Source organism: Prinia subflava, chromosome 4 (genome assembly GCF_021018805.1).
Source record: "Prinia subflava isolate CZ2003 ecotype Zambia chromosome 4, Cam_Psub_1.2, whole genome shotgun sequence".
In the NCBI taxonomy this organism is placed as follows: Eukaryota; Metazoa; Chordata; class Aves; order Passeriformes; family Cisticolidae; genus Prinia; species Prinia subflava.
This window is the reverse complement of record NC_086250.1, coordinates 59,809,449-60,386,164: the sequence shown is the minus strand read 5'-3', so window position 1 is coordinate 60,386,164 and position 576,716 is coordinate 59,809,449. Positions and strand designations below refer to the sequence as shown.

Sequence of the window (576,716 nt, the reverse complement as noted above, 5' to 3'; positions counted from 1 at the left end):
CATCAAAACCTTTATACAGGGTCTTGTAGACTGTTTAGAGAAGAAGATAGGTAGACTCTGGATCTCCTGTAAGAGGTTCCTCAGGCCTTCAGACAGTATTGGTCTATGCAGAAGTTTCTCTGATTTTTTTTCTTTTATATTTCTCATGGAATGTGAAGTCCAGGACTGGACAGCACATTCCAGCTGCACCTATGCCAAATGCAGAGGCAACAAACCTTACAGAGGTCCTGCTCAGTGACAAGCAGGGGACTGCATTCAAGAACAGCATTGACCTCAACATCATATTACAATTCCATTACAACTGATTATCTATCAGTAAGTCCTAATGTCTTCCAGAATTACTGCTCTGCCAAACAGAGCACCTTGTTAGGCAAACATAACTTGGGGGTTTTTGTTACTAAAAATGTTGTATTTTACCAAACTGGAATACATTTTACTTGCTTGTGCCAGTATTTTCAACCAATTGCACCAACATTGTCAAGGACAACTGTTTTCTTCTGGGTCTCTCCTGAAAAGACAAAGATCAAGTGTCAATTTTGTCCTACCTTTTATCTCAGTCAGAATACAAGTTAAGAGTAAGCAAGCTTCCTTACACAAATCTAAGTCTATTTCTCTAACATCATGTTTATCAACCAAACTTTTCAAACTAATCTAAAATTACTTGTAAAATGAAAATGCAATATTTTTCATAAACCCAGGTTACACAACACTAATCCTATTACCTTCCTGTAATTATTTATTAGTGGATCACTCCCCCAGTTCTTCCACCATTGCTGGAGATTGGCTGGTTGGTAATTAGGGGGCCTGATGCACCCAGCACCCAATGAACTGAGCTCTCATCCAAAGCTCAGACAAGGGACTGCTGAGATTTGAGAAGTGGCACAACTCACACCACTTGTGCCAACATTCTGATAAAGAAAAAATGTGTGAACTTTCTAAAGTCTGGCAGAGCTTGTCTGATGCAGCAGGGCAGAACCATGACTTCCCTCTGTAGTGGACAGCAGGAAGACATCATGGGCTCATTCTTTCCAACTCACACTGCCCATAACCCCGAATTCTATTCCAGCCTTCATCACTATGAACTGCAGCTTTATCCTCCCTGCTTTGCAGACCCCCAAACCAAGGATCCCATGGCCTATGGTTTCCAAAATCCCTGGTTAATCCAGTGACCCTAGAGTTTTCTTACTGCCAGCCATTCTGGCTAGACTACTGGCCAGCCTGGTGGTGTGGCCAGGCACAAGCACCACAGCCATTCCTTGTTTTCTCCTCCATCCCATAGCACAGCAATCTGCACTAAAGCTGTAGACACAAAACATGGTCCCAGCCTTCCACATAGCCTCTCCCAACAAAGAGGCCCCCATGTTCCAGCCACATCTTGGTGGCCTCCCCAGCTTGTGAGACCAGACCCCTGGCACTGGTCTTGCAAGTTCAAAGCTCTTACTGAGCAGACTGGTCTGCAGGGGGAGGTCGTGGTCATGTCCTCACTGTGAGCACTCTGCTTTGCACATGTTGATGACTGCAGTCAACTGTTGAGAATCCCAGAACAACAGAGATGCTATTTTTGTCTGGCATTGCTTGTTCATACCCAGAACGGGTGTGGAAATAAAGCAGCAATGGTGGGATGACGTTGATGTCTCCATTGTGTGGGAGAGGAGTGGTTCCATGGTGATGAGAGGCACAGCCTGTGGGCTAATGCTCTTTCCTGCTCCCAGGGCAGAGAGGCAGGGCTGAGGAAAGCCCCTTGTCTACCCCATGTCTGCCCACTCTGGGTCTCCCTGCCAGGGGAGATCCCTGGGCAGGCCCCGTCTGCCACCCAGGCTGCACTGGGCTGCCCAACACATCCAAGGGTATATGAGGGAGCGCTGCCATGAGCTGGGGCTGCTACAGCATCTGCATCCAGTGAGCCAGCAGGAGCAGGCTATTGGGCACTGCACATGGGCGTGGAGACAGCAGGAGGGAGGCAAGGACATGGCTCACTGCAGGACTGTGCTGATGAAAGGCAACCCCCACCCATTTTCCTGTCTTTCTCTGTAGATATACATACCTAAAAGACAATAAGCAATATATATATATTTGTACATATAAACAAGCACACCCACATATTTCACAAACACACACACACACATCCTTTCCCAGAATATCATGGAAATTCGGATTGCAGTTTACTGAAGCTCCCACAATTAAATCATGCAGGAAGGGGATGGCATAAAGCTGTAGTCAGAAAACAATTTCCCTTTTCACCTATTCTTTGATAAATTGAGTGGTGTTTGCTTAAAGGTAATTGTCATTTTTTAGCCCCAAACTGGCAACTGATCCCCACACAGTCACTCACTCCCTCAGGTGGGAGAGAATTGGAACAATAAAACTAAGGAAACTAGTGGGTTGAGACATAGACAGTTAATAGGTAAAGCAAAGGCCCTGTGCACTCAAACAAAACAAAGCAAGGAATTAATTCATCACTTCCCATGGGCAGGCATTATCCATCCCCATCATGCATTATAGTAACTGGGGAAGATAAACACCATCACTCTTAACATGCCCCTTTCCTACTTCTTCCCCCAGCTCTATGTGCTGAGCATGATGCCACATAGTCTGGAACATCCCTTGGATCTGTTTGGGTCAGCTGTCCCAGCTACATCCCATCACAACCTCTTGTGCACCCCCAGCCTCTTCGCTGGAGTGAGGGGCAGGACAGGCCTTGACTCTGTGTAAGCACTTCTCAGCAATAACAAAAACATCCTCAAATTATCAACACTGTTTTCAGCACAAATGAAAAACATAATCTCATACCAGCTACTCTGAAGACAATTAACTCTACTCCAGCCAAAACCAGCACAGTAAGGCCACACCTATTTGCCCAAGAACTATCTGCAGAAGTGTTGTGAGAAGGTGGAGTCAAAGAAGAGAATAATAGAAAACACTCCTCTTCATATTGCTATGAAGACAAGGAGAATGTTTCCTACCCCACTGCCTTTACTCTCCTCAAATAATACTTCTGTGATCTGTACTAGCGTGTGAAGGCTTGAAGTCATTTTCTTTGAAGGCTTCATGCATTTCAATAGAGGGGTGTCAAGGGCAGCTTCCAGGTAGAGGGGGTGGATGCTGTTTGAAGGCATTCCTTAGGACTGAGTGTCCCTGGGTCTGCTCTGACTCTGCAAATCCTCCAGGCCCAAAATAGAAAGACAGCGTCACAGTCCAGAGCAAAAGCAATCAAATTCGGCCAAAGTTCTGTATAAGCTGCCAAAAAACCCCATCACCCTGGGTTGCTCCAATGAGCAGGCTGGTATGGGCCCAAGCAGACAGTAGTGCTGCAAAAGTCTCAGGAAAAGTCACTTGCTTGTGATTTTCTGGTGGCTAATATCTCTTTGAAACAGCACTCATTTCCTAAAGAAACTGCCTTCCCTGGGGCCTGGCAAGGAAGATGAAGTGACCAGATAAACCCTTCACTTGCACAGTACAGCACAGCTGAGCACAGAAATGCTGGGACAGGGTGCCATGGTCGTTGCCTGAAAGGTCTAATCAGAGCACTGGTGATGGCAGACCAGAGCCTCAGCAGGCTCATGCCAGAAGTCAGGCTAAGGTGTGTCATGTGGAGGTTGTCCACAGTGTCCTGGCATGGTCTTGGCATGGGCATCCCTGGAGCAGGGAAGTTCTTGTGAAAGGTTTGTGATGGGGTGAGCTACGGGGTCATCCCTAATGAAGGCCACTCCTTGGCCTACAGTGAGAACAGTGAGGGCTGCATGTGCATCTGAAATAGGCTGTATGTTCACTTTACATAATGAAGTGTTGTGATCTTTTTGGTTTCCAGTTTCTAGATACTTGCGTTGTCCATGCCTTTCACTAATACTGCAGGCACCTTCCTCCAGATAAGCTCTGATGTTTCCTGGGCATTTGATGGGGTCGTGCAGCCCCAGGAGAGCCCCTTCTGGCCAATTTTTCCAACAGATTGCAGTGGATGAGACAAGGCTGTCAGCCCGCCAGGGACCCTTCCACCACTGCCTGCTCAGTGCCACACAGATCAACTCAAGCTCACACACAACACAGCCAGGCTGGGAAAGCTTGTCCTTTACTCTGATGCCCCTAGAAAAATGTGATGGAGGGCATTTGGCCAAGACCTCTTCACCACAGTAAACCTTCTGCTGTTTTGTCTGTACTAACAGGTGGCTTTGCTGGGTGTAATGCTCGGGGTAAACACAATTTCACCAACCCTGCCATGCATGGGAGTGACCTGGGCCCCAAGCAGAAGCAGCCCCTTGTGCTGCCCCTCTTCCCACACAGGAGCTCAACTGCCTCCCTCCTGCGCTGCCTCCCATCATAACCAGCCCAACTCCTGCATCCGGCGTTTTGTGGAAGAAACTGTCTCCTTTGATCTGCTGATCTTTGATCATCTAATACAACTAAAGATCATGAATTAATGCTGCTGCTGTCTCGCAGGGAGCCCACGTTCCAGATATTCTGTTTGGTGTGCTGTTGAGATCTCTGATAGCAGCATTTTTGTGACTGGTTAAATAGCAACTGTGTGGGGAGACCAGGGTTGATGGGAAGGTGACTGTAGTCCCTGTTGCAAGGATTTTGCTAATTATAGGGGAGCAGCTCCTCTGCTGATGTGAATTGTTGCAGCCCTGCTGGAAAGTACAAGCCATGAAAATTCGCATCAGCTGAAGACACTTCCCATCAGCCAAGAATTTGCTTCAGTTTTGTCTCTCTAATATAAATATTTATGTGGATGGATCTGGCTCCATCTTGCAATTTGACAGTCTATGAAATACCTACAGCTTCAGGCCCCCTTCCCATCCCTCTGCCTCATTATAACTCTTATAGATAGTATTATAAACAGAGCTATTGCCTGACACTAGGATTTTTATTTGAATCTTGATTCTACAACAGGCAGATCATATTACTATTGGCAACAGTTAACATGCTTCTGAATTGTCTTTGTTATCTTTGTGGATATAAGATGCACAGATTTATTCTGAAGATCCTCAAAAGAATGTACATTTCAAGTTGAAATCTTCCCTATGTCTTGCTTATTGTCTTAACAGAACACACAAATGAACCTGTTATGTTTTTAGGGCACTGGCTCCTTAAAGCCTAGAGATCAGGGTGGATATTTAAAGAAAGAACAGAAAAAATGGATCACTATTTTTTGAGATGTTTCCTGAGGAAATGCTTGTGAACATGGATGGGAGAGTAGAGACATGGCATCACAGACCAAGTCAGCTGGAGGAGTAGCTCTGCTCAATACCAGGCTGAGGCAAACAAATATTGGGTTTTAAAATTTTTGGAGCCTCCAGCTGCAGCCCCAGACAAGGCTGTGGCTGGCTCAGGCTGTCAGAAGGAGCCTCTCAGTGCCCATGTCACAGAAAAGATGCAGACATGACTCCAGCCTGGTCTGGCTCTATCCAGTACTCACACAACACACCCAGCAAGCACCAAAAGCATCGTGTCTCATTAAATGAAGAAATGCTGAACATTGATCTCTTTTACCTAAGGCTAACATACTAAATTGAATTCCCTTATGTCCCAAAAGAGGATATAAAAGCATATCTTCCAGGAGCCACGTGCTGGCAGCTTGTGGATGTACCATTGTGCTAGGCTGTCTGACAGTATAAAAATGGGTACCAGACATCCCAGGGATGGCAGAGAAACAAGGATACAGGAAGCTGGCATTGGTCTGGTGGTCACTGTGCTCCCCCAGGCAGGGATTCCCAATTTCTTTTCTGTATCACCCAGGCTTCCCTCCATGGTAGCTTACCAAGCCTTGGGATGAAGGAGTGAGCATGGGGAGAAAGTCTCAACCCCATTCTCCCTCCTGGGCAGGCATTTGGAATGGGTCTGGCAGGATGGAGTCAGCTTTCCCCACAGCAGCCTGTACAGTAATGTGTTTTGATCTATGGTTAAGCCAGTGTTGATAGCACTCCACGGCTGCAGCTATTGCTGAACCTGTTTGAACAGCATCCAGGCTTTCTCATTTCTTCACTCTGCTTTCCCCAGTGAGTAGGCTGGCAATGGGCAAGGAACTGGGAGGGAACACTGCTGGGATAGCTGAACTGGTCTGAACTGGTCAAAGGGATATTCCATGCTGTGTAACACCATGTCAACAATAAAACTGGGGGGAGGAAGAAGGGGATGTTTCAGGTTTCTAAAAGGGCTGTTGCTCAGTGAGTGGTTTGACATTGGCCTGCTTGTGGGAGATGGTGAGTGATTTACTTTGCATTACCTGTGGGGGTTTTTATCTTGTTCCTTCAGTTATTAAATTTCCTTGATTTCAATCCACAAGTTTTCTTGCTTTTATTTTCCATATTGGAAAGGAACACATTTTTATGCTGGGATCCATGCAGTAATGAGAAATATGTTTGAGTGCAGGAAAGGACATTTCCAAAGAACAGAAGAATGAGCAGAAAGCAAACCAAGGTCTATGGAAATATGATGTGTTACATTCAAAGGACCATCTAAACTTCTGGCAAAAAGAAATTATAATGGCATGCATTAAATATAAGTCAGCGCAAAGTATGAGAGAAAAACAGTGTACAGTAGTTTAATTTACTGGAAAAAAGCATGAAGGCTCAACTTTTTATTCTCTATTTCAATGTAATTGTAGAAAGAGAAAATGTATTTTCCCATGAGAAAAAAGAGGCACATTAATGATTCCTTCTTTTCAAAAGCAAGCAAGAGAATGCAATGTGACAGGCATAAATGTGTGTAATGTCCTAGAACACTAACTTGAAATATTTCAAAGCAGTGACAACTCAAAACTCACAGCAGTAGTAAAATCACACTCCTAGGATAATATTCCTGAGAATAATTGGATTAATATTTAGATTTTAATTAAATTACAACACCAGAGAAACCACTCAGTCAAGAATATCAGTACTTGCCAAGGACAACTTACTTGTCTTATGTGAATGTTATCATTCTACCTTAATGGGGGCAGGGAGGAAGAGGATGGTCTGGTGCAAAAGGTGCTAGTGTGAAATCTAGGTTCAATTCTTCATAGCTGTCCTCTGTGCAGAGTCCTCCTTTGGCCAGAAAAGCACCTAAGCTGCAGAAAAGCATTTTCTTACCCAATTCCCACCAGACTTGCTGTGAGACCCAGGCGGGAGCTGGGCACTCCTCATCTGGGTACTGTCCTCACTCCTTGGTGTTTTCAGCTTGGCTAAGCTGCTGGGAAGGACAGTGCCATGAAAACCAAGTGTACTTTGAACAGCTGTGAGTTAACTGGAGAGGCTCCTGCTGCTGACAGACCCCAGCAGCTAAAAGAGCCAAGCCATCAGCCCCTGGTCAGACAGCAGCCCTGGTATCCCAGGTCACTGGTTCCCTCCAGGGGGTTCCAGCAGTGATGGCTCTGGAAGAGAAGGACTGGAGCCATCACAACTCAGAACATGACAGGTGACAAACAGCTGAGGCTCCTCAGCACAATCCCAGATGGAAAATAGGGTGTCAGATTTTTTTTTGTCATTCAGATAAAATCAGGTAGGACTGGAGCAGATGTCAGGAAATCAGCTGATCTAACCTCCTGCCCAGTAGCCCTTATAGCACTTCTGAAGAAAAGCTACAGAACATTTTCTTAAATAACTCTCAGGGATGAAGGTGCTTTTGTAGGAAGCTCAGTGCAGGCAAGGTGTTTAAAGTGTTGCAGAGAGCAAGGGATCAGGAGTGTGGCCAACTCATGCCCAAGGTGAAGGGGAGATAAACCCCCGGGGATGTCCCAGCTGCTGACCCACAGCGACACATGACATGTCAGAAGTTCAGCAGTGCAGAGGCAAGCTATGGAGGCATAACACAAAGTCAGGGAACATGTCACACAAGGACATTCCAGAAAAAGAGAACAAAAGCAGGACTGGGTCCTAGTTGCAGTCCTGTCAGTTATTTCCTGTAGTCTTGAGCAGCTCACCCCTGTGCTTCGGTTTCCACATCTGCAAACCAAGGCAAATAACGTCTGCCTACTTCAACATGGACATCTGAAATCACACTGCAAAGAGCCAACAGTAATTTCGTGTCATTAATGTTGTCTAATTCTGTGTTATCCTCAATAACTATGGATGAGGCAAGATGAGCTCACACCCAAAAAACATTTTTATATCTTGAACAGCCCTATATGATGGGACCAGGTCAAACAGCAGCATCTGCTTAACTCACCCTCAACCTTCAGAGGGTTTAAGCTGAGCTTTCCTTGTGCAGCATGAAATTGTGCTGCAGTATTGACCACCAATCCCTCAGGGAGCAAATACAGTCCCTGCCTCGTCTTGTTAATCAATGTTGGAGCATAGAAACAGCTTCACATGGCTTAACCACCTCCTCTTACTCAGTCACCAATAAAAATGCCTGTCTGACTTTACTGGTAAAACATTTTCTACTGCCACTGGCAGCCACAAAAGGCTTTTCTCCCTGAATTATAATTGTAATGAATTATGCAAGCAGTTAAGCAATGGAGAAAGAGCTGGAAACCTGCAAGAAACCAAATAGAGCCCCACAGAGAATATACATGATTTTGCAATTTTTTTTCTTCAAAATTATAAAATAACTGGCCTAGCCAATTGTGTTGGCCAAATTTTAAATCCCTGTGATATTAAATGACACAGCCATGACACAACTGGGTTTGCATAATAGCTTTTTACAAATTTGCAAAACATAGATGATTTTTCCAAATGTTAGCCATGGCTGTTTTTATCTCGTGGCTAAACTAACTCCATAGGAAGGCTGCTCCACCAAAATATTGGATGTTTCACATCCAGTATGTGGGAAGCTGTGGACTATTTTATATTTATGGGCCCACATATTTTCCCCAACAGATGTGGGATTCCCCTGTGACAAATTCAAGCCTTCTGATAATAGGCTTCACATTTTTGGCTACTTACCTTGTGCCAGTGGGATTTAATGGGCTGCAGGTTGAAAGCTGCTGATTTAAATAACAATCAAATTAATTCTGCTGAAGGATTTGTCATACTGTGAGAGAATGAGCTCAGCCCCTGCAGACGCAGGGAGGAGGGGAGTGGAGGATTAACTTGTGTAGTTATGGCATGGTTATGGGAGGCTTCTTAGCAGGATTTCTTGTTTCAGACATCATCTGGGATGAAAGGCTGAGGGATCACAAGACCCCAAGAGTAGCAAGTGAGGACTGCACCAGGTAGCCCCAGCCCCACAACAACCACCCTGCATTAAGCCTTCCTCTGTCCAGGGATTACACCTGAGCTCTGTGGCCACAGGTGGAATTATTGGGTCTCCTTTAGACCAGAATCATTCTGGCCATGACTGGACACCTCTGCACCTCTCCTGTGGTGTGTCCTCCCCAGTTGTCCTCTCCCTGCCTCTTGTCCTTTTTTTTGTCTGTCAGATGAAAAGAGGGCACTTTTCCTCTGACAGAGTGAGATGGGACTCAGCCTCAATCTGCATCTAATCCCAGTTTAATTCTGGCTCCACAAACAAACCTGCAGTTAGAACATCATTTAGGATGAAAAATGCGGTGTACTTAAGACCACTCCTCCATACCACCCCCCTGATTTTGTAGATTCTTGGTCTGGGCTGTAACTTTGGGGCAAGCACCAGGTTAGATGCCTGGCCAGGGGCATGCCCTGTATGTGAGGGTGGTTTCCAGAAATGAGCAAAATCAAATGGTCCCAAAAATTGGGACCACTGTGCTGCTCTCCAGCTCGATTTATGCTGAGGCTGCCAAGCAGGAGGTGCAACATGAATGTCTAGTGATAGCTTGTGGGCTTTGACACCAGGGTGCAGCGTGGGAGCAACTTCAGGAGAGACCTTCCCTGGGTGCAGGTCAAAAACACATATTACAGGTTAACAGCTTGAGGGCAAGACACAGGATTTGTCTGTTCTTCTCTCTGTGTCCCTGTTTCTGCAACTTTTACTTGCATGTTATAGTTCTCAGAGTCCTACATTGCATGCCACAAAAATTTGGGACTGCACAATGTTATCAGTCTGCAAATGGGAATTGTATCCTAAAAAAATTTGCCCATGGACCTGTGTCCTACAGACCATAAGGCAGCTTAGGAAGCACCAGCCTGCAATATTTGGTTGTTGCACAAATTCCAGGAAAGTGTTCCATGAACTAGATACCTTTGGGATTAGCTTATTACAAGTCCTTTCATTGAGGCTTGTGATATAAAGCCTGATTTTAGGGTCAGAAGCTTTTAGTCTAAGCTGTACATGCAGCTTTGTGCAAAAGCACGTACAAGGGAAAGAAGCAAACCTCATTGTCACACATTGACAAGTGTTTTGCTGTCCTTTTGATCTGGAAGGTTTTACTTCTGGTTTTGGAGTTGTTGCTCAGATCATCTCATAGACTTTACTAATTTTCTGTAACCTTTGGTCCTATAAATATTAACTGCTGTCAATTTGTTTGATGTGCCTGTTGGTGCTCAAGGGTCTGAGTGCTTCTAACCTTTACCTAAATAATGCAGTGGGACTTCTGTTTGGGAGGAGCCACTGAGAACCTTTCAGCTCCTGCATGATACGAATCACAAGTGAAACCAGAAAATGTGTGGCTGGAGTTAGTTGTATAACAGCAGAGCTGCATTACACAAGTGCCCAATCCTCTGCTGAAGCCGAACAGAGGACTTGTAAATCAGGAGACACCACTAGCAGTGACGAGATGGTCAGCAGGTTGTTGTCAGGCCTTGCTTACTCATTGACTAAAAAGAGTTGCCAAACTGGTGCTTTGCCCTTCCCCTCACCTCAGGCCCTGATTCAATTATGGTACAAAGACAAGGACAGGGTTCCAGGCTGGTTTTTTTTTGCACCGTTTGCTGAGGGCAGTGGCTGGCTGTGGGACAGGGCAGCACTCGGCCATGGCTCCTCAGGGGAGTGCCACTGAATCACATCCAACATAACCCTTCAGCACTGCCACAAACTCCTCCTGGAGGCACTGTCAGGTCAGGCATGTCTAACCTCCAGGAGAGGCTGCTCCTCCTGAGGCACCCAAGGCAGTGCTCCCTGCTGTGGGCTGTGTCAGGCTCTGGGATCCCATCCGGGGGACAGCCTGCACACCAATGCAGCCTCACCACCTCACTGCACACCAGGGCCAGGCTGTGGCACTGAGCCCTGCTGCAGGGCACAGGGACAGGTCAGCCCATGCCAGCCGTGCTCTGGGCAAACATCAGGGCTGGAGGCAGAAGCTCTGGGCACAGTAGTGGGAGCATTTGAGAAGCTCCCTGCTCCCACACCAGAGCACCCCTCAGGCTGCAAGCACCACAGCCAAAGGTCTCACCTGGCAGCTATGAGGAACAGTCCAAAAGAGTATTTGTTTTCAGGTCACGTCAGCAAGGTTTCTGTGACTCTTGAGTGTTTCCTTCTGCACTGTGCCATGTGCCTGGGGTGGAACCCACCCAGCTGCACCTGCAAGACACATGGATACAGCTCCTTGCTGCTGGGGCTGGGCACATCCTCTGCTGTGTTTCCCTTTGGATGAAGTGCTTGGAGGATTTCGTCCGTCCCTTGTCACCTCCTGCTGCTGTATGATGCTCAGAGTTTCTATTTTAAGCAGACACAGTCCAAACGAATATGTCACAGTTAAGGTGACTCACGCATCAAGAACACATTCCTCCAGATTTATAATCTGATTTTTGAAGCCTGAGCAGCCCCACTGAACACTCCAGGCATGCCTGAGTAACTTGAAATAACCCTCTGTGGAGGTTAAGGCGACTTTGTTCAAAGGTATTTCTTTCAGAGTGAGAAAAGTAAAATTGCCCATGCTGAACAGACATGAGAGCACTGATCAAGGAAGGACAATGTGGCTTTCTCCAAGTAGAGACATTGTGGAGCACTGAGCTGGGGCATCTGTGTTTTGCAAGTGCCAGCCCATCAAACACAGTGCCCCAGGGTGGTCCTGGCAGCCCCTGCTGCCTGCCAGCCACCACCCTCCACCCTCACCATGGGCTGAGGTCTCCATGAACTTCTCAACGTGTCCTTCCACACTGTCATCTTCTACCCAGCTTGCACTGAAAGGACAAGAGAAACTCTGCAGTTTCCATCAGGTGCTCAGGGAGGTCACTGCCTTAGACCTGCCATGTCTCTACCACGGTCTGTTGTCAGTGCTGAAATGCTGGTCATCAGCAGGAGGGCTCAGCCTGTGCACACCCTGGGCCTGCTTGCACCAGTGCATTCCGAGTGCTGAGGAGCAGGAGGGCTGCTCTTCTGGTCTGGTGGCCTCTCCCACTTCCTTGGCAGAGGCCTGAGCAATGACAAAGTTGGGTGGGGTGACAGGGGATCAGGACCCTATTCTTCTACAATAGCTGCAGAATAAAAGTGCCAGCATGAATCAGCTGGAGCACAAAGACACTCAGGTCATTCCTGTCAATTAAGTGTAGCTCTACATTGTTTAAAGAACATCTGCCTAGTGAGAATGTGCAGGAGTTTGACAACACTGAATTGAGGTTCAGTTGTCACCTTCTAAAGGGCTTTTACAGGTGTCTTAAACCTCCCTAGCAATGTTTGCTGAAAGATGTGCTGAGAAGACAGTGATCAGTCAGCAAGCCTGAACAAGAAGACCTTGTGACCCGTAGAGCACTTAGCCTGTGTGTGCACTGGGGTACTCTGCAACCTCAGGGCAAATTTCACCATCAATTGTAAAGCAGAAGTCTGTGGGCACCTCCCACTTGGCACCAGCAATTACATCAGCAGCATGGCCTCAGCGTTGTCCAAAAGTGCAGCAGGAAGTTGTGATGTGAACATCCCCACTGTCTGACACAGTAGAAATGAGGACCAGGGCTGCTATCTTGTAAGAAAATCCCGTAACTGTTCAAATCACCCAACTGGTGTAATCCCTGTGGAGGGCTCTGCACAATGTGCTGCATGTGGGTGCAGAGCTCAGGCATCCTGCTGTCTGAAGGAATGTAAGATTTTTATAGTGTTTTCTCCATGTTAGGATCTAAACTCAGATGACAATTAAGGTACCATGCAGCTGCTTGCTCCACTTCCCCCTTTGTCCCCCCTTCACACTGGTGGAATGGCAGGAGAATCAGAAAAAGGTAAAACTAGTGAGGTAAGAACAATTTAATAATTAAAATAACATTAAATTATAATAATAATAGTAATAAAAAGATAACAAAGAGAAGAAAAAAGAGGAATAAAACCCCATAAAAAGAAGTGATGCCCAGTGTAATTGCTCACCACCCCAAGAAGCTGTCAGCGGCTCCTGGCCAACTCCCACCAGTTTATTAACTGGACATGATGTTCTATGATATGGAATATCCCTTTGGCTAGTTCAGGTTCTCTGTCCTGGCCACACTCCCTCCCAGCCTCTTGTGCACCTGGTCATTGGTAGACCATGAGATAACTAAAAAGTCCCCTTGCCTTAGGGTCGACACTACTGAGCAACATAAAACATCAGTGTTATCAACATCATTCTCATACTAAATCTGAAATACAACACTGTACCATGTCCTAGAGGAAAACTCTATTGCAGCTGAAACCAAGACACTCTAATAAACAGGATTTTAAATGATATTTTACAGAGTCTGAGTGCCCTTCTTATGGGGTCTGCCACAGACCAGCCCCTCCTGGTGCAGGATGTCAGGCACTAGGTATCAGGTTGGTAGGAAGCATCTGCTTCCATAAATGGGGTTTCCTGGAGTGGCAGGGGAGCAGACAGGCTTTTCCATGGAAATTTAACCTAGCATCAGTCCTAGAAAGGTAATTTTTCCAAGCTGGTGTAGCACTTCTGGTAATAACAGTAATGTCTGGCAAATGCTTGAGCACAATGTTCAGCAGAAATGGGCAATGAAATTGCCTTTTCTGATTTTCAGCATGGATGAATGTTTCAGGTTTTTAAAAAGGGGAAGATGTTATGAGAGGTGATCAATAAAGAAACCCCAGCATTTGGCAATCCACCTCTTCCATAAAGCTTCCAGTGCCCATGTTCTCTACCTGCATGCTGGCCAGGTTATTGCTGGATCAATCCCTGTGATGTTGGATCATTTCTATGCAGAGGTGTTTTATTACTCCACTGCCTACAAAACTCAAAATATGATAAAGCTGATAAATAATAGATGAGATCTTTAGCTGTCACTGGTGATCACTCTCTGGAAGCCAAGAAAGCACTCACCAGAGTGCCCTTGATTTGCAGCACATAAAAGCTTTGGCTTCAAGGATCTTAAACCAAAATAAGAACAGCAACTGTAATGATTACTCTCTATGGCTGCTACCTTTGCTATCAACTGCTAGAATGCAAGATAATAATAATAATAATACTGAAATAAAAAAACAAAACATAATGAAAACACCTTGAGAATTTTTTCAGCAAATCTAGTCATTGCGCTGAGATGGTATAAATGGGTTCAAAAAGACACTTCTCTCTGTGACTTAAAGAACTTTGTTCCTGACCTGCTAACTAGGACATACTACTCATTGTGCTGTTCATGTTTATAATAGGTTGTCAACATACCATCACAGGAGGCAAACGAGGCTCTCTAAAAGAATAACACTCCCAAGTGGAAAAATCTGTTTTTACTTCTGTCACTTCTTGCATGTGCAGTTACCAAACAAGTCTTTTGTTTGGTAAGAGTCTTTCTCTCATTCGCCCTGTGTATTGATACAGTGTCAGGACTTATACTACTTCCATTTTCTGTCCCTTTGTGCAGTCAGGGAGTCTACAAGCCTTCTGGTATCTGTCCAGTCCTTCCATCTCATGATAAAGGAAACTGAAAATACAGGGCAGTGTGTGCATCACATTTGGCAAAGGAACTCAGGACCAGTCAGAGGATCTGGAACTGACTTTCCTCCTTACTGCTGCACTTTCTGGCACATTGCATCTTGAATCTCCTAAATTTTATCGTAAAATTTTGCATCACATGTACTAATAGATGTGTGGGAACTGAGAATGGGCAAAACCTCTTAAGGCTGTCCAGTCTTCATGCCAGAAGAGATGTTTAAGATGTTTATATACAGGTTTCAAATATACATGCATTGGTGGAGCTTTTATTAAAATAATGTTGTTGAGTAATTTCTTCGAGCAAATTAATAGAGCAGGTAAGTTAACTGATTCTGTATCAGCCAATAGTCATAGCTAAAAAGAGCTGAAAATGTTCTAATAGAATGGTGTGCATGGGTAAACACAGTTGTGTTGAAACCCAGATACCCCAGGAAACAGCATGACTTCAGTCACATTTAATAGGAAAAAAATGTAAACACCCATTTGGATAAGGCTAAAAGTTCTGTTTGGGCACTGCCAGAACAGAATATTTTTATTTCATAGTCTAATTAAGATATTTCAGTGTTACAAGCACTCAAATTCCAAACATTTCATCATTCAACATGCAAAATTTTAATGCATCAAAGTATTTTTTAATTGTGATCTCAGTTTTCTTCTTTAAATTAGGGTCCTTCCTACCCATAAGATCTGAAGATTCTTGCTCCATGTTCCACGAGTGAGCTGTCTCAGTTTTAGTGAGGAACATGCCCTAAAAGCTTTGAGGTAGAAACTAAACACACGATCATGAGCTGCTTTTTAAAAACCTAGCACTGCCTGAGGAACTTCATTCTTTCCCCACAGTCCTAGGCAATGTTTCTACTGCAATATGAAAGTGCAAACCCTGGATCAGCCTCTACTTTGCAAAGTTTTACCAGGGAGCTGTTTTGGCTGAGTGCAGGAGTGTGGTTATCTCAGTTAACATTTTAGAAAAATTTTAGGAAAAAAATATTGTTACTTTAGTTGTAGAAAAAATAAAATCCCTGCTTACAGAGTGCTGCAGGTGTGTCCTCATTGCTGACCTGGCCTGAAGCCAAACACCAGGGCCTCTCCCTGTCTTACATCACTGAGGTTGGATCAGGACACCAGTTTCTGATGAGGAAATAAACACTTTCCTGAAGTGGGGCAAGAATGCTCTTTTCCCGAGGAGTCTGAGTGGAACAGTGGTGAGCTTGGCTAAAATTCTTGGGAAAACTGGTGTTGCAATCATGGCATAAAATCCCTCTGCTCATATCTGCTGGGGAAGCCCAGGTCATGTAGCCAAGACCCTGCAGAACAGGTCCGATGGGATATGGCCACAGCCCAGATGAAGTTTCTGGTCAATCCCTGGTAGTATCCTTCCTTTTATGGGACCACTCCTCAAGCCCACTTTGTATTTCTCCAACTTCACCTAATAGCAACCAGACAGTGGCTTTTCTTGCTGTCTAAACTCAGCTGAAATGTGACACTACTGAGAACTAATTAAGCTCATCATTAGATGAAAAATGTCAAAAATTTGAAGGCACCAGTCCAGGCAACCAGCCTAAGGCTACAGTGCTACAGAGCTGTGAACATGTAACCTCTACTCCAAGCAAGAGAGACCGTCCCCAGTTCTGAGAGAGCTGCCAGGCTGCAGAAAAACAAAGGTTGAGCTTCTGGCAAATAAACTAAAACCAGGAGGAACTGTTTTCCTCAAGGAGGCCCCTTGGCATGCCTTACCCCATCCTGTTGTGTATGGGCAAGAGAGTGCAGAGCTCCTCCCTGAAACCAGGCATGAGCAGGGACTGTCTCTCAGTCTGTCCCTGCCCAGTGAACACCTCTCTGGTTACTTCGAGGCTGTTACAGAGAGGCAAATGACCTCCGACATTTCTGCTGAACAGCAAAGGCCCCAGGAATCAGGGTTCATTCTAAAGTAAATGGTGAGCATTTCTGATTTCTCAGACATCTGTGAGTGTGAAAACACCTCCATTTGGGTGTTCCTCATGGGGATTTTTTCTCCAAGGTCTGTTCCTGCTAAAAGAGGGTCTCTGTGCCTGTGTGACTACAGCATGCAACATCAGCATGTCAAAATCAAATAGAGTCAAGACAAAAATCTTTCTTGTGTTTTAATTTACATGAACTTAAATGCTAAGGCCATGCTCATCATCTGACAGGGTCAGAGCAGTATCTGGGTCCTGGGGAAGGACTTGCTGGCAGAGGGAAATAAGCCCAAGCACTCTGCAGAAGGGAGGGAGAGGGCAACATGCCCAAACTAAGCAAGAGGGCAGGAGACAGCAATTGTTGGAGCAGTTTGGGCTCCTTTAGCACCATCTCTCTTCACAGTAAATCCAATGCTACCTCAACCTTTCAATGTATCTTATTGCTAATCAAATAGCACAGTATAGGTTCATCACTGCTCCTACACAACAGAGCTATTTACTTTGAACCAGCAGAAACATATAGAGCCCCAATGCCCAACTGTCATAGCCTGAATTCTTAGATAAAAGGAGAAAAAGAGTCAGAAATTACTAAGTAACTTGTTTGTTTGGGGTTTGGTTTCCTTTTTTAAAGTGGTTGGATTGCCTTCATCCTTTCACTTAGTTCTCCAGATTCTTCTGAACTGCAGAGCCAAAAGCCAGCCCCACAGGCCCACATACCACAGGAACAAGACGGCCACCAAGAGGGTTGTTTGGACAGCAAATGCTGAAAATATGAAAGCAAACATCTAAGTTTGCTTTGAAAAGCCCTTAGTGGTGTTTATGCAGAAAGTTTAAAACAGCAGTCAAAACAGCAAGACTTTCTTAAAACTTTTAAATTGTTCCCTCAGTTATAAATCCACTCAAGACTTGCAGCAGCAGAAGCATGGATGTCTTGATGGTCCTTGATATCTGTGTAGGCTGCAGATGGAGATCTTCCAGCCAATACTACCCAAATATTGGATGGGGCAGAAAAATGAAGGCAGGAGACCATTTCCAGAGCTAATGATGAGTCCCTGTAATTCATAATCAAATTAGGGACTGGCTTCTCTCTGCAAGTGATGGAGTGGGAACATGTCCCTGCCCTCATGTTTCACACGTCCAACCTACAGCTTTCACAGGTGATTTGTGGTGGTTGTACAAAGGATACCCAGTGCAGGACTAAGGTGCCTCTTTGTCTTTCAAAACACTTCTCTACCTCTCTCTTCCTAGAGGCCAGGACTCATTACTAGGTAGAATCTGTATCTTCCCTCGTATAGCCAGGGCTATTTACACTTCCACATTTTTTGTAGAAGTATCCTTTATTTTTCATGTATTTTAGCATACCATTCAGTTGGTTCGTTCACTAAGTTTTCTGTTCCAAACTGAAATACTCCTGCAAGCTGGATAGCTGGTAGAAAATATCATTCTATGCCATGATCAAGCAATCCAGAGGAACAGGATTCTGAGGGTAATTTCCAAACTGGTGTATGCCAACAATGCACTGGGAGAACTTAGGAGACCTCTGTGGCATTACTTGCAAAAATCACTGCAGCAATGCATAAAAAGTGCATTGTAGAAGATGCCTTTACCTATTAAAACAAAGATGTGTTTGTGACCCATCGCTACAAATAAGCAGCCTTGATTCGTCATCTGGGTTTGCATGGGATCTTTGTTGGAGTTTGTTCAACTTGAACATTAAAAAAACCACACACCAGAGGAAAAAACACAGGAAAATGACCAAATGGTTCACTATAAGGCAGAGACGACAGAGTTGGATAACAGCTCCAACACTGCAATAGTATAGAGTGATTGTGGCTCTTCGGTGACCTTTAAAAAATATATATGGCCATAGATAAAGGCCTAGTCGGTGAACATCTGTGTAAAATAACACTTTTTTTAAAGCTGAAAAGACAGCAGGAGGATACTGGTAACTGCTATGAAGGCTCAGACATGGCCTGCCAGGGCGTGGATGCCTGGTTTGTTCCCACAGGAGGTACCTGTGGGGAATCATGAGCTGATTCCTGCCTGCTAAAATATTGTGTACCACCATCCCTAATTTTTTTCTTTCCTTTTCAAAGCAAAATAAAATAATATTTTTTTTAATCCCCCCAACAAACAAACAAAATTTAAAGATACCACAATTAAACAAAATGCCACCCAAACATCAGGACAAACCAAGCCCCCCAGCACAACACCCGCACCACGCCGGTGCTTGCACACGCCGATGAGCCGGCGGTGCCCGCCGCGGCCGGGCCTGACCTCCGAGCAGCCTCTTCTGCCTCCTGCTTTTTTCCTTTCTGCTGCACCTCACATGCCACCTAGTGGTTCCCAAGTGGAAGATTCCTTATTAACCGTGATTTACGGAGACGCCGCCTCTGCCGGCGGTTCCGTACACTCAAGCTCGCTGTTGAGGAGCAGAGCCCCGGCACCGGGGCAGACCCGCCCCGCCGCAGCCCGGCCGGGAGCCGCCTTGGCCGGCCCCTCACCGCGCCCTCAGGCATTGCCACCCCCGGGCCTGTGTTCACCGCTCTCTGCTGTTTCCTGCCCTGCTCAAAGCCTTCACGGAGCCTGCTGCCATTTGGCTGCTCACCTTACCCCTCTGTCCCACGACCTCAGCCAAATACCTGGCAGAGAGGAGGTTGTACATCGTACTTCTAAGCGTTCAGTGATGGTGGACACTCACCACAATGTTCGTGTTAGTTAAAATTCTAGTTTTCCAAGGAAAAACAATAAATCAGAAATGTTTAAAGTGGTCTTCCTCTCTCCCTCTTCCTAACTTCTTAAAAGGGTCAGCAGAGGCAGCATTAAAAAGAAGCCACTTTCCCTAAATATTCATTTCTTGGTTTTCATTCCAAATGCTTGAAAACAGACTAGTTCCTCTTCAAAGTACTTGAAAGTTTTCTCTGCTAGAAATTCTTTGATTTTTTCTAGGAAAACAAAACAAAACACTCAAAGCAACTCGACATTTCTGAAACAATGTACCATATTTTTTCTTTCAGACCACTGCAGAAATTACTTTCTTTTGTGAAAGGCCAGAGCTAGGCTTTACTACAGCCAAAAATCACTGAGCTATGCTGACACCCCTAAAATAATTTCTCCCCTCATCTGTATGGTCCTTATCTTGTACGTGGTTTAAACCCAGGTGCTGAACTTGGGTGCTAAGCACCACCACACCCTGAGGGCTGCGAGACTCACCATGGCAAAGGCAGTGCAGCTGAAATGATGCCACAAACTGCTGCCCTGTGGTTTGGAGAGCCAGCCTTGCTGTGCAAAAGTCACACAGCTGTCCTTTATCCGTCAGTGGCCTCTAGGTGACCGTGTCCATGCAGAGGAGCTGTGTGGCAAATGCAGCTGGAGCCCTTGGGCAGAAAAGGACCATCAGAGCTCCAGAAGCATAAGAGAAGGGAGCAACACTGGCTTTCTGTCCTGGCTGCTCTAGGAAAGTCGAGGAAGAAGGAACGAGGGTGCACGCAGCAGCTAGAGGGCAGGCTCATTTTTCCTTTAAAACTTGGGAATCACTTCCTCACAGCTGCAGTGAGTGCCAGAGTATCCAGCAGAAGTGACTGAGATGTCAGTCAGTCGGGCTAACTGGAGAAGCTTTCTATGTATTAACTAGGGGGAAGGGGGACCCAAACTAAAAAACCCCAAAGCACAGATGTACAAACTTGATAGTTGTTTCATAATGCTTAGCTTCAGCCAGGCAGTCTGATTTCAAACACAGCAGGGGAAGAGAAATCATCTGGAAGACAGGAATATTACACAGATGTAGCCATGTCTGATTGCAAACACCCCACAAAAAGGACACACTGGCCTTCTAGGCTTCCATAACAGGAAAAAAAATTGAAAGGATTTACATATAGCATTCATCAAAGCATTCCAGAGAAATAGCTTCCTTTTTTCTTTCCTGTTCAGAAAAGGAATGTGAAGCAAGCTAAAAAGTCTCTGCAGATTATGGTCTCAGGTAAATTATGTACTCCCTAACACAGAATTTTCCATTACTTTCTGTGGACAAAAGATTTGGGAGCTCAGCCCTTTGCAGGGAATGCAGCTGGAGCAGCCATCCAGGCATACACCCGGTGCTGCTTGTGTGATGCTGCCACTACTGTGCACCCACTCAGATGGGCAATTTTACATCTTTAAAGACAAATTCTCCTCTTTGTTGTTTTGTAAAAGAGCCATTGAAAACTCACCTGTCACGGTGTTACTGTTTGCACTGGAAACTTCCTCACTGAAGCATAAGGGGGGATTATTACACTCCCTGATGGCATTGGTGTCTCCCTGTTCATACAATTAAGGATTAGGCCAAGCAATACTGCAAGTGATGCCTGAATATTAACATAGTTGTGAGGGTCCTGCCAGTGCAGTTCACCCTGGTGAGATGCCAGGCAGTGCCAGCCTGGTGTGGATGGGGCAGATAACAGTGTTGGACAGGAGGAGGATTTGAAAACTCCTGGTGTATACCAGCTACCTGCCAGTTTAGCAGGCAGAAGCTTAAAAAGCAAATATATCTGAAGGCATTGGAGTTTTCCCCCCATCTTGCAACAGTGTTGCACCTCCCAGTCAAAACCTCATGGGTGCCCTTGATGGGCAGCAGCATAGGAGAAGCCTACCAGAGAAACAAGGCTTGGTCTGGAGCTGAGCACTTCTGTCAGCTGAGCAGCAGCCAGAGATCAGGGAAGTCCACAGAGGTGGAATCCTGAAAATTACACCACCCTGTGTATTTTGGTGCCATGGATGGCACACTGCACTGGTGTGAAATGTGAGAGCACAGCTTAACATAAACACAGCCCTCAGCAGAGTCTGTTACTGGGAAAATGGTTCCTTTCACTGCCCTTCCTCCTGCCTATCTGCAAATGCCAAATCCTCATGGCTCTGACATGGACATCTGGTGCATCATTTCAATAGAGAAAGGCTTGAAAGATATTTGGGTTTGGACAATGAATATCCCATTAAAGATCTGAAGTGCCTGCATCCTTGGGAACAGAGAAAGACATGAGGAGTGCTTTGGCTGTTCACCAGCCAAAGGCAGAGGTTTCTCTGGAAAAGCACAGGAGGAACACAGGAGGGGAGAGCTGTTTACACACAGCTGTGTCAATGCAGCGGGGATTGGGCAGGCAGAGGTGGAGCTGTCAGGAGACAGCCTGGTGGGGGGGCTGCCCGCTGCCCTCCTCTGCCTGCCTTTCTCTCCACATGATGCTCATGGCCACGTTTCAAGTGACGCAATGTAAAAAACCCAACCCCCGATGGCAGCAGCCACAGCAGCACCTGATTCCTTGGCAGGGCTGCACTGCTGGAAAGCTGCTGCTGGAGCTGTCCTGTGGCTCACTCCTGCTGTGTTAGGATGACATTTTATCTTCCTGGTAGCTTTTGGTGGTTGGTTTTAGGTTGGTGTGGCTCCAACTTGCTTTTCACTTTTTTTTTTTTTTTTTTTTTTTAAGAGAGTAGAAAACACTTTCTACATGTGTAAGGTCACATCTGATGAAAAACAAGCAAGCACTATTACATAGCACATGTATTTTTCTTCTTTAACCACAGTGTAAAACCAAGCTGTGAAAAAAACAGGAACATTTTATCCTGAACTGAGTGGGAGAAAGAGATGCAAAAGCAGAAGTAGGATTAGAGGGCAGACCTTCTGCCAGCTATCATAGCCAGCACAGTGCCAGACCTCAGATTTAACACTGTCATTAAAAATAGCCCTGGTGCAAGACGGCTGTTCAGAAACACAGGAAAATTGAGCTAAACTGGTACTTGGTAAACAAATTCTCCCTACTCCCAAAATTATGAACCAAATTACAAACAGTATTTTTCTTAAAGGGGAGGGCATGGAGAGAAACCAGACAAAGAGGTATGAGGGGATGCATTGGTGGGAGCACCTGCCTCTGACCCCTCCTGGGCTCTCCCAGTGGCAGCACCTTTGCTCATACTGGCTCCAGGACCCACAGAGTTCAGCTGCCTTGAGACCTGAGCTGCCCCTTGCTCAAGAGAGGAAATGTTGCATCAACTGCTTCCTTTTCAACATTTACGAAAATCTCTCTTGCCTTGAGTATCCTGCTCCTTCATTTGCAGCCTCTCTTACTCAAAGAAACCCTTGCACAGCCATCAGGGACACTGAAACAAGGCTCATGGCAGAAACTTCTGCTATACATTCTCCATTTAATGAGCTAACTCCATGCTACCAGAAACACCTCTAACACAGCAGAACACCAGTGCATCTTCCTGTTGGCTCCTCTCTTCTGCCTCACCAGATCTGCATGAAACCCCCTCCTTGGGGTGAGTCCCAAGCCAGGACTGTCCCTCCCCGTGCTGATGGTCATGGGGAACAAGGCCTGCTGCCCCTTGGGCACAGGAGGAAGGGTGGGGACCAACATTGGGAGCAGCAGAAATTATCAACCCAGAGCGACTGCAAAACTACAGCAAAATTCACTTGCTCTAAATGGACAAGTCCAGAAGCAGAAGTTGTGTGTGCTGAAATCTGCTGTTTAAAGGCTGGAGAGGAAAAAGGGGAAAGGAATGCATGTTGTCAAAATGCCTTAAAGCAGCTCCCAACAGGCCAGCTCCTACACGCAAGTTTATTTGTGCCTCTGCAACCCAACCTGTCCTCTGCCAGAAGCAGCACCAGAAGTACCCAGCCCTTGGACCCTAGAAATTGCTGCCTGGGATGTGCTATTTAAAATGGTCTTCTTTTCTCAACAAAGAGCGAATATGGAATAGGTATTTGCAGTATAAAATCCCATGCAAAGACAAGGTCCTGGTTGCAACCTATTGTAGGTCACTTCAACAAGATGAGCACCACTACCTCTCTCTACTCCTTTTCACTTTCCTCAGCCCAGGCTGAAGGAAATACCCTTCCTGTACTCTTTGTATTATCAGAAGGCCTGCATATAAAATAGCTCCTTTCAACAGCAAAGCCATACTTGGGACTGATCTTCACAGTTGTCTCCTACAAGCCAAGCTGCTGACAAATATTTGTTAGGATTAACCAATTAACAAGGGCAGATTCAGACCACTATTAAAGGAGACACAAGCTCTCCTTGTGCCTCCAAATTTGATCCCACTGCCTGTCATCTCCAACCTCTCGGCATGTCTCAAAAATCCATATAAAATAACAACAGTAAGACACTCATTTTTAGCAAATTTGTCATTGATTATAGCAAAACAATCTTCTAGTCCAAAGCCCTTGGTGGTATTATACATGCAAATCCACAGGAGAGGCATAAGAAAGGTGACAGAGCAATTGTGTTTGTCTCCCAGATGGCTTAGATGCTGGATGGTTTAGCAATTCACTGCACAGAATTCCTGATAATAAAGAAGAGGGCCTGGTGTCTCCCACAGAGAGGCAGAGGAGGGCTGGCTGGCAGACACTGCAGTAGATCTGAGCTCTCAGTAGCACACTTGTGACCCAGCCTGGCAGGACACCACTTGAAAGGGGCCACATCTGTGCAGTCAGGCTCCAGTAACAAGAGGCTTCAGAGGCAAAGAGCAAGCTGAGTCCAGCTGAACTACAGTGCACTGAGGCTGTTGATGAGTTGTTTAAGCCACAGTTCCTTTTAATAAACCTCAGCTATGTCCTTGCTGGTGGCAGATCTCCTGTGGTGGCAGCACACACACAGGTGCAGCACCCAGCGAACCCAGCGTGTGGAGGCTGCTGGGGACATGGCCTGCCTTTGGCTGGGACAGCTGCTCCCACTGCTCATTTCCAGCCATCCTTCACAGTGTGCACAGATTTCCTCTGTGGTAGGAGCACTGCTGGGAAGACAGATCAATCATACCCCTGTCTGGCAGGTTGTTAAGGCAGGAAGGTTTTCATTAAGTCAACAAGGGTGTTAATTTATAGCATGTTTGCTACTTCTCTCCAACACTCTTCCAGATGAGAGCTCACTCCCTCACGCTTGCTGCATGCCGAGGGCAAAGATTAACAAGCATTTTGTTTACTTGAGTGCTTGATGCAGTCCTTCACCCCCTCACCCTCCACTATCAGCTCCTGGCCTCTGCTTTGGGTTGAGCTGCTGCTCAGACTGCAGCAGAAGATTTGTCTGGTTGAAATAAAACATATATACGTGGGGGTTTGACCTAAGAGTTACTATTTATGGATATAATGGTGTAAGTGACTTCAAGCATTAAAATGTAAAGCCAAATTTTACAAAAACTCCTGTTTGGACAAAGTGTAAATTATTGCACACCAAGAGCTTTATCATCATCATTATTATTGTTATTATTATTATTAATCATTAGTGGAGTCTGAATCTACCAAAGCAGAAGTACTTCTCCACTCACAAACAGTGAATTTTGTCAGCTTTTTGATATGGAAAAAAATTTCTCAGAATTGAACAACTAAAGGCTTGTTATTGGATTAAGGACAAACTGGTCAATGCAATGAAAAAAAAATATATAATGTATTAACACTTCATTTTTTGGAAACTGCAACTATTTATATCACATATTCCATAGGAAATTTCAATTAATTGCATCTGAGAGGCAAGGTCATTAGTTTCTAACATAGTATATTGTGGTACAAACTTAACACATTACAGCCATGCTGCACTTTCACATTTGCAGCAAGAATCTTGAAAATTGTCCAATTAAAGGAGTAGTTTCATCATAACTCCCTGGCCTGTACTAGTTCAAGCTGGTGTTTTTTCTTTGTAGTGTGGTGTCCCTTCATTGTTACAAAACCTTAAAGAAAAGATGGCACCACTCAGGTCTGAGATGTATGTGGAGGCTCTTGGACCAGAGGAGTCAAAGAGCTGCAATGCAGTGGGGATGGCAGAAATAAGCAGGTTCTGCAGAAAGAGTGCATTTCTATAGGCAGCATCTCCCACTCTCTCCTGCTCCCATCAGCCTGGGCCTAGCAACAGAGGATGTACTGAAGAACCATTGGGAGAAGCTCCTGAGCCTTGGGGGATTTATTGAGGTTGTGTGCTCACCTCCAGCTGCACAGAAGATCCTGTCTGACATATCAAACACTGTCTCAGCCTTTGTTAACTGTGAGCTGACACATCTGACATATGCAGAAAGCTGCCCAGGTCTCCCTGTTGGGCTCTTACATGGAAAAGACTCTCATGCAACACACTTGCAGAGCATCTCTGTGTGAGGAAGCCTGAAACACTCTCTCCCCAGACAGACAATTGCTCTTTGAGATGCTGAAGGTGAAGAGAAACCTAAGAAGTAGTAATATCCAAAGTTACAGTCAAGAGAAAGCTCTCAGGTGCCTGTAACAGCCCACCAAGCTGTCCATGGGAGTTTGTTTTACCCTTGTGCTGACATGCAGCAGAGTGAGGAAGCTGCTGTGCTGCCATGGAAGGTAGCATGCTGTAACATCACTCACAACTGGAGGACTTCTTTGGTTTTGCTCTTTACTCACACCTCAAGCTGAAAATATGTCCTCTCATAAAGTGGAGTGTGAGAAGCAGCATCTGTAACAAGAAAAGTGGCACTGTCTCTTGGGAAAAAGCATTTATGTCCTCTGCAGTGGAGAATATGCAGCAGAAGGCTGCTGTTAGAAAGCTCTCTCTGCTGTTTCCTCTGAAGCAGAGCAGAGAGCATGTCTTCCTAGCAGATAGCTCAGAAAAGCCTGGGCACTGAACAAAAAATCCCTGGATTACGGAAGAGATGCTACCCCTCCTGCAGTGCCATGAGCTGGGTTACACCATGCCTACTTTGGGAATTGCAGTGGCAGTGCCTTGCTGGTCTGTCAGACTGTGTTTGGGTGTGGCTATGAGCAGGGATGTTGGGCAACATAATCAAAATGTGAACAGGCTACAGGAGGTTTGCTCAGACCTACGTCACCTCAGGTGTTCAGAGATGTGTTCCAAACTATGGTATGGACCACAGTCTGAATGGAGGGAGGAAAAATCAGATCATCCCCATGAAAAAAATCACTGGAAAAGACCGAGAGATGTTCCAACATGGAGAAGAAGCAAAGGTCTGGAGTCGGGAGCTGAAGTCAGTTGTTGTCACATGCATTTTTTGGAATTTCATGGATCTACTGAAAGTTTTTTATGTAGTGCAAAAATATGTAGCAAATTTTGAATGTCATTAAAGCCAACTCAGATTTCCAAATTAAATCTTTGTCTCCCTAACATTTTCATTAGAGACAGTCCACCTACAAACCCTTAAAAACAAGAAAAGATGTAATCTACTACTTTCAACTTTTCAATAGGGAAGCTTGGCCAGGAGGTTAATCTATGAAAGTCTTGAGCCTGGCAAACATTGCATCCAGTGATGGAATTCCATGCTATTATTACAGCAAGGCTTGACTATGCTCGGGCTTCCAGAGAGCTGAGATGACTATGCTATGAAGACTGCATGCCTGAACTGTGCTTTTCTGTTGAAAGTAAGTAGTAAAAAAAAAAAAAAAAAAGAGAGAGAGTTTTTCAGACAGAGTATTTCTTCTTGAACAATCAACACAACTGGAAGACCACTGGCTCCTTATGAAGTTCCTCCCATAAATCATGCTGAAGCTTGTTGGAAACAGAAGGTATTGCAGGCCTATTCATTCTCATTAGGCAACAGGGAACCACTAACTTCCTTTATGGAATAAAGTGTTTGGAACAATAGGATCCACCACCCAAAAGGCAGGCACCACACAAGTCCTGTGGGGGAGCAAAGCGCTGTGCTGGGTGTTGCTGGGCAGTACAGGCTGCAGGCAGCACTCCCTGGAAAGAGCTTGGAGCTGCAAGCAAAGCGTTTCCTCATGTTAAGCAAAGAAAGCAGTGCCTGTTCTTTGTAAATAAACAGCTAGGTTTTGAAACAATCCAAACTTTGACTAACCACTAGGGTCAAAAAAGGCTAGTAAATCCTCTTTTTCCTGTTAACAAAACCCACAACTTTATTTTTTATAGCTTTCAAAAAATAAAAATGACATCATGAGTAATTTTGGAAATTCCTAAATATTATTTATTTAGCCTGGCAGGAGCATCCTGTCCTCTCTCTCTCTCCCCCCTGCAGCAGGGACAGTCTCCCTTCAGACACTGGGGGTTTGGTGCTCTGTTTGGCATGATTTCAGCCACGTGGCAAAGTAGAAAGTAAAAAAAGAAGAGTCTGGCTTTTCTGGACGGTGTAGGCTGCAGAAAATGAATATGAAGGATGATGGGTCCAAGTGAGGAAATCTGAAGGATATTGTGAGTCTTTGGAGAAGTGTAAAAAAGGAAAAGGCAGAGATGTGAGCAGGAGAGGGAAGCCAGAGCAGAGAAATGCAAGATGAGGTAAACAGGGAGGTCAAAAACTTACAAGATACGAATAAAAATTTATTGGTAGGGAATATGAGGGCAGATGGAGAAGTCCTCAGGAAGATCTTAAGAGAGAGAATGACCAGCCCAAATAATGGAAAATAAAATCCAGTCTAGGCAGGTGCAAAGCCAAGAAAGTATGTAAGGAGATGCATCTTCATCTTCACATATAAATAATGTTTTCCAGTCTTACTGCTGCTGCTCAGTGGGAAGCCTTGGCTGAACTACTATTGACACTTTCTTGAAAATACAAAATCACTGCTCCACAACAGTCAAAGAACAAATAAATGTCTGGGATTGCTACGAAAAGAAGAGCCAATAAGGTTGAAAGGTCACTGTGCTGCTGTATAAATCTGTCTTGTGTCTGCACCTTGAATGGCCAGTGCAGTTCTCAGCCTTTGAAAAGGATAAAGAGCTGGAAAAGATTCAGGAAGAGTAACAGGGTGAGCAAAAGTGTGACACAACTTCTGTACAAGCAACAGTGCAGGAGAATAGGACTTCTAAAGCTGGAAAAGATATGAGATGTGGGACACAACACAGAGAAAGCTGTTATTAATGACACAGAGAGAGTGGATGGGGATGGAGTGTTGATTGTGTCCTCAGGACAATGATGGACCAGCTCACGAAGCTGGTAGGAGCCAAGTTCCAAGCAAACAGAAGGAAGGAGTTTGTCATGCAGGGCCTGCTGAGGAGCTCCTTTCCAAAGCACCCTGAGGATGCAAGGAACTTACACACTCACTCAAGTGTTTGGAGGGGTCCATGCCACAAGCAAACCACAGCAGGTTCAGGCAACCTTCTGAGCTGAAAACAGCTGGAAACTGCAGTAACTGATTGATATGAATCTGCTTACAGCCCCTGTTGAAGGCAGAGTTGATGAAAGGGTTAGATGATCCAAACCAGCACAGCTGCTCTTACCTGGAGTGAAAATAGATAAGATAGACTCAAGTAAATACAGGGATCCCAAAGGGAGCCAAGGTGGCAGCATGCTGCCCTGCAGGACGGGAAGTCGGGGGTTTGGGTGAAACAGGCACAGTTAAACTGCAGTCCAAAGGTGGAGATGAGGAGGCAGAAGAAAAGCTGCAGCTTCAGCTCCATCAATGCTTGGGCTGAGCCCAGACATGCCCTACTATAATCAGGAGCAAAGCTTCCACTGACTCCAGCAGATCAAGCCCTTGAGACATAAAGACAAACAGTTAAGTGGGGAGTTTCAGGGTCAAAGAATATCTCCAGGATAACAGGAGACATGGCACAGATGAGTCTGTACAGGCAGAATTTGCAGTTTATCTGTGTTAGTTATCTATCAGCCAGATCCAAATTATTTCAGTCCTGATTGGATCCAAGCAAATGTTGAATTCAGAGATATTCCTTTGCAGGGATAATATCCTAAATAATAACTACTATGTGGGTATTGCCCACAGCACAGTTATTTTTTTCAATCTTTTTAATATGCAATTTGAAATAAGCAGATCTGCCTCCACTTCAAATCTACAATATAATCTGATACAATCTAGCAGTGAGATATTACAGGGTCATGGCCACGAGGCAAGGTGCAAAGCCCCCCTAGAAGGCCAAGATTTTCAATTTTCCTTAAGGGTATCTGTGTTTAAGAAGTATCCAAGTGGAAGGAAACACTATTCATTAGTTACTCAAAACACTATTCCATCAGCAATAACTGGCAAAATAAAATGTTTCCTCACAGAGCAGTAGAATGCTTCACATTCTAGGGCATATTCCTAAATACCACAATTTTTTTCTCATACAGACAACACTTATTTTGGGTAATGACCTTGAAATAAGGCTTTCCTGTTCTGAGATTATGTTTTCCTGAAGGACTGATCTTGATTTGTTTGGTTTATAACTCCTACATGAAATTTCTCAATAAGTGCACACATTATGGTCAGTATTTTTGAGGAAGAGTCTTTAATTCTTTCAGCTGAAGTAGACTGCGTTTCCTGGAGTGCTGAAAAAAAAGTCATTTTAATAAGCTGATCTGATTAACTGGGTTAAACTAGAAATGTGCCAAATTGCTCTGCAGTCATGGCATAGCTGCTGACCTGCTCTGAGACTGGAAATGGTTGCAGGCTGTGACGTGCCATGTCTGTTCACGTCAGCTGTGCACTGGGAAATGCACAAGCAAGCAGCTTGCTGAAAACGCCCTTCAGCTTAGGGCTCAAAAAAGACTCCTGTAAAACATGTTGCTTGTGAGGAAACCAGCCTCTCAGACCCAATAAATATAATTTCTCAAACAATTTACTGGTGTTTCTCAGTTTTCTCCAGTGTATCCAGGACAGCATGCACACATGGGCACACACCAGATGGACACACCGCCCTTCACAAAGAACTTTACAAATATCTGACCCCACTTGGATCTGTTCTTCAGCCTGATGCCACTAGCCCTCAGCAGCTCAAGTTTTCTTCTTTGCATTATTGAGTTAAAAAAACCAAACCTGCAGCAGTTTGGTTCTGACACTGCGGTTTGACACCTCCGTGTGAACCTTTATATTATGTTTGTTCCCCTGCATGCTGCTCAGACACCCAGCTTGCAAAGCTGGGCCTCTCCACATAGACCAGTCCTTCATCCCCACTATTCAAGGATGCATTTTGGCAGCAGGAGGTTACATCTGTGGGCCTCAACCACCTTTTCAGAATCCATCCTCCTATTTGTCTTCCTTAGCACATCTGCTCCTCTTGCTCATATTCAATGGGGAGGGGAAGCTGGCATTTGAAGACAGATGTTGGAAGAAGAGCAGACCTTCCCCAGTGCAAAGCCTCAGGATTGCTGAAGACATTGCCTAACAGAGCTTTTGTTAACTGTTGGGAAGGAGGAGCCTCAGAGGTCATTCAGGCTGCATCTGGTGAGCATTATTGAAAGAGTCTCTCCCGTCTGTGCCTTCAGTCTATTTTTGTGCAGTCTTCGTATCATGCCATCACAAGTCAACGTGCAGCTGCACCACGAACTGGCCAAGGGAACTGATCTGGCTGAAAACTCACCCAGCTGAAAGGAGGAAAAGAGGGGCGAAGAAATTCTTTTCCAGCCAGCTCAGATCTCTGATCTCATCTACCACACAGCAGCTAACAGTTGTACCACCACCAGGGAGGTAACCTCTTCCCACAGCTGCCAACTCTTCCTCAGGCAGCAACCCAAGCCTTTGCCCTATGGACCTGCTCCTTAGGAATTGGGTTTTCTCATTTCATTCCCATTACTAAGGCAATTCTAGCTTGTGTAGACAGGCAGTAACACGGGGATGCCCAACATGGGATTTGAAGAGGTCTGGTTAGAAAGCTCACATGGGAAAGGATCTGCAAGAGCTCTCTCCTTTGTTAATACAAAGCCAGTAAGAGAAAAGTTTCTCTGAGTGCTTCTTGCTTCACTTTGTGCTCTCCTATCCCCTTGGGAAATTTAAGTAAGTAGTTTATATAAGCAAAATCTTTTGGTAGCTTCCCCCCTCTCCTTCCTGTTCCTGTCAACCAGTGGATGGAAGCAGCATTCCCTTGGGACCTCTGGTTCCAGAGAAATTGTTTGACATCACAGTACTTCCCTTCTAGCATGAATTAGAGTGGAAACAAGAAGCTGGAAACATGTGACCCATTTGCCACACACTACAGCTCTGTCTGTTAATAGATGTGACCTTTGTGACTAATACAGCACTGGGAGGTACTGGGAGGGTGCATTAAATCCCTCCCTCCAGCACAGTTGTCATCCTCATCATCTCATCACCCATCCAAGTGAGGAAGCTGCAGTTTGAAAGCCTGCCAATCCCTGCAAGACATACAAAATGCTGGATTGGGTCCAGAAATCAGCCACAGGATGGGAGATTAGTGTCAGGAGGTGACAGCAAAGGTCAGGCCAGTGCTGCACTGTCCTCATGCCTGGAACTAGGTCCCCACAGGGGTGGCAGCCCCCCCAGCCCTTACGGTGCATTCAGCCTCCACCTGTGCATTCAGGCGTCCCACGGCTGCATGACACTGGGCTGGCAGTGCAATCCACCCTCCCAATGCTCTGCAGAGCCTCCTCCTGCCCTCTGCCCTCTGCCTGCAGATCACAAGCCCTGGGCTCCAGCACAGATAGGATGGTTTCCTGTTTGCAGCGTGTGTGTGGATGCCAAGGGCCTTGCAACATCAGGAGTGGCAACTCCCAGTGAAGAAAACTTGCTACAATCCATTGAAACCACTCTGCTGCTGGACATGAGGCCATGAACTTTTCTCCCTCAGGTCTCTGGCGTGGGTGATTCTGTTACAGACTCTCCTGCTGAATGCCACAGGCCCTCTACACCACCCCCCTCAAACCACCACCAACCCACCAAACATTCTCACCCATAATGTCCCACACCAACACTCCACCCTCCAGTCTCTCTCCTTGCACCTCTTGCCCCTTCCCCAAAGCCTGTGCTATCCCTGTCATGCCTCAAGTCACACCCTTCCCCTGTGAGCCCTGCCCCAGCCCCCATCCTTGCCCCCCGTGCTTCCTCCCCTTCTTCCCAGAGCTTCCCCTGTCCATCCTCCCCACTCTCTGTGGAGCCACACCCTGCATCCTTGGGGCAGTACATCCCTTGACATGGGAAGGGACAGGGACCTGTCCCCAAACTCAGCCCCATGTCCAGCTCTGCACACCCTCCTGAGGAAGTGCTGAGCTCACCAGGTTGTGGCCACCCTTTAGAGCATTTCTGTTTGCTGTGGCTGTGGGACCAGGCTGAGGTTGCACCACAGAGCCCACTTAAAGCAATGTCCCAGTGATCCCCAAAGACAGAAGAAACATTTGCAATTGCACAGGTATGGAAATATCAGCAGACAAGGGAAACTTCTATCTTGGGTATCAAAGTGCATGGTCAATTAATGTTTGCATCTCCATCAGGGAAACCTGCAGGCAATTAGTGAGCTGTAAATGCTGAATTTGGAGCATGTTTTGGGAACTGCATGTGCAACTGGCAGAGGACACGCAAATCTGCAGAAGGAAATAGGGAGATAGAGCTGTACCCTTAGCCCTGAACTTCCAGATAACACTAACAAGAAAAATTTGTAGACAGAAGGAGAAATCCCTGCAGGAGTGGTGTGCAGGTGACTGCTGCCTACTGCAGCACCTGGGCCACTGGCCACACTCAGCACAGGGGCAACACAGGGCTTAGAACCATTGCCAAAAGCAACAAAGTTGTGGTGGGGATGGACCCTACCATGCCCACAGTAAAATCTGACAGCTGTCCTGTTCGCTCACCTCTTCCTCCTGCATTTCACTGACAGTGAATTCACTGCCCTTCACTGACTTGTGGTTGTTTTGCTGTTGATTTCCTCATTCCTTACTCGACATTGTCCTCTCGCAACAACTCTCATGTAATTAGAATGACAAATCTATGGAAAACTGTAGGTGGAAGGCATACAAACCATATAGCTGCCAGACTCAAAAAATATTTATAGAAGTTTGAGAAATAAAGATTTTGTCTGAGGATCACCTTTGTGCTTCTTTCCTGTGTGCATGAGAGTGGCATTCATTTTCCAGAGTTACTGGCTTTGGGTCTGCAAATGTATTACCCCAAGGTTTCCTCTGTGTGTGTGTGCTGTGGGCTCAGCTGGGCTCTCTCCATACTCAACCTGTGCCAGTGCTTCTGCTCTGCTGGCACAGACTTACAGCAAACCTGTTCAGATGGTTGATCTGGCTGAAAAATACCTACTTTAAAAAGTAGGGTTTAAAAAATAAAACAAACACCAAACCCCAGCCTTTTGCTGAGTTGCATCCTCTCATCTGATTCTGCACATGGAGGGCAGCTGCTTCAGCAGAAGGAGAAGGTGCAGGAGCAGCAAAGAGTGATGGCGAGGTGGTGGCAGTGGCCACACCACTGCCTTTTTCATTGTTGCTGGTGAAGGTGAAGCCACAGAGATGGAAAACAGAGGTGACAGGCAGGGGTAGGAGCTTTCCCTCAGGCAGGGCTGCCTTTGCAAGAGCTGTGGTGCTACCTTGTGGATTAGCCAGAGGAAGTCGTGCTTCACTGGGAATGTGACTAAGAGCCTCAGTCATCTCAGAACTTTGTTCACCTCTGAACTTCATGCACCTCCACTCCTAAAGAAAATCTCAGGTCCTTGAGTACCACAGGAATCGTGCTGCTGCCTTCAGTGAGGGCTCATTGCAGCCTTGCTTTAGTCTCTCTGCAACACCAGCTTGTGCCACCGCTTTGGGTATATTAATACACACCACAGCTTTAGGTCACAAATCTACAAACTCCATCTGGAAATGCAATTTTCAGTCTAAAGTTAAGGCATCAGCTCCTTTTTCTCCAAACAATTCTGTGCATAGCTTTTTGGTTTACAATTAAAAACTCCAGGGGATAGAAAGCCAGGTCCCAAAAGTTTTCCTGAACCACAAACCCACATTTGCCTCATGGAACAAATGTCTAACGCTCTGGCACTGCAAAGACCTCAGCTCCCTCCTCCTGCCATTGTGCTGTCTCTGAGCTGTGCAGTGCTGGAGGTGCCCCTCTCACGGCAGGAGCTGGACAAGGCTGGAGGCAGGACTGACAAATCAGAGGCTCCATCAGAGGTTCCTACCTGGAAGGCTTAGGGAGAGATTTCACTGCTCAGCCTAGCACAGGAGTGGAACCAAAGGATGAGCAAAGAGCACCACTACAGTTAATGTTAGTGTTTCATTTGTTACATTGCACTGTAGTCCCAGGAATGGGGAAGAGGTATCATGCAGTTCTCCTCATCCCAAAATAAATACAGCCATGGTTCAAAACAAACTTAGGGAAAAAGAGTATGTAGTGACTGCCAGGAATAAACTTGATAAATGAGCTATTAAAATATTTATTGCATGCAAAGGTCTTTGCCATCCTTGAGCCTTCAGGATCATTTTTGAGATTATTATTTTAAACACTAGAGATGAACAAAAATTCCTGATTGGAGTAGTCTCTTTTTATTATCTTCAGCAGGCTACATGGGACCATGATAAAACAGGATGTCATCCTTGATGCAGAACTCCTCCTTTTAGTGCCATCAGTAGTTCTCATTATTTGAACACACTGGAATGTTTTTTGTGATATACTCAAGGCCAAGGATTAGCTGGTGGAAATGATCTAGAAATGTTGAATTATTTTACTATCGAAAATCTTAAGAGTGGATTGCAGGAAGAGATACTGCTGGCATTATCACTTTTTCATTGCAAGTCCAAATAGCATTAATTGAGGAATATATCTGTCAGAAATATCATTGTTATGAGATGCAATTTGCTCCTGTAACTCCATTTTTAAATACACACTAATATATTTGAGAGCCTGTTTTTTGACAGTCTTCAAACAGATACATTGGAGGGTTGCATATTGCATGTGTGACTAGTGTGAGCTACTTAAAAGCTCCTGAAACAACGTTCCTACATGATGGATGCTCAGATCCCAGATCTGACTGGTCATTCCAGGCTCAGTGTTAGGATCAAACCACGCTGCATCACTTCTCCATAGTTCCCACTGCTGCTGGGCCACAGCCATATTTTCACCAGCTTCTAATTCAGGGTACAAGGGGACTCTGGTGTGACAGGCGTGGCACTCTTAGCAAGATGTGTCTGGTCAACAGCTCAGAGTATCTGGGGGTGGCTGTGGTGTGGGAGGTGTGACGTTATGCAGATTGGACGGAATTGAGAGATAGGCACCTTCCAAACACCCATCCTGAGAGAAGAGACAAACAGGGTCTCTGATGAGGAGCACGGGGGCAGGACACTGGGAAGAGCTGCAGCCACCCTTCTCACAGTCATCATGTCAGACAGAAATCCAAGAGCTGGGACAGCATTTTTGCTCTTGATTCTATAGTAGTTTAAAAATGTGAGGAAATGATGTCAAAACTCTGATGGTGTGACTGGTCCTTCTGGAGGGGGTGGCTGGGAGTGCTTCAGGCTGGCACAGGGCTGCCCCAGCTATAACCCACACATGGAGGAGCTGGTACGGTGCAGTCTCCTTCCCACCTCCCAGCTTCTCTGCCAGAACACAAAGGGTGATGCCTACAGCTTGTTCAGCATGTTTTGGAATTCTCAGAGGTAGGAAGTGCTGAGAGATGGGGCTGTGGGCACAGCTGGCATTTGAGGCAGCCAAACAGCATTTTCAGTTTGCCATTCATGTTAAGGGATATCCCACAGGAGTGTACAGGGTGTCTCACACTTGGATCTACAGTGTCTGTGCAAGCACACTTTCACCAGCTCTCCAGATTTCATCACAGTTTCACAGTGTTTGCTGTTTCCCTTAAATCGAATTCACAGAACCATGTGGTGAATAAAAACTTCATATAAACATTCCCTGTTTGAAGTAACAAAGGTATAACAACTCACAGCTCCAAAAGGTTAACAATATCTTGGAAGATATTTTCAGTGTTCATCAGTTGTGACAGATAATTATGGATTTGAAGAGATTTGCAATTTGTTTATAAATACAACTTCAAAAATTTTCTACTGAGATGTCTTTGGCAAACGGCTCAGCTTCATTGTTAATTAAGAAATCACATTTACACATGCATTTAAAAGTGCCAAGAAATTACAGGAGTGCTGCCACTTCCACTTTAAATGTTAAATTTGATAATCTTCTGGCTGGGAAAGAAAGAGGAACCTTGAGGGCTCAGCAATCAGAAAGAGCATAAATACTGTCACATTGTCTGTGTTTTATCTCATTCTTTTGAAATTCCTGCCACAAATTTGTTGTCAGATGTTTTTCTGACTGGGTGGGTCCAAGGACTGGTTTGTCAATCCTAACTGTGTGTCAGCTTTCTACTTAAAATATATAGCCCAATAGTAGCTGATTTAAGTTTTGGGTATTGTAGTCTGCTGCTGACCAATACATTATCTGATTAGAGAATCTAATAGAGTGTATGTGTAGGACATCCAGTTTACACCTTCTCTTTCTTCTTTCTTTTTTAAGTAGAACAGGCTTTTCAAGGTGTACATGGGGTTTTTCAGCACACACATGATGAGAAAGAGCTCCAGACCCAGTCTGCCAGCAGCACATCCCTCACTCAGCATCAATTCTCTCCCTGTGGCTTCAGGGCAGATATTTTATTTTGAGGGAGCCTCATCCCAGGCAGGGAGTTGCTCATGTGGGTCAGCATCCTGGGAAGCTGCAGCCTAAGTCCTTTCAGGTGCTTCCTATACAAGGGTGCCATTGCTTTGTCATCATTATACCAGGGGGTCTGCTAATTTACACCATATCAGAAATACATTTCGTGCTCACCAGGCAATGACTGATGGTGCTCCCCTTATCAAAATCCACATTTTGCACTGCAGGGTGAATTCCTTCCCACATTCCTTTCTTCCAGCTCTGATTTTTAGCCTTGTGCAGAAATGTGAGGTCCACCTTTCCATATGTGCAAAAATTCAGATCCCACAATCACTCCTGTAACAGCTCCATTACAACTCTGTGCAGATGAGGTTGCACCCAGCAGCCTCACAGCAAACACAGCTTGTTAGAGATCCCCCAGGACAGCCAGTGCCCTTGTGTCAGCTGTGCAAAAGGAGCCTAACTTTAAGGATGTTCAGCTGGAGTACTCTGCACACAGAAACCATTCAAATCCATGAACACACTGTGCCTGCCTGTTCTGGAAAGCTGGGAACACCCTTTCCAAAGGGAATGCTGGAGCTGGAAACAGGGGTGAACCCAGAGCTGCACAACACTGTTTCTGACTCCATCAATTAGATTTTTCTCTATTGTATACACAAGTTTTTAATCTAAGCCCATCTTTCTTCTTCTTGATTCAAAGAACTTGTATATTCAGCCCTGTTCATGATCATGACTGAATATTCAGTCCTTTCACATGCAGCCTGATTTGGGTTACTTTTAAGTTCAAGTGTATGTGAATTTGGAAACCTAGCTCAGATCCATATCTGGTTTGAAACACTCCTGACATGAACAGACAATAAAAATTATCTCAGTTCCTCTAATCTGCCTTCCAGAATAAATAATTATTCTGTGGGCAGATGCTCTTTTCCAGCTGTTATGCCCCAATCACATTGAAGAGTCCTCCAGAGACCACCTCAAATAACACACAACTCCCTAAAAGGGAAAAAAAATACCTGCAGCAAATGAAGTAGAGTGAGCCACAAAATTTCCACCTTGACTCCACCAACCTGCAGCACCCTTAGGGCACGTGGCCACCCTGAGAGCAGCATGCACAGCCTTAGCTGTAACCTACTGCTCCTTAGCACAGCTCACATCCCACAGACAAAGTTACATCCAGCTCAAACCAGTGCAAGGGAGAAATTTGAATGTTGTTCTGTAAGGGCAAATTTATGGCTAACGTGTAGAGCAGGGGACTAAAGAGGGCGGCTCAGCTGCTGGGTGCTGACCTTCTTTTCTTCATGGTGTTGCTCCACCTGGGTGATAAGGATCCTATTACTCTCAATTAAGCAATAAGCCTTTTTTTTTTTTTTCCTAGTTCTAGGGCCAAAGTCCTGGACACTAGCAAAAGAAACTACTCAAGGGTTTAGGAAGAATTTGTGTCTATATCTAACAGAACAATTTAACACCAAAGGGCTGAGAGGCCATCCAGCCCTGAAAGCTCTATAAATTCAGCAGGTTCCCAGACAATTTTCTTTCCTGCCTGCCCTGCTAAACTCAGCAGAGTGCCCATAATTACAGTGGACAGGTGTCTGGGGGTCAAACAGTGGAGAAAGCCCAGCACAGCAGAGCCTGGGCTATTGGTATGACCTGTGTGTGTGGTTAAAGGCCACTCAACAGAGGATGTGCACAGACAGCACAGATGTGCTTCTTTTTGACATATCCAAATTCTGCAGAGTTTAACATCATAATAATCATAATTTAATAATATACTGGGGCTAGTTTTTAACTGTGGGTTTGTTCCTAAGTTTCAAAAGAAAAAAACTCATCCCAAAGTCCCACAATATCATCATGCTGTTGGTATCAGTGTCAGGGACAGCATCCATGGGCAGTGCTTGCTGTCCACAGGAGCCATCTGAACCCTTTAAAGCTTATGTGTTGGGTTTTTTTTTTCTCATCCAGTGTTTCAGGGGTACAAATATTTTGACTTATTTTCACCAAGCTTTCACTTCAGACCTGTCTCCTTCCAGCTCTTTCCTCTCTTCTGTTCCTTCCACACCACCTGTTTCTTTTCCCAGTTTGCTCCTCATCTAGGCAATTCTGTGTGTTTAAAATAAACCTCCAGGACAAACCTAGGGCTTTACCTGGACCAAATGTTTTAAAATAGACATTTGTCATGATTAAGTCCTGTGTATTGGCATATGGTAAACAAAGTGATACTTACCCATCTGTAGCTGGGTAATATTGGATTTGCTCCAGTTAAATCCATATTCTCATTTGCTCCTTTACCCTTAGTTTTGCAAGGTAATGCTATCTCAGGGAAAAACTGCAGCCAGCTGTGGCATTGGGAAGCTGTTATCTCCCAGCCTTGAACTTGGGCACTTTGTATTTGGCATCTGTCCACACTCATAAGCTACATCCTAGTGCAATTTTCTCACTCTTCACGCCAGTTCAGCTTCTAAAATGATTTAATAACACCTCAGTGTGAACAGTTATAAACCAAGTTCAAGGCTGGTATTGAGTCTGCTTTATATGAGAGGGTATGAACCAAAGTCAGTGTGCTTCCTTATGAGAAAATTTTGTTGATTTATACAATCAATTTATAAACTCAGGTTGTGTAATGGGTTGCATTTCTGTAGAGCTGTCCTCACACTGGAGAGGAAGAAATGTCAGGTTTCAGGGAAGGATCAGCTGCTGGTCAGACCCACCCTTGCAAATGCAAGCAATCCTTAGCTGTGTGTCCATGCTGCAGCCTGGCTGGCAGCTGCTGAGGGGCTTCACCCTCCAATTTCTTCATGGCAAGGTCACACATGTGTCTGTTGAGCCATGACTCAACTGAAGCCTTCTAAAACCCACATCAGGGAAGCAACACCCTGGGTAAATTGGGCAGGCTCTTCTGGTGTGTGCTTCAGTGGCTGCCAGGCCCTTCCATTGGGCTTACATCTTGCTGCTGTGGCCCACTGGCAAAGGACACAGCAGAGTGAACCATGTGTGTGAAGAAGTCTGGTCCTCCATGGCAGGAAGGAGCCATTTCAGAGCCCCAGCTATACCACCCTGCACCGGGGCTTGTGTCTGGCTCCTGTTAGTCCTGATGCTCCTCAGAGCTTAAAAGCAGGGTGCCACAGGCTTGCAGAAAATCCATGGGCAGCCTGTAGAAGCACATTCCTGCTTCCCCTCAAAGCTGCTTCATAGATTCACCACCCATCTGCATGTTAAGGTTTTGGCTAGTTTTGCTTCTCCCTCCCTGTGAAATGTCATCACTTTGTTTAATGACAAAAGTCAACCACTATATTCAAGAGATGAATTATCCTACTGCTGCAAGAAAGTTTGACATTTAGTAGCTTGGAAGGCATTTATGACCAAAGTAGCTGTTATTCTGAAATACAACATTATTTGTAGAAATTCCCCTCTAGGGAAAGAATAATCAATGACACATAGAAGGTGCTAAAGCCCCACCAAAATAGCACCTTAAGTGTTCCTTAAAATGGTGACTTGTACACAAACGATGAAAAACAACTCAGAAACTTAACCAGTTTAGTCCTGGAGCAATGTAAGCCTTTAAAGACGGATTTACAGTGCAGTGAAAATCTGATTATGTATACTATCATAAATGGATTCAGTGTGTTAGAGGCTGACACTAAATCTTCATCTGTTTACTGGAAAAAAAGGCAGTAGGGAGCTATACATTAAAATGAAGATTGATTTCAGAAAGCGTAGCAGGAATGAAATATGCTGACATAATGAGTAAGCAGAAAGAAAGAAAGAAAGAAAGCATAAAATTAACAGTCGTCAGCTCTTGCTCCAGGATTAGAACTATAAACTAGAGAATGACATTTATTGTAATGGTAATCCTTGAGATGAACTGCAAAAGTTTTGATAGAACTTGCCAAAACTTTCCAGGTACCTGGTTCAAAATCTGTGCTGCAATTATACCTGGTCATTAAAACTAATGGAGGCATTCCTGAAAAATTCTATGCACAAGCTCCTGGCCTTCCTGTCAGGAGGCAGCCCTGGAGGGTGTAACTTCACATGTCAGAAATAAAGACCTGGGGGGCTTCTGCACCACTCTGCTCTTACCTGACACCTTGGTGTTTTTCACCCACAGCCTCAGCTGGCCAAAGTACTTTGTCAGTCCCATCACATTATAAAATATTATTTTGATTCTGTTGAACAATGCATAATTAGCAGACAGGGCTGCAGCTCTTCCAAGGTGCAGTGGAGCCAGGAGCAGGGAGGGAAACCCTGGCCCTGGGCTGCAGCTGGAGCTGGGAACTTCTACCATCCTTGGGAGGTAAACTGCAGTTCGTGGATATCCTACTGTCTGAGACTGTATCAAAGAGTGAGGGACACTAGAAGAAAGGTTTTCTTCCAGAGTATATATTTCTTCCAGAAAGTGGATAACCATGTCAAGAAGGTTGAATTATGGAACACCTTGTTCTGGATATGGCTTATGAAGCCCTAGAAGGAATAAAGCCTACATAAATATGCTTATGAAATGGCACTCAAAAAAATTCATCACAAGTATCTTACGGTGTAAAAGTGTGTTTTCACGCCCTCTTGCTCAAAACCAGCATGGCCATAAGTTGGTGGTGTGGCATGTTTCAGAAGTAGAGGCCACTGAGTCTGAGTCTGGCTGTTCTCAGCACAGCAGCATCCATTGGGGTACGTGGTTCCCAAAATCACATCACATGAGGGTTTTATGGGTGTTCCTTGTCACGGTGCACTATTCCAGGAGACCCCAGGGCACCCAGCACCAGGGGCGTGACGCTTTCCCCGGGAGCCCTGATGCTCTCAGCTGTGGCTGTTCGGGCACAGAGATAACGAAGACAACAAGACGGGCCTTGGGGTAAACTGAGGAGATTTATTAACAACTGAAGAACCAAGGCCCAAGAGCCCTGAGCAGGGCTCTGACAGTGGGTTTATGGAAGGGGCAGCACAAAGCAAACAACAGTGAGAGTAGACCTAGGGAGGAGTTTAAGGTGGGAGTACAGAACTCAATCCAATGAGGCTATCAGAGGCAGGGAAACAATGCAGAATGGCAAATAATACATCGAGTCAGGAAAGATTGGCAGGGAAGGCTCTGGAAAGAAGGGTAGGAGTGCAGGGGATTGACAACTGGGAAGGGAGGAGATTAGGGAGGAGACAAATGCTTGAGGGCCAATGGGGAACCTTCTAGGGAGTGGCCAGCTGAGAAGTAAAGGGATTGACACATAACAGAATGAATAAAAATTAGGGTACAGAACCTAAAAATAGAACAAACCGATACAAATAAGAGACTGATGCTGTCCGAAGGAGTGGGGGAGGATAGGTCTAGGGGAGACAACTATGATTACTAATACACAAATGAAATAGAAAGCTGGCCAAGGAGCTCAAAGCAAAAACACACACCACAACAGTTCCTCAGTAAATATATCCACTGTTTGGTTCAGTCCAAGGTTTCACAGCAAAGTTACTATGAATGCTGGGGAACTTTTAATCTCTTAGGCTGCACTTTTATAACAGTATTTAAAGTGCCAAAGATCCTGCTTTGGATTTATTTTCACTGAAATTGATTGCAATCCTGAAAAGGCTAATATACGATTTGATAAATGTTTTTTGTTAAAATGTTATGGCTTTTTATTTGTTGCTAGGCTCTTCTTTTCCTGTCTCTTCCTCCCAAAAGAATTGTTCAGCAAAAGCACTTAATGGTACAGTTATATTTTAAAAATAGCCAGTGGCGTTAGAGCTGGGATTAGATACTATCCTTTTACTGGATGTATACATCAAAATAAGTAATGAGGAAAAGAAAAACAAGCAGGGATACAATCCAGTGGAGCATTTCAGATCCTGAAAAGAACATATTATGCTGCCTCTTTTGAAACTAGGTCTCTAAATCTATAGCTTGGCAAATTAGCTTTTTTTTTTAAAAGACCAAATCAGGGCTGGTGGGCACCCAGGTGCATTGCCTGCAGTGCTGGGCTGCTGCACCAAAGTGGAAATCACAGCAAATAAAAAGGTCGAGTTCGTTTCCAGTCAGTTTCCAGGACAGTTTCTGAAGGTTTTCTGAAGGCTTGTGCTACCTCCTGCCTCCACGGGGCAGAGCAGACCCTGCCCTCTGCAGAAGGGTGCTCCATACCCCAGGGGAGTGCCGGGCTTTTTTGGCTCTCCTGGGATGTTCCTGTTGCTCCATAACGGGAACAGCCTCAGCACTGCAGGACCAGCACAGCTCTGTCAGTGCAGAAAACCTGTCCAAAGTGACTTCAGGCTGAAGAGTGTCCAGATTATTCTGATACAAGTTCAAAATCTTGATTGTGTATTACTTTAGACTAGAAGCCTGTTGATTTGAGGGTGGGGCAGAGGGAAAGGCTGCCTAGGGCATTTTATCTCAACAGTTGAGGAGCTCTTTTACATGGGCATAAAAGAACTTCATTTGTCCTGTATTTGTCGTGCCAATTAATCCAGTGGATCTGCTCAAATATTACAACAACAACAACAACAACAACAACAAAAAGAGCAATAAGTTATGTAGAGAGGGGTGGGAGACTATGTCTGGATAAGAGAGCAGGTTATTTTATCAGATCTCAAAATGCATATTTGGGGCTTGCCTGGAGCAGGATGCATCACCTACCACTGCAGGTTTTCTGCAGCATAGCCATCAGCGCTAGAGCATGTCTTGCAGGCTGTCTCAGGAGTCAGGAAGGGAACCCACATTTCATAAAAGGAATCACCTCATGCTAATGCTGATATTTAATCTAGTGAAGGTGAATCAGGCCTGATTTCCCTCCAGTGACTAAAGGTGAGCCCAGAGCCAGCTCTGACACAGATGGGTGCTCACTGGCATCTGCAGCGATGTGAGATGCTTGGACTGAGCCACTTAATCTGCCCTAAAACGTAATCATGGGATTGATTGTCCCAGACTTTCCTGGACATACAGAGCAAAATTCAAAGAGGAAGGAAACAAGGAGGAACTAGTGTGAAGAATCTGGGGTGACCCTGTACCCCAGAGATGAGTCACTCTGATCTCCTCTGATAGCCAGGAGACAGGCAGATGGATAGCTCACATCACTGTCAGCACAAAGACACATCCATTACCTGCAGTGACAAAGTCATGAAACCTCCATTTCTGCTGTAGGTGTATAATTATAGTATGAGAAAAATCTGAGTCACGGGTGTAATTCTGCCTCCTTTCAAGTATGTGATGAATAAGGTGCTAATCAGTTGAAGGACTGGAAAATACTGATGTATTCACCAGTACTGGTGAATCAGAAAAGGAAGTTCCTTGGATGTGGCATATAGAGAATATGTGGTTTGAAGAGTGTGAGGGGCAGTATATTAGTGCTGGGTTTTTAACAGTGTTTTTTGCTGGCAGACAAGTGTGTCTCTGGTTACATCCCTCCATTTTAAAACTGGATTCTTCCAGGCAGTGTCTGTAGTTATAGGTTTTCTTCTTTTAAATGTATATCAAAATATTTCAGGTTATGGAAGAACACATATATAATACCTGCACAACCTTTCCCAGTCATGTATATTACTTAGTGTACAAGTAGAGTGCAATTGTAATAGAGGAACTCTGGATCAAAAGGTAGAAAGAAATTAAATTGTTTCAGTGTGACTTATTGTTGGCCAGCCCCTGTGAGCTGCTACTTTGTATCTGAATTTCTTCTCCCCCATCACAGTCCAACAGGCAATTTTTTATTCAGCCTTTTAATGGCTTTGATCTGACCCATACCAGGTCTTTTAATGTTTATCTCTTTTCCAATCTTCTGCAGCTTCACAGACCCTCCAAGATATCATCAGCTCCCCACTGGAGCCTCGGGATGCTGAGACAGTCTGGGTGATGGATATGAGGAACCACACAGGTCTGTGAGAGCACAGAACAGAGATGGTCCAAGGCTTTTGCCAACTTAGCTTGGATCCAGTCAGACTCAGTAGGAACTCACATTAGGTGTGGCTTTTTAGATGGACCTAACAAGTTAGAAATGACCCCAACCCCCTCCTTTAGGCTGTGCCTGAGCCTGTGATGAATTGTGAGGATTCTCCAGGAGCTCAGCAGGCATTATGATACAGGTACAGGTGTACAGTCAGCTCACATCCAGATGGGTTTCCAGAGAGAAAGCCTTAGCTTTGCCCTGAGTGGAAGCAGCTGGACTGTTTCCAGACCCAACCTGACTCTGGAATATGCAATGCTTTATACATGTGGGGCTGGTGCTAATGAGCCATGTCAGACATTAGCTAGCTCTTTATCTGTGGCACAGATGATCCACAAACTCTGTAATTCAACCACAGATGCCTGAGAGCTGTTGTAGCTGCAAACACCTTCATGATGGCTTCAGCCATGTCCCTAAATACTGTAGAGTGATTTTCATTAGACCAAATCAAGCTGAAAAAATCTAATTGAAGGAGCATTCCCTAATCTCTTCCTTCTCTTCTAGTTTCAGTTCTCCCCCTTTCAACAGTGTTGTTAATTGCATTAAACATCTGATAGCTGTTAATCTCTTTAGTGAAGGTGAACGGCAGAAAAAAAAGTCTGTTAAGTACCTGAGTGATCAGGCGGTTGCATTGGCCAGATCTACCAGAGTTATACAGGCAAAAGAAACTGATGTTTACCCTGAAAACCTCCTGCCTTCTTGGAAAGAGGAAGCTTAAACTGCTTTGCCAAAGCAATTCAGGAGCATGGGGCTGTGCACAAACCATCACTGAAGTCTGAGAAGGAAGGAAGGTGCAAAGAAAAGCAGTGGAACAGCAGTGAAAACCTGAGTTCACTATCTGCTCAGATTATGCTTTCACCCACAGGTGGAACAAAAAGCAAAAGCAGCAGGCATTAGAAAGTGAGAGCAACTATAAACTCAATGCAAGTTCAATATTTGGTACCTTCCCTGCCCCCATTCTCTGTCTCTTGTGTCCTGTCTGCTGGTCTTCAGCCCATTCAGCTGTGACAGAACAACAGTTTACAGGACTCTCTTTTGAACTGATACAATTTTTTTAAAAAGCCTGCCAAGAAATGTCAGTTGTGTGATGGAAGTGAGTTATTGCGAGAATACTGAAGTGAGCATTGCCCCTGAACATGTGGTGTTAAGAAACCACAGCCCGGCTCCATGGCCAGCCTGCTCCACATTGTTCAGATTTACAAAAGGAGCTGTCGTTACAAGCAGGGAGTCATCTTTCCTGGGATTTGTTTTTTTTAAAATTTGTTTGGTTTTGAATAACTAAGCACTGATGTCTTCCATCACAACAAATATTGTGGCTATCTTATTCAGTGTTTATATTTGCCATCTACTGTCATGAAAATGAAATTCAAAGATGGAAAAGGGCTGAGAGGTAAAAGTACATACATATTAGCAGTTACAGAGTGTAGAATAATAATGAAGGAAATTACAGGAAAACAAAGCTTTATAAACCAAGCAAAGTAATATGAAAAGCTATACTTAAAAAAAAAAAAAAATTAGAATTTCCTCTTTGGCAAAATGCAAGGCTGTACTCCAGAGGAGGTGAGTGCCCACCCATGCACATGGGCTGTGACTCCTGCCAACGAGGCTTTTGGGGCAAAGTACACATCTTACGTCTCCTCATGCTCCCAGTCAGGAGCCTAAAAGGGTGGTGTTGCTCCTATTCTTTCTGAGATGTTTCTTTTTGTCTACAGCAGTGGTTGAAATTCTCAGGCTACTTCAATATCACCACAACAGTACCAGGAACATCCTTCAGCAGTCCCTATCCTCCACACCACAATTTCTTAGCATAGATCTTGACACATTTTGATCAGGGCCAGGTAGCTCCATCCCAACCAGCCTGGGTAGAGCTCAGTACCACCACGGGCCAGGGGCTGCTCCCAGAGCCAGTTTCCATGTGGCCACCCTGTTTTGGAGAGTAAGACAGTTCAGTGTTACAGCTCCAAGCAGCTTCTTGCCAATTGGCCTCAGCACCAGTGAATGGCCCCAGGCATATTTAATTTGATAGTATAGACACAGCTTCAATTTCTTTGTGATGTGGTTTCTCTCTCACTCAGTTGTGTTTTAAAACCTTCTGCTAATATTTTGCTTGTCAGCTGATGGGTATTTTAGACAGCAATTTAAGGACTTAGTAGAATTCCTTGTTTTATTTTCCTAGAATGCGTCCACAGTAAATATCCAGGTACCCTGAGGCTTTAGAGCCACCTCCTGCAGAGCTGGAATAGCTGCTAGCAACGGGCACGCATGCTGAGTATTTTGGTGATGGAAGAGACAAATCCTCTTTATTTTTTCAGCTTGCAAGTGCTTGCAAATACTCTTTCTTTCCTTGTACTAAAAGTCCAGAGACCTATCTGAGCTGGCACTTTGAGGAAGAAACCAAGCACTTCTTGGCAGCTCAAACCACAGTGGCAAACCGTAATCTTAATTTGCTAATACTGTTCTGTTTTAGGGAGTTGTCCTTATGCAATTATCATCTGGAGAGGAGAAGCAGCAGTCAGCCCCTAGTGCCCTGCAATTTCTGTGCTTATGGGCTCTGCCTGCATTTTGTCCTCCATGTGTGTATAGCACAGCCAGACCCGCCGTACACTGGAGAGCCAGGCAAATACTCGTGCCCAGTTTAACATGCAGCTCATGTGCCTTTAAATAGCAGCCAGAGCCGAGCCAAGCCATCCACTGCAGCAATTTGTGGACATATGTGCCGAGCCCCCCTCCTCCCCTGAGCCCTCCCAGCGTGGAGCTGGAGCGCACACGAGCTGCGGGGATTGGTGCTGCTGCCTGTCACTTCACTGTCACCCCACTGACGTCCCCTCCACGCTGATGACTTGATCCCGTTCCTAGCCAATGCAATTGTAACATGGAGAATCAACAACAGTTAACAATTTAGGTTAAATGTAATTTAATGCCCCTAGATTGCTGCACTTAGATGAGATTTTGCTTCACTTGAGCCACGCAGAGAATGTGAAGAGCCAGTATGCTTCTGCTAAAGTAATTCTGGACAAAGGAAAGATTGACACTGCCTTCTTCAGACTCTATTAAATGCTTGAGCGACTTTGGCATGAGTTTCTAATCTGTCATTGGTCTTGGAATTCCACATGTAAGAATGGGACCTGTCTGAGAGCAAAGGTTACAGATCCATCCTTCTTTGGGGGAGGGTGTCCATATATATGGATATATTCTCCTTAAAGCAGTAGAGCTCAAAATCCCTGATCATCTCTAATGGTTTGCTTAGTCCCTTGAAGATTGTATGCCTAATATTTCACTTGCAGTGCCATTGTATCTATAAACTGTGGAAGATAGTGTAAAATGTTGCTATTACACGGTCTGAAAAATAGTCACACGAGCCTAGAAAGTCAAAGAGCCCATCACAGAGTGTTCTTGTGCTACTGGGATGGCTGCCAAGCAAGGCTTGCAGATTGCTGTCACTGAGGTTTTGAATGATGAGAAAATGACTGGGACTGCTCAGCAGAGCAGACGCTCCCCGCAGCACGCAGAGAGGTCAGTCAGCATGGCTCTGCCTTTGGGAGCCAGTTTCTCCATGGATGGTGCCAGATCCTGGTCCCAGAACTCAGGGCCAGGTCCCAAACACACATTTTAACAGAGGTTTCCAGCTCTGTGTATCAGTCCAAGAGAAGGCTTCCTGACCAGGGATTGTAGCTTTAGAGCCTGTTTGCCTTCCCTGCAGATGCAGAACAGCCATCATTCTTGCAGCCTTCCAGGCTTCCTCTGCCTGACTAGGAAGGCAAATATTTGTAAGTGAAATTGCCAGCTACCCTCTAATTCCTAAGAAACTCGGCAAAAAATAGCCTCAGCAACCTTTTGTGATTTGGTGACAATGAGCCTTTTGTTAATCTTTAGGACTGAAAGAAAAAGGTTATCATCTCACATGCTCGTGTATTTTGATTAAGTTATTTATGAACTTGACTTTGTCAGGATCTATTAACTCATACCTCTGTGCTTCTGAGCAGCTGCTTTGATGACAGCATTTGGATTTACTGGCAGAAGCTTGGTGGCCTGTTGGTTCACAACACATAACAAATGGAGAAGCCTCTACGTTCTGTACCTTAGTGTCAAAAAGTCAATACTTACCATGGTGTCAGTGACTTCTGTAGCTATCCAAAGGCTCAGGAGTAGGTGCATACTGTTTGTAAAGCACTTGGCTCTTGGGTGGCAGGGGACAACTGATTTCCAGGAGCCTGTTGCAAGGGCAGCAGCTCTCCACCACGCTCTCCAAGAGGCTTCAAGCCCATTTTCACTTGCACCAGCTGGGATCATTACAGTAATTTTCTTGATGGTGTCCTAAGAGAAATCCCAGTCCTAGCATGGAGGTTTTTAGCAAATTGCAGATGACAACGTAAGAATCAGCACCTGCAGCTGACAATCACAAAAAAAAGGTTCTGGCTATAAGTAATAAGTCATGAACTAATCTCACAAAGAAGAAAGCCATCATCATCCTGTGATTTGTAAAGATCAGTTTACACAGAGTACTTTCTAGCCTACCCAAGCTTTTTTAATTGTTTAGCATTTATAGTCTTCCAAAAGTGCCACAGAAACTTCTCCAGCACTGTCAATAGTTTTCATAGCTCATATAGTTTAATACCTATTAACACTGATCTGTTGGGTTGTGGTGTTTTAATGTTAGTAAATCCAGAAATGAACATTCAACGCTTGTTGATTTACAAATGTCTGTCTCATTAATACCACTTGTTTTATTCACAAATGTATAAGATTGCATAAACAACATTGCTTGAATGAAGATCCTGAGTTCATATTTTACATGTAAAACAGACAGGTATTTCAGGTGGTAGTTCACAAGCAAGAAAGCAAGACAAAAATGACCTTTGAACAAGAGCCTTCTATGTGGCTCTCTGGCAGAACGAGAGTAGAAGCATTTTGTACAATCGGAGCATTTCATATTCAGATCCATCTCTTCACTCTTAACTGCAGGATTTGTAGTGTAGTGACAGATTTAGCATTATGGTTCATAGGCTATGGAAATGGGTGCTTTTCTGGTTAGAAGTGGCCGCCCAGAGCCGATGGCTCAGTCATGCAATAGGAGACATTAGGACACTGTTCCCAACTTCTTCTCCTCAGATGAATTTTTATCTGGAAGGGTTTGGAATCCCTTTTCAATGGGCTAGACCTAGACACCCGTGAGAAGCACATCCATGCATATAGCTGAGGATGTGAAAGACTTTCCAAAGAAAGGAAGCAGTAGTGGATCACTAAAGCACAAAAACACACAGGGCATACAGGTTATTCCAGCAAGGATTGTGGACTACTTCTGTTGTACACTAAATAGACCCCCAGCTAACACAAGACTGAACCTGGCACTGTAACGAAGACAAAAGATCTGGATAATCACACGGATTACATAGGGTGAACTGGAAGCTTCCAGCAGCCAGCAACAGTTACAAAGACTGTCAGCACGGATAGGAAGTGTACATCCACTCAAAGTGATACAAGGCATGAAACTACAGCAGAGAATAGGGTCTAAAATTCACCTCAAAGGAAAGAAGGAAATCCACCATGGCAGGATTGCATAAGAAAACAACTGGAGATAAATAATGTTCCTGCCCATTATGGGCTTTTTACAATTATCCTGAACACAAACCACTAAGTAGAGCTGTCTGGTTTCCTTCCCAGTATTTTGTTCATTGACCATACCTTTACACTACATAATACCAATGAACAAAAAATTAGTAGCAAGTAGTACTCTTACACTTCAGTGACTGTAGGAAAGTATTTGACACCAATGCTGTTGTAGCAAGACACTGAAAATTTACGGATTTGTTTGCAAAACTGTTTATATTTTCCAAAACCTTTCTCAGTACACAGGTAATTAAATCATTGCTTTGATGTCACTGCCAGCATGGGTGAAGGGACATCATCTCCCTTCAATGTCTCGTAGTGCTGTGTAACAAATATCTGCACAGAGACTGCAGTCCCAGGGGTGTTCAGAGGTCTTGGTTTGCTGAGGATATCTATTCATCACCAGATGAGATACAACAAAAGACAAACAGCTTAGTCAGAACAGCAAAACAAAAAGGTCTTATAATCAACAGGTCAGAAAACAAAGGCTATGAAAATAAATATGACCTTAGGTGGCAGTGCTGTTACGGAAGGAGTAACTGCAAGCATTGTTGTCACATTTATTTACCCAGGCAGTGTATCTCACAGCCCTTGTGACTCTGTGATGCACGGCTCAGATGAGCAAGGGAAAGAGTCCTGGTGAGAATACAGAGTCCCACATGAATAATGTTTCCACTAAACCATAGACGAGGGAGAAGCAAAAGGTTCTGCAAGCACTGTTTGAAAAACTTCCAGTTGGAGATGCGTATCAGATGTCCATAATAAAGGCATGGGATAAAGAACAATGACAATTTGAGGTGCTTACAATCACCAGTAGATGGCCAAAAGTAGAGACAAAGAAGGTAGAATCTGCTGGCTGTATCCTGACCATACTGAACAACAGACTGTGATCTGTGGGCCAGAGGAGACGATGCTGACTTGAGGAATGCCTGCAGGGTGAGAAAGGCTGAAGAAGTAACCTTGAAGACTAGCAGATGGATGAAATTAAAAGTATTGGTCTATAATAGGATTACTTAAGGGCAACTGACATCTGTGAGGGTTGGATTTCTTCGGAGCATCCTTCAGTATGCAGAAGTTTTCTTCATATAGAGACCAAGCATATGGTCTTCCTGCATTGCCAAAACAATGGTTATATTCACAGTGTCTACTGTAGGCAGCCTGGAGTTTGCTGTCATGACCAGTTTTCCTACTTTACACACTACAAGCCTGTAAACCTGCCAGTGGTTGCTTTGGATATCTCATTTCCACCACAACCACGTGAGGTGGTGGGCTGACCGTGGCTGGATGCCAGATGCCCATCAAGCCAATCTCAAGTTACTCTCCCCCTCAGTTGAGCAGGGGAGAAAAGATATAATGAAAGGTTTGTGGGTTGAGATAAGGACAGGGAGAATTCAGTCACCAGTTACTGTCACAGTCAAAACAGACTCAATTTGGGAAATTATTACCAATCAAATCAGAGTAAGAGGATGAGAAATAAAACCAGATCTTAAAACACCTTTCCCCTCCATCCCTTCCTTCTTCCTGGGCCAAACTTCTTTGTCAATTCCTCTACCTCCTCCTGCCCCCAGCAGGGCAGGGACAGAGGAAATGGGGGTTGTAGCTAGTACATCACAGGTTCTCTCTGCTTTCCTCCTTGTGCTCTTCCCCTGCTCCAGTGTGGGGTCCATCACAGGTGACAATGAGACCCAGTCCCCCAACGCAGGGCTTTCCCATCAGCTGCAGCTCCTCACAGAGTGCTCCTGCACTGCATCCCATATGGGCCCCTCTATGGGATGCAGTCCTTCAGGAACAGACTGCTTCAGCTGTTTATATTTTTGCAACAAAAAAGTTTATTTCTCAGACATTTCAAGGAACTCAGGTCTCTTAGTACTATAACCCAATGGAACCTATTTCCAGACAACAAGAAAGCTTTTTCTTAACTCATCAAATGTTTACATTGAACTATGTTAAACGAGTGTTCGTCATACAGGAATACAGTCATAGGACAGTAATAGGGATACAGTCATAGGACAGTAATAATTATACCAAGAAGTTTTGCAAGTTCCAGCATGACTGTTTACATACCTTTTTTTAAAAACAAATACCTACTGAAGGTGTGTACATGCTGAGGTATTTATTCCTTCTTCTCCTAAGGAATATCAGTATATGCTTTTCTATAGGTACACTGAAGACCATAAGCAATTTTGGGGGAACACATCACTCAAATTTCTTCCACAATACAAAAGATACATATGTAAAGATAAGTCAAAAGGAAGGAAGAAGGATTTGATGGATTCAGGGAGACAGAGGAGAGAAATTTTATCTTGTTCTATCTTCAGTCTAAAAGGGCATCCTTCACAGAAAGTGGAGAGAAAGTATATCTTGAGTGAAGAACAAAGACAACTTAATTGCCTTAGTACCAAAGTTTGGGCTAGCCAATTTTTGAAATCCCTCCCGTAAAACTTAGAATGATTTGGGATTCTTTTCTTTTTCTGACCATTTTTGATTCTGAGAAGTTACTGTCACCAACAGGTGAGAGAGTGAGGGCAGGCAGCTGCCAGCTCACCCAGGGTTTTGTTGTCAGTGGCTCACCCCAAAGGCAGTGCTGAGGGGGCTTGGGGGTAATTCTTTTTAAGGAATACTGGCTGTTTTAAAAAAATCCAGATAAATTCCCAGAGCCAGTTTATTGCCTGGCCACATAAAGTATGTGGCAAAAGGAAGGACAGGCGGCATGTGTGCAGGAGCCAGGGGAAACTGGATTTCTCTCTACCAGGATGTGAACTTTCTCATGGATGTGATCATGAAAGAGGAGCCTAAGATGTTGTTAAGGCAATGGAGCCATTGTAATTAAATTAAAGTAATTGTAATTAAAGGTTTGTGTTTTCATTGCAGATCTGATTTGTCACTGGACTTCAGCACACAGAAACAATTATTTATATGTCCCATTCAACTTGGTTTCAGAGGTAAATCATGGGTCTGGGCCAAAGGACAATGTTCCAAATTTTGTCAGCCTGAGTTCTGTGTGTATTTGCTCTTCAACTTCCAGATATCTGTTTCTTTCTATATCTATTTCCCCAAGAGGAAACATTGTCATTTACATCCCCTCCTACAGCATTTTGGGTGTGTCCTGTTCACTTTAAGCCATGAAAACAGCCAAATTTTGTGATAGCAGAACTTGCCCAGAAGGGCTACTCTGGTAATGAGGCTCTGGTGGATGTGGCCCCTTAGGTTAATACCTTCCTTTTCCCTTCACCGTGTGCCTGGAAACCTCCTGGCATGGGCTGGCCTATAATAGAGTAGCTATTCTGTTTCTTCAACTGGTCTCCTTTTTGCACTCACACAGGAATTCAGCAACAGCTTTGTACACTTCATTTTGGACTACAGCCTCATCCTCATTTACTTTTAGAGACTTCTGCATTGCCATTTGCATATATAATGTACAGTTAATTACTGTTTAAATTAAGCACACAAAAATCAAGATGTGATGATCTGTATTATCAAATCAGATATAAGATTAACAGCTATTATAAAATAAATAGAATATGTAGATAACTCTTACCATTTCAGTGGCTCATTTATAGAATCATTAATTTTCTGGGATGCAATGAACATACATTGGAATGGAGAACAAGTTGCTCATACTAAAAATTCAGTCCCATTCTTTGTCTTCTTTTCCATCAGGCTGCTGCAATGCCTAAGCACACCAGAAATTTCCCATGGTTTATGACAATCTGATATTTTATACCTTAAATTTTGTCTTTTTTTGCTCACCAAAATACAATTTTTGTAACAATTTTTGCTATGAAAAAAAAGGACAAATCATACAAAAAATTTAATTTTATTAACAATTTATATATTGCTAAAGTGTCTGCCTCTCCTTTCTATCTCTGAAGCCAAATAACAGCAGAATTAATAAGATTGTTGTCATATCCCATCCCCAGCAGAACTGCAGAAGTCTGTGGTCAGCCCTTTTACATAAATACTCCTCAGGCTGCTGTTCAGACCACCCTCTGGGGAAACAGGGTTCAGGTCCCACATGAAGAAATGGGAATTATATGTAAGATTTCTACTGCCTAGATAGTACTGATCATAGGGTGTTGTATAAATTGTGGATATCTTCTCTCCAATAAAGAGCCAAAACTACTTGGTACACTTTTCTCATATATACAAATTGTTTATGAATAACTAAAACAAGATTTAGGGGCAAATTCACTATTTGCAGTAAAGAAAAAAAAATTGCAATTTACAAGCTGCAGCTGTAATTGTCTTGTGTTTTGTATGCCATGCTTAGTGATGCATCTGAGAGAAAGTGAAGATGTTTTCTAAGAACAAAGTTAATTATTCAGTAGCAGTTCTTAAAGTGATCAAACAGAAAGGTGTAAGAGACTTTGGGTTTTTTTTAACAAAAACTCTATTCTTTGATGCATTGATCAAAGTAAAAAGAGAAACAAATTAATTAGGGATTGGTTCCAATACTATGCATAGGCTTTTGTTGAGACAAAATGGAATATTTTCCCAAGCAACAGTAGTGCCCACCAAGACAAATTATTTTATTAAAAACAACCTCCTCATTGCTTCTTTTAGTATTCAGTAGTTTTAATTTTGAGAAAATCCTTAAGTGAATTACCAATTTTTTATCTTTGGGAAGATAAAAACCAAGTAGTATCTGAGTGGTTCTTTTATTTAAATGAAATAAGCATAGCTGTAAGAGTGAAGAAAAAATAAACGAAATAAGAAAAGAAAGACAAAAGCAGGAAGTGAGGAAAGGATTTTAGTGCTATTAATATTATGTGTTTACTTTGTGTCCATGTCGAAGAGCACACGCCATGAAGCAATATCCCATTTTATGAGGCACTGTGCAATCACAAAAGAAAAGGACAGGGTGTGCTCCAAGTGGTGCACTGTTTAAATATAGCAGTGCAGAGAACAGGCAAGAATTGAGTAATGGAGGAGGACAAGGACAAGCAGTCCTGCACACCTGATGCCTGGTGTGGCTGTACCAAAGGACATTCCAGAGAGACTCGTACAAGGGGGTTTGGGGAGCTCCCCTTGGCAGTGCTGGCCATGAGCTCACACTCCGTGGTTTGTGCTGGAAGATGTGACAGAAGGATGGAAGATGGGGGATGGTGAACATCTTTCAGACCAGAAGGGAGATGATAAGAAGTGCTGGTTTTGAGGAAGGGCTTATGAGAGAAGATAAGGTTTATGAAACAGAAAAGAAGGGGACAATGGAGAGGTCCTACAAACACAGCTGTGAATGTTGGAAATTATTTCTTTGCTCCTGGATGATGAATGGAGGACTCAGTTCTGATATAACTTCCTCAGGTGAATGAATCCATTTTCTTAGGGAGATAAACAACATGCTTGACATGAAGTTGAAAACTTATTGAAAGGAAGTAAATGGCACAAGAATAACTGTGCATTTTGCTTTCTTGCCAAAATATTTGGTGTCTTTCATTCAGGGTAAAACTTGACATTTCCAATTACCATTCCAGGTATGAACTTGTTACACATGCAAAGATAAAAATAAAACAAAAATATGGGGCTAACTCTGTACTTCTCCATTTTCCATCCAAACAGAAAGTGTTTGCAGGATGTGCTGGCCTCTGGAGCAGTGTGGGGTGGCCCCCATTTGGGATCCCCTTCATACCCCACACTGCTCACAGGTCCAGCTCACATGCAAGGGCAGTAGGTTTGTCCTTAGAGGATTGCCAAAATGAGCACCTTGAAGCTGAAGGCAGGATCTGGCCTGCAGGCTACTTGTTGGGCCTGATTACATATTCAGAAGTCCTATTTGTGGTGTATTTCCTCATTAGATCCAGAAGCTATTTAGAAAAATTATCTTTACTCTTGTTACCTCTCTGGAAATGCAGAGGGTGAAAATTAAGGTGATGTGTCCATGTCCACATGGGAATTGCTGGAAAAGCTGATAAACAGCTCAATGCTCCCTTGCACACAGTCCCACTTCTAAAAAATGTCCACAGCTGGTGACCACTTCCAAGAGCAGGGATTGGCAGAGCAGCTCTGCCCTGTCTTGCCTTCAAGTTAGATTTGTATCAGCATTGTTACGCCAAAAAAAATTGGTGCCTTCAAAGGCATTGTTTGAAAGAACATGAAGCAGATGCCTTGTACATAAAAAAGGTCTAAATAAATAAAATCATTCAACTGTTTATGTCTGCTCATCTCCCTTCAGCTGTGATGGAAAGAAGACCTCAGCTGGTAACTGTTAAGAGTCCAAGAGAAGATGAAAGGGATAGAGGAAAGGTACAACCCCAGGATGGGTCTTCCTGCTACCTGTGCTGACATTTCTCATGGTTATGTTTGGCTTTGGCTGGTGTAGTACTGTCTCCTCTCTCTGTAAGATCTGAGGCAATCTGCTCCTTTGCAGTTCAGATGGGACAGCCATCCCATGTCCCACCTTATTGGCTCCCTCTGCAACTGCTGAGGTTTGGAAAGGAAGCATCTGCAGGGCATTAACACAGCCCTGCTCCAACTCACAAGTTAGTCAACACAAGTGATCAGCCCCCACTGGGTTAAGAGAGAAAGGATTGCTTCATCTTTCCAGGGCTGGTGTGCAGGAAGACACCTGTTTTCTGGTTAAATTGAGCCCAGGGAACCTGGCAGGCAGGGAGGCAGGCAGGCAGGAAGGAAGGAAGGAAAGAACAGGATACAAATGTGTTTGCAGTCACCAGGTGGGCTGACTTTAGCTGACGTTCATTTTGAGCTATTTTTAGTTGCATATGCATTCCTGGGACAAGGGTGTTCCTAGAACAACTTCACTAAGTATAAAAAGAAGCCCAGACGGTGAGACACATCAGAGCCCAGTGTCTTCTGCTATATTAGTTCCCCCTCAGCCTCTCCCTTGTCCCCAACCTTCTAAACCCACAATAAAACCCATTTTGAGGCTCCTTTGCAGTACTGAAATTTTTCTGTGGACAAGGTGGCCCTGGTTTATGGCTCTGTGTTCATGTTCTTTTACACACTGTTCACATGGCATTAACAACCTGGATTTATCATGCACTGATAAGCAAAGGTTGAGCCAAGAGCTTCCCTTGGCTCCAGCACCCCTCTGGGTTTGATGCCTGCAGTGAGGCTACATTCAGTATTGCTTTTAAGGTTATCAGAAAATCTCAGGGCTTTCTTCTGCTGTGACTCTTCTAAAGGTTGGCAACATTTCCAAGTTTCAGTTGTACAAAAGCCACCCCGCAAGGCAAGGCTGTTGTGAGGAGGTCACATAGCACGTGAAGCGGGTAAAGGAAAGTCTAAAACAGCATATCCAAGAGCTAATTAAAGGGGACATTGGCCATTAACAAGATTGTTGTCAAAACAGCAGTACATTTATTTGTACTTTTATGAAGATCACCTGTTTAAATTGTCTCATTATAAATGATCACGTACTCCTGTTTACATAGCAATATTTTTTTCTTAAGAAGACAATCTGCCTTTGAGCAAACAGAAAAAACTGTTCTGAGTAATCATAAATCACCCTTCCACCATCCTTCTTTCTCCCATTACAGAGATCCTAACTCTGTCCTCTTTGTTATTAATAGATTTTTGCTGACTACTCCCAGAGCCACAGAAATCACAGAGATATAAAATGAACTGTAAATTATAAAGTCTCTCCCTCAGCCATAAATGGACAATGATCTATTCAAGGTAACATCTGTGTAAAGTGGCTTTCAGGAGATTTTTTTCGTATTCCTCATAATATTTACACATTGAGTGCAGACAAGTGTTAAACAGACCCTGCTTCAGCAGGGAGAGCACGCCCTGCTCTAAGCCAGTGCCAGCTGAGTCCCGCTGCGGGCAGGGCCGGCGTCGGCCAGGGCAGCGCGAGAGGTGAGCACTGAGCAGGGATGGGGCTGAGAGCCAGGGAGATCCAACCTTCCTACCAGCAAATGGTGTGACTGGACAACAGCTCCTCCCTCTCCAGCCTCCCTGGGTGTGGAGTTTGCAGCTGGCACAGGGGCAGCCTGCCGTAGACTCAGCAAATGGTGGGAAAGCTTTGGCACTGGGCACATGCACTTTACCCAGGCCAGAGAGGAACAGCAGAAACCAAGGCCTCTGCCCAAAGCAACCCATGGAAGGCACCATGCATGAAGAGCAATAGCTGTGTTGGGGAACATGGCTGGGCTTTGGAGGGAGGGTGCAAGATCCCTGGTAGTGGCCAGAGGGACTCCTCAGCAAGCAGGGCTGCTGGTGTGCTCCTTGGGGATTGCAGCCCAGCACCTCTGTGCTGCTGGAAGCCAACAGCCATGGAGAGGAATGAATCCTGTTCCCCTCTTGAGCAGACTGCCCACTGCCTGTGCAAGGGCTTTCACAGTCTAAATGCAGAGAGGCAGGCATGGCACAGAGCGAGAACTAGGATTTCCCATCATTTCTTCTTTTCTGAGGACCACATTTATATTCAAGCAGGTATGCTTGCTGCCCCAAAAACACTATGAGATCAGCAAATCAGAGACTCACAGAAGTGTTTAGGTTGGAAAAGTCCTCTAAGATCATGGAGTCCAACTGTTGACCCAGCACTGCTAAGTCTACCACTAAACCATGTCTCTAAGTGGCATATCCACATGTCTTTGAAATAGCTCCAGCAATGGTGAGTCCACTGCTTTTCTGGTCAGCCAGAGCTTTACAACCATTTTGGTGAAGAAACTTTTCAAATCTAAGCCTCTCCTGGCACAACTTGAGGTGATGTCCTCTCATCTTGTCCCTTGTTACATGGGAGAAGAGACCAACACTTACCTTGCTCCAACCTCCTTTCTGGTAGTTGTAGAGTCCCTCAGCCTCCTTTTCTCCAGGCCAAACACCCCCAGCTCCCTGATCTGCTTCTCATCAGACTTGTGCTTTAGAACAAATGCTGATAGGAGTTCAGTCCTTGCTGGTAAGAGTTTCTCAGAGGGAGACACCAAGCCCCACCAACCAAGCGCTCCCTTTGGCAGTTTCATCTCCTCTAAACATTGCTCACTGCATACTCCTGTCACCTTCCAGCACCCACTGGACTCGGTGTGAAAGCTGTGAGGGAGTCCTGTGTCTCTCTCATGGTGGCTGCTAATGTTTGATCATCCCAAATAATTATGCTTCCTTAAAAAAGATCAGCCCATCTAAAACAAATGTCATGTGTTTCCCTGGTTTCAAACTTTACTCCAGCCTCAGGCCACAAAGCCATTCACCTTCTCTCTTTATGCCCCAGCAATTCTTCTGTGGATCACCTTTGGCTACCAGCAGGGAGGGCAGATAATCCCTCAACACCACCCTGCAGTGCCTGCTTGTGAAAGGTGGAGGAATTTCATTAACAACCACAACCTGCACTGGGCAGCCAGTGTGTGTGAACCTGCCATGTCCCTCCAGAGACGAGAACATCCCAGGCAGTGACACACAGCAGTCCCAGCTGGTGACACTTTGTGCCTTGTACAACCTGTGACAGGCAAAGGACTCATCAGCCCAGCCCTTAGGGAGTCACCAGAGAGAGGTGGAGTCAAATTCCTGTTGGCAGGAGTGAAATGCAGCTCCTTGGAGTGTGGTCTGTGCTCTCCCATGGGGAGCAGTGAGGATGCAACTCCAGCAGTAGCAACAGCAGAAAAAAAAATTGCCACTTTGTTCCTTGGGCATTCCTTATGAAGACCTAAAATTAGATATTTTTCTTGACATCAGATGCAGACAATTTTGTTTCTGCTCTTATTTGTTCCACCAAAAAAAAAAAAAAAAAAAAAAAAAAAAAAGAAATGGGAAAAGATAAGCTTTGTTTGGGACCATATTTTTTTTGACTTTTAGGGATTTTTTTTAAATTTTGGCCACTGACCCCCAAATCAGTTTTTCCTATAGGCTCTATATGCTCCTGAGGACTATGCATCAGCACCCACCCATCACTTGGATAATGAGATCAACTGCTTAATTTAATCAAATTGACAGAAACATGTTCAGACATAATGGGAAGAGGCTTTGTATGAGGATGCATTACCAAACCTCTTTCCTGCTTCTTTCCCACTGCAATTCACTGCTCCAGTAGTAATTCTGTACCTCATGTCCCCACAGCCGCCTTGCGCTTCCTCTCAGCTTCTCAGCAACCATTTTTTCCTGGGTTTCTTTCCTTCTCCCTGGGAGTCTAGGAGGCTTTAGCAGCCTGCCCAGCTCCACCTCCTTTTCTGCTTGCTGCTTGCTCTCCCTCCTCCCCCTCATCTCCAGGCTTCTCAAAAGCTCAAGGCTTCTGCTTCCAGTATTTTGATTTCCTTTTCTTCTTCTTACCAGCTTCTCTCTCCGTTGGGCATTAAAACAGCCCCTCCACCTCTTTCTTAAGAGCAAGAGTTGCTTTTTCATTTTTCCCTACTTCACCTTCAACAGCCAAGTGTATCCTTTTCTCAGTGAGATTTTCTTCCTGTTTTTTTCCCTTTTGTCTTCTTTTTATCTTTGGCAGAGGTGCTACCCTGTTTTAATTTACATCTGCTTGTTTACATTCTGTTCTCCAGTTAAAATTATCACATTTGCACCAACAACTGTGAGTGAGCAGTCAGACCCACATATTTTCCTTGCTCTCTTCTCCTGCAAGGTCCATTGATATCTCAAAAATTAATTAATAATTTTTCTCTTTCCCCTATTCTTCATGTCTTTTAAAATTACTCAAAAATCTTTGTCATTGCCACTTTTAACCAGGATTTTATTTCTGGTTCCTCCACTGCCTTCTCTGTGCTCAAACAAAGGCCATTCCATGATTGCAGTAATACCTCTGTAAATTCCTGGTAATTATCCTGTTTACTCATCCTTGCTGCTCAGGCAGTGTTTCCTTCTTGTTCAGAATCATTGTACATCTTCCTCCCCAACTGCTCACCTCCCATTTTTGACCACAGCTCTCCGCACTCAAAATCCTGCCCTGGATTTGCCTTTCATGTCATGATCATAGCTGCTGTCCTCATCTGCAGAGCAGTCCTCACTGCTCTGTGTGCTGCAATGCCTGCCAAAGCACTCAGCCCTGGCACAGAGCTGTGCTCAGGGGTCCAAGGATCCCTTTTTGGTACTACAATGCATTTGTAGACAGTCTAGCATAAACACAGGGAAAGCTGTGTTTATATTTTCAGAGACGGATGTATAGTTAAATCTCTCTTTTATCATACCACCTTCTCTTCCATATGCAAATTCAGATAAATGCTGTTTATGGATTCTTAATTAACACTGAGGTTGAATTTTTGTAGTTTTCTCTTTAGGAATTCAGCTGAAAGATAAATCTTCAGGTATCAGAAAGGGAGTGTTAGTTTATATCTCACTTCCTTTCATAAACATGGGTTTCACACTGCTTCCTCCTGCTCTCCCAAAGCAGGATACAATACACAGGCTCTGTAACACCAGCAGCCTTAAAGGAGAGCATGGCTGTTTTAAACCCTGGATACCAGAGTCAGACATGCTGCACAGGAGGCAGAGCATGGGCAGCAGTACCTCCACTGCTTCAGGGAGGGCTCCTTCTCAATCTGTGGAGGTGCTTTGGCCTTGTCCTGCATCCCTGGGGACCACAGGTTGAGGTGCAAAGCAAGAACTGGTCTTGCACAGCCACAGCACCTGGACCCTTCACGGAGAGTAAGTTGGCACAATCCACAGCCCAGGCTCTCCAAGGGCTCTGGGGAAAGCTGGGGACAAAACCTCCTTAGCTGCCATACAGTCATGTGAAGAATAGACAGGAGAAACTGGGAGTTATATATAAAAATTAATTTCTAACCTGGAAATATCAAAGCAGATAGAATTTTTTTATCTTCCACTAGTAGCAGATGCACCCAGCTTCAAGAAGCTAGCTGCCACCTCTGAGAGCCTTGGAAATACTAGTAGTAATTAAAAATGTATTTTAACTGTGTCTGCAATTTATAGCTGAGTAGCTTTTGAAATGTGGAATGAACAACAATAAATGCAGGTTTCCCTTCAGGGAAAGGAACTCTTCATCGAGGGATGATGAGCACATTTGATGTTTCAGATTCCTTCTTTTAAAATGCCCAGTTGGGAAATTTGCCCAGGTTGCTTTGTAAAACCAAAATAGTTCATCCACTTCAGGTAGAATTAATCTAAACACATACTTGAGGATGAGAATAAAATCTAATTTGGAACAAATATATCTCTCTAACCTTTACAGTAATTATAAAGAATGAAAATAGATGGTAATTAATCTTAATAGTTTAGCCTGCAAAACCAGAATCATTACACATCAGAATTTTAAAATACGCATTTTGAAAGCTTATGCATATGCTTATAAAAGTACTCGGCATTCTCGAGACACTGACTATCCCCTCCCCTAGAGCTGCCCGAATACTCGTGTGCCTCACACCCACTTAACCAGGGTGCCAGTGCTTTTATCTCGACTGGAACAACGTACCAGTGCTCCTCCAGGGACCTCTTACAAGACTGAGGTCTTGATAACTCCCATAATTCTCAATTTCCCAACCTCTCTTTATGCTATTTTACTACCACTTCAGCATAGAAAATGAAGCCTGCTGATATCCTGTGCAAAGGAAACACACTGCTGATCAACACATCAAGAAAGACAAGAGATACATAGGTGGTTCAGGCAGCCTCTTGGGGTTTCAGTTACACTGCATTGCTGGAAATTAAAAACAAAACCAAACTAAACAAACCAAAAAACAAAAAGAAAAGAAAAAGAAACCCCTGCAAATCTAATCTCAAGTGAAATGCAGGCCAGTCAGATTTTGTGCATTTAAATTAGCAGGAGACATGCCACTCCCCTACAATGGATCTTGCGTTTAAAAGTATTGCTGGAACACCTGCTTTGTGGCACAGTAAGCACCAGAGCCCACAAAACATTGCTGACACCCAACAGCAAACATGCACACTGGAGCTGTAAAACCAAAAGCCTCAGCCCTAATGAGCCAGAGGAAGTGAGCAAAAAGGAGAAAGGCATCACCAGCATCCCAGACCCCTGCAATGCCGAACAATGCGGTCTTTGTTATGAGTCGCTCCTCCTTCCACTGAATTCAGAGGGATTTTCAGTAGGAGAAGAACCAAAATCATCCTCCTTCTTGCCCAGAGACCACTGCTGTGCTGTGGTGAAGATAACAATTAGAACCTGAAAACAATGAAATCTAGCTCTTGTATCTAGAAGCAGACAATTTGCTTATGCAGGAGAAGCACAATACACCAGGTAAAAAAACCCAAACCAAACAAAAATCGGGTCTTGAAAATCTTGAGCTTGATTTAAAAAAAATAAAAGACAGTTCTAGTTTTTATATGAAGAGGTTGGAATTCCATGTGCCATGGTTCTAAGGGTTAGGCATGCACTTTCCCCCCTCCATTTAATGAAAATTGAGTCTCAAATAGTGATAGAGCTCTTGGCACTACAATGTGAAAAAATATTTTGACATGCAAGGTGGTATTATCAAAAGTGGCAATATGATAATCATCCACACAGATCTGCTCACTGAAGTTGCTGTGTGGTTCACAGAAAATGCTGAACATCCTGATTTCCTTGGATAACTAGAGTTCCTTATGAGACTTCAAGGAAAGTCTTCTCTCTCTCACCAGTCCCTTGCCACAATTTTGAGTTTGTCAATATATCACAATTTGGGTTTTGAGTTTCTGTGCTGAACTAATAATAAAAAACCCCTCTATTTTTACACAAATGAGTAAGAATTTCTCCTGGAATGAAATGCAGGCCCTATTTCCAAGAATTGCACTCTTTTCCAGAAAGAGGAAAAAACTGATAGGGACTTGCTCCAAGGACTGCTATCCTTTGCATATCCAATGAAAGGATAAAATACTGAAAATACTTCATATTAGAGCTGAATTTTTGTGAGGTATTTGTTGCCAAGAATACTCAGACTGAGTGCATCCCTTTTATTGTTCTTGGCACAAAGGGCACTTCCATTCTATTGCTATTGTTATTTGAGCAGTCTGAAACAAGACACAAAGTGATACCAAGTCTATCTCTATGTTAGTTCTCCCCAGTAATGCTGTTGCCATAGCAAGGTTATACACGGATTTCAGTGGGCACACACAAATTGAAATCTATTGGCTCCTGAGTTCAGTTGAGCATGTTTACAAATCCTGTGTCTGCCTTCTGGATTCCTTGCTGTCTTGGTTTGGAAAGACAGGTATCTGTCAGGGGAAACTGGAGTTTCCCTTGGAATGTAGAATGTAAAAACCCCCTCCCTTCAAATTATTACAATTTTGCAATTAGGAGCTTTCAGGCAAAAATATGGGAATAGGAATAACAGCTGTTTACTAAGAATATATAAAAAAGAAATATAAATGCAATAGTACAAATAACAAACAAGCAAACAAACAAAAGTCCTAGAAAACCCTGACAGAGTCAGAGATACGACCTGACACCCTGTTGTCAGGATTGGAAGCAGTCCAAATAACTCCTCCTGCAGTAACAGATGTTGTTCTGTGAAATAGAGATGATCCTGTAGAAAAAAGAGGGGTCCAGTGCTGGTGAGATGGGTCTGGTCTTCCTCCAAGGACTCAGTGGAAAACCATCTCCATTAGTGTTTGGGATTGCAGGTTTTATCCTGGTGGAAAGGCTTTGGCTCCTCCCACTGAATGGAGCATCTCACAATAGAATGAAGTAACATTGTCAGTCATGTGAGACCTTAAATGGCCCATTCACAGGTGATGTCCCTCGGAGGAGGATGGGTGCAGGAGGAGAGAAGAACAGTATCTCCCAACAGGTTTCAGCAGATGAAAATAGAATACACATTTTTGGTTACATTTTTCAACCCAAGACACTTGCAAACTTCAGGAATTTCACAATTGCATTTTTCTGTATAATCAGCGTTTTTCTGATTGTATAAGAAGATATTTATTCAGTATTTATTTTCTAATAGGGAAAAAAGAGTGAAAATTACAATGCCTAACATCTTGTCAATTGTGTTAAAAAATCCAAAACCTGATTTTTTTCCCATTTGTAGCATAAATTTCTTAAAAGAGTATGCTATTTTTAGAGACTAGGTACACCATGACTTGTAATTAAGATGTTTGATTAAGGAGGTGCTACAGTCACCACAAATCAAATCTGTCTTTATAGACACACATATATCTCTCTATAGCTATTCATCACCCACTGTTTGAGTCAAAACATTTCACACATTACAAGGATTCTACAATGTGTTTTGTTTGTGTGCTGGTATGTGAAGTATATACTGAAGTTTTTCAGGCTTTCATGATGTGAAAAATTGCTACCTTTTCAACTTCAAAAATTTTTAGAGAGGGCTTTAATCCAACTTTTAATGCTTTACAATTAAAAGCTGAAGATATCAAGATAGCAAACGGAAGAATATACATGGTTCGATTTTAGATGACTGTACATTTAAAAAATAAAATATTGACAAGCTCCTAAAATACTTTTAGGCAATGTGGAAACACTACTAGTGTTCAACTATATTAGTGTTTGAACTATAGCAGACTGTGAAAATCTTCATGAAAAAAATATTTACTAAAAGGAGTTGGGGTTTGTACTCTCTAGTTCATAAAACAAGAAATTCATTCTTGTTCAACTTTGTGTCCAAGCCTCCCACTGCAGAATGATTCATTTTCTCTGAAGTTAAGAAAACAGAAGAATTCTCTCACAAACAAAACCAAACATAAATTCTGAAGATAAATCATATTTCTTTGGAACTTAAGTCTGCAGAGAAAGAACATTATCAATTAGAGGTGAGTGGGAGAGCAATGGCTGGTCCCTTCTTCTCCAAGATTTATGGAGGATGTAAACATGGACATACCATAAATTAAACAAGGTGAGTTTTCACTCCTAGTTTCTGTCATCTTTTCTTTTAGATTAAAAACCCTTTTCTTGTCTTGCTAAGGGATTCCTGAAATGCAGATCACACCACTGTCTGAGTGCCAAATACAACACTGCCTCATAGGATTATCATCACTGGAGCCTGCCTTTCACCACCCTGAGCACTGGCACATACTGTACTCTTGTGGTTGCTTTCCCGTGGATTTTTTTTCCTTGTTCCAAGTTATTGCATCTAAAACCATACTCTTGAAGGGCAGATTTGGCTTTGTCATATCTAGTAGTGACTTCCCAGTAAGGCATTGCACAGGCAAGGGCCAGTGACCAAGGACACCTTATCTCTGATGCTGAGGAATTTGGCCTTGAACAGAGGGAGATGATGTGCAGCAGCAGCAGTGGGGATCAGACTGCAGAGATGGACAAGGACTGGGAATCAAAACAGAAAAGAATTGCATTCTTTGATGCCACCATTGCATAAATCCATCGTGTCTGTATTTTGTTTAAACTGTCTGAGAAGTGTAGTCAAGTGTTTGGGTGACAAATTACGGGGAAGCACTGCTGTAGCCAAGAACTCTTCCTCACCCCCTCCTTGTCATGCTCTCAAACCTCAGGGTTTGTGCAGTGACCACAGTGGCTTCCCCATGTTTAGCTCAGAGAGACAATGAGTACTCAATCAAGTGAACATCTCTAGCCTCCTTCCTGAGCCACTGCCACCCCTGGGTGTCACACTGTCACTTGTGTGCAGACAAAAGGCAATGCATCTCACTGAGAGCCCCCACATTCATTGCAAGTGTGAGAAAGAAAAGGCACATACAGCATAACATAAGCATGTAAGAAACTGGGGAACTACACACTGACAACCAAGGAGGACGCAAGAGCACTGAATCATTCAGTGATACATCTTTTGAAGAACGGTCTTTAGGAGTGTGGCAACACCCAGAAAACCTCCTGAACAAATACCAGTGTTGCCTCGGCTGGAAGGAGTCTGGTAAATAAAGAACCCAAGGGACATAGCGACACAAGTGTTAGACCTTGTGGAAACAGACCCACAGGCTACATTTGATTTTCTCTTTCAGAACCCTTGGAAAGATGGCTCGCCATTGGCCAGATAAGGGGAAGACTAGGGGAAAAAATATATCCCAACAACTATTACTAAAACTCCAGACAATGTAACAGTCTGGAAGAAAGTCTGGGATAGGAGGAAAGCTGGATTTCTGGGAATGCTTTGTCACTTCAGAATAAACATGTTGGTTTTAGTAATAAGCAAGGGAATAGACTTAAGGTGAAACCAAAGGGGACTGGAATTGGCATTTTAAACCAGGAGGGACTTTGTAGCAGCCACCATCTGTAGAGCAAACAGGGGTGCTGAGTGACAACCCAATAGTCCAACCTTGATGCAAAGTCTGAGGGTTTGCTCTGCACAAGGCAAGCAGAGCAATGACTGAACTGGAGCCTTTAGCTAAGAAGAAAGAATCCCAAGTGAGAGATCCCAAATCACTAAAATGTCCCTTGTTGTTAAGGGTTTGGGATTTAGAGTCGCATTTACTGAATAATTTTGCTTCCAATCTTGAAGCTAGATGCCATCCCTTCAGATGACACTAGAAGTGAGGTCAGCAAAGATTCAAAACATTTAAGCCTGGTCTATTAAGAAGCAGTTTATCCTATAAAGCTGTGCATCTATGCCATGAGGTGCGTCATGTTTGCTTGTCAAGACTGGGGTAGGAGCACATTTGGTTGAGTTCAGAGGAGAAAACTCTTCAAGCATTCTGCACCCAGAACACTTCTGGATATGGGCAGACAGCAGAGGCACATGGCAAAGGAGAAAGAGCCAGGCAAACATCTGAGCACCTCACCAGGCTGCCTCTGAGTCCTCACAGGATTTTTGTAGCCATGTTTTGCACCTTCTGCACAAGACTGAGAAGAGCAAAAGTTCATATCCAGTGATCAAAACTTTTATGTATGAATGCAAAATTTTGACAACTAAACTGAATATATCCACAGCTCCCAGTAACTAACTTCGTAGGTTGAAATGATGGTTGAATTATGTCACTGCAATGTTTTTAAATCCTGCTTTAGTTAAGGTTCTCCAGTAGTGCTCAGACTAGTGCCTATCTGACAAAGGCAGAAAAACAACCAAAAAAAAGAGAGGGGCTGGAAAAGCAAAAATTGTTGCTCTTTATTTCTGATAGTTGTATCCACAGACCATCTAGGTAAGTTCAAAGATACTGTATTTATCATGGACTCCTTTGGTTATTTTTTTATGGTGCTCAATGTTTTTCTCTTGAGAACATCTCTCTAGAATCTGTCCCTAGAAAACAGCGAACTATTTTTATCCCTGAGCTAGACAAAATATTTCTGCTGGGGAAAAATTAGGATGGCTGAGAGACCACTTAACAGAAGGCAGGAGGGATGGGGCTCACATTGCACATTTGGACAGGCTGTGAGCTCTGCTGTGCTTACAGGTACCAGCATGGGGAAATCTGGCTTATGGCAGGTGTCTTGAAAACCCTCTGCACCAGAGGCTGCTGAGGGGATAATTCACTGGCTGTGCTGTGGTCTGCAAAAGCAGCAAAGGGGAGACTGACTTGTGCAGGAATGTAAAGGACACTGGGGCTTCCCAAGCAAACACGAAATGCTATTTTATCCCTTCCTATTCTTTGAAAGCACAGAAATTAGACTAGCAGAAAATGGTTGCCACTAGTAACAAGGTGTTTTAACATGCTGGTGGTTTCAATAGTAGCGGGAGCTGTTGAGCACAGTTTTATGGGGACATATATTCTGTCTGGAATACAGCCACAGCCTTAGCATCAGCTCTGTGGGATTTGGAAAGACAAAAGGAAAGCCCATGCCTTTAGTTACTTTGTGACACAATTTACATTTATCACCTCCTCCCCCATTGTGAGCTTCAGCTTACCAGGAAGGGGAAGTATGAAGGAAGGAAGAGGAGGCTGAAACAGCAAGGGGTGGATGGTGAAGGAATGGTGCTGTGGTCATGCACAAATGTACAGCACCAGAGCTGGTCACCAGCACACATCTGGGGCTGGAAGCTGGTCAGCTAATGTTGTTTGCTGTTTCCAGCTGGGTTGGGGAACAGGACCAAAGATATGCCCCTCGATATGTCCTTGCATGTCTCTTCAGTGAAGGCCAGGCCCCCCAGATGAAGTGTGCCCCTCCAAACTGTTCAGCTGCTAACCAGGCAGGGTGCTTTGCTCCTACCAAAGACTGATTTGAGCTGTCTGCATTGGAGACACTCCAGCCATGCCAACCCCAGGAATTTGTCTGGACCTTCAAGAGCAAGGCCATAACCTTCCCAGTTTAATGAGGCACCCTTCAGCAGCGGGCAGCCTCCTGGTACTGCCACAGGGTGATGTTGCTTCTGGGTACACTGAGAGCCCTCTTGAAGCACAGCTATTGGGTTGCATCAGTTTCTCAGTTGCAAACCCACTGGTCTACTGGAATGCTGATGTCCTCAGAAGAGAACAGTAGGAAAGGGAAAAAAATAGAGGAGAACAGCAGAGGCTGGGGAAAGCAGGAGAAGTCAGGGTTTCTAAGAAAGAAGATGACATAGGTAACTAGGAAGGAACAAAATAGTCACAAAAAACCTGAGGTCTGGCAGTTGCAAGGAAATCTGAAAATACAGCAGATCCCTTGTACTGCAGGAGACATATTTGTGATCCTGCAGGATTAGTAACCACATGCTGAAGTAGGTCACTACACAAACAGCAGTCACTGCCTTTGGGCCCAACACTGCTATTTACACTGGCACAAGGAGCAGGCACCAGTGAGTAAGAGGGTGCAACACACTGTCCAACCTATCACGCCTGCAGATGCTGTCCTCATCTCCAAGATCAGCCAGCCCTTTCTCTGGCTATGCCTGTGCTGTTTGTCAGTTCTGGGTGTGAGTTTGTGTCCAAGCCCAGCACCCTCTACCACCTGTGCTGGTTTGTGAATGCTGAACTCCAGACCTGCCTAGAGGGGTGAAAGCTTAAATACTTCTATTATGCTATCACAAGCTTCCAAATTTACCTTTACATAGTCTAGACAGACTGATCTCAGCTGGACTGAATTAAAGTGGTCCACCATGAGAAATTCTGAAACTTGGGTCTTCCTAAGCACAGCCCCGATGATTTATGTCTAAACTGCAGCTACCAAGATGACAAGAAAATGGATGGCTAATATGGTTGAAACTCTCTAACAGGTCCTCAAATTCATGTTCCAGCTAGCTCCAAAATAATCATTGGTGTGTGTGATGGAATTTCTGTGCACAAGAAGCCTAGAAGCAGAAATGGGATGTGCTCTGGGCTTTACAAACCCATACAATTTACAATGATTTTTCATAAGCATTCCCAACTTTCATGGCAGTAGTAGAAGACTGCTTTGTTACCAAAGATCATCTGCACCTCCTCACTGCTTCTAACACCAGGGGAATCCTGATCTGACCTTATTTCAACTGTTCAAACTGCAGAGAGAGAAAGGTAAATTGTGTCTCCTTGCATGGTTCCTGTGTCCTCTTCCTTTCCTGTAGCCTTGCTCCTCATAAAAAAAAACAAAAAAACCCAACAAAACCAACAAAACCACCCACCCATTCTCAAACCCTATAACCATGTCAATGAATCCTCTAATATAGATGTTTTTATACATGCAGCAACTCCCTTCTGCTCATGTAATTCTATTCTGGGAAGCTGTCTAGCTTTTATCTTCATGGGCAGGGTTTGCTAGTTGCAGTTCTAACAGGAACCTCCTTTTGAGTGGAAACAAGCTCCGATGTTCGGCCCCCAGAGCAGCAAAAAGCTGCTTCTCTGCATGACTCTCTCATCTCCTGGGGTGCCTGCTGCCCAGACAGATTCCAGACAGCTGTCTCCAGCCTGCTGCTCCTGTTCACAGGCAGGGTCTGGCTCCCTCCCAAGCCTTGTCTTCTCTGACCCACGACTGCCAGCTCTGGGATTTTATTGCCAGGATCATGGTATTTGTTGTTTTTCTTACTGTCCCCATTCCTAGACTGAGAAAACTTATTTGTCATTCAAAATTAAAATGATATTCTGTTCTTCCTGAAGGCAAAGAAAGTCTTGAAAAGCACAACATTTTGTGACTTGTAAAAGTTGCAGGGATATATATATACCATTTTTAGATATTTTGAATTTTTGTAAGTCTGTCTTGTGATGGTGAAAAGTGAGCAAAATTATTTACATGTTAATTAGCAACACTGCTGACATGAAATATTATTTCCATGTCTGGCACTCCAGATATTCTGTAGCATTTTGGCAAGGCAGGAGCTGCACTTCTGATGTGGTGGTATTTTACATTCCATGCCCAAGAAAAAGTCAAAAAGTTCAACTAGAATGCAGGAAAGTAAGAGCCTTGCAGACCTGAGTTTCAGGCCACCTCTCAGGGAAGGAGTGCCTTGGGAGAGGGGAAATGCTTAGCATCAGCAGGGAGGACACAGCAATCCTAATATCCTATCGTGTGCCAGAGTTGTGCCCAACACAAGGACCCTCCTGCCCAGGCAGTAACCAGCTGATCTGTTCACATGTTTCATGGCCCCTTTAGGTAGGTACTTTCATAGCCCTGCACTGGACACTACTAGCAAGAAAACCATGCAGAAAATAATTTAAAATAAATAATTTCCAGTGCTCATTGATATATTGTTTTGCATTTTAAAAAAACCAAGTTACTCAAATAATGAACAAAGCCTAAGTGGCTTTCACATCCATTATCTTTTCTACCTTTGCAAAAAACGGAAGCTTTCAAACATTTAGTTTAATGAAAGACTGTTTGCAAAAATAAGATGTTTTTATAAAAAACATGCAAAAACAACAGGCTGCTTTGTGCTTTTCTTTTAAATGGGACATTTTTCATTAAGACAAACTTATTTTTCAAGATCATTTCAGGAAGCTCTCCAAATTCCATGAGGTTTTGTTTCATTGAAACTGTTTCAAGTAGTCCATGATCCCAGCAATTATGATTTTTTAATAGAAAAGGGATTTTTACATGCAGTGGAAATATGGAAGAGGAAGTTGGACATGAGAAAACAGACAATGATATAAGTGTTAAGCCAAATCAGAAGGCTACAAACACCAGGGGATTATTAAGACACCTGGTGTGACAGAAAGGTTTCCATTAGATACTGGACGATGAGGTGACATTTATGTGCAGATGGAAGTAATTTATGTACATTTGTTACACAGAAGACGATTATTTATTGCTAATAAATGAGCACATTTGATGTATATAGTCAGTATTCAAATACTTAATATGTTTTAAGAGCACCTAGGGTATATTCTCTGTAGCACAACTCACTGCACTCAGGAATTCTATCAAATTACATGGAGCTGCAGTGAAAGGCTGGAACATAAAACAAATGCAGTAGTAAAGTAGATGGAACAATTTAAGACAATAAAAATTGACAAAAAATTCCTCCACTTTCTTCTCTACCTCTTTCCACTTGTCTAGAAATAAGTATTGGGATGTTTCTGTTCAGCATCACTAATTTTATCATACAAGATGAGAGGATAAAAAGCTACAAATGGCATTATGGTCACAATGTACAGATTTTACAATATCAAAGATCAGGACTTTCTTTCTTTCATTGTGGAATTCATAAAATTTTAGAATTGCTTGGGTTTGAATGGACTTCAAAGGTCATCTAATTCCAATACCCTGCCATGACAGGGACATGTTTCACTGGACCAGGTTGCTCAAAGCCCCATCCAGCCTGTCACTGGTCACAGCTCTCTGGCTGCATCCATCTGGCCAATTCCTTATTCACCAAACAGTCTACCCCTCCAAATTCACATCACTCCAATTAACACATAAGGATGTCCTGTGGGACTGTATTGAAAGCATTACAGAATTCTGGGCAGATGGCATTGATTGCTCTTCCCTTGACCATTGCAGTCACTCCACCACAGCAGTCACCAGATCGGTCAAACCTGATTTGTCCTTAGTGATGTCTCAGATCACCTCTCTGTCTTGCATGCACCTTAACGTTGCTCCCATGAGGCCCTGCTCAGTTTTCTTTCTAGGCACAGAGGAAAGGTTCACAAGTCTGCAGTTCCCTGGGTCTTCCTTTCTCCCCCTTTTAAAAATAGGAGTGATGTTTCCTTTTTTCCAGTCTCCAAGAACTTGGCCTGACTGCCATAACCTTTGAAATATGACAGAGAGTGGCCTGGCAATGACATCAGCCAATTCCCTCAGGACCCTGGGATACATTTCAATACAGGAAAATTTGTCCTGACATAATTTCTAATTAATTCTCTCCCTATCCTTTCTTCTTGAGAGTAGTTAGGATGTCTTTAAAGGACCACTTTTCAAAATATCTTGTATCTGTGCTTGCTTGTGGAGGATGTTGTTTGACACGATTAACTTCTATAACTCCCTTCCAACCTGAGTTATTTTGTCTTCCACAGGCACAACTTCCTGAGCAACTGATATATTTTTTTGAGGGGGGGAATAGTGCGGGCAGCTTTTAAAAGATTTAAACTTTGAGTTTCTTGAAAGATCTAGGAATGAAAAGATGACTATTAGAATAGGCTAAGCTACAAAGTACTGAGAATTTCTATGAAAAACCGCAGCTGACATTTAAAACCACATTAAAGCCCACTCAGAATCAGCACTGCACTGTTTCTGTACATTCACAGGACAAGGTACTCTGTTTATTTTCCTGGGAAAAGTACTTAACTGGAAGGCATTTTGTGACTGAGCTGTGTGACCCTTCCTGCTGAAGGCCACTCAACAGCAGCAGGAACTGCACTTCAGTATTTCTCCTAAGAAAAAAGATTGGGTTTAAGATTTCCTGCCTCAGGTTGCTTCCTCTCTCAAACTGTCACAGTGAAAGTAAAAGAAAAATTGGATACCCATTCTTCTGGAAGAGCTGAATTCCCCTCATAACCTCCCAAGACCACAAGTGCTAAGTGGAAATTATAGCACAATTTTTTAATATGAGTGGATTTACCATGAGGCAGAAGCCTACAGAAACCTTACTGGAAAGGGGTTTCTGGATGGGATAACCATTAGGAAGTACACAACGTAGACTCCATGAGGGATTTCTGTGGCCTTGGGACAGTTTTGTTGACCCTGCATAGCATGGAAATGTGGGGCATTTTTAGAATATATGAGGGACATTTTTAGAATGTCCATGTCCAATTTTAGACTGCCCATGTTCCAATAGCATTGGACAAATAAAACCTACAACAGAAGCCTCTTTAGGAGAACTTCTTTGGGGTCTGAGTGCAGGACATAACATACATACGCTGTTATTAATTACAAGCTTCCATAATTATATATACCATCTGTAAAATTTAGCCTTTTCTATACATAATTATACTTGTATACTTAGGAATTAATTGCTATTTAGAACCTTACACCGGAGCTTGAGAAGAACGAAGGGTAAGCACAGGATAGGGGACCATGCCCTAACCCACACTTTCTGCTCTATTTCAAGAAAACTTGCATTGTTGGTCCCAAACTGTGGCACTAATTCCCTTTATCTGAGAAGACACATACCCTTGAGGGGGGAAATGTGTTGTGTCAGCTTCCTATATAATCTGACATGCACAGTTAATTCAGAAGTATATGTTCTTTTTTCACCATTTACCTTACAGAGACATGGGATAAGTTCAGTTATAAACAACTTTAACAGTTCTGGGATGTATAAAGTAGACGGTTGTTATTTCAACTGCCCAACTGGAAAGTAAAAAAAGTAATAACATAGTATCTTCATTTTAGAATTTTTAGGAATTAATGGAGAGATGGAAAGAAACTTTTCAAAAATACTTTGAAAAAGCATCTTGGATCATACAGACTCAAACACAAGATACCGTCACACTGGGCTCTTTCAGTCTGGTTTCTTACCTTTCCTCCAGGAAATACCATCCATTTGGAAACAGCATCTGATATTTTGAGTAACATCCACTGCTGCCAAAATGTGAGGATAGGATAACACTTATTACGTGTATATATGAATGTGTCCTCTCCATCTTCAGAGATCACCCTACAGCAAGCTGGTTTGGCATGGGCAGCATGAGGTGACGAACAGGCTGCTCAGTTGCACAAGCAAAGTAACATAATTAGAGATGGCCGATGGCACAGCAAAGGCAAAGTGAAGACTCTCTGATGAGGTGGAAGGCAGCAGCCAGCTACATACAAACCACACACACAAAAGCAACACAAAATCCCAGCCAAACAAACAAAAACCCATCAAAACAACAAAAACCCCATCTGTCTTTCAGAGGAAGAATTTCACCTCCTATCTCTTTTAGAGTGATCAATTTTGTGTCTCTCCCCAAAATCAGCCTGGGAAGGGAGGATGGGAGCGGGAGCAGGGGCAGGTGCAGGGTGTCTGCATCCTTGAAACAGCAATGGGGAGAGAAACCCAGAACAATGAGAGCAGTTCAAGAGACTGAGCTTTCCTTTGACACTACCTTCTCTTAACTTCAACTCTATCAATGCTAATCTTCTATAGTCTCAAACAAGGAGGCTGAAAGAAAACCAAAATGGAAGCTTTCTTAAAGCCCAGCAGAAAGTACAGGGAACCACAGACTTTTCTGTTTGGCTGCACACCTGTTTGAGTAAAAATGCACAAATTAAGACCCACTTCTTCCATCTCCTATAATGTTGAGTACTACTTAGAAGTTTCATGAGGAATTTTACAGTAAATAAATGGATAAATAAGACTCTCTTCTTGGAATCAACCATGGAAAACATTTTCAGGTCTCTTTAAAAAAATGGTGGCCAGAATTGTTTTGTAATTTTATGAAGATATGTAAGTACTAACACTGAGGAGAGATATAGATGATATAGATATAGATGATATAGATATAGATGATATAGATATAGATGATATAGATATAGATGATATAGATATAGATGATATAGATATAGATGATATAGATATAGATGATATAGATATAGATGATATAGATATAGATGATATAGATATAGATGATATAGATATAGATGATATAGATATAGATGATATATAGATACACTTTATTTTTACAGTATGGAAAAATGGCTTTGCCTTGATTAGGGATAAGACATGTTCCAAAATTCTCCTATGTAGTCCACCACATATACTGGATGCCTCATTATAGTTCAGGCATAAACCATCAGGAGCACATTATTTGGCATCAATGCTGAAATCTACAAACCAGATTCACTCTGCCTTTTCCTTCTGATAAGCAAGGAAAAACAGATACATGCAACATTCCCCAACCCTTCAATGCAAAATCCAAGTCCTAGAATTGCCTTCTGCAAATACAATGATGCTCTGAGGTTTGGGCATATTAAGACTTTTTGTTTAAAGGCCAGTAACAGAGTTTCAGGGACCAGTTGTACACTTTGTTCCTTTTGATGTGAAAACTTTATGTAACAATAGACTCCAGGAGAACTCTTGCAAGGCACTGCATTCTCCTTTTATTAGCTCAGTCCTGAACAATGTATTTGTGCAATGACTCAGAGGAAGGCACTGCCTCTTGAATGTAAAGACTACAGCAGCAGGCAACATGCTAGACCAATGGTTGCCTCAACTGACATCTGGAGCTGTTGTCCAACTCTTTTTGGCACTGTGACATTTTGAAGTTCAATAACCTTTGAGTGACTGGTTGAAAATTCAGATCTGGTAAAGGAAATAGCCCATATTATATTCTATAAAGGGAGCTCGTAAGGGAGGGAAGCAGCAACAGAGACTACCACAAAATTCCTGTTTAATATGAGATCATCCATGCTGACTGAAGTAGACTGGGCATTGTACACTGGACTTATTCTGGGCCTGCATTTTGTCAGTCTCAGAATCAGCCCCATGTGACAGGATGTTGAAACCACTGAGTTAAATCAAGCAAATCACACCTCTCACACTGCTCAGTGCGGCTGCAGGAACAGCCACATGGAGTCAACCAGAGGTCTGTCTAATACATTACGCTATCTCCAACACCACACATATAGGCAGGGTACAAAAACAGTATCAGCCCTTTTCATAAAATAAACCTACTGTTATCATGTTTAAAATTATCTAGCTCAATATTGTGGCAATACTACACAGCCTTCCAATCTTCCTCAGATCTGGTCTACAGCTAGAAGGTTGAACAGAAGCCAAACCTAAAACTAAGAGGTTTTTGCTTGCTTAGTTTCCTCAGATGAACACAGAGAGGTAGATGGGAATAGCACCTTTGAGAAGGAAAAAGATGGGGGGTAATGGGACCACAGACAATCCTGTCCTGGATTGCCACAAACTGCCGTGAATATGATCATGAGCTAAGCTGGTTTAGTTTCCCTGTGACCTGTTGGCTTTCACGGCCCATGCTGTACTCAGAACCATTGCTGAGCTATTTCAGCTCATTACATCACCAGAAAACCTGACTAAAGATTTCTCATTCTTAAGTGACTTCATAAACTGAAATAGCTCAGTTAAGAATCCATAAATGCAGCAGTCAGAGGAGTTCCAACTCCAATGAAACTTCAACCCAACCTGCTAACAGGGTACCAGCTAAACACACTATTACCCCCAGGAAAGCTCCCACTTCTAAACCAAGAAGTCAAAGCACAACCAAGAAAAAAATAAGCAAGTCTTACTTACAGAGCCCCCAGAGCAAGAGTCACTCAATAGAGTTATAAAAGTTACTCCACTCTATTTTGTTCTTACACAGAACATTTCAGGATAAGCCTCCAAACAAGGCAGCACAAATTTAATACAGTGTCTCCCACATCAGCCTTAACTCTTACCCTTGAAATTTGACCTAGCCTGTCTTGCGCCTGTTTAGGAGTTAAGAATTTGCACAAGCCAAATCCTTAATTTAATCATCTTTCTACAGAGTTGAACATGATACTAAAAAACTCTTAACCTAGCAGTAGAACTGCTGAATAAACATGATACTAAAAAACTCTTAACCTAGCAGTAGAACTGCTGAATAAACTGAAATTTAACTGAAATCACCTACATACTTTAAGACCTAGTAACAATACTCTTGTGCTTCTGAAGTAGAATTTCAAAATTGAAATACCTGGAGCCTCCACATCTGGTCACTCTGCAGCTTGCCTTACTGGGTTTTAAATCAACACAATTTTGCTTTTACAGTCAAGCAGGTATTATAGCCAGAGGAACAGCACAATATGCATCCTTGAACTTTCATTTAATTCACTTCTGAAATGTGACGTGGCACTACTGCAGCCATCAGCAGACAGTCCAATGTTATATAAACAATTTCAAAAGCCAAATGGATGTTGAATAGATTAAGCATTAGTTTGGAAGAATAAGGAGTTTGCAGCTTCACTAAGTAAGAAAAAAACTACCAAATGCGCATGTTTTTAGAAAAAACTGGCAGCTTTATGTTAACACTAGCAAGTTTCTTCAAGCAGCCTCCACACCATCAAGATGTCTTACTGCCTTTGTTGAAGGAAGGCAACAAAGAATCAAGAGACACCAGAATTTTTAAATCACCAAATGATTCTATAAGCAAATTATGAGGTTGTTCATTCCACCATGAAAACTGGTTAGTCCCATCTCCAGGATAGTTGGAATGTAAACTGTATATTACCCAGCATTTCTTAATCCTCTTGCAAGCATAAAAAAATTATTGCAAAAAGAGAATAATCAATCACTTTCTCCCTCATACATACCTTTGATCCTCACACACCAGTTGCAAGGCATAAGAGCTAAAAAAACCTTTAATAAATCAGTTAAAGAGAGACTGCCTATCATACAGAATGAGTACATGTTATTTTTCAGTCAAAATAATCAAGCTACATCATGAAATTTTCATCAGTCTATTGTGGAACCCACGAAAGGTTTATAAAAATAATTATGTGCAAGTAATTATATTAAACACGATTATCCATCATTAACCACATCTCACAACCACAGGAGATCAAGTGCTAGTTTGTTATTGAGTGACCAGATATAAAGTCTTACTCTTTTTGCAGAGAGAGGCACTTCAGTGTGATATTTGTGTCATGAAAGCTACTTACTGTCAGCACCAACGCTGGATCATAGTTCACCTCCAGACACCTATACATTGCTTTGATAAGCAGTTACATTCTTCTCAAAGCCAGAGCTCACTGACAAAAGAGCATCTCAGTGGTGGTGTACTTCACCAGGAACCCACCCCTTCAATTCATTGAATTTAAACACCATTTGTTCTTTGACTTTTATTAAGTTCACTTAGGTTGACCAAATGAGCTTCCCTAAAGTAAACAGGGTTATAAAATATCAGGATGATTCTATCTTTAGGTGCTCCATAGAAACAAATACTTAGTTCAACTAGAAAACTTTAAAAATGACTTTAGATACAAAAGTGTAACAATTATACTGCGCGATACATCTTTATATATCACTAAGCTCATGAAATTAAAATTTAAAAAGTTTTTGCACCATCAAGAACAGCCACAAGTCCTGAACCTCCATTCTTTACGCATCCTTTATCAGAGTAAACTGAAACTTGGGAATGCTTGGGATTCAAAATACCCTGAGCACATACTAGTGCAACACCACAAAGCATACATAATCCATCGGAAAATGGGAAGGGGGAAAGGGAAAAAAAAAAAAAGCAAGAATCAGATGGTGCTTTATTATACAAGCATGAAAGTAAGTTCCTTTGGAAAATAACTTCTTGGGTGGACTTCTGGACCAGTGAGGTAGCCCAATGGGAGAGAAAAAAAAGTGGAAGTGGAACTTGGTCCCCACGCGTGATACCTGCCAGGCAGTCCCACCCCGGGGCGAGGCCGGGGCCCGGCAGACCGCCCCCCGTGCGGCGGGGGGCCCGGCGCCGCCCGAGCGGGCCATAAAGTGCAGCAGCAGAACACGATCCAGACAAAAGCAATGTAAACAGGTGACTGATACCGGTCTCTTTGTCCGCACCGCGGCCAAGGTGAGGCGCGGGGAGCGGAGCCCCCGCAGGCTCAGGACAGTGCCACGGGGAAGCGGCGCACCCGCACCACGGGAGACAGGTCCACGCCGAGGATCCGCTGCGCTCGGCGCCGCGCCGCCGCCAGGCTCCGCCGGCTCCACATGCTGCCCCGCACACGGATGGTGGGGAACGTGGTGAGGCGGGGGGTGGCCGCCTTCCAGATCTCCTCCAGCGACTTGCCGCCCAACGGCTCCCAGGCGGCCGCCGCCGGGCTGCCCTGCTCGCTGTCCGCCTGCTCGCCCGGCGGCTCCGGCGCCTCCGCCGCCGCCGCCTCCTCCTGGGTGCGGGGGCCACCGGCCGCGGGCCGCTGCCTGCCCCGCTCCCTCCTGCGGCGCCGCCTCCGCCGCCGCCGCTTGGCGCTGCCGCCCGCCGCCCCGGCCCGGCGCTTGGCGTCGGCGGCCGGGAGGCGCCGCTTGCCGGCGCGGCGGCGGGGCCGCTCCGAGGGCGGCGGCGGGTCGGGGACGACGGCGCGGCAGGAGGAGTATCCGTAGACGTCCTTGCTGCGGAGGATGACCGGGGAGAACTCGTGCTTGAGGCTGCAGAGGAAGTTCCACAGCTCCGAATCGGAGCTCATGAACTCCGTGGACTTGGGCATGAAGAGCTTGAGGGCGTCGCCCAGCGCCTTGGTGCCGGCGAAGGAGACCTGCGAGCGCGAGTACACAACTTTCTCCGCCTCCCCCTCCAGCCCCCAGGCGGCGGCCGCCGGTTCGCCGCCGGCTGCCCCTGCCCCTGCTGCCGCCGCCGTCGCTGCCCGGGCTCCCGCGGCCGCCGCCGCGGCGCTCCCCGCCTCTGTGTTCATCTTCCCGGCTCCTCTCTCCAGCGCCGCCTGCTTCCTACTGCGGGTCATGGAGGCAGCGGGACGGGGTGGCGGGACAGACGCCGAGAAGGCAGAGCGGAGGCAGAGCGGAGGCAGTGCCGAAGGCAGGCTCCGGCCGCCGCCGGGCGCCCGCCGGGTGTGAACAGCGATCGATGTCCTGCGCCCAGCACAAAATGGCGCTTTAAAGTTCCGGGCGGGGCCTGCGCTCGCCCGGCCCCCCGCGCCGCCCGTTGGCCCGTTCGAAACGCGTCGGGCGGGCCTGGGCCCGCCCCGCCGGGGGCGGTGGCCGTGAGGGCGGGAGCCGGAGCCCCTGGCCCCGGAGCCCGCTGCCCGCGGAGCGTGGGGCGGCGGGGTGCGCCAGCCCGGCCCCTGGCGCCACACCGAGCCGCCATCCCCGCGCCTCCTGCGGGCGGCCCCTCCCCTCAGGGCAGGGCGCGTGGCCGCATCGCGCCTCGCTGAGGTGAGGATCCTCAGAGGCCGGCGGACAGAGGTGGCGTGTTGTGTGGAAAGTGTTGGAGTAAGGATTTGGTTGGACACTTCGATGGGCAAACTCCCCGAGGGAGTAGCCATGAGGGAACCGAGTCAAACAACAAAAATGGGCCAACAGACATGATACAGTGAAGTTCTTTATATATTAAATACATCCATCCTGTTGCAGAGGGGGTTTTTTTAGCCTGAACCTGTAGGTTGGTCAGTCAACAACATCGTAAGTCATAGAATCGCAGAACAGTTGGAGTTGGAAGGAGCCTCTGGAGGTATCTGGTCAAACCTCTGTGCTCAATCAGAGCCACCTAAACCAGGGTACCCAGGAGTGAATCTGGATGGATTTTGAGTGTCTCCAAGGATAGAGGCTCCTCTCTCTGCTGACCACGGATAGGACATGACAAATCAGAATGAAGCTGTGTGAGGTGAAGTTCAGATCTGATGCTAGGAAGAAGTTCTCTCAGAGGGTGGTTAGTCACTGAACAGGTTCCCCACTGAAATGGTCACAGCACCAACCCTGTCAGAGTTCAACAAGCATCTCAGCGATACTCTTTGTTATATGGTTTAGTTTTACATATTCCTGTGAGGAGCACAGTTGGACTCTATGGTCTTTATGGATGCTTCAAACCTCTCTGGGCAGCCTGTGCCAGTGTTCAGTTACCCTCAGAGTGAAAAGGTGTTTTGGAGGTAACCTCCTGTGTTTCACTTTGTGCTCATTGCCTCTGACTCTGTCAGTGGCGCTGCTGGGAAGAGGCTGTCCTTTCTGCACTCTCCAGGTATCTGTATGTCCTGACAAGATCCCCCTGAGCCTTCTCCAGGCTGAACAGTCCCAGCTTGTTCAGCCTTTCCTTACAGCAGAGGTGCTCCAGCCTCTTCATCTTTGCAGCCCTTTGCAGCCTCTTTCCAGTGTATCCATGTCTCTCTTGTACCAAGGAACATGGTTCTGGACAGTGTTCCAGGTGTGGCCTCACCAGCACTGAATGAAGTGGGAGGATCTCTCTCTCAAGCTGCAGGCAACACTGCCTAGTGCAGCCTAGGATAATATTCACCTTCCCTGTGGCAAGGGCATGTTGCTGGCTCAGGTTCAGCCTCGTATCCACCAAGACCCCAGATCCTTTTCTCCCAAGCTGCTTTCTGTTAACACTGAGATACATACCTCATCATCAGGATTGGCTCGATATCCCAACAAAGCATATCCAAACAAAGCAGTAAAAACTTGGGTTGGTTGAGCCCTTTGTGAGAGTCACCACCCTGCTGAGTCCACAGCAAGGCGATTCCTGCATGCACTGCTACACTTGCAGCTTTTGGAGCACAATTTTGTCAGCTGTTGTGAAGTCCCATGTTCCTCTGGATCATGCTTTCCAATACTTCAGATTGCTGTCACAGGCAGAGTATCTTGTTAGGTTCCTGGATTGCTGGAATTAAACCAGAGCTCTTGCCAGCACCCAGAACAGCAAGGTGCCAGCAAGGGCAGAGGTGGTTTAACCTACTGTACAAATCCTATTTGGAGTTTGATTAGATGCCTAACTAATTACTTTCTCTCACCATGGGTAAAGGGAGAGGAATAACATTTTTCTTCATAGACAGTCTTTGTTCTGTAATTAATCTTTCAGATTAGAATAGGGAAATCTTTTATTCTCAACTCATCAAGAACCTAAATTGGAATGTCTAGAAATCCAGTCAAAGTAAGAGGCAGAAATTCTGCATAAGAAATTATTCCTTACTGCCAGTGGAAATGAATTAATTTTCTTCACAGCATAATTCAACTTGTGTTCATTGGAAACTCAAGAATATTAATCCAAATAGCCATTTAAAGTGGATATTAACACAGCTATTTTAAATCTTCATGGAGACAGTCTCAAGCTACAGCCATATTCTGAACCAGGTTTGTAAATGACCCATTTTTTAAAGAAACCTTTCCCAGAATGATGGCGTTAGAGCCATTTTTAATGGGATCCATTTCACAGTGTACTTTAGAATGCAGTCATGCAGCCAGATTGATTTAACTGAGGGGGGGTGTCCTATAAAGCAGAGGACAAGAGCCCAGAGCTGGAAGCATCAGGGACAGGCATCTCCTGATCCAGCTGTGCTGCTGTTGGTCACAGTCTGGCTCGGGTCACCATGGCTTAGCAGAGGCCACAGAAGCTGCCCTGGGCTCACATTCTCGATGGAGGTAGCTATAATTCAGCAGCTCAGCTGACAAATGGGCCCTCGTTAATCTGCAGAAACCCAGTTGCCCATTGGCCATAACATTTTCCCAAAATTACAAACATTTCTGGCATATAATCCAAAAATCACTGAGGCACGGGGAGTGGGGGGGAGCTTCTCAAGCAAGTAGTAAATGAGTCACTACAACTGCAAGTGAAAAGACAGATCAGCACATTTGATCATTTATTAGTTTTACTTTTAACTTAACCAGTGGACAATACCCCATTAAGGCATGGGATGTAATCTTACTTTTACAACTTCATTACGAGTTTTCTGCAGTGTAACACTCTTCTTTTAATACCCTACAAAGTCATCTCAAGAAAATCCATTGCCTATCTTCTAGTATTTTCCAATAGCTCAGTACAGTAATAACAATGATAATAAAATTAATAATCCTTCTGAAGTGCATAGCCCTTCATTTCAATCATACTACTTCTTGTAAGCATTAATTATCACACACAGTACTTCTGAGTTATGTAAGTAAATATCGCTTTTCCTTAATAGATGAAGAAAATGAAGAAGTGGATCAAAATGGCTTGACTAAGATGTATAGACTCAATTTTCCATAGATCTTCTAGCAATCATTATTCTAAAAATACAGGAAATGTCCACATTGGAACAGAGAAGAGTAAAAAAAACCCCTGTAATCTTTGTTACCAATTATTTGTTAGAATTTCTTTTCTGTATTGAATTCTCGAGAAGGCAGAGCAAAGTACCAAATGAGAAAGTGTACATTTAATTGCTGCACAATAGAGACACTTTATTTTCTTTAATGTTGTCTGCCTGGTACCAGAAAAACCCCACTGGTAACTGCTGATTATTTTAAGTGCTAGCAATCTTATCTGTACAAATGATCACACAGTTTTGGGTCTTGCTGATGAGCCCTTAAATCCTCGATATTAAGTCACATCACTTCTGATGACACGACTTTTCCTTCACTGTACTCAGGCTCGTCTACCCAGGTTAGCAAAAGCAGCCTTACTGGCCAATGTCTTCAAAGATAAACAGTCTTTCCTAGTATCTTTACTTTTGCTCTTGAGAGGTTGCATTACCTGGCAGACTTCTTCACTTAATGTGGTTCCCAAATGCCTTTAGTATATTTTCAGGAAAGTTTGTGTGGCCATGCAAGCATGACTCCACATCCATTCACAACTAAACTTCAGCTGTTACCCAATAGTCATCAGGTTCCTAGGCCTGAGAAGTGCCCAGCAAGATTTGGCAGAATTCCTGAAAATACTTTAAAAGATAGACAAAAGCAAACAAATTACAATAATTATTTCTCAATCAGTAATAAGGGAGGAAGAAAAAAAATCGTGGAGTCACTATCTGTAGAAATCACAGCTGCAGTAAAAAGGGGGAGTAGGGTGTTAGGAATCACTGTAAAAGGGATAGAAAGAAAAACAGGAGACAGCATTCTGCTGAGTGCAAGTCCATTGTGCCTCCACAAATCTTGAATGCTACGCATTTCTAGTCTTACCATCTCTAAAGAAAATAACAATGATACAAAGAAGGGCAAGCAGCATGAGCAGAAATATGGAACAGCTTCTCTATGAAAAGAGATTAAATAGGCTAAGACTCTTCAGCATGAAAAAACAGATGGCTGAAGAAGAATATGATAAACGTTTATAAAAATGTGATAGTACAGAGAAAGCAGATAAGAAATTATTATGTCTTAGTTTTCATAATCCAAGAATGACAGGGAAGAACATGAAGCTATAAAGCAGCAAACTTTAAATGACCAAAAAGACATGTGTTAGGTTTTTTGGGAGGGGGCTGGTTTCCCCCAGATGACTCATAATTAGTTTGTAGAGCTCATTTTTCAGCAAAGTTTGGGATACCAAAATGGGAAAAATATACCCCAGTACATTTGCAGTTGTTACAGAGCACACTATCCAAACGTATTAGACATGACTGGAAGAAAAAGTCCATCAATAGCTCTCGTGCATGAAAACTGTGGGCACAGAAAGGCTGTAAGCCAAAGGCTAGGGAGGGAGGGAAGGAAGGAGGGAGGGAAGGAAGGAAGGAGGGAAGGAGGGAAGGAGGGAAGGAGGGAAGGAGGGAAGGAAGGAGGGAGGGAAGGAAGGAAGGAAGGAAGGAAGGAAGGAAGGAAGGAAGGAAGGAAGGAAGGAAGGAAGGAAGGAAGGAAGGAAGGAAGGAAGGAAGGAAGGAAGGAAGGAAGGAAGGAAGGAAGGAAGGAAGGAAGGAAGGAAGGAAGGAAGGAAGGAAGGAAGGAAGGAAGGAAGGAAGGAAGGAAGGAAGGAAGGAAGGAAGGAAGGAAGGAAGGAAGGAAGGAAGGAAGGAAGGAAGGAAGGAAGGAAGGAAGGAAGGAAGGAAGGAAGGAAGGAAGGAAGGAAGGAAGGAAGGAAGGAAGGAAGGAAGGAAGGAAGGAAGGAAGGAAGGAAGGAAGGAAGGAAGGAAGGAAGGAAGGAAGGAAGGAAGGAAGGAAGGAAGGAAGGAAGGAAGGAAGGAAGGAAGGAAGGAAGGAAGGAAGGAAGGAAGGAAGGAAGGAAGGAAGGAAGGAAGGAAGGAAGGAAGGAAGGAAGGAAGGAAGGAAGGAAGGAAGGAAGGAAGGAAGGAAGGAAGGAAGGAAGGAAGGAAGGAAGGAAGGAAGGAAGGAAGGAAGGAAGGAAGGAAGGAAGGAAGGAAGGAAGGAAGAATATAACTGGGGGAGTAACTATCAGTGTTTGCATCATTCTCACACTCTTGCCCTAACCTTCCTGATCTGGCCTCTAACAGACAAGGACGCTGGACTGGGTGGAGCTGGCCATCAAGGCGGGTTCTACTCTTCAGACCTGTTAGAAGAGGGCATCTACATCAATTAAATGTAGCATTTCTTTCCCAGAGCTTTACTGTTGCATCAGCTTGCAACAACCAGAAGAACATATTCTTGTGCTTAATGGTAACAAAGCATTTGCAGAGAAAGACTCACAGAGGTTCCAGCATCCATCAGCAGCTATGAGCCACACTTGGGCAGAAGCACAGCAAGGATGGAGCCTGAGGTAAGGTGGATTCCACTGGCTCCAGTCATTGCATACCCATTTTTTGCTTTGTTCATTGCCTCAGTACACTCTCTTTCAAAATGGTGACTGACAGCATGGAGAGGGGAGGAAAGGATTTTTTTTAAAATAAGCTTTTATTTTAATAGCATTCATTGACAATGTCTGAGAGAGGAAAACATCTCTAACAAATTTAAGAAGACTGATACATTCACAAAAAGCCTGTATTAATCGTAAAAGTAAAAGTACACAAAGGGGCATGCTTTGTGATACAGAAAACACTCCTGGAAGACACCTTAGCAGAGAGTAACATTTTTTCCACATTCTGGGAAATATTCTGTATGTGATGCACATAACGATACGAACTGTACATCACTTATGTCGTCATTGCCCTGCTATCAATAAATACTGATTATAGCCTAGCTGGTTGTTTACTACAGTCATGATGGTCTCTTGGTCTAAAACATTAACAAGTCCTTGCTTTTTATATCGAAAGTTAAATCTCTTCTTGCCAATCTTGTTTTTATTTCCTTTTATTTTTTTCTTATTCCTTTCAGTCCACCTAAGGCATCTGTTTAACCAGTTCTGTTGACTTTGACTATGTAATACTCCCAAATCTTCAGTCTTTGCTACCCCTGAATTAATTCACCAGAGGTTAACTTTATTGTAGACAAAGTACTCTAACCATTATGTCACCACTGTGTCATCTTTGGAACACCAGCGCAGAGTGAGAGAGCCACACTGTATCATCTTCACCAATGAAGCTGCTAAGGCGAGTAATCAAATGGTGGGAAATACTGTGGATGCAGGATTTGGAAACTGCACAAACTAGACCAGGGGAAAAAAATCTCCAACATCTTTATTATAGAGTAAATGCTTCCACAAATTAGATTATGTCAGAACACCTATTCCAATTTCTTTTCTGTTCTTACCTGTTTCATTCTAAAACGACTTTTAAATGGAACTTCAGAAGGAGGGTGGAGCTCTGCAGATCTCAGGATGTGGGGAGTGCCCGGGGTCTTTCACTGAGGCGAGAGCAGTGGGAGGTGGTCTCGTAGCCTGCAGGAGATGCACCGTCGTTGAGAAATTGTCACTGTGAGAAGATGTCACCAGGCTGTGCAGCAACATAAGAAAAAAAAATGTTTTTAAGGATGGTTGTACATTCGACCAGGTTGAACAGAGGTTGTAAAGTCTCCAATCTCAGAGATGTTCAGAAACCTACTGTACACAGTCCTGAGCAGCCTTCTGTGGCTGACCCTGCTTTGAACAGTAGAGCTGCACTAGAGGATTGAAGAGATCACTGCCGGTCTCCACAATTTTGTGAACCTGTTGTTCCACTGATTGCAAAAAGCCAACTCTTTTTTCTTTTTTCTTTTCTTTTTTCTTTTCTTTTTTTAAATTCTGTTTTCTGCTGGTATAATTTCTGCTGGAACATTCTCCTTCTATTTCTTCAGTCACATTCTGTCTAAATTCTGTTTCCTACTGTATATCCTTCAAATGCTAATCCTTATTTATAAACCAGAAGTAGAATATGTGCTGCTTTCCTGTACAGAACCAACTGATAACTTTTCAGTATTATCAAAGGTGTAAAATGGGTCAGTACCGATTCTTGAATATAATTCCAGCATAAGAAATACGTTGCTCAAGAACGTGGTTCTCACACATCACAGATCATGGCATCTTGCAGTATTGATTCCATTGTTTCCTGAGGCTTTCTATTTAAAGTACCATCACTGTTAAAACAAGTGTGAATTTCATTCACTTGTCTCAAACCAGACAATTTTTAAAGCCAACTACCAATTATTTAAAACCTTATTAATTAAATCTTATTTCTTGATACCATGTGGCTGAGCATATCAATTCGTGAATTCTTTTTGTGTTATGCTCCAGCCTGTGCTGTCATTTTCCTTCCTACCAGATTTGTGCATTACCAGATGAGCTGACAGGACAAATTCACTCCAGAACAGAGAGACCCGCAATTAATTTTTTTTTTAACTTGCCACAGGGTACAATGCAATGTTTATATTGGATTTATGTTTTATGCTGGCCTAGGGAGGACACAACACGTGATCCAGCATGAAGTCCATGGAGAAAAGTTACCCTTCAAGCTTTGAGTGAATTAGTGCGAGGGACTTGACACTAGCTCAGCTTTGTATATCATATGGATGTGGCTTTACTAAATAGAGAGTTACAGCAGCTTTACTGTGACATTAGACCACGTCTTAGTCAGGCTCGTTCTTATTTGTTCTCTTTGTCCAAATGAATCTTGCAAAATCTACTGCCCGCTGTGTTTGTTTTAGTGGAAAGTGACAGAAACTGATTTTGGGTTTTTTTTCTTGTCGTCTTTGGCAGTTTCACAGGGCAGAGGAGAGAGAGCTTTAGACACTTTAGGTGGAAAAGGTCTTGATCTCTCTGTTTCAGTGAAAGTTGCAAGCAGCCAATTATTATGTAGATTTAGCTGTTAGCATTAACACCTCCTTTTGAATCTCTCTTTTGTTCTCCCAGTTAGGCATGGGCTTCAAAAGCCTGGAAGGCTTATCTCCTCCCAGCTCCCTCGCTCCTGGCAAGGGCCCTGTGTCCCCGCCGCAGTGGGGTTTGGTGGCCCTGCGGTTTGGATGCAGCGCCGGGAGCTGGCACAGCCCTGGCGCAGGGAGCGCGGAGTTGCTGCCTTACCTCACGTCACATGAGCTGAATATCTTTACTGCACAGAGACACTGCCCCGGCTTACATTTGCTAGAAGTCTGCCATATTACTTTTAGCAGTATCATTTTCTTTTCCTTGGAAATATTTTTGCGTTATTCAATGGAGATTCAGTTCAAAACGCCTCAAGTGTGATTTATATAATCTTCCCCAAATATTCTAATAATTTATAGTTCCTTAGCACTTGGTTCACAGTATTTCTTATAATCATTTTAAAATTCTTGTGAATTCACGCCAACACACAATAAATACCAAAACTGGATAATTTGAACACATTAATTATTTTGACCATTTTCGATAACATTGCTACAAAGAAAGAATAAAAATAGATTGATAATACATTGAGAACTGGGCTTTTAGATGACACATTTTAGAAGGAAAGATTCTCTGTAGCTATAGATACCCTTCATTTTAATACAGGCACAACGACAGATACTAGCTGAGGTTCTGACCCTGTGCATGATCTGCATTATTATAAAGGCTCTCTACAAAAGAGGCGAGTTCATTCATCCTCGGTGAACCTGCAATGGCTCTAGGTGGATGAGTAGCCTATTTAGCAGAATTTTAAGATTATCTTTCAGAAATGCAGTAAATTTTTAAATTGTGTCTGTTGTCACAGAGACACATACAAGTGTTATCAACCAGTAATTGAATTAAGTATTTTCCAAAATATACAAGTGACTCAAACTTTCATTGTAAAGTCAAAAAGTAATCAAAGTTAACAAATCATCTATATTTGATCCCCATTCCCCTCAGTTATCTTTGGAAGGCTCCTCCAAATAAGAAATAGTAGTGGTTTGATCTTTCACTGACTTAATTAAACCCGTGGCAAGCCCTAGAGTGGTCACTTACTCCAGTTTGTTTGGTTTAGTTTATACAGGCTACTATTCAGTTTAAGCTCAGTGGGCCATTGTTGCTCACATTTAAGAGTATCCACATACGAGTTACTGTTTGTTTAAGTAAAGCCATATAATTAAGCCAGATTTTTCACTGTCTATTAGCATCCCTCACATTTGCATTTTGAGTCCTAAGATTTCAACACTGGGAACTCCAAGTTAAAGTACCGATGCATTGTCTGGAGGGAGCTGCTTAGAGCTCAGCATTTGCAATTCATGGCCTTAGCCATTCATTTTTTCCCTTGCAGGCAGTGAGAACTGCAAATGGCCCATCGCTTTGGAAAAAGTGATCATTATTTAGAAGTGTAAATGAAGATGCCAGAGGCTAACCTCAGGTTTTGTCTGAAACAAAGACTGGTGTCTCTGGTCTGTAGCAATGGATTGGACATGTCATAACAGAGAAATACCACATTTATCCTCAACATTACATGTTACATGCACTGGAATCATCTTCCTTTTCATACTCTCCATATTCTCCATTCCTTTTCTAGCTTCTTTCTGATCCAGATTCTTCCTGGTTGTCCCTCCCTGACTGAAAGCTGAATCACTGAAATTCCTGCCCATTTGCTTCCTGCCAAAATGAGATGGTATTTCCAAAAGCACTGCTTCCTCCCACTGACTAATATAGCACAATATCCTACGATACAGGTTTGCTTTCCTTGCTGCATGTTCTGCTTTATCCCACAATGTTTGTAGAATTAAACAATTGAGTTACAAAGTGGATAAGATGTAGATCTTGATATGTACAGGCCACATACAATAGCAAAGGAAAAATAAATTAGGAAGAAAACAATAGAGAAAACTGAAAGACTGAGACTCCAGGTCTGATGTAACAATTACTGATAATGAACCATTGCTGAAAATGGTTGCCAGACATAATATCTATTTGCATATGATTTGAACCAAAACAAAACCAAAAACAACAACAAAAAAGTCCAGCTCACCAAGGCAGAGATTGTAGAACGACTTTCCCCAGTGGCAGACAGTTCTTGTGCCAGGAGAGGTTTAAACATGTGAAGCTGGAGAGTTTTCCATTATACAGAAGTGGAAAGATTAGAAAGGGATTAAAATATTAACAGAGGAAGACAAGTGGATTGCAAGAAAATGTCTCACCTGATGGCAAACTGAATCACACACATTTTAAATCACTGAAGTCTGATGTAGGCTAGCTGTCAGCATGGATATGAGCATTTCACCCCTTTATCTCCACAATTTCAGAAAAATGTTATGCTTAGTTTAGGTAGGAATCCTCTTGGAATCCTGATTACAGTGAAATTAAAACTGTCACAGTTGTAGATATATTTTCAGTCAAAAATTATAATTTCCTTACATCAATCTCTTCTTTAAATTAACCTATGGTTATGTGACATCCAGAGCAGAAGTGGAGAGATGTGACAAAAACAAATTGATCATTGTTATGTCAGTTCAACTCCTATGCAGCCTCCTCTCCCTCCTTGTGGGCTGTCTTCCAGTGCATTAGCTTTCCTATAAGTTACTCACCACTTCATATTTGGGATCAAATCCCTAGTTACTTCCACTTCAAACAGCATCTCCAGTTTCTGATCCAGAGGTACACTATTTAGTTACTGCTGGTAAAAACGTATTCTTTCCAGCAGTACATCATGTGCTGATATTAAAGATGAACAAAGCTAGTGAAACTAGGTCAAAGAGAAACCATTTTGATACATAGCTACTGGTTATCTGGCACATCTGTGTTTGACTTTGTCTCTCACTATCCCTCAACCCAGTTGTCTTGAACTATGGCCATTCCAGTGTAGGATTCCTTTAGTATAATTCATTAGCACTACTGCTTTTTGTAGAGGTGACTAATCAAGCACTGGTAGAAAAACATGAGCCGTGGTCTCCCAGAAGTGTTGTAAGCCCTGAGCTGTTGCTTGCTTTAAATTTATCATCAAAATAACTTTTCTGAAAATTCTGACATCTATGTCAGGATAAATGTTTTGGTGTTTTGAAAATATCTTCAGGACAAAACCCCTCTTTCCTGTCCAAGCTTAGTTGACATGGAGATATACTTCACCAGGCCTAACAGATTCTACATTTGAAATGCAGAGCTCTGTAAGGAGACAGGAACAATATTGGGGGCAATACAGGCAGGCTGCTCCACCAGGGAAAGCACGGACCATGGGAGCTGAGGGTGACAACACAGGCAGGAGGACTGCCTCACCCATGAGTATCAGGAAGTTTTGTTGTTGAGTCCAGATCTGCAGCTCTGGAGGCAGTGATCAGGGCCAGCCTCAGACCAGGAGGTCTGTCATGATGAGTCAGGTCTGAGGCCAAGCCAGGAAGTCAAGTCAAACCAGGGTGGCAAAGTCCAGGTCAGAAGAAGAAGGTTTGAGATGAAGCGCAGACTCAGCTGCAGGCAGAAGAGCTTTAACCTAAAAGCAGCTCCCAAGGGAGAGACAGGCCCGCTCTCTTCTTTGCAACAGCTCTTACCAGCGAAGAAGCCGAGCTGGACTCAGAGAGCCAAACTTTTTTGAGCTGGGAGAAACACTGAATAGACTGAATTGACTGAAGGTCCATCCGTGATAGTGGCCAGCTGTAGAATTGGCTTCATGCTCTCGGTTTTGCCTTGTAGGCCAGGTACTCCAAAGGAGCAAGAAGTTGTGCTCCTAGCTGTCTTCTGTATGTTCTTCTCCTGTAACATCCATGTAAAGAGGCAGAAAAAGAAGAACTAGCACCACTATGGCTGCAGCACTCAGGTTCTGCCCCTCTCCCCATCAACAGTGTGAGATTTGACATCACCAACTTCTAAAGTTTCACCTCATTCTTTTGGGGAAGAGACATGGACTGTAACTACTGCTGCACCCAACACATTAGTACAGCTACTCACACAAATCATCACCTGGAGAAATAGCTCCCCACCGTTCCTAAAGTTTCTTCTCCATTCCCAAGGCTTGTTGGTGTAATCCTTATTTCGTTACGTGTGTATCACTACCCTTTTCAACTAATACTTCTGTCTGTCAAACTAATGCTCATTTTTTAACACAAACAACCCCCATTCATCTTTCATTTCCTCTCCCTATAATGTGCTTCTTGCATGCAGTTCCTTCTGCTCTCAATCCATTTTCATTTTCTTCTTTGTCCCCTTTTTCATTTCCCTTCCACCTGCCACCAAACCGTGTAATTTCTTTCCACCTAGATCTAGAAAAGTTGTGAGTATGAAATTTAACATGGTAAAGAAGCAATTGGATGGTTTCTGTACAAGGATTGAGTGCTTAGACTTCTAGCCTGTGAAAAACAGGCTTATGGGAAAGAAAAATGGGGAATGGTTGTCTGCTGTTTCTTGTAACACAAGATCCAGAAAGCAAAAAATCAAATTCTCAGGTGGCAAACAAAAGACACTCTTCTATGCAGTGCATAATTGAGCTGTGGAATTAATTACAAGATGCCATGGGTTTCAAAAGCTTACATGATCCAAAGAATAATTAGACAAATTCATGGTTAAAAATAATCTAACAAGTACCATTAAAAGAAATCCTACCACAGGATCAGTCCTTGGCCTGGAAGTGCTAGTGAGAAGCTTGGTTGTCTCCCCAGGATTAAACCTGGAGGATAGCCTGGAGATTCCAATCCTCCTCCAGGTATATAAGTGGCAGTTGCTATACTGGTGATGATGAAAATAATAATTAACATTACAGGGCTAGATCAAATTATAGTTCTGAAGGATACTGCAACAAGGTGGTCTAGTTTGAGGGCGGGAAGCATGGAGGAGACAGAGGCCCAGAGTCCCCCTCTAGCATGTGAAAACTAAACCTTGTAAAAAAACTTGCAATTTTCATGTACAAACTTTGCACCTATTAATTTTGAAAAAAATAAATACTGGTAAAAGGCAGCTATCATCACTTATGTAACCCATAAGCAGGCCTCAAAGACTATAATTAGAAAGGAGGAAAGAAAGAAGAAAATTAGATTCTTGCCATAACCAGTTTTAACTAGGAATATGTTAATATATGTTGGTACCTGCTGAACAAAGTAGTTTACCACGAGAAAATAGAAACCTATCAGGCTGAAAAAAGTATCCATCTTGTCCTGTCCCAACACAGCAAGTGAAAGATGTAATCACATGCTTATTTTAGGCATCTAAGTGAGATGCTGAAATGCCCATAGAAAATGCATGAATTTTCTATGTTAAAGAAAAAAGTTTCATGAATTTTCTCAGATAAAGAAAAAAGTGGTATTCTGGTTTCAGATGCTCTGAGTTTGTGTTTAAAATACACTAAAGTTGATAGTGTGCATGCTCCAGTATTGTATTCTTGGATTTCTCCAGGCACTGATGTACATGTGCTCCTCCATTTTCTAAGCATTAGGTGTACTGAGGTGACACAAGGGAATTCTTCTGTATCCACTACAAGTAGAAAAAATATTAAATGCCAATAATGAGACAAATGGAGACCACTATCAATATAAAACAAAGGGACAACAAGAGACCTACCATTATGAAGAGATAAATGTCTGTCACTTCCCTAAACATTTTTTGTCAGAATGTGGGCCAACAGATGTTCACTCTGGTTACCTGTGGGAAACACAGGAACATCGTGGAATCAGACATCCTGCGTGCCAGGACAGGCAGATGTGTTCTGCACCATCCACCTGTGCACAGTAAACCTCCCAACACTGAGTGTTGCTCTGAAAATAAGGCCACCCTGAGGGAAACTGTGCTTCACTTAATGCCAAACAGCTGCAATCCAGTTCTGAGTTCAGTGTACATATTTGTAGATAGCTGTTAGCAGCTGGCCAGCTGTCTGCCTGCAAAGACTCCAATAATGTCAAGGTTATTTTATTAACACTGAATAACTTAATGAATGGATTTGGTTATGTGGCATGGCTGTATGAGCACATGCAAGAAAGCCAAGCCACTGAATACAAACAATAAACAAGCTACCTGTCATAAAACAAATGTCAGACAAACAGTAATAACACAACTGACTGAAAAGGAATGGGAATATGCCCTCTTCATTGCACAGTGCTATATTCCTTCACCCTAGTCTAAAATGTTCTCACCTGAATTCTTATCATTTGTCACCACAAGGCTGTGAGCACAAGACATTCCCTGTGTTACATCCCTGCCTAGTTCCTATGAGTCATTTACTTCCTGGGTGCCTGTTCTACATCACTGATGCCTTAATCCCAGCTCTGTGTATAGATTTCCTCCTCCTGACAGATACATTGGAGGTCACTGCAAGCAGCAGCACCAGAGAAGTCATTGGCTTCACCAGTGTAGCAGGCAAAACCCTCCTGCCTTTGGTCCAGCTCTGTGGTGTCCCATCACTGCAGAATGGCTGAATACAGTGAGACCTGTTCCCCCCTGGGACAGCCCATGTGCCTGTGCTGTCTCCATGTCTAGCAGGAACAGACTGAAGGTAGGAGAATGCCCTTGTAAAAAGCCTTTGGCTGAACATGTCAGCAAGTTACACCCACTCCAACCAAACCAAGCCAAATGGCAGATGTTTTCTCTTTCTAAAGGGAAACAACCAGCTTCTCTATTTTCCCCTCTCTTTCTTTTCTCTAGAAGAAAACAAACTTTACAGCAGCTTTTCTTTTAAGTCCACTAAGTGAGTGCTGAAGAAACATATTCCCAGCAGTTCCTTGTGCTGAGGTTCCCAAGTGAGTTCCAGCTCTCCCTGATAGAAATAGGTTATTGTGCCCTCAGTGGTACTTGGGGTTCCTTCCTAACCAGTGAAGGGCCAAGAGCGTCTGCAAATTAGCAAATACAGTCCATCTCCCATGGCCAGTGACTGAGGACTGGAGGCAGGGAGGGCTGTGCCATCACCAGCTCCAAAGGTGAACAGCTCATCCTTCTACCTACCCACACAGATTTTCTGAAAGTCTTTCAATCCAAGCAGGCTTTCTAGGGGGTTGGTATTATTCTAAATATATTTTAAGTTCATTAATAGAGGTCAAACATTTTAAAACTTTATCTTTCAATTTAGAGATAGATGTTTCTTAAAAAATTCAATTTGCTCCAGAAAAGCCTAGTATTGAAGGTAATTAGTATTGCTGACTGCATACCATTTAACTTCATACTGTTCATCAGAAACTGCGGCTTCTCCTTTTTAAAATATCATTTCCCATAAGTCAACATGCCGTTCTACTGATATGCTTTTCATTCTTTTCTTTGTGTACAGCATAACTTGATCATCTTCTCATGTTACTGGAGAAGTATTTATAATGGTTTTATAGCCATTTGACTTCTTTTACTGACCTTGATAATATTTGCTGTATATTTTGCTAACATCTTGACAAGGATCTTTAAATCTGAATTTAATAATTTGTCCTGGACTCTGCTTTCCTGTGACAATAAATCCAGGCATAATTATTATCTATGAGCTTGAGTAGAAACCACTACACCAGCAATCTGCTGGTGCTTTGAGGGTGTTGAGTTTAATCATGCTACATGGTGATATTCTGGCAGATAACAATCTGTCATAGATATCCCTTTGTGTCTAATAATGAAGTGACAGTAGATTTCATTTAAGAGTTTTCAAAGACTTTTACCTGAGAAGCTGTGCAGAGAAGGTGGCTGCACAAAAGCAGATGGTTTGAGGAAAAAGGCTAAGCTTCCATCTGATGCCCAGCATCACATATGGCTGGCTCAGTATTCCTGGTATTACTCATGCAGAGAGAGCTTCGTGCCTGTAATGGTTATCTGCTTCACACAGCAGGAGAAATAAGGTTGTTACCTCCTCAAATGTAGCCATTTGAGCTGAAAGAAGGGATACTGCAGGGCTTATGGAAAGGTTTGACAAAAGCATGGATAGTGCTCATGCTCCTGGGTACAAGGAAGGGAAACATTTTGCAGAAAATGAAGTTGAGAAGATGAAAAAAAATTGAAATTACAAAGGAGTCATCAAGATTCACATCACTGGAAGATTATAGAAGTCAAGACACGTGAACTAGCCCCAGCATCAGCAGCCACCCTCTCAAGCAATGCACGTTCCTCAGTGACAATTTCAGGCCAACCTTGTGTGTAGGTGTTAGTGTCCTGAAGATGTCAGAAGCCTCACTGGGCCATGTGGCACCACTGGGCACCCCCAGCTGTAACCCCCAGCAAAGGCAAGTCTGAAAAGCGTTTGGACAGCCCAGCTCCCATGTGAGCTCCTTAATCCAAGCTGTCTGCTCATCTCTGGCAAAGCCTCGGCTCAGAACCTGGTTGGCAGCTGAGAGGCAGCTGTGGCACAGCACCTTGAGCTCTCTCCTGGAGCCTGTCCTCAGCAAGAGCCGTCCTCCCTTTCCTGTCTTACTGCTCTCTGCCAGGAGCTGGATGTTCAGAACTGCATTGAGATGCTTACATGACACAATTTACATGGTGAGTTGATGGGATGTGAAAGCTCTGCTAACTCTTGTTTTGGATGACACATGTAGTTGAGATGTCAAAATCATTGCCACCAACTCTCTTCCAGAAACACAAAAATACCTTGTATTTCCATACCCTAAGGATCTTTAATTACTTCGATATTAGTGACTGAAAACAGAACTAACTATGGGTTAGGTCACCTTTTGGTTAGCGCGTGTAAACGCTTGCTGCTGCCATTTGGGGAGCTCCGGTGGGTGACATTCCTGTTCCCAGCCCCGCGTGGTTCGGGGGCAGGCGGGCAGGATCCCGCTCCAGTCCCGGTGATGTCCCTGCCGGCCCAGCAGGTGTCCCCACAGCACCAGCGTCCCCCGTCCCGCCGAGTGACGCCACGCGGCGCGCGGGGCGGGCGGTGACGTCACACCGCGGCGGTGACGCCACGCGGCGCGCGGGGCGGGCGGTGACGTCACACCATGGCGGTGACGCACCACGGCGAGCGGCGATGGCGCGGCGGCCCCGAGAGCCGCGGCCTGCGGGGGCCGCTGGGCTTTGTGCCCTCCGGCCACTGCTGCCGTCATGTGCGGCACCGCGGCGGCCAGCGATGGCTGCGGAGCGCCGGGCACAAGGCACACGGCCAGGAAAGGCCACCCGCTTAATTGCCTCGGCTCGAAACTGGGGGCATGGCAGGTCAGAGAGGTTAGGAAATAAAGCTCACCTACAGTGAGGTCGCAGAGGGTTTGTGGTCAGCTGGAAGGTCTGGGTTCATGACAGCCAGCGTACTCCTCACAGAAATACCTCCAAAGGCTGGTCTAAATCCTCCTCCGCGGGCTGAATCTGGACGTGTGTTCAATCTCCTAGCAAGTTTCACTGCCAAAAATTGCACATGGATTTCTCCAGGCACATCAAATGCAAGACCTTCCCTTCTCCCTGGCTGCAGGACCTGTGATGGATTTGCTTATCTCAAACTCCACAGCATTTCAACGTACATAATTTAGTTAAATGAGATTATCAGACTAACTCAGATTCAAACATCTGGTTTCTTCCCTAATCACTAGTGAAAAGAATCCTTGCTTTCTGTACTCCTCCTTTCATGGAATTAAGGCTGGAAAACAGGATGATGCCAAGTTCCATCCATTGTAATGACTGCCAATACAAACACTGCTGCCATTGCACATGCACCCTCTGTGTACAAAATCAGATCTTTTCTGGACCTTCAGTGTTCTTGGCTCCACACTTTTCATCCCTTAACTACATGGAACCGTAAAATATATTTATTCCTGTGACACCCCTCAATGGACCATGCATCACCTAAATAATTCTTTTGTTAAGAATGCCTTGTATAATCATTGGCCTCCATATATTTCACCTACCATGAGTTTAATTGAGGTTAGTTCATGGTACTCACCTCACAGATACTAGAGCATCTCACCAGCTAAATTCGGGATTTCAGATCAATCAGCGTTTGATGTGCCTTCACTCTTAGCAGATGGACACTGCTCTGAATATCTTGCTGTTTATCCAGGTGAAACTGGCTTAACTCAGCCAACACTGTTCTTTCCTGAGCTTTTAACATGTCCAGTTAATTCATGTACTGAACAGTCAAGCCATGGTTTTCTGGATTGCTCCCCCTCATTGGCAACTTCCTGGGTGCAAACACTTAACTCCTAAACTCCCAGAAACACCTCTTCAATTATCCCTTTCATCTACAACCCTTGTGATGCCAATTACTTGAAACAGAGGCAAAAATAATGGAAAGAATTCAAGTGTGGTTGCCACCTCCAGTGCTCAGCCTGTCAAGTTGAAGGAGTCACTAAACTCTTCTGGGCTTCACTTTTCCATAGAAGTCTGAGAAGCCTCATTCACAGGTGTTGGAGCCCAAGGGACCGTGTAGTCCTGTGCCAGCAGGTCACCCTTTCCCAGGGAAGCTCTGTGGCATTGATCTTCATTCATAAGGACCAGCTTCCCACCACACCTGCAGCCACTCCTCAGGGGCAGGCTCTGCAGTGCCTGCTATCCTAATACCAGCAACTTCTGTGCCTAAAACAAGCTCTGCTATGTGGCACTTTGTAGTCACTCTTCTGGAGGTTTTTGAAAATGCAGTCTTCAAAGCCAGTCATTCGTTTGGGTTTGTTACAGATCCCTATATATATCAATAATTCCTCTATGGTGTGGCTTTGTCCTCTTCCTCTGGATATAGCAGGACCTTCTACACATTTATTTTACTTTATTCTATTTAATGGAATCCAGGAAGAGTCCAAAGCCAACCTGGAGTGTTTTAAATCATCTGAGATCAGAAAGGAAATACCATCCTAGGATCTTCCCATGTGCCCCTCATCTTGATATGTTTATTCATGATAACCTACCACACACTTTTAGGGTACTTTTGTACTTTGGAAAGACTGCAGCATCTGTTGTATCCAGGACTAGGTTACCCTCTGCAAGAAGGAAAATCACACCATCTCAGCTAAAACATTTTGTTATTGGAGACACAAGGGAAAAATACTGGGAAAGAACATCATCTTCCCAGAGAAGAACAATTGCCCCCTGCTGGGATGAAACACAAGGCTCCTGCATGTCTGCCTCATTATGTTAATTTAGGAAGACTTCCTGTAGCTTTTGAAATGCATCAAAGAGATTATGAATGTTGTTCATGAAACTATTATTGTGGGCTATGTTTGTTCAGTAGCTGACAGACAGCCAGATGAACAACTGTAAAGAGATCCAACTCAATGTCCTGCCTGTTTGCAGCCACACAGGTGCTGCAGACAGGCTGGCCTAACAACCAAAATACTTGGGGCTGGTGTTCTGGCCTGGAAAACATGATCTGGCCAATTGACATATTTTAACTGCAGAAATAGGAGACATTAAAAGTTTCTATCACACCTAAGTAGTGTAGCAGGTATCCAGCTGATATGTGAGGTAGTGTGACTCTGAGTCATGATGCAGAGACTGACATTGCTACATTCCCTTTAGGGTGCAGAACTGCAACTCAAAGTGTAGATCAAGGGAGAATAAGGCACATCTTTGTGGAGAGTCTGAAGAACAGGCTCTGACCAGCCCTTCACAACAGTGACTGCCTTCCACAAATGACTGGGATACACCCCCCACCCAAACTGGGCATAGTTACCACGTCCTCCCCAGCTGAATGGTTCAGGCTTCAAGCTGTGAAATACTAAAAGTGCTTTGCACAATTTGCTGGAGACCCATGGCTTTGCAATGCTAGCAGAAAAGTATGCATTTTATAGATAATGCAATATTTGTGATGGTAACTCAGGGAATACTAAAACACATGGGATGTCTGGCAATACCAGCTGTTTTATCTGGACTATCTTTCCATGATTGTCTTTAACCACCCTCGGCTGACATAGAAAATGGACAGCCATCTATATAGACCAGACTGACACATGATGAAGCATTAATATCCACAGGGTAATGCTGTCCTCATTTTATGTGTAAGGGTTACACTGCCCTTGTGGAAGTTTGGCTCACAGCTTTTCTCAGCTTTCACTTCTAGGAAGCAAATATACAAAGTTCCAAAGGACTGAAAGTGGCTTTTACTCATCATGGTTGTGCTGGCTGGCAAGGCTTCGATTTGTCTGTAAAGACAGAAGATCTGTATTCCAATCTGAGAACAGGTGTTTATTTAGCAAAGCTACCACTATGATGAGGTTCCATCTCCAGTGTATAGAGTGTGGTCACAGATGCAAACCCAGTATCTCAACAGGATTCCCAGCTCCCAGACAGGATCCCCAGTCTCCTCCTGAATCAGAGCTGCCTGCAGGCCTCCTGTACAAGGGATTCAGCATTTTGGAATGAAATCCTGTTATTCAGCCCCCAAAACCCCCTCAGATGTGGACACTCTACTAAGGCCACCTCTGAACGTTTAAGCTGTTGGAGAAGATTAAGGATATGTTTCCAGAAAAGACCAGGCTGAGAAGGAGCTTTCTTTATAGCCAATTTTGTATTCAACTAAACTCTGTGGAACAACTAGATCTCCTTAAATATCTTTTCAATATTCCTAAGTATTATGACAGCAGATCAATTAGCCTGTGGAGTGCCTGAAACTCTAGTAAGAAACACTTTTCTGCCTAAAGGATATGTTGCTTTAATATACAGAGAGGCAATGAGGTAATTCAAAGGGAAAGAATTTTACATTACTCATTTACAAGAACAAAAATACAGAAATCCTCTGATAGAAGTCTAGCATTACATAACTCCTATGTAATGCAAATATATTTACCTCCTCACCGACTGGAGGTTGCACTGACAAATGAATATACAGCTGAGCAAATTTTCAAAGATTAAGAGTGGTAAATATCAGGACAGGAAGATAGCACAGCAACACAATTCAGAGAGCTTGTCTAGAGAAAGTTCATAATGTATCAGCAAATTAGACTCATTATTTTCTGTGTCAGAAACTTTCAGAGACTGAGGAATTCTTGTCCGTACATACTAAAGAGCACTTCATATAACACTGTTAAGACTAGAGGCCTTGCTGGTATTGGGAGCTCCTTTTCTTTATTTTTCTATTTCTGACCTCTTTCGTTTCCTCTGTCATGTCCCAACACCCCAAGATGATGCAATATTGCATCACCACCTAATACTGAGACCTCCCTCTGTCAGCAGCCATAAAAACTTGTGTTTCTCCACCCCTAAAGAATAACCAGTGATCTTAAAGATCTGTTTACACATACTATGCTACCACAACGACTACATCTCTCTCTGACAAACTCATACACGTGTGAACAGACAAAAAGAAGACATTCAAGCCAGTAAGAGGTATTATGTGAGTTTTCCATCTCAGCTGATGTGTGTGTGCATGTGGTACAGAGGAAACAGTTTGCACTCCCACCCTGTGCTTTAAATATCTATTTTGAAGTATAACAGCCTAAATCAGTAAAATGGGAGACAAAGTCTTCAACAGATGTATCTCAGAAGGCTTCTGAACACCTGCCGTTTCCTGTTTGCGAGCTTAAGGTGTCTGAAGTGAGGGATTTTGTGCAAAATGTCAATCACCAGGAGCACCAATCCATTAGGAGGAAAGGAAAGAGTGGGTATTTCTTGGAGCAGATGGAAAAGAGATAGGAAAGACTCATCTTTTCCATGTTAGAGATTTCCTGACTCTGCTCTGACTACAGAGGTCCACAGCTATCATTTCTGGATCAGACCACAAGGCTTCTTTCATGCCCAGCAGATCTTAAAAGTTTTCCCTGGACCAAGCTTCTAGCTGGGAACTAAGCTCACATAGGAGACATCTCAGAGAGGACTTAACTGCCTGCAGAGGGATGCGGAAGGAGCCCACCCTTAACTTGCTCTTCTGGATCCTCCTATTTCCCCAAAGCATTCTGCTGCTTCCCCAAGCAATGACCCAGAACCAGCATCAGTGGAGCTGCCTTTCCCATGACATAAAGCTGTGAATGGAGGACAGATCTGCAAGCAACACTTATCTGTCAGTTACATCCCTTTCACAAGCAGCTACTATACCTGGAACATGATGCAAAAGCCAAACTAAAATTCAGCTCACTCCTTCTCTGCTTGTTGGCAAGTTATAGCGAGAAGAAAACGTTATTTTTGATACCAAAGTTACCATGTGATTGTGCATATGGACAAATCAATGACAATGATGTTAATACAATTGATCACATATGTACATGATCAGTTTTCATAGCAGAGCTGTAAAATAAAGCGATTCTGTCAATTTATTTTAAGTCCTCCCCTGAATGCATCTGAATGATGCACATTGACCACAATGACCACAAAAAGTTTACAACCCAATTAGAAAATTCCAGCTTATAAATTGTCCAGGAAAGGAGAAGACTACCTATCACTCCATCAGGGTGGACAATGTATCATACAATGGGGTTTTTCCATTTTCTTTATATAGAGAGGCAATTACAAAACTGAATGTAGCTATTGCTGGGTTTAGGCAAGCAGGCTTTGACTTTGTTGTTACAAGACCTACAAACCTTCTGCATTAATTTTTTTTCTCTGTTGGCACTATAGAAATAAAAACCAACCCAAAGTATTAGATACTATTTCCTAAATAGCAATGAACCCAGTTTGTTGATGATAAAAGAACATTTACATCCAACATATGTCAGTATATAAAGTTGTTGCAGAGCATTTAATGTGGCTGTTATTCTTTATCGCAGTTTCTCCACTAAGCGACATAAAACCTGTTTGACTGTGCAGAGGACACAAAAGATACCATCCTACATTTTTTCAACTTCCAAAACTCCCATTTAAAATCATGACAGCAATTTCTTGTCATATTTTTATTACAGCTGGTAGATAAAGGAAATAATTGCATTTTGACTGCACCCCACAAGATTATATTAGCAAAATGATTGCTCTTTTGCATGACTAATTTTGATTAAATCAGCTTCATTTAAATATCAAATTGTGTTCTTCACCTTTCTTCATTAAGCTATGGTATTCCTGACTGTTTTAAAGTTCCGTTTTTGATGTGGTAAAATATGCATTTCAATTTATTCTGCAGGCTGTTCTTGACTAGGAAAAAAAAAAGGCAAACCAGCAGACCAAATGGTAATTCATGGGAAAGGGTTTAAGTCACACTTGGAAATGAAGAGGAACAAAATAGTGTTAACATGTGTATTTCTAAAGAATATACAACCTGTAAGGAGAGCATTTGTGCCTACAGTAAAGTTTGTATTGCTTGATTTGCCAGAAAAAGCAATCAAGAAAATGAGCTGTATATAGATGAGCTGAAGATTAACTGCAAAAATGTAATATTTTATTAACATACTAAATCTTGAAGAGAGCAAGATTTTCAGTTTACCAACCTTTCTCAAATATAATATGTATGCTATTTTATTCTTTCATTGCAAATAGCACTACATTGACTTACAGCTATTTAAAAAATGTTATACAATTCTGGCTGAAATCAACATGAAATGTGTCATTTGCTCTGGCTGTAAATTATCCCCTCTATAATTGTCTTTTGACAAATGACAGCTTTTTATTCAGCTGCTCAAATCTCCATATGTTTGTGCATCCCCAAATAAAGTCCACAGATTTTTAACAGGATTAGTCGCCAAACTGGCTACACTTGTGTTCCCGGAGTGATCCATCTGGGGATCCTGCCAAAAACAACAAAAAAAGACTTCCTATTTTGATAAGGCTTTTAAATGTCTTTTAAAGCATTCAGTAGTGCTGTGTAAAGCTGAACTTCTTTGACAGATATTACCCATTGTATCAGGCAAAACCAAGCACGAAGTGAGTCTTCACTGTGTTTCCCCTCTGCTGCACACACATCACATGAACACTGAAGGTTTTTGCTCAGCTTTCATGTAAAAGGGAACTGAGGCCAGCACAGTTATGATGATTCCTTATAGACACAGGTCAGTGTAATGTATATTCATTTTGAAACAGAAGTTTCTCTTTTCTGCTTCATGCTGGTATGATTCTTAACACCATGCAAATGATTTTTTCAGTCAAAAGAATCCATCCATGCTGTAACAACAATTATCCAAATTTTTATAATAGAATCTGTACATGTAACATACTAGTTATTTCCTTCTGGTATTTTCTTTCTGTGGAAGTTAAAAACGTGTACCTAATCATAATAATTTTTAAAGCCTTTGTGGCAACGTATGGTCTCGTAGAGTGTTCCCTGAAGATGTAACCTTACATCAGCATAGCCTTCAGGGCAAGGGTGTACTCTGTGCCATACAGAGTTCCTGTGAATCTCATTGCAAGATCTGGGTCAAAAAAAAAAGTCTCAACATAATCATGGAAAGAGTTTTGCTGTTCGCTCTGAACAAGAGCTGTGGAGACAGAAACACTCAGCTCCATTCAGAGCCAAACAGACAGCAGCCTGGATGGGGAAAGAGTGGTGAGGGGGAGTTGTTTGTTTGTTTGAATTGAATGTGAATGATTATGCCTGAGCTGCAGTTGGAGTCTGGCACCGTAAGACTGATGAATTAATCCTCCTGCTGTGGGTAGCCTTGGCAGGGCCTTAGCTGGAATACTACTATGTCCAGTTTTGAGCAGCGCTTTCCAAAAACAATGTGGCCCAATTGGCAAGAATCTGGAGGTGAGCTACAGGAATCACAGGAGGTCAAAGGAACATGACCTAAAAAGGGAGATGCAGGACTGCTCTGTCTGGAGATGGAAAAATAGTAGAAAAACAGTTAACACAGCAAATTCAAACAAGAAAGTAGCTGGAGGGGAGGGAGAAAGAAAACTGACAAACTGAATAAGAGGAACAAGACAAGCAAGATGCTCAGCCTGTAGGAGAAGACATTTAATCAGACAGCATGAAAATCTTTCCTAAGCAGAAGACCACCACGCTGGAGTAGGTTGCCATCTCCAGGGGTTCTTAAGGGCAATTTAGACAAACTAATTTGTCCCTGCCCTGAGGTGCGGGGCTGAAGGAGCTGTCAAGCTGTCAGGGCTGGCCGGGCAGGCGGGGGTCGCTGCTGGAGTGCCATGGACAAGCCGGCTGCGGGGCCCTGGGCAAGGCGGACCTCAGGAAGCTGCGCCCAGGGAGGTTTTGCTGCCTGTGCTTACACCAGGACACGTCCTGCGTGCCTGGTGCTGGCTACTGAGCCTCACCGCGGCTGTGGAGCTCTCGCCGCACCAGAGGGTCTGTGCGCGCTCCGGCCGATGCGGCCGGGCCGGGGCCGGCTGCCCGAGGCCGCGGCGGGGCCGGGCGGGGCGGGGAGGCCCCGCGACCGGTTCCCTTTTTGCCCGGCGTGTGATTGGCGGCGGCTTTGGAGCTGCCTCTGCCGCCGGCTATGGAGCCTCCCCGGTGGCCCCTGGCCCGCGCCGCTTCCTGCTGAGGGAAACACCTGTCCGGAGCCGGGGCCGGGGCCGGGGCCGCCGCTGCGGTGAGTAGCTCCGTGCCGGGGGCAGCGGGGGTCGCGGCGGATCCCGCCCCGGGCCGGCGCTGCCCGAGGCCCGGGCTCGCAGGTGGTGGCCCGGCTCCGCTCCCCGCGCCGGCCGCGGGCAGACCCGCCCCGGCCCCGGCCCCGCGCCCGCCGCACGGCGCCCCCGGCCCCGGCAGCCCCGGCGGGGCGGGCGCGGCGAGGCTCGCCCTCCCGCGGGCGGCGCCGGCCGCCATCTCTGGGCCCGGGCGGTGGGCCGGGGGCGGGAGGGAAGGAGGGAGGCAAGGAAGGAGGCAAGGAAGGAGAGAGGCAAGGAAGGAGGCAAGGAAGGAGGGAGGCGGCCCCGGCCCGCTGCCCCCGCCGTCCCCCGTGCGCGGAGCCCCTTCCCGCAGGGGTGCGCGGCTGGCCGGGCTCGCCCTGCGGACCCGCCGCAGCCCGCAGTGCCGAGCCCCCCGTGCTGCCCGGTCCCGGGCCTTGGTCCCGCCTCACGGCATGGCCCGAACAGGAGTTGAGGAGTTTGATGCCGAACCCGCTGAGGAAGCTGTTGGAACGCTGAATGAAGCAATGCGAAGTGAAGGATCGCAGTAGACAGTTCTCTCGAGTGTTGAGATCACTGAGTCAGCTCTGCTACAACACGGCTTTTAAACAAGTAGCTATTTCCTCATCCAACAAATTCTTTTGTTTGTCTGATACATATAAACCATGAAACCTTTCCACACCACAAGCCCTCTGAAATAATAGCCGAGGGGATTAGGGAGTTGGTTGCTGGTGTAGATTAGATCACGCAGTTAACAATCCTTTATGGAAAACCGGGCAGAAGTTGACAGGACAGGCAGTGTCTAAACAGCGACTGTGTCCCGGCAGGAACAATAGCAGCGACACCTGGATTTTAAAACTCTTCAAAGTGTTGGTTCCAAGGTGGATTACTTCGAGATTACTACTAGATCACTTGTGCAACCCCAGTTAACTAGAACTTTGCCGAAATTCTTACCTAAAATTTCAGAACCAGCTAGAAGTTACTGTTCCAGGGGCCCCAAATAGATAACTCATATAGAAACTAAAGGAGCTGAAGGCAGGGCATCCTGCAAATGCCACAGCTGTAGTAGCAGTTTGACTCCTCAACATCCCGACCAAGCTGTATCTGCTGGTTTGTATACTTGTGATGGGGAATGTGGCTGCATTACCTGTGATGTTTACTTGCAAATGGGAACCTGCACTGATCTATTTCCCATGAGAGCTAGTAGTTTGCTAGAGGATCTGACAAAGCAAGTGAGCCAAGTTTTTGGTATTTTGTTGTTGTGTTCATGCTCGAAATGTTAGTGCTGCATCTTACCTGGGAAGTTCAGCACTGGATCACTGCAGGTGTAGGGAGGATGTACTCCTGTCCAGCGAGTGCAAAGTCATCTCCTGCTACACAACAGTGTGGGCAAGTAGATGTAGTACACTGCTTGGAAAACTTTGAGTCTTGTCATGGTGGTTTTGGGTTTTTAAATTTATCTTTCAAGTGAACTTTGTCTAAAACCGTGAATGCAAACTTTAGTGTTATATTTACATAATGCATTCACGAGGTAGTTCTTACTCTGGTAGAGAGTGCTTATTTTCTTGAAAGTTAAGTTGTCTGGGAAGTAGTTCACTAAAGTGAATAGAATAATTTTAAAATAAGGTTTTCAGATGATGGATTAAAACAGAAGCAGGAGCTAATATAGAAGAAGCATGATAGTAACTGGTAGAATTCTGACATAGTCTTAACAGAGCAGTCAAGATTGACAGCTATCCTAAATTTTTTGTAGCCAAATAAGTAATACATCTTAATACCACGTTGTCTTTTTAAAGCCAGTTTTTTCAAATAATTTAATGACTTTACTCATTAGTATATCTCCTAATCCTGCTGTGAAGCATGTTTCAGTCTGAGTTATGCTTAATTGTGCTGGCTCCATTCCCTTTCCTTCTCTTTCCTCACTGCCCAGCCACTCCTGCCAGTGTTGAGTTAGATAAAGGAACTGATCCAGCTGAAAATTAAGCAGATTTTTTGCTGGTTTTGTTATGGTCAGATTGCTGACCTCAGTGATGAGATAGGAACACAGGTAGAGACAAAGGCAAGACTGGTTGCTTGTCTTAGTTACCTTTTACAGCCCCATCTTTTCCTACTCCATTGGACTCCATCAGGATTTTGGGACCACTGTAGGACAGTTCTTGTAATACAGGGATATTTAGGATTGATGAGGCTCAGTAGAATTAGAAATAAAACAGAGTGATGATTTTTTTTCCCTTTTTTGGGGGTGTTGTTACAGTAGAGTTATTGAAATGTCAATACTGTAAGTAAAGCTTAGGCATGACAAAGGTTTTAGGAACTTAATGTGAAATCATTTTTCATTATAAACATCAAAGTTTTATGATTCATGTGCAAGAGGAAATATGATTTTGCCAACATATGGATTAGCAGGAAATGGACACATTTGGTGTCACCATAAGAATGGGTCATTGCAGAGACATGAGAGGCAATTTTTGCTCCAAGAATTGCCTTCTGAAGCTGAGGAAAAGGGGTCAGTGCAGAACTGGAGATGGAGATTGGATCAGGCTGGACTTGACATGAATGGTCCCAGCCCAAATGGATGCAGGAGAAAAGACAGCCTTGTATGGGCAGGGCAGCTACAGAAGTGCCCCACATTTTGTGTTGTGTCTGATGCAATTTGTGGGGGAATATCTGAACCCAAGAAAGTGGTGCTCTACCAGCCTTTATAAGTGGATGAGAATTGAAACAATTGCATTCACTGGGAAACGTACAGGTTAGTTCCCTGCTGCATAAGGGAGAGATGCTGCCTTTGCTTGTCTTGATGGTCTTGATCTGTTAGTAGTTGGTAGAAGAGCTCTTTGTCTGTATATGTGTTTGAAGAATTAATCCTTAGGTCTGTGACTCAGGAGCAGGCAGAGAACATTTTAAACCAGGAGGCTTTCCTAGATCTGCAGAACCCAAAGAAACTGAAATGACTGCAGGTTTGCTTAATGGTGCAGCACAATGACTTTTAGAGGAAGGACTGCAAAAAATCTGTATAGCCTGTTGGCGTGAAAATAACCTTAATGCTAGTTGCTTATGTCTAAATGAAGAGAAATACATTACTATGTTGTATTTTAGAACTGTGATGAGAGAGGAACAAGGTGTGTAGTGCTGAGATGCCACAAAGGCTGTGGCTGATGAGTGCTGACAGGCTGCATGTGGGTGAAGGATGTGTGTTGGAAGTGTCTTGGCCAAGATGGGTAGATTTCATGTCAGCAACAAAATGTTCAGGGTAACTTCACCACTACCTTGAGATAATTCAAGTACTGGCTTTAAAAGATAAAGGGTTCTGGGAGAGAGTGTTTTTCCCCCAAACTGACTTCCTGAGAAAAATAACCTCTAAAAAGAAAAGGTCTTAGCTGACAATCAGAATGATGCTCAGAGAGAGATAGGAACTGTGTCAGTGGTAGAGGGTATTTTCTGCTTTTTAATCTTGGCAGAGTGTTAATCAATCTTGGCATGTTGGAGGCAGGTAAGACTGTCAGATTTTTTTTCCAATACAGAGGGAGGGATTTTTTTCACATATTTATAACAAATGTGTCTTATAAATAGGAAACATGCATATGTTAAAAAAACAAAAGAAAAAACACTGCATTGTTAGTAGGCAACCTTTTAGTTGTTTGATATTTTCCCTCCTTTAGAAAAGTCATCATTTTTGCGTGATATCTTCCACTGTAGGATTTATACTGCTTGTTGCTCTTCAAAAGATCAGTATTTCACTGGAAAAGTCATAAGGAAAAAGTATGAAATTAGAGGGTTTTCTGTCTTTTCTTTCTGTTTTGTACATGTTTTCCCAAATGTTTTTTTCTGTGGGGATAGTTTTTTTAGTAAAAGACAGCACCTCAGGTTGTAGTTAACCACAAGAATTAGGGTTGAAAGTCTATGGTTTAATTGCTTCCTGAATCTAAAGTCGCCATTTATAGTGGATTTCATTGTGTGTTTGTAATCATAAATGAATAAGTTTAATATATTTGAGGTAAGGCTGCCCAGTAGTTCTGCTGCTGAAGTTACCATGCAAGATCCTTGGCATATACAATCTCTATAAGATGCCTGTATGGAGACTGGCTTAAAAAATCTCTAATGAATTTAAGTTGGGAATCCTCAAATGGCTATCACCATGCAAAAAATAATAATGAAACATTGCATGGTTAGTTGTCCTTTATCTACTATCAGTATTTAATTTATTTATGAGCTAATTTCTCAAAAATATATTTGGTTTAAATACCTTATTTAAAGTCATTAAATTTATTGCCCAGATTATTCTTTGCTATTTTTAAAAGGCTCTAAACACATCTTCTATATGTATGTGTTAAACTGACGTACTGTTGGTGTATTTTTAAACAGGAAAAGCATTCTGACTTCTTTTAAAATGAGCAATCATATGTATAATCAACTTGGTTAAAACTTCCTTCCTGGTAAGTGCAGCACTTCCTTTGCATCTGGATATAAGAGTGAGCAAGAAAAGCAGAACAGTTTAAACAAAGAAATTTTTTGTATGAATGATCTTCCTTTAAAAAATAGAACTACAAAAATTAAACTAATGAATCATCTTCAGCAATTCAGCCTTTGTTTTACAAGCAGGTAATATTTCCTTGTACTTTATCAATTATATAGGTGGTGTGTCCACAGTTGCTGCTTTCTGGAACTCAAAAGAAAAGTTTTAGTTAGCATGCTATGTTGTTTGAGTTTAATCTTTTATATTTTGATCTGCTTCTTTTATTATCTGCTAAGGCATCATTACATTGGCTTTACTTTTCTCCAGCAGTTAAAGATTTTATGCGTAGAAAGTGTTACTTGGAAAAGAAGTTCAGTATGTTGCTGTAACTTGGCTTGTGCGAGTGCGCTCCATCAGCACTGAATAATTTCCACTTTAATATTGGTCAATGGAGATTAATTGAGCAACAATAGTTTTTGTTTACTGAATGCTGATAAGGTAGGCTACTCATGTTTAATATTGTTTTACTGGTGTTTTAGGTGTAATTTGATGTATAGGGTAATAAATCAGCATCAGCTTGGGAGATTTTTCTTCTGTAACAAACTAACAATTCCTATTGTTAGTGTGTACTTTGAAAATAGATGGATATTATCAGTCTGGTAATTGATTTATTTAAAAGAAGCACATCTAAGGACACTTGCCTTGAATTTAGATGCACATTAAATATATCTTCAGAAATAGTCCCTGACTTTTGCATTCTAAGGGCTTTTTTTAGGTTGAAGTCCTGATTCCTCATCACTAAAATGAGAGGCAGAGGAAACTGGGAATAGGCTCATGTCTGTTCAGACTGCAAATAAATTGCTTGTTTTGTTACTTTCTGCTGTTCCTGGATCTCAGTGCATTCTATTCATATACGGGAGTGTGTCTTTTGATTTCTATGAAAATCCACTTATGTTAACATCAGCAGCATCAAAACAGATGAGGCAGCAGAAGAATCAGTGCTTGATCAAATAGAAGCAAGAACTAATCAATATGGAGTTGGCACATTCAAACTGCTTATCCTTAGTAAAATCTGGGCCGGATGTTTAAAACCTCTGTTTTAATTACTTAATCACTGGAGAGTCGGTTGGAGGTTTTTTTATTTATATTTGGTATTGAATTGAGTAGATTACATCTGAAGTGGTTTATGTAAATCAAGTATTTGTGACCAAAAATTGGGGGAAGTGGAAATATTAAAAATGTATATGAAAAGTTAAAAAGTAAGAGTAAAGATAAATGTAAATGAGAAAGTAATCAAGTAATTGTATGTTTTGCTAGATTTCTACTGGCATGGAGTTGGGGGATCATGAACAGCCTGTTGTTATGAGAGAAGAAAACAAACGAAGGAGAAGAAGAATGAAACCTCATTGTACATCGAGTAGTTTTTCATCAATGGAACTGATATCCATTGAGTTCATTTTACCTACAAGCAATAAACATACTAAAGCACCAGAAATTATGTTACTCGAAATAGCTGGCAACTGTACGGTTGAGCAAATGAAGGCACAGATTTGGATGCGTGCAATAGAGATGAGTCAAACCACAGACTTCTACCACACGTTCACCCCAGATCAGTTTACTCTGCAGTATCAGAAGAAGGGGCAATGGTATGAAATTTATGATAAACATCAAGTATTACAGACATTGGACTGCATACTGTACTGGAAGGTGTTACAGAAAAAGGTAGGCAAGATCTATGTTGTCCAGAAACAAAAACCATCAGAAGAAGTTCAGGAATTTCAGCGGCAGCTTAATGATTTAATTGGTTATGATGTCACTGATGTAAGCAATGTGCATGATGATGAACTAGAATTTACCCGGCGCAGATTAGTCACTCCACGAATGATAGAGGTAGCTTGCAGAGATCCTAAATTATATGCCATGCACCCATGGACTACATCTAAGCCACTCCCAGAGTATTTATTTAAAAAGATCACTAATAATAACATTTTCATAATCATACATAGAGGAACAACTAGTCAGAAAATTAAAGTGTCAATAGATGAAACTCCAGATATGATTCTCCACAGCTTTTTCACAAAAATGGCAAAGAAAAAGTCTTTGATGGATATTCCTGAAGATCATAGTGAACTGGATTTTGTTCTCAGAATTTGTGGCAGAGATGAGTACATTACTGGAGAGACACCAATCAAAGATTTTCACTGGATAAGACAGTGCCTTAAGAATGGGGAAGAAATCCACCTTGTCCTTGACAATCCCCCGGACCCGAATGAAGATGAGGTTCAGAAGGAAGAATGGCCCTTGGTGGATGACTGTACAGGAGTTACAGGGTATCACGAACAATTGACAATAGATGGGAAAGATCATGAGAGAGTCTTCACTATCTCTTTGTGGGATTGTAATAGGAAATTTAGAGTGAAAATAATTGGCATTGATATCCCAGTTTTACCAAGAAATACTGATCTAACTGTGTTTGTGGAGGCTAACATTCAACATGGGCAGCAGCTCCTTTCACAGAGAAGAACTTCATCAAAGCCTTTTACTGAGGAGGTTCTGTGGAATATTTGGTTGGAGTTTGATATCAAAATCAAGGATTTGCCTAAAGGAGCACTTCTGAATCTTCAGATATACTGTGGCAAAGCACAGGGGCCATCTGCAAAGACAAACCTTCAGTCACATGAATCCTCCAACTCTGATGCAAAATGCAAAACCCAGCTTCTCTATTATGTAAATCTTTTGTTGATAGATCACCGCTTCTTGCTACGAAGTGGGGAGTATGTGCTCCACATGTGGAAAATTCCAGGTAAGGGGGAAGAACAAGGAAGTATAAATGCAGACAAACTCACATCAGCAACTAACCCGGATAAAGAAAACTCAATGGCGATCTCTATTGTGCTGGACAAATATTGTCACCCAATTGCTTTGCCCAAGCACAGGATCTCATCAGACCCCCAGGGGGACAGGACCCGAGCTGAAATGCCCAACCAACTTCGCAAGCAACTTGAAGAGATCATAGCAACTGACCCACTTAATCCACTTTCTCCTGAGGACAAAGAGCTGTTGTGGCACTTTAGATACGAGAGCATAAAGCACCCCAAGGCATATCCTAAGCTGCTTAGCTCTGTTAAATGGGGACAACAAGAAATCGTGGCCAAAACCTACCAGTTACTTGCTAAAAAAGAGGTTTGGGATCAGAGCACTTTAGATGTTGGACTCACAATGCAACTTCTGGACTGCAACTTTTCAGATGAAAATGTCCGAGCAATGGCAGTACAAAAACTGGAAAGTTTAGAAGATGATGATGTTCTTCATTATCTTTTACAGCTTGTGCAGGTAAGGTCTATTTGCCCTCCTGGATTTTGCCTTCCAAGAATATATTTGCATTACCCCATAATTTGCATTTCCTCTTTTAGTAGGTCTTGTTAGTATTCCCTAGTTTTGAAGTCTTCAATATTTAGTCAAGGCAGTGGTAATAACCAGATTAATACAAAATACACTTTTCTACTTTTTGTTTTTTGTCTTTGTTGATGTTTTTGTGGTACCATTGCCTTGTGTCTTATAATTTGTATCTTGTGTTTACAGTAGTAAGTTTTCTGAAAATTGTTAATGCCAGCACAGCTGTGATGAGAATAAATTCTAACTGTGCTATCTGTGATCCTGTTTGGGTTTGAAACACACAGCACTGAAGAGTTGTTGACTGACTTCACTGATAGTTTAGAAAGAGTATAGATAGAAAGAAAGAAAATGCAAATGTTGACATGGGCAAGGCCTGAAGAAAAATCTGGGATTGGGTTTTAAGTCCAGAACATCAGTGCAATTTCACAGTATATTGCAGCAACCTCAGTCTTGGGCTGTTAAGGGGAGCAAACTTATCTAGAAACTTCCCCCTACAAAATTCTGAAAGTAGCAAAAGAGTTGATAGGGCCACATACTAAGATTAGGTCCATCTGGGAACTTGGGTACAAAATTGTGATTCTAATGGCAAGGGATCACTGCTGTATCAATTTGAAGCATTTTGTGTGCGCATCTGCCAGATCAAATGTTGGAAAGGTTTGTATCAGTTACTTGGATTAATTGCTTTTCTCTCAATACGATCGTCTCAACACTGCCATCATTTGGCAAAGTCTCCTCTGGTGTCTGATGGAAAATGTAACCTTGTGTTCTCCCTGGTAAGAACAACCCTGGGGCCAGGTGGGTCTGCAGGCCTCCTACACCTGACAGGGCTGTTTTGCATGGAAAAGCTGTCATCCCTCAGAGCAGGAAATAGTTTCTTCAAAGAATCAGAGGACAACATTCAAAATAATAATTAAAACAATTAACCACTGCAGCTGGGGAAGCTGCCTTTTATTTCTGCAGGTTCAGAGAGAGCCCAGAATCCCAGAAAAATGAAGTTAGTATTTCAGATTTTGCTTGACATTGGTAGTGCTTTCAACGAAGCCTTTCTAGCCTTGTCTTTGCTTGTCTGAAGATTAGGCAGAATTTATGCACTTCTGCATTAACCAAAGGAGTCGCTACGGTTACCTCATTGGGCCTCCCACGTAGCTGCTGCTATATATGTGCTTGGCTTGTGAGCTTTTGCTGTCTACATGTGGCTCAGCAATTTTATTCAGTTTTTTTGTATCTAAAATAGGAGTTGGGTATGATGATTGGTTGCTATCAAAATGCCTGAGAAAATAGGGGAAATACTGGGGTTATTTCCATTTTTTCTTGAAACTGTTTGTTTTCAGGAAGTACAAATATGGTGAATTTTAAAAAGAATAAACCTTTCTAACAGTTAAATAAAATATTGTAGGATAAAATCATAGTGCCTTGACTTCACTGTATCATTTTTAGGAAGCAGTGTTGTAAGAAATGATGAGCATACCATCCTTAAAAAGGAAAAACATGCTAGATTCCAGCTGTACCTCTCTGCTGCTTTCCTTGTCTTTATTTCTGATCTAACTATGGAACATAAGCTGTCAGCACTCTGCAGCAAAGTTTTGGTATGACAGTGTATTTAAAATCTACATTTTTTCAGAGAATGTATGTTGTCCGTACCTCTGCTCCAGTGGACACATCTCTTCTGCAAATGGTTGTCACTTTTCAAATGCTCACCTTTATGAAAGATCTATGGCTTATTTCACTCTGCACAGGATATTCCCATTTTATCCTCTATAGAGGTAGAAATCAAGCATTTTATTTCCCCACAGGTTTCTCTCAAATAGAAGCAGCCACATCATAAATCAACCTATTGAGCTTCCTATAATGTCTGTTCTTCTCTGTTTATAAGCAATGGATAGGATAGTTAAAATGCAACAAAATTCTTTGTAAGATAAACACCAATGGCTGTACCACATGTATATGGCAGTGAGCAAAGGCCTTCTGCTGAATTGAATGACAAGGAAAAGGTACACACAGGGACCTGGTGAAGTGCCAGCAGGCATTTTTTAATGGCCAGCTTTTATTGTTGCTGAGCAAAAGTTGATATTTGACTTTGTGAAGAAAAAAGGGCTAGGCTTCTAAAAATACTTATTTAAACCAGCTCAATGAGGATGGTCATAATGCATTTTTAATAAATGTTTAATGTTAAAATATATTTGCAAGTTCAATAAGGATGTTTTGTTTTGAAGTAATGGTCAGTTGTTTGCCTATATTTGTCTTAACTTGTTTTTCGAGGTTGTTCAAACATTAAGCATAGTATATACCAGAATGAGGTTTCTAATAGACTTTCTTGGAACTGTAATAAAACCCATATGAATTTTTGTGATAATTATTGCTTTTGGGCACCTTACTGCAGTGAAAATTAATTTCTATTAAAAACTCTTCATGCCTCATAATCTCATACACAAAGTAAAAGGATCTATATATTGTTATATTTGTGAATTCTCATTGTCTTTACTAAATAAGATGATGTTGTTTGGGGATATAAAACAGTACTACAGAGACAGTCAAGACAGGTCTTGCAGAATTATGAGACAGGAGAAGGGCAGGTCTGGTGCTTGGCTTTCTTGTCTGTCTCTTAGCCAGCAGCTAGAAAGAACGTGTCTTTGTGACATTTTTATAAGTTGCTTCCTTCAGGAAAGTTGACTTGATTTTTTTTCTTTTGGCTAAACCCACAGGACGATTTACATTTCAGAAATCATGTTGATATTTTTACAATAAAAATGCAACTGTGTGCCACAGTACTTGTAAGAGTTTATAAAACTATGATTTGTTTGATTAATTTAACAGACCTTTGCTGATGGCTTGGTTGCTTCTTTGCAAGCTGCAGAGCGCAGTGATCTTGAAAGAGCCATTATATTCTGTTGAATAACTACTGCTGGAGGTTTGCATACTTAGTTGCTTCTGAAAGCTGAGCACACTACATGCACCCAGCTCTCTGCGCATCCCTTTGTTTTCCCTTAATCTCCCTACAGGCTGCTTCCTGGCATTTTATTTCCAGAACCTGAAGCCATTCACCAACCCCCTCAGTCCATGACAGGGATTTTGTGACTCTGATTCATAGACTATATGTTTCTTATTTCTCTTTTGTTGCCATGGGATATAAGTGCATACTTTTTTCCACCATTAATCTGAATACAAACCTTCTATAAGCTTGAATTCCTCAAGCAACATGAAAGAAGCTGCTGGAAAAATGAGTTGAAGTGGAGAAGTTCCCTGGTACTACCCAGAATCTAGAAGTGTGATGGTCTTCTGGTAGATCAATTCTCTTGGTTATTTGTATGGAGGAGAGAATAACAGAAATTCCAGTATTGGCACTTAAAAATAGTTGTTGACTTCCCCCCCCTGCCCTGCCCCATTTTTTTTTTGGCAGTAGCTTGGAAATGTCTGTGGGCTTGGGTGGAGGTTTTGAAAAAGAAGAAAATGCATCTGTTTTCACAGTCAATAAAAAAAAAAGCTTTAATGAAGTCTTCCTCTTAATTATACTTCATTATTGTAGGATGTGTATCTGATCTTTCATTCTTTCATTCGTTCATGGAATAAAGGCTAGATAAATACTCCAAAGAGCTGCTCCTGTATACTGTTTTTTTCTGGGAACCCAGCAGTGAATCCTGGTGCTGTAGTCTTGAAGTAGTGGATGTTGACCAAAACCAGTATTTTATTATTAAAACATTTTATTAAAGAGCTATTGCAAATACATTATTCCATCTGTCAGTAATCATTTCAAGTATCAGTCATAGTGCAGACTGGTTTCTGATGTTGCTGGGTTTTGCTAAGAATGATGTTGCATTGTGCATATGTTCAGGTTGGACTCTGGTTAGGTACTCCGTGCCTTGTGTTGTCACATTAATAATAAACCTGAAAAGAACCTGTTGCAAACAAAATGTCCTTCTTGAATCAGACAGAGAAGCCTCAAAAAGACCTGCTTTGTAACACATTTTCTACTCTTGCACATTTTGTTTGTGTTCTCTAGATATCATTGGTTAAGTGTAAGCAGTGGGATCTTAAATGTGTTAACAACCTGTCTTCTATGTTTGTATTACTCAGGCTGTGAAATTTGAGCCATATCATGACAGCGCATTAGCCAGATTTTTGCTGAAACGTGGTTTGAGAGTAAGTACTTCAAAGTACTTTATGCTAAAGTTGCTGGCATTATTAAAACCCTTTGTCAAGAAATGAATGCTAATTTGTGGTGTTTTTCTTTATTTGTAGAACAAAAGAATTGGTCACTTCTTGTTTTGGTTCTTAACAAGTGAAATTGCCCAGTCCATGCACTACCAACAGAGGTTTGCAGTCATCCTGGAAGCCTACCTTAGGGGCTGTGGAAAAGCAATGCTGCATGATTTCATGAAGCAGGTTCAAGTAATTGAATTGCTGCATAAAGTCACAATGGAGATTAAATCAGTTTCTGCAGAAAAGTATGATGTTACTTCTCAAGGTATTTGCTAACAGACATTTCTTTGTTGTTAATACTGTTTTTTCTCTTTGGGTGTGGAAAACTAGGTAGCAAATTGTTCTGTTCATTAAGAAAATTTGTGGATAAATTGCTATCAAAGGGCATCATCTTTACTTCCTTTAAAATGTGAGTGTAAATTAAGAATGATTGAACCAGTAATAGATTTGTTTGCTCATTTCACCCCAAAATGGGGAAGAAAATCAATGGTCTAGACATCCAGTACTTTCCCAAGCTTTGGCTTATCTTCCTGAATCTCATGCCATGCCAACTGGGAAACAGATAAGTTCTTGTACATTAGCTGAATGCTGGTGCTGAGGAAAGTCACAAATATCAACTGGAAATTAAAAGTGACACTTGCCAAGAAATACAGCCCTCCTTTAAACTCTCACTAGATTTTTGGCAGGACGATCAGGGAGTGCAGCCTCTGCTGTGCCACGGAAGTGGCTGGTGGATCAGGGGTGAATATACAGGGCATGTCTGAGGAGTCCTGTGAGACACATGTGGTATTGCCATTTCCAGTTCTTGTAAGCACTGCTTTGGAAGCCACAGTAGGGTTATGCCAGGCCTCTTTACCTCCGGGTTTTGCTTGCCTTTCCCTTCTCCCCACCAACCTTCCTAAAAGCTTATTTATCCTTATTCCAGTTACTTGCTTGGCATTGGGAGGAAGTGCAAGAAGGCTTATGACAATATTAAAATTCTAAAAGCTGTAGAGAGTTCACCTCTTCCTGCATGCTCAGCTTGGTATGCTGCAGGCCAGGAAGTCGTGGATTGGAAAGCTTTTCCACTCTGGCTATGCAGAAGTGACTGTGGTGGTGTTTCAAAAGAGATGTGAAGGAAATATGCATTTATTCTTCAATACATAGTATAAAATCTGTTATGTTACCACATAGTGTGAGTTAAGGTACTTACTGAAGCCCCATATAAAACACTCTTTCTAAACAACTTCCTATTTTTTTTCTTAAAATATTCTATAACCTAAATGTATCTAGTCAGAATCCCATATTTTGGAAAGAAACTATACAACCTTGCAGATGTACATGTCTGTAAGATCACTGGATTCCATAATACATTATCTTTGAAGGATATGTGGGCAAAGAAGAAAAGCTTCAAGAGAAAGAAATCATATTAACACCCACCAGGTTTTGAAGTTAAAGAATATTTGGATGTAATGTACAGCAGAACACTGAAAGATGACTTATGTAATTGACATTTTCACTGAATAAGGCTTCCTAAAACTGTGGAGTGTCCTAATAATGCTATATCTAATGTAATTTATTCTCAGATTGTTGAGGACATAATTTTTTTCTACAGGCACCCTCTACTTCTTATATTTTAAAAAATCTATATCCTGAAATTTATTCTGTAGGTTATTGCTTCTTTTTTGTCCAAACATTTCTAAGTTCGTCGTTGCTCCTATTTTCAGTCTGAATATGTTGTCCTGTTTCATTTCATTGTCTTGCAGTCTCATCTTATGCTTGTATATATGTTTCTCTAATGTTTGTGGATTTTCTGTAAAGAACAAATTCCTTCCTGCTAGGTCCATACTATTCCAGTAGCAAACATGTTGTCAAACTGTTTCTTTCACTTTTCACTGTAGTCTCTTTGCTTATATTTGAAGATAGCAAGTAATAATAAATAAATAAATTCTAAAGATCATAATATTACATCTTGCATGGGATTATCTGTTTTCATCACCCTCTGAGCTAGATGATTTGTCTCCCGAGAATGTGTCTATGCAGCTGTTTCATCACTTGAAATGCATAGCATCTCATTTTAAAGCCAGATCAGCTGGACAATTGTTTTAGCAAGTGCCTTTACTTGTGCTTTAAAATCAGCTATTCCCAGTCTTCTGTAGGTTCAGTTGTTTTGCTTACAGTTTTCAAATCCCATTCCATTCCATTACAATGAGGAGACTTACTGAACAAACAGTAAACTGTAACAAACTGCAAACAGTAACTTTCTTAGATATTTGTCTAGGAAACCTGTAGTTACATTGTAGAAAGCTGTTTCATTATCCAAGTTATTACAACTTAGGTGCTTTTGGGAGGCAGGGGGGAGTTGTTAGGGGTTTTTTTGGATGGTTGGTTTGTTTTTGTGTTATTGTTTGTTTGGGTTTGGGATTTTTGAGGTGTTTTTTTTAAAGTGTCTAATTTTTAGGTCCACTTGTTAGCTCCTGTATATCGCTGTCAGGTTTATTTTTTACTAGAAGAGATACCATGTTAGTTACCAGGCACTGCTAGTTGTTCTTTTCTAAAACCCTCTAGGACAGATCTAACATTTGTGTTCTGTGCCTTGCCAGCCAATTCTTTTGGCTTGACTTTCCCAGTTTGATAGCAGTGTTTGAACTGTCCTGCTGTTTTGTCTAATGCACACTAAGAGCCCAAAAAGTCAAAGTATCCTGGGCTGCATCCAAACCAGCATGGGGAGCAGGTCGAGGGAGATGATTCTGTGCCTCTACACGGCCCTGTGACACACCATGGGATACTGCACCCAGCTCTGGCCACTCAGGACAGGAAAGACATGGATCTGCTGGAATGAGTCCAGAGGAGAGGCACCAAAACGATGACAGGGCTGGAGCACTTCTCCTATGAGGAAAGGCTGAGAGTGCTGGGGTTGTTCAGCCTGGAGAAGGCTCAGGAGACATAACATCAGCCTTCTAGTGCTTACAGGGAGTTTGTGAAAAAGGTGAGGAACAAACTTTTTAGTAGGACCTGTAGTGATAGGACAAGGGTTAATGGTTTTAAACTAAAGGAGGACAGATTCTGACTATGTGTAAGGAAGGGGTTTTTTTAGGATGAGGGTATTGGCACACTGAAACAGGTTGCCTAGAATCGTAAAAAGCCCTGTACCTGAAATATTCAAGGTCAGGTTGGATGGGGCTTTGAGCAAGTTGAGCTGAAGATGTCCCTGCTCATTGCAGGGGGGTTGGACTAGATAACCTTTAAAGGTCCTGTCCAACCCAAACTAATCCATAATTCTATGGTTTTGTCATTATGATTCTATTTTAAGTATCCAGGTCTATGTTTCGCTTTATCAGTATAGTTGGGGTTTTTTTTCTCTTTAATTTTTATCTCCAAAATTGCTTGAACATGTATATACATCCTCTGCTGTGTAGCTGCAGTTTCTTTTAGGACAATGTTCAGGTCTTTGCCCTTAGCAGGGTAATAGCCAGTGTATTGCTTACGCTGCTGATGCTCACTAGCTGAGCTGAACAAAACACATCATGCATTGTATAATCTGTACTATTCTGAGTAGAAGATTCAGGAGCTTGAGGTTTTATTAATTAAAAGATTGCATTTAGATATGAACATTAAAATTCTTGTTCATATAAGTATACAGCATATTTTCTTCTTACAGTAATGTGAGATTAAGAAGGCTGCACTATGAAACCAGTTTGAGGAGGATAGGAAATTCAGTGTCTCTGTAGTTTGTCTCCTTATGGTTACAGAGTAATTGATTCCAGGAATTCCAGAGCCACGAGTCTGTCTGCATCTCTTGTCGGTGATGAGGGAAAATACTTTTTGTTGTGTTCTCCTGTGTTCTGTTTTTTAAACGAAAGCTGACATTTTAATATAAACTCATACTGTGCAGTGTTTCTAATACTGCAGAGAAGGCACGTGACTCTGAGGTGTTTGGAGACTTTACCTTTAGGTATCTGAAACAGCCCTGACCACTGATAGTGCAAATTAAAGAGTTTTCCTCCATTCCTTGAATCAGGAGATCCAGGAGGAAAGCCATTTAAAATGGCAGCTAAGTGGAGCTTTTTAGCCAAAGTATAATGCTCAAACAATTTGATTACCTTTAACCTTTTTGCCTTCCAGTGTTTGATTTCATTGTGTTTTCTCTCTTGTAATTGCAGTTATTGCACAGCTGAGACAAAAGCTTGAAAAATTACAGGGCAGCAAACTTCCAGAAAGTTTTAGAGTTCCGTATGATCCTGGGCTAAGAGCAGGAGCACTAGTGGTAAATATATGCTGACTTTCTACAAATCATTTTTTTAAAATTATTTGCAAGTATGTGTCACTTGGTAAAAAGTTTTGCTAATATGTCAAAAGGTCTTATTTCTGTGTGGGTACAATGACATTGCATGGACTCTGTAGGTTTTTGTTCCCAGAGCTATTATTATTTGTCTAAATATAATTACATGCCACCATGTGCTAAAAAATTGCAGCAACACATGAAATTCTAATCATTAAATGGCAATTACACATTTTCCATTAGTTGAATACAAGATGTAACCAGGTAGCTTTAAAAAAAAATTAAATTACTTTATAAAACTTGTATCTGATTCAGGGACTTTGGAATATTCTGTTTCCATTCTTCCAGTTACTTTCTCTGTCTTACCCTGATTCATATCTGTTACTAAGGTTTGGGTCCAGAACTTCACCAAACACAAAAATATCTACCTCAGCTGTTTCTGCTTTTTCAGTATCTCTGTGTTTGTTTTGTTAGAAAACACATTACGATTTTCTTAGAAATACATTAAGGAACACTTGGATTTTTCTCTATTGCTGCCTTCAGTTTTGTGGTGAGATTGCAATCGTGTATGTTGACTCAGAGTTAAAAAAAGATTCATAGATCAGCAGATGTGTAGTGAGAAGAAATTGGATCATGCATCTAAAATGCAATGTGAGGACTGGCTAAAGAAGCACAGTTGAGACCCTTGCACTCACTGGATATGCAGCAACGACCCTACAAGGAAAAAAACCCTGAATTTTCTCCTAGCTAAGGACAGACAAACCATCCAATTTGAGGAATTGCCAAATGCTCAGGCATTGTCTAGATATGGCCATGTTTCTTTTAAATAAACCCATGCCTTGGGAGACAGGCTATAAGTTAGGCTGACTTCAATGGGAGAATGAAACACCTCTCAGGTGAAGCACTGTCTGCAGAAAAGCCAATTCAGACATTTCTTATTCAGAAATAATTTGTGACTTCTTAAATACTATTTTCTTGTTTGTATTTTGTATATTCTCTTCAGTTTTTTGTTTTTGTTTTTGGTTTTTTTTGTACAGAAGTCATCAACATATTGACAGAAAGCAGGTTTTAAAAGAAAAGATCTCTCTAGATTTTATAATTTTTCTTCACTTAGGAAGTATTCAGTCCTACCAGGACCTTCCTAGATGAATGAAACAATAGATTTACAAAGGAAGGTAGCTGTGTCCAAAAATTAGCTTTTCTTTCTCCAAACCATATGAATAAAAACGTTTGGTAAAACAAACTAAGCTTTCATTCCATGTTCATTTTAACCAGTACTATTTATCCATAATCTTCAAAATCTAAAATTTTACAAGTTTAAACAAAATATTAGAAGCAAAGTCAGAGTTTCTAGTAAGTTCAAAGATTTAAAAACTTCTTTCCTTTTTGAAAATAAGGATGCTAAAAAACAATTTTGTTTTGAACTACAGGCTCAGAATTTCAGTAGATGAAACACGAATATACTAAAATACTCCTATATCATGAATCCTATCTGCTCTCAAACACTGATGTGCACTTGATTTTTTTTTTAGTTTTAGATGGCTTCATTGTACATAGTAATGTTCAACAATGAATCAGGAATTCAAGAATAGAAAGTAAGACATACTACAGTTGTATTAGCCATAATAACGGGAGAAAACATTTGAAATACAGATGTTTCATTACTGAATTTATCAGTATTGAAAATGTAATAAACCTAAATAGGGAATCTATTTTCTTATCTTATGAATGATTATGTTAAATTAGTTTCAAAAATGTCATTTCCCCCCTGAATTTGAACAATTTACTAAGGGAATTGAATCAAGCAATCTGGAATGTAGTTGCTAGAAGTCAGAAGGGTGGATGATGTAGTAAATTGCATTGGACCATGATTAGGTTCTGGTTTTGCAAAGCACCTGTCAAAATGCTGTTGTGAAGATCTGTATTTTCCAGTTTTGTCAGAATCGCTGTTCCTGTTTTAAATCTGTCTGAAGCAGATTTACAAGGTAAATCCAGTTTTGGAGAGTCAAGATACACCTCTGCCTTTATCATAAACAGTGGTTAAAAGTTGTGCAGGTTCAGGGAGGCTTTGTGTGGCAGCTGAACTCTGTCCTTTATGTGTGCTTTCAGTATGTTGCTTGTGGTATAGCTGAGTGGAAGTTGGTGAACTATTCTGTAGCTGCTGTTAGAAAGGTTTTTTGGGTTGATGTTGGCATAGAATGGCTAGCAAGCAATAAACCTGTCTTTCACAGATAGAAAAATGTAAAGTAATGGCCTCTAAGAAGAAGCCCCTCTGGCTTGAATTTAAATGTGCAGATCCAACAGCTCTGTCAAATGAAACCATAGGCATCATCTTCAAACACGGTGATGACCTCCGTCAGGACATGCTAATTTTACAGGTATGGTAGCTAAAGCTTATAAAGAATAACATGAATATTTAAAAATATTTTTAAATCATTTTGCTTTTCCTAAGTGTGTATACCTTGTCTTCACTGTTCATATGAGATGAAAGGCAGTCTTTTTTATTTAAAACTCTGTATGGCAAGGCTGACATCAACACTGGATCATTTTTGTCCTACAGTTTTTATGTTACTGTGTTATGAATTAACCCTGGTGGGATAAGAAAACAGGAAAGGAAGAGTAAGAGCAAATAAACTTGTGAGTTGAGCTAAAGGTGGTTTAAAGGGCAAAGGAGAAGTGGAACAACAAAGGAAGAAAACAAAACAAGTGGTGCTAAGGCAGTCACTCACCACATCCCATGAGTGGACCAGTTCCCAGCCAGTCCCTGCACAGAAGATGGTTAACCTACATAACCCCTTCCTCCTTGTTTTATTGCTGAGCATGGCATTGTTCAGCATGGAGCATTGCTTTGGTTGGTTCAGGTCCTGTGTCTGGTTGTGTCCCCTCCCCATCTCTGTGCACCCCGATCTAGTGGCAGTGAGGCAGGGTGACAAACAGGCAGCCTTGGCACTCAGCAGACACTGTTCAGCTGGGACACTGGGACATCAGTGTGTTCCAGCACTGCTTTGGTCACCCCCTAAACCACAGCACAGACAAGCTGCTCTGAAGAAAAGGAGCTTCATCCCAACCAGACATGGTGCATACTGTTACCCCGGCTTTTCCTGCCGTATGCCAAAGATATTTCACATTTTGGTGTTCTACAGACAGAATATTGCTTAGTGCAAGATGGCCTGTTTCTCTAATGAAGTGTTTTTATCATTTATTTATGCAATGGATGAAGCTAACAAATGAAAAATCAGGAGCTAGCATTACTCTAGTTTCAGACAACTGGTTTGTTAGGGTTTTTGGAGGTATTAATGGGGAAAAGTGGGCATGCTTGCTAATGCATTTAATGTTAATGTTAATCTCACCTTATGTAGAAATCATACATTATATTGATTAATACTTTAAGGAAGAGTAGAGATTTCCTGGTCACAGAACAGATGAAGAAATATAAACCCTGGTTCTATAACTGATTATCCTGAATGGCTGCACACTTTCTGTATTTATCTCTTAATCAAATAGCAAAGTAACTTTAGCCCCATCTTAGAAGTCTGGGTAGTGTTATTTGTACGAGAAATCAATAATGTTCAAATTATTTGAAATAACATATACATTTGTTTTTGCTAGATTCTTCGAATTATGGAATCCATTTGGGAAGCAGAATCCTTGGACCTCTGTTTGTTGCCATATGGTTGCATTTCTACAGGGAACAAAATAGGTATGTAATCACACTTACTGTGATTAGAAATTCAAAATACCATATTTACAGAAGATGTGTATGGGAGAACTGTTCTGATATGTGCTGTAGTCCTGAGGTACATAACACTTTATTACACTTTCTGTGAGCAGCCTTCTTGGCAGTGGTTTCTGCCCTTCCCTCAGCTGCAGCTCCAGCTTTACTGGCTGTGATTCCTGTGCAATGGCTTGGCTTGTCATGCAGGTCTCTCTTTAATAACAATCTTTAGTACAAAGCAGCAGTGAAAGTGAGTGATTTATTCAAGATCTATTTTAATGTGGTGATAGGAATAAAAGAAAGGGAAAAAAATTTATATTTTTTCCTGACCTAAAATTCATACCACATACCACATAGAAGCAACATTACTTTACAGGCTACGCAGGCAGTATTTCTCACAGGGCATTGATTCCTGCAGCAGAGATGATCAATTTTCAGAACTTGTGCTGAAAGAAATCAAATAAGAAATCTCAATAAAATGAAGATTCTTTATAACTCTTTAATATACTTTGGTAATGTACTTCCTCTCTAAAATCCATTGCCACATAAAATTTTTTAACATCCTTTTGATTTCAGGATATCTCAACAATGCAGGATCCCAAACTCATTGATAAAATACCTGGTAGCATGACATAAGAGAGTGTTTTTTCTCCTAATATAAATGTTTTAAAATTGAATTATGTTTATTGATATAATTTTAAGAATAAAGGAAATGAAAAATTGTACATCAAAATGCTAACTAACTATAAATATAAGGAAAGTTGGGGATTTTTCTCTCCTTTAGAGGTGCTAAGCCTAATTTTTAGAGAGCTTTTTAGGATCTGGTTTAATTTTGTTTAAAATTGTATCAAGACAATGTAATGTATTGAAAAAATGAAGGAGGAATTCTGCCAGCAATTCTAGCATTTTCATACTTGAGTTACAGATTTCTGTTATTCTTTCATGAATTCTCAATTGATTCCCTATTCTTCTATCTCAAGGAAATAATAGTTGATTTTTCTATAGGCATGGGAGAGATGTAAGAATTTAACATCCTTTTAGCACCACAGTAGGGGCATGGTTAATCATCTTAACACTCCTGCTTGGTTTGCTGAGAATACCTGCAGCCTAAATTAGTAATACCCAATGTGGCATGCTTTGATGTAGAGCTTATGCTTGTTTGGAACAGAACCAAAGAGTAGTGGCACACAAATGTTCTTTCACAATATTCACATGTGGTCTTCTTCCACGCTGCTTCTTTCCTCCCTCTTAATGCTTCCATGGGACTTGGGCAGTTTCTGTGTACTGACACAAGGACAGTAGCCCACTCTACACTGAGCACAGGCAAACAGGTGTCTCACACCTGGGGCTGGCCTCTCCTCCTGCATGGGGCATTCTCGTTCTGTTAAAGTTGTTGCATCCAGTGCAGTTTGGAAGTTGCATCAGTCATTTTGGAAGCGTCTGTCCTCTCCACTGCTGCTGCCAAGCAGACCTCTGTAGGATGAACTTCCTCTTCTCTGTATCACTGCTAAAAGGTCATACCCTGCACTCTCTCTCTTTAACACTTCCCTCTGTTCCTGGCCCTGTGAAGCCATTACCACTACTTACAGTGAAATCAGGACGTTCAAGCTGGCTCTTAGGAGAGTCGCCTGCCGTGGTACCACAGAGCCCCAGAAGCACCCTGCATGCTGCATTTCCTGCTGCACTCCCTGCAGCTGAGTGCAGCCCGGGGAGCGCTGCTGTCCTGGGCGTGCCCCCGAGCCCGCTCTGCTCCCCCGCCATCGAGGAGCTGTTGGCCGGTAGAGGGAGATTGGTGAGCACAGGCAGGGAAAGGCTTTTCAACAGCTGGAATGGGAGCTGGAGCTCACACCCGGGAGAAAAGCAGCAGCTTGACAAGCACAGACCAAAATGCAAAGCTTTTGCATTTGGTGGTCTTGGTGATGGGCTTTGGAGGTCATATTTCCACAACAGTTTTATGGCAAACATGTCCAGGTCACTCTAAAGACAGAAGAAAATACCTTCAGGGGGTATTCAGCCATGAATTCAGCCACACAGAGAGGGCAGAAAGAGATTGCTGTGTTGTTACTCTATTACATAAAAATTTGTACATAATTCAGTAATTGCAAAAGGGTTGGATTGTGAATAGAAAGAAATTTATCTGTTTCAGACAGAGTCAAATTGAAACCAAATCAGAAACTGCTTTGAATTGCTTTGGAGAGAAAGGGGTATTTTTGCTTGTTTGCTTATCTCTGAACTGGAGCTGAAGCTAGAAGACACTGTTGAACTTGAGCCAAAGAAAGAAAATAAAATATTTCTGATTACCAAATAAATTCAATTAAAATCTGACTTTCTCCCATACAGGCATGCCCAATCTGGACTGCATTTGCTAATCTTGGTTACAGGGCAGTGTTGTGTTGCAGCCTCTGTTTCTGCATTTCCCTCTAGCTTTCCCTCTGTCACATGCCATGCTGGCACAAACAGGACAAGGCCCTGTTTCTGCACCATTTTGCTGTGATGTGCCAGTTTGCCTTGGCAAGGGTCTGTTCAGTTTAGGGACAGGCCCCATGGCCCTACAACCAGAGCTCTCTACCAGCAATCCCACTGCTGTACTTCCCTGTGCACTGGTATTTCTGAGCTGTGTACATGCACACTTAAGCTTAAATTGGATTTTCTGCAGGAGGGCCGGCTCTGTTCCTTTGCCACAGCCCTGGCAACACTTGCATCCCTAGAATGCAGCAAAATGAAAGCCTTTCCTCAGCTCCTTGTAGTTGTGAAGTTGGAGAGAACCTGGGGAAAATGTGAATTGGGATCAGGACAGGAATATTTTCTTTCCTTGTGAAAAGCCTTATGCAGCAGGTCCCCACTCATCATGTAATACATCCATTTTAAAAGAGGAATTTTGATGCCAGGGTCTTTATGAACTCTGGCTGATTTCAGCTGGGAATGAACAGGAACCATTGCTCCTTGTCAAATAAATTTCTGCTCACAGAAATATGAAGATCTGCCGTCGATTTTTAAACATAGCTTAAAAATTAATTTTGAATATTTTTAATAGGCTTTGATAAAAATTTAATAACTTCTTCTAACCTTTTCCTTATTTCCTTTAGGAATGATAGAAATTGTGAAAGATGCCACAACAATTGCCAAAATTCAACAGAGCACAGTTGGGAACACTGGTGCATTTAAGGATGAAATACTAAACCAGTGGCTCAAGGAAAGATGCATGATTGAAGAGAAGGTGAGTTCTTTGAATTTTTAGGTAGGGTTTTTAATTGCACCCTGCTAACTTGGAGCATAGAGCCCATATGTTTGTGTTTGTAACTCACGGGAATTTGAAAAATCCATTCATTTTCCCTGCACTCAGTTGTGGGTGTCTGTGAACGAGCCTTTAGCATCCAGCAGGCAGCCAAACTCCTGAGAGACAAGATGCTTCTGAAATCACTCTTTATCAGTGGAAGTTAGAAGTGATATGTGGATGTGAATGTGAGAGATCAGGCAGCAGCACAGTGTCTGTGTGAAACCAAGTCACATAACATTCTCACACAGGCCTAAGAAAGTGGCCTGAGAAACTACAAGGAGGAATTCAAACAGTCTTTGGAGAAAGCAAACAACCTTTGCAGGTGGTGTTTGTCTGACTTGTTGTTTACTTGCAAGAGACGGTTGAGGGCTGTTGTTCCTAACTGTCCAATGATGCTCTTGTGTTGGTTTGCTAACCAATGAAACTTTGTTCTTTCTGAACTACTACAAAAGAGGATTTGGAAGAATGAAGCTCACTCTCTTTGCTATAAGATGAGAGTCCATGTTGTTACTCCCATACTGCCCCTAATACAATAGCAACAGTGATATATGAGGAGCAGGTTGAGAGGACATCTAAGAACACTGAAGGACAGTGGGGTTTTTTTGGGATTTAAGTGCAGGTTTGGGTGCTCACAACTCCTTTTCTTGTGTACATCCACCCATCTACTACAGCCACATTTTTTTCCTCAGGATGTGTGAGCTGCTCTGTGCTGTTTTTCTGTGCTGAGGGACAGAGCCAGCACAGGGAGTGCAGGGCTGTGATCTTGATCCCTGCTGTGCAGTGGTGTATTTTATAAGACGGTTTGCCTAATTCTTGATGGACACATTTCAACAGAAAGGTACATAACTTTGAGAATGATTGCATTTAGTGCCTAGCACTGAAGCATTTAACATCTCTAAGATTTCTTTTTAGTTTCAGGCAGCTGTGGAAAGATTTGTTTATTCTTGTGCTGGATACTGTGTGGCAACCTTTGTACTTGGAATAGGAGACAGGCACAATGACAACATCATGATTACAGAAACAGGTGGGTCATTTTTCTGAGAATTTCATAGATGTGGGGACTGTCTATACCTCACTAGATTTATGTTTCATTTTAATAAATAATGCATTTAACAATGAATGAAGAGACACAAATGAATTCTGACAGTGGTGCTTACAAGGTCAAGTTCTGTAACACTGAAATGTATTTTCACCCCTATTGGCCTCCATACAGAGTGGGGATATGTATCATTAATAATGCCATTATTTTCCAAGGAGCAGTTTGATACAAACTAAGTCATTAAAAATGTAAACTAATTTTTTTTTTTTTACTATCTACATCTAAGGTCTGAACACCAAAAAAACTTTATAAAGCAGCTGTTCTTCTGTCTGGTGTGTGGATGTGGTTCTGGCAGTGTTCAGTGGAACTGAATTCCATCAGAATTCAGATGTTGCTGGACTGTTTTTGCTTCTGAGGAATGTAATTGCTTTGTGCACTGTTGTAAAAAAAATTAGGAAATAAGTATACATGGAGTATATTTGTTCTTCTCCTAAAATCTGTGGGATGGTTAGAAACTCTAACCTGAAGAAACTGAAGAAACTCACTGGTTTTTTTGTACTATGAAGTTTTGGAGTTACTTCCGTAGCTGCACATTGTTTCATCCTTAATTTTACTTACCTATTGAAAGAACCCAGGAACAATCAGTGCATATGGAGGAGTTATATTTAGTCTGAGGAATTCACTTTTAGTTTCATGATCCTGTCACTTCATAATTAGTCTCTGATAAGAGATGGAAAATAGTTAGAAGGCTGGATATTTAATATTGATTATATTAAAGTTTTATCAGTTGAAGGCTAGAGAGAAGAAGTACCCTGAAGGCAGAAATTAACTAATTGAAGACTACGGTAAAAAAGTTCAGCAGAAGGCCTAGAGGAAAAAGTGGCAAAGAAATGCTTTAATTTCAACATTATATATAATATAATGTGGTGTTAGTTCCCACTGGCAGAACGTGAGACACAGGTCAGTTGTCAGGGAAAGAGAGGAAGAGCTGTTGTTCTGTTGTTGTCATGAGCAGGTTTGCCTCAGAGTGTTTAACAGGATCTATCTTGAGCCTCAGGAGCCAGAAGGATCTCAGTCTGAGAGGTCTGCAGAGAGTCAGATTTGGTAGGCTGGGGGAACTTGAAAGATGGCTTAAAATCTGGAACATCAAAGGCTGTTCCACCTACAGATCACTGTTAACTATCATCTTATGCAATTCAATGTTTTATCTTTTTTTAATAAATATGCCACTACTACAAATCTGTGGTTTTTAGTAACCATACTCTTATATCTGAATCCATATCTTGGCTGCCAGTGAAAGTAATAAAGTAATATGGAGAGTAGCAGCAAACTCCAGTCCTGTAGGTGTAGTGACCCTTAAAAGGAGAGGTTTTCATTGCTTTTGTGGGAACTGATGCCCTGATACTCTCTCAAAGCTATCCAAAGGGTGACAATGCAGATTTAGAACACACAGAGTGGTTTAGAAATTGCTAATGAGGGTCGGTGAGGAGAATGCATCTTCCAGTCAATGACACTTGCCAAGGAGATGGGTAGTGCCAGAATCCCATGGGTGTTTGAAACGTAATCCTCAAGCCTTTTCTGTGTAGTGATGCTCTGATTGTTACGGGTAGGAGGCACAAGCTTTCCTTGGTTGATTTTTGAAAAGCTGTGAGTGTATGTTGAGATAATACAGCAGTTCTGCCAGACTTTTAACAACTGCCAAAGATAAATAAGAAGTAATTTTGCTAAGAAGACAGAATTATGTATTTCCCAAAAAAAAGAAAGAAAATAGTCTTTTTTGCTGAACTTAAGGGTGATCATACATACCAAAAAAAAAAAAAAGGGGCTGGAAATACTGTGAATACATGTAAATGTTCTTAGCAGTTTATTGTATTTGTCTAAATGTGACTTCTCTTTATGAAGGTAACCTTTTCCATATTGATTTTGGCCACATTCTTGGGAATTATAAAAGCTTCCTTGGGATTAATAAGGAGAGAGTTCCTTTTGTGCTGACTCCAGATTTTCTGTATGTCATGGGAACTTCCGGAAAGAAGACAAGTCTCCATTTCCATAAATTTCAGGTAAAAGGATGGGTATCTAGCTGCAAATCAATTAACCAATGTTTTTTACCCTCTGAAATGAACATTAGTGCCTTGGTTTTCAAAGATCTGGGCTCCTGGGTATTATCTTAATAAAATGTACTGAATCATAATAGAATTCCGGGATATTTTAGGCCCAACTAAGAGAAAAAATTATCTGTACAATTATGGGAACTAGAATTCAAACATTCACAAAGGCACATTGAAAAGCTCATTAGCAGCAGGCCAGATAAGCAATTCTTTCTTTGTTTCTTGTCTTGATTTGAAAATACTTTGCAGAGGGCTTCAGTGTTTGTGCAATTAGAAGAAACTCATGGCTCTAAGCAGAGCCTCTGTGGAGAATGAGCAGGTGTGAGGCATTTGTCCACTGGCTTTGCCAGTGTTATTCCCTCCTGATTCTGCCCTCGAGTTCTGGGGCTTGGAATGCTGCATCTGAGAAAAAATCTGTAGTGACCCAAAGCTATCTCAGATGCTGGTTTGTGAAGTGGATTGTGGAGTCCCTGCAACCCCTTCACTCAATACCCAGGGTCTGGCCTTGGCAGGACAGACTTTAAATCTCCACCCAGCCTGAAAGAAAGAACTCCCAATGGTGCTCTGATGGTTTGCCCCTGTCCCCTCCCTTCCTAATGCCCTTGTCCCTTGGTTTCTCCTTTCCCCTGTGTCTCCATTGGTGGTGGGATCCCAGTGACTGGCCCTGTTTTCCCTGTAGGTCCCTGACCTTACCTGCCCTTTGTACCACCCTGTCTCAAGGTCATTGGCTGCTGAAGCTCACACTTAAGCCCCAGCTGGGACAGTTCAGTCCCTTTTTGACTCTGGACAATCCTTTGGCTCCTGGAAATAAACTTGGCTGGAACTGATCTGGTGCAAGAGCCTTCTTGCCTCTCCCTGCTGAGCTGCCACGTGGCGTGTGTGGATGTGTGAGCGTGGCTGCTTTGCCTGAGTTTCCCCAAGTGACTTTTCCACAGGAGATGTTTATTGGGGTTAAAGCCTCAGCTCCACTCCTGAAAAGCACACTGCTGCAGTGGATGGATAGATTTAACTCTGAAAGAAATGAATGGTGTTAAAAATCTGTTCTATTGCTTCTATTTGAAATTGAGCACTTTCAAATCAGTTGTGATTGTTTGAGCTAGTGTAGGACTTGGTCAAAGAAGCAGTTCAGTATGCAGTTCCCATGTTTAATGAAATGATTGAGAGTGTGGTTGGTCAGAAGTACATATATGTCTGAGATGTTATTATTCCTATGGTCATCTTTAGAGACTTTGAGTAAAGTGCCTGATTTAGAAAGCCTACAGTATCAAAAGAAAAATTCTTCTGTAGAGTGAGTCAAAGCCAAAGCCCAACTTTCATGTTCTTGTGGGTGAACCAGTCCCAGTGGAGTCTGGTTTTCTAACCGAGTACCTAATTAAGGTTCTTCCTAGTGGACAGTGACTATGTCCCTTTGAACATACACACGGTTGTACAGCAAGTCTGTGTCCAACACACACACACACACCCATCTCCCTTGTGATTGTCTGTGATGGGCAATGGGAATTATCCTAAGATGATAACACCAGGTGGGTCCTCAATGCAGTTCAGCATTTTGTCTCTATTTGTGGCTGCATCTCAGTGCTTTTACTCACTCGTCCAAAAATTAGTGTTCCCCATCTTTGGGCTGGACACATCCTGCAGGCCTCCTTGCCAGAGGTGGGATCCACTTGGATCTTCTTCCAATTCCCTCCTTCTGGTATTCTTACGTTAAGACAAATCACATTGTCCACCAGAGGCAATCATGTGGAGAGGAGCCACACAAAGAAGAACCAATGATCTTTGACTGAAGTCACTGCCCAAACTTCTGAAAATAATTAAAAAATCCTGGGCAATCTTTGAATCTTCATTTTTGGCAGGACTGCATTAATCACTTCATTAAGTTGAAGGGGACTTGTAGATCAAAACATGCTAGGATGGGGTTTGCCATGGGAAGGGAATGCTGAGCCCGTGCATTCAGACAAGCCTGTGAGCTGTGCTGTGTACAGCTGTAGCTGTGCAGGTGTGGGACTGAAACACCAGTTTGAGGTATGGCATTTCAAAAAAGACCTCTGTTCTGGGAGCAGAAAATAGTTAAAAGTTTGAAAGTGTGCTAATGGAGAATTGAAAGGTGTCTGCAATGAGATAAAGTTGGTTTTGTATATATGGATCATGCAGCTCTTTAAAGAGTATCTGACCTTTAGTTCAGCAGCCCAAATACCAAAATCAGTTGGAAGTAAGTTTGGTCATAGCATCTCTTCAGTGTGTAATGCCTCCATCATGGAGTACTGGCACTAAAGAACCTTTTTGTTACTCTGGTACTAATTTCTATGTACTGCTACCATCCCACTAATGCAGACGGTTTAGGAATGCTGTGATAGCACCAATGCCATTTCCACTAGTGTCCTTAGCCAGATAAAAGGTGATTAATGTGCTTTTACTGTTGTGAACTGTGATATGAGACCTGGGCATTTTAAGTGATATGATTTGGGCGCACACAACAACAAACTGACAAAAAAATATAAGTTCATGTATAGTTCTGCTGCAATAGCTACTGTTTATATATCCCTATTGCAGTAGTACATTAAAAGTCTTTTCTGTCTCAAAGACCATAAAAAGAAAGTTAAAATACTTCTATACAAGTAAAAGAGTAACACAGAGCAAGATTTGCATCGTGTACTTTGCTGTGAAAAATGTATGTTTTAGTTACATGGCCAGAGTTTAAAAAACCCCAAAATTGTAGTCTTACTTTTCAGTTGACTTGTTTCATCATATTTCCTAATACTGAGGGATTCATTCAGTCTGCCTGCTGACTCATTCATGTATTAGTGGAAAAGTCTCAGCATTTATCCTTCATTAATTTTTAAGAGCCTCTCTCATTATTTTGTACTTGACTACATTAAAACAGTTTGTACTTCAGAAGACTCTTCTGTTTTTTAGTCTTTGGTGTTTTTAATAACTTAATAACCTACTTCTGTAAGATTTTATTTCTTTGTTAGCCACTGGACATAGTTCATACAGATGTGTTAGCCAGAGCTTATACTGCAGATGCTGGAGAAGGTTAAAATGACAAATAACTTTGACCAAAGTTCACTGCAGAAGAGTATAGTTCATTATTAGTGCACTTCTGAGGCTGTCCGTGGCCTGGCAACTTTTCTGAACTAGCAGTGAGCTTCCTTTCTATTAGTTCTTAATCTAATTTTGTTTCCCTTTTTGTTTGCATTTGTTATGATGGTTTAATGAAAATTAGAGGCCAGAAGTTATTAATAACATCACAGAAATGCTTAGAAGGAAGCAATACTTGGTGGGCTTTTTCCTCATCACAAACATGTATTTAAGCATAACTTAACCTGAGAAGTATTTTTCTGTTTCATCTATGAATTTTTCAGCTGCCCTAGTACTGCCCAGATTTCTCTTGCTGTAATTGTCATATGTGGTGGCATTTTCTTTCCAGCCTTTGGCTGAAACCCATCAATTTTCTTCTGTGCACACACAATTCTCTCACTTCTTACTTGTAGAAACCTTTGAGTAAGCCTCATCTAAGACCTTCATGGTCCTTTTTGAGCTTTGTCCACCTACTTACTATTAATTTGCCTAAAACTGTCAGTTTGTCTTTGATAGTTTGTGCATTAAATTATGAACTCATTTTTATTCCTTAGATTTAATTTACTTAATTCATTATTTTTTCATTGCTCTGCTGACTTGATAATAAAGACATCTGTATTTTCAGTTCTAATCGAATTCTTCTATACCATTTCTTTACAAAATCTCATGTATTTGGTTATCAAACAAAGGTGACAGATAGTAGAAGGGTACACAATTCATCACTGAGAAAAACTTATTTGCAGTACACTGTGCAGGGAAGGGATGGCCTATGTAACAGAACTTGCACACTTCATATTATAAAAATGCCTGGGTTTTAGGATAATAATAATTAGGGCAGTTTCAGGCTTTCGAAATGATTATTCTTTTTTTTCTTTTGGGCAAAGGGATTTTGGTTTCTCCTCAGCTCCTCTCATTTTGCCTATGGCTTCTAGCAGCTTTCTTCTTAACCCCACAGTAAACATGTACATATCCTTGACACATACCTGTCGTCTGGGTTATTTTTGGTTCTTGCTGCCTCCCTCAAAAGTGTAAAAATTCCTTTTCTTGGAAGATACTAATGCAAAACCACATTCAGTTCATGTCTGAATAAATAACTGTAACAGGCAGATGCAGATTTTTTAAAATCTTTTGAATTCCTGGAAGGACTGCCTTTGAGATGCAGTGATACCAGGTTTTTTCTTGACTGCATAATTGTTTTTCTGTCTCAGACACCCAAAGCAGTGAGATACATCATCCATACAGAAATGTAAAACCTTCTTTGATATAACTATAAAGACCTTTCATCTCTTTCAAGGGTAACAAAACACAGATTAACTCCTGTGACAAGATTTCTCTGTTTGAAGTTGATAATGCATAAGTAAAATTTCTTTTTTTATATTTTTTTCTCCTGTTATAATGGAGAGAAACTATTCCCTGTGATAAGGTGATGGTGTTTTCTATTGTAAGTTGTGCTTTGACCATTGCATTTAATCTTCTGCTGTGCTAGAACTAAACTAACATTGGAGTTCATAAGTATGGTCTTATTTCAAAACAAAGAGTAAAAGATTTGAGTTCCCAGGCAGTACTAAGAAAATAAATTGTACAGACACATCTTCAATATATCATCTTCCTTCCTTTGTATTTTCCTAACCTGTCTAGTTGGGTGTCCTGGTGTTGCTGATGTAAACAGTGATAGATGGTAAGATTATTTGTGCAACACTTCTTGTTTCAGAGGAAGAAAAACCCCATGGATCTTGTAAAAAATGCCCTGTGCTCTAGAGGACTGATGGGATTTGTTGGAAGTTTACATAAAAATATTCCTATTTCCCAAGTATTATTCAAAAATTTAATATACAGTTGTTGAAAGGTTAAATTGAATGTTTAATTGGGTAAAAATTAGCATTGCTTCAGCTGTGGTTGGAATAATAAAAACCTTCTTGGAAATATTTTTCATATTTTTACATTACTGCATTGCAGACCTAATTTCTAGTTGATTGATGATTGATGTCTTTGTTTCATTGTTCTTGTTTCTGCTAGTAAATGAGTTAAAAATTTAATATAAGAATAATTTCATTTTATATATTAGTCGCTTAGCAGGAAATACTATTTTTAAAGCATTGAGTGTTTTTCCAAGCTGCAGAAATGTCATTCTTCTGAAAGTTCTGTTGTTAAGCACAGATTATTTATACATGGAAATGAAAAGGCTATAAAAAAATGCATATGGAATCCAGAATGACAGTACACAGTGATAGAAATCCTCCAGCAAGGCAGACTGGAGCTGTCAGCTAGCAAAATTCCTTAGAGCACCCAGCCTGAAAATCTTCCCTCTTAAATAATCCGTCACCACTGCGAAGTGAATAGACATCTATAGAAAATGAAGAGCAATCCCCTGGAGGTGCTGCTTTGTTCAGTATCAATTGCCAGCCACAGTCTCTAAACGGGAACATCCCAACAAGAAAGGAAGACAGTGAATTATTGCTGTCTCTTTTAACAGCCACAGAAAGAGGTTATATGGTAGCGAAATTCTTTTGAAATTCTGGTGAGGCTGGGGTTTTATGCTTTAGTAATTAATGTAGTGTCAGAGCTGTTAGTTGTACACCCAAACAGTTCTGTTGCCCCAAGCTGTGGTGAGTGAAGTTACACTGAGCAGCAGGTGCAGAGATCTGTGTCCTGTTTCGGCTCAGCTGAACGGCTCTGTTGGGTCTCCTGTCCCTGACATACTGCAGTGACTGAATGGCACTGGTTAATGAGAGTCCTGTGAAATTCCTACACCAGCCCTCTAAATTCATCTCCTCAATTAACAAAAAACTCTTCTCTCTCACAGGACGTATGTGTGAAGGCTTATTTAGCTCTCCGGCACCACACGAACCTGCTGATCATCCTGTTCTCCATGATGCTGATGACTGGAATGCCCCAATTAACCAGCAAAGAAGACATTGAGTACATCAGGGATGCACTGACAGTAGGGAAAAGCGAAGAAGATGCCAAAAAGCATTTTCTTGATCAGATAGAGGTTTGCAGAGATAAGGGCTGGACAGTGCAGTTTAACTGGTTTTTGCATCTTGTGCTTGGAATCAAACAAGGAGTAGAAAAGCATTCTGCTTAATATTTTATGTAAATTCACTGTGGGTGTGAATAGGAGGTTAGTGAACCTACATGTTATTTATGAATTCTGAATAAATGAGCAGTCAAAATTGCCTTTACTCTTCTGGCAGCTTAAATGGATCTTGTAAAAAGGCAAGGACTTTACTCTGTCCCTCCAGGATATCTTTCTGCAGATAAGATTTTTTTTTTTCTTTTTTTAATTTCTAATGACACTTCAAGTTTCTGGATTCTTTTAACTATTTGCTTTGCTGATGTGGCTTGGATTTTTTTTTTCTTTTTTTAGCAATAATTTGAAATGAATATAAGGAGGAGGTTGAGTAAGAAGATAACCTACAAACCCCCTATAACCTTACCTTAATTGTTCATGAGGATCAAGTCCTTCAAAACCAGAAGAATTTATATAAAATCTATGGTTACAGTGAAATCTCTGTGGACAATCCATATCTGTCTCAGGATGGTTTATACACAAATGTTCTTCATCCACATCCTTGTCTTGTGTCTTTTCCTCAACATTTTGTCCTTTCTGGATTTTTAATATGTTGTCAGTAGAAAAGAGCTTTGGTTCTGCCATTGGAGGAAATTGCCTTACTGTTACTGTAACCTCCTGATGCAGATAACCAATTGTGACTGCCAGGAGAACTTCATAGTGACCTGGAAGTTCCTCAGATTGGAAAAGGAAGTTCTGAAGGTTTAATGAAAGATTTTTTAATTGTACTTTTTAGTGGAGAATATCCGTATTATATTACAGATTATATTCTTAGTGTAAAGTTATTGAAATTCCACCTATTTAGGAAAAGCTTTGTTTAAAAAGCAATGGTACTTCTTTATTCCTCAGAGAAAACTCCTTAAGTAAGAGTAATTGACATTTTACCAAATATCTGAGAAACCCAAAGTTATTTATTCCGTGGGGAAATATTTTCAGGATATACCTAGAAGGAATTAAATGCAATCTTTGAAGTTGTGTATATTTTGCTATTTATTTTTAAATTCCTGAAGAAACAATACTACTGAAAAGCTATTTATGAAAGAAACAAAAAACTTATCTTTAGTTTCAATATTTAAACTTACAAGAGGAAAAAATGGGCAGTGTTAAGTAGTATTTTAACACTCTACTGTAGATTGCCTGCAAATCAAGTCTACCTATGTTAGGAAAGGAAAAAAACATACACCCTGAATTAGTCTTTGACTTGAATTATTGTGGTATACTTCTTGCTAATTGATTTTTACCAAAGAGAGAAGATGGCTTACAATATTGCTTTTTTGCACTGTGCCCATGTAATTTCTTCCTTCATTGTAGTGTTACATGGGCTTTACATTACATATGAATGATGAACTGAATTTTAAAATTCTGTTACATTTGCTTTGATCATTTCACAGAACTGTTACGATTCTAACTACTGTTACAAGTGAGTGCATTCTTGAAGGATTTTTAATAAATGTACTGTAACTGGTGTCTCAGTTATGAGATGTAGCCAATCTATTCTTGAAATGTAGATGTTTAGTTGGTTACTGTGCACAAGTATTTTTGGTGTAAATGGTAGACCCAAGTTAAGGAAATCGCTATGGTTAAAATGTAGACTATTTTGCTATTCTGTTACATTATTATTCTGTGCAAGATAGACTTTAGATCATACTAAAATATAACCCAAATGGTGAATATTGTCTGTAAAATGATATTTTTAGATTTGTATTTTATAGATCTGAAATAAATTGATATGTTCTATTCATTTGATTATTATTCATGAATAAGCAACTTAGCCCAAAATACATGTAAATATTTTTATCCAGTTTCTTAAAGACTACCTAATCTCAGTAAGAAATCATATTCAAAGTCCCACTCAGAGGAATTGTTTTAGTTCCATATTAATAACTCTGTACGATGTCAGCTATCTTAAATTTTAATAGTCTATAGTATTAGAATTGCAATTATTGTAATTATAAAATGTGAATAGAATATTGCCACTTTCGAAGATCACTTTATTCATTCCTGGTTTGTTCTATGAAGAAAAATCTGAAGATTTTAGTAAGTTTCTAGTTTTAAAAAATAAGTAGATCTAGTGTTAAATTTAACTCTAGCATGGGGAAATAAATGCTAATCACAACTTCAAGGGAAATGGCACTCTTGAGGCAGCCTCCATTTGCAGGAACAGTTCTACATGAGATCTGAAACCAGAGGAAAGTAGTTTAGTCTTGCACTAAACTTAGTCTGATGATTTTTATCAGTAGTTTACAGTGTTATATACTCAACTGTGTTTGTTGCAGACACCTGAAGTGTCGGAGTCTAGAACATCCCTCTGGCCACCCTGGAGGGTTTGGAGACCGGACAGGGGGGTCTGGGATCTGTACAGGGGGGTCAGTTAGACCCACACAGATCCCAGGAGGACACTGCCTCTGATCCCTGTCCATGGGAGTGAACACTCACATGCAGGAAGAATCACAAATCCTAAGAATTTGAAATAAGTAGTGGATGGTTTATTATAGAATATAAATATAGAAATTAAGATTCTTAGTATATGGGGCTGAAGAGACAAGATGGAGGAATTGGGGAGTGGCCCCTGTCTTCCTTGTTCTTGCTCTCATCCCCCATCTTGTGCTGAGTTGGGTTTTAGAGATTGGTTTAGAGTAGAGCTGACATGTTAGTATAGGTAATAGGTATTGGTACAATTTTGTAAATAAAAAATACGTCTCGGACAGTGGTTGGGTCAGGGGTACTGTACATAAGGTACGGGGCTCTCTGATCCGCCCAGTCTGCCGCGTGTCCTGCTCTGCTGGGGATGCCTCACAGAGCTGAGAAAGAACTAAGATAAGGTACCCTGCCAGGGAGGCCTGGCAGAGTTGAAAAAGGACTGAGATAATGAAGAATAAACAACCTTGGAAATGTGCACCGGCAGACTCAACTTGTCTCTACCTCTGGTGTGTAACACTTAGGGCAAAGAGAAGACTGAAAACCTTATTACCCCTGGGAACAGCAACCCAGGGGAAACTCTCAGGGAACAGCAACCCTGGGGAAAAACCTTATTACCTTGGGGCCAGCAACCCCAAGGAGAATCTCAGGGAAACAATAACCTTGAGACTGAAGCACCACAGTGCTGAGCAAATTCCCAGACTTTTCATTACTTTCCTTGCCCATGCAGCCTATGGTTGGGCTGCCTGGTTTCTGCTGGGCTGCCTTGTGTCTTCTGGGCCAGCCTGGCTCCTGGGAGATCAAAAGTTGCTGCCAAATCTCCTCTTTACCTAAGGAGCAAGCTGTGGGTACCAGCATCTCCTTATAAATGGCTGCATGATCATGCTGCTGATTATTGACTGGATTGTGTGCCCCTCTGGAAACCTCCACTCCCCACCCGGGAAACCACCACTGACCTTGTTTTATGGCAAGCCCTGACACAAGGAGGAAAAATGTAGAGGTGTGGTTTGAGGTGTGCAGCCTCAGCAGGGAGAGGAGCTGCTTTTCAGCTGAGGAGGTGCACACAAGGACACATCTGCATGTCCCAGACAGAGCACGGCTGTCCTGTTCTGCAGTGGCATTCCCAAGGCCTGGAGAGCTGGAACTTCAGCACAGAGGCCACTACTGGAACAGTTTTGTTTTCCTCCCGGTAGCTTCGGTCGGTCTCAGCTGCCTTGGTTGGTCCTGGCTAGGGGTGCACCTACGTACCCCCCTGCCCAAGCAACTCCGGCAAAGCTCCCAGGCACAGGCAACACTTAGCAAGCTTAGTTACAGTGATATTCAGCTCTTAGCAGTGATCAGCTCTTTTGCAATGATTCTCAGCTCATAAGCTTGCTAAGGTGCCTTGGCAGACACAAGGGAGAGAGAGGAGAAGCGCCGTATGGAGTTCCACAGATGAATCTTTATTAGCTTCTTCCATGAAGGGTTCCAGGGACAGCTCTTCTACTGAGCTGGGGGAAAAGTGGGGTTTTTATAGGGTACCGAGGTTTTGAAAAAGGGTCCAATAGTATTAGCTGGGGTAGAAAGTGACCTATTGTCTTACAGTGAGATAAGCGAGGGTCCAAGCACGGGAGAAGGGTTATTTTGGCCTAGTCACCATGACCAGGCATTTCTGCCCTTAGGCGACTGCCTGCCAGAGAGGCCTACCAGGCCTCAAGGCTGCAACAGAGCAGGAGGCTGAACCACAATTTCCTGAGTCTCCCAGTGCATAAACTCACTGACCCTTACTGGTTTTTAAAGGTTATAAACCAGGAAATGTAAATTAGTCACTAACCACTAACCTTTTTCAGAAGCTCTAACACAGCATGCAGAAAATTACTTAATTTTCTGTGTACATCCCAATTATCATCATTGTCTCCTGTTAGCCTTAAGATTATGTTTTGAAAATTATTTTAAGGGCTACTTTGATATCTGTTGTATTTTCTTGGTAGTTTCATTCACATTACGACTGCACCTAACAGTGGAAACTTGAATCTATTCTTAGAGTCAGTGCCTCAGATTCAGTTGTGACTTGACATCTGCTGTGACCCCAGCAAGGTCATTGAGATGTTGGTTAGTAGTGAGAGTGTCCCCAAGGCTCCATCCTAATTATATTCCAGGACAGGAAGAGAAGCTGAAATGGAGCTCAGGTGTACAATGTGATTATATTTAGATCTTCATGGAATACACCAGTTGCGCTTGTTAGAAGTGCTTAATCTATCATTAGCAGAGTATTGAGACATAAAATGTTTAGCAGATTTTTTTTCAATGTGATCAATGATACAGAAATACAGATATGAACAGATTACTTCAGAAAAATATCAATGGAAATTATGATTCTTGTATTTTTGTTATAAATCTTTCCCCTGACTACTGTCAGCATTCTGCAAATCCACATAAGTCCCAAGGATTGTATAGATTTCCAACTCTGTGCTAATGACTTCATAATGTAAAATCACAATATAATTGTGTAAAGTAGTCTTGAAATTAAAAAGTTATTATAATTAAAATCTGGGATACCATCTGCAGGGTCTGGTGGGCTCTTTGAGCATCCCAGCAACACTGAAGTTTCTGAAAAACACTCATGTGCTTCATGAATCTTCCCATTGTAACTTACATAATATATGTTAAAAACAACACTCCAGAAATAATGAATTCTCCTAGAGAGAGGTCAACAGGCAGAGATTCCTGCTGTGCTCACCCCACTTGGCATTGCAAGCTGGAACTGGCCCAGAGAAGTACTAATATATTTGAAATCTTGTGACACACTGACAGAAAGTAAGATTCATGCTAGAGAAGAGAAAACAGGAGGATGAACTGTTTGTCTGCAGTTACATAGTTAATAGCAAGGACTGACCAAAGATACAAATTTCATGATTATTCCCACATGAGGTGTGCACATCGTTATGTCTCTAGAGAAGAGGGCACTGGTGACCTGTTCCAGTCTGCTGATATAAGGAGACGGGCAGAAGGCCATGGCTTCTCCTGGCTTTTTCTGCACCATTGGGTCTCATACCCAGCAAGAGAGAGGCTGATGACCTGCCTGTTAATAATGGACAAGTGGACACTGGACAGGATAAATTCCTTCCCACCCCTGCAGTGGGGGTTGTTGTTTCAGAGGGTGCGTGGCTGCCCTTGACACGGCAGGAGCGCTCTGCAGGCTGGGGAAGGCAGGAGGCAGTGTGTGCCATTTCCCAGGTATTCTCCTGGGAATGCAAAAGAGGAGGCTGTCACTTTGGAAACAGCAGCAGCACTGCCAGGAACACGTGCCAGTTAATTTTAGCTAACAAAAGATTCCTGTGCATGGCAGAAGTGCTGTATCTCCTCAGTGCGAGCACATCCCACACCTGGGTGCAGTCACTATGTGTGCAGCATTAGGAGTCACCGTGTACCAGTGCTGGCCACTCTCTCAAAGCTGTCTTTGGTCTAGTGCCTATGGTCAGAGTTTACCACTGAGCCATTTATTAAGTGCATGAAGAAAAAAAAGGAAAATGAGACACTGTAGATAGCAGTATTTTTTTTTAATATAAATAATGAGTACATACACAAGAAAAGTCAAATCTAATGTAATGAGGAATATCCAGAAAAGATCCCTGAAAGGAGAAATTGAAAGAAAATAGAAATGTTCATGACCCGTAGTACAAAACAGTTTTAAGACTACAGCTCAGAGTTTGTACCAGATGCTTCTTTGCCTTTGAATATATCTTTCTTTATTCAAACTAATTATTCTGCAAAAGGCTAAGAGGGCTATGACTGTTTAGTAACCTAAGAAATATGCTGCCACAGTGCAGTTCATGATAAAGAGTCCAATACATAGCAATTCAAGATATAGCCAAAAAGTGTCTGGGACTGGCAGTAAACTCATCACATGAGGAAGTTATTTCCCAACATGATGGAAATGCGTTTTTCTCTGAAGTATTTGGAGCTGGTCCCTGTCAGGGACAGGATACTGGCCTGGACAGACTCTGTCTCTGATGCTGGATGGCAGATCCTCGGCTCAGCTGTCAAATATCTGCATGAAAAAAATCTTGGTGAAATAAACAGGTCTCCTCAGGAAATGCTTTCCCTTCAGCCAAAGTTATTCTTCATTTTGATGACATTCATGACAGCATCTGTGTTTTACAAACCTGTTTCCTTCCCACAGAATATGATGTATTTTCCAAATCTTGTAAAACAGTAATTCTGTCTACCTGGAGAGAAAAACACCCAGAGATCTCAGTAACTTCAAAGTAGTCTGAAACCAAAACACTCCAGGCAGGGACCTTTCGATTCAAGGTGATGGTTCATGCAAAGGCAGGCAATTATAGGGAAATGCTAATTACCTACACATTAATACTTAAAGGACAGACAGCCTTTGGGATTCTGTCATTGCAACAACACACCAAAGTGTGGGTAAAGAGTCTAAAGGCCAGAGACTTGAAGGTCCTGTGGAGATTGATACCAGCTTGGTGGGTGCAGCTGCAGCCCTCCCAGGGGAACGGGGACTCAGGGCCAGCAGCTCTGGCAAAAATGGGTGTAGAGTCAGGGTTTAATGCCAGGATGAACTGTGTGCTGTGCAGGGTTTAGACCTCAGCAGACAGAGTATGTTATTGAAAGTCCCTTTCATGGGATTCATGCCACATAAGTAGCGATGTTAGCAGGAATATTCTGTAAGAATAAATAGTTTATAAAACATCATTTACTCTTTTTTTAATTGGTAGGTATAACCATAATAGGAATGACTGTTTTCTGCTGCGGCTGCTTCTACTGCTGCTCAGGTTCTTCACCCTAATTCCTCATTTCTCCTCTCTTGTTGCTGTTCCTTGGACCTCAAAAGCTAAAACCAGAATGAATTGTCTGCATCTTACAGCCAGGAAATGCACAGCTGAATGTCAGCAAAAGAACCACACGTCAAAAGTACTGGTAGCTGGAGATGCTGTCAACACCTGCACTGGGAGAAACTTGATAAAAATTCTCCTGACTCTGACAAGGAAACAAAGAGTAAAAGAAAGGAGGAAAAGCTGTCTGTATATGCTTCAAGGTGTAAAGCACTGGAAGACTAAGCTTTCCCAGGTTTAATGCTCTTTATTCACCCTCCTAACCACTATTATCAATGGACTCAAGGTAGAAAAGGAACTTTATAGTGAATGCACGTTTAACTAGAAAAATGGATAAAACTTAATGCAGTTAAGTGCAATAATAAGAGAAATACAGCCCTTTTCCAGAACGTCCAAGACTAAAACAGAAGCAATAATGGGGGCCACCACAGTCTAGTTGTCCCACCTGTATCATGTATGTGTGCTGTCCAGTACTGTGATCAATTTAGCTAATGCCATCAGCAACTGCACTTTCTGAAAAGCAAGTTACTTGCTTTCAGTACTCCCTGTAAAGCAGTGCTTCAGAGAGCACCCTTTGGAAAACCATCTTTACAAGGGATATGCCAATTAAAAAAAGATATATGCAAAAGTCTTTATCATAATTGCAATATATTAATTTAAAACAGCATCAAATATTAACTACCAGAAATATTTATTAGTGTTATTTACAAGATCAAGAGATTATAACCTGAAACTGAAAAATAAAAAAACGTTTAAATGCATCATTTTGTCAAAAAGGCTTAGAAACCACAGTATAGCTTGTAACAACTTGTCAGGATTTGTTGTACAGCAGATGTCACATAGTTCACAGCAAGACCTCCAAAAAAGGACACCACAACCCTTGAAACACAATTTAAACACCATTAGAAGTGGTCAACTTGCTGGCACTCTTACAGGGAGGAGCTCCTTGAGTGTAGATGAGGGAACAAACACCCATGTAGCAACATTTCCATTCAAAAAGGGAAAAGAAATATTTGTAGATGTCAGAAATGTCACAAATCCACAAAGGGAATTATTTAAAACACATAAAACTATGGCATGAAACCACAGAAGTCCACAGGAAAAAAAATCATTAAAAGAGCTGAAAAAACCCACAACATTTGGAGAAATTGTTAATTCTTCCAAACTGCTCAGTGCCTACTAAAAAATGAGATCAATGAGATATTGAATCTTTTAGAACAATCAGTCCTTGATGAGGATTTAGTAATCCTGGTTAATTTGTGGAACAACAAAGTATTCTTGGCTACCAAAGAACTGTGGAAAGCAGAGTTAGCTCTGGAGCATGGACTGCAGAAACAGTATCTGGTCATTACAACCAACACATCTCAGTCATGTGGAGAAAGATATTCAGGAGACCTTTCAGAAGGTACAAGCAGTGAGAGGGGGCTGTGCACTTCCCCAGCAAGAATGGCCAAAAATAGCTAGAGATTGCTTCCTTTGTTCAAAACTGCAGAACCAGAACCCAAGGAGCTTGGCAGCGATGCCCGGCACATCCAGCAGAGCCCGGCAGGAGCTGGCGGCTGCTCTTTCTAAACTCAGAGGAAACCATCACCTGTGACAGCTGATTACCATGGTAATTTTTCAAACTCAATCAAACAACCTGGGAGCTAACTGTACAGCAAATCAGGCTGTGACAGAGCCCCACAAAGCTGGCAGGCTGTGAGGGGAGTGGTGTACAGTGAGAAACATCAATCTTCAGAGCATTTTCACATCTGTGTATGCCATTTCGACTCTACAAATTGCCAGGAGTTATGTTTCTTGTAAATCTACCATGTAGTTTTTCCTAAAATCTATTGCTTACAAAGCCTCTTACCAATCTAAAAGGAAATTGCCCTCCAACAACTGGTTTGTCTTGCACTTGTCCTAATACTACTTTATTAATGGAGAAGGGGCTCCACTGGAAGATGCAGACAAATACCTCCCTGGCAGATAAATAGACTAGAGGGAGTCAGTGACCTCAGGAATGTTCACAGCTGTGAGTTACCACATGGCAGTGTTTGCTACATAAGGGACCTGCAGTGACTTTATTAAAGTAATAGTCAACAACAAACATCTGAGGATTTAACAGGTCTGTACAGGACAGATGTCCCAGACATGCACAACTTGCTCTCCAGATTTTTCTTGGCCCAATGGATGGAAAGCTGAGAAATACACAAAAATAGTCAATCATCTACTAAACACAGCAAATTAGAGTTGTCAAGACCTTCCCCTAGTTTACTAAACTGCTGAAAATAAGCAAAAGTTTTGATTTGTTTGTAATGTCAAGAATTATTAATCAACATTTGTTCACTGGAAGATAAGCTAGAAATTGTACAATACTAAGAAGTGTCAAATCACTTCAAACTTCCACAAGAAATGTCAGTATTGTGACCAGACTCCTAAGGAGATGATCTGTCCTCACAGTAATTAAATCAGTAAAACAACCTAATTTTTATGCACACGGAAGGGACACGCAGGGAAAGAGGATAACACTGCTCTTCACTGTGCAATATCCTGCCAGCAATACCAAAACTGCAAATGAAGAGAAAACGTGTACAGTACTAGCCAGGCCTGAGAACCTCCTGCTTAGCATATGGAAGAGAAAATTCCAATACAGCCAACCCAAGCATAGATGACTTTTCATGTTTTAGCTATAACTACAACAGCCAAAAGCAACACTTGCTTCGGATGGAAAAGAATATTTAAATGGCCAAGCAAAGGATTAAGGTACATTTTGAGAATATTTTTAAGAATAACTCCAAAATTCCTTTGCTTATGAGAATGTGTGTCAAGACACAAGCAAATAGTCACACGGATTTTTTAAGGAAGGCATATGAAATTAAAGAATTAGGGTCTTCCTTAATTTTTTTTTATGTGTCTTGAGGTGAGCTGTGCAGAACACGTTTTTGAAACATTTTGTTAATAAAAACCTATTTAGTTTAGCTTATCCCCTATTAATTTCCATTCATTAACATAGCCTAAATAAAAGCAATAAAATCATGTTTACATTGGGATGTTTGCCTTTTATTTTCCTAAAGAAGTAATTTCTTTTACCCTCTTTCTAGCACTGCTGTGTATGCAAAGCCTAAGTATAGAGTGAATTACCAGTTGAAAATGTGACCTCAACTTAATACAAACAGTAGATAACTGAGACCTTCCCATGGGCATGGTCTTCCAGGAGAAGGATCTTCAGATACTTTTGTTGAACAGTGAATATCCCTGTGGCAAATTTGGGGTGGAAATAAGACAAATAGAATGAAGAGGAAACAGGATACCCCCATGGTGTTGCTCCACTTCCTTGGGAGTTTCATGATGTTGCTGTTTCACAAGGGAAAGGAACAGAGGAAGTAAAATTCTCTCAGTGAACATCAGAGCTCATATTGCCTTTGGTCCCAAGAGCTTTTTGAATTGTAGGTAAGGCACGAGCCCAGTGCAGATGAGAGGCAGAGGCTTCTGTGGGGAACAGCGCTTGCTGCTGCTCTCTGCATCTCTGCTCTCAGCACATCTGGGCCACGTGTCCTTTAGGCAGCCAGGACAGCACATGTCACCTGGGGAGCACGAACAGTGACAGCTACAGCCAGGATTCAACAGAACAAGGAGAGCAGAATTTTGGGTACTAAGCTGTATATCCCAATAGCCAGCTTTGTAGGAATTCCACCAATGCCAACTCAGAGTAAATGAGCTGAGTTCAAGCTGCAACACCACAGGCCTGGCCTTGGGAGCAGGATGTACTGTACCCAGAGAAAATAGGAGCAGCCAGATTCAAAGCTGGAAATTCAAAGCTCACTTCAACCATGTCTTCTTCAGCTCTTGGAAAATAGCCTTGGTAAATCTCTAGTCGCATCATCATGACAATTTTCCCAGCTTGTTGGCTAAACAGTACCAGCACTAAATATAGGCCTCTTTGGCATGCCAGCAGGAGCTTGCCAAACATGAAGGAGAGTAATTTGTCCTTCCTGAGAAGACACATGCCACCCTCAGGCATATGGTACCGAGCCAGAAACAATTCACCCCAGCATGGCAAACAGCCCACTGCCGGCCTTGGCCTGGTGTGTTCCCACACTGCCATACTGCAAACTGCAGCATGGAGCAGAACTGGGACATTCCAGGGCAGTATTTTTCCCAGGTAAGAGTCACTGTTGTAAGACAACTCACTGAAGTGCAAATTGAAAAGTAATACCATCATTTAAAAAAATCCACAAAAGCAGAGAGTAATCTGATGAATCTTCACACAATGTTTTAAGGTTCTAAACCCATCTATGAGACTGCTCCACCTTCGGCTACTTTTAATATATAAATTGGTATGTACCAATAGCTCTGTGACAAACAGATTGTCACAGCTGTCAGAGTGAGTCACAGAGAAATCAACTGCACTTGAGAGGAAATTGGCTTATCCTTTAAGGAACAGGCCTGCAAATAAACACTGGTGGGAGACATATTTAATGTAATGTAATACTTTGCTCAGAAAATGAGCTAAGCCACAGAAAAAAGATAAAAGAAAAGTACCCAACTTATTTGTGGATCTCTTCTGATGGATTATATTCTCATAAAATTAGACAGACCAGTTCTGTTTTTAGTATCTTAGACACCAACAAGGTCAAGAACAGCCTTTAAAGTGACACAGAAACATGACATTTCCATTTCTTTGGGACCTCTGATCTTTTCCCTCAGAAAAAATGAATCAGTTGCAGTCTTACACTAGAACTGGATTATTTATGAAAATGCTTCTGAGCAGTAAAATGTTAGACCTTCATCCAGCTGTGAAAGCTGGCCAAGCACAAAGGTCCATAGGCACACAACTGCTCACAAGATAATGACCAAGAGCAGCAGAGGAAACACTGAGATCTGGAGAAGGTAATTACTCTGTTCTTCCAAATACAGCAATTATGCTCAGACACAACCAAAAATAAGAAAGGAAATCAACATTAATTAAAAGTAGACCTGCCCATACACAGAGTGGAAACTCTCTCCAGAGCTTCCCATGTAAGAAGCTATACTAGATCAAAGAATAGTTTTTTCCAGTTGAAAAGCTGGATAAGAAGGAGAATCCAGTGCAGTGAAACAACAGAAAGGCAACTGTATTGCCCATTACCCTCTCCATGAGAGAACCACCAGGATGTGCTAAGCAAAGAGCTTTTCTCTGGAGGAGTTTTTTCATTTCCAACCTATAGCTGGGGAGTGTCTGCCACAAACAGCAGAGAAGAAGCAAGTTAGGAAGTTGGTTAATTACTGATGGGGTCATCATCTCTCAGAGAGAAAATGAGAAATGTCTTTAAAGGAGCAAAGAACAATGGGACCAGCAGTTGAAAAGTTTAGGTGCCTTTTTGCAGGCTGAGCACTACTAGTTTAAATTACATTAGCTGAGATGTTTTGAAGAATTGAGAATTATGAACCTTCCACTGTGGTAAATGCTTTTTGCTGCAAGCAGCTTTGAAACTGTCCAGGGGTGACAGAGACCTCATGCAGGGCCTGGTCACACCAGCTGGACTGTCCCTGAATCCTGGAAGTGGGCTGCTGCCATTTCTGCCAAATTTCAGTCCAAGATCAGCACAGAGGTGCTCAGAAACAGAGAAGGTGGTGGATCAGGTAGAAAAGAGCTAGAGAATAGAAAATTTATATATTTGGGATACTTTTTGCCCTTGTTACAGTGAAAGAAGAGATAGAGTTCTGTGGCCTATTTAATATTCTTTCACTGCGCTTGAGCTGTGAGTAATGTTCCCCTTTAAAACCTTCTTGACACATACCCTGGTTGTTCACTGAATGCTCTCTGCTTGGAAAACAGCCATTAGGCACTCACCCTTATCTATAAGAGTCAGACAATCAGTATTGTGGTGTCGTGATGTGTTCATTCTCTTTGGCTTTCATATGAACAAGCTGGATTCCTTGGAATAAAAGTGGTTTTTCTGTCCTGCTGTGTCAGGAAATAAAGACATTTCTGACATATAATACTATTTTTCTAAGGATAAGGTCATCTTACTGTGCCAAGGACAGTCTTTTTAAGGCCATAGAATGAAGTAACTCCAAAAATGCACTCGTTTTTATTTATGTAAACAAATGGTTTTTAAGCTTTCTGTCTAGCCCAAGGCATTATTAATATTGACATGAATACATAGTTGGCTTCCAAATAGGCCTGAAATCCCTTTAGCTCATCTATGTTCAATACAAAAAACCTGAAAAATCCCAATTGTTGAAATATCACTGTAGTCTAACAGCTTAGCAGGAGGTTCTCATCTGTTTTCAAAACAGATTTCTGGTGAGTTTCAACCCTAGCTGGTTCTTTAAAACTCGCAGATTTGTACCGTCAGGCTCCTTCTGTTCCATGAGAGAGTGAATAATCTTTTCCATGTTTGAGTTATTACCTTTTTAGTATTAGAGCTCAGCCTCATTTTGTAATTTCTGCTGCCTGAGTAATTCCTCCTCACCCAAGTAGTGCCGTTGAGTTTCCATGTGAGCCAGAATTTGCAAGATCAGGACCTTTCACCCTCAGCACTGCCCCCTTTTTAGAGTGAACTATTTTTATTCTCCAGCTTCCAGACATAGAAATGTTGACATCTTAACTGGAATGCCAATGGTTGAGACACAGAAAGAAAAGAAAAGCCATCAATTAAATTATTTAGAATGTTTACCAGACATTGCACTATTAAGCAATGATCTGTTTACACAATGGAGTTATTTTAAAACATCTACATGTTTTAAAAGTCCAAGTCTTAAAATGCTGCACATATTTAAAATGAAATAATGTTTCATGCTTTACCAAGTAGTAGATATTTTAAAATAATAGACATTTCAAAATAATTCTAACACTTAGTAGTCTGTCTCCAATAAAGTACATCCTTCCATAAACCTTTAGAAGAACTCTTCTTACATCTCTGTATATTGATCAGCAGAAATTAAACCCTTCCAGGCACAAAATCCTTATGTGTTCCCTTAACTTGGCCACTGTCAGCAGTGACATGCCCCAGGGGTCAGCCTGTGTTAGGGTGCAGCTGTGTTAGTGGCCTGGGTGGGGGGACAGAGAGAAGCCTCAGCAGAAGGTTTGCAGGAGATACAAAGCAGGGAGAAGTGGCTGATACAGCAGATGGCTGTGCTGCCATGCAGGGGGACCTGGGCAGGATGGAGGCTCTCCAGTTGTACTGGAAATGTCACTGGACACACCACACTGAGTCCAGTCAAGGACTTGTAACAGCTGGCACACAAAGAGAGGCTTAGAGAGCTGGGACTGCTCATCCTGGAGCCAGAGCCAGACTGTTCAGGGGTGCATGGGGACAGGGCAAGAGGCAAGAGGTGACAGGCAACAGGCAGAATGTGAAATACATGATCATCAGAGGTCCCTGACAGCCTCAGCTGCTCCACAGTTCTGTGGTTTTCTCTGTTTTAAAGACTATGAGGTATTGTTCTTATCTCTTTCTCACCTCTCATTAACTTACCACTTCACAGGAGAAAATAATTTGAATCCAGAAGGACCCAACCCCAATGTCATCTGTAGTGGTCAGCAGATTTCTAGCATCCTCAGTGATCTCTGTACTGGTTCTGTACACAATGCACTGAAACAGAATATGGAAGGTTTTCACTGCTTGTTAAAAGTACCATTTTCTGTGAATGCAAATCAGTTTTACTCTGAGACAGTCAATACTGGGTCCACCCTGTGCTCCATCATTTAGAAGAGTTGTGCCATTTCCATGGCATGAAGGAGTGGGCCCATCTCGGTACCAGAGATGGGTGGCTGAAGGTTGGCTTGCCAGCTTTCTCTGAGAGCATCTCCATGGCAGAAAGTTCACTGCTCTTTGGCTACTAAACACAAAAAATCTCAGTTACTAAGAGCCCCAAATTTCCTTTGCATCTGGGCTCATTAGAGCCCAGGACAGGACTCGTTGCCACTCTCCAGGATGGCCCCTGCTGGGGTATAATATCTTTTTGTCTCAGGAGAGCCTCTATGCTGCTGTCTGCTTGCCCTCCTCTGCCCTCCCTCCCTGTTCCTGTCCTCCTGATCTGCCATCCAGCTGGGCCAATGTCAAGCAGAACACAGTGCTGCTGACACCAGATATGTGACACACAGAGGTGCAGGCAAAGAAAAGGTCTGCAAGGAGTCAGCCCTTCCTCCTGGTGTGTTATGGTGCCCCCTTCTCTCTGCTTCTGTGTTGAAAGAGAAAAAAATGGTGGAGATTCACAAAGACCTGTCTCATTTCTGTAAGCACACATCAGATTTGCAGATGTGCCTGATCTGGACATTCCCAGGACAGGCAAGGAGACCAGTGCAACCTCAGCTCGTGTTCCTTGCCTGCCACCCCAGCTGCAGTGATGACTGAGCTTCTCCATGTATCTTAATCCATGTGAAATTGATTCCATGGAGAGGACCATAAAACTAGGCTAGCACTTTATAGATTAAGTAAAAGATCTCAGCCTGGTGAGTATCACACTGGAAACTGGCCAGGGAAGTGGTGTGGCACTGATCACACACTGGGAATCCCTCTGTGTTCTCCATAATCATTATCCTATTTTAAAACAAAGATAAGATCAGCTGGACCTTGCTGCCAGCTCCCACAGGACAACCTGTAATGTAAGTAAAAGAGGCTATCTGCTGTCTGCATCTTCCTCTTCTATTTCTGTTCAGAGAATCTGTGAAGTAGCCATATTGCAGCCTTTCCAGACAGATTTTGAGAAGAATGAAAAGCTGAGGCCTTACTTTGAAAGATGACTGGTCCTGTCAAAAAAAAAAGATTGGTCAAGGGGAATTTTCTCACCCAAAGATCCCCACACTTATGTATCTGCATTTCTGCTACATTACTTCATCACCACCTTCAGAAAAAGAATATCAAAACAAGGACTTAGTTATTACAGGTAGACAAATGGATGCTTCATGAGTGACTTGCTTCTCAGAGTGATAGTTCTGGGGCAATTAAACTTCCTGTTATTTCCTATGGACAGGGCAGATCTGCTGTTTTGAAGTTTTGCTAGTGTTTCTACCCTAGTGGCCTATTTTGGGAATATTTAGAATGCTTACAGTGGGGCTACCAGAGAAAAGTGGCTTTTAAACACACATGCTCATGAGAAGGGAACTCAGGAAAAATGACAAGATATGATTTTTAGAAGCATGGAGATCCATATGGACTTTGTAAGCTGTTGTGTCTGCACAGACCCATTTGAGCCCAGAGGTCCTAGGATGCCTTAGCCAGTTGCTCATGACAGTCTATACAAATTGTGGGGAGAGAAAAAAAAAAAAAAAAAAAAAAGACTTGTTTTACTCTGAGAATCCAAAACTCAGAAGGTCTTGACAGCCCAGACATTCTACCACGGACAAGCCTACAGCCCCTGCAGCTCTTGATTATACCGACTTCTTTTTCCTTTTGTTTTTGCTTTGGAAGGAAGGAAGCATTCTGCAGATTATGCCTAATGTAGATTTATCTTGCTATCAATTGACTTGGTAGACGATCTGGGAAAACAGTTATTTTGAAGGATGATAGAAGGGCAGCAGTGCTCCTTTTCTTGGTGGGAGTCCTTGGCCTTTCAGAGAATGATGCTTTTGTCACAAGGAGGTCTGTGGAAGCATCTGGACTGGGAGGATTCTTTTGGCACTGCCAGTTTGAGAGGCTCCTCTTCCATGCCACTTCATGGAAAATTGGCTCCCCACAGGTGCCCAATTTCAAACTGTTTCTCTCTCTTCATGAGTTACAGGGCTCTGGAAGGCTGTGAGGCTGTCAGACCTTGGGAAGGCTGCTTTCTGCCTGTTGCAATTGCCAATTCCAAGGCCTAGGCAATGGAGACTTGCTACAGAAAATGTGTAACATTTGTAACCCTGCAGCCTTTCTCCCTGACTCACTGCCACAGCAATGGATCATGGTTTCAAGATGTAGCTGTGAGTTCAGACCCACCGAGAACCTTTTCACCTTCCTGCATCTGGGTAGTCCATGTGCCTTGCCAGCTGCTACCAAACCCATCTGCTTCTTGTCCAAGTCCCATAGGACAAAGCTGTGCTGTCATCTAGATGGCAGGAGGATGATGGAGAAATCCACGGGGCAAGGAAACCACCCTGACCCTGGATCCTTGCTATATGTGTTAGGAGGGGTTACCAACTCTCTCTGCAGTCAGGCCAAACCTCCAGGAACAAACTCACATTTGAGCTACCAGGTATAAATTAAGGCAGATATAGCAGAAGTAGGAAGGACTACTGACCTCAGTGTCTGGCCTCAATAGCACATTTCTTCCTTCCCCTATTTGTTTGCAGTCTATATTGGAGAGCACTCTGAGATAAGAGTAGGGTATTTATGGAGATGTTATGGTGCAGGGTCTGTGGTGTTGTACTGCAAATGAGTCAGGGTGGGGGCATGTATTAAAATGTCCTTTATACAGCACTGCAAGGAAGTTGTGGAGAGATCTTTTTCAGTGGTACCCTCTTTATATGCAGAAGTGACTCCGGCACTTTATAAAGGACTGTACTAGAACTGCAACAGTGTCTGAACATGAGAGTCCTTGATTAGGTCTTATGGCAATGATCTACTGGGGTGGTTTGTAGGGATGTAAGGATATTGTCAAGTTGATTTTAACACAAAAATGAGTAAATGAGAGAAAAAATTCTGTCAAGTGAAAGTGACCTTAGGACAGAAAATTATGCTAACCTGAAAATCACCATACAAATTTTAGTGGACATATTGACTGAGGACCATGTCCTTATGGAGGCTAAGTCGTCCTTTTGGGGCAGGTTCCACAGCCAAATCTGTTCTCTTATACATCATCAGCTTGGACCTCTCTGTTGCTCCTTAGGCAATGGCTGTGTTGTAAATCAGTCTGAGGCTGGATGCATTCTGGCTAGCCCCAGATCCCAGATGGCCCCTGAGGATTAACCTGCTGTGGATTTGGGCAGCCTCCAAGTTGTCCTGCCAGGTAGGCCCAAAAAGAGAGATTTCAGCAGGCCATCAACAACCCCCAGGCTCTGATACAGGCAGCAGAATCTGCACAAAGCAAGAATTCTGCCCCAGCTCCCTGCATGCAGCTCTTAGTGGAGTGAGCATGAATAATGTGAGACCCCGAATTAGGAAGGAGAACCAACTGCTATGAGCTCGTTCATGGGGCTGCCCTTCAAGCTCCACATGTGTCACCACTGTCCTCACCAATGGTGCAGTATGAGCAAGGGGAACTTACACAAAAAATGAAAAAGTGCTGTTACAAAAGCATTTGAAACCAAAAAAAGCATGCTTTGAAATAAATAAGGGGCATTGGGAAATTACATTTTGGCAACTGCACGGAGTGTGTGCGTTTCCCATAGAACTCAATAAAAATAGATTGTGTCAGAAACAATGATAAAAAACTCATGGGAATGCATGTCTGGCACAGTTTATATTCCACTCCTGGGGCTAAAGCTGGAATATTGAAAGTATGGTACAATTACAAGTTTTACTTTAAAATGTAAATATTTCTGTTTCTTATAAATGTACAAAAAATAATCGCACATTTTCTATGACAATCCATAAATCTACACTAAATAGCCAGTCTTAATTCACTGCAAGTCAACTGAGTTAAGATACTTACACTGCATTCATAGACAGACTAATATGATGGGGTCTTTAGATTCTGCCAAAATAGAAACAGCAATGTTATATAGAGACAAATGCATGTGTGTTTATTTATACATGCACACAAATACACTTACAGAGAGATAAAAACACAGTCTTTCTCTTCCAGAATCTGTAAAGGTCATTATATTTTGATTATTTTTTAATCAAATGCACATCCACAAGTTTGCATAAACAAACTATCCTGAGACAAACTGGAGACTTGGCACTCCAGTGCACAGCTCAGACATATTCACATTTCTCCTTTAAGGTCTGCTAGTTTGAATTAAAGTTCTTTTCTCAAATGTGGCCCCTCCAGCTACAGGCACTGGTCTTCCCTTACAGATTAGGCAATACTTGAACCCACCTTGGCTGATGCCTTTGGGACACTAAAGTGTCTGTCACACAGCCCAGCAATTCCTTCCCAAGCCCTGGGGTGTGTGGGTGTGCAGAGACACCCAAACTGAGAAACATGTCAAGGTCTGAGTGGTGGTTTTACCCACTAATGCTATTTCCAGTTTTCACCAGGACAAAAGTCTGCAGGAACATTACCACTACATTAGGGTTCAAACCAAACAAAATAATTCAGCTGGTGCCTCTTTAACCAATACTTCTGCAGATGCTTTATTCTTCTTGCCAAGAATAACTAATCATTTCCTCAAGAATATAATGAGCAACAATTAAATCTATCAGGGAAAAAACAAAACAAAACAACACAACAAAACAGACAAACCAGAACAACCCCACACAATAAAATCCAAACCCACAAAACCAAAAAATAACCAAATCAAAAGCCCAGCAGTTAATGTTCACTGAAAAAGTTGCCTCTTCCCTAGAAGATATCACTTAGAACTACTGACTCCAAAGCTCTGACTCCCTCCTTCTGGAAATTAGCTTCCAAGAAACAGAAGTTAATTCTCTTAATGGCCTTTTTTTTTTTTTTAGGAATATTGACAGTTAATGAGAAACACAAGGCATGGAATTGTAGTGTTGTTCTCCATCCAACAGCTATTTCTACTCATTTTCTCCCATTTTTTTTTGCCACAAAGTAGATGATCTGAAGACTTCAGATCTAAGCTCAGGACTAATAGAAGAAGATTTGCAGAGAGAAAGTTCATTTTTCAAAAATTATCTGATTCCCCAGCTCCTTCAAGGAAAATAAAGCAAAACTATCCGTTCACTATCATTCTTTTTTAATTGAAATAAAACCCAAGCATCCATGGCAGTGACTGTAGGTTTTTAAAAGCATATATGTATTATGATTTTTTTCACTAGTGCTTCATATTTCAGAAGCTCTAAGAATTACTGCATCTTTGGGGATATTTTTGCATCCCTCTAGTGACATGAAAGAATTTGATTTTCCAAGAGAAGATGTTGAGCCATCTCTGATAAGCAAGACTGATGCTATTCTTTTCCATAAAGGTGCTACTATACTATACAGACTGATATCCTTCATCTCTTAGATCATATAGCCTCTTCTACTGAGCATGGTAACAAGTGCTTAGATAAAGGTTGAGAATTCTCCCAGTCTTTTCACCTCAAGACATTTCCTTCAGCTTATGAATAATTCCTATGTCTCTTTTCTGCACATCTCCATTTCTCCATATTGTTTTGAATATATGAGCACTAAATCTGTACTCTTTTTTTTACTGGTTTCAGGAGTGCTTTATAGAGGGAAGATCTGCCACTCATATTTTTGATCTCTCATGAAAGAAGTAAAAATCTCATTAGCCCCTTTGTCTACAGAGTTACACCAGAAATTGGAGTAAAGCTGTTTTTCCATTCTGATCACCAAACTCTTCTAGAAGCACTGCCTTCCTAGACAAAGTCCTTCCATTCTGTAGAAACACCTTGCACTCTTTCTTCTGAAGTCAATGACTTAATAAGGAGCTTGTAGAGTAAGATTTTCTTTAAATGGACAAGTCATCCAGATCATTCCATGCTTCCCTGAGCTCAGTGACATCACTGTTCAGCTGGGGTTTGTGACATCTGGAAGTTGTATCAGCAACACTCATACTTGCTCCCATGTGATTGCAGGTGTTGAACAGAAGCAGCCTACTGTCAATTCCTGGGTAACTTCTCCATCTGATGATGATTTTCTGTTGTTAGCTATTTGGAGAGATGTCTCTGTTAGTCATTTAACAGGTTGTCTTGACAGTGTATAATGCCATTTTTATAAAAAGTGTAGGGCATCAAATGAAATAAGATCCTCAAAATAGATGAAGTCTACTGCGTCTACACTGTCATTTTATTTCATTGCTTTTTAAAATGAGAAGGTTTACTTTTAATGACAAATTCAGCATTCACTATAGTGACTTTGGAAACTCTAGTCATATTTTTCTGAAATTACAGGTGATTATAGGAGCCCAAATTGAGGCACATAAAAAGGAGTACTTTTCTAAGAGACAGTATCCTGCAGTTTCTGAGTTTCAAGGATGATAAACAACAGATTTCAATGGAAATCAACAGCTGTTCATTTACTGAATAGTAACACTTGTAAACAGAACTTGTAATAAGTCACAAAGTTCATATTCCCTGGAAAATACAGTTTGGGGTTAAAAAGGACTAGGGTGAGTGAAAGAGCAAGGGACTTTTAAGGAGGTTAGAATATGTGATACTCTGCATTTCTTTTGAACGTATTACCTCGGTAGATGAGGTGGATGGAACACTTGGATATAGGACCAACGTAAGCCAACTAGAATTTGAATTGCTGATAATCTGATACTCCTCCTCCTGAGCCACGACTTCTGCTCTCTTCCCCCTGAGAGCACGATGATTCATCTCAGCTCTAATCAGGCATTTAATTTCCCTGACTACCTAGCACTACAAGTGCCTAAAAGGTGATACAAGGGAGAGAAAATGAACACTTGTTCCTGGGTTAGCAGGTGCCATTTTGTGTGAGGAAACTCCTCAAGCTGTTTATGTGTTTAAATTGATTGTGAATTGGTACTGAAAGTGGCAGGGGTTGTTTCATTTACATTGCTTTGCTGCTATTCTCTTTCTTCAGGTAGATTCCTTCCATCTGAGTTTTGAACTTGGCTTTTCTGTTTGCCCAGGGAAAACCCTCTGGCATAAATAACAATTTTACTTGAATATGTAAATGGCTACTTGGTTCTTGCCATCCTAGATTTACAGTAGGCAGGGGAGGAGTTAAGTGGTTTGAATCCACAGAACAATAAGCACAGGCAGAGTAAAGGGTATGAGATGGAGAACAGGAGATTCAGTTGAAGGAAGAATCATGAGGAATGTGTTTGAATTTGATCCATGTGTTACAGACACTAGTTTCTCATATTGTTCATAAAACTGAACATTTTTCTGATAAATAGATTTGGGTTTGGTAATGGATTTTGTAATACAATAATGGTGAATTATCATGCTAATGAGAACAGAAAAGTGTGAAACTATGGGTCTGCATGACTGCAAGTTTTGTTATTGGTGGAAAATTCATGGCTGAATGATTGCCATTAAAACAGTTAAAAAATTCAGTGAGCAAGATTTGCCTAGTAAGCTAGAAGGACCCGAGAAGGAAAAAGAGAGAAAGTCAGTACATGTAACCTTTTAAAGGTATTTTGGAAGATCAGAGATTGGTACATGATTATTCTTATGAACTGTGGCGATTCTAAACTTAAAGCAGCTATTGCTCAGTCAAGAAGAACATTAGTGTATAGCTGAAGAGATTTTGAAGTAAATATAAAATATGTTGGGATTTGAAGATGTCTTTTGAGCAGCAGCTTTTTAGTCATGCAGTATGCTAAGTGCATCTTTACTTAAAATTTCAAAAGCCTTGATAAAAAATTTAAGATAACACAATTCAATGATATTTTAAACACATGAAACATAGGGAGCAACATCTCCCAACCACAAATGTGAGTCTTTTCCTACTATGCTGCATTAGGCAGAGGTCCAGGCTTTGCCCTGTGTTTCTCCAGTACAATATGAACTCTTTCCATGGAGAACCACTGTGGGAATTACTAGGTTGTCAAATTGAGGGGGGCTATTACAGATGATGAGAGCAGGATCTCTTCTTTCTGAGCTAGCAGTGCAGCCGGTCCTAGCACACAGTAATAATAGTCCCTCTTGCCTGACACGAGGTAACAAACAGCAGGATTTAAAAGCCTGTACTCCACTAGTGTGCTTGTTGAAGTTATTTTCCCCGGGAGAGAAAGGGCTTTACCCTTTCTTACCTCCCTGATGTTCAGTGCACACTCCTGCCCCTCTGTACGGCACTGCGGGCTTAGCCGGGACTCACTGGGAGACAGTCGGTCAAGAGCGTGTGTTTGGAAGGACTGGAGAAAGGTATTCCTATCAGGCAAAACACTGAAAGCTGGCAGAAAAAAACAGGCTTGTAGTTGGATGTTGGATGGACTTTGCTAGGTCAAGTTTACTAAATTTACTAAATTTGCATGGGCACTGGTAAAGGCAAAGCTTGAAAGTCTGACTGTCCTCCGTTCTGCCCTCCGTCCATTGTCCTCCATGTGATCAGAAAACATCTCATTCTCCAAGCTCTGACAAAGTATTCCCAACCACTGTCTGAAACATGCTGTCTGGAATTGTCCTATGGGAGACACAGTGCTTGCTATTTCTCACCCTTTTCCTCTAATCTCCTAGTTTTTCACTGCTGTAAACCAGGTGAAGGGATGAGAAGGACATGCAAAGCAGGTAAGCAGTGTTTTATGAAAAGTGCATCTGTTGCCTAGAAGAAAAGGAGATAAAGTCTTTCAGTTATTTCCTTGGGATTTGTGAGGAGAATATTCTGCCTAATCCTTTTTCAGTACAGAAGGATTTCTGTAGGTTGTATATTCTCTTTCTTTTTAAGAAGATATTTACAGCTGAACTAGAAGGGCACACAAAAATTAGTAGCATTAATAAAACTCACTGGAGAGGTGTGAACCACTACTTTCACTAACTGTTCACTCTGCTAAACATAACACATATTTTTGACAGCTGCCCTCCTTATGAGGATTTAAAAACAATTTAAATATCAATACAAGGTCTTTGGAACAGAAAGAATCTAAGGAAACCAGATGACACAAACTTGAACTACAAAATTTGCTGGCATCCTTTGAGATACACAAAACTCAAGATAAGTTTCACTAGACACAAACGCTTTGGGCTGTCTTGAAACATTTTTTAGAAAGAAGCATTCTTTAGAGTTCTGCCACATAGGAATCTCTTATTCAAATTATCCCAGTTTTGCATACAAACATCAAAGGCTGGCTCTTGAGGATGTCCTCAGAGAAGTGATCTCATTTTAAGTCTGGGAGGATGGGAGTCTGACAAACTAGGGGAGCTCTTGATCAAATGGCAAAACACACTATGCTGCTGGTAAATTCCTAGAAAAAAAGATTGCCTTGTCTGGCTAAGATGTACCTCAGGGATGACCTAGTGCCTGGAAGGCACTAATTGCTAATACTTCCCTTCCTGAGGGCTTCCTCAAAGCTTAGGTATGTCTCAGCCTGGTCACAAACAGACCAACCCTCCCAGGGGTATGAGAAGGTTTTTAAGCTCCCAAACTTGTGAATGAGCCAATCTGTCACTCCTAGCTAACCCACCCTCCATAGTGACTAAGGTATGGACCTGTCCAAGATGTACAGGTGTCAGCCCTCCAGCTGCACTTGATTCTCAGCCATTTTAATGTTTGGGGCTGTGTGCTGCACCAGCAGTGCTTCCACCAGGCAGCTGTGGCCAGGGCATGCCAGCACTGGGGCATGGCATGAAGTGGGGGTGCTGGCAGGGCTGGGAGCCCCCTGCACACTGTGGCACTTCTCAGAGCCTGATGACAGAGCAATCTTCTGCAGACCAGCGAGAACTCGTGGTCTGCCCCCAGATGATTTAGCTTGACTTTGATGAGGTTCCTGAAGAAGGACAGTGCTAAACAACAGTGAATTTAACTGCAAATAATACTTTATAATGGTCTGCAGAGTAAAATGAGGCCACAAGGTGTTGCTCCATGGTATTCCACAGCTCCACTAGCAGAGGTGTCTCCTGCCTGTTACAGGGCAGCAATATCACCACACAGGCATGGTTTACTCACTTACTACTTTACCTGGTCTATAACAGTTTGAAGATACAACCTGTGAACCAAGATCCTTTTGAAAATGCACACACAACCAGAACTGGGTTCCATTTGGAAACTCATTCAATTTAAAACTGGTTTTGAGACCCCTATCTGTGTGAAAAGTGTCACAGAGATTGCTGTATTTTGCTGTCACATTGAGGTCAGGTCTTTCAGTATCTTGCTACTACAAACTCACGTTTGACTGCTTATCTTACCCTAAGCCCTTGTGAAGCTCATTGCAAGGCCATTTGACTAATGCCGAATGTTTCATGGAATCAATTATCAAACAGCCATGTTGTCACAGCCTTAGATGTTTTAGCAGCTAATTTGCTTGATGCATAAAAATAAGACTCCAACAGATCTTTCTGAAACCCCCAAACTTTGGCCAATGTTCAGAGGTGATAACAAAGGGGGGAGGGATGCAGTTTTCATGCATTCCACAGACCTCACTTTCAAGAAGCGTTTAGTGAAGGATTGAAGAACATGGCACCCGTAGCTGCTACTTACTCTACTTAAAACATTTAAGCTTCCTGGTGATGACAAGCAGCACCCACTTACCACTGTGCTAAGTAGTCTCTGCAGCATGGCTTGGAAGAGTGTCTATGCTGAGCGTTGGCACTCAGCACTGTTTAAATTGGATTTCCCCCATTTTTAAACAATTGCTTTTTCTCCAGCTAAATTTTTCGTGGACCTTAAACAACCAGCTGTCAAACAGGATGTTCTTGCTAGCACGACATCACCCCTCCCATCCTAAACAATATAGATGACTATAAATCCATAGCACTTCTATGCGTAGGAATGATGTGGAGAAGAGCTTTAAGGTGGTGCATGGCCGTGAAAAAGCACAGCAGTGATCAGCTATGAAACGCTACATGCACTGCGGTCCTCTCATGTCCGCTCATCGGGAATCCCCGCTGGTCGCCAGCGTGGATGCCTGGACGCCCCCGCAGCGAGAAGGCGCTCAAGCCTCGGGTCCCCGGGAGCCCGGGGGCGGCGGGGGGCGGCGGTGGCCGGCGGGGCCGTGCCCCGGCAGCGCAGCCCCTGCGGGGGCAGCGATGCCCTGCCCTGCCCTGCCCGCGGTCCCGGCCGCTCCCGCGCCGTGCGGGCGGGGCTGGCGGCCGCAGTCCCCGGCGGGAGGTTGTCATGGTTTCCCGGGTCACATGTGCGCGAGGTTCCCCCGGCGCGGGGGGAGGAGGCGCCGCCGCCGAGGCTGCCGGAGCCGCTGCCCCCCGCGGGCCCGCCCCCCGCCCGCTCCCACCTGCGCCGCCGCCGCCCCTTCCCGCTGCCCACGGGCGATCCGCCGGGCGCGCCTCGTCCCCCGGGCCGCCGACCCCCGGCCCCGGGCTCTCCCCCCCTTCTCCTCCTCCTCCTCCTTCTCCTCTCCCCTTCCCCTCTCCCTCCCCTTTCCTGGCCGGGCTGCGCCCCCCCGGCCGGCCCCGGCATGAGCATCTCCATCCCGGCGGGGCTGACGGAGCTGCTGCAGGGCTTCACGGTAGAGGTGCTGCGGAGCCAGCCCGGGGACCTGCTGGAGTTCGCCCTCCAGTACTTCGGGCGCCTCAAGGAGGAGGCGGCGACCGCCAAGGCGGCGGCGGAGAAGGAGCCGAGCGGCCGCAAAGCGGGCACCGGCCATGACAGGGGCACCCAGCCGCCGCGCCGGGGCCCCCCCGACGCTCGCGGGGTCAACTTCGCCGAGGAGCCCATGCAGACCGACTCCGAGAGCGGCGAGGACGAGCAGCCGCCGCCGCCGCCGCCGCCGCAGCAGTTCCCGGGTAAGGCTCCCCCGCCTCGCCGGGCCCGGGCTGGGGGCGCGGGGGGCTCCCGCCCTCAGGTGCGCGGCAGCGGGACGGGGCCCCGGGCCGGGCCGCTGGGGAGCCCCGGGGTGGCGGGGGCGGCGGGAGCGCGGCGGCCTCGGGGCGCGGACACGGGCAGGACCGCCTGCGCTGACGCCGAGCAGCGGAGCCCGCGGGAGGTTTCCCGTATCCCGCGGCAAACTTCAACCTCCCGGGCTTTTCCCCGCTGTTCGGCAGTGCTGGTGTTTGGCACACAGGTATCACCGGCTGCACCGCTTGTAGCGTTTGAGCCTGTAATAGTCTAGTGAAGATCTGTCTATATGTTTCCTTTTCATAAGAGCAAATCTGCATTCTGTAATTAGCGCAGGGGTATGTCTTCATCAGGAAACACCTCTCATGGGCATGCTGCTGTATTCACGCACTTGATTAAGCGTTTTACGTAGATGTAGTTATATGTTTTTAGAAGTAGAGCACAATTTCGAACACAATGTCTTCCTGAAAGCCAGGGTGAAATTTTCTGCATTTAGAAGGGCCTGTGGAACAAGTGTTGCTGTGACAGCAAAGAACATTTGCGGTATCTTTGTGTTTGAAGGTAACACCGATGCACACGCAGCTAATGACACCTTATCTTTGTGTGGCTGACAGTCTTTATTTCGAGACTGTGTCAATCCATCTGCTGGCGTGGGTTATGGGACGGGTAGGAGCTGCCTCTGAAGGGTGCACTGTGCTTTGTCTTTGTGTCATGAGCAGGCTGACTGAAGGGTCAGTCAATAGGTTAGATGGAGAAGAGGAAAGCGTCCAAGCATGTTATCTTTTTTTTTTTTTTTGAGGATAGTTTGAAGTGGATCTCATCAGATCATCAAAGCAGTCATCCCTCCGAGTCGCGCTGGAGGTAGATTTACTTGCAGAGTAAAGGCAGTTGTTTGCTAGTTGAGTTTCAGTGCAGGTTTTAAAATGTTGTGTTGTGTGCGTTTTATCAGGAAATGTAGATAAACAAGTTGGCGTTTAATAAGCGGGTAAGTTTTCAAAATGCTTCATGTTACCCCATAAGACAGTCGCCATTCTTTTCATCTGATCTTTGCAGCTATACCCACGTGTATTTAATGGGAAATTGAATCTGTCAATCAGATTCTGCAGATTTATGTGGCAATTTTAAACTCCAATGCTGATTATGTGAGATTAGTAGAAATTTGAAAATTTGCTGTCTTTGAAAACTGAAATGGTCATATAATGTGGAAGAAAAGAATTATTATCTTAATTTACTAACACTAGAGGTGGTTTTTCAAACAATTATTATTCTAACATCAAACAATCTCATTGGTAAATGGAGAACTGGAATGTTGTATGGAGGGAAGTGCAGAAAAGTAGGTTTTCTTATTAGTATGTATATGTTACGTACCTATAACTTTACAGGGTGCTCTAAGAAGCTGTGTAAGCTTTTCTAATGAATACCTGTAATCAAGATCTTTTGACAGTCTTTTTGTTGTGCTTTTTGAAGAGGGAAAGCCATTATTGTCAATATTCTTATTAAGGGACATGCTAAAATCTCTTAGTTTGACGAATTGGTCTACTTTCTTGACAAAATTTTTAAGCCTAATATATTTTGAACGTTTAATTGTATTATGATTTGTAAATGTTATCAGTTCAAATAATTGTTAATTAAAAGAAACAAAAAATGAAAATATTTGTGAAGCCATGTGAAGGTTAATAAGAAGTAAGTCATGGTAAATGATTGCTAGTAGTGTGCTTGTGTATGTGTGCATTGTGCAGGAGTGTGTATTTTAAATTCAAATTTTATGTCTGATGAATATATTCTTCTGAGGTAACATAACAATGCATCCACTCAGCCTTTTGTTAATAACTGGAGGCATAAAGGCTTGTACTCAAATATTTGTTTAATAGGTTTAAATACAAATTTAAAAGCATATTTCTTTTATGCTTTTGCTTTCTGTTTTTAGAAATAGCAGTTCTTAAGAACTGAAGTTTGGGGGAAAATTTTAAATTTTTTTTTTCTTTTGCCTTGATGAATTATTAAACTTCTTCTTGTATAGCAAATTTGTCCTGTTTACATGCTTAGAAGAGGACAATAAATTTGAAAAGCTGATAAATGTAAAATAAAAACCTCTGTGAAGGAGGTCAGACCTGGTGGTGGTATCTTTCCTTTGCTAAGGCTTTACATTTCAAATATCGAACTGACAGTATTCCTTAATTAATTCAATCACAGTATTGTTCAGCTCTCAGTGTAAATGCTCCAAACCTACTTTTTCCCCTACCAAATATTTCTAAATACCTACAAGCAGTGCAGTTGAACTCTTTGCCAGTATTAGTTTTGTCCTTGAAATGTATTTTGGAAGGTACATGAGCATTATCCTATTTCGGAAATGATGAGCTGAGGCATAAGCTCTGCTAAAAAGAAAAAAACCCTGTACTTGGGATTAAGAGTTATATGTGAACCTTGAATTAAACTCTGTTCAGGTCTTTGCTCTGTCCATTGCCTCAGCTGCAGAAATCACATGAAGGTAAAAGCAGTTATCTTGTCTGGAGGGAGAACTTTTCTGGATCAGTGTCATAGTTTTCAATTGGCACCTGGAGTTAAGGTGACCTCAGAAATGACATTCTTTATGTTCAGAGCATTTAGATTATCCCCTTTGGAACACACGGTTTAATTTGGGAATGTTTTTCAGGTTTTCTAGTTGATTTGTTTGTTGAAGTGTTTTTTAAAAAAATATTCAGTTGTCCTACATGGGTGTATTAGCATTAATCAGTAACAACAACTAATTCCTAATAGCAGTCTAATAGCAGTCACTAAATTGAATAGGAAATATACATAAAAAATGAGCTCTCCTTTAGAAATTTGTCTAATGTTTAGCAGGTCTGAATTGCATATTAAGTTCTATTGTAGTGTGTCTGCAAAATTTGGAAATACTCAGTAGATTATTTGTTCTTTTTACAGTGCCTATACTTTTCTCTTGATGTTACCACTCACGTGTTATTTGCAACTGAATTTGATGGGCAATAACCCATGTAATTTGTAACAGTTGTTTTAAAACATTTGCCATAGATAAAAATTCATATTTCATCTAGCCTTAACATGAATTAGTAGAAGAGTTTTTTGAAGTAACATTGCTGTTCTTTATACTCAAAAATTGCAGTGCTGTATGTATCATTTGGCACAACATAGCCTCTGTTTACTTTATTTTTCTTTTGTTTGGTTTTACTTCAGTTTGTTTTGGTGCCTTTCTCAGATAGTGGTGTATTTTAACAGGAAAATACTACAGCTGTCCCTCTCCTCCCCCGTGTGCTTCTGTTGGTGTGTTGGTTGCTTTGAGTTCCTTCTTTTGAAACTTGAACTAGAAAATGCAAGTCTATATCTCAGCTTAACCCACTGATTGTGCCTAAATAATATGAGATCACTGTTCAGGTAAAATACACATATTCTACCTTACAATAGCAATTTTAAAGGCATGTCTTCATTTCAGTTCATTTATTCAGGCTGAAGTGCTTTACAGATGCACTGTTCATAGAAATTTTGAAATAATAGGTGAATTGTAGAAATCAGGAAAAACTTAGCACACAACTACATTTGTGTCATGTGTAGATAATGGGTAGATTACAGCAGTGGAAGGGGTCAGTAAGGACAAGGGAACAACATAACAATATATACAAGTTGTAGTAGGATATTCTTAAATCAAGGACTATATAGAATGCATTTGAATTTCTTATAAATCTGTATATTCAAATTAAAATTTGCAATATGATGAGTAATGGCTGAAGTCATCACCATCTGATATGTACTTAGCCAAGCTTAGAAATGAAGTTTTAATAATTTCTATGGTCACTCTTGTGAAATACAGAAAGAAATAAAGCATTATTTGTATGGACAAACCCGATGGGACCCAGGCTGGAGCAGCCTTACTGTGGGTGCAATTTCAAAGAGACAAATTTCCAGCCACAGACCAGTGAGCATGGCATTGCTGGAGCCCTCCTTGGCAAGGCTTTGGGCCATACCTCCTTGCAGTTTTCTACACTATGCCTGCTGTAATTCCGAGAATAACGTGTGTAAATTAAGTGTTCAGGGTGGGTGTTAGCAAGAAGAAGGATTCTGGGAGGGAAGAGAATTCCAGCTGCATGGATTGGGTGCCTTGCTGGTCCAGTGGGCCTTGGTCAGGGGTTGGCTACTGCCTGCTCTTCTCTATTACTGTACACAGTCATAAAACCACAAAGCTTTCTATCCATGCTGTAAATCTCCAAAATAAGGCAGATTTTTGAAATAATGATTTCCAGTATTTTTGACAGGAGCAAACTAAAATATTTTCTTTCTGCTAACAGTTGTTTTAGAGAGTAAACCCAAGCAAGTTTTTGTTTGTTTGTCTTTAATTCCTTAATATGACACAGGTGTTTTATTCAAGCTGAAATATTTGTCATCAAAAAACTTAGTTTGACAAAATTAAAAGCAACTAGAAATGTGAAGTTGTAATATGTACTACTTAGTAGCCTGTGTAGTAAGGACTATGGTTCCCTCTCAGACATGTATCTGCTTGGGATTGTAGATGAAAGGAATACTTTTGACACAACCATTTTTTAAAAAATAAGTGTGTTTATATTAATAATTTAGTTGAAATGATAGCAGCCTCCACTCAAAAGTATTTAATGCATCCCTGCTCAAAATTAAGCATGCATGAGTGGAGGTGTCTCTGCTGGCTATTTTGTTAAAGTTTGTTAAAGTGTACTGAAGAGAAGCAGGAGGAAATTCCAAAGACCTATGGACAGCAAAGTAGTAGAACTATACCAAAAATATTCAAATTTGTCTTCAGCTTCTTCTTTGCTAAAGAAACAATGTAGAGATGTTTTTAGCTGACTGTTTAGCTTGGAAAAAGAGAACAGCATTAATTCAGTGTGTATAGGAAGACAAAATTTTGCTGGCATGGGCTTGTAGTGACTGCATTATGAATTATAACCTGTGTCAGTATAAGCAGTGTCAGTACCAACATTTGCACAGCAACACTCAATTTCTTGCCTGTACTGTGTCTGTTTCAAAGGAAAGCTTGCTTCCTCAGGAACTCTCTAGGAATATTGGTTCACTTGCTGACTTCATTTCAGTTTCTCAAAGAAACCTTATATTTCTTGTTCCTTGTGTTTACTCCTGTTGGTGCATTTAAGTGAATGGAAAAAACTGGTTTATTTCCCTGCTTGGTGAAGAGAATAAAGATCCATCTCTGGACATTAAGAGAGTGTGTGTTTTTAGAATGTACTCCTACAGCATAATAAGCTTGTAACCTGCACAGATGTGCTTCGTGCATCTGTCAGGAAGTTAAGCTTTAATACACGTACATCCCATGGTTTATCCCAAGTCTGATATGCAAAAGTATTGCATTATGTTCTCTAGTTGTGTCCAGTTCCCTCAGTCTGCGTGACACGTACCTAAACAGTCAAATCTCTGCAGACTTACTGGCCTTAGCTGCTCCTGTAAATCTGGAACGTATGGTTTGGAAATCACACATTTAGGTCACAAGGTACAGGCTGCTGCTGCACTTCTGGTTTACAAATATCAAAGATGACCTCTAGACTGGGAAATTTCATTTGTTGGGACGGTGATGAAAGAAACGAAGGCAAGGTGGAAGGCAGGACATGGAGGAAGAAAAGGAGTCACTGTGTGGTAAGGAAAATACAAAGGTAAAAACAAGAGGAAGGAGGAGATAGAGAACTGAAGTAAGGGGAGAAAGATAAAAGAACAAACAGCACATGTGAGAAAGTACATTAAATCCTCTGCCCTTATTTTTCTACCCCATTATAGCCCTGCTGTCCCAAATTTATGTTGTGAATTTTCTATTGAAATTCTGTTTGGCTTATAAATATATTTCAGAAGATTTTCACTAAAATCAGTGGTCAATGCATTGTATGGATGTGAATTTGGTCATCTGATGCTGAAAATATTAAATATTTTGACATGGTCATCTCTCATATTACCATGTCTAAAGCCTCATAACACTTGCATTTTAGAGAAAGTTTAAACTCAAATTTTTATGGATGATTGAGACTGATTTCAGCCATTTTATATTTTAAAAAAATGATAGTAGTGGTGACGAAAGTGAAGAAAGTCTGTAGGCACATGGGTACAGCTGCCATCTTCATGGCTAAGAGAGCCAAGATGGTGCTGATGGAGAAATGAAATATTGGACAGTACATAACAGACATGGTGAAATGTCCCTACTTTTAGTGCTTAATGCAAGTCACAGCAGTTATTTCACCAAGTATTATTTTTATGGAAATGCCTTAAAGTCACGCTGTAGTGCAACTATTCCCACCCCAGGTTTGAACTCCTATTATGAGCTTCAAGTGAGTGTAATTATTCAGAAGTTCTGTGCTCTAAAAAAGTGAGCAATTTTTAAGAAGTGAATGAAGGAGGGAGAAGAGTTTGAGAAAAAGAGCCATTAAAAATGGCTCAGTGTTCTCTGCTGCTGGAATAGGTCTTGACATACATAAATTAGAAGAAGAAGAGGTGATTTTACTAGGGGTGATACATTTATCACATAGATTGTTTGATATTGTTGCTTGTTTTATGGATGTGGGTGCATTAAAGATGAACTCCACGTATACATGAATTACCATGTGCTAGATAAACCTGTCAGAAGAAACAAGCTTGTCTATAAGTAGGCATTACCATAACCTAATAAATACCATAAATACCATACCATAAATTAAATCCATTAATTATGGTATTCTTTGAAAGTATTCTTATGAGAATTCTAAAGGAAATATGCACTTTATTTCCTTTTCTTTGGGACATTGGATGATGATACTGGTAAGTCTAGCTTTATATAGGGGTTTTATACTGAAACCCCTTTTCCTTTCAGGGAACCCTTTTAGGCTAACCCTTCCACATGCTGGGTAGGAATGATAACCCAGTTACTGCATGGAACTGAACAGGATGTTTTGATCATGACAACTAATTACAAACTTGGGGATTTATTTAATATTTTTCTTTATTGAATACTTTTTTTGTTCTGTAGATCACTCATAGTACTAAACAAGACTTTGTTGAAGAGGGTGAAATTTGTCTTTGAGTGTGCTTTGTTTTCTCTTTATGTTTTACTCTTCTAATTGACTGGTATTATTACACTTTTCCTTGCAGAAGAGCATCACGTTTGTCAATTTGGTTTTTCATTAAAAATTTGAGGAGATCTGTTTCAACTTTTTGTGCACTTTGTGATAAAAATAGCAGAAGTACTCACACAGAATTTGTATTTGCAGTTTCTAGGCAGTGTAATACACAAATCCAGATTTATATCCATGCAGCAAATAACCCAGAAGACACACAGTTTTGGGGTTACAAAAGATGATGGTAATCAAATGTCCAGTGCCTCATTGAGCATTTCCAATGATACCATGTCATACGAAAACGTGGGAGTTCTGAAATGAGGGGGGATGGAGACAGGCAAGGGTGCCTGAAGTGCATAAGAGTAAAATGCAGATTGTAGGTACAAGGTATCCTCAGAATGAACTGTACAATAACCATATGGCAGTTTGCCATCTTTTCTATAAATGGCATCCTTTTAGCATTGCTGCTCAGAAAAGTAATTTGTGGTCCACAGATAAAATAGGGAAATTATAAAGAATAGAACAATAAGAAAAAAATCCAAATTTTAGTCAGCCTTGCCATATTGTGCTGTAACACTCTGGATAATGGAAGGTAGCATTGTAAAAAGCATGCTGTAACAACAAAGTGGTTTTCACTTATGTATTTGACTCTTAAATTACTCTGCTTAATGAGATTAAGAAAAAAATTATCAGAGCAAGAATTTGAAGCTGAGAGCTTGAGCAGGTAAAGGCTGATTATGAGAATAGCTATCTTACACATGCAGTTTCATTTTTATGACTGAAGTGGTTTCTGTAAAGCTGGGCTAAAAGGGACAATTAGTAAATATGAAGACTTCCTTAATGGAGGATCTAGAAAATTGCTGTATAAAATAGATCTTGAAAGGAGAAGTAACATGATCTTTCCTGCTCAGTCATTCCAGATACCATCCTGCTTGTATAAAGATTCTTGTAACAGCATCAATTCCTTCTGAATCCCTGTGATGTCAAATATGTTTTTATAAATAGTGGTAGTGTTTTTATACTATACCTTTATAGCAGACATGTCCATTTTAAAGCATACCAGATAGGAAGAAATGCTTGCCCAACACTGGAAATAAAACATTCTTTGCAAAGCCTCAGTGTAGACTGTAAATAAAAGATGTACTGAATTCTTGGTGTTGGGATGAATACAAGCTGGAGCCAAGCATAAGCATCCAGACTTGCATGCCTCACCACACAGGCTGAAAGTCTTGGTGTGTTTTCCCATTCTGATTTTAATGACAGTTTGTAATGTTAGTGTGAAAAACAGACTCCAAAGCTGTGAGTTATAAGGTATTTGTAAGTGTGGGATATGGGTTAACTTGAACTCAAGCTGTCCATGACAGCTTTGCTATGGCCTTTTTGGGTGACCTCGCATATGAAAATATATTGTCACTGCATTGATCTGGTCCTTCTAATTTGTTTCCTGTTATTTTTACCACTGAAATTGTTCCCTTTTAGCTCCTTTCTCTGAAGCTGTCAGAGTTTTCATTGATGCTGAAGAACTCCATCTTTGGGCCAGTAATTGCCTTTGCTAAAAAATGCAGATTAATACCACAAGTCCTTGAAATAAGTGTTGATGAAGAATTTTTGCTATTTAATATCTTGGAAATGAATGTCTAAAAGCTAGTTAATATGTTTAAGTATTCCTCCTGTTTTAACAATGGTTAGTGTGACAAAAAGTTTGTCTAATAGAGGGCTGGAATTGTCCTGAGATCTTTTGTTCTCTTCCAAAACAATGTTTGTGATACTCATCACACTTGCAGTCAGAAACAATTACAATATGTGCTACAGAAATCTATCAAAATTTTATTAAGACTTCAAACAAAAAGTTTTCCACCATTGTGATAACCCCATTTTTTCATAATGAAAGAGTTTTGAAGATTGTGTATTCTTAATAATTGATGAAATTAAACATTAGTGGGAGAAGTTTAATTTTGTGCCCAGTTATGCCTAATTTCTACTGAAATTGAGAAGTTAGGATCCGGTGGCTTTATCGATCTGTTTCTTTATGAGTCTCCTTAGTACTAGACCCAGTCATCATTTTATCTTTAATTCTATTTTTGGGGTTTTTATTTTCCAGTTCTGAATGTATAGTGCTTTTTCCTTCCAGCCATTTTGTTCAATAACTTTGAGTAACATTCAGCCATCTTTCTCTAAACCCATCTTTTAGCTGATAATTTATCTCTTTTACTGGTTTTTAATAGGTAGTCTAAACATGAGAAACTTTGATCTAGCCTTCACCACTATGATATTTAAGCATCTGTGAGGTAATTTAAATACAAAGTTAACAGCCTGCCTTCCTTCCTGTTACTTCAGCCTACAGGAAATATTGTTTAATGCCTAATGCACATATAAAAAATTGTTTTGAAAGAAGATAGATTATTATTTATTCTTAGATAGTACTAACTTAAATTCTTGTTAGAAAATTTATCTGCAGTATTTTTCTCCATGTCTCCCTTGCTAATCTGTCAGTTTTCCCCTTCTCTTGGAATGTAGCTGCTGCTGGCAGTTGAGGTGGGAGTAGATTAATTTCCATTATCCACCTTGCAAAAAGAAGTCACTTGTTCTTCTGGTTTTGCCTTCTTAATATCAGGAATAAAATGGAGTCACTGATTTAAGTGCACCCTAGTTTGCTGTCTATCTGGGATACATTGTCAGATGAACATGGCTTATCTGTAATTACTTCAGTTTATGGCCTTGAAAAAAACCACAAAAAGAAGAGGAACAATGTCCTACTTTCTTCAAGTCCATTCTTCAGTGTATTTTATTAAGCACAGATGCAGGGCTTGGGAGGTATAGGGAGACTGGGAAGTCTTGGGATCTTGGCAAATCTAATCAAAGAACAGTTTGAGCTTTAAGAGAAAGCTGTGCTTTCCATGCAAATATGTAGGTGTTTGTCCTCTTCTCTGACTTTGTTTTTGGGAATTCGAGGAGTTTATCAACAAGAACTTGTGTAAATACTGTAAAAAGACCTGAGTTTTTTGCTGCTGCCAAAATTGGATGTCACTGATCCATTTCCACCAAACAGAGTTTTCCAGGGAAGGTTATATGGAGCACTAAAGTACAGCAATGTGTTGCAACCTACTTCTTCTATCTCAAACTTTTTTTGGCTGAAAGATATTTCTCATGCACTGGAATAAAAACACTAAAACAAAACAAAAACAAACAAACAAAAAACAAAAAACCAAAACAAACAAACCAAAACCAAAACAAAACAAACCACCCCACACCAAAAAAACAAAAACCAAAAAAACAAATGTTTAAAAGAAACAAATAGTAGTAAAGACAGTAAAAGAAACTATGAAAAAATTCTGATTTTTATCCTTGTTGCTGTCAAGTGTTTTGCTTTTTTTTTTTTTTCCTTCAATATATGAAATTAGGAAGGTTGCTTGATCTGCTTTTTATCCAGAAGCTCAATCAGCCATAAGATCCATTTCCTTTGTTTTGAGATAAAGTATTATTTGCAGTGGAGTTTTAGAGTAATGGGAGATAAATCACAGAAATGTGTGTGATCACCCTTCTCAGTTGAAAGGGGGCAGGTTAATATTTACAATTCTAGCATGACACTCACTGTCTCCATAGCTGTAACACCAGAGAAGACCATCTGGGACTGAGCTGATGTCAGAAGAGGACACAAGTACTCCTGGATCCAGATTATATTCTGCCACTATAGCATCTGAATCCTTGACAGAATCAAAACTAAACATGCAAATAAGCTTCAGAAAGATGTTCTTAAATCCTACAGGTTAAGGAGAGTATTAGTGCTTCTCCCTAATAAAGTGGCCATTTATTGCTTCTTCTGGCTTGGAGGTGACAGACCCAAGGTCCCTTTTTTGGGCGCTGGCCTGTGGTCCCACCCCTCAGGAGAGATCTATCCCAGAGGCACTGCAAGGGTCCCCACTGGCCTGGGCACAAGCAGGGCATCATTCCACTGCCATGGGGAAATTTAACAATTAAGCAAAACTATTTTTGTTCTTATTATGAGCCTAGAGTTTTCTGTGCTTGCTAAGGTGTGTTATTATTTAGCAGTTATTATTTGTGGTTGTGGTCGGTATGTTGCCATCTGATGTCTCACTTTTGACATCTATTGCCATATTCTTTTCAGTGAGTTTCTCTATTTTTTTAAGTTTTGATGTTTAATTTGCCAAAGTTATTATGCAGTTGCTTGTGAAGAACTAATAAAACTGACTAGACAGCTCTGAACACACAAACTGTGCATGCTTTCTTTGTTTCTTTAAATGAATTTATTCCAGCACTGGCTGGCTGGTTTGGGTTCAGTTCAGCTGGGGTGAGAACAGCTCAGTTTGACGAGAGGCAGTGGGTATATGGCACAGAGGGTGTGCTGTGCCCTTGCAGTGCACAGGTTCAAGAAGCAGTGGATTCCTAAAGGTGCTGCACTGGAGTGTTCAGGGGGAGGAAACTCCTGAGTGTCCAGAGCCATCTAGAACTGATATTGAGAATGTCTAGCACTGATCAGCTGGCAGGCCAAGGCTGAGTTTATGTGACCTGTCCTTCATGGTAGGTACTTTGGTATCAGCTTCTATTTTTCACATATTACTAGAAACTTCTTTGCTTTGAGACTTTTCTCATTGTTAAAAATTCAGTTGAAAATTGTAGAGCAAATTCAGTTTTTTCTTTTGTTAAGGAATTTATGTATCATTGCAAAATGGAATTACCCTTGCTTGTTTCCAATGGTTTGAATAGTTTGTGCTGAAACCAATTTAAAATTGACAGGCAAGATTCTGTGGAACAACACTCTTTCTTTCTAAACATCAGGAATAGAAATGTAATTGCTGTGACACTTGGAGCAGTTACCTGACTGTGACTGACACTCGGAAAGTAACAGGAGCCTGGTTATTGCTGAAAATACTTAGGTGTATTTCATTTGGAAAATGTACAAAGGTCAAGAATATAAACACATGGGCTGCTTTAAAAATGTAAAGACCGAGCCAATAAGATGTACACATTAATTTCAGAAACCCTACTCTATATTTGCTTCTAGCTAGGAGCTGAGGAACTGACTTTGTCTAATTTGTGCTCTGCATTCCAGGACAAATTTTGATTTATTTATTTTATTTTTTCCCCAAATAAAGAGATGAATTTAGCTTTCCTTTTAGTGAGAGCCTTTAATGCAGTACATTTTAGGTATAATTCCCACCCACCAAAACTACCGTCATGCCTTTCTTGGACAAATTGTGTTTTAGAGATTGAACAGTTGCAATGTATCCTAAGGACAACTTCTGCTTGTGTAGTTATTGTTTGACATGGGGTTCTGTGTTCCTAGAGTGAGGATCAGACACATACAAATGATTGTGCTTAAGGGAGTGGAAAGAAGATTGAAGTTTTGTAGTCTGTAGCTGGAAAGTTACACAAATTCCAGTGAGAATGTGAGGTGAAACTTGGCACTGGATACAAAACTGTCACTCTTTTCCTGTTTGTATAAAAAGAGATTTTAATCCTAGTTCTCAGTTTTAAAAAAGTACTTTTGGTGATCAGTAGTTTTGATATCTAATATGTATTACTTTTATTTGACTGTGTTTTCTATTGGTCAGATCCTGCATGTTTTATGGAAGTGGTTTGATTTCCAAGTAATTTCTTGTTTTAAAAGCAAAAAGGAGAGCTTTGAACTGGAGGTGTAAAACAAATGAAAGAGGCATGTTCATCAGAATTACTGGCATGTCTATAAAACTGGATAGTGGTAATCTATAATACAGAAATTTTAATGTCATGATACAGGAACACCTACTGTGCCTATGAAACTATATGCTTTAGAAAATATATGCATGTCTGTTTTTAATAGTCTGGCCTGATGAAGCCCTTGTAGTCCATCAAATTAGTGATAAAAGTATTTTTAAATTATTATATATGGTGTAATATAGTAACTGAGGGTAACTTCCCATATCCTGCCAGTCATAAGAGATACTTAATAATTGTGGGAAAAAAAATCATTTTAATACTCTGTGGGTCTGGATGAAATCCACAAGACAAAGGAATTTGGATTGAAGGCTAAGTTTTGGTCTATTCTAATCTCATCCCTTGATAACTATCCTTTAAGGAAGAAGAAAAATCCACAAATTAAAAATAGGGCTCTGAGAGTTAAAACAAATTAGGTTAAATCTTCATGTGTGTCACAGACTTGCTGTGTGCCTTTGAGTAGTTTGCACTAGTGCCTGTAACTTGGGGAAATGGAATATTTGCCATTCCAAACTTGCAGGGATCTTGTAGCAGTATGTATGTGAAGGACTGTGAAGGGCTCATGTGTCAGTGTTTGCCTACAATACTTGAAAAAACTTCTGTATCTTAGAGTCCAGGGCCCAGTTGATGCTAGAATTTAAGAAATTTTTATCTGATGCAATGTATTTTCTGGCTAAATATAGAAAATGAGTTTATCTTTGAAAAGTGCAGGAACACCTGAGCAATCAGCAAAGCCCTTGTAAACAGAGGAGACCTGTATGTTTAGGCTACAAAGATTGCCCTTAAAAGTATAATAAACCCCAGACTGCATTACTTGATATTCCTAACTCATACTGTAATTTACCAAATTGTTTATACAAAGGGTGCTTGTGGCTGTTGGTATGGGCTATTACAGAATTCTGTGTTCAACCATGTGTTCTTCGTGTCACATTGAACACAGAGGTCATGCAACAACTCAGCCTATAAAAGGTGAAGGAATTTTTAGTCCTAAGTCACTGTCTGTTCTTAAACAAAAAGTTGCCCAGTTTTGTAACTTTATGGGTTTTTTAACAAATCCACTGTTAGCACAAAAAGTGTTCATCTATTTTTTTTCTTGCCCAAAATAGTATTAATCTCCTCATCTTCTCTTGTAGTAATCTAATGTTGATGCTGGGAATACAAGTGAAAAGCAATATTTATGAATTGAGTGTCCTTTAATTTCATAAACTTCCTAAAGCAGTCTGTGTAGGTGTGTTTTTTTGCTTTTTTTTGCCTTTTTTTTTTTTTTTTTTTTTGTTGTTGTTGTTGTTGTTGTTGTTGTTGTTGTTGTTGTTTGGTCGGTCGGTTGGTTGGGGTTTTTTTCCTTTTTTTGAGAAGGCAAGGGAGAAATGTTAGAAAATTCTAATTTAATTTACAATTGTTTTTTCTGTTGAGGGTTTAATATAAATCACGCATCTTCCAGTAAGTTAAAGAAGAAATTCTCACCTATCTTTGTGGACATTTGGATATCCAGATCACTAGGCCACTCTGCTTTTTAGCACGCTTGTTTGCACATTGTCTTGGCTTCAAGAGAAGAATTTTTAGTGCCTGCCCTTGGACTATGGCATAGCCTGGAAAGTAGGGCATTTTTTTTTTCCAGAGGTGAGGATTCCAAGTCTGCCATGTACCCAGTCAGGCTCATCCCTTAGTTTTTTGTTTTCCTTTTTTAATACAGTCTGGACATTTTCTGTTTACCTGCTCTAAAAGAAATAGCATTTCTTGGAAGGCAGTGTAGGTTGGGGGAAGACTGTCAGGACAAGTAGCTCTTTGTCAGACACAGATTAAAGCATTTCTGCTATTTTCCAAAGCAGAGAGTCTGAGCAAAACTCCAGATGATCTGCATGTGCTGGTCTGCCTTTATTTTGGCTCTGTATTTTCCTGTTCTGTACCCAAAACGTGGATCATGGTCCCAGGTAGGTAAGTGTAAACAGACAATGTGAAAATGTGTGTTGGAACTTCTGGGATGGGTCTAGAGGGAAAGGAGTCTTTGGGTCATGGCCCATGATATTTGCTATGGTTGGTTTTAGCTGTATTTCAAGTAATGGTGTAATTATAATCTGTAATTTTGCTGTGGCATCTGAAGTGGAAGCATAGTAGGTTTTGTTTGGTTTGGTTTTTGTTTGGGTTTTTTTTTAAAGCCCTCTGTTGAAAGACCATTATTTTATGCCAAGAATTAATTCATTGCCTGATGACTAATCAGCCTGTTGGAGAGTTTTGCTATCAAGAGTCATGGAAAGTTGGCCCCTAGTAGGAATCTCACAGATAGTTACTGAAGGAGGTCAGGACAATATTCTCAAGCATCTCTGGCCAGGGAAAGAACAAAATGGGTGTGAAAGTGACTGTGATGCTGAAGTTTACTTACAACAGATGCAACTTTTCAAGTGCTGTCCAAACTATTGAGCACAATGGAGAACTGCTGAAAAATCCACCACTTGCCATTACTAGACATTTCTGAATGTGATCCACAAGTAATGGAGCTGAAAGACATAATGGGATTTAGTTTTTACATTGTAGAGTGCTTTTAATGCTACTGCAGTATCAAGAAAAGAAATTATAGGAGGTAGATCTTTGTATCTGTACTTTGACAACTCCTTTTCTCAGAGAATGCTGTTCAGGTGCTGCCAGTAATCTCTGTTTCACATTAACACAACAGGAGGTCCTGAAATAAATTAGTGTCTGCAGCTTCCTTTGCCACTTCTCAGCTCACTTGCATGAGTTGATTTGTTCAGGACAGAAAAGACATGTCCTGTTAATCTGTCCATAAGCTCAACTGTGGGATCTCTTTGACCTCTCCATTCTCTTGAAAAAATGAGTTATTTGGCCCCAAAGATTCCATAATTGAGGTAAGAAGCAGTTTGAGAATAAAGAAAAAATACATGAAAGGGCTCAAGTGGCAGCATTTGGCATCATTATGCACAAATTATACCTTTGGGGCACAAAAATCTCCACACCAAGTCAGGCCATGTAGCTCTGTATTAATTTTCTGTAGTCTGGAGTGTAGTTCTGGAAAGTTCTGGGTTATTACCATGGAAGAGAAAAACAGTTTGATATGAGTGTAGGCCTGGAAAAAGAGGCTAAACTAGTGCATTACACCATATATGCACTATATGGTTCTGTCCTCTTGGCACTGGGACAGTCACATGCAGCAGCTCGGGTCTGTTTGATCATGGTCCTATAAATGCCAGCACAGTTGTATCATGACTGAGTAGGAGACAGCAACGGGGCTGTGCAACATATTGTGCTGTGGGTTGCAACATGTTCTGCATGCCTACATTTGATAGAAGGGAGAGAGAGACAACAGGGTGCCGTGTTTGAAAACTGAGAGCTGGCCATTCCAGGGGGGGTTTCAGGTTCAGGTCAGTGTGGTCATGGCGATGAGGACCATGCTCTGTTTGCTCTTTGGTCAACCTCTAGCCATCACAAGGCAACGGGTCTAAGTCCTGTCTGCTCACTTGAAAAGTAGTTATCCCTAATTGCCCCCATTCTTTACCGGCCCAGTTCAGGGGAGAAGGACTTCCAGCTGTTCAGATGTGGTGGTGCCATTTGTAAGATTGTTAATTTATTGTTGACAGCATGATATGTCAATGTGGTGCTCCTTTGTGTCACTCTTTATCAATAGAGAGAACAATAATTTATTTTATCATAAGTCACAGTAGCTCATTGCTGACGGATTTTTGTTGTTATTTGCAGTTTTTCAGTTGCTCTGGGCCATCTTGCATGTCTTCAGCAGCACCTGATTGCATTGCTGCTGAAGCAATGTCAATAGGCCAGCATGCAGCTAACTCAGGATTAAGCCTGTGAAGATTTGTGGAGTCACTTAGATATCACTGTCACCAGGGATTCTTTGGTGGATTTCTCTGTGCCCTTCCATGGCTTATACAAACACTCATTAAGGTCAGCCTGAATCACACCTAGGGGTCTCTATGGTTAGGGCATCAGCAGTGGTCTTGTGCCTGTGGATAGGGGTTCTAACTGTTTGAAAGAGAGGTAAATGCTTGTAGTATTCAAGTTGAACCTGTATCTCACCTTCTCCATGGACTCGTGTTGTCCCACACGTGTGCAAGAGCAGATGAGAGCAGGTACTGCCATGGCATCCAAGGCCTGTGTTGAAGTGGGTGCAGCTGCCAGCACCAGCTGTGCTTCGCTCCCTTGCCCCTGAGAACTGCAAAGGCCAAATCACAAAGGTGCTTTGGCCACCTGCTTCACTGTAATCCCCAATAGCTGCTTCCAGTAACTTAGCATTACATGTATTTGGGAAGGGAACAGCAAAATATTTTGGGTTTTGTCTTTCCCCTCCTCTCTCTTCTACCTTTGACCCAAACTCTCAGCTCTCTAGATTAGTTGTTTGTAGCCCAGGCTTTTGTTACTTGTGTTGCCCAGGTCTGTAGCCTAAGAGTACAGGCATTAACTATAAACAGAAAAACAAAACTCAGAAGTACTCCAAACCTGTTCTCAGAAGCCACACAGAAGAATAACCTGTGGGTTCTGAGCTTGGGGAAGGTGTCAGCCACCAAGTTAAGTGGCTTCAGTAGATGTGTTCCTTTCTGGCGTGACGATACTGGGACTTGTTAATTTTGTTGTGGTTTCACTAACTGGTTTTGTTGGGTGCCAGACATTGGACAGTTTGTCTAATGTGGGAATTAAGTTATTTGTAGTTTAACCAGTGGAACATTTGACTAGGAAATGGGTGGTAGGCTCTGTGTGTGACTATTAGGTGTTTTGTTAGTCAGCATGCTGGATTCAAGGAAGCACTATCCTGCCATCTGTATCACCCACAAGCTTCTTTTATGTGGTAGGAGCCAGGACAGAATATTTCTTAAGAGCTTATCTTTTTGGCCATGGCTTTTCTAGTTAGATGCTTATATTTATTTTGTTTGGTTTGGGTTCTTTTATTTTTCTTTCTGAAACAGCCATTCTTCTCCTTATAGTCAAGCAATAACACTTGGGGTTTGGGCTTTTAAAAAAATATTTCTTTACAGTCAGTGTGCTTTCTGATGAGGTACATCTCAGCCTGTCTCTAAAACCAAGCATGGAAAATGTGCTTTGCCTCATTATCTGAAAGCTAACAAAACTGTCTATTTTAGATCTGAATAGCTGAAAATGAATTATCATGAATGCAAGAGAAACTCCCTTTAAGTACGTAATGTTCTTAAAATATGCAAACTTTAAAACATGCATCAAGTCCAAAATCTTAGATTTCACCAGGAAGTGAATAAGCAGGCAATGCAGATTGCAGATTATACATATTCATATACTTCTTCATCAAGGTATTTTGTACCACACATTTCTGCCAAGGCAGTCCTAGGAACCAAGAGTCTTTGTATAAAATCTTTGCTTTGGAAAGTTTTAATGGTGTTTGCCCATGTAGGATTTGTTGTAATAACCTAATAGCAAAGTGACAAAAACATGAAAAATAATAGGAAAACCTGAGTCTCAAAAGCTTTGAGGCTTTAGATTAAACATGGGTAGCATGAATGTGTATGGGAAAAAGCAGTTATGTTCACCATTGTCAAGTGATATAAAATAGATGAGATAATTATAAACTCTACACAAAGGTGCACTCCTTCAGACAAGAATACTGACATCTTCTCCAGCCCACTTCCATCAGTGAGATTGCAATGTTATTCCTTTCTAATAAATATATCTTGCAGGTGCTGTCAAGAGCCAAAAGACATAGGCCAAAATTTTGTAAAAAATACAGCAATCAAAAAAACAAACCAACCTCCCCCCCCAAACAAAAACAAAAACAAAAAACCTAAAGAAAAGACCTAAAGCACTGTTATGTAATGGCTAAGGGAAGGAAATCAGGAGAACAAGTCATTAATGTAAAATCTTCAGTGCTCTAGTTTTCAGTTTGACAGAAATATTGTTTCGAGGACAGGTACTGATTTTTTATTTTATGAGATGGTGAACCTGAAGCAGTTATGTCGATTTGATCCTTTACAGGATCCCAGCTGATCTGGGCATTGCTGGTAGAGCTTTGCAGAATGACCAGTTTTTCTTGTGTCCTGAGAGGGAACATGCATACATTAATATATATGCCCCAGGCAGCAAAATTAGAAAGCAGAAATTAACATGAAATGGCTCTAAATGCCTATGCAGCAGTGTTGGAAAGCAAATAACCATAATATTCTTAAAATAGCTTGTGCAATTTCAAGTGAAAAGAAGACATTAAGACAGGGTAAGAAGGTAAGCATTACTGATGTTTTGTGTCAGATTATTTGGTAGCAATTGAAAGCTGTGCTTTGGCTATAGCAGAATATCCCTTGGAGATGGTAATAATTAGTAAAGAAGAATGTTACTTACTGCAAGTGATGTTGGGTGTAGTGACCATGTTAAAAAAACCCCCAACCTAACAAACAAAAAGTCCCCAACCCACCCTGCTGGGGCAGAAATAGGCAGTTCAGTAAATTGTACAAAATGGGATCTATAGGTGGTGACCAGCAGAAGCAGGGCTGCAGGTCTTGGGTCTTGGCCCTGTGGGAAGGATTGGGTCCTTGTAGCCCAGGGCGTGGCCTAGGAAGGCTGACCTCCTGATACATTTATTCCATTTGTATTGTTAGGCTCAGTTTTGCTTTCAAAAGGTGTTGTCTCTGGTGGGTAGAATTCTTCTCTCATATGCACTACTACTTTCTGTCATATATTCTGAGTAATCTGGGGTTGAGGGCAGCAAGTGCTCCAAACCAAGATTTCCACACAGGTACACATCTGCAGCTTGTACATAGACAAATTCTAACACAAATTAACTTTTTTACCGTGTGGTATTAGAAAAGATTAGAAATACTGCTGCAAATTATATATATTTTTTTTTCTCATATCTAGATCACTGATTACTTTTAATCAGATAATGACCAACTGTACTGGTCACAAGCAATAATGAGGATGAATTTCTAAGGATAAACATGCTAAATAACAAGATGCATATTTAAGATGGAAAAACTCATCAAGATCTTCACTTTGTTGCTTTAACAGGAACATTATTTGAAAGAATAGATGTGAAAATTAAAAAAAAAAAAGCCTAAAATCTTCATCAAGGGTGGGAAAAGATCAGCATTTGATTCCCAATAATGAGCTGTGACAGCCCATTTCACTGTGCTGGGTCATTGGTCTAACATATCAGGCAGGCATTTAATTTTTTTATTTTCAGTGTTTGTAATTACATACAGCATCAATTATTCATAAGAACTGAAATCTCTTTAACTGATATAAGTTGGAGAGACTTATTTACATCATTTTCAAGGCTCTGTGTTCTGACAGGTTAAATGAATAACTTGCAAAATAACTCCAGACAGAGAGTTGGTTTCACTGGGGACCCAGCTTTGCTGCCCCTGTGCAAGCACACACAGCACAGGGGACAAACAGCAGGAGGCAGAGATGTGCACACACTGCAGGGCTGTGATCTTGTGTCCTGGGATGGCTGCTGTGACAGGAGTGCTGGGGTGGAAGGACAGGCAGGAGGGATGAGGGCAGGGTGTTACCCTCTATGCCAGTGACCAGCTGGAGAGCCTGGAGCCAAGTCTGGGGGAAAGAGGAGCCAGCTGAGAGCCTGTGGGTCAGGATTAAAGGGAGGGAGGGCAGGAGAGGTGGCTTTGTAGGGGGGGTCTGCTGCAGCTGCCAGGCCAGGAAGCACATGAGGTCCTCTATGGGCATTCTCACATTCAGAAGTCCTGGTGTTCACTGGGGACTTCATCTACCCCAATATCTGTTGGAAGGACAACAGAACAGAGCATAAACAATCCAGGAGATTCCTGGAATGCATTGATGGTAACTCCTCCAAGAGATAGGGGAGCCACCAAGGAGAGGTTCTATGCTGGACCTTGTTCTCACCAACAAGTAGGATCTGGTGGGGAATGTGAATCTCCAGGGCAGCCTGGGCTGCAGTGACCATGAAGTGGTGGAGTTTGAGATCCTCAGGGTGGTGATCAGGATGGCACAGCAAGCTCAACACCCTGGACCTCAGCAGAGCAGATTTTGGCCTAATCAGGGATCTGCTTGATAGAGTGTCAAGGGACAAAGTCTTGGAGGGAAGAGAAGCCTGAGAAAAGTGGTTAATATTCAAGAATTATCCCCTCCAAGCTGAGGAGTAATGCATCCTAATGAAGAGGAAATCAGGTAAAAACACTAGGAGGAATCTATGGATGAACAAAGATCTCCTGGACAAACTCAAACACAAAAAAGAAGCTTACAGCAGGTGGAAGCAAGAACAGGTAGCCTGAGAGGAATACAGAGAGGTTGTCTGAGCAGCCAGGGGTCAGGTTAGGAAAGCTAAAGCTCTGAAAGAATTAGATCTGGTCAGGGATGTCAAGGGCAAGAAGGAAAGCTTCTATAGATATGTTCACAGTTAAAAGAAAGACCAGGGAAAATGTGGGCCTTCTCCAGAAGGAAATGGGAGGCCTGACTGTCTGTATGTGAAGAAGGACAAGGTACATAACAAATTTTTTCTGCTTCAGTCTTTGCTGGCAAATGCTTCAGCCACAGCACTCAAGTTGCAGAAGACTTCAAGTCCCAGAAGGGACCAGCAGAATGAGGAAACACTCGCTGTAGGAGGTCAGGTTCAATATGTTCTGAGGAAGCTGAATGTGGACAAGTTAATGGGACCTGATGAGATGCATCCATGGACTCCAAGGGGACAGTCCAAGGAAGTGGCTAGGCCACTATCCATCACATTTGAGAAGTCATGGCAGTCAAAGAAGTTTCCACTGACTGGAAAAGGGAAAACATAAGCCCCTTTTCTAAAATTGGAAAAAAAAAGGAAGACCTGGACAACAACAGGCTAGTCAGCTGCACCTCAGTGTCTGGCAAGACCATGGAGCAGATCCTCCTGGAAACTATGTAAAGGTGCATAGAAAGTAAGGAGGGTATTGGTGACAGCCACATGGCCTCACTAAGGGCAAATCATTCCTGACAAACTTGGTGGCCTTCTACTACTGGGTTACAGCAGTGGTGGATCTGGAAAGGGCAATTGATGTCATCTACCTTGATTTGTACAAAGCGTTTGACACTGTCCTTCACATCCTTGTCTCTAGACTGGAAAGGCCTGAATTTGACTACTCAGTGGATAATGAATGGATGGTAATAATGGCTGGATGCACTCAAAGAGTTGTGATCAGCAGCTCGATGTCCCAGAGGAGAGCAGTGAGGGCTGGGCTCCCTCAGGGTCAGTGCTGGGGTCGGGGCTGTTTGACACTTTGTCAGTGACAGGGACCGAGCGCGCCCTCGGCACCAACAGCACCGAGGGAAGGATCCACAGGGACCTGACAGGCCTGAGAGGGGCGTTCACTGAGGGAAGGGATCCACAGGGACCTGACAGGCCTGAGAGGGGCGTTCACTGAGGGAAGGATCCACAGGGACCCGACAGGCCTGAGAGGGGGGTTCACTGAGGGAAGGGATCCACAGGGACCTGACAGGCTTGAGAGGGGGGTCTGTGAGACCCTTGTGAAGTTCAACACAGCAGAGGGCAAGGTGCTGCACGAGTGAAGCACAGTCTCAAGGCAATGTGAAGCACAAATATGGCTGGGTGGAGAATGGATTAAATGCAGCCCTGAGAAGGAAGACTTGGGATTGTTGGTGGATGAGAAACTCAACATAACCTCACATTATGTGTTGGCAGCCCAGAAAGCCAACTGCATTTTAGGACTACAACCTCATGTAAATTAAGTTTATTTTGCATATTTAAAAAAAGGGGATAACAAGATATTCTGGTTTCTGTATATTTTAATCCATTTATAGATATATTGATGTCTGCAAAGACAACAGTAATTATGTATGTATTTGTTTTGGTACAGATGGTTTTAAAATCTGTAGAATGTCATTTTTAATTAAAAAATAAATTTTAGAGTGTCCCATGAGATGAAGCCATTTTTTCTTGCCAACATTTACTTTTCTTGCAGCTGCCAGATTATTCTGTTTCTCTTTTTCTCCCAGTAGCACATAAATGCTACTGCTACAGTGTTGTTTCGCCCTCATCTTTGGTTTCTCAGTCAGTCTACAGGATTCACTGAAAGCCTGTGTTGCCTTCATGCCTCACTGCCTCTGTTCTGCTCTGGGTATGAATGCAAGTGTCTCTTTGCACTCTGTCTCCTGGCTACGGAGCAGTCTCAACTCCTTAGGGAGCCCCTTCTTCCTGAAAGTGTGTACTTGCAATGCTTTCAAGCAACACACCTTTGTTTGGTTGGAGCTGTGTGCAGATCTACCCTTTTAGGAACTGTGGGTATTCTTCACTGAGGTTAATCAGAGTTTTGGAATGGGTTTCAGATATTCTTGAGATGTTAAGATCTGTTTATTGAGAAATTTGGTGGCAGTGGTGCTGTCTAACCTGTCAGGTTCTTTGGCTGACTGGTACATACAGGAAGCACCTGTGGCTACGATTTACCTTTTCTCTTCGTGTAAAGGCCAAGCCTATGTGCTGCTATTCTTCAATATTGTTTTTAATAAGAAAAAAAAATCATCTTCTGAGCCTGACTTATGTGGTGAGGGAAATAATAAAACATACCTCATGTAAATCATCATTAAAATATTACCTTTGCTGTTAATTTTCCAGAAATTGAAATACAAATATTTTGAAAGTGATGCTCTAACCACTGTATTGCCAGGACTGTTTGTTTGTCATCCAAATAATAGCTGTGTATTTGCTGTGCTCATCCCTTCTTCTCATTCTTCACAGTTGTCATAGCCTTTCACAGAGAAAAGACAAGAACTATTCTCCATAGATCTGGCAAGTCCCTTCTTTGTCAGAGTCATTTCTTCAAACTGTCAGTGAGTTTGTCATGCTTTCCTTGAGATTTTGTGAGGTCTTATCAGTGTGAAGGTACATTAACATAACTGTACTGTCTTGTGTTGGTCTCAGCCTCTGAAACAATCATTCTACCTGGATTAATCCTGAACTGAAACGAAAGTTTCCTGTGATGGAGGGCAATTAGAGGGGCTCCAAATTACTGTTATTATCTATGTCCCAGCCTATCATTGTCCTGGGTAATGGGGAGTTAACTCTATCTGGGACATGAAATCATGAATCTGACTAAAGCATGTACTTTAGAGAGGCATTCATTTAGGTTTGATTTTGCTCTTGTTCTGATTAGGTCATTCTAATTAATAATCTGTTTGTGAAAGAAGACAAGTGAATATCAATTTGCTTAATACAGGAATGTGATTGCAATAAGCGTAATTCAGAACTTTCTGAAAGTTGAGACCTTTGAGAAATAGGTAAGCTTGGAACTGAAAGGTGGAACATATACTGCCCATGATCCTCATCAGTTAATATTTAGCCTGGGATTTTCAGGTATATGGTGAGAAGACCATAGGTAAATCAGGAGTAACTCTACTGAAAACACTAGAGTTAAATGGAATAAAATCAGACAGTGTATTGAGAGCAGGTTCTCAGTCTGTTGTTCAACTTTGGACTAGGTTTGACCCACTGACCTCAGTCAGGTCCTTGAGAGTTTTAACACAGTTTTGCCCTCAATAGGACAGAAAAAAGAGAATGATTTAGATACAACATTTGTTTCCTAAGCTCACCTGGAGCATTTGCACTTTCCACACAAGGAAGACACACTGTGATGTGGATGTTTCTCTTTGTCCATTTAGCTACATCAGCAGTATTCCTGCTTTGTAAACAAGGATGGGGTTTGGGGGCTATGGCTGCCAAATTTGAAGGTCTTAAACATGTAATAGCTTAGTTTAATTTTAGAGGGGGTTTTTTATTTATTTGTTTTTCTTTTTTTTTTTTTTTTTTAAGAGGGTTTAGTCCTTTGCCATATGAAGAAATTGCAGTGGGTAATTGAAAGTGAGGCTTGTGGAAAGTGCTCTAATTTTTACTAACACTGAAGATTAATCACTAATCCCCTGCCAGCCCTTGTCACTTCAAGCAGGCATTTTGGTTTTGTGTGTTTTTCTCTAAAAGAGTTGCTAAACCTTGAGTTGCTCTAAGTGTGGCAGGAGAGTGAGCAGTCTCCTTGTCTTGGTTTGGAAAGACAGGTATCTGTCAGGGAAAACTGGAGTTTCCCTTGGAATGGAGAATGTAAAACCCCCTCCCTCCATATTATTATATTTTTGCAATTAGGAGCTTTCAGGCAAAAATGTGGGAATAGGAATAACAGTTCTTTACTAGGAATACTAAAAATATAAATGCAGTAATACAAAAAAAAAAACAAAGCAAGCAAACAAACAAAAGTCCTAGAAAACTCTGACGGAGTCAGGAATATGACCTGACACTCTGTCGGCCAGGGTGTTGGAAGCAGCCCCAATAACTCCTCCTGGAGTGACAGATGTGGTTCTGTTGGAGTAGAGATGATCCTGTAGATAAGGTTCAGCAGTGGTGAGATAAGTCTGGTCGCCTTCTGGGAATCCAGTGGAAAACAGGATGTTTGGGGTCCCTGTGTCCCCATTTTTATCTGGGTAGGGAATGGTTGGCTCTTCATCACTAGGTGGAGCATCTCACAATGGGATGATGGAATGTGTCCTGTCACTGGTAAGCATTAATGGCCCATTAACAGAAGATATCCCTCCCAGAGGGTGGACAAAGTTGATGAAAGAGATAAGAAACACCACCCCACCTGGTTTTAACAGCTGGTCTATTATCAGAAGGCATCTGCCCCCTCCCCCCTGGAGTTACAAGAGATAAAGAAAAAAGAAACCATCCCCCAACTGTTCCCTACAGATTAAATAGGATGCACTTTTTTTTTGTTTTGTTACATAATCCAAGACTCCTGTTGGCCTCTGTCTCTCGGAGCAGCTGCAGGGAGTGGGGTGTGCTCACCCTGGCCTGGGCACACGTGGGATTCCATGCACTCTGCAGCACACCTGGAGATGTGTCTCTGCTGTAGTTTGCAGACCTGCAGGAAGCACCAGTTTACAGGTCTGGTTGTCAGAGAGTGCTCAGGCTTGTCCTTAACAGCCCCTGATGTGCAGAGCCTCTTCTTGAATCCCAGGCTTACAGCGCCTGACTTCTTGGGAAGGCTGCATGTCTAATGTCTGTGATGTGCTTAGCTTCTTATTCCAGGTGACATTAATGGCACAAGAATCTCTGGCAGTTTCTGAAGTAAAACATTTAAATTGTGAGTATGCAAAAGGAGACAGCTCAGGCTCTCAGAACAGGTTAACCACCTAGAGGATGGCCAGGTAGGGATCCTTTCTTAGCATTATCTTCTTACTCTACTTGCTCTATGTTATCTTGCTACTCTACAAACCACCCCACAGACTCCCATTTCCTCCTCAGCTTACCAAGTTATGCTGCTCTTGGTAATTTACCAATTATTTGTGTTTATTTGCTTGATTTTATTGCCAAAATATTTTAGAAGCTGCACTTCCATACAGTTCTCTGAGCAAGGATTTTCAAACATGAATTTCAGTTGCTAAAAAGTGACAGATTGTGGAATTCTGTCTTACATAGTGCTAAGAATAAAACTACTGGAATATGTCACGTAAGTTTGTGCACTTTCAAATGATAATTTAATCAAAACTTCATCAGGATACAGACCTCTGTCATTTCTCTCACACACACCCCACCTCCTGATAATTTTCCCCTGTGAATTTTGTAATAGATTTTGGTTGAAACAAAGTAGAACATGAAGAGTCACATTCAATATTAGAGTGATGACACCATGCTTGTAAACAAGATTCTTTGTGCACAGCTGTATGTTATTTGTTGTGATGCAGCATTATTTCTGATACTGCAAAAAACATTAAATATCACTGGACATGTTCTGAATTTATCTGTATGTCTGTTTATGCCTTCTATTGGGAAAAATTCCTGACTTTTACAATGGCGAGGTTTTGCCATCTGTGAGTTTTATTCCTTCCATATTTTGGGGATGTGCGTGGTACTGTAAGTTACTGTGGCTTTTTTCTAGCAAGTTGTTTTAATTGAATCATTTTGAGCAACCAGCCCTCAGCACAATGTCACAATAACCTTTAAGATTATTTTTGCTGTAGAGTTAACTTCAACAGCCACAGAGGTGTTGCCTCACGCCCATTCCCTTCCCACATTTACCCCTGCTGGAAAACGAGCTGTGAGCTGGCGTGCGTCAGCAGTGTTGCATCTGGCATGTCATTAGGGATGGGGTAACCCTCCCACAAGGCTGCCTGGGTTTCACACTGTAGGGAGAACTCCTTGAGCACAAAGCCAGCTGCTCTCTGCTGTGCCTGCAAACGGGCACTGAGGGTCCTGAGAGCCTGCTTGTGGACATGGCTGAGAGGAGAGAGGGGAGCAGATCGTTGGGAAGCCGAAGCAGCAACAGGGTGGGAATCACAATGCCTAAGCACCACTTCTTTATGTGTGTAGCTTGGGGTTTGAAACTGTGGGTTTAAGTACAATATTCCTGTGTCCTGTCAGTGGGAATTCAAAGCTGCCTTCATAATTCAACCTGGATGCCAAGACTCTCTTGGCATCCCTGTCTCTCTGGGTACCACATCCACTTGAGCTGTGTGAATCAGGATAGTCATCTGAGTCCAAACCTAAGAGTCAGCCTAACTCAGATCTCAGTAAAAATGGTGGCTAAAAATAGATATCCAGGGAAGTTGGTCATCACAGGCAGGAAAATTAGTGTTTCTTCCCTGGGAATCTCTCTGCTGTTCCTGATGCTATGTGGCTTCAGGAGGAGCATTTAATATCCTTCACTGAATATTTCTGCCATTGATCTGTCCATTTGTTTCTGAGCCAAGATTTTCTGCTCCTGACATGTTTGAAAGATAATTTAGTATTTGTTTTATGTCTCAAGCAAAATGTATCTTAGTCTTTCTTTTGCCCACCTCACTATGCTTATCCTGTCAGATATTGTAACGACCTGTTGACCACGCATCTACTTTGTACTAAAACACCTAAAAAGCGAAATTCTTATAGGGCTGATTATCGTCTGAGACCTTCTTGTATGCTAATGCTTCCACCTTTCTGGACAACAGAAGTATATTGTGATTTGCTACCAGAAAAATAGAGAGTAGTTCAACTTGCTCCATAACAAAGAACTGTGTGCTCTGCTTTTAAATCTCAGAAACACATTTGGATGACCTCCACGAAATCCCAGTCTGGGCAGGAAGGCTTTGTCTGGTTGCCCTGAAACACTGATTATTCACATAAGCTCAAAAATAATTGCTGATCAAGGTTCTGACATTCTTGCTATTTTTTTTCTAAACAGTAAATAATTTGTAAAATCTGTTGCATAATAAACTAAGCTTCTTGTTGCCAAATAAGAGAGTGAATTTAGAATTACGTAGCTGAAACTGACTTTTTTCTTTGATAAACCCAGTAACTTGTTTCAAATTGTTAATTTTGTGCTATATGTTTCATTTTAATTTTTTGTTGTTGTTGTTATTTTTTAATAATTTGCTGAGGCAGCTGTCTGGAGGAATTAAATCTTCATATCTACAGATTATATACAGAACTGAGAGCCAAAGCCCTCCCTGAGTTTGGGGAAAGCTTCTGAATGGGAGCAACATATTATTTTATGTTTTCTTGTTAGAAATATGTCAGATTCTAATTTTGTTTTTGATATGAGCACATCTGCTGAGGCCTGCTGCAAATTTACTTGCTTGAGGAAACAACTCAGCTGTCTGATGGCAACAGTCATGACTGATGCCCTGAAATGAATTTGGCCCATAATAGCAGTGACAAAATAAACAGTTTTGAGGACTCAAACAGCCTCCCTATTACAAAACAGCAGTTGCATAAAATATGCTGTCTGTTTCGATAAAAATGTGTCCACATTTTTTGTCTTTTTATTTAAAGAAAAGTTGTTTGGCGTAATTAGAATTCATGTTTCAAAATAATTTTGCTGGTTATGTTACTTTTGTGCTCATCTGTATATACATTTGGGGTTTGTAACAGCTTATTAACCAGAGATTTCCTTCCTTGTGACTAGTACTCCAAACCTCTGTAGTTGGGGTTCCCAGTGTACTTTTTTTGCCACTTGGATCTGTCACTCCTGTATGTGCTTGCACAAACCATCTGTGAATGTGGTTCAGAAATTGTAGCTTTGCTCTCCTTTTTCATCCCCAAAGAATAAGAAGTCAGTTTGTGTCTCAGGCTGTTGTTACTGTCTCTTCTGTTTTCTCAGCATTTTTTTTCTTTTGGCTTAGGTGTTCAAGACATGATGCATAACTCCCATGTAAAATTTAGTGGGATAAAATAAAAAGGTTAATATTTTTCATTTTTCAGTTCTCTGTAAACATGAAGAACAGTTTTTAAGGTTGAATATTAATAAGCACTGTAAGGGCATACATTTTTAATGTGGCTGCTGCCCACATTTGAAATTAGGTCATTCAGATTTTCCTCTTGCTGTTTATTCCAGCAGTTAACATATCACATGAAAGTAGAGTTCAAGACCAGTGGTTTTTACTAATTAGAAGGCTGAAGGTTGTATTTGAAAGGCAAAACATAAAACAATTTATCTATTTTATTTCTAGTAACTCTTGAAGAAGCTGGTAAACCTAGAAATGAAATAGAGGCAAAGCCATGTGTTTTAAGTTGTATTTTGCAGTCTCTCCCAGTTGGAAACAAGACAGGAGACTGATTACAAATGTTTGCAGCATGCAGTTGGAGATGTGCCAGGATGGTACTATAAAACATTTGCACTGGGGTTTTGGTGGGGGTTGTCATTGACTTACCTAAGGAGTTTTAAAGGTTAGTCAAAGCAAAAGTTGATCTTTTAAATGGGATTACAAATTAGTCTTTTTCTCTATAGGAGTTTTAGTGCCATATTTCCAATAGGTATATTTTGTAAAAATGAAGTTAAGTTTTTTTACATACGTTTTAAAACCTGCTTGCATTATTATTTGCAAGATGCAAATTTTTGTGCTCTCAAAAAATAATGGAGTTGCAGTTCTAAATGTTTCACATCCACTCCTGAACAGCAGTAAGTAACAGTAACTCTTAGAAAGCTGAAAATTGTCTCGACAGCTTTTTAGTTACTATGTACCATCTCTTGCAAAGCTAGAAACTTTAAAAGTTAAAGTGTACACGAGCGGGTTCCTATAAAGATACAAAAATTATGCTTATCTGGTGTTTGTAGTTGTCACAGTTGGAATGAAGTATAACATTGTTATGTTTAAAGCAAGTTAGGCTGCTACAAAAATAACCAAAATGTTGTCTTTTCTTTCAGCTCCAGCGGTAAACCGATTCACCAGACGTGCATCAGGTAAGCTGAATGAAGTTCCATTTGTCTACATAATAGTTGAAACATTATGCTGACAGTGATTGTCATGTAAAACGTAATATGACATTAATCAAAGTTCTTCAAAGATGTTGGAATTTGGCTAACCTCTCATTTGTTACCTGCTTTACTGAAAAATGTAGCCAAGGTTTCAGGGTACAAAACTTGCATGAACCCTTCTTGTTGCTGTGGAATTTACTAAAAACCTAAGCTTTCCCCCTTCAACCCCCTTTAAAGAAAATAATGTCAGTTCTGGCAGATCTGAAGGTTGAAAGAACTGAATGTAATCTGAATGTAAGCAGGGTTACCTTGCTTACTTCACAGACAACCTGAAACTGCAATTTCATGATGAGCTATGCATGAGGAAATGTACCACTGTGTTGGAAATGTCACTGTTTTCCAGACCAGGCTGGTTTGTGTGCGTGGTGTGTTGTTGTGTTGTGCAGAGCTGGCAGATTGGGTCTGGAAGCACCGTGGTGGTGATGAGCTCTTGTGTTGGGAGTTTACCTGCCTTGTCTGGCATTGGTTTGTGTATTTTTCAAGTTAACTTGGCTCTTGCTGGCTCAGAGGACTCTTTACCTTATTTCCATTACATGTAACAGATCCCTCCAAATTATTGATCATTAAAAGTTAATATTCTTGGCCTTTCCTTATTGTTCTCCTGTGTCATGTCCTTTAGGCTTAATTTTTGAGGGCTTTTTTCTTCTGAATTATGAGGCCCTGAATCTGGATCTTATTTGTTTGAAGTACTGTGAATCTGAAAATGTGGCATAAAAGTCACCAAGAAATGTAATGAGACTCATGGCTGACTCATAAGAGTCAGGAGAGCAGGAGATGTGAGCTATTCCTAGTCATTTCAGTATGCCATGTTTAACACCCAAGTATAAAATGCTCTTTGTTTTCAGCTTCAGGTCATTTTTAATAAATGTATTTTATAATGCAGTAAGTCTATCCAGACTTCTGGTTTTGGTAGTTACAACCTCAGTCAGGTAGTCCCTTGTCAGTGTAAAAATACTAGTGAAAATCCTCAGGATTGCTGAGGAACTGTAGAGAAAAAAAGGAGGTTTTCAGGATTGGTGCACAGCATATCACAGAATCACACAATGGTTTGTGTTGGAAGGAACTTCAAAGATCACACAGTTCCATCCCCCTGCCATGGGCAGGGACACCTTCCACCACCCCAGGTTGCTCCAAGCCCTGTCCAGCCTGGCCTTGGGCACTTCCAGGGATGGAACAGCCACAGCTGCTCTGGGCAGCCTGCGCCAGGGCCTGACCACCTTCACATGTGTAGCACAAAGTAAGAAAATGTAATTAATTCCAAATATTCTCGTGCTTTAAGTTCTGATAATACTTCATAAGGTACTGTAGCTTGAAATGAAAGGAATGATTCGTTAACTAGTGCTCAGTAACAGCAAGCAGGGCTCTATGCAAATCACATTTCATGTTTTAAGGAGAGTTCTACTGTGACTGATTGATAGCTGACATTAATGAATGCAGTCTTTCTAACAGATGTGTGAGAAGCTTTTGCATTCAGAGAGTTTGATTGTTTGAAAAGCTAATACTTGCACACAAAAAGCCCCCAATCAGTTATTCTTAATGTTTCTTTAATATTAAATTAACATTTATTTTTTAAAGGAAACTAAAAACATGTTAAAAGTCTGAAATTTTGTGTGACTATTGGAGAAATAATTTCTGTGGGGGATTAATATTTCATGTGTTTTGGTCTTGTTGTGGAGAGATAGAATAGTTATCTTATTCAGAATAATGAGTCAGGTGGTGTAGTAAATCAGATGTAAATCGTGTGAATATATTTCAGTACATTTCAAGCTACAACAGGGTAATGCTGCAGTCCACTATATGTACTATTTTATTAAGTTAGTGATAGCTTTAATAGTTAAAATAACTATTTTTCAAATGAGAAAGCCTGTGAAAGGTGATAGTTCTTACTTTTCTTCTTAAATGATAAATGATTGTCAGAGAAGTACAGTACATTTAAGAAACTTGATTGATAAAATATAAATTTAAAAATATAAATCAGATTGTGCTGATAATATAAACATTTTACAGGGATGTTTGCAGTCCTAACCATATTTTTAAATACCTTTCTTAACTGAACAGTTGTCTGTATAGATGAAGGCAATCAAGATACCTTGCAAGGGGAAAAGCTAGATAGTAGCTGTTGGGTTTGGGTTTTTTTAATGCTTGGGAGCTTAATGGCCTTCTGTAGTCAAAGCTGATTCTCATATTTAGGAAATGCCATATGTATTATGTAGGCAGACAAAATGAACTGTTGAGATTTTTTTTTCCTCAAATATGAGTTTCTTTTAATTTTAGGCTGTTTGGCTGAGAGTTATTTTAAAATTTGAAATGTGCAATACTGTTGATTCTTGAGGGCTTTTGAAGGTTTTCTTCTGGTGAATATTTCTCCAAGCTAGTGGTGAGTATTAGGAGAGTTAGCTGTAGAATGTGGTTTCATGTTGCATCAGATTAATGATATTGCAGACTGATTTTGGGAGTGTGTGACTTCAGGATCCCTTTTTGTCCTGCCTCTGCCCATAGGTTCTCTCTACGTCCCTTGCACAGACCTAGGAGTTGCGCTGCCTGAAGGTGGATTGATTTAAATAAAACAGAAATACACGAGGTTCTGGTGCATTGATTTGTATTGGGTTTCCAACATTTCCTCACAGAGAACAATAATTCTCTACAGTTTGATGTATTTTGATGTTTCTGTTACTCTTTGAGTAATGCCTAGTGTTTTACTTGGTTGCATAAGCTATAGTTATTTTTCCTAACTGAGCTAGAAATTAGGCACCCAGAGTTTAATTGCTGAAGCACCTACTGAAAATAATACAGTACAGCATTTATTATTTAACAGCTGTTCCTGTTAACATGCTGAGAATGTATTAATGAACTGTCATTGGTATGTAGAGGAGAAAAGCAGAAGTAAGCTGGGATAAATTAGCCATTCTGGAATTCCAGTTCTTAAAATTTGTTGAGCTACCTAATTAGATATCTCTGATGTGTGTTTATTCATATGTATGTGTATATTTGTAATGTAGGCTTTATACATAAAATACACTTACAGTGCTGGTGACAGCTACTCATAGGCTAGTTAATAATGCACTCCATTGTTCTAGGCTATGCACAAAGAATAATAGATATCACACTCTTAAAAAGAGGAGTTTAGTGAAGAGATTAAAAATACTTTGTAGAGCTAGAATGAACAATGAGACAGCTGCAAGTAGTTAATCCTTAATTTTTCTTTTCAAATCTGGTAGTACTAAGATGAAGAGAAAGGAAAACAACTCTTGAGGCAATCAAGAGACTTGGGTGTGGAAAAAAGGGGAGCATGAAGGGCACCCCTTCATCCTCCAGATAGGATGCAGGAGGTTCTGTGCAGCCTCATACAGGGGAAAATCTGGGAGCAAATTTGCCAGAACATTTTATTCTTCTTCTTTGTGTAAGGTGCCATTAGGAAGAAAGTGACAGAAGTTTCGGTCTGCAGTACCCTGGAACCATTGTGTGTATTGGATTAGTCATGCCCAGAGTAGCATTTATATATATCACTGCTACTTTTCAATTTAATGATTCCTACAGGAAGCATGACAACACACTTAGGAATCATGGTGAATTTTACTGCATTTAGATTACAGGAGTCCTGTTAGCGAAGGAATGGCTAATTGCTTTCTGAAATGATGGAAAAGCATAGGTGATATCAAATCAAATGTTTAAATATAAACTCGTATTTAGGAGGAGCAAATTGACATTGCTAACCAAGAATAGAAAATGTCCCTAGGAACAATATTTCATTTGTGATTTTCAATCAACTCAACTATATTGAGTTTTTCTTAAAACGATTGGCACCCACTTTCCTGTGGCATATTAAAAATTGTCAGAGAAAAGCAGCATACTGAAACGAAGTGCTATTCCCTTTTATAGAGTAAGGCAGAAGCTGGGGTTGTACCAAAAATAATGGTGTGGAATTAAGTAACTGTAAAGTCCCCTTTGAAATGCTCAGGTAGGATGCAGTGTTGTTGTAGAAGCATATCAAGAGACAGAAGAAAGAAGAATAAAGAACTTTATTGATGAACCAGTAATTCCAGTTCTTCAAGAAGAATTACTGGTTCTGCTTCTTCTGAGTGATGAATAACACCCAAACTGAATTCAAGTGATGATGGATTCACCTTTGCTTGTTACACACATGTAGTTAATCCAAAATTTGAAATGTTCAATCTGTCACATTTCTTAAATAAGCAAGGACATAGCTGACACATAGTGGTATCTAATACTAAAACTCAAGCACTAAGACTGCTATTGTCGTGGTGAGGAAAACAAGAAGAAAAAGTGCTGTCAGAATTTGAGAGTGTATCTACATTGCATGAACAGAGTACAGTAAAGAAGGCATATTATGCTTTGTCAGGGTTCTTCTTAAAATGACCATCACTGTACCACTCAAATCCTTTGCTGAATAACAATAAGGGTGTGGTGCAATGAGCTGCAGGCACCTTAGAGCCACTGGATCAGGGAGAATGCTGTCCTTCAATCTGGTGCTGGTCCTGCTTAAAGCACACAGATCACAGAATATCCTGAGTTGGGAGGAAAGTACAACTCCTGTCCTAGCACAGGGCACCCCAAGAGTCACACCATGTGCCCAAGAGCTTTGTCCCAATGCTTTTTGAACTCCATCACACCTGGTGCTGTGACCATTTCCCTGGAGAACTGTTCCAGTGCCCAACCACCCTCTGGGTGAAGAAAGTTTTCCTAATGTCCAACCTAAACCTCCTTGGCACAGCTTCATGCTGTTCCTTTGGGTCCAGTTACTGGTCACCCAAATGAAGAGATCAGAGGCTGCCCTGCCCCTTCCCCTTATTAGGGAGCTGTGGACAGATCTGAAGTCTTCCCTCAGTCTCCTCCAGGCTAAATACATCAAGTGACCTCATCCATTCCTTGGCTTTCTCCTTCAGACCCTTCTCCATCTTCAAAGCCCTCCTTTGGACATTCTATGATAGCTTTAGATCTTTATTGTGTTGAGGCACCCCAAACTGCTCCCAGCACTGGAGGTGAGGCTGCCCCAGTGCAGAGCAGAGCAGGACAATCCCCTCCCTTGCCATGCTGGCAATGCTGTGCCTGATGCTCTGGACATGCTTGGCCCTCCTGGCTGCCAGGGCACTGCTGACTGTTTGACTCTTGGGAATGAAGAACTGATCTCAGTGATCTGCCCTGCAACACTTCTGGGTCTGTGGAAAGTTAGAGATAGAAGCTGTTTCCCTTGCAATCCATAATTAATTGATCCAGCTTCCTTTCTTTAGTTCTTCTTGCATAGACTATTTGCTGTGCACTTCTCCTGCAAATGAGACAGTCACAGAAACAAGAGTTCAATTTGCTGTTGTTTCCTCTTATATTTTTTGACAACTTCAGAAAGTTTCTGTAGAAAAAATGAAGTATTAACATAGGCCTAGAGATGCTTAAAGAACACACACATTTGCCTCCACTCCTAACCACTGTTTTCATTCAGAATGTTTGATAAATATCATCATGATGTTAAACTTCAGAGTATTTGTTCCTGTCCTATTGTTACCTTGAGATTTGTTGCTTTTGATGCAGATCTGAAGAAGAGCATGTGTGCTCAGAAGCTCTTCTGCTTCCTTGCAGATTCAGTTTGGCTGTTCTAGTGACAGATTCTGCCCGTGAAACTTTTTCTTCTCTCAGTTGCATTTCATTTGTACAAAAACTCTTCCATACTACAGTGGATAGTTGGACAGTAGTATTCGTGTTCAGAAAAAAACAAGATTTGGGCTATCTACATTACTTCAGGAAGTTTTTAAGTGTTTCATATTCAACTTTCATTTATTCTCCTTTTAAAACTCCAAAACCTGAAGAATGGATTCTAGTAGATTGTATCAAAGTGTTTTCTTGTACACATGATCAGCAGAGGTTGAATGTGAATTTTTCAGAGCCCATTGATAGAGCTGAGTTACAGAAATGGGCAAAATGTTGCAAATTAATGCCATGTTTTAGAGACAGCTATGTTTAAGCTGCTTTTGTCATAACACTTAAGGCTTAATAAAGGAAGAGATTTTGTATATGCATACTATAAGGCAAAATTTGAGGTGGTGGAGGAAGGGAGGGAAAAAAGCAAGAGAAGAGAAAGAGGAAGATAGTAGGAATAAGTACATAAGTCTTGTGCTCTGTGTTAGGTTGCTGTAGAGAGGGCTGTCAATATTTGTCCCAAGGAGGTGGCAGTGAATGAAGGAAATAAACAAATAGTGATTGGCCTAATTTTTACACACACAAATATTTAGGCTGCTATGCCTTGGGGAAACTCTTCGACTAAATGCTTAGTAAAGCAATAGACTAAACTGCACAGGAATGTTGTGTTATATCAGAAGTTTTAAAGAAAGGTGACACCTTTTCTTGAAGGAATAGAGGTGTAATTCATACTGCAGCAGTGCATAGGTTATTTATAGATGGTTTTGATAATTTTTTGGAATTTCATCTGTATTTCTGTGTTTGTTTAAATGTTTTTGCAGTCACATTTCTTGACTGCATTTATAAACTGACAAAAATGTACAGAGTAATCATTTTTAATTTGCACAAATTGGTAAAGTTAAATAGCAACTGTTTCATTAAAAAATAGAAGAGCTGCGTTTTGAAATCACTGTGTTCACAAATCACTGTGTGTCCCCCTTCATGGGAAACTGTAATTTTTCCTGCTGTCTTCGAATTACCTTAGGAAAGCATTCTACATGTGGTTTTGTATCAATAGAATTAATCACTATAGTTTTTTCAGCTATTTGGGCTGGTCTTGTTTCAGACATGAAACATATGTTATGAAACATAAACCAGAGGTTGGTGTTGAAATATGAATCAAATTTGTCTTTATGGACTGTTGCCCAGCCTGTTTGTGGAAGAGCTCAGACATCCTAGCAAGGTACCAAGTTGTTAGACTGATTGACCAATACCTTTAAACTCATTTTTGTATGAAACTGGTAAATGAGATGGGTATGGGAAGGTGTGTTTATACATCAAGCCCTACCCTGCAGCCAGCAGCGTGGCCTCATCCTTACCCGTGTTTGAGAATGGTCGCGTTTGGGATTGTGCCAAGGACCGTGCTGGGGACTGGTCCGGGCCAGTGAGGGTGGCGGAGGGACAGTGAGGGTGACGGAGGGACAGTGAGGGTGACGGAGGGACAGTGAGGGTGACAGAGGGACAGTGAGTGTGGCGGAAGGACAGTGAGTGTGCTGGAGGGACAGTGAGGGTGCGGGAAGGACAGTGAGTGTGCTGGAGGGACAGTGAGTGTGGCGGAAGGACAGTGAGTGTGCTGGAGGGACAGTGAGTGTGCTGGAGGGACAGTGAGTGTGCTGGAGGGACAGTGAGTGTGGCGGAAGGACAGTGAGTGTGCTGGAGGGACAGTGAGTGTGGCGGAAGGACAGTGACTGTGCTGGAGGGACAGTGAGTGTGGCGGTGCCGGCGCTGTGGCGGTGTCGCTCTGAGCCGGGGCAATGCTCGGATAACGCCGGTTCCGAGCCGGGGGGAGCACCCAGGGCAGCTGCGGTCAAGTTGAGCTCCGTGCTGAGCATTTTTTCGCATGTGATTCACTCCCTCTTTTTTGTGCACTTTTGTTATTAACATTGTTGCTGTTACTGTTCTTTCCTTATCTTTTTGCTATTTCCAGTAAATTGCTCTAATCTCAACCCATGATCTTTACCTTTTGTGCCTCCAGTTCTCCTCTCCCGCCTGCTGCAGCGGGAAGAGAAATGAGCGAGTGGCAGCATGGTTTGGAGAGTCTCAGTGGGAGCACTAAATTCTTAAGCCTCAAGTGTCACACTGTGTTTTAACCTGCTTCTAAATTTGCATTCATTATTGATAGTCTCCGAGATCTCAATAACACATGATCAGAGAGTAATAATTAATAATATTCCAATGCTTTTATCAGGGTGCTCATAACTCGTGATTTTGAAACAAATAATATATTTGTTGTTTGGTTTTTGGGGTTTTTTTGAATCAGGATGTATTCATGTTGCTGAAAGAAAGAGGAAGGATTTTAAAGTAGATTTGTATTAGGGATTGATTGAGAGATGGGAAGACTGATTCGGTGATCAGAATTCAATTTTACTCAGGTTTCTCAAAAGCTTATATACGATTTCAGACAGGTTAATAATTTCTACTACAATAATCGGGTTAAAAATCACACAGACAACTCATGCATTTACAACAACTCTTTGCTTGCAGAAGTTGATTGAATCTTCTCTTTTCCCATAAACAGGTTTAATCCCATCTTCTGTAATCTTCAAAGTTCTCCAAAGTTCTGTTTGTTCTTGCCATGGCATCTTGGTTATCAAACCAGCTATGCTAATCAAGCTTGTTTGGCTCTCTGTCTTGTGTATTCCCACAAATTTGGAGCAAGTGTGTATTGGTAGCCATTATTTAATAGTTTGGATCTTTTTTCTCTAAAATATTTCAGTATCTGTGTCTATGACAAGCTCCTCTTTGGTTGCTGTGCTGTGTTGTTCTTCCACACTTGTGTTAGGTTAGGGAGGTATGATTCCTCCATTGTAATTAGTAGAGCATGAATCTGTAGGCTGTTGTATCTGCTTACCAGTTTTCCAAAACAATTCCATTCCATCTGTGACTTCCTGTGGTTTGACCTTCATGCTATGGAAGATTTTTTCTGAAAGATAAATGATGAGTAAGACAAGGCATGTTTTACACAACAAGTTGTTCAAGATGGAATAACAGTATTTGTTGTATTAATGTGAATGCATCCTTAAGGGGTTAAGGTGAATAATTCCTTTTCTTGTTCTAATAACAATTTTGTGTGAAAGTGAAAAAGATTGATTTCTGGTGTCTTCACAATTATTGTGAAGAATTATAATGAGCATGCCAAAATGAAGAATTGCTACAATTTTTCTTCACTACAATGCCACAATCCACTCATGAGGAAAATTGTATGTATTTATTACATAGAATATGAAACAGAACTTCATGAGAAAATAAAGAAAAATGAACTTGTCAGGGGAAATATTAAATGGAATTGTTAAAGCCTTGTTTAGTTTTCTTGTTAAACCTGGGATTGCATGGAAACACTAACTCTTTCCCCTCTAGATATGCAAGAAAATAATGAAAATGTGGAGATTCACTTTCAGATAACCAGTCACAGAAGAGGAATCCCCATCAGCCTAAACTCAAAGCTTCAGTCAATCTTTGAAACTATCTTTCACTCTGAACATCAGCTACACACTGCAACAAAATTGGGACTTTATGTCCTTAACATTGTTTTGCAAGCAGTCTAGTAAGTTATGAGTGCATCTTTTAAGGCACAAAATCAAAGGCTTCTTGTCAGCCTTTTTCTCTCCTGCTGTCACAGTCTGAGTTTTGGAAATACAGTTTCCCACTGATGCAGTACTGTAGCAAAACTCTGCTCTCTGAGCTGGAGACTTGGAACACTGAAAGGGGGAAGTCCTAAATAATAATTGCTTTCCAGTCTCTCATATTCTTGCCACTGAGCAACAGGAAGAGGCATATTTTTTCTGGTAGTGTTGATTTGGGGACTACTTTCATACCTATTCTAGTTGCTCCAGAGCTGAGTACACTTAGTCTTTTGTTCTTTTTTTTGTCTATCCCATCATAGTAATATATTATGTATAGCAATATACTAATATCAAAGATAGTTGTGCAGAACACAGTTTATTTTTTTTCAGGCATTTTCCTTACTGAGAAGATAAGCACTAATCTTATTTTTCACTTTAAAAACCTGCCCCATTTATGCTATCCATTTGGGAATAAGTTCCTGGGAAATGCCAGGCGTCATGAGTTTGGGGTTTAGGCTCAAGTAGATGAAGTCAAAGAATCAGACAACAGCAGACAAAAGAGTGTGTATATGCATTTATAAAGAACAGCAGAAATGTCTCCCTATATAATGCTTACCTACTGTTCTGTAGGATAGACAGAATATCACAGAATCAATCACATTTTCTCATGGTTAGTGCGAAGGAATGTTTCAAATGCGAAATAACTAAGAAAGGAAAAGAGAAATACTTACGCCTACTGTGTGGCATAATTACACTGAAAAAGATGAGATCCTAATCCAAAAGATCTTCTTGAGGTGTGCTCCTGGGATCAGTTTGTTTGTGAGTAATTACAGCAGAGAATCTAAATTGTCATTGTGGTTCAGTAGTGCCCAACGACAGGAATATGTTATTGCACGTTGGTGAAGACTGTACATTTTGTTAATTGAATTTCTTAGCTGTGCAAGTCAAACTGTGTAGGATGAACAAGTATGGAGTGCCCCATTGTTCATCCTGATATATATGGATCTTACTAGACCAACACAGTTGGCTTCTTTAATATGCCATCCAGAAAACTGGTCTGTTGCAAGAATGAGGAAGAGAAAGTGGTACAGTTCTTATGGTCAGTTCAAGAAACACAGTCCATGTGCAAAAAATACTAAAATAGTGTTGGAGAACTGCGTCAGGCAGCCGTCAGAGTAGAGAAGCAGAGGCAGGAGCAACACAGTGTGACAATAGCTGATGCACTGGGTTAGCAAGGGCCTGGAAAGGAGGAGTAGGAAGCCTATGCTTGATGCAGTCAAAAAGAACAATTAAGTGGGATTTCAAATCCTTTGTGGTACGCCTACCACCAAGTGCCCAGCAGCACTGCTTGTTGGGTGGGAGACACCCTCACTGCCTGCAGCGTGCACATTCCCATCTCTGCAGAAAACCTGCCCTGAAAGGGAAGGAAGATTACAACATGTGATGATATAAAAGCTGTGCTGCATGAAGGAGACAAAGGCTGCCTGCTATAAGAGGCTGCTTTGCTGCAGTCTGACACAAATGTTGGCTATGTATATCCCATGCTAACACTCAGTACCTGCTGATGGGATCGTGCAGCTCATGGCATCCTCACACCTGCCTCTGAAGCCAGTTGCTTGAAACCTTCTACACAGAACTTGACTGTGGAATGGTCAAGAAACTGTAGATTTAAAGTAATAGGAATAATTCAATTTCTGTAAATGTTCTGGCCCTCACAACAATGGAATATTACTGTCACGTAAAATAGAACAAAAAGCTGTCTTGAGAAATTTACATATAAAGCACTTGATTGAATGGCACTCAACTGTATGGTTCACGCTTTCCATCTTTTTTAATTAGGTAAATCTAGCAAAATAGAGTGTGTAACTGTTCATGGAGAGAGAGGCTTTAAGTGGAACATGATGTTCATGATTTTGTTAAAAAAGATTAATTTGGAAAAAATATTTGACAACAGCTGCAACTCACAAAGTAGTAGTGTTTGCTATACTTGCCTGAAAGCTGTGAGCCATTTTGTCACATACTATCATTCATTTATGTATTCTAACTTTCTAAGTAGAATTTCTTACATGTTTTCTTTCTGAGTAGACCTTGTGCAGACCAAGTCTCAGGGATGCTAACTGGCTTTCTTTGTCAGTTTTTGTGGTGATGATTTCCCAAATTACTTTTTAATTTTTATTTTTTGTTTTGGTGATCAATTTGGGGGGGGGAAACAATTGGAATTGTGATATAGTGCACTGACATTTGTTTGAAATGCTGTGTTTGAATTGCAAATTTTTCAAGAGTGTGCCAACTCTACTTTTCACAAAGCAAAGAAAAGTAAAGTCTATCAAGTCATAGAATGTTTTTATTATATTAAAAATCCTCTTTTCTCCTGTACTTGGCACTGACAAGGACACACCAGTGTTCATTTTTGGGGCCCTCACTGCAACAAAGGCATGGAGGTGCTGGAGCAAGAGAAGGGCAATGAAGCTGGGGAAGGGTCTGGAGCACAAGCCCTACAGGGAACAGCTGAGAGAGCTGGGGGTGTTCAGCCTGGAGAAAAGGAGGCTCAGGAGAGATCATATTGATTCCACAGCCTGAAAGGAGGCTGTGGCCAGGTGGGGGTCAATATCTTCTCCCAGATAACCAGTGACGAGGGGAAATGATCTTCAGTTGCACCAGGGGAGGTATACATTGGATATTGGGAAAAATTAATTCACCTAAAGAGGGGTAAAGCATTGGAACGCTGCCCAGGGAAGTGATTGAGTCCCTATCCCTGTAAGTGTTTAAAGGATGAATGGATGTGGGACACTGTGATATATTTAGTATGTATGGTGGTATTAGGTCAAAGGTTGGACTTGAGGATCTTGGAGGTCTTTTCCAACCTTAATGACTCTATGATTCTTTAGGTAACTGGTCTTATATAATTTTGATTACTGAAAAATGCCAATAATACTCATAATTCTGGCATATCCATATATCTCTGGCAAATAATTCTTAGGATGTACTATTTTGTGGTTCACCTCTGACCATAATGTCATTCTTATTTGGAGCTGGAGGAAGTTTTTTCAGTATCTGTGACATTTTCAAAGCTGAGGCAAAATCAGTTTCAATGTTGGGTGACTTTTAGTTTAAGAACTGTATATGTGACAAAAAAGCTCTAGAATTTATCATTAAAAGCTTTGCATTAAGGTTGAATTATTAAGTAGGAAAAAAATTCTATATGCCAAAAGTTATAATTGACTAATCATGAGTTACCTTTTCTATTATGAATTTTTAGACCTTTTTATTCAGGACTAGGCCTTATTTTTTACAAGCACTAAATATGTCCCATAAATTTGAATGAGAAAGGAGGTCCTCAGTTGTGTGGAGGTTGAGGTGGCAAGTGGTTGAATTGTGCAAGAGAGGAAGAAAATTTCAGGGGCATTTCTTTTAATTTCACACTTCTCATACAGGGCTCTTTAATCAAAACACAACATGACTGAGGGATCATTTGCAAAGGCATTATTTATACGAGCAGTTGGAATTGTCTATTTATAGACTGGTTGCAATCACATCCAACAACTGGGTTTCTTAGTGCATTTATCCTATGTGGTGATGCCAGCAGGAACTCTGTATTTACTTCCCCATGCTGCCATTTTTAATGAATACTTCTTTTCAATGAAACTTCTCTATTTTTCTTCCCGGTGTTGGTTTCATGACTGCAAAGTTAAAACTAGCACCGTCCCTCCTTCCTGAGGTAAAATCAACACACTTTAATGACTGGGTTGTGAAACTGCACATTGATGCAGGTGGGTAGAGCATACGTAAGTGGCTTAATGGAAAGGAATAATATAACCCTGGGCTGGCTGGATTAATGGAAGCAATTTGTTACCAGCCATCAGGGATGTGCATGTACACCTTTTCTAACAGCCAAATGTTTAGCATCATAACTTTTTATTTTGTGTTCTGCACAAAATGAACTAAGAGTGGCATGACCTCATGTTGTCCTCTTATTTTTTGGGGAGGATTGTGTCCATTGAAGACTTACATTTCCGTTTTCCAGTTGAGTCATTGATCCTTTATTTGGTATAGACACAAGCATGTATTAGGAACTGTCTGTTGTATCCCTTTACCCTCTAACAGAGATACTGGGGAGGACAGATGCACCAGCAAGAGGGAGCAGTCTTTGTCTCTGGTAGATCTGCCCTTCCCTGTGACCCATAGGCTACCCATGTTCTCCCTACAATTGTTTTACATGGTGTCTCTAATTCTTATAGAGTCATATAGTTATTACCAGGTTTCACCCTTTTGGGTATATTGTATTAAAAACATTTAACTTCGTGAGGGCTTAAAAAATGGTGGGGGCCTTCTGCTATGCCCAGTGAAACCTGTGGCAATCTTTATAGTTTCTTAATGAAGGTTTGACTGATTTTTCAAAAAAAATTAATTTTCAAACGTGAATGTATTTTGCTGAGAAGTTATGAATGGATTTATATGATGAAGAAGATCTTAAAATTTCATCAACAGTTCACTGATTTTTTTTATCTTCCCTCTTACACTGAGCCTTTTCTTAGGTTTTTAGTGGTGACAGCATAATAAGAAACACTTTATTTTGAACTGTTCTTGAAAAAGAATAAAAGAAAATACGAAAAGCCTGTTTCTTACTAGGTGTGTTACAGTAGGAATTCATGTCTGTTTTAGATAGTTTTGTTATCATCAATAAATTATTGTGTTTTTCTGGGGGCAATACTCCATGTGACTATTGACAGTGTCTCTAAACATCCTCCTCCTTGCTGCAGATCACACATTATTTTCCCTTGGCAGTGCCTGCAGGGACTCGATACCTGCTCCTCCCTCATCCTTGCAGAGGGGAGGGGGTTACAGCACAAGCTGTAACAAGCTCAGAGAGGTGTTGAATCCTGCAGCCACTCTGCAGAGATGAAGCACTTTCTGCTTAGGCAGATTTTCTTCTGCATAATGAATCCCATTCTTTTTATTTAAAGCAGAAATGTCTTTATAATTTATGTCTATTGCTGTGTAACTTGAGAGGTTTGAATTCTATCTTTGATCGATATTTTTATTTTTAAGAGAACTATTTTTATTGCTTAGAAAGTGATGCATTCCTGATGAATGCTCTATTTGCTGTTCTCTTAAGCGTAGCAAGGGGAGGGATCAGGTGCCCGTGTTGCACAGGAGTGGGGAAAGCCAAGGTTCAGGTGTCCGAGGTTTCAGTGACCCTCTTGGTCACTGCCAGGGGCAAGCATCACTCTGCACCTCTGGGACAAAACTGATGTGGTTCTTAAGATGACTTTTCAAGAAAGTGTCTTTTTCCAGACTTGTCATGATTAAGATGAGACCAGTGGAGCCCATAGAGCTCCAAGTCTTGTGACATGGATGAAGTTTCTGTGTTGATACTTTGTAGTGCCAGCTTTACCAGATCTACTCCAAGATATTAGGCATATGTCAGCTTTCAGTTTTGGGCCCCTCTCTCTCAGGGTTATTGTTTCCCTGAGATTCTCCTTGGGGTTGGTGTTCCCCAAGGTAATAAGGGTCTCCCAAGGTTGCTGTTCCCTAGGAGTTTCCCCTGGGTTGCTGTTCCCAGAGGTAATAAGGTTTTCAGTCTTCTCTTTGCCCTAAGTGTTACACACCAGAGGTAGAGACGACAAACTGAGTCCGCCGGTGCACATTTCCAAGGTTGTTTATTCTTCATTATCTCAGTCCTTTTTCAACTCTGCCAGGCACTTCCCTGGCAGGGTACCTTATCTTAGTTCTTTCTCAGCTCTGCAAGGTGTCTCCGCAGAGCAGGACACGCGGCAGACTGGGGCAGATCAGAGAGCCCCGTACCTTATGTACAGTCCCCTGACCCAACCACTGTCCGAGACGTATTTTTTATTTACAAAATTTTACCAATACCTATTACCTATACTAACATGTCAGTTCTACTCTAAACCAATCTCTAAAACCCAACTCAGCACAAGATGGGGGACGAGAACAAGAACAAGGAAGACAGGGGCCACTCCCCAATTCCTCCATCTTGTCTCTTCAGCCCCATATGCTAAGAATCCTAATTTCTATATTTATATTCTATAATAAACCATCCACTACTTATTTCAAATTCTTAGGATTTGTGATTCTTCCTGCATGTGAGTGTTCACTCCCATGGACAGGGATCAGAGGCAGTGTCCTCCTGGGACCTGTGTGGGTCTAACTGACCCCCCTGTACAGATCCCAGACCCCCCTGTCCGGTCTCCAAACCCTCCAGGGTGGCCAGAGGGATGTTCTAGACTCCGACACCTCTCTACTCCAGGTGCTGGAGTGTGTCCAGAGAAGGGCAGTGGAGCTGGGGAAGGGTCTGGACCACAAGTCCTGTAAGGGAGGAGCAGCTGAGGGAGCTGGGGGTGTTCAGCCTGGAGAAAAGCAGGCTCAGGGGAGACCTCATCGGTCTCTACAGCTTCCTGAAAGAAGGGAGTAGCCAGGATGGGATCAGCCTCTTCTCCCAGGCAGCTAGCAACAAGAAAAGAGGACATAGCCCCAGGCTGTGTCAGCAGAGGTTTTGTTTGGACATCAGGAGGAGTTTCTTCACAGAATGGGTTATTAAACACTGGAATGGGCTGCTCAGGGAGGTGGTGGAGTCACCATCCCTGGAGATGTTCCAGAAAAGAGTGAACATGGAACTTGGTGCCATGGTCTAGTTGACGAGGTGGTGACCAGTCAGAGGTTAGACTTGATGATCTCAGAAGTCTTTCCAACCTAACAGTTTCTGTGAAAATAGTTTCAAATGAGGTAGACAGAAGAAGAATGGGGTTTTTTTTACCGTAAAACAGTGATGAACTCTGGCCCCTCTAATATTGGGGGCATTGGGATATAAACACCAATAGCATGCTCAGAGCTACAATCAATAGCATTTTTGTCTTTTATGCATCTGGTTCTTTGCAGTTCCTGGAGCTTTTTCATATTTTAATGATCATTCTTCTGTATATCCCATTATTATCCAGACTTTTCAGTTTCTTCATATCATTGATTTCTCTTTGTGCATGTCTAAGATGGAAAATGTTCACCAGACTTGAATGATCTATACACTGGCTTGTGTGTAGTGTGCAGCTTTGAGAGCTTCAACTAGTTGTAAATAACTTTCCCTTTGCTTTACAGGTTGGCCCACTGAAAGGCTCCCGAGAGTATAAAAACCCACGCTGATTCATAAGTGTTTACACTAAGTGTAGTACCTTCAAATTCATTTGTCACAGTATTCCAAGTGTGGCACTGTTTATTTTCAACACTTGTAGCTTTCAATTTTTATTGCTTTTTATTGTTTCCTATTTCTTTATAATTAGAATAGCTTTATTTAGCATACCAGCAGTGGGTACTTCAGCAGTCTGATTCATTCAACTCACGGTGGTTCATTCAACCAGAATATTTTTGTTATCTCCTAGCTGTGCTGTTATCTTGGTAACTTTTACACTGAATGATTATTTTGTCATTAAACCTGAAATTTCTAGAAGTCTTGAGGGAACTGTATACAAATTAAATCAAGAAGTTCTTTAGCATTGCTGCTTACACATGGAGTACAATTTCCTTGGGGTTCTTTCATCTTTCTCTATGGCCTTCATTATTCCCTCTAAGTTTGATCTCTAAAAGAACATTCTTTTACAAATAATTGTTTTGGCTGAAGAAGCTAGATGCCACTTTGTCTTACACTAAGGGTTTATTTATTCTTTGATAATTAACAGAAAATTGTTGCTGAAAAGCAGCTGTAGGTACTTTGTTTTCTGGGAGAAAAGAGCTGTAAGCCAGAATTCTAACACCTGGCAAAGTGAGATGTTAACTCTTTAATTTGTGCTGTAATTCTAGGAGCTTTAGTGAAAAGTGGTTACCTGGGATACAGGACTTCTTAGGATATTGGTTTCAGTAAATTTGAAGTGTTTGGCTCAGGTTAAGATCTTCAGCATTTTGCCCTTTCAAATTTAACAGAATTGTAGCTTACAGAGGGAAAATATGGTATTATCTGTTCTCTCATGAAGTAAAAATAGAAATAAAAATATTTCCTCCCTTCATTCAGTAAGAATAATTTCATGTGTATATTGTTTTCCTGAAAGAGTGGATCTCCTTTGCATGCACAGCACACTTTCAAGAGGAAAGCAAGTTAGAAGCACGTATTTTATGTTTAGTTTTCAAAATGGCAAGAGCACTTTTTTCAGAGGTTTTCTGATACGGATTCAATTGCTAAGAAATTTGCTGTATTTGCACTTATGAGCTTTTTGCTGTTGTCTTACAGTTTCATTTTCCATTGAAATGATGTGAGGTCGTGGTTGTGTAGGGGAATGCAAGAGCTGGTCCCAGCAGAGATCCTGTGTATTAAGGCAAGAGACTGGGAGATGAGGTTTGTGTAAAACAAGGAAGTGAGCAGAAAATGGAGAATACTGGAACAGGCACTGGAATACAGCAGCAAAGTATTTGTGGAGATGTGCTCAGCCTTTTTCCAAATGATGTGATGTAACTATTAAAAACTTGTTGCAGAAGTCAGGAGGTCATTAATGCAATTTAGTTATTTCTTCTTTATGGGAAAAAAGCTCAGTCTTTCTTGATCAGAATCCTTGAGAAGGATGCTTTTGTCATCACAGTAATTTAGGTATGGAATAAACTGGGAAGTCCAAACCTACTGTCTTGTCATTCTGATGCTGTCTGAGGTCAAACTGTCACATGTTCATCAGTGAACCCCTCCTGCACACATATGTTAAGTTCCCAGGGTTCTTTCTTCACGTGCAGAGTGGTTTTAAGTAAATAGTGAGAAAATGGGGTTAAGTGATGGTGACCAGCATAAAGAGTAATGCACCTTGGAGCATCCTATGTGTGCTGGTGACCCCTCACCCAGCCATTCTGCATCCTCTTATAATAGTATAAAACAAGAAGGAGTGAAACAGCACTGTGGAATTCTGTGAGATCCATAGATAGAAGAAGAAATAAAACTGGTTTCACAATATGCAGGAAAAAGATAGATGTGTTTGTGTGTTTACTCATTTAGTCTTTTGAATACAGTAGTATTTAGTTCATAATGGTGCCAAATGTGTATGTGTGGGAGGGGTGGAGGGTGTTTAGAAAGCTGAAAATAAAAAATGTCCTTTTTTTTTTTAAGTCCTCAGAGTGCACTGCCTGCGTTTACCATTGACTAAGGACTTCCTGAGAAATATTAGTCTCAAGCAGTGACAGGTCATTAGCTGAATGAGGGGAGGCTTGGTGTTTTTTTTCTCTTAGAAAAAGATTGGTTCCGTGAGACCTCAATACCTTTTTTCTCATTCTGAGTGGTAAGTAGCCATGAAGTTACAGACAACTTCTATTATTAAAATATAAGTGTGGTAATCTGTGTTTTCAGGGTGATTATTGTCCCCGTTCTTGCACAGATAATATTTGTAGCCTGTCTTTTGGCTTGTTATGGTTGTCTGCACCACTGCAGATGCAGGAGAGCAGGTACTGATTGCTATGTGGGACTTGCTTTTTTACCTTGGTGCGTAGTTACCAGTCTTATTTCATTACAGCACTTTATATTTTGACTATGAAAAAGTAAAACAGCATATATATCATATCATAGTTTTGATTTGTCTTCTGAACTTCCTTTGGCTATTTGAAAAGAATCCTGTCAGCAAAATGTCTTGAATTTATTTTTTGGAATTGTTGAGAAAACAGATGTTCAAAATCAACCATTTCAAAACTTGGCAGAAATATTTTCCCTGATGTTTTTTGTCTACCTGTCTTCCTGTTATATCTGGAACCTGTTTAGTAAGTTTGGTTTATTATATTTCTTATAGAGGATTATGTGAACATGACTTACCCATTCCACCAAAGCCAACATACCTAAAGTCAGCATGCTAAAATTCCAGGAGACAAGCTCCATTAGCTTATTCTCTCATTTCATTTTGCCTAGCAGCCTGGGCCCAGGAGGAATGAGGAGCATCTCATTACTTTGAAACCTAGAATGTAGGGCATTTCTGGAAAATGGGAAAGGTGGGTTTAAGCTTCCTTCCCTTGGTCCCATAGGGTGAAAACCAGAGGGAACTTGCTATAGCAACCATTCTTTCAAAAGGATGATTCCGCTTCTTTTTTAGGTGCCTATTCTCAGCTTGCTGTTTTGAATCCCATATGACTGCATGGTTTTCTGTGAAGCCTGTTTGAGATTGAGTTTTGCACTCCCTTAGCTGCCCAGACCAAATCTTCACTGTATGTGGGATCACAGGCTTTGACACGTGCCTCTGAAGAACTCTTGAATTTATGACTCAGACATTATTCCAAAGGTTCATAGGCATGTTCTAGATTTGGAATTATGTGTACCTTCTCCATTTTGCTGGGTGACAGATTGTACTATATACCATACTATCATACTGTAATGCCTGCTATTGGCAGGTTTTTCACCTTATCTTGATCAAATCAGTTTAATCCTTTGCCAGGACACTGAGACAAGCTTGTCAGAGTCAATAGTTTTGGCTTTGTCTCTACGCTACTTTACAGCCACTCTTCACATGAGTCTTGGAGCTCACCTTCTGTTGTCTCCCCTCAGTATAATATTTTTCTGCTTTCTTGAATCTTTTAATATCTCTAAGTGTCCAGTCATCAGTGATTATTTTCTTTGTCACTCCTAACCATTTCCTTCCCCTGACTACATCCTTTCTATAGCTATGAAGTTCTTGTTTTAGTCTTTAAACATTAGCACATAAAATAGCCATAAGTATGTGGTTTCATAGAACAACCACCACCTTTTTGTGTCTTTAGTCTTTGTAACTCTTTGCAGATCCTTGACACAGATTTTCTTATGTATTTTCACTCCTGTCTTGATGGTGCTGTCTACAGAGCAGGTTCTTTTCCCTTCTTAAATATGTTATCTGTGAGGTCTTGCCACTCTCCCAGACAGTTTTTGTTTTTAACCCTATTTAAATGGGCTAACAAAATGGGCAAAGATTAGGTTGCATTGTTCAGAATACGTTTTTTTAACAGCTGCATTTTATATTTGCTCACATTGTATGTAAGAGATGACTTTTCTAGCAGGAAAATAATTTATTCTCTCTGATATCATCCTAATGCTGACTTTTCAGTAAGGAAAAAATATCTGTGATTGATGTACTGGGTGATCCCATCACATGGTTTGATATGAAGTACTAAATATGGCAGGAAGAGCTTGGTGGAGTTCTGTTTCTATTCTGTAGTATTAGCAAGTATAAAGTTGAAATGTATGCAAAGAGCTCTGTGTCTGCTCAGACTTTGTCAAATATTTATGCATATTTTATATATATCCCAAATAACACTCTGTAGCACTGTGAACTGCTGGACTTGCATGAGAATGGGAACAGAAGGTTACACAAGTCAACATCAGAGTACAGTATGTTGCTATATGTTGTGCTTCTCCTTATGCTGTAGTGGGAAAGCTTACGGAGTAAGTACTATAGTGCATGGTACATATTGGCAAACTCTTCTAGTGGAGGTACATCCTGCTTTTGTGATGATTTTCTTGTTTAATAACTACCTGCAGTGTTCTGGACACTGTAATGTGTGTTTGTGCTGGTTTTCACTGGCCAAGCAGATGAAACCAAGCATTTCCCGAGACACCAAGAAAAACTGTCTCCTACCATGAGGCAGAAGCCTATGTTGTTTGTTTGTTTTTTTAACTCCATCATGATAAATTGCACAATTATTGGAAGAACTGAAATAGGACTAAAAAGAGGATTAAGTACTGTGGAAGTCCTTAGGGAAATTCTCTTAAAACTCCTTTCTGGTGCCCTATTTAAAGATAGGGAATTCTTTCAGCTCCTTGTGCTGATTTTTGAATAGTTTCAGTGAAGGAGTCTGCTTAGTGATTCAAACCCCTCTGACTTCAGGGAGCAGTGTGCATCTTTGACCCAGTGAGTGTGCTAGCTGTGATCCAGAGTGCCTTGAAGCAGAGGAAGGTACTATGGTCTAACAAATCACCATTTTACATACTAGGTAATGTTAGATAACCTTGTGCAAAGGTGTCTGCACATGAATAACTCAACTGGGATAAAGTTATCCAAAAATGTCTTTTGAGGGGTTTCTTCAAATGGGCTTTCATAGTGATCAGTAAAATCTTAGTGGAACTTCTGCTTCACTGCAAGAATTTTGAAATATGAATAAACCCCTTGTGGACTTTTAAAGAGAATACTTGGGAGGTTTTATGACTCACTATTGGCATGGACCTCATTCAAGATGCTACACGTTATATTAGATACTTCATGTTTTTCAGAAATGCTTGAGGAAATAGCTTGTAGTTCATCACATTAGAAATAGCACTGGTAGCAGATGGCCAAGAGAAAATGCGTAGAAAAGTTGATTGTGTGACTTCGATTTCTTGCAAGCATGTAGTGCAGGCTGAGCAAGGTCTTCCAGCTCTGGCAAAATGAAGGTTTTGCCATTGAGCTGTGTAGCTGAGCACAACCCTGATATTTTGGTAGGTGATTGTGACTATGAAGGCAGTGTTTGGAAAACTGCAGTGTGAGCACAGACAGCAAGAGTAGGTAACTGTCCTTCACGAGCAGCTGATCCTCAAACAGACTGTCTTGGCAGTGCTCCCAAGACTCTGATTCAGTCAGTTCCTGCCTAATGAACTGAAGACCACCTTCCTGATAATTAAGAAGAAACAAGCTGCCTGGATTTTATCCAGCTTTAGATTTTTATGCTGACATTCTGAGCACTTAGTTATTTATGCTAGGTAGTTGACTGCTCAAAAGTTGTTATCCTCTAAATCATGTGGATTGGAAGGGAAATTTCTTTGTTATTGGTTTGTTGCATATGAGGAGATCTCTACAATATGCATGTCTCTCTGATTGCCAGACCGTTTTTTCTGAGTATACATACTTTTATTCCAGTTTGGATAGCATCTCTAATGTAAATATTCTATATCTAAAAGAGTAATAACACAGAATTGCAAGGTATCAGGCATTCTGTGTATTCACCTAATTATGCCTAGATGAAATTTCAGTTTAGTGACCTCCTCAGGAGTAGGCACTTCACAGACTTCTTTTTGACACTATCATGGGAAGTGAGAGCCCCAGCGATCATGCTTTGTTCCAAATTAGTTTATATTCAAAACTTTTTGAAATAGTTCCAGGCTTTGGCACAAATGGTGGGTCTTAGCAGCAGAGCCAGTTGGCATTGCCTTATATCCTGTGTGGAACTCAGATAAATTTTATCTGTCTCATTTCATTTTACACTCAGACAGATGAGAGAGTTGAGCAACCTTTCTCTGGGCTGTTCTTCAGTCCTTATGTTTACTTACAGCTCTTCAGTTGTGTCTTCCATGTGGAAGATCTTTGCAGTCAAAACCAGGAAGACAGAAATAATATGATACTTGATAGTTGTGAGCATTTGAGACCACAGCCAGTTATTTCTCACTGCTACCACCCCCAAAGGGTTCCTTTTGTTTGAATAAAATCTACTTATGGAATTAGAGTTTTGGGTTGTACGGCTGTCTTTCTAATTCTTCCTGTAGTGGTAGGAACTGGTGAGATGTCAGAAAATAGATTTCCATGTCAGAAACTTTGGAGGTCCAGTAGTATTTGTCTAGTCCAGTTTAGAACTACCACCTGCTCTGCAAGGAGTCTCTGTGTACCATATTTCTCATTCAAGAGATGTAAATCCTGACAAAACAGGAAAAATCTCACACTGTCATTAAGTCACCTTAGCAATTTTCATAGAGTTAAACTGGGAAGTGATGTTTTTACTGTATGAGGGAATGGGCATAGCTGCCATAGATAAGGATGTTTATAGGGATGTATGACATGCTGGGGTAGCTACAGCAGCTGGAGATGGTCTTCATGCTCCAGCCAGAGACTCTTGCTGGCAAAACTGTGGTCTTGATTTGAATGGGATGAAAAAGTATTTTCACAGCTCTTCTTCTTTTGAAAAATTCTTTCTAATACAATTTATGACTTGGGGGTTCTGTAGTTTGGAAAGAGTACACACATATTGATTGGTTTTCCTGCCATGTTTTGAGTAAAATTATTCATTTTGTTTCGGGGTACATTATTCAGTGATTATATATGAATTTTCACTGATTTCTTTATTGATAGCTTCGTTTCCTGATGCGTCAAGGGAATGAGAGAGCATGACTAACATGTTTTCTGATCTTACAATTGCCAACTCTATGTTAATTTTCATTTTAGAATTCATTCATGGCTGAAGTGACTGTACTGCTGATTTTGAATATAAAGCATATTTACCAGGTGAAAACTAGAAAATTCGCTAAACTTGGAGTGATGAGTTAGAAATTATCAAAGGTTACCTCTGTCTTGCTGACAAAGGAATCCATCTAGAGTAGTGCACAGATTTCAGTGCATGTGTATTTTCATAATACACTGTCTTTAGGCAGTTCATTCTTCCTACAAATACTTTGTGTTGATGTGTTTGGGTTTGTTGGTGTTTGTGTCCACCATGGGGAGCTATATCTGAAACATAACCCTCAGCTGGAAAAAATGGAAACAAAAAAACCCTTTTACTTAGTTGAGCTTAGCAACCAGTGGAGAAATATGTACAGTGTTTGTACCACTATTTTTTAATGCCATAATTATGTATGGGATGAAATATATCCCTAAGAATAGTGGTAGTACTGCTTGTTGAGCAATTGCATTCATCAGTGGCACACACTAAAACATGGCAGGGCATCTGAGCATGGTAAAGCAGCATGTTCTGAGTACTGTTGGGATGTGGAATGAGCTAAAGAGGTAAAAAAATAAAATATTGAACACTATGAATGTTGCAGGCACCAGCAGTGTGCAGTCATTCAGAAAAATTTGTGTCTGTGGTGCTGGTCATTAGCCATGGTCATGGTGCCATAGGCAAAAGAGATGGGGAGCACAGACTGTCTCCTTGAACACATGAAATGAATCCAGGTGTGCCATTGCACGAGCAGCCTGTCATCATCCTCAGATGATGAATTCCTTTGTTTTCCAGGAAATACATTATAAATGGAAAAGTGGGGGAACCAGTCTTGCAGCTTGTTGTAACTACTAGGACTCATCTCAAAAGGGATAGGATTTGCCTCAACCAACAAACCATCTTTTTAATTAATCTCATTTTAGTCTGAGCATGTATACCAGGTCAGAAGAATCACTTTGTTCAAGTGCCTGTTTCTCTCCATTGACTGTAACTGGAATTCAGATGACTTGTGCAGGTGATGGATGTCTGTGTAAAAGGCATCTGAGTTTTAGATGGTGAGATTCTTGTCTGCCAAACCCCAGTGCTCATGTAATAAAATTCAGTGAACCATAGTAATGTCAGAAACGGTATTTTAAGAACTAAAATAAAATGTATCAAGTTTTTCCATGAGACATCTAGTGGTATGCAGTTAGAAATGAATGTGTTACTGAAATAAACAATAAAGGAAAGGAAAATCCATTGTTAAAACAGCAGATTCACAGCACTGGTATTTTCTTTGTGACCCAAATGAAGGCAAAATAAGTACAGATTTGTAACCAGAACAGTAAGTTTTTCATCATAGATGATAAGAATAAATTCTTTTAGAATTAGGGCCTATGGGCACTAGTCAGGAGAAACTGCAGTTCTTAAATATATTGTCCATAACCACTGATAAATAAAAAATATCTCATGAAGGAACCTGCTGATTGTAGCTACTGAGACTGACTGAAATGCATTTCTAGCAGAGAAGACTGATGTTGTGAGAGACACAAGCTGACCCACAATAAATACCTCAGGAACATGCTCTCTTTCTGGACTGATCCTGCTACTGAAAGGGACTGATAAGGTGATTCAGGATGGATATGCATGAGAGAAATTCAGTTTCTTTTGTGTGTTCTGGAAGACTATTAAATGTTCAGCTAGGCTCTCTGAGACCAGTCAGTTCTGGCATAACAGTATCAAAGCTATCAAATTGAATTCCTGATTTGTTTTAACTCTTTTCACGTAGCAGTAAGGACAGGATGTACCTGTGCTCAGGTTGAAACACTCCCTCCACACACCCAGCAGCACACTGTACTGTAACAGACTTCCACACACATATGTGCACTAGGGCACAGCTGAAAAAAATAGTGATTTACATTATGGTGGGTTATATGGTGCTTATTTGGCATGTTGTTATTGTTGCTCTTTAAATAAAATCCCCTGAAGTTTATTTCTGACAAGATTGTTTTAACTGTAGTACAGTCGTTAGGAACATTTTGTTTATGTAGAATTAAAATATTATAGTTGTTCAGAAGTTTGCGGACTTCCTTTTGTGGGCATTTGTAATTTTTTGGGATCAAATCCAGTTTCCAGTAAACTGGAGAGGAATCTCACTCTGTTCCAGAGGGATTTGTGTCAAATTTCTTTAGGTTTTTGAAGATGCCAAGTTTTATAAAATTGAGATTTTAGTTGAGTGCCTGATACAGTGGGGACCAAGACTTCCTTTGGAACTCTGCTTAATATATGCAATGATATACTTCACCATGAAATCTTTTTAATTGGATGTGGTACTGAGGAGGTTGATGGGTCTGCCTGGTTACTAGTTCATAAAGTTGTTTGTATAATAACATAGGAAGTATGGGGAATAAACAAGAGGACACCAAACCTTAATCCATGAGCAACACTGTGACTGAACTGGCATAGCAAAGACGTGGTGGGAGGACACGGAGGAGGAAGAGGCTGTTGTATGTTTTGGTTCAGATATTTGTGCTGTGACCCAGCTGTAGAGGGAGTTGGACATACAGATGGTCTATGAGTAATAATAATAATAATAATAATAATAATAATAATAATAATAATAATAATACAAGAAAGCTCACGGGCTCTATCGTTATGCAGGCATTGCACAGACCACCAAACAGGTCAGGTAGGTGGGGATTTTTATTGTCAGGGTACAGGTGATGGTGAAAATGAGTGATTTTAATAAACACTCACCTGCTGGAAGCCAATGGAGGAGAATACCAATGTGCTTTGCAATACACTTACGACCAAATTTTTGAGACAGTGGGAAAAATAATCAAAAGGAGAGCTATTATATTTCTTACCAACTATAAGGGAGAAACTGTTAAAGAACTGGGGGAGAAAAGGCAGGTTGAAGGAGAATTACTCCACAATGACAGGACTCACATATTGCAGGAAGGGAAAGAGGTGAAAGAACAACAGGTTTCAAGGGGATGTGAGAGGATAATGGGCATAACCTCTTTGAAAAGGAGTCTGGAGAAAAGAAGTTAAAGAGTTGTTTGTTTCCCAAAGAAAAATTAAAAAGAAAAAAATTGCAAAGTGAGACAGCAGAGGAGAATGACAAAAAGCATAGTAAAGTAAATCTGTCTAAAATATAAGCAGCTCATTTATGTCAAGCACAAGAAGGAACCATGTACAAAATTAAAACTAGTTTGGATTATTTAGAACAAATACAAAGGAATAGCAAAAGATTCAGAGAAAGAAATAAAACCTAAAACACATCAAAGAAACCAAGACCAAAAAATGTGTACAAGAAAAGATTGTGTACAATAAGTACATGAGGAGTAACAGAAATGGTTCTCAAAATATATTTTTGGTAAGAGCATGTTCCAGGAAAGTGTTGCTCTACTGATTAACAGAAGCACATTGGTCTTCGCTAGGGTTATTTTGGGTATATGGAAAACAGCCTAGAACAGAAAAAGGACAAATCAGAGAGTACTTAATGTGTTAGGTGTTCCCAGGTTAGCTGTGCCTCAGATTTGCTATACTTAGAAACTGGAAGAATTTTCTAAATTAGTCTCAGCCCTGTTAGCAGTTACCATTGAGAATCTGAACAAGAAAAATGAGTGTGAAAAAAATTCCTGAGAAACAGAAAAAAACACATCCTTAAAAGGAGGGGGAAGCTATGGATGGAAGAGCACTGTCACAGATTTGCAGATCATTTTTGTTCCTAGAAGAATTACAAACAAATATTCATTTTGTAATTACCTAAAGAAAGTAACAAACAGCAATCAGCAGGGATTTGTTGGAACTATCTAATATCCTGTAACAAGAAATTAAAATTTGTGCATAAAAGAAAAGGAGCAGATGCCCTACATTTTCATTTTAAGAAACTTCTTAATGCTGTCTTACAAGAGTCTCTATAAACAAGCTAGGGATCATCAAGCAGTATTTATATGTACGTTGCCTGGGATATAGTTGCACGACTGGTTGGATAAGGTAAACCTCAAGCAGCTACTGCTGTTTCACTCATGTGTATTCCACAAGAATTTATTTTAGACACTAATATGTTTTTTCAGCAATAACCTGGATTATGTTTTAGAGAATATGCTTCTGAAATTTGCAGTTGTCACAAAGCTGCAAATGAATTGGAAGGAAGCCAGAGAACAGGATTAGAATTGAAAATTATCTTGACATGGCTTTGAAAATAAAGTAATATTTAGCAGGTGTAAGTGTATGGTACTAAACTTGGGCAGAATACCCATAGACAGGCACAGGACAGATGGTTAAGCAGTGGGTTTTGAAAATGATATATGTCATAAATATTACATGAATAGACATAGTCAAGCTGTTGTAAAGAAGGCATGGATAGATGAAAAAGATATATGGCCTGTAAAATGTATGGAGTAATTGATCTGAGTACTCAGCACTCTGCTCACTCCAAATACTGGGACCAGTTTTGAGCATCACATTTCAGCAAAGATATAGTTAATTAGAGGGAATTCAGGGAATGGCAATACAGATAGTTAGGGAGCTGAAAAACAGGACTTGTAAGGAAAAAAAAAAGAAGAACCAGAAACATTTAAAAGAAAAGGGTAGGTAGGAACAAAAAGTTTCCATGTATGCAAAAAAACTCCAACAAAGCACCTTGAGCCAACCAACCACCCATCCAAATAAACACACCCTAAATCACCTTGAACATAAACAGATGAAAGGAATAATCTGATCTCTGCATCCCATGTGGATAGCTTAAATTATAAAAGAAAGAATTAATTTAGACATCAGAAAAAACATTCCTAACTATAAGGTGAGATACTAAGAAAAATTTAGGTGAGAGATTGGTAAGTATATTAGGAGTTTTTCAAAATGTGGAAAGCAAATCCAAAAATGATACAAGTGTAGCCTTGTTTCATCTGCAGTTTGGAGTTGATTTGCTCTGGACCCTCCTAGCACTATGAATGTGTTACACTACTGAGTATTATTGCTGTGCCACACAATGCATTTTCTGTTCTGTAAATCTTGTGAAACACTACTGCAATTTGAATTAAGATTATCCTTTTTCTTTTATTTCAGTGTGTGCAGAAGCTTACAATCCTGATGAGGAAGAGGACGACGCAGAATCTAGGGTACTTCATGCTTAGAGCCAAATACTTGTTCAATTCTCAGGCATTAAATTTAGGAGGAAAAATGTAACCAGCTTTACCTTTCCAAAAACATCCTTATTATAATATACTTTAGTAATCTCTTTGGGTTTGTGTTAAAGGAACATTTAAAAATTCTCTGTAACAGTCACCCATGTAGGACTTGATGTATTATTCTTAATTACCAAACCTGTGGTACATGGTAAAGGAAACATTTTTGTGCAATTGTATTTACCCAGAGAGCACCTGCTACTAAAATCTCTTACTTGGTGTCCTCACAATCTTGCAGTATTTTGCTTTCTCAGAAGACAGAAAAAAGTTAAACTGTAAATTTGCTAAGATTTTCAAGGTACAATGTGACAAATAATGAACTGCTTTTATTTATTTTATTTGTGTCACCTTTTTAAGGGCATTTACTTAGCTTTTAAGATGAAATAGCATGACTTTCAAGAGAAGTTTAATTGTTTATATCTTACCTAATTTTCTGGCTTGTAACACTGTCCAAAACTGTTACCAAAAAACCCACCAAACCTATAATATTACAGCTATACATAGCATAGAAGCATATAAGTTGAAAAACTTGATTGATACTCAGATGAACCAGACACTGGTAATTTAGTGAGTATCTGGCTCACTTAGATAGTGTCAAGGCTGTTGTTTACTCTGTGAAATTTCTGATTTAAATTTAACACAGATACTATTTCCCAAAATATTCTTTAGGAAGTAGTAATGGAAAATGGCTGAATGTAACTGTGGTGCTTTATATAAAACATGCATGCCCCAAATATGATGAGAGAGTAGCAATGTTTATGTAGCAGTAGTGTAGATAAAGGTATCCAGAATGGCTTGCAGAAATTAACTGGATTCCACAGATGTAAATATCTTGTGAGTTTGAATATAGCAGTGTTTCATTTGCTAATGGTATGGTGGTACCATTTTATCATTGAGTGTTTATTCAAATCCTGAAGATTTTGAAATGAGAGAGTTATGAATCATGGCCAAAATATTGTGTAAAATGCTCAGTTGAATTAGCTCAGCCCTTCAGCTAGTGCTACTATATGGTAATCACTCTAAGAGCTTTTGTATTATATCCCTCAGATTATTCACCCCAAAACAGACGATCAAAGAAACAGACTGCAGGAGGCGTGCAAGGACATCCTTCTCTTTAAGAACCTAGACCCGGTAAGAAATTCTTGGTAATGAACAGCATTTACCAGTGCTGCTAAGAATTATTTCTCTTGAGCTCAGGAACAGAAACTTACAGATTTGACTTGGTAACCTCTTAGGTATGCTTTCTTGACCATAAATTCCAGAAATGCCATTTTTTAGAACTGATACATCATATATAGAATTTTTGCTTACCACCATAAGTAATAATATTGAAATACATTATTATGAATCTGTACATTAATAAAAATGGACACATTAACCCTATTAATTATTGTATTTTCTTATATTAAATCTTCCTGTCTATAAACACATCAGTTAACTGTAATGTTTAAGTGTTTTCTATTAGTTACTTTTTAGCATCAAAAGGTGCTGAGTGCTCCATCAAAACAGCAAATTACCCCCAAAGCCCTCAGTTTTAGCCATGGATGTAAAGTGAATTATGAAACAGAGGGAAAGAGAAAGGTACCAGTGACATATTCACATTATTATTTTGCTTAATGTAAATACCATAAAAAAGCTTCAGGTAATTTTCTTCCATGCAGATAATTTCCTTCTGTTTAGTATAAAAACAACTATGAACTTCTAAGAAAGCCTAAATGCACTGAATGAATGATCTGGATCAGACAAGGGTGATAATGCTACCGAAAAAGCACACAGGATTGTTTGAGGGAAAAGGTGCATTTATCAATCAAAACATGCATTCTGAGGCTGGGATGACTCACAGCATCCCAAATGCTTCCTCAAGAGATTTGATTCTGTGCTGTCAAGGGAGAGAGCACGAGAGAAAGAGAAACAGTTATGTAGATTTTAAAGTATGAGAACAGAAAGTTTACATTTTATTCAAGAGGGAGCTAATGGAAGGACCAGCCTGCAGCTCTGTTTGGAAGTCAGGTGCTATTACAGAGAATGCCCAATAACTTGTGCTGCAGGTTTCCAGCTCCTGCTTCTGTCTGCACAAAGACTGAAGCCTGGCCCTGGGTACTGTTCCCTTAGAAGTCCTGAGGAGCAGTGAGCCACAGAGCCCCAGCTTAGCAGAAGCCTGGAGTTATTGTTATGGAAGGGCACCAAGGCTCAGTGTGGGTGCTGATACATGTGCATTCTTGGGGCAGTAGGGATCCTGACACAGAAGGTTTCCTAACTCCCTCGTGCAGTCTGTTTAATATGTAGTTAATCAGCTGTTCCACTATATTTGTTCTAGCTAAAGCCATGCACACATTTACCCTTCTGCTCCTGAATTATTTTTCTGAATAGCTTCAGAGGATCAAAGTTGTATGTGGGCATCTGCTCTGGATATGAAATTGCTTTATTATATACTTTTCTTATTGTTGGTGTGTCCTGGCTTCCACTTGGCTGGATCATCATTACATTAGTCTGCCACGATGGCATTTTGGCAGACCCCTCTTGGTTAAGCTCTGAGCATTTCTCTCTCATGAGCCCTGCAACATGATGGATTATTGTGTGCTGCTAGAACCTGCTGTGATGTTAATAGTGCTTACAGTATCCATCCTGGGGATGGGATCTGCTCTGCATTACAGTGAGAGCTAGATCTTCTGTCTCAATAGTCATCAGCCACTTGGTCTGCAGGATAGGGGTCTGTTGCCTAAATTGTAATATTGTGTAGACACAGAGCATTAAACTGCTCCAGTGTGAGCACTTGATGGACTTTTCCCAAGGATGAATTCTTCCAAGGAATAGTGAGGGATTATTTCCTCTGTTTATGAAGCTCTTCTCAGGACTGTGCTTGCTGTTTTGATACTGATGTTTTGAACTATATTTTTCAATTCTTCTTTTGAATCAGTTACTTGTAATTGCTAATAGTTCCCACAATCTGTTCCAGGTGCTCAGCAGAAGACTTCTCAGCTGAGTTCTCCCTTTGTAGAGGCCTGCAATCCAAAACCTTCAAATGCACTCTGGGGATCTCCCAGTTCTTGTTCACCTGCTTTAGCTCAGATTTTCCAGTGGATTAAGAACACTTCCTCCTGCTTGAAATCCTTTACAGGCAGCATTCTGGAAAGTTGAATAAGATAATTACTGTAAAGGAGTTTTTCATTTCAATAATTTTATTCATAAGAGACACTGGAAAACTACAGAGTTCTGAAGAGAGCAAAGATGTTAAAATGTAGCCTTCTTAAATCTGGCTTGTTCCTTCTGTGGAGCCAGGATCTGTAGTCCCTGAGGAACTTCTCCCACTCCTCCTTTTTGTTCTGCTTCTGAGCAGTGATTCAAGGGCCCTGCCACTGTAGTTGCAGTAATTAAATATTCCTGTGCCAGCTCTCTTCTTCACCTCTGCCTCTCCATGAGAGATGCTGCAGTTTACAGAGTGGTGTATTAGCAAAAACCTTATTCATCTTGAAGAGAGATAGTATCTTCTGCTGCTAAAGCTCAAGTCTCTGGAACAAAAGTCAAGCTATGTATTGATAGCATCTCCTGCTCCCACTGTTGTGTTTTTTTGTTTGTATTTTTTTCCCTTGCACTGAACTTCAGCTTCTTTCTGCTGTAGTTCTGTTTACAAAAGTCACCATTTCAAAGGTCGCTTAGAGGGGAACAGAGGATGTAAAGGGCTTCATGGCTTTTCCCCGATGGCCTTTTAGAGGGTGTCAAATACCATTTTCAAATACAGAATAGCATGTCTTACAGTGTGATCAGAATTGCATTCAGTACGTGATGCTTAGTGAGGTCCACCTTTTTTAAACACTGTATCCCACCCTCACACACTGTATTTTAATTTGAATGGAAGGATAAGATAAGGCTATCACTATAAAGCCAAAGGAGAAATTGCAGTAGTTGGGAGTGACTTACAGTTCTCTGCTCAGCGTGTTAATTAAAGAGGCCATTTGAAATGACAAGAGCCATCACATAAAATTAAAACCCAGCAGAACCATTTGAGTGTAAGGCTAAATGAGAGAGGAGAAAAAGATAACCTTCAGACTTTGAGACAACTTAGGACTTGCTATACACACACAACAATATCTTGAGCCCTCATTTAACTACAGTAGTTTTTTAATATCAGAGAGGTAAATTTGCACATATATATTTATAAATATCAATATTTCACAGATTGTCTGTGATTAAAAATATAATAATGTAAAGAAACACCAGTTCTCATACATTTCCCTGAGCAACTTACTTATGTTTTAAAGGCCAACTCGTAGTCTAAAGTTTGTGAAGTTACTTGAATTTTATGGAAACTTTCTTTAACTTTGTAGATTGGTGAGGATGTGACTGGTCAGTGAATGTGAGTTCAGCAATGTAATCCTTAGGTAACTTCCTTAAATAAAAAATACTTTCAAATAATTGACATTTTAGCAATTTTTTAATTTAATTATTAAAAAATCATTTGCCATCTAGTTGCTGTCACTCAATATCAGTTTTACCTAGTGTGTTACAGTTTTAGAAAAATTACTTCAAGAGAAAAATATGAATTGAAACATACATTTTCAAGAAGATGAGGGAAGGAGGCTTTGCAGATGTACTTGGTTACTTTTTGGAGGACTAGATCAGGAAAGAATCAGGAGACAGGTCTATTCAGATGTTTGTTTGCTTCTTCTCATGCTATATTAGATTAACTCATTTATCTTCTAACACATCTCTTCCTGTTCTTCCCAGGAAAACTTCTTCCTCTTGTTGTTTATTGTCCTTCTCAATTGCCTGTTGCCATAATATCCCTGTTTTGCTCCCAGGATTGTCGTGATGTGCCAGGCTGGTTCCTCTGCCTGCACACACAGATGTTACCAGACCCCCTCCTTCATGCTCCAGGGGCTGGAGGTTACTGCAGTGGGGTCTGAAGCTGCTCTCTTTCCCTTCCACTTTCACTTTGTGTAAGCCAGCAAGGAGAAAACGAGAAGATGACCAAACATCTTCAGCCCTTACAGATGATAAGCCTGAAGTGGCTATCACTGAAATTTCTCTCTGTTCAGCCTAACAACTGCTTTATCACCAGCAGCAGCTCATCAACTGGCCAAGGAAGCCTTCTGCGCTTCCTTTTTACAATATAATTCAGAGTTGTTCTTTTGGTTTTGTCTCTTAAGAGGAAAATGTGCTGGGGTGATTAACAACAGGCTATTTAGTTTGGAAATTATGTCCCATAGGGCAGCAGTTAAAAAACCTGATGAACCTTTTATCAGAGCAAGAGGCTGGCTCAGGGGACTGGTACCATCAAGGCTGAGCCATGCCCTTGCACTTAAAGTCTGAATCCTTTCCTTAGCAAAAAATTCACAAGCAGTGCTAGATCATCTATTGTCTTTCAGAGAAATTTAATATTGGAGAGCTTTGCCCTGCTAATGCTTGAACAGAATATATAAAATAGGTCTTGGCCTTTTTCTAAAAGTAATAAATTATACATATTGTTCACAAATATGCAAGAGCAGTTTCTGGGCATATTGCCACTTACGTACCTTATGTACCTGGAGTATTAGTGTAAGAGAGCACAAATATTGATTAATCAATTAGAATTGATTAACTTGAAGGAAATGAAAGAGAACATAATGTAACTGTTTTATGAATAGTGGAATCTTATACTTGAGGCCAAATCATTCCTTGAAACCACTAACAAAAGATTCTCGTGCTGCTCTTAGGTTCTTAAGAATTTTGGTGAAGAATTAGAACTACAGATTTTGGAGCAATTAATGGGAATATACACCCCACCCCCATACAGATATACACATCTATTTGTACATATATAAAACGTGTGTATAATATATCTAACTGAGCCTAGGATGCCTGAACATGTCAGTACTCTGCCCTCTTAGATGACACAAAGGTGATGACATTGAGGTGCCCTTCCAGAGAAGGGCAGTGGAGCTGGTGGAGGGTCTGGAGCACAAACCCTGTGAGGAGCAGCTGAGGGAGCTGGGGGTGTTCAGCCTGGAGAAAAGCAGGCTCAGGGGGGAACCTTGTCACTCCTTACAGCTGCCTGACAGGAGGCTGTGAGGAGGTGGGGGTCAGTCTCTTCTTCCGAGTTAGAGGACCAGAGGAAATGGCCTCATATTGACCAGGGGAGATTCAGATTGGATATTAGGAAACATTTCTTCACTGAAAGTGTTGTCAAGCATTGGAAGAGACTGCTCAGGAAAATGTTTGGGTCACCGACCCTGGAGGTATTGAAAAGATGAGTAGTTGTGGCACTTGGGGTAGTTACAAAGTATAAAATGTGTTACTGAGCCTGACGGGCATGATCTTTGAAAGGCAGAGCACTAATTTAGCACGTAACTTTGTGGAAGAAGGTTAAGGTATATTCTCAAGGAAAATACTATTGCTTAAAATATTGATTGTACATTTATCTACAACCTAGTCTTTGATGGTGAAGAAATGAATGCATTTTCACTAGTTTACAAGTGTATATAACACAAGGGAACTAAATATTTTGAATTGGATCAATACTGCTGCTAACACTTTTATCAGAGTTCCCTTGGAGTATATGTGCATGGTTTTATTTTGAAAAACAAATGTGGAGAGGTGTAGACATGAATTCTGTAATTTATCTTCCTCTACATGTTCACAGTTGTTGATTTAAGAAGTTCTTTTTCTTCCCATGGTCTCCTTGCCTTTGTTTTGCTAACATTTTTGACCTCTCTCCCCCTCCCCACACCCACACCCCTTCCTTCTCTGGTATTGTCCATTTCACTGACTTCTTAATGTCATGTTGAAAATTAATTTGTTGATATTTCAAATTGCACAAAGTGAGAACAAGGTGGCCAGCAGGATGCCATTTTAACTGGGGCTCATTTTATGAACTCAGGGACAGTAGAAGAACTGTGAATTCACTTCTTTAACATGATAATCTTTTAATGTTTTTAGAAGTCATATGAGATAGGCAAGACTTGTTGCTACTGTTTTGCTAAAGTGCAAGGAAATCTTCTGCCCACTGGATTGTGCAGGCTGTCTTGGATCTCTAAAGGAAATTAACTGAGATTTCCTGTCTACTGGGGAGCACTCCAGCAGCACACTCATCCTTTTGTGGGATTCCCAAGCATATATAATCCAAACATACCATCCATTACTTTAGAGATCTAATGTACACACCTTGATAGCTGGATTTTACCAGCTCCTGTCAAATGACAGATTAGGATTGTCTCAGTTTGCTGTTAGATGCCACATAATTTTAATTTTGAAAATGTAGCTATGCCTTCCATCTCCTGAATACATTTTCTAAAAGTCAGGAAAGAAAATTTTCAGAAGTTACTTTCTGCATTTGTCATTGTCATGATTGCCAGTGACGATCACGTCCTACTTTCCATTTTATCTACAGTGCCTTCATTGATTCAGGTAGCTTTTTGTCAAACAACAAACATTTTTATCAGCAGTTTAAATATTGATGCTTCTTGGAAACCCTAGTGTTTGAGTTTAGAAAGGACAACTTCATCCTTTTTCCCTTAACAAAATAGCTCACGGTAAATTTATAAACTGAAATTAAGAAGAGACATACCTGGCACAGCAGTAGCAAAGCATTTGGTAGTTTGGCAGTTAAAAGAGCCTTTGGCATCTGGGAAGGACATGCCATGGTCTACCAGCTCTCTTGATTAAAGCTGTCTTGCAAGGACATACAAGTGACTAGATTTTTAATCTGTGTGAGATATTTATTAGACAAAATCTCATTTTAATTATACTTAATATTTATTAATCTAATTTTTGTCATGACATTTTGTTGAGATGTGATTGCCATGTTTGTTTTGTTGACTTGAGAGAGACTGAGGTTAACACACTATTTTCAGCAAAGCAAGATGTATCTGGAGGACAGTACTTTGTGATACAAAGTCTGTGAGAGGAGAGTGGTGAGTGTTTAGTTGTAGTTCTTCACTTGACCTGGCAAGAGGCATGGAAGCACACACTGTGTCAGGGGGATGTTCTTGATAAACCAGTTATCATTCCTGTCTGGGGCTTTGTTCTTCTAAATCTCATCATGTGTTTTGTAAACAATTGTAAACATGCACAAAATTCTGTGCATTTCCAATATCGAATGGCAGTGCAGCAGGCTTGCACGCACCTTACTAATGCAGGCCTTACAGGCATCACAGGGGCGTGGGGGACAATTCCTGTGACTCCAGTGAGATGGAGGAATGCAGGATCTTTAGCAAGGACAGGAAAACGAGACGAGTAGGTGGTGTTGCCTTCTGTACCAATGGCCAGCTGGAGGGCCTGTAGTTCCACCTGGTGGTGGATGGGGAGCTGCCAGAGAGCCTATGGGTCAGGATTAAAGGGAGGGCAGGGACAGCTGCCCAGCCAGGAAAGCTGAGCATGAGGCCCTCTACAGACAGATTGGAGCAGCCTCACATTCACAGTTCCTCATCCTCAGCAGAAGGACTTCAACAGGGGGACTTCAACCACTCCCTAAATCTGTCAGAGGCAGGGCGCAGGCAATCCAGGGGATTCCTGGAATGCATTAACATCCTTCTCCAAGTGATAGAGGAGCCAGCAAGAAGAGGTGTTATGCTGGACTGTTAGGAAGTTAATTAAAGTACAGACAGAAGGAAATCTGGCCAAGGACATCCAGGGTAACAGAAAAGCTTCTTTAGCTATGTCAAATAAAAAACAGACTAGGAAAAATGTGGGTCCTCTCAAGAAGGGTACAGGAGACCTGGTTACCCAGGACATGGAGAAAGGCTCAGGTACTCTACAACTTTTTTGCCTCAGTCTTCACCAGCAAGTGCTGCAGCCACACTGCCCAAGTTGCAGAAGGTGGAAGCAGGGATGGGGAGTGTGAAGAGCCACCCATTGTCCCCAGCTGGGTTCAAGAGCATTGAAGGAAACTGCAGGAGCAGAAGTCCATGGGACCTGACGAGTTACATGCATGGCTCTAGAGGAACTGTCCAAGGATGTGGCTATGCCACTACCCCTCTTATTTGAGAAATCATGGCAGTCCAGAGATTTGAAAAGGGGAAATATAACCCCTGTTTTTAAAAAAGGAAATGAAAAATACTCAGGGAACTATGGGCCAGTCAGTCACTAAAAACCCCCTCATGCTGTTTTCATTGTACATGTATTTCTGAAAGTAAAACTGCTTTAAGGAACAAAAGCATTTAGACTGCACCATTTTACAAAATACTAGAATTAATTCTGTTTATAAAACAGATCTGCTTTTTAATTCTAAAATTACCTATCTTTATCTTTTCAAAATAGCGACAGAGGGTGCCAGTAAATTGAGCCTTAGTCTGGCAGAGATTCTAGAGGATTCACACAGAGCAAACTAAGCAAGCAAGTTATATAACTCTCATGGTGAAAGCAAAAACCATGTTCCTGGTTTGATTATTGCAGTCTGCTTTGTTTTAGTTTAAAGTGGAAAATTTTAGAATACGGACCACTTGTCTTTAACTTAAAGTTGCAGTTTATTTAGGAAGTTAAAATAAATGTGCAGTGCTTCAGCAATTAATAGACTGCTCTCAGATGTATTAAATATCTTAAAGTATTTTAAACATTTTTAAAAGGGAAGTGGATTTTTGAATTCTACTCTGTTGCAGATTTACATATTGGAAAAGTTGTGGTTTGGTGAGCTTGATTCATAGTTATAAGTTGAAAATGTTTTAACCAGAAATCCAAGATGAAGTGCACTGAATAAAGATTTTAATTATATGTATTATTCCTCTATTACAGGAAATAACCATCTTTTTGGTTTAACCTTTTTTTCCCCAAGATATTTTGGAAGTATTTTAAGTTCTGGGTTTTTATGCACATATAATACATTTTTCTAGCATTGCTTGCACTTAGATGATGGCATGGCCTCTAGCCTCCCATGAAGCAGGAGCATTCCGTGTGTTCTCACTTTGTTTGCACAAAGCAGACCAGGGCTGTTGGTTGAGGAGCCACTTTGCCAATTCAGATGTAAAGCCAGAGGAAGGGAAGGTGCTGCTTCAAGTGCCTTAGACAAGCTGATGTTACATCAATTTTGCAGGTTCTGTAGGGACTTCTTTTTGTTTACACAGAGAGGACTGAAAAGAATGAAGTAATGTTACCTAGTCATTCAAGCATGAAACCTTTTAAAAGGCAACTCCTGTATGTAATTTTCAATATCTTCCAACGGCACGCACTCACACTTTCTTTTCTCTGAAATGAGCTACAACACATCCACTGATACCGGAAATTATCCATCTTTTTTCAAATCCTTACCTGTCTATACTAACAAAGGAATTAAATAGAGACACAGTTAAATGATTCTTTGCTGGCCTGGGAGGGCTGCATGCTGTCTCCCTGTATTTTACCATGATCCTGTACTAAGGATGGATACTGCCATTCTGTTGTTCTTTGTGCCCACACACAGCCAAGTCTGTGAAGAAAAATTTGTATTTATTTTCCATTTTTCAAAAAGGCTTGGATAACATGGTACTGTGGTATTTTTAAAATCTTTCAGTAAGTAAAAAATTCAGGAGCATAAGGATGGAATTCATTATAACTAATTTATCTGTCTAAAAACTGTGTGTAACTGGGAGTTACGGTAGATCTCTCTATCTTCAGAGGAAAGAAAGGGAAATCTCTAGAGATTTATTCTGAGCTATCTTGTATGGTTATCTCTGTCCTTGGGCTGCAGAAGAACTCCAAACGTTCTGTTGTTCTTTGGAAAGGCAAATGCCATCCATCTTTCAGTAGCTGGAGATGCTGTGAATTGAGCCATTGCAAAATGCATATCTACAACCTTCTTCTGCCATGGTTTTCACTAGAATCTGCTTGTTCCAGTATGATGCATACTTAATAAGTTTCAAGAAGTAGAGTATAGAATTTTAGGCATATTGCAGGATAAACCAAAAATAAAATTTGAATTTTTAAGTTATCTTTTTAGGATTCTTAATCCATAATGAGCTGCTTTTGAGTTTTTTAGATATGAATAGTCAAATTTACATCAAATAAGACAAATGAAGTAATTAGTGCTCTTTTTTTTGTTATTAGATTGCTGTAATTCAAATGATCACATTTTGTTAGTCTGTTAACATTTCTCTGTCAACAAAGTAGTTTTGTAGCCATGTGTAAATTCCTACTTCCCAAAGGATCCAGCATTTACTTACTCAGCAAAAGCACTGCAGACTTTTATGGTTACATCTGCCCCAACATTCTGCAGGCATTGTATAATTTAGACTTTCAAAATACTTAACAATCATTTTGAAATTAAATTCTGTAAGGAAGGTCTAAAGACAAAATCAGGTAAATGCATCATTTAGAATAATGGATACAGTTTGGGTTTTTTTCAAGGGTATAACATTATTCAGTTGTGAAGGGTAAAATTCTGTCTTTGGATGGTCATAAGCAATTTATGTTGTAAAGAAGATCTATTTTATCATTTGCAGTGACAAGTGGGAAACTGTGCTCTGAACACTGAAAGAGGAAAAGCTAACACTGAATACTAAATAGAACTGTCTTTCTATTATTGATCCACACATTTCTGTAGCATGAATATTTTCCACCATTAGCATTTTTGATCTGCATATTGGGAAGCTGGCCAGTTAGTTAATTCAAAGAGTAAAATTTTAGAAGCAGATGATAATTTCTTGTCTTTGTGTTCTTTTAAACAGGAACAGATGTCTCAGGTGTTGGATGCAATGTTTGAAAAGATGGTTGAAGGAGGGGAACATGTAATTGATCAAGGGGATGATGGTGACAACTTCTACGTCATTGACAGGTGAATTGCTGTCTTACTATAGCACAAAGTGCTATGCCAAAGTCTGTTGAGAAAAATCTGTATTCTGTGAACTTGTATTTACTGCTGACATTACAGCTCTTCTCCTGGTATTCAGTGACAGCACTATGGGAGTGGTTCCAAGCTGTGCCGGGAGCTGATCAGATTTGACATTAGGAAGCATTTCTTTACCAGATGAGGGGTCAAGCACTGAAAAAGGCTTCCTAGAGGTCAATGCCCCAAGCCTGTCAGTGCTTAAGGGGCATTAGGACAATTCTTGTAATAAAGATCTTTCACTTCTAGGTAGCCCTGGAGTGGTCAGGTGGGTGAACAAAATGATTGGTTTAGGTCCCTTCTAACTGAAATATTAAATCAGATCATCATTAAATTGTGTCCAAATTCTGTGCTGGAAAGACAGTATGTCTCACCCTTGTGAGGTTACAGTTTGTCTACTCATGTCCAAAAGGCTGCAGGGACTTTACAATTCTGTCAGCCATCCGGTTTTTAGGTGTAGGGTGTCAGCTCTGTGTCCCTTATCAGTGAAATAACTGCACAGATTTTTGCATTACAGTCACAGGATTTATCAATGCACACCATAAAAATATTCAGCCCTGAAGAAAATGATGGCTCAGCATCAATGGGCTTGGCAACTTCATGTTTTACAAGATATCAGATTTTACTGCATTCCCAAAGCAAAAAAAAAAGTTATTAAATTAATGATGGAGAGAAGAAATGCACAATATATTAGAAAATTCATGTACTTATTTTATGATCTTATGTTCCTTTTCAGATCCATTCCGTTTCCTGCATCTCTGTTGTTTCATTAGAAATTACTGCTTTAAAATATTTAAAATATTTAAAATATTAAGTAGCCTGTATAATTATTTCAATGATCCTATCATAGCAATTTTGCAAAGACTTGACATTTGTATTTAGTGTGGTTAAAATGAAATTAAGAAATAGATTCTAAGTTAGATCTTAATTTTTTCTGGTGATACAGAGATCATTGTACATCCATTCTATTTTTAAACTGAGTTAATGTAAAAAATAATAATCCTATCCTTCCCTTTAAAGAGGGACCACTTTTATTATTTACAGAAGCTATTGAGATGTCTTTACAAGATGTTTAATAACATTTAAGCAAGAAAATATGTATTTCAAATGCTTTATCTTTGGAATTCATGGTATAAAAAATACAGTGAGAGGCTGCTTAGCAAAGGCCAAGGCTGACTTCTACTCATTGTATTTATATATTTTATTAACAGAGGAACATATGACATTTATGTAAAATGTGATGGTGTTGGGAGGTGTGTTGGAACCTATGATAACCGAGGATGTTTTGGTGAGTTGGCCTTAATGTACAATACACCCAGAGCAGCTACAATTATAGCTACCTCTCCTGGCTCCATCTGGGGCTTGGTAAGTAGAGTACTTCTTTTAAGCTATTTTTAAAATAGATGTATTTTGTATTGATTTCACTGGCATGCTATATCAGCACAAAAAAAAATAAATTACAATTTCAGAAAGTTTAATTCTAGAAATACTGAGAAATCCCACACAATGCCATCTTTTTACAGAATCCATAGATGAAAATCTGAGGTTTAATAAGACACAGATTTTATAAAAATATTTTTATTTTATGTTAATTGCAATTTCCCAAATTGAAAACCGCTGATAATTGCATATTAACTTTTTTCCCCACGCCTTGATTGGAAATGCCTTTGTGTCCAGAGGAAAATTCCAATATGAGGTTATTTACTAAGGTCATGCTACCTGGATTTTTGAGTAATCGACTTTACTGCAAAAACAAGCTGAGATGGCCATCATCTTCAAGATTGATCTAATGAATGATCCCAGGATTGAAATGAAATGTGGTTATTCACCAGCTTAATCCATGTGACTTTTGGGATTGTTTAGGACACTGTAAGAATGACTTTAAATTAAATTGGGTTGTGTTGGCCAGTAAGCCCCCCTGTGGCAGTGAAGGCTTGCAGTGCATTTTCCCTCTGCCTGTCACCAGGGCACAGCCACACAAAGTTAAGAGAAGAAAACACCACATGTGTAGTTTTTCCATCTCTCTGGTTCATTTTTGTGGCCAAGTCCTCAGTAATGTCCAGCTGGCTGTTTAGGGCAGCAGTGAGCCTTGTTCTGCTGAACCAGCAGAAAGTGGACTGTGACCTAAGATCCAGACTCAAGTATTTTGTTTTTTACAAAACCATAAAAACTTCGTTGAGTACTTATCAATTTGTGTGGGACCTCTGGGTAGTGAATAAACTCTGTAAATTAAACATTTAAATATTGAGCATTTCTTAAATATCCTAAATTACCCACTCAGTGTTCACTGCTGTAAACTCTGCCCTCTGTATATGAACTTGATGTGTACCCTGCAGGGATTTTCACAGCGATTTTCAGGTTAACTGTAGGAGCTCCTGATTGACCTCTAGAGGAATCTTTCTCAACTGACAGTAGGAAAGACCAGCCAGCTCAGTTGACAGCTACACTAAGTGACTGAAATTGGGTAATTTGGTCATATACAGCCAGTTTTAAGTATTTTCTAGCACATATTTTCAGTTAATAAACTCTCTTTTTGTCTTTATGTTTACAGGATAGGGTAACATTCCGAAGAATCATTGTAAAAAATAATGCCAAAAAAAGAAGAATGTATGAAAGTTTTATTGAGTCATTGCCATTCCTTAAATCTTTAGAAGTAAGATTTCTACTGCATTATTTTAGTGGCTGTATCGGAGGTATCTGATAAGGTTCTGCTCTTGAAGACTTTATACTGGGCATTCAAAGTGTCTCCACAATAGAAGTTTGCATACTTTTGTTTCAGAGAAAGACCACATTTAATATTTTAAAAAATTTAGAATGGATTTTTAGTGTTCGTATTGTATTTCAAAACATAAATTAACTTTACTTTCAGTTTGCCAAAGCTTTGTTTTACTAGATATTAGGCAATAAAGTTAAATATTGACTTGGGGGATTTAAAAATATTTTCATTTATCCACTATATTTTAACATATATTTTTATGTGCATGCTTTTCTAAACATAATTTTTGAAGGCTTCTAACAAAAATGGAAGCTGATCAGAATAGCTGTTAAAGCTGTAACACACCCTCTGGAAGACTATTCACCAGTTCTTTTTTTAATGGTAATCAAAACAGGAAAATAAAGATACACTATTCTGTGCAATGATTCACAGAAAGAAATATGAAAGGGCTTTCTAAATATATCCTATCATAATGTTAACCAATTATTTCTCACATTTTCTTTTTCTAAATGAAGGTATCTGAGCGTTTAAAAGTGGTTGATGTGATTGGTACCAAAGTGTACAAAGATGGAGAACAAATCATTGCTCAGGTACAGTTTCTTCCTAGTTTTGGTTTTCCTTTCATAATAGGTGACAGTAATCATGTTATTTATAGACAATGCATACTTTTAAACCCTATTTTTCTTTCTCACATAAACAAAATCAATGAATCTTCAATGTAAGAAGTGGTTATTTTGTTTCAAATGCTCACTTTTCACTTATGATACTTTCAAGAGTAACCCTCTTTGTTGGTATAAATAAGAGTCAACATTTTTAGTATCCTTAGAAATTCAAACTTTATAAGGGTGCTTCCAAGAAGGAGCATTGAAGACTTACCTTGGTCTTGTTAAAATATGGTCAGCTTTTCAAGAAAACTGAGGTAAACTGTTCAGGACAGGCAATGGTGCTTGTCTTGCCCCGGGACAATTAGTGGATATCACATAGCCTCTGGAAGCTTTTTATACTGGAAACTTGCTAAGGGAAATAATTTGGGAGGAACACAGAAGTGGATAAATGGTATTAAGGATCCTAAAAATCTTCCACAACATTGGTGTGCTCTGCTTTTTGTGTAAGGCACAGTCAGCTATGTCTTTTCATGAAAAGGCCTTGCTGTCAGTTCTGTAGAGATGTTTTGATTATGTGTCTATGGTTTTCAAATTAAAAGTGGTTTCTTTTGCAACAAGTATCAAAAAGAGGAGCTTCAAGGCACTGGTTGCAAATATTTTGATGGGACCAGGAAACTAAAAGGGAAATTTTATATTTTTTTACTCACTTTATTTTTTTTTCTTGTGCAGGGTGACTTGGCTGATTCTTTCTTTATTGTGGAGTCTGGAGAAGTAAGGATTATAATGACAAGGAAGGTAAATATCCCTAAAACAACAACCTGTTTTTTACCATTGTCACTAACTTTGCTTATAAAATCCTGAGTTTGGCAAATCTCTCCTCTAATACTCTTTCTTTCCTTTTTTACATGATATTTCAGGGTAAACAAGATCTAGAAGAGAATGGAGCAGTAGAAATAGCTCGATGCTCAAGAGGACAGTATTTTGGAGAACTTGCTCTTGTAACTAACAAACCCCGAGCTGCTTCTGCATTTGCTCTTGGCACCGTCAAATGTTTAGGTATTAGTCAATACTATTTTATTTCTAATATAAAATGATATAAAATCTATTTGGCTGTTTTTATTGTGACTCTGTCTTTCTCCAGAAGATAAGATTTAAGGCTGTTTCAGTAATTACCTATTATTGTGCATTACCATTTGTGTTACTTAGCTGCAAAAATTACTTACAATTGATAAATACTATTACACACAATTTCTCCAACATTTTTCTGATTGTATAGAAGTAAAATTTGGTGTAGGACAGTACAGAGTATTGCTACAAACTGCTTATAGCTATCAGATAAATGTCTAATACTCTGCAGAAAGGTGAGGTGTTTCTTTTCTCAGTAGATTGACTCATCTAAGAAATAATTTTCTAGAAATCCTGTGCCTTTTTATCCCCATGACTTAAGCTTTTAACAAATTCTTTTGTCTTCACTAGCTGTTAATTTAGTCATCCCATCACACTGGAGTCTCAGGCACAGGAAGAGTGAGGACTGTAGGAGTTGTGCTCATAGACAACCCTTCGTATCCACTGTCTGATGTTTAGCTCCTAACTATGGGGAAACTGTAAACTGCAAAGATAGATTTGGCATTCCTGCATAACAATTTGGTGACCAAGCCAGTAACCAAAAGGTTTCTCTATTTTTAAAAATTCCTGACTTGAAACACACAGAGCTGATCAGGCAATAGAGATCAAAGATACGGCAGATGGGAAAGAATAAGAGGTGGTGAGGAAGAAGTCCATTATGGCTGAATCACAAAGATCTCTGGCACTTCCCAAAGAGATCTTGAACATTTCTCAGGAGAGAAGAAATTACTGACCAACAGATTGGAAGTAGATGAAGTTTCCTCTCTGGCCTATTGGCTGGGACTATAGAGGATCACATTACATTATCAGATAAAGAAAATATTCTGGTTGGCTGTGCACTGACACTGCGTGTGAATTACTGTCTTCAACTTCTTGCACATTTGCTGAGGAAATAAGTATTCAATACCATTTGCACTTTGGGTGGAAGCAAGCAAAAAGAGCAAGGAAATAGGCTCTTAGAGCCCAAATACAGCCAACAACATCCCTTAAGATTGTGGCTTTCTGAAATCTCAGGGGTCCTAAAACTTTATTTTGTGGAGGAATCCAGGCCCCTTCAGACTTCTTCACAAGAACTTGGGTAACATATATCTTAGTACAAAAATATTTTCATAAGGAACAGAGAAAGTTCAAGTTTATTTATGAAGTTTCAAGACAGCAGTGTGTTGGTTGATCTTGGTTTTGCTAAGGTAAGCAGTTCCCTCCTGTGTGAACAAGGTGTATGCCTCAGTAGTGTCTGTTGTAATTTAAAATCTTACACTGGGATATCATAAATACCAGGATTTGTGTCTGTTACTGATGAGTACATAATGTTCTTTCTCTTTCTCTCCCTTTTTATTTTAGTTATGGATGTGCAGGCATTTGAAAGGCTTTTGGGACCTTGTATGGAGATTCTGAAAAGAAACATTGCAAACTATGAAGAGCAGCTAGTTGCTCTGTTTGGAACAAACATGGACATTGCTGACACCAGTGCATGAACTAAACATTGGAGCAACAAGATCTGTAATGAGAATATAGCACAGTAGTGGTTAGTCCACTGAGAAATTGTCTCTTCCTATAGATGCCAAGCATTTTCTGTGATTTTAAGAATGGGTTTGGGGTTTTTTGGTTTGCTTTTGGTTGGGTGGTTCTTTTGTTTTTGTTTTGTTGGTTTTTTTTAAATTATGACAGTGGAAATACTAGTAAAGAAAATAAAAATTCAATAAATTGAGGGCTTGATTTTTAAAAGTGCTCAGAATTGATGGTTCCATCTGACATAAGGACAGGCTGCAGTAGCACAGCACCTTTGAAAATCAAGTCCTTTAACACACCATTTCCCTAAAGAATAGATTTTTTAAAAAAACCCCACATGTGATGAACTTGTTAAACCAGCTTCTGTTCTTCGAAAAGGTTACATCTTTTATGGAAAGACTGTTAGTTTGAATGTGATATGTTGAAAGTATTAGTGCACACAAAGTGTTTATATGTATTAATACAGAAGATATACAGTAGATATTACTTTTTGACTATTACAGTTGTCATGATTTTATGTTGCATTTATCACAGATGCAGTGAATCACAAGATTAAGCATGACAATGCGTTTTGTGTAACGCTCATGACCCAAATCTGGTTTTTAACATTTCGTAATTCATTTTAAAGTCCTCTTTGTTTAATATGTCATGTTTCAGCACGACATTGTAATATCTTATGCAATTTAGAGGACTTGTATATTTTTGCAATAAACTGCATTTTTTATTAGTTATATGAATTCTGTTCATGAGTGAGGACAGCAGACAAATTAACCTTAATGCTTTCAAAGCAAAGGCATGGGTCATTGTCATGTTCTACCTAATCATACATAATCTATATTGTTTTCCTTCTCCCTTGTTTTATATTTATGCATTTTGTCTCCTCTATTTATGCTTGTTCTCTAGTTAACTTTTTTTGGATCTCACCTTTTTTATTGTTAAATATGTTTCAAGTGAAATGATCTCTGTATATCTCTCTTCCTGCAGTCTAATCTTAGCTATCAAAGATCAATTACTGAAGTGATTGATATCAAAAGCCATGCTAAACTAAGCTTGTCCTTGAAAATCCTTAACAGGAAGTGCAAAAGTGTTTTTAATTTGAAAGATCAGTACTTCCAAAGCTTTGCACACATCTGTCTTTCTTAAAGCTAACATGTCTTGCTTTCAAAAACAAGGTCATCATGAAATAATGCGTTGAGCCATATTAGCATGGGATACCTTCTGAGACTGAGGAGAGAGAATATCATCTTAATTATGAGCACAGGGCTGATTGCTTACAAGGGTCTGTGACTGGAAACTTCAGGCACAGCCCAGTTTCAGTCCTGCTTACTGACCTGTCTGTTCATGGACAGCCAGTGTGTGCTGGCCATGGGCAGATCTGCCAAAATGACACTGCAAGAGTTGTAGGAAGGCTGCTTGTGCCCTGATTCAAACACCTGAATTGGAACATCTTTCCTTCTTCCATAATGACTTTTCTAATGCCATATATTTGTGTATGTTGATGTAATCATTATGCTACAGTTAGTGATATGTTCTGACAATTAATATAATCATACCTGTATAAGAAATTATGATTATATAATAAGATAACAATATATAATTTATATCATATAGTATGGTATAAATTATAAATCAGATTCCTAACAAAACACAATCTGAACAAAATTTACAAATGTAACTTTTTTTTACCTAGAAACCTGGTATGAATCATTGCACATATGATAACTTGCCTTTGTACTTTTGATTTATGGGAAAAAGAGAAGCCTGTTATACTAGAAGGAAATATCAGGTAACCAAAATCTACACTCTTGTCATTCTGTATGCTTAATCTCTAAAAGCTACCTATATTTTGCACTGGCTTGATGTGATTAAGAAAAATGCTAGAAATTACTTGTATGGCAGTAAACTACAATCAAGGCCATAAATGCCAGTCATGATATTTTCAATATTGTTGGTTATATTTAAAGTTTCCTTACAATAAACAACACTTTTATATATAAAATTCTATGTTTATTGATATTGTTGGTTTTTAATTCTATTACCATAAAGTTACAAGTGATCTATTTATGTTCATTTATTAAAACAAATCATAATTCTTAACACTTTCATGCCGATTTTCATAAATTATGTTATGTGGATGCTCTGTCTACTCAGAACAGACAACATGTTGATGCAGTAATTGTTATAATGACTTTATTTGATAATTTGCTTGTAGTGTATAGCTGGGAAAAAGCTGTGGATATTTGTGGAACAAATTTAGGATAACGAGAGACTCTGGGTTTTCTGATTCCCAAAATACAGCTTCATGTTGCAGCAGTTTTATTGTATTACTCTTGGGCACTGGATGATTCTGGAATTTTCTTTGTTGGTAAATTCAGGGGAGCTTAACCAACAGTAACATGTTATCACTTTTTAAGTTTCATCCAAATCATTATATCCTTCATCTGTTAGCACTTGGGATTTCTCCTGGATCTCTTCATATGTACACTTCAAATGTGCCAGGCTTCATGTCATAAATGTGGTGAGTGTTAATCCTAAGAATGAAATCATATCAAGTTAAGTTCTTTTTTTTTACAGACCTTTCAATAAAAAGTACACAATTCTAATAATTTTAAACAACACTGTGTCAGGTTTACCTTATTAGACTGTGTCCATGCTTAAGTTAACCTGATGCTTCTGTTATTAAAGATTTTTATTGAGTTTGTTGAAAATATGCCCCACTTAATGAAAAGAGAAAATTCTGTATGAGAGGCATTCATGGATTCATATGTTTTACTAACCAGAAGAGAGTCCACATGACAGCAAATGGTTTTTATAAATGCCTTGATCATGGGGAAAACAATCTGATTGCAGCCCTGAAGTCAATCACAAGACACAAGCCCTGAGGCGAGCAAGATTTCCTTGATCCTACTGCTGATGCCATCACTTTTTAAATGTCAAATGACATTGTGCTTCATGAGATTTAATTCAAATTTGTCTGAAATAAACATTTCTAAAATCATTCCCTTCTGGATTTGCTGTTTAAGGTGCAGAAGTGACCAGCTGTGGAAATCTTGTGGCAAACCTCTGAAGAGTATTGTGAAACCATTTATGGCCTAAACCACTATCACTCCATCCTCTTCCTTCATGTTGTCTTTTCTATTCAGTGAAGACTATTCTGCTCCTTGCTGGAATGATGGGTTTAGAGGATTTTTTTTGTTTTGTTTTGGTGGTTTGGTTTTGGTTGAAATGTTTGGAGGTTTAAGCTTTCTGTAAGGTGACTGTGACAGTTACGTCACGATTGTGCCATTTTGTAGTCCATGGCACACTTGCTGTGACAAACATTGTTTATTCAATATCAAGCATTCCCAGATGTGCAAAATCAATATCTTCTGGTCATCCTCCACAGACCTGACAATTCTTAGTATTCTATTTTTCAAATGCTTATGGCATCTCATAGTGTTTGCTGAACAAAGTGCTTTGCTGGAAGTCAATTTGCCACACCACGGACATTCGTACATGTTCTTGCTAATGTTTTTATGTTAGTTCAAAACTCTTTTTATCCAGTCATACATCTGATGGTTATATAGGTGCGTTTTGTTTTTTTTTTTTTAATTTTTTTTTTCTTTAGTTTCTAAGATACTTTCCTGTGTCTGTAGTTCTCAACTATTACTCCAGGGAGAAACGGCTTCTTTGTATGCTGAGTCTGTGCAGATCTGTGCTGTTGACCGCCTTACAAAATTTAGGATAATTTTCAAATCGTTCTGAGAGTTGTATTTCCTTTAGATATATACCAAGGCTGTTTCCAAGTTCTTAATGTACTTTTTGGCTCAGAAAGATGCTTATCAGGGTGGACACTCCAGCTTCATGAACTGAAACTGAATAATCTTGGTAGGGTATGAAAAGCCCAAAGAAAATTAGATTTTATTATTGTCTCTTCCTTCACACCATTTCTCTCCCTCTAAATGATCTTCCTCCTAGCAGCCAGGTGAAGAGCCTGTGGCACTGGGGGGATATAAGGCAAGTGCAGTGACTGGCTGGGTCTGTGCTGGGACACAGTGGCCTGGATGGCTGGGCAGCCACTCACCCTCCCTCATCCCCTTTGTCCCACCTCTGCCCCTTTTCTGATGGCAAACCAAAGTGAGCTGGAGTGCAGTTCTGGCATTGCCATGGCTGTGTGAATACAGTGGGTAGGGTTGTGTTTCTTCTAGAGAACTGGTAGAGGCCTATGTGTGTATAGCAGAACAGGGAAAAGACAAAGACCAAACTATTACATAAATAAAGCTGCACAATCCAGACCATATAAAAACTCTGACATCAGGTTCCACTAGGTCATTGTGATCATATCTGCTGACTCAACCTTTTCTTACTGAGGTAAATTAAATTAGGACGGCCTAAAAATAGAATAATTCATGATATGAATACTTTGTCATGTCTTCTTTGAAGGTATTGAATTATTTCAGCTGAGCAGCTATAAAGTTTTGGGAGAGGATAATGCTCTGTGCAGGTCTCTGTGGATGATTAATTTCCTGGCAGCTGAATGAGCCTTTGGGACCTGCTCCTTCACATCTCTGAAGATGCTGGAAACTCAGTTCTGATAAACGTCTTATATAGAAAAATCCATCCAACTTACCAAGAAGCTCTATATTCTTTTTCTCTTTGTTGCTTTGTCCTTGTGGGGTCAGGTGGTGTGCCTATCTTAAGCACCCTTAGCTAGACTGTACCATTGTTTTTTGGCTGCATCTCTATGGCTGTATCTATCACGGGAAATTTTATGTGCCTGAGACTATTTGCTGGTACTGAGGCACTGAATGACCAACACTCATACTGTTTTCCAGTATTTCTCTGGGCTCATTTGTAAGTTGTCCAGGAAGATTTTTTTCAGCTTTCCATATGGGGTGGCCATATACAGACAGCCAGCTGAAAATAGTATGGTGGTTCCCAAACTGTATCTGAAAATTATTAGCTATTGGCCTGTGCAAAAACTGTACAAGGGCTATTCTAAAATGAATCATATACAGTAAAAGTTATTGTACTCCAGTGCCCAGAAACACTCACTGGCATTTTAATTTACCAACCAGCATAGAGGAAACCTACTTTTTTTTTTTTTTGTAATCTCTTCTTGACTTGTTTTCCTGCAAGCATTGAGCTGGGAAGGAGGAGTTTTTTATTTATCACTCTTCTGGTTTGTCTTGTGATACTATTATTTTTTGTCTTGTGATATTATTTTTTTCCTAATACTATTGTCAATTTTACTATTGCTCTATCTTTATAGGTTAAAAATGTTTAGCTAAAACTGGAATCTGTGCCATAATGACAAGAAATAAATTTCTCATTGATTCTTGACCTGTCTTGGAAGGGGGAAAAAATAATCCCTGCCCTGTTATTTATTCTGCTTCTCCTCAATTTGAGTCACTGCAGGAGGCAACTGAAATTTCTCTTCCAGCACTCAAGAGAAAATTTCTTTCCTTGGAGCAACATCTTTTCTTTTCCTTTGCTCTTCATTCTGAAGAGCATCTTCTGTGAGGAGACTGAGGATGGGAAGTGTGGAGGTGGGATGCTTCCAGAGCCAGCCACCATTGCAGCTAGCCACAAATGGCCATTGGAAGAGGGGATGAGTTTAAATAGCTTTAGGAGATTCACAAGCCCTTGTGTGAGGAGAAAGCTTGATTGAGAAGCAGAGTGTCTGCAGAATCTGAGCAGAGGCTGCTCAGAAAAGCAGAGGCTGCCATGTTGGGTAGGAGCAGAAGCTGCAGTGAGCAGGGTTCTGATGTCTGGGGGGACTATTTAGGTAATTACTGAGGGTGGATGTCTATGTGCTGATGTGAAAGCTCCCGTAGCAGGATTAAAATAATGATATGCTGTATTTCGGAGAGTCAGCAGTAACAGCTGTGTTACAAGGGCAGGATTGACTTGGGACAGGAGGGATTAAAAGTGGAGATAGGCACAAACCCAATATAGAACATATATTTTACTAATACAACTTTGACTGAAATATTACTAATTTTAAAAATCTGCTTTGTGGCTTCTTAACTTTGTGCCTGGCAATTTTAAGAGGTAAATAGCTAAGATGCAAATTAATCAGTATTTTCTAATTATAGTCTCTCGTTTGTTTTGTGCTTCTCTGTGCCATCTGTAATGTGACAATAACTTAAGACTAACACTTCCCAATCCCCCATCTTATTTTCTACCTCTTACAACAGCAGAAGCAACTGAATCAGCAAAGCTACCAAGAGTGCCTGTGTTACACAGTATTGATTCACTCTCTGAGCACCCATTCATTTGGGCATGGAGTAAGGCGAGTTAGGGTGTGTGGAGGGGGAGGAATGATTTAATTAGAGACCAGGCATTCAGAGCAAGGAGTATGGCATTGACATAATCTTAATTCTGAAATTTAGATGATACATACTTGCCTTGAGCCAATGGGGTTAGTGAGTAAGCTTTGCTAGTTTTGTGTGTCTTGCTGTCATCTACTGCATGGACTACCTGTCTGTTTAATTATTTGCCCTTACATCCTCACTGAGTAAATGTTAATGTATACAAAGGAGAGGTAGATTTGAAAATAAGAAAGCTGTTACATGTCTCTTTTTAGAATTTCAAAACAATTCAGACATTCATCTTTACAAGATTTTAATCTCAGTCCTAGGTAGGATTCATATTTTTGTGCTTTTTGGGTATGTCGTAGATTCCAGTGTGATATCAAGGCTCTAATTCAGCAATGGTATTTATTTGTCTAGACCTTTGTCTGGAATCTCGGCCAGTGGATCCCAGAAGACTGGGCTTCATAACTAACACTCATGCATGAAGCTTTTGTGAATTTTAACAGTAAATAGCTGTGAAGCTATTTTGTTTTGGGTCCAAAAAGTAGGTAGCAGGGTGGAAATGTGCTCCATAAGATTCATATCCTTTAGGCCAACAGAGTTCTTCTCAGGAAAGATGGGACTTGAGAATGGAGTATCTTTTTTGTATGTTCTGTAGCTGCTCGATCCGGCCTCTGCCATTTCCATCTTCCTCACTGAGGCAGAGGGAGTCTTCAGAAGAGCACTTTGTGAGTTTTACCTTGCAGGGGCTGTACCACAGGCACAGAAGGCAGTTTGCAGAGTGGAGACATCTGCATGCCCAGGTCTTCTGCCCCACCTCAATCTGGCACTGCAGGTCTGTGCTGAAACTCATTAAAAGCCCAAGAAGCTTTTAGATGTCTCTCCAAAGAGCCTAAAGGCTGTTCAGATATGTAATGGAGATCAAAAGAAAAAGGGAAGAAACACAGCCTTAAAATTAATTTTACTGTGGAGTGATGTAAAAAAGATGGTTCCTGGTTTACCAGTTTTCTATTTCTTAAAAGAATATATTTTAGAGAGGGGATGCCATGAAAGCTTTCTCATATAAAGATGTATCAGTTATTTAGAAAAAGCCTGAATTGTAAATATAGGGAAAATGTGAGCTTGTGGGATGTGGGGTAGACAGCTGATATTAAAATAAGCTGTCTAGTCACTTAATAGTTGAATCTCAATATTACTTTTAAGATTATTTTCTTCAAGGTGGTTATTTAAATAATAATTTCAAATTGGGAAAATGATCTGTAAATGTCATTAAGCACATGTTTGTCTGGTCATTAAGCACAGAAGATTTTGAGTTAAATTCCATGGGATTGGCTTTCCTACTTTCTTTTAAAGCTAAGCGTGCTTACAGAGAGTAATAGTTTCCAGTTCACACTGCAGGAGATACTGGGTGTTTTTCAGAGTAATGTTTGTCTTCAAACAGTGCCTACAGATGGCAATGACTTCATTAACAGGCAAACTATGACTTCGTGGAAAAGGCAGATCTCAAACTGATGTGCCAACGACATCTGCAGAGCAAGTGTGATGCCAAGTACAATTATGGTATAACGTCCTTTTTTACTTTTTAATTGTGTTATCTTTGTAGGCCTTGTAGGCCTGTGGGAACAACAATCCAGCATTCCCTCTAGTGGCCACTAACCAAACAGGGAACCATTTCTGTTTAACTTAACTTTTTTTTTTCTTATTTTTTGTACAGCTATGTTAGCATGCCTGAAAGGCAGCGCTGTCACAGATACCAATTCTGAACCAGGATTTAAGACACGTTCTTATTTCTGGAATGATGCTGACAACAGGATAAGAGAGAAGTGCATTTGTTGGAAAAATCCCAACAGTTGCAAAATATTGTAACTGTCCACCAGGTTCTAAAATATTGTATATTCCTGAATTGTGCATGTACTTGCTTCGTATCACATCATTCATAGTAATTAATCTATTTTGTGACAAAGATGTGGTCTCCGGAGGAGTCTTGCCTCTCTGATCTCCTGGCGTTGCTGGGTAAGTGGGAAAATGTCTTAATAGTAATGTTTAACCAAACCACGTTGTTATGTTGGCAATAAATGCATGGGACTGTCTGGGAAACACTACTGGACTGACAAACCTGCATATATTTAATTTATTTTCTCCTCCCCACCCTAGCTTGTCTTTTGGGCCTAAGCTCCCACCAGTGTCTTTTTCAATGAAAGAGAGGGAGGGACGAGGCCGGAGCGGAGGCCAAGCGCAGCTGCTGACTCACTCCCTGACCTTTAGCCACCTCTCTGCCCTCCGCCGTGCCTCGGGCCCGGCGCGGGCCCGTTCGCACAGGGCCGCTGAGGGCGAGCCGGGGCCGAGCGGGGCCGGGGCGGGCGGGGGGCGCGGGCGGGCAGCGCCGGGCCGGGTACACGTGTCCCGCGCCGCTTGTTTACTATCGCTGGGCCCGCGCGGGGCATCCTGGGGGCTGTCGTCTTATCGCGGGCCCATGGGCAGGCGCGGGCGGCGGTAGCGACTACACCTCCCAGAATGCCCCTCCGCCCGCTGGCGGAGGCATCGGCCAATGGGAGCGCCGCATGAGGGTGATTGATGTGAGGCGCGGTGCAATCCGCTGTGCAGGAGAGTCAAAACATGCCCGCCCTCTGGGAGGAGTCCTGACAGGCAGGCCAGCCAGCCAGTAGAAAGCGGCTGTGAATTGAGCAACGTCGCCGCTAGCCACTCAGCGCCCGAGCAGTGCTCCTAGGGGCGGGACCCACCGCAAGGACGGGGCGGGGGGGACGGCCGAGGGGAGCTCGGGTAATGGCGACGGGTTCGGTAAGTGCTACAAAGTTTCGAGCTGCCGCTTTTGGGGGCTGCGAGGCTCCAGCGAAGGACGGGAGGGGTCTGGGAGATCGCAGAGGAGTGGCAGCGGCCGCAGGCCGAGCCGAGGAGGCCGCTGGGTCCACTCTTTGAAGGCGACGGCAACCTCGGACATTGTTTACTGTGCGCCTTCCCTGACCGGCCCCGCGGAGCCGCCACCGTCCCGCACCGCTGGGTTGAAACTCACGGGGTGTGCCGGGCCTCTCTGGTCCCCTTAAACCACGAAAACGAGCGGAATAGGGGGGTTGTTCCCCCGCCCCCCCCCCGCTTGTTTTCCCTGGGGAGCGGCTGCCCGCCCGGGTCTGTCAGAGCGAGGGCGCTGTCCCCGCTGCAGGAGCAGCGGCTGTGCGGGCCGGGGAGTGTTTGGGGTGTCCGTGGGTGCGGGCGAGCCCCGGGGGGGAGCGGCGGCCGGGGCGCGGGGGGCCCCCCCGGGCCGGTGTTACGCAGTTCGAATGAATGGGGCCGAGCGCGCGTGCGCCGTGCGGCCGCGGGTGTAAACAAGGTCACGTGACGGGCGGGGGGGCTGGGGGTGTCGCTGAGGGGCTCGGCGGGGGCTCCCCGGGGCTGCTCCCGGGGCTCCGCCGGCCCCGAGCCCCCCTGGAACACCGTCCCCATGGGGCCGGGGCGGCGGGGGCAGCGCCGCCCGCCCTGCGTCAGCGAACGGGCCGCCCGGGCTTCGAAAACATGGTGAATCACGCTCTGCCTGGGCTGCGCGCTCTGGCACGGCCCGGGATGTGCAGCGAGGATTCCTGATCAAAGCAGCTGCGCCAGGAAAAGTCCCTGGTGTAGATCCAGTCTTGCCAGTATGTTGTGTTTTGCTTGGAGAAGCTGTTCCCCGAATTAAACTCCGTCCAGCTTATTGCTCAGGCGTAGACCTGGCCTGAAACTTCCTCAGTAGGCTGGGGGAAGAAAGGCGAATAGCAGAAGGAAAAAACCACGGGAGGCACTTCCACCCAGGCATTCCTGCGCAGTGCGGTTTGGGTGGATGCTGCCCAGTTCCTGCTGAACCCCTTCTTAGCCACAGTTTATTTACTTTTCTCCCAGTTTTATTTTTGTCCCTCAGAAACAGACTTGGTTCAATTAATAAAAGCTTTGTTAGTAGTGCCATTTGTTTTAGTATGACAACTTACTGTAAAGCACAAAATAATAATTTCATTTAGCCTCCAAAGACAGCCGCAGTAATTACAGTCCTGTGAAGCATGGTTCTAGACAACATCTGACACAACAAATTTTCAGCATAAACTTGAATTTTAAAAACTCTTTACAAGCTAATTAATGACCATTCCCCTTCATGTTCAAACCATTGAAAGGCTGAGGAGAAGGACGTGATGTCCACAGCAGACTTTAATCAAGCAGAATAAAAAAAAAGTAAAGTTGGGTACTTTGTTTTTCTTTGTGATTTTCTCTAAATTTCTTTGTAATTCATTTGTTAGAGCATTTTTTGGCTTTTGTACACAGATGGCTTTGGTTTAGAGAAATTCTTGTGACTTGGAGGAATAATTCATTTTTCAAACAAGTATCATTCTTGTCAGACTAGCATTTTGTATCTGTACCCTATCTCTGACCTTCAGTGTTGGGATACCAGGACATGTACTTTCAAGTCTTGGCACCTGGCAGGAAGGAAGGAGAAGGTAACATTTTAGAAATAAGTTTGCTTCTTCATTTTGGCAGGAAAATGGGAAACGAAGAGAGGAAAAACTAGAGGGGAAAAAAACCCCCAAAAAACAGGGCAGAAGGAGGGAAAGACGTAGATAAGCCAGAAAAACAAGGAGTGGTTTTTCAGAGTTGATTAGTTAGAGATAATCTTCAAGGTCCTGGCCTGTACTACTGAGGTCTAGTTTTTCTGTTCAGAAATAACTGAGCTATCAGCTCTTGTGGTCTGTAATTTTACTGTCCCTCATGGGTGACAGGGGTATAAATTGTGTGAAAGATGTTTTTGGAGGTGAAAATAATGTCACTGATAGTTTGAGTTGTATATTCTCATTTCTGTGACCTTTCTTCTTTTCCTTAAAACTGGAATAAGCTGATGTAGGTAGCTTTGTAGTAGTGCCATTTGAGTAGAATCAAGCATTTTTTTTATGTTTAACATGCAAGTTTATATAAGTTTTGCATATATTTCAAAGACTAGGAGATCAGAAGGGTAGAAATTTCCCAGTCAAAACCCTCCTGGTCATGATCCTGTACAACCTGCTGTAGGTGAACCTACTTTAGCAGTGGAGGGGGCTGCACTAGATGACCTCCAGAGGTTCCTTCCAAGCCAGTCATTCTATGATATGAAAATATTATACTTTTTCCAGCTATTGTTGGTATTTCTCTAATGTGGCTTACTTAGTGGACATGCATATGGTAGACTTTTCAGGTTTTCCTTCTTACTAGGCTGTGTTTTCTGCTCTTCCTTGAGAGACTCATGAATATTTTTTCAAGGACACTTTGTTGAAGTACAAGGTAATCATGTTATGGTAGCTTTAATTCATCCTCAGCTGAAAAAAAACCCCCAGATAACTAAATTACTAAATATTGGATAACATTGTTTACCAGCTTTTAGAGACAGTGGTTGTGTAGAATAAGCACACAGTCCTCTGCTGAAGGTGATCTAAAATAACAAGCTTGGTATAAACCTTACATTACTAGGATCTGGAGAAATTAAACTGAAGTGAAATCTTCCAGCTGAGGCTTCTATATCTTTCCATTTGCAAGACAGTGAAGGATGTTAAGTGTCCAGTGTGCTTGAGAATCTTCCTGGAGGCCAGAGATGGGAAGGGTAGTGGAGAAGGCTTCTGCAGAGGCACCAGTGCTGAAAGGGCAACTGGGGAGGATGTGGATTTGATGCTAAATGGCAGAGGAGACCAGATCTCACAAGGTTTAGGACAGCATTTTTGCTTTGATCTTTATTTTCCAGGGCTGTTCCCATGTTCCTCAAGTCCCTGGGTGTAGCAGCTTGCCTCTGAGGGAGCAAGACACTTTTTTGTCTGTGCTAGAAATGAAGCAACTGAGGGGTAGCTGGTTCTGTGAGGCCTCACACATGAGGCAGTGGGACCAGATGGGATCTCTCCAGGCCAGTGTCAGTGGTGGGTCATAGAATGTTTGGGGTTTGAAGGGACTTTAAAGGTCATCTAGTTCCAGGCCCCCTGCCATGGGTGGGGACATATGGTGAGGTTGGTCTCCAAAAAGCAGTGGATTTGGTGGCAGGATGGCTCCCAGTAACTGGAAGAAAGAAAATGTCACATCAGACTTCAAGGAGGAGGATGTGGGGAAACTACAGGCTGGTCAGCCTTAGCTTTCATGTGTTTTATGGGACAAATTCTCTTGACAGCCATGTCCACCCTTTTTGTAAGGCAAGAAATCGTCTAGGAATAGCCAGGAGAGATGAGCCCAAATCAGATCTTGTCTGACCCATCTGATTGCCTTTTGACTGGCTTAAGGTACCAAGTGAATGTTGTTTATCTTGGCATGAGTGGTGGTTGAGGAGGCAACTCCAGACTCTGGAAGGCAGTGGGCACAGGCACGGGAAGTTCAAACCTGCACAAAGAACAGCTTCACAGCAAGAGTGGGTACTGGAACAGGGGCAGGGCCAGGGAGTCTCCATGCCTCGAGATACTAGAAACTGAAGTGGCCAGGGCCCCAGGCAGCCTCTTGACTTCAGAGTTAGCTCTGTTTTCTGTAAAGATAGTACAAGATCATGTCTAGACACTCCTAAAATATGCTGTGATACTCAACAGACAAATGAGGATTTGGGGCTCTGGTAATGAAGGAGTATATCAGATGCAACTTACAATATGTTTACATGTATAGAAATTTCTAACCTCTGTCTTTCTAAAGTCAGATACTCTGGAGCATCCTAACATGGTGTGGGAAGTGAAGACAAATCAAATGCCTAATGCAGTTCAGAAACTCCTTCTGGTAGTGGACAAGAGAACTTCAGGGATGAATGAGTCACTGGAGTTGCTGAAGTGTAATGAAAACCTACCCTCTTCTCCTGGATATGCATCCTGTGATGACCACATGGAACTTGGTAAATCACATGATTTTTTCAGAGGAAACTGAATTCTGAAGTTTGTTTTAGATTTCCTATACTGAAATTATTGGAAGCTGACTGAATGAAATTGCTGATTTTTAACTTAAGTAGGGCAGGGAATTGTGACATCTGAAGGTCTTACTTTGCAGTCACTTTTCCCTTTAACCCATTGCCAGTTCTGACACACTGGCCTGTTGACTCAAGTGTGTTCTTGAACTCAGAGCCACAAATTTGTGCTTCTGATCCCCAGAGGAGCAGGGTTTTTTTGGCACAAGAAAAACAAACAGAAAGCTCAAGAGCTCCTCCTAAAGGGAAATCATGTTGTTTTAGATGTGCTGCAAATAAAGTTTCTGGGATAGAAGAACATTACTTCAGTTCTTACGTATTGGAGAAAAACAGCATGTACCTTAGAAAGTATCAATATAATCAGTGAAATATTATCATGTTTAATTGAAGTTATGCAGTGATTAAGAATAATGTTACTAATTACATGGCAGCACATAGCACAGACTTTTCTTAATAAGCTGGGGTCTATTCTGTTACTCTGGATGGGACAAGAGAAGTGTATATTAGTGATAGGAATTCATCCTAGCAGACCCAGTTTTCATGATTTATTTAATCTGAGTTATTTAATTCTGCTTCCCTGGTGGAAACCTTTTACCTTGAATATGGCCTGATGTTGAATTTTTTTAGTTCATACCTTCAAGGACAGATTAATTTAGTTGTCTTTTGGGGAATGTTTTAGTATTTTAGTGAAGCATGTTGTTTTTGAATAATGCTGCAGTATAGTTCTGTGTAAATTGGTGGATCTAGTAAAAGCTTTAAAATCAGAACTACATTTTTATCTAGTTACCTGATTTTTTCCTAAATTTCTTGTGTGAATATATAATTGACTAGAGATGTTACTATTTCTGCTGCCATTTTTATAAATATGAGAAAATAAAATTACTTTATTGTGGGATTTTTTTCACCAAATTTGCACGATTTCGTGTCAAATTGAGTAGACACCAAGGAATTGAGTATAATTATGGTAATTTGTGCATTTGTTTGTAGATGATCTTCCTGAATTACAGGCTGTGCAGACAGATTCTACCCCACCTGCACTTTTTCAGCTTGGTGCTGATGTTTCACATCAGGAATGTTCAAGGTCTTCATGGAGCCAACATACCTCAAGCAGCAATCCAGAAAATGCTTATTCTTGTGAGAATGGGGTGAACTGGTTGACAGAATTAGCAAATATAGCCACAAGTCCTCAGAGTCCATTGATGCAGTGTGCTTTTTATAACAGGTACTGACACTCTTTTCAGTTTCGAACTACAGAGATTTATAGTCCTGTCTCCAGAATATTTCTTTCACTCTTTACCCCCTCTGATTTTGAACTGGAGGTTTATTTTTTGGTCTTTTTATTTGTTCTGTGAAAGCATGCACAGAACTCATCTCAAAGTCTGGTGCAAAGGCTGCTTAGTTTCCAGCCGTGAATGACATAGGGTGATATAAAGACATTGCCTACCCACAGCAGGCTCAGAAATTATGGACATTTATTTATGTGAAGCAGCAGGTAAAGACTAAGAGGAATTTCTTACATTAAATTCTCAAAGTTTTCTAGTACACAGACTTCAAAATATTTTTTTTTAAACAGCTAGTTGGAAATCTAATGCAATGTGTATTTTAGTGATAACTGTCTCAGGTTTGTGATCTATAAATTCTGTAAGGTTGTGAGCAACAAGTGTGGGATCTTGGAAATTTCTGGGCTTCACTTTTTATTCTACAGCTTTTCTTAGGTTTATAATCAGAAAACTCAATGCAATATTGATAATAGTGATGCAGTTGAAATTGAATCATTTGGACAGAGCAGATGTCTTTATAGTCTCTTAAGAGCAGGGTGTTTGCTTCAAGATACTTGTAAAAACATCAGCACTGTGCTAAGGAGATGCCCCTGTGGAAGTGATGCTGTCACTTGGGTGCTGTATAGAACCTGTGCAGGAGCTGTGCTGAGCGTTCTCTCTGCCTGAGCTTGTGCCCTCTAATCATCCCGCTGGAATACTGCTGTGTGGGAGGCTTGTTTGGTGTTCAGCTCATGCAAATGGAAATATTTGCAATAAAAGCATTTTAGAGTAACGGCAGCAAAGTCTCATGTTGTCTTAATCGGAGATATTTTAAAATACATGTTTCTGTTGCAGATCATCTCCTGTTCGCATAATAGCAACAAGCAAAAGTTTACATTCCTATGCACGTCCTCCACCAGGATCTTCAAACAATGATCCTAACTTCTCCAAGAATGATGTGGATGAAACACCAGTCAGACATGAAAGGGTGAGTTGTTCTGAAATATTTTGAGAGAAACATGTATGAGTAATGGGTTAAGTTTTTTGACAAAGGAAACTAATTTTTTTTAAAAAATCTGTTAATACTATTGCTATTTAAGCTAGATTTTCTGTTACTTTTCTTTTTACCACACAGGGTAGGCTTGTAGTGCTATTTCACTTTTTTTGTGACAAGATCACTTTCTAAGAAAGCTCTGCTTCTGTTGTGATTACTTCTATAAAGCAAACTGTAAAAAACTGTTATCTTGTTTTGATGCCTCAGAAACAAATATGGCTCTCTCTCCTCTGAGATGCACAAAACCTGTCAGTCCTGTGTCTCCTTTTCCCATATAATAATTTGCATCTGAAATTTGTCTGTTAACAACAGTGATTCTTCTCCAGTGATTTATCTACAACTGCCTTGAGCCTACAGCTTTCCAGTAATTGGACCAGAGAGTAATTTAAATGATTCTGTAGATGACCAAGGAATGATGAGGTGTAAAATGCTTACACATGAGCATAAAATAATCCTTAGCGACAAAATGAATTTCAGAGAATGACAACCAAAAATGTCAGGATGTATCTGAGAAAAGGAGATGAAAACAATCCATTCACATTTACTGCATTTCTTTAATCTTTGTCTTCATGTTACATTCCTATTAGTATTTAAGGCAAACTGATGCCACAAGTGCAAATTAGAGACTGTCCTGAGACATAAGACTGGCCCTAAAATACTCTGCAGTAAAATACCAACACCATTTTGCTTTTTTTTTTTAAAGGTGAATAGTGAATCAGAATCTGGCATTTTCTGCATGTCATCACTTTCAGATGATGATGATTTAGGATGGTGCCATTCCTGGCCCTCAACTGTCTGGCATTGTTTTCTAAAAGGTAAAATAACATGTGTCATCAAATAAGTATTTGTTTTATCTTGTTGGTTTTTTTTTCTCTTGTAACACAGACTTTTTTACCTAACACTAACGTTATTTTTTCCTTGAAAAAATTTGTTAGGCTCTCGTTTGTGCTTTCATAAAGGACGCAATAAAGAGTGGCAGGATGTTGAAGAGTTTGCAAGATCTGAAAGCTGTGGAAAAGAGGAAAATCTCCCAGTCAGTCCTTACAAGGTAGCCCTTAGTTTAATAAATTCACTGCAATACCTGTAGCAAATACTTATTTTCTCATGTTACCCCTGTGCTTTTAATTACTCTCTCAGGAAAATAGGTTGATATTATGTTGTTTAGAGCCGATCCCTGTGCTGCTTGTGTATCTCACAGAAAAACACTGGAACTGAATTAAATTTTGCATGTTTTGAATGTTATGTCATCTTCATTAATTTCTAGTGAGATAGAAATGCAAATTAGAACATTATTTTTTAATAGAATGTATGATGATGAGTACACACCAAAAGTATACACAGGTATATGCTTTTCTTGGGGGAAATTTTTTGAACTGTATGTGTGTTAACAGGACTATGGTTCCAATGGTTTGAAGTTGATTTCTCATGAAGAAAGCATTTCCTGTGGTGAGTCAGTGCTGAAGCTGACTTTTGATCCTGGCACAGTGGAGGATGGCTTGCTTACCGTCGAATGCAGACTCGATCATCCATTTTATGTTAAAAATAAAGGTATGAAATACCTCAAGTACACTTGATTGCATATTAAAATATTCTTAGAAGGTGATTGCAGATTTTGTTGTCATCCCATACTGTTCAAGAAAGGGATAAAAGTTGTAGCATAGATACAGTTTACTGTCTTTGTAAAGAAATCTGGAACATGAACAAACAAAAAAACCTGTAAAGCCATAAAGCTTCAGGAAGACAATGTATCTCTTAAGGCAAGAGTTCACTGAGTATATCAATGGAGCTCAGGAAAGCAGAAGAACCGGGGTGGGGGGGACAGGAAACCTGCAAATAAGGGAGACTTTTCTCACTTGCTAAAAATGGAACTTCTGATGGTAAAAGTCTCCAGGTTTTGATTTCTTTTTTGCTAGAATGAGATTTTATTTGAGATAAAAATAACATGTTTGCAGTAAGAATTCCCTAAGTAAGAGTTTCTGATTTTTCTTTTGGGTGAAAGAAACTACGTCAGAACATTTTTATAAAATTATGTAATGTCAAGATATAGGATTGCTCCAATGAAGAACTGGAGAGATTGTCTGGCCGTTTGTCTAATTTAACTCTTTACCACTTCAGGTTGGTCATCTTTTTATCCAAGCTTGACTGTGGTACAGCATGGCATTCCATGCTGTGAAATGCATCTTGGAGATCTGTGTCTACCTCCTGGACACCCTGATGCCATTAACTTTGATGATTCAGGTGTTTTTGATACATTTAAAAGGTAATTTTTGGATAAAGTGGCCTCAGTGGTTCTTGTATTTAATGAGAAGGCACCTTAAGTTTGGAAGAATCTGAAGCATTACACAGAGAAAAGAGAGAATAGTTTTGGTAATATGAGATAAATGATAGGGAAAAATGAATATTCAGTACTAGGAAAGCCGTGTACTTATGTGCTCTGCTAAACTGCAAAGTAGTGCCTTGAAATGAAACAACTTTTTAGCCTCTTTTTATGATCATTTAAGGCAGATTAGACAAAGCAGTAAATATATATATATTGTCTTTATAAATTCTCCAAGTAAATTGGAATATGTTTGAAAAACCTAGTACAATTTTCTGACGATAGTATATCTGCCAGCTGCTATCTCATACTTCATATGCATCAATATGTCTGCATTATCTGAGTAGTTTCATAGTGGTAAATGCATGTGCAATGGCTTTAGAATACAGTATGTTCATAATTAGGTCTTATTATTTTTGTGTACTCTGTTTTTTGGAATTCTTTTATATTAGATCAAACTTACCTAACTTCAGAGTTTGATTCACTTGAGGGTTTCCCTAAGCTAGAACTTCAACCAGATAACCTTCAGAAGTCCTGTTCAACATAAATTACTCTTAAGAGTCTAAGGAAATAGCAAAGATGTTTCCAGACTATTTTGAGATTTTAAGGTTTAGTAAAATCCATGTTTTCCTATAATGTTAGTGTCTTTTTAGCATCTTGTTTTAAATCCAGTTGCACTTTGTTTTTTTACAACAGAAAAAAGGGAACTTAAGCTGCTCTTTGCAGTTCAAGCCCTGGGAGCTCTTGCATGATTTCAGTCTGGCATAGAGCGAGTTCTGACTGCTTGGCTTCACTTATTTGCTGTCTGGGGGTTTTTCTTAACTCCTGTTCTGAACTGCATATGTAGAGAGCTGTTAGAATCATGGTAGGAGCTACATCTCACTGAAAAACCTGGATTTCTGCCTCCTTACTAATTTGCAGCCCAGCTGAATACAAATTCCTTGTCTTTCTGGGCAGAAGGGAGTTCCTGAGAAAGGAGCATGCAGCAGCTGCAGCTGTGATAACAGGACAGAAGAATTAAAAACAAAATTCTGTGTTATGGGAAGGAGATTAGGAATAGGAAGGGTGCTGATCTGTTGTAGAACAGAAGGTCCTTTCTCCTTATCTCATGATAGCCTGCAAGTTGGTCAGCATTATCCCTTCTCTGCTGCTTTGTACTTTCCTGAGGGATGGTGGAGGCCACTTGTTGTGCTCCACTCTCCTGCGTGGTTCTGTCCCACGGGAGGAGCTGCCCGCTGCAGATGCCACATGCAGTATTTCCTTGCTAGTAGTTCTACTTGGTGTTCGCCAAAAAGCTCTTCAAACCCCTTATTTAGGCCATAAATCATGCAACTATAGCCACACTGAGCAGTAGGTAAGAGGAGCCTTAGCATATATATGTTCTGTGTTTATCTTGTGGAACTTAGTGGTTTAGATTTATGATTGACTTGCCCCTTTCCAAGAGTGTTTTTCCTAACTGGAGATGGTAAAAGATAGTCTGTGGAGTTAAACTACTTCTTTAGTGATTAGAGGTTGATTGCAGTTTTTGGTCAGCTAAAAATTGCAAGAGTTTGTCGTATTTGGAGCTCTGAATTTTATGAAACGAGTCACCCTAAGCTGTTCAAATACCTTGAGGAGGAATGTCATGCTTTTGTCACTAGAGGGCAGGCGTTTGTCAGCACAGCGTCAAAGAGTGCGACGTCACGGGGCTCTGAGCAGGGTTTTAACCTCACTGGAAGGTAAAATAGTATGTATTCAACTGCCTAGAGAAGTTATTTGTACAGTAGTGAATATAATGTAATTTATTTTAATATAGTGGTTTCATATTTGGCGTTAGTATATATTTGCAAGTGAACTCATTGCATTTCTTCCCCTTCTGTACTTGTCATTCACTGATCAGGTTTGATTTATGGTAAGGACAGAAGCAGAAAAAAAGGGTATTTAAAAAGAGAATGAAGTTTGAAGACATTGTATAGTTAACTGATACACAGCTGAGGAAAGTTCACAGCAGAACATGTAAAGTTGCAGTCTTCATCACATGGAAGAAAATACTGACCTGCTAAAGTCTTGTAGTTTTTTGGTTTTCACACCGACGTTCACATCAAGCACAAATCATTATGCCACACAAAAGAGGGGGAAATGCTAGAAATGTAGTAAAATTGAAGAGTGAGCAATATTTAGAGATTTTACACGTGGCTTTATGATCTGTCTTTTCCCATAGTTATGATTTTACCCCGATGGACTCCTCGGCCGTGTATGTGCTCAGCAGCATGGCTCGCCAGCGCCGCGCTTCGCTGTCCTGTGGGGGAGCAAACAATCAAGATGCTGAGAGATCAGAATGCAGTAGTAAAAACTGTGCCTCTGCTGCATCGTCACATCTTCCCTCCAATCCTTTGTACAGCAAAGCTGGCAAAAGCCACAGCTCAGGGACTGCAAGTACTGTGAGTGCCACTTCTCCAAACAAGTGCAAAAGACCAATGAATGCCTTCATGCTTTTTGCCAAAAAATACAGAGTTGAATACACTCAGATGTATCCAGGGAAAGACAACAGGTAATGATACAAACTGCAGTTTTGCTATTACTGGTTAGTTAGGAGAATATGTGTGTCCCAGATTTTTAGATTGAAATAGCCTAAATTTGGCATTTGAAATAAAATGTGTGTATTATTTTAAGAATAAGTTTTGAAAGATGTTCATGTAAAGGGTGGTTTATGGGTGGATTGTGAATATTTGCAGCACTAAGTGAACTCAATACAAACCATTTTTGGCAAACTTACCTTATGAGAAAACATTGGGTTAAAGCAACTGATACATGTATATGTGTGCACTGGCAGAGGCACAAATACAGAACTGTCAATGCTTACAGTGATGAGGTGCTCTGCTCATGTGCTGTAATGGAAAAAAAGGGACTTTCTGGTTCTTCTGATTAAGTCTTGACATATTATTGCAAATTGGTCGTGAAGTTACAAGCATTTATTTCCAGTCTGTACATCCTGTTGAAGAGTGGAGTACTGATAAGTTAGGATATCTCAAAGATCATAATCCAGAGAGCACACTGCCAAATTTTGCTTGCCCTGAAGGCATTCAACAATCTGTTAAAACTTGCAGGAAGAGTTTTCTGCATGAGGAATGCAGAATTCCATGACTGTGTTTGGGAGATGGTTCTTTGTTAGTTTGTTCTTTATCTCTAGCATGTTTACTTCTAAACATTTTTTAATTAAGATTTCCATTATACATGTTTTAAGGAATATTTGGTGCTAATTGTGCATATGTAAATAGAAACCAAAACACAGTAGCTGAATGCTGAACATGGACTGATCTTACAATCAGATTATTTACTGTACCTAATTTTATAAAAACTGTTACTGTAAAAATTGCGCCGTGACATAAGAATTCTAGAACTAAATCTGGTAGAAATTAAAGTTGGCAGGGCTTTGAAAGGGGTTTTACTATTTTATAATGTTCTAATAAGGAGGCTGTAACTGGTGCTGAAATATAAAATCCTGCCAGATGAATCCCAGCCAGTCTTGTGTGTCCTGACAATGATGTTGTGTAATGTTTATAGTAAGTTCAGTGAAGCAGATCTGCTGCCTTCACACTCATTGCAACTATCAATGAGAAATGGAGCAGAATGCCAGCCAGGAAAGTTTATGATGGTTATATATTTAATTGAAAATGCTGATTTCAGATGGATGCAGTGAACTGGAGCTGTGGCTGCATGGATGTGAAAATGAATATTTCAGTGAGCAAGCAGGACAGTGAGCAGGTTTACCTCGAAAAAAAGAATTGACAAAGTTACAAGTGCATTTCAAAACGTGCTGCTCACTGTCCTGCTTGGAAGGCAGTGCATATGGGTGCAGTTCCATGGCATCCATAAAACACAGGATGGCAGAAATAGCATTAGTGATAATTGATACAGGCATTCAGCTACTGTCACCCAAGTGTTGCTGAGGCATTAATTAATTTAGCTGCTGGGAGGCAATTCTCATGTTTTTTAAATGTAAGTTTGTGTCACTTTCAGATACTGTGTAGATCTTACAACATAATAGCCACTTCTGTACAGTGGAGTTCTTACGTTTGCTGCTGTTATTTCCTAAAGGGAGTAAGAAAGTACAGAACTCGAAGTATTCTGAGTTAAACAGTCTATTCTGAAACAAAGCAAGGCATGTCAGCAGGACAGTGAGCTTGTAAACATTCAAAGCACAAGTCAAAAGTCACACAATACTTAATGGACTGCAAGATCATGTTTGAAAAACTGGTGTTAGAGCCAGACTTGTTTATTTTCTAGATACTCTTCACTTTAACTGTAGTTTAACTTGGTTGTGTATTCAGAAATTCTTTGAGTAGTGGACCTTCTAGAGATGAGACAATCATATTTTTGTTTAAAAGATTTTGTGGTGCATTTTTATTTGGGAAGGCGATGGCTTTTACAGCAGACCTGCTCTCTCTGGGTCACCGTGTTCTTTCCTGAGGGTGTGACTGATCTAGTACAACTGGTGACCCAGAGCAGACAGGTTTCTGGTGATATGCCTCTGGATACTGTCAAAAGATGAAAAATCTGCTCATTAAACTGGGTATGTTTGCTTCTGATGACAGACCAAAGATACTGGCTCTCAGTTTGGATAGCAGAAATTGCATTGCCAAAGAGACAGGCTGTGAGAGGGGTTTGATGGCAACAGGGTGTGGTGTCCCCTGGAGGAGTTTGCTCTCAGGAGTCACCAGAGCAGTGGCAGTGCAGGCTCCAGGGCTGTCTGGGCACTGTGGGGTGCGGTCCCTGAGGGCTCTGCAGCTCACAGAAACCTGAACAGCCCCACACGGCCCTGCAGGAGCCACGTCCATTTCTCTGCTGTGGTGCAGGACAGCCTTCAGAACCACTGGGTTATGGAAATAATTGATGACACTAATTGTCTTGATTCAGTTTGAATATCTTTGCTGCCAGCAAGGAACTTTACTAACAGGACAAAGAAAAGGACTTAGTTGTGTCCACCTTTTTCTTAGAGCCAGTCACAGAACTCTCATTGCTGTAATCTGAAGCCAAAGTGTACAAACCACTTGGTAGCTTTAATAGTCATTGATAAAAGAGCTGTTGTTTAGAGATTTTCATTCAGCTAAACGACAGAGTTAAAGCTTTAATGGGATATTGATCCAACATTTGGGAGTGGGGTTAAGCAATATGGCAGGATAGTACAGGCAAATGTTGTCAAAAGACCTAGGGTTTATAAGGAAAGGAATTAATTCAACTTCTGGAAATGGAGATAGATGTGTTAGAACAAATGGTTCCATTTGCACAGGAATGGGAACTTACCAGTATGTTCCACCCAGGACAGATTAAAGGTGGAGGAAGCTACAGATATTGATTAAATAGACATGGGGACTTGCAGTTAATCAAATATTTGGCTGAGGTCATATTCAGTTCATTGCTCTAATTATTAGAGAACATATTTTCAGCAAATCTGTCATATGATTTTCTAGTATGAAAGTAGAGCAAAACAAATGTGAGTTACCATTTGGTGGTGGTTTTTGTAACATCTCTATTTTGCTGGTTTATGCCAGCTGCTGTATGTACACCCTTTGAAATGTTAAAATGTGCATTGACCCATGCTCAACTAACACAGAAGTCTCAGCTGTTTAACTCTTAAAAGAACTATGAGAAGATAATCACAAATGTGATTATTAAAAATTTTAAGATACAGATGATTTCTTCCTTGTGTGTTAATTCCACATTTAACTCACATCTTTTTTAAGGTGCTCAGATAAGAAACAAAAATCCTGGTATTTCTTAGCACTGTCCTGACTGTAAACATTTATCTTGCAGAGCCATAAGTGTGATACTTGGCGACAGGTGGAAGAAAATGAAAAACGAGGAGAGAAGGATGTACACACTAGAAGCCAAGGCCTTGGCAGAGGAGCAGAAGCGTTTAAATCCTGACTGTTGGAAAAGAAAACGAACAAATTCTGTATGTTTGTGCAGCAGTCTTTTTCATTATGCTGTTACATGTGTTCAGATGGGTGGCTGCAGTGTGGTTTGTTCAGAATAAGCTGCTTTCTTAGCCGAAACCTTCCTTTACTCCCTGTGTTGTGTAACCTGCTTTTGGCAGTTTGGCAGGAGACAGATCAGGAGAGGGTCTGTCTGAATATTTTATCAGAGTTCTGTGGATTCTGTTTTACTGAAAGTTAGTGTGCTTGTGAAATGCAAAGGAAGGGCACATGGTCTTTCGCTTTGAAGTGAGTTTCTAAGGTTGTACCTAAACATTTTTATCTTCTGTAAAAGCTTTTTCTTTACCTTTTTCTAGTTTTCTTACTGATAATTTCTATCAGCATATATTGAAGGGGCAAAATAATTTTTCCCTGTGAGTCCCTATCATTTATTACTCTGTTCAGTTGTAAAATAAATACAGTAGATAACACTACTTGTGTAGGAAAAGAAATTGTTTTTCACTTTGTAGAAAGCCATCAATCTAAGAGTCTGCAGCAATGCATTAGTAGGTGGTGAATGTATGAAGAAAGAGAAAGGCTTTAAAGCTGAAATATCATGTAAAGCAAACATCAGAAAAAGGAGTTTCTACTTGTTCAACTAGAAGAGTGGAAGGAAAGATCCACTGAGGTGCACAGAGTGCTTGCCAAGTTCTTCCATTTTATGGCTGGGCAGGAGTTGGAAGGGTGATGTGGACTTCATCTACATGGTTGGTGAAATCATCCATCCATGTGGTGTAAGGTTTCATCCTCAAGTTACCCCCTTTCCTTTGATGTGTAAATGAGGCTTCTTTTCTCAAGAGCATATGCAAGTGTTGCCTTAAGACTGAATAAGAAATGCTCCAACACTGAGTTGCTTCTTTCTGATGCACACACTTTGTGCAGTTTCCAGTTTCGTGTTGCAGAAGGTTCCACCAAATCCCAGCTGCTAGGAACAAGCTGTTTTTCTGTTCACTGCATTCTATTTTAATCAACAGTGACAGCTTCTGTTATATTTCCTTGTGGGTTTAGTTAAAATAATATTATTTATTTATTCTGCTCTTACACTACTGCAGTTTTGAGCTTTGGATGGTGAGATCACAGGCTCACCTGTGTTTGTGTGTAGCTGAGTAGTGACGGGTTTGCCTCAGTAAGGCTTCCTTGCCCTGCCTTGTAGTAGATTTCCCTTGTCCCTGCAGTCTTCAGGCCAAGAGAACAGGATCTGTAGAACCTGTCACCTCAGAGTTACAGCAGGAAACACCCTTTATAATTGTTCCAGTTCAGTGAACCGAACTGTTAGCAGTCTGGTAACCTTACCCAGTAGTGACAGTGGGCTCCAGGCTGTAACAGAGAAGTCATGATGGTCTTTTGATGATCAGGGAATAAAACTGTCTGGTTTGGCCTTTTTGTTTTCTTCTGAATAACTGACCAATGATTGGAAATACTTGTGGCTTTGAAAACAAGTGTTGTGCCCTTTGCTAACCTGGTTTTTTCTTCTCTTTTCTCAGGGCTCACAACAGCATTAAGCCAGAATTTTCCTGTTAACTCTGTATTTACAAAATGGCTGTTGCTTGATGGCGAGATGATGCAAGATCAAGGTCTTACTATTTGTTGTGACTATGTGTGACCACAAAATACTGGCACCATCATGGAAATGATCTGAGTGCAGATTTGCTTTTTACAATAGAACATTAAGTAAGCTAAAAACTATCAGCATTTTAAACCAAATTGCCTTATTTTTCTTCCAAACTTCATTATGTATCAGGTAATATAGGCTTGAAAATGGATATCCTGTGGTGCTAAAGTACTTTAGAAAGAGGTGAAGGAGATATGTATAAATGTTTATTTTTAAAAGAAAATGTACAAAAAGGGGAATTTTAAAATATGTAACAGCTGTTTATATACATTGATTCTTATTGCTAATTAATATGTATTGCACAACTGTATTATTAATTGCAATTCTGGGGCCTGGGATTTTTTGAAATGGCAAAGTGTATTATCAGCTTCCAGCTTCCCAGCCTGCCCTGCTGCCAGCAAGTTACCAGAACGTGTGGGAATGGAGGGTGTGGTGTGATGTAGCAAGGGAGCTGCTGCTTGGGATGCCACTTAGAAAACTTGTATCCACAAGGAGGATATTTCTGCATCAGCTGGCACTAGTGAGAGCTGTCATTCTGTGGTGGAAACAATGGCCCGGGACAGGATGAAACGAATAAATAGCGTTATCTCAAGAAAAGTGGTGCTGTTGATATCATCACCATCATAGTTATAACTCTGTGTTTTGTCTTTGCCACATATTCTACAATATTATATTTTGCCATAAGACATCTTTATGGTGGGGGCAAACTTTGCACTTAACTATATGTGCAACACTTGCACTTTACTTTTTTTTCTCCTCCAACTGTCTAAAATTAGAGCAGCTGCGTTAGGATTACAATTGCTTCTGCTGTGAACATTTACAATCATGGCTTTTCCTGTACTAAACAGCTGTGCATTGTTTTTTTTAAGAATCACAACTGTAAATTTCAGTTTATGACACGTCTACATGATGTTGCCCCTAAGATTTTTGCACACTATATTCTTGTATATTATTTCAAATAAATTCATTAAAATTTGGTGTTGTGTATTTTATAAAATGAAGATTAATCACAAAGTCAGCCCTGCAGCAAGGAGCACGTTCTGCATAGAAGTTTTTACATGAACCCATCCAAAGTATATTTAAATGCTTTGCTATTAGAAAGCTAGTGAAGAACTTCAAATACTATTTTCAGGCTTGGATAGTTAATGTTCTTTATTACAGTTTAAGCAAAAAGAGTTGAAATCAATATAAATTATTTCTAAGCAAATAGCAGTGCAACAGAGAAGCATTTAGGTTAGTTATAAATATTTTTCCTTGTGTTAAAATTAGTGATTTTTAGATGGAAACTGATGATTCAAACGTTTCAAAAGTACAATTTTCTGAATACGGCTAAAATGTATTCAACTGTTTAAAACTCTACTTGTAGGAAAAGAGCTGCTTCCTTATTTGAAATATGCAGCAATTACACTGTAATATTTGAGTTCTAATTTTATACTTTTCTAAATTCAAAAGGAATGCTTAAGAATGTTTCAATTAGATGTAGACTTACAGCACATAAAAGTTGTACAATTTCCTTATAATATTTCTGTATAAGTGAGTTCCTGTAATATGAACATAAAGCAAGAAGATGGAAGTTTCAGACATGAAGTAGGTAAACGTTTCATTGTAAAGCTGATGTACTTGGGGATAATTTACACGAACAGGGGATGCGTATGTGGCAGCTGTGTTACCGTCCCGGAGTGAGAGCATTGTCCAGGTGTGTTCACTGAAGGGCTGACATGGCTTTCTGCAGCAGCTGAACCATTATGGGATAGACTGGTGCAAACTCTTTTCCCTCTCTTGTTCTCACTGATTGAACATAAGCTTCCAGTGCACCACTAAAAAAAAAAAAAAAAAAGTAAAGTAGCTAAAGTAATTAAGTACTGTAAATTCAGGATCTGCAACACAAATTAATTGCCTTCTTCCCTCCTGCAGAATTTTCCTCAGATGGTCCTACTTGTCTGTGGAAGGAAGTGAGCAAGGAAGGCCTTGCAAAGCTCTGTATAATTGTTCCATGATCTTCATCTCCTTTCTTGCATGTTTGAGGAGCAAACAAGTTAACATTTAAATAAGCAGCAGCATGTTGCAGATGGCTTGAAATGACAGCTCTGACGCACAGACTCAGGCTCAGTGCTGCACTGGTAACCTTTAGAAAGGAGAGAATAATCTCCAGCTGCTGCAGACGCTGAGAGTGCAACTTCCAGCATGAAAAGTGGGGCACTGGTGGACACCCGCCATGCCCTGAGGCGATCCCTGGCACAGCCTTTGGAACTCCCTGTCCTCGGAAACTCCGCGTTAGCTCCAGCCAGGGCTTGCGCAAGGCACGGCCTGGCTCTCTCATACATTGTCACAGGATGTCACACACAGAGTCATCATGTGTGAACTGCACAAACAAAACATTGCACAGCTAAAAGGGGCAACTGTGGTAATGCTTTACAGCACAGGGTCACCTTTCAGCCCACATTCTAATACACAGTATTGTTGAGTGACAGCGTATTTGTAAAACAAACACTGTACGTGCTCATCTGTTGAGATTCCAACTTACTAATTCATTAAGTAGGCCAAGCTAGTGTTGCCACACTTAAATATAGCTTTGAATTTAATTTTCTTCTCCTTTTCTGCTTCTATTTCTTCATGTAACTGATCTTGGAGTTTCCTTCTGAAATTCACTTATATTTGTGCTATTTATAGCAAAACTGTGACATTAAGAAATTGCACAAACAACAGACCCCATTTTAAGCGGAGACCAATACAGTTCCTGGTATGTGGCTGTTTCTTTCCTAACCCAGACTGCCACCACAGCCCTCCCAGCACTGCACAGGCACCAGCCCACGGGGCAGCGGGGTCCTGCCAAACGCAGTCACTGAGCAGGAGCGGCTCTGGGTTTTGTCTCAGGCATTCCTCTCTGGGAGTGCAGGATGCACCAGCACAGCTGCTCTGCCAGGGAGGGAGCCCGCTGGCTCCCAGCAACAGGGCAGAACACTCTCAGCCCCACTGGGAGAAGGCAGATGGCTGTTGTGCACATCTGGTGAAGGGGTGGGGGGCACTGGGGTCAAGGGAGATGGTAACACACAGCAACCGCAAAGCTGTGCCTATAAATACACACCCACTGCTGTAGGATGGTGGGCTGTGGAGACAGAGCTGTATTTATGTTTGCTGCTCCTTCCAACAAACAAGCCTTTGGTGGAACCCTGCATTCCTGCACGAAGAGCTCACGGATTCGAAGGCTGTGCTGCTCCCTGGTCTGTGCCTGCTGGCAGCTGGCAGCAGTAGGCAGTGAATCAGGCATGGCTTAAGGAAAGCAAAAGTACCGAAGACTGATACTCAGCCCATGTTTCACACACACAGGCTTCTCCTGGCATAAGATAGTAAGAGAGGAGCAGCCAAGATCCCTGTGTGATCCTGCAGCTCTGGGAAGCCTCAGATAAGCCCAGCAAAGCTGACAAACCTGAGGAGATGGTAGGGAAGATGCAGGGTTGCAGTACGCTTGGGTGCCTGTGAGTAAAGCTGCTGCTACATCTGCAAGGGCTCGGCCCTTCCTGAATGACTCGAGGCCATCTGTGGCAGAGCATTGCTGGGAACTTCCAGCAAAGTTCATTTATCAGCAAGATGCTCCTGAGGCCAAGAGCCTGTGCTCAGTTTGCTGCAGAGATGAGCCTGAGCTTTGGTTCTGAGGAGCCAAAGACAGCAACGGCAGCCCGGCCCCACGAGCTGGTCCTGGGGCTGCTCCCGCTCCTGCCAGCCCTTCCCATCCCCAGCAGTGCCGGCAGGGATCCGTCAGCCTCGCTGCCAGGGCACGCAGGAGGAGCTGCCTGTCCCCACCTCCAGTCCCTGCTAATGGAGTTTGACAGGGAGAGACTGAAGCGTGCAACCAAAGAGCCCGAGGCAGCTTCACTTCTGAGCACAGCATGGAAATGAAAGAGCACAGCACGAGGTGATTCCCACTACAACTCCTGATGTGCCTATGCAGCATCCAGACTTCACAGTCCCTCTCTGCTGAAGCCCAGGACATATTGTCTAGGGGGAGACAAAAGAAAGGATGGACTGGGGGGACACAAAAGAAGGATGGGCGGGATTACTGGAGAGTTGAGATGCTTCAGAAAAATAAAGTTACTGAGCACAGAAACAGTTCCTCATGTTGGCCTTGGTGCACTTGAGAGCTCTTCAATTTTGATAATAACAGTGAGCTACTGCTGAGGGCTCCCCACCAGGTACAAACACACTGTAAGGAATCACTTTGAATTTTTTGCACAGCAACAAACCACAACAGAGAAGCAATCCTTTGTTACAGGCAGAAAGATAGGGGAAGAATATTTATGTTATCTAGCTAAAGTAAAGCTGACTTTTTGCACCTGGTCAGCTCCCTGAAAACCTTCAGCCTGCTACTTCCCAATGGTCCCTGGGCAGCAGCACGGGGTCTACAGGAAAAGAGACAACTAAAACAGTGCTTGCTGCAGCCACAAAGTGCTTTGGGTGCAGCTCACTTCATTCCCAGCAAAGGCCATCAACATAAACTGCAGAGAGATTAGGCACATCCAGAAATTTGTTTTAAATCCCAAGATTTAGAGAGAGAAAGTGAGACTGGGGGAACAGGACAGCAGAAAATTATGGTTTTTATGTAAATTGGCCTCTTGTAGCAATGAGAGGCCAGCATATTATGAGCAGACTGAGCAGTAGGTGGGAGATACAGCCTCAAGGATGACATCAAAGATACCATCCTGATGAGTGGAGATCCCTCAAAAGAGTCAGGAATGTCTCACATTTCCACTCAAGTCAGCACTCAAGTGCTCTGGTAAGCAGTAATTATTAGACATGATAGATGTTTGTTAGCTGCTACAAAGAATTGTCCCTTGTGTTAAAAGAACAGTTGAGAAACTCCTGTAAGTTTTCCTTCTGTAAATGCCATTCATCTTGATAAATCTCTCCCCTTCCACTCAGCAGTATCCCTGTCTTTTCCTTTCTATATATTCCTCAAAGTTTGTTGGGCTCAAATAGTTTTTTGAAGTCATCAAAAGCTGAAAATAGAAAAAAACCATATTGACCTGCTTAACTTAGAAAGCTCTAACACCTCTTGGTGAAGTTGTGGGTTGGCATCATTATCCAGATGGTAACACTGCTATCCCTTAACGGCCTTATCTCCTTGCTTTGAAAAAGCCCTTGAAAAAGATTACAGAGATAACCAGATAGATGAAAGAGAGAAGCTTTACCCTAAAAGCAGCACCCAAAACCACTCAATGTGAGCCCTTGATAATCCTTTGCCAGACTGTTATTCCCATCAGATCAAACAAGACAGAATGAGATTTAGGCTGTGCCAAGTGCCATACAGCACTATTACTGTCCTACTGTCACACCTTCTAGCAACTTTTATCTTTTTTTCCTTCTCTCCTGCCCCACAAGAATCTGATTTAACTCACAAAACCAACTCCATCAGAGGCAGTTAAAGGAGATCCCTTCTGCTGCACTTGCTCTTTAACTGTGGCTTTGCTTGCATCGTTTCAAAGAGATGGCTTTGTTAACACTTGAAATGCAGAATTTCCCGTGACATTTTGGTAAACTTTAGCAGTCTTAGCTCAAATGAGCTTTTGTAAGCTATGCTGGCAGTACAGGACTCAATTCAGATGCACCAGTTTACATTAAAATCTTGTATTTAAAAAGGCGGGATCACTCCTGTTGAGGACTCTGTAAAAACACCAGGGCCAAAGTAGCTGTGGGAAAATAAACAGTGTTATGGGTGATAGCAGTATCAGCAAGTCTCCAGCACAGAGGAGATCACAGCTGTCATATAAAAAGATGTAATATACAGTTATATTATTATTAAGATGGAAGAAACCCTGTTTAAGTAATATACAAAACATACTCTTGAAGGGATTAGACTAAATAATGTCCTAAATTCAGCATCTTCTAGTCTAATAAAGGACATAAAACCTGTTCAGCAATCTGTTTCTATTTTAAAAGACAAGCTATGGTATACATTACAAATATTGTTTGTAAAAGAGAGCTATGGAAGGAGGGTTGGTGGGATGTTCTGCATATATTAATGCTTCATTAAAAATGCCATAAGAAGTAAGGAAAAAAAAAAAGCCCTAAGTTTAAGATGCCCTCCCACATAAGGAAAAGGATTTTAAAGCACTTATTAAATTACTTCACTTGCATGAGCAAAACCATGAGCTTTCTTGGAAATCAGGACAAGTTGATTATATAAGACCCTGATAGTTCTTCTTTAAAATGTTATTTCAACCAATGAAGATTTATATCTAGAGTTAAAAAGAAGGAAAAAAAAAAAGTATGACTTGGGTTGTCGTTCTTAAGGGATCTTAATGTGTATCACTTACAATTACTCTATCTAATTAATTTTATATGGAATTGTGAATCCTAGTGCTACTCTCCTGGGCTCTGCCTTTGGTCCAATGGAGCTGGATTTACATGGAAAGCTTCACAAGAGGCAGGGATCACCCTTGTGCTCAGCAGCGGGACTGCAGCCTGTGCTCTCCTGTCCTGATCAATCAGCAGGGCAGCCAGAGGATGCTGGGGACAGGCTTTTCTTTAGTATTTTGGCAAAAGTCTGTCTGCTCTGCAAACTTAGGGCAAAGCAGAAAATGGGAGATCTGCTGTGTAAGAGCACATCTGTGTGACACCAGGTCTATTTAATGTACTGCTATAAAAATTACTGTAGAACTCCAACAGCATCACCTGTAGGACAACAGAGGAGCAGGAGACACCTCTGGTTATTCAGACTGCGCAATGAAGGGATCAAAGGAAGGGCCGGGGCGCTGACAGGGCCGCGGGGGGCACGCAGGGCTCTGAGGGCCGGTGGGGCTGCGGCGCCCCTCAGGCCGCGCTCCTCCCCCGGAGCTGCCGAGCGCCGGTCCCGGCAGAGCTGCCGGCCCTGAGCCAGCCACACCGAGCCCAGCACGGAGATGGGGCTCTCACCCAGCCACACCGAGCCCAGCACGGAGATGGGGCTCTCACCCAGCCACACCGAGCCCAGCACGGAGATGGGGCTCTCACCCAGCCACACCGAGCCCAGCACGGAGATGGGGCTCTCACCCAGCCACACCGAGCCCAGCGCAAAGCTGGGGCTCTCACCCAGCCACACCGAGCCCAGCGCAAACACGGGGCTCTCACCCAGCCACACCGAGCCCAGCGCAAACACGGGGCTCTCACCCAGCCACACCGAGCCCAGCGCAAACACGGGGCTCTCACCCAGCCACACCGAGCCCAGCGCAAACACGGGGCTCTCACCCAGCCACACCGAGCCCAGCACGGAGATGGGGCTCTCACCCAGCCACACCGAGCCCAGCGCAAACACGGGGCTCTCACCCAGCCACACCGAGCCCAGCGCACAGATGGGGCTCTCACGGTGCTCCCCGAGCTGCCATTTGTCCCTGCCCCGGGCAGGTGAGCGCTCAGAGCACTCCCCAGCTCAGGACAGCAGCTTGTTATGGAAATGAACCCTTCACTGGGCCTGGCTTTCAACTCCAGCAAGAGCTTGAATGAGGGGAGTTAACACACACACTTAATGGTAAAGGGAAGAATCTGGTGCTTGAATGGATGAGCTGTCCTTCAGGCTGTCTCAAATACTGTCATGTCTAATAGGGTTTCTTTTATGGAAGAAAAGTTGAGTTTTCAAGCTTAATCTAAAAAGAAAAAGAAAAGAATTGCCCATGCCACTTAATGAAGTGCTCCTTTCAGTGCAATCCCTGCTCAGGGAGGACACCTACAGCAGGGTCATCTCACCTAGCTTTAAATGTCTGCAGGGCAGCTGCTGCCTGAGAGAGCTCCTGTGTCCCAGCCCACACTCGGTTCACCGAACAGAGGAAACCGGAGCTTCCAGGACACAATGCAACTGACCCATTTTAGGGACCTGCTTCAGGAGGAGATGAATCAGCCCCAGCAGCGCCTGTTTCTCTCTATTGACTATAAAGGAAGTCTGGCAAATATACCTCTGGCCAGGTAAATACCACTCCTCATGCTGAAGACAAGAAGAAAGAAATGCACAAAAATGCTCAGAATGGGACTAATTCATACCATTCACACCACATTGCAAGCGAAGCATTTAAGACCTACAGAGCGGAAGAAGCACTCCAATTAGCTTTAATATGAAGCTCGAAGGATCCTGGTAACACAAGGAAATGAATATCTAGGCAGCAGGTCCCTAGAGTAATTGCACAGTTGTTACAAAAGGAAGTTGCAGAAAATTACCATTTGCAAGGTTGCACCAAACAAAAAGATAATATCTTAAAGTAGGCCAGTGCAGGATCTGAAGGCTCCAAACATCCAAAGTTCAGCTCGCACAGCTGAAACAACTGCAGGTGGAAAAAGCCTGAAGAGGGTGACTGACAGAAGAGCAAGATGCCTGCAGTTCAACTTAGGTTTATATTGGAAACAAAAAGAGCAGGCTCAGAAATCTTCCAACAGAGTATTAAAGAAAATATGAGCGATTCATGGTTGTACTAGTGACTGATGTTTGCTTGCCTGCCTTGCATATGGATAACGGGCCATGCAAAATGAATAAAGGATTCAATCAAATGACTGAAAGGGAAACCTTTAAGTATTGCAGCTTCACTGCTTGGTCTAATGGATGACACTGTCTCAGCCTAAAAGCCTCATCCCAAGGTTTGTTCCTTAATACCTCTGTGGTTAGAACAATCTGTCAGTGTCTGAACATGACCACCAGCAAGTGCATTAACTGAATCACTCCAGATGAAATTTAATTGCAGACAAAGACAAAAATGTGTTTTAGTTTAAGGATGGCATTTTCAAACTTGGGAAAATGAATTGAAGAGAACAAAATCCCACCAGTTCTCAAATGATTTGCATTCTTGGCTTTCCCTCCTTTATCTGAGATTCAACACTGCCAGTGTTGCTAGTACTATCAGGACAGAAATTACAATCAAAACATTCACAGCTGATTACATATACAGCTCTGTCACCCCTCTACCAATCACCTGTGCCCCTGTAATTCAGTGTCATGGCTTCAGATTCAAGAAAAGCTAGTTTTGTATACAAACTAGACTAATCACAAGTATGATTTTCAAAAATTACACATATGAAGAGACACAGTTTGTATTTTAATATTTCAGAAATAAATCCTAGTAACAACTCCTGGTGATCAGCTAGTATCTCCTTAACTGGCCTGATCACTACATGGGACTGTGTGGTGCTATCAGCTTCAGGAAGTGTAAATATTTACAGCAGACTTCTCTTGGCTGCTTTAGAAATGTGGACAGAAAACAGCTGACTTTCTGAGGCACAATCAGTGTTGGCTGGAACGTAGAAGTCAGCTTTTATCACTCCAGCAAAAGCTGGCAACATCCACGCATGGCAGTTCAAGGACAGAGCTGGCTCCCAGGCCAGATGGAGCCCAGTGCAGCTGTGTGACTTTCCCAGGTCACTGGTGTGGGGGACACCAAGGTCACCAAGAAGATGGCTGGAAAATTTAGGGCTTTAGGAGCTAAATGATCATCTGAGTCTTGAATCCTGAGGATCCCCAGGTTGGTTTTGCTGTGTTCATACAAGTCTGCTCTAACATACTTCAAAACTTTGCTTGATTTGAAAAACCAGACTCTTCATAACTTTTCCTAACATCTTTAGATGGAAAATAATATTTAGCTATGAAGTCATCTACCCTAGCAAAGTTTCAAAAATCTGATGTAATTATTACTTTCTAAAGATCATGGACTGATTTCCTGAAGAATAAATTCCAGGTGTGTAACAAGGGTCTTCCATCTTTAGATTTCTACCTACATTTATATTGGTTAAGCTTTCAGAGCTTCTCTTTCCTGATACAGATGACAGGACAGCTGCAGCCTTGACTTTCTAGCAGTTAAGAGAGAGAGGCAGTTCTGCAAAAACTCCTTATTAACGTACACCACCACTGTGCATAGTTTACTTCCTTTACAGGAGGATTATGTGCTCCTTCCAAAGGCACTGGAGAGTTTGAGTACAGGGGGGTGGAGGGGAGAGTTCAGTTTATATTTCTGCCACTTCGCAACTCATCCCACGAGTGGAGAGAAGGTAATGGTATTTATAATACATCTCCTGAGGCACATTTTTTTTAATTTTCAAGAGTCCTAGTGTGCAGATAAGTTACTGCTCCATTATCACAAATGTAGAAAAGAAAGAAGCACGATTTTTACCGTATGAGAGCAAGCCTGTCTTTTTCAGATGGATGATCATCGAGCCACTGGGAGTAGCGGGCAATGGACCACTCAGCCCTCTGGTACAGAGAAACACAAACACCAATTCACAAAATGCAAAAACGGAAACAGACACACCAATTTCAGAATCAAAGATGACATAAATGAAAGCCACATTCATTGAAGCTCTCAATACTGCAGTGATGCAGAATGAGTTAAGAAATCAAAGACAATTAACAGGAATAGCCCAGTATGTTATTTGGGAGCTCAGAGGTCATCTACATCAGTTGTTGGCCATTTCTGACAGGATTTTTATTTAGATTTCCTGCATCTTACAAGAGAAAAATCCAGGCAATTTGCAGTCTGGGGAAAGATCTGCAACTTCTACTATGAGCTGACAGAACAGTAAAGAATTGAAGGTCTATTTAATATCAGGTTATCGTATCCCTACTATTAATGAATGAATGAATCAATCAATCAATTTAGTAAACCAATTACCATAATACCTTTGCCATAATAAAAACAAAATCAAAAAGTTATATAAAATATGCACTTGAATAATTTTAACTAAAACAGCTAGGGCAAACTACAATGTTCATTTCACCTTAGGACATTTGAAAATGAAAGACGTTGATCTTATTACCTGGAAGGGTGATTTTAGCTCTGGTGGTGCTCTTGTAAATAAGAACTGAAGAATAATGCTGAATGGAATAACCTCTCCTAGAGCTGGGCTACTGGCAATGTGCTCACTGGTCTGGAACAGCAGTGGTCTGGAAAAATGTAACAATATACTCATGAAATGAAGAAAAAGCTTATCTTAGGCATTAGAAAAGTGCCTCTATGTGGTGGCAATACTGCGTTAGGATAGAATCATTGAGGTTTTTGCCACTACTCTGCATCTTGGGTTTCCAACACAGGTCCAGTTTGCAAAAATTTACAGCAGTTGCCTATTGTAATTAAACAATACAGGACTGTAAATTCTGTATTTCAGTGAAAACATTTAAGGTAACTATAGAACTCGCTGTCATACAGAAGATGTACTGAAAGCAACACAAAAAAGTACAATTTGGCCAACATTTGCATGACAAAGATTGTTAAATCATAGTTATACTCTGCATAAAATTTAAAAGAACTTTAATCTATTTCTAATTTGCAGGTGGGTGTTGCCAAAAAAGCTCTCAGTTCAATCAGAACTAACACGAGGTAATAAATCAGTTTTGAAATACAGTTTAGTCATACTGTGACTGCAACTCACCTGAATGACCTCAGCTGTCTGTAGGATTTTCCTAAGTCAGAGACTCGCCGACACAGCGGTGCTACTGCTAACTCCATCTACAAAAGCAAACAGTTCCATTTGAATTACATTCTCCCAAAACATAACACCTGCTATTGAAGTAGCCTGTCTTTAAGCAATAATCCAAACTTGCAGACTAAGTCAGTGACTTCTCTCTGGTGGCTGAATTCAGACAAGAAGTTGTCTTTTCCTTTCATACTGTGTTGCCCAAGCCAAGACTTCTGCCTTATTCTTGGCAACACAATAAGCATTTCGTGACAAATGATAGAGACAGTCTGTGCATAACAACAGAAGGGGCCTCATGAGCTTTCTGAGACTAAAGCTTTGCTTCTTGCAGCACGTTTATTTTGTTGGTGATGAGTTTCCTAATGAAGCACTTATGTCAATACCCCAAAAATCTGACCGCAGCCCGGGAAGAAAGCAAATCTAGGCAGGTCTGCACAAACCACTGCTGAAGCAGTAAAACTGCAGACATATTTCAGCTGGGCACCCTTTCCTTTGGTGAAGGACAAGGTTAAAATGATTCCTTCCTGAACAGTGGGCCCCAAATTTTGGGGCACAAAACCTATACAGATTAGATAGAAGGCAGCTGTGACCTATTGCCAAAGGGTCAATCATGGTCAAAAAAGAGCATTATTTTCATACTTATTTTCATACTGTTGGGTTTCTGAGTTAGAGCAGCCATCTCTAAAAACAAACAAGTTTAAAACATTTTCTGTTGTTGAAGCATGGGAGTTCTGCTACTAGGAAGAAGAGCCAGGCTCCACTTGGGTTTTTACATCTAAATTCTGTTACAGGCTCTTCATTAGCAGTGAGGACACAGAAGTGAGAAAGAACAGCTTCCCTTCTGGATCCTAGACTGAATATGAACATTACACAGCAAAATTTCAGTTAATGTACACAACAGTACAAACATCACCACTTAAAAAACCCCGCAGGTAATTTTACTCAGACATGGATTAAGTCTTTATTTTTTGCATTCCTGAAGTGTCAGTCAAATGAGGGATCAAGTTTATTCTCTGTTTTTTAAAATCCCCAGCTTGAAAGACTATTCAGACTTTGATTTACCCATAACGCACAATTAAACTAAGTTTCAAAGGATGACAGCTAAAATAAGTAACAAGATCAAAACCACCATACAATGAGTTTCCCTTGTAAGTAGTATTCTGAACGAGTTTCAAAGTGTTTGTGACGTGACACTATTTACAGTGAAGTCTTCAATACTATTATATTATTCTTTCCAGCTGCAGCATTTCCTCAGACAGAGACGCCTGCTGGGCCACCAGCTTCACCAAGAGCACATCACTGCGCTGGGACTCCAGCATAAGCAAGAAACATGGTTCAGTGAACTATGGTGCCATAGTTCATCTAAGCCCAGAACTTAAATTAGTGAATAATGCAAATCAAGGCCATATACTTCAGGCATCCCTCTTTAAAGGCAGGTGGCAGGATAGGAGTCATCTCACCTGCTTCTCAACATCTACAAAGTGGATGGTTCTCTTCAAAGTGGAGAGAAACAGCCACTCTTGGGGGAGTGATGCACCTTTCCCCAAGGTCAGGCAGATCATGTTTGTAGGAGTAACCTACAAATGCAAATTTCACTCACAGAAGAAGAAAGTGAATAAAAATCCAGGATGTGGAAATATGGAAATAATACTCCAGACCTGAGTAACAACCTGGCTTCCTCTTGTCTGCTGCCCTTTTTGGTCCCCAAATCTTTAGGCTATGAAATGATCCCTCCCTACACCCTGAGGATGAGGTCACCTCTCCTGCATGCCGGTGGGAGGTCATTGTCCCTGTGGCTCAGGAGCCACCAGCTGCTGTGCTATGCTGAATCTGCTGGCACCCAGGACAGGCAGGCTCTGCAGGGAGCTGCTGCAGGGAGGTGCTCCAAGCTGCAATGAAGCTTTCAGCAAGTTCAGCATGTTCTTCCCCCAGGTCCCCCAGGAGCACAAGTGGGAGCCAAGAGGCTGGTCTGCCACACAGGATAAGGAGCAAGCAGCCAAAACGTGGAGCTAACTAAGAATGCTTTGCTGCATCATGATACAAGGACCCCACAGATGCTGAAAAACAAATAGGAGCAAGGCTGATTTTTCCAGAGCTTTGTTTCAGGCGTCAGTACTGGCTGGGGGCAGCTGGAAGCGACTGATATCCTGCAGGAGCTGGTGTCCCAGCTCTGGTGGGAGCTGTGGGCTTGTAGCTGTGAGGGACCAGGGAGAAGATAATTCCATTAAGTTCTTTAGGGACTTTGATAACAGGCAACAATCTGCCAGTCTGGCTTGCGGAAACAGAGATGTGTGGATCAAACGGTACTCATGAGGGGGAAGAAATAACAGCATAGCAAAATATAATTTTGCTTAATAAGTTTTAAAAGATTGTTTCGCTCCTGGAACATAATATGAAGTAATGAGATGTTAAGTGAAACTTTCTACAGCTTAACCAATTCCTTATTAAAACAAATTTAAATGAATTCTCTTGAATGTATTTTTTAGTTTCCATAAATTAAAATTTTTAGTCTTAAGTACTGAAGAAGAAAAAGTACTTTGGAAAATTCTATTACTTCATCTTCAACCTTTATTCTCTGTAGGAAATTATTAGTATTGCTAGAACTAGATAGATTTAATGGCAGCAGATGGTGGATTCGTGAAGTAATAGCTGCCAAAGAAAAATATTGTTTTTAAGCTTTGCAGCATACTATACTATCTCACACTGACTCATGAAGAGTGGGAATGAGCGAAAACTAATGTGGTAAAAATGTACATAAACCACAGAAACTCTTTTTTTAAAATTTACAATACTAGTCTTTGTGTTATAACCCAATCTCGCTCCAATAAAAAGTATAATTCACATAATAACCAAGACTGTTTTCTTTGCTTGAATTTGAGGTGTTTACCTGAGCTCAGTGACACGGTGAGATGCTACGGCACCCTTCTGCTGTCACAATCATTTCTGAGGGCACTGAGAGGGGTTTAGTGTCTCTGCTGTGCCTTGTGCCAGCCCAGGAGCAAGTGCTGGGGAGGAACCATTCAACTGGAACAGCTGCTGTTTTTAAGGTGCTGGAATTGGGCAGAGAACTGAGCGTGCATCACTTCTTGGTTGTGTTACCTGTCATCACCTGAAATGGCATCAACTGTTGATTCACACAGCGAGTTTATACTGTGGCAGCCTTTGCTGTGATACACAGCTTTAGTTTCAAAGCTTGTCAGTGAGCTCTTACATCAGGGGATGCTTTTGGCTGTTGGCAGCCAGTATTTGTATCATATGTGCAAAGCCTTTCACTCTGCCATGTCCTGTGGGCTTTACATACAGAAGGGTAAGTAGTATTTTCTGTTTCTTTTCCAAATTTCCCTTTCAAACTGCAGATTTGAAAATTCAAACATGCAGGTTAAATTTAGTGATAAATCAGATGTTCAAGCAGTAAGCAAAAAGGCTTGACATGATATAATAATTAACACAGAATCCAAGGGGAGCACTAGGAGATGAATGTGCTTGCCAAAAAGCAAGCAGCAGATAGAACAGAAGAAGGCCTAATGACTTGTTTCTTCTAGCTTTGTTCAAAACCCATTGCTTTTCCATGATTTATTCATGGTAGTTTGCTATGCTTCGCAGGACACAGTGGCAGGCTCCTGCCCAACATATGCTTTTCTCAATGGTTCATGCTCTCTAAGCCCAAAAAGGCAATATTATCTTTTCTTCTCATATGACTCTGCCATAGCCCATGGCTAGGTGGTCAATTGTCTGTTGAACTATTCACTGGCTGGCCATATTGAAAAAAATACATCACATGCCTGGCTTCTCTAATTGGATTATGTTCAGCAACCCAAGGGTGAAGTTAATCCATAGTCTAGATACAGATAATGCATATACATTGAAGACTGCTTTAAAAAAACCCATAGTGAAGTTATTGTTTAGTGCCTATTGTGGTATTTTCAAGATCTCTCATTACTTAAACAGCTGTTTTTTCAGCTGGAAAATCTTAACATTAAATTTTTAGCAATTACATTTCCTCCTGGCCAAGATGAATCCCAAGTTTTTAAATGTTACCTCAAAATGCATTTTTCTAGCCATTCACCAGGACAGAATGCTTTAACAAGCAAGGGAGCAGAAGAGTTGAACTATTATATGAAAGAAGCTGGCCTTGAAGGGATGTACAATTTGATTTCTCTCCAGTGCAGCAATTCCAAAACTGCTGTTAATGTTTAAGTAAATCCTTCAGCTGAAACACCTCTAAAATAACACATATCAACAAATAATTCCCTCTTTCCAGGAAGATAATTAGCACTAAACATTAAATGTATTTTAGCTTTAGTAGTTTCTGTCTTTATGACTACAACTGTGATTACAGTATCCTGCTGCTCTCACTTCTCCATATGAAACTAGAAATTTTTTAGGAGAAATTATAAAACGTACTTTTACACTTGTATCATCATGTTTCATCAAAGGAGCATATCTGTCCACATTTTAAAAAATCCAAATATCTAGTATTCTTGCTTTTATAATGTCACATATTGAATCAGGAAACCAGATTCTGACCATAGGCTAGCCAGCAGACAGGAACAGCTCTTCTACACTAGAATTTAGCTTTGTAAACTTCTACCATAAAAACATTTTTCTAGGGAAATTCAATAAAACCCAAATATTCTGCAGTAATTTTTTGAGAAAGACTGAAGCATTGGTGGCAGCATAAACTGTATCTCATCAAAACTGTCTGAACACAGTACTGAACAATGCCAAAAATCCCAACCATAAATCACACATAGATCAGAAATACAGGAAAGCGTATAGAGAATATTAGCAACTCAAACAGGACCCATAAAAATAGTTCATTCTTTGCTGCATTGTCCAGCTCTTCCATCAGGTTTTGGGAAGTCCTGCCACAGTCCCAAAGTGTGCCTAAGTGCTGCAACAACTCTGAATACCAAGCAAGTTAAAAGATCCTCTGGAGAAGAACTTGCACTCCCCAGAAACAGAAGTGTTGAAAACCATCAGGGCTTGCTGGCTTGCTTGCCTCCAGGAGAACATTTTTTTTCAGCTTGACAAGTACTGAATTAAAAAGTGAAACTTTGTATTAAATATGTGAATATTGAATTATGGGCATCTTGAAAATACAAAACCAAATAAAACAAGCTGATTCGGGAATATACAGGAGTAAACTGAAAAGTAATCTTGTGCAATTGCTTGCATAAAAACTGAGAGCATGAAAAGAGCTGAACTCAGCCCCCGTAGACTGGAAATGTTTCAAATGAGACTCCCAAGGAACTGTGGCACTGCACTTGACAATAACCTTGCAGTGCTGTGCACATTTCCTAGGGCTTGCAATGTTCCCGTGTTCCTGTAAGCACTGATTTACATGAAATCACATTAATGATATTCAGGCATCTTTCATAGCTCTGTTTACAGGTGTCACAGTAGCACACACCTAGTGTCACTGCTGAGAAATCTGCAATGCACAGGACAGCCAAATGCAACCCTGACACTGCACACGGGTAAGACAGAATTCAACAGAGCTCCAGCAGTCATTCCAAATGTATGAGTAGCTGAGCCTCACTCCAGAAAATTGGCTGTTATGCACCTCAGCAAACCCAGTTCTGAATGAAGAGAACTTGAAATCCCTTTTTTCCCTTCTGTGTGGACACCTGTTGTTTTGAGGCAACTTATCAGTAAAACACGTTTTCAGTGCAAAGATTTTCAAATCAGACTCTCAGCCAAAGCTATTCTTGCTGAGTATAAGGCAGCTGGAACTCGGTGAGTGCCCTGAAAGAATGTGAAGAAGCATGAGCTACCCAAAATCTGATGCAATCAGAGGTTATTTGATTCATTGCATATGTGTTTATAATAAGAACTCGAACTAATCAAAGCTTCTGGACAGATTTCTGCCCAGGTCTTTTGCTTGCAAGCAACCCCGAAATACCAGAAGGGGTTTTAGATATCAAAAGTCAGTTCTGAGCAGGAACATGTAACCCTTTTTTTGCACAGAGAAAATTCAAAGTTACTGTACAAGATAGAACACAAGTGAAAACAGTTTATAAACAAACCTACTCCTACACACAGTATCTTTCCAGGCAGGTTGTTTCCTTTGGGTTTGGCTTTAGTCCAACAATGCAGTGCCTTTCTGGGACTGAAAAAAAACCCTGCACGCAGCACTTATGGCCATTTGGAAAAATTTATCCTTCTCATCAGGCCAGCAGCCCAGCTAAATACCTGCTCCCTGCCCTCCTCAGCCCAAAGCAGCAGCAACCTCTCCTGGTCCTCATTAGGATTAAAGCTGCATTTACACCAGGACTCCTGGCTGGGTCAGAGCAACAGCCACCTTCCTGCCAGGCTCCCAGGCACAAAACGTGCACAAAATCCACCACGTTTTTGGGAGGAGCACACAGCCCAGAAAACATGGATATAAGGCAGCATCCACATACAAAATGTTTCAGTCCTTTCTCTTCTATCCTGAGCAAGAGGTTAGAGTGACCAGGCCATTCTGGGACACCCAGAGGAGCTCTGTGCAGAGATGCTCAAAGGCACACAGTGAGCACTGAGTTGGCTCCATGCAGCTGGTTGGACACGGATTTGTCTTAAGCCCATTTTTAAACAAGCCAAGAATACAGTGCAATATGAAGAAAAGAAAAACACAAGTCCCCAGATACAGAAACAGTTGAAGGCAGGAGACAGGAATGAAATTTAAACCCTTTTTTTTTGATTCTGTGGTACAAAAGATATCAGAATATTTATCTCTACACAGTTGTCCATTCAGGAGTTACACTCAGCACAGCAGGGAAGACGATGCAAATTCCTCTACACTCCAGGAAAACATACCTTTATTTTTCACTTAAAAACCAGTCCATGTCAGAATAGGAAAAATCAGTGTTTAAAAAATTATAAACGAGTTACATTTTTAGATTATAACAGGTGCTTAGATCAGATGCTTTTATGGTAGAATCAGGTGAAAAATATTTTCCAAATTTATATGACTTTAGTTAAAATTAGCATAAATTACAAAAATTATCTCTATTCCTTCCACAGGAAGAGTCAAGTGTCCTGTTTTTGCTTCCAATTTTATGCCATTGTCTTCAAAATAGAGAAGGGAATGGAACCTCCTCACTGAAAGCAATTGAAAACTTCCGCTTCATCTCTGTGGTTAAGGGCTGATTTGCTATTTTTGAGTATTGAATAAAAAAATTTTACTCAGGAGTATGTAACTCACAGGCAAATGATACAAAACAGCCACAAGAAGGAGTGGAGGTGGCAGCAATTCCTCTCTCCCTGCCTTTCTCTCCTACCTGTTACCTACCAGTCAAAAGCAGCACTCAGTATGCAGGCAGCTGGTCTGGATAATAATAAATGGCAGCCTCACACTGATCTGTGGATGCCTGATTCTTTGGCATGTTAACCATACAGTGGTACTGCTGACAGATTAAATGTTAATATAGTAGAAAACACAGACAGGCAGTGGATGTGAATATGGCAGTTTCTTTTGTGGTTTAGTCCAGCACAGGAGTTAGGTAAAGCTGAGAGGCAGGTCAGTCAATTGGGTCATGAAGAGAATCCCACAAGGCAGCTGCCCTTCTGTTTCCAATAGGGCAGCTCTTCCCCAGGATATTGATATTTCTTGAGCTTGTCTCCTTCACTGCAAAGCAGCTCAGTTAGCCATTAACCACAGTGGGCACTGTGATATATAGAGTGATTAAGGAGGTGACACACCATATTGCATTAGAAGAGAGAGAAAGAATGAAGTGAATGAATGGTGGCAAATGACAGATGTGCCGAAGAGGCAGCTGAATTTAAATGCAGCAGTCACCTGCACAGGAAGCTGCCAGACCTCCCTGAATGTGCCTTACAGTGATGAGGGATCTTCAACACTTAGTGGATGCACTTCTCAGGATCCCGGATCTTATCAGAGAGGATGTTTAGACCCAGAACGCACTAATATCGACAACTGCCTGTTCACACTTCAGTGGGGACAAAAGCATTGATACCTTTCAGTGAAATCTGTGAAATGACACTAAAAAGCAGGAATCAGTACTGAGGATACCTGTGCAAAATCCGCTGCCAGGCGCATCTTCCCACCTTCACCGAGGGGCCTTATTAGACTGGCATGGCGAATGAAAAGTTCAATTGCTCTTTGAGCCATGGCTTCAGTGTTATCAAAGACAAAGTCAAAACACTCAAAATGTCTGAAGTAGTCGCTCATGACTCTTGCTATAAAACCCTGAAGCTCTTTCATGTAGAGAGAACAAGGGACATCTGGTTTTCCTGAGCTGGATAATGATCTGAAAAAAAAAAAAAGAGAATAAAAAGAAATAGGGGCAGCTAAATTCATCTTTAAACATAACCAAAACCTATTAGATTCTTTTAAATTTTTTCCGGCCCCACCAAGTCATGGCATGAATTGCAGAGTCTCATTCCCACTCAGAATATGGAGCATGTAGCTCTCCCTGAAACTATACTCAGAAAATATCTTTTTATCAGCCATGCCCATGAAGAATTAAAAGATTAAACAAGAAACAGCATGATAAAGGGAAACACCCCACTCCTACCTACTTTGCAGAGCCTCCTTCAGTTTGGAGCCTACACCTGAAATCCAGATCCTAAATATGAATGTCCCAGTTGTCGATTTAAAACTCTAATAGCAGATCATAAGGTATAAACATATGTCACAGGGTTACCAATTCAGCCTGTCAATCCCAAACCTGTTCTCTGTATAGGATTGGTCTCCTAGATTCCTCCAAACCCAGGATTACAAAGTCAGGGTCACAGAAGCAGCACAGGAGCCCCTGGACATAAACCAATCCTCTTTCTCTTTCTTTGACTGACAGTCAGGTAAAAGAGCTCTTCCAAATTTAGAAGAACACACAGGCTATCAAACACAACTGAGCCTTTGGCTGGAAACTGTTTACCCACCAAGAGAGGTATTGTGCTACTGGTGCCAAAAGAGGGTAAGGGTAAAATACTGTTAAAAAAAAAGTCAAAAGGAAAATTCAAAGCATCTCTGAAAAGATACTATTTTCAGTGAATTTTCAAGACAGAAAACAGGACAATCAATGATGATACAAGCAATGTCAGAACAGACATGACAACCAAAATAAAATTTAGGAAGGAAGTCTCAATTATACATCAGACTCAAGATCTTGGCACGTAAAGAATCCTGAAAATTTTAATGAAAATGCTATGGGAAAACAGCATAACATACTGAACCTGAGATTTAAATTTTTTAAAAAGTTAATTTTAACTATTACATCAGAGGCTACATGCTTTGAGAAACAGGAACCTGACAGTTCTGAAGACTGTCCAAAAAAAGCACATTTTGAAAGCAAAAGGACTTTTTTAAGCACAAAAATGGCCTCTTGTCAGCTTTCTTTTTCTATTTGAAATGAATTTTACTCAACAGATATGAATAAAAAAAGGAGGAGGGAAAGAAGACAGACGCTACCTGATTAATCTGTTTCAACAGATAGGTGTAATTCTGCTTCCTGTGTTCATTAACCATAAAGCATCGCCTTCCCCTCAGCAAACAAGCACTCTTGCTTCAAGGACATTGTGGCAATAACAATCTATTACAGACACGCAGGACATCTAACTAGAGCAATGGTAAATTTAAAAGATATTTCTAGTTACCCAGAAAAATCCTCCTGGTGCATAGTGATGATAATAGCTTCCACTGAATCTCCTACAGAGTTCAGTAGCGGCTGAACAGCACTACCCATTAGATCATGGACTGCCTAAAATAGAATAAGAAAAAGGCAGAAGTAAGGAAACAAAAACTAGAAGCATTTGGATTTTGACACCTCAAAAATACCTTAGGAAACTGTTCATTTTATCAGTGAATTTTATTATTCTGCATTAGAAAATGCTAAGTAACAGAAGCAAACCTAAAGATAACATTTCTCTTTAACTGATTTTACCAGTAAAGTACAGAAATAAAGCTTCTTGCTGCCTCTGTGTGAAGCCTTCCTTTAAAAAGGTGCACAGCAATTTGGCATTCCTGGTTTGCACACGTACATGTTTTGGTGCACACCTGGCTCAGCTGTTCAATCCCCAGACACAAGCTGCCCCTCATTCCCCTGCACACAACCCCTCCCTGCCCCTCATTCCCCTGCACACAACCCCTCCCAGGTCAGTGCCCAGCAGGACAGACTTGGAGAGCTGTCATCCACAGAGCCTGCACCACCATCCACATCCCCTCCAGGAATGCACCAGGTCACATAAAAATTATAATTTGATGTATCTGTCGGAGGAGGAAGGGGGTGATGAAGGATCCAGCTATTGCTGTGTGATGCTGCAGAGAAAGACATTTATTTTCACAGTCAGATGACATCTGTGTTCTGACCATTACGAGAATATTCTGAATACAAGCACGACTCAAGCAGTGATTTGGCACAGGTAACACATATGTAGCTGCAGATACAATAAATTAGAAATGTCAGAATATTTGTATACCTGTTACTACATATACTGATGTAAAATAATATGTGGGAAATACATGCCCATTTTAAGTGTAACCAATAAAGTCCTACCCCTGAAGCATATGGACATTCAATTACCTTTAAGGCAGTTGTGACCGTTTGCTCAGCAGCTGCTGGAAATGAGCTCTGGCTGGTAATAACCTAAAAATTGGAAAGTAATTGTTAATAGGCAGCATTCAAAAATTATTAGAATCCATAATATTCAGCATAATTTAAAAACATACTGAGTTATCCTTAGTAATGAGTGTTTACACAGCTACAGAAAAGTATCAAGTGTGCTTTATACAGACAGAATTTCCAATGCATCAGTGTCAGTCCTTTGCTCTCAGATTTCCAATGGACTCTGCTTCTGCCTTGGCAAAGAAATGACTCAATGGAGTTAAGCTGAAATTTAGCTGAAGGGCTAACAGAATCAGAATAAAAATAACTAGTGTATTCTCCCACTGCTAAGTATAGAATTCATGGAGAGCTATACAAGCAGCTCTGTGGCAAATATTTGAAGGAATGGTTGTTCTTTCTCAGTATTATGACTATTACAGCTCAACATGTTAAATAGTTGTTTATGTACAGCTAAAACAATATTAAAATTGAGAGTCAAGGAATGATCTGAAGGACTATTCTACCAATTTCCTTATAGTCTTGAATGTGCTACACAATAGTATTTTTAAGCCAGATAAGTACTGAACTCCAAGACTGAATCATATCAGATCTCCCTCCAACACTAAGACACATGAGGTTCATTACTAAGTACATCAGAGAAAGCAGACTTAAAAGTTGATCTGCCATCTGTTTGCAAAATCCAAGGAAATTTTATAGGCTTTTTAGCATTTTTTAAAATTCTTTGACTATATCTAGAGTCAGGAGTACTCATGATATTTTTTCTAATCAGGCTAGGATCTAAATACGATTAACTGCAACTACCAGTATATCTGTTTGGTTAATTTTACAAAGACTATGTAGCAACTGGCATCACTAAACCAGTAAATTTGAATTATTCATAAATGTGATTAGTCCTGAAAAATTTCCAGCCCAGACTTTAGTCACAGTAATAATGTATGGAGCTATCTGTGAGGTATTGCTTTTCTAGATTTCACCCTTTCCTTCCCCTTTTCCGTTTAGCCACAACTGTGGGGAAGCATTGAAGGTCTTCTGAAAAAAGCAGCTTGGGCTGAAGCAGATGCAACAAGGGGGCTATCAGGCTGATGAGTACAAAGACAGATAACAAAAACAAAAGTTCAATTGTTTATGCTCACAAAGTAACTGCTGTCAGATGTGATTATGCTCTATAACATATCTTTATTCTTCTGATATTGACAATTTGTCCTGTAGTGGGGCTTACAAGGGCCAGCCCAGTCTCAAAGAGCTGTACAAATGCCCAGCAAGGCGCAGCTCTTAACACAGAATTGGGCTGTATTTGTCAAGGGTTCTGATTCGCTAAATGGAGCATATGCACAGGATGGAACAAGAATATAACGTTAGGGAAAGAAGGGAAATACCAAGAGAAGCCTACCTTCAGAACAGCCTGGTGCAGCTTGTACAGAGAATTGACCACAGCCACGTTCCTCCTCTGGCCCTCTGTCAGTGGCCCAATCACCTGGCTGGCATCTCCTTGAGTAGACAGCTGCAGTGATCACAGAAATTGTGGGTACCAACTCTTTAAATGGTGCACCTCCCCAAACTGAACTTCAACCACAGCAGAAAGCCACAGGCCCTCACTACCCAATGCTCTTCCATTTAACCCTCGTTAATTCATAATTCATAGAATTTCCATCTTCGGGTTAAACAGCCTGAACAACAGCAACAGGAACCTTGTGAAACTGTCTCAGCTCACAAACCACAGCACTGAGACCCAGATCTCCAGGAGATACCTAGTCCCAGCAAAACTTCAACCTTGTAATCTAAAAGTCAGGTGAAATCACCTACCTGAGGAAGCCCAATAAACTACCAGCAGCTTTTCCCTATGAGCAATGTACATTTTTCTGTGTGCCCTCAGTCTGTCCTTCTGACAACCATTCAAGCTTCTTAAAAGCTGTGCTTTTTCTAATAGATGGCTTAGAGCTCTGTATATATTAGAGGCTTACAAGTCAACAGAAAAATAGGACTACAAGGATCAAAACTGCTAGACCTGTCATTAAAGAGTTCTATCTATGAATCTTTCAGCAAAAACCAAAGAAACATTTCTTCATATTTAAACTGCACAAAGCATGCATTTTTTTATTACGTCAGAAATCTAAGTTCCAGAATGATACACAAATAGCCACTAACTATGGAACAGTTTCTTGAAGATACCACAGCATAGATTTGTAATTTAAAAAATAATAAACTGCAATTGGTAAACAAACAAAAATTTTCTTGTGCACTCAAAGCTGCAGAAATACAAAGATTTCACAAATGGTTATATGAGTTCTAGACATACATCTTAACATTAAAGCAAGAATACCTATTAAAAGAAGGCTTTACTGAGATATAATTACCCAACTAGTTATCTGTGTTTCAGGATACAGAATTATCCTCCAGGAAATCCCTGAAGATGCCTAGCTCCAAAAGTCTCTCAGTAAAAACGTATCCAACGCACTGAGCAAATGGTAAAGAGGCTTTCATGGAGTGTGTCTAACACAGTTGTAGGTCCTACAGAAAGCTCCTAAACTAAAACTGAGTAGTAATAGAGCAATAATTGTTTAAGAACAAAAGAAACAAATATAATATGAAAGCTTTTAACTTATGAGAAACAGTGAATCTCTACCACTGAAAGACTCTTCCCATACTTCCCATAACTTCCACACAGCATAAACATAAACAGCATACAAGCACAGTTATCTAGTATTTTCCAGCATTGCTAATGTAGAAGTTTTAGACGGGTTTTTGCAAGCACCCAGGAACTCTGATTTATTCACAGCACTGTGGTGACAATATCAGTTCATTTATTTTTCTTCAAATTTAGGGATTATTTCAGGATAAATAGATTTCTGAGGCCTTTGCAGAAGGAAAGATCCTTTCCAACGTACCTTCAATTATTTGACATCAAAATGTATCTTTAAACTGGATGACAAACATATCAGCATTTTCCTGCCTCCCTGGAGAGAACAGCCATGTGAGCCACAACATCCCTGTTTCCTTCCAGGTACTTCTATTTGACAGACCTGACTGGTTTTTAGAATTCTGCTTCTCACATTTACAGCTTCAAATATTAGTAACAAAACAGCTGTGCAAAGAAAGACCCTGTCCACCCTGCTGACCACCCTCCCAGACACAAATAACCTTCTTCTACATGCTTTAAGTACTATACAGACTCATTTATATTTTTGCACAACTATTTACAACTATTAAACATAAAAGAGACTATTAAACCAGTAAAATTTTTCATCTCAGTTACTTAAATTTCAGTTCCTCAGAGTTTCTCAGTAATTTCTTAAGACATTGGACTCTATCTCTTCTGCTGGTGAAAAAGCTTAACTGGCAAGTAAAACCATTAATGAGTACAAACATAATCCTTCTGCAATAACAAGAAATTCAGGCAAAATTTGAAAATACCTTAAAAACACTAATTTTTGTAAAACTGTTTACAATATTGAATTTTCTTTACCTAACCCACTTGAACTTTGACACTTAGATGTGCTGATCCCTTGTACATCCTAAAACCACTGGTCTAAAGCAAAGAGGAAAAACCAGACTCTTGTAACTAGCAGTTGGAACTGGGCAGCCCAGGGCTCTCTAGGACTATTTCTCCTGAAGGTGTGACCTGGCACCTACATGGGCACGGGTGTCCTGCCATTTACAGAAGTCTCTCTTGCTGTCACCACAATGATTTCTCTGACTTTGACTCAAGGCAAGAAAGTTCTGCACTCTGTCCAGTTTGGTTCATGTACATACACTGTCACTGGCAAGAGTCTGGATTTCAGACAGTTTATCATTATTCCAGTATTCTAATGCCTCAGACTGAATTCTTGACACCTCTTATATCCATTATACAATCATACATCCAGTTAGGAAAAATGTCATTATTGTGTCTCCCTGGTTCCCAGAAACCAGGCTTATGGCCCTTTTACTGTACACAGAAACCACCCCTCAGTTTCTTTTCCAACATACCGGGTTTTATCAACAATTCACATTTATCATTCTCTTTTATATAGAAAGGGCTTTTTAAGTTCTGCTAGACACAGGTTATGCATTTAAACCCAGCAGTAATGTAACTCTTCCTCTGTTATCTGGCCACTGGGGATTGCATTGTGTAAATAGGTTAAGTCAAATAAGTGTGAAGCCTGTGCACGCCTGCTCAGGCTGCCTGAAAGACATAGTCCACAGGCCTTCTTTCTGATGAAGGCACTGAAAAAAAATCAGATGCTTTTTTATGTAGTCAGATATATCCTGAAATGCAGAAGGCCAGGAAGGGTGAATTATGCTCAGCAGAAACAGGGGGCACACAAGGAGTGACTTCATCCCAAATCAGAATCTATTCTGGGAAACAAGTTAAAGACCAAGTGCAGCTGAAGGCCAGATCCCATCTCAAGGGAGCTGTCAGTCACCCTGGGAGTTAGTCTGGTTTGAGCCTGCTAGCTGAAAACAAAGGAAAAGAAACGATGTTGAAGCCAGACCTGAATGAGCAGCAACAAGGACTGTAATTGTTCCACATTTCTGTATCTGCCTTAAGTATAGCAATCGATTTCTTACGCTCTTCATTTCAGTTGGTTAAATTGTTTCTGCTTTTACCTCAAGCCTGTCTGCTGTTTACAGTAATTCCACGGGCAGTAGCACAGGCACCCATTCCCCAACAAGCATCAATTCTGCAGCAGGTGACACGTCAGTGTGAGCTCCCTGTGCCAACAGGAGCTATGAGCACGCTGCCAACACGGGATGCTCGTGAGGAAGAGGAGGCAGAGAGGTGTCCCACCAGGAAATACTAGCCAGGACTGTCTGTACCATGCATCCAGGCACTGGGACTAAGGCTGTGTCTCGTGGTGCCCTAAAAAATGTGAATGTGAGCTTCTGTCCCACGCAGCATTGAAAAACAGAAAGGGCAGCTGTTAAGCTGAAATGAGAAAGAAACACTGGGAGATAGTGCCTTTCTGACATATGTATGAATGTTTTTTCTAAAGTAGGAGGTTGAAATGTGCAGGTTCAATCCAGCAGCTGACTAGCTGGAGGAAGCTGCAAAGAAGAATTTTGGGGGTTTTTAAATCTAATTCAACTGAATCTGAGACCTAAGCAGTAGACTGGTGTCAGGTAGCTTAGTGAACGAAAAAGGACATTTGCAGAAGCCAGTGCACAAAAAATGTATTGTGAAGAGGAACAAGCTGACATAAGGTTGTTTGACTTACTTCAGCCTGATATAGTCAAGAAGCTGTAAGCCATGACTGGCACTGTGCTCTCACTGAATTCAGAAGTCCTTCTGAAATACAGTTTTTCATTTGTATCCCTCTGTACACCTACATGGTCACGCTGCTTCACCTCCAGAGAGTGCAGATGCCTCATTTTGGGTCAGTAAGTTGCCCAGTGCAGAAAATTTCACAAATTATTCACCTGAGCACATCCAGGAAACCATGAAGCAGAGAAGTAAGAATTTCACTGAGTAATTTACCTAGGTTAAAACTCCTGCTTTGAGAAGAGAGTACATGCACCCTGTGTGCACCTTCATTAGCTATAAAGGGAATTTAAAGCAGTAGCACAGATCCTTAGTACTCATGTCAGATGCATTCTCACCCTACAAATTACTTGCACCCCTTTGCACAGACCTGCTTTGGAAATACATCTTTGAAATAATCAGATTAAGTGTCCTGGATTTGACACGTTTCTGTGTTTGATGCCTAAGAACAAACATAAAATTTGACAGCATGGATTTGATCTCATATGTTGAGATACGGCCAATGATAAGACTGCTTTGGGACTAAATTCTTGTTTTCACCGTGAAGCAATGAATGTAGAATTTAGATTAGGCCATGAACCAAATCATCAGTTCTCCCTCGGGTTATAAATAAAATGCAAACTGAGTTTGTCTTTTTCTTGCAGGAAAGCTCAGACTATTGATACATCTTTTCCTGTAATATTTTAGTGCTTCAAAGTGACTAATACTCCCCTCTTTCAACAGGTGGCAGCCCAGAAGAGACACTGATTTGTGAACTGCTTTGCTACTATTCCCTTCATAGATTAACTATCTTGTGAAAAATTTTAGTTTCACACTTGGCAACTAAGCTCTCCTGTGCATCCTTATTGACAGTTTTGGAAAGCTCCATTTATTTGATTTCTCTGAAACAGCCTCAGCAAACCCATTTCTTTAGAGCAGGAAACATCATCATAATTTAGGAGCATGGAGAAGATCCTAAAATAAGACTAAAGTAGGACTTCTCAACAAATCATTCAATCTAACTCTGGGATCACGAGACTAAAGAGTGTTTTGATAGCACAAACTGAACTCCAGTTGTCAAGCTGGCATTTTCAACAATAAATGCATTCCTAATACATGCAGCTGATGTTGCCATACCTCTGGCAGAAGGCAATCAATCCATCTGGTACTTGGCCTCCTGCCTGATCATAACAACTTATTACAAAGCACAGAATCCATTTAGAGAGTTTCTGAGTCAATAGGGCTTGGCCCTGGGATTTCTCCCATAAACTACAAATAATTGGGATGATTAGGTTTAATGTTTTCCACACTGCAGAAGGAACCTTTTATCATCTCTTTCCACATAAAACCCATAAAAGTTTAGTAGAATCAGTTCGCTACTTTTTGTAGAAAAAGCACCATTTTGCAGAAAAATGCAGAAGAATCTGAACTCCTTTAGCTATTCCACTTAATGTATTAGCTATTTAGAGGGTAATTTGCAAAAAGAAGAGACATAATTTAGAGGTTCGAAGTGTAAGAGTTGAATGAATGTGTCAGTGGAAATAAGGTCCTTGACGGATGAGGATAAATTAATATGAATGTTCCGCTTTAAAAAACAAAACCCTAAAAGTTAAGAATAAATTGTAAGTAAGAATTCATGTTCTTGGAGCGGCTTCTAATTTTGCAAAGAAATATTTCACGACATGAGGAAAGGAATAAGCTGTGAGTTCAGGCAATAATTTAAAATGTACATAATAACATGCATATTGCACCTTCAGGACATTCTTGTAGCTTCCAGAATATTTTTTTAGCTTCCTCAGAAAAATGAAAATTTAATATTCTAGAAATATAGAAAAGGAGGTCTATGGTGAAGTAATTAAAAATCTTATAGAAAACATAATCATTATTTTGGAAAGAAAAATCTGAAAGGACTGTTCCATCCTTGACCAGGAAAAAAGATTTAACATCATGCTCATACTATTCATGTTAGAAGAAGCAGCAATCATTGAACCATTTCCTCAGGGGTATCTCTGCTTTGTTTTGGGTTTTCTTCCTTAATATTTTCAAAAGCCAAAGAAATGGAAGAAAAACAGCAAATGGTCTTTCTGTCACAGAAAAGACAGGATTTATCTCCAAGTCTTTGAATCATCTGAGAAGAAAAGCACTGTATAAATAATGAAAAGTGAGTAATGGTTCATGGTGCTTAAATAATGAGCTGTGTTAAAACAACTGTGATATCAAAAAGCACTTATAAAACCAGTTCCTTTAAGGGATCTCAGAAAATCCTAAACCTGAAGCATTTGGAATAATTTCTCAACTACAAAAAATGATGCCCCTTCTATTATGCAGCCAGCCCAAGCCTGAGGAGGATTTCAAGGACAATGTGTGTTGATCCTGATACCTCTGACTGTAATGGTTTATTGCATTTTTCATGCTTGCCAAATTAATGACTGAATGATTAATCATATCTTATATGTAATCCCATTAGCTCCTGGTTTCAATCAGCTACTGAGAATGCCCCTCCAGAGGTGAGGAGCAGACACATGCATCCCCAAGACACGTGAGAGGTTCAACATGATAGGGTGATATTCACTTACACATAAAAAATACAATCAATTTATTTAATGGCCATCTGCCTTTTGTACTACCAATCCAGCATTAACTGAGATTAGAATATTACCACCTCACACAAGTTTATAATTGAACTTTATATGGCCCAACTCTCACTAGAGCTGTTCCAAAATTGAAAAATTCCAAATCCTTTACCATATATCTATATCTATCTATATATATATCTCAGCATTTAACCAAGTCCTTTTCTGAATCACAGAATTTAATTTGCTAAGAAATAATTTGAAGCTTACTCAAACAAAATACTGTAAGGATTGTGCAATCACGTTCTTTTTCTACATGCTAGCAAAATAACATACTAGACCTAAAGAAGTCTTTTAACCAACTTCCTAGCAAGATAAAATGAAGTACACAGTACTCCCAAAACCAGACTTTTATGTTTGGATGATTTTTTCTGGAGTTTAGCCAGTATGTCTTAAAAAAAATATTAAAAATCACACATTTGTTATGTGAGTCACGATCTAACCAGCAAAAGACAACATGAGAAAAAGAAAATCCTTCATGAAGTTATTTAATGTAACTCTCTCCTCCAGATTTTTAATTCCAGTTTTGAAAGTTTAAACTGTTTAAAGTGATTTATCAGATAGACATTTCTAAGTATTCTCTGACCAATATAAGTACTTCCTCATGAGTGTTTCAACAAAGCTCTTATCTTTCCATCAAAAAAATAAATTACAAAACCTTACCTGACTTTTGATTATTTTTAAATTAGACCTAATGCCATCTTTAGCTTTTATTACTGTACAGTGAAATAGCAATTATTCTGAAATTATTTTATTATATAATAGCCTCCCACATATTCTATTTAAATACCTATTAATGAATTCTTTTAATATGCCAAACATTGAATTTGTATTTTTGGGTTCTCTCATTGAAATAGCATAGATACAAGTTTTTCATTGACAGTAATACCATGTCTTCAAGGTACTGGCATAATACAATTAATTCATGTATCTCAAAAAAGAAGTGGGGAAAATATAATCTTTCACATTACTTACACCATTGTTACTGACCCGTTATTTACATAAACCTTTCCTGAGGTGTCATTTCACTACTGTTCCTGATGATTTGTGAGCTTATTAGATTTCCTGCTTCCCTCCAAAGTTCACAATATTCGACATTTAGACAGGAGGACGAGATACATTTCCCTGGAACTGTCAGACAAATCTCATTGTTGGAATATGGCCTGAATAGTGATTCACCCGCAAATGAAAGCTTACAGTTTAATATAACACCACCTAGTAAGAGACATGGATTAATTCTTGTATGATCACATAATAAAAAAAGCAATCAGAAATTCACTTTATGTCATTACAATAAGGATTCATCATGCTTTTCAATTCAAAACCATCACAGGCCTCATAAATTTGCTGGGGTTTAAATCTAATGCCAGAATTCCAGTGCATTTTTATCCCTTCACTGGAAGAATATGATTCCAGGAAGTCTTTTCTCTCTCCCCCTCCACTCTGCTCTCCCCTACTTGATTGAATTATTCAGCTAGATGAATTTAACTATGTCACATAACAGGATGGGTGGGAAAAAAACCAACACAGCTACCCCAAACCACACAGTTATGTCAATAAATATCAGTAAACATCCTAAGAGATGCAGCTCACATCCATTTTCTTGCTACTCCAGCATATTTCAGTTGAGGAATTTGTATAAATTAACAGGGCCAAAAATGCTTTTGGGTAGTGTAAGGTACATTCTCCTTGAAATATATATGACTCATGCTAACTCAATGAATGCTTTCCCCCATAAATGAGGTCTTTATTCTTTTCATTTCCCTAAAAGAAATCAGAATTACAGCCATCTTGTATTAACTTTTTTCTTCCTTGCAACATGTTAGGGATATTTGTCTTGCCACTAGACAGACTGGGGCAAGATCAATGGAGAAGTTGTTTAATCCAGTCCCTCTCTGCCTTTTCCTGGTCAACCACTAAGAACAGACTTAAAGGTTCAGAAAATAAAATCCTATCTCCATGAATAGTCAGAGAAAACCAAGGATCAATCCTTCTCATCCAAGTGTTTTCTCATTGCAATATTTTAACTTTTAAATCCCATTCTCCTTTGCACTTCTACTTTTCATAATTTCACTGATTAGGCCAAGATGTTCCAATATAGTCCCTGGATCAGTTTTAATGTACTTAGCCCTTTAGATTCTGGACAAAAATATGTCATTCATATTGCTTATCATCTAAATAACCCCCTGAAAACAGCTTTTTAAATCTTCATCACCCTGATCAAGCATGACAGACACTCTCTTCTACAAATGACATTACAAAAATTCCTTGTACAGACTGTCTCTTTCTCAGCTCTGTTTTAAGCTGAATTAATTGTTGTGGTTTTATTCCACCTGGCATTCTAGCCTTTTCTTTCCTCATTCTCTTTATTGCAGCAATGTTTACAAGCCACCAAGGACAAGCATTAATAAAGTAGAGATTGTTTTTAACAGTAGTAATATAAACCAAGATCAGAGCACATTTAATTGCATTCTCAGGAAGAGAGATCTTGGTAGATCTGTAAAGACATGGCATGACAGCATTACAGCTTCAAAACTACATCACCAAAAACAAATAGCAAACTTTTTTCTACTGACTATAATATATCAGATGCACCATAAACCCACTAAGAAAAAGATATGAAAAAAAATCAAGATTCATCTGCTACAAATAGTTATGATGATGGGATGGATATGCAGAAAGTTGGGATCTATTTTAAACCTCAGTAATTACACACTAGTTTTGAAAAATACTCAAAGGAAAGGATCAGTTTTTTCAGAAAATTATAAACACAAAAATACTTTTTCAGGAGTGGTGTAAGAAGAATATGGTCTGTTTTCTTATAGTCTGCCTCTAAACTCAAAAACTCTCCCAAGTCATCTACTCCAATCCATTCTAAATGGTTGGCTAGTGAATCAGATATATTTAATGAGAAGATATTAGTTCTGAGTATCCACTAAAATTTGAAAATTGAAAATATCATTATGGGTAACTGCAAAAGACTAAGCCACCCGAGCACCAATAAAGAACACAACACTAGCTAGGAATATAAGTAAAACAGAATTTGGAATCTTGCATCTGCAAATCACAAGTTAAATATAAATTGGATTGAAGGACAATGAGAGACAATTTGTCTCAGTTTCAGTCCTGGTGGAAAGTGGGCATTTATTAAAATCTTCATAATGTGCACCACTGACTATCTTACTTGAAGCGTCAGGAAGGGGACCTGTGACTGAAAAGGTCTGAGAAAAGATAAAATGAATCTTTTAGAATGCTTCCTATAGAAACTGAGCACAATGGCAGGGCAATGCACCGAGCTATACAAGTTTTGTGGGCAATACTAAAAATAATTTAAGAACAACTGCAGCAGAGCTGACTTTCCATTGTATATATTTTGATGCTAATCTTATGTAATACATTTGGTGCTGATCAGCATTACAAAGATCAGTGCTCTAAAAATATCTGAACATGACAGATAGATAGATAGTCTTCAGCCTGTATCTCCATCCATTACATTCACTAAAAATAGAATATTAAATTACAGAAGGGTTTGGTTGCACCGACATGCAAAAAGGTGTCATCTGAGTTGGTTCAAAGAAATACTTGGCTACTTGAAGAAAGGGTTGAACACTAAAGAGTTAATATCCAAAAGTTTTCTTGCACCCATCCAGTAGTATTTTAAGTTGGCAATTAGCCACAATGTCACAGACAACTGTACTCTTTTCAAGGTTTAAAACTCTCAAATGCTATATGAAAATAAGTCAAGTACAGCTGACAAGCACTGCAGATAGAAAAACATGTTTTGGAAAGCATATATTTTGAAGCTCTGGGAATCTAAGAAAATCTTAAGGCCAAAAGCAATATTACTACAGAAAAAAATCACATCTCCTAACTTTTGCCCTAGAGATTTTTTTACAGCAGAAGGAAGTACAAATTCCAGATGCAAGAAAAAATTACTCCAATCTGTCAGCATTTTAAGCTTCCTCTTGAAGAGATTTTGCATCTTGCTCTTGTTCAGTCTCAGTCATTTACTGGCTACACCCATAGCATAATAAATTAAAGGGTGCCAGGAAAGGTCCCTGGATGTGGCACGGGATTGTCAGTACTGCTGAGCTGGCAGGACACTCATTAGTTCTTGGCCTGGGCCAGCTCCTGCCCTCCCCAGCCTCCAGCTGCAGCTCAGGAGAGGCAATCCTGCAGACACTATTGCAGGAGGGCTCTGGCAACCGGGCACTGCTTTGGGGAAGGGGAGCCCTCCCCAGGGAGGCATTGCCTGGCCCCACTGTCCACAGTGCCCTGGGGTGGTTCTGGCAACCCTCTGCTCCCTCGAACAGACATCACTGTTCCCCTCCCATCTCACAGGGATGTTTGCAGCTGGGATGGCAGATTAAGTCCTGAGCGTCAGCCACAAACCCTTACTGACCTTGTGCTCTGAAGGGAGAGAGGCAGACACTGACACAAACACCAGGGTGACAATGGAGCAATTCAATACACAGCCCTGCTGCAGCAAAAGCAAACACGTCTTGCTGACCCCTGAAGTGGACCAGCACTGATCAGAACAAGTCTCCATGATATAAATTTGCCTTCACACAGATGAGACCAAGCTCATTTACTTACTTACATTTACTGTTCTGAGGACAGTTACTTGTTTTCAACTCCCATACTCCCTTTGAAAAGCAAACCCAGACCATCTGGGGACAAGCAGTCAGTGACTGGGATATGCATGTACATAGTGCTTGCCTCTGAAGAAGAGGTTGACACAACAATGAATTGTTACACTTTGCTACTTCTGCTTTTTTGTGGTATTTACTTTCTTAAATTATAATGCACTAAAAAAAATCTGTCATCAAGCACATGCTTCTCATCATTATGACAGATAATAATACTTTACAATAACACTGTCCTAGTTACACAATCTAGTACCATTCAACTGAAAAGTAGATCTCAGTAAACCCTCAGAAATCTAGAAATAATGTATATTAACTTTAATCACAGAACTTTTATGTTAGAGTCACTTTACATTTAGACATTAAGCCAGTTAAATATTCAGACTTGTTTCACAACATCTGAAATCCAGTTTCACCATTGTATTTAAAAACAAGATCAGGCTAAATCAAAGCTTCCCAGTTATTTCCCAAGAAACCTTTTGTGCCACTGTATTAGTGCTCATATCCACTGCTCCAGTGCTCTGCAAATGATGCACATTCTAGAACCATGCATAACATTATATAACTCAAATATTTACTCAAGTAAATATAAATAAATCTCAATATACTACTGAGATCCAGGACAGTGAGAAAGAGACTGCCTACTCTGTATCACAGATACCGTCAGCTGATGCTGACTTTTCCCTCAAAACAATCCAGAATCTCAGAATGTCATTCACCCAGGAAAATCCTCACAAATGTTCTTATGTCTGAAGTGTACAGTCATCCACACTTTTGGGATCAGAATAACAAATTCTCTCTCATTTTGCCTCATGGCATGTCCAGTAGTAGAGGTCACCAATAGGTGTTTCAATATCCTGCTCTTTGAGGATATGTGACAACTATTTGAACCTTGGTGCAGTGACTCTAATTTTTGAGACACTTATGTATTCTCTTTAATCTCAAAATTTGCTTTTATTACTGGGTTTTTAGCATTTTAACTTTGAAACACGTAAAATACACCATGGATTGTCTTATGTTTTCTTAAGAAGACTGGGAAAGAATTCTTCAGAATGACAGGAAGGACTGTGCTCTCTGCATAGTGCTTAAAAATTTCCAAGTGGCAAACGTGATAATCACAAACACCACAGCCACTGCCCAGGCTAAAATGCTGATGAGAAGCCAAGCCTCTACCTTGAGCTCTAAAGAACAGTTTAGTAGCTGAGGGAAAGGTGAGCAGCTCTCTCAGAGCACTGCCCTCAGCCTGTATTTCGGACCTCTGCCTCATTCATCAGCTTTGTGAGATATGTACCATCAGTTCAACCACACTGAGTTAAGAGAATAAAAAAATAACTCAGATTCTCTACTCCTTCCTCCCTCATTACACCCACTCTCCATCTCCACCTTTTCAGGGCTTCCTCTCCATGATTGCTTACAAGTCTGACTGTGGGAAAGATCTCCATTATATCATCTGCCTGTAGCCTCTTGTCTGCTGGAAAGATCCCTTTTTTTAGATACACTTATTACTCAAAAAATACAATATTCCATATTTAGGAAACACTCCAATTACAGGCGATCACAGCTCTACTGATTTTAGCCTTTTCTACCCAAATCTTAGAAAAAAATCTGCCTAGTTCAGTATGGCCATGCAGGTTTTTATTTTGTCTGTACTTTAAGCAGACATGAACTTTCTCTGCTTGTGCTCCGGGCTGAGTGACTGTGTATTTCAGCAAGGTGCCACAGCTGAACTGGTCAGTATGGACTGGAGTGGAGCTAAAATGTGCTCTGCCATCTGGCAACACAGTAGAGTGAGTTTGTGTCTGCCTAAATCATGTAAGCACACCATCTCCTCATATAGAAATGTTTTTAAAATAGTTTAATCCACTAGAATTTGCCAGCATCATCGCCCCCACCTGCTCTGAAAAGCGAGCGGGCAACCTCATTTTTACAATCCTGCCTCTGCAAATGACTCTTTGCTTGTTTATTGGCCAAAGAACAATAACGTGGTCTCTGAGGATGTCTCTAGTGATGCCCTGTGGTGGGAGGAGTCAGCAAGACAGCCTCCATCAGACGAGGCAGGAAGGATTGCTCTGGGACTCTGATCAAAATTAATAAGATATTCTGACAGGATGACTGTAACTCTGGGGAGGAAACTGGCAAAGGTCTCCAGGTTCACAAAGTAGGAGAATCACACCTTCTCTAAACAACTGCATCTTCATGTTCGCAGCACAACACATTTCAGCTATGTGCACTTGGTGGGTGTGTTAGTGTATTTCAATCCACCCACATGACAAGCTGAATAGAAACAGCACAAAAGTAAGAGAACATACAGTACGTACGTTCAGGTAACTGAAATCATCATTCTTGAACCAGAAAGAATGAAACAAAAGCCCCAACAATGAGTATTGTTTCAAACAGTCCTGTGCTGGGAAGGGAATAGACTAGAGGACCAAGGAGTGTTCTTCTATATTCAGTCTATATGGACAACAGATCTTGCAATTTATTTTTCTGCTTGTTGGCAAAATTAGACATCTTGTAAACTTCCAGAGCTTTAACCCTCAATGTTTCATGACTTCTCTATGAACAGCAAACAAAAATACAGTGATTGTGAAGTTGCAACGAAAGGATTTTTAATTGTAAGAGAAACCACAACATTTCAATTACATTCAAAGTTCAGCTCAGTAAATGACAAAATTACAGGTAATCAACCGGGAAAACACAGTTTTGTTTCACTTTCAATCACTAGAGTACCATCTTTTTAATTTGCTATAAATAAATGAGCATTCTGATATAAAGTAGCATATTAACAAAACCAAACATGAACTCAAAAGACTGCAGTCAATGAGGCATCTTTTCAAAAAATTAACAGCCCAAGTCTGTTCCCTCATTATGGAAGATAACTGCACAGTATTACTCTAGAGCAGTGGTCTTTGAAGTGGGGCACATGCACCACAAGGATTAGGCAAGACAAAATGGGGTGCGTGACAAAAATATCAGAATTTCAACAGTACATGTATAAAAGTTATAAATAAACAAGTACACATATAATGAGAGTGCACGCTCAAGAAGTTTATATTGCTAGGAATGCATAACCAAAAATCTTAAGATCACTGCACTAGAGGATGCTGCCACCCAATTACTGCCATGTCAAAGGCATTTAATAAAGATGTGGGTGAGTTTTAAGTTCTCTTTTACACTTCTCAACTATCAGTTACACAAATGTGTAAAACTATCTCTAGAAAGCGAATTTATGAGCCCCTATCTTTTGTTAAGATTCTCATAAACACTCCGAATTACTCAACTTTTTTTTTTTTTCAGGAAACGCAACTTATTGCCTTCTCACAAATCCCTTCCCTTCACTGTACTTATTGTAAGTATTTGATGAAAGAGCTAATCTTCCTGATGTGGCCAGTTAAACAAGAACACAACACATTGTGTGTATCAATCAAGACAGATGATTAAAGGTATTTGCAAATGGGAATGGATGACTCCTCTGGATCCGAATAGAGGAGAAAAGTTGGGGGTTTTTTCATCTAGGCTGCTTCACTTGCAGGAAAAATTGGCCAGTGAACAAAATCTGGCTCAGTAAATAGACCTTTTGTTAAAATTTATGCACTAGATTACAAGGTGCAAATGGAGAAAAGGAAAATTTTGTTCTTATCCAAAACACGATGGTCAGATTTGTTAATATCTTTTCCAATCTGGAATGAGAAGGATGTGGAAATAGTGACTAAAAAGAAATCTGGTGGTGTCTGTAATCATGAAGATGTCTGGCCTATCTGTTTTAAGGAAAACATGAATAAAAAGAAACAAAATTATAAAGGCACAGAGAAAACACACCAAGCAGCCTTTCTCAGCATCACAAAACACAGGATGGATAGTGAAAATGAAAGCTAATACTCTTAAATTAACAGAAATATTTTTTAAATCTAGTGCAATGTCTAATTATCTATTCAAACTCTGTACAGTAAGAACATCTGCAATTACACTGAGTGAAATTAGGACAATAATTCTGAACGCTGCACGACATACACCAACCACATCAAGCATCAGCAAGGGATTGACTAAAGATTCACCTTACAGCAGAATATATCTACATACTGCTGCTTCCAGAGATTATCTTCTCTGAACTGGTTAATAAAAGCACAGGTCTCAGGTGCAGCAAGTTCGTGATGTGGGGAAGGATGAAAAGGGTACAAAGCCACAAGTAACACAAACAAATGTTTTGGATTTACAGGAAGAGGCCATTTAATCTTAGTTTTTGCTTTAGGACTGTATGTATAGACTGATAGATGCTGCTTTCACTCAAAGGTAAAGCCTTTGAATCTTGAGTAACATTTTTCTTGTTATTTGTCTATTTAAGAATACCTGGTGAAACAGCAATGAAATCTCACTGAGTTCCTTGTTTTGTGAAACTGAGGAAATAAAACCCCTGACATCAGAATGTCTCAGCCTTTTTAGAACTGCACATTTGAGCTTCTTCACCTTTAAAATATACCTGCAATATTACGACATAAAAAAAAAATTACATTTTAAAGTCTCCTGCCCCCATCTTCCTTCACTGAGAATTTTGAGATGGTTTTGTTTACTTTTAATTTGGAAGAGAACTCAATTTCAAATTCATCCAGGAAATTAAATTTCCATCTCTAGCACTGCTCTACTACAGCTATCAGACATGGAGCATCGGAGCGGAAATGTTCCATGGTCCTTCTCAGCTTTAGAGAGGAGGACTATTGTTGACTCCAAGCTATTGTGGGAGGCTGGATTGCAAGATTGAATTAAGATTGCATTCTTGGCTAAACCACTAAAACATAATGAAACAGTGCTGTCTGACAGAGCTCCTATTCCACACGTGGTGCACATTTCAAGCTCAATCTGTCTGCCCAAAAATAGGCACCAAAAAAAGGCTAAGTTGTTCTAGATTATATCCAGAGGGCTGGCAAGCATGGCACAGGACAAGTGAGAGAGCCATGCCCTGCTGGAGAGGCAGCTGGAGGCTAGGAATGATATTTCAGCACTTCAAAGATGACTCTGACATATCTTAGCAACTGTGTTGAGCACTTCTGGGTTTTAAATTTGTAATGTCTTATCAGCAAGGAAAGAAAGAAGTTTTAAAAAAGGGTAGCTGTGCAATACTCTTAATATTAATTTAAAACTTGTAGGTATGTGCTTCAAGGACATTGATTTTCATCCTGCTAGCTTGGCCAATCCCATCACTTAGCTTTTCAGTGTTTCAAGTTTGCATTTTCAGTTGTCAGATTCAAGAAGTTCAAGGGCTCATATTCCTTCCTTCCTCCTACATTCTTTTACTTTAAGGTTAGCTAACACAAAGCCGCAAATCATATATTATCAGCTTATTTCTAAGTATCTTGCTTTTTTCAGTGTTTCTTAAAGAATTTCCCAGCTGTCTGATCACAAAAGAACATTCACTTCCAAAGAATCCGCTGGCCAAACTCTAACAGGGACGATGAGCACAACCCTGATACTTTCACAGTCACAGCTGAAAGATCTCTTTTTTTTCCAGTTGAATGCCACTATTTGATATTACATGACATATAGACAACAATGTATTTTTTTTACCTATGATGACTGTCACAACCTCCTAAAAATCCTCATTTCTGTCATACGCAAATTTCATTCTGAAAATATGAAGCTATGATTTGGTATCTTTAAAAGCAGATCCAACTTAAGCACTATGCTTTAAATAGCTAACAAAATAATGCTAACATTTGTTTTTATTTTAAAATTTAAAATATTCGTTATGGTCTTCATCTCTGCTTCACCTAAATGTGCAAATTTACAAGACAATTCATCCAACAGACAAGGTAAACAAAATATGTGTTACTGAATTGCAATCTTTTCAAAGCTATTCTGAGATAGCAGAAATGTAAAAGGTAAACAGAAACAACACTAACTAAATTGCTGCAATGTTTTGTAGCCAGTTGGAACAAAAAATATTAGAAAGCATCTTTCTTTTAAAAAGACACATAGTAAATGAATGCTACTGGAGTCTGAGTCTGCTGTCAGAATTAATGTTGTTTATTAAGTGAAAATCTTGTTTACAAATATAAGTAGTTAGTCATTTCTGGTGGGTCTGCATATTGCAAAAATTTATTTTCATCTCTTCATAAGAAAACTGTTATAATTTCAGCAACAGTTCTTATGAGAAAATTGTTCATCTGAAATTTTTTTTTGTATGATGACATAATTCACTGTGCTATCCATAGGCATTCTGGAGGCTCTTACCAAAAGGATAAGGCTTTGGGGATCCTTCTTCTATTCAGGTTAACACTAGATACCACTGCATGGTAAATTATTGGAAATATATGACAAATGCAAACAAATCAAAGGTCAGTTAAATATACGTCAAATAATAAATATATGGAAAAAAAAATCTCAGATTTCTTGCAAGTTATAAAAAAATTATATTTGAATAGTCCAGATTTTAATACCATAAAGCTGCTGTATCATATAACTGATGTAGTATCAAATCTTGGTTAATAAAGAACTTAATTTAAAGGTCATGATTTTGTTTAATGACAACTACAATTTTGAGTTTTTAAAAATTAATATGGCAAATTCAATTTGACGTTATACAGATAAATTTTACTGCTATCAATAGACTGAGTTTGTCCTAGGGCAGAATTTAAGTGATAACGTTCATAAATACAATGGAAAGCCCATTGGAAGGTTTTGTCTGTCAAGACTGTTTAACTGTTATGTTCTAAATCTACAAAAGCCAGGTCACTGTACATGAAAAAATGTTAGTTTTCAGAAATTTTAAATTACTTACAAGCTGCTCTGATTTTACACCAAAAAGCTGAATGGTCTTCGCCACATTTTTGGCCACAGCTAAACTCAGGTCTGGATCAACAGCAGCCACATTTAGCTCACTGGAAGCAAAGATTACAAATCTTAATTAACAACTAAACAGTGCTGTATTGAATGCTGTATTGAATCAATAAAGAACTAACTATGAATACAGAGTCACGCGGCACGTCAATTTAGAGAGAGTAACACATACAACCAAGTCTTTCCACGCACCGTAATTCAGTTTACAATTTAACAAGTCATTTGGGAATTTTATGTGCAGTGTTCCTATTCTAGTAAAAATGAGCAAAGTTTAGGAATGACACTTCAGTATGAAATCACTATTAGTAAGCCATTCAAAAATATTGACAGCAATTAACTACATTCAAGCTTTGGCAGCAGCCTTCAAACATTACAGGTGAATACACAGTCATTCAACTCTGGAATTACATGAGCTGTGCAGAAATACCCAGGGGATGCCTTAGCTTGACACAACTAATAAGCTGTGTTTTAGGCAATCCTTTATAGTAAAAGAGGCCCCCAAGGAATGACAGGGAACAAACGAAGAAGGAAAAGACTTTTAAATCACTTCCAGTGTTTTTTGTTCATGAACATCTCCAGATCTCCATCGGCTGGGGATGCATTCAAAGCTGCTCTGCCAAAGACAGGCAAGCACAAGAACCATCATTTTGCTAATGGTGAGTTTAACCTCTCTCAAGATCTGGAGAATCATTAGGCATCTCAACTAAGAAAAATCTTCTGTGAGAACTCTCTAGGGCCCCAAATATCATTAGCTGAAGGTTGCTCTGGAAAACTCAGCTGAAATTTCATGATTTTCACGTTGTTTTCCTTTCTCTTTTGCGAGGAGCAAAATATTATCAGTCACCACATCAACAGACGTTCTGAGCACCTGTAGCTCCCAGTCAGAAGTACTTTTTCAATATTTAATATTTTATACACACACACAAATACTGTGAATACTGCCCATCTTTTTTCAGACTTTATCAAACAGAGCAGTCGTTACCAAAACCTTATGAGGGAAAATCCACCACTGGTGATTTAGGTATCTCATTCTACAAATTCTACCTGGAATACTCATCTTTACCTATTATCTTGCTGTTTTACTCTAACACAGTATTTACACCAGATATTATCACTTCCAGCCAAGCAACTACTACTTCCCTTTGACACAGTCAGGATAATTAAGATACCAGATATTTACAGTATAGTTTCTCTTCCTGATCTTTTATAAGCTTAAACATTAAAACTTGTATTAAAATTTCATTTATTCCAGAAAAACAAAATACAGGAAATAAATAATAAAATATTTATTATAAATAATAATAAAGAGGTGTCTATCTTGCTATATTCAGCATTGGTGCAGCCTCACCTTGAACATCATGTCTAGTTCAAGGTCCCACAATTTAGGAAGAATGTGGTGTTATCTGAATGTGTCCAGAGGAGGGCAACAGATCAGGTGAAAGGACTGGAAGGAATGTCCTATGAGGGACAGCAAATGGTTTGGGCTTGTCCAGTTTGGAGAAAAGGAGAGGCAGCCTCATTGCCCTCCACAGCTTCCTAGGCAGGGGAAGTGGAGAGGGAGGTGCTGAGCACTCCTCCCCAGGATCCAGTGAGAGGAGGTGTGGGAATGGTCCAAAGCTGCATGAGGTGAGGCTCCAACTCAGCAGTAAGGAATCAATTCCTTAACAAGAGGGTGGTCAAACCCCGGAACAGGCTTCTTGGAAAAGGGTCAATGCCCCAAGCCTGTCACTATTTAAGAGGCACTTGGACAATGTCCTTAACATGTTTCAGCTTTTGAAGTGTTCATGCAGTTGGACTGGATTTATCGTTGTGGGCCCCTTCCAACTGAAATATTCTGTTCTACTGTGTGTTACTCTATTTTATCTTATCCTATCCTAAATTCTGACTTGATTTTTGCACTAATCTACTTTATAATTAAAGAGTAATCAACTATTTACTGCTAAGGAAGTCTCCTTTCTAGAACTGTAACTTATGAAAAAATACCTGTTGAGTATTACATTTACAATGCCTTATATGTGCATACCTGGCTATAGTTTTGATGATGCTGTCAAGCTCGTCAGAAGAGGGAGGATTCCGACCTCCAGGAGGAAAGACAAGATTGATGGGGTCAAACAGCCGAGACAAGGATTTTGACAGATAGGCAGCTTCATACTGTTGCAGTGAATCTTTCAAGGCCTTTTCTGGACTTTGCATATAAGAAAAAGTTATTACATTTTAAATTAAAATACACAATAGCATTAAATTGTTCCAGACATACAAACTTTGCAATACTGAACATTTTTTCCTTTCTGCTTTTTAAACATATGCATATGAAAAACAGTTTTCTGATAAGTCTCCCACTGACTGCTCAAGAACATATTTAAGTCAACACAATTCTCATATAAAATATTCATTTTATCTTACATAAGTCTGGAAGTCCTAATAGGCTTGATAAGTTTCAGTTTGATCTTTCTTATATCACTTAGATTATGTTTATTCTATGATGTATAAACTAAAAACTGTGAATCACAACAACTGAGCATTTGTCACACTCAAGTGATTGCAGTGTCATTAAGAGAAAGCTAATACTGTAATCACAATGCATACAAAACTGAATTTTCACCATTTTCCTATTTTTTTCACCCAAAGAGACAAAAAGATAGAACTTGTTCAAAAGTCAGAGACTTTGTGAAAGAGAAGACAACCCAACACTATTAGATATCTAGCTTAATGAAAAGTCTACAGCTCTAAAATAGTATTAAGGCAGTAACTACAAAAGGGGAAGAAAGCCTTTAAAATTCTCCTGCAGTGACAATTTGAATAACAGTAAGTTTAAAAAAATATTCTGTTTTCTTACAGGGTGCAAAGATTTATATTTTACAGTCTTACAGTTCATAATACATACTCATAATCTTCATTTTTTTGCATGAATATGTCCTGTGCATCTTCTTCCATTTGTTGTAGCTCAGCAAAAAGTTCAGTAGTTCCACTTGTGTTAAAATTCCTCTGAATATTTTGACTATATTGTTGGAGGCGTTTCCACAAGTCATTATAAAGCCTCAGTAATTTAGGGTATTCTCCTTCAAATGCTTGTTTCAAAAACATAGAGGCTGCAAAATAAAGCAGTAAGCAACACACAATGCTAAGTTCAAACTAATTTTTTATTCTTATAAACAACCTCTATCCTTGCAATTATATCAATGTTACACAATGTTATTCTAAGTTTAATATTAATAATGTAGTATTTATAATTAATTTCAAAGTGACATAATGATAATATTAAATGCACTTGACAAAGGATGTAAAGCACCAGTATAAAACCCACAATTGGAAGATTGCATATGAAAAACTTACTTTATTTTGTATAATAAATGTTTGGTATCAAACTTAATTATTATTATCATTCATTTAAGGCTGAAGTGTAATTGGAACTCTCTAAATCTAGAGATTTGCTAACAATATCTTGACGGAGGATAAGTGTGGGGCTGTGCAACTTTGAAGATAACAATTTAAAACAGACAAAGATAACTCCTATGAACCAAAGTCTTCAGAAATGTGATGAGGAAAGCATATGCTTCTATGAACTTCTTAAAACAAGGTAGTTAATATGCAATCCCTAAACTTGTCAAAGAATGGCAAAGCCAGCAGAAAAAACAGCATTATTTTCAGCCTTGAAAGGCTTGCCACAAGTAACAGGAAATGAAACAAATGTACAACTGCTTTAACAACTGTTAATCTTGATCTAACATCACTCATACTCTATAGATTTCCCATTACATTAGGAGATTAACACTGTTCCATTCATCTGTAGGTTTTTCAGGTTCCAGACATCTGCCCCATTTCAACCAGCCTGTGCTTTTGATTCAAATATATAATTTTGAATACTGGAGGATTCACATTTTTTATAAAACACAGAGTTATTTTAGGTCATGAAGTTATGTTTACAAAGCCTGTCCCAACCTCACAAAAGCAGATCATAATGTAATATCAAACCTTTTAAACTGCCATAAATTCCTATTTTTACACTATTTTTTCTGACATCTTGTCTTCCTCTGATTTATATGATCCAAAACCCGACAGATGTCAGTGGATTCAGTCACCAGAAATTTATGTTAAAAATGAACATTTTCATGTAGATGCCTCACTTCAATGAAAAAAATCTGTCTCCCCAAAACTCACCTGTAGCAAAATAAAAACATCATTCACATCGAAATCCCCCCATAGATGTTTATATAAAACACATTATTAAGAACTGTAAGTAATAAAACTGTTTTGAACAGCTGTTAGAAAAAGTACAGCTGAAAAATGTGAGAGTTCCCTCAGTTCTGTAGTGTGGGCTGGTCCCATTAACTGATGTCATAATTTTACAATTTTAACCATGAGTGCTGGGAACAGGTAGCACGTGTTCAGTTTGAACACAGGAGGCTCAGGGTATGTACCTGCTGCTCTTAAAGCAATGTGTAAGGCAAAGAGTAAAATTAATATCTTTTAACACAAGATGCATACATTTTCTTTTGGGATCATCTAGTTACTTAGCAACCACTGAACATGAATCCACCAGCTAGTTCCTCAAAATTATACTGCTGCTATAAAGCCTGGAAGGACCAAATTTTGAAGGGCCAGTGCAATAGCTGAGATCACAAAGATAAATGCACATCTTATGCACTTCACCTCTATGTGCAAAAGATTAACTTTAAACACTCTATGTAAACGTGAAAGATGTATTTATGAAAGCCCCAAATTCACCTATGATCCAACTGCATGCTGCATTAGCATGTTCTGTAATAGAACTGTCTTATGTTAACACATGATTTATATTTAATATTTCTTGATTGTATCAGCTATTTACATATTACACATGTAGAGAAAATTGTGTTTAGTCAGAACACCAGCTGTTTATCTGTATTTATATAGGACAATTTTGAAGTAATTAAAATCCTGTTTATAATGGCATGCAAAAAATGGCTGAAATTTTTACAACCAATCAGTGTTTAACAAGAAAGGACTAAGAATTTATCTTTAGAATAGAATGACTAATTTTGAATTTCACAAATCCACTTGCTTTAGGAAGTATAATGTACCATTCCAAACATTTTTACCTCCACTACCATTTTACATTTTACCACTCAAAAAGTACTTTTTGTTATTAGAGAACAACTACTTAATGAAACAGAAAATATTTCTTTCTGAAAATTCAACCATAGTTTAGGAGCATTCTGTCTTGTTACAAAGCCAGAGATTTTAAACACACAGACTTTGTGCTGACTGAACCAATGCTGTAGTTCTGGTAGAGGAGATACCAAGGGCTTACTGAAAAGTGAGATTCAAAATAATTACAGAACACATTACAAATCATTTATACCGAATACTTACAGTCTGTTGCTGACTGAAACTGAGAGGAAAGTGTCTGGGTTACTGCAGTCCAAAATTTGTACAAAATATCAGACTGGCCATCCTGAGGGCAAGGGACAAAAGGAATACAAGTTTCAAAACATACTCTTTTCCAAGAATCTCAAGCAACACAAATGCTTCCAGTCAAGGCTGCTCCTCTTCACTGAGAATAAAAACAAAGTGAGTGAAATCTGAGAAGTTTCCCTCCAGTATGGAAAAAATAAAAAATACTTTAAAGAAGTATTGGAGAAAATAAAAATAAAAGCTTTAGTCTTGTCTTGAATTAAGTATTTTCCTCCAAGTCTGAGAGAAATGCTCCCAGCTCTCTAGGGGTGTGAGTGCAGCCCGAAGCAGCACATACACCTCAGGAGATGTGTTGGAAAATCTCTTTGCACTGCAGTGACCTTCCCATTCTGTGGGAGTTCTCGTGCTGGCTACACTATAGCAATTATTTATTATTTATCACCACGTGCTGGCAAATTCCAGCCAGGGACTAAACCCACTGCCTGCTGCACACAGAGCAGCTCGGGTTCCCAAAAACAAAAAACACACAAAAATACCATGGACCTCCCAGCTGACTCTTCACTGCCTGGTGCCAACAGGGCTTGCAGCCAGCAGTGGAAAGAAGGGAGCACACCAAAGGGAATGTGCAGGGACAGGCTCTGTCCCTACTGCCTCCAACATCTGGCACTTAGGGTCAAGCATTACAGCTGATTTTTGATCTCTGCTTAAGGAAGAAAGAAAACTTCCAGGAGATGAGGATAGGTACCCTCTCCTGCCTGCTACCTGGAGGACTGTTCAGTATTGTCATGGGAAGAGAAAACCCACTCTGAACACAACGATTTTCTTTCTTGCATGATGTACATGACATCCCTTCACCCTATTGCTGCATTAACCAGTTTGACCAAATCACTATTGAAATGATAACCAGAAAAGAAAAAAATGTCATTTTAACTTCTGCACTGCCCAGCAGTGGCACAAAAAGATGGAGATTATCTATTCTATTTAAGGTCTTGCTACTCCAAAATGAATTACTACTACTTAAGATGATAAAGGGAAAAAAAATGGTCTCTTTTCACTAGCAGTGGCAATAATGGGCAAAGCAATGAATAACTTTACAATGTCATTCATTAACAGGTACCACTGCATCCCTCTTGAAGATCTGTTCATTGAAAGACTGCAAGTTCAAGCTCAAGTTTCAGTTAAAAAAAATCTTGTTAAAGAATTAATATAAAACCTGAAAATTAGTCAAAGGTATAGTGATACATCTAAAACTAATGATAAAAAATAGGTTTATCATCACTAGCTCTGCAATTAGATGAGGAATTAATCCAACTCTGCTCCTTATCTCTAAAGATAAAGAAGGATAAAGTTTATGGGTCATGTGTTAAGAATTGAGAGAGAACATCTTTTATGCTGTTGGCCTCATAAAATGTATGATAATTAACACTGAAAGCTAAAATAAACTGGGATTACAGAATCTCATTTTTGGCTGCTTGGGGACAATGATGGATTTAGAAACTGAAGTAATTTATTTTATAGCTATGTTTGTATTTTCTGTAAAATTGTATGTGACTTTCATAAATGGGGAAAGTAAAATCAGAATATCAGAAAACTATTCAGAGGGTTCACTGCATAAAATCTCTTTTCTTTGGTAAATTTATCGCTATGGCATAAATGTGACATTACTAAATGCTTTATTTCACGGTTTCAAATTTAGAACATGAAGACTACTATAAAACAAATGGCCTTTCACATCAAGTATAAATCAATAATTATATAAATAAATAAATAAATAAATAAATTTCATATTTTCTATCCCAGCCTGGAACAATGGTTGCCTATTGAGCATGGTAACTCAATTCAAATTCTAAATAATCTAATGGAGGTGCAAAAATATTTAGAGAGCACTTTTAAACAACCCTTTTTTTCATTACTGTAATTACAGTCTACATCTCTGTCACTGTCTCAGCAGAAAACACAGTGATTAAAGGGTCCACAAAACAAATATGCATGTACCCTTCCACACCAACATTCCTATCTTGTCAGATTCAACATGGTGACAGGTAACGGTAACATGGGATGACATTTTATGTTATTGTGCAAATATGTAACTTTTCTCTGTATCTCTACGTACATATATAATATAAAGTCAGGCATACACCCATATGTTCTCATGCATACATTTGCATAGGCAGCCACTGCCATACCAATTAGCCTCTGCTCATCAGGCTGTGTCTTCTGACCTGGGTGAATGGTGTACAAAAAACTGTATCAGAATTTTGTAGTGTAGAAGGCCTTCATAGCCCAGCTAGCCAACTGTATTACATATGAGGAGACACAGAAGGGAAAAGCTTCATGAAAAAGTAACATTTCCTACTGACTGACTACTCAGCCAAAAATGTTTAGGGGAAAAAATAAATGCCCTGTATTTGAACTAACTAAAATCACCATCTACAGAGTGCTGGCTGCTTCTATAACATATGATACGAGATTTCAGTTTGTCCAGTGCTGAGATGGAGTCTCCCAGGAGGTGAAATATAGCTGCTGATTAATAGCACAGAGAAGACCACGTAAGAGTTTATGGCAGGAACTAGAGAATACTGATGCCTACGCATACACCAGGGGGTATTTAAGTGGGTGGACTGTAGCTACCAAAACTGGAATACAGCAAGGCATTAGCACTAGATACTCCTGAGGGAGTAAAAAGTGCCATATGCAACCATGAGCATCCAGAAACAATTTATTTTGTTTAAATCTGTAATTTCTTTTGCTTACACATTAATTCAATATATGACTTTTGAAAGCACATTTAAATCTCTCACTGCTTTTTTAAAAAAATAATGTATTCTAATAAGGATTGCATTTATTAGATTTATGAGAATTATAATTTAACTGCTTAAAATGTAACATGCAATTCCATCTGATGATAATCAATACTAAAAATAACACAGAAAGGGTAACAAAAGAAATGTTTTTCTCTGGCAGGAAATTAAAGGAATGTCCCTTGTACTGGACAACTTTTTTAAGGATTTAAAATGATAGGCAGGATGAAGCTGGAAGAGGAAAAGGCAGTTCTGCTTGCTTGAAATGTACAAAGCAGATCTACTGGCTCATCTTCATGTAATGGAAATTTTATAAGCCTTCCCCTATGCTTCACATACAGCATTGTGAGCAGCAAACCACAGTACCAGAAAGTAACTGCTCTTTTGGGCCTTTTGCTCTCAGGAAACTAAAATCAGCTAGCTAAAATTACCTTCTTGTCATCTTCCCATCTGTAAATAATGAACACAGTCCTCCTCCACACTTGTACCAGATATCCTCAGTGGTAGACAATGTATGGGAGCACTGGGTACATCCACGTTAGTGATTTAATGTGTAGATAGGGCTCTTTTTGGTCCAAATCTGTCTTGTGTCTAGTATTTGTCTTGCAGAACACAGTGCGGTGTGCTAGCAGACGAACTTCCACTATTCAAGGAATACACTACCTCATAATTAGTCTAAAAAGAACAACTTCTGCAATTAAATAGCTTTTTGCAGCATATCATCATATATTTGTAAAATAACCCACAAGGATGTACTAATATTTCTATTAATTAATATTCTGAGACTTTAGATCAGGAATTTTCCATTTCCCTGGCTTCTGAAAATGAAATAGAATTGAAAGATGTTAAATTATTTACACCCCCTCCAAAATAAAAATGCTTGCTTTGAAATCTAGTCACAAGCAGATTAACATCTTGTGATACAATCCCTTGTAGCAGGAGCAGCTGACAAGATGAGTAATGAACTGCATCCGATTATCTTTTCAGCTCTGTAGCAATCATTTTCCAACAGCTTCCTATGCCATAGCCAACAACACTGGAAAAAGGTCACTGTTCTGTCACACTGTCCCCCCACCCAGTGTATATGTTTAACAACACAGAGAATACATAAACCTTTGGAAGCTAAGAGGTGTGATTATCTGGCACAAAGCTGTTTCAGGTGCACACTGCGCACATAGAAAGCCTACAGAAAACATCCATACATAATTGAAAGTCTCCCAGAAGTAAATTACTGCACTTTAGCATAAAATAAAATGTTATTTCCTCTTGCCATGCGATATGTTTTTCCTTCAGCAAAAGAACCGTAAACTGTAATTGATGGTATCTAAAGCTCATGATAAGCAAGATTCAGGTTGACATATATATTTTTTCCCCATCATGAAATATAACCAAATTAAATCTATGAACATTAATTGCAAGCAATTTTAAGATTTTAATGGCAAAACAGAACTTTTCCCCCAACCAGCTCCATTTAACGCAGCATGTTTGAATTAATGCTACTGTCTGTTCGCAGCTTTATTTTGATCTCACAGCACAGAAAATCTTCACATAAATCATACTTTGTACCACTACAAAATGGTGGGGAAGTAAGATCAGCCATGGAACTGGCTATTTTCTAATAAAAATCGGTTGTGAAAATGCTCCAATGCCTAAAGCACACTTACATAAACTAATAGCTACCAACCCAAACTGTACATTAAAAATACTGGCTCTGTAGTTCCTGTGACCAGTGACCACTTTATTCCCCACACCTGAACAGCTGAGCAGGCACTTACATGATCTAGTAGTGCCTATGCAATTCTTTAGGCAGTGCAAGACAGTTTAGATCTGTCTTCCTCTTGTTAATTCTTTATTTTCAGAAATGAACTGAACAACTGCCCAGTAACATACTCTAGGGCAACCCTCTGGCATTCTGACCTGCTGGACAGCTGGCCACAACCAGGGGAATGGAAAGACATTTTTGAAAGATGTATGGATTATTACCACTTAGCTACTTTAAAATATGTTATTTCTAGGTAACCCACTTGCATCTGTGTAGAGTAAAATAGAAAAACACAACAACCAGACTGCACTCTGGCCCAGCCACTGTAATTTTCCCCTTTTTCATGCTGTTTGAAAATTTGGTACACAGTCACACATACTATTCACAGAGGAATTACTTGCTCATGGAAATTATACCCATAAATCAGACAAAATATGTCCAGCAGGCTAGACCACAAATGGTGCTGTATTTTCTCAACTCTAGGGCTCACTTTATTGTGTATGTGAATGAGACAAAGTTTATCCTTATTAAAATAATAGACAGAGGTAGTTTGACCTCCATGGTATATCTTATTTACATGAAATTAAAAATATGCTTGAGTGCTTTGCTGAATCAGGGCCATAAGCAGCAATCCACTAAAAACATTTTCACTTTGTGTAACTATTTCATTTCAACTATTTCCATAAAGTCACTATTGTCAATACTTGGCACTAACAGTAACATGGTGCAACTTTCCCATAATAATTTTAAATAAAACATTTAAGATGGTAAAATAGAATCCCAGAGTCACCTAGGTTGGAAAAGACCTTTGAGATCATCAAGTCCACCCTATGACCTAACACCACCTTGTCAACTAAACCATGGCACTGCGTGCTGCTGCCATGAGTTTTCCTAGCTAGCTGAGCGTTTCATATTAAGTAGAAGTTTGTACCTTCTCACGCTCTTTTCATGTAAACACCAGCTATGTTCTATTAACATAGACATGTTTTACATTCCATGCTGGGACAAACAAGACTGTGTGACAGTCCCTTTGACCAATGCGGTGAGAGGTGGGAATAACCACTCTCCAATCCATGGTCACCTTGTGAGAGGAATACAATAGGAAGAATAAACAAAGGGTGGTTCTCCTGCCCTGCTTGCTCTGATGAACCCAGATCTCCTGTCTCCGAGTGTCCTTATCTAGCTAGGCTCACGGTGAGATCATGCCACATCCAGTCTTTTTTTAAACACCTTCAGGGATGCTGACTCCACCACCTCCCTGGGCAGCCCATTCCAATGGCCAATCGCTCTTCCTGTGAAGAACTTTTTCCTAATGTCCAGCCTAAACTTCCCCCGATGCACATTAATAACACTGCATAAGGCCAGTGCCAGGAGACATTTGGACAGTGTTAGCTCTTCCTGCTCTCTGTCCCAGGAATTCCAAAAGGTTCCTGTCAGACCATTCCTCCACATTCCTCCAGTCTCTTGAGGTCCCTCCTGATGGCAGCATGATCCTCTGGAGCATCAGACACTACTGCCAGTGTTGTGTCATCAGCAAACCTGCTGAGGGTACACCCTGGCCCACCATCCAGATCACTCACAGAAGTCTTAAGAGAGACCTGGGCCTTGCATTGACCCATTGTGGGGGTACACTACCGACCACCTGCAAGACTTTGCACCACTGATCACCACTTTCTGGGCCTGCCATTCAGCTGGGCCATTCACTGATAATCCCATTATCCCACATTGATAAAAAGCTGAGTTTCAGAACACAACTGGGAGAGCCTGCAGACTCAATCACCTTCTATGCAATGACTGGTGCCAAGGAAAGTATTTAGATCAGTACTCTTTTACTGGTATGGAATGAATGGGGGGGAGGGATTTATACTTGTCTAATTATTTTTTTTCAGTAGTCCTTTTATCTTTAGTGCATGGTATTACAGCACCTAAGCAGACTTGTTAATAGTGTGAAGAGACACTGTTACTCAGATTGATGCATTGACTGCATAGATTTGAAATTTAGATTTGATGTTGCCTGCTTGCAAGATTATAGAAGAAACTACAGACTGACATGATTCATGTGCTAAACCCCTTCTCACTCACATGAAAATGACTCGTTTTCCCAGTTCAAAAAATATAACCCATCTTCACTAACAGCTACTAGTAAGTTAATAAACCACTGAACAATAGTGGGCTGAGTACCGGTATCATCAAAGGAAAGGTATTAGAAGATCTATATTCACTGGTACTATACAGTAATATTAATGCTAAAGCCTGGAAAACTGATTTCAAGTCTCCTCAAACATAAAAACAGCTTACCTCATTTAAAAACCCATATCAAACTACTAATTAACTTTGCTCTTACTGAAAAGAAATTAAATCTCTTCAGCTCTGTTCTTATTATAACTATTTAGTATCTGACATTAAATCTAAATTCAAGGAACGAGAATGAAAATACCCCCCTTCAGTATTAGACAAGAATGTAAGAAGATGCTGAAAGGACATATATTTATTTTTACAAATGTCTCTCTTTCCTCCACACTGTAAATTTAGAACTTAATGAGTATAATTTCCCATCTGTGAATTATCATATTTGTGTGTGTCTAAAATAGCTATTTTAACATTCAAATAATAAATCTGACCCACTGATTCTAAACTGGCTCTCACTTCATGACAACCACTTCCAACTTATTTTTCCCTGTATAAATTTTGATACTTTGAATAGAATGTGAAAAACATCTTTATTGTGAAGCCTCTTTGAAATGTAAAACAATATAGTGAATATTACCATGCAGCTAGTTGCTGCAGGCTCCTGAAATCAGGCTTTGCATACTAATACATACAGTGTTTTCTATCTGTAATCAAACGCTCCGCCATGGAGAAATACGGGACTTGGGAATGTTGCTCTAAAAACGGAAGATGTTTAAAGGACAGTCTAAATATTTTTTCCACCAATAAAGCAACAATGCAAGCGATTTAACAATTTTGTACAGCAAGATCTTCTGGGACAGAAATAAGGAAATCTATTTGCACTATTTCTATAGCAACATAATTGCCAAATGTTAGACTGTGAACAAAAAGCCATCATCCTCAGTAGTGCAATTAATCAGTAAAGAAAAGACAATTTCTGAGTGTGTTTTCAATAACCCTTTTCTATATACTTAAAGTAGTCAGGATTAAATTTCTTAAAATAAGAGTGAATCTAAATTTCTAATGTTGTTTATATTATACATTACAGGTGCAGAGATGTCAATAAGTGACACTGTGATTTTAAAAATAACCTTGATTTTTTTGTTTTACTGCAGGGCACAGAATTTCATTACACAGGGTTGATCAGTTTATATCTAAGGTGTAATAGTTTCTAGACTTCCAGCAGTAGCACAACATTTTTAAAAGGTCTCTTTACGCTGGTGACAAAAGAAACAAAAGCTGGTTTGCTTTTTCTCAAAAACCCTTCTTGACTAGAAAATAAAGTTAAGACTGTGCATTTCATAGAATACTGGAATTAAGAGATTCCTCAGAAAAACTAATTTGTAAGGAAGAAAAATACCTAGATAATAAACAGTGCCCTATATCTTCAAAACTACTTAAAACATTAATTAATCCTTCCATATTCCTGCAAGATATGCATCAACTGGAAATAAATGAACTTAGTGTTCAAAAGCCAGTAACTACCCTAGGGATTTGACAGCTTTCTTCTACCCAGAGAAGTGATTTAGTATGTACAGCTTCAATTCAAACTATGCTTTCACCTTGACTACTCCATATCCCCTCCAAGGATGAAAGGATGGTTTGTTACCGTGTCCACTCAGCCCAGAGCTGTTCAGGTAAGACTGACAAGAATGATGATAAAAGGCGGCACTTCGGGTAAATGTATTTCTTTTCCAATGGCAAGCTGACTGAAAACCAACTGACTTAATAATTTGCAGTCAACACTGATCTGCAATTTGCACAAACACCACCAAACAAGAAGTGAAAAAGAACAAAGGTCATTACTACCTACTAACCCACGCAACCTCCACACCATCCCTCTTCCTCACAGCTGCACATTTCTGTCAGAGAAAGGGAATTAAAGTTCTACAGAAATCGTAGTGTCATTAGAAAACCATTGCACAGGCTCTCACCCTCCCATGTGAATTAGAATCAAATTACTTTAGTATGGCTGTCTGGGCACACAGATCCATTCGAAATGAGAACTGGGACTTTTAACTGGTATGATCTTCTTGGCTCTTTAAGAGTCCTCAAAATTCCTGCAAGTGAATTCAGCAGGGCAATTTGTAGATCTGAAACAAAAAGTGTCTTCAATATTTTGGGAACCAAAAATCTGTTCATCCACCTGTGTTTAGATCTTCACAAAGTACCTCATTATTGCTTAAATAACAAACAGAAATCACAGTAGAAATGATGTGAAAGTAATCCAATTCTGCTTCTACAAAAAATATGGAAAAATAAATCATATACTTGTAATAATTGGTGAAAAGCATACTATTTTCTGAATTCATATAAGACAATAATTAGATTATTTTTCAATTTTTTCCACTTGGGATTATTTTTAATTGGGTCAACTGAATGTGAATATGTGATGCTAGATGTGAATAATTTCAAAGCAGCAACATTTTTTAACAAGTTTGAATGAGAAGCAAAAAGAAGAAGGTGAAATATAAGTACACTCTGTCAATAAACATCTATATTTTCCATTTCTTTTCTTTATCTTATGTAATGATGAGGACATTTCTTTCTGTATCATTAACACCTCATATTGCCAGTGTTGACAACTCAGGAAAAAAGCCTGCTTACTCACCAAACATTCATCAGCAGAAGCAACGATAAGAGCCCTCCACAGAGTACATAATAACACTCCCTACAACTCTCAGCTCACTCTTTACCCGGAGGCTTACGTAAATGACAGGGCTTGTGATGTGCCTTGGTTGCAAACAGGACACCCAAAGGCGAGCAAGGGCAGGTCTGCCTGAACCTCCCTGCCCAGAGGAGAGACCCCAGCTCATCCTTTCTCCTGACCACCCCAACCCCCCCTGAAAAATGATTTGCTGCTTTTCAAGCTGCTTTTCTCTTTGCAGAACTGTTCCCTGATGCCTGTGTAGGAGTGAAGGACCCAAAATAGATGAGGATCAAAGATCATTTTCAACTCTTTTACAAGGGGCTAGGAGGGACTCTTATCTCTAATTAGGAAGGTGGTTGTCACAGAAAGATATGTTGGGCTGAGATTTACACTGAAGTCAATTGTAGTTTAGGCATTACAACAGCTGAGGAAGGATTAGTCACAACACACTGAAAGAGAGAAGCAATAAAGCAGAATAAACTCAAGTAACCTATTAGCTCTCTGAAGGTGAATTAAGCAATTGAAAGAAGTGATATAAATAACCAGTCATCAGGTGAAAAAAAAATCAAATTTACATTATTTAAATCTTATTTGTAAATTTAATTTTCACCCTTAACATTATGACAGCATTAACCCTATCTTTTAAAAAATGTATACAATGAATGCTCTATTTATTTCCCCAAAACTAGAAATCAGAACTCCACGAGTTCTGAATTCTTTTAGCCCTCTTCAACTAAAATCTAGTCATTAAAGGCCTTTTTTTCTTACATAAAACCCACAAAATGGCCATCCAATTGTATTTCTCCTTTAAACAGTTAATAGATTTGTTAAAAAGTTAAATCTGTAATTTAAATATGTAAACATCAATAATGAATCTATAGTTCAAGACTAATATAAAATGAAGCAGTGTTTAGAAGGTACTATGAGTGCATGATTTCAGAATTGCATTAATTTCATATTGCAACAAAGGAAAAAACCCACAATCTACATCTCCAAAGGGAAGCAGTGAAAAAATGTGCAGTATAAATTTAATGTCAAGATTCTTCCATGACCCTCATGCAAGCCTGAAACTGTTGCTTAACTCTTGGCCACATCTAAAGCTGGTAAAAATTGAAAGGGAATTTTGTAGGAGAAACCATAGGATAGAAAAGATGCAGGTGTTGTCATTGCCCTCTTCTTGCTGAACTGCAGTATTTAAAATTTTCCAATTTCTGTACCTCAGTTTCTTCATCAGTCAGGTTTTATTTCCTTTTTTTTTTTCTTTTTTTTTTAAGAGAGGTTTTGTGAATCCTTTAATTGATTAGCTGGTGCTTTTAAAACTACATTTTTGGACACAACATGATACAACACTACTAAATATTATTATGGTAACAGGTAATTAGATAGCCGGAAAGCACATGTTTGAGATCATAATACAAAATTAGAAAAACTGCAGGCTGTGCTATCTGTGAAGAGACAGACACAAAAAATCCCCAATGAAAAAAGAGAATGATGACAAAAAAAAAAAAAAAAAAGGCAAGTAGCTTCCTTGCTATTAAAGGACTTGTGCTTTAAAAAGGCTGGATCTCCTCCTCTCTTATGCTTCCTAGGATGATACTTGCACTGCAGTAATCAAAACAAGGAAGCAGATGGACAGGCAAAGTGGTACTGCAGCTGCTGCAGAAGATGACTATAATAATAATGTTGACATCAGTAACAGTAATTAGTGCACAGACTGTAGAGTGGATGATTCGTTTTCCTATCTTCTGGAGTGGGCATGCTGCTCCAGCAAATGGGGGCAATGTTAGTACCTTCGGTTTGTTTTGTTCATTTGCTCAGTTTATTAATGAATTTGAATACAATAAAGAAAAACCAACTTCTCTCCCTCTCTAGAACACTTGCTGAGGAAAGCACATTTCAGTTTGGTTTAACACGAGATGGAATCTTCATTAGTGAATGGCAAAATACCAATTTCTTATTTATATCTAAAATAAGTCATACTCTCCCATACAGCCATCTGTACTTACACTCCTGAATTTCTGCAGCATGCAGTACATGTCTGGTTTTTGTCTGAACAAGAGCTCTGCTCTTTGGTGTGACCTCACCCATCTGCAGCCTGGTGCCACACCTTTTTCAAGAGACACCAGAAAAAATGTTCTAACTGAGAATGTCCAAGAAAATCACGGTGCTGTACTGAACCATTTCAGGCAAGAAGCAAGTCAAGCGTTGGTGCCATCAGCAGTACTGTGCCATGCTGAGAGCCCTGCTGGCAGAACATCAGGTAAGGATTTACCCCTCCTCCTTAGCTGCCCCACTGAGAATGACAATAGCCTGGCACTATGCTACACACCAAAACACCCACCCAAAAACAAAGTAATTGGAAGAGGGATAACTGTGGAAAAAGAAAGAGAAGGATTTTACCTGGGAAATAAAACTTTTCACTTAGATGCAATCCTGCAGCATGAACTTTAAGGGAAGGAAGGGTAATCAGAGAAATCATGGCACATACTTAGCATAAGACAACCCAGTAAGTCTTTTATTTTCTAATGAGTTTTTCCTTACCCTGCTTCCACTGAAATTCATTTTCCCTGTTCATTTAGTCTCCAGGAGCGTAAAATATTTCCTTTGTCTTCCCTCTATTATCAGCCTCAAAAACTGGAAAAACTCCATTTTCAGTTGAAAAACTTCAAGTGATGCTTTACATCAGAGGGAAGAGTGAAGGTGAGAAGCATGGGCACAGGGTGGGAGCCACTCATGAACACCAACAGATCATTTACCTAAGCTCCCTTTCCATCCAAACTCTTCCTTACAGCATTTCTGCTCTGTCTCCAGGTTTCTATGTTTCTCCCTAAACATGCTGATCCACTGAAGGGCTGATCCACCCAGGCAGCAAGAGATATTTTTTGCCAGATTAAACTTTATTTAATTAAGAAAATATGCTAAAAGTTTATAAACTTTTTGAGGGGGGTTGTGGATTTTTTTATTGGGTTGTTTTATTGTTGTTGTAGTTTGCTAATTTGTTTGTTTGTTTGTTTTTAACACAGAAAGAGAAGCTAGAAGTGCCTCACAGAAAATTGATGCTCTGTGCAACATCTTCAGGAGATGGGCTTAAGAGATAGATGAAGGCTGTATTTAACCTTCATTATTTGCTTTCACTCTTGAGAAGGCCACGTTTGCATATGAAGAGCTTCCCCAAGTTATTTCAAATATTAAGTCCATGTAAATTAAAAATCCAGTTATACACTTGGAAAGAGATGTCAGCAGGAAGATGTCTTTTGTTTTACCTCTCTTCTACTAAGGTAGATGAGACAGTTTCAGTAATCCTGTTCCTACCACTGAAGGGGACCATTAATCAAATTATCCCAAATATGAATAAAAAACAATGCAAATGAATGGAAAATAATAGGTATTCAAAAGAACAGCCATGATTATTTTTCAAGGGAGAAATTGTCAAGAAGTGAGAAACAGATGGCTGCAAATGATAGATGAAGACACATTCTCCTATGCAAACTAACAGATTTAATTAATTACTCAAATCAGATGGTATTATGGAATGACATTAATGATCCATACAGCGGTGCCTTATCAGCTCCCTTTTGGAGAAAACAAAAGAAATTACAACAAAAAGAACATGTTTACATGCTACAGATATAACCCACTAACCACAAATATATCCTTCAATGTTAGTTTGAGTTTTAATACTTTCCCTTCAATTTAATTTAAAAAAATTATGGAACTGTGAAATCGTAAACAAACTCATTCTCTTATCACATTTTTCTTAAGAGATTTACTAAAGCGTATTCAGCAAAAATCTTTACCTTCACTATCTCCTCTATGAAGCAGACATGTGACACAGGATCTCTTTTCTTTGCCAATACTTTCTGCAAATGCTGCACCTGTAAGAGAGAATTTATTGAGAGGGAATGTGACATCTAAATTCTTACATCCAAAATTGCATGGTAAGACAAACAGGTGCCTCACAGGAATGAGGTGCAGAGTACCTGTCCACAAGCAGCACAGATCTGATCCATGAGTTTCTCCATGTTTGTCCAGAGGGCTGCTCGAAAAGCTGCTGTGTTCCCAGGTGTTGGCATCGCAGCTCTACCAGGGCCACCTAAATGGTTTTTAAACATACACAGCAGCACATTTCAGCTTCCACAAATGAACATTAAAATACTGGAAATATAGATCTCTATGCACTTTGACAGATACTTTTTTCTAAGCCAAGGCAGCCTAAAATACCTTCAGAACAGAGCTTTGTGAATGGCCTCAGTTGTCTCAGCTGAGGAGGTGACTCAACACTGAAGTTCAGTGGGGATACTTCATGCTCATGACTGTTACATGCTCTACCAATTCAGATCTCCACATAAACACCACAGTAATGCCAAGGAGCAGTTTTACAGGATGTAAGAGCAAAGTGAAATGGCAGAGAGAGCAGCTGTGAAATATACAGCTATTACCAGCTCAGGACTTAAATGCATAGACAAACTGCTGAAAAAACGTGAAATTCCAGCATGCACCTTCTAAACAATCACTTCACTTGAGAGAGGATACATTTTGGTATTGTGCTGCTGATTATGGTTCTGGACCCCCACCTTATTGCAAGATTTTTGAAAAACAATTGAATGTTTGTAACACCAAAGTTCAAATTTGCCTGCCCACCCAATATTTTTGGGTATCTGAGCTAACTAGGAACTAAATGTTTCATAGTGCAACATTTCTTCATATTGAATAGTCTGCTTTGAAACGATTTTCACCTGACGAAAAAGGTTGCAGGCTTCTTCCATCAACCACAAATAATTTCAACTCATAATCCTCCCACCAATACAAAGAAAGCAGAATTTGGAGTCATCTTTCCATGAGAAACAGCTAATAAAATGCTACAAAGTTGTAACCTCAAGAGGACAATTTGCCTAGCTGGGCAAGTTAGGAAAGAGTGGCACAGAGGAATAAAGGAAAAACTCTGAGCCAAATATCAGACAGACCCAATTTTGTCAAATTAAATGTTTTAAAATGAAATGTTTCCTGAGATATGCCTATTCCCACCCTCTACTGGTTAAAGCAAGCAGGGAGACTTTACTAGAACAGGTTTGGATGTGAGAGTTTCATCCATTTTACAACATATCACACTGCTATAAAAAAGAATCAGTTATCATTCTTTGTAAAACAAGTATCGCACCTCTTGTGACTGTTTGAGATGGTTGAGTCAACACTTTGATATCCAAAGCATTTTTTATGTTCTCTTCCAGCGCTGTGCAGTATCCATCCACCACATTAGCAATGGTATCCTTCAAAGTCCCAAGATTATGGAAAACCTGAAGAGCAGTTCCCACTTGAGTAGGATTCTGAAGAAAGAAGACATTAAAAAATAACAATTATCTTTAACTCTACTATTAAGATGTTTTATCCATGATGAGACATCATTTTAGTGGGCAAGTTCATCTTTTAAGTTCAGTCTGCTAATTCATTTTAAGTAACTGGCATCCTTACTACATAACAGAGATGGAGGGTAAAGGAGAGGACTGATTTCCTCTGATCTCTGAGCAATGCCTTGCTCAGATCCTTTTGATGTTATCCTCTGAATATGAATGGAAAGAAAGAAACTGGAAGCACTGCTGGCAGTATCTAACCTGGGGAGGGTTATCAGTGATTGATCCAGCAATTCTGGGGTTAGTCACATATAGCTGTATTCAGTGCTACAATTGCTTTAACACGCAGTGTTACACTGCTGTCAATTAAGACCCAAATAGTTAATTAAATGTGATACAGTCTTAAAAAAAGTACTAACAAAGGATAAGAAGAAGCAAGCAGGTCAAGCTCATTACTGGCTACTGCAAAATTTAAGCTTGTATTTCTACATTTCTATTTCTAATGCTGACAGTAACTTCATTTTCCTCACAGCAGAACTAAGAAATAAAGCAATGCAGTGATTATTTCCCAAGCCTGGAAAAAAAAAAAAAAAACAACACCAAAAAACTGACTCAACACAGAGGAGTGAAAATGGTCCAAAAAGTGTCCAGGTCCATATTTAGGAGACCTCTGCTAAAGATTGAATCTGATGATAATTCCACTTAGCAACACTAAACATTGGCATGCGTGCCATTTAGCAAGAGAAAAGCCTCAAATTATTGCCTTTGGATACTAAGCACTGTCACCCATACACTGAATACTGCTTTTTTAATTAGCATTTACAGCCAATTAGTGGAGGGGGCAATCAGTTGATCATATACACATTAGAGATGCAGTCTTCTGTCATTTTTCTCAGTCACTTCTGCCAGCAGTAAGGAACATGGTCTGACAGAAATGCTGGCAGTCAGACTGGACAGAAGCATCTGAGGCCACGGGCACTTCCCACTGCAAAGCCCCCTCTGCCTTTGGCCAGGGTGCAGCTGCTGTGCTGGGGATGCACCTGCTGCTACATGCACCTATGGCAAGAGGGTTTCTGATCTGCTGGCAAACAACACGTTCTCAAGCCAGTGTTTCAAAGGTCACACCCCTATACTGCACATTTGTGCTGTTTTCTCTAGGGTTCCTACAGGATGAAAACTACAGCTAAAGCAAAAAAAGCCAGGTCCCATCTTCTTTTCCAGCTCCAGTGAGGAGTTCCCAGGTTTAGTGGAAAGCAAAGGAACATTAGGCATGTATTATGGTTTGCAGACCTTATACTAACTATACCAGTTTCTTTTTCCAAACAGTGTGGGAGTTAATGAGCATTCCCAGCATAGTATTACAGGTCTGGGACTTGTAGGTTTAGTTTTTTGACAACTGGGTATGCTGTAAAATTTCTAAGCATCCTGTGGGTGTGCTTGTGGAGGTGGGAAAGTAAGCCATAAAGACTGGAAGATTAATGGGATGTCAGAAAATGAAGAGTACTATAATGCAAGGAGGGAATCTGGGGACAGAATGAACAAGAGAAAGAAAATATAAATGGGAAGAGGATGGGGAACAGAATGAAAAGACACTGCAGAAAGAAGGAGAATGAAAAAAGACACACCTCACTTACCAGCCTTTTCTAAATTGTTCTAATTTTTACAGAACACTTACACAATTATGAAACCACATAGAGAGTCAGTAAAACAAAATCAATACCTTACTATTACTATAAGAGCGCTCAACTAGATTTCAGTCAGGCTCTAATGTTTATATATCAAATAGTAAAAAAATAGAACAGCATCAAAAGGTGAGCTGGGCAGTATCCACCCTTAAATAATCAATGGCCAGATACTTATTTTCCTGACAAACAGGCAATACAGCCACGAACAATTGCCAGCAGAAAAATCAATCTTAGAGCTCCCACACCACAGTTTCGCAAAATGACTCTGCAGCTACTGGGCAACAAAGACATGAACACATACTCCAAGAGAGCCTGAGCTGCATTTCAGAAGAACTGGTTTTAGCCAGAAGTTTCAAACCAAAATACATAACTATGGAAACCTGCTATTCACTTGAAGTATCTTCCAAATCTAGTACCAATATTAAAATCAGATGGAACAAAGATTATGCAGATGGCCTGCTTTTTATTTGCTTTAAATTGTGGACATGGCCACAGACAGAGGGCTTCTAGCTCATGTATTCATCTTGTATGGAATTAGAGACATATCAAATCCCTGACAATGTAGAACAAAGTGTATTATTTTATTTGATTCATATACGGTAATTTTCTCACCTCAGGAAACAATTTTTGTTTCATATGGCTATGTAACAGTCCATTGTTGGTTTATGACTAATCCTAAGAGAATGGAAATTTTTATGCACAGCTAGTTTCTAGGTTTAGACAATATGTTAAAAAAAAATGAAACCCCACTTGGGACAAAAATTATTGGAAAAGAAAATGTTGAAAAGCAGGACGGAAATGAATTATTGTACTTTAAGGCTTGCATATACATCTCAAAATTAAACTGTTTATCATTGATATACACTGGACAGAAAGTTGAGAGCTAGTATTTCAGAATTTGCTACTACTACTAAATTTTACTGATAAGAATTTTCCCTAATATTTTCCTTCTACCTGAGAAACCTTAAAGCTGAACAGTTCTGAGATTTGAAAGGCTGCTGTAATTTTTATCAAGAGGAAAATATGCATTTGAAGTCAAGAAAGAACTGACTACAACAGTGATCTACAAAGGAAATGGGAATCACATTAGAGAATAATATTCAGAATTGCTATCCAACAGGAACAATATGGAAAATAATATAACTACTTTTGAAATGGAATTTAATGAGTTCATCAGCAGTATTTTATAACCAAGCTGTCTGCCACTGCAGGCAACCACACTTAACAATTTTAAAGTGTTCTCCTTAGAATCTCTGTCCATAAAGAATTTTTACATTTGCCATAAACTTGAAGCTATGAGAATCAAAGAGAGTAGGGGGCAAAGAAAAACAGAAGAGCATTTAGTAATATGTTAGCAATACAGTATAATCAAAGTGCATAAACACAAGTATACACAAGTGAAGTAAAAACATGACCTCATAAAGTGTAGGGCAACAACACTATCTACTCAAAAATTAACCACAGTGATCTTCAGATTACAAAAAATACAGTGAGTACTCAGTGAGTAATCAGTGAGTTAAGGAGAGATGGCATTATGTCCACTAATAATACCCTTCTCCATTCAAAGCACTCCTCCATCTGGCAAGTCACAACATAGTATGCTACAGATACATGGAAACTAAATTCCACAAATGTATGAGCTTAAAAAGACTCAGTGAGTCATCAGTTCAACATATGAAGAAAATAAAAGAAAAATGAACACGTTCAAACACTAGTTCTACCATGAAACAAGTCTCAAAAATAGTTTAAAACATCAAAGTGTCTCAGTATCCATCAGACAATAGATCAAACAGCTTGGTCAGAAGGTTGATACCAGTCACCACTTGAAAAAAAGGCATGGGTATTTCAATTTATGCTTTTGCAAAACAGATACTCATTCAGCAGAAGCTATGAAGAGACGTTCACACCAGACATATTGGTTCATTTTCTATATGAATGAGCACCATTCATTTTATTGACATAATTTCTGATTAATTTTATCCCATCCCAGTCCATTTCATTCTGTAAATGATCATAGACAAGTAGAAAAGTAAGTGTCATTCAGTCATTAGTATGAATGTGGGGTTTTTTCACAATTACATCATGTGATTTTTTCAAAGAGCAGGTGACTGGACTTAAAAAACCAGCAGATGCTGTCCAGGCCATGGCAGTTACAGTCATTCTTAGAGCCCAACCCCATTTGGTCACTTCCTTTCCCACAAAGATAAAAACCCTGTGAAGACTAAACAGAAATGTCATTAAAGACTTCAATAAATATATCTTATATTTCTAATTTGAAAGTATCTCCTAGGATGGAACCAAACAACTCCGTTTTGCCAACTGCCAATATTGCAACTATTTTATAAGGGCCAAGATTGTAGGCTCTTATTTTTAGATCGACACTGGTATTATCACAATAATCTTCTGAAAGCATGGCTAAGAAAAGAGCAATAATCTTTTTCATCACTAGTAATGCAATTTGGATAAGAAAATCTGCTCCTCACAAGGGAGTGTGGTGATGACCCAGAGCTAATTTGGGGTCAGGAAGATTCCTAGCACAAGGCTGAACAAAAATAAGAAACTTGTATAACAGGCAAAAACTAATGGCTCAAGTGCTACTAACATAGCTTCCAAACGTACACTCCACCTTCTCAGGGTACAGGATTCACTATGTGGATTGTTCTTCTCTACCCAGTTCTGTCTTATGGAACTTCACATTATTATTTCTTTATCCAGTACAAATCTGTCCCTAAGATCCCATGCCACAGGGTTTTCACATGAGTGGGCTATCAACTTCCTTCTCAATGAAAATGTGTAATTGGCAAAAATATTTATGGTCAATCCTATCTGAGACAATTACTTCTACTTTCATAAAGAAGCAGTGTTACAAATGTAATTAATTGTTAACTTTCATGTAGTTAAATTTCACAAGCACCTTCACCACCAATAATCTGAACAGCTCTCTAAGGAAATGCTCTTTTACAGTACAGTTTGGAAGGACCAGATACAGAGAAGTCAAACTTGGACTAGTCCCTCTCTTAGAAATGACGTTCCATAGCTACTAATATATAAAAGGACATTTCTATTTTGCTTATTAAAATCAGAACAGTGGTTCTGACTGAAAATCTTTGTCATTCTGCAGAGAACAGATTACCCTTTTCAGAAGAGGCTGTGACAGAAACCCAGTAGAAAATTTTCACAGGTGATAGGTAGGTAGGTAGGTAGGTAGGTAGGTAGGTAGACAGACAGACAGATAACTGAACAGCTGTGATTTCATTGTGCTGTCACATCGTTACCTCTTATGCCACATGTACACCACTGTCCCCTGCACAAGCAGTAGAAGTCTAAGACAGCTCAAAAATAATTACATACATTGCTTAGTTGAAGGAAGATCCATAATTACTAATTAGTCCAGGAAAGATTTAAACAGAGTGGTCTGACAATGTGGTGAGCAAGGAATACCACAACATTCCCTACCCATCAAGAAATAATCAGCACTAAAATACAACAATCCCAGAATAGGATGCACCCTGAAATAACCAAACTCCTAAACTCATGTATGTTCTCTGACAAGGAATACAAAAGACTACTGCAGTCCTTACAGAGCAAGTGCAAAAACAGTTTCCAGATTATACTTCTGAGTATCTTTGACTGACACTTAGTATGAACTAATTTCATTTGACAGAAGATTTGATATATTGGGAACTATTTCACTTACTTTTCGAAGTCTTCTTCATACAGTTCCTTTTGTTTGTAGAAGATACCAGTTGCAACTTCCAACACAACACAGCTTTACAAGGTCCAAAAAAGACCCCTTAGAGAGGCTAAAAATCCCCAGTCAGATGTTCCTTTATAGTGTTTGCCCCTTCTCCCCTCTCACTCATTACAATACACTGCCTCCTTCCAATAATTTCCCCATAAATAACATTACTATCCCTAATGACAAGTACTACTTGAAGACCAAATGATTGAGAAAGTTTTGCAAGCACTTGGAACTACCCAGTTCTTAGTCATCTCTTAAAGACACCAGAAGCGAAAAAATGAAAAGTTACTCCAGGAAATGCTGCAGTTCAATTTAAAGAGCTCAGGCAGGTAAGCAGTGAAGAATGCTTGGCCACCTAAGTCACAGTTGAGGCAAAATGACCTACTGAGCAGAATTAATAACTTAGTGAGAATGACTGGAATTCTTGGTGTGAGGTATAACTCAGCTATTTTAATTGTAGAAAAAGTAACAAAAAACCTAGAAGTAGAACATAAATGCCAATGAAATTCAGTTTCAGTCTAAAAACAGTATTTTATTCCATCTCCAAATGTCCATGCCTAAAAAGAATTCATTGATATATCACTACTACTAAAATGAACCTTCTTAGGGAAGCTCATCTCTATGTTCATTATCACTCCATCTGTCTTTTGCTCTGTTCATTTCTAAAACCTGAGCAATAAATGAAAAGGTCAAATTGACAGTGTAAAGTCAGAGAATACAGGCTTCTTTCTAATGATATCCCAAATCTTCCTGTTTTGGCCTTTGCGATGCTGGGAGGAGTGAGAGGTTAAAATATGATTTGCTATAGAAATATCATAGGCAATAGCGATGTAACACATTGGCTAGATTAAAAAAGAACATTTTAAGCCTTAAGAGGCAGAAGTCCCAAAGCCAAACATTTAAATATGCTTAGGTTGTAACATCTAGCTTCTGTGAGTCCATGTTTGAAATACACAACCTCTTTTGGTAGAAGGATCTTCACATGAAAGGAGAACAGCCACAAAGTACATATAAACCTCATCATGTCCTCAAACTAGGTCAGCCTTTTGTTTCTTATAACAACAAGAAGGAAATAGCAAGAAGCATTGCACTACAAAGGTTGAGGAGGGAAAAAAATAACAAGAAACAGCAGCAATAAAATACTAGAAAGCAAAGAAACAAGATTTTTCAACACAGCTAAATAGCTTGCCAAAACACTTATTCACCATAATAGTGTAATCAAAGCAACAGATGGCTAAGAGCTAATGGGACAGAAAGGCATCAGGAACTGTTGTAAAGAATTATCTCATGAAACATCAAGCAATGTTCCAAAGTTTACCAAGCCTTGGGCTATCAGTGTGACAGCAATTTCAAGGAAATTATCTGGTTTCTCTGAGGACAGATCAGCTAGACTGACCAGCCCATAACAACTACAAATTTTATCTTACAATGCTCTATTTGAGTGTAGGAAGAGTATAAGTTCAGAGTAGAAATTATACAAAATTTAAAAAACTAGTCAGGCAACATGGAAACAGGGACCCCTGAGCCACATCAAGCTTCTTAAAATGCTTCTTTCACCTCTTACACAATTTGACTGATCTCTAAAGCCCTTACTGATAAAAAATCAGTTCACATCTGAATTTGCAGTTTCTCTATCAAAAACACAGCTCTCCTGTTCTGATGAAGTTTAGAGAGCAGAAGGTGAGATTGCAGCACCTCTCCTGTCCTCGTGCAACCCCGACTTGCACATTCTGATTCAAGTCCCATTACTGAAGAACAGAAGTGTAAGGACACAAAATCTCATTAGTAATTTTGATATTTCGACAAAAGCTTGTGACCAGATGTTTTCTTCCACCTCACAATATCATTATGTACATGCTCACTCTATGAGATGGTTCAACAAAGCCATTACAAAACAGAAATGTCAAGTTTCACTTTTAACTCAGTCTTAACAATTAACATTAGGAATTAGCTGCTGAAGCATTATAACATGTTTTTCTCTCTTTACAAAAAAAAATACTATCTCAGAAAAAATATCCTATAAATGGTATGATTTATATATCTACCAAAAGCCATCTGGGTTTTCTTGTTCTCCTGCTAGTCTTTGCAACAAGATAATAATTACCTATGCAAGTGACAACATCTCATTTTTGGAATCTGTGCATATATTGTCAACAGCCGTGAAGCGCCCTCAAGTATTTAAAAGGAATGAACTTTAGGAAGCTGTTTAATTTAAAATTCTTTTTAGCTAATATTTTCATACTCAACTACAGACAGGCCTCCATCAAGGTCAGATTTGCTGTTGGATAGAATTTTAAAACATTTTTTTGTTCTTAATACAAAGTTCAAATTCATTGTATCACAAACCTACAGGAAAGTCTGCAGATAATTTGGTGAAGAATTGTAGGTTGCCAGGACTGCTGGAGATGCCTTAACCCACCTGCTTGCTCAAAGGAGGGTTTATCAAACAAGGCTGCTCAGGAAGACAGTCTTTCTGCTCCATTTTCCCTTCCTAGTGCTTCTGGAGAACGCAACAATGGACTTGTTTTCATCCAGTCTCATCACAGTCATTTTCATCAAGTTTCTCTGAGGCCAGCTTGAAAGGGAGCAAGCACATGTATACACCCAAACACATCTCCAGTGCTGACCACACCCTGACAGCAATCTAAATCTTCCAAGTCTTTTTGCAAATTTGTCCACTGGGAGAAGCATGACAAAACTGACCTCTTTTTCCTACTGATTACACATTTATAGAAATGTATTTTATATTTCAAGGCTTTAAAACAAGAAAAAAAGGTAAGTTCCTTTAAAATCAAATGGGCAAAGCTGTATCATTAAAAAAAGCGAAAAACTTTACTATGAAGGAAAAAAAAGTGAAGTCCTGTGCAGAAAAGAAATAGTGTGTCTAGGTTTGCCAGCAGCTAACACAGACATTGGGATCCAGTTCAGCCAGTAAAAAAAGGCAGTCCCCACCCATGACTTCAGCTGTCAGCCAGCAATGCATCTTAAATCTTTCACACAAATGGGAATTTACTGGGGGTGCTGCCTGCAGAAGGACAGAAGGGAGGTGAAAGAGAAGAATAAGCAGCTGAGTGCACCTCTTCTTCTACACAGACATTATTCATCACCCAAAAACTGCGGTGTTTTGATGCAAGATTTCTCCTTTCTAATGTCACATACTGTTCAGTTCCCTATGTCATTTCAAGCTTATCCAATGCTTTAAATCTTTTTGTTACCATAAATGTAACAATGTACAATAATGTAGAATTTCATGTGGCACTGAGTAGCAGATCAAGAACATGATGAAGCATTGATTTTTTTCTGAGAGGATTATGACAGAGAAGATTTTTAACCTGAGAAAGAGGCAAAATGAATTATCTTATTTAGATGAATATCATGGCTAGTCAATCATATTTTTCACTCTGTTCTATGCAGATGTGGCTTATTAATGCTTTGTATGTTCTTCTTGCATCACCTAATTGTATTATTGCAGAACCTGCTAACAATCAACAGTCAGCAGTACAAACCACAAATGGAATTACAGTCTGGGAGAGGCGTTTAACAATAACATACTATCTTATCTGGACAGAAAGAACCTCAGTGTAGCTTTAGTTTTGAAGAGACACAGATACACAAAGTAAAAATTTAAAAGGCTGGGATGGATTACACAGATTTAGCCAAAGCCCATGTCAGTCTCTGCTCAGCTGCATCCCTGGAATTTAGCAGAATTTCATATATGCTATTCACCTTTAAGTATCTAAAGCAAATCAGAAATATTTTAATCAATTTGGTATAAAACCCTAAATGGACTAGGACTATGGAAGACAACTTTATTTAACCTCATTTATAGAATGATTAGACCCATGTAATTAAAACACTGCAATGTCTGATAAAGAAGAACTTCCATGGTTCCCATTCCAGCCTTACCTCAACTGTTTTCAACACGATCTAATCTTAGCCTACCTTTCTGCATTTGCAGCAATGCAAACACCACTTCCTTATTTCACTGCTCTACCTTATCCATCCCCCAGTCCATCCTCCAGCCTTCTGCAGTCTTGTTCTTAGAACACCTCTTTCCATTCACATCTTTCTCTTCGGACTTAACTTCAAGATCTAAACCTAGTTTCCAGTTTCCAAACTGACACATAGTGTTCCCAGTCTCCTTCATTCTACCCCTACAGTATATTTTATTTACAAAGCCTTTCACAGCTGAGCAGTTCATAGCAGTGACCCAAGCCTCTCTGCATATAAATAGATGAATCAATCATCATATTTGCATTAATTACCTTAAAAATACTAGAATCAGATAAATTCTTGCACTTGTAGGTATTATCTAGTCTTAGTGCAGTTTGAGTTTCTCATTGTGGTCAGAGTTGTCCAAGACACAATGGTTGACAGCTTTGCAGTCCAGAGAAAACACCTAAACAGATGGACAACCAGAACATAGAAGCACACTATGCAACAGCCTCTAATTTAAAATAATTTCTGTCTGCAAAGAAAGCTGAACTCAATATTATTAAACATTCCTGTGTTTTCATGATGGATATTCTACGAGGAGTAATGTTTTACTGATCACAAATGACATTTACTGATTAGTATGAAACCAAACTAAATGTTTCATATTTCAAAAGAACTAGTCTCAATGGGGAGATCTAAAACACAAGGTCATTTTTAATAGCTTTCTAAGGTATTCTGCCTTTTTTTCCCCCCCTCACATACATACTGCAGAGCTAGTAATTCCTTAGAATTTATTAATACCTAAAATTTTTGGAACAGCAATGCCATCTAAATTCCTCAAAAAGCATTATCTAACTCTAAGTTAATATGTATTTAAAACATCATCTACAATGGAAGATTAAGTTTTCATGTTTAGTTGAAAACTGGTCAAATTAATTGATATGAATATCTGAAGAAAAAGACTAGAAGTGAATTTAAAAATTACCCAGCTGATCCTCATATAAAATTGTCACTAAACAGAATACAAAGATTTTGGCAAACAGCTAAGTGGTGATTCATAGTAGAGTGAAGGGATATAAAACATTAATGACTTCTCAATTTTCACCTATTACTTTACCATAAAAGACAGTTATATAAAAATATTGTTCAGATCAGACACATTTTCAGGAATATCCATTTATAGAAACTATTTATAAACCACTTTCTTGCACTATCATAAAAACAGAAGCAGAAATTATGAGATTAGCAGGGCCACACAATAATAAATCCTTACAAATAAACACTGGAAAGTGAAGGCTATTTGTTGTGTTGCACTGAAAATTGCAATAAAGTACTTGCAAATACTCCATTATCCAGTCACAGATTTTCTCTCTAATTCTGCATTTATGAGTCACAAACACCTACACAGAAAAAAAAAAAAAGAAAGGAAAAAAAAAACACCCAGACACATAATCTGTCAATCCACTTTGATTAACCATTTAGAAAGGCTAGGAGCAGTGAAGAGTCTTAGTTTTATAAAAATACCATGTCACAGTAGGACATCAATTGCGTTAGGCTTCCTAAATTACCTCTATATAGGGCAAATGCACAATGGCAAAGTGATATAAAGCTTTCTAAATCACTGAGCAGACAAAGTCTGCACAATCCCATAATCTGTTTCTAATTCAGTATACATCTTTTAATAAATGTGCATAGAGTCATCAAAATCTGAAAGATCAGAATCTCACAGGACAAAAGAGAATACCACTATGTCTATTATTGTCAAGGCTTCATAACTCCACAGTAAAAAGTTTAAGACAAAATGCAAAAATAAAACCTTTGTCAATTTTTAAAAATACCCTCATTTTTTCTAAATTTACACACTATGAAAGATTAATATACTAGTTCAGAGCAACTTCTCCACCAAAAAGTCTTTCTCTCCCTTTACAATCTTATAAGAACAGCAGTATTTCTTAAATTAAAAAAAAAAATAAGTCTTCCTTATGTATTCTCTGTTTCTTTTAGCAAGATATTGCTTTCCAATACCTCTAGCAGCAACAAACATGACCACCAAACATTATAAATATGCCCAAGAACTTCAGTGACCACAGAAAGATGAAATACTTCATCATTTCAACTCACATTTTTGGAATATCCCCAGGAAGTGCCATATTTAAATGATTAATTGCTACCATTCCAAATATTTAACTCAGAAACATTAATGTTCATACAGATATATCGATGTATGTACACTATAGTACATCAGCATAGTGCTGAAACAGACCAAAGGGAATCTTATCAGTCCTAACACTACTAGCTGTACCAGATTTGTGTCATTTTTATCTTCTGCATGCTATACTAATAACAACAAAACTTATTTGATGGTGTGCTCTTTAGCAAGAGCACAGAGAACAAATATCAAGTGACTTGGAATCTAATGCATTCACATCATGCTTTGAATTTCCATCTGAGAAATATGTACCAACATCCACAACTGAAATGCATGCTAAAGATATATTTATTTAGTTATTGCCCTCTGCACCACCTTCTTTTGACCTTTGTGAATAATTCATCTGCATATGTCTTCATAAAAAAACTCCACAAAAACAAACAGCAAAACATCTGGAAACACTTAGAAGCTAGATTTTACATATCTCACCAACCATAACGAGTAATATTGCTATCACAGCATTATAATACATTACATAACTGAGAAATTTTAGGTCCCAGATAAGAAGTTCATTGCAGGATATCTAATTGCAAGGCTGAGCCCAGAAATGCATTTTCCCCAAGTAAAAAGCAAGAATATATATTTTCCCCTCAACACTGCTCTATTCACTTCCTTCCTCTTCATCTCTGACCACAGAGGAGACACTAGAGTCTGACAAATACATGGACTTCTTAAGCAGCTAAGGATTCACTTTCATTTGAAACTGTTGTCGTGACAGGTTTCCATAGTACCTTCTTCCAGCAATCACTGCTTCTGCCTTCTATATTTCTATTTTAAAAAATAACTTTGAGTAGCAAAATAAGGGGAGATTAAAAAAAAAAAAAAATGGGCAGGGGGGAATGCCTAACTAAACTGCCTCTGCATCACAGCCAGAGCAGCAGCAGAAAGGAAGTGATACTAAAAGATGCTGTTTGCTGCCTCTTCTCCCTTTGCAGGTTTAAATCACCAGAGAATGGGAAAGATTATTTTTAACATCAGTTTCAACCACATGAATTTCTGGGTAAGAGGTAATAGCAGTACAGTTAAGGAACAGTCTGTGAAATAGCAGTTCTTGCAATGACTTGAGCCTGGTTTTAAGTTATAGGAACAAAAAAATCTATTTACTAGAGTTCAGACTCAGCCGTGTAAGACGTGATTTTCAGCAAGTCACCAAGGCCTAAATTCACAAAATGAGCCAAGAGCAGAACTTCCCAAATACACTGTCCACAGGGGACTACAGTTTTTCTTCCCTTTGCCCAACGAATATCACATCCCTTGATGTCTACACCATCTTTATTATGTAGATCCAACCCCTAAGCACAAACTAATTGTCTTGTCTGCATGAGTAAATGATAATAAGCATATAAAAGATCACCCAGTGCCATGCCTTAGTCCTGAGCCCTCTGGCAGCCACAGAGGTGTGTGACCACCCCAGCCCTGCCTGGTGCTCAAGGGCAGGTCACTCTCTCCCAAATGAGACACAAGGCAAAGCCCTGCAGGCTAAGGATGACCCTGGCCTTGTTCCAACTTCCTGCAGTGTTGTAACACTTCTTCTCCAGCACTTTCATTTGTTTTCATCACTTGTGCAGGTAAAGAAGCAATCATCTATGCCCAGAAGGAAGCTCCAGGTACTTATGCCCAGGAAAGGCAGTGGCTGGTGAATCCCAGCAAAATCAGCCCTAGAAGAGCTGTAAATGTGTGCTGAGGTTCAGTTTTGATACACTGACTGCAAATCAGTGTATCAAATCTTCAGTGCTTAATTCACCAAGTGCTTAATTCAGCTCACTTAGTTCACCCAGAAGACTGAAGTGGTTTTGTGAATGGCACTCCTGTACCTCACACCACACTCCCCAGCACCACCCCCCACACTGGCAAGAGCTGGGAGTCTGCCACACTGTCAGTGTGTGCGTGGCCTCTCGTTCGCTCGCCTTCTGCCCTTCACCTGCAAAACGCCGATGTTGGCACTTCCCCTCTGTCACAAAGCTGCTGCAGGGTAACAGCAACAGCAAGGAATCCTGGTAGCACAGATAATGGAGTCATCCAAAGTAGAGAGACAGACCAAACTCAGGTAAACTTTTACTGAAAATGCTAGTGCCTCAGCTCTAAACATAACATACATGGTATCAGAGAACAGCAGCTCCAGCTTGGCTGTGCACACCTGGAAACAATGTGTAGTAAATACGAAATCTGCCATCTTGCCACAGAGAATTTCTGGAAGATGCATAAAATTTTCTCAATCTTGGAAGCTGGTTTCTTTCTATGGGAAACCTGGGCAATATATATTATCAGAAGAGATGCTTGATTGATTTATCATTAATACCAACAGTTAATCTGATTAAATGTTGCAATTTAGCACCTTCTCTGAATTAACTGGTCGATTAAAAAACATGCAGATATTTGTAACAGCTTGCAAAAGACAAAAGATAACAGCTGAGCATGTCAGCTAAAAATTGTATTTTCTTAGCTATGTACCAGTAAATAAAGCCCCACAGACTGACAAAAAGTAAACAAACCAAATGATACATAGAACTATGCACAAGGTCTCTGTAGGCATTAGGTAAGTTTCACGTGATGTTAGATACTTACTTTTTGAGAAAACTAATTTTTCTTTTTTTTTTGCTTTTACGTTATACATACATAATTTAGTACCTCTAATTACCAAGCAAAATATAAATAAGTTATCTTCATTCTCTGGTCAGACAAACACTCTGAATAAAGATTAAAAATGTCATTTAAATCGTGGACTGCTGCCAAAATGTCTAATGACTGAAATTCACTAATTTTTTTTTTTTAGTTGATGTTCTGAGGAATTCCCAGAAAAAGGTCTTCAGTATGCAATACTGTACTTTACCTGTATTCAGACAGGTTCCTACTAGGATCACTAGTATGTCATACACATTTGTAATAACGCTGTCACATGCTAAATAATTTAATATGAAAACCACACAATTTCAGTTTGAATATACTGACGCTATCTCTAGTGGAGAAAAGGTACAGCTGATGAAAGGCAAAGATGTGGGGGACAGACAACTGAAGGAAATTGTCTACTGTCCCTTTCAGTTTATTAATACAGTATGATGCCATGTTACTGTAAGTGCTAAGTTCTGCAGTGCACTGAGTTTTCTATGTATAAATTTACATTGTGCTGTAAGTCCTGCAGCTCCATTTAATCTACACAAGTCCTGTGTCCATCTTCACTTACCTCCAGTATAACTAATTTTCAAGAAACAGTATAGAGACTCAAAACCTATTAGGATATGTGTTAACTACTGTACATAAATATTATCTATCCATAACATGCCTTTAGATTCCCAAGATGTGAGCCATACTCCACCATTTCTTTACATGACTATTATCTCTACATCTGCACACAAGCTTTTCAATGCAATCTTATATTAAGCAATTGAGTGGGTGCAGTGAGTACAGCACAAATATTTTGAGAGAAATTCCTGACTGGATCCTTTCAAATTATTTGCAGAATCTTAGAAGAACATTACCCCTGAAAAGGCCGACAGAGTTCCTTTGATTATTTCTGACGTTGTGTGTAGAGCATTTCTGAGACATACAGAGAGTCCCAACAAACCACAAACACAGGCACTCCATTTCAACCTCATGCTCTAATTTAAAAGTGATAGTAAATACCAACAGATAGTTTAAGCACATACATTTACACATATTTCTGAAGATCTAGTATTATTGAAACATATACTTTTACTTGGAACAATATATTATTCAGACTTGGATCTCGACAGCAGTCATCATTGGAGCATCCTTTTCTCAGGAACCATTCCTTATTTCCAAGAGCATAAATTCCTCCCTGCTCTATTGGACAAACCTTATACCCATTTCTCCTGTCCAACAGGCAATTATTTCACTATTTTTGCTTTCCTAATTTTAAACCTGATACTTTTTTTCTTCATCAATTTTTATTATTTTATTATTTGTTATTTTTAAAAGTTTCTTTGTCTTCTCTTTAGCACAAATGTTACTCATTTTTCTTGCAGTTTACTTATCACAACCAGCCACTGATGTCCTTGCAGGTAAGAGGGCTCCAGGCAAGAGTTACCTAAAATTGTCACCATTCAGATTTTCAGCATTCTGACAAACCACAAAGATTCCTTCTCTTTTGTTGTCACTTACAAAGCAGGCTGCTGGTCTATATACATGAGAGAGCAAACTGTTGGTATTGAATGACCTTCAACCCTATCAAGTTGTGTGCCAATGGATTTACAAACTTACCAGCGTGTGAAATACGGAACTGAATTATCAGCAAAGTGATTCACTTTGTTTACAGCAGCAAATATTTTCCATTAATGAAATTTGAAGTCCATTAAAAATGTGAGCATCTTGTCAACTGTAAATCATAAAGCAAACACAGGGATGCCGAACCCTTCTGGCTGGGGAGGGCACTTGCCTTTGTGCAAAGAAGGCGCAAGGAAGGGCCACAGGCCACGTTCCCCACCCTATGAAAAGACTACAGCACACATACACAAGTTGTGGTGTGTGTCAGAGATGTGACCCTTGCTGGGGAGTTGCCCCTCACGTATCCTGAGGCTGGCCCTCTTAGTGAGCTCACACAGCAAGCAGGGTGCTAGATGATCAGTTCTGGTGTCAGTTCCAGGACACCATGTCTGAATTTACCACACAGATTGAAAAGATCTTCAGAAGGAGTTCAAGTTCACTTTCCTTCTACAAAACAACAGATATCTACAGATGAAAATACAAACCAGAAATTTACTCAAACTGTTATTCTTAAGTCCAGTTTTCATTGCTCCTCGCTTTACTACCTCCCAGGTTAGTCCACATCCTTCTTGACATGTTGAATTCACTACTAGAACCCCCAGGGCTGGGTAGAGTACAAAGGTTGCTCTGCTGAGAAGAGCTAAGAGATTACTCCAGGTATACTTTTGTTTACACCTCCTAGGACAGTATTTTTCTCCTTTGTATCTACTTGATATGGCTGACATTCAGCTTGTAATCCACTATAACTTCAAAATCCCTTTCAGCAGGTCTCCTATCCACACAGCTGTTTCTGCTATATAGCCATGCTTTTCTTCCCTTGTTCCTTTTCTTCATGCAGTACCTCACATTGTTTCTTTTTAATATAATCCTATTTTTTCAAATCAATTTCACAAGATCGCTCTAATTCTGTCCTTACAAGACCTCTTAATCCTTCTTAGACAAGTGTAACTTGCAAACTTAATAAGCATATTCTGTATTCCATCATCCAGACCATAAATGCAAGCACCGAATAGTGCTAGCCCTGGGGCAAGTCCCTGCAGAACTTCACTGGATACAATTCTTCAATGTTGGAAGAGAAACAACATCGTGTATGGTTTTCCAAACTGTTCTGCATTGATCTTGTAACAGTTTAAGATTATTCTTACTATTACCAAGTCTAGATTATCCTTCCCCAGCTTGAATTTGAAAATGCCACAGGTAAAGAAATATTACAGACAAAATATCAGACCCCACCTTTCACACATCCATCCTCTAAACCGAACACCTTTTAACAAAAGGAAATAAGCTGGTCTGCCAGAACTCACTTTTGGAAAAGCTGTGAAATCACCACACATGAAATTACCAGAAAAGTATTTCCCTTTTCCAGGAGAGAGTAAGTTACATATTCTCTTTTAGCATCCAATTCCATTTTTCAAATCCAAACTAGATGGCCTCTAAAATTTGCCTTTTAAGGATTAAAGGTGGTAACTGAGACATTCTAGAAACAACGGGTAAATCTGTAACTGTCATTTGGTACAAGTCTTCTTCTGGTACTACATATTCTTGTGACACTTTACCATTTTTAAATAGTATCTAATGTATTTTAACAGAGATGTAACAAGAAAAACAATCCAATCAATACATTTGGAAGGCCAAAAGATTTTTTACCTCAGAAAGACATTTGCTTTCAGAACTATAAAATATTAATACAGCAACATGACTGGGAATGCCAAGAGAAGTATTTGAAAGATTCTTTTACCCTTCAAGATGTGTTCCAAAATTACAGGTGCTGTACTTACTCCCAATTAGCCTAACTTCTAATTGCTGACGCTCCCCAGTAACATGACTGCTTAGTGGTAAAGGAACACTTCAGTAGTTGTTTCATTAATATGTTTAGTTTTGGACTTCTGTCACCCATCATCTAATATCCTATATATTCTGCTAATCATTGTAATAACCCCCAGTTTTCAGTTTTTCAGTGCTGAACTGCTTTAATTGATCTTGATTATTCTCAGGAAGATGATTTGCACAGAGAAAATGTAAAAGAATTCAAGAATGCCCACAGTAATAAATTAAAGTTGGGCAATTAATCTCATGTAGGAAGCAGCTGAGCTCTTTTATTCAGAGTGATACCCTGTGAAACCAGCACCTCCTCCAGCTGACAATCCTAAAAATCCTGCCATTGCATGTCTGTACAGTAGCTGTATACAGATATTGTCTCATATGCATCTACACTTCATTACATTGACTGGAATAGGGAAAAATTGCTTTGCTATCTGTTGAAACATTAGCATTGCATTTTTCACGAGTGCATTTTCTCCCTTTAAAAACCAATCACCTAACAGATAAATTAATGCATAAGTTAGTTAATCTTTTTGGGTGGTTTTAATTCTTTAAATCAAAATCCATCCAACAAAAATGTTCTTCAGCTCTTAAAGATTATACAGTCTTACATAAGAGATTCTATGTACGTACTCATACTGATTCTTGAGTCATATATACCATACTCCACTTTCACCTTAAAATCTCACAATTCAGAGTCTTTCTTAAGCAAAACTGTTTGATGGCCAGCTATGTTTTCATTAATAAGAATGGAGACAACCTGAGGAATGGTGTTAGTCATATGATTTCATGCAAAGTTGAAGCAGGTGAAGACTTCAGATCTCTTCACATCAGCAATAGGGTGTGCCAGAATTTACTTCTTCCAGTTAAGTAATGTTAGTAATTCCTCCCAATGTATCTGGCCCTGGATATTATATAAACTTCTGAAGAGGTTTTTGTTCTTCACTAGTCTTTTAAAAATTTTTGTCCAAGCATTTTTTCAATAAAGCTATACAGCATTTTAAAATTCAACAAAACCAAAATACCCTGTCCAAGGAGGCATTTAGATGTCCTTTAATTCAATAGAATTTGTCTTCCACACTAGTTCCTATCAAACTCAATTACAGCTGATGTCAAGAAACTTCATCCTCTGGTGAAATGCTAAAATAAACCCCACACATTTCCAAAAGTTTAGGCAGGGTTGTCCCCTCTTCTCTACACAGCATTGTATCTGTACCCTTGATATCTTATCTCAGATTCACATGAATCAGAAATAAGCTAAAAATATTGGTTATCATGGAAAAAAAATAATACAGTCTTTCATGTTTTAGCATTTCAGAGTAAGAGCCTGAAATAGTATTCCACCCACACTCAAAAAATTGAAGATATGCAAAAACTCCCATGTGCAACTTTATTATCTATTATTGAGATGGGAAAATGACAACATTGGCAAAATTTTGCCATTTTTGGTAATAAAGTAGGAAAGCAACTGAATTGGCTTCAGTCCTGAATCTTCTAGTGAACAGCTGGGAAGGAGGAAGCAAACACCAGCATCCTAAAAGCCAAACGGAAAGAGATGAGCCATGGATTGAGAAAAGGTAAAAAGAATGCCTTACCCTCTCTTTGGCTTGATAGAAAAAGGGCAAAACAAAGAAAAAATAATTGTAATTTATGTAGTAATTCCAATGACATGTTGATGCTTGTTACAGGGCTGGATTAACACAAATAACATAAATACTTACCACAAAATTAAATACAAGCTATGTGCTTTATTAATTGGAAAAAAATTGGCCTTTTTTCCACTGAAAAGCCTTCTAGAGCTATTCACTATAACCACGGATTAACTCTACCTTCAGCTATTTTTACCTTCCTTGCTTTCTCTCTCTCTAGTTCATTTTTACTAATACTCAACCAACAGGTACAAAACGACTCCTAATTATTCCAGTGAAAATTAAAGGTCAGTGAAAATTCAAGATTACTTTTTAATTATAGAGTCTTCATTACTTACCAACATTTCTTCAAAAGGTAATGAATTTCAAAGAGTGTGTACTATGAAATAGTACTGAAGGCCATGTAAAAAACATGCTTCCTGAGAAAGACTGGTGGAAAGGTCCAAAATGTGGGAGAGAGTACTATAAGCAAAGAGCAGCCAGAGTACTTTCAAGTTGTGTCAAAGTATTGTGTTTTGGCAGAATTCTAGAGGGAAAGGTTTACACAAAAATCATCAGTAGTTGAATCAGCTTAAAACAGCTGTTAACACAGCATGGTTAAGCACAGCTCACTAAAAGGTTTGCTACTGAGTCCTGCTTTTGCACAGTTAGTTCTTTGGGGGTGGAAATATGTGGTATATTCATAAACTGTGAACAGTTACAAGAAATAATACACATTTCATTAGGAGTTCTGACTCTAGCACCAGTTGGTTTACTATCAGACCAACTGAGACAAATTCTTAATATTTAGAACACAAGAGGTTTACTGAAAAGCAACTATCAACAACTATTTAACATCAAAACACAAAAAACATTCATGCAACAAGCTGTGAAAGGGTCAAGATAGGGAAGACTGCTCTATGAGCTATATAGAACACAGAATAAATGAACTGTAGAAACGTGTCAGCTTCTTGCCACTCCTCAGCAAGCTGTCTTGTAACATCCCATTCTGTGCAGAAACACGGAGGTAGCTTTTAGCCAAATAAACAACTACATCCAGTTTAGCTTTTCAAGTTGTAAGAATGATGAGCAGATAAAGGTTTCTTTGTTATACAAACACTACACCCCTTTAACCTCTACCTTACAGAGGGCAGTAACACATTGTAACCAAGCTATCATCAGGAATCTCCCACAGCTTCCCAACCACCCTAGGTACACTTTCTGACCCTTTTGACGGATTCTAGATCCAGATTCTGATTTAAAAATGGGTATCTCTTCTACAGGTCTTCTATCTGCTGACTAAGCCTGGAGAAAAATATTACCACATCATTCACACTCAGGACAGGCTCAGAAGCAGTGGTTCACTGGTTGGAATAAAATTATGTATATTTGTTCCTAATGGGCATTTGTCATCAAGAAGGCTTTAAATATTTCACTTAGTCTTTACCCATCAGACCCTTAAAATCCTTACTGACATTGATACAAATATTAAAGCTCTAGAAGATCAGCTCTTTATCACCGATCTAAACAAAAATTCACTGATTATAGTAATTTAGACTTGTTTTCTTTTCTGAATTAAATCCTGGTACATGAGCCTCTTCCCTGGAGAGGGTTCTTTTAGCAAAATATACTAAATTGTTGGCATTTCTGTTTACCCCTGTGATTTAAAATGGACTGTCAGAGAAAAAGAAATTTTTAAAGGGTTTGTTTTGAAGAGACAAAGTACACAATCTGTAAAGTATTCAAAAATATACCATTCTAGAATGATAGAGTACAATTTCCTTTTTATTTCTTTTTGCGAACTTAAGCTATGGCAAAGGTTCCTTTGATCTGAATCCTCCACTTGCCTTATTGACTTGTGCTTTCTCTAGAGAGACGATGAATCCTTGTTCACCCTCCTTGTTTGCTGACAAAGAACATAGCAGCATTGCAGAAATTATGGTTTCTTATTGATCATTTGAACTTTGCTTGTTGAATCATTACATCAGTGAAAATGCTTGTGTCTGTCTGCATACAAAATCTCAAGGGCAATAAAATATTCTTTAACCCTCTAAGGGATCAAAGGATGGTTTTATAATGTAAGATTAAATCCTAAAATACATCAGTTTCTTCCCCAGGCCTATGTGCTCCACAGTCCTATCCACTCCAAACTGGCAATGAGAATTGAAGACCTAACTCTAGTCCTGATCTAGTATGGTAAACTGTACTATATCAGGTATCATCTTTCACCCAGCAGGGATGATGATGATGATTGAACAAATCTTGTAATAAAGAATCTTGATTGGCTCCAGCATCACTAAAGTACTGAATCTCATCAGTAGGCATTAAGATGACTCTCCAAGGAGATGTAATTTAAACATGGATTTACACCCTAAAACACAGGATGCTTTTCATAAAAGAAAACTAAACCCAGCATTTTCAATGCTAAGCCTTGTTTCTAATATATGTTTTAAGTCTTAACATTGCACTTGAAAGGGCTCAAGAAAGTACAAAAACCATCTATACCTCTATATGTAAAAAAAAATTTGCATTTGTTCAATCAGATTCATTCTATTATGTGGCTGCTAAGAAAAGAACACCTACTTGTCTATACTTCATTGTGTCAGATAACCTATCCCAACAAAAACAAACACCACACTGTGTTTCCCATAGAGATTTTTGACTCTTGCAGGAATTTCTGACTTCAGAGCTCCAAATGGTTGGGGTCAAGTTAAATGAACGCTAGCTTAACCCTATACAATTTTTCTTATAATTCCTCAGAACACCTCTGAACTTTGTGGAATTGTTCTGACACCTAATATGACATCACTTTTACAAAAACTCTAGATCAGGAACTTTCTTGGGTGATAAATACTTGTCTGGGTCATTTGTGAAACAGAGGATCTAATTATGTTCAAGTGTTGTTAGCTTGCTTTTTCAAGAAAAAGAAAAAAAAAGAGAGGCAAAAGATTTTGTAATAAAAGGACATGACCTTTTCAGGGACATGTATCAAAATAAACTCAAAGAGGCAGATCAAGTTTGAAACGATTCCTAAAAAGGAAACATTTGGACTAATAATAGCTATTTCCTGTGACAATGTCATTTAGATAAACATTGTGACATCACTTATGTCATATATCAGCACATTGCTGAGGTTAATTTGCAGCAGTCAGCAACCAAGGATTAATTTCACATATATGCACACATTTAAGTGTCCCTGAACGCTTATTTTTCATGTGAACAAATTTGTCAAGAAGATATGAATTTCAGAACTCAAATTTGAAAACTTACGAGCTTCTCTATTTATCTGAGTCCACAATGAATGTTACTTAAGAAAGGGAGCCAACTTGAAGAATATAACAGGATTACCATATTACTTACTTAAACTGTAATCTCTGCACACTTAAGCTACACCCAAAAGTAATTTTTTACTGACCTTTTGGCAACATGTATGCCAGCCAAGTCTTGACATTATGGATATATTAAAGCAAAACAAATGGTTTTAATTTTAACCTAACGACATTGTTAAAATATTGTTAACTTACACAACAAATTGTGTCAGAAGTCAGTAAAGCAGACCTTTATAAACTCCTGATAAAAATCCATTATTTTGCTCCAGCCTAGCTAGCTGTCATATACAAATATGCCTTTACACCATTGTAAAGGTCATCAGTGCCTGTAAAACAGGTAATAAGCACTGAAATGTTGTTGATCTCCTTGAAAAAAAAATAAATTGCAGAATATACAAGAATACTTCTATGCAAACACCTTACCACAGTAACACCACTTGAACTTTCAGGACTTTGCTATTTTCAAGAGACTAAACCCACCCTAGCATATCCTCTTCCCTAAATGCAGGCACATGCAGTCTAATATTCTCACAAGTAAAGAAGTTGCTAGTGGTTAACAATTTTTTCCTCTAATATTTATTACAAAAATAATGGTAATGCAATATTTGTTATTCTCTTTTTGCATTCTCTGGCATTACTGAGAAAGCAGAGCACATGACTGTCGTGACTGAGTGTACTTTATTTTTAAAGTTAACTGTAAAATGATTAACCAAAGCTCTGCCTGACAAGGAGTCTTGACTGTATTGTCAAGACTCTACAACACACCAGTGATTTCATGTTAACTTAAGTGTGAATTAATGCTGAAAACAAAAAGGAACAAAGTTCCATCTTTCTTTAGAGAGACAGATGCCTGCACCTTTTCTGAGACACAGAGACCTCTTCCAAGATTTCTCAGATTTTAAATAGAAATACTGTCCATTAATGGCACATTAAATTCTTAAAATTTACATTTTAAATGTGACTGTTTCAGAGATGTTCTATATCAGCACCTTCGTTGGTCTAAAGTTAATACTAAACAAATAATTTTTCTTACTGGTGTGACTTTTTTAAGATACGTGTTGCAGAAACTGTTTACTATACTGAAACCCTCTGTTGGACAAGTGTGTGACCTGGTTAGAAAACTGCAAAGTCTAAAGAACTCCATCTCCTCTCCTCTCCTCTCCTCTCCTCTCCTCTCCTCTCCTCTCCTCTCCTCTCCTCTCCTCTCCTCTCCTCTCCTCTCCTCTCCTCTCCTCTCCTCTCCTCTCCTCTCCTCTCCTCTCCTCTCCTCTCCTCTCCTCTCCTCTCCTCTCCTCTCCTCTCCTCTCCTCTCCTCTCCTCTCCTCTCCTCTCCTCTCCTCTCCTCTCCTCTCCTCTCCTCTCCGTCTTATATGCTTACATATATATTATTTGAACAACTTGTTTATATACTAAATAACCTCAGTATTTAAATATTTATTCTTGTGACAGTGAGTTTATATTCCTAATTTTTTGTGCTGTTTCCTTAACTCCTTCTAAATCCTATTACTGAGACAGAATGAGCACAGTTTAGAGTATTGTGAATTTGGCCATATTCCAAATTTACATTATTATTATCTACATCCCTTTGTTCTGTTTTTTTGAAAAGCAGATGTATTTTCTCCAATATCTTGGGAGGAGAACAGAGGGGATGAGAGGTAACATGAAACTTTTTGATGCACACACTTTGAATTCTAATTTAAGAGCTGGTCAGAAACTGTCTTCAACTTTGTGACTTTTTTTAAAAGGTTTCAGAGTAGATGATGTTAGTCCCATTTAATAATCTCATTTGGCTGTCAAGAGAATCAACTACAGTAGTCCACAAAAATGTCTGTTCCTACTCCCTAAATGGATGTGTACAGCTATGTACAAAGGTAAAAATCTGGAATGACTAGAATAATAAGCTTTCATAAACACAAGGCTTTTCATAAACTTCTTATTATAGAAGAATTCTGCCAGATATTTACAGTTGATGTGTGACCCACCCTAGAAAAGGTACTTCAGCTTCAGCATTGTCAAAAATGTACTTTTTAAAATCTATCTGATTTACAGGAGCTGTATATACATAAGTGTTAATTCTGATCTTAAAATAACTATCAGCAGCGGGGGCTGAAGAAGGAGAAAAGGAGTTCACTGATTCATTGCAAATTATATTAAGGAGTACTAGTGTTTTCCATGAATGATACAGGTTGTAAATGTTTTCATTATCCAAGCTGTAGTACTTAAAGAATACATTTACATTTTGTGATTGCAAGTTCATTAATTAGAGTATGCTCCACTAATTACATCCAGAAAGTATCCTAATTACCAACCTATGTGAGAAAATTCCCAGAAATTTGAGTTGAAATGCAAACAATACATGAAGGAGTTTAAAGCTCTCCTATAAAAAAGTGATTAACACTGGAGGTATGTAGCACAGTCTGAAATTAGCATCTCATACATTTCTGTTCTTCCAAACTGGACCATCAAACAGCACAGTAATATTTTAAGTTTTACTGCCACAAAGTAATAACTTATTTACATTTGACTGCACAGCTAAATTACCTTTTGATATGCACAAGGAAATCTTAATATGGTGCTAAATAATAGCCAAGACGGCTTTGTCAGAAACAACTCATGCCAAACCAAAGTAATTTATTTCTGTGACAGAGAAAACATACCTTTGAATAGGAGATGTAACATGTTTTGATTTGAAGCAAGGCTGACACTATTTTAAGTGACTTTCCTCAGTAAGCCAAGCAAACATGGTCTAACGATGAACATGAAGAAGAGGGTGGGACAACCCAAGTGTGTGACACCCCAACACCTGTGTCTCTCATTAACTGACCTAATTCTGGTTCTATTCAACATTCTCATGGACCTAAAGAAAGACAGAAGAGAGCATAGCAAACCACCATGGTTTTATACAGGTGGACAGGTTTATGATTCACAAAGCAAAGACACTGTGGTCTGGACACACTGAAATGTCCCATTAAGGCATATGGAAAATGAATTCCACTCACAATAACCATGAGGTATCTCATATTTTAAAAACCCTAAAACTCTGTCCTTCTTTGACAATATGAATGAAGTTCCTGTATCACAGGTGTGTAAGTTTATCCCAGCTCAGGGGAATACAAAAAGGCTGCCTCTCAACTGGCTGCCTGTGACAATGTGCCTTGTGCTGCAGTCTAAGCTTCACGTGTGATGCTGCTGCACAATTGGAGGCTCTGTAAAGTGTAGCACAGAACAGCTTTGGTTGGAAGGGTTCTTCAATGACACTAGTCAGCATGAAAACTCCCTGTGACTTCAAAACAATAATAATGATCCTCAGACACAAAATTCAATACATTCTCAGATAAAATAATATTCTTAGCACACATGTACAATTACACAGCATGACATGTTTTCAGGAATTCTGTGTTGAAGTCTCTACTTGTATGAACAGCAGCTTTGGTCTACAGAAGAGATGAGCTACTTGACATCAAATAAAAACTTGGGTCTAATGCACAAGATAAGGACAATAACTTTAATTTGGCCAAGCTTCTCTCCCATCCCAAGAAAGCCACACAGAGATAGAAATGAACACTTAAATTATGAGTAGTATTATCAGCTTTGACCAGACCTCCTCTGAATACTCACAGTCAAGGTAAAAACCTTCAGTATATATAAAAGATTCAAAGGGATTGATGACAGAGATCCTTAACTAAAAGGGCCTTAGAAAAACTACTGCAACTAAGTAATTCCTCATACATTATTAAAATTCAGCTGTTATCCCCCTAATATTTTCTCTTGTGACACGAATGACACATAAACTGTGAACTTAACTACCATGAAATATAAATAAGTGTGGTATGCAAAACCAAATCAGCATGCAAAAATTTCTTATAGAAACTGGAATACATAATAGTATCATGTGTAAAAATCAAAAGTGTCTCAGAAGATTTAGCACTTTTACCTGAAGCGCACTTTATTTACTAGTATAGGTTTCAAGGAAAAAAAAAAGGGGGAGTGAATCACTTGTTCATAAAAATTGTGTACAGTTGCAATGGAAAAAGTATTTACAGAAGAAGTTTAACATGCAAGAGAAATTATATGTAGGTGTAGTTACTTATCAAGATGTAGGATTAAATTTGCTCTTCCACATACCACTATCAAGGCACAAAGTATGAGGTACTCTCAGTGTAGGGGAAAAGATTTCAGCTGTGGATTAAAAAACTAATCTGAGATCTAGTTGAAGACAACAGCCTAACATTTTTTTAAAGTTCTTGTCACTTGTCCTAGAAATAAGAATGAAAGCCTATGAACAGAACTTAAAAACTACGCTAAAGTTTATCTTTTTTGAAAAGATATTCTATAAAATTGTAACATATCTAAACTGAATAGAGAACATAAATTACAAATGTCAACCTCATAATTAAGAAGTCTCCATTTTAAAATAATACGCATGAGACCGATTTTTAGATGTTTACAGGCCAGGCCATTACTTCAATGATCCTCTTTATTTTTGTCAGCAGTTTTGCCATGTCAAATCTCTGACCAAAGACTATTTTATTTATATAGCTATACAATTCAAGATTCTAAACTGTTCTAAACTAATTATCAAATTCCCTGCTTTCGAATACAATTTTCAGCTCATAACACTTGTTATACTTTACACCTTACAGCTCATCATCTGATGAATTTAAGTCTGTGTCCAGCACTATACAAGTCAGACTACACTACCACAAGGTTTCTTAGCTCACTGTAGAACTTTTTTATTTTAATTAATTTTATAAAGTTATTTAAATTAATTTATTATTAATTTAATAATTTTACTCTTTTATTTTTATAACCTGCACTGAAGCAACATGTACTTGACACAGTGATGCTTTCCCATTGTGCCGCATATGAAAACACTGTCAGAGGGTCTCTATGAAGAGTGGTATTTTCTATTAAGGAGAGAAATATCCTTGATCATGAGGTAGATTAAATTTAATTCTAAGGTGTGGTGGAATGCTGATCCTAAATCAAGGGTAGTGAATTCCCCAAAAGAATAGAAGAATAGGCTGTAGCTGCACAACAAATGGAAAAGTCTTAAGTCTGTGGAAAGGTTGCTTGTATTCATTTGCAGACAATTTTGAAATTCAGATTCCTGAGCATTTTAAAGGGTGGTAAGAGTCAAGCAGAAAGACAATGAAAAGGCCTCATGCATTAACATCTCCTTAGGCAGAAAAAACCACAAACCTGCAGCAAAAAGCAACCAATATTGTCATACCACAAGTTTCTACTGGATGAAACACATGTGCTTGAGGAATGGAGGAATGTGGTTTTCAATATGCAGTACACAAAAACCCCAACAGTAATAATAAATACTGACCTAGATCTAAATTCAGGAAAATCCTTCATCTAACACTAATAACAAAGAACAAGGTATCTCAGGCTTTTCTCAAATAAGTCAATACTTCCATCTCAATAAACACAAGGACAGCAACACTAAGCAGGAATAGCCAGATCTTCCAGAATACTGATCAAGTACAAAGGACAACTAAATTTTTTGGACAAGAAATCAATGAGATTTTAGAACAAATCTCCAGGAAAGAGTAAAACCTGCAGTGCAGGAGAACATATGGCACTCTCCCATCCTTCTTGCTGGTAACTCCTACTACAGCACACATTCCTTCCCAAATGCATATGGATTTTAGCTTTGCTCATATACAGTGCTGGAGGAGGGAGGGGAAAAGACTGAAAGGAGTTCATCTTCCACCCTCCCTTCCTCCCCACTCCTGGAGGGGAAGAGTTGCACAAAGCTCCATCTGAGCCCTGGAGAGGGACTGTGTGTCAGCACACAACACCCTGTTACATGTGTGCTCTGTGACCAAGAGGAGCAGGATGAAACATGGACATGCTGCCCCTCTCGCCCCTGGCGTGGGCACTCCTTGTGTTCCGTCAGTGACAGAGGCACAGCAGCAGTGCAGCCTCAGCACGGTTCAGCAAACAGTACAAGGGATAGATTTTGGCATGAACTAATTCTCCCTGGATTAGACAAAACACTCTCATGACTATTTTTGCTATTAGTCATCTCTATTACCCCAAAATGTGGGCTTCTAAAAATGTACGCCCAGGTGCTTCCCAAGCAGTCCCATCTTTCCAACAGTATTCACTGAGGAATTCATCACTCCCTCCTCTTCTACAAACTTTTCATTCTGGAAAGCCCATCCTGTGTGGGGGAAAACTACGGCTTGAAAAATGAATGAGGTGGACCTGCACATCTGGATTTTTGGTATGAGATGTCTCCAAAGATGACTATGTTTTCCTTTCTTCTGCAGTTCCAACATGTTTACCCAGCAGAAATGCTGGGCCTGCTTCAAGATGTAAATTACTGATTATTCAAGTAATTTCTCAAACTATCTTTATCGTACACAAAGAAATACCACACTTTGTAAAAAGAGCTTGGAAAAGAGTTGCTACCAAAATTTTTCAAGGTCCATTAAATGAAAACTTGATTAATTTTATGGCATTAGAAACCAAGGTCAAGTTAGAAAGATACAGATTTAACTTCACCATTTTAATAAAGTGTCATTATCATATAAAATGTTATGAAACCTAGAAAACTGAGCAGCAATACCAATGTCTCCCTTTTTTTGTTGTTTTTATAACATTAATCTGTATTTTATGCTATCTGTTGCAGCTGTCTTTTTTAAAAAAAATCAGACTAGCAAACATAAGCAGTACCTTGTCATAAGAAAAACAGTAAAGGAAAAAATGAGACTTTGGATAGCGACGGATTCTCTGGGAAAGGCACTGAAAGAGGTCATGGTACAAAATTATTGTGCAAAATCACACACAGCTTTTAGTTAAAGAAGCTTAGTGACTTTAAGGACTAAACTATTTTCAGTTAAATAAGTATAACACACATAGCTGTATTAATATTAAACAATTTACTTAAACTAATTCTACCTTTTCCCAAAGAATTTTAAGATATAAATTAAAAGGAAACAACTCCCAATTAGGTATTAAAATTTCAGCCAAAACCATTTTATTAAACACTTGTATTACCATATGCTTCATATTAATATTACATGAATTATTGAAGACCAATTAAATATACATGTGTCTGTCCAAGCAGGTTTCTCCTCAAAATGCAATCTCTTGCTTTCTTCTGTTTTCAATATTTGCTTAAAGGCAGTACAGTTGAGTCTGTGCCTTATATCAACTAATTATGAATTCCTTACACCACGGTGTGCTACCTGCCACCGAGGGAAGGGAAAAGCAAATGTTTCACGCTCCATTTGCTGCTGACAACATCTCACTGGGGCTGTCTGCTTTGCAGACTACTCCGTGGAACACGTGTCCAGCAGACGCACAATTAACAGTCAGCAGTGCTACCTGATGAGCAACAGGAAATATCACACCCCTGGCCCAGCCACCCAAAGCCCTGAGCCAGCACCTCCTCCGGCAGCTGCAGGGGACACTGACAGCAAAGGAGGTGCAGTTCTCAGTTGGGCCATGGGCTGATGTGCAGTAGCATTTCAGATACAAACACAAGGCTCTCAGATACAAATATAGGGCTTCCAGAAGCCTGGCAGCTGGTGGGATCAGCTGGGGTCACAGATTGGAAATCAACAGAGGTAATACAGCAAGATGAACAGTGTGAGAAGACTTCTTAATTTGGATGCTTTTGAAGGCATTTTGAAACCTAGGGAAACAGCAGTGTCATGGTATCCAGCTGAAGGATGGAGGAAGGCAGGACAGCTGTATGCCCTAACCATGGGTACTGCAGAGGAAGCTGCTGCCACTGCCACCAGCCCAGTGGAGACAGGCAAGCCAAATCCGGGAAACAATGACTACTTCACATCTCAGTTCTATGCTCTAGTATGATTTGAAGAAAAAAAATCCAAAGGACAGGGGAAAAAAAAAAATCTCTAACCTCAAACTAATCGAATTTGAAGGTTTTACAAAACAATAGCTGCTAATATACTGCAACACAGTACCTCTCCATACTGCCTCATCACAAAAAGGAAAACTTGTGATTTTGTTTGTTCTACTAATAGACAATTTGTAACTTCAATATCTGGTACATAAAAATCTTTAAGTTTTTAAGGCCTGAACCTGATCCTGAATATTGCAGGAGTTCATCAGAACTGGCTGTGGTGTGAAATGCAGGTGAGACTGCTGCACAGCTGCACGGCCATGGGACAGCCCAGAGCTGGGGAGGCAGACTCCCAGCAAGAGGTGCTAACTGGGAAAGGTGGTGGATGGAAGGCACAGGGCCCCCCCATGCCCAATTAGTCCCCTGTGCTCACCCCCACATCTGAAAACTTTCTTCTCGACATAAATTAAAGAACTAAAACGCACATTTATTTTACAATGTTTTTTCTACCAGACCTGAAAATATTTTAACAAATGAATAATTACAGTTGAAGATATTACTGGATGAGAAAATAGAAGCTTCCAGGATTTAAAAAAAAAAAGTTATTTTCATAAAAGTGAAAAAAGCATTTTAATGAAACAAGGCCAGTTTTAAAAATGGCCAGTGTTGCCTAACCACTAAAGCACAGAAACTTGCAAATCCAAATACTTGTTAAGAACCTACCTGTTTACTTCTTGTCATTCAGAACCTCTCTGTATATGCCCACTTGTGGAATGAGGTTTGCTAATACTTGCCAAAAACGCCTACTACACACTTTGTGAGGAATTTGTTAAAGGATGTTGCAAAATTGCAAACTAAATCATTAATGAAAAAGGATCAATATTCAGAAAGCAACATGTGACAAAGGGTCTTCCACACATATACAACAGCAAACAATATTCTAATACTGAACAGGAAAGCCCTAGATATTACTTTTAGTTTAAAATCTTTCTATTTTCAAAATGTCGCTGTTGAACCTGCCCATTTGTTCCAATAACTGCAGCTCTCATGAGTCTTCTATATTAATGGTAGTTAAAATAGCCTTGGAATACAGATACCTTAAAAAAATTACTATTTGAAATATATTAACACAGTGCTGCTTCATTCTCTCAAAAACCTGTTCCACTGAAAAAGTGATACCTCTCAATACCTCCTTGTCACTTTGCTTCTTTCTTCTTTCTTTTTTTTTTTTTTTTTTTTTTTTTTTTTTTGATTTTACTTTCATCACCATCCTAATTTCCTCATACAGAAAGTTTAAGCATCAAGTATCTTAAATGGAGAACAGGCTGTACCTTAAATGAGGGACAAACAGTGAAAAGAGCCCAAGTACTGAACAATCAGTCACACACTATCATCTCCACTTGCAAGCACAATGCTCCAGGTTATGGGCACTCAGATTCCTGACTTTTTTTAACAAGATCTCCATATTTTCCCTCTACATCAATACTGGAGTTACATATCCATTTATCTCAAAGAGTTCAATAAATATTGCTAATGTTTTTATACTCAAAGCATATATCCTCTGATTTAGCAACATGACCTGTTAAAGCGATGTCAAACATCTAATAAAACAGGTACTACTCCAGCTGACATGTTCTTCAATAATCATTTTTTGCTATAGTCACCTAAATAACACATTACATATTCCATTTAAATTTTGCTGATCTTTTCTTTCTGGCTACATAAAGTTTTCTTCATTCTACAAATTATTTCAATCAGTAAAGAAGTCCTAATACAATGTTACACAGTAAGATTAAACAATGGCTGGACATGAAATTTAGAGATGACCAACAAGACAATTTTTTTTTGTTGTTTTAAAACATTTAATAAATGAGCCATTAACACAAAGGAATAATTAATGGTTCTCATTACCTATGGAATTGAAAACATCTTTTGCACCCATATAATAAAATACAGAGCTAACAGCTGAAGAATTATGCATAGAAACACCTTATTTTACTTGGAATACTATTTTTTGTTATTGTTGTTACTATTGCTCCTAAAACCACTTTAATATGTGTTATGCCAATATTCCACCGTCCTTTTTTATGGCACATTTTTAGCCCTTACATGCAGAGATTGCAAGCTGCAAAGTAAAAGTGAACTATATTGAAGTCAGACATTCATTTTAGCTATTCCAGGATTCAAAACATTCTATCATCTGTTCCTATGGAAACTGAAAGGATATTCTAGGTTATATCAGTATCAGCCGATTATGTTGCCGAGAAATCTGTGGGTTATTTTTAATCCATAGTTCAGAGGTATAAATTCATGCTTAGTGTTTAGCTTGGTGATTTTGAATTACTGAGGCGTGGTTAACACTTCAGTTCCATTAGATCATACTTTAAGATAAAACAAGCTCCTTTTAGACCAGAATAGTAAAGGGAAAATTTTAAAGGTTCAGTTAATCCCCATGAAGATTACAGTTCAGATGCAGGATATAACTAATACATACTTGGAAGATATTTTTTGGTTGTTAGATGAGCCGTAGGTTGCTGCATCACATCTTAATAGAATAGTTCAATGAAAAAAAATTTAGATTTATAGAAAACTCCTTCAGCAGTGCCATGCACCAGATGGCCAGATGAAGGAATCTTATTTAGCAAGTTAACAAGATCATGAAAACCATAACCATAAGACTGAAGATGAAAAATAAAATTGAATAATGCAACATGAGTACATTTTTACGACAAAGAAACTTAAAGGGTAGGATAGAGTAAAACTTGTGAAGACATTTAAACACATTAAGTGAAAATTCTCCATATGTATACAGAGCTACTCTAAGAGGAAGGATAGGAACAGTATAAGTTGGTAGGATTTTAATTAACAGCCTCAAATGCCATTGTGATCTTTCACAACAAAAACCATTATGACAGCTATAACATGTTGGAGTAAGTCTTCTCTGTCTACATTTGAATTCGAAGAAGCAGTAAAATGGGGTGGTTAACATGAATTTAAATAAAAGGCTTTGGATTTCATACTCCATTTTCACTAAACAAAACTAGATGAATTAAAGTCAGCTATAGCTACCACCTTCATCTTATGCCAAAAGTAGCAAGCAGGTTCAAATTCTCCTCTTTACAGATAAGACTTCAGTCTTCTTACTCTAGATTCAAATGACTTCAAACTGAATAATCAGAAATTTCTTCTATTTCTATATCATACTGAAGTCAATCACTTTATTACAAAATAACTGTCTCAGTCTAGTTTCCATAAGGATCTCCTGCAGGGAATCAAGATTGTGGTATAATAAGGAAATGTAACAACTACTGCCTAAAGTGTACTATATTGGTTAAATTTTTGACAGTAACGAGTTTAAATTCCAACTACTAGCTTTCAAGATAGAAATAAATGTCAGAATAAAAAGAAAAGAAGAAAGTAGCAATGATTACTTTTTTTACTTAAAAAAGTGTACTCTAGTAGCATTTCAACTCTAGTTATTCCAGGTTTTTATGACGGTAACCAACAGTATATGGATGAAAAATGACTGGCTATGAGCCAGATTGGAGGGGTCCTGTTCTCTTTTTTTTTCTACTTTAATTGGTATTCTAATGATCATTTTGTAATTATGCAAACCTATGCAGTTATGTACATCTACGTAACAGCAATCAATCCCTCTGACAAGCTGAAGTGCATAAGGGCTTGTATTATTTAAAAGGTATGACAAAATATGATAGCTAATATATAAAAGCAGCAAAGGGTAGGCAAAAACATCTGGAAAGTAAAATTGCCCTTCTGACTACCACAGTACACCAGTGTGGGTAATGTAACAGATTCTAAGCTAAATGAAATAAAGCTGAACATGAAAGAGGCCCCTACACAACCACAGGGCACACGAAATGACATCCCACTAGAACATTAGACTTTGTTCTACAGTCAAGCACATCTCCACAGAGATGACAACTTTAGAAAAGCATATTCATGCACTTGCACAGTCCATTTCACAATGAAGCATTCATCTGAAGAAGACACTAAACCAGCAAAAACCAGCAGGCATACTTTGATTTAAATCAAAGTTTTTAAATATCATGAACTTACCTAGAAAAAAAAGGATGTTTCAGTGCAAGACATACTCTTGCTACAGTAGGCAAGTTTGAAAGAAAGTGACAAACTCAAGATCACAGGACGCTACCCAGACAGTCACGCCCTGAGCCATCCACACTTTTGGCAGTAATAATTACAAGCAATTAGAAAATGCAACAGTATTATATTTTTCCATGTTTCATAAAAAAAGTGAAAAATGGAGCCCAGTGCCAACCATTCTTAGTATCTGAATATCTCAAACCCCTTGAAATGCATTTGCATGACTGGAAAATGCTGCCACAGGATAGTAAGTGCATGTATTGCTTAAGACCCTTGACATTAGACTGAACACTGACCTATGACTGATTTAAGAATAACTTCACCAGTCTTGCCATAAACCTGCAAGCTGTGATAGATAAGCACTCAGATCAGAGGCCTCTGAAATGAAATAAATTATGCAACTTCTTGATGATTGTGTCTGGAAAACTGGTCAATTATGTACGTACTTTCCCCTCCAATGCCTTGGGGGATAAGAAACAACACCTATTAGAGATCCTTGACAAGAGATTAAATGCGGGTCTCTGAGAGATCTCAGATTAATTTCACCAATTTTGCTATAACACTGCAAGATGTACTACACAAGCACCAACTTAGGGAACCTTGAACTGAGATAAATTGAGCAACTCCTGGATAATCACCTCCAGACAACTGGCTAATTATGCAGACACTTCATCCTCCCATCACTTTTCTCAGGCACTAAATAGCATTAGTTAAGAACACTTACACATATACATCTAGTCAGTAATTTTTTAAGGTAAAAAACCTGCACTTTTCCCAGAGGCAACAACTGAGAGGAAAGGTTCAGTATGAAAAAGAATGCAAAACAGAATAATCACAAAACAAATTCTTCTCAATGACATACTATATGAAAACTCAAAATGCCCTCAAATATGCACAAAATAACAACAGTACAAAGATGTTAAACTGTGAATAACTAAGAAATTAGTTTTCAGATCATACTGTTTACCTATTTATCCTGTGTATACAAATCCAGCATTTAACAAGTGTCATAAGTAGAGTTTCGGATTTATTTCTCTACGTTGTTTCCCCCTCTTCTTTATTCTGCAAGGTTATAATTAGCAAAGCTTTTCATTTTGAAAAAAATAAATCTATGTATTTTAAAAAGAACAGCACACCCAATTTAACAAAGGATACTTATTAGGCTTACACCTATGTTTTTCTTCCTCTAACATGATTAGGACACTTCATTACATGAAGACCAGAACAATTTCAATGAATTATCAGTGAATTTGACTCTCTCCAGATCCATGCTAGGCAGGTAAGTAGATTTGTCCACAACTTACACACGGAAACTGGACAATAGAACATCACATAATTTCTCTAAAGCCTAAAAAAACCCAAAAAACAAAACAAAACAAAAAACCCACAACAAAACAAACACACACACAAAAAAACCCAAAACCAAACCAAAACAAAACCAAAAAAAAACCACACACACACACACAAAAAAACCCACCCAAAAAAAAAAAAAAAAAAAAAGAAAAACAAAAACAAAACAAAAAAACACCAGTAGTCAGACATCCAGGAGACAAGGAAGGAAAATTTTTATTCAGTGGTCAAATATATATAATGTTTCTGTAATATACAGAAGGACAAACTGTTTTAAGTACAAATCCAGGGAAATGTGAATTCTGCTCTCATTTCTACACCACATCCTGCTACACCTAAGTGAATACTTATATTTTAATCATTCTTTAATAATACCATTGATACCTCAAAACCTATATCCTAATTATTACAATTTGTATCACTAGAATCACAAGCAAGAACATAAGTTCCTAACATACTTCACCCATGCAAATATCCATCTTTCTTTCACAGAGACCCATAGCTGCTGTTTAAAGAATTGAACCTAGCTCAAACTAAGGTTACCTTTTAAGAAGATGGAGGAGATGGAAATGTGGCTCTTTTCCACACACACACAGCCGGGATCCTAAGGCTACCAATGGTGTCATTACCAGGTGGAGCTAAGTTTGGTTATCCCTGGCTCTAAGTCCCACACCAAGCATGGCAATATACAGCAGGAAGGGTTTGAAGCATGAGCTAAGTTGCAGAGAAAGTTTTCTCATTTTTAAATATAGCAGACACAAAACTGGTCTGGAAAAACTTCTACCTGGAACTGAGCTATGGTTATCTTAACAAATTTCTCTTTTCCCCAGTAATTTCTTATTATTCAGATTGCTTTACACAATATTGCTGATGAAAAGAGGGGTGAAATAGTACCAGGAGCAGATCTAGATTCTTCAGCCTACGGTTTATCATGGGAGCAAAAGGTACAATGGGGATGTTTCAGGTGGTTGCAAGATGCATATAGATATCTTTCTTAAAATTTCAAAGCAGAAAATATTGCTGGCCCTTCTGCGAGAAGGGTGGCTTTTAATCAAGTTCTTGATGCTCTGCTAAACAGTCTTTCCTGCTTCCTATACTATCTGCATTAACCTGCTTACAGTATGAAGGAAAGCCAGCAAGGAGTTTATGACTAGAAATGAAAATGGGGTTAGAATCCGGTTTCTTCAAATTGTTCTGTGGGTCACAAAAGGCCACCTATCTGTGCTATGTACACTAGGAGTGCCTAACAAAGCATACAGAAGAATAAAAAACCTGACTGTAGCCACTGGTACCTGTGTGGTCAGGTTTGCTATTATTTGTATTACTTTTGCCAACAACACCAAAGAGAGCTTACTCTTTCTAAAAGAATTAGGAAGGCAAGTGTGGTTTGCAGCTCTATGAAAGCCTGTTAAGTCTAGACACACTGACAGACACTTCTAGTTTATACCCAGATGGCAAATTTAAGATTCCACCAGGAACAGGAGTGGAAGGCTTCACTTCTAAAGCAGTCAATGGCTAATGCCACATTTCCAAAGGGGGAAGAGATTTCATTATTTTTTTGAGGCGTACATAAACACCACAGTGGTGGACATGCCATAAAAACATGAATTACACTGAACAGAAAGTATAAGTATCTGCTTTCATGTGCTACTGCTGACATTATTTGGGGGAATTTGTGCACAGCTCATCAGCATGTGACTTATACATCATTAAATAAACAATAAAAATAACAAATATAGACTCTCTCCAAACCAATTGGGCTATATAAAAATGACAAAAGGAGAGGTTTAGACTTTTTAGCTGTTCTTTTTGTCAGAGTACCTCCTAGCAGCATCGCTGAAAAAAAAGCTGAATTCTAGAGAAGACGTTCACCAAATTCTAATGACTCTTGTTTAAAAATAAATACTTCCAGTCTTACGTTTTAAAATGTATTTCTGCTTCCTGCTTGTCTTCTACGTGGACACTGAAATACTCTAAAACGGAGACATAATTGTAATTTTTCTCTTAAGGCATTGCTGAGAAGTGCTACATGAAATACAAAAATACAGCTTGCTCTTACAGAGGCAACTGATCTCATGTATTATTTACACAGCAGATGAAAACAAGAGTGGAAACTAAAACTGCATTTGCAAATATGAATATCAAATAACTGAAGAACCACCTGGATAAATACAGATGCACTATTCTCAAAGGTACAGACAGCTACCAGAATACATACTGGCAGGAAGACAGTTCATCTAAGGAACCCTGTAGTACCTAATGCAGGAGAAAAGATGAAGGGTCCATGTCCTCTTTAAGGAAACCTCAGGGCTTGGAAGGTATAGATGTAAAATCAGCTTGTCAATAAAACACAATAACAGGAATCAAAGAAATGCTATTCACTAGTCACATTTCAAATTCTAGATTTCTTGGGCAACGCCTGCATGTGTTTTCTAAAGCAAACTATTGTTCTCAACATTAAATTCACAAATCATATCCAACAACAAACCTGTGATGCATAACCCACCACCTCCTCATGAAAACATCCCCATTTCTGATATGACTAAGCACTAATAATTTTCTTCCAAACACTCTTCCATTTGTTGGAAACAGGCCCCTGGCTAAAGCACAACAGGCATATACTTTAATAATCTCTTGATTACCTGGAGACAGCCTGGAACACCTAATAAATCTGTCTATTTTTCAGGTGGAGTGGGATTGATTTCCCCAGGGTTTCTTTGTCAGTTCCATTTTAGTACTTAATATGAAGAGAAAATTATCAGAGAAGGTCAAATCTGACATGAAAAACTAGAAGGAGTTCACACTGATGAAGACTTTTGCTACATTTAAAATAAATCTCCACTTGCTTTTTCTTAGGCCCTATCTTCTGTCAATCTTTATTTAATAACGTATATGCTTCGCAGCTTGCAAAAAGTGCAATCACAGCTTGGCAACATGCTCAAATAGCCAGAAGTTTCAACACTGGAATAGTAATCAAGTGAAAAATGGGGTGGCTTTTTCCTACCACTTTGTTATCATCTAATAGTCAAAGGTATTACCACAACCATGATTTCCTACTGCAGAAAATTAGTTGAAATGACAGATCTAAGTAAAAATTTGAGACATACTGATAATTTTAATCCTCAACTGTTTAATCAAGCCAATTTATTCAATAGGTTTTCTATTCTGTATACATTTTATTTTCATGTCAACCTTCAACAGTATAAAAAATGCTACGTTGACTTATAGAGAAGTTTAACACTTGGTAAAAAACAGCTTAAATATGTCTTGTTCTAAGCCTCTTTGTACTCTAATTTAAGATCCAAATTTGATAGAAACTTGTACCAGATTTCTCCTCTTACTATGGAAATGAGGATTTAAAATACTTTGGGTCTTGAAGAATATTAAAAAGTATAGACAAAAGAACATTAAATGATTCAAAGGCAAGAAAATAGCACTAAAGATACTGCAAACAGTTAATAGATGTAGCCAAGTTATTAAGGTGTCGATAATTACATTTAGTATGAATGGATGTAATTATACATATTCATTTTTATTTCCCTACAGTGAATATTTACCTCACAGTTTAAACTACTCCTTGAAATTTTAATGCAAATCTTTTAATCTTTTCAATATATTTCTGCACAGCTAAAATGCAGAAATTTTACCATTTTAAGAAACTGAATTTTTCAAATTTCCTTGTAAAAGTTTGGCAACACTGGCAGTGCTGTTTATGGTGCTGAATGTATCAAGCTTTTATGACAGTGTTTACAGCTCACCTACTCTCTTCCAAATTATGGGGTCAGAAGCTGCAAAACTTTATTCTTGCAAATAGTGTACAAGACCAGTTTTGTCAATTTATTTGAATATAGTCATGTGTGAGAATTTCCACATAAGACTTTTTTCTTGTTTGATTTACGCTGGAAAGTGCTACACAAAGCAAATCAAGCTCAAGTTCTTTAAAACTTTACTTTTGACAGGAAGTAAAGAACAAAGTGTATTTTACCTGAGTCTCCACACCTTGCTCAAGCAACCTTTTAGCCTGGTTTTCCACCTCAAGACGTGCTCTTGCAATAAAAAGCAGGTCATTTTCAATTACTTCTATTCCAGACAGATCTATCCCTTGAGAAAGATAATCTATAAAAGCAACAAAACATTGATTAGCATGACACAGGATAATGGAACATTTTAAGCACATTAAAACATTTCAAAGTTACAGTCAATTCCAAGGGATGTTTTTGTATACAGCACTTGACAATACAGTACATCAAAGTAATGCCATATACCAGAAAAACTGAAAATCAGAGGATTATTACTTAAGAAAACATGGATATTGAATACATTGAATTTACTTCAAGACACTTCTCTAGACCCAGAGACTGCTGAAGAGGTGGAAAACATGAGTTCTAGGAACTGCAGAATCAAAATCACAGCCCAAAAAGAGGCAAGAAGTCATATCCTTGTCCCAAGGAATTAACTAGGTCATTAAACCTGTCTAACTAGATGTTCAAATAAGCATAATTTGCTCTAAGATCTGAAATTAAAGATGCATTAAAAGGCTCAAATTATACTTCATGTATTTAAATTGCACTACTAAACATTTGGGAAGGAGAAGGGGAAGGGGGAGGGGAAGGGGAAGAGAAAAAGGTACTTTTTTCCTTTTTAATCACCAAATCATCACAAAAATTATTAACAATCATGGAAATCACCATCAGCTGGGTACTACAGATTACTGGGCTGGACTGAAGACTGCAGAAAAAAACCCTATTCAAATTCAACTTTTCTCAATTATTTCTCCCTCTTTTTATCTTTCTGGATTTAAATTAATCCAGTTCTCCATGACCAGGTAGCCTAGACCTTTACTGTTTATCGCCCAGATAATGCAATAATACTCTCATTTACACAGTTTTGAACATTTTGCTTAACAAAGCAGATTTTCCACCATTTTTTTGGAAAGATCAAATAAAACTAACAAAATAATGACCAAGGCATTTCACACAGTATCAGATTCTTCTTTCATAAGATGATGTTCCACTATTTCCATTTATAACCAGTCCTCTATGACTTCCTAATAAAGTTATCTTCCTTTTAGTCCTCACTGTAAGTTTATTAAGGCACAGACTTAAACATTTTAACTAAGCTAACTGAACTTTTAAATCTTTGCCAAATAACCTTTCACTTTAGTAGCCATTTATTTTTGTTTATTCACAATAAACTAATCTAATTCTCAGATTAATTTTAGCAATCACATGTTCACAACTGAACACAAAATTCCAGGTGAATCATTTCACAGCTATGTAGAGGACATCCCTGTATCTGAACGTGAAAACTGACATATAAGAAGTTGAAACAAAAACCTTACTGAAATACATAAAGCTTAGTAAAGGCATAAAGGAAATCATCTCTCTTAACAGTACAGTATGTCAAATAGGTTTTAGTCTACTAAGAATAGGCCTGCAAATGCTTTTCCCTGCATGCATTTGTTTAAAAATGGATCAGAGGGGTCAAAGTTCAGCCAAGCAGCAGGACAGCACAGGCAATTCATGCAGCCCTGTGTGCTGGTGTGTTTACTGAGCTGCTTTTGCCACGGGCCACAGCAGCCCACTTATCCCTTATTTCCCTGCAACTTTTTGCTGTGACTAAGCTGCATCTCTACAGGTGATCTGGCATACAAATCCATTAAAACTAATATTGAACTCCCACAAGTTCCAATGAGCAAGTGTCTTGAATGCGAAGATAGATTTTCTGACCCCTTTCTTTAAGCTGCACAGAAGAAAAGAAAGGAGGAAAATACTATTACAGAATCACTCAACTGCTGTAGAAAACTCTGAAGAAGTTTCCTGTCAACATGAGATTTAAAAAGGTGCAAGTATTACCAAATGTTTACATATACCACAAATACAAGAACTGCTGCGTAGTTCACTTAAGACATAAAGTCATAATCTGGAACCCCAGGCTGCCCAAACGAAACAAAATTAAAATATGATTATGATCTCTTAAATCCACAGAAAATCTGAGAAAAATTACTAAAGAAGATCCCGTTTCTTCCTGCTGTGTTTTATCTTAACATCTAAAGTCACGTGAAGCACTAAAAATCTAATCCTTCTGATGGTTTTAAGAAAAGAACAGAAAGACCATGCTTCTTTGGCTTCCCCAAATACCTCCATCTGTGTCTCCGACTGGCAGCCACCTCCTACCAATCTGTTAAAATCTGCAGCTTTGCTCCAAATTTTCTGTAATCCTAACAAAATATCTCTGGACAATGCATTTCAGCAGGACTTCAAATCAGTGGGGCTTTCTGTAGGTTCAGTGGCTAGATGTGCTACTATAGATGCTCCTATTTGCTATTCTAACAGTAAGGAAGCTCTAGCAATGACATAGTTTTCAAAATAAAAGCAGTTTTCATAAGGACAGCAGGATTATGTCAGAAACACCTGCAAGTGCTTTCCTGCAATTCTTATGTGAGAGCAGAAGCTGTAACACAGGCAGGGTATGTGCCTTTTGATAGTTGTCATCTCCACGGACAACATAATATTAGAAATCTCTACACCCGTGTACTCTCAAGAGTGATGCTGCAATCATAGACAGCACAATGAAACCAAGCAGAAGGACAGTTGACATAAGAGCAGCCAGATCATTCCAAAATACCTGTGCATTTAAGATCTGATTTATTTAAAATATTGCAGAGGAACTCACACATTCCAGCCAGTCAATTTTAGTTATAAAAGAAACCTTGTCAAGTGAAACACAACAAAAATGCTATCAGTTATTAACTCAGGGAGTAGCAAATGTAGGATTTTGCTTCAGGCACTTACTCATGTGATCATTTTTCTATTTCTTGCCATGCATAGTCAGTCAATAACACTGTGGTCATGATCAGAGGTGAGTGGAACACAGGCTGTAAAGCACTTGTGTCTTCTTGTCAGGAATTAACCAAAACCAGTGGCTCACCCCTCAGCTAGCACAGGCTCTGGGGACTGGTGTCCCATTTAAAGCATGTCAGCTTTCCATCTGCCTTACCCTTAAAGCTCTGGAGTTAAACTATTACTGTATTAACTCAAAAAGATTTAGTGAGTATATATTTATAACTGGCATCTCTCCCTTACAGATTTTAAAAGCATATATATATATATATAACTTTTTTTTTTTTTTTTTTTTTTTTTTTTTATCTTTGGGAAGATTCGTGCTTTTAATAAATTAGAATCTAAGTATCTTGTACCACCACATGCCAGGGCTGGAGAAGCCACCAAGGCATGGCCCTCTCAGCAGCACCACAGGCTGCTCCAGCCACTTCTCAGCACAGCCAGGGAGCAAATTAAAGGAGAGAGCTACAGTCCTATAACCATTCCTGTACCTCTCATCCCTCTGATAATTCTACCTCTTTATACAGGTTCATGAACATAAAGACAAATCCTTAACTCTCTCACAGGGTGTTGGTATTGCTTCCCTTCTAACACACCCTATTAAGCTTGGAAAGCACAGCTGGAAATTACTTCCTAAGAACTTTAAATACAGACTGCCTGCTGAATCATTTTCTTGGACAAAAATATAGTATGGCAAGGCAGAATACACTAAGACCTAGGAATAAGTGACATACATAATCTACTTCAGCCTAGTAAAGGGTTAGAACTTTGTGTTTTTTTAATAAAACACGTATTTGTCACTATAATTCTAAATTTTCTTGATTTACTAAGCCTGAACAAATTTTCTGATCTACTGGTTGAAGTGCTGCTTGAAAATGCATTTTTTAAAGCAATATTTCCCAGAGAGTTATGTAAGAGGAGTTTCATACACAGAAAAATCCAATATGCAGATAGTACATTAGGCAGAAAAACAGTATTTTGAGCAACACGCTTAACTTTCTTTAATCTAAATGACTCACCAACACAGATTCTTTCTATTATGTGATCTCATTTTTTAACCTCAAATATTCTTTGTGATAATGCAGAATCAAGATTAGAAGTTGAAACTTTCTGTAAGCATTAAAATATGTTTTGGAACAGAGACAACTATGAAGCTAGCACCCTTATGAGCTCCACAAAAACTATATTACATTCTTTATATGGACTGAATTGATTCTGAGCTTATGCTAGAAATTAGAGAATCAACAGAAGACTACTGAGAACAATCAGGTGCACTAACAAAGAGGAAAACAGGAGACTAATAAACCACTGTGATTAACTTGCATGACTCAAGAGGCTACTTGAGTCAAAAGAGAAACCCTTCTGTGCTCTGAGAACCAACCTCAGTGACACTAATAAAGAGGGGGAAAAAAGGAAATCAGAACATCTGAAGTGGATTCCCCAGGAGCGAACACCTAAGATCTGCAGACATGTAACTCCCCTCAAATGCAAGAATCCAATGACAAATTATGAGGTGTTCCATGGCAGATTGGGAAGGGGGGAGAGAGGGTATTAATGGAAAATAACCCATTCCTGAAATTTTAAATAAAATCATAGAATGATAAAAACCCTGATCTTTGTTTTCCCTGTTTGAGGAAGGTTTGAGGCTTATTTCTCTTGCATTGGTCATTTATTTTACTTGGTTCTGCAGTCTTAGTTGCAGATAACGTTGGTGATATCTGTACCCTAAGAAGATACTGCCATTTTTCCATGTGAAGAAAAATCACATTTTTTTGAAGAAACTACGAATCTAAATTCCAAAAAGTTAAAGGTCTAAATGATACTCAAGAGTTCTGCTGGGATTTAAGTATGCAGAAGACGACAGGCTACATGATTTATCAAAAACTATTATAGAAGACTCATGTGTGCATTGGTAGAAGATGTTCATGAAACTGAACCTAAACTGCTACTGGCAACATTAGTTTCTGTTATCTTCCATGGCCTTAATGGAAATGTTAGTTACAGCAGTAGCTACTGAACAGGAAGGACACCTTGTTTGCCTCACCTGTGTCTGAACCAACAACCCAGGATGCTGCTGGGCCCAAATATGTCAATTGGTTTGTTTTTGTCAATGCAGCTAATTTAAAACCAAAGCCCTGAGGAGAGAGCCTGAGATCCCAATACCTCAGCAGAAGAGCAACGCTCACCCTTTGGTGAAAGGAAACTGAGGTTTAACATTATATCTCTAGTCCCTAGGTGGAATAAGCAAACATCCTACTTTAAAGAACAGTGGTCTGCTCCTTGGAGACATTTAAATTTGCCATGCAATTGATGCATATAGAGCAAGTGGGGAACAGCAAGAGCAAGCAAATTTCTGCGTGTTCAAACTGGAAGCCGATGCCTCCAAAAAGAACCTTTGCTTATGTTCTGTTTTAACCAGTCTAATTCTCCACTTAAGCAGAAATGACTGCCCCACACTCTGCACCAGGCACTGAAGTACTTGATGAAGCAAGCCTCATATTAAGCCTTTAAATCAAGTGAAAGGGATTCCACTACTGGTACTATTAAACAATATCTTAGAGCTATGTTATGCAACTTGAGCTCTTCAGAAAAAGATGTTCATTCCTATCAAAACTGCGCAGATTGTAATGCCTTGTGCAGTGTTCAAAATAAGAATGTAACTGCTTTATACTAAGTGACATACACAATGTCATATATTTTGAATAAACTTTAAAAAATTATTAATTTTGAATGTCAGATTACTAATTTTGAAATTTTTTTCTGCAGGTATTATTAATTCATTATTAAAGATGAAGAAAAAAATTATTTTACTAAAATGCCAGTAGTTACAAAACTGTTGATATCTTTCTTTCCTTTTTCTATATGGCAAAATTCCTGCAAACATTCCTTCAGTGAAACAACAGAGAATAAAATCTGTCTATGTCACTAGAGTGCCATTAAGTTCCTATGAAATCTGGTCCTTATTTAAGCAATTTCTACCACCTTAAAAATTAACTACTTGCATGCATAATACATAAGAATCTAGTTTTTAGCTGTTTGAGCAACATTAAGTGAGTGAAAACCATCCTGCTAGAGACAGAAACTGAGTCTCCTTGAGATGAAATGATTGAAAATTGTGAAGAAGAACCGTAAAACAGGCTGCACACAACAGGTAAAGGGAACGTTACCCAGCAAGACGATTGAGAACTTCAGAAACACGGGAGAGGACTAATATTCAGTTTTCTTGGGGTTTTTTTAATATATAGAATCCCAGATTGTTACGGTGGGAAAAGACCCTTGGGATCATGAAGTTCAAACCCAGCATGACCACATTCACTGTAAACCTTCAGCTACAGGCAACTGAATGAATATGGGCCACTTCTGACTGAAATTGTTGGGTTTTGCTGGGTTCTCACCTGCTCATAGCATGGTCATGATCCCGCACTCACTGAGGAGTGAAGGACACCCTTTGGGAACGTGCAGGAACATTTGTCCCCACAGCAGATGCTACCTGGAACCGAAGAGTTTGGCACATCAGTGGCTCAGATTTGGGCTGATGGGACAAACTTCAGTTCCTTCCCAATTTCAGCCCTTCCAGCCACCATTCAACACGTGGGCAAGAACCAAGTCACAACATCTAATGGGCTTTGACCATCATCAGAGAGTGAGAGCAGAGTGAAAACCCTGCCAAGAGCCTGGCAGGCTCACTCGGTCCTTGTGCCCATAGAAATGTTGTTGGAGGCAACAAAAAACCCACAAGCTCATTCCCACCAAATGGGAAAGGAAAATGTCCCTCATTTACCCATTCTGAGATCATGGTTATTCTGTTTCACAAATACCACATTAGAAAAGAGAAAAAAGGGTTCATCAGAACCCTTGGCTCTGTATTTGTTTGTTTTCTCAGACAGCACATTAACACACTCTTTCTGTTTAAGTCCAGAAAAGGAAATATTAGATAACCAAGTATATTTTCTGATAGATGTCCCTAGTGAAGGGGAACATGAAAAATTAAAACAGAACAAAGCACTTTGCAGCTCTTCATTTCAATCCAAGACTGGTTTCATTTTAAAGAAATCAGGTCAACAGTATTAAGACCAAACTGGTGGAAAGCATTTAAGTCAGAGAAAGCAAAACTTTACCTGCTCACTTAAACACAGACAATTATCTTGTACTGTAAACCAGTAAAACATGCCTGTCATGCCCGTTATATCATTTTAGAATAGTTTGGTCAGAAGGGGCCTTTAAAAAAAATGTAGTCCAACCCCTCTGCATGGGCAGGGGCACCTTCCATGATACCATGTTGCTCAAAGCCCTGTTCAGCCTGACCTTGAACACTTCCAAGGATGGAGCATCATCTTACCTGACCAAAGCTTTATTTCAGAAGAAAATTGAAAGTTCAACACTCTAATTCAGAGACCATGTAGGTATGAAAAAATTGAACATTTTCTAGCACTTTAAAACAAAGGAGAAAATTTTAAGTGTAAAGGTTGGAATAAGAAAGAACGGGTTGCATCCTGCACTTGGGATCAGCTTTGTTTCCTCTAAAAGATTGTTACTGGATTTTTTTTAATAGAATATGTTTTATGTTAAAATATTTAGTAGTGCTTTAATAATCATCTATGTCCAATCCTATCTACAGAGGAAGCCTGCTGCTTCTCTCCAGACTGCATGCAAAAATATAAAAAAACACACCCTGAATTGAGAACAATTATGGGGGAGCAGTGAGAAAGACTGACTAGCTATTTTTAAATTAAATTAAAGCTGCATTTAAGTCATCTTGATGGAAGAGTTAATTCCTACTGCTCTCTGGGCTGGAAATCAGATGCCATGCAGGATCTGGAACTGATGGAAATGAGTTTGATATCTATTTTTATCATCATCACTGACTTAACAATGAGAACCAAATTTTGGAGACATTCCTGTGAAAATGCCATGATTCAGAAAATAGCTTAACACACCAAGACAAACACTACTTAGGTCTAATCACAAGTTATACCACACGACTCCCACACTCACTTAGGCCTAAAGCAAGAGTTGTTGAACTCCTTTAAGGTTCCCCCTCCCACGCACCATTAGATCTCCCCCATCCCTCCCCCTCACCCTTGAATACAGACTCACAACCTTACTTCACCACGACCTACTAAACCTGCTCCTTTCTAGTGTGCCCTCCACTGCCTGGACCCCACATCCGCTGGTGGCTGCTTAATGCCACTGTCAGTACCCTGGGTGACAGGACAGAATTAACCCTCTGTGAGCTTACAGGTGACAGCAATTTGAGCAAGTGCTCAGCACCCTGGAGAGCAGCGCTGCCATTCTGAAGAACCTTAGCAACCTTGAGATAAGGACAGAAAAAAACATGAAGGTCAACAGAAGTGAGTTAAGCCCTGCTCCGTCTACACAAGCAGGCTGGGTGTTCGCTGGCTGGAAAGAAGCTTTTAGAAACAGACCCAGTGGACAGAAAATGTAACTTAAACCAGCAGTACATCCTTGTAGCAGAGGCAGCCAGTTGTGTACCGGACTGGGTGTACCCAGAAAGTTGAGGGAAGTCATTATTCTTATTATTTGGCACTTGTAAGGCCACTGTACTCCATGCCTCCCAGTAAAACAGAGACACTGACTAATGAGTCCAATAGGGAGCCACCACCACAGGGGACTGAAGCATGTGAGTGTGAGGAGAAGCAGAGAGAACTAAGTCTGTTAACCTTGAAAAGAAATGGTTAACAAGAGATCTAACTGCATCTTCTGCTACTTGACAGAGGACCTTTCTGAGAGGTGCACAAGAGGCAAGAGATACAGGCTACAGCATGAGAAATTCTAGCTAGATATGGGGGCAGAATACTGTGCTTATAGTTCAGTACACCTTACCCATGGAGTCTATTAACCTGCAGGAATGCACACACTATATTTTAATATAATTAAAATTGATAAACTGTGGAACACTAGGCTCTAAAACTCTAAAAAATCACCGTAAGCTTCTCAAGCCTTCCCTCAAAAGAGGCTGATTTGAGAAAACTCCCTCAGGAGCTCCTCAAACAATTTTAGTAACTAAAACTGTTTTTTTTTCCTGAATCCTCTGTGATAAAATAGTCACAAAGAACTGTAACATTCATGCCATTCATCAATAGTACGTGGGTGAAGCTAAAACCAATCTCATCCCAATATTCTATAAGAGCTATGGCCTAGAAATCAGAAAACATTCGAAAGAAAATTTCTTACACCAATGGTCATAAATTACAAACACAATCCAGGTCTGCAGCAGGAAACAAAGGTTGTAATCATGGAAAAACCCCCAGTACCTATATAAGTCACAAAGTCCACATTTTATTCTGACAATTAAGACTGTTCATTAAAAATCAATAGAAAAAACCCACTTTGCCACAATAAAATCATTGAAGTTTAATTTAGACACTGCATTGATAAGGAACTGCTCTTCAGATGTACGTGGACTTTCAATATTAAATTTATTCTAGCAACAATGCAATAATACCTCTACAAGTCAATACTCCTGTTGGGCTTTTTTTGGAGCAAAGTAAAAATAAAATATGTTGCCAGTAAAAATCTAGTTGTCTTATTTCGGTCGTGAACAGACTTCATAGCATCACAGATGCAAAGCAAATGTACAGCATGTGTGAAAGAGACGAAAACAGAAAGGGGGACAGAAAGGTATAATGTGGAACAGGAGAGAGATGTAGCCCAAGTGGGGCATTACAGAAGAAATGAATTTCAGCTTTGAAAGAGTTGAGAATAACAGAATGATGAAAAATAACAGAAGATTATGAAGGAGTACAGTGAAAAGATACAAATATGGGTAAGTTCATACAGTTTGATTTTATTAATCTGTAAGAGTAATTTAGTGCCATCATATGCTTTCCACCTTGACAAGTTCCTCCCCACGCCAACCTAAGCCCACAGCTTTGCACTGCTTATTCATTACCAAGGCCAATGGTAATGCTCATTTTTGCTCATATTTCAGAAGAGCATCCAAAACTGGAAAACGAAGAGGTGAATAAAGCTTGTTTTTAATAAATTTCATGCAGACAGTAATCAGGATTTTTACTGTCTCAAAAATACTTCTTGAAATCTCAATAGGTGAACAGTAAGCAGTCCTTGAAATGGAGCATCATATCAGTATATAAAATGAAGCAGGATGAAAACAATGTACTCTCATATTTTATCAGAGATAACTGCATTGAAAATATATTTCTGCATTATAAACCCATGTAAAAGAATCATGCCCTTCCAAATGGAGTGAAGCAAACCATCTCTTTCCCAAACTAGGAAACTGAGATAAGGACTCACCTAAATTAAGGTATGTGTCTTTTGTTTGCCTAAGTTAGCGTTGCAACTAAAGCCATGAAAGGCAGCAAAATAGTTACGAGCAGAGAGATGCAAAATATAATCTAAATTTACATGCTGGCCTGAAAACACCAGTCTTTTTGGCAGCTTTTACATATTATTAATATGTTATCATTCAATAGCTAAGTAGAATTCCTCAATATAGAGCATTATGTAAACGTGTGATGATTCAGTTTCCATCAGTACCATCCCATGTTGCAATAGACCATGCAGTGATAAAAGAAAATGAAGGAAAATGATGATGTGTCTCAAGAATCTTAGTCAAAAATAACTTATTTCAAACATCCCACCAGTTGCGGAGAAGGCAAAGATGGCTGACTCTTCACTGAATCACTGCCTTCGAAGGAGGGCAGGGGAGATGTTGGTTCATTTGTGAGTTTTAATTAATTATGTCAATGGTTACTGACCTAACTTTTGAATACTTTACACCTGGATAAATGTATACATGGACAGCTACAGACTTACAGATCTACAAGTCTACAATTACCATACTGAACTAGCTAGTTTGCATTTAATTTTTCTTTTTGGTGAGATATATCCTACATTTTTTGAGTTTATATAATTATTTTTACACTAATATGTGCATCCAAAAATGTAGATTGCCCATGAGAGAACACAGGTAGTTTCTAACATACACTTGTAAATACCAGGTGATACTTTAGAATCAGCAGCGCTACAGTGCTATATAATCAAAGTAATAAAAAAAATCATTCTATCTCGGCCCCTACATAAGGGGGAATACTACTTTTTTTCTTTACTACATATATATAAGCTGCAAATATTTCTTTCATATTCCTCTCTCCTTATGGGTCTCTCCTGCCTCTTTCCAACACCCACCATCACCCTTTCATACTTACACCTTCAGGAAAACACTTCTGCAAAAGCAAAACTGCGTTTTCTTTAGTAACAGCTATGTTAACTACCTCGCTACTCTAGAATATATGTAATTTTTGTTTTCAATAAATGCATATTGAATTCCTCCCACTCCTCACTTGTCATATCATCAATAACTTCCTGCAACTGGCTGCAGATTTACCTGTTTTTATCATCTTTAGAGTCAACATATGTTGCACAGGTTATAAATCACACAGCTTTTATGTACTTCAGATACTTTGTAGTAGAACAAAGTGAACTTTGTTTTACACAGAGTGTTACTGTAGACAACTTGAACCTAACTGCAAAATTTTAAAACCTCTTGAAACATATCTTAGCCCCTGCAGCAAAGTCTTTTTGAAATTTAGAGATCAACCTATGGCAGAAATCTGCCCAGAATGCTGGAATTCTTGCCAATTCTTCTAGTAATAATAAAACTTAGCAACAATATTAAAAAAAATAGGCAAGAAAATAATTGTTTGAAAGCCAAACTGAAACTAACAGTGTTCATATTCCAAACACTTACATTTGAAGTTAGCCTGCGCAGATGCCTGTCTTTTGACCTTTCAACTGAAATAGTCTTTAACCACAACACAGACTGACAGCAGTTGCCTCTGATGATTCTTTAATATCTTCTATATTGTACAATTTGGATAGTGAAATAAAAAAAAAAAAAAAAAGTTTTAAAACCTTTCTTGTCTCCTCCACAACATTGATTGTAATTTGATAAAAAAGTTATCTAGATTGGTAAACTATTACTCTCACCCTTAGCACTTCCTGTAAGGTTTAGCTGTACCTGCAATAAGAAGAACACTAGGAAGCTGAAGGAAATGTCACATCCCTCCCAATCTACCCCACAAGAGCTGCTCCCTGGTGTTCACCACAGCCTCCAAGCCTGACACATCACACACTCAAACCATTGCCCAGCTGTGAACACCAGAGGAAGGGAATTAGAGCAGCCTACCTGCACAGCTGCTCCTCAACCTCGGAACAAAAGGGAACAACCACCTACAGCAGGACTGCCTGGTACGGTGGTATGGGGCACATACCTTTTCTGCTACCTGTAAAAGTTCTTTGGCAACCTAGAGGAATGGTATGATTCATCACTATTAGTCTGAGATCTTTCATGTACACTGACCATGATTTTCTACAAAAAAACACATAGTGTTAAAATTAGGAAGCACGTGCATGTACGAAGGTTGAAAATTACCATGGATTAAGATTTCACAAAAATGTACTTGTCTTCTCAAAGTGACTAAATATCAGCATAAACAGAAAGAGAAGCCATTGTTTTTATTCTATTATTTTGAAATGGATAAAAACGAAAAGCTAAGTCTTCTCTAATACAGTACTGATGACACATTTGAGTTCTACTATCATTAATGTCACAGAGACATAAAATTAAAAATCAGTATCTATTGTAGCCGAGTTCAAAGTAATGTGCTAAATGCTAAAAATATAAGTCCCTTTTTTTAAAAGTTTGCATATCTAAGGAAGCCAACAATAAGTTCAGGCAAGTCTTTCAGTTATTAAAGGCACAAATTGTTAACAGATGGGTGAAAACAATTAATTTAGCAAGTAACTGTTATTAAATAAATAATGCAGATATTTTCTTTGTAGAATTTCATAATTATCTATGAGCCAATTATTACCTACATCTGTCAGCCAATTGTGTCTAATAATTAACACAAAAGATTTAAATGGACAAAAAAGTGCTGCTTGAAGAATAAAATATGTTTAGCAGTTTAATACTTAAAAATAAAATTGAGAAAACATACAGATACACTGTGTACTCATATGATTCTATCATAATTTTTATTATAGTTCTAATTCTAAACAATATTTAGTTTGATAACCGATTTTTCTCAAGCCTTACGAAACATAATTTACTCTGATAGTGATGAATAATTTCAAGATCAGGAAAGAAACAGAATCTTCTCTAAAAGAAACAATAATATTGTTTAAATTAAGCCCCTTTTCCTTCAGGAGAAAAACAGGGAAAACCCAGTTTTTCAATAGTATATACTGAACTTTCCACAGGAACCCAACCCTGAAGAAATTATTACACTGCATCACAATTAAGATTCACATTTTTCCAACATCCAGAAAGTACATTTTGCCAAGCAAAAAAAAAAACCAAAAAATCAAAACCTGAAATTTTCAGCAGAAAATTAAGATTATCAAGGGTCTTCAAATTAATGATATTGATATACTCAAAACTATTTATCACTGAAACACAGAAAATCAAGAAGCAGCAGCAGCAGCAAAGACTCTTGACTGGAAACATAACACATGGAATTCTAATATGCAAAACTTATCACTGTCAAAGACCTATTTCTGGGATATCTCAGCAGGCAGTATATAATCTCTATCAAGAGATCCTCAGTGATAAGCTGCTAGACGAGCTGTGCTCTTGGCTTTTAGCTTCCATGACTTGATTTATCCCTCAGGTTAGCCAAGCTCCCGCCAAGCTCCAAGCTCCTCCCAGCACGGGGCGCTGAGCCCAGTGCATGAACAACTTGCAAAGCAGAAGCTCCATGGAGCAATGGTTTAGCAACGTTATGGGCAACAAGTATTGTGAGTATTGTTATGTTCAATAATCCTCACTTTCTGGTTTTTTTCCATTAACTATAAAATAACTCCTAAACTCATGGAAACATTTAGCTTCCCATGGCAACTGAAACATGCACTGCCTGGGGCAGCAACTTTGGGCTGTGAACCTGCCACCTGACAGCCTCATTCAGCGCTTTTTTTGGCTTGTAATGGGAGAAGGTGACTGTTCATTGTGTTCCTTTGCTCCTCCTGCAGCATTCATGATTCCACGCACCTCTGTCATAACTGCCCGTCAGCCATTTTAAACTCATTTATAAGGGGTGGCCACTGACAGCTGACTGATATCTCCACCCTCACCCTATCGCAGGAGCGTTTGCCATGTATTATTCCTTCATTGGATAATCTTGGGCTTGGCAAGTAATGGATTTACCTAACACTACATAACTATGCCTCTGGCACAAGAATCCCAACAGAGAGTTACTGACCAACAGCAGAGCCAGCACAGTGCTGAGCCTGAGCCTGACCCTTCTGGGTACTCAATGACCCTAAACATCATGCAACAAAAGGTCTACCAGCTGAGAAAAACAACAAGTCTGTGACCATTCTATCAAGTAAAACTTTTGATTTGCTTAATTGATTTTATGACCTTCTTTGCCATTTCATTTGCAAACTCAGTACATGAAAAAAGACTTTTTTGTTAGAAAAAAATACACAAGGAAAGCATTGCGAGATGAACATTTGTAGGAACTTATGAAGTCTTGGGTACTTCGGGTACAGCTGCAAATTACTTTCTGTGTGTTAGATCCTCTAAAAAAAAAAAAAGGTTAAAATAAAAGAAAAATCAGAAAGAGCCAGTCAGGGAAAAGTTGGAAGTCCTAAATTCCCAAGTACATCACACAGAGACACACGTAAGGTGCCTTGCTTTTGTGGCTGGAAATGGCCAGAAAGTAAACAGCAGTAAGAGTTGCTCCAGGATATTGGCTCCACAAAACCAACTTTCACTAAAGCAGCCAGAGGCTGCTTTAGTCTACAGACAGTCTCAGTATGAAGTTAAGCTTGACTGCAGTGCCCTTCAGAAGAGGAAGCAGTTTTGTTTTCGATGCTTGTGTACTTATTGGATTGCTAAAATGGTGAGAAAGTGGCAAACAGAAAGTATCACAGAAGGGCCATAAGGTCTAAGTGCTCCAAAAACAAGACACAGCAGCACACTGGGGGTCAACACTAGTCAGTCATTCTCAGTACAAAAAGCTTTTGTCAAGGCTTGAGAGCCTGAAATAATGAAAAATTCCAGCTACTGAGGATCTTAAATGAAAATGGCTGCCTTGGTACTTGCATCACAGAAGACCTGCAGCATGGCAGAATGGACAGAGCTCGATGACAGTCACTGCAAATTCCACTCCTCCCACCATATGAACACTATTACATCACTACTTTATAGCTCTTTCTGTTTTCTGATCCAATTAAAGTCATTACAAGTAATTAAAAAGGCAGGATTAGCTGACTGCATTTCAGGAGACATTACACAGATCATATTTGTAAATAAAATGGTTTTTTAGGACTGGTTGAAGTAGAGGATCCCTGCAGAGGCTTGTGTTAGCAGAGACCTTTGAGAGGCAGAGTCACACATCAGATCACAGCCCTGGGTCCTCGTGTGATGGCCAGCACAGCCACCAGCAGGCTACTGGGACAGCTCCATGGACCTCAGCTCCTTGGACCTCAGCTCCTTCACTCTCCAAAAGCAAGCGCTGAAGAGGGAATAAAGCACTCTAGGACTACAAGAGTACCAGTACTCCAGATTTAGCAGAACTTCCATTTCATTTACAGAAACGATCTAACAATGAAAAGTGTAGTCTCTGCAAGGCACTGACTTTAAAAATCCACGTATTATGCTATCATAAATGAGAATTCAAAATTAAATGCATTTTGTAAGACATTTCAGTAACTGCTTGGAAGCAGCTATGGCTTCATCTTTAAAGAAAAAATATTTTTTGATTATGTCATATTACGTTATGAAATAATTTCAGAGGGAAAAGCAAGTAAGCCCTATTTGTCACAAATTAGATGAAAACTAGACTTCAAGATGTCAAACCTTCTCAGCAAGCAACAATTCCAAGTTTCATCCTCTAACTCTCCTGAAGATTCATTTTCAACCACAAAGTTAATTATGTTTGATCTGAATTCAGTGAGCAGCATTAGGGATCAAGGCAAATTGCTGGAGTAAGGGAAATCAGACAGGCCTTCAAAGTCATTCTAGGTAAGACAAAGCACTCCTTAGGAGCATAAGGCTTCAATAATAAAATTTTGTATTTGATAACAGGAAATAGGAAAATAATTTCATTGCCTCATTTAGAGAATACCAGTTTTCCATCATCTCATATACAAGTGGTGGCTTGTAAGAAGAAAGGAAAATAGAAGAAGGGGTTGATGGGTGGGTATTTAAAAATAATCACTCAAAATTCATACACTACAAGAAATGACGGAACAATTCTGTATAAAGTCTGTTGCAAGGGTAAAAATAAGTAGAACACAATTCTCGGTTTAGAAATAGAATGAGGCGAATAAACTGAAATTGAGTATCAAAGGCCCTGCAGCAACTAAGAGGAGGGATGTCTGTGTGGGCTGAGAGAGGGAATCATTTGAAGTTAATAAAATACACAAACCACCAAAAGTATATTTCTGAGAAAAGAGAAAACAGGAGGAAAAAATCTCCTTGGTTCTTGATAAAGCAGAACATTTCAGAATACTTCTCCATGCTTCATGTCTTTGAGGAGTCTAAGTACTGTTTGCATGGATGTTCCTCATTCTAGCTTCACTCTCCAAGTAACCACTCATGCTGCTGAGAGTCTTTGTCTCTCTCACCCTTTGCCCCAAGTAAAACTGGAAAATAAGGTGCATAGTCAGGAAACGGGAAGCAGAACATGAAGAGTGGGAGAGAGGGCTCTAACTGCTCTTTCCTTTCCTAGAAAATAACAAAGGGAAGGATCAACAACAACAGAGTTAAGAGCTAAAACCTGAGTCCTCAAGAAACCATGGCGTAGTTCTGTTTCCAAATAACATTGGTATGCGTGTTTTACTGCATTTCTCTGAACTAATTTTGAACTTCTACAGAACTCTTGTTCTGCACTCCCCATGTTTTCAGAGTTCTGAAAACTAAATGGGATCTGTAAAGTTCAGGTTCTCAAACTTTACCATGATAATAACATCTAAAAATGAGGAAACACATAAAAGTAGGATGACATTTTTCAATCCTACATTGCCACAAGCTAGCAATGCAGTCATGGAGGCATAGTGACTTTCCCTTTCCGGAGAACATGTAGCAGCTGAGACAGTTCTTCAAAGGTATGTTTTTGAAAAAACAGGGGCATGGTGTGAGGAGTCTGGGCCTGATAACAAAGGATGCTATAGTATCCCCACTTTCAAGTGACATGCTTTATGGAGAAAGGTTAAGGAGCTGTTTTTCAGCTACACTTCTCTCACTGCCTCCTCCTGAAAGTGATTGCTGCTGGCTCCCCTCCAGCGAGAGCTTGAGAGGAATCAAACGATTCACTGCTAAGAACTGCACAGAGAGCCTGCAGGCAGAGGTAAGACAGAGAGCATCTTAATGGGGAAAAAACTGCAGATCAGAGACTTCTCTCATGTAAGGGAAAACATACTGGAGACACTGAAGGGACCTGAGAATTACTGGACATTGGAGGATTAAATTACAGGATTCTCCTATCCCCTTACACACAGTAAGGACAGAAAAAAAAAAAAAAAACAAAAAAAAAACCCAAATCTGCATACACCTTTTACCAGCATTCCACCAAACTACAGATCCAAAAAACTTCCAAACGTCTCTTGTCAGAAGGATTTTGCTTTGCAAATGTGTTCAGAAATTGGTGACTACCTGACTCATCTCCACCACAGAAGAGCTATTTAATGGTGTATCACTTGTCACCTGTTAGCAACAGTGTCCTTTGAACCCAGTTTGAGACTACAGAGCACAGCATAAATCTGCCACAGCTTTTTGGCACTTCCTGCCAAGTACTTGCTCATACTCTGCAGAATTATGCAGACTATTAACCTAACATAAATTTTAAAAGTCTGCTTCTTCCCAAAGAACATGCAGAGGGCAGACTCATAAAAGTTCCTGAGAGCAGTGACTAGAACCAAAACAGATAAGGAAGAACCATTAAAACCTCTACCTGAATTCAGGTACAGCAATGCTGTGCAATTCCTGTACAAGAAAATGTACTGGAAAAAACTCCATGAAAAACAAAGGGTGTTGCAACACCTTAGTAACTCTACAAAAGCTCTCCTGGAAGGAGAGACATAAAGTTTCAATCTCTCTGCTTCATCATCATAGTCAAGCATTTACAACAAAGGGAAAGCACAGATCTTTGCCAATTCAGAAATAAATTTACTAGATAATCCTATATATTTCAGTATGAAACAGCACATCAACCCTAACAAACTTTATCTACAGCACAACGTTCCTAGAAGATTCAAAAGTAGTTATTGTAAGATTTATACTAAGTCAAATATTAATGTAAATATTTCTAAGAACTCTTAGCTTCTAGTTCCAATTTAATTATTTTATAGACTTACTTAATATGTTATTGCTTAATGTGCTTAAAATGTTTTGACTAGTTCAGTCAATGTTGAACAAAGAAAAAAGAGTGCAAATGACTTAAGAAAACTGTTCTTCATCTGGAAACAGTTTTCCAACACAGTGATAGGTTTTCTGCCCATCTGTTAAAACAGCCCCACCAAATTGTTTTGAGGACAAAAAAGGGGGATAGAAAAAAATCACTCACAGTATTCACCGTGACTCACCCAGTATTTTTCACTAGCTTTGCTTACTAAAGTGTAAGAATGTTGATTCTATATTCTATTCTTAATACATATTAAGTCCAGTTCTAGATTACAAACTTTTCTCAGTGCACCATCCCGGGATGAAGTGGAAGGTCTACAGCATTTTCATGCAAATAAAGTCTAAGTGTAGAAAAGCTGGTTCAACGTATCCCATTTCACTCCAGAGCTAACATAGCCTGACTTGGCAAAAATGCATTCACACCATCATGTGTATGCTGAAAGAAGTATCTGAAAGAGCCATGGCAGCAAAACCCCTGTGGTGCAGCCCAGACTGGGGCTGCCCAGGCACCCCAGCACAGAGGGAGCACAAGGCCAGGGCACCGCAGCGCGGGCTCTGCAAGAGGCACTCCTTGGATTGCCAGCACACAGCACCAGGCAAACCGCGAGCTGAGAATGAGGAGAGATGCTGTCACACAGCAGGGCTTGGGCTGCTGCTCAGCAGAAGTCTAGTATAAGCAAGCTGATCGTCAGCACAGCTCACCCTGCCATCAAACTGCCCTGCCGTGAATTAGTATTTCCCCAGTTCTCAGAGTAAACAAGCAAACAATCAGAAAAAAAACAACAAAAGCCCCAAATAAACTACTGAACAATACCTGACAGTTTGAAATAGAGATACTGAGTGTGTGCAACTTTCTCAAGAAGGTCAAATCATTTAACATGGGACACTTGGCTATAGACAGTTGCCTGGTTCTGTAGATGAGCTATTCTCCTCTTCTTGGCAGTAACAGAACAGATATCCAGTAAATGAACCCAGTATGTTAAAACCAATATCGCAGCAAGTGAAAATAATTCAAACCAAATTCAAATTACTCCATTAAATGACTGTATAGGTCTCATAAAATGAAAGTACATTAAATAAGCAGAAAAGATCAATAAGACCAAGAACCAACTGCATATTGATCAAGGAACAAAAGTGCAAATAATTGTCTGATGCTTCACTCCAATTCACTGCTTCTGCTCACACGGGAGGGCTCCTCTCCATGAATCCCTTACACCCTGTCCCAGCAACTATACCAACTGCCACTCACTTTTCTTCTTCTCCTATGCTGTAAGTTTTAAAAATAGAACTAATACTTACATTAGATGTACTATATTTCTACTGGTTTATGACATTAAGCCCTAATTTTAAATTCAAAAAGTAACAATAGGTACTTGGTGGATGGATGAAGGATAGAATTTTTAGTCAGCTTCTGACAGAAAGGGGATATTTTGTGCTGCTAAAACAGCTAGTGAACTATAAAAGAGTTTTAAAAATACAGAGTAAGGAAATCACAATAAAAATTAGAGGTGCTCAGGAAAAAAAATTATCAAAATATCTTCAATATATTATGTTCACAGAAGACTTCCAGCTCAAATATGAAAATGGTTAGAAGGCTGAAGGACTCTACAGATCTTGGGATGGAATAAACTTGACAAAGAGAGAAAACAAAGACGAAACCATTCTTTTACATGGGAAAGCAGCTCTGCTATTGACTCTTATCATTCCAGTTGCTCAGGGTTTGTCTTTTGCATTTAACCTTTTACTTGTTTTTTTTAAGTAAAATGTATTAAAAGGACTACAGAATTCAGCAGTGTTAACACATTTATGCTTTATGAGACTTGTAACCTTATTTTAAAAATCATATGAGTTTATCACCTTTTATTAAATGTTTTCCATTAGTAGTTACAGAAAATCAGTTATAAAGGATGACAAAAAGAATACGTAAACTTTGCTAGCAAAATGGCTGTGGTCAATTCTTGTCTCAGACTCCGTGCAAAATTAATTACTTTCATTTTCTCATCCACATTTAGAAAAATGTATTTAAAACCCTAACAGATACCATGGCAATCTCAATCCACAGCATGCAGATCACACCAACAGCTATGTGCAATGTCAAAGGAATGCAATTATAATAGAGATAAAGCAAAAATTAATTGGCAAAACTTGTTTCCAGGAATACTGCTTAGGTTTCTGATTGTCCTTTTTACTTGTTATGTCCCATATTCAAAATTATTTTGTCATAAGAAAATATTAAACTTGTCCAGTCATTGCATTTACTCATTCTGAGCTCTGCCATGTCAGCTTTCTCCTGGCCCTCTTTTGCTGAGTCTTCAGGGACCTCCACAGAAAGATAATACTTCGGACACCAAGTTGTATCTAATATGACCATACTACAGATTTTAAGAAAGGGAAGATATTGATCTGGTAGCAGACCTCAGGTCTCTCATGCTTCAGTTCCACTATCAGTTTTCATCTCAGCTGCCATTGTTCCCTCCTTTCCACATCTCCCAGCCATGTCATCCCCTCCCCACCTCTGCACCCACACAAGCATTCTGCTGAAAATGACCCCAGTAGCTTTCAGCCACTGCTCAGCATCAGCTCCTCACTCCTCTGGATACACTAGGCAAGGAACAAGCACCTGTGCATGGCAGAGATGCAAGGAGAAAAGAATCACAGGAAAACAATTTATATCAGTTAACCAGAGACAGAAGTCAATCTTTAATCCACTGTGTGTGTAGGAAGCTTCATGTTAAAGCAATAAAAACCAGAACTCTTAAATTCTGTATCTGAATCTGTAAAGTTTTGGGTTGTATAGACATCAAGTTTTCACTTGAAGTATCTTACTCAGCAATTAGTATCTATTCTGATTTCCATTTACACAATAATTCATTAGCACTAATTAGCACATGACTTCAACATATAAAGAAGTTAATGCACAAATTAGTTGCAGCAAAAGAACTCAAAAATTTCAAAGCAGAAATACAAACTCCTTAGAGAACAGAGTTGAGCAGAGCAACAAACTTGGAAAGAAAAAGCGTCAGATTATCTGGTATTGAGACAAGTACCTTCAGTAAGGATAAACTGTGGGAAAAGTTTTCAAAGAGCAATTAGACGAGTTCAGATTATTCAGTTAACACTTGTTACCAGCTTCTTTCAAATGTTCAGTCACTGCCCTTCCCAAAAGAACCTGGGTTGATCCTATGTATATTCATAGTAATTCACTTACTTGATTCAGCTATTTGCTCATGTTTTAGAGGAACAGGGATTGATTGCTCGGCAAAGGAGAGGGATAATGATAGTATCTTACAAGCCAGTGAAGAGCAGTGGCCACTAACCCTGGAGCACTCCCAGTGTGTGGAGCAGTGATGCACGCTCACGCCGCAGCGGGCGAGCCAAGGTTCCACCAGCCTGTGCCCAGCCCCACACTCAGCACTGAGGCTGGACTCGCCCCCGTAGCTGTGCAGGTTATTAAATGATCCAAGTGCACAGATCTCATCAGGATTAGGCCTCCTGTACTCCTAACTGCTCCTAAGAAACTATCCAGTATTGATTCCAAGTATTGATCCAGTACATTTTAGTATGCTAGTTGCGCAATAGAAAGAAAACCCAGCACCATCCCCTTCCCTGGGGAGCTTTATTCACATGTATAGCTTTAGTTTCTCCAAGCAGATAAAAGCACTTACAAATCAGTAAGGGCTGCATTTGGTAAATGTAAACATTACAGATAAGTATTTTGGTGAAATAATCTTCTTAAATTCTATAAAAATATATTATTCAACCAAAGAGGATTCCCTTCTCCACTCCAATTACACATAACTAACACAGGTGATTTTTTTTTTTTTTCCCCAACTCTAGTATGTTATTATGAGGGTGGAAGGGGACAGGGCAAAAGAATTCTATGGAGAACAGGTCAGGAATAACACTTCTGGTCATGAAGGTGAGTGCAAAGGCAAGAGAGCATGACAAACAGCTGAAGAAACGTGGCAGAAAGGATGACAAGAACATCAGGTAAACAGCAAGCACCGCCACCACGAAACTGAATATAAAACTTCAAAAATTACGGTAGGCGCCCATTATAGAATAATTTTAATGAACTTGCAAAGACAGTATTTCAGACTAATTTAACCAAGGAAAACTAAATGAAATCTCCCTGAAATAAAATAGGCTATACAGATGGAAGTCTAGTACTGTGGGTTTTACCTTTGGGAGTTGCAGCCTGCACAAGATTCTATTCTTTCATTACAAATCTGTTGTGTGGGGGGCGGAGGAGGAGTAACTGTGTTACAGGGATAAAAAGAATAGCACAATTGTTGTAAGAACATCTAGTTTTCTCTACGTATTTCTATCCATCACAATCCATCCTGAACTTCACATCTATTTTTTCTCATTACCTTACCCTATACTATGTCAGTAAAGGATATTTTAATGCTGGGGGGGAAGCACTCCATAAATAAAAGTCCCTGAACAGGACATCACAAATTCATTAGTGAAGATCATTAAACAGCGCTCGTTTCAAGCAAACAGAGAAAACAAAGAGAGCTGATCAAGCTCCATCAGGAGAGTGAGGAGGACTGGCAGGAATAGCAGCTGTGCTCGAGCTCAGATTGGATTCGTGTTGGCAGAACTGTGAAATAAAGCCTGCAACACACTGTGCTTTTATGAATCCTGCTTTCCCAATAAAAGGCATCCAAGGAATTTAATGCTTATGTTTTGCCTTTCATAGGCTGTTTTACTTAGGATGGTTTCTATACAACTAAATTTACAGAAGTCCAAGATGCAATTATTTAGACATGCTGCTCCTTCTACGGGTGTCCTCTAACACATACACTAACACAGCCTCATTCATCTGAATATCTCCAAGTGCTTCATAAATGGCAATTGAACAGATGTCATGAATCTGAAAAACATTACTGCCAGAAAATTTCCTGCTATCTGACTTGGTTAGGATGGGATGTTTTATTATACAGTAGAAAAGGTCAGTGCAAGAAGAGTCTAGTTTAAGCTATACATTTAACAGCATTTTCCCAGTATCAATTTTAATAATACATTTTTCACAGTCAATTATGCAAGAATCAAGTTCTTCCCTTACCAAGGAAAAAACCTGCTAAAAACTAAATAAAAAGACCAAAGAGTTTAAGAGCAAATTTAAAAAAAAAAAAAAGTGAAACATACACAAAAACCTAAACTTGAGACAAATAAAGAGGTATATGAAAGACATAAAAATAAAAAGAAAATTCTTATTTTCAGAGAAATGTGAAAATATACATTTAGGATTACATTTAATAGAAATTCATGCATATTTTATACCCTGGCCAAATGAAAAAACTTAAGTAGTTTGTCGTGGTTGGGGGGGAGGTGAATTTTTCCAGGGGGATGTGGGCAGTCCAATCAGTAATCAGCTTTTCTGCTAGCACCTAGATTGGTCACTCGGAGGTTTGGACACGCCTCTGAGGACACAAAGAGTTAAAAGCAGGAGTCTGGGGGGCTCGGCCTCTTTTCGGATCCTGGTTTCAGCAGAGGGACGTGTCAGGCCTCCCTCCCCTGCCCAGCCACGAGGCTGGGTGGGGGAGGGGAAACACGTGGTCGGCTCAGGTAAGCCGGAGCCCCCGGGGGGGGGAGAAGAGAAGGGACAGGACTGGAACTGAGCTGCCCCGTCCAGGATGGAGGGGTGGAAAACTGTGGAAGTGCCTTCTGTGTGTGCTCACCCCCCTCCTCCCCGCCCAAACTCCGGGAGAAGGTGCCGAGCCACGTGGGGGTTTGCGGAGCCTGGGAATGCCTCCGCCTGCAGCACCCTGCTGAGAAGAAACTGTTAACCCTTGCTTGGCAGAAAGAAACTTTTCTTAGACATTGATTCTCATGACTGGTGGTTTCGGAGAGAGGGAAGCAGCCTGGGACCAAGATGATAAAGCATGATTGGAAGGAACTCGATGGAAGAATGAGAGGAGTAGCCTTTTGAGCCGGACTTCTCTTGCATAATGTCAGCCATGGACTGAACTTAAGTCTCTTTTGAACATAAACTGCATTTTTGGGTGGATACAGCTGCCCTTGCTTTTGCTACAGAGACTGGCACTTGAAGAGTGGAGCGAGCAGAGAAAAGAGGGGGAGGGTGAGGTGGCACCCTCTGCCCTCAGGGCAGACCTGCTCCTGGAACCCCGGCCCCTGGGTGAAAAGGGGGAGAGCTCGGCATGCAGCATCCTTAAAAAGCCCTGTATGTAGTTTTGGCCTATGAGACAGCGGTGAGAGCGCTGGACATAGGAAAAAGAGAGTGTCACCTTAGCAGACTTCTCCGGGCGGTGCTATGGGTGACATGGAAACACATAAGGGGTGGACCCCTGTTTTCTGAAGAACAGTTTGTGGTGCGAGAGAGACTCCTCTCTCCCTTGCTGAATTGAAGATTAGTTTGTTTTTGAGTGGTGATTGTTTGATCTAAAACCCAAAGGTTGGTCTGTGAAAAGTGATGGGTGGGGAGGTAGAAACTGGGAGAAGAAATGTTCTAAGAAGTTTTTATTTCTGTCTCTGTGTGTGTTTAAGAGTATTTCTGTCCCTGTTCTTATGTAATTAATAAAGTTTTGGTGGGTTTTTTTGTTTTGTTTTCAAGATTTAAGCCTGCTCTGCTCTGTTCCTGATCACATCCCACAGGAGTTGTTAGAGAAAAAACATATATTCATGGGTGCACTAACATCTGGCCAGTGCTAACCCATGACAGTAGTTTCATTTCATTGAGTCTCTAATTTCTGGGCATAGAATACAAAAAAGGAGGAAAAACCTAAAGAAAGAAAGGATGGAGAAATGTGTAGGAAGATCTCAAAGTACATAAATATAGTGTTGTTCTTTGTGTTCCCATGTAGAAAGTACAAAACTAGGTCACCTATTATATATTACAACGGAGCAATATAAACCAACTTCTTGTGACTACCTTGGTATGGGGAATGTTTTTGAGTATAACATTACATAACACATTGGTGCAACTACCTCAACCTGCTTTAAATAAGTAACACTTCAGAATTTGTGAAACTCATGAACTAAAACTTTCACAGCTCAGACTTTCAGACCTAAAACTGGGGCTAGAAACAGAAGCTCAGGCCCATAAACTTCAAGATTTCAATCAGTTCCAATTTTCTGAGCAAGAATTCAGAGAACTTCTCTAAGAATGGGATCACGACACTTCAATTGGGAAGTGCCTTCTCAAGTGGGATTACTTATGCAGGGAAACTGAGCGACATAATTATTTTCCTTCCGCAGGTATGTAAACCAGTTCTTTTTTTTTTATTTACCCTCTTTCTGAACCAACCTCATAACCCTGATATCTGTGCTACTATAGAACAGTAAACTATTTTATAAATCAAGCTTCAGATCAAAAGGAAAGAGAAAGTGTCATTCACTGCAATTCAGAGGCAAGTGAAAAGGGCTGCAGGGTAATGTTCCAAAACAGAACTGCCTTTTCTTTGTGCTCTTCTTAGTTCTGTCTAAGCAAGCTGCCAATGAATCTAATCTATCCATGAATGAAGGTAAAACAGATTTGTCCAAGATGACACATAGTTGTAAAGTAGAACCTGTAAGACATCTTTGCCTGTTGAACTCCCTTCAAGCCTAAAAATCAACTTTTCCAGACTTAAAAATCCTCTAACTGATTCAAAATACAGCCTGTTTTTTTTCAGTCTGAGATTCAGATCACTCTTCTCAGAACTCAATGCATAACTATTGTAGCTGCAAGAGTGGCATAACAGTATGATAGAAACTTTAAATAAACATACAGAAAACCCTACCATCCATAAATTTGTTTTATTCTCATGTTTAGCAATCACCAGTAAGAAAATGCTTACTTCTAATATTTAGTATTTTACTAGAAAGCTAAGATGGTGCTTTACATTTCACCAGAGGTAGATGTGTGTGCCTTGGTAATACAGATAGGAGAAGTATTTATTAAATTCACAATGGCAGAATTATAATTTTGTCTCTTATATTACCATGATCAACTACAAAAGCAGTTTTTTATAATAAGAATCAGCTTAAGGCAGACATCAGTGAATTCATTCTAGTAATTATGGGAACTAGTGCATTAATTAATATTTTTAATGTATCTAAGATCATATCTAGATTACAAACAGAAAGGAGAGTGTTACTCCAACATCACTTCTTCAATCATGTGTACTTGAATGTAAGTTCAAGCAAGTAATCCTAAAAAGAGCCTGAGAAGATAATTTTTCAGATCATTTAAAAACCATGCACAACTACACACAATGAAACACTCAGAGGTTTTCCCTCCTCAAGTATGAGTAAAGTATCACCCTGTAGGCACTGATGAAGGAGCAGTCTATGTTTCAAACAAGTTAATATTTAATAAATAATGAAAGAAATTTTATGTTTTTAATGCACTGTTGATTTTTTCAATCCGTTGTAATTGTAAAACATCCTTTGAACAGTGGCAGTTTTTTCCCTGCTGCCATTTTCTGCACAAAGGTGATGGGGCACCATGGAGACTTGTATATTTTATTACTATTACAGGAGAATTACTTAAAATTAGTTTTAGTATATTCTGTTTAAAATCTTGTCTTGAAATTGCAGTATTTGAGCCTATCCAGATTACATTTTTCACAGTAATTTTTCCTCTGGTCTTTAAAGCTATCAATATTTACACATCCAATGATGCTCAGCTTTAAACAGTTAAGGAAAGGAAAACACCATATTCAGATGCAATTGCTACAGCACTTTCTCATGATATTTAAAAAAGCATTTGATACATGAAGCTTGGAAGCTAAATCAGTTTCCCTACTGCTTTTCAATCATCATGCAAGGTTGCAGTTTGTAAAATTGCTCACAAACCATAGAGACTGTATTTTTAAAATAACTTTTAGAAGGTAGCACTTGTCTACAGTTCCCATCTTAAGATCTCACAGCATTTTTGGTTACCATTTAAAGCATTTTTATAAAAGTAAGAAGTTGAATACAAAGTGTCTTGGGTTTCAAGATATAACCAAAAGCCAATCAGTTGAAACCAGTTGAAGAGGTAGTTTGGGGTTTTTTTTCCCTTATCTCATAACTCCAGGGGGGAGGGGCCAGGTGCCATTTGTTAACGGGCCAGCTCTTAAAACCAGGTGGAGACACGTTTCTTATCTCCTCCATGACCCATCCTCCCTCTGGGGGATATCTGCTGTTAATGGGCCATTAAGGCTCACCCCCATGACTGATAAAATTACATCATCCCACTGTCAGATGCTCCACCCAGTGCGAGGAGCCAAGCATTCCTACTTGGATAAAACCTGAGATTCAGAACACCAAGAGAGCCTGTTTGTCCACTGGATTTCCAGAGGAAGACCGGACCCATCTTGCCACCACTGGACCCTTTCTACAGGATCATCTCTACTCCAACAGAACCACATCTGCCACTCAAGGAGGACTCATTTTGGATTGCTTCCTGGCCAACAGGGTGACAGGTCCTATTCTGACTCTGTCAGTGTTTCTAGAATTTTTTGGTTGGTTGTTTTTTTGTACTACTACATTTTATTTTTAATATTCCTAGTAAAGAACTGTCATTCTTATTCCCACCCTTAATTGCAAAATTGTAATAATTTGGAGGGAGGGGTTTTACATTCTCCATTCCAAGGGAAGCTCTAGCTTTCCCTGGCAGACACCTGTCTTTCCAAACCAAGACACAAAGTAACTTGTCTGAGAAACAAATTTGCACTTAAAACCTAGCTACCTCACAAGTCCTGCTAACAGTGTTAGAACAGAAATATCATTCTTTGCCTCCTACATAATAGCACTCTAGGATTTTGTCCAGTGTTTCATCCATTCCTAGCTGATTAATTATTTCTGCCCCAGCTGGTTTTTTTTCCCCTTTGACTTATTTCTACCCATGAGTAGAAATGGTGAGTTAGGAAATATACCAAACTGGAAGAAGTGAAGGAACGAACTTTCTCACACCTTCAACTATAAATCTATAATTTCTTTAAACTTTAGGAACTTGTTTGGTTACACAAAGAAAATCCCAAATCATGAAGAATTTCTTCACTGAAAAGGTGATCAGGCATTGGAATAGGCTGCCCAAGGAGGTGGTAAAATCACAAACCCTGGTAGCACTCAAGAAACAACCAGACATGGCACTTTGTGCTATGGCTTAGTTGACATGGTAGTGTTCAGTCAAAGGTTGAACTTGATGATCTTGGAGGTCTTTCCCAACCTTAATGATACTATGACTCTATTAAAAATATAAAAGAAGACTTGTACTTCATTTGTACAAAAATCTAAATTTTATCAGAGATTGAGATTTTAAGTAGATCTGTGTCCATCTTTTCTCCTTCCCAATGTCCACACAGATAATAATACTACTTCTGATACTTTTAAACAGAATAAATGTTGAAAGAAAAAATTTCATTAAATGGAAAAGAGGGTAAAAATTATCTCCACTGCTAGAATTAATAAATTCTGACAGGGAGAAAATGTTCATTCATAAAACCAGGGACAAAATGTTCATTCAAACTAAAAATGTTCATTTAAACTACAGATTGAATTGATTTTTCCGTTGTCATTGCAGCATGCCCATGCTTGGAAAAAAAGGTTATTTTGGAAAGCCTCTGGGCTAAGGATACATTTCCTCAAATTCACCATTCTTTCTTGGTACCTTTTCAGAAGTAGGATTCCACACTGAAGAATGCACTATGAACTGGAGAATTTCCATTTGAAAAATTCAACAATTACATTGTTTCTGTTGCCAGAAAGAGTGTCATTTGTTGAACTTCAATGAATATAGTCATTTTCACAACCATTTTATACTTTTTATATACATACACACATTCATACAAAATATAACTGGTACATCTGTCACAGCAGTTATAGAATAACTACTCTGTGCATAGTGTACAGCTGAACACGTCAGCCTCACGTGGAGCACTGCTTGTCAGTGGCAGTGGTGACCGCAGGTTTAATCAAGTCAAGCAAACACAGATTTCCTCAGGAGCACCAAGAGCTGTCTTGTACCAGCTGAGTCAGCACCCCAAAATCCACCAGGTTTGGTAGAGGACCTGGAACAGTGCTGAGAATGCCTTGGGTGGTGGATACAGCAGGCATTTTGAGTAGCCCTGTATGTATCAGCTAAACCAAACAGCAAAGATTTGGGTGCAGTAATTAAAACTATTCGGATACATTTTTCTTCTCTCAGAAGAAGCACAACAGAATTTCCTCATTTAAAGTTCAAATAGCATTCAAATATCAAAACAAATAAATAAATTACTAACTCAGTAGGAATTCAAAAGCCAAAACACAGTCAAAGGAATAAATATTTCTGTTCAGAGGGTAAAACAACAGCTGCCTGGCTGCTTTCTTGAGCCTCTGTCAAAGAATAGGCTGACCCAATCTGTAACCTGCTCACACTGTTTACTGCTTTGATAGCTAACAGGCCCTTACTAGATAATAGTAATCAATGGAAACTGGAAGCTATACATTAATCTGTGAATATATAATATTTATCAAAAGAGAAACCAACATCTTGCATTATTTTGCAGGTGCTAAAATTACGTAAAAATAATAAAAGCTCAAGCTACAGAACTCAGCAACATTCATGTTTACTTCTAACTGCTACTATTATTCCACCATGTCAGTAAGCAATAATGCTATCCTAGAGTAGAATATTACTGCCAATTTTACAAGCAAAAAAAAAAAAATAGGTTTTCCCAGAATTAAAACTGCATTTCCTTCCATTTATTTATTAATTCATTCAACAGATGCATTAGCCAAGACTCCACACAAAACCAGAATATTAAATTATATCAGCTGGATGTATTTCTAAAAATAATCTAAAAACTTAAAAAGGTAAGTGATTTGGTGAATTCATTTCTTCAGTATCTACACCTAGCAGCTCTCACCAATCTTCAAACATACTTTGAAAATATAGATGCTTTCAGGCAAGCATAGAAAGAGAAAAATAAATTTTGTATCGTAATCACAGATTTAAACAAGATTTAAAATTACAGATCAGCAATTTTATGCAGACTGTCTACAATCTACATTTCCCTCTGCACCTGCTGGTTCATGAAATTTTTGGGATCAATCCCACTTCCATTCTCAGTTCCTTGTGTTGTGGATCAAATCTATTCAAGGCAATTTTGTACCCAGCTGATGACACGATGCCATTCAGCCAACTGCCACACTATGGTGGCTATCGTACCCAATAGAATTATACTGTGGTACCAAAGTGAAGAAATATTGATATTGCTGAAGAATTTTTTCAAAACACCCAAAACTGAAAGCAAGGTTACAAGTCAAGCTCTTACCAGCTTCATACAAAAGAGACCATGAAATTCAACACTCAACATTTTCTGTTTATTTATAACAAAATATCATTAAGAAAATGAAGAAAGCGTATATAAATAAATCTGAAGAGTAGCTCAGTCACCCTTGCAGAAATTCTCCCCATTTCCCTGTCCTTGCATGTGACTCCTTTAGTTCTCATCAAATATTCATGTGACTAACTCCACGCCTGGCTCATCCTCAATAGGCGTCTTTTCTTCTTCCTTCTGCCACATCACACACGTAAGGTGGCACTGGGAAGGATAAGAGAAGGGGAAATGCACCAACACAAGGCATCAAATATATTAATGACAACTTCTTTTCACTATGGCACAACCCAAAGTACCACACAAAAACCCATTATGTCCAGTTTGTTCTACTCATAATATTGATTTGGTTAACTGTTGTTAAACTGCGTGGTACTGCTTGTTATAGGTTTTATTTATGAAGCATCTTTACACTTAATTTAACTTCCTAGTTAATGTTGGAAGCAACAAATTGTCAGTGTCAAATTACAGGTGAAATATTCTCCAAACACAGTTTTGCATTTTTGCCCTGTGTTTAATAATAATGTATGCTGCAAGGCCTGTTTCCTTAGAGATGGGGGGGTGTTTAATTTTGGAAAGATGGATGATGAATTAGAGAGTGTTTCTATAGTGTTTCATCAATACATTTTTTAAAATCTCATTAATTATTTGCATCTTCTGAAAGTTTGTTCTGCTCCCCCACTCCTCTTCCAAAGCAGTAGAAGGCTTAAAGCAATTTAGATAGAAGTAAAGTTCTAGCACAAGCAATAATTTATATTCTGACTTCGCCAATACATTACTTTACTTTAGAAAAAAATAAATGTCTTGAGAGATAGATGAACTATTTTTTCCATTCAAATCTCAAATCTCAATTCTCTCCTTATTACTCCAAAGTATTTCCTTAGTTTAACTTTGTCAAGTCTAGTTAGTCATTAAAAATCTGTGCTTAAAGATCTGCAAAGAGAATAAATGTGTTAAATTTCTACAGCCCATGCATTCCTCAAAAAGAAATTGATTTTGTATTACAGAGACTAGACAGATTAATGTAATACAGACAGCCTTTCCAGATCTGCACTAGGCATCTAGGACCCAACTAAACTGTTTTGCTACAGAACATAATAATGTGAACAGAAACTATGAAGCAGACACAGGATGCTCAGGCATTGCGGTCATGGACATCGCAAAAGAAGCTAAAATCCTTTGTTTAAGTGTTAATCCACACTAACTGTCCATATAAACTCGCTCCAGATTAAGGGTACTGAATACAGACTAAAACTCTGTCTAGTATCAGTCTTTATTGCCCCAAAGTACACTGTAAGAGCTGCTTTGCCTACAGGCTTCAAGATTACTGAGAGTGGCTTTTATACTCTCACAAACGCTATCATCACAGCCTGTAACATTCATCAAGGTACGCACTCAACCGACAGTGCAAGATGCACTCAAACACCATTGGAAAATCCCTGCTGAAGTATTCTAGACCTGTATTGCTTACTGAGATAATGCCAGCTTCAAGATTTCAGAGTGGGAGTACTAAACAGGGTATTAACAAAAGTCCAATAAACAGGTAGATGCCTAGAATTTTTTCATGGTGCCAAACAATATAGGTTTCTGCAGAATATATAAAAAATTTGCAGTTAAAAAAAACAACTGCCCCGGGGGAGAACAGAAAGCCCTGAATTTTCCTTTTACTTCAACAGTAAGGCAGCAGAAAAGGTATTACAACATAAAGCAACTTCAAAGAAAAACATTTCAAACCTAACGACCAGCAAGTTTAAAATAGTAACCACTTTCAAAGGGCAGGCTCTCCTTCCCCTTCATTCTTTCCTTGCATTAAAACTAATTTGCTTGATTAGCAAGATAAAATAATGTTCTCCATACCCAGCTGTCTCCCAGGGGGAATAAATTCTCTGGGCACAATATCTACTGTGGAAAGAATGAGAACTAGAAAAGACCTCTACTTGTGTCAGAACAGCAATTTCTCTTTCAGAAAGACAGCACGGTAACAGGCAGTCAGTATGTAATAACTCACATGGTTTTCCTGTTGATGGGTTGTTGCTGTTGCTATTCTCTGTCTTCCACATTTCCTCCAGGAGCTCCTAACCCAAGGTATCATTTTGCAGAGCTGCTAGCCTACCTAGTCATAGTGAAGCTTCTCACTGTGAAAGGTACCAGAAATAATGCACATAACATTTTTCTTTTTTCCTCCTAGTCCAACTACACTTCATAGCTCCTTTCACTGCAACTCATGCTACCTATATGTTTTAATTGATTATGTAGATCATCAGTGAAGGCTGCCGAAGAATTTGACAAGCTTTTTCTCCATAAACCTATATTTGCTCATCATCCATCAGTGCAATAAAAGATGTGTTGAACAACCATTTTAAATTTCCCCAGAAAATTTATTTTATTACTAAAATAAAACCAAGGTTTCAAGCCTACTGACTGCAAAGTCAGCTCCAGGCACCAACCATATACAATGCAAAACAGTATTCCCTTCCTCAGACATACCACTGACACCACTGCTTTCAGCCTTCTCCCAAAAAACAGCAAATGAAAGCATTTTTCATACAAGCTGTGGTTTGCTTCAGTATTACAGTAAGTGATTTCAAAGACAACAATTATGCAGCGAGGTTAAAAATACTTTAGAAGATGGAAAAAAATTGAAACTATGGTTCAGGCATAAAAATTCTTGATATTTGAAAGCCTCACAGACAAAATTAGTTCTTCATATGCATGTGTATGCATGCATTTTAACACAGTTTAGGTATTTATTTTAGATTCTACAGCTACAATACATATGTTTTTTAAAAACTCAAGAAAATACGGAGGGGTTTATATTCATCTTTCATTTATCCAGTTAAGAAACTAAGAGATGTTTTTCAATAATCAATAATAAAACATTAAACTATATTACGGATACAAATTATGAAAATGAATGAACCCAAACAACAGAGGAAGAACGAAAATAAACTGAGTATGATACCAACACAAATCTAAATTTAGATCAACATGCACATCAATCAAATGAATATTTTTTTAGTAGAGGAAATGTGAACCCAACACATTGCACTAAATTAGTTCAATTTCCATATTATTATGCATTTATCATTATAGCTTATTACTTTTAAACTTCTCTCACATGTCTTTTAATGGCACTACATAAACAGATTTTTATCAGTTTCCCTGAACGACCTTGTAAGAACAACCGAAGAACCAAGGTGGCAAAGAGGGGACAACTGAGTAATTTATCATTTAAAAAAATCAGACAAGAAAACATACTGCATATAATTTTTCAGATTCTGAGAATTTAATTTGTGGAACATCACCATTGTCAGACTGATGTGGAAAATTTCCTACATTTGAACTGAACACAGAGGCTGACATTATATTAATTGCTTATATCAAGGAATTCACAACCTGGGGGGAATCTTAACTACTGTCCTTAGATTTTTTTTTTGTTGCCTGAAGAACACAAGGTATGATCCTGTCACATGCAGCGTTACTGTGTGTGGTCACTGAATTTTGATTTGAAGGGCAGTAAGCCTACTGGATCCTTTTCACACACTTTTTGTAGTGCTTCCAAACTGAATCAGCCAAGCAGCTACCTGAGCAAGACTGACACATACGAAGTCACCCTGGTGGTAACCCTTACACTGTTGAGTTAGCCTTAAAAAAATTAAGGGACATGACAGGTGATACCTATTCATGTGGTGCTCTTTATTTACTTCACTCTTTATTTACAGGGCAATTAAGATCCTAAGATTTGTCTCTTAATTTCAGCTAAAACAATGCTCGCTACTAGGCACACTATGTGAACACTTTGTCTTAAGAGACAATGGTACAGCTTTTCTAGTTTACAAAATTACTAGAAACAAAGTCTATCCAAGATCTCTGCTGAATAAACAACTCTAGAGAAAATCTTCCTGTTTTCTCATTTTGTTTTAAATTAGCAATTAAAGGATATTACAGCAGGAAGGTGTGTAATCAAACTCACGCATCAGAGATTGTAACAGGGCAGCTAGTGCTGCTCCTGCTGCTGCCCCTCCCGCATACCTGGCTATGCATGACTCTCACAACAAGGATATCTGATGGAGAATCCTGAGCCAGATCCTAAAGTTTCAACCCTGCATGTTAACTTCAGCTGCCTCCCAATGCAAAGCAACATAATCAGCCAGGCAGAACACTTCCTGACACATCTGCACTGAGGCTGCTATGCAATGCACACACACAGCTGCCAGGAGATGGGACTTGGAGGTGCTGGACAACACAGCCACCCAGCAGCAGGGAACAGGACTGAAAACTTCCTCCAATATACAAAATATCTTCATGAAAGAAAAGTAGGCAATCCCATGGCACTTCAAACCACAAGGCAGCATTTCCTCATTCTACAGCCACTCAGCAGCAGGACTCCAGGCTCCAGAACGTTTCAGTTACTATGCTAAACCACTCTGCAACTTCAGGAACGAATGTTCTTTCAGGCACGCTTTCACAGGGCTCACACAATGGGAGCAGGTGCCTTTTTTATTTGTATGTTCAAAGCAATACAAAAGACATGATGTCAGAATTCCAAAAGCCTTTCCATAATAATGAAAATCCTCACTAAACTCTTCCAGAGGTCTTCATCTTTGCAAATACAAGAGGAAGCACAGTGAAACAACATACAATTAATCTGGAAAATCCAGATTTTTCCAGGGATGTAATTCTACCATGGCAGAACCGAGATCAACAAGGTCCCATGTGCAGGACTGTTTTCTGTCAAGGAGAACACGAATGCTGGAAAAGTGGAAAAAAAACCCCTTGCAAAACCCAACCTAAATAAGTCATCATAAAAATAGCAAAACAAAGCAAGATAGCAATCAACAATAGAGAGATGAGAATATAAACCTTAAAGGCAAGACACTGAATGAAAAATTAACTTCTCGCATGTCAGTCCTTGCTGTAGAAAAGGAATAATAGCCTTAGAACAGTCCTCTATAGAGGCAAGAAATGAGAATAAAGTACTAGAGCCAAAAGAAAGACAAGACCATCTGAGTCAGAATGGTACTATCAACAAATTCTAACAGAATTTTTGTCATCTATTCAGCATATCACTCTTAAACAGTAATAAAAACCTTTATTACTAGATCTTGTGTATGGGTCAGGAGTCAAGATTTATATAAATGATGCATGATCCAGACCAGCAAGCTGTAATTTCAGTATCAGGTAGAAAGCAGAACACATTTACAAATTCAGCATAACAAGGGCACATCAGTACAACTCTCAAACCCAAACAGCTCCCATCCATTGCTTATTTTTCCTTGATACTATAGAAGGTACTGGATTTTCAACAATATTCTAACAATGTTCTTTGCAACTGACTATTGAGGAAACTGAGATACAACAAGGTAAGAAACAATTTTAGATATAGATCACAAACTGCTAGAACAGACACAAATCACAAAATATTCAGAAGAGCTAGGTTAGAATTGGGCATGACACTTCTCAGAGTAGGTAAATGAAAGGTACAGAGGAGCTATCTAGCTGGAATTGTGCAGATACATCATGTAAATAATGCTGAACAACAATCCCAGGGCAGGATATCCAAAACCCAATTTTCTAAAGCAACTTGAGCTCTAAAGACACTATCTGGTACTAAAAAATTTGTATGAGTTAGGATCTCAAGTCTCTTGCTAATATGAAAACAGATGACATTTTTAGGCCCAGAAGCAGTAAAATTCTAAATAGTCAATAAATGAGCAGCAATATTCAGACTAGGAAACAAGATGTACAGTACAAAGAAAGAAAGTGTTGCTGAAGCATTCAGGAAGAAAAAAGAATAATGCAGACAACAAGAGAAGTGAGCAGACACAGCCTCACAACCGTGCCAATAAAGATCTTCACGAAGATCCATGACATCTGGATGTTAAAATAGTCTGCAGTAGGTTTACATAAAGTTAAACTCAAAAATACATTAAAAGAATTCTAAAGCTCCAAAATCAAGGACTCTGATAGCAAAGCATAAGAACTGGGTACTTCATTTGGCCCTTCTAGACCTTTTGAGTCTAATGAGTCTTTTTAAATAAACTAAGCTTATTTAAAATACTGCAAATTCAAGAAAGTGATTCAGGGTGATCTTACAAACTTAACAGCAGAGCTTTGACCTTCAGATCTAGAGATGACCTACTGCCATTTGGGAATGCAGTAGTGGAGTAGCAGTCTATGTTGGGGCATTACTTCCTCTGTGTAGAAAGTAAGACAGGAGATGAAAGAAGAGGACCAAGAAACACACTACAACTTGCAAATTACTGGACTTCTTCTCAGCAAAGCAGAAAAATACATTCTCACATACAGCTATGACCCCTGAGTTTAATTTAGAAGTACTACAGGAGTGTGTGTTATGGCAATTGCCATTATCTCTACCCATGTGCACCCGGTGTCTCTTTACATGCACATGCCTCTACACCCTTGTGCTCCACTCTGATTCAAGCTCCTGCCTCTCTGCATTTCTTTTCCCCCCACATCAGACCCAGCAGCCTCAACCCTTCACAGTCTATTCTCTGTTGCCATCTGGATCTCTCTCTCTCCTTGTGCTGCTATTCTCAATCCTAAGACCCTTCATCATCAGTCTCCTCGTTTTGGACTCCTGCAGTTCCCTGATATTTCTACCTTCTCATTACCTTTTCACCCCACTCTTCACTCCCCTAAAAGCCAAAATACCAGTCAAATTCTTTCTCCCATCTGTACTGATATAGAAACAGGTATAAGAACAGCACATTTTCTGTTGATGCTGGGTGCTTGCACATGGCTCTTTTTGCCCACTCTTCCCTATCTACCCTTTGAGGATGAAGTCATCTGTTCACACCATCTTAACTAGCATCTGCACAGCAATGGCTTATAAGCATGTCTATCCATCCACCTACTCCTGATTGCCTCCATATGGTACTGCTTCTTTTCCTGATTTTGTCTCCAGAAAATTTAAACTTAATATATGTTCACAACTCAGCTCCTTATCACTCCTCTCAAACACATTTTGCAGATAAAACTTCTGCCAACATCACCTCCTGTTATATAGGTAGTCTTTTGTGACCCCTTTGCATTTGAACCATATAGTCATGGTATACCCAAAATCCTGTTACAATCTTCCTCCGTGTGTACATCTTTTGCTAACAGTACAGCTCATCCAAAATCTCCATCTTTGTTCAGGTACACATTGAAGAATTAAGAAGGGAGATGGAGATTCATCTGTTTAAATTTAGACAGGCTTCCTTACTTATCCTTAGTCATACTGAAAGTGAAGCAACTAAATCTCTTTAATATATTAGTATTTATGCTTTCATTTCAGGAATCCTCTTTATCACATCACCCTTAAGAGCTGTGCTGGTATCACTGGTTTCAAGCTCTTGGGAGGCAGACAATACAGAGACAGCTCTAAGGGCTCAATCAGCTGCTACTCAGCGTAGCCAGCTGGTACCTACTGATCTCTGTTCAAAGTTTCTGCAATCTTTATTTACATGGTTTCTGAATGCAAAGGAGTATGGAACAGGAAGCATGTTAGATAGATTGAAGCCATTACAAAAAATAAATAAAGCATGCTGTTACCTAAAGATAAATAATATATTGGATGACTGGCTGAAAGAAAAAGTAAAAAAAAGAAATAAAGACATCTAAGGTACACAACTGCATTCTGTATTTGCATTAACAATCTAATCAAACCCATCAAAATTTGACCCCAACTACCATCTTAACACAGTTACTTATGTAGGAACTCTACTTTAACATTTAGTACTTTATCACACTTTACAAAAAAAACCTTAAAAATCTTTTTAAATCATGGTGAAAAAAAGCCCACACTCATTTGAGATTATAATCTACAGGACATTTTATACTCAGACATTTTTAAACAATTTGTTTCAACAAACCAATTTTGAAAAATATTATTTTGGGGTTTACAGTGAAATTATTTCCAAGGTTTATTTAGCACCAGTACTAACTAAAACAGGTATTGCGCTACACTTCTCATTATGCGGTTGTGAGCATTGCTTATACTGACAGAACAGATTCAGAAATAAGTTACGAAACAAAAAGTGAAAACAAAGACATCCCTTGCAAAGTGAAGGTCAAGAACATCATGCAAGAAAGACATCCCTACAAAAACCTGTCAAGTCTCTAGCAAAATTCGTGTGGAATATACAAGTTTTTTTAGAAGTTTACATTTCAACAAAATTAATAACCTCCACAACTATACATACACTGTACATAGTGATGGATCCTAAAAATCTTTTTTTTCTGATCATGAATCAACTGAATTATCATGTCTGAATAATTATCAGGGTCTGAATAATCTCGGTGCATCCTAGCATAAATTTTCCTCATATACATGTGGGTACCAAGTTGTCCTGAATATAACTTATTGCTACAAAACCTAGATGACCACTTACATGTAAACATGTACGGTGAATTTCAGCATGGCTTAAAGAGGCAGTATTATTTTAGAATCTTCTTAAGACAAGAAAAACCAACCAGCAAAACAAACAAACAAACAAAAAATAAAACAAAAACTCAAACACCTAAAAGGCTCAGAAATAGAAAGTAGGCAAGTTCAAATATAGATTGTTGGAAGCTTTTAAAGTAATAACCGTTTAATCCCTTTTTTTTTCTCAGTGCCATGTGGTTTTCAGTGTACACAAAGTAAAGAGTGAAAAGGTAAAAATAAAACAGGCATACCCTTAATATATTCCAGAATTCATAAATCATTTGTAAATTCAGTCCTTTTATAAAAGAATCCTTATATAAATTGGGGGGAGGGAGGGCATCAATCCCATATATGAAGCACAATTTAAGCCCAACATCACTGACCAATCAAAATTAGTGAATGCACTGCATCTCTCTGCAGTGAGGAGAAGCGACAAGGTAGGCTGTCATTCTGCAAAAGCTGCCCATCGCCAGCTCTCCTCTCAGAAGCACTGCTCTTCTTTTTTAGAAAGCTCGAATCTCAGTGGTGTCTCTGGAGACAAGAAGCCTTCAGTATGTTAAATTACTTTCATTATGTATTTTCAGATGCTTATTGATTCTACCGTAGGAAGAGTGGGAGACTGCAGCAGCCTGTAAACCAGAACTAAAGCAATTGTATACATTAGCAGTATGCTGAAACAATGGCACAATACAGGCACAAATTTTCATTAAGGCTATTTTTTGAAGATATGCTTATTACCCTCTTTCCCTTCTACTCTGCTAACAAGTGAACAAAATGAATCCCTCCAACCTGGAACTGCTTCACCTGCATCGAGAATTTACCAAATCTTTAGTGGAGGTAAGACCTGTTCCTTATTATGATATGCAGAATAAGCAACATTAAACCAAATTAAAAATTGGAGAAAAAAAGGCAAGAGATCAGATTCAACTTATATTAAGCAGTAATATATTGTTATATTTAAGACCAGGAAATATTTAAATGCTATTTCCCCTTCGCCATTAAAAATATGACAGAAAATTGTTGTTCTGTATGAAAGTCTTATAGAATATTAAGAACCTGTTTTGTTCGTACAACATGAAGACAGTTTAAGCTCATACAGTATTGGGGAAAACAACCACATAAAGCAGCTGGGAATATGCTTTTCCTCCCTCAGCAGTATTTCCAAATATTGGCAGATAAATATGTTTCAGATTTATTCAGTTACTCTTAGAAGGATCAGACAGTCTGTAATTAGTGTATGCTTATTGCTTTATGAAGGCTGGCTAATATGACTAATTTCTGATTGCTCAGGAAATCCCCCTTTTTGTTGTTTTTTTAAAAACTTATTTCTTTTGTTTTCCTGTACATTCGAGGCACTTATTAAAAGCATGGATTTGGTAAATATTTATTTCAAGAAAGGAAAGTATAGCAGTGTGCAAATTAAACACAAGCATTTTTTGTAAAAGGCTCATTAATTCAGTTTCTCATTAAAAGACAAGAGAGTTGTATATATAAACTACCTGCTCACCGAAGCCATAAAACTACATTTTCTAGCTTTAGTCACAGACACTCTACATCCAACAGTTATTGCTTCTAGCCAGGATTTTTTTGTAACCTGCACTATCTGGAGAACAAGAAACTTGTCAAAAAAACCTAAATTCATGTAAGCTGACAGACAAATATGATTTTACTGACAAACAGAGAGCAGGCTAACTGATTTTCTATGTAATCTATAAGGTCCAATTTTAGAGATCTATGAATTAAGTGATATTAGAAAATACATTCTTGCATTACTTGATTTTTGAAATTATAAGCCCTACTTTTAACCATTTTTTTCCTCCCCTTCACAAGGGCATGCAGCAACTAATTCAGTTTTACAACTGACAATATGAAGAATGCAGTTGACCGGGTATCTTTGTAGCTGTATGACCTACAAGCAGCAGGAAGCATCCCTAAAATGTATTCTTAAGACATAAAGGAATTAAAAACAAAACATGGAACACACTTGCATTACCATTTATGTGCATGACACTTCAACAATATACACGGAAGACTAACACATCTGCTCAGATTTTCATTAAAAGAAGAGTGCAATGATTGATTCTTAAAATGGTGAGCATTTCTTAAAGAGGGATTTATAATTTAAAACCAGAATTGTGGAAACTACTGATGCATGAAGAGACAATGAAACATGAAATCCCAAAAGGAGAATATGCATACTTCACCAGCAAGCTGAATAAAGGTTTAACCAAGCTTTTTCTATACGACTCATTAAATAACTTACTTGCCATAATGACTAATGGATATTTTTCTCTCAATTTTATGATGTTATGTATTCTCCTTAGATCAAAATAAACCAAATTAGGTAACCCATGGTTACTCTCAAAGCACATGAACTGGATTTTATGATGTATAGCAACTTCTTTCACTAAGCCATCACTCAAAAGTAATGAGCAGGAATATTACAGAAAGAAATACGCAACCATAAACTAAGGATGTCTACACACACTCTGAAAACAGAGATCAGAAATTATTTTTCTTTAAACCTGGAAAATAAAGACAGGCTTCTACAAAATGCAACAGGGGAAAGAAATTAACATCACTTAAAAGAAGGCTTATTTGTTATTGCTGGCTTGAAACTCAGAACAGACACGCAGAATATGCCCTGGTCTGTAGAAGTATCTGAGGCAATTAAGAAGTCCCCATGTTTAATCAGAACTTTTTGCTGCTGAACTGCAGGACCAAAAAAAAGGAAAACAAAAATCCTGCAAGAAATGAAATAAGAGCTCAGCCACCACTTGATTTCCAGGTTACAGTGCGTGTCAAAAATCTCTCAGTGACACCACGTCTCAGTCTGTGCCGAGCTGCTGCCACGCTGTGCCAGGCCCCTGAGGCACTGAGAACAGGTAGGTGCCCCGGCTCTGCGGCACCGGGCGAACGAGCTCCTGTCCTCACGTTCTGCTCCCCAAACCCAAACCCAGGCAATGCAACTAGGGCGTGATGCTTAATCTATTCATGACAACCCAACACAGCTGAGGTTTTCTGTTCTCACAAAATCTCAGCTGCTGTCATGTTAGGGTCAGCCTGTCATTTGTTTTAGCAGATCTGGTTTTGATTTCCTCCTGGCTTTTGCTAATACAAAAGAACTTCATTTATCCAGCAATGCATTTGGAATGGTTTCTTGAAATCCATTCACAGCCAGGACAGCATGCAGAGGAGATCATATTCCTAAGGGTTAATGTAAGACAGATAGAGGTTGCCTAAATTAGAACTGAAACAAAGCTTTTGAAATATTTCTCGTTTCATTTCACACCTGAGAGTAATACGTTCTAATTTACATATTTTTTATTTAAGAGGCACATGTGAAATAACTGCTGAAGAATACCAAGAATTTTCATCATACAATTTGCAATTAATAGTATTGTTCAATTGAGGCTTTTCAGAACTGCAGATGAAATCTATTTGCATACTGTATCCCAAGTGTGCTTAATTCATACTTTCATTTTAAAAGAGCTCAATTTTGTTCACCTTAGTGCTATCCATTTTAATGTATTCAGAATAGAACAAAGGTCGACATTCAAATTTATTTTCATGCCAAGTATGTCCCCTCTTAAATTTAAAGCTACCTAGGAAAAAAACCCCTCCAGTATCATAACAAGAAATTGAATAACCTCTCTTTTATTTATTCAATCAATTACAAACTCAAGAGCTGGCTGACAATATAAATAATACAAACATCATGTATTACATGCAGATGCTGTATTTAAAACTCACTCGCATGTGTAAAACTTAAACAGATGAGACACAAAATAAAAAATCTGCTAGATAAAATAAATACTTTTTTGATCCTTACTTATTCCTAAGAGAAATATTCTGTGTATGTAAATCTGTTGGGTTTAATTGTTTAATTGCAGTTTGGGGAAAAAAAAAACAACAAACCAAAAAACAAAACCTGAAGGAGACAATTTTCTTTTTAAGTATTGTTTTCCGACATTATTTCCTTAAATATATTCTGAAATAAAATTAAATACTCTTCCATTTCATGTAGGCACAGATTTCCTGAAGAAACTGAATATTCAAATCAGAAAAAGGAAACTTAGTATTTTATTATAAACTCAAGTTCCCAAACCTATGTAAGTTTTGCATTTGAAATTATATATACTTATAAAATTCTTGTAGTGGCAAGCATCATACACATAGGTGCACAGACGATGAAAATGAACAACAGGTTTAAACTCTGTAAAAATCTGGTGAATTATAGAACATCACATTTCAGTCCACAACACTACTGTAAACCTCAAAAGAAAAAGGTGGAAAAAATGTCATAAATAAACATCCTTTTAACGACACATAAGCAACAGTGCTCCATGTTCCTATCACTTCTTTTTCCACAAGAGCTTTTTAAAATTATCTTGATCACTAATTTGTTAATACTTAACAACATTCTTCTAAAATGACCCTCAAAGCAATACAAAGGCTATGCACAAAGTATGGTTTATTCAACAAATGAGCCCTTTGTGGAAAATCACATCCCTATAAACAAAGGCTTGCCTCCCTGAGTGGAAGCTTTTCACTATTTTTTCTTTTTTCAAACAAATCCTGTTTTCTTTTAAAAAGCAAGGACCTTATTCTAGAACTTCAGGCTTTTGAGTCCATGCCAATTAAAGCTCTAAACATACTGTAAATGAAGAGTTTGGTAAGAATATTGCTTTTCCTCCCTACTCCTTCCCCAGTATGTATCTACAATAAGTGTTAAAAAAAGAAATCAAATAGTTCTGTATTTTATTTCACCTTTCAGGAGAAAAAACAGCTGCAACAAAAGAATGTGTTTGTCCCCCATCCTGGAAGTCAACATGCAGTCCGAATCTAACATTACCGTTCGAGATGCCATTGATGACATCGATACCAACATGTACCAACCACTGTCATATCCATTAAGCTTCCAAGTTTCTCTCACTGGATTTTTGATGCTAGAAATTGTTTTGGGACTTGGCAGCAACCTCACCGTGCTGGTACTTTACTGTATGAAATCCAACTTAATCAATTCTGTCAGTAACATAATTACAATGAACCTTCATGTACTTGATGTAATAATTTGTGTGGGATGTATTCCTCTAACTATAGTTATCCTTCTGCTTTCGCTGGAGAGTAACACTGCTCTCATCTGCTGCTTCCATGAGGCTTGTGTCTCTTTTGCAAGCGTTTCAACTGCAATCAACGTCTTCGCTATCACCCTGGACCGATACGACATCTCTGTAAAACCTGCTAATCGAATCCTGACCATGGGAAGGGCTGTGATATTAATGACTTCAATATGGATCATTTCACTTTTTTCCTTCCTGATTCCTTTCATTGAAGTCAATTTTTTCAGTCTTCAAAGTGCAAGTACTTGGGAAAATAAGACACTTCTGTGCGTGAGTACAAACGAGTACCACACTGAACTAGGAATGTACTACCACATTCTCGTTCAGATTCCAATATTTTTCTTCACTGTTATAGTAATGCTAATTACATACACCAAAATACTCCAGGCCCTAAATATTCGGATTGGTACAAGATTTACTACAGGACAAAAGAAGAAAAACAGAAAGAAAAAAACTATTTCTTTGACCACTCAGCACGAGACTACAGATGTGTCCCACAGCAGTGGAGGAAAAAATGTCGTCTTTGGTGTAAGGACTTCTGTGTCTGTCATAATTGCTCTACGCCGCGCTGTAAAACGGCACCGGGAGCGACGAGAACGGCAGAAGAGAGTCTTCAGAATGTCCCTTCTGATTATCTCAACATTCCTTCTCTGCTGGACACCCATCTCTGTTTTAAACACCACTATCTTATGTTTGGGCCCAAGTGACCTTTTGGTAAAGTTGAGATTATGTTTTCTAGTAATGGCATATGGAACAACTATATTTCACCCTCTACTTTACGCATTCACGAGGCAAAAGTTTCAGAAAGTTCTCAAAAGTAAGATGAAAAAGCGAGTTGTTTCAATAGTGGAAGCAGATCCCATGCCAAATAACGCTGTAATACACAACTCATGGATAGAGCCTAAAAGGAACAAAAAGATCACCTTTGAAGACAGCGAAGTAAGGCAGAAATGTTTAGTACCTCAGGTTGTCACTGACTAGATTTCAGTATTCACCAAAACACATCAAACGGAACATTTGAACAAATTGTAAAAAAAATACTGCCAAATAAGAAAAACTTTTTTAACTATTGGCGAGACTGTATATTTTCAATATATATGTTAAATAGAGTAGGTCTTGTATATTCAATTTCTTCATTATGTAAGATATATGTTGCATGGCTGTTTGTTAGCGTAACACCATGTGTATATTTGTCAAAATATTCAAGTCCTCTTTTTTTAGAAAATAAATAGCCTTAAAGAAGTGCAAACTTTTAAAAATATTTGTATGGCTCAGTTTCTCTGTAAATATAAAAGAATTTTTAAGCAAAAATTGCACTTGGGAATACTTTTCTATAGCCCAAATTCACCATTTTGTATGATATGGTGTTTTTAACTTTAATTCATAAATAGTATTGATCAGAAGTATTCTGAATATTATGCAGCTACAACCTGGACGCATTTTGACCTCATATTTAGATATCCCACCTATTTCAATCTTCTCCAGCATGTGACTACCATGCACAGAAAAAGCCATTTACATGATGTCCTTCAGTGAATGGTTCAGAAACTTTTGGTATCGGGAAAAAAAAAATTCTTGCTGGTCCAAAAACTGACAGTACTCTTAAGAGAAGTAAAAGGTTTTGAATATACTATCTCAGATCCACAATTTCTACCTAGAAAATACACAACTTTGAATAATTACGAAGGACAGGATGGGATAAAAGTCTAAATGAAGGAAAAAAGCATGGATGAGCTGATGCTAAAAGACAACCAGCCAACAGAGTCAATCCTGTGCAACGGCTTGGTGTGACACAAGGACAATTCATACAGACATTTTTCATTCATACCATCTATCTACACAGATATGATTGTTAAATGCCACAGCTAAAGTAGAAGATAATTTTTCTTGCCCTTGATAACTTCATTATTTTCCAGTGTGTTCAGTTCTAGCCATGCAATTGCCTTGCCACAAACCAATCACCAATGCTACGGTATTCCTGCAGTTCTGGGCAGCCATGGCATACCTTTGTTCTACATTGTCATCTCTGATTTCATCCTAAACCTGCATTGAAGAATCAAGAAGCCTTTAATGAAGTTATCATCATCCATAGCACTGTATGCAAGAATTAAGATATTCATCCAAACATAAGTTTTTCAAGTTGTTTGCACCATGCCATGGTTAAAAAATTCTTAACTTTGATGAAACAGTGGCAGGGAGGGGGAAACAAAACAAAAAGCTGCAAAATCAATGAACATGATTTCACTCCTCTTGTTACATAAACTGATCAGTGTGTCACCAGCTACCACTATATTTAAAATGCTAATTCTCAATAACTATTATCTTATATAAAAAAGCAGATCATACCCTTGAATATGAGAGCTAGTTTGACTAAAGTATTACATAAAAAATTAGGATTTCTAAAGCACTTTTTGAAGTTGCATATAAAAAAAGGCACAGTTTTAAGGGAACAAAAAGCTCTTTCCCACTACATTGCTAAATTATCAATCGTATGTGTATTGCCAAAACGGATTTTGTGCTTAAAAAAAAATACTTGTAAAGTACCTCAGTTTACTTGGGCTCATGCCTTAGCTTACCAAAACAGAAGATTCAAAATATAATACTACAGCTCCATATTCCACAAAGAATAGCCACTTATAATCATCCAAATTCTACCTAGAAATGTTATTATCTGAGTGATAATAACTGAGTATGTGAAATGATCGTGTAACATATATTCAAACATATTTTCACTGGCTTTTTTTTGTGGAAACTAGCCCAAAAATACCTTCATTCAACTGTACCCATTTAAAGCACTTTTTTTATCCAAGTTATCTCTGATTTCCTGTAAGAACTGAAATCCTACCTCTTATCTGAGAGTTTACAGAGAGGAAGTAAATGCAATAAGCTGTTTTGGTTTTTTTAATTCCCATATCCTCCATATTTCCCACTTCAAAATTCTTTTGATAATAACTTCTGGAAACAAATGCACCCAAAATATTTAAGCAGAAACATTTTTTTCTTTTTTGTACCCCTTCTTCATTTCCCTTTCAAGCTACCCTCTGTATTTTGAACACTAGGAGTAGAAGGTGGGATGAGTAGGGTTAATATCATACCATGATTTCAGTGATTACTAATCTTCCAATAAAGCATTCTTAAATGAAAGATACTACTCGTTCATTTAAAAAGAAGGAAAGGAGAAATGATAATGAACAGATTAATAGGTCTACATCATGTCCTTATCTGAAAAAAGCATTTAGAAAAGCTTTCAGACTTGAAAGGTTTCTTGACAACATAACCTTACTTTTTAAAATTAAATAAAACCTCAAGAATTACACATTTAGTGTTAAAAGCTCATTCATTAGAAAATCAGATGCAATGAAGCAGCACTTCATAGCAGAGAAAGAGCAGCCTAGGAATTACCCAAAGAGATTAAACCCAGTTTTAAAGGCTATATTGATCACACTCATTGATTGCCTTTATGAATATAAGCAGCTTCATTTTTACTGCTCTTTATCTTCATTAATTTTTTTTAAAAAGGGACTTATACCATCTTGGAACATACTTCAAGGGCTGCAGAAGAGAAGTCTGCATACAGCAGGAAGGAATACAAGTAAGAATACACCCAGAAGCCATCATAAAACAGAATCATACATGATCTGTACCACATGACATTTAACCCAAGACAAAATAAAGAGTAAACTGTGAAGACACACTACATATCCTACAGACACAAGAGGATTTCAGGAGCGATATGAAGGTGTGGGTGCTTGACAGATAGACTAAAACAAATGCAAAGAGGCAGCATCGCTGAACAAAAAAGGGCAAATTTATGCCACAGTATTGTACAATAAGAAGCCCACTACATTCTTAAAAATGATCTCACCACAGTGAATCATTAGTTCAATTACATTTCACACCACTCAGCCTAAGGCAAGCAGAATTGTACAGGACTCCAAAAATATTAATTCCAGCAAACACATCTCAGAAACACAGGCAAGCACTGCCAATTTCCACATGTTCTCTGTCTCTAAAGCATCAGCTGGTAGCTGACTATGTTGTTATTTAACTGCAAATGCATTTCCATTCAGTTTTACACTGTAAAATGAGGTTATCCCACACTAAAAATACCAAAATAAGCAGAGTGCAGTGCCAGTATCTATTAGAATATTCAAGAAGCATACCTTCACACGCTAGTACATCACAAGCACGTGAAACAGAAATGTAAATACATCACAAATATTTCGTTTCTAGTAAGCAACAATTTTTATGGATTACAAGGCATGTAATCCACACATGATAGGAAGGTCTGTTTATTAGTTCCAGGGGAATAGCAGTCACTTTTATACTTTTTAAATATATTAGATTAAAAATGTATGCAGTTGGATACACATCAGACCAATTCACCTCTCTTCCTTCATTTTTATATAAATGCACACATGTATGTCATACATAATTATTATTTATCCATACACATCAGCAGCTGGGTTTAACATCAGCATCTATTTTATATTTATATGAAGGAGGTTTTGGTAAGAGTATCATTGAACTGGACTGACAGGCACTATGTCCCACTACATGTAAATTTAAACATCTTATCTTCCCCACCCTTGTTGGAATTTTTGATTTTTAAATTAAATAATACATTGAAAGGCTACAAAATTTATCCAGACAGAAGAAAAAAATTTCTGAAAAAAATTTCTGTGTTAACCACTAAATATACCATATTGCAGTGCACATAGTACTTATTTTTAAATTGACACATGTGCTAATCATCAAACTTCTCTGACAGTTGAATATTCTAGACTTATGTTTGTTTTCTATTAAAAAGGTTTGAGATGCCAATTGCCATCAAACTCTTTTGAAAGGAGAGAATACAGCATTCTTCAGCAAAGTTTCAATGCAGCATTAAAAAATCTAGAACATGCTAAATTACTCTTCTGCTACCCATTATTCAGACAAAATATCTCCATCATATAGCTAAAAACAATCAGCTTCTGTCTTAAAATTTTCCAGCCTTATAAGAGCCAGATTCCACTCCTACTTCACACATTCTGCCATAATATCACTGAATGTATTTGTCTTACACCAAGAAGAAAGAAGCTGATTCTGTAATTGCTGTTTCCTTTCTGTAGTTCTTAGAACACTCGCGCAATTCAAGAAGCAAAATTAAACCCAGGGTTTAAAAACACATATTAACTGACTAACAGGAAAATCAAAATCAATCAGAGCCAGTAAGTGTTAAATAAGAAGGATGTGAAGAGGGTGAAGAGCACAGGTCCAGTGGCAAAGGGCAGAAGGCAGAAGGAAGCACTCTAAGGCAGCTACGGCCATCAGCACCACAGAAAGGCGGAGGGCAACATGCACTCGTTGTGGAAAAAAATGCTAAACTTATTTTTTAGGTTGCAACAGCCAAAAAAATGTAAGAACCATTGTGTGTGATATGTGGTTGTGCAAAAATTGCTGGGAGGAGAGGGGAGAGCAAGATGAATAGCAGTCCAGAAAAGGCTTTTGATTTAACAAAATACAGAATAAAACCCAAACAAACCAAAAGCATGCACTGCTCTATTACCTCTTTTTGTACTGATGAAGTACAAAGTACACACAGAATACAAGCATTACAAGAAAAGACCTGAAACGTTAAGCATCTGCTCCCAGTGATATATTTTAAAATATGCTACTGAATTTTCCTTTAGTCAGATAACTTCAGTTCATCTGGATGCTTTGAATATGTTTCACTACCACAGTAGGTTTTCAACTACTGCTTCTTTATCACAGTTTAATTATTTTTGTAGAGTAATAAATTGAAGGCGATACATCATTAGGCATCTTTATATTCTCCACTTCTTCACTTCAGTGATTACTATAAATTGAAACAGAATGGGAGAAATATCTTCTTGTGTATTTACTTTATAGATTTCTGTATCATCTTGTTTTCCTGTTTTACAAAGAAATTCTCGCACAACAAAAAGAAATTTACTTGAAATGAAAAAACCAGAAGATTTACAGTCAAAGCTGTGATAGGTACACAACCTGAAATTATTAAACGAATTCTTTTTACACTTTGAATGAATTGTATCCTTTGCATATAAGCATTTCTATATCCCCATTCTGATTCCTGACACTGCAGCCAGGCAAGCAGGCAGGCAGGCTGAGAGCACAAAGCTGTTGGCACATAGCACACTCTCGTTTCCTTTCCAAGATGGGTTTTTGGAAATACACTTTCGGTTCCTGTTACCCTGATACGATCTCTAACTTCCTACCATATACTGTAACAGTTTAACCTGATACCATATCTAATAAACAAATCAATGTCACTGCCGAAACAACACTGCTGTAAAATCTGTCACTCTGGCTATGTCAGACTGCTATTAACATAGCTGTATTAGCACAGTTTTACTTTATGTGTACCAGGAACTCTCACAATCTGTTGTGAGATTTTACTTCAAATTAAACTCAATTTTCACTCAGTTAGTAGGGGAAAAAAACCACAGTAACTGTGGTGCTACTCTGTACCACAGTTTCTTCCAAATTTTATTTCAAAATATTTTTCATAAATCCCTGTCACAAACAGAGAGAAGGGGTAAGTAGGAGTAAAGGACAGCTTCCCACATTAGTACGTTATTACAAATATCAGTGATAATTTGTGTACTAGGCTGCATTTACAATGGGTTGAAAACATGCTTAAGGCAAAAGAACATGAGAAAGGAACACTATTTGCCATGTATGTATCATCACAAAACAAAAGGTGAATGTGAGCACTGCTGTTGTAAGACACCTTAATAATAATGAGGAGCTAAGAGCTTTAATAGCTAGTGTGACCTATCAGTGAACGAGAATAAACAAAAAAAAATATGTGAAAATTGGTTGATGAGCTCAATATGATGCAGAAATGTGCACTTGCAGCCAAGAGAGTCAACTGTATCCTTGGCCTCGTGAGCATCCCAGGAATCTGGCCAGCAGGAAGAGGAAGGTGATGGTCCCTCTACTCCTCTCTCCTGAGAGGCCACCTGGACTGCCGGGTGCAGCTCTGGGGCTCCAACCCAAGAAATATGCTGACCTGATGGAGACATCAGAGGGCTGGAGCAACTCTCCAATGAAGACAGCTGAGAGTTGTTATTGTTCAGCCTGGGGAAGAGAAGGCTCTGAGGAAACCTCAGAGCACCTTCCAGTAGCAATGGGTCCTACAAGAAGGCTTTTTTACAAGGGCATGTCATGCCAGACAAGGGGGAATGGCTTCAAACTGAAAGAGGGCAAGTCTAGATTAGATAGTGGGAATTAATTCTTTACTGTGAGAGTGGCGAGGCACTGGAACAGGCTGTCCAGAGAAGCTGTGAATCTCCATCCCTGGAAATATTCAAGGCCTGGTTGGATGTGGCTTTGAGCAACTAGTGGAAGGTGTCTAAGCTCACGGCAGGGGGGTGGAAGTAGATGTCTTCAAGATCCCCTTCCAAACTAAACCCTTCTGTGATTCTATGAAGAGAATCTGTGAGTAAAGATTATGTTATGGACATATAACCTTCTACAGTCAAAATTCCTAAAATGGAAGCATATAGCTCATCTGCACTTGCATTAAACAGGAATGAAGTATAAAAAAGTGCACATGAAGGTAAGTTAAAGATATCTTTAAAAGATTAATATATGCAGAAGTTTTTAATAAATCTTGCCACAGTTTTACAGTATACAGTGACAATTCCAGAGCAGCTTAAACAAATTAGAATAAAAGTGGAAAACTTTTAATTCAGTCACTGATTTTTTTCTTGTCTCCTGAATTTTTTTCTGTCATAAGTTTCTACAGTTCTGGTTTGCGAATGAGGTCTGCTAAAACTGGGCAAAGGGGGAGGGAATCTTTCAAATTGTAGACAACCTGGCAGAGAAACAGTATGTTCTCAAAATAATAAGAAGTTCCTTCTTTTAATGAGGTTAGGTTTCCACATTTTTCCCTGAGACTACATGAAAAAAAGTATGAGGACCTGCTAGTTTTCAGCTGAAGGAGGTCTACCTTTAAGATAACAAAGCCAGTAATCAGACTTAATGCTTGTGAATAACTGAAGGTTGGACCTGAAAGGTAAACACATAAGATGACTGGACTATTTTATGTTTTAAACAATAACTGAAAAGAGTTGATAAAATGCTTAAACAATATTTGAAAATTATGTGCATGAGTTGCACGACAAAGAGAAAAAACTACTCCTGTGAAAACACCTGTTTTTAAAGCTGTTTCCTACGAAGAATTAAATCTTACTCTACACTTCTCATTACTTTGTGTTACATACAGTAATAGCTTCATTGATCTTTTAGGCAAGACAATAGTAACAATAGTTACAGAGATAACTAGTAATAATAGTTACAGGGATACTGGCTCCCTGGACCAGTACAAAGATCCAGGGCCTGAACTGAACAAAGATTAGTCTTCACTCTTCTTTTCATAGCTGTTTGGTTAGATTTTTTTTAACCAGAACTGACTATATTTCAATTACAAATGAATAGAATAGAATTGGTTATTATGTTTAAGATTTGAACAACTAGTATTTACTTAAAGAATTACAACAAAATTGTGTCTATAATCCAATTTTTCAATTATTTTATACTTCTGAATTTGCCAGGCCTCATTTTCCAGTCCTTAGCTCTTGCCAGTTCTTTTCCTGCTAATCCAAGAGCCCTTCTGTGGTCCTTTATTTTCTCCCCATGAATGCACCTCTACAGTCTTAATCTTCAAGAAAAAGAGCCCACTTAATTGCCCACTGTGACAAGTATAATTGCATTTATTCACAGGTAACCACAAAACTGTTTTTATCTGTAGAGCACAATTCCCCATACCATTTGCACAAGTGCAGATTTGTCTGACATAGCTGCCTGAATGCAAGAACAGAAACAACATTGGTAAAGCAATCCCAGCAAGGACATGGTTCAATTCCAAAGCTTTACGGTTTACTTGTCCCTGTTCCTCTCTTCCAGCTCCCCTAGTAACAAAATTATCTACTAAGACTGTGGAGCAACTGTGAGGTGAGGAGAATATGGCTTATTTACATACCTGCTTTGGGCAAAAATAACTTACAGGGAGGTTTAAGTCATCTAAATTTATGCACATAAATCTATAATGCATCTACACAACTTCTTTAATCAATTCAGTAAGCAAAACACACAAACTTGTCTGACAACACGTATTTTCCATAAAAAGGTAATTGACTATCATTAATTCAGCTTTACAGCCCTGAATTATTCTTTCAAATTAATTCAACTTGCCTATTATTTTTTAGAGTAACTTTGTATCTACTTGACATTGATATCAACAGAATCACCACCTCCTTCTGAACGCTGGAACAACACAAGTTGGACTCTCTCCTTCCCTACTCAGTATGGAATTTCAAACTAATGCCTCTGGGAACTTACCACTTTTGTGTAATATCCTAGTTAGTTGTTGGTATCCTTATTCTATGGAAGAACAAATTACCCTGCCTTCAAAGACAAAACAAGAGCACTTACTGAAAAATCCTACTATTGTCCATCTTTATGAACAATCTGGAAACAAGCATATTAATAAGTTTATTCCATGATAGGTGTCTTTCTGTTTCCAGTCAGTCATGGATTTTTTTTTTGTTTTTGTTTTTTTGTTTTTTTTTTTTTTTTTGTTTTGTTTTGTTTTTTTGGTTTTTTTTTTTTTTTTTTTGTGTGTGTGTGTTTTTTTGTTTTGTTTTGTTTTGTTTTTTTTGTTTGTTTTTTTTTTTTTTCTTTTGGTATTTTAAATTTTTTGTATCTAAACTCTGTATTTGCAATGAATGCATTCAGTGGCATAAATACATTGTTTTATATACATTGTTTTCCAATTGTAGTTGTTGTCTTTGCTTTGTCACTACATTAGAATAGGCCTTCAGCCAGGAGTACCTTCTTTCTTGATTGCCAAAAAGCCAGTATTTCACAATCTAATACTGTCTTCTCAGCAAGCTTTCAGCTTTCAAGTTTGATTAAATACATTTGCCCCACCTACTGAACAGAAGATCCTCTGCAATGGAAAATTAACTCTTTCGAAGACGAAACACTGAAAACTGGGTCTATTCTCAGTTTGCCCTATGCACCACAACGTGCCACTCTGGCAGCAAGTGGCTTCAAAATACAGTAAGTTTGTTTATTATAAGAGAACACAAAATAACATTTCCTGTATTAGAAATTGGTGACTTTTAAGCACTGGCTGCACAGGACAAGTAGTCTAGGCTCCCAACATTGTTCTTCCACACATTTCGGAAACATGCAATGATTCAGTTTTTCTGTTTTAATTCAGTGGGTTGTGAAAGTAACATCTTTTGGGTTTTGTTAGCTGACTTTCAGATCTATATGCATTTACAGATACTTCTACTGAAACTTCTCATTCTCTTATCCTCAATTTTTTGAAAATCATTTGCTACCATCTTTATTTGATCTTCCAGTAAACATTCTAATCCAATGCTCACCTCTTTCCTTGGTCACCACAAGTCACCTGTCCATTTTATCAATTTCTATTCTCCCACTCTATTGCTGAATCTGTTTGTTCAAAAAGAAATAAAAACCACTCTGTTTTCTCACACATACAATATTGAAGTGTTATTTCTGAATGAACCATGTTCTTCTGTTCAACCACTGGGTTACACACTAATAAATGCTTCAGCCCCAGCAGAAAGACAAAGATCAATATTAGAAACTGCTTCTCAGCGTTATTTCTTTGACCACTAAACAACTGATTTCAGCATTGGCCATAGATAAACAAAACTCAGCTACCCTCAGCCAGCATCCCTAGAAAAATACATGTGACATTGCTCCACACCTTCCCATGGACAAGTGATCATCTTCTGAACTCAAACCACCAAGTCTGATCATCTTGAAGATCACTACTCTAACCTTTACTATTGAATCTCCAAGTATATAAATGCTCAGAAAGAGGGAACAGAGAAAGTTATAAATGCCAGTTCCTACCAGAGCTTCAGCCAGTGCCTATGTATACTTTAGCCAGAAACATAAAGCTGCCATTTCCTTGCAGAACCTCCACCCAGAGTAGAACAGACAACTGGATCCACAGTGTTTCAGATGTATCATTCTAGCTGTAAATGGAACTAGAGGACTAAATTTTTCCATCTAGTTAGTTGTTTGTGTCACCAACTTAAGAGCCCTAGCTCTTCATGGTTTACTTAAACTTTTATCCCTGTTGAAACAGATTAAGAATATACCACAAATTTAGAAATGACATCTCTCTGTTTTGTTGATATCGCTGCATTCATCTATTGTTTGGAATTGTGTCATTCCACTTGCCTTTCTCTTCATGACCATACACACATAGCTTTTACTTTGTTTATGTAATATGTAAGAATATGGCAAATTATTTTCAAAATCTTGCCATCTACTCATTCTCTCTACAATGTATTCATAATTTACAAGTTGCAAAAAGATAATCTCTCAAAGACTCACCACTAACCTCTGTGTCCCTTCCTCTCTCTCAGTCAAAAGTACTTCTTTTAAACTTTTTTTTCATCTCTGGTCTGGTCAATTTTTAATTTTTTTTTATCAATATGGAGTTTTTAAAGTCACTGCACAAAAATTACTAGATTCAAAGGCCAACAGAGCTTGCAGACATCTTTTGGTCTTGCTAGTTTTTGTATGTCACCTGGAAACAGAAACCCAGAGCTTTTCTTTCTACTTTTAATTATGTAGTTCTATTGAAAAAGTATGACTATCTAGTAACAATACTTTGTGTCAAAACTCAAAGATGCCCTAGGATCTTTACTAGTTACACAATCATAACTGCTTCAAACCATCTAAAAATAAAAAAAATCCTCTGAATTTTGCCTGTATTTACCCTGTATTTGGCTGAACACAAGCTTTCATTAATACAAGTCTATCTGTGTTGCTGTTTCTCTCACATCCTTTCATATCTCCACTCTTATGACACACCTTAGCTAACAAATACAAAAATTACTGTTCAAACACTTGAAAAGATCAAAGGGTAAAGCAAAACAAGGTCCAAACCTTGCTTCTGTTGGGAAACAAATACGCCTTAAGAGCAAAACAGAAACAGGCTTGGTATTATTCCTTTCTGCTCTATAGGGATACTTCGAGAAGAAAGTAGGAAAATTTTGTAATTAAAGAAATAGAATATAAGTACAGTTTTTAGTTTTTAGAATTGCACATTTAAATTCAATCATTGCAAAATAAACAAACAAAAATTGGAAAAAAACCAAACAACTGAGACCTGGCCTTCACACTTACACCTATTCGTGAGAAAAGATAGGATGGTGTAATTGCCAAGATATTCTTCCACAATTTCCCTTTTCATCACTCCTTTTATTCTTCACTTCTAACCAGTTCTTCTTTCAAAATTCGCAAGTTCCTTTATTTCAGAGCATTAGGTGACACTACAAGCTCCAGATATATCCTCTAGCTCACAAAACTCCAGACCACATGATGTATTACCAAAGCAAATGGGAAACACTGCAGCCACAGTAATTTTAAGAAGTATGGAGTACTGGCTTAATCTCAAACACTGAACTGAATGTGCTACCAATGCAAACACTATTTGTGCCTCATGTGCCTGTCCATACACAGTTCAAATGCCTAATAATTTATCAACTGCACGATGGGTGCAGTTATTCTGCTGTCCTGACAGTAATTCCTCTCCAGGCAGAAAACACTTTGTGTCAGTCCATCAGGTTCCTCCTCCCCATCCTTAGTTATTGTCCACTATCATTTCTTTCCCACTGGAGTCCTCTGAACCTTTAGAAGTGAATAAATTAAGAGTTGTCAGGCCCTAGATTTTACTCTGCACCTGCTAAAGCCTAGCTTAATGTAATACTGGCCTACAACCAAAACCTCTATACATTAGATCATACAATCACAGTCATAACTGATCATAATAATGAAATAGCAGCAAGCAGATTTAGGGGACAGATGACAGGGAGTCATAAAGAGTAAAGCTTTCCAGAAAGATAAGGAACAAAAGGTGTGGACTGATCTGTAACTGAAAAAGAAAAAAGCAAAATACAGAAAATAGTCTTTGATGGGCCCGGAATATGGATAAAAACTTTTAGGAATACTCCACATGCTACAGCAAAAGCAACTTGAAAACACCACATTTAACTTCTGACACAGCCTTACTACTGGGCTATCAGTAACACATCACTTAGGAACAGGTTAATACCACGACAGAAAGTGGAATATTAAACCCATTTTAAAACATCTGACACGTGCTTGAGACTAAAATGACCAAACACTTAATAGTACAGCAAAATCAATTTTTTGAGTAGTTACAGCTAAAAGATTAATGTCATCAATACCAGAAATCAAAATAATGCTTACATGAAAAAATAGTTTAATATGGCAAACTTGAAACTTGTTTACGGTTGTTTAAAGGAAACTCGGCATGAAGAAATCCCAGAATTACAATTATACTTGGATTCTTTTTCTTGAACTGTATGCTTAAAGAAAATTAAACTTCAAACCCTGGTAATTTAAAGGATACGTTGAATAACGAAATTGCAACAGGATTTTTTTCTTGCACCAATTCAAACTTAAGTCTTTTCTCTCATGTCCCTGTAATTATTTAGTGTCTTCTACTGAAATGGTTAGAAAAAGAATGCATGCCAAAGATTAGGTAAAACATGCAAAATATTTACTTAAAATGCTTTGTCTAACATCAGGTTTCCAAGCTAGGAATCCTAGTCGCAGCAAAACACAATTTGATGGTAAAATCTGTATGCTCTGTCTGCCTTGCTCAAAGAGGATAAAGAGGTCTCACAGTATTGGCTTCTTAATAATGAAAAGTTTTATTAACTTTTGAAAGTCATTCTGTTACATGCATATTAATTTGTATCTTACAGTCAACAGTTCAAATCAATGAACTTGTTACATACTACCAAGATTCTTCTTTATTTCAAAAGCCAACATGAAAAAAATTGACCTGCCTACAAGAAAGGGTGTGTTTTGGCATGGAATTCTACACATAAATATTTTCACATCAAATTGTTGCAAAATCTTCCACCTTATGGTAACAGAATCTTGCGAGAAACATAAAAAAAGCAAACTAAAAACCAACTCAACTGAAAAAGGAACAACATGAAATTGAAGAACATGGAGTTTACATTCAGCTACAGAAAGGCACAGTATTTTTTAGTCCAGACCATTTCAGTGAAGGTCTGGCAGTGCTAGTGCTAACACCACTGGGGACAGAAGAAAAATGTTTTAGCAGGATATTTGCACTTCCTATGGATGCGGATGCACCACCTGAAGCAGTGGCACTAATGCAGATGGCTCTGAGCCAGTAATACAATTCAGTCATTCTCAGCAAGACTAATTACCCCAGGCAAAGAGTCATGCAATTAAAGTCATGTAATTTCTATTAATCAAATGAGTTCACTTATCCCTACAGAACAACGCATTGTGCTACACACACATATGCTATATTATTTTGGAGGACACTAGGTATTGCACAAGCCAGCAAAGGCATCCAAGTCCCTAAACAAAAGCACCATGAAAGCAACATTTACCTCAAGTCTGGTGTGTGTTGATTCTTCTGAGAAACTGTGCGTGGCAGTATTAGTATCACCAAATCTGTCTGCTCTGTGTACTAGCAGTGAGAGACTTTAACATGACAGTAACCAAGTCCATCCTCACTTTAACAGCAGTCAACATAAGATCTGGCTTGGCAATAATACACTGTAAATTACTGCTTGGAATAAAAGAAAAAAATTAAGCTCATCACTGAACAGGATATAGGAAGAAGGCGGCAGTGAAAGAGAGCTGCCACAGTATCCATGGCAGGTGTTCAGACAGTTTACCATTGCAGGTTTAGTAATACTTGTGCACAGATACGTAACACATATTGAATGTTATTGCAAGAACTGTAGCAGCTAAAATGAAACAGCTTTTAGACAACAATATTTAACCTGAAGAACAAATATTGCAGTCAGCCAATCTGCAATCACTTCAGAGTAAGTCACTGTGTATTAGCTAGACTACATATGCTATTTTAATACTCAATTATAAACTACACCGTGGAAACCACAGCTAAATAGACAGGCTAACTGGTATAAAATAAACTAGTTTAATACTTACTACTGAAATAACGAATTAGAACTGTTGTTTCCTGAATATTAGCTAGTAGTGCTTAGTATTTTGATAAACACAAAACAATATTCATCACTCATCCCAAATACTAAAAAACTAAAAGAGAAATAAAGTAGCATCTTTCTTAAAAACAGTCAGACAGTTTGCCTTCTTTTCCAGAAAAGGGGTGTAAAAACTGATACAGGGCACTTACTTCACATAGTCAGTATTACCTTCCTTTTCCTGCTCACTGCATTCTCCTAGACCAGAGTGACATGATAGCTTCTGAGGGTCAGTTTTTGCAGCACTCAAGTAACACAATGAACTATGTGAAGTTACATGAATGTCAGTCACAACCAGAAAGGAAGAAATTGTGTCAGAGGGTTGAGCTGAATTGAACATCTTTGAGGAGATTTAATCAATCTCATCTAAAGGAATGATAAGAAGAGGCTGAACTGAAGCGATAGCATGAAATTTCCAGTCACATTGTCCTACTAATATCCCAGGTGGTATCTGGGAACAATGCCCAACAAACCAACTTGTGAAGAACATTTTACATAAAGCATTCCAAATTTAAAAACAAACAAACAAATTAAACAAACAAACATAAAATTTGGGAAAGGAGCGGAACATCTACAAGAGACACAAAGGATTTAGAGCAGATCACCTCACTGAGTCCTCCTACTCCAAGGCAAAATCATCCCTATCTAATTATCCCTACTAATTGCAGAGGAGTTGAATTAGATCAGCTTTAAAGGTTCCCTCCAACCCAAGCTATTCCTTGACTATATGGTTTCATTCTTGGTACATCCTTTGTCTAAAACACTTCTACAAAGGCTTCAAACACTACTTCACAGATCCCCTAAAATTACCATTTCTGGCAGAACTCTTTCCTAACATTTTAGAAAAAAATTCCTTTGCTTCATTTCAGGCCCATTATTTACTGTTTCAATCACAGTGCATATGGAGAGCCATTAACTCCCTTCCCATCTGAGAAATCTTTGTTTATCGGAAGAACATTACTCTCCCTCTCATATACCTCTTCTCCAAACCACAGCCACACATTTCCACTTCCTCCACCCACTGACCATTCTCAAGACATTCAGCCACCATTGCTGCAGTGCTTAGGAGTTTCTCCAATTAACCTATATCTTCCTTCAATGAGGTGCTTCAAAAGGGACTTGATACTCTGTTTGAAGCATGAACAAAAGATTATTTTCAAGTGCCTTGCACACAACACCCTTCATTACAAAGATCAGCACAAACTTCTTTGCCAACAATGTCACTCTGCTACAAAATAAATGAACAAATGGCTTGCACTCAATTTGTGAGGAACTATCAACCCTCTCTGCAGAACTGTAATCCATACAGTCATTTCTCCTGCTCCTCCTCTTAACTATAATTATTCATTGTGAGGACTCCGAACTTGTCTGAAAGAGAAGTAAAATCAGTTCAGGTAAGACGTATCTTCAATTTGCTAAGAATATTCTTCATTCTAATCCTGTTTCCCACCATACTTTCCGTTCTTCTCTGCTTGATTACTGGTAGTAAATTTAATAAGGATATATGCCATATTACATCACTCAAATCATTAATGAAAATACAAGCCAGCTACAGAACACGTTTTAACAACACCCTGCTTGAAATACTGCTGGATAAGTGAACAACAGATGAAGGCTTTTGGGGTACAGCTTTCTCTGAACTTCTGCATTCACTGTATGACATTTTCATCTGGATTCTATTGCTGATCCTGCTAGTGTGACACGGTGTCAAGAGCCCTATTTAAATCAATGGTGTCAAGAGCCCTATTTAAATCAAACTACAAGACAGTCATTGATCTCTCTAGTCCCAAGGCCTGTTATGCTGCCAACAAAGAAAATACAGTTGGTTAAACAGGATTCACTCCTGATAAATCTGTGTGTCCTACTATTTAACAGCACTTTTATATAGATTCCAACAAACAGTTTATTTATTCTAGAGTTCCTTTGCTTAAGGAAGTCAGGTTAGTTTGAATTGTCTAAAACAGGTGGCAGTAAGGTCTATTTTCAATAAAACAAGCTTTCCATTAGATTCTGGAATCTAACCTCTCCCCGCAGAATTCACAAAGACAACCACTAAGAACAAGGAGATTACTCTGAAAAGCATCTGAGATACAATTTTTGTATTTTATATTAGAATATACATATAGTTCATATTTATATTTATTAATGCTATAAATCTTTATATACATACACATGGTATTATACCCACACACACACATATATATACACACATGCTATATACATGTACATAAAGGAACATGCTCTTGTGTCCATGAAATAAGCCCATCAGCATCAGAGAACAAGAAGGAAAAAAATATTTTTTAAGCCTCTAATATTTAGGAAGATATTGCTCTAATTAATAATATTTTCAAAGATGTGGAAAACACAGCCCATGTTGTCTCCCTCTATAAAGCACTATTTTGTATTAGTGTGTGAAACAAACTGGGTGATGAGCTGCAGTACCAGAGATAACTTCACAGTCTTTACAACAGTGTTCCCTTTCAGTGGAAACTTCAGGGTACTACACGTAGCAGCAATACCAGAAAAGTGCACTGAAACAGAGAAACCTGTTATCTATTCCATGTGAACAGTGGAAAAGACAAGGTCCCACATTGCAAACCACATTAAACAGGCATTTTCCTCCTTCCATTGCCTCTAATGCTACTCTAAGACATGTATCAGCTTTATCCAGGGTTTTTTCTTTTCTAAATCATGTATGATCCATATTCTTTACTCTAGAAAAATGCTAAGTCAAAGTTATTTCTAGCCTCCATAAGACTTTTTCACATCCAAGATTCCTGTTACCATTGTGCAGATGTCACTAGCTCTGGGGGACACTTCAGAAGACCAGGCTACCAACACCTATATTATACCAGCTACAAAGAGGCCTTCCAGGCATAACCAAATTTTTTTTTCAAATTGTGTTTCCCCAGTATCATGCATTCTCTAACTAATTTCAGTTGTTTCCAGCCCAGAAATACTTCTTCCCAAGTTGCATTTCTTTTAATTTCCCTTAAGTCTCCTATTGTGATGTTAAGCCTAAAAACTGGCCCAAGTAAGGTTTGCTCCCTCCTTATAAAGGATTTTCCTGGTTTTGGCACGAAAAGAGTTAAGTTTCTTCATAGTAGCTGACAGGGGCTATGTTTTGGATTTGTGCTGGAAACAGTGTTGATAGTACAGAGATGTCTGCATTATTGCCAAGCACAACTCAGCAGAGTCAAGTCCTTTTCTGCCCCTCACCCCACTCCACCAGTGAGGAGGCTGGGAGTGCACAAGGAGCTGGGAGGGAACACAGACAGGTCACCTGAGCCCAACTGATCCAAGGGACATTCCACCCCATACAGTGTCATGCTCAGCAAGTAAAGCTGGGGGAAGAAGGAGGGAGACATTTGGAGTGAGGGTGTTTGTGTCCCCATCTGATGGAGCCCAGCTTACCTGGGTACTGCTGAACAACTGCCTGCCCATGAGAAGTGGTGAATGAATTTGTTTTGCTCTTCTTGCATGCCTGGCTTTTGCTTTACCCATTAACCTGTCTTTATATCAGCCCATGGGTTTTCTCACTTTACCCATCCAACTCTGCCCCATCCCACCTCCACTCATGGACGGTGAGCAAGCAAGAGGCTGCATGGGCTTGGCTGCTGGCTGGGTTTAACCACAACAGGCACACAATACATACATAGCATTTTCTCCACTTCAGCTACACTTCAATAACTGACACTGTTTTGTTATTTCTTTAGAAGTATTTAGTTTTAATGTAAGGTCATAGGTCTCTTTGCCCACCCTCTCTTAAATTGCATGGAAGGCAATGTTTTCCTGGAATAACTTCTATATTGAAGACACCTGAAACTGTATTTTAATAAACCCCTTCTCCTTCATTTTATGACTGCACAGCTCAGTCACAGACCAAGCTGGAGTTCACAAACAAGCAAAACTGTGGTAGAAAAGCCTGCATTGAAACATTACACACTCAGAAGAACATTTAAGCAAACAGATTTACTTCCTGAGACATAAATTATAATACAAGCATATATAGAGATGAGGAAGTTATCACTAAAAGAAGTCTAGGCATTTATATTAATAATGATGACATCATTTATTAGCATTTAACCAGAAAAAGAGAGAAATCCTTCATTGTCCAGAGCTAGCTCTGTGTGAAAAAGGCATATTGTATATGTGGCTCTACGCAGATATTTACTATATGTAATCTGATAGATAGAAAAGTTATACTATATTAACATTAGAATAATATAGTGAATGTAGTTTTGTAATTAACAGTAAGTTATAGTACAATAGAAGCTGTGTATGTGTGTTATATTTTTTTGCTCAAGAAGAGAAATTCCTCAGCACAGAGATAACATTCACAGAGGCCCCTAAACCTTACAGAGGCCTCTAAACCTTCTAGTGAAGAAGAATTTATGGCCTCTTATCCACAGAACCTAACTTTCTCAAGGACGTATGCTCTCATGCGTTCTTTTAATTAACAGAAAACTTTTGTGACAAGAAACAGCTGAAAATTACTCGTTTTACGTAAGATATGAATAGTCATAAACTGAAGGCTTAAAAAAGAAGACTTCTCTTTGTTCGGGGCCCTTCTCCTTCCTAGCCTTTGTCTGGGAGGGAGGGGGGACAAAAGCCCGGGCTACCTTCTTTGCTCTTGTTGTCTCATTATTTGTCCTGTCTCTGAAAACTTTTTTTTTTTAAACTTTTATTATTGTATTAATATTTTTGTAACCAATTTTTATTCTTTATTAAATATTCATAAATTTTAAAAAAACGAGTGATTGGCGTTTATCACAATTTGGTAGCAGAGGTCGGTTTAAAATACCCCACTGCGGGTGCTGTGGGAGGATTAGAGACCAGGGAGACGCGTCCCGCCTGCATTAGGCGGCCCCGGCTCTGGTCCTCGCAGAGTACCCCAGAAAGGGGTAAGATCCAAGGACAAAGGGAGACAATAAGGCAAAGAGAAGGGAAAGAATTCCCTAAAAACCGCAGTAACCAGCTCCTAACATCAAAGTGTGCACGAAGAATAAAGACCCAAGAACAACGGAGTGGTAAGAATTGCTGGGACTGGGGGTGGCGGCGTTTGGCGCGGAACGGGGGCTGAAAGTGTGTGTCTGAGAGGCGGGCTGGGGTAACACCCAGACCTTCCAAGCGAGAGCGGAGTCCCCTACGCTGCGGTTCCGTTGTCCCGCGAGGGAGGCGGCCAGCACCGGGACGAAAGTGAATGGTAAAAAGGAGTGAGAGAAACCCCCCAGGAAAAAGGTAAAGTGTGTGAAAAAGGGGACCCTAAAAAAAAAAAAAAAAAAAAAAAAAAAAAAAAAAACAAACCCAAGAGCACCTGGGGTTGGGAAGGGAGAACCCCCCAACACTGTCAGATTGAGGGTTTGGTGAAGGGCATTGTCTGCCCGGGTTGATAACCAGCTGGATTGGAGGAAGCAATTCCGAGACATCCAGGGTTATGTTAAATTCTGCAGAATCTAGGAAATAAACCCAAGAGCACCTGGGGTTGGGAAGGGAGAACCCCCCAACACTGTCAGATTGAGGGTTTGGTGAAGGGCATTGTCTGCCCGGGTTGATAACCAGCTGGATTGGAGGAAGCAATTCCGAGACATCCAGGGTTATGTTAAATTCTGCAGAATCTAGGAAATAAACCCAAGAGCACCTGAGGTTGGGAAGGGAGAACCCCCCAACACTGTCAGATTGAGGGTTTGGTGAAGGGCATTGTCTGCCCGGGTTGATAACCAGCTGGATTGGAGGAAGCAATTCCGAGACATCCAGGGTTATGTTAAATTCTGCAGAATCTAGGAAATAAACCCAAGAGCACCTGGGGTTGGGAAGGGAGAACCCCCCAACACTGTCAGATTGAGGGTTTGGTGAAGGGCATTGTCTGCCCGGGTTGATAACCAGCTGGATTGGAGGAAGCAATTCCGAGACATCCAGGGTTATGTTAAATTCTGCAGAATCTAGGAAATAAACCCAAGAGCACCTGGGGTTGGGAAGGGAGAACCCCCCAACACTGTCAGATTGAGGGTTTGGTGAAGGGCATTGTCTGCCCGGGTTGATAACCAGCTGGATTGGAGGAAGCAATTCCGAGACATCCAGGGTTATGTTAAATTCTGCAGAATCTAGGAAATAAACCCAAGAGCACCTGAGGTTGGGAAGGGAGAACCCCCCAACACTGTCAGATTGAGGGTTTTGATAACCAGCTGGATTGGAGGAAGCAATTCTGAGACATCCAGGGTTATGTTAAATTCTGCAGAATCTAGGAAATAAACCCAAGAGCACCTGAGGTTGGGAAGGGAGAACCCCCCAACACTGTCAGATTGAGGGTTTTGTGAAGGGCATTGTCTGGCCAGGTTAAAGAGTGTAAAAGTGTGTGGAAAGTAAAAGGTACCTTGTAGTTGTGATTGTTTTGTAGTGTGTGAGATTAAGTGAAAAATAGAGTGGAGTGAATGTGGACGAATGAAAGTATAGAAAGTGTAGATTTTTATTTAAGTTTTATTATAGTTCCTCAGAGAAGATAAATTGTATTAAGAAATAGTGTGGGAGAAAGAAGAAAAGTAGTTTTTGTGGGGGTAAAAGGGAAGGTGAACAGAGACAGGGATGGGTAGAATAGAGAAAATTTTGAAAGAAAAGGGATAGAAGTCCAGTGGGGAGAAATCATCGACAGAGATACCACCCTAAGATCGTCCCCTGGGAGTTGCACTGCCGGCTCCGGTGTTGGTGCCTGTCTCAGTCCCAGTGCTTGCCCCAGGTTCTGGCTTGTCGCTTGTTTCTGCCCCAGTTTCCATCCCAGGCAAGAGTCCGCTGTTCGCAGCGGCAGCCCAGCCGGTTTCTCCCCTCCCCCCCCCCTCGCTGTTCGCAGCGGCGGCTCAGTCGGTACCCGGCCCCCACCCCGGTCCCTCTCGCTATTTTCCCGCAAAGGCTTTTTCAGCCTCATTCCCAGTATTTTGTTTGTTTGCTAGTTTGTTTTGGCAGCACTGAGCGTTGCCGCCACTGCCTTGCTTTTGTTGGAAGCGGCGAGTACGGTCGCCATGAGCCACGCGGGGGGGTGGCCGCGTGGTGGCTTAGCCGACCCTGGAGGGTCCCCCCCCCCCCACGGCGGCGGTGGCGGCAGAGCGGCCGGTTCCCCTCCCTCCTCCCCCCAGCAGCGGCGGTGAATCCCCCTCCGCTTGCGGCGCGAGGGGGGGGGCTTTTCCCTCTCCCCTCCCCCCCCCAGCGGCGGCGAGCCCCCCTCCGCTTGCGACACGGCGGCGGCAGGGCGGCTGGTTCCTTCTCCTCCCCCCCCCAGCGGCGGCGGCGGGTTCCCCGTCACCCCCCCTCCCGTTCGCGGCGGCGGCGGCGGCGGCGGCGGCGGGGCAGCGGGCTCCCCCCCCCCCTTCCCCCCTTCCTGGCGGCGGTTCCTCCGCTGTCGGTGTGTAGCAGGTTGGTCCGGTCCCTAGCTGCCTCAGTAGCGATTCCAGCTCCGGTGGTGCTGGGCGTTGACTGCCGGAGGCGGCTGGACCCGCCAGCGTGGGCCATGCGGAAAGCGCGGCCGCATGGAGGAGACCGGAAATTGCTTCCCCTTCGGGAATTCCGGTGGCAGACCCCGCCCATGCCCCGTCCTTGGAGGACCAAAAAACTCAGTGATCAGTCCTCCAGAGCTCCCCACTTCCTGTTGGGGAAGCCGTTCCCTTGGAAACCGCAGTCAATGCAGATCTTCTCAGGAAGAAAGGGAGACGGGCGGCCGCACAGCCGTGCCATGGCAGAAGGCTGCCCGGTGGAGGCGGCGGCGCCGAGCCGCGCGTGGGACGCGCAGCTCCCTGCCTGCCCCTCCTCCAGCTCGCTTATCAGCGCCCGCAGCTGCCCTTTTCCTTATGACCGAGAGACTCGGGTCATAGAAGTTTTAAAGATTTTTTCAGTGTTTCTCATGCGCTAGCCTTCAATTTCTTTTAAATCGGTAGCCTGTAAAATTCAGACAGCGTGCATGTGTTCTGGGATGTTTTAGGAAGGACTTGTAAGTTTTTTTTTTTGAGAAGAAAGGAGACAGTGTCTGAAGCTGTGCTTTTTTAAATGACTGCTGCTTGATGTGCTAACATTTTTTTTCAAGCGTTTTTCACTTAGTGAGAGAGAGCTTGGCCATGTGAAGTCAGTGTTTAGTGCTTTCTAAGTGTCTCTTCTACAGTTGATGAATGAATGTGTGTGAAAGTTGAAGGAGGAGGAGTGAAGAAAGAGAAGTATTAGTGTTCACTGGATTATTTGCTTAGTCTATGTTATATTTTAGAAGATGCAGACAGGAGGAAGAGTTGGAATTTGTGGAAGGTACAAAAGCAAGAAGAATTTGTTTGGTAGATATTTCAGAGAGGCATGGTGTAAGTAAAGATGTGATGGAGTGCAGGAGCAAGAAGAGACTTTTGCCTGTCATCAGGGATGTGGTGATATAGAAAGATACCAGAATTTAGATAGGAGATGTTTAGTTAGTCCCAGGAACAAGGAGTAATTTGTTAAGATGAGAATTACAAGTGAAATTAGAAATAAGAGTGGCTCCAAAAGATGAAATAATTTGGCAGACCAGGAAGCTAAGGTGCAGCAGAGAATGAAGCTAAAAGGTTCATGTTAATATTAACTCCAAACAAGGAAAATTGAAAATTCCAGAATTTAGTGAAATAGAGGAAAAAGAATTGAAGGAGATAAGAGGTAAACCAGATGAATCAAAGAAACAGAAACTTCTTGATAGAAGGCAATTACTTAATAAAGTACTTACTAGAAAAATATTAGAAGACATGCATCAGAAAACTCACTGAGGTACCCAAGCTTTGTGTGATTATTTCCTAAGAAACTATGAATACATTGGGATTTGTAGGATAACAGAGAAGATAACTGAAAGATGTATAACTTGTCAAAGGATAAAATAAAAAGATAATGAGGAGAACTACACTGGAAGGTAAGGAATTAGCCTTTAGACCATTTCAAAGTATCCAAGTAGATTTTACAGAACTTCCTCAAGTTCAACGATGGAAATATATATTAGTAATAACAGACCATTTAACTCATTGAGTGGAGGCAGTTCCCACTGCCAAGGCTACTGCTAATGTGGTAAGTAAAACCCTTTTGAAACAAATTATTCCAAGATGTGAGATGGTTAATAAAATAGATTCAGACAGAGGAACACACTTTACATCAAAAGTGTTACAACAATTAATTCAAGCTTTGGGGACCCCAGGCCCAGCAGCTCTGGCTTTGTAAGAAAACCCTAACAGAAGCTGTGAGGCAGCTGTACCAGGACCCCCCTGACCTTAGGCCCCTCTGAGCATTGGGGTCTAAGAAGAGAATGAATATCTTTGTCCCCAAGAGGGAAATCCCAGAAGCCCCAGGGTGTCCTTGGGGAAGTGTTCCTAAGTTCTGCTTCTGTTTGTCAATAATGCTGGGGTTGGTGTTGTTTGTTAACCTGTGTATACACACCAGAAAGGAACTATTATTATAGTCCCAGATCTTCGCCTGAGAGGCCCCTAATTTTCAAAATTACAATAATTCAGAGGGAGAGAATTTGAATTCTTCATTACAAGGGTGGCTCCAGCTTTTCTGTGGCAGATACCTGTCTTTCAGACTAAGACAGGACCATTTTTTTAGTTATCCTATAAAACTTAGGTGTGATATTTATAACAGTATTTTAGCATTGTACAGCTTGTATTCCAAGATTTTGTTAAAACCTATGATCAATTTAATATGCTGCCGTTTCTGTCAGCTATATGGTGCACACACAGATAGATTATGTGTGCCAAAATGCAATTCAAAGGAATTATAAATTGCACCATATCAAAATTGTTGTGATTAATATCTCTAACTCCAAAATGAGAAGGTCCTTTTCAGGTATTGCTGGCACTGAGGCTGCGATCCGGACCAGGGAACGAGGGTGGATCCACGCCAGCAGAATCAAAGGACCTGTGGAAAAGCCTAAGGAGTGGACAATATCATCGGAACCGGGTGATACGAAATTAACCCTAAAACGGGAATGAGAGGTGATGAACTGGGGAGATCCACATGATCCAGGAAACATACGCAGGATCACACCTGACTGAAAACTTAGACTGAGTTTTGCATCAGTGGTTTCAAATACCACCTGAGAAAACTTTAAGACACCTCCAGTACCCTCCATGGGGAGGAATACTTCCACCACAGACAGGAGGATCGAGATTGTTTCGGACAGAAAACCCCTGTGTTTTTGCCTTAGCCTGTGATTTATATAAAGAGGAGGGGGAATTACAACCTCATATATTGCCAAGCCAAATACCCTGTTTGATTCACCCAAATACTGGACATGCTGGTTGGTTTAAATGTGTTTGAGCTGTGGGAAAAATTGGTACTGTAGTTCACCCAAACGACACTCTCGTTGCATGAAGTGTAGGGTGTCACCTGAGCCCCCTATCCAAGCAGAATTTGAAACAACTAAAATAATAACTTTGTTGTGTAGATGGGAATTATTAGTGCCTGTTGAACGAGAGGTGGCTGAGGAAAAGTGGGAGACCACGGTTAAGGAGTGTCAAGAACGATTTGCCTGGAAATTAGCTAAGAGAAAGTGACAATAGAGGAGAGGGCAAGACCAGATTGGCCTCTATAATCGCCACCGAGAAGATCACATACACCTGCTGTGGGCTGCAACCCCATAGGCATGGGAGGTGGGAGTATAAGCCATACTGGACCTCTCCTGGTTCTGTCACTCATTTTCTGGCTCTTCCCTTTTGGTATGTCGACCCGGCCATGCTACAAGTGTTACCAAAAACTGTATATGGAAAAGACACCGAGGCTCCTTCTTTATTTCTCACACTCATATCAACAGTCACTGTTATAACCCCTCCAAACTGGGAAACTGCATACACAATAGGAAAAAGTATTGGATTGCGGAAAATTTAAGGGGAAGTGAATGTGCAAAAGGGGACAAATAGATGTGTTTCACCCACATTACTGAGAGTAAAGCAAAGGATTTGGCCCAAAACTCCCCCCACAAGTGGAAAGGGAGCTGTACTCTGGGTGTCATACAACCAGGATTTTTTTCTTTTGCCTGGACCTGAAGGCGATCACTTAGGGATACTAGTTATAAAGATCTAAAAAGAAGCAAGAGAGATATAATTGGAAGATTATAAAAAAATTGGGGAGAGGATGAGTGGCCCCCTGCACGCATACTGGAAACGTAAGGGCCAGCCACCTGGGCACAAGACGGGAGTTGGAGATATCGAACTCCCATTTATATGTTAAATTGTATCATAAGGCTTCAAGCAGTCGTAGAAATAATAACAAACAAAACTGGTCTGGCAATGGAATTAACATCCAGGCAACAAACTCAAATCAGAGCCGCTGTGTATCAAAACAGATTAGCACTAGATTACCTATTAGCTGAAGAAGGGGGCGTTTGTGGAAAATTCAATACATCAGATTGTTGTTTAAAAATAGATGATAATGGAGATACTATCCTAGATATAATCAATGATATCAGAAAAATCACCCATGTACCAGTTCAGAAGTGGGAATCCATGCTAAGTACCAGCTGGTGAGATAATGTGTTAGGAGTAGAATGGTGAAAGAAACAAGGCTTTTTCCTCTTATGTGCTACAGCTAGTTTAATATTATTTCCTTGCTTGATCCCTTGTTTTATTAGATTAATCACTAGTGTAGTTCAAGGTATGCAATTAGTAACCTTAGATCAAAAGATGGATACAACAAAAAAACGGTGCAAAAGATTATGGTATTAAGGAAACAAAATAAAGTAGAAGACCCCCTCCAAAAAGCTAGACTGATTTATGAAGAAAATAAACATAGAAGGGATGCAAGAGAGCAGTAAATATCCGCTCGAGCCAATGTATTATAACAAGAAAGAGGAGGGATTGTGAAAAAGGCATATTGTATATGTGGCTCTACGCAGATATTTACTATATGTAATCTGATAGATAGAAAAGTTATACTATATTAACATTAGAATAATATAGTGAATGTAGTTTTGTAATTAACAGTAAGTTATAGTACAATAGAAGCTGTGTATGTGTGTTATATTTTTTTGCTCAAGAAGAGAAATTCCTCAGCACAGAGATAACATTCACAGAGGCCCCTAAACCTTACAGAGGCCTCTAAACCTTCTAGTGAAGAAGAATTTATGGCCTCTTATCCACAGAACCTAACTTTCTCAAGGACGTATGCTCTCATGCGTTCTTTTAATTAACAGAAAACTTTTGTGACAAGAAACAGCTGAAAATTACTCGTTTTACGTAAGATATGAATAGTCATAAACTGAAGGCTTAAAAAAGAAGACTTCTCTTTGTTCGGGGCCCTTCTCCTTCCTAGCCTTTGTCTGGGAGGGAGGGGGGACAAAAGCCCGGGCTACCTTCTTTGCTCTTGTTGTCTCATTATTTGTCCTGTCTCTGAAAACTTTTTTTTTTTAAACTTTTATTATTGTATTAATATTTTTGTAACCAATTTTTATTCTTTATTAAATATTCATAAATTTTAAAAAAACGAGTGATTGGCGTTTATCACATCTGTAATTGACAGATGGAATTAGACTGTCCATGCCTAAATAGGCCTTCTGCTGCACAACTCAGAATTTTTTCATCTCCATCTGATAAGTTACTACCACTGCTGAAGACAGTAATTTCTGTATACCCACATGGAAGACAGCTGATATTTTAATACCTGCAGAATTTCTTCTGTGAAAGGGAACTGTACATAGTGTACCATTTTCTTGTCACATTCTATTGTTTAATCTTGCTTAAGAATGTTTCTTTTTCACTTTATAAAATAATTGTATTTAAATACCACAAGAAGCATAGTCAGGGCATATAATTCACAGCAACATCTGAATATTGGCACTTGTTTTACCTATGTAAACACTGAATTGGATTGTATAACACAAAGAACCAGCAGCTTATTGCTTATTCTACTTTGCTAGAGAACCCAAAGTATGTTGGAAGGTAGAAGAGTTGCAGAAGTCTGGGATTTCATTCTATATAAATATATATATACACACATACACACACAGAAATCACTTTTAATCTCTAAAACTACATAGGATTAGATTTTCTTTTTACTGTGCCAAAGCGTGAAGTTAATTTCAAAGAATATGAAACTCCAACACATAAGAATTTCAGATTCACTTCAACTCTAAGTAGAGATCTCTGTCAAAATATTACCAAATGCTTTCAGAGAAAGCTTCTTCCTAACATCTAACATACATTGAAGCTGGAGATCTGCAGACTACTAGCAACTTTAGGCGTCCAGCAAAAATCCACTTCTCAGTAAAAGCTACTGTTTCTTGTAGTTCCTCTAATTGACCCATTTTTCTAACTAAATCAAATATTTTACAAATTTACCAATAGCCTTTCCCATCACTGCAAAATAAACTTCAACACACAACTAAGTAAAAGTTGTGATTGAACTAACATAGATTAACTACAGGAATATATATTAAATACATACTTGAATGTGCACATTTGTGTGCCCCAAACATACACACAGAGTGTAGCAGAACAGAAAAAGAAAAACTTCTAAGGTATTCTACCCAGAATACCTTATAAGAAATGTAACGTATTACCCCAGCAAGTGCAAAGCTTTCACAGTAATATCACAGGGCTGAGTTTGACAAAACAGAAATTATTCTGCACCAAATGTACAACAGAAAGGTAATAAACAATGGAATAATTTTTTCTTTGAAGGAGAGATGAAAGGGATATTCAGGAATATCTGGCTAAAACCACAGATGTGTATTCATCTTGGACATGAAAGCAAGTCTCTGTGACACAGGTTCCTATCTAATACCAGGCTTTCACACCACTCATGTCTACCCCCTATTTACCACCATCAGATGTTGCAGGATGTCCCCAGGCCTCCCAAAGCTTTCATATCTCACCAATGGAACTGCAGTGCCCAGGGCTGCCCCCCATGCCTCCCACCCTCCTGACACCACAGAGCACGACATCACATTCCCATCTTTCGGAAACACAGCACTTCCACAGCCTCAGGCACCACATCCCGAGCGCTCTCCTGCCACACACCACCACCAGCACCTCTCTGCTAGAGATCCCCCACCCATCCCCACGTTTTCCAAGTGCAGAGGCCCAGCACAGCACCTCCCCAGCAGAGCTACCCCACACCCGGCCATCGCTGCCTCTCCACCGGGGACAGACACCTCCAACTCGGGACGGACACCTCCAACTCGGGACGGACACCTCCAACTCGGGACGGACACCTCCAACTCGGGACGGACACCTCCAACTCGGGACGGACACCTCCAACTCCCCACATCTCCTCAGGGAGGTGCTCCCTCCACTCAGGTGCCTGGAGGCACGGCCAGCTGGGAAGCAGGGAGAATTCAAACCAGCCAAGGTGGGCAGTGACAAAGGACAGATAGCCAAAAATGAAGGAGGGATGCAGATGGAGAGGTAAGAGAGAAGAAAGGAAGAGATACCAGAAAATAACATGGAGAGAGAAATGACAGTAGACAAGGTATTTTACCTGACCAGCCAGGTACACCAGCCAGAACTAAGGATTAAATAAAGGACCACAAGCCTTGGCTACCCCCACGGAATGCAGGATCACATTCAAAAGGGTTGCCTAAAGGGACACATTTCCCTTGATCTTTAACAATAATTACTTAGACTTTGCTAAGCTTCAGGAAAAGTGCAAGTATTTGAAAACAAGAAACTCAAAAGACTGTGGCACTTCAACAAAATAAAGTGCAAGTTCTTTTTTTTCAAATGGTGAAACAAAAAAAAAGTGTAGAGGAAGAAGAGTGGTAAAAGGTATTTTCTGTCAAAGAAGACATCCTAAAAACTACACTAAAGATCTCAGATTTTACCACTAAATTGTACTAATTTGTTTAACAAGTTCTAGCACTCAAATTAATCCCACAACACCTGCAATACAGGTAGTTAACAGACAGTATTATTTTTTATATTCTGAAGATGTAATGGTAGAGCAAAATGGAAAAAATAGTAAAAAGAATCAGAAAAAATATTCTATCTTAAAATGATACAATTGGCACTTAAGTCCTTCAATCAGACTGATATACTAAATAAATACATAAACTTTCTGTTTGCAACACAGCATCTGCCAGTTATAAGACTAAGTCATTGTCTAATAATTCTTTGATCACACGGTATAAAAAGAGAAGTAGTGACAAATATGCAAAATAAACTTCAGGATGATTCTGAGTGTTTGATAGTTCAGCCCTCCCACAATCTATTTTTGGTAGTTGGAATTTGGAAGTTGGAATTTGAATACCATTAAATCAGGAGAAACAGCTGGCAGCTCCCATATACAACACCACCAATTGATCTCCAAGACCAGTGGGATGCTCCTCACTGCATCCTGCAGCACTCTGTAGATTTTCCCACCCTAGCTCAAGTACACAAAGCATTCCAGCAATGTAACATGAGCCTTCATGAGAACTACCTCATTATTTTTCCTAGAAGCCAATAAAATAAAGGGTAAATGAGTCACTACTGCAGCAGAACACTTCCAGCATCTGAACTAGTTTAGATATCTGTATATCATATCACCTATGGTTTTCATAAAAGTCACAGGGCCAGTATCCTTTTTTAGGACATAAACTGTAATTTAAACTATGCCTTATCATAGTGCAATGTCTCCCAAAAGCTAAATATATATCTGCTACCTCTGAAGGTGTTTTATAGAAACATAAACCAGTAAGAAATTGCTTCACAGAAAAATTGTTGTCCAAAAGAACACAAGTTATTGTCATAGAATTTTCAGGTTATTAAATACCTGTATCTAGAGAAGTCATACAAAAAAATGTGAAGGACTAATAAGTTCTGTCCATGCCATTTCTCAGTTTAAATCAGGAAGCAGAAAGCAAGAACCACAGTAAAAGTTCTGGTTGTTTCTTTAAGTCAAACACTAGTGTGAGTCATGTGAGCACAAGCTAAAAATATATCTAAAAGTAATTAAGAAGGACTCACCAAGTTCATTGAGACTCTGGGCAGCTTTTGTTATCTCTCTGCTTCCTCCTTGCAGTTGTCCTTGAAGTCTCTTACTGAGATACAAGATGCGTATTATCCTCCGTAGCAAGTCACAGGCAGCCTGCAGGGAAATTGTGGCATTAGGGGACACTATCAGTATATTAATCACATAATACCAGTACTCAAATGTGAAAACATCTTAACCAAAAAAGGAAATGTGACTGTGAATAAAAACAAGGAACTTTAGAACACTGAAATCCCTTTTTTCCAAAAAATTTTAATATAACTCTATGTTATACAGACCACGACTTTCAGAAGCTGGTAATTACATTCATGGGGCTACTGAGATTATTCTGTCACTACCCACACAAAAAACAAAGGAAACTCAGAATCCCATGGCAGAGGCATGTCCTATTTCTAATTAGAAGTGTGCTTTACATTACCTTATGCATCTCTCCTCTTTGAGCTTTAGCAAAATTAAGATTGGCTTTGCCAATCAAATACTCATCCAAAAGAAGCAAAATGGCAGCACTTACTTCAGAAGACAATAAAAATTGAAGACTAAATTGTTATTACAGACATTGACTCTTACAGTAGGTATATATGCAAAAACTCATTCTCAGCCAAACTTTCAGGTCAGTAACCTTCATTCAGCCAACTGAATAGTTCACATTCTTTTATATGCATATTAAAATACATGGCATTCTTGGTTAAAAATTAGGAATATGGACATATACATAAATTTTTAGGAACCATATTCATGTGTGTTTTTCTTAGCACCAAATTAGAATAACAGGCATTGCTAATATCTGAATTAAATATAATAGTTTCATAACTTTTCACTCAACTAGTATTTTGAAATCCATGCCATGGGAACCACAACATCCTGAAGGGGGTAACAACTAAAATAGAATTCAGAAATGCAACTCAGATTTGAGTGAAGTCATAGGTACAGTCCAACATCTGCAATCAGATTAACAAGGGTGGCAAGTGAGAAATTTGGAACAAGTATGACACAGTTGTTTGGAGTTATTTTCCGTAGTACTGAAGGCAAAGTCTCCTGAAGTATTAACTTTATGGATATCAAAATTAATTTAAAGTTACCTTCAAAAAATATTTAGCATCCAACAAGACTTAGAACCCCCTTTTCAGACTCAAGTTCATTTGTTGCAAACTACTGTTGAAGTGCACATATGAAAACATACACAGGTGAATCATTTCAACCAATATCCACAGAGGACTGTACAGCACGGCAGTCTTCCCTATGCCAGCACAAACTAACAAATCCACAAATATTTAGAGTTTAATTTTATTAAACATCTAAACAGAACAAAAAGGAAAAATTAGAAGAAAACCCACTGAGGTCAATCAGAGAAAGCCCAATTACTCTTGCTGCTTTGGGCTCTCTATCACAGTATGAAGGGCAATTTTTAAGCATTCTGTGATAGCTTAACCACATGATTTCTATTACACTTAGTGAGAACTAAGTGGGGTTTATCCGGCTTTGAGAGATTAATGTATTAATTTTTATTAATTCATTTCTTTAATTAGAAAAATCTTGATCCCCATATCACTTTCATATATGTGAACTAAATTTCTGCAAGATTAATCAAAAATAGCTTTTAATATAGTGCACTATGCTTCACCAAATAAGAGGGCATAGTATTACTACTTTGCTTTCAAAATTAATTACTCTCTAATCCAATTGTGTACCTCTGGCTGAAGTTTTTGCCCAGGAATTCACCTTCTGTTATTTTCAAACCACCTTTTACTTTACACGCCAAAAGATTATTTCTTTTTTGTTGAATTCTTGCTTATTATTTCCTGTCCCAAGAAACAATCTTTTAAAATAGAGCATGAGATGGGAAAAGTTACATTTAGATACAAGAGCAAAAAATTGGTTTTAATTTCTGGCCCTGGGAATTAGTAGGAGGAAAAAAATTCAGACACTAAAGATGCACTCTAAATTCTGTAGTGATTTCCACTGCCCTGTACCCTTGACAAAGATTCTGTTTCACTCAAGTATTTTCATTTATGTGAGCTGTCCAACTTAATAAAACTCCCAGTCACAGCAAAAGAATGCTATATATAAGGACAAGTAACTGAAATAAAGACTGTATCTAATGGTGGAGCTGTTCACAGATGCCAGATCCTCTAACCTGACAACCCACACAACAGAAGTCTGAATTAATTCAGGAAACATTCCCTCCCTGAGTTGATCAATTATGCTTTTCTAGAGGAGATGCTTTCATCCAAGAAGGAACAAATTCTACTGTTCAAGCAGGAATTAATTTGGAAAAGGCCAGTGGCCCCAGTTAGTCCAAGTCATTTTAAGTAAAGTGAAAAATAAACCCCAATTCTTTTTGAGCTTACATATTAGCTATCTCCTGAAATTTAAAGCAATGTGTCAACAATAACAGAAATCATTGCTACAATTTGAGACATTGAAAAGCCTCTTACTTTTAATCTCAAATTAATTTTAAGAAATTACTGAAAGAAGACAATTATAAAGAGAGAGCCACTTGAAAATGTGTCAGTGTGTAGCTCATACATGCAAGGTAACTGTATATATTTTGTTGTTTATAAAGTCTGAAGAAAGAGAAGACAGTCCACAATCTTCAGACTACATTTACTATTTATTTACAGTAGCAACATGAAGACATCTGTTACTGGTGAAGATTTTAAAGTAAGAATAGCTTTAAAATACAGAATTATTGGGGTTTTTAAAATACTTTGCTATTATAAAGTTTTTCACACACTGAGACACTGAAACTAAGATACCATGCAAAAACATTTAGTTAAACAGAGCTGCACAGAAAAGAGCCCTCTGAAGGACAAAGTCCCTGGCTACACATTTCAGCTGTTAACCACTCCCACTCAGCTTGTGATCCACTGTGGAAAGAGTCAGAAAAGGACAGGATGATTTAAAGCAGGAGGTGAGCCTTCCAAATCTGCTGCTGCCTTGGGATGCCATGAAGCTCCAAGAGCAGAACAAGACAAAACATGTACAAGCACACAGCAGAGATTTAGACCTCAGGACTAGATTTGAAGTTTAACAACAAACTTGCAATGAGAATGTTTATGAAAAAGCTAGACTATATTAAAAACAATTAAGGATGGCAAAATCTAGCTTTATGCAAGTCAAATATTCCTTCAGTTAGCGAGCAGTCCCACAGCAATCAATGCAGAGGTATTAAAAGAACACCATCACAAGTACAAGAGGCACTGAAACATCCTGCATTCCAGCAAAACATATCTGCCAACCCTGCAGATTTTGACATCTTTTACCAGCCATCTTTTTCTATCAATTGTAGTGATAAAATTAGTCAGTTTGACAACGTCCCAAACCACAAGTCCTGCATTTGGGAGCAATTTCATGTCATAAGCCCTGCCATCACCAGGAAGTGAATTGTTTGCTGTGCTGTGCCCTTCCTTCCTCGACAAATGATTCCCCCAGAGAAAGGACACCCCAGCAGTGCATTTTTAGGAGGCTGGAGAGTTGAGATTTGACTCAATTCTCCGTAAACTTAGCTTCATTTATTAACTCAGGTGCCCTGACCCTCAACTCCTCCCAGCAGTGTAGTGCAACGTAAAGCACTCACAAAATATCTGCCAACAAAAGAAGGGACAGCAGCTCCTGCACTGAGACTCTGACTCTCACTGGTAGAGAATCTGGAATCATGATTCCTCTTTCTACACTGATGCTAAAAGAGCAGCCTACCAGGCTCCCACTTACTCTCTACCTCTTTTTTTCTGATTTACAGCACAAAAACCCAGATATTACAAATCTCCTGGCATAGCCTGAATAATGCTGACCCTGGATGGATGCTGCTTTCACACCACAGGAAAACCCACGTAACCATGTAACAGCCAAGAAACATTTCCTAAGTTCAGGGACTCATTCTTCTCAGACATCATTCTGCAGTCTGACTTTGTGTAAGGGTAGCATAGAAATTATCTTCATCTTTAGCCTCACATTCCCACAACTTTTTCTATGTGCACAACACACATCAGAGAACAACAAAAAATCTGCACCTAATCTTTCACATGGAAGTCATGGGACTTTTGGCCAGTGGCAAAAACAGTAACAGCTGGAGCTGAAAACACAACAGGAGAAGCATCTGGCCAAACTGGCTGCACAGAGTGTTAAGAGCTTCCTGCTGAACTTCACTGCTACTGAAAGTAACATAGAAAATAGAAGTTCAGCCAAGAGACACTGCAGCTGCTCCACCAGTCCCCAGACTAGAAACTGCTTGAGTCTGCAGCTTCATCTACTCTACAACAGCAGTCACTTGCAGATGGCAATCTACTTGAGTGTATATCCACAGCTCAAAATTCAGGTAAACTTGTAAAGACAAATAGTTCGAACAACAACTCATTCAACACTTGTGGGGCTGGAGCTGTGTTGCATTTCAAACCATAAACCTAACAGAATACAGCTACATGTCTCCTGAAGATCTATGGAAAAGTTTTCAACTACTACAAAATTATCAATGGAAGTGTTTGACACTTAATCTCACCATCGTGATATGCTCTCGCCCACTGCTATCCTCTAACACACATCTACATTCTTCTGTAGACTTCACTTATATTTAAAAGGCAGGGACAACTGTGCACCTGGGCTTAAAAAACTTCACAACCACAAATAGCTCCTTAAGTTGCACCTTGACTTTCGAAAAAATTTGAAAGAATGAATTCCCAAACTCTTTACTAAACTGCAGCAAAGCCTGCATCAACTTAGGGGTGAAAAGCATCTTCTACACAAGAGCACCGTAACATTAAATACCAAAACAATACTAACAGTTATCATAACTTAATTAATCTGTACTCAGACAACCCTTCCCTCTTTCCACCATCTAACAAAAACTCGATTAGCTAGTGCACAGGTCAATTTCCTACTTTGCAATTTCCTACTTTCCCACTAAGCACTTCTCAGTGGCTCTTGGAGAGACACAAATACTGATTTTCAGAAAAATACTGACAATGAACTACAGGCTACTGGAGTAGAAAAATTGTACTAATGTCTGACAATTGTGAAATAGCACATGTTTAAAAAGGATTTTTTTTAAACATGTTTTTTAACAACTTACCTGTAGTTTTGCTAGCTGAGCTGTGCGAGACACTATTTTGTTGTAGGGGTCAACAATTTTGACTCTAATTCTAAAAATAAGGAGAGAAAATTATTTATAGCAGTGTTAATAAATAGCATTATAGAACATAAGAATTTATACTTTCTAATTGCGTAATGAATGTCATACCTATCAACAGTGCTTTGTAGAGCACCAATTCTAGTTTGCATCATTTGGAGGACACCTGCAAGATAAAGCAGATTTTTTTACATGAAACAGTCATCAATTATAGAAAGAGTTTTTCTTCAAATCATAGTAACTACTGCAGACTACTTTGGCATAAACCAAAAGCATTTTCCTTTTTATAACAGAGCATCAGAGAGACCAGAATTAGTAAGCATACAGGGAAATAAACTGAGCAGGTCACTTACCAATTGTTATGGAAAATGTATTGGTAGAGAACATAAACCCACAGAATAAATATCACTCCAAAATCCATCATTTGTGAAGTTTCAAATAATATTTAGAGTATGCTACTTTCTAAGAGAATGTTGATCTGGACTGGAGTTCAAATTATATAACCTGGTATAAACACCTGAACATGATATATAAAAATGGCACAATCTACTTAACACTATTTATTTAACACAGTGACTAGGACAGAGAGGACTGAGAACATAAACAATGCTATTTCAAGGTTTTCTTCCTGGGCATAAGCATCTTTAGCAAAAAAAATAAGGTATCAATGTCATTGTAAGGTCATCTTATTTAGATTACAGGCAGAACAAACTACCCTAATCATGTTTGTTCCACATTAGTTTGGCAAAGCGGCCCAAGGAAAGCCAACAAGCATGCCTGCTCTTTTCTTGGTAAATTGAAACAAAGTAGTAGGGGACAGGTGTCATTTGTGCAATACAGAATCAGCCTGCTGAGAATTTAATTAAGTTAGACAAACCAGGCCTATGAAATTATTTTTGTTCCAGTTACTGTTAGTGTTCTAAAACATACTACATTTTCGTAAAGCCCTGTTTATAAGCTTGCCATCATTAAATCAGATAAAACTGCAGCATGGTACAGTGAGATGGAAGACAAACAAAACTACTGCTCATAGTTATATTCAGGTTGTCCTGTACTGTGACTGTACCTCACTCATTTTATATACATATGTAAATTCTCATCTTCTCCGTATTTCAGAACTATTAATTTAGCTCATGTGTTTACAGTTATTTATACATGGTATGGCATGCAACAGATCATGAGGATGAAGATATGAGATACAGTGAAAAGCTGGCAAAATAGGCTGCACTGTCTACCTTACATTGCAATAGTGGGGAAGACCAGTGGCACAACATTGCTGCATTGATGGCTGTAACATTGCTATTAAGCATACAACAGCCTCCTTCCCAGGGGACAGAATAAGGATGGGTGAAAAGGCACTCTCCCCTCTCCACCTGCTGTGGAAGATACATGATTATACAATTTATCTTATCTTAGTGTAATAGGTAGCTCAAGATATCTACTGAACTACCTATAGACAGAAAAGAATATACAGACCAGAGCTGTGTGCCACTAAAAAAGTGCACAGGCCTAAAAAAGAAAAGGCTCTGCAAGCCAGGTGTATCAATTTGAAATGTTTCATGACATCCAAATGACTATGCATGCTCTGAATTACCTCCATAATCTTCACTTGCTAACTTACTTGATAAATATACCAAGAGCCACGCATTTCTAACATCACAATTAAAAACCTGTTGGCATTTATCTTTTCTTTTTCTTACAAATCTTGACTCAGTGATTCCTTTAAGAGCCTAACCCTAAGTAAATGGAAAAATTTCAACAAATTTGAGGTGAATTGAATTTTATTTTTACTTTGCCATATTAGTTGTAAAACATGAATTAATTACCACACCTGCCTTATACAAGTATTTCCTAACTGAGAAGTTGCTTTGAAGTACATCATTCTTTCCTCAGAGCAATTCCTCAGAGCAAGGAAGGAATGCCTTCAGAAACAACCGTAATTTCAGAAAATAGAATTCTAGTGAGCACAAATTGCTGAAGATTGTTGCTAAGAGGTATTTATCAGTCATAAGATTGACTGCACATTCCTGTCTACTTCTTATTTGGAGAATGAGCACATATTTCAGTCTTTTATGCTTGATTCTCCAACTGTTTAAAAAGTTATTCAGGAGCTACCATTACTAAATAAAATAGCTATTTCTTAATTTTTACAGCTATATGCAATTACTGACACAAAACAGTGTACCCAAGCAGCTCCAAAGACTAAGGATATAACTCTCAGTAACCAGAAACTCTGATTATGCCAAAACCTGAAAGCAGAAAAAGGAACAAAGATAAATTACTTACCAAGTTACAAAGAGGAAAAGGGGACATGCTATAGAGATTCTAGTATGTTACAGAGGTAAATATCTGTCTGCACGAAACAACCACAATACCAAACCATATGACCTTCTCAGCCAAGTGACAAAGAGCAGAATTTACTGAGCACCTGGCACACGAACAATATACTGCAACCACTTTCTAGACAGAGTCAAAGGTTCCTAAGCAAGGCCTTTGAAAATCAGCAGTTTATGTTAAAATCCATGTCTCAAACAGTGGAATAAAACAAAGGTATGTATTTAACTTAATAGCCCTTTACTAGTAAAAAATACCTCAACACAGTTTAAATTATTTGTTATAGCCTCTTTGGTTAAGACGTGCAAACTCTGCAACACACACATATGCAACAGAAAATTGGTGCTTATGGCAACAGATACCCACCAATGTTGCAACAAAATTAGGTTTATTTAGAAAAATATATTAAAAGGTCAAAAAAGGCTTTATTACTAAAGTTGTTCAGAACATTACCAAAATACATTTTCCTATCAAGCAGCTACTCCAGAGAAGTATCAGACAAATCTTCTCCTTGGAGCTCCATCTACTGACGTAAAAAAAAAAAAAAAAGCTGCTACATGTTACTCCTCAGAAATCAGACCTGGAGCTTTAACACTGGGGGCCAAAGCTGGCAGTGAATGATGTTCCCTGCACAGATCCTAAAAGTGTTTCCTCCACTGTAAGGAGAGCCAGCATAATATAACAATATTTACCTTCCAGAGATTCAATTCCAGTTGCTTGGGCCAACAGATCTTCATGTCTTGCAACAACCTTAAAAAACCAAATATCGAAATCAAAAGAGAAAAATGGGGATATGAGCCTAAAACAAGTATTAAATATATCACCATCATCCCTACATTAGGCATTTAAGTATCAGCATCCCTACATTAGCCAGATACAGGAAAAAGCATGTACATCTTACAGGAGAAAGGGTTTTAAGAACGCAAGGGGTTTTAATTTACAAAAGCAGCAAGCTCAGAATGAGGAGAGGGTCAGTAATTAATTAAAATGTGCAGCAGAGCTGACATCTTAATAAAGCCAGCAGAGCAATCACATTTCAACACATCTTCATATTTAATAATACCTGTAAATGTGAACTTACTAATCACACCATAATAACATATATTCATTTTTTTCTCTATTTATGACATTTATAAACTAGTTCCCAAATAACTTACTAACTGGGGCAGGGGGAGGGAGGAAGCAGGTTTTGAAACTACACACAAACTTAGCAAGTGTTCTCATTGCAATGTCTACTATGGATTTATGATTTTTGCATAGAAGAAGTCTTCTATCTAAACTCCAAGGATTATGTTACTCTTCAGCAGACAATGTAAGGGTGCAAGTTCTCCCCATCTTCTCACAACGCCATGCTGAAACACAGCCTCAAGTGTTTATGATAGTTGGCACTAGAATTTGGAAGGAGTCTTCCTTCTTACAAGGAAGAGTAAAACGCCATATAGTGATAAGACTACAAAAATTGAAACAGGGCATGGCTGCCTGGTAGGAGTATTGAGTGTGAACTTAAGTGAGTTGTCAAACCCACTGCTAGGTTAGCTGCAAGTTGTACCTTTAGTAACTGCTCGCAGAGGACACTGGCCAATTACACAAGTTACAAGCTCGTATGATTACTAAGTTTTTGACTAGTTTATATCAATCACCCCAGAATAACAGGTATGCTTTAAACTTACTTGTAAATGCAGCTCTTTATCCAATTGACTAATACCTTGAGCAAGTTTAGCCAGTTGCTCAGCTATCACAGCCTGATGGATGGACTGGGAAGTGTAAGCTTTCACATCAAAGTCTTCTCTGAAGAAGTCAGCATAACATTCTGAAAAAGGATTTAGATTTTATAGCCATGGTTCAGAAGAATTAAATAATATTTATAGCCTTACAGTGTACAGTTCTCTGGCCTTCAACATAACAGTGACTGTTCTCTACATCACATAGTACTAATGTCAGAAGGGACCACACTCATGACAAACAAGTTTGGAACTGTTAACTGGGGTTCGTGTTTGTTTTGGGGTTTTGCAAATGGTGATAAAAACACCTCTTTATTTATGGCCCACACCCTTCTCTTGATCAGAACAGACGGAACAGTATCAATACCTTATTTTATTAAACTTTACTGTGCAACCAGTGTGAAGCTGTTGAGTCTATACCCATAACCAAACACACCAGTCAGCTGCAGATCACTGGCAAGCAGCATGAGACAAAACTTCATGAAATCATATCGGATTTCGACAACGGTGTGAGTTTATAAAGCAATTATGAAATTACACTGCAATTAGGACTCTGGATCAAGCAACACCAGAGCTCCCAGGCAGCTACTCTTAATGCAACCGGGCACCTTCGCCTCTCCTTCCAGCGCAATATTTTCCCCCTGAGGAGCAAGCGAGCCCCAGGGCACACCCCGCACAGCGCAGCCCCGCACTCGCTCCTCCGCCCGAACTTCCCGTGACTCGCCAGCGCGGGGCTGCGCCGCCCGCCCGGCCCAACGCCGCCCTGCCACGGACCCTCCGGCCGCCGCGGGCCCCGGCGCGGTGGTGCCGGCGGGGGCTGTGCCCGGCGCTGCCCCCCGCGCCCGCGGCCGCGCCTCACCGTCCGCCCGCAGCTCGGCGAGCGCCGGGCCGGGGGCGGCCCCCGCCTCCTCCATGCTGGCGCTGCCGGACCCGCGCGTCACTCCCGGCCGCGGCGCGCGGCGATGATGGCGAAGGCGAGCGACGGAGCGGGCGGCGGCAAAGGCGGCGGCAAAGACGGCGGCACGTGGTGAGCGGGGCCGCGGGAGCGAGCGCGGCCCGGGCCGTGCCGGGGGGAGCCGTGCCGTGAGGGGCCGTGCCGGGGGGAGCCGTGCTGTGGGGGGGGATGTGGGGGGGGGAGCCGTTCCGGAATGGGCCGTGCCGGAATGGGCCGTGCCGGGGCGAACCGTGCCGAGATGGGCCGTGCCTGAGGGAGCCGTGCCGGGATGAGCCGTACTGGGATGAGCCGTACTGGGATGAGCCGTGCCGTGAGGGGCGAGGCTGTGCCGGGACGGCTGTCCCCGGCACCCTGCAGGCGAGCGGCTGCTGTCCGGACGCTTCACCAGAATGCAATGAACTGCCTTGAGTACTGCGTGAGCTGTGGTGCCCTGCAGCTGCCCAGCCTGAAGGAGCTGAATGAAGAACTTTTTAGACGCTGTTTGTTTTTCCAGATGCTGAAGGGGGTGTTAATTATACATGATTGGTGACATCAAAGAAACCAAAGAATGCCAGCTAAAAGATCCCATGGATTTGTTTCATTCTGGGCAAGTTGTAAAAATATGCGCCCCTATGGTCCGCTATTCAAAGTAAGTAACTGTCATGGCAGCTGTTTCCAGTGTATTTTCTCTGTTTAGAAACTTATTTCTCAAATTTATCTTGACTAAAAATGCGTAATTACCTTCTTCTCTTTTACTGAAGACAGAGGTAGATGTGGGACATGTTTCATTTTACGTATTTTCATCACAGATCTACACATATAATACTCGAATATCCCCACAATACTTCATGTTTGAACAGTGTTTTAGGATAGCTAATCATTAAAATGCCTTAACTATTTACCTCTTAATCTTCGTGTGTCTGCAGGTTGGCATTCAGAACCTTGGTTAGGAAGTACAGTTGCGATTTGTGTTACACACCAATGATCGTGGCAGCTGATTTTGTGAGATCTGCAAAAGCCAGAGACAGCGAATTCACAACAAACAAAGGTATTACTTCAATAAACCATTGCCTCATCAGAATGTTTTATGTGGTCATAAGCCAAATTGACCAAGTGAATGAAGTCAGTCACATAACTTGACATCTCTTAACAATTTTGGTATACTGTCTGACTATAAAACCACAGAAATATTTTAAGTGAGAGTAAGCACAGTCCAGTGATAGTGGATCAAATTAAATAGTGGAAAACCTCGTCTCCACCTGAAATCAAGGCCTCCAAAAAGATTTATGTCTCTGGGGGTTGATCACACAGCTGCTCACTCGTTCCTCCTTCATTGTCCCAGCAGCACAGGGGGAGAATAAGAAGAGCAAATGCAAGAAAAATTCATTTGTCAAATGAAAGGCAACTTAATATATAAAGGAAACAGAAAAGGAAAGAAACAAACAAGTTATGCAAAGGCAGTCACTTCCTATTAGCAGATCAATGCCCAGCCACTCTTCAGGCAGTAGCCACTCTGGTCCTAACCTACTTTTTTACTTTCCCTGTCATTCCAGTTTCCCTGCTGAGCTTGATGTTCTACAGTATGGAATACTCCTTGTTCCTATTTGGGTCGGCTGTCATAGCTTTGTCCACTACAAACTTCTTGCTCACCCCAGTCTGTTTGTTGGGGACAGGGGGAAGGCAAGTGAAAAAACCAGGAGGTTTTGACACTGTGAATGTACTTTGCAACAACAGCCAAAACAACTGTGAATTATGAGCACTGGTTTTATCACAAAATCCAAAATGCAGCACCACACAGGCTACTATAAATGAACTTGAGATAAATTTGACAAGTAACGCCATCACAGCTAGACCAGGTACAAGACGACAGTAAGATTCTTTTTCTAGCAATCATTTCATGTGTGTTTCAGAGACAAACGTTTAACTCATTGCCAGGAAAACTTTTTTAGTCTCTAGCAAAAATAAGAGTATTACTAAAGGTGAAAAAAGTAATAGACCAGCCATTGATGCAGTGGAGTCAAGGACAGACAAGAAGAGTTTCATATTAGCCAGACTGGAAAGTGGAAGGGTCTGTTGGTAGATGACTGAAGATATGAGCACAAGAAAGCAAAACAGAGACCAGAAGTTTAAGCATGGTTTGGGGCTGAGGGGGAGAAGCAAGGCTTTAGGCATGGTACAGAAACATAACCAGAACACCTATAAAAAGAAGAAGTATGAGGACTTGTACAGTGTCGTGGCTGTAAAGAGCTCTGAAGGATGTGGGAAGAGGTGACAAGAATGATACTGATCTGTTGGCATGAAGTGGCTGCAGCAGAGCAGTGTGACAAGGAATGTACAAGCATAGGCTGCAACCGGAGGAATGAAAAGCACCGCTAACGTGTGAGGAAGATCCGAGTGTAGGGTCTATAAAGTGGGATGATTTAGTCTATTCAGGCCACAGAATTTGTGGTTTTATAAGTGTATATGTAAGAGAGTGTTATAAATGAGGAGGCATACTCGTTTATTCCATTTTCAAATTAAGCAATTTATTAATTTTGTGATTGGTAAAAAGTGGGCAATGCAGTGCCGGGTGCATGGGGGGGTCACTGCCCCACCAGCATGCACATCAATTGTTAGTGTTGCAGGTATCTATACATGTTCATGTTAGTAGTCCCCTCCCAGTTTCTATTCCCCATTATGGGGTTGGGTTTCCATTCTTTGTTGTGATGTCTAGTTTTTTTTAATTATGACTTCTGGTTTCTATTCCTCATTGTTTCTGGTGGTCACTGGGCACGGCTGGAGTCTTTTCCTTCACCCTTTGCTGGCCTTTGGCTCCTTTTCATGGCAGTTTCGCCTTGCTTGCATAAGCAGTTTCATATAGTTATATCTTTGCTTAACTTCTCTGTTTAATAACCACAACATTTTGTTCAGTTATCATTCCTCTTAATTGGCAGTTCCTCAAAATTTATCTTTGTACTGGTCCCATGTCACAATCCCATCATTCTACATACTTCTTATCTGACACGAATCATAGCTTAACTTCTCACAAGGGAAAGTATTTCACTGTTTTAGCATTGACTACATACTGTGGTGAATTATTCAGATAGAACAGAGCAATTACAGAGAAAATTAGCATTGGAAAGCACAGGTAGACTGTCTTATGAGTGGAATGCAACTCCAAAAAACCATGAATAACTCACTGTATGTAAAAATAAATGAGTAAGAATATAACTGACTCAAATATATATGGCTCAAAGCTCCACAGTTAATAGTTTGCCCCCCTAGAATTTACTTACACTTCTGATCTACACAAAGTACAGTGGCATTGAAGTTCTACAGGTCAGATATGGAACGTATTCTGGGGGGTGCTGGGACAGGGAAAGAGGAGATTAAATGTTTTAGTGTTGTAAACAACATCTTTTCCCTTCACAGTTCTATTATGCTGTCCTTAATTTTACAGGCCTGTAAACATTCTGCCTCATACTCTGACCAGATTATAGTATTTACATTATTAGCATTTATACTTTTTGTGTGGTTTTATGTTTAATTTGCTGTCTGTTTGGGGATTTTGTTTTCTAGTTAGTGGAGTAGGTTTGCAATTTATGTTTTATGTTTTCTTGTGCATTTATGCTTCTTTGTTGTGTATTTCTCAGACAGAGGTAGGTGTTCTTTGCGGCTGCTGCTAAAAGATTTTATGTGGCTGGACTCAGTATTATTACTTAATGCTCAGTAAAGAAAAACCAGGCATGTGGGCTTATTCTAAAATATTAGCTGTAATAATGTCAATCTCTTCAGCTAGAGCACTGTATTAAAGGGACACTTCTGAAAATAGGCATGCAATTTTTTTTGCTTGCTGTATTTTTAGGTAACTTCTAGAAATGTCTCAGCTTTATTGAGAGGGTACTGGTGGCCTTTTCTAATTAATCTCTACCATTTCAATAAATGGTAGAGATTATACTTACTTTGCTCTAAAATAGAAAAATGTTCAGAAAGCACTTGTGGTCTCTTCAGTACCAGAAGTGCACTTGTTTTGTGCATTTGTTGGATCATCTCTTTCCATCAGTGCTCAGATATCACGCTGCTTCTTCTTAACTACAGCAATTGTTTATATGGAAAGTGAGTGCTAAGACTGCTTGACATATTTGAGATGCCTTTAATGTAATGCAGTAGCTGTAAAAGAGGAGAGCATGTTCCAAATGACCATCTGGCTCTCTGCAGGGGCTTAGTAAATCACAAGTAGTTCAGCAGACCCAAGCTGAGGAGCACTGGCACCTCGGTTTCTCACTTGACACAAAGCTGCTAGAGCTGATTCTGCACACGTGTGCTCATTTCAACTCTGCGTGTCACATTGTGGATAAAAATCAGCCATGTTGGCACAGAAAAGGAAAATGATGGGCTGGGATGAGGAAGGGCAAAGCCTGTGGGTATTTCAGCTCCTTACTGAAGGGTTGGCTCTCTAAGCAAGTTTCCCACGTGGCAAGACCAACAGCCGTGTCAGCACAGCAAAGGGGCAGCATGCAGACAAGAAGAGGCAGGCTAGGAGGGGAAGCATGAAGGCTGCTAAAAATTACAGAATGCCTAGCTTCATGAATGGTCTTCGTGAAAACTTAGCAACTGAGCAGTTTCAGTCAGAAAGTGTATGTTAAGCCAGCAACTGTGTAGGACACCTACATTTGTCTGAATTCCCACCTCTGTTAATAGACATACTCACTTAGTAAGTAACCTCTGGCCAGCTACCTTTGTTTATTTGTGACTAGGGGCTTACAGAATCACAAAATAGATAAGCTTGGAAGGACCTCTGTAGGTCATGTTATCCAGCCTTCGTGCTCATGCAGGGTCACCTATACCTGGTTGCCAGGACTGTGGTCAGACAGCTGTAGAATACAAAAAATGGGCATTCAAAACTTAGAGCTCGTTCTTTTTATTTTCTGGGAATTTTTAAATCTCCAAATATCTTTTCATTGGCCTAGGTGATCACCCACTGATTGTTCAGTTCGCTGCTAAAGAAGCACAGGTTTTGTGTGATGCTGCCCGTATCATCTGTCCTTTTGCAGATGGAATAGACCTAAACTGTGGCTGTCCTCAGAGGTAAAGTTCTGAAAAAGCTGGGTAAATATGATGAAATAATTAAGAGACTAAAGAATGCTGGTCTTCCTTTTCGTCATAATTTCTATCTTAACCTAAAAATAAATTTCAGGAGAGTAAGAGCTTCTTAACCTGTCAGAAATATGGTAAGGCACTGTTCTTAGTGTTCCCAGATGCCTGTCACCCTGGTGAGACTGGGAAAACTATATGTATTTGCTAAATTGCCTTTTGTCATTTCTGAGATACTGAGTGTTGGCTCAGAAGTGTCCATCCCTTCTCAACAACTGTTAAAGGTGCACTACCAAAAAGAGCTTACTGCAAATAATTTGCAGTGTTTTGAATCATGACATAGCAATTTCCAGAAAAATGAGGCAAGTCTGTGATGTCTCAAACTTCTGCAAGTCTTTAAAATAAAACTATGCTGATAAAGTACTGAAAATAATTTCTTCCATATTTTATTAAATTTATAAGTGTAGTGAATTAGTGATGGACTGCTCACTTAAATTGGTAAAGATTTTGTCTTGACAGTGAAACAGAGTAGTAAGATTCTTCCTAACTGGTTCAATTGAGAACCATCTATTATATATTTGTCGGGCAGTCTTTTTCTAAATGAAGACCTGAAAAATATAGGAAAGTATAAGATAATATTACAGTGCAAATAGTTAATTTCTCTATTCTAATTAGGTTTTCTTGACTTAAAACTATAGTATTTGAGAAAATTCTTCTGGAGAGATCTGAGGCTTCTGCATGGAAATATTGGTTTGTTTGGGTTTTTTTAAGCTAACTACAGTTATGTCAATCTGTCTGTTCCTTTTAGGCCAAAAATATATGCTTACATTTGAATCCTTTATTTCTCATGCATATTAGTTTCAAAGTAACAAAAGTTGGTGTACTTTACATGCCTTTGTAAGAAAAACTATTTTGAAAACTATTAGGGTTAAGTGGAAGCAAAGGTTATTTTTGCCAGTCAAAATAGTGGGACCAGAATATCACTAAAATAGTATGCTCTCTTGCACTTCAAAAAAATCCTCCTTTTCAATCTGAAGTTATCTGTTTAAAAAAATCTATGATAAGGGGAAGGGGAAACATCAGATTATTTCTTTTATGCATGCACTGTAGATTAAATTTTAATTTATCTTCCTTATGAGTCTATTCTGCGGACATAAAATGGAGCTTAAAGAGATTAGTAACTTGACCAAAATTCTGGTAGCACAATGGAGACTGAACCAAGATCTGAAAGCTGTACCAAACTGCAAAAAATAATTTATCTGCAGCCAGTACTATCTCTGCTAACTTAACCACGCATTCTAAAGGTCCTAAGGAAAGAAACTGATGTATGTGACTGATACTGATCTTCGTTTCTTCAAATGTAGAATATGAATGTTCTTTTTCTTTTAAAGATGGGCAATTTCAGAAGGTTATGGTGCTTGCTTAATAAATAAACCTGAGCTTGTTAAAGATATGGTGAGACATGTACGGAGTCAGATCGACAACCCTAAATTTTCAGTATCTATTAAAATAAGGTAGGTCTAATGTAAGTACTGTCTATGGTACATGGAAGAAACCTTTTTTTTCCCTAAAGAATATAGTGTAATAGTAATAATATTTGTAATTCTGTTAATGCAATACTACACGTTATAATATTTTCCTTACATAAGAAGACTGCTGAGATTTTTTGACTCAGACATCTGGGGCAGGTAATACAAAACTTAGAACTAGCACAGCCTTTGACTACTTACCCAGATAACATACTGTAAGCTAGAGTTTTCTTGCAGTCCAAACAACATGAAATGAGTTAAAAGATGGCAGCTTCTATAAAAGAAAAACAATGCACAATCTGTATCATCACAAGGACTTTCTTTGTGAGCTGTTAGAGAGTGGAGCCACAGTTGTGGTTGGGTATAAAGGGGTGGGTAACAAAACTGGGAACTGGTGCCACAACTGCTGTAAGGAATACATTCTTCTTCCCTACATCAGCTTCTAAACTTCTGTAGACTTGTTTTGCATTGCTTTGTGTGCAGCCCAGAGAAGAGAAGGCTCCAGGGAGACCTTACAGCAGACTTCCAGTACCTAAAGGGAGTCCACAAAAAAGATGGAGACTGACTTCGTACAAGGGCATGATGTGACAGGACAAGAGGGAATGGCTTAAAACTGAAAGAGGGCAGGTTTAGATTAGATATTAGGAAGAAATTGTTTACTCTGGAGGTGATAAAGCCCTGGAGCAGGTTGCCCAAGTTGTGGATGCCCATCCCTGGAAGTTTGTGAGGCCAGGTTGGATGAGCTCTGTACAACCTGGTCTAGTGGAAGATCCACTACCTCCCCACAGCAGGGGCATTGGAACTGGATGGTTTTTAAGGTTGCTTCCACCCCAAACCATTCTATGATTCTATGACCATTCTTGATCCATTATTTAACCACATGTGGCTTCTGCTATTTGCCACTTAAATTTCAACTCAGTTTCAAATCCTTCTGGAAAGGAGAACTATTATAAGTTGGATTTTTTTTCCACAAAATATGCAAAATCGTGGTGTTAATTTTAGATTTTTTGGGTACCCTTGCTCAAGCTCTATAACATTTACCATGTATATTAGAGAGATGTGATATAATTGGGAAATGTTAAATTAAATACCAGTTTCCATACATTAAACTCATATATCTTGAAAAAAACCTCCAAATTAAACACTTTTCCAACAGTAATATTATCTTTATACTATTATTTATGGAAGTCTATGATAATTCCTCCTTATGGAGGAGTGTTTTTTATATCGGCCAGAAAACTTACTACCTACTGGTTTCATTCCTTGCAATTTTAGGATCCATGAGGACTTAAAAAGAACAGTTGACCTGTGTCAAAAAGCTGAAGCAGCTGGAGTTTCATGGATTACAGTGCATGGGAGAAGTATAGAAGAAAGGCATCAACCTGTACATTATGATGCAATTAAAATAATTAAACAAAGTATGTCTATACCTGTTGTGGCTAATGGAGACATTAAAACTTTAAAAGACGCTGAAAATGTTCATCACTTGACAGAAGCAGATGGTAAGATTAAACATACTCTTATTTTCTAAGTAAATGTACCAGATTTCAAGGTATTTATTTTGGATGTAAGTAGGACATGATTTGAGTGCTTTCTCTCCTTGAGGAGACAAATGAAAGAGGGAATTTTAGATGCCTTAAAAAACTCATAAGCAGAATCACTGGTAATCATCAGAACACTAGAGTGCTGCTATTCAAAGCCACAAATAATTATTTCCGAGGCAAATTACAAAAGCTCTGTGATTAATTATGCTATCTCATCACTCAGTGGAGAGTAGAGTTCAGGGGGACCTTCAGACATTCCATCTCTTTATGGAGCTGATCATCTTTTAAGGAACTGTAAACTCCCACTTGGAAATCTCTACTTCCTGCACATGGGATCAGATTTCTTACAATAAGAACACAGTGGAAAAGGGATATATTGTTAAGCCAGAAGGTTAACTTCAAGGACACAGTGAGGCATTGCACTTTCATTTCAGTCATAAAATTTGGAAATTTTTTGCGGTTACTTAGTCACAATAGTTTCCTGCAGCTGTCTGTGGTTTTAAGAAGGAGCTAAGGAAATTTGGTATATGTTCTGAAAAGGTAAGCTGTATCTACAGACTTTGTGTCTTTTTAGCTAGAGAAAAAGAGGAAGGAGAACAGTACACGTGGCAGATTTCTGCTGACACTGTTGCTGTTTAATAGCAACAAGAGAAATTGAACTGAAATGCGATGCTGCTTACAGTGACTTTCTCCCCACATACTGAGTAGGAAAGAAATGCATAATACAAAAAATATTCTCATAGTCCAGCTGACCTTCTTCAGTAGTAAAAATATTAAGCATTCAGTTTTTTCTGTCATGGACAATGACAAAAGAAATTTTTCATTTTTGATCATCCTATTTTTTAAGACTGAGTGTAATAGATTGTATGTTGATGGTGCAGGAAAACAGAAAAATTACACAGAAAAATTACAATAGAACTTGTATGGGTTTATCTTACAGTATGGAATTAGAGTTGCAAATACACTTGCACGCTTATTCAGAAAGATTTACTGGAGAGGAAGAGTCTTAAAATTTACTTAATTGAGCCATTGAGCTCTTAATGGAAGAAGGACAGTGAATAGACTTGCACAGGAAATTACTGATCCTCTTGTGTCTTTCCAATTGTAATTTTATGTTATAAAGGCAATAAATGTGTCTAGCAAATAAAAACAAAGTACTCATTAGTTGCAATTTCAAAAGAAGGGAAGAAAGGCTTCTGTGACCTGTGTTTTGTTTCAGAATTTCTGGAATGTGTTGGTAGATGTAGATACTCTGAGGTCTGCCTTGTTCAATGGATTTGTCCTACATAGCTGTAAATACTCATCTCTGTTGTTCTCCCATTACTATCTGTAAGCTTTGGGTGGTTGTCCTAAGGGGTGCTCTACAAAATCTACAGGAAGATTTAGCATAAAATTCAAACCAGAATGTAACTTACTGCTTTAATTTCCAATTTGAAGGTATAATGGTGGCTAGAGGACTCTTGGCAAACCCAGCTATGTTTGCAGGATATGAAGAGACCCCTTTTCAGTGCATCCAGGACTGGGTTGACATTGCTCTTGAGCACGGAACTCCTTTCACTTGTTTTCACCACCACTTAATGTACATGATGGAGCGCATAACGTCAAAACAAGAAAAGAAAGTTTTTAATGTTCTATCAAGCACCTCAGCAGTACTAGATTATCTGAAAGACCATTATGGTGTGTAGTAAATGAAAGTATGTTAGTCCTATGTAAACTTGTATTTTGCGAGTGTCGAGAAACTGTAAAAGTTTTAATTGGATTTTTGCTTTTTAGTCACATTTGTATATTGTGTATTTTCAACACAGCAAAACATCAGTTGGATGATACTTTATATTTTTATGTCTCCATTTTTCACTCTAGAGAATATTCAAGATTCTACAGATGTGGAATTCTGTTTACAGTGTACTAGTACAGAGAGGATTGATTATTTTAAGGCCCCAGTAGTTTAATTTTTCACCAGATAATTGCTTACAGCAATATGATTGCAAAACTAGGGCCTTTCTTACATTAAACCGCTAAAAATTAGGACTACTTATAGATAATGACAGTCATTTCAGACCAAAAGAATATAAAGGGAGCAACTATGAAGTTTGTGCTTTAGATAAAATAAGCTTAAAGCCCATCATACTATCCTTTTTTAAATTTGATGTTTCTTTTGCAGCCTAAATGTAACTTACTTATAACTTAGAAAAATTCCATACTTATTATAGCAAAAGAAACACGGAACAGATAAACAATTATGGAAAGAAAGAAGAAGGAAAATAGGGAAAGAAGAAAAAAGGAAGAAATATTTTAAGTACCAACTTAGCTGAATCTAAAGAACAAGACTTTTAAGTTCAATCTAACTAAATTCAGTTTTGCTTATCTACTGTAGAATAATCATATAAAAGATTAAATCCCAGAAGTTTTTAGGTCAAAGAAAAGCTGACAGATTCTCTCAGTGGGGTTCTAGCAGTCCTTTCTGCCTGCTGGCATGTTGCTTATCAAAGCATGACAGCCACTTGGCTTTGAATCATTATATAGGAGTGAAATAGTCAAAATTAGAACAAGATAACATTACACACGAGCTGCATTTGTTCTGCAAGGGAAATTTCACAAAACTGTACAGTACAATTATTTGTAATGGAATAATTTTTTTCTTTATATGTTTACACAGAAATTCATACCAAAAATTGCCAAGTTTTCTGACTGTGATTGTTCTATGAATATACACGTGAATAGTTCCAAATTTTCTAAATAAATTACTTGGTTTTGTATGCAGTTGTAATTTTTTCTTTATTATACAGCAGTCTGGAGGAGGGAAGGTTGCTTTTGATGCTACTCTCCAAGTTTTTCATAGTTCAGGTGTCTTAAATTGTCACTATTTTTTTAATGCAATAGCATAAAATACTTGATCATTTTTCATAATGAATATGTCTGATTTAGGCATATAAACAAAAGTTTGAAAGGCATGACCCAAGTCATCAAGTCCAGTTCACTGTTTAAGGCAGCAAAGTTACATAACTCTTCTGATATGATCACCTTCCCTTGATGTGCTAACAAATGGAAAACTACAGACATGCTTTGCACTCCTAGGGAAATTGAGACAACCTCTGCAACCATTTTTGGTGTGTCCATTCCATCAGACAACTATTTTTTCACTCTTCTGGATTGTAATGTTTTCTTGACATTAGTTTGGCACAATTCTGTGTAGCATTCCAGGTAAATTCCCAACAGTGTCTTCTGCAGTTAAAACTACTAATACTTTGCTTTTCCTCAACTAATATTCATCATGTAAATTAGGAGCTCCCAGTTTTAGGGCAAAAGTTCTTATTGCCCAACTGGCATGACTAGGTATTTAGTACTGCCAAATTTCCAGTATCAAGTTGATCTAATTATCTTGCAACACAGTTCTCCTCAGTTCTGAAATGCCTCCAGCCTCCTCTGAAGTAAAACTATGCACGTGAATTGTAGAAGAAAAGGATTGTGAAAGTAATAACTAAGCCTTTTGTTGCCATTTTCTTAAGAGTTTTATGATTTGGCTAGCAATTATTGTATGTGGCAAACTGTCCTGTTAACCTCAAGGAGCAGAGAAGAAAAAATTATGAACACAAATTAAAGGCTTTCTTTATTTTTTCTGTAGTAGTGGGGAAATTGAATTTTAGAGGACTGCAAATACCTTGACCTATTTAGGAACTGGGTACTTGATGATTTTGAAGGCAGCAGTTGCTATGCCTGTGTGAGATTAGTCACTGAGATTTCTGCCTGAAGTACAAGACCTAGATTGCTGTTAATATTGGTAGTAATTATGGAGTGCTTGATCTGGCCTTTTATGTATCATAAAAGTCAATGGAAGTTCATTATCCCTTTTCAAGAGTGAAATGAACTGTACAACTTCCATTCTGAATTTTGTGTGCCTCTGAACATACTTCACTATGTTTCCGTAGAATAAAAGGCAAAGTTGGACTCTTTAAGTCATACTTTGAACACCATACTGTTCCGATATATATATATTGCTAAGGGTGAGAGTTATTCAGCTACCAGTGTTGTTTTTAGAATATGTCATATTTCTCATTGTAAGACATTTGAATATGGAAAAATACTAATTTCCAGTTTAAAACTGGATGTAGTCCTTCTCCTGTATATGTTACTTTTACCATCACCAGGTGGTCAGTCTTTCTATTTTCTAGTTTTTAAATGTAGCATAAGTACAAAGCAAGTAACATAAGATACAAAGCATTGTATGCTATTTCAGATTCTTGGCCTCCTGTAACTGATCCTGTTCTTTATGTTAAACCCCCCTGCACAATAATACCACATTCTCATAATACCTGTATGTTTTTGCAACTTTTATTCTGCTACAATAACCCCAGCACCCTCACACAGCCTATACAATCCCATTTTCTCTATTGCCTGTTGTTAAATTTCTTAGGTCTCTTGGGTTGATGGCTGGACAAAAGCAGTGTGTGTTGATAAGGCTGTGGCAGAGGCCAAAATAGAACAAGTTCAAGCTTTCCTTTTATTTCAGAAGAGAATTAGTTGATTTCACTCCTCTAACCAGTTAATATATAGGCATTTCCTATTTCTGCTTCTGAATACTTTGCCACCTACTTGATGGAAGAGGAAGGTATTCCTTCTAACTGTAATGTTTGAAGGTTTGTGATTTTTTTTCCCTAAAGCAGCCAGCCATTATATGTATATATATTGTATAGCATCATACTGATCTTATGGTAGTTCAGCATAAGAGAGACAGCCTTAGATCAACAACCCAGGTTTCTACAGCTTCAGTCAGAATTCCTTCCAGGAGCAGCAGAGCGCACTCAACAGCAGAGAGGTCTCACAGATGTTTGCAGGAGACGTCTCTTTCCTCCAGATCTCATTTTAGGTTGGTGGGGAACATGCATCACCTACAGAGGAAGTGCACAGCCATCACACTCAGAGTCTTTCTGAGATCTTAGGAAGTCCCTAAAGTTAAAAAGCGACTCTGAGTTTCTGGCATGGGAGACTAGTGAATACAGTCCTATCAGTATGAGGCTATGCTAGTGGGAGAGCAGCTTACAGTGCTAGCAAGAGGTGAGTAAGCAGCTCAGAAATGGAAAATGCTCTGTAATTAAAGGAAAGTCTTTATTAATGTTTTAATAGCTTCAGTGAAGTATACTGGCTGTAGGCCAATAGCTAAAATGTAATAACCAGAACATTCTAAGAGGTTGTGTTTTGTCTACAGTGCTGATTAAATATGTTTATAAAAATGTTTTAGAAATACTACTTAAAACTGCGGCTATTCCTACTGTGTAGACTGGATTGAAATGACTCCTTATATCTCTCTCCAGTATTTGTTGTGCGTAAACAATTATTTGGGATGTAACCTTTCATCCAGACATCGCTTGGCAGCAGCTAGGAAAATGTTGACACACTGGCTCCTCCATCCCCAGCCTGCAGACCTGGGAATTTTTAAGTAAACAGTGTCAGACTGTGAGCAGCTGCAAACAGCTCTGCTCAAAACTGCTTATGCCAGAACTTCCCACCCCGTGTCAGTTCCAATGGATTAGAGTAACAAAGAACTACCATTCATGGCATTTTATCTGCCTCGTGTTGATGGGACTTGATTGGGAAAGAATTCCCCAACGAAAGTAGTTGTGTCAAAGAATGCTGGTGATGCCCGGGTAGACAAGGTGACCTCTTCAACTGACTCAGCATCTGTTGGAATCAGAAGGAAAACCAGATCAGATGTCCTTATGCAGGGGCAAAGAAGGAGAGTTGCATGGAAGTAATGTTCTTGGAGCCTTGGTATGCCGATAAAAAGCACTGCACAGGACAAGGATAGAACAGGATTTTCTGAAGGAATACTGTTTTATTCATGAGGCTCAAACAGGCCTGTTTGACAGTGTTTCAGAGACTTGTTCGGCTGTTATTTGTGCTGTCTTTATGAATGCTGAGATCTCTCATACGTTTTCCTTGAGAAAACGATTTACTGGGTCTTAATACATTAACGTAATGTAACACATGGAGGAGGGAATGGATGGACATACGCAGTATTTCAACTGAACTTTCGAAACTCATATTAATGCTGGAGAGCAGAGTTGAAGTCCCCAGTCGATTAAGCTCGAGTCACGGAGCGGTGGGATTGATCACAGCAGGATTCCGCAGCAAATTCCTTCAACCATTCCCTAGACAGGAAAAGGATAATACTCATTTGAACCCTTCTCAGCGCGTAGATCCACGCGTTTCCCAAGAGAGGTGCAGCCCCTTGCTAACTCCGCGCCCCCGTCGCTCTCAGCCCCCGCTCGGCAGGCGGTACCGCACGTGTGGGCGGCCGGGCCGGGGCGAGCGCGGCCTCTGCGGCGGGGGCGGGCCGCGCTGGACTCTGCCTCCCTTCCCCGGCCGCACCTTTTTCCGGCCCGGCTGCACTCTGCCTCCCTTCCCCGGCCGGGCTGCACTCTGCCTCTCTCCCCCGCCCGCACCTTTCCCCGGCCTGGCTGGACTCTGCCTCCCTTCCCCGCCCGCACCTTTCCCCGGCCTGGCTGGACTCTGCCTCCCTTCCCCGCCCGCACCTTTCCCCGGCCGGGCTGGACTCTGCCTCCCTTCCCCGCCTGCACCTTTCCCCAGCCCGGCCCGCGGCAGCTCCGCGCCGCCTCCGCCGTGTCACTCAGCCCCGTCCCGGCCCACACCCCCCCGGGCAGGGCGGAGGCCGCACCGCGTCCTCACAGACACGCCGGTTCCCCCGCCCTGTGCCGGCGGGAGAGACCAGCCCGCGCTTCCGCAGCCCCGGCCGGTGAGGCCCCGCTCCCGCCCCCTGGCCGCCATCAGCTCCGCCGAGTACCGGCGCTGGCGAGGTTCGAAGGCCGGCCGGGCGGGAGGGAGGGAGGATGAGGCGGCCGCGCAGGGGGCGCCGGCAGCGCTGGGGGGACGGGAGGCGGCGGGAGGAAGACGCGGGCCCGCGGCCGCCCGGCGGGGCCTCTGGCGGGGGCTCTGCCCGCCGGGCCGGCACGGCCCCGCGCTGTCCCGGTCCCCACCTCCCTGTCCCGGGTGTCGTTCGGGAGGGGAAGTCAGAGCCCGCCTGAGCCGCCCGTTCCTCTGCAGGCCGCCGGGACCATGACTTTCCAGTGGACGGCAGTGGCTGCCTTCCTGTACGGCGAAGTCGGAGTAATTCTCGTGCTCTGCCTGCCGTTCATTTCTCCGCTGAGGTAGGAGGACTTAAGTGTGCTGAGCAGCACAGCTCGCTCTTCTCACTAGTTTGGGTTTATTGTACGCCTCTGTTTTTATAAACACGGAGCTTTGCTGCATCCTAAACTAACTGCGAACAGAGCCGAAGGAATGCTGTTTGGGACTGGGGTATCAGGAGCTGCAGGAATCGCAAGCTCTTTGACGAGCTTTATCTTTTCTACGCAGTGCTGATTCATCAGAGAGCCGCGGTCGGGGTGTCAGAGGGGCTCCCTGCTTTTCTTCAGCAGGTGGGACGGTTCTCCCAGAGTTGTGGAGTAGGCAGCACAGGGGAAGGCATCTGGCAGTAATAAATGAGAGGAGAGTGCGGTTTTTGCAGCCGTTGTTTATCAGATTTGTGAGGTGCTACTTTATGTTTTGGTGTACACTAGGCATTGTGGGTGCGGAACAGATGAGACGTCAGATATTCAAAGCAAGCGACAAACTGTGTGTAAGGGCTGCAAGAAATTTGTGATCGCTTGTTTAAAAAAAACTGGACTTGAGCTTTAAGAAGAAGGTTCAGGACTGCTGGAATAAAGGCCTCTAAAACTCTATATAAACTCATATATATATTAGGAAAATAGTGCTACTTCTGGAACACAACAGAAATATTAAGAAAATAATAAATTCTTGTCAAATAAATGCACACAGTAAGGGAAAGAAACAAAATGAATTTATTACCCTTACAGTGTGCAGAGTACTGTATGACTTACAGCATTATCTTGTTTCCTGTGAGTAGCTCTTCAAATTTGGTAATATTATTTCCCTACATAAAATAAAGCTAGATTCTCTGCAGGAGGAAAGAGAAGCAGAGGTATGATTTCTTTTCAGAATATCAAGAAGTCTTAAAAGAAGAACCAAACACACAGAAAACCCACCACTCCCCAAAACAACAAGCAGAATGAAACTTTAAAGCTGATTGGTTTTTTTTAAATGCTGCTGTCTCAGCAGTGCTCTGTAAAAACTGTTGGGTGCTTTTTTCCTGCATCTTTAGATATATTTAGAATGATGTAGCTTTTACTGTCCTATTAAGGAACGAGAGTTGTGGAAAGTCTGGATTTAACTACTTAAACCTGTGGGGGAGTCTTGAAAAGGACTGGCTCCTCTACAGCTGGTACCAATGGTTCGGCATGTTTTCTCAACTTGAGAAAACTCTTAAACTCTTTAAACTCTTCTAAAATCTAATTCGGCGTCTGGTTTTTTACAAGTTAGCTAGCGAGGAGTTCAGCATTTCGACATAGACTATTGAGTTGTTGTATTTCTTATTGTTTTCTAAGCAAAAGTGCAACTATGTGAGCAGAGGAGTATTACAGCATCATAATCATCAGCTTATTAATGGCTTATGTGAGGAAACTAGTTGCAAGAATTTCTGCAGGCTGATGTCACAAGCAGAATACTTTGGGAGTATTGCAATATGTTTCATTTATGATGCAGAGTCCAGTGTTTGTGGCTGAGAAGCAAATTCGTAATGTGCAGCTTTACCAAAATTCATTCAAACATTAAACATAGTGCTTTTAATTATATGGAATTAATCTATGGAATTAATCCTTTCCCTATGGAAAGGATAGGTTTGTGTGCTTTGTTTGGAGCATTCAGCTATTCCTCTGAACAGTGGTTTCCAAATGAGTGAAATCACTTTATCCCTTATGTGGTATTTACAATTATCTTCTTAACAAAACTAGCAGGAATTTTGTGGGGTTGAAAATCATATTTAGCTGCTGTGACAGTACCAGAGGGCAGCAGCCCTGCCTGACACATCTCAGAGGGAGATGGTTCTGTCAGCAGTAAGGCATGCATGGTTACTGACAGGTGGGAAACTGCTGCTCTTGGAAGTTTTAACTTACTCAGTTGTCAGTCTGCAAATGGATTCGTTGTCTCTCTTGTGTATGCACATTTTTTAATTTTTTTTTTCCAAATTTGCTAACAAGTTTTTAAGTTCCTGGGGAACAAGTACATTGACAGTATAAAAATGCAAATACACCGAGAGACATACCTGTTCTACTAGGTGTAGTACATCTAAAATGGTGGCTAGTATTATAGTTTGGAAGTTTTATATTCATATGACTTCTGTCACCAAAAGGAAGTGAAGTTTTAGTAAATGTGAATGTCAGTACTTGTGGAGGAAAAATAAATGTGTAACTAAAACACAAGAAGATTTTCCAGTAAGAAGATCCAAATTTTTAGCCTGATTATAACTTAGCAGTGTCGTTTATATAAGATCATACCTCAAAGGATGACTTCCTAAGTGAAGGCCAGTATGGAGCTTGAAAATTGCATGTTTAAAGAGTTAGTAAATTGTCTTTGTTTGAGTTGTAGCTTGAAGTAAGCTTTTTGTTTGATACAGAGTGTGCTTGTCTGCTGTAAAGAATTCAGATTATACTAGAAGACTTAAATGAGGTTTTTGCATGCATTATGCTAAAACATTTTAATTCTTTTTGGTGGAGAATTGGAAAGAACTATAGCAGATGATGATACAGTCTCATTTAAATTAAATTCATAATAAGTTGGAAACTGCTGTTAAAGGACAAGTTTTAACAGTCTCTGGAAAGTGTGAATAGTCTTAGCAAAAGTAGGAAATTTTTACCTCATGTAATCAGATGGTGAGTGGTATGTCTGTGTTACATCCCTGTGGCATGACTGGGTATTATTTCATTTGTGCAGTAGCACTGGTTGTAACCTGCAGCAGAGGACAGTAGATGCTCTGTTATCACTTGTTGCAATTCATCTGAGCACATCAGATGTTCTTTCTTTGTGCTGCAAGTGTGACTTCTGCCAGAGCCCTTCATGCAGCAATATCAAATAGAAAACTAATCTTTAAAAAAAAAACCTGTCTATACCACCATTGGCCTCACCAGAAGTCGCTTCTATAGCCGGAAAGCTTATGCTTGGGAAAGAGGTTTTAACCCATAAAATATGAACACAATACTTGTCTTTTTTTTTTTTTGCCATTACATGTTAAAATGTAGTAACAGTCCTGGTACTTCAGAGTTATGCAGACTCATCTTTGTAGAAGATAAGCCTTCTGAAGAAGGATGGTAGAGAATTTCTGGAAGTTTTTAATTTTATTTGGCAACAAGAGGTACTAGTGGGTAAAAATAAAAATAATGGAATGGGTTTTATAGTCTTTACCCTATCCCTTGTTATAGTCAGGGCTGAATACAACATAGTGCTAGCCAAAGTATAAGCTAAAATAAACACATCTGCAGAGTACCTGCTATCATGCAAAAAATCTGCAAGTTGAACCAACTGTTCTTGCCTGTATTCACAAGAAAAAAAGAGAAGTTAGATTACTGGAGAAGTTAACATATACCAAAATTATATTGCAATTAAAGCAGCTGTTCAGAGACCTTATACAAATCTCTTATCAATAACAAGGCTCTCTTCTGTGGGGTTGTAATGCTCTTCTTTTAGTGCTTAATTATTTTTGAGTAACACAGTTCTGTTTTACAGATGGCAGAAGATTTTTATGTTTCCTCTATGGAGCAAAATGGCAGTATTTTGGAACAAAATGTTCCTTACAATAATAGTTCTGTTGATCGTCTTGTTTTTTGGTAAGTGTTAGATAATTTCTTAACAAATGGGTAAAAGGAACATGGTACATTGAGTTTATATCAAGTAAACTAATGGAAAGGATTCAAGCCTAGTGTAAGTCAGCTAATTGATTGAAAAGTTAGACAATGGAATGAAAGAGGAGAGGGAATCCTCATTGGGAATCCAAATGTAATTGTAATATGCTGAGTGAATGAGAAGGAAAAATTGAGCTTAGTCTAGGCTGCTGTTTGGTTTCCCTTTCTCAGACAGGTTAATGAACTTGTTTGACAACAGAATTTGGCTGAGCTGCACCTCATGCAGCAGATGGCACTCTTTCTTTTGGTTGCTGTTGAAATATGAGACCAGAATATGTCGAAGCACTGGGCTGTTTAAATACTTTTGCTCAGCACAGATACAAAACAGCTGCTGGCTGTGTTTGGGTAGATCCTAAGGTCTGTGAAGTAAGAGCAAAGCTTTAATGGTTAGCATATGCCTGACTGATTTCTTTTAATGTCTGTCCTGACGGCTGTGTGGTAAGCATCTCCTGTATTTCAGTGATGAAAGCAGTTCTCCTGCATTTCAAGGATATTCAGTAGTTCTCCATGGATAAATGTTTCCAGTGCCTTAGAATATACATGCTACTTAATTCCAGGCTACTTGAAATAGAAAGAAAAAATGCATGGTTTTAGTTTCTCCTGAGGGAAATGTACAGAGGCACTTACATATATAACAATGTCAGACTAGGCTACAGTACTATATTCTTAATATTTAAGTACCAGAAATGCAAGTAGACTGTTCTATTATTTTTTAAGATCATGTTTAGTATTCTTACAGGTAAGCCTTCAGTAAATGGTTGAAGATTGAGAACTAATGTATTTCATTTACTGTGTTGAACTGCTGTTGAAGACTTTAACCAAAGTTTGTTTTTGAGTTGGTGATGGTCATTGATTTTGTGGAAAGAGAGAATAGGGCTGAAGGGAAGCAGTGATGAGATACCCGCCCCATAGCATGAAGGGATAGGTTACTGCAGGCCTATTCTTCCTATATCACAGGGACATGCATTGTTTGAAGCTTCATTTCAGGGTTTTTTACCATCTAAATAACTTAGGCATATGAGAGAGACAGTCATAAGTTATGATACTCACATGTGCTTTTCTTTGCAGTTGACTTTGCCTGCAAAATGCCTACAAATGCAGCAGCAATTTAATAACATCTGGCCAAAATATTCTGCAATATTTCTCTCATGAAATGTGTATTTTGTTGATGTGCAGGAGGAGATTTAAGGTGCTGTATTGGTTGTAGGAATGTCTGATGACCTTACATTAAAGATTGTAATATAAACTCTTAACTGGGTTACATTTGGGGTTATGTGATGTAAGTCCTAATTAATTATTTTGTCCTTTGGAAGGTGTTTGCTGAAAGGCAGATGGAAGACAGCTGAGTTGTAGCTTTCCTCCTCCATTCTTTTTATGATCTTGTTACAGTTAGTAGTTACTACTGATTTTACTACTGCTGTGTTACTACAGTCTTCCTATTTTGATGGATGTTAAACAATTTTCTCCCTCTATGATTGAAGCATGAAGTAGACCTTTCTGTCATAACTAAAATATGTGAATCTGAAAAAATAACTCTGTGTGAAGCAAATACTTGAGAACATACTACTTCTTTTCACTTCTCTTTCTCTTTTCTCACTACTTGTCTGCTGGGGAATTTTACCTCCATTGTCAGCAGTGACATTTTAGCACCGTAGGGTCTTTGGTAACATCTGTAGAGTGAGTTGCTTTGGGCTGATCCCTGATGGCTGGGTACAAGTATTTGAAATACCTCTTCAAGCATATTTTAGGCCAGGGTTTGTCATATTTCTGGGAATGTGCTAGAGCACTTCAGGATTTATCAAGACCAATCTTTAAAATGTATGGATGATATAACTAATGTCACTGTTTGTCCTATTACTGTTTGCTGAGCAGAAAGTCAAAGTACATATTTCTGCTACTAAAGTCTGATTTAGCACACATGCACACCCACAGATGTAAGAACAGACTGTTTTTGTTTGCAGATGCTGTTAGAGAAGTCAGGAAATACTCATCTGTTCATGTGAATGAAAAGGTTGCAAATGTCAACAGCAGTGCCTTTGATCATATTCAGATGAAACTCTTTCGGTCACAAAGAAACCTGTATCTCTCAGGTTTTTCCTTATTTCTTTGGCTGTAAGTATAACATTTTTCTAATGTTTACATAGTATGTTTATTACAGGAACTATTGCACGAAATAATTGTAAAGATCAGAAGGGCAATTTCAGGAGATTCAAGAATTAATTGTGACCAAGTTGGCTACAAGGCAAATAAGATCAGGGAAAATAATACTTTACAACTGTTTAAAGGTTAGAAGGATGTGTGAGCAGCACATGGAGAGAAACGTTTTGAATGCTTTAGAAAAAATGTATTTTGCAGAAGCTTCTTTGGGGAATACTCACTTGTTTCCTTCCTTAAACTTACACCCTTTGTTTTGCACATGGAAAACTGGAATAAAAGAACCCTCAAAACCTAAAGTGCTGTTAAATAATATTGTTATTTGGCAAGGTGGTGTCATTGCTGTGTTAAGAAGCAAAGCTTGAGCCTGACCTGAGCCACTTCAGCTCTTGAAGTTAAGAACTGTAGGATAATATTCCAGCTTTCAAGGAAAGATTCAATTGTATTTCAGATCAAACACTTTGTGGCAACTTGCCTGCTATGGTGTTATGATCTTAAGTCTGGTACCTCTTTCAGGATGTTTAAGTATAGCTACTAAAACAGGGTGAAGGAGAGGACAGTTCTGTTGCATACCTGTAGCAACCAAGACTGCCTGTGAATGAGTAGCCACAACAACCTGCAGATCTTATCAGTTGGGCTGGGGCACATGAAGTCACTGGACACAGATAATGTGAACAAACAGAAACAGACCTGTTAGTCTGATGGTTTCCTATTTGTATATTTTTGTGGTGGCTGGACAAGGAGTGTTGGTCCTCTTAGGAGTTCCTTCAGTGAACTGCTTGACATTGCCTCAATACTCAAGAGGAGCACAGAAAAAGAAAATCACAGACTCATGCCAAACTTCTTCCCCTTAGAGTGATGTATGGCAATTTTAGCAGACCATTAAGCATAAAATAGTGTCAAGGAAAAAGGAATTCGAAGCTTGAGCAGAAAAGCTTTGGAAAAAACAATATGGCGGTAGCCTTGCTCAACAGTGATAGGAACGCATCAAGTTCTTTGTCTTCTTACAGAAAGGTTAAGTAAATATGCACAAATATGTTTTTAATCTCTGCTCCAAGAGGAATAGCTGGATTGTTTCCTACACAAGATTTGGAAGCTGTTCTCTCAGGATCCTACTTACATTCAGCTTCCAAGGAAGAAAAGTTGTCAAGTGACCCCAGTAGATTATTTTGTATAAAAGCTCTGCTCTTGAGGAGGTATGCTTGAGGCTTTTTTGAGCTGCTGGCCTTTCACCAAGATGTAGGAGAAATGAGCACTCCTCCAGTAGTCAGTAGATCAAAGGACTTTTCTTAGTAGAGCTGTTTTGCTTATCCATGGAACAGACATTATGTCTGTCAGAGAAGGGAGGGGCAAGTGTGCCTTGGGTTGCCTTATCCTGCTGTACTGCTATAGCATCACCCAACCAACTTGAGACCCTGTCTAGTGTGAGTGGGTAATTGGATGCCCCTAGCTCATTCTTTATGTCAATTTTGGTTCATTTTAGCACATCAGCCAATAGAAGAATACCACAAGAATGGTGTATGGAGATTGCTAAAATGAAGGAGCTGGGAGCTTGTCACTTCTGGCAAGACAACAGCAGTTGTGGGGTTCAGTGATTGCAGAGCATTGGGTGCAGGTGAAGAAAATGACCTGTCAGGAGGGGTACTGGGGCAAGCTGAGCCCCTCATCTGCAAACTGCACAGGAAAGAGGAGGGTTGTAGACCCTGGACACTGTCCCCTGGGTAGGACAAAGACACCTGTCTGCTAATCTGACCTGGTCCTCTGTTAGCCCATGCTGAACCAGAGAGGGGTAAGAAAGGCTGAAAACTAAAGAAAATCTCAAGGAATCATGAGCCCGCCCCTCACTGGCGCCGTCTTGGAGAGTCAGCAGGGTATTTAACATCACCCCCAGCAGTGGAAGATGCAACTGGCATAGGCCAGCTGGGCATATAAAAGTCTGTGGCATCCTAGGATGGCAGAGGGAGTTGGCCAGTGTCATTGCAAGGCTTAGTTTGAAAGATCACTCTTCTGGGGAGAATCCTGGTGACTGCAAGAAGGGAAACATTGCACCTGTCTTCAAGAAGGACAAAAAACAGGAGGTAAGAAACTAGAGACTGGCCTCCCTGGAAAGGTTATGAATCAAATCTTACTCAAAGACATCTTCGGAGACATGAAGGACATGATGACTTGGAACAGCTGTCACAGATTTACTTGGGGAAGATGATGCCTGAACATCCTTGTTGCCTTCTGCAGTGAGATGAATGACTGTGTGGATAAAGAGCAGAATATCTCTTGTGCAAGGCCTTTGACATAATGTCTTTTAGTATCCTGATAGCCTGACTGTGGAGATACATAGGATACATAGGCAGGAGAAATGGAGAAAAAAGCTGCTGAAAATTCCCTGGACCTTTGGGCCCAAAGGATAATAACATGAATTTCAGCTGGTGCTCCTCAGGGATCAGTACTGGGCTCAAAATTGTTTAATGTCTTTATTAGCAACGTGGATGATAGGATTGAATGTGCTCTCAGCAAGCTGCTCAAGGTACCGAATCAGAGTGGTTGACATCTTGGAGAGCAGTGCTGCTTCTCGGAGGGAGCCAGAGAGGTTGAAGGAATCTGCTGACAAAAATCTCATGAAGCTCAACAAAGACAAATGCAAAGTGTGGCATTTTAATGGATAATCGTGTACAGCATCCAGGCTGGGGACTAGCTGTGTGTGTGGGTAGGAAGCAGTTTTGCAAGAAAAAACCTGGGAATCCTGGTACAGAGCCAATTGTGTATTGAGCTGTGATGGCAAAGATGTAGTTAGGTCAAGGAAAGTGGTTATTCTGCTCTAACACATGTGGTGCTGCAGCTGCAGGACTTAAGTCCAGTTTTAATTGCCCAAAATACTGGAGTACTGCAGTGGGGCACAGAGAAAGTTGGAGGCTGAAATACATGACCTATGAGGAGATGATGAAGGATCTTTCCTTTCAGCCAGAGAAAACTTTGAAGGGAAAATCCTACCAGTTCATCTCAGTGGATGCAAAAAGGAATGACAAGAGGTAACAGGAACCTGAGATGTTCTGACTTGTGATAGAAAAGTACTGCTGCTGTCAAGAGCAGTTAAACACTGGAACAAGCTCCCTGAAGGATGGTGGAATCTCCCATAACTGAAGATTGTAGGAGCTCAACTGGACAAGCCTCTGAGGAATTTGCTCAACCTGTCCTGCTTTCCATGAGATGGAAGCCTCTTTCAACCTATATGATTCTGTGATTCTCTTTTAGTTACGATATTTTAATGACTACTGCATCTGTAAGTTAATAAGTAATAGAAAATTTGCTAATCTGTGGAAAAGTAGTGACATGGAGACCTTAACTTTGTTATTAACCCCCAAAAAAGTAAGAAAAGGACCTTTCAATGAAAAAGCAAGGGGGTGGAGGGAGGCTTAACTTGAAAAGGTCTGTTAATACTCTTCCAATTATGCAAAAGCCAATTACTTGGATTTTCAAATTTCTTTGAAGAGCAGCTGCATAGTTACATTATAAGCATTAATTTAATTCAGCGTTGTGTTGCCTTGATTCAGCAACATTTGAAAGACTTCAGGATGAATAGTGAAAATAGTGATGCAAAGAATCAAGGGAGGTATTTGCTTAGAACTGAGGTGCCATATCAATGCTGGCATCCATATATGTTCTGATTTAACTGTATTGACAGTTAAAGATATTGAAGATTATTATGTTCATACTGCTAATTTTATTCTTGCAAGGCTGTTTATGAGGTTGTGTGATTTTTTTTTGGTTTCACTATACTCATTACCATAACTTGTTTGGCTCTTGTGTTTGGAGATCAATCAGTGTTAAAAGTACTGTGTCATGTGTTTAAACAGCCTTGAAGCAATCAGGTCTCTGACCCTTTATGGCTGTGGGTATTTACAAGGAGGGAGATTGCATATTAAGTAAAAATCAGAATGTCAGTGGATGAAGATATTTTCAGTCTCTCCTGTTACTATTATTTGTAATCAATGAGCCTGGATGTTTTCCTTAAGGTGCTTAAACAGCCCTCTTCTGGTTTTGTTTTTACATCTACTGCCAAGAGAGAAAAGGGCTTGTTTTGGTTTGTTGGATTTTCTGTTTGGTTTTATTTTTGTTGTTTTGGTTTTCGCTTGTGGTTTGGGTTTTTTGTTATTTGTGCTGTAAATTACAGTTCTGTTCACTGTTTTTCTTCACCAGTGTATTGAGACGTACTGTTACCCTTCTTACTCAGTTGGCAAAAGAGATGACATCTCATGCAGCTCTGGAAACACAAGTAAATGATGCTACTGAAGCAGCCAAAAAATACATGGCCGAGAATGAAAAGCTGCAGGAGGTATCTTTGAGCTTCTTCAGTAACTTTGTTTACAGCAAGTAGTTAGTACAAGGTACTCTGAGGATGGTTTGCTACGGAATGTTTGTTCCTTCTGGTTGAAAAAATACGAAAAATATTTTTACAGTGTGTAATTCAGAATACTGAAAAGAAATTATAGTGGCATCTTATTAACAAAGGAAATAGAAGTAAACCAAATAAATGAAGTTCTGTCTTTCCAGTACAAATTTCATCAAAGTAGTAATAGATTCTTAAGCTATGTCTCTGAATTTAGTCATTACAAAATAGAGGGAGACACTAATTTTATTCCTTTAATCACTAACAAATGCCTGTTTAGGCCAAGACTGTAGCAGTCCAGATGAAAAGGCCTACTATATAACTGTTTTCATGCTGACTGTTTCTTCTTAATAGGATTTTCTCCAGTCCTGAATGTATTTTCTAACTTGTAAAATTAATCTTTTCTATTTAATGTATTTTGTATTCTTCTATCTTTTATGGTTGGTCAGCCAATTTCAGAATACTTCCCTTTCTTAGTAGGACACTTGTAATATTAAGAATACTACCAAAAATTTCTTACTTAAAAAAACCACCAACAGACTGAAGAGATGTTATTTTTATGCAAAGAATGCTTAGACTGTGGTTCAATGCATAACTATTCATGAAGGAAAGGCACCAAAGATAATTAAGATAAATGTAAGAAATCTTTTCTTGTAGCTGTTTAGTTTGACTTTTGTTTGAAGAGACTGAAACCTAAGCTGAGTTCAGACATGTAGACATAGGAAGGCTTTTAGAGTTCACCACTTTGTCAAAACTAAATTCCCTGTGGATGTGTACAGGTTTCCTTCCAGTTTGTCTAAAGCAGTGTCTATGGTTACTGGCACTGTCATTTTTTTTTGTAATAAATCTTCGTACAAAGACTCTGGACAAAAGGTACTAGAGGATACAAAAAATCCAGTTGTTTGAGATGTGTTGTAAGGCAAGGATCACTAGTCTCTGTTAAGTGTTTCCCAAGTATAAAATGATTCCAAAATTTGAGTATTTGGTATTTTGTCAAAACGATCCAAATTCTTCCCTCAGCCATGGAATTTGTCTCCTTACTGCCTACGGGTATGTTGGTTGTTGTTTTTGTTTTTTTTTTCTTCTCTGTCCTATTGGGATTTTGCCAAAAGTCCTCTTTTTTGTTCTGCTTTCACATTCACTTAGCAACACATTCTCTTACCCGCTTGTAAATAATAGCCAGAAATTGGAAACTGTAGTCCTATCTCGTTTTATTTGTATGTTTGATTGCATGGTTTGCAAAAACACAGGTAGCCACAAGTACAGGCAACGTGCTGTGGCTGGATCTCTGTTGTGATGGACATGGGAAGTGTTCAGGGTTGGAATACTTCATAGCCACCCTATGGTTTAGGCTTCTCTGTGGCTTGGCCCCTGCATTTGTGTTTATTTACAAGTGTGTTTCATTCCACCATTAGAGAGAAGTGAGAGCAATTGCACATAAGGCACTGGCTGCAAATATAAATACTGTGAGTTTACTCTGGTGTGCAAGGTCTGCACTGTCACCTGTTCAGAGGTTCCATGGAACACAGGACTTAAAAGTTTACAGAAATAGTTATTTGTGTACTAATAGAAAGAGTTGAGCACAAAGCAAAGAAGACAGTTGGCTGTGGTTTTTTTTACCAGCAGTTACATTTCCTCTCAGCTCTTTGATTAAATAGGTTCTGGAAATTTTTTTCAGCTCTTTTCCTTGGATTGTTTATCAGTCTTTATAAACAGTTCTTTTTCTTTTTCCTAAAATAATCTTTCCCCTTTGCTCCTGCCTGTGCCTGGTATGCTCTGATATTGCTAGTTCACCTAACAACTGTTTGTCTCAGTTGTTTTACTTTTCTTTTTCCCATTAAGCATTTAGGACTTTTTTTTTTGCTATTGCAGAGATGTGTGGTTAGATAGTAGAAGCTTTATGAGAAAAGAATCTTACTATGAGGTCTAATCTTACACCTTAAGAGGATGCAGAAGTATAGTAGTGCTAACATTTTTGGAGTACAGGGAATATATTGCCCTTGTGTCAAGTGTTTACATGGCCCTTCCTGGATTCTTTCCTAGTTTTTGTCTTGAATTTCACTGGAAAACTAATCTGGATATTGGAACTATTCTGAAGATTGAAGTATCTGCAAACCTACAAGGAGAGAATTAGAACCAGATGCGTGTAAACATGCAGTGTTTTCTTACTGACAGTCCCAGTATCTTCTGAAAAATCCATTTTATAATCTAAATGGAAGTTGTACACTTGATAGAGACATGCAAAGTACTCTTACACAGGAGCTAACCATTCATTACCTAGAACACTGAGCTTATTTCCTTTTTTTTAATTTGGGAGGTTTCTTTTCTACAATGACTATCTGCCTGTATCAGGTTGGCATTTGATAAAACCTAATACTTCGAAGGATCAGGGCTGACATGGATATTTTACATTAATATCAGACTAATGAAAATAAAATTAATTGTAGCAACTGTGATTTTTAATAGGCTTTAAGTGGAAAAGGAAATGGTAAAAAGAAAGAGTCAACAGATGCAAGTGAGAAAAAGTTGAAGGAGGAAGTTGAACATTTGAAAGCAGAGCTACAGAAGACATCACATGGTGAGTATTAGTTAGGACTTCTTTGCAAATAAGAAAAAGATGATTTTAACACTGAATGTCAAAAAATATTCTAGACATAGCATGAACTAACTTCATCTGTTTCCAGAGCACTTGGCATGGAGTTTCTGTACATTTGACTAGGAACTGACAAAACATGTCATTGCCATCCCAACATTTTAGTAAATGTGTTCATTATGAAAATATGTAAGGTGTAATTAGAGCACCTTGTTTAAGCTGTAATTATTTACAAGATGGACTGATATATTTAAATGGTGTTGACCAGGGTCTTGTCTTCATCAATGACGTGAGGTATGGACTCATTTGCAGGTTGTTTATAGGCATCAGTTTGATCATTCATGTCATAGATAGCAGCCACTCTCCCTGTATAAATGGGGAGGTATTGTGGTTGAGATTCTTTAGTACCATAGGATTTCTGTCAGACAGCAGAAAAGTCCTTGACTAATATTCTAAATTTATATAGGTTCTGCAGCTGAGGTGTTAAGATGTTAGCTTTTTCTAATATTTTCTTTGTTTACAAGGAAACATACCATACAATTTGTAACATAATACTTTTGTTAGCAGCTTCCGTGTTTAAGGTTTAGGTTGTCAAAACTGCTTTATAGGCAGCCCAAATGGAGATAGAAGCAGATTTTACCTGTTTGGTTCTGTCTTACTGGGATCTCAAGGTGTGTGATGCCTGTGAACACCTGCTCATCTGAAATCAGTGTTTTAAGATAACACTGCCTGCGATCCTGTAAACATTAATCAGATGTTCGGACTGTAACAAAAATACAAATTTTCATGGTACGAGATAGTATGTTGTGAAAACATAGCCCCCCTTTCATATTGCCTGACACTGCTACAACACTGTAAGAAAAAATTTTTCAGAAATATTTCATGAATCCTTTTTCACTGTCCACTGGGAATTCAAGTAAGAAATGTACACCAGCTGTTTTCAGCTGGGCTTGAAGCAACAAGAATCTTTAAATTTGGAGTCTCATTAGTTCACATTCTCAGGCATGTCTGTTGGTGGATTTTCCTCTCTCCTGCTGTTTTCTTGAAGAGAGGGGCGGAAAGTGCCTTTGAAGTGACAGGATCAATGGAAAATTTAAATGCTTATGTTGTATTTAAACTAACTGGTGGTATGTAACACTAATATAATGTAAGCTTTTCAGTCAGGAATGCTAGAGAAAGCTAAGGAATAAATAGATTTACCTCATGCTGCTTCAGCTTCATTCCCCCCACGGGATGTTGTCCATCCAAGAGATGTATACATCGAGGCATGCTTGAGTCTTTTGTTAGAGCAAAAGTTGTAGAGAGGGTATTTCTGAGGAGTGAATAGGAAAATATTTATAGCCCTTCTCCTGATACCACCCTGCTCATTCCCAAAAAATCCATGGGTGGTATGGGAATTACCATGGGCAGCTAAGTGGTGTTGAGCTACATCTGTCTTACCTTTTCGTAAGCTTTCTTAAATGTTATTTTGAACAAATTAATAGCCAGAAACCTTTGTACTGGATACAAATAACCACATCTGTAGATGCAGCTTTCTATAGTGTGTTAGAGCATGTGAATGAAATTTACTGGGTTTTTTTGAAATTCCTGCAGCTGGGTAGGCGAATGTTGACTGTCATGTTCACTGTGTGAGCAGTGCATTTCACAAAATGAAAGCTGAGATTGGAAAGTTTGTTTTGCCTCTTCTGAGCAATTTGTTTCATGCTACTGAGCTGACATGACTAAAGTAACTTTTTCTTTGTGTCCGTAAAGTCCAATCCATGAAATTGCAGGGGGAGAGGTGAAGAGTGTAAAGGGTGTCACCTAATAATGAAACAGTACAAAACTAGTATAAAAATGAAAACTTTGCTGGTTTTGCTTTTTGAGGTTTTCTTATTGTTTGTTTTTCAGCTACAGTATTAGTAAGAGTCATAAATTTGGATTTTGTTCTTGGTTGGTTGGGGGTTTGTGTTTGGGCAGTTTTTTGCTGCTTGAAAGGAAAATCTTTCTGTTCTCAAAAGCAGTTTCAAATATCCATTGCTCTGGTTTGGGACACTTACTAAGCTGCTGATGCTTGGTAATACATTATTTTAGAGTAGGCCATGAGCTGAACAGTGGTTTAAGTCAGTATAGTGGCAGCCAGCAAGAGTCCTAAATGTACACCTACTTCACATTTAAGAAAACAGTTTAGTATCAGATTAGTGCTGTGACTTCAAAGGTCACGAAAATTTCCTGTAGAGTTTTGAATCAGTATTTGTGACTGGCAGAGGAAATACTTAATGTCTCATCTTTCTGAAATTCTGACTAAAATTATAGTGTAGACAGATTATTGCAGACTTTCAGGAGACTCATCTCTAGTTCTGCAACTTTCTACCTTTTACAGAAAACAGAGAGTACTTTTTTTTTCTCGCTTGAAGAAAGTGAAACAGTGAAATCCTAAGTTAAGAAGACCTTATTCCCATGCTTTGAACAGGTGGGGAGGAAGAATCAAAATACAAGACTGAGCAGTGAAATTAAATGTGTAAAACCTGAGGAAAGGTTGGAAATTAATTTTAAGGGTTTTGACCAAATTTGCTTTCTTTTCAGGCTTTTCTATTACACTTGATGCTTTTTTTTTATTTATTTTGGAAATGAAGCAAGGAAGGCTAGTTCCTCTCTACTCTATTGCAGACCCACATATTGTTGTCAGGGCTTTATAGGCACCCAGCAGTGGGGTGAGCACTTTGAGAGCCTAAATCCATTTTTAGCATACCTAGACATGTAATAACATGACTGGTTAGAAACCTTCTGAGATGGTGTTTTATTGATACACATATGTTATGAAAATGTCTTGTTGATATCTAGAAATAAATGTACATACTTGTAGCAATACCCAGTACAGATGTGGGAATGTTTCTCCTGCTGCACATTAAACATAATTCTAACAAAATATTGATTCAGGTAATTAAAGGTTCTCAGTATGGCTACTGGCCTCGGACCAGTAGCAATTTTCTGGGGAAAGAAAACATGCCATGGTATTGTTTCATTTTGATGGTTTGGAAAACTAGTCAAAAAACCACAACAAAACAAATTACCTGCAACTGGGCATGAGGTTAGACCTGAGAGCAGTTTCATAAAGCCCTTTGTCTTTCAGTGGTCTTTGTGCTGGGACAGGAACAGGGCTTCATGAAATATGTACTGGCTCATCAAAGTCATTTAGGTGCTTTTGAACTTCAGTCCAACTTTTTCTGAAAGTACTCTGTTTGTATATTGTTGTCATAGATGTATGGTGGGGCAGGAGGAAATTCTAGTGGAACTTCCATGCGTCCTTTAAAGAGATTTGTTTTGTGTAGAGACTGGCACAAGTGTTCTTTGTTTCATGGCTGCATAGTGTTGTAGGAGGCAGGAAGAGAGCAACAATTTGTGTGGAGGGCTGGTTTTGAAATCACTTCTAACTATTGGCTATTCTAGAAAGTGTGCACGTACAGGTGTACAGCTCTCATTTAAATGTGAAAATTACTATGTGTTCCAAATGTGTTAAAAAGTACAGACATTGGGAATACATTTCATAAAAGTGCTGCAAGGGAGAGTTCAGTTTGGCCTTGGTTGCTGGGTAGGCTAGGGCCACATATGAAAACTGCACTGAGCTTCACTGATGCACTCCAGTTTTTAAAACAAGTTTAAAGAGTTGGCCACAGTCTTGTTATTTAGCCAGTGGCAGAGGGAAGTTGAGGAACAAGGTCTGTCTTAACTTAACCTTGCTTTTTACAAAACTGTGAGATAAGCAAGGATGGGAGGCATTGCAGTGTCACGTGCAGTAAGAATTGATACTCGCATTTGTTGATTGGAGGAGATGGCTGCATACAGCAAGCATGGGTTTATTATATGAGGCTGTTTATGCCGTCTGATGATGCTGTAATATCCCTTTGGTAACAAAATTTCATTTGAGGTTGCAAAAGGTACTTGAAGCAAATCTGTAAATTTTTTGGCCCTGCCTTCTCATTTTAAATTCTGACCATTATATCTTAAGAAGAGAATTCAGAATTAGTATGGAGTTACTTGACTGGAGTTGTGTTCCCAGCCTTACAGCATGTTTGTTGGCAAATCTCTTGAGCCGTCAGTGCCTAAATTCTTAAATGTGAATAGCTCTTTTTTAACTTGAAAACTCTTTTAAGAGAGGGCTCTTTTTTGTTCTTCAGCTAGTCCAAATCATTTGGGTTGTAGGCTTGTATTGTGAGCAATGCTAATGTAAGTTCCAAATTGTTTCCTTAGTAGCAAGCACTGTAAATCAAGTGGTTTAGTCAGACCAGGACTACTAGTTGTGCAAGGAGCTGCCCAAAGAATTATTAGTTGTTTCTGTTGCTGTTTGGTTTTGGTTTTAGCGTTAGGTTCTCCATCGTTGTTGAAATGAGGAGATCATAGAAATGCTACAGCTACTGGGCTGTGGCAATGTAGCTCCTCAGAGCAGTTTTAGCCCTCATCCTTAGAATTCAGAGCAATCTGAAGTAAACTGTCTCTCCTGGAACAGGATTCGGAGAATGTGGTGAAAGGACATGTTCTCTACTTTTCCCAGACCATACATGTTACATTAGTTTATGGACCTTAAGTCACACATAAGTGTAAAGGGATAAAGTGGCCCACAAATCTCTTCCATTGAAACACTGCCGTAGGAATAGTTTGTTGATTTTTCTTGGAAGGACAAGGAATGGAAAAGGATAGCCTACCTCTCATATAGTACTGAGGCTGGATTCTGTGTTTGGAACTGACTGATTATTCCTCTCAATGGGTGCATTAATGCAGAAGCAGCATCCCCCCCTCCTGCCTGCTCATGCATTGACTTGGTGGGAGGTGTCAGCTGTGGGGGCTTGCTTGCTGCCAGTCCAGCTGCTGTGCTCCTGTGAGGCAAAGTAACAAGCCAGATGGAAGCCAGAAATAATAACTGAGTGTCCTGTGCACACAAAGGATCTCCTGTTTGCTGCTGGATCCGTATTTGTATGATAGGATCCATATGACCACAGTGTACCTGAGGAACTCTGCTGCGCTGCAGTGCTCGTGCAGCCGCGGAGGAGCTCTGGTGCTTCACAAGGCACCAAGGAAATGGGTGCAATGAGGAATTCATGCTCTCAAAGACGTGATGCTCCTGTTAATTGTGTGGCCCCAACAGGAATGAGTCTGCATTTGGTGGTTTGTTGATGTTTTGGGGTTTTTGTCCATAGCCAACACAGGTGGAAAGGACAATCTGTTCTTTTTCTTCTCCTAGGGTTAGGTGAGGTATTTGTCATACAGCTGTTTTGGTCAAAACATTAAAACAATGCAGTAGCTTGTTTGCTTTCTTGATTTGTAGATACTTTTAGATATTTTGTTCATGTTTTAAAGATAAAGTAGTTTTTAGTTGCAACTCAAGTACTGTGCTGCTACTTACAAATAACTAAATAGTATTAGATCAATAACATTGAGTTGCAACTTCTTCAGAAGTGAGATATTAATTTTTACTATACTATGTTACAAGAATGTTCAAACAAAAGCAAGATTTATCTTTCTAATTATCAGATTCTTGGAGAAGTGAAATAGCATAGGGTTTGGGTTTTTTTCTACAACTTAAAATTCAGAAGTTTATCAAATTGTCAGAAGTTTATTTTATTGATATCCAAATTTTACTATTGAATATTTTAAACAGTATCAAGATCAGAGAGAGAGTAAATGCAGTGGGATTTGACTTGTCACGTGTGGGGAAATCAAAGTTATTCCAAATACTAAAACCTTGATGCTGTCAAGAATTACTTGAAGGATGAAGGAAAATTGTGTAAGAGTATGGAAACGAAAGAAAGGATTTAAAGGGAAATTGTGAGTTTTTAACCATGTTGGAATCAATAGACAGAAGTCTTATTGATTCCAGTGAATCAGCATTTCAGGGTAGGTAAAAGTCCTGTTACAGGAAAACCACTTGCAGAATTCTGAAATGAGAGGGTTTTTTTCATCTGTACATTCAAATTAATTATTTAAAAAATAACAGAAATTGCGGGTGAGGGAGTTCTCCCTCTTGCATGTAGGAGAGTGGTCAGATATCATTTCCTGATGTTTCAGGAACTAGCACCAAAGAGAAATCTGGTTCATACCAGACTGCTTCTAACTCAGCCCTTAACAGAAACCACATCAAGCTCCTCATCTTTTCAGAACAGGCTTTTAGAGGTGCTGCAATTCTTGAGTGCAGTGGAGATTTCTGGGAAAGAAGAGTCTCTCTCAGGCAGTTCACAGTCAAGGGATAAATTCACACATTTGAAACAAGGAAATTCGCAAATCTTCTTTTTTATTTGTACCATCAGATTTGGTTGTTGGGGTTTAAGTGGCCATGTGAGGCAGTCTTACTAGATCATTAACAACATTTCTTTGTTTTCACATGAATAGATCAAGATTTAGACTATGCCTGTGCTGCTGCATCAGAGAAATATAATGATCCCTGAGATACCTATAGCAGAGGAATATGAAAATGTCTAAATGACCTTATGTAAGAGCTTAGGACTAATGCCTTTATTACACTTTGTGCTGTTTTGTCCTGCATTGTAAAACAGCCCCTACGGAGTCCTGGGCTGTTTGGTACTGCACCATAGATGTGCTCTCAGTTTGTGTTGAGATGGAGTAGTGCAATAATTACTTTTTGTTCGTGTTAAAATCCTTGTTTATCCACCCACCACCATTTCTGCGTTTTCATCCATAAGCCAATGCTGCTAAGCAATTAACTCATGCATGGTGAAATTCAGAACAGGGTGAAGAGGTGAGGTCTGTGCTCCTGTAATCATGTATCATCTTCCTCCTTACAATGTTTTGTAGATTATCTCATTTGCTGTGTGAAAATCTTGCCCAGTGTTTGAGGTCCCTCCTCTTTTTAAGAGGTCTGACAGTTTTGATTTTGAAGTTGCAGAGTTTTGTTTTTCCAGAGCTGTCTCCTGCAATGTGACAGAACACTGTAGTCATCACTAATGAGTCACCTCTTTCAGGAGTTTATTGGTCTCACCCCTGCCTCTCTTACAGGCCCTTCCTGTTCCTCGTGCTGATCTTTCTGAACATTGACCATTCTCCTTCTGCTCCCTGTCCTCAGCGTCTCTTCCCGTGCCCAGCTGTGATGCTGTGTTCAATTCTAAGCTTTTTTAGAGGAGGAACTTTCTACTGCAGTGGAGCCCTAATGCAAATCCAGGGCTCTGAGAAACTGCAGGAATACAAATAATAATTAAAACACCAATTCTGGTATTTTACAGCTTTCCAGAGGGCAAAAAATGAAGTGGCTGCAGTTAAAAGGCAGTCTGAAGGCCTTAGAAAAGAATATGATAATCTGATGAAAGAATATGAACAGCTTCAGGTAGGTGGCTCTGGATCACCGTACAAGCACTGTGTTTTGAAATTGTACCAGCAAAATTCTGGGTTTTGGTATTTATTGTGCAAGAGAATTTACCAAAGTCTTCAGGACAGCATAAAGTTACAACTGGCAGCATTCCTTAAACTTCTGCAAAATAGTTGAATTCTGTTTTGCAAAGTTATTAGCGTTTTCTTTTTTGCACTTTGATTGACAAAGCTCAGGTTATCATTAGCTTCAATTTTACTGTTACTTGGAAAATAAGATTCAGATAGTTTTGCAGGTGTGATCAAACTGAAATACTTTAGGAAAATTATAGGAGGTGTTGGGGTATATGTGTGTGGCAGGGGAATATATGCACAATTTATAAAAGTAATTTTATTTTGTGTGCTCTTAAAACATGCTTTTGCAATCCTGGATTATAAATGTTGCAATACTGTTGATACACAAGGATAAAAAAAAAACAACAAACAGCCTAGGCTAAAAGCAGGCTACTATAAAATTCAAACTGAAGCACAAAATAATTAAAAAAAAAAAACCAATCCATATTAATCAAAATTTCATTTAGCTGTTTGATTGAGTTTATGTGTATGGCTATAACACCCATAAGATATGCAGTCAGTATTTGTGGTAGAACTGGGAGTCTGACAGGTGTTCATATGCTCCATACCCAACATCTGTCGTGAGCAAAATTCAGTAAAAATGAAAGATACCCTATTTACAACTAGTAGTCTTGGTAGAAAATAAATGATCATTAAAATTATGGTGACTTGCTTTTCAAGAAGAGTTGTTCCATCCTGTATTAATTTTAAAAAGGTGGTTTTGACCTGGTTATAATCTTTTCTTCCTGTACTCTGTGAAACCACTTACTCATTCTCAGCCTCACCCTGTATTTCTACAGAGATTGCTCAACTGATCTCTGTGTTCAGTTCAAGACCACCATGCATGGCCTGTCCTTGTTGTGCTTCCCTGTGTGATGAGCCATAGTAGTCCTGCTGCAGTTCTAGCAGACTTGTGGTCTAAAACACACATCCTTTCCATCTTCTGTTTACCTTGGAGTGGAAAGAACAGAAGGTGCTGAGCACACAGTAGATGCAGCTCCCAAGGATGAATGAGTTGACAGTAGAAAATGTTTCCTGCTGAGTTTGCTGCACAGCTCAGCTGTACCACCAAAGGGAGCAGAGCTGGGCTGCACAGCCTGGACTGCTGGCAGCAGCAGCTCAGGTGTTCTGTGGGGGAGTGTGGGACTGCAGCTCAGAGAGGTGTGTGGTGAGCAAGTCAGGTGGGACTGCAAATGGGCAAAATGCCGTGGCTGGAGTCAGAGGTTTCTGATCTTGCCAAACTTAAATTATTTTTAATCTGTCTCTTTTCAGCAAAATTTAAATAAAGCAGAAGATAAGAAAGAGCTGTAAGTGCATCAAAGACGGATGGCATCGCTACAGTTGCTTGAAGGAGAAAAGTCTTCTGCTGTTGATGTTCCTGACGCATACCTGAAACAAAACTTGATTTTTCTGAGAAGCACGTGCATTGCAGGTCACTATTCAGAGTCCTCTAATGTACTGGTTGCCAAAATGTTCTGTGTTGCAAATAAAATGTTAAGTGGCTTACCTGGTTTACCATGGAGTTTGTCACTGCTCTCATGAGGAGAAGCTTAAAAATCTTCCAACTCCACCTGGAACAACCTGTTTTCCCAGCTTTTTCCTCCCATAATGGTAACAGATCACCATTGCTTGTAGCATTTGAGTGAGGTTGTATATCACTCTAGATCATAAAAACAGTTACTTAAACCTCCTTTCAGCACCTGTTTGGAGTTTTAAACATTCAGTTCCCAGTGGGTTGAATAAGGCTGTAAGCTTTTTATCAGTGGAAAACTGAATGACAATCAGTCTAAGGAAAATAAAGAAAGAAACATTGCATTTCTAAATCCACCTCACTAGCTTGTGACTTTCACTTTAGCCACATGGATTTGAGTGTATTTTAACAAACAATATTTTGCATGCCTCTGGTTTATTTTTCTTTAATATATTGAGATATTTCAGTTTTGGGTTGGCTGGTATTAGCAGTCTTTGTTTTTACACTCTTTACATTGGTTTACTCCTTATGTACCATCTAACTTCTTTTGCCTCGCTAAGTAAAAAATCTTTTTAAATGTAGATAGTTTGGTTTGTTCTGTTGTTTTCATGGATACAATACCTCAAATAAATGTGCACTGTTTTGCATAAGACCTTTTTGGAAAGTTGTTTTGAGTTTATTTGTTGTATTGAGCTAGTTGGTTCCAGTTTATATTTGAAAGTTTGATATGTTTGTTATATTAAAGGGATTGTTTAAGTTCATGGTTTCTGGATTTATTCTTGTAAATCTCTCCCAGTGTACTGTCTCATCGTAGTTAATAGTTCTATGCACTAGGAATAAAATACACTTGTAACTTGGTGATATTTAACCCTTCTTGAAAATATAGTCTTCACAGTGGTAGTTTTGCTTACTCTGGAAATAGAATTTGTTTAGCTTAGAATTTAAACACAGCTTATCAAATAGTATAAGGCATAATAACATACTATATTAAATAAGAATGCATATTTTTAAAAAAATACTTTATCCTTGCTGAAGTAGAACAGAATGTGTTTTCAGAGATTCTGTGACACTCAAGATTTTTTTTATTCATCTAAAAACGTCCAGGAAAAGTTACAGATTTTTCATACCTGCATACACATGTTTTGAAGATGTAGTTGAATGCATCTTTGTGGGGTTTTTTCCCCGCCCCTTTCTGAAATACTTAAAATTGTGATGGAATGTTATCTCCAGTCAGATCCAAAGCCTGTGGTTGGAAGCCTTGGAGGTATAACAAGAAGTTCTGGTTTAAATAATAGAAGAAAAAACCTGACGTATGTTTCTTACTTCAAGACACTGAACAAAAGCTAATAACTCTTGCTTATTATTTACTGTTTCCTACTCAAATCTCAAACACTTCTTCTGCTAGTGTAAGTAGATAATGGGGTAGAAAAGTAGAAGCTTATAATGGATAATGTTGTGCACTGTGCTTTTCATCCTTAAAAAATTTATCCTAAAAAATAACATGGACTAAAAAATGGATGGCTGTGAATGCAGTAATAGTACTGATATTTCTCCTTGAGAATGAGCACTGCTTTACTCAGTTTTTTGCTGTAGAGCATGATTGAAGTGTGAGGGAGTGCAGGGGGGTCTGCACTCTTGCCTAGGAGCTGGAATGAGGCGCGGTATTTTCAGACATGCAATGTGCATTCAACACATGATAGATTCATGCTGTAATACATCACACAGAAAACCTTGATACCGGGCCACAAGGAAATGTTCCCTGCAATGGAGATTCCTTAAACACACAGACTTTGCATTCTGCCTCCATTCATTTCTGTTGTGTTTGTTACTTGGATGCTTTGTCAAGTTTCCCTGTCACAGGGTATGACAATCATCATTTTTGTACTTTTCTATTGTGGACAGTCACACACTTTTGATTGAGTTGCATTATCACACTTCCAGCTCTTTGGAGCCCCAGACTTGTTCACAGAAAAGTGATTTTCTGTTATTCAGATTAAAATTATTTTGTAGATTCTGCTATGTAGAACTAGATCTATTCTTGGAAAGCATACAAGTTTTGTAAAATTGGAAGTCTAAATAGTGTATCTGGAAATTCTAGTAGGTGGCAAATCCTTGTGAATACTTTGCATTTGCATTTTTCACATTATGTGCTTTCAGGGCTTGTGGCAGTCTGGGTTGATCAACTTTAAATAAACTTCTCTCATTGGTAATACTTTAAATTATGGTTCATATACAAGGAAAGAATGAATCAAAATTTCATGCTTTTATCTCCTGATCTTTCAGGCTGTTGGTCACTTGTGCCTGTGTTGTGGGAAAGAAGCTGAAAAAAGTTAAATCTCCATTAATACTGGTGGAATCAAAATAACTTTTGTACTCCTGTTGGACAGTTAATTTATTCTGAGTATGTCTTCAGAAGTAAGAATTTGGAGCTCTTTCTACTCTAAATAATGTCAAAGTAATTGCCTGGTTATTTCAGAGCCTTTTTTCCCTCTCTAAAAAAGTAGAAATGTGCATTTTCCATACTTCAGTAGGGAAGCATGGGACAGATTATTCTAAAAATATTTGCACAGGTTTAACTGACAGTAGCTTTCAAAAAAATTTGAAGGGTGTTTCCATATTTTTTTCATAAGCCCCTTTTTCTGCTGAGTCAAGAAAGCAGTGAGGTCATGGTGGGTGCATGAGAGCTGATCTGAATATTAATAGACCTGGCTGCATGTTTTGGAGTCACCTTAAATGAAAGCACCTGTAGCTAGGCAGGATGCTTTTCAATGGTTTTATTTTTGCAATAAACATGCAATAATACATATTTCTTAATAACATAAATTGTGCAGCATCTTTTCTGAAAATGTACCCTTGCATTAGCACTCCCTGTGTGTTTGCTGCCACAGTAGTCCCTGGCTACGTAGCCTCATTGAAAAGACACTGTGTTTTCCTAGCTTCTTGTAAAGGGTGAAAGCTCAGCTTTTCTCTCAGCATTGAAATAACATTTGTTTTTCCAAATGTGAAGTTACTGTAAAAGGACTACATGACTGCCTCAGTTCTTGAGTGTCCCTTGAAGTTCTGAATTTACTCTTTGGGACAGAAGCCCTCATTTTGCCTTCCCTTTGGACAATGCTTATCCCACTGTCAGCTATAATGTGGCTCCTGTTACAACCTAATACAAGTAATTTTACAGATGAGTTGAAAAATCAGCTCTCAGTTATGTCATTCCTGTCCTTCAGTACTCTGTGCTGCCTATTGCTGTGTGCATTAATTCTGGAATATCTGAAAACACAGTTCTAGAACTGAGCATCCTGAGTTCAGGAATAGTGAGGAACGTTTTGTTTTCTAATATAAATTGTAACACTTGTGTTTTGTTTATGAGGTAATGTACAAATAGGGACAGCATTGCAAGGTGTATTAGTGAGAAAAACAGGAATCCCTCTAGCTTTGTGTCCACTCTGAAGTGCAGCTGTGGTCCAAAGCAGTTTTTCTACCACTTGCAAGTGCCCTGAAAAGATTTTTCTATTGCATCTCCAGCTTTGGGAGAGCTGAGCAGAGAGGGAAGCAGACTCTACAGCCCAGGACTGCACATGCTAGAAGATTCCCTGCAGGACTGTGAAGGTGCTCCTGGTCTGCATGAAGCACATGTGGGAAGTTTGGATTCTTGGACTACTCGGGTGCACCAGGGTTCAGCGAGTGGGGACCTCCCCACTGTGTTTAGTGAGGTGTTAGATACATATGTGTCTCTTGGAAGAGAGGAGATGCCCAAACAGGCTACCAGGGAACACGAATATGGGAAGGAGCTCTCAAACTTGTCTGGAAATTGGACACCAATTACTGCTGTCATGAAAGCATGTCTGCAAGACTCTTGACGTAGAATAGCTGCTGCTTTAACCCTTTATCCAGACTGTCTGCGTAGCCTGATTGGATTTGTTCTTGAATTTGAAAACACAGCCATAAGAGGCAGTAGCATTGGTGATAATTGTGTTTTGTGAGATAGTGTAATAATTTCTCACCTAGGTGGTGAGACCATATGCTGCATCTTACTAAGCATGAGGTTTAAATCCCTGTTCCTGTGACTATACAAGAAGGTGCTAAACTACTCCTTTCTTTGAGAGTTTAACAGGGTCTGGAATGGACCATGTGAGAGAAAGGGAGGAACTGTTATTTTTGGCCAATGAGGACAAAATCTTAGACTTTGATTCTTCTCCAGACATGAGTTGGGCATTAAAGGTCTAAGGAAACAGAGCATACAGTGAAGTAGGAGTCTTGGAAATAGGCTGTATATCTGTCCTGGGTTGTTTGTTTCATACCAAGTACAAAGTGAACATGAACTAATTAGAAAATAATGGCAAATAATAAGGTCAACAAAAGGATTCAGAAGCCTGATGCAGACTTTAAGCTAAAAGAAACCTAAATACCCTTCCATAAAAACAAAAAACAAGAAAACAAACAAACCACAAAAAAAAAAACAAACAAACAAAAAAAAAAACCACAAAAAAACCCAAAAAAAAACCCCACCACCAACCCTCCACAAAAAACCCCAACCAACCAAATAAAAAAGTTAAAGTTGAAAAAAACCCCTAAAAATCTGCCTTCTAGCTTGAAAGGTAAGAGGAAGGGAGATACATCCTGAGTGGGGTCAGCAACATTACTGTTCAGAAACATGTTGCATCTGATTTGACACAGATGTGTCTGTGTGTATGGGATCCATTCTGAGCTAGGGTTTACAGTCTTTAGCCTGTTCCTGAAATTACTGTCTTTTCAAATTCTGATAAATGCATTGTGTTACACAGATGGGGTGGTTTTTTTGTTTTGTTTGGGTTGGGTTGGGTTTTTTGGGTTTTTTTGGGGGGCTTGTTTGTTTTTCTTCAAACCTCTTGTCCTTGAACTTGCATACTTCTGCCAGTATTCATGGTCCTATAGAGTTCTCATCTGTACAGCATCTGCAGGTGCTCCTACTGCATCTCATCACCTGAGGTGCTGGAGCTTGGAGTACAGGTCAGGCAGGCATGTGCTGCAGGAAACAAATTTGCAAGGAGTGTGAGTTACAGTCAATTCAGATTCTTCTGACTGTACCCTTCCTGTGTTAATTAGTGTTCAGTACTGTGTCTTTTCCTTTTGGTATCGAGCAGCTCTCTTCTAAAATGTTAGTTATATAAGTAATAGGATAATTGTAGTTTTGTGGATATTCTAGGAGAAAATAATATGTAATATATAGCCAGTCCTGAAAACTGAGTTTATGTGGTAAGTGTAGGGCATCTACCTTGGGTTCCTGTAAATGATTTTGCTGTTGTTCTTTGCTGTTATGATTAGCCTATAAACCATTATACCTGCTGGAGTAATTTCACTGTCTTTGTATTAATTTTAGATCTAAGATGATGTTACCAAAACAGCTTTTTAAAGTCAGTTTTCCAAACTGCTTTTCATGGTGCTCCATTATTATCTGGAGTGATTTCTAACCTAATACATCACTCAGTTTTGATGCCAGCTCAGCTTTCAGTATGTGCTTTAGAATAGGTCTGTCTTTTCCAATATTACTTCCATTTCCCCATACTATTATCTGCTAATGAGAAAATCTGAAAGCTTTCCCACCCTGGATTGAGTCACATTTACATCAGACCACTTTCCTTGTTCCTCTGGAACAAGGCAGCTTTTACTGACTCAAGTGCCATGCTTACAGGTTTCTACAAAATGCTGGGATTTGTTTTGGGAGCCTGGCTGCTTCACTGCTGGATACAACATTGCTCAGATCAGAACAGTTCAGCAGTTCACCCAGATTTCCTTACAGTGCAGCAGAGGGGAAGCAGCTGCAGAATTAGGAAACCTGAATTGTGTTAACCCTTCGAAAAATACTTCAGCAAATACCTTCTTTCCATTTTAGCAATGCTGGCTTCAACATGTCGGAAGGTATACGACTATACTTAATTGCTTTGAAGCCAACTCCATGCTTGATGAATACTTTCCTTGATGCTGTACCCTCAGTGTGTGTCCTCAGCACCTCTCTGGTGCTGGCTGAAATTGGCACCGGTTCTTACTTCAGGGAGTCTCCTAGGTGAGGAGAACACATGCTTCACTCCTGTAAGATCTTTGCTAGGTTATCTTCTGTAGGTAAGGTAGAAGAGCTGAAATGTAGCCAGCAGTATGCAGCATGCAGGACTGACTTTTTCAGCCCCCGTGCTATCAGTAATCCTAAATTACAGCAGGGCTGCCAAGGAGCTCGTTCCCTACGAGCCTCCTTCAGCGAACCAGAAGCTGCAGCCCTGGGCCACCTTCCGTCCTTTCAGGTGTGACGCAAAGAGCCTGTGGGGCCTCAGCCGCCTCTCCCCACCGAGGCTCCTGCGTGAGCTCGGGGTGGTTTGGAAAGCAGGTGCTGTTTATTAGGCATTTATGTCTATGCATGGAGGCTACTCCCAAAACTCGGGTCATGGGACGCAGCAGGGCTTTGGGAACTCCAAGGAGGTTCCGTGCGGGCCAAGCAGTGTGTGAGGGCGGCTGGTCCTATCTCACTCCCTCGGGCTCTCCTTAACAGCGAGCGCTTTGCCGGGGGCAGGAGGCTCCTGGGGCAGCTGGCGGAGCAGAGGCCATCACCTGTCGGCGGGGCCGTGTGCGTGCGGCGAGCCCCGCTCCGCACGCCCCGGAGCCATCGCCCCGCCGCTTTGAAGTGCAGCCCCCGCCCGAGGGTCCGGGCGCTGCCGGGGCGGTCCTCGGGGAGCCCGGCCGGGGCAGGGCTGGCGAGGGGCACCGGGGCTGCGGGGGGAGGGCGGACGGAGGCGTCGCCCGGGCCGGCCCGGAGCCGGCTCTCTCTGTTTCCCCGTAAATAAAGCGCCGGGCCGTGGGCGGCCGTATAAATGCGGGTGCGGCGGGGCCGGCTCGCCCTGCCCCAGGCCGGGGAGCGGGCAGAGGCGGCGGAGCCGCGGTTCAGGACGCGGACAGCGCTGCGGGGCCGCGGGCGCGGCGGGGCCGGCAGGGGGGGCCGCGCTCGCCGCCCGCCGGCTCAGGCGGGGCCATGGCCGCGGGCGGGCGGGCGGCAGAGCCGCCGGGCGAGCTCAGCCACTACGTGGTGGCGCGGCCCATCTACAGCGAGCCCGGCTTCCAGGAGGAGAACGAGCGGCGGCCGCCGCTGCCGCCCACGCTCCGCGAGCGGGCGCAGGCAGCCTGCAGGTGGGTCCGAGCGGCGGGGGAGCCGGGGGCGCCGCACGGAGCGCAGCCCCGGCGCCCACAGACTCCACCCGCCGGGGATGAGGTGCCCCGCACGGCAGACTGCGAGCGCACATCCCTGCTCCCCTGCGTACCCCAGACTGCGAGCGCACATCCCTACTCCCCTGCGTACCCCAGACTGCGAGCGCACATCCCTGCTCCCCTGCGTACCCCAGACTGCGAGCGCACATCCCTGCTCCCCTGCATACCCCGGACTGCGGGCACACATCCCTGCTCCCCTGCATACCCCGGACTGCGAGCACACATCCCTGCTCCCCTGCGTACCCCAGACTGCGGGCACACATCCCTGCTCCCCTGCGTACCCCAGACTGCGAGCGCCCATCCCTGCTCCCCTGCGTACCCCAGACTGCGGGCACACATCCCTGCTCCCCTGCGTACCCCAGACTGCGAGCGCCCATCCCTGCTCCCCTGCGCACGGCAGACTGCGGGCACACATCCCTGCTCCCCTGCGTACCCCAAACTGAGAGCGCACATCCCTGCTTCCCTGCGTATCCCAGACTGAGAGCACACATCCCTGCTCCCCTGCGTACCCCAGACTGCGGGCACACATCCCTGCTCCCCTGCGTACCCCAGACTGCGAGCGCCCATCCCTGCTCCCCTGCGCACGGCAGACTGCGGGCACACATCCCTGCTCCCCTGCGCACCCCAGACTGAGAGCACACATCCCTGCTCCCCTGCGCACCCCAGACTGAGAGCACACATCCCTGCTCCCCTGCGCACGGCAGCTGCCCACGGGGTGCTCCTTCAGGGAGCGCGCCTTCGACACCAGAACGAGCCCCGTCCCGTCTGGAAGACAGGACTGTGACAGTCACTGCCCCTTCAATTTACATGTGCATTAGCTCGGCTCCCTGTCACTTCGGGGTTCTTGGGGCGCTCCAGTTGCAGCTCCGTGGGGTGTGCTCATCACTTGTTTTCTCGCAGATGTTCAAGGAAAAGGGCCTTTCAGATTGCCAAGTGCTTTCTGCCCATCCTGGAGTGGCTGCCCAACTACCGGGTGAGAGAGTGGCTGATCAGCGACATCATCTCGGGGCTCAGCACCGGCCTCGTCGCCACCCTGCAAGGTAAAGCCCGGCTCGCCGCTCCCGGGACATCCCTGCGTGGGAGCCGGCTGAGCACGGCGACTGTGCAGATGGAATTACAAATCTGAGGCTTGTTATTTAATACTAGATATTAGGTATTATTTTGCAATAAATAATTTATGGTTTTAATTTATTCCTTTTTCTTTCCTTGGCTAGAAGATTTCAATTTCCTGCAATGTGCTGTGAACATATATTTAACTTTTCTTCCAGGCGTTTTACTAGAAGAGCATTTATTTTGATATTTAAAATTTTAATTACATTGCGATAAATCAGATTGGTTGTGTGGTCTTGTTTCTCTTTCTTGGTTGTCTAAGCCTATAGTTCTTCTGCAACTGCCTACAAAAATCTAGTTATTCACCTAAAATAATGCAACCTTGATATCTACTCCTCTTTAAAATTCATCTCATAAAGTTGTTCAGGTATCTGCAGAAGACAGCCCTCAGGGAGGTGATGATGTATTCACTTCTTTAAAAAAGTTAAACTTGATGGATATTTAGAGTACATGGCTTGCAATATTACATTTTCCTTCCTTCCTTATTCAATTTATCAGTAAAGTTTTCAGTAGATGAACACATGGGAAAGTGGCAGAAATAAGCAGAAATTAGTTCAAATAAGCTACTTAAGGAAGACTCAGAGGGCAGAACCATCCTGCCTGAGGCAGCATCCGTCTAGGACAAGACTGGCTATAACCTTGACACATCCACCACACTCATTTCTTTAATTTCAGTAGAGGTCTTACACAATTTTTCCAGGACTGCAGCAGGCTGTGTCAACCCCGCACTTTCCCTCAATGGAAATTAAATGTTTGCAGAAGGGGACAAGGATTTACATGGGGAACAAAGAAAGCAGTTAACGCATTCCTGATTAGACACAAGTATTTCCTCCTGTCTGTTCCCTTGGATAGGGAGGCAGAGACTGGCAGAAAAAAAACATTACAAACTTCTGCCCCAGGCAGGGGGTGACCTGAGAAATAAAGAAAGTGATTCTTTCCCAAAGAAGGGTGTCAGAGCTGGAAGATCTTTCCTGAAGGTAGTGGCACAGTTACAGGATCCCTGCTCCTCTAAAATGAACCGGGCTAGGTGGACCTTTCATAATAATTATAACAGCTATTGTGCTCATACTATAACCTCCTTACTTTTTTTCCCAGTGGCCTCATTTTCTCTTAATTAGAATCTATTTGTAAAACCAATTTTTTAAATATACTGTCTGATCTCCCACCTATGCATTAAAAAAACAAAAGTAGAAAAAAGGAAAAAACAAATTAATGCAAATCTACACTTAGCTATGATTTTAAAAAATCTGATATTTTAGAAAATGCATTACATGAAAAATTGGCCAAAATATTTGCAAAACAAGAAGTTTCTGGAATCTTGATGTCCCTGAAGTCTCTAATTCCCAGTAACTATGTGTGTTGCTTGCAGTTCTCCCATCTGTCACAGTAGTATGACCAGCACTTCAGTTGTTTGAACTCTGACAGGTTTTGGAGAATCTTGGAAGGAGAATACTGTACTCTGGCTAACTTGGATATGATTTTGAAGGCTTTTTTTTGTTGTTGTTTCTTGCTGGATTTGGCAGCTTGCACAGGTATGCAAAGGAAGAAGAACCAAGACTCAAATTTATGTGACTTACTATTGGTAGATTAAAGCTGCTACTGGGAAAAGAAGTAGCAGCTTCTATTTTCACAAGAGCTGAAGATACTGAAGCATTTTTGTTGTGCAATGATTTGGAGTCTTGCACTTGAAATTTCTGTCTGTGAGTAGAACCTTCACATATCCTCCTTTCTCTCAAGAGGCACACATTCTTGCAACAACACTCTCCACTTAATTTTCCTATCTCAGCCTGTGTGTGGAGCTTCCTATGCAAACACAGGAACACCTCTCAGTGCTTATTCAGCTGCCAGCATGGGATATACAGTCATTGCTACTCACTCACGTGTGTGCCTGCAACTGACGTACAGACAAAACATATTCTAAATTACGTCTGGACCAAAGCAGTAAATCTTTCTGAAGGTCTATTCTAGACAAGGTAGTAGATTGCTGAGACATTTTAAATGTGATATTTTGATGATCTATCATTTCAGGTTTGGCATATGCTTTGCTGGTTGCAGTCCCTGTTGGATATGGTCTCTATTCTGCTTTTTTCCCCATCCTGACATACTTTTTCCTGGGAACATCAAGGCACATCTCAGTTGGTAACTGCATGTGTTCAAGTTACATATAATAACATAACATATATACAAGTTACATATAATAACATATATACATATAATTTTCTATTATAGAGTGTTTATCCTTTTTGCAGACATTCATATTTTATACAATATAACTACTTTCTGAAACAAATTTGCTATAGTGAATATTAATATTGGTGGGTCTTGGGAAATTAAGGCTTATTCCTTCTTTGTACAGGCAACTGTGTATAATAGTTAACTTCAGGTGTGCCCCTGCTTTTTTGCTTGAATTTCTGGCTACACTCTATGCAAGAAATGACAAGATCAAGGCCTCTGTAGGCAGTGTGAATGACAAACATTTTGTCTATCAGCTAAAGCTCAAGATGGCTAAAACAGAGCTCTTTCAGTCTTCTCTACAAGCCTTACCTGCTGCATTCTTTTTTCCTTGCTGTGGACAGTATCTTCTTGCCTGTCATGGAGATCCAGAACTTGTATCCACTCCAGCCCCACTCTGGGTCCTCACATCAAGGCTATGGGTGAACCTTGTTGATCCTTTCTGAATGCTTTCTTTAGAATATGAGGTTTGTTTCCTATCAGTTCTCACATTTAAAATTCTTGTTACAGCTTGATCACTGAAGTTCCTTTTTCTTCGTTCTAACAAAACCTAGACTTTCCTTGTTCATATCTACCAAGAACACATTGTTTTCCCCTCCCAGAGCTTTGGCATGATGCTACACTTTTTCATCACCTTTCTTCTCTGCTGCATCAAAAGTCTCTGTATGTTTCCTCAACTTTGTTAGCCACTTCCTACACTACCAAGGAGCTCATTTTTGCTATCCAGATCTGACTTCTTATGTCTACTTATGGTGGCATTCCTACTTTCTGGATTATCAAACACTTCTTTTTTATGCTTTTCCCAATGCTCTTATTCATGAAGCATCCTCTAAGATACCTGTAAAATTAACTTGACATTTTGTGAGATTTTCCTTTTCTGCATAATTTTAGTAAATAACTGCAACAAATATGATTACTTTTAGACTGTGTTTTGCTGACACAATGATCACTTTCTCTGTATCTTGCCCAAAGTATAGTTTCAGTCATCTTTAGCCAATGTAACAGCACAATACTGCCAAAAGATGTGATCCTACCCATTGGACCATGTTCCTGCCACAGCCGTGGTGTTGGGATCCCTGATCATGTGGCACAGCTGAAAACAAACCATGATAAAAAAAAAAAAAGAAAAACCAACAAAAACCAACCAACCAACCAACCAAGAAACCACAAGCAAACAAAGAAATCCCAAAACCTAAAGAAATGAACCTTGATTTCACCTGGACTGGTGATCTGCGTTGTCTGGTTGTGATGCTGATACAAGGGGGATGGTTGGAGGGTGTTGAACATGTTGCCCCTTTTGGCCTTGGTACAGCCCTAAATTGGCTCAAGCAGAGCATGGAACTGCACTTGTAGCTGTACAATGTAAGTTATGTAAAGAAGGAGCAGTATTTAAAGAAGGTGCAGTATTTTTGTCTCATGTGTGCAGTGCCTGCAGCTCTTGGCACCCTAATACCACTGATGTACCCCAATTACAATATTACATGATTTTCTGACTTAGAGTTTCTTGTCTAGTCTGATCGATGCTTTTTTCCACTGTGTGTTAAACTTCAGTGTGTTCTGTTTGTCCTTACAGGTCCATTCCCAGTGGTCAGTTTGATGGTGGGATCTGTTGTACTGAGCATGGCCCCTGATGAGAATTTTCTCATAGAAGGCAGTAATGCTACAGGGATGAATGGCACTGGGGCACTTTTAGACATTGAGTCCAGAGATGCACAGAGAGTCCTGATTGCCAGTACTCTTACATTCCTGGTTGGAATTTTACAGGTAATAGTTGACTTCAAGACACAAGGTTAGCACTGCTTTAATGTTAATGGCAGGAAAATACCTACTATGGCAGTCAGACATTTTCAGTAGGAAACTGGAGGAAAGTTATTGCAAACTTTTAAGAGCTTCTTATCCTGTGTAGAGTGTCTGACATGACTGGGAGCACAGAGAACAGAATAGCCCTGTGGTTGCAGACCAGAAAACCTGCATGAAACTGGAGTACTAATGGTGTACATCCTGGAGCTTCCTTTCACTCATTTCTTCAGGTCTCCTTTATTTCCTTGGATAGATGATACTAAGCTACACTAGGCTGAAATGGGGGAAATATGGTCCTAAGACTCTGCACCAACAAAGAGAAAAACAAAGCATAAGAAATCTGCAAATAAAAGTGTACCTTTTTGTTATTTAACAATCTGTTATTCTTCATGATTTTTCCAGGTTATATTTGGAGTTCTCCAGATTGGTTTCATTGTGAGGTACCTTGCAGATCCACTAGTTGGGGGGTTCACAACTGCAGCTGCTTTTCAAGTGCTTGTGTCACAACTGAAAATAGTTCTGAATGTTTCAACTAAAAATTATAATGGTGTCCTTTCCATAATATATGTAAGTATGCCCTTCTAATCTGCTTTGGAGTTTGACAGGTATTTTTATATAATTGCTTACCTTCTGCTTCCATTTCACACAGGGATGGTTCGTATATAGGGTGGTAAGTACAGGGCATTCCTTTAGGTCTCACTTTCTTGAAGATCTGCAGTTGTTCATTTCTAGCTGTGGGGCTCTGAGCAGCTGCTTTGGGGTTCCCCAGAGAGAAAGTCTAATTGCCATCTTGAAGTCTTTTTCAGACAAAGCACTTTTTCACATGAAGTTCAAATGTGATTATCCAACAAAACAGTTTTTCACTTCTGGAGACTGCAGTTTGTCTCATCCCTTGCTTTCTCACTCTTTGTGAAGGACATTTGATCATTTATTAATCCTGTCAGGTCATCTCCCAAAGCTGGCCAGTCCCAAGGCTCTTCACATTTAAACCAGCCAGTCATTCTGGCAAAGGGCATCATTCTCCACGTCCCACTGTAGCCATGCACGTGAATACCCAAAGGACAGAGATCCCCCCCTTTGGCCAGGCACCTGTTGTTAGCAAATGTCAGGCTTACCCTTACTGTCACAACTCCATTTGTTGATTTCATAGAAAATGCTCAAATGGAGAAAAGTTTTGGCTGCTTTAAAGAAATACTGAATTCCTAGGGTTCTTGTATTATAGAATATTATCCTTTCCCAGGAAAATGATTCAGAGTTGTGTCACTGACTTCAGCATGAAACTATCCGGGTTCACATTATTTTCCATCTTTCATAGAACTTCATATTAGAATAGCAGATTTCTAAAATAGGCTGTTTCAGGAAAAATAAAGTATTTGGAGATTTTACCTGCCAGTTCTGGCAAGTAGACTAGAAAAAATACAATAGAAATCTAGATTAACAATAATAGGATGAATATAAACAGCAAGGTAAAAATTAAAAAAGAAATCTGGAGGATTATTTGTGGCAGTAAAAAATTAATATCTTATGGGCCTTTTCAGAACTAATGAAAACTCTTCCCTGCAGAACAAGGAAAGTTAGGTGAGACAAAGTACTGTATAATAGACCTTACAACAGACCTGGCAGAATGATGGACTTGTTAATCCAGCATTTTTTCCCATCTCTTTGTTTATTGAATGGATGGTATTTAGTAAAAGGACTACGTGGTTCTTCCAGCTTCAGCAAGCCTGAGTGGGATGCTGACTTTTTAGGTTAAAGTTCAAAGCTTCTGTGTTCTTGCAGGTGAGCCAGGCCAGTGTGTTTGCAGGTGCATGTAGAGCAAAGAAATTGTTATTTCTGGTCTGCTCAACCAGTGATTTGCTGTGTCTGCTTCAGCAAGTTTTGGACTTGCTTCAATGGTGTTGTTTAACAAACTGCAACACCAAGCATCCAACATCAGCAGAATCCACAACCAAAGTCAGGAGTTGCTGTTTCCCCGTGAAGTGAAGCAGTCCCAGAGGTGCTCGGCCGTTCTTTGGGATCCGTGGTAAACAGCGCAATGGGCAAGAAATGGCTTCAGTCAGCCAAGGGAGGGCGTCTGATTCAGAGTTTCACCAAGGCTTCTTCTTCAGCTTAGAAAACATAGCCGATTAAGCACTTAGATGTTTTATTTCCAAACCCAAGTCTGTTCAGAAGGGTGGGTGTGATGCTGCTGCGAACCTCCTCTTATGTTTAAACCAAAAGCTCATTACTGGAGGAGCTAATTAGGATACAAGGAGTCTGTTTCTAGCCCCTTTTCTACCAGATCGTTCTGCTACAGCTATTTCACTATGCATGTGATGATTACATTTTCTTGGAGACAGGCGGCAAGTAAGAACTACCCCGATGCTTAGGAGGAGGACAGAGGAGTATTTCTGACTTTTCTGTAATCATCCCTTCATGTTTCCTCTGTACAATAACTTGTAATAAACAATAGGATGAAGCAAGGGCGCAGGAAGGGTTGGGGAAGGGAGCTGCCTGCTGCAGCCTGGTTGTGAGTGCTCCAGTCTGGGGCTGAGCTCTGCTGGGAGGGTTAATTTACTGTAGAGTGAGGTTTAGTGGCTGCTTTTCTGAAGTGCAGAGTTCTCCACAGCCTGGCAGGACCTGTGTGTTCACACTCATTCTGTTTGTCAGCAGTGGAAATAGGAACCATATAAGGCACAGACCACATGTACTGGGTGTGTAGTGAACCAGAGGTTCACTGTGCCCATGGACCTGCTCTCTTTAGAAAAATGAGGATCTCCCTTGTTATTTGTCAAAGTGAAGAAGCTACAGATCTTGCTCTGATATAGGTGGGGGTAAAACACAAGTAGAGAATTAGCTCTTTTTATGTAGTATTAACTGACTAAAAATTGGGAAACAGAAGATCCTATGTGGACAATTCTTGAAGTTGTGCTTTTTCCATTAAATTCACTATTAAATCAATTTACTGATTCTGTAGCACCTTGACAATACATTTTCTCAGGCTTCTCCAGGCTTGAATGAAAAGTTACTTGGCCTTCTCCAAAATGCTATGTGTCTGTATCATCTCATGAGTATTTGCACATCCTTCAAGTAGACATGTGCATGGTTTATGTCATTTTTATTTTTCAGACTCTTGTTGAAACATTTGAAAAAATTGGTACCACCAATATTGCAGATCTCATTGCTGGACTCCTCACCATTTTTGTCTGCATGGCAGTTAAAGAAATAAACGATCGGTTCAAACACAAGATACCCATCCCGATACCAATAGAAGTTATTGTGGTAAGCAAAGGGGCATAACAAATGCTGGAAACAGATAAAATGGATGGGTCTAGCTACAGGAAGACAGGAACTCTTTTTAAGTCTTAAAACTGTTGCTTTATTTTATTACAGACAATAGTAGCCACTGGCATTTCATATGCTGCCGACTTGGAAAAAAAATACAATGCAGGCATTGTTAAGAGCATTCCAAGAGGGTGAGTGTCTTTGTTTTGTGGGAAAAAGGTATTATTTTAATTGGCTAAAAACGACTGTAGAAAGAGAAAGTGCATAAAAGAAACATTGAGAGCTGTAACCTGAGTTTAAAACTCAGGCCTGGAGATTTTCTGAGTTTTACTTCTGGCTCTTTCAATTATGCCACCTAAATATGTTGCCTATGTTTCCTTCTTCTGTAAAATGGGCTTAGGAATGTCTATCTAATTTGTGAAGTTCATCTGAAAATTAATTGCTTCCTGCTCATGAAGTGACTATAGGACTATGGAAAATGATTTTTAAAAATAAGGATTTTAAATAAAGAAATTCTGCATAGATTTAATTTCTGTAATCCTGAGTTATCCCACTGCGGTTCATATTCATGCTGCTACTGTTACCCCAATCAGCTTTGTCACTTCTATACTCAGAGGAGGAAGGATGTTGAGGATTACACTGGTAGAGACTTCCACATGAAAGATTCAGAGCACTTCACAGTAGTAACCTTCACATTCTATTTGTTATTCAGGGCTTAATTAATTAAAATTTGTGGAAACACAGTAGGGGATAAAATGCTTCTGAGATCTTAGTGAAGAAATATGTTAACAATAGTATGAAGTGTCATTAACATATTTATGTAATTCATCATACTGTTCAATACATTCTTTATTCAATGCTTCAAAAATGTAGTTTTTCACTTTGCTATCATACAGCCAAATCTCAGTCATGCTGAGAACAATGGGAGCTTTGTTGCTGACTAATAGCATCAGGATTTGGGCTGGGGTGAGCTAGATAAGCGTGTTCTGTATGTCAGTGGGCTGTTTCCACCTTTTTATTAACTTGAAACTTTACACTTCATATTATAAGCAACCTGTATGCCTCTGCCTCAAACTCCTTGACAGTTCTGGTAAGAACAGAATTCAAAGTTGGTAACACTAACATGTTTTCTGAATGCTAGATTTTTGCCTCCTGAGCCTCCAAATGTCAGCCTGTTTTCCCAGATGATTGCAGCCTCCTTTTCCATTGCAATTGTTGCTTATGCTATTGCTGTGTCTGTGGGGAAGGTATATGCAACCAAGTATGACTATGCTATTGATGGAAACCAGGTATGTATAACTGAAATAGATTATAAGTACAGTGAATGCAAAATGTGCTGATTTATGTAGCCAAATGAAAGAAACATCATTCACACATGTTTTTCAGACAAGCACTGAAGTCTGACAGGAGAAATTCTTTCAACTCTTCAAAAAAAAATTAGCTGAAATGGCCACATAGAGAAGAGCCAGATCCATCTTCAGTATGGGCTTTTCATACTATTTCATTCCTTCTGTATTGGTTTAGTGACTGCAGGAGCTCCGAAAGGGCTGAGCACTGCATAGGGGAATTTTCTGGTGATGTCAGGTTGACATGGCCTAGCAACCTTCTTTCCATTTCCACTTTTAAAGCGTATTTTGAGGTGGGTTACTTGGGCAGATAAAGGCAATGTCAAGCTAAGAAGTTGCTCTGAACAGCTTTATTTAGGCTTAGTCTTTATGCAGGATTTGAATCAGCTGAACTTTACAGTTAATAAATTATTGTACTTCTCAGCATGAAACCAGTTAGATTAATATAACTAGACTTGTAACCTAACAGATCAGTCCTGCAGCTTCACAAAAGGTAATGCCTACCAGCAGATGAACGTGCTGGAGTAGCTGTGTGCACTAAATGGCTGAACTGCTTTAAGCATTGGTTTCTAGGGGCACAGAGCTAGAATGTGACATGAGCTGTGCATCACAAGCTCTTACAGGATTCCTGCATTTGTTCAATGTCTTCATTGGGAGTTAAGTTGCTTGCCCATGGTGCGGAATTAAAATGTCAGAAAGCTTCCTCGTCCTGCATCTGTGCTAATTTTTAATTTTGTCCTTTGAGCATATTAGAAAATCTCTCACTACAACAAAAAGATGAATACTTTGTTTAATGGGTCCTTTATTTTAGTACTAATGGATTACATAAAGATTGACATTAGAAACCCTGTTTTGCAGTATGTAAGAAAAGTGTGCTTCTGTTTGTCAGTTTACAATCCTCAGAGGTCATATCTGGTAACACTTGGTCTTAAAGCTGGTCAAAATGCACCAGCTTTCAGTTTAATAAATCTCAAAGAATAATGCATAATCCTAGAAGTGCTGTTTATACTGTTGTGTTGTTGAATATGTTGTTCTGCCAGCAGTAGTGTGCTTCAAAGATACTGATTAAATATCATAGTAGAAGAACTAGTTTATAAGAGCAAAGTGCCTTCCTTTCAGTATGAAGGGTATGAATTTTAGATGTAGCAAAGGATTTACCCAGAATATATATAGTTATATAGAATATATATAGTTATATAGAATATATATAGGGTATATAGTTTATTTGATCTGGAGAACTTAAAATAACATCATAAAACCAGGTAGTAAAATAATTTTGAAGGATGGGTTGATACTATTATCTACCAGTGTCTATATTGTCTTCATAGATCCAGATTATTAACACCTAAGAACACTAGGAGCTATACCTTCAATATTTTTTCACAGATCACAGTGGTTACATGGGAATAGGCATGAATAATTTAGGTCTGTTCCTGCTCTTGTAGTTGGAGCTAAAAGAAAATTTGCAGGAAATTTGATTTTGTAGAAAAGAAGGGAGACAGTCAAAATCAAATCTTAAATTATATTTTAAAAAGCTTGCAGTGAGGGAAAAAGCTACTGTGCCTGTGTCAGCTTGGTGAAAACAATGTTTCTTTTATATGTGTCAATTATATGGGGTTGGTTGCAGACAGCTCCCAAATTCTTTATTTCCCAGCAGAGGAATGGCCCAGATCCCAGGACATAAAGCTCCCAGGGTCCTTGTCACTTGAGCAGAAAAGCCGGCATCTGTGACCCTGGGGCAAATCCATGAGAATGCTGAGACTCAGCGTGAGCTCAGTGGGATGCTTAGAGTGAAAAAGTTCTGACTCAGCACACTAGGAGTTTTCAGTGAAACTGTGTTTTATTGCAAAGTTCCTTAATAGTTCTACCAATAATACTATGCTTTGCATTAGTTAAAGGCTTGTCTAAACCCAGACTATTGTACTGATCAAAATAATTTGTTTAGCTGATGATACCTGGGAGTTAAATTTATTCTAGTACCCATTTCTTGGTGCAATTATTCCAGTGTAATTCTTAGAAATGTTAGGTTGGGTAACATTGATGGAAGTAAGCTTTAAACACCTTTGTACTCAGACAAGTATGTCCACTTCAGGGGGAGTATACCAACTTCTTTGAGTTGGTTTCCAAACAGAGGTAGCTGCACTGGCACAAGAGGAACTTGTGTAAACATTTAACAGCTATTACTAATTCATACTCTTGTTAATATTATCGTGCTACCTACTTTATCAACTACTGCAGAAGCTTTTGTCTTTCTCCATTGAAAAACTGTCTTCAGGCATCTTTATTTACAGCATTATCCAATTATCTTTCAGGAATTTATTGCCTTTGGGTTCAGCAACATTTTTTCAGGTGCCTTTTCTTGTTTTGTTGCAACTACTGCTCTTTCACGGACTGCAGTCCAAGAAAGTACTGGTGGAAAGACTCAGGTAATGATCTCTTCTTACTAGTGCTGAGCACAGGTACATTTAATTTTGTGTAGTGCACAGATTTTGCTGTGAAATGAAAACAGTCCTAAAACGATTGTGTTACTAGCACTGGAAAGCCACGAGTGTCTTGGCAGCTCGGCTCTAGTAGTGAATCATTTTTGTAGCTCTGCCAGAAGAAGGCAATCAAGTTTTACATAGCATGAGTTACCTTAGGGGTCAGAAATCTTTTAACTCTAGTTCTCCAGAATTTCATTTCCAATTAGGGGACTGAGTTTGTCACAGTAGGATGTGGGAGGAAAGCTCTCCCAGCTGGCCATGATATCTTTAAGCTCCCATGTGCTGGCCTAAGCAGCTCTGCCATTTGTCTTTCACCATCAGCCATGGAACATCTTTGTCATGTTGAGTAAACTGCTCTGTTTTACCAAACTACAGCTGTGCAGTTCTTAACAGTGAAAAACTACGGGTTATCCAGCAGCTCCTTTTCCGTCTTACACACTGCTCCATTCATCTGTCTTTGTAACATAACCCCTCAAGAGCTACTACCTTGTGTTTATTTAGACTTCCTGCTTAATTGAATTCCCTCTGTGTTAGCTGAAGTGCATAATGGTTGCTCGCATATGCCTAAACACAATGACACGTTGGCAGGTCTCCCTGTTCCTAAAGAAATGTGCAACTGTTTGTGCCTTTTTCTTTGTAATCCTAGAAACAGATGATAGAATTGAGTAAGTTCATTTCCTATAAACACTGTTCTTTGCAGGTTGCTGGTATAATCTCAGCTGGGATCGTTTTGATTTCTATTGTTGCCCTGGGGAAATTGCTAGAGCCCTTACAAAAGGTACAGTACTCTTCTTCTGCAGCACAGCCACATCAGATCCAAATGCTCAGCCATGATGGGCAAGATGAATATCCCTCTCTAAACTGTGGGGACTGATTCCTGGCAGGGCTGTGGTTTATAGCATGTCATGTTGAGCACTATCTTAATGTGCATCTTTGCTCTGAGCACCACCTTTTCATTGTTTTTCTTCACAGTCTGTGTTGGCAGCTGTAGTTATAGCTAACCTGAAAGGGATGTTCTTGCAAGTGTTTGATGTCCCCCGTCTGTGGAGACAAAATAAAGTGGATGCTGTAAGTAACCTATTTTTTTTTTTCTCCTGCATGTTTTTGTCCAGTTTTGGGGTTTTTTACCTTTTAATGCCATACAAGTTTCTCTTAACTACCACATAAACAGGATTTTACGGACTTAATATCAGAAAACTTTTATGTGCATCCTCAAAATACCAATGCCATGAGGTCAGTAAAAAATTCCCCATTTTTAGGTCAGTATTCTGCTAATCTTCCTTATCCCCTAAACCCTGCAGTAAGGGTGCCAATCAGGGTACTTGTGTGCAGTGATAGCTCCTTCATATCCATTTCCATAGTTTATAGCAATCTTGTGTTGATATGGCTTGAAAGACAGAATAAAAATGGCCTGTTGCCACATTTACCATTCTGATTTTATCTTTTGCACTGTTTAAATGAGTCAGAAAAGATGACCTTTCCTTAATTCATGTACATATATTTATTACCCCATGAACATCCCATTTGCCTGAATAATCTCAGCTAGTCCTCAGAAAATATGTTTTCTTGTTGTAGCAAGACTAGTCCAAGCTAGAGTGTAGATTCATTTGGCATGCTAAGGGATGTATGAACAGATTTTTCTTATGAACCACTATAACCATATTTCAGGGCACTTGCTCATATCTCCCACTGTGTATTCTGTGGAACAGACCTTCACTGTGGCTCTTGGGGCAGGAAAATACTGTGTGAAAAACATTTTTTCTATGCAGTCCTTACAGCTCTTAGATTTTACAGTGTCATTGGGCAGTACCTGTCTTAGACAGATCTCAAATATTTTAATCAATTATTTACTGATTTATAGACAAAAGAGCCCACTGACTTCAGTAAGAAGTGCAAGCACTCAGCTTTTTAAAAAATTGAATCTTCTGCATGGGCAGTGATGTAGGAAAAACTGAGGAGTGCACTTCAACTGTTCTGCCTGAATACTCAGTGGAGATCTTAGAGAAGTGCCATCAACCTGTTAATATGAAATACCCCTTTTTGCAACAGTTCTTTCTGATTCTTAGATGTCACTGAGGAATCCCCTTCCTCCCCTATATGTCTGCATGGGGGGTATCATACAGTATTTTACATCCTGGTAAAATAAAACTCTTTCCAATTTTTAAGAAATATTAACAAAGATTGTCATCATCAGAAATAAGTAAATGCAATGTTTAACTGTATGTCCTTTAATTTCTGAAGGAATCAGATCCTTAAGAAATATTATGTTGAAAATCCCCTTATTTCCTTAAAAGCTAACTATGCCTAATAAGATAATGATGGATGAAAGCATCTTGGAGGAAGAAGAAGGCTTTTGTATGGAAGTCAGTTGATTGCTAGTGTGCTAAAATCAGTTCCAAAGTGAAAATATTCTTCTCATATTATCTGGTCTAGTGTTTCTTTAGCATGACCAGGAGTCATATGGTAAAATTAAAGTACTTTGTTTGCTATTTCTTCTCCAGATGATCTGGGTATTTACATGTATAGCATCCATCATTCTGGGACTTGATTTGGGATTACTTGCTGGCCTTTTGTTTGGATTGCTGACAGTTGTGCTGAGAGTTCAGTTGTAAGTAATACAGTATCAGAAATAGTTCTTAGTTTTATATTATGAAAAAGGAAGATAATATGCTGAAACACGGATTTGTGGCAGAATATCTGCTTGGGTTTACAAAATTTTGAAATTAAAAAATCTGCTTATTTTAGAACTAGACACTCTTTGTTTCCTGTCATTTAATTATCTGATAAAAGAGAAGCTGCAATACTTTATCAGTATTTCATATCATGTTGGCCACTCTGGTGGTACTTAGCCATATGTTTTGTATGCACCCACATAGCTGAGTTCTGAAAAGGGACAGGAACATTCTAGATCAAATACAAACAGATGTATGGCTTTTGTAATTAGTCCATCATCATAGTAACTCTCAGCAGGCAACACTACTACAGTATGTTGCACATGCCAATAACCTTTTCACTTATTGCTTATACAAGACTGATTGTATGGCTGTAAAAGAAGAGCAAGAGAAAGCATGAAAATAAGAAAAAAAATTGTCCTTCTGGTTGATTTGTTGCTGCTTAAAGAATATATGGCAGTGGAATGGTGAGAAAAGGTGGATTTGAAAAATCTTATTTGCTCATCTTGTTATTTTTCATTGATCTTTTATCTGAAAATACAGCATAACCTCTTTCCTTCAGCTTGGAGTCCAGAGATTATGGTAACTAGCATTACCAAAGGCTGGTTGCACTGTCAGCAAATGACTAAAAATAAAGCCTTGTAAAATTGTTACACAATAATAGATTATAAAAAATGAAATTTGAAGAACCTCAAAAAAACATTCCCAAATGCAACTCAGATAATGTTACTGAAATATAAAGGGGAGATGAGACCTTACAAACTCAAAAGCAATTTGCTTCAACTGTTAAATATATATCTGGAGACTGAAAAACATTTTGATTTTATTATGGACTGAAATAAAAATTAAAAATGTTGGACAAAAAGATTTACATAATCTGAAAATAGTGTAAATTTCAGTTGATTTGAAACAGAAAAAAGCCATCAATGTTTTCTCAGTGTAAAAAAATCAGGTTTTTTTAAATTTTAAGCAAAATAATTTGATTTTATAATATTCTTCTGGTTTGGGAAACCAATTGAACAAGTTGTTCACTTGGCTCTTAAATCAAAAGGGTGCATTAAGTAGGTTGAGACCAAAGTACCTTGTTTTTATAAAGGCCCGTTCACTACAGTGACACAAAATAGCTGAAACACTTTTGCAAGTCTGTTAGTTTGGCATTAGAAGGCAAAGACACCCGGATACAGCAATCCCTTCAATTCTGTGTGTGCTCAAGTATGACACCTTCACTGTATTTTTGTTTCTGTCAGTCCTTCGTGGGGAGGCTTTGGAAACATTCCTGGCACAGACATCTACAAGAAGGTCAAGGACTACAAAAATGTAAGTATTTGCTGAGTTGTTTCCTTCAGTCTACACATCAGAGTAAGAAAAGGTTGTGCCTTGCATATTGTACACAACTTGAATTTGGAAGTGGGGTCTTCAAAGATAACAAATTTCAGCATCATCTTCATCCAGACAGTTCATCCATCTTGCATGCTGGAGCTGTAAACTTCTAAAAACGGAATCCTCTCAATCATCAACAAATCCATGCATTTTTTTATTAGATATGTAGTTGAACTGTTGAAACAGTTAAACTGCTTCTTATTAGTCAAAATATGGCTGTTGCTGTTTAACCTTATATTCCTTGGCAGGTTATAGAACCAGAAGGTGTGAAGATTCTCAAGTTTTCAAGTCCAATTTTTTATGCTAACATTGATGGACTGAAAAGCAGCCTCAAATCCACGGTAAGTGATAAGTTATGGGTTTGGAAGCTTCTTAACCATCCTTGAGATTTCCTCAGAATTATACATGAGTTAAGTCAAATAATTTTGGTCCTTTTTCTGTAGGTGGGATTTGATGCAGTCAAGGTATATAATAAGAGACTCAAAGCACTGAGAAAAATACAAAAGTTGATCAAGAAGGGAAAATTAAAAGCTACTAAGGTAGGCCTTTCTAAAATTATTTATTTCTATTTTTTCTTGAAGGATTACTGTTGGAGGTTTTTAGTTAAGGCTTAATTGTGAATTACTGTGTACTCATCTTTAAAACAAAGATTACTATATGGTAGTACAGTTTATAAGTAGCATAGAGAATTTATAATACCACTTAATTTACAGTTTTAGTAACCTAGACCCTAACTTAGCCTAGAGTTTCTACCTACCTGGACCCCCTGCAGATTAGGTCAGATCTTAATACATGGTTCAATCTATCAATATAACAATCATAATCTAGACTTAAAAATTACATGAAAGAAGATGAGTCATCAATACTCAGAGAAAACAAAAGACAGTGCAGGCATCCCTGGCCCCTGGAGGTGTCTCACTGTCAGCAGTGGTTTTGGTCCAAATTTCCCACACAGATCTTGCCATAGACAGTGCCCTGTGCACTTCCCTTTCCTCTTATGGGCCATCAACTACACCTGGCTGCCAACTACACCTGCCTGGCACGTTCAAGGCCAGCAAGGAAGGGAGAGATCAGCCTGGAGCCCAGGAACCTTGAGGCTGGCAGGGAGAGGAGGAAGAAATTGGTTTGTCTGATTGGTTCACAGGACCTTCAGGACCTGAGAATGAGGGAAAGGGGAACTAACACAACCTGCTCAGCCATAGAGAATGGCTTCTTGCCTTATAAAATGGCATTAGTTATGCTAATCACAGTACCAAGACCAGGAGCAGGGGATACTGGTCACCAGCATCTGTCTTGTCAATTCCTTCAACAGAAGCTACCACAGGGTGGTATTTTCTGTAACTCCCAAACTTTCCCCGTGATTCAATTCTATATTCCATATATTATCTGTGCATTAGAATGGCATCATCAGTGAGCCTGGTATTAATAACGAAGCTTTTGAGACTGATGAGGAACCTGAAGACAACCAGGATCCTCAAGTTCCCACCAAAGAAGTGGAGATCCAGGTGGACTGGAATTCAGAACTCCCAGTCAAAGTAAACATCCCCAAGGTGCCCATCCACAGTCTCATTCTTGATTTTGGAGCAGTAACCTTCTTGGATATTGTAGCTGTGAGATCAATAAAAACGGTAAGGGCATTTTTTTTCTGATGTTCTATGAAAATGAAACTAGTCACTAGTATGTAAATCAAGAGCTGTTAGCCGAAGTTAATTTCTGAGTTTTAAAAAGTATGTTGTTGAAAAATACTATTGAAATATAAATACGAAAAATACCGGCAAAGGTAGAATATTGGTGATGTGTGTGTTTTAAGTGTGAAAAAATGCATTAAAAGAACAATATGAAGGTTGCATAGTCAAGTACTCAAAAATTTAACTGCAAAATGTGGCTCCCTTATATGCATATGTTATGAAATATTTTAGTTATATATTTTCTTTCCACATGCTTACTGCTTTAATCTGGGCACAGGAAGATGCTCACTCAACACAGAGGTAGTAAAAATTTCATCTTACCATCCCAGTTCAGTCTTTAGCCACAAGATTTGTTCATTCATTCCTTCATTTATTCATTCATTGTCATTATGAAGGAAGAATGATTCATTTCTTTATAGTATTTTCTGTGGCTATTATCAAGTGCTTCATCAACCTAACCTTCATTCCCTAATTGATCTTCAAACTCATAGTACTTAATAAGGGGATAATATTCCTTCCTAGGAAATGAGGTGTAAAGATCAAGGCCAAATATTTCCATTATTCTTTGGTGCCCAGTTACACGTGTGTAGGACCAGATTGTTCGGTCTTCAGTATTTTCTGATATTTTGTATATTCAGATTGATGCTTTTGCTAACTTAATTTTGCAGTTGGGACTATTTAGCCTATCTATAAAACCATGACTAGAGTTTATCAATTAACAGAAACAGGATTAATAATCACCTCTGAAAACACCAGTCTAAGGGACTTGCCTGCCACCAGGGAGCCAGGAGTAAATCCTTGTCTCCTGGTTTTTAACTGAGATCCAGGAGCAGTGTGTGCCTTGTGTCAGCTTCCTGCCTAGTTACGTGGGAACACGGGGCTCGTAGACATGACTCTCTCCATATGCAGCTTCTCCATCCAAGAACAGGTCCAGCTGGTGCACTGCATGAGGGGAAAATCTGTGTAAAAAACCTGTGAATTCGTTCACCAGTGAACGAGTGTATCATATCACACCTACCTGGGGGAAACAAAGCTCGCTCAGGCCCATGTGGTCTCACTTGGAGAGGTGGTTATTTGAATTTTGAGAACAGAACAACAGCCTGAATTGGCAGCAATGCCTGTGCAGTAAAATGAGTAGTTCACATCATCGAAAATAGGCTACTTCAGCAACTGGGTGCTTAACTACTGATCTTTAAGCATAGCAAAGTATAGCAGCACCTTAACTATGATGAATAAACAAAATGTACTATGTGGAATGAAGACAATCAGAAAGAAATGAAGTGTATGTGCCTATACATTACACAGACGTACAGACATATATGTATTTTCTCCTTACAGACTTTATTTATTGATGTTCTTGTTGCAAATTTATTTTTTAGATAATTAAAGAGTTTGAGAGAATTGATGTGAGAGTGTACTTTGCTTCATATCAAGGTAAATATCCAAGTATTTCTACTTTAACTCATGCAAAGAATAAAATGAAGGTGAGAAGGGATCTCTAGGTGTGTCTGTGGTAGCATCTGCACTAATACAGATGTGAGCTGCAACACTGATAAGCATTGTTGGCTCCACTGGGACACAAAAATCGAGGGGTGTAAAGGAAATATGAAAAGTAAAAGTGAAGACTAAACTATAATTGATGGATTCGTTTGGCTGTACATTTGATTTCTGACAGATGCAACCATGTATTTCAACATTTATTTCTTGAATTACTTCATATTGTATAAACCTGTTATGACTTTCTTTTATTCAGACAACCTGATATCTCAGCTGGAACGGGGTGCCTTCTTTGATGACACTGTCAGAAAAGACATATTTTTCTTGACTGTTCATGATGCTGTGCTGTACATAAGGAATCAAATGACATACAGTGACAACCAGGATCCCATATTTGAGAAGGTAAGGATATCCAGCAGTACCTTTCCCTTCTTTCCATCATCCAGCACTCATTCTTGAAGTTTCTGAGACACATTTGAAAACTAGACCTAGAACTGTAGTACAAAAAAAGGAGGAGTGTAGTAAATTTGGCAGCTTCTGTAGTACATTGGTATTTTTCTAGATCAAAGGAAAGGTCAGTCAACTCCAGGAGCTTGTTAGTGAAAAGAGCATGAGAAACAGCACACATGGAAAACACTTCATCCTAAGACACATTTTCTAATTTCTCACTACTGGCATCTTAAGAACCTCATCAGCTGGAGATAGCATTTGGAACATTACACTTAATTGTTACAGATGGAGTTTTCTTCAATGTGCCTGTAATACTTCTTTTGGAACCTGTGACACTGTCCTGTGGAGACCGGCTCTCTAATTTTGTATTATATGACAAATATTTCCTGCTTGCTTTAAGCCTGCTGGACTTCTGGATTGTTAGCTGCAATGAATAATTGTCCCCTGCTCCTTGTTTCCCAACACTCCACAGACTTCTGATCAAAGCTATAACCTCACTGTACTTGGCATGGATGTGTATGGAAGCTGTTCCACACTAGTGTTCATTCCTGATGCCCTTCTCTGTGCGTGTCCTCATAGTCTGTATTTTTTTCAGATAACCAGAACACTGAGTAGTATTTAAAGATTTGCTCCACTCTGTAGCATTTAAAGCATCTAAAGGGTCCTCATTAGGCAGACGGTCATATAATAACCTCTTTTTTTTTTACCACAATTCCTTTCCTGGCAATCACTATTACAGTATTATGAATAAATAGCAATTAATGTTACTGATAATTAACTAGGACAGGACCCTTATTTTTTACAAATTTTTCATACTATTTTTATAGTAGAGATTAACATTTTTATAAGGCTATACAGCAGTTGAAAGATAGATTTTATTATTTTTACAAAGCCATAACTAGTCATGTGAGCAGAGACAGGCGCAAAGGCTCTGCAATTTCTAAGTTCCTCTCAGCTGAACTAAATCATCTTTGTCAAGAAACAGTAAACAACAGACTCTCCTAAGTTGTGGAAGTTATTTTAGGGTACTTCAGAGTAAAAAAATCAATTTCAATGATATGGACAACATGTAACTCGTCATGCTTCTTATTTTCTTTCTACCAAGATTTCACTGATGCAGGAGTCTAAAGAACCCATAGAGTTCACAGAAGTAAGCCAGCCTGACGATGAACTTGATGTTCAGGAAGAGGTATGCACTTCAGAACTGAATGTGTCTATTCCTCTGCCTGTAGCTTTGAGTCATGCTGTGAGAGTATGGCCCTCAGCAGGTACCTTCTCCATACATAAATACTCTCTCTGGATACTGAATGTCAGTGATAAGTGGAGGAAGTCACATTTTTCTTCAGATGGTAGTAGATTATATCTGCTTAAGTATCTCCTCATCTCCCTTGCTTTGGGACTACTTTTGCCTTACACAGTCTTATAAATAGATCTAAACATAAGCTGGGTGCCTAAAAGAAGATGTAGTAAGAGTCCAAAAGGAGGATCAACCTTCCCCTTTCATTCCTCCTTTGAACACAGCAGACAGCTTCTTGAGCAACCCGCACAGTTTACAGATGTTACCTTCTTTGTACTTTCACTGAGTTTTTAGTTTACACAAACGTGATTTTCCCAGATGGTATTTACTGAGAACTAACCTGGCCCATTTCTCTCCAACTTTCACAACCATTTCTCTAGGCTATGCGCCGACTTGCTTCCTGAAGGACTGCAGGTACTGTCCTGCCCGTGAGCACACAGCGATATTCACGCACCAGTACTATCCACACCAGCATTTTCTGCTATGAAACCAATCTTTGCACTTGAAGAAAACCCTGATTGTTTGTCTGAATGACACAGATCTCTATAACTCTCCAAATTTTAGCTAACATTATCCCAGAAATATTCTGGACCTTGATTCTGCAAGCACTTTCTGCTATGATATATATTAATAAAAAAGAAAATCAGAGGACTATTGTGAAAGATGTACTCAGCTTTGGGACTAGTCAGGAAGAAGTTGCACTACACTTCTATCAGTGTGTACAGGATGAAAAGCTGCTCTGTGGTCTGCCCAGGAGAGTGGGAGAGACCAAACTCTTTGGATGGGAAGCCTTTTGTTCAATATTTATACAAAGCCTAGTGAAAGGGCACGAGTTCTAGCTGGCCAAGGCTTTGAATTCTAGAACATTAGTGTGAGAATATGTGCTGACGAGCCTTGAAAAATGTAGCATGATCATTTTTTCCAAGCAATTCCCTAAATTGCTGCAGGTAGTTAGATCACTGAAAGAGGTGACAGGTGAAACTGTGACATGAACAGGAAACAGCACTGAACTATGGGAATACTTCCAATAGGAAAACTTTCTAAAGATCCTTGGATATGGGTTCATTAGTTCTGTATTAATCCCATTGTAGCAAGTCTTGCACTACTATTAATGATTGTCACTTAAATGAAGGACAGACAGATGATTATTAAGATTATTTTGGCTAGGTTATATAATTTTCATCAAGAGGCAGATCATGACACAAATTAAGGACCTTAGTCCCTGGGCACTTAATGAAATCTGTAAGACAGGCTGATACTGAATGCAAGCAAGAAAGTTGGAATGTGACCTGGTATTGAGGTTTGGGGTTTTTTCTTAATGGAATATAGCTGTATTTTTTGTTTAATGAATAGTTATATTTTTATAGAGACTTTTTCTTTTAATATTCTACATCAAACTGCTGCTGTTCTTTTACATATGAAAGTTCATAACGCACAAGTGCAATAATTTACAAAATATTAAGATTTGAGCAGCAAAACTTTAATCCTTGACTAATGTTCTTAATTTTCATGAAGAAGAAATGTATTTTGATGGAAAACACACTGCTACCTTAAATTTTATAGTATTGTTTTTTAAATGGGAAAAGAACCCCTGCATTATGAGGAACTAAGATAAAAACCGAAGTGAAAGAAATGTCTAGATATAAAATGCCTTTAAGTTAACTATGTGGAAAACTAGCTTCATTATTTAATTCTCCTTACTGGATTACATCAGAGAAATTTTCCCACATTACCCTGCACAGAGATTTCTGCTGCAGGTAACAGTGGAAAAGCTAAGCACTAAAGAAATTATTCTGGCTTCAGGACCTGAGTGAACTCTATCAACATAAGTGAAAAAAAATCCTATAAACTTCATCCAGTTGGACAGTATCTTACACAATAAACAGGTAACAGCACCAAACTGGCCCCTGTATTCTCTCATTAAGGCACAGACTTCAGCCTTCACAAGAGCGAGGTTTCTCAGTACAGACACCTGAACTTAGGTGATGTTGGTGCTCCAGTCCAAGCCAGCAAACAGCAGGATTGTATTCACAATGGGCATGGGCCATTTGTCCGTGGGATGGGCATCTCTACCAGCTGAGAATGAGGCAAGTGTTGGAGAGGCAAATCAGACCACTGTGCACCTCTTCAGACAGGACCATTGATTTCCTCTGACACTAATGCTTCAGCCCAGCCTGTGATTTCACATTCACGCTTTCAACTCCACCTGTCCTCCTTCTGTCCCTTGCCAGTCCTTGCTGGCCTGAAGTTCCCCTCAGGCTGTGGCCCCAACTCCTATTAGCCTGACGGCTGGAACACTTGCCAGTGCACAAGGCCAGTGGCATGTTTTTTAGAAGCTGTATTGCTTTTCTAAAACAGATGTACATTTTAAGTAAAATGTAAAATATTCTACCTGGTAAGTGGGCTTTCAGCTAATTATTATGCAGGACATATTCTACAGAAAAGATGGTTAAAAAATGGTAGCAGTGATTTTTTTTTTCCTCAAGAAAACATCTGCACTGTGAAGTTTGAGTACATATTCTTATTTGACAGAGATGCCATTACATTCTTTTTAAAACTTTCTCTAGTTCTTGTCTGCACAGGTATTTAAAAAGTAATGAAATACTCAACAGTCTTCCAGTTCCTTTCCAAATATGACATCTGATCTGGGATTGTGATAAAATATGATAAAATGCGCTTATTCTTGGCCTGTGTATTTTTTCCAGGCATGGCTGTTCTTAATTTTAACAGGCACAAAATATGAAACTTTTTCTGAAAAACAGCATTTCTCTCAAAGCCTACAGTGGCATAGAAGAGTAAGAAGTAATATGCAGAATGCATTCAAATTCATATGCATTCATTCAAATGTGCTTAATTTTCTATGTATCCATCAAAATTAACGATACAAAACCAATAGATTTTGCAATGAAGCTAAAATTCTCTACAGTTTTGTACTAATTAAAATATCTTTAAACAGTGTAACTAGATATGCTTATCTTTTTCCAATAGGATGAAGAAGTGGTATTTTTGTATGCATTTTGAGTATTACTATTCTGTCTTTGCATGTCAGATATTAAATTTGGAGATGTATTTTAAGCTTTTTTACACTTTTAAAAACCTGCATTTGAAAAGTAATTGTACCCATTAACTAGAAAATAAAGTTGTGCATACTGCAAATGTGTTCCTTGTGTCTGTATATTTGGGGGGGTTTCGTTTAGTTTGAGGTTTTTTAAGTCTTCTTTTTGTGAATTCCTATTATGGGGAGATAAGGCATATTATGAAGGGATCAGTGTCACCCTTCCCTTGGGTCTGTTTTGAGGAACAACAAAGACCAAAGGGAAAACCTGTTCCCTCTGCCTTGTGCGGGTAAGACACGAAACGTTAGACTTCAATGGCAGCTTTTAAATGTTAAGGCCATAAAGATAATGAGAGACATTGTCTGTAAGGGAACAAGATCCCAGTCCGGGAGGCTTTTAGTGAGACTATCACCAATCTGAAGGGCATGGAGTAGACTGACCCCTACTTCAGGCTTGTGGGAGGACTGCTCGAGGCCATTTTCTGCTTATAACCTGTGACTTCGTTGTAACTTTATTTCTTTGCTTTCTTCAGTGCTATAGAAACACTCCGCATCGCACTGAATTACACAGGAATAACAAAACGTTAAATGTAACATTAAGCTCTTTCCTGAGCTAGTTCAGCTCTACTGCTGTGAAGCTTCTGAGTGCTCTGAAGATTCAATGTTCCATCAGTTCCACAGCGTGTCAGGAACCTGCCATTTCCACGCTAAAACTTAGGGTTCAGCAGCCGAGAGCGCGATGCGGCCTCGCATCTTTCCCGTGTGTTTGAAGGTGCACCGCACGGGCGGCCGGCCGGAGCCTCCGCGGCTCCTAAACTGAGACCCCGCTCATGTTTGCACTCCATCCGTCCCCCCAAAACCACGGGGGGACCTTTTCCAGTCCCGACCAGTCGCGGCTCTGCACCCCGAGGCCGCGGTCCCGCAGGCCCCCGCATTCCCCTCCCGCCGCGGAGTGAGGCGGCCCCGCTTCCCCCGTTCCTCTCCCGCCGCGGCGTGAGGCGGCCCCGCTTCCCCCGTTCCGCTCCGGCCGCGGTGTGAGGAGGCCCCGCTCCTCTCCCGCCGCGGCGTGAGGCGGCCCCGCTTTCCCCGTTCCTGTCCCGCCGCGGCGTGAGGCGGCCCCGCTTCCCCCGTTCCTGTCCCGCCGCGGCGTGAGGCCGCCCCGCTTTCCCCGTTCCTGTCCCGCCGCGGCGTGAGGCGGCCCCGCTTCCCCCGTTCCTCTCCGCTCCGCCGGGCCCGGCCGAGTCTCCCCGAGCGCGGCTCCGCCGCTCGCGCCCCGCCCGCGCCCCGCCGCTTCCGGCCGCGCCCTTCCGCTCCCAGAGCGCCCCGCGCCGCATCATGGACCACAATGGTGAGCAGGGGGAGGCCGGGGACTCGTCCGTGCCCGGCTCGCCGGGCCCGCGCCCGCCGCCGGACGGGGAGCGGCCGAGCGGGGCCAGGGGGCGCGGGGCGGCGCAGGGGCGGTGGCGGCGGGCCCGAGCCGGCCCCCGGGAGCGCCGGCGGGGCTCGGGTGCGCCGCGGGGCCTGCTCTCTGCCAGGGCAGCCGCGGCGGCCCCGGTGCCAGCTTGGGCTCGGCGGCGCCCGGCGCTGCCCCCGCCCGAGGCCGCTCGGCTGCGCTGAGGGCCCGCTGCCCGCGGGACGCCCCTGTGCGGGCGGAGCGGAGCGGCGGCCGCTGCCGGCCCGGCCCGGCCGGGGTGCCCGGGCCCGGCAGCACCGGATGCAGCCCGTGGCGTCCCGGAGGTGGGGGAGAGACGCTCGTTTGCCCGCGGCGTTTCCCGGCGTCGGTGCCCATAATGTGTTTCCTGATTCCGTGGTTGTGGCCCGGGAGGAAACTTCCTCTTGTGCTTAAATTCAGTGTCGTGGTTTAAACGTCGTTCGCCGGTGAGCGTGCTGGCGTAGCTGTGCTCCCTTGCTAGTTAATGCGCTGGCGTAGTGCAGTGAATAAATGAATGGACGTGGGCTTTTTGCTAGGGTGGTTTTGGAAGGGTTTTTTCCTTCCCTTAAAAAGGATTGCATTATGATTGTATCTGTATAAAGTATTTGAGCTGTATTTGTGAATTTTAATAAAGCTTGAAACGCAAAAATAAAACTTTAGTTGATGAAGGTGACAGTAGGTTGCATCACCCCTAATTAGAGCTTCTTGAAGTAGTCTTAACAAGTTTGGTGTGGTTGTTGTAGTTTTTTCTGGACATAATCCTGCAAGTTTCACGTAGACAGGAATTTGTTATCCTTCCATGAAGCATGAGTGACTGATAAACTTGCGAGTTTGGGTTAGTTGAGCAGCTAACTCAAGTAAATATTCCTGGCGTGAAAGGGTATAAGGAGGAAAAACGCCAGAACCTATTGGTAGTCCAGTGAACTACTACACAAGTTCTTGATTTTTAAAATGTGTTTTAATTATCCCTATTTGCAAATGGGCTGACTCGCTGCAGAGACTGTTTGTGGTTTATGGTGCTGTGGTTTTGTGTATTCTGGTAGAAAATAGAATTTGCCAACACGTGGAAAACAAGCAGCTCCACCTCTGATGTCTTGGTCCAGCACTCCTTCGGGAAGCCCAATGACATGGTTGAGTGTTTGCAGGTTCATTTGGACAGCCGAAAGAAATAACAGATAACCAGAAGCAAAACCGAGCTTTATCGCTTTTGCCTTTTTACATATTGCCTTTTGGAGTGAGACTGTCAGCCACAGTGCTAAGAGGAGTTTGGTCTGAGGAAATTGTGGGCTTTTGATTTGGAGGTACAGGACTGTCAGGGCACTGTCCCAGTCTGAAACTGATATATTTCCTAGCTTTGCTGGTAGCTGCTGAAAAACAAAACATTTCTGGTTTTTTTTTGTTTTTCCTTCTACTTGTTGCACTGTATGTGGTGGTTATAGGCTTTGAGAGACAATGGTTGGTGAGGCATTGTGCAGAATTACACTAAAGGACCCCAATTTCAGCATCTGTGCTGCTGCACTGCAATCCTTTGTGGCCTGGGCAGTCATTCCAGGGCTGGAGTGCCGTACTCTGCAGAACCACAGGGCTGTGACTGCATGGGCTCGCTCCTTCCACACTGAGCATGCCCTGCTTTGAAACACTTGTGGCATTTCCAGTTAAAGCCCAGTGAGCTGGGAAGATTTGCAAAGGGCATAACTTATTTTTTATGTGAATGAGATGTGTGTGCTGGTTTCAGATAAACTTGCTGGAGGTTGAGGAGAGTTACCCCTCCTCACTGGTGTTGCTTGTTGCAGTACCTGGTCTGTGTTATCTCTTGGAGCCTGTACCTGCTGATGCATACATCAGGCTATTTCTTGCTTTATTCACCCTGGTACTTAGATTTGAATCTGGTTAAGGAGAATTTTGTAACCAGGAACAATAATTTTCAGTTTAGGAGGGATACAACTACATATTCCTATGTATCAATATTTTTGTGATACTTTATTATAAACTTCTAAGTGGTATGTCAAGATGTTGAGTTGCTGTATAAACTAGTTTCCTTCCTACTTTAATAAACAATATATATAAATAGTAAAAATTATCTTTTCACATAAGAAATTCTCTGTAGTTAAGGTTGTACAAAGAATTGACTCTCTAGTGCTCTTCCCACTGTGAGAAGAGCTATGAGGTTAATGTTTCTGTTGTGGAAAAATGTGTGACTAGCTAGGTTATTTAAATAGCTTTATTTTTAAACTAGATTTCCTAAAACAGTTGCTGTTCCCAATACCCTTTTGTGACGTGACATCTGGAATAAATTTTATGTGAAGATACGTATTTTCTAGTGATTAAAATTTGATACATTATATGAGTCTTAAGCAAGCTTTAAAAATTATTTTTCTTAAAACTTTTCCATTAATATTTAGCCTCTTTAGAGACTATTAGATAAGTGAAAAATTAGGTAAGTTTTTTTTTATTTTCTTTCATAGACAATGATTTGCAAGGAACAAATAGTTCAGGATCATTGGGTGGTCTTGATGTCCGTAGAAGAATCCCTATAAAGCTTATTTCAAAACAGACCAATAAAACCAAACCTGCACCTCGAACTCCAAGAAATATGAACAGGATGCCTTCAAAGACACAAGCTGGTGATGAAGGTAAATTCATATAAATTCCCTGTGGTAGGGAAGTGTATTATTCTACAGCATTGTTCAAGGCTTTACTCAGAGACTTAAGAGTCCAGGGTTCCGTCCAAATGCAAAACAAAGCTTCAAATCTCCAAGTACTGCTGCACTGTAGGGCTTCAGTAGAGCCCATTTCCAAAGCAGGCTGTGTTTCTATTTTGGCTGTACCTTTCTGTAGAGTGGGCTCAGCAGACTGGAAGTGCTGTGGCATTATTTGATGATTTCATTATACATGACCCATGCTCTTAATAGCAGCTGGTGTCAATGACCAAAGTGTTGTGGTTGGCTCGTGTCTTTCTTCTCTTTCTCCTTTCCACAGAAGAATTCGATTATAACAAAGAGGAGCGATACGAATGTAAAGGAAGTGAAATGTTTGGCAATCAAAGGAGATTTCCCGGGCCCATCTTTTGGGATTATAAGGTAAAGTCATGAATCTTTGCCTGTGTTTCATACCAAGCTGTAAGTAGTCCTGGTAGATACTTTGTTAATGAAAAGTTTTTCAGTTATTTTTGTCTGACTAAAAATACATCCTCAGCTTTCTCCTGTTTGTGGTGTTCTTGGTTCTTTTCAACTAATTCAGAAATAATGGGTATGTTGATGATAATTGAAATGAGGAGCTTCAGGGTTGGTTTTCTCACCCCCTTCTCTGTCCTACCAGATAAACTTGCTGGGGGAAAAGGATGATACACCAGTCCATTTCTGTGATAAGTGTGGATTGCCCATCAAAATGTATGGACGCATGGTGAGTGAAACTACCAGTGGAAGATGCAGCCATGGTTTCCCTTTAGATAAAATCAGGTTTTACTGTGTCTGTGTGAGGCTTCTAGAGATTACTGATTTCAACAAACATCTGAATAAAAAGCAGAATAGTACCAGGATGGACCTGGAGGCCTTCACTCCTCAAGTGTTTTTGTTCCATCTATCTGACTAATTTTGCTTTACCCTCCAATTCAATAAAGTAAGCCTGTAAATGTTAAATAAAAACCAGAACACCATCATGAAGGAATAAACATTCTGGGGTTTTGATCTTATACCATTTAGGTTTGAAAATAAGCATTTTGTCTCAATGGAACACTTGCAGTGAAGTTAGAAAACTTTGTTCACTTTTATGTACCTTTAAAAATCCCTGAGGTTAATTTAGATTGCTAAGTGTGATGTAACAAGCTTCAGCATCTGACTTAATGACAGTTAATGCTTTTAAAACTTGCCTTCCTTGTCAGCAAGATAAGTGTAATCAGATTGCATATGCAGCTTCTTTGAAAGTTCAGTGTTGGTAATAGTGCAAGACTCAAACTTCTGCCAGTGTTTTTTACCAACGTTTAACCGCAAACAACATTATTCCAAAAAACCCCAGATACAGCATAAACTGTTCTAGAAGGTTTCTGTGCAAAGATGCTGTAAATTGTTAACCACTGCTATGCTTTTTCACCTCATAGGTAACTTAGTTACTTTAATTATTATAAACTGTGCACTGGAGGGTGGAACTGTATTCTGCAGAATGACATAGATATTTATACATGATGTCTTAACAGCAATTTTTTATTTCTAGATACCTTGCAAGCATGTTTTCTGCTATGACTGTGCTATACTACATGAGAAAAAGGGAGACAAGATGTGTCCGGGGTAAGTTATCTCAAGGTTTGTTATTAAAGGAAGTGTAAGAATAACTTAAATACCTTATTTCAGACACTTTGTTAACATGGTTCTTATTTATGTACATTTAGCAGAAGCAGTAGGGTACTCTGAACTTTCTGGTTCCTATTCCATATTTTGGGATTGTAAGAGATCAGTGTTTACTTTGTTGTTTTTGGGTAGGTAACCTGTTATTGCTCTAATTTGAAAAGAAATTAATAGCAGTTCGATTTACTTAGTGAAAATGCCCTGTGTTATGACTTAATGTGCAGAAGAAATTTATGTGAGAGATGCTACTTAAAAAATTCTACCCAATGAAATTTTTATGTTCTTTCATAGTTACATTTTGAGATGTAAAAACTGGGTAAACTTCAGAATCATTGAAAAGTTTCTTTCATTGCTGCAGTGGGACAGAATTGTCAGTTCTAATTTGGCTAATTATGTTGTCAAGGAAGAATGCACGTTGATCTTTCCGTGATGACAATAAATCAATATTCTCTTTTTATTCAGCTGTAATGAACCTGTGCAACGAATTGAGCAGTGTGTACGAGGGTCTCTCTTCATGTGTAGCATTGTTCAAGGATGCAAGAGAACTTACCTGTCGCAGAGGGACTTACAAGCTCACATCAACCACCGCCACATGAGGGCTGGCAAGCCTGTCACTCGTCCCCCCATCGAACCCGTGCATCCTCCTATTGCCCCACCGCCGGCCGAGATCCCTGAGCGTTTCATCATGCCCCCTGAGAAGCACCACCTGAGCCACATCCCGCCCAAGCAGCACATCCTGATGCCCCCGCCTCCTCTGCAGCACGTGCCGCACGAGCACTACAACCAGCCCCACGAGGACATCCGCGCTCCTCCCGCCGAGATGGCCATGGCGCCGCCGCCCCCGCGCCCCGTCAGCCAGGACACCTTCCGCATCTCGACCAGGAAACACAGCAACTTGATAACTGTGCCCATCCAGGATGATTCCAGTTCGGGCGCTCGAGAACCGCCTCCGCCCGCGCCCGCTCCTGCTCACCACCACCCCGAGTACCAGGGCCAGCCGGTGGTGTCCCACCCTCATCACATCATGCCTCCCCAGCAGCACTATGCGCCGCCCCCGCCGCCGCCGCCGCCCATCAGCCACCCTCTGCAGCACCCTCCGCAGGCGGCGGGCACGCCTCACATGGTGTACAGCCAGGCTCCGCCGCCGCCCATGACCTCTGCCCCCCCGCCCATCACCCCTCCGCCCGGACACATCATTGCCCAGATGCCGCCCTACATGAACCATCCTCCTCCGGGACCGCCCCCTCCTCAGCACGGCGGCCCGCCCGTAAATGTAAACGCGCCCCCGCCCCATCACTATAATCCCAACTCTTTGCCGCAGTTCAGTGAAGATCAAGGAACTCTCAGTCCCCCTTTCACACAGCCCGGGGGAATGAGCCCAGGGATATGGCCGGCTCCAAGGGGGCCGCCTCCTCCTCCCAGGATGCAAGGGCCTCCTGCTCAGGCCCCCCTTCCTGGACCGCATCACCCCGATCAAGCCAGATACAGACCCTATTACCAATGATACGAGCAACTATATAAATAGAGAATGCCATGAAGAGAATAAAATTAAATACAGAAGCCTTTTGATTAATTGTTTTGGGGTTATTTTGTTGTGGTTTTTTAAGAATACTGTCATTTTGACTGTAAGACATTTTGAGGTTTGAATCTTAAAAGATTTTTAAGCCTTGGCCGTAGGACTCTTAACTTCAAATACTCTGTAGTGCTAAAATAAGTGGCTTAGTAGACCACAGTTGCATTTTAACAGAACTTCTGTTGCTAGTGTGGCTAAATTGTCCTGAGATGATCACTTGTAATATTATTTCCTGGAGAAGATGAACACGTGTTGTACCATTCTGAATATTGTTTTTGTTAAATCCAGTGTTTTTGTTAACCTGTGTACAATAATTAAATTGAAATATGGTTGTAAATGTGGTGAGTTTTTATATGAAGTAAACATACACATAGTTCTGGGACACCATTTCAACACGTATACCTTCGAAACAGTAGTGTAGTGAAGTATTAAAGGAATTTTAATATTTCTCCTACTGCCATTTACCATTACTCATAGGGATTTCAGGCTGTAATAAATTCTTGGCACTAGAAATCAGACATGCAGAACTCTGCATTTACCACATTCCAGCTTTTCTGGGTTTTTTTTTATGCATCAAAGTGAATCCATCAAAGATACGGCTTTGGGCATGACATGAAACCATGTGTTGTGGGTTTTTTTGTTTGGGTTTTTTGGAGTTTGTTTTAAAGCTAGTTTTGATTCATTGAGAAGGTTCTGTTTACATGTAAGCTACTCAATGGAGTTGAATTCAAACTACTGTGTTTGTGTGGAAGTGGCTCTGAACTGGCTTGCCATGTCCATGAAAAGCAGCTTCTTTTAGGTAGGGAAGTCATCTTTGCCTGTCTCACTTTATATAATGTGTACAGAAGAAACCTTCCCCTTTGGATAAAAGAGAAGTGGTCTGAAATCCCATGTGTAGAAATAAAAAGGTACACATTATTTATCTGTTTTGATTTTGTTATACAGGTTTAATTGAACAGACAGTCTTTAGGTGTTTTGCTTTTCTCAAAAACTAGCAATATAAGCAGGCTTTTAGGTCTGTTTTTGTCAAAATTTTGTTTTATAAGAATACTTTTAAAGAGAAACATAATTAAAATGAGAAGGTTCCTTTTTAGTGCAGCTGGCAGCAGAAGCAGACACTAACAAGACAGTACTGTCTGTTGGTTGGAGTGCTTATCTTTGCATTTCTGATCGGTATTTGCACTGAACCATTGTTTTTCCAAATGCCACATTTCTGGCAGTGGTGCTTTTAGATGAATTCCTTTGGGATTTTTCTAAAGTTTGTAGTTTCCTACTGTTCTCAAATAATCTGAGCCATCTTAAAGCCTCAGTGTTACTTTTTATTTTGTAAACGTTCTTGTCCGGAATTGTAAGTGTTAAATTTATGGAAGAGCTGTGACAGTGCAACATTCCAAATTTTGTATTTTTATGTCTAAGCTTCATATTTTTAATTGGTAGAGCAAGGGCTCTTCAGATTTTTTCTGTTCTTGACTGCCATTGATTTCCTTGTGACCACGGCCAAATCTTTTAGACTGCCTTTCAAAGAAATACTTCTTTAGAGACGGGATACAAATAAATTCTGGGGTGTGCAACTGGCCACTAAGTGTCAACTGCTTGAAAATCTGCTCAGCTGTAACATACTTCTTTCTAAGAGAGAGTTATTTGGTTTGGTTGCTCTGAAAACGAAGTAATTTTAAATAAAATACAGTGGTGAAGAAAAAGAGGCTGATTGTGATAGTGTGCTGTGAAGTAGGCTAGTTGCAAATTTACTGTTTCTATACATGTGAAGGCAAAAATGGCTCTGCCAGCATTTTCTTTCAGTAACTAACAAAACACATGAGGAACTTTTAAGGATCCCTTCTGTCACGGTGAAGTGGACTGGGAAGAGGCACATCTATGTTACAGCACATGACTTCATCAGGGAGGAAATCTGCAGATCTGGTTCTTGTCCTTTGACTGCCAAGCCAAGCTCAGGCCCGACACAGCCGTGTCACAGGGACTCTGAGAGCTCCGCGTGCCAGCTGGCTGTGCCTGGACACGCACAGCCTCCCCAGGGAGGGCTGGGCATCCACTTCACCAGTGCTCTGTGTCTGGGAAAATCAGGCACTCTGGAATGAGCTACACCATCCCAGAATGGTGGTACATACCTGTCTCAGCCACAGGTGGTGAGGGAACGAGGCAACTCTTTCTATCCTGCTGGGTGTTTGAAGTCAGGCAGGTTGCAAACTTCTGTTACGTATTCTCCCGTGTCTTGACCCAGATGAAGAGTTCAAAATATTTCTGTGTCCCGAACTATTCTTGAAGTTACTGTTAAAGTGCTTTCCTGAAAGTGCTGAGGCAGATCAATTGATTAAGGGAATACAGCAGATTCTGCTCTATCAAGAAGCACAAAAGATGAATGTATCTCTATCATTGTTACTGTAGATGGACAGTGTGTGAGACTTTTTTTCTCTGTATTTGCAACAGTGGTGACATATGTCATAAGGACAATGAGGTATTACCCAAAAAGTCAGTGGGATCCCTTTAGCTGGTTACTGGCCATGAACCAAAAGTCTGTGACAGGGAACTTAACTGAAAAGTCATCTTATGTAGGCAGGTCTTGGACTTGAGTCAAATTTCTACGTTGTCTTGTAAGAGGAAGACTTAATATATTTTTTTAATTATTAAATCTGGATTAGATTATATCTATAAATCTATTACCTATGTAACTAAGGGCACCGTTGATGTTTTTGTATTTACAAAGTTTAAAAATGCTTCCTCTGGTTGAAACCCTGTTTGTCTTTTTAGTTTATGTATGGGTTTGATGTATGTTTTAAGGTTGTTTTTTTTCCTTGATTTGTTGGTTTGGTTGGTTTGGTTTTTTTTTAATACCTGGTCATTTTATTGAGAGGTTACAAAATTCATGTGTTGTATTTAATTGTGTAATTGACAGTGTTAGAAATGGTGAGATGTGATTTCTTTGGATTCCTTCTTTCTGTAAAGACAAACATTTGAATTTAATTAATTATGTTTATTTTGAATAAATATCCTTGTCTGTGGCAGTGATCTCCCTCCCGAAGCATTGCCAAGCAGATCTCAGGTTTTAAAGAGAACTCTGACGTTTAAATGTGTCAGCCATTGCAGGTTCCTCTAACAATGTCACATAAGCAATGAAAAACAGTTGGATGATGGTTTGTGTTCACCATGGAAAGAGTGAAAGGACACCAGCAGATGGCCTGAAAACATCTGTGCTTTAGATGTTTGTCTCCTTACACTTTATCCTTGATTCCATCTCTAACTTTGCTTAAAGTTGCCTGCAGCCATGCATACTTTATAACCAGAGAGACAATTGTGTGAACTATGCTTTCTGTTTGTGGTGGGGTTTTTTTTAATACTGTTAACGTAACCACTACATGAGATGTCATATTTTTCATGCCTTTTAAAAAGAAAAAACTGTGAATTATTTTTTTAAAATCTAATCCAAGAGAATTATAAAACCTTACTGGATGAATTTTTCACTTCTTTTCACTTCCTTCTCTCAAAGACTGTCAAAAACTGTTTGTTAAAAACTGAAGTGGAAGTAACTCCACTATTACCTAAGTCCACTTTTGAATTTGCACGGGTAGCAAGGGAGAAAAACTGTGTTCCCTGTAGTGGAAGTCGGGTGTTCTCAAAAACACACTTGTGGATATGCTTTCCTTGTGGATCAAGTCTGAACACACCTCTCCCTGAAACTTTTTTCTGCTCTGTGAGACTTGTGTCTGATTTTGAGTTGTTTCTCTCTTGTGCAATGCTGGGCTGCTGAGCAAGGCAGGCACAGGTTCACAGCAGAAGGTCCTGTCAAGCCTGGGAAACTGGAGGAGCACAGTGGATTGGAGCTGCAATGGAATATTGAATGTAAGGGAAATAAGTTTGAACTTTCGTATGTATGACACAGTGCAGCAGAGAAATGTGCAAGGTTTGGATTAATTTCCATCCTGATTACATTTCTAAAGTAAATATCAGTATTATACAAGTTGTATTTCCCTTTGTATTTATTTTATGGTGTTAAAAACAATTCTTAGCAACTCATAAGTCATCTTGATACTTATGTCCCTTCACAATTGTGAGCTTTTGCACTGTGTTCAGATACATTACACTCACACTAGTGATTCACACTGACCAGTTTACAAACTGAACTGGCTGCATTTGTTTGGGCAATGTGAGTGAACCTAATGATGTTTAAATCCCCCCTCAGTCTTGACTTAGCCATGAGACACCAACTTTAGAAACTCCCTACTCTAAATGGGATCTCTTTATTCTCTTGAGTATAAGGCACTGATTTTTTAAAATTATTTTTTAAAATTTATTTTCAGTGTAGACTCAGTTCATGAGTGCAAGAGATTAAAATATTAAAAAATGCAGCATACATCCCGAAATGTGTGGGTGGAATAGCAGCAGGAAGCTGGTAAATTAGTTCAGTCATTATGAAACTTCGGTGAGTAATTTTGATAATACAATTCAAGTGTTTCTTGAGTGCCAGTAGAACTCATTGTAATACACTTCTGGTAATGGGAAGAGTGATAATGTCTGCAGGCGGGCTGCAATGTTTCCCTTTTTATGTAGTAATGTTTCACAAAAGAACTTCAGCAAAACTGCTTAGAAAAAACCACACAAATTAGTAACTAAATGGAAGTATGTGTCAGTCATCAAGAGTTTTCTTCTCTTTTATTTGTGAAAAACAATGCTTGAACACACCTCCAAGATAATTTATGGTGAACTATTTCCTCCATTAAATAAAATCACGCAAGTGCTGATGATTGTTCTTCAACTTGTTCTTTGCAATTTCTGGGTCAGGTAAACTTTGAGGCATCTTCTTCGGAAGAAGGGAACAACGCATACAGACTGAGAAATTCTCTACATTCATCATGGGAATGAGGAATAGAGAGCTGTAAGTAGCATTTCAGTAAAGAAGTGCTTAAGGATACTTCTTCCTTAATAGGAACTGAGTTTGAAATTCAAAAAATACAGGTTTGCATGTTATAGTCCTCTTAACTGAGTAGCAACAGCACCCAATGCAGGATGTTTAGAAACCTAAATAGCCAGGTTTCTGAAGGTCCCTTTCTCAAAAATACAGCAGTAAATCTGCATCACCTCAGTATCCCACAACAAGATGTTATAATCTGCATGAGGGCAAATTGCCCAGAAAAATCCTAATATTGAAATAACAGAGAGTTGCAGAAATAACCAGCACCTGGGGGGAATATCTCATAAAGCATCAGAAGTGCAATTGCTGCTGGTGTCAACGTTGAAAAAGAAGGAGTAGGGTGATTTAAGAACATGGCAAGTAGCTGATAGGGATGTGTGACATGGGAGTGTAAAGCCCTCTGGCCAAGGCTGTCTATGTGCCATGTCCATTTAAGAAATGGTGAATAGTTTTGGAAGGGGGATTTATCCTCTGTAGCACTGTGCTATGTCAGAAGTGTAATTAGTATAGAAATTAATTGTTCTGAGATGTGCAATTTAGAAAAGAATATTTTTTATTAACCTGTAAAAAAATTCTATATGGTTTTGAAGTGCAGTGTGTGGTGTTCCCCCAGATACTGCACTTCATGTATTTCTTTTGATAGGGAAGTTTGCCTAGGTCTGTATAGGTACATATGAGCACAGGACTGAAAAGAACAGCTTGAGTCTGACAGTTCAGATTGCACTGCTATGACGTGGTATCAGGATTTTCATGATTTTCATGACCATGTTTAAGTCTTATCTTAAAAGCAGTTTAGTTTTTTGTTCTTGTTCTACCTGGAAAGGATCTCACCATTGTGAAAATGAGGAACAATCTTCTAATATCTCGTTCATGTTTAAGTTTGGCCCGTTCATTTTTTCTCCTTGCAGAACAATATTATTTTTTTATCTTGCATAACTTTCCCTCTCTCCTAGGTGAAATCCCTGTATCTATTTCTTTTACTGTCAGTCTTTAGATACTGGGTCTCCATTTTACAAAGATCCTTATAACAGTTTTCTTCATTAACATTTGATTTCATCTTTCTTGAACTGGAGAGCTCAGTCCTGAAGTTCAGAGTATTTAGAGTGATATTTCCCCCGTGCATTGCACAGTATCACAGAATCACAGAATGTGCTGAGTTGGAAGAGACCCACAAGGACCATCAAGTCCAAAGCCTGGCCCTGCACAGCACCATCCCCAAGAGTCACAGCATTTGCCTGAGAGCACTGTCCAAACACTTCTAGAACTCTGTCAGGCTGGTGCTGTGACCACTGCCCTGGAGAGCCTGTTCCAATGTCCCACCACCCTGTGGGGGAAAAACCTTTTTTCTAATATCCAACCTAAGCCTCCCTCAGGTCCTGTCACTGGTTACCACAAAAAAGAGTTCAGTGTCTGCCCCTCCTTTTCCCCTCATGGGGAAGTTGTAACTGCAGTGAGGTCTCCCATCAGTGTCCTCCAGGCTGAACAGACCAAGTGACCTCAGCCACTCCTCACTCACAGCTTCTTCTCAGGGTCCTTCATCATCTTCATTGCCCTCCTTTGGACACTCTGTAGTAGTTTCATACCTTTTTTATGTTGTGGTGACCAAATAACTTGCTTGTTGTGGAAAGATCTATTGTGTTATACTCTGTTTTTTGGAAGACTGCATTAGAAGGGCAATTTGGCAGTGTGCTAATTGTACCTGTCTTCAGGTATGGCTGTGCTGATTATCTGGCACAGGACAGGTACCGTGGATCTGCTGTGGCACGCTCAGAAGAGCAGTGGGTTTGCACAGCTGCTCACCATCCATCTGGTGTCTGCAGGAAGCAGCATCTCTGTGATGCCACTGAAGGCCACATCTCCCACACCAGGTCAGGCACACGATCACCCACAACAGAACCACAGCTTGTTACTCATCTGCAAATGCATGAGTGTTTCCTGAAAGCTGAACTTCTGTCTTCAAGCTCACCTAATTCTTTCTATATTCAAAATGTCCTTGATTTTAATGCTGGCTTACACCTTGGTTCATTAGCAGAGCTCATCACATAACTCCAGATTAAAAAAAAAGAAATTGTACAGATTTTGGTTTTAACCCCTGCATACTCTGAAGATAAAGATTGTTGTTCTGGTGTGCACAGAACACTATCTCCTTCCCTCCAGCCCTTCTTGAAGTCCAAATGCACATTTCTGGCCACCCCAGCTTGACTGAAAGTCAGAACTAGGCTTTGAAATCTAAAAACTCTTGTGATTTCTGAGTGCTGTTTCTTTCAGACTCCAGGAATGGTTCCACTTTCCTCTAGGCTGAAGATTTTTATACCTCTAGCACTTGTTATGTGAAATTAAAAGTTCTGTAACTTTGGGCATTGGGTGTTGTGATGTTGTTCATCTTCAAGCCTTAGACTACCAGCAGGGGTTGTTGACGGCAGTTGTGCAGACCGGGTTGTGCAGAGTATCAGAGCAGACTCTTTAAGCTGAAGCCCCCTGCCTGTCTGCCCACAGATCCAGGCAATTCAGCCTGCCCAAGTGGCAGCTCCACACCCAGGGCTCCTCCAGCCAGGTTCTGGGGCCAGTGTCTGTCACAGGCTGGGTCTCACTGACCATGAGCTACCCTGGTGATGCAGGGACAAATGCAGCCGTACAGTCGCTGAAGCCATGGAGGTACATATTGTATATGTATATACAGTGGTGCACTATAAATGTATCCTCCCTTGTGCACTTTACACAAGCCCAGTCCAAATCAATGGATCATGTTTTGATCTGAAAATCCTGTCTCTTTCCTGAACAATCTTCATAATTAGATACATTAGTCACTATGTACACTGTGCTTATGCTTGTGGTAGTAAGCTGAGAGCAAGTTTAACTCAGTCTACTAAATATTTTACAAACCATCAAGAAAACTTTATATAAGTTATATACATGTTGAAGATAAAATATCAGTCCTAACTATTATTCTGTGGTATCCAATACAAGATTTCAAATATTTATAGATTCTCAAGTAACTGTACAGGTTGTCTACAAACTGTGGTATGAAATAAGAAAATCTGTGTGATTTTAGCCTCCATATATATACATAAATACATTTATATATACAGAGACACATAAAGACTAACAAGCCCATTCCAAAACCTGGAACATAACCATATGTAGTAAATCCTTCTTAAGGTATTTGAAAGTATCCTTCTGTCTTCATGCTCATCACAGCATCCACATTCATCTTCTGTGATACTTTGTTGCTGGAGGATATTATACTTAGGAAGTCTAAAATTTTGTTTCTGTTGGAATCTGTAGGGAATAAAAAAAAAAATTCTGTAAGGAACAGCCAGGGTAGATGTAATCTGGTAAATGTAATCTGGTAAATGATGTGTGTTTGATCCCCTAAAGCATTTGGGTGGGAAGACTGGGGTCTTGCATTTCCTCCTTGCAGGATTGCCCTGTGCTGGATACTGCCCTTCTCTCTGTGATGAAAGGCTGCTTGTGTCCCTTCCTTATTGCTCTCTCCAGACTTGCCTTTTGCCTGAGACATCTAGATAAGCTGGACTACTGTTGACTTCTTTGCCACAGGGGCATTCTACCAGTGACTTTGTCATGGAGGAGCTGTGGTGGACAGGTGAGGCAGCCTGGTGAGGCAGCCTTTGCCTGCCTTCCCTCTGCTCCATGCACACCACAAGGCTCGTGAGCCAAGCCCCATCCCTCTTACTCCCGTAAGGCTTTGTCATAAGTCAAACCCCATCAAGAAACTGTCTGGTGGCTTTCTGCCCTGGGCTGACAGAAGAGCTCAGGTGTGAAGCTGCTTTTGTTATCTGAGCCAGACATTCCCATGAGCAGATTTTTGGGCTGCATTTTCTACGGCTGGAGGGCCACAGCCAGAGCCTTACTGTGCACTCCCGGCTGCGCAGTCCGTTCCTGGGGATGATGACGTAGTCACTGCTCCTACCCTTCTCCTGCAACGAGCACAAGAAGTTCTGGGTTAGGAAATTGATTGGTTTTCTTTTTCTGTTTCTCCTTTTTCACATTAAAGAAGGGTTTGATTTTTAGATCTCTGGAACATGCTTGAGAAATTGACATAGAAGAAAGGAGGCTCTCACTTGTCAGGCTTTTATGACTCCCACCACATCTCTGGGTCAGTGCAGAAGATCTAGACCAATTCAGCTAAGTGGGATGAGACAGTTTCCACATGAGCAGCATTCTGGGTCTGGTACATTTAAACACATTTATTGTATGCAGGATCCTTTCTTGCTCTTGATTTAAGAACACTCCCAGCAAGGCCGTCACCAAATCTGGCAGTACTAATTTATCCACATGACTTTAGCACTCCTTTTGAAGACAGGGCTGGAAAGCCTATATGCAAACAGCATCAAGTTTGCCTTTCAAGAGTCACTGCAGCAAATGGAGCAGTCTCTGCCAGATGGGTGACCACAGAGTGCTTGTGATGGGCACTGTGTTCTTCCCAAAGAGGTGGCTTGAAGTCCACAGCCAGGCCAGCCACCAGTGGGAATTACTCACTCCTTTCACAAATGGTTCTCCACACACCTGAACCAGGATGCACTCTTGCTTTTCAATTTAATTTGAGACCAGCTGAGTTTTAATGACAGTCCTTTTGAAAATAGGAAACAGCACACACAGCTATAACTATGCAGGGAGCCTGGCAATACTGGAAAGGCACTAAAGTCATGAAAGGTGAAGACTGTAGAGTTACCTCAGCAATCTTTAATTTGGGGGAGTTGGCTGTGTCCTTCTTCAGCAAAATGTGTAAAACTGCATCATGGATGGTGAGAAAAAATATGGATGGCTTAATCTCTTCATCAAAAAATGCACTTCTCTCCAGTTTGTCCAGGAGACCTTCTGTGAGGGAACAAAATCAAAGCACAAAGTGACCCGCAGGCCTGAAAAAGGAAGAAATTGTGTATCTTCAGCATGCCCACTGAGTGAACATGGGAGTTGCTGGTATAATGCACTGTTTTATTTATTAGAGCAGATGGCTTTATGGATATCAAGAGGACGGAACATAAATCCCATCAGTAATTCCCTGCTCTATGCCAGGCAGGAAGGAATTTGAGCCCCTTTTCTTGTTTAATGCCTAGCTCAGGGTGCAGGATAGTGGGTCCTGCAGCCCAGAGCTGTACTGCACAGCAGTGGCCATGGGTAAAAGGAGCCATCACACATGGTCCCAGCCTTTTGGGGACAGCATGGGAGGGACAACACCTCCACTTTAGTGGGATGTTTGCTACCCAAGACTGGTAGGTAGAACTGGGTGATCCTCCACAGCCATACTCAGTGGTCAGCAGGGGAGGCAGTGGCATGAGGCGTCTGTGGTGCTGCCAATGCAAAGGGAAGTACTCACCATGTGCCCCAGCAATGTAAATGTCAATGTCGAGCCGGACAAATTCTTTCAGTGTCTGTTAAACCAGAAGGAAGCACCATTTAAATTCTGCTGGGCTGGCTGATGATCATTACAGTGATTAGCCAAGTACATACACCAACCACTCTATGATATTTAAGATCTATGATGGTAAGTGGTTCTAGACTCAAACTCTGTTCACACAGAGGCAGGACAATCTCTTCACATGGCTGCAGACAGAGATGGCCAAGCCTTTTGAAAAGAGGCAGTATTGGAAATGTTTGGCTCACAGAGAAGTAGCTGATCTTTCATGAGCTGTATGACTTTGTTGTATCTACACGATACACGATGAAACTGAAAAACATTACTTCACAGTCTTCTGGGAGAGATTTTTGTAACTGGGAACTTGAGAACTACAGCTCCCACTGTCATGGTGGGTCTTTAGTTCCTATGGAAATAGATTTACACACCCTCTGTGTCTCTAGACAGTTAACTGTAGCTGCTACTGTTGAAAATGTTGTGCCTTTTGCTTTTTTCAAGGTCATCTGGGGAAGCAAAAGCAGGAGCAGAAATGGAACTCCAATGTTCCAACTCCAGCTGGGTCTTTAAAGCCATATTTAATATCTGCATTTCTGTAAAGCTTCCCAAAATCTTTCCAGGTGAAGAAAGGGTACCACAGCCAACACTTTAATTCCAAGACAATTTATATTGATTATTGAAACCATTTCCTAAACATTTTGTATAGAAAATGTACATTCAAATTCACCTAAACTCCAAGTTTGCCACTGGCCTTCCAGTCCATGTAGCAATGCCTTTAAGAAGCAGACTACAAACACAGAATAGAATGGTTTTGGTTGGAAGAGACATAAAGATCATCTTGTTCCAAACCCCTGCCCTGGACAGGGACACTTTACAATGGAGTTGGTTGCTCAGAGCATCATCCAACTTGCCATTGAACAATTTCAGGGATGTAGCATCCACAGCTTCTCTGGGCAACATGTTCCAGTATTTCACCACCCTGACAGCAAAAGATTTCTTCTAATCAGGACCCACCCTCTTGAATTTTAAAGCCATTGCCTCTTGTCCTGTCACTATATTCCCCTGTAAGAAGTCCCTCTCCATGTGTTTTTATAGGCTCCCTTTAAGTATAGAAAGGCCATACGAAGATCTCCTCATAGCCTTCTCTTCTCTAGGCTGAACATCTCCAACTCTCTCAGTCTTTCCTTGTAGGAGGAATGCTCCAGCCCTCTGATCCTTTCCATGGCTCTCATCTGGACCTGTTCTAAGATGTCCATGGCTTTCCTGTGTTAGGGACCCCACAGGTGGTCACAGTACCTCAGCTGAGGTCTCATGAGAGTGGAATAGAATCTCTCATGAGAGTGGGGAAGAATTACCTGCTGGTCACACTTCTTTTTATGCAGCCCAGGATATGGTTGGATTTCTGGCTTGTGAGTACACATTGCCAGGTCATGACCAACTTTTCATCCACCAGTATCCCCATCTCCTTCTCTGCAGGACTGTTCTCAATCCATTTACTCCCCAGTCTGTATTGATACTGGGGATTGCCCTGATCCATGTGCAACACCTTGCACTTGGCCTTGTTGAACTTCATGAGGTCCAGATGGACCCACTCCTGTCCAGTCCCTCTGGGCACCATCCCTTCGCTCATGTGTACTCCTCAAGTGTAACTGCATTTGTAAGTTTTTCTTCTATATGATCACTGTTTGCCTTGTGAACTGTGATTACCTTTCGGAGGACTGTCATAGCAGAAAAATCAAGGAAGGACACTGATGAGAAATCCAGAATGATGCTGTGGAGGTTGACCTGGGGCACAGTGATGCCAGGGGGGAGGTCACTGCCCCAGTTGATCCGAATGGGCAAGTCTGTCATGACGGTGGGTTGGTCCAGCTCCTCTATCTTGTTGTTGTCTAACTCCTCATCTGACTCATATGTAGGGTTAGCCATGCAAATCAAGCCTTTCTGTGGTGACACAGGAAAATGTCATAATTACTTCTCTTCTTTGATATCCAGCCAGGGCAGTGGTACTTCTTACACAAGAGCAAGAATAATGGCAACACACAACTGATCTTCCCATGCCACAGGGCAGGACCCACCTGGGAAGTGCTGCTTCTCCCTTGTGTGGAGAAGTATGGAAATCATTTAATCATCATCATAATCACTTAATGATGGCTTTTTATTGTTTTCTGAAGCCAGCTATCAAATATATTTTAATTCAGTAATTTTACAACAAGTCAACAAAAAGCATGCAGGATTTGAGCTGGGAGAAAACCAGCTTTATCCTACCATTAATGCAGCAAGATACTAATTTCTGTGGGATCAGATCCTGCTATTTGTTGCCAAAAAAAGCTCCCGTGGACACGTACAAGCTCTACCCATGGTAAATCTATAGGTTTCTAACTGCGACAGCCATTTAAAATCTTGGGATTTAAATGTGTTTATGTCATGAAGTGGCAACTTGGGGAATAGTTTATCTAATTAAGAAGGGAGGCTATGAGGCCTTTCCTGCCATGTAAAACCAGGGAGTGTGGTTGCCTGACTCCCCCCTCACCCCCAGGCGGTTGCCTTACACACCGGTGTCACTTGTAGCTCTCCTTTCTTCAGCATCTTCCTGATCTTCCTCAGAGCTTTATTGCGTTTCCTCAGGACTCTCAGTGGGTTGAAGCCAACCTGCAAAAACAGCATTTTGAATAATTGTAAAAAGAAAGACTTCTGTGACACCAGGGGAAGAACAAAGCATCTTGTGCAGTTTCTCGTTACAGTTATGATGACCATAGTTTGAACTTGATGTTGTCTACCACTTTTCACAAATTCAAACAAGGCTGTTTCTAGGTTGGAAGGATGTCCACAAGAATGGTTACAAATGAGGCAGGGCTCTCTGCACTGCTTTAGGACATCAGTGTGGACAGCATTATAGCAGTGACAATGCTTAGCACAGGCCTGTAACTGCAGCAGGCTGGCACAGTGCTGGCATGTCCTACACATCTGCATTATGAGGTGGTCACCCAGGTGACCAAGATCAGTGAGCTCATGGTTTGTATCTGCCTTGTGGATCATTCACCCACTCTTTTTCCTGAAGAAGAACGCCAGATTTTATTATGGGTGCATATGTCTCTTGAATCTCTGAGCTGGTTTTAACAGAACTTGATGGCAGGTAAACTAGGCTAATAATAAAATTAGGCTAAAATACTAAATTTCTGCAAGTCTTCTGCCTCATCCATCTAGTGTGTAGAGGACAAAGGTGTTAGAAGTATCAGTATTTGTAGAGAAAGAGGGGTGTGAACATCTGCAATCACAGAAAAAAAACTTCAGGCTCTTCTGAGGGGAAAGCCAAGCACATGAAGAACCAAACGTGTCAGATTCCCTCATTCCTCTGCCAGTTTCAGTCCTTCATGTGAAGAATGAACTGTTCATTACCAGTGCTCAGGAGAGACACTGATTATCAACTCCCCCCGAAGAGCAGCAGGAGGGGGAGGTTATGGTGCCAGTTGTGTTTGGGCTGAGGATGGTGGGCCCCATTAACACCATGGGGGCTCAGGGGTCCTGGAGCTCTGTGCTGGTTATGGAAAGACTGGCTTCATTCACCAGTTTGTTATGAAAGATGTTAAGACCTCTTTGATAGAATGATTCCATTTGGCATTCTTCTGTTGGTTACATTCTTGGGGCAAGATGAGTAAACTAGAATTTATTGTGTGTAAACAATACAAGATTAAAATAAAATAAAATAAAATAAAATAAAATAAAATAAAATAAAATAAAATAAAATAAAATAAAATAAAATAAAATAAAATAAAATAAAATAAAATAAAATAAAATAAAACAGTAAATTTCCCTTTTATATTATCTATCTTTACACTGCTTTCTTCTTAAAATATATATTGTTATGGTATAAGTATAGATATGGTATAAGCAATGCTATGGTGTAAGTTCAGCATGAGTCAGGCTGCTCATTTTCTCAGAGCATACATATTATATTACAGTAATGGCAAGAGTATAATGAAAATTCACCCTTGAACTGTGGAATCTGCATATGTAGTAGTTATGTAGTAGTTAACAGTAAACTGTTTCCAGCTTAATGTGTCATGCAATTCATATGCTCAGAACAGCCCCGGACACTTACAGCAGTGATGAGTTTCTCTCTGAAGAATTCAATATTAGCAAAGAAGATTGGAGAGGAGCATCTGAAAATCTTCACTCCCTCTGGCTCATAGATCTGTAAAATGAAACAAAAGTGTCAGTAGCAATGTTTGCTATAGAAGCTCAAGTGGAACAGGTGGTAAAAGAAATGAGACATTTCTTACATCAGAGTAATCCTTCCTGTTTCTGTAGATGTTACTTCTCCCAACATTGGCCAAAACAGTGCAGGTTGGACTGTGAACAAATACACACAGAATTATTGGTGTCCCACATGGAAACTTGAGGGATAGGAAGGATCAAATAAAACCATCTCAGCTGGGGTGGCACATTGAAACAAGCCTCATATGCAAAGGTTTACACCTGTAAATTACTTTTCCATGCATGGTTGCTGGACAGACCAAGGCACAGACAGGGCTGTTGCCCTTCTCTGTACAGAGGGAGATAACTTATAACAGGAGGCCCTGGGATGTCATTGCATTCAACAAGTACTCACATCTGGGAGCGGATCACCACTGTCAGCAGCTGGAATGCCACAGCTGTTGCTAGTCCAATGTCCAGGCCAAGAAAGACAGCAGCTAAGAAAGTTGCCACCCATATGACCTGTAATGAGATGTGGATGGCAACATTATAAGCATGTCAAGAACCCGGGTCGTGAGCTCAGAGTGGGAGCAGGAAGAGATCTCAGATCTGGTCCAGGATGTCCATCTGCTTTTGGTGAGGTTTTTTCCTTGTTAAACAGGGCCAGAGTCATCAACCAGCATCAGGGAGAGTTTCTAGGGACAACAATTTCTAGACAATAAAGGCTTAAAATGGGATAGGTGGTTCACTAAAAGCTCAATGAAAATCCAGCAGAAAGGCAAGATTAGAAGTAAGTCAGAAATCTGGTAAAGCTGAGAGTTGTAAATGTGCAAATATAGGTGCTGCGAGTGTACACAACTGATAAGTAACTAAATAAGACTGAAGAACTTTTAATCTAAAGATCAAAGCATTTTCATGGGGCAAATAACTACTTGATAGCTGGGCCTGGAACTAAGGCCTGGAACCATTTGTGAGCCTAAATTTTCTGAGAGGTAATGAGTCCTGCCCTCTAGCCACAAGCTTTACCATTTGGAGTGAATCTTTCAAGTCTCAGTTTTCATTTGTTTCTTGCTATGTATCTTCCATATAACATATTGTATGACTGTGAGAAACGTCCCTGAATGCTTAGTCAAGGAGGTAGACATTTGGATATTTTCTGTTATTTAGGCATTTTCTGTAACTGTCCTCTCTACTGGACTTCATATAATGCAGTATTTTAAAAGATTTTGATGAAATGGATGAAAATTAAGTTAAGAGTGAGAATTGATTCAAAATAAATGGGACAAAATGGAAAACATAAGCAAGGGTGAAAAAGGCATGCAACTATTGTACTTTCTGTTTAGTGAAGTAAAGCAAGGATAAAAAAAGAGAAAATTTGTATGATAGATTACTTTTGCAGAGCAATTAACTTCTGATGCTTGTGAAACTCAACTTACACAGTCATACTTGTCCTTTCTCCAGAGGATGCTCACTTCCTTGAACTGCATGAGCATCCCTTTCAAATTGCCAAGAGCCAAAGATGCAAGGACTGACTGTTAAAAAGACCAAAACACATGTTTCATGTTTAAGCAAGCAAAGAAAATATAGAACATTAGGAATTAAAAGATCATACAAATAGGACCAAAGTGCAGCTGAAAGGCCAGGGAGCTGCTCCCAGTGTATCACTGCTGCTGGAACATCCTCAGCTATGGTGCAGTGCAGGTGTCTGACTTGAGGCTGTAAATTCCACTTATTTTTGGCACCTGAAAGTTGGTGCTATGGTTTTTGGTGTTTGGGTATTTGTGTTCCCTTTGAGGGACTGAATGTAGAGGTGCCTTCTGCATAATGTGGGAAGAAGACCCAAGCTTTTCAAACCCTATTTGGCTCCCACTGAAGTCTATGAACACTCACAGTGTTCTCACAGAGCAGTCCTGTCTTTGGGAAGCGGGAGGAAGTATTAGATGAAACCAGTGAATACCTTCTGTAATGGTGCCAGGAGAAACCCAATGGCCAAGATCACAACCAAAACAATGACAGATGAGATAATGCCAGCAATCTGCATGGGAGAACAATTCCACAATGAGTAAGTGCCCACAGTTATTCTGGTTAGCTAGGAAAAAAAGAGTTGTCTTTCACTAAATGCCATCATGCCCTGTTGTCTTCTATACCTGTGTTTTGCCTCCTGAGCTCTCCTGCACACCTGATCTTGACAGAGCAGTGCTGGAGGCAAATCCCTTGAATGATCCACCAACTATATTACCCAGCCCAAAAGCAATTAGTTCCTGAAATAAAAATAAAAGAGATGGTTCTTAAGAGCTGGTAGTGACAGTTATTCACAAGGCAAAGCTGTCCTAAAATTACTCATTTTCCATTGATAAATGCAGTATATTGATCTCTGTGTTATTTGCCTACCTGGTTGCCATCTATTGGGTAGTCATGCTTGATGGAATACACTTTAGCCACGGAGAAGGCCACAGCAAACCCGACGATTGCGATGGAAATGCCGTCACCAATACAGCTCTGGAGGATGCCTACATCAGGTGCAACGGGTGCTTGAAACCTGAAAGACAAAAAACTCTACTCATTAAGGAGATGCCTAAGGGTCTTTTGCAGATCCTAAGGTGAATTCCTCTCAGGACTTCTTTTTTCCCCTTATTTTTTTCCCAGTGAACTGAAATCTGAAGAAAGGAGTCTCTTGAGCAGAAATATTTGCTCCTCTGCAAACTTCACCTACTAACACCCCTGGGGCTGCAGAGGCTACCCCAGACTCATGCTGCTGTCCTAGTAAATGTCTTCCTCCCTCTTTTTGACTTAACACATGATTCTTTATGCCAAAATTCTGGCATATCCAGATGAAGTCTGTATCTAGTTATATATTCTATATGTGGAGAAATAGTCTTTATATGGCTATAGTCCTGGATGGGCAGATGTTGAGGCCTCTGGAGGATAATGGCGCTGAGGAGATGCTGGTGGCTGGTCATGGGACCAGGCAGGAGAATTCTGCAGGGTGCCGGTGGCTTCCCAGGGCTGGTGATGGCTGCTGAACTGTGCATGTACTGTGAGGGAAACGGAGGAGTTCAGGAGTGAATAGTTCAATAAAAAGGACAAACATGAACCTCCTGCTCACCAGCTGTCTCACAAAGTGAAGGACACAATTACTTCATGTCTCAGTGTACTCCTAGATGAGTAGGAGATGTGCTCTAGTGTGTAAATTTGTGTACTGAAAGTGTGCCATATCATTGAGAGAAAAATGTCTGTTTATCTACTGAAAGAAGATGAAGCAGATAATTTTGATCAGTATAGCTGAACTCATTTAACACTGCCGAACTAAAGAGAACATTTTGCTCCACTGGTGAATTGTAGGTCACTTACCCTTCCTCTAGCTTTCCAACAACAGCTACTCCAAATTTTTCTTCAAAGTTGGCAAAATTGGAAATCAGTGCTGCTAAGACTGTCTGAAAGATAATAAACCACACCTCCATTAGGCACATTAAAGCAAGAGTGTGAAGAATGCATTAAACACCATTGCTTTCCTTCTCTTACACACTTTCCAGCCTCATCACTAGTGGCAGAATTATGCCCCAAGTTTTCACATCCTGTTCAGACATCATTCCTGAATGACCTCACAGGTATGGGTTTACACTCACAAATCACACAGATTGTAACAGAATATCTTAGTAACAGCAGAGATCATCCCACCCAGTAAACCAGGTATGTTCTAACAAGGTGCCATAATAACTCTGGGGGAAAACAAGTGCTGCTTGAGTCTATACAACATCCTCCAGGATTTTAGGGGCTTGCTGCCCCTGTGAGGCTTCCTCCACCCCTCTGCTGCTCAGAGTGGGCAAAACCTTCTGCTGCTGAAGGGCAAGAAAATTTTGTGTGTGGCCATAGATGTCCAGGACTTCAGTGGCTGCTTGCAGGTGTGGTGCAGAAGGGCCTCAGCTGTGAGACTGCAGCTGGCTGGTGTCAGAGCCAATTCTGTCCAAGGAAAAAAATTCATAGTTTATAACACCACAGACATGTTCAGTTAAGAACAGCTATGTGGAAGTAAAACATCTCACAATAGCTCCCAAATGCTGTAAGTTTTTCTTTGTAGGAAAAATGATGACACATCATTTAATGGATAACAGGAGAAGAAATAGGTAAAACTCTGCTTCCTGTGTTTCGTAACATGGAGCAATTGCAAAATCAAAGGAAGTGACTCACCACAAGGAGTTCGATCGGGATAGGAGTTGGTAACTTTTCCTTGTATCGATCGTTCATTTCTTTTACCACAAACACGACAAGCAAGACAATCAGTGATGTGACAAGGTCAGCAAGGTTTGTTTTTGTGATCTGGCTGAAAATGCTCTCCAGAGTCTACAAAATCAGGAAGAAACATGTGGTTCTTCAGAAATACTGGTGCCCTGGCATGTAGCACTATCTGTTCCAGAAGAACCTGTATCTGAATATCTCTAAGGATTGTGCTGTTTGGGATTTATTCCCTGTGGCATGATGTGGACTGCAAGCCCCCATGAATGCATGTGCATCTGCCAAATGATGGAAGATCTGCAAAAGACCCTTTTCACTAACTTGTGACCCTCTCCCCCAGATTTGCCCCTGAGGGAGAGTTGGAACAACAGGCATGTCCATGATAGGAAATGTGAGCAATGACATTGCAGGGCAGGAGCCTTTTTCCACTCCTTCCTTCCTGTCCTTCTTCTCCCTCTTTTCTCATCTAACTGCCCTTACAGAGTCATGTGCAAATTAAATATGTATAATATCAGTCCAGTAAAAATGAATAATTAAATCCTTAAGGCAGAGTTGAATGCTTAATTGAAATATGTCAACACAAAATAGTAAATATTATCTAACTATCCCAATGGGGTGTAACTTGGTGCTTGGTAATAAATTTAAAGATTGGTCAAATACTAATAACATGTCTCTCATTTTTCCTCCTGCTTTGCAGTTTTTATGCTGAGTTGTTATTACTGCCTTGTGATACACAGTCAGAAATACATCGCAGGTACATCAACAGCAAATAATGAACACCTAGCACTTACATAGATAATGCCAAATGGTTTATTAAATCCAGGGACAGGTAGCTGAAACATGAATTTCAGTTGAGATACCAAAACATGGATAGCTGCAGCAGTTGTGAAACCACTGATTAATGATTGTGATAGATAAATAACGATGAATCCAAACTGGAAAATTCCCAGAAGCAACTGAAACACAAAATGAGCATAGGTCAGTGGGATTCACTTGTGTTTTTAAGCGATCTTTGAAAGAAAGACAGTATTTAATGAAAGCAAAGATTTTCACCTAATCTCATCCATCCAGAGATTAAGGAATGTACTGTCACTAGACTGGCAACACAAGTTGACATTTAACAACGGAGGCTATAATACTAGTAAGAGTAATTGCTACAGCAGTTTAAACCCAGTCTTTTTATTTTATAGCTAAAACATACATCCTTATTTCCAGGGTTTTCATTTCCTATATTTTCACATGGTACAAGTGTTTCACAAAGCAACAAATATATATGTTAGGAAGAGAAGAACCGTAGGAATTCTTTATTAGGGAGTAAGGATAAATGGGTTTTTTTAAGACAACAAATCCAAATATTTTACTACTGCAAGGCAGATCTTTTACTCCCATTGGTGCATCTGCATCATTCACATTACTTTCACACCTACTTTTTCCCTATCCAGCAGATTGTTTTTTGCTGTTGGTGTAGGTTGCAGCTGTGTAGGCTGTGGGCTCAGAGCTGTGCAAAACCAAGGGTTTCACAGAACGTGTCAGTGTCTGGTCACTGGAGGGAACAGATGTCTCCTGATCAGTGAGCCAGGGCTGGTTACAGGGTAAGTGGAAGAGGATTACTCTGGTGACTATGAGAGCAGAAATCAGAGAGGAAGGTCAGGCCACCCTCCATCTATTCACAGAAGTGCACACACACATGCATTTACCAACCTGAACAACCCCAGAAAGGAAGGTTACAGATGCAGCCACCATCACCCTCTCATCGTTTATTGCTGAGGTATTTGTGGAATTGCCATTCCCAGTGCTGTCATCAGGGACCAGCCTGGTGACGACTCCTCCCACCATGAGGCTCAGGACAGGGAAGGGACCTGAGCAGCACAAGGCACATTTTAAAAGATCTGAAGAGGCAGCATGTACTTCTTCATCAATGAGGAGGGTAAGTGGTGTGACTGAACTCACCCACTGAGATATGTCTCGATGTGCCAAAGATAAAATAGACCAGGACAGGGAAGAATGCTGCATAGAGTCCATAACTGGGGGGGACATTCACCAGCAAAGCAAAGGCCAGACCTGTAAGGACAGAGGCCCGGGGAAGTTGGCGTGTGTGTGCAGGCTGAAGCCAGCAGTGCCTTGGCACCTGGCTTAGTAGGCTGTGTCAGGACACAAATTTCCCAAAGGTACCTTGCAGCACAGCCACCAGCCCCGTGTTGATGCCAGAGATGATGTCACTCAGGACCCACTCCCTGAAGCGGTATGCTGGCAGCCAGGAAATGACTGGAAACAAACCCAAAGCAATTTTCTTGACCCTTTGTGGGGAGCAGCTGCAAAGGTACAAGGGGACAAAATTTTGTCAGTGAACAGCTCGGCTGAATCACAGCCTGTTTCAGAGAGGTGAGGAAAGGGGAAGGATTCAGGTTCTGGCTGCCAGAAGTCAAACTTTCACCCAGACACAGCCCTGATCAACCTGCCCTGCCATCTGTGCTTCAGAGTATATCCAGAGGCCTTCAGATGTCCTTTCCAACCCAAATTCTCAGAGAACTCCAGAATGGCTTGGGTTGGAAAGGAACCTCTGTGGCCATCTAATCGAAACCCTTGCCCCAGTAAGCAGGCACGCCATCCCCTGGGTCAGGTTTCTCATAGCCCTGCCTAACCTGACCTTGAACATCTCCAGGGACAGGGCATCCACCATGTCTCTGGGCAACCTGTGCCAGTACTTCACCACCCTCATCATAAAAAATTCTTCCTGATATCTAGTCCAAATCTATGATCTTTTAGTTTAAAACCATCATCCCTTGTCCTGCTGCAGCTGGCCATTGTAAAAAGCCCAAGTATATCTTTCTTATAAAACCCCTTAAGTACTGAAAGGGTGCAGTAAGGTCTTCCTAGAGTCTGTGCTGCCAAGGGCCCAGAAAAGAGAAGCTACCTTAGATGCAGCTGTAGTAAGACTTCTAAGGGTAACAGCAGTCAAAATCCATTAGAAAAATCTGACATTGAATTTAATTAATGAATTTTCATTTGCTATGTTGGAATGGGAGATGGACACTGTCAAGATGGAGTTCATGCTGTCCAAGAGCAGTCAGGATTGTTTCTTAGATATATTAAAAAAAAAACAAAAAACAGCTCCTTACCTAAAATAGAGTTTCAGGTGATCCCAAAAGGTTTTATGGTATCTGTGCAATTTCTCATGCTCTTCATTGAATGCATTCTCCGAGTATACAGGTCTGGCTATAACATAATGGTTACCCACAGGTTCAACCATTTCTCCTGCAATGTCAGGATAGGATGATTACTTGTGTGTGCTCCTCTCTGCTCCAGGCACTTAAAAACCTGAAATGAAGAACAGGGTTAGCTCTTTATGTACTGTGGGGTGGGTAGCCATAGCATAGCTGAGTGAGCTCCAAACTGAGCGTTACCACCTTTGAAGATCAAAAGAGGGATGGTTGAGACATTTTGCCAAGGTGATCTCCTGCCCTACTCCTCCTCCCACTGCACAGCAGTGTTTCACTGGAGCATGAAATATTTGTTTCTAAAGATGCAGCCAAAAGGTGGACAGAAAGTTTTTGAGTTAATTTATCTCTGACTCAGCCACATACAATCAAAAACTTCCTTCCTCAAAGGAGATTAATTTCCTAAAGAACAAACAAGCAGTTTTTCTTTGTGGCACTGCTGGGAGGGCTGGGAGCTCACTGCAACCCACACACGAGGGGAAAGGCAGAGCCCAGGCAGGGCTTGGCCATTCTCTCTTGGATTCAAAGATAAGGCTGAATGTATTGGGTTGGATTTGTGTGACAAGGAGATCAGGCTCAGTAGTAAACAAGCATGATATTGCTGCTTGTTATATAAGATTTATTTCCACAGATTGTCTGGACTGCTTCTCCTCTGCTTCATGTTCACAAAGAGTTGTTGCAATATCTTACCTGAATGCCATTTTCTGCCTTGTCCCAACTCAGCTTTGCATGTTTGTGCTGAAGAAAAACTGTCCTGGGTCACTCCAGAAATGACCCCTGGAACCCACATTACTCATGAGAATGAATCTGCTCATCACTCACTTCAGTCAATACCGCTGGGTATTTTGCAGCATTTAATTGATGCCATCACTGTGCTGTTATGTTTCTCATTACACCACACATTCTTCCCACATTAAATTCACCTAAAACCTGTACTATCTAAGAATATTTCTCTCAGTTGAATCCACCATTAAATATTTAATATAGCACTAGTCCCAGACAGAAGCTGTGGAACTTGCTCTTTGCAGCAACAGTTGGACTAGATGATGATTGTAAGATCCTTCCAGCTGGAACTAATCTGTTCTATCCTGTTCTATTTTGTTTTGACTCAGAGATGAAGATGTACGGTGGAAAGTAAGCAGTCTTTTGGGACACTGATAATAGAGGTTTTTTATTTATTTTCTCTCCCTTAATGAAAATGCTCCATGGTGTCTTGGTGCTGGCTGGTGGTCTCTTGACAGATGCCTGACCAGCACCAGTCCCTTGCCCACGTCTATCATCTGACTCTTGCTGAAGTACCCTACATGCATTTCTAATTCAGACCTGTGAGTACTTAACATTTGAGATATCATAGCACAGATTTTAATGTGGCACAAAGCTGTTTGCATAGTTATGAACAGATGAAAAGCTTTTAATCTATGACAATTTTGGCATTAAAATGTCAATCCCATCTTGAAACTTTGCTACAGCTCAGAGCCTATTATTGACCTTTTTTAACAATGTCAATGAACCTCTTAAATATTTTGTTGACATACTATTCTTAAAAAAGGACTCACTATTTTGGCACTGGGTTAAACATTTTTACTCTCTGTTTTAACATAAAAAAATAGATCTGTAATATTTTCCAAAAACTGGCAGGAATTATTATAGCAGACAAATGCTCAAAATCTAAGCTCATTCAAAACACCAATGCAAAGCCAGAGAAAATCATACTCTGATCTGTAATTTTACACTATTGTCCCTCCCTCTGTTGGGATCAGAGCTCCAAAACTGAGGCTGATAAAATTTCAATGAAAAAAATAGTTCAGTTTATTCCCTGATAAGTCATGGTTACTTAGATTTGCAAGAAGTTTTATTTATTAGAGATTTAAAAATTGCTCTGTTTCCTAGCCTGTGTGTCTGCCTTTTAGACTTCATGGTACAAAGAGGAATATTGCTGAAAGTCCTGTGGAATTGTTTTGTCCATTAAATTACAGGGCACAAGATGTACTATTTGTACCCTTTGAAAAGTTCATAAGCCATAAAATAAAAGAAGTGTATGGCACTCTTTCACTTCAGATTTTCCTCAGTGCTGCAGAAGCTTTTGAGAGTACTTCAGTTGTCCCTCCTGCTCCTTGCCCAGCCATTCTTTCTTCAGGCCAAATTTATTTCCCCAATCTCAGGGAATATGCTGAATATGCAGGGAACTTCTTTACAACTCTCTAAACATCCTTTGGTTTATTAGTGCTGGGCTTACTGAAGATTGAAGTGTTTTGCCTGTGTTTTTTACCTCCTGATTGGACCCCAAATTTACAGACTCCCTCGTGGGCTGACGGTTTAGAGCTGTGGGGGGAGAGCAGGAGCCTCGTGAAGCTGAAGTCTGCATTAAACGCCACAGTGCTGTGCTTCAGTGAGCTTTAACCAAGCCAGCCCAAGCACCTGCAGTGCAGGGGAAGGCAACTTCAGCCCGTTCCCTGGCAGGTAAACAGGACCACATGGAGCAGCACCCTGCTGCAGGTAGATACCACTGCTGCTGGGCAAGCTTCTCCTGTCTCATTCCCTCTTCCAAGCCTCTCTCAGCAGCTGTCAGATACCATGACCGCAGCCAGAATTGCCTTCCTCTTGCTCACTCTCATTTTCTTCTCATATATCTTTTAAAAGATGGGATGCCCTTAGTATAGGGAAGTTTCTTATCAGTTGGAGATATTACTTATGTTGAGGTGTTTTAAAGAAAGGAGGATATTGTGAAAAGTACCAGCATGGTGAAGGTCAATGCCCTTCACAAATTCTCTAAAAGATAAGTCTGTACTACATTAACCCACACTGCTTCTCTAGAGTGCCTTGAGCTCCCTGGGGAACAAGACAAATTATTCTGATGATTTCTATAATTTGTCTACCCCCACAAAAGGAATACCAGCACAGACCAAGCTTACACTGCACACCGATTCAGTGGTGACAACTTTCAGTCACTATTGACCAAGACTAGATCTGAAATGAAACTCCAGAGACAGCATTCTGGTTCAGTTTTAATCCCTCTAGCCTCTGATCCTGTTCGCATGGTCAGGAATTAACAGCATTGCCATTTCTCATATGTAAAAATCTCCAACTCCACTGCTAATCCCTCAGCTCTGTGAAATCTTGGAAATGCATATTTTCCTGTCTGCCATTTTGTTGAGAGGATTAACCAAGCGATATTTTTTCCCTTTATTGATTTATTCTAAATATTTACTAAGAAGTACACAAAAATATGCAATTTTAATTAAATAATTAAATATTGACATTATCCATCCCACTTTTAAATCTATGTATACCCACTCACAAATTGAAATTCTCTGCAATATAAACAATTGAAAAATACAATGAAATTCCACAAAGGAAATTTTACATTTTACAAAGAATAAAACATATGACTAGAAGCATTTCATTTATAAGCATTACTTCACATATCCCATAGCTAAAATGACATTTTAAAGCTGTACCTGGTATATCTTCCAGGAAGACCTTCAGAAGAAACTATTCCAAGATTTTTTGGATAAATATATCCCTGAAATTTTCACAGGCAGTGCAGGTATCTTGTGTTCTTCTTCACTTCAGAACCTCCCTAAATACTGCCAGTACTTTAATAACTAACTTCAGTTAACTTTTACAAGAAAAGGAAGATTTAACTGTGGCCTTGACCATTGAGCCTACCCTCAGGAGGGGTGATAAGGAGTAATTTCTTAAAGTTCTCTGTGATATTGCTTAACTTTGTTTGGTGAACTGTTTCTGATTGGTCTGCAGAGATCATATGGGAAATTAGAGATGAATAAGAAGGACTGCCTGTTGCAATCATGTTGCTGCTGAGCTGAAGTGGGAATTGGTGGACAGAGCTCAGCTATGGTACCCTTCATTTCTGAAGAAGCCTAAGTCATTGGTGAGGGAGATGGGCTGCTGCGCATGCCCGCTCTGAGCAAAATTTGCCTCCATGGATCTTCCGCCAAAGCATCTTTAATAGTCCCTAAATTTTCTTTCCAGAAGCAAGTTCTGGATTCTCAGATTATGGCCAAAAATAATCTTTGCAGGGATTGCCAGAGGACAGCTGTGACTTGCTGGAGCTGACAGCTGTGGCACCCCAAGACAGTCAGTGGGAAGGCACAGACCACGCTCTGTGGCGCGGGTGGGTTGGACTTAACTGCAGGTTCCTGCTGTCCTCCACTGCCCATAGATCCCCTAGGTGGGTGTTGCCCGGAACGCAATAATCAACGACACGGAGGCAGAGGTCTTCAGTGAAAGCTGCTCTCCACCGAAAAAGGGGCCAGCCTGTTTATTTCATTTCCTGTTATAATTCTGTGGGTCTGGAAGCACATTGGCTCCTGGGGTTACTACTCTTTCACCCCACTGGCCAGACCAGCTGTCAACCAACATTGTTTTCAGGCTGGAAATATGTAAGCAAAGGACAGTGAACAAAAACAAGAAAGGTTGTTTATGTTCCAAAGCGTGAGAAAGTGAAAAACTGACCCTTAATATCGCAACAGTAGCTAAGGAACTGACTCCATCTTGTAAGCAAGTAGAAGGCTTTAAAAAATTTCAGAAAAACCAGGGCAACAGGTGGGGATCATCCTCCCCAGGCCAAAGTGAACCTTTGATAACCATATCCCTGAGATATCTAAAACCACCTAAGGAGATACATGAAATAGCATTTTGGGGGCTCAAGTTGTTACTTCAGTTCCAGGTGCCTGTGTTCATGACAGCAGTGAACGTTCAGAGCTGAGGTGCTGAGGACACTCTGGCATTGAAGTCTGATGAAAACCATCCTTACAACCCCTTGCTTAGGTCATGCACATTGACATGAACACCTAGCAATGCTTCAGCTGTTGATATCCATGTTATCAGGAAAACCATGGTTTGCCAGGCTCCTTAGGGTATTCCTCTGCTCCGGAAGTCACAGCTTGACTTAGCCTCTGGAGATTTGAAGTTGCAGACTCTGCCCCTGGAGAAAGTTTTCTTCATCTGGTGAAAGGTCCCAACATGAGGATAGGCACCCTTTGTGCCCTGCAGGACCAGTCACACACAGAAGAGGCAGGAGAAGCCTGGGATTCTGTCCTCAGAATCCCTTTTGCCCACATTTCAATCAATTGTTAGACCAAGAAATGATGAAGCGAGCAGGACCCCAATATCCAGTCACACAAGGTTAGACCACACAATGGTTATTAGACCATTCAGCAGGATTTCTTTCTTGTGCTTTGGCCCTCTGAGAGTTGTTAGAGACCTCAGGTTCTTTTAAAAGTTAGAGCTACACTTCTAACCAAGACCATAACCTCATCTAGTCGGTAGAGATCCCAGGTCACTTCCCAAACTGTTGTGAGTACCTTCTCTGCATCAGCAAGACCCTGTTTTGGTACCTGCTGTTGACTTAAGGGATTAACTGCAATTTGTCAAACCTGACACAGTCTTGTTTTTTACTTATTATCATTAAAATAACATGCATTTTAAAAGCTGTAGAACCATAAAGTATAAAGAGCCCCTTAAAAACCATAAAATAGTTTAAGAGCTTTTGGTTTCCCTCCTCACATGGTGTGATCAGAGAAGTGCTTTAAAATTTAAAATTCTTTATGTTCAGGATACATTACAAGAATCTGTAACACAAACCAGAGAACAGCTTTTTAAAGACTACGTTTAAATGCAGGAGGGACCCTTGGCTCTAAAGAAGTCAGGGTCTTGCTCTTGGCTTCGTCACATCCACCTGTAAGTGTTTTACTCTTGGATCATTTCCACTAATTCACTGAAGCAATAAGGTGGTATGTGGAGTGACAAAGGGAATAAACACTTTGGCTTTTCTGTTTGCAGCAGAACTGTTAAAAACATGATTTTCCCCTGATGGTGCAGAAGAGGTTTCATGCACAAGGGCCACACAGGAGGCTGGTCACCTGTGTCCCACACTGCAGAAGTTCAGCTGTGCAAATCCTTTATGTCTTTATACCAGATACTCAAAAAACAGCTAAACTAACTAACTGGGAAAATGTGGCCTTTTCCGCCTAGACAGAGCAGAGGAGGAGGAAATGAAAATTCCTGATTGTTCTGTCTCTCAGGCAGCCTCATAAACACAGAGAGTTCAGAGATGCAAATCAGTCACAGCCTGATCCTTTGCCAAGCCTCAAGCACTCTCAGCTTCCCTTTGTTTTCATGGGAACTGAAAATCACCTACAGGTCTCGAGAGCCCCATGTTGAGCTGAGCTCTGAAGGGCTTAATGTGTGCTGCCTCCCACCCTGGCAAGGATGGAGAGGGAGGAAAAAGTGACTGGAGGGGGATGAAACAGCTACAAATTTAGTGACTTGTTGCATAAAGAAGCTATTTTTTCACAGAGAAAGAAGAAAACAGTTCTGATGGAGACACAGAATTTGTCTTGTGAAGAGTTCTTCAGTGTTAAATAAACACCAGTATCAACACTGGGAGATTAGCTGGCTGAGAACGTGGATAACAGCATCAGCTCATACAGATTTCTACTGTTTCCCAACGTTTTCTTTCACCATGTGCAGTGTAAAACTTCTGTTCTCCTGTGCAGCTTTTTGGCAACATCCTGTCTTCTGGCCAGCTTCTGCCCAAAATCTTGAAGCAAAGTTTGCTCACAATACCATCTGCTGTGATGCTAGAGGTGCAAAACACCCCAAACCCAAGTTCTTCCAACCATTTAAAAAACCATGCTCTGTTCTTTTTGGGCAGTTGAGCATGTAAATGTATTTAGCTCAGCAGTAAGGGCAGCAGACAGTTTGGGCATGTACCTCTTGTCAGTGCCCATTCCTCTCTCCCCTTTTGGAGGAAAGACAGGGACCCAGTCTCTGAATGACATCCTTAGGAAGATTTGAAGCCCCCACTGGAGACATCCAAGAAAGAAATGGAAAAATACTTGGCCCTGAGAGGCCTTCATAGAAAGCAGAGGTGTCCCTTGTACTCCCAGACTCAGGACACTGATGCCAGAAGGAAGCATAATGTCATTTCGCTTTCGACTTCTTATCGTCTCTAGTACCCTAGGTTTGTACAGAAAGTTTCTTTTACTAGCACGCTGAAGCCTAACTCAAATCAGTCACACTACTGTGTCAAATTCAGTGGTGATGCCCAAAACTAGGATGAAAATGTGTAAGTTTAGTCAAGATGCAAATATCAGGCAAACAATATTAGAAAGGAAAGGGCAGTGAGGTTGGGTGGGAAGAGATCAGTTCCATTAACAATGATATTTCTTGATTGCTCAGGTTTATTAAGACCTGTACAAAAAGAGGGTTGGAATTTTTCTTAATGCCTCAGGAAGAGCAGACACCCTGCTAGGATGTGAGTCACTGAAAGTTATCACTCTTCTGTGTAGAGCACACTACAAGCAGGAGCACCCAGTGCTGTTATTGCAGTGGATGGTGAAGTGTAACTGGAAATTTCCAAGGAAAGACTGGTGCGATATTCACATACCTCTCACTTTTTATTCACACTTCTTTATTACACTTCTGCAATTTTATTCTCTTTTTTTATAGACCTTACAGTTATTGTGCCCTGAAAGCCAGCAATCATGGCCTTAGTATTGTGTTTATAGGATTCCATCACACCGTAATGAAGAGCACAAACACAAAGTCCTGCACATTTCTTTTCAGAACAATGAGCTTTGACATCCTTTTCTGCCAACATTAAAAATAGCGCTTGATTCTTCAATACAAAAGTATCATATTGTAATCCAATGTTATTTTCCCTCTTATAAACTTTCCATATTTTGCTTAAGATGTAAGTTATTTGTTTTAATTTAAAGCTTTCTCTTTTAATTTCATGAAGAAAATGAATTAAGCATTCTCTCACATCAGAGACAAACAACCAATTAGACTTGTCAAGTCAGCATTTGACTCTACTTTCACAGTTGCTGAATCTAGTAATACATTGAGACTGGGCCAGGCTGGGAATCATAGGAATGGGAGGAAGCACAGTCACAGAGCTGGTGATGGGTGAGTCAGGGAATCTGCAGTGTCACAGCCAGATACTGCTACAAATACCAGCACAGGGACTGCTACACGAGCATGGAGTTATGCTTAACACAGGCTGCAATGAGTGTTCAGATAGCTGAAATAAAGCAGAGACGTAGATTGCCTCATTTTGTGCTGTGCTGGAATGGGAGGCTCAGCCTTGCCACTCCACCCTGATGTCCTGTCTGCTGGCTACAGGGACACCTGCCCCAGAGATGCTTGTGGGGCCCCATTTACAAGGGGTTTTCAGCCATGTGAGAATGTAAAAACATCCTGTGTTCCACCAGGCCAAAGGAGAAGCATTGCAGGCTGTCCTGTCCACCTCAGGCTTGCATGCAGTGTCTGTGTATATTCCTCCTCTAAGCATATCCCATCTCAGGGAAGCCAGGGTGAAGATAATGATCCTTGAAGACCACAACAGCAGTTACCTGAATTTCAATTAATCCCAAAATATTTCTGTTAAATAGGAACAAAGTCAAACCTTCATGAAAGCAAAAGCAAAACCAAAATAATTGTAAATAGCCAAAATGCTGCTTGGCAGAATATGACATGAAACTTCACGAATGGGTGTCAGCACCTTATTTTGCAGGTGAGCCCTGGCCACTGTTCCCAGTTTCTTTCCTAAAGTCCAGCTGAGCACACTTCTACTTGCTTATCCATTTTGAAATAACCTTAAAATAAACTGTTAAAAATAACCTAAACAAATAGTATATTTCTAGGTAGCTGGTGGAACATTAGAATATATTCAAACACTGTCAAAGACATCTCCTAGTTACCATTTATGTTTGTGCTCTGGTGTGTGATGTACCTTTGCAGATACCACTGCAATAAAATACTCCACTATCTCCAGATACTTTAGACTATGCCATTCCTTAAACCGTGTGAATTGTGCCTGGAGTTTTCCTCAGGTAACAGTGACATGGAAAAATGTCTTTCCCAATATTTCACCAGGTCTCTTATCAGTTCCTGCATTCCTATCAGCGTCAGCTTGTTTTGCAGGAATGTGCAAAGTGAAATGATCTGGGGTTTTGCTCATGGAGCAGCATTGCTGTGTTTCTCTAGCAGAGGGGTTCACCTGTCTGCAGGCTCCAAGGCTCCACAGGTCTGGGGTCTAAAATCCCCCACTTCATTGCCAAGTATTGGTTCCAGAGCTATCCATGTGTGCACTAGCCACTTAGAATCACATCTGGATTTGGGAATTTTAAGCTGAACTCACTTTTATTAACAGCTTGCTCTTCCCCGGCATTGTATAAAACAAGCTGCCAAAGGATAAGAAGTATTTTGTCTTTTGATCTTACATTAGTGTAGTTTCAGATTATTGAAGGAGCTTCACTTTCCTGAATATTTTGGTAATTGTTAAGAGAGGGAACCCAGTTCTTACATTGCAATGACTTGCCACTGACATTCTTTGAAATTCTTGTTACTTTTTAATTTGTTGTTAACATACTTAACTTCTTCCATTTGTGGGCTCATAAACATTTCCATACAGATCTTTCAAGCATACATTGAAGTCTGTCATAGAGATGTCTATTTTTCTTATTCATGTCACAAAGATCCTTAGAAATAAAGCACTAGGTTCAAAGACCATATGCTGAAGGTCAGTAGTTTAATTTCCAGATTAGTGCTAGCAAACTTTCACTTTTTAAAATTTGCTTCCCTATGTCATACAGGTACCGCATTCTTTAAAACCATATTAAAATACATTAAGCAGTAAATAAAATCTTAAATATATATTTATATTTATTATAATAAATACAAGGAGGACAAATTAAGGGTAAAATTCAAGAGCTGAGTTCAGTTACAAGAAGAAGTTAAACATATTTATGTTTGTCCCTCTTATTCTCAATCTACAAATGAGATCTCTGTCATGTTGTTGAGAAGCCCCACAGTACCCTCGGTTGCATTCACATCCCTCAATATTTTTCCTTTTGCTTGTTTGCAGATTGACACAGGAAGATGACAAAATCTTTATGCAGATCAGCAAGTGACCAGACCTGGCACGCTGTCCGCTCAGGAGAAGGTAGAAATAGGAAAGTGGTTAAAGATAATATAATCCCAGCTGTAGCTCTCCTTATTAACAGTGCTAATTTGAGGAGGTTTACAAGTATGACAACTCAGGGAGGCAGGGCAAAAAAACCAACACAATGAAACAACAAACTACAAATGCAGCATTTGAATGAATTTTTGTTTAGTACTTGTTGAAACAATGTCTGTGTTTATGTGCTCAGTCCTAAACCCACCAGCTCTGGGGCTCCTGGGCTCATCCACAACATTTCTCATTCAGCCCAGCCCTGACTCCCAGCTTTTTTCTTGCCCCACAAAATGTCTGTAGCTCATATGCTTGTTGCTTTGGCCTCTGCTTGTATGAGGGGAGGCCTCAGTGCCCATGAGGCTTAGCTGTGACTTGCATACAGACAATGGCTTCAGCTTTTTTTTTATTTTTTAGCTGTTTTTCTTCAGTAAATGAAGAGGTTTATTTGCTCATTGTGCCAAATCTGAAGGAAACATGGCCAGCTGGAACTGTAAGCAAGCCCACAGTTGTCTCTGGTCCCCAGAGAGGCCACTACTGTAGTTTTTACCTACAACATTATCAATAAAAAGAGCTGCACTTCCTCCAGCTGGGATAAAAATATGTAAAGCCACAAATCTCAAAAGCCAGGTGTGCAAAGTCATTTTGCAAACAGCAGGCAGTAACAGCAATGGGGAAACCCTCCAGTGTTTGGGTGGCAGCACCTTCTTTTTCAGCAGGCTCTGGGGAACAGATCCCGGCCACAACATCTGCTGCCAGGGCTGGTGCTCCCCTTGGCTCCTCAAAATGCTGCTTCAGGCTGTCATCATGCCAGATCAAACAAGCCAAAAATACTGTGACTAATCAGTTTAGGATAAAGGCCATCTCGGAAAAAGTAGTTGCTCCATGAAATGAGCTTCTTTCTCAATAACTGGCATCATTCCCAGTGAACCACCAACCCAGCTCCCAGTGCTGAGCTACAGAGTGAAGAGTCCTTTCCTTTGGGTGAAAACAAAGAGAGACTCTCACCCATGCTAAGCTTCATGCAAAAATACTTAAAAATAAGACAATAAGAAACTGGTCAGTCTGAAGGGCAGCACTGGGATTGGGAAAAACAACCATAATCCTGAGCACAAGTCCCTTGAAAATGAGCATTTGGGGGATTGGAGGAGGGGAAAGGGGAGCTGCCCATTTTTACTAGCCGGTTATCAAAGTCTATGAGGAAGGTAACTTAGAGCAAACAAAAGGAGGATAAAATAAGAGCAGGAATCCTAGCAGGGGTCTTCCTTGAAGGGTAAGGAGGCAAAGGCTCCTTGAGATGGGAACCAGCAGCACCAGGCAGTCTCCACATGCAATCTTGGCTCGGGCAAACAGAGTCTGCTGGGTGGAAACCTGGAGCTGGAGCTCTGGGCAGGTGCTTTTGCAAAGAAAGGACAGACAAGTAAACAATCCTTATCAAACTCTCCTTCATATCTTGAAAATGTCTTGCCTGCCTCATTTCTCAAAATGTTTGTATGAAAAAAAAGTCCCACAACCCACATGTTTGGAGTGAGTGTATTTGAATGGTCCAGTCTAGTTGTCAATGGAAGTTTAATACTTGCTTATCTATAGTCTTTTGTGTTTCTAGGCCTTACAGCTCAGTCCTGAAACAACATCACAAACCAAATCTGAGGATATTCCCGTCATATCCCTTACAAAGTCATTGTAAGTTTACAATGATAATTACAACTAACTTTTAAAGCTTTATCATTACAAATACTGTTATATGCTTTGATATGATAGTGGCTTTCATGAAAAATGCTTTCAAATGTAGTGTTCTTTTTATTATCTGCCTTTATGATCAAAAGTTAATTATCTTTAAGGTTAAAGATAGGTTAAGGCTAAGATTGGCTACACTTGTATGATGTAATATTTTCCAAGGTCTTCTGGAAAGGCTTTTTAATTTATAACTTGGGATGGGCCTAAAATAAAACCCATGTATCTAAGTACATCTGATAAAGATGACTTGGTTGCAGTCTAAGTCATAATCAAGACAACCCCAATTATATATCCTCTGTCCTAGAAAAACAACCACACAAATGTGTGTATTCTCTCCTTTTGTTGAATCATTCTCTTTCATTAGCCAATCCAGCCCTTTATTTACTCAGCTGTGTTCTCAGAGCCTGACTGAAACAGCAGGGGGGAGTCAGATTACAGCTTGTTTTGGACCGGCAGGATTCACCATCAGGACAAGGTGGGCAGGGACTGCTGCCTGAGTTATGGATGCAAGGTATGGTGCAGCCCTGCTGGTCCCATTGGTTCAAACTTCTAATTAACAAGCACAATAAATAAATGATACAAACAGAATTTTGTAGACACTCATGATATTTCAAAGTGCTGCATTGCTGCAGTTTGGGGTTGCAAAGGCTGCACCACCCAGACCATCCTGGGTTCCAATGGACTCTGAGCAGCCCAGAGTGGGAAGAGACCTCCTACTGTTAGTGCTGGCAAGCCTGAAAAGCATCCTACCTCACTCCTGGGTGTGAAGTGAGGCTTTGCCAAAAGGATTTCCACCTCCACAACAAGCACTCTGCCTTCCTCACATACTTTAAGATGCTCTTTAAGTTTCTAGAACTATTTTCTTCCACCTGAAGGTAAGTATTAGTTAATTCTAAGCAACTGGGCTTTGTTCCAATGACTAAACTCCAACTCTCTATAATGAGACGTACCAGCAATTGATGGAAATTATCAGGGTGACACAAAGGAGACAGTCAGGGCACGTTTAGGAGAGTGCAGGTGGAAATGCCCAGCTGCAGATGAGTGAGATGGCTGAAGTAACCAGGAGAGCCAGCTTGCTGGGGAGACTGATAGTATGCAAGAAAATACAAATTAACCTTTGGAGGTCTCACTCTGGCACAGAGAGCTGCCTGTGTGCTCTTGTGGAAGAGTGACCATTCTGCAAGCCTCTTTTGGAGGGCTCAGCAATCAGCCTTGCTGAGGAAGAAGAGCAGAGAGATGTCCCCACCACCCTGCTCCCAGTCCTTCCCCTCCTCCTGTCAACCCAAAGGAGAGCAGAAACAGCTGAGCGCTTGTTCTGGGCTGGAAAGAGATGATTCTGAGCTTCATTTAGCCTTATCAGCTTAAAAAAATAATCCTTCAGGACATCAGATGTCTTCTCTTGCTAACTGCTTACACTTTAGAAAATGAAACTTTGTTGTGTATACAGGAGGCCATTGAAAGGCAAGGTTTTTCCAAACTGGTGTAACTCAATTGCAGAACATTGTGCTCAGCCTTGACTGCCTGGTGCACCACAGAAAATTTTGTTAATATTTAAACTCAGTCTTTTGAGTCTTATCCCAGAAGTTGTGGTAAGGGTTTGGGGTTTAGGCAGGTTATGTCAGCAAGACCCTGGTGGGTCTGAGCTGCTGAATGGCAGCGCTTGCATGCGCTCCTGCAGCCAGGGACTCGCAAGGTCCCTGAGTGAAGCCACAGCAGGTGAAGGGGGCATGTCCCAGGGAGCTGCAGTCAGCACAGCAGGATGGTGACACTGTCACATGAGAACTGACCTTCACAGCCTCCCCAGCAGAATGAGGAGAGCCTTGCCAGGAAGGAGCACTGGGGTGCAGACAGGAGCCCAGCACATGCTGTACCATGGCTGCAACCTGCTTGTCTTTGTCCCCACAATTAGGGAGCAGTGGGAGTAGCATAAGGGGCCAGAGACTCAGCTGGGGGTGCAGAAAGGGTGCAGTGCTAAGGTCACACATGGTTGTGGAAGACCATGTGTGACGTCCTATGCCCTCATGTACCTTGTACTCAAAAAAACCCCAAATGACTTGTATAGTTTTAGCATTCTGAAGACAGGTTGGAGAGGATGAGAGCATGATGTCTGTGGCAGAGGAATGAGGTGTCAGCAAAATGTGTAGAAAGCATAAATGACATGCAGAGTAGGGGCTGTCTCCTCAAGGCACCAACAAATTAATGTCTAAATTTTCAGCAGGAGAGACTGAGGATGAGTACCCCAGGCACCCTGCTCTACTTGATGCAGCTACAAACCCCTGTTTTTCTTAAGAATGAATATATAAAGCTCTGCCCTCAGTTCCTGGACACACATGTACCTATGTCTGCCTATACCAGATTATTTATGTGTATGCAAATATAAACTAAAGATAATTCCAATTCAACCATTAAACAAAATTAACAACAATGCAAACACAATGATCAGACTGGCCTGGTCATATAGGAAAATGAGTTGGGGCTCTTGCAAAAACTATAAACCATTCATTTTATATAAATAGACATTTTATGATAGTGAATATATCATATGAGATGCCATTAAACTCCTGTATTCCTGGTTAGCATTTGAAAACTGACCCAAAATACAATTTTTACTCAAGTATTGTCAATGTATATCTATGCTGATAACCCTTAGACTCTGTCTGAAGACAAAGTGTTTGTAAATATGCCCCTTATTTAATCACTCCAATTTTTGAAGATAATACTTCAGTTAGAGGAAGTGCAACTTCACTAGAAGAATAATTAATGCTTACTTAAGTGCCATTTTTATTACTAAAGCCTCATTCTACAGTTAAACATTACCTGAGGTATCTCACTATTAATGTATTAATGGTGTAAGAACACTTGTCACTTTTTAGGACCTTCCTCTCAAGATTCTTGAATTGCTTTATGACTGCTAGTGTGACCCTTTCCTTTGTAGACAAACATCCGATATTTGCTTTACTTAAAATAAACTGACACATGTAAAATTTACTCAGTACCATATCACAGGATGTTGTATTGATAGATATTTTTTGAAACTTCCTTTGCAAGGATATCTTGTCCTCTGACAGCCCAATGTAGCTCTTGTTAAAGGCAGATACCAGCTCATGGCAATTGACATTCTTCATTGTTCTGGAAGTAAAACAACCTGGACTGGGAGAAGCTTTCTTAAAGCCCAACCAAACATGAAATTATTTCAAGGGGAAAAATAATGTCCTTCTATTTTCCTCTTACTTCTGCTTTGAGTCTGTGGCAGATCCTTGAGACTATTCTAGGTCTTAAAATCTGTGGACTGAAAAGCCTTGCTCTAGAAATCTGCTCCTGCCCTCAGGCAGGGAAGCCAGCTGTGGAAAGAAGAATAAGGATGTTGCTGGTCCTTGCTGGCCTAAGAGCTGTTGCTCTGGTGTCACAGTCATAGTGGGACCAGATTACTGACATGATTTTCCATCCTCCTTGCTACCAACCAGCTCAGAACCACCACTGTGTCCCTCAGGTGTCCGCACTGATTTGCTCTGTGACCGATTAGCTGGCACGGGCAGGCAGCCGTGTCCTTGTGTGGGTTGTGCCTCACGCGGGTGACCTGGGAGTTCAGGTTCTATTGTTTGTGTGCTGCTGTTCACAAGGATGTCTTGTCACATGTCTTCCTTAATTGTTTCCCAACAATGTATCTTTAATCCATTTTAGTTATTGACTAGGCCACCAGCAAGAATACCAGAACTTCAAGAACCAACTATGGTTGACACTGGTTTGGGAGGCCCGTGAGGGGCATTGCAGGTATTGGTTATTAGCTTGTTAGGGATTAATATGACTGTGCTCCACAAATATGTTAAGAATGCAGCCAAACAAAAGGCTCATGTATCTCTGTGCAAAGGACACTTTGAAGAGCAGTTCCTCCCGGGCTCTCAATATTAGAAACAAAAAAATGTGAATAAAACTACTAGAGAGAACAAAATTCAAAATCAAAAAGTGAGTCCTTTTTCTCTGAGTGCCCAACACAAGGTGATGTTCCTGCCCTACAATGTCACTGAGGCCAGTAGTCCAACAGAAATTTAGCAAACAAATATTGACTGCTGCACTTCACAGCTGCACTGGTCCATGCTGTGCTGCAGGTCTTTGCAATAAAATCCAATGCATAAAATCTGCTTCAGGATGAACTCTGGCATGGTTTCAAACTAAATAGTTTGGGTATTCCTAAGAGCATAACAAAGGAAAAATGCCTTCCTTTTTTGGTGGATTTTACATGCGAAATGTCCACAATGCAATTTACCCCACTTGCTCCATGTTGTGATCCTCAAGGCTGCAGACCTGCTGAGGAGAAACAAAAAAGAAGTCAGGTATTTGATCTCCTGATTTCTTATAATCACTTTGTGAAAGCACCCAGAAGCAAACACTAGTTAAAGCAAATGGTTAAGATTGCAAAATAAAGCATCCCAAATTAGGACATGAATTTGGATGTTTTACGTGTGTATGTATGGGATATAGACAGTAACTGCAGGATCTCATGTCTGTGCCCCACGGGAGCCTTGCCTCTTCCAGATCAAAAGAAGAAAAAAGGGTGGTTCATGGGAAAAAGCTGATGTGGATGCCCACAGCTGAACTGGTCACAGTCAGCTGTCTTTACAAAACAGATGTCTTTATGAAAAAGTTCCAGGCTGCAAAGACCCCATCTTCCCATGGTGTTGTCTACTGGAGGTGCCTTGTGAGTGTCTGTTGCTCCAACAGTCTGCAAAGCCACTCCACTGAAGTCTCACAGATGCAGGTGTTGCCTTTGCAAAAATTCACACTCCAGTGATTTGACTCCTCTCCTTGGTGTGTACCGGTAGGTGCCACTACAGGGAAGTTTGGAAAATTTAGAGGGCTTCAGGACCAGAAGAGGAATTTCCAACATGTGTCTACTTTGGTTTGTGACAGAGCACTGTGAATTCTGACACAGTTTTTGCTAAGCTGAAAGTGAGCTCCTAGATCAGCTCAGTCAGGGAAGCTGGGGTGGTCTAAGGGGCCGTGGGTGCCCACAGGGAGGTCCTGCTCCCCCCTCCAGCACCCTGACATCTCTGCTGTGCATGGCATGTCTGCTTTGTGCCTTGCAGCAGAGGTGCTAATGCACAGCTTGGCTGAGGAACAGCTGGAAAAGGAACCATAAGAAGACGAGAGATAGTAGAAATTTGGCAATTACCAGTGAAGACAGACACTGTGAGTCTGCTCTTCAATTTTCCAAGTATATCTACTAGCTCTCCCCTTAGCATAGTCAGATCACAGTTTTACAGCATAAATCAGGTTGGAGGAGCAACAGCAAAGCAAAAGTTTGACGTGGATCTCTGCTACAAGGCTTCTCCCAAAAGCACTGTGGTGTTTGTGGTGGCAACGCACTGCAAGGCCCATAACCCCAAACCTTCCCCTGCCCTGGTGCCTTTCAGGGTTTTCAAGTTCTCTCAGCTTCGGCTGGAGGGAGAGAAGTAATTTTAGAGTGAAGCAGAATAACTACATTTCAGCCATGGGCATGGGCAACCTGGCAATGAGCTACAGCATAGTTACTCTAAATTTAGCTCTAAATGCAACAGGAGGTAAGTCACTTTAGAGGCTGCTGCAGCAAGAGAAGTAATAATTGTAGTAACACTTCCAGTGAGCCATGAAAAACATTCCTCTAGAACAAACAGGTAGAGAAGGTGGATGGATTTCAACCCATGTTTTAACCCAGACTGAATTAATATTTGAATATTTCCATGTTTATAAGGGCATTAGAGGGAGAAAAAAAATCTCAGAAATAGATTCCTTAAGCCTGCAGAAACAGTAGATCTTGACCCCTCACACAATCTTACAGTGTACTTTAGACTATTGCTTGGTGATATTGAGATATAGAAGCATCCGGTATCCCAGCAGGACAATGAGGACAAATCTGCCCAGCAGCTTCCCAGGAGCATTACCTTTCTTGTACTGCTTCTTGGATTCTACTTGAAATCAGCCTCAAAGATCCTTGAAGACCCACAGATATTCTCTTCCTAAAGAAGCTGAGCCTTGCTGAGCTTATCCAGGCATTTCTATCACCCTGAAGCTATGTTTAGGAGTATGGTAGCACTTCAGTGTCACTGATGTAGGGATACCTGAACTGGATGAAGAAAATATCCTTGTGTTATCAGCACTGTTTCGAGCACAAATCCAAAACATAGCCCCAATACAAGCTGCTATGAAGAAACCGTTTTCCAGCCACTGCAATGCACTACTACATGTTAGAGAAAAGCTACCTCTTGCCTCTACTCTTGTTCACTTTGTGAAGCAAATCATGCTGGTTTGATTTGGTTTAACCTTATTTTTTTCCCTGCATATTTCTTTTTCTATCCTTCCTTTTCTTATACTTATGTACAAGTAGTTTCAGGCAACATTTGGCTTCATGTTGTTTTACTACCTGAAACTTACATTTCTTCATTGCTAAAACACCAACCCTTAGGGTAGAGAATGGTCATAAATCATGCTTGATTGTCTGAATATTATTTAACATCTTCTTTCTCTATCCTACATATCCTTACAAAAATGCGCACATAAATTTTCTGCTTATAAACTGCAGGCAAAGGCCTCTAGGTTGGCAGGACTTGATGAAATACATCCTGGACTAAGAGAAGCAACCTCTGACTCTTTTCAGAGACCTGGACTCAGTCTTGCTGAGTGTGAAAGGATTTACTTTATTTTTAACTGAAAGAGAAAGAGATCCAAGGGAATATGAGACTAATTTAACACTTCTATGTAAATTTTAGCAGCTTTAAGACAATAAAGAGATAAGCAAGGTTGAATAGATGTTTTATAAAAACAAATTGTACTCAACTGATAAAATGTTCTCTTTGACAGAGTAACCAGCCTAGGGTGGATCCAAAGCAGATGTGAAATTTTCTAATGATGATGATACTAGAGTGCAGGAATAGTGACGTTTTAGCACCTTTTAGACAATAAAGAGATAAGCAAGGTTGAACCACACATTTTATAGGAACAAATTGTACCCAACTGATAAAATGTTCTCTTTGACAGAGTAACCAGCCTAGGTGGACTCAAAGTAGATGTAGAATTTTCTAATGATGATGATACTGGAGTGGAAGAATAGGTAGCCAACAGCATTCTAAAATCTCCTTGGGACTCCTAAAGAGCAGGTTATATAGTCTTATATGTAGTGGATAGCTGGACTGGTGTCCAAAAAAAAGAGCACAGCATCCGTGCTGCAACTTGTGCCTGTTCCCTTTATCCCCCTATTTTCTTGCTTTGGGGAGCCAATACTGGATGTTGGCCTTTAGATGCAGACCTAGAGCACAGAACAGAGGGAAGTTATCCCCTCTTGTCCTGCTGGTTCTTGCAGCTGTTGGCCTTCATTGCTGCCAGGGCACACTGCTGGCTCATTGTCAGCTTGGTGTCCACCAGCCCCATTTCTCCAGAGCCAGATCACTTTCTCCCCAGGTGGAACTCAGCCACACTGTGGCATGGGGCTACTTTCCAGGAACACAGCCTTGTTCTAATGTCCTATATTAACAGACTGGCATACAGGATCACAAGCAAACAGTACTATTAATATGACTAATCTTTATCAATTACAGTTTTTAAAGGGCAAACTGCATGGGGCATGCACTTTGGTTTACACGGTGTCAATTGATTGGCTGTGCCAGATCAGGATATTCTCCCATCCAGGTGCTGTACAGACCCTACCACCCCAACACTGCAGTGAACTAGGGTGCAGGAATTACACTGTGTTTATCACCCTGTTATCACTGGGAAACTTCCAAACTGCACAATGTCATTATGCTTCAGGGAGAACTTTGACTTTTATAAAGCCAAGATGACATAACAATGGGAATGTATTACTCCAGAGATTTTCTGTAGGAGCAAAAAAAAAAAAAGTCACTGCTTTCTGGTGCAAAATTTCCTGTTAGCCATGCTTCCCCCTGCTTGCTCAGGAGGTCTAAAGGCCAGGTCCTGAATTAGGAGAGCAGAGCATGAGAAAACCTATCCTCAGAGGAGAAGTGTATCCTTTCTTTGATGTAATACATATCTCTTGAGGGGTGTCTGTGAGTGAATTGTGTGTCTGACAGAGCTTTTGGAATTGAAGAAGATTAAATAGTGCACAGTTGCTGCATTTTCAATAGCCTTGTTTGACGACAAGTTGAGATTTTAGTTAACATGAAAACTTGTGTGGAATCTTTCCACCACAGTTTACATTTACATGTTTTCCAACAATAGAAAAAATTGATTTTACAGCTGTCTAAGAAATAGAAAGTATTTGTAAGTTTTGGTTTGATTTTTATTGCAAAGTTGCAAATGTAACTGGGAGCTCAAAACAAATGAAAGTGGGGTGGGTTTGCTTCACATGTGAAAATTACCTGGCATTTTATGATCAGCTCTGGTATGAATGTTTATAAAGAATTTTAAATTGGCACGAGATATTGAGCACAGAAAAAGGAAAACAACAATCATATATCTTTCTAATTCTCATTGCAAAGACCTTGAATTATAGGCACTGGGCAATTTTATCCTGCGGTGAATCATTTTTTTGTATAACCTTCTAGAAATACTGACTTTTCCCATGAACAAAACAGGGTTTCATATACTGCACTGGCCTCATCCATAATCTCCTTTCTAATTAAGCCACAAATTTTCACAAGTGTTATGTGCAAGGAACAGAATTTTACAGGGTACAACAAGTTACTGATATGCAAAGCCACTCACTGCTATTGCAAAATTATTGCTACCGAGAAGAAAGTCACATGGAAGGAAATTGGAGGGAAGGACATCAGGCACAGACCTCCCACTGTCTTTCTGCAAAACAAACTTGATATATCAAGTTAAGCAAACTGATGACTAAAGGGAGGTTCATCTCTGCCTCCTTTGAGAGGCAGCAACACAGTTGTGTCTGAGGGATGCCAAGGGCAGGACCCAATCGAGCAGCCTGAGATGCCCAGGTTCTCCAGGCCTCTAGAGGCCCTTCTTCATTAATGGGGTGAGCTTTTATCTCATAAGCTGTGACTTCATCAAAATTACATGTTTAGTGTAGGTCATCTGTGTCCCCTCTCTGCTTGACATATGGCAGCACTAGAGCTGGCCATTGGAGGGCAATCCTTGGCAACCACCTGGCGATAGGATGAGTGACCCTCTCAATTTGCCAATCTTTCTGCATGTCCCATAGGAGCACAGAAGATAAGTTTTCTATTAGACCTGCTAAACCAGATGTCCAACCCTGACAGCTGCAGTAAGTCCCACAATGATTGCTTGCTTACTCTGTGTAGTAAAAGCAGAGACAGGAATCCTTGAAGGCCCCAAGGAAGATTGCCTTGGTCTTAGTGAATGCATGTAAGACAGGCAGATAAAATCTCCTGGGTGCTTCTTTTCAAAGACACTTGCTGACCACGTAGGGAATTTGGATACCTGCTTTAGGAGGATGGCTTCTCTAGGTGCCTAACATTTAAATGCAAAGCAGTATCACTCCCTCAGGTGAGGCAGCTGGATTCCACCTCACACACAAGCCACTGCCAGAAGCAGGGTGCTGGGTGTTTAACCATGGTATGTGGCAAGGTCTTCAGTATATAATGGTTCAGCTTGGACCAGTGCCCTTTTTTTGTCTCACCAGGTGGTGTGAGAGAACCTAAATGTGTCCTGTCACTAGCACCTGTTGTGGTGCCCTCTGTAGGGTCTGCAATTCTGATCCTCTCACTTGAAAATGCTTCAAGCTCCCCAACCCCTTCTTGCCTGTGTGTGCTCCTTTAGAGCTCCAGCTGGCAGAGGAATGTCCTGACCAGTTTACTGTCCTGCTAGCACCTGGGAGCCACAGACCTCTGTGAAATACCTGCACAACAGAGCACATACCAGGTCTGCTGATATGCTTTGTCCTGCCTTTTCAGTGAACCCAAGGTATGCCGCTATTTTGCATCTGGCCCAGTTTCACTCACCTTCTCTCCTATTTATCCTACATATTTGTGCAGAAGCTCAAGCAGGGATCATTGACTTGCTGTAGCTTTCCCTGCACTTCTCATCTTGCTTTACTGCTTGAGTGATAGAAGTTTGCTATGCAGAGCAGTAAGCTGAGCAGTCTGGAAAGCAGCACAGTGCCCTCCTTTGAACAAGGATGCAAAACAAAATGCCACCCCTCTCTCTTTCTGGATACACTTTGCCCTGCCTCTCACAAAGAGAGGAGTTTACCAAAAGGATTTACCAAAGAGACGAGGAATAACCTAAAAATGTGTTTTCCTAATTACAGCTTTGCAAAGCTACAAGACATCGATGGCAACCATCCAATCCTTGAATGAAATATGGAACTTATTTTAGTTCTGTTTTCTCAAGCCAGATCCAGTGTTACAGTCTGTCTGTAATAATAGATAATGCTGATGTGTACAAATAAACATGTGTGCATAGGTATGTATGTAAAACTTCAATGTTTAATGCAAGAAAATATTCCATATTTCAAAGAAATGGGATACTCTGCTTCTCTCTAACACATCCTTGCAGCTCTGTTAGTCTATGCAGCCATATTGCCCTCTGCTGACTTCAGCCTGTGCCGGCAGCTTTCCTCTGGCTCCAAGTCAGAGCTGACTCTTACTCTCAGAGCAAATAACCATGATGCAGGTTTTTCCTGACACAGAATTGCAGAATGGTTGAGGTTGGAAAGGATCTCCGGAGGTATCTGATCTAACCCTCTTCTCAAGCAGAGAGGAGCCTAGAGCTGGTGTCCCAGCATCACGTCTGGATGACTTTTGAGACACTCCAAGGAGAGAGACTCCACAACCTCTCTGGGCAGCCTGTACCAGTGCTCAGTCACCTGCATAGGAAATCAAGTTTGGAAGGAACCTCCTGTGTTTCACTTTGTGCTCACTATTTCTGATTCTGTCACTGGGCACCACTGAGAAGAGCCCAGCTCCATCCTCTGTGCACCCTCCCTTCAGGTATCTGTATACCTTGATGAGATCCCTCCAAGCCTCCTCTTCTCCAGGAGAGGTGCTCCAGCCCCTCTTCATCTCCACGGCTCTTTGCTGGACTATCTCCAGTATGTCTGTGTCTCCCCTGTCATGGAGAACCCAGAGCTAGACACAGAACCTCAGCTCTGTTTCCCCAGTGCTGAGCAGAAGGGAAGGATCACCTGCCTCCTCCTGCTGGCAAGATTCCTCCTCATGCAGCTGGAATCCTGGGACCCTGCTTTGCTGCAAGGGGACATTACATGTACTCATGGATGCAACAAAAAATGGGAATGTAAACAGGTACTGTAACCTCAGTGTTCATGGAAGGAGTGCCACAACCAAAGCAAGGTGAGGTAGACTCATGCCAGGAGGAAGGGAACAAAAAGTACTCAGGTGTCCATGGTTTACAAGTACCACAGTTCTACAGGCAATAAATACACTGTCTTTATGATCTTTATTACTCAGAGATGTAAAACTTCAAAAAAAAGAATTTTAACAATCTCCAAACTTCAGCAGAGTACCCAGCAAGGATCAGAACATTTGTCCCATCCACCATGACCCCAAGGGACATGCAGTTAATGGGCAAGGCTGTTCAGAGGTGACTACCAGAGTTGAGGTGAATGGGATGGAGGGATCTAACCCTGCATTCCCTGTGTGCCCCTTTGCCTTCCCACCATCCCCATCCACTAATACGCACTTTAATGCTTCCTGCATTCCCCCAGGCCCCCTATACCCTCTTGACTGGGTGCTGAAGCAATAACCACACAAGCTGCCTTCCCTTTGGTGGCCACAGTAACTGGAGGCATCACTCAGAGCCTCCAGTCATTTCTTGTTGCAGGAGATGGTCTTGTTCATTGCTTGCAGTAACAATATTCTCGTGCCATTCAGATTAGTGTCTAAAAAACCTGTGATTTCTCTGGAAATACTCATGTAATGCCGGTGCAGAGGGGAGAGCTCCAGCACCCCAATGTGCATCAGGGGGCTGGGAGAAAAATTAAAATGTGTTGGCTGAGTATTTTCAGTCAGCTACAGCTGGAGCAGCTTTGGGGTTCATTCTCTTTGGTTGGCTCATTAGTGAGGGTGGTAGGAAATGATGGGGACATGACACTATCCCTGCAACCATCAGGATAATTCTGGGATGTATTCTCATTAGAATCACAGAATATTCTAAGTTGGAAGGGACCCACAAGGATCATCAAGTCCACCTTGAGTGAATGGCCCACATGAGGATCAAACCCACAACCTTGGCATTATTAGCACCATGCTCTAATCAACAGGGATTTAAATATAAAAATATTGGGCACATACAGTCTCCAGCATTGCTGAAAGGCTCATCAGAAAAATCCTTATGGAAAAAAACAGAAGAGGAATTCTGCCTGCTGAACAGAGCCTTTTCTTTTTCCCTATGTGAGAAAGAGCAAAACACCGCCCTCTGATGGAAATACTGACATATGAGAGAAATCAGTATATCTAGAAAAGCTGAGAACTCTTTTTGACAGAAAATAATTTCAGGCAAGGTGGGAAATCAGTAGCATGACCTATGTTGCATATCACTTACCTAAAGCCATATTTAGGTGTTTTTAGCATAAATTGAACAGAATACTATGTATACCCTAAATTAGGTAGAATTCACTATAGAAGGAAAATTATCTTGGTCCATTGCTGTTCTCCTACAGGCAATGAAGGATTTAAGTTTTAGAATACTGATGTGCTGAAGTGCAAATAACAGAGGAATGCAGGGTGTGCAATCTACTATTGTAGAAGAAAATACAATCTATTTTCCAGAAGAAAGTATAAATTCTGGAAAAATATAGGTTCTGAAAAAGAGCATTAAATTAAGTCATGCTAATTATAAAATGTGTCAATATTCTAGTTCAATTATTTTCTTGGTTAAATAAATTGGGAAAAATATTCCAAGACATTTAAAAGTCTTTCCAAAATTAAATATTTTAGATTTTTTATTTTCGAATGTTTTAAAAATTGATTTTCTGTGCATTTCACTGCCACACAGGCACAGAATTGGTCACACTGGACGGGACCACAGTGGGTCATCTTGTCCAAACTCCCTGCTCAAGCAGTGTCATCCCAGAGCACATTGCACAGGATTGCATCCAGAAGGTTCTCAAATATGTCCAGTGAGGGTGACTCCAAAACCTCTCTGGGCACTGTGTTACAGTGCACAGTCACCTACCTGTACAGTAAAGGTGTTCTTCCTCATACTCAAGTGGAACTTCTTGTGAACCACTTTCTGCCCACTGCCTCTTGTCCTATTGCTTGGCACCACTGAGGACAGCCTGGCTTCAATTTCTTGGCACCTCCCTTTAGATACTTGTATACATTGATGAAGCTCTCTCTTAGTTACCTCTTCTCAAGAAGAATTTTCTTCTAGAGAATGTTCTAGCTTGAGAATACTCTCAAGAATATTCTAGTTCAATTTTTCCTGATTAAATGAGTTGAAAACAATTATTCCAAGTCTTTCCAAAATTATCTTAGATTTTACATTTTTTAATAGTTTAAAAATGTGTG

General features: G+C 40.2%; 10 protein-coding genes across 15 annotated transcripts; 7 read left to right on the top strand and 3 right to left on the bottom strand.

Moving 5' to 3' along the window:
• Positions 1–78,712: 78,712 nt before the first annotated feature.
• On the bottom strand, positions 78,713–83,827 carry CCDC71L (coiled-coil domain containing 71 like). Its single transcript, XM_063396881.1, has one exon. It carries the CDS (start codon positions 81,353–81,355, stop codon positions 79,961–79,963), a length of 1,395 nt encoding a protein of 464 aa, XP_063252951.1. The 5' UTR covers positions 81,356–83,827; the 3' UTR covers positions 78,713–79,960.
• A 21,795-nt stretch (positions 83,828–105,622) lies between these two features.
• PIK3CG (phosphatidylinositol-4,5-bisphosphate 3-kinase catalytic subunit gamma) lies at positions 105,623–140,748 on the top strand. Of its 3 annotated transcripts, XM_063396879.1 has the most exons (12): positions 105,623–106,232; positions 110,629–110,699; positions 112,037–114,052; positions 118,187–118,252; positions 118,352–118,577; positions 122,455–122,558; positions 124,805–124,951; positions 126,183–126,273; positions 129,375–129,505; positions 130,478–130,589; positions 132,507–132,664; positions 138,594–140,748. In XM_063396879.1, the coding sequence occupies exons 3-12, from the start codon at positions 112,049–112,051 to the stop codon at positions 138,873–138,875; spliced, it is 3,321 nt and encodes a 1,106-aa protein (XP_063252949.1). In that variant the 5' UTR covers positions 105,623–106,232; positions 110,629–110,699; positions 112,037–112,048; the 3' UTR covers positions 138,876–140,748. The 3 variants fall into 3 exon arrangements, with proteins under 3 accessions (XP_063252949.1, XP_063252948.1, XP_063252950.1); XM_063396878.1 differs by lacking the exon at positions 110,629–110,699; XM_063396880.1 differs by lacking the exons at positions 105,623–106,232; positions 110,629–110,699 and adding an exon at positions 110,741–110,865.
• Positions 140,749–164,940: 24,192 nt separating this feature from the next.
• PRKAR2B (protein kinase cAMP-dependent type II regulatory subunit beta) lies at positions 164,941–244,817 on the top strand. The gene is made up of 11 exons (XM_063396876.1): positions 164,941–165,504; positions 195,447–195,482; positions 223,976–224,028; positions 225,142–225,225; positions 235,707–235,813; positions 237,076–237,229; positions 238,416–238,517; positions 239,096–239,170; positions 239,915–239,980; positions 240,103–240,241; positions 241,652–244,817. The coding sequence occupies exons 1-11, from the start codon at positions 165,177–165,179 to the stop codon at positions 241,783–241,785; spliced, it is 1,278 nt and encodes a 425-aa protein (XP_063252946.1). The 5' UTR covers positions 164,941–165,176; the 3' UTR covers positions 241,786–244,817.
• Positions 244,818–250,762: 5,945 nt separating this feature from the next.
• HBP1 (HMG-box transcription factor 1) lies at positions 250,763–268,212 on the top strand. 2 transcript variants are annotated; one of them, XM_063396872.1, is made up of 11 exons: positions 250,763–250,914; positions 254,779–254,971; positions 256,028–256,262; positions 257,155–257,287; positions 258,057–258,168; positions 258,289–258,401; positions 258,745–258,901; positions 259,469–259,613; positions 261,871–262,200; positions 265,464–265,605; positions 267,109–268,212. In XM_063396872.1, exons 1-11 carry the CDS (start codon positions 250,900–250,902, stop codon positions 267,124–267,126), a joined length of 1,593 nt encoding a protein of 530 aa, XP_063252942.1. In that variant the 5' UTR covers positions 250,763–250,899; the 3' UTR covers positions 267,127–268,212. The 2 variants fall into 2 exon arrangements, with proteins under 2 accessions (XP_063252942.1, XP_063252943.1); XM_063396873.1 differs by having other exon boundaries at positions 250,788–250,914; positions 254,783–254,971.
• Positions 268,213–268,370: 158 nt separating this feature from the next.
• On the bottom strand, positions 268,371–453,870 carry COG5 (component of oligomeric golgi complex 5). Its single transcript, XM_063396871.1, has 22 exons — positions 453,741–453,870; positions 452,831–452,970; positions 451,853–451,910; positions 448,938–448,992; positions 448,770–448,839; positions 443,680–443,800; positions 368,531–368,661; positions 328,485–328,650; positions 327,307–327,419; positions 327,124–327,201; positions 313,903–313,984; positions 311,435–311,639; positions 310,574–310,735; positions 308,492–308,591; positions 290,613–290,723; positions 289,181–289,243; positions 288,255–288,358; positions 286,672–286,909; positions 278,610–278,686; positions 277,998–278,124; positions 277,355–277,434; positions 268,371–269,053 (listed from the first exon to the last, which is right to left on the bottom strand). Exons 1-22 carry the CDS (start codon positions 453,793–453,795, stop codon positions 268,939–268,941), a joined length of 2,451 nt encoding a protein of 816 aa, XP_063252941.1. The 5' UTR covers positions 453,796–453,870; the 3' UTR covers positions 268,371–268,938.
• Positions 412,314–413,630, top strand: GPR22 (G protein-coupled receptor 22). The gene has a single exon (XM_063394944.1). It carries the CDS (start codon positions 412,329–412,331, stop codon positions 413,628–413,630), a length of 1,302 nt encoding a protein of 433 aa, XP_063251014.1. The 5' UTR covers positions 412,314–412,328.
• DUS4L (dihydrouridine synthase 4 like) lies at positions 453,774–491,533 on the top strand. Of its 2 annotated transcripts, XM_063396875.1 has the most exons (14): positions 453,774–453,908; positions 454,330–454,464; positions 454,742–454,863; positions 458,765–458,882; positions 460,280–460,402; positions 461,693–461,919; positions 467,682–467,707; positions 469,045–469,124; positions 472,591–472,691; positions 474,728–474,878; positions 479,112–479,247; positions 481,768–481,879; positions 489,106–489,206; positions 490,574–491,533. In XM_063396875.1, the coding sequence occupies exons 2-14, from the start codon at positions 454,355–454,357 to the stop codon at positions 490,610–490,612; spliced, it is 1,446 nt and encodes a 481-aa protein (XP_063252945.1). In that variant the 5' UTR covers positions 453,774–453,908; positions 454,330–454,354; the 3' UTR covers positions 490,613–491,533. The 2 variants fall into 2 exon arrangements, with proteins under 2 accessions (XP_063252945.1, XP_063252944.1); XM_063396874.1 differs by lacking the exons at positions 467,682–467,707; positions 469,045–469,124; positions 472,591–472,691; ... (3 more) ...; positions 489,106–489,206; positions 490,574–491,533 and adding an exon at positions 463,399–464,717.
• Positions 491,534–497,593: 6,060 nt separating this feature from the next.
• Positions 497,594–522,371, top strand: SLC26A4 (solute carrier family 26 member 4). Its single transcript, XM_063396868.1, has 20 exons — positions 497,594–497,918; positions 498,897–499,036; positions 501,135–501,245; positions 502,912–503,102; positions 503,541–503,705; positions 506,247–506,399; positions 506,511–506,593; positions 507,544–507,691; positions 510,061–510,174; positions 510,932–511,009; positions 511,204–511,299; positions 512,733–512,839; positions 514,151–514,220; positions 514,532–514,624; positions 514,727–514,822; positions 515,681–515,911; positions 517,351–517,405; positions 517,725–517,870; positions 519,024–519,107; positions 519,596–522,371. Exons 1-20 carry the CDS (start codon positions 497,764–497,766, stop codon positions 519,617–519,619), a joined length of 2,340 nt encoding a protein of 779 aa, XP_063252938.1. The 5' UTR covers positions 497,594–497,763; the 3' UTR covers positions 519,620–522,371.
• Positions 522,372–523,556: 1,185 nt separating this feature from the next.
• Positions 523,557–530,533, top strand: CBLL1 (Cbl proto-oncogene like 1). 2 transcript variants are annotated; one of them, XM_063396870.1, is made up of 6 exons: positions 523,557–523,618; positions 526,168–526,335; positions 526,682–526,782; positions 527,021–527,104; positions 527,912–527,985; positions 528,505–530,533. In XM_063396870.1, exons 1-6 carry the CDS (start codon positions 523,606–523,608, stop codon positions 529,544–529,546), a joined length of 1,482 nt encoding a protein of 493 aa, XP_063252940.1. In that variant the 5' UTR covers positions 523,557–523,605; the 3' UTR covers positions 529,547–530,533. The 2 variants fall into 2 exon arrangements, with proteins under 2 accessions (XP_063252940.1, XP_063252939.1); XM_063396869.1 differs by having other exon boundaries at positions 523,568–523,618; positions 526,685–526,782.
• A 4,634-nt stretch (positions 530,534–535,167) lies between these two features.
• Positions 535,168–551,785, bottom strand: SLC26A3 (solute carrier family 26 member 3). The gene is made up of 20 exons (XM_063396867.1): positions 551,460–551,785; positions 550,513–550,652; positions 550,291–550,401; positions 550,042–550,199; positions 549,132–549,296; positions 548,296–548,448; positions 547,459–547,541; positions 546,499–546,646; positions 546,255–546,368; positions 546,065–546,142; positions 545,544–545,639; positions 544,523–544,629; positions 544,194–544,263; positions 544,013–544,105; positions 542,467–542,562; positions 541,621–541,854; positions 539,878–539,932; positions 539,233–539,378; positions 538,412–538,477; positions 535,168–537,818 (listed from the first exon to the last, which is right to left on the bottom strand). The coding sequence occupies exons 1-20, from the start codon at positions 551,588–551,590 to the stop codon at positions 537,795–537,797; spliced, it is 2,268 nt and encodes a 755-aa protein (XP_063252937.1). The 5' UTR covers positions 551,591–551,785; the 3' UTR covers positions 535,168–537,794.
• Positions 551,786–576,716: the final 24,931 nt, after the last annotated feature.

Excerpts from the sequence above, each read along its gene's own strand:
- CBLL1 (XM_063396870.1), top strand. Across the intron at positions 526,783-527,020 it reads CCATCTTTTGGGATTATAAG|ATAAACTTGCTGGGGGAAAA; the intron begins GTAAAGTCATGA and ends CTGTCCTACCAG. Across the intron at positions 527,986-528,504 it reads GGAGACAAGATGTGTCCGGG|CTGTAATGAACCTGTGCAAC; the intron begins GTAAGTTATCTC and ends CTTTTTATTCAG.
- PRKAR2B (XM_063396876.1), top strand. The coding sequence starts at position 165,177 with ATGAGCATCTCCATCCCGGCGGGGCTGACGGAGCTGCTGCAGGGCTTC. Across the intron at positions 195,483-223,975 it reads ATTCACCAGACGTGCATCAG|TGTGTGCAGAAGCTTACAAT; the intron begins GTAAGCTGAATG and ends CTTTTATTTCAG. Across the intron at positions 239,171-239,914 it reads GAGAACAAATCATTGCTCAG|GGTGACTTGGCTGATTCTTT; the intron begins GTACAGTTTCTT and ends TTTCTTGTGCAG.
- GPR22 (XM_063394944.1), top strand. The coding sequence starts at position 412,329 with ATGTGTTTGTCCCCCATCCTGGAAGTCAACATGCAGTCCGAATCTAAC.
- SLC26A4 (XM_063396868.1), top strand. The coding sequence starts at position 497,764 with ATGGCCGCGGGCGGGCGGGCGGCAGAGCCGCCGGGCGAGCTCAGCCAC. Across the intron at positions 506,400-506,510 it reads TACCAATAGAAGTTATTGTG|ACAATAGTAGCCACTGGCAT; the intron begins GTAAGCAAAGGG and ends ATTTTATTACAG. Across the intron at positions 507,692-510,060 it reads ATGCTATTGATGGAAACCAG|GAATTTATTGCCTTTGGGTT; the intron begins GTATGTATAACT and ends ATTATCTTTCAG.
- CCDC71L (XM_063396881.1), bottom strand. The coding sequence starts at position 81,355 with ATGGCTACTCCCTCGGGGAGTTTGCCCATCGAAGTGTCCAACCAAATC.
- PIK3CG (XM_063396878.1), top strand. The coding sequence starts at position 112,049 with ATGGAGTTGGGGGATCATGAACAGCCTGTTGTTATGAGAGAAGAAAAC. Across the intron at positions 118,578-122,454 it reads GTATGATGTTACTTCTCAAG|TTATTGCACAGCTGAGACAA; the intron begins GTATTTGCTAAC and ends TTGTAATTGCAG. Across the intron at positions 130,590-132,506 it reads CATCATGATTACAGAAACAG|GTAACCTTTTCCATATTGAT; the intron begins GTGGGTCATTTT and ends CTCTTTATGAAG.
- SLC26A3 (XM_063396867.1), bottom strand. The coding sequence starts at position 551,590 with ATGGTTGAACCTGTGGGTAACCATTATGTTATAGCCAGACCTGTATAC. Across the intron at positions 547,542-548,295 it reads TCCCGATCGAACTCCTTGTG|ACAGTCTTAGCAGCACTGAT; the intron begins GTGAGTCACTTC and ends ATTATCTTTCAG. Across the intron at positions 542,563-544,012 it reads GAGAGAAACTCATCACTGCT|GTTGGCTTCAACCCACTGAG; the intron begins GTAAGTGTCCGG and ends CTGTTTTTGCAG.
- COG5 (XM_063396871.1), bottom strand. The coding sequence starts at position 453,795 with ATGGAGGAGGCGGGGGCCGCCCCCGGCCCGGCGCTCGCCGAGCTGCGG. Across the intron at positions 328,651-368,530 it reads AGCAAGGTGTGGAGACTCAG|AATCCTACTCAAGTGGGAAC; the intron begins GTAAAATACACT and ends TTCTTTCTTCAG. Across the intron at positions 289,244-290,612 it reads TGCACCAGGCTGTTCTGAAG|GTTATTACCAGCCAGAGCTC; the intron begins GTAGGCTTCTCT and ends TCCAATTTTTAG.
- HBP1 (XM_063396872.1), top strand. Across the intron at positions 256,263-257,154 it reads CAGTGTGCTTTTTATAACAG|ATCATCTCCTGTTCGCATAA; the intron begins GTACTGACACTC and ends TTTCTGTTGCAG. Across the intron at positions 258,902-259,468 it reads ATTTTATGTTAAAAATAAAG|GTTGGTCATCTTTTTATCCA; the intron begins GTATGAAATACC and ends TTACCACTTCAG.
- DUS4L (XM_063396875.1), top strand. The coding sequence starts at position 454,355 with ATGATTGGTGACATCAAAGAAACCAAAGAATGCCAGCTAAAAGATCCC. Across the intron at positions 474,879-479,111 it reads TTTTCCTTATTTCTTTGGCT|TGTATTGAGACGTACTGTTA; the intron begins GTAAGTATAACA and ends TTTCTTCACCAG. Across the intron at positions 489,207-490,573 it reads AAGAATATGAACAGCTTCAG|CAAAATTTAAATAAAGCAGA; the intron begins GTAGGTGGCTCT and ends GTCTCTTTTCAG.